Genomic DNA, 538,249 nt, shown 5'->3' on the forward strand with positions numbered 1-538,249 from the left:
TACATCCTATTTTCTTTTTCTATATGAAAATAAAACGTTAATAAAGATTTTTTATGTCCTTTTTTATTGGTTTTATTTTTTTCATAGACCCTTTAAGATCTGAGCACTAACACTGTGACGAACACAGATTAAATTTGCGACAACCACAGGCGACAACATTCATTATATATGTTAGACTCATATGCCGAATTCGCCCATTGAGCGAAATAAATACTCATTTCGCGATATGATTAAATGATGCAATCAAAACTCTATTATTTATGATGAAATCAAAACTCTTTCGTGCAACTATATATTAGTGGTTATAAATAGTCTTTATATAACTTCTTTGCGGATGGGATTAATTTTCTTTTGATATAATATAACAACAGAAGATTAGCCCCCTCCGCATAGAAGTTGAAACCAATGCAATCAAAACTCTTTCGTGCAACTTTGTGGATGTATATTTATTTCGCTCAATGGGCGAATTCGGCATATGAGTCTAGCATATACATATAAACAAAAAATAATTAGAATTTAAATATAAGCAACGAAAATATGTCGATAATTGCCATATTTTCGTCACACAGTTAAAAACACTAAAAAATTCAAAATATTAAAAAATCGTGAGTTTTATCGAAAATAAAGTTTTCCATTGTATCTTAAAAGCATAAAATAATAAATGCATGGTGTTTCAAAAAAATGTGCCATCTCTCAGCAGTGGAGATTCCTTACGTAAAAATAAGATATGAAAAATATTTCTTCCAAGTGCTGTTTGCCATTCGAATGATTGGACTTGAACTACAGAAGAGAAGGGTAAAAGTTTCTATGAGTGCTACATATTTTATGCTAAAATAGTGCCGAGAGATTCACCAGGGACGTGCATATTGGATATTACTGGAATATTTTTCTAAAAACGTGCGCCACTGACTTTTTTCTCTTATTATCAAAATGTGTGGGCCATTTAATGCCGTTTAAAAGTTGTTTCTTGTTTCTTGATATTTTGTCCATTTCGATCTCCTCGATGAGATAAAAGCAATTTTATTAATTACTATTGATAAAATTAAAATAAATATAAAATTGATAAATTATTTATTTAATGTAATTTATTATTAAATTTTGAGATAATTACCCAAAGGCCGTTTTTTTTAAAGTTTTAACATCCTGTAACTTTAAAACTATGCATTTCCGCACAACTAGTTCATAGGAACTTTTTTTCATATATTTTGATAAGGAATCAATGAGTCTCATATTAACATTTTGGCAAGTTAATGACATTAAAATTTTTGAAGGGTTATTGCACAAAATAATTTAGGTTAGTCTGTGGTTATTACTATAATTGGTAAACAAAGTTGGTAAAGGGGGCAAATTAACTAAAGCCGGAGTCTCATGCATCCGAAATCCGATGACACGACGATCCGACGGTGCTCCTATTGGTCGAAATATTTTGACACCAATTTTTATCCGATATTTTTAACTAATTGTCCGACGTCGTATGAAGTTAAATTTTGTTTAACTTTTGTACGATATCGTGTGTTTTTTAACCTCACTTTTTTTGAAAACATTGGTTTTTAAAATCAAGTTTAGTGGGAAGTGGGCAATTTCGGGATATTTGGCGAGGAAGTTATTTTTATAAGTGTTTCTCCAATAATACATGGAATAATACATAATAATAATAATAATACATAGGAATGACAGGTCTAAATGTCACAACTGTCAAATTTCGGAACGAACTTTCGGATATATGTGACAGGCTTTTTTTATTTCACACGATACCTTCAAATTTCGGATGTCGTACCATCGGATTTCGGATGCATGAGACTCCGGCTTAAATTGCGTTCATTCTCATCTGTCATTTAATCTCATTGCTTAATCTCATCAAGGAGACCGAAATCGCTAAAATATCAAGAGACAACTTTTAATCAGCATTTAACGGTCTACACAATTTTGCTAACAATAAGAGAAAAAAGTCAGTGGCTTTCTTTAGGAACATTTTCCAATGATAACCTATTTGCATGTCCCCGATATATCGATACTTTTTTAGCATAAAAATATGTCACAGAGTAATCGTTATCCTCAAAATTTTATTCGAATCGCTAAAAGCACTTGGAAGAAAATTATAATAAAACGAAAAAAGATAACAACATTAACCCCCTGTATAAGCTATGAAACAAAGTTGAATCGGACCCATGTTGATACGAAAAATAAATTATATTTTTACATAAAGAATCTCCCCATGTATAAGCTGCAAAGTAGAGGTGGGTAAAGGTTGAACGAGTATTAAAAATGAATCGTGATATTCGATTCACTGCTTAGAATACGGTTCATTCAATCGAATCGTGGCCAGTACGGACCCGTAAAATATGAACGATGAGCTGTAAAAAAGAGTTAGAATCGAATCAGATCACAATGCGATCGTTCGTTTCTACGGCTCGTTCGTTCAAAGTCATGAGAATTGATTACAATATGGTCCGTCCAACTGAATCGTGGCCAGCACGAGCTCGGGTCCATACAATTTGAACAATGAGCCGTAAAAAAGAATCGTAAGAATTGAATGGGATCACAATGCGACTTTACGTTTGTTTCTACGGCGGTGATATAGGCATAGAGAGAGTCGGGCAATATTTAGACTTGAACGAAAGCCCTATACAAACATCATGGGTATAAAATGCAAAATATAAGAAAGCTATTTACAGGAAAAAAAATTATACTGTGCTTAGTACGGGAGTATCTGTATAATGCATTTAATTTTAACGTTAATATTTTTGTTAAAATATTATTTACGGACTATAAACCATTAAATGTGGGACCCTATATAAAAAAAGAAACCGTCATCTTTTTATGCAATTTTATATAAATATGGCCTCTGCTCAATATGATAAAAAAACGGCGTTGGCGATGGTTATGAAATGAAGATCGCTGTCATTTTATATGTAAAATTTTATGGGGAATGTAATCGATGTTCATTTCCATCTGAACGCCATTTTTTTCGATCATGCGGTATTGTATACTATTTATTACATTGTTATTAATCGGAATTAAAATATGCTATAAAATTATTAAATTAGTATATTAAGAAGTCTAATAAATAATAGTATATACTAAGGGTCGGCATTTCTGGTCTTGGGTGCCGGTTTTCATGTAAAATAAGATGTACTGAATAAAGACAGAAGGCGAGTATTTTCCCAAGCGCATGGAATCTAGCGTCAGATTAAGTAGTTATGTAATAAATACTTACTATACTTACATACTTATAAATACTTACGTGTTTTTGCTTACTCCGACTTACTAGATTGCCATAACGACTCACTCCTATACATGTAAACGCCGGCCTAAAGGTTCGCTTGCCAGCCGGGGTATGAATTGGATTGATAATTTAATATTATTGGTAAAAAAATCAAATCCAATTACGCCAGTGCCTGTTTATTTCTTTTTCTGGTCCATTAATTAATTGTACGACCAAATTATCGCCCGTAGTGGCCAGCCAGTTACGATTCTTGTTTTTATGAAACGTAAATTGTGTATGTGGTCCGTTCAAATGAACGAATCGTTAGAGTTGATTCAATATGAGAAATTGAATCGTGTGTTTCGTTTCACTAAAAAGAATCGTAATGCCCATCACTACTGCAAAGTCGTTGGTTAGTAGTTGTCCAAAGATTCAGGACAGATCTCGACAGACGACACCAGAATATGAGAGGTGATATTATTAAATGTCAAATTCGAATCCGTGCCCAAGAAATTTATTATGAAAATTTACATAAGAGAGATGGGTAAAGGATCGCTATAGGATGATGCGTGTGTACAAAATAAGAATATTTTTCGTACAGTAAGGGTATAGAGTTCATACCTGTACCTATTTCTGAAAACTTTAATTTTTGTAACCAATTTGGGGCTCGATACGTGTTCGTGTCTTCACCGTCTTCGGCCCGGCCAGCGGCAGGCCTAAACAATCCTCTTATAGTCTGCCCCCCCGCAGCGGCGAAGAATACATCGCCGTCGCGCGGGGGCGCCCAACAAGTCACTCGCCGGCGCCGCCGTCCGCCTCCCCCGCTCGCCTCACCCGGGCCTCTTCGGCGATGCCGCTCTTGGATTAGGCCGCTCCGGCTCCACTCACTGCAACGCGAACCTCCAACTCCACCGGTTCTGTCGTTAACCGGGTCTTCCCTGCCACCCCCACGTGTTCGCGATATCTCCGACGAAATAACATAGCGAAAATGACCGCGATCGGCTGCTACTGGCTGCCGTGCTTCCTGCTGCTTGTGCTCCAGGGCTCCACCGGTGTGCTCGGGGGTAGCTGCAGGGAGGCGAAGCTGTGCTGCACCGGCAGGGACTCTTCCTGCGTGGTGCAGAAGGCCCCCGTCAATGCTATCATCGAGGACTTGAGTGACAAGCCGTGTTATTGCGATCACGCCTGTTTGAAGCTGGGCGATTGCTGTTCGGACTTTAAGGATGCCTGCGGAGGTAAGTCTAATAGTTTGGACTTTTGAGACGTTTCCTTTTAAAGAAGTCTAGCTGAAAACGAAAAATATATTAAAACAATATTCTCCAAAATACTTGTGTACTTCAATGTTTTAATATAGATTGAGGGCCACATCACTCTTTTATATCGTCTTCCGATTTTGGCAAAACTTTTTCCGGTGTAGTCTGGAATATTACTCTGAATATTATACAGGGTGAGTCTTAAATAAGTGTAAATATTTTTAGGGATAATATATTCCGACCCTAGGAACACGTTATGAGGTATTTTACGCGAAAAAAATATTTTGATTTTTTTTTAATTTTTAATTAAAAAACATAATATCTTCATAATATGGCAACATAGAGGTGGGTAAAGATTGAACGAGTCGTTCATTTTAACGAGTATTAAAAATGAATCGTGAGATTCGATTCATTGCTTGCAATCCAGTTCGTTCAATTGAATCGTGGCCAGCACGAATCCATAAGATTTGAACGATGAGTCGTAAAAAAGAATCGTGAGAATTGAATCTGATCACAATGCGATCGTTCGTTTATATGGCGCGGCGCCGGCGGTGATATGATCATAAATGCAGGCACCAATATATTTAGACCTGAACAAAGGCGTTTTTATGCAACTCGAAATAAATATTGTTTGTCTCTGATCAATGTGATAAAAAAACGGAGTCAGCGATGGTTATAAAATAAAGATTGCTGTCATTTTATAGGTAAAATTATATGGGGAATATCATCGATGTTCATTTCAAAGCTAACTGGACGCCATTTTTTTTCGATCATGTGTTATTATATACCGTATGATCGAATAACAACGGCGTCAGCGATGGCTATGAAATGACGATCGACGACATTTTCCATATAATGCGTCGTTTTTATTCGATCGTACGGTACTATATATTATGATTATTAAATCGGAATTAAAATATGGCTCTAAAAATATTAAATTGGTATTAAGAAGTCTTTAATAAATAGTATACAGGGTCCGCGGCAATAGTTCGTCGGGCATCTGTAGCTCCTAGAATAAAAAACTTGAGAATTTTGTTCCTAAAGTATGTACCAGGATGTATTTCCGGAAAATATTTTAATTTCTATAGAGTGGCTCAAAAAAGTGTAAGTGGATCTGGATAACTTTTTTTAAATGGAACACCCTGTATATTATTGCATTTTTGGCTTCCTTTCAGATCACTTTAGATAACCTAAGATATAAGTAAATCTATTTCAATAGTTTCAGAGATATTAAAAAATAAATCAAAAATATATATTTTTCAACCCTTCTTAAAAAAAAATATTAAAAATACAAGAACTGTTCTGAAATCCAAACTATATTATATATTTACTTTAGATGGTCTGTTCTTACTTTGCTATAAATATGGTAATCGTAAATCATACAGGATGTTCAATATTTTACGCTAAAATTTCAAAAATATAAAATAATTTTACTTGGTTTCTTTAAAACGAACACCCTGTATATTATTTTTTTATTTGATGGAGAATTAAAAAATGAACATTTTTTGTATTTAAAGTATTTCAAAATTTTAAATAGTTTTCCGGATACACGCAGTATTATTTCATATGGCGCTTTCAATGGTAAAATACGGGAGAAAAATCATTGGGTGGCTTTGACAAAAATTTATTATGGAAAATGCCATATGAAATACAAAACCGGGAATATCTGCGAAACCGTTAAAAATGTTGAAATACTCTAAATGCAAAAAATGTTCATTTTTTAAGTCTCCATCTATTGAAGAAATAATATACAGGGTGTCCCATTTAAAAAATCAAAGAAAAACTATTTTATATTTCAGAAAGTTTGGCGTAGAATTTTGAACATCCTATATGATTAACGATGTTCATATTTATAGCAAAGTAAGTGCAGACCATATAAAGTAAATATCTAATACAGTTTTGATTTCAGGACAGTTTTGTATTACTAATATTTTTTTTAAGAAGGGTTAAAAAATATACAATTTTTATTTATTTATTAATATCTCTGAAATTATCGAAATATATTTACTCATGTCTTAGGTTTATGTAAAGTGATCTAAAAGGAAGCCAAAAATGCAATAATATACAGGGTGTTCCATTTAAAAAAAAATCATCCCAATCCACTCACAGTTTTTTGAGCCACCCTATAGAAGTTAAAATATTTTCCTGAAATACATCCTAGTACATACTTTAGGAACAAAATTCTCAAGTTTTTTATTCTAGGAGCTACAGATGCCCGACGCACTATTGCCGGACCCTGTATTATTTTATATTATTTGGATATTATATTGGATTGATAATTTAATATTATTGGTAAAATAATCAATTCACTTACGCTAGTGTCATAAAGTGTTGAAGAAGAAATGAAAGAACTGTATATTTCTTTTTCTGGTCCCTTAAGTAATTGTCCTGCCAAATTATCGCCGGTAGTGCCAGTTATGATCTTGTTTTTATGAAATGTAAATTGTGCATGTGTTTCCTTCAAATGAACGAATCGTAGGAGTCGATTCAATATGAGAAATTGAATCGTGTGATTCGATTCACTAAAAAGAATCGTAATGCCCATCATTACCACATAGATAGTAGATTAAATTTGCAAGAAAGATAACCCAGAAAAGAACCAGCATTTCTCAAAATTTAAGCGAAAAATATTTTTTCTGGAAAAACAATAAAGAAAAACCATACAATTATTTGCACTTATTTAAGACTCGCCATGTAGAGGTAGAAACAAAAGTTTATTCAAAAACACGAAGAAATGTGTAGTAAAATGACTTGATCACAGCCAATTCATTTTCATTATACAGCCAGTCGACTTACGATCATTTACATGGAACTCAGCGTACTACCTAGAAATTCGTTTATCTTATGTAAGAATTTAAATTCTGAGCTCTTTTGAAAGTCCGTTCATAAAAACTATCGAGATTGGTGCTCTGATTTAGGCCTATTCCAAAAGCCGGTATATCGATTTAAAAACCGGTGTTGGGCTATGTGACACCGGTTGCCAAATATGTATGGGCTACCTGGTGAATCGGTATTTCGCTGAAATTTCAATACACTACAAATATAACATTAGTAACGTAGATGAGCAATGTTAATAACGATAGCTTGCCTATTTGATCTATTTAAACCGTTCGGTTTATTTTTAAACAGATCTGTGGAATTTCGACGTGGAATTTAATGCGGCCGGCGTCTGGCTTTTTGTTTTATGTCGGAAGTGAAGCTGGCGTTTCGCGAGTGACGTGCCCGTCATTATTGGCTGGTCAGTGATCCCGGACGAGGGCCAGCGCCCGCCATTGTTTGTTTATGTGCGGCCACGCGCCCGAAATAATACGCGCCTGGACTATTTTTGGGACAGCGAGACATCTTCGACCAACTTCAAGCACCGATGCGTTCGTGCTCTTAAGACGCACTCTGACGACTCGTGTACTTGTACAAACATTGGTTATTGGCATATATTTGCGATATCGTGTGAGCGGTTTGCTTGTGCAATTATTTGTCACAAGTCGCGCCGCGTGAGCGCGCCAAGCTTGTTGTAAAAAAATGTTGTTTACACAGATAGCATTCTGGCACTGGCTAAACATGCAAATATTGTACTTGCCAAGTACACGAGTCGTGAGAATCCGCCTTTAAGGTGGATGGGCACTAATACGACACCGGCCGGGCGCATTTTTCCATTTCCTATACGAGTAGCGCTACGCGGAGCGCTACTGGTGTAGGAGACGTAGAGTATTAATACTTTACAATGCCTATGCGAGTGACGCACATCTCCTGAAAATGCACTATGGAGCGTAGTATTCATACTTTTGTAAGTCATTTTACAACACTATAGAAAACAAAAGTATTTTTTCTATTAAGTGTACACAGAATGTGCGTCACTCGCATAGGCATTGTAAACATTGTATTAACATTCTACGTTTCCTACACCAGTAGCGCTCTGCGTAGCGCTACTCGTATAGGAAACGAAAAAGTGCCGTCCGGTCCACACAGAAAAGAGCTATCGGCAGTTTTCACGTTACATGGATAGAACAAAATGTAACCCAGGCACGCACTGAATCGGTACAAACCGGCCAGCAACGACGACTGCGACCAATCATAGATATACCGTATGATCGAAAAAAAAACCGGCGTCAACGATGGCTATGAAACGCATTTCGCTGTCATTTTATATTTAAATTTATATGGGAAATGACATCGATCGTCATTTCCCAGCCAACTAGGCGCCGTTTATTTCGATCATACGGTAGATGGAGTCCGTTAAAAAAAATCGGCCCGTAGACGCCGGACTCTTATCTATACAGGGTGTTCTAAATAAGTGCAAATATTTTTAGGGGTAATATATTTTGACAAAAGAAAATACGATTATGTGGTTATTTTTGCGAAAAAAATTGAAAATTTGGAAATTTTTTTAGTTTTTAGATGTACAAATAATTTGTTGATAATATGGCAAGGTACATAGGTAGTAGATTAAATTTACAAATTTTGAAAGTAAAATAATTCGGTTAGGTTAGGTTTTGTACTTATTTGAAATACGGTAAAGAGAAAATATGTCTCTTTATCGAGATTTACCAGCCCTGAAAATATTTGCTCTTATTTAAGACTCACTCTGTATATCTATCCACTATCAGTGCACTTCATTCAGAATTTTGAAATCGACGTTTCGTGTTTGAGTTGCCCTCATCAAATTTCTTTTTTAACTACAGCTCTGGTTTTTTTTTAGTATCTAGGGATTTTAGGGGCTTCTAAGGTTCCAAAATCAGTGATGCCAGCAACTTAGGAGGTCGCAGTATCCGGAATAAAAAATCTAGAGTCGCATTTGAAAAAAATAAAGCTGATTATGGCAGCTCAAACACTATAGAACAAAAAAGTAGCAATAGGAATGTGACATTTATTTTGCTATATCTATTTAAATTAAGTCATAAAAAATAAAAATGAAATCGCGACATTCGTTTTTTTTTTCTAAAAATCTTGGAAAGTATTCGAAATTTTCAAATTTTTAAGCTGTCATCTTGATCAGTATGCAATCACGCAACTTTGCCACCGTTTAACCTACCTCGTTTCCGTGATCCCAAATTATCGAATTTGAGACACCCTGTACAGGGTGGGTCAAATTCGACGCTTTTAAATGGAAACACTCTTTTCTATAGGGGATAGACGAAAACTAATATCGGTATCTGGAGCTCAATTTTCATCAAAAACATGATGGTGAAAACCGCACATCAATATCTGTTACCGTTTCGGAGTTACGGGGTGTTTTTCAAAAATGTGCATTTTTAACAAATCGCTGTAACTTTTTTGCTATGGAAAATATTGTATTTCTATGAAAACATTTCCAAAGCACCTTTTTACGTAGAATTTAATGGTTTAAGTATAATTTTTTTAAAATTAATAATTTAAGAGTTATCAACAGAAAAATTGATTTATTATTTGGGACACCCTCTATATTTTTAATTAACTGTAAAGAATTTAAAATTACCTTTCCAAAAATATAGCACACCTGATATTTTGTTATAATCCCCTTCGAAATACAGAATTTTTAAAAGTTCGCCACTTTTAACTAGTAGGCTTTGGATCCCTTATTGCTGTTATGCCCTTAATGGAACTTGAAAACATATTTTTCCAGCATGACGACGCATCGCCTCTGAATGCTGAAGTTATCAGCAAATTTTTGCAGCCAATTTCAAGAATAATTGAATAGCTAATCAAGATCCCAGCCGTTGGCCGTCGAGGCCGCCTGACTTAGTGCCCATGGATCTAATCCTATGGATATATTTGCTGAAGAATAAAGGTTCCTCCATCTGGATGTTGTTCATATACAGCGCATTCAGAGGGAGCGGAGCGTCTGCGCGGACCGTCCATCGTTTTTTTTTTCAAGATAGCCGTCGGACGAAATCATCCGGATGGAGCATACGCATACGCGACCCATGTGAAATTGTTCATATAAAGTCATGGTACTTGCTGGAAGTCGCGGACGGTACGCTCCATCTGATAGCGCTGTAACAACAACAACCAATAACTTTTTTATACAATAATATAATATTTAAACGATTCAAAATTAATTTTGAACTTTTTGTAAACAATATGAGATTTGTTGGATTTCTATTGTAAAATTAGTGCATGTTTAAGCAAAACGCCGTGAATTCTTAAATTTGGAACAAGATAAAAAATATCCGGAATATTTTTCAATGCCCCGAATTTCTTTTACCTTTTTCCGGGATTTCCTCGGAAATGGACACCTTTAAAATCCGACCGAACAAAAAAAGAGCAAAACAATTTATAACGATTTAAATCGTCCGGGATAGTAAATGTTTTTACGTAAATCAGCGGAATGTTAGACCGGAAATAAAAAGGGGGTTCTATCTCTTGGAGAGACAGAAGGCATTTCTATTCATTAGTGAAAAGGGACAAAGGTAGTGAAAAAAAGGACAAAATACAGTGTCCCAGTATACTGGATACATATGGAAAAAGTATATTAAGCTTCTCAGAAATTTAGAATAACAATATCTCCAGGCGTAGTTTTGAAAAACACTTACATAGGCTAGGAAACGAATACAAAAAAATACCGCAATTCGGAACAAAATAGTGTCAAAGAAATTATTGTTTTAAGTGGTAGGGTTGACCCTTAGAAGTAACATACCAAAAGTCCCCAGCCATAGACATTGTGCGTTAGCCGTTGGGAGAGGGGTGACAAGGGCCGGTTTATATATTTTTAGTTATTATCTCGAAAACTCAGCATCCTAGCGAAAAAAATGTTCTATGCAAAATGAAAGTAAATTCAATTGTTTACAAAAAATGTCCTATTCATTCTTTCGCTAGGAGCAGTAGTGAAGAGTGTATGATACGTTCAAGCTCAAGGACTAATAGCAGTAGTAGCCACAGGAGACGCTGATACCAAAATCGAAAGCTGTAGTTTGCAGGCAGCTAACCAGCATCAAACTGTGACAGTAATAGGGGGGACATAGACCGGTTGGTGTTGCTTATTGCATTAACCCCCCCTGAGAAAGAGATGACTACTAGAGATATGAACTAGAGATGGCTTTTCTTTAAGCCAAGCAGGGGAAGGGTGGAGTCACGTTGGTATAATGTCGCCAACCTCCAAAAGCTGCCATATGCGAAGACCATTCTGTTACTTCATTCGTTCAGCGGTTGTGATACTACCTCCGCTATTTATAACAAGAGCAAGGGAGGGGTGGTTAAAGTATTTTTAAAGGCTGAAGAGGAGGTCACAGACATTTACAAAGTCTTCTCTGATCCCTTAGTAACACAGGACATGGTAGCTGATGCAGGACAGCTGTTTTTTTAGCATTGTACCAGGCCCCAAAAGGAGCAGACCTGAGCCGGGTACGCCTTTGTTAAAGCGTCAACCAAGCCAAGGCCCGATTTTGCGGCACTTCCACGTGGAAGTGCCGCAAAATCTGCTACCATGTCCTGTGTTGCTAAGGAATCAGAGAAGACTTTGTAAATGTCTGTGACCTCCTCTTCAGCCTTTAAAAATACTTTAACCACCCCTTCCTTGCTCTAGTACGTACTAGAGGCGCTGCTCGCCAGCACTTCCTCAGAGTTTATTTGCAGGTTTGTGTCAATACATGCTTTGTTTACCTTAACATTTATTTTGTATTACTGTAATGAGCAACAACGAATTAATTATCATTTGCAGCTTCGGCACTGGCTGCATGGAAATCAGCAGCAGGATCCAACTGCTTGGGGATGGTTGAATGGGTTGGACGGCTTCCTCACCCCTGTCACAAGCACGGATCCAGTTGCGCCAGAATCTGTCCTAAGTAATATATTTTGTGGGTGCAAGAGTGGTTGCGGAAGCCGTTGCGGGTGCCGTAAAGCAGGCATACTCTGTTCGCTTGTGTGCAGCACTTGCCGCGCTTCGTGTATCAAACGGTCCTCCAATCATCGGCATTAACGGCGACGACGATGATGATAACTTTGACGATGAACTCGAACAATAAAGTACTTGATATTGCCATATATAAATTTAAATACTTATATACTTATAAAAAATAAATAATATAGATCATAATTCTGGTTTGTGTTAATCTTCCACAATACACAGTTTTTTCTACCTATTCGTATTTTCAAAGTATTATACACCCTCAACTACTGTACAGTGAAAAAATGAATAGGACCTTTTTTGTGAACAATTAAATTTACGTTCATTTTGTATTGAACTTTTTTTTTCGCTAGGATGCTTAGTTTTCGAGATAATAACAAAAAACCTATAAACCGGTCTTTTTCACCCCTTCCCCCTCCCCCCACGGCTAACGCACAAGATCAATGGCTGGGGTCTTTTGGTATGTTACTTCTCTGGGTGAACCCAACCACTTAAAACAATGATCTCTTTGACACTATTTTTTTCCGAATTCATGTTTTCGTTTCCTGGCCTATACATATACAGAGCCAAATATAATTTAACTATAATATTCTTTGACACAGCGAACAACAATGATTGAAATAGTTTATTCTGATTCGCTCGTTTCATCATCATTTTCGGTTTGGTTTGGCTCTTAATTAAATCTATTACCTTTTTCAAAAGATACAAATTTTTAAAATAGAACTTTCGTAATAACATACGGAACGGAAGCTTACGTATAGCGTCAATACAATAAAAAATACGGAACGGATATGGAATGGAAACGTAAGGTATAGTGAGAATCAACCTTTATTCAACCATTTCCAATTATGGTGTAGCTTGCATCACATATTTAGATAATATCTTTGTAATTGGGCCCATTGTTGTCTATTGTTGATTATCCGGGTCCAAGTTATCTCTGTTACTTTCCTAATATCGTGGTCCCATGCATTTTAGGTTTGGTCTTCTTCTAGGTCTCTTAATTCCTCGTGGGTACCGTGGAGTAATTTTCGTGGTCCATCTGTTGTCAGTCCTTCTTGCCAGGTTTCCTGCCCATTGCCACTTTAGGGATCTGATTCTGTGGATGACATCTATTAGCTGGGTCTTTTTTGGATCCACTCTATTATTTTACGGTTTTTCTTAGTTATTCCCAGCATATTTCGTTCCATCGAGCGTTGTACGACCTGCAGTTTCCTTATAAATGTAGGTTCGCTCGTTTAAAGATCGCGCACACTATACCTACACGGACCAGCACGGACCAGACCAGTAAAATCTACCGGTGAAGGTGACCGTGTTATTTAATAGAGTAGAACACACTAGACCAGTACCAGCACGTACCGCCACAAGCAACGACCGTCAAAACAGGTCATGTCGGTCAGGGACAAATATGACCGGCAATATTTATGCCTGGTCGTGCTGGTCCGACCTAATGTGCGCACCGGCGAACCAGCACACCTCCACAAACATGCAAATATTGAAGGGTTCGTCAGTATTTTGAGTACGCTAGCTGGCTCAAGTCGCATGATGTAGGTTAGATTTCGTTTATTTTAGTTCGAACATTTAAATCGTTTTAAATATGAATGAAGAAAAGCTTATTTTACTGGTACAAAAGTATCCAGAGCTGTGCGATACGAGCCAAGCATTTTATATATAGAGACCAAGAAAGAAAAGATGCAATATGGGAGTCGATAGCAAAAAAAAATAATCAAATTTGATTTGTGACATTCGAAAATATTGGAAAAACTTTTCTTCGAATCTTTTTAATTCAGGAAACAAATGATGAAATTCGCCATATTGCTTTCTCTTTTGATTTATAGGGTGAACCCAAAATCTTCTTTTTTCTTAGCTTCCTTCTCTTCCTCCTCTTCTTCACACAACATGGCTAAAATAATAATTTCTTCGTCTGAACTACTCATTTTCAATACTTCTATGTTGCACGCTCTAGTAGTTGAGCCTTGACAACTGTACTTTTTTCGAAACTCTCGCTTATGTTGCTGGTCTGTGGCGGTAAAGTGTGCGACGTCATGCAGGATGCAGGTTTGTGCTGTGCTGGTCCGTACTGGTCCGTGTAGGTATAGTGTGCGCGATCTTTTAGTTGGCAATGAATTTAAGAAATTCTGATATTTATCGTGTTTACTAGCGTCAAAACAAATTATTGAAAAATTGAATAATAATATGATTAATTTTTTAACGATTCGTTATCTATAGTATAGTTAGTTGTATGTTGTATTGAAAATTAGTAATTTTTTACATTGAAAAAGAAGTTACAAAGTCAAAGTTTTATAGGTATTGCGAAAGGAAAAAAAAACAAAGATTATTCATTATCTATTCCCTGGTTATATGATCATTTGCCCGCTCTCAAATAATTGCTATAAAAAAATCCGCTGGATAAAACAGAGAATTCCGTTTTATATGACCGGATTTAAGAAAGAAAAAAAAACACAAAGCTTAGTAAAAACACAAAGAATCGTATCGCGTCATTATTAGAGAGATATAGAATGCGATCCTCGTAATTGAGGAAAAGCCTATGTTTGCCTCGTTTCTAACAAAACACAGCAAACAACGTCATTCAATCTCCTTCTCGAATTCTCTTAAGCCCATTGTTTATACTATAGTATGTCCTACGCTTTTGTGTCTCTCTAAATTTGTATTTCTTTTTATAGTACTGTTTCGCTTCTTTTCAAATTCCAGTTTTGTTCTATTTGACCAATGAAATCAATTTTTTTAGTAAATTAATACGGTAGTCTAATTGTTAATTTTTTAAGCTGTTAATAAAATTTCTAAATAAAAATCAAAAAATTCCTGCTGAATAACTACAGCTTTTCCTACTGCCTGCAGCGCACATACGCAGTTTTATAGCACATTTTTTCCACTACTGATAGTTTCAACACATTTTTTACATTGAATAGCTTACCAAGATATAGTTCTCTCATGCATTCTGCTTGCTTTGAGAAAAAAGCCCTAAACTATTGAACTAAAAATGCAAATATCAATTAAAACATAATATAATAAATATTATAGGAACTTGAAAAGAGAGAACAATAAGAAATAGGTTTAATATGTTAATTCAAGAACAATAAGAAATAGGTTCATTACTTACTTAGATGAGTCTGATTTCGACCGCTCAAAGGACTTTCTCACGTAACAAAAAAATATTTTTTAATTATTGTTACCGAGGCCCGGTTCTGTGATGGCCAAAAAGAACTGAACCCTAATTGGTAGTATTAATTGGAGTTTCCAGAACCGTACAAAAATATTGTCGGTCAACGGTTGTGGATTTCGTCAATTAGCAAGCAAGAGATAGTTCTCAAAAGTAAAACCGATAAAAAGTTGAGTTTCAAATGAAAATAATATAAAATTATAAAGTTATGAGAAAGTAAACATAAACACAAATCATAAACACAAGCGAAAAAAAAATATTGGTAGCTTAAATTCTCAGTTGGACGAATCAAAGTCTGCGATTTCATCATTACAGATGAAAGAAAAAAAGCAAACCGTTTTCCAAAAATTTCTTAGAGGAAACAAGTGATCATTAACCAAACCAACACATAAAGTTACAAAAGTATTTCAGTATTTTCCTTCTTATATATTTCTTTTCGATAGGTTCGCCCTTAAGCCTATTAAGTAAAAACCTAAGTTTCTATTACAGCCCTAAATTTGTTTTCCTTTTTTATATCTTCTGTTGAATTACAACCTCCTACCCCGAAAAATTACGTGAACAATAGCCTTTTATCTTGGCGGTCATAACACTCTAATCGGTTATTTTCTTTATGTACCTTTTCTTTTTTTTATTTCATCTCATCGATGTAAGGATATCGTCTGGAGAATTATGAAGCTCGATTTTATTTCGGTAGTAAAAGGATGTTGAAGACGCCCATAAAAATATAACGTTTACATTAATCTTGAATTATTAGCGGTGAGAGGGAGTCTTACAAAAAAAATATAAGTTTCATTATAAGTTTGAGATTATTGGATAATGTATAAAAAAAGGGTAATAAAAATTTCAAGGATTGCTGAGTTTTTTGGAAAAAACTGATTTTTTTGAAAATCAATTTTATTTTTTCCTGTGGCGTCGTTACTTTTTACAAAATCAAAAAACTAATTGCACATTCTCATAGCCACTTTATTAGGGCTATCTGACAGTATTTTCAGATTTTGAAATTAGCTGATAATTTGTAAGATACAGAGGCCAACTTAATTTGTTTAAATACGGACCTGTATTTTTTATTTCCGGTTTTGAAAGAACTCGGCCTCCTGATATGCCACACTTTATACTTTTTTTGTTTTGGGTACCTTAACAGCCAACAAAACTATTTAATTATTATTTAAAATAATTTCAAGTCTGACTCTGGTTTCTTAAATTATTTAATCTGATTATATTCATCGCAGCAATATTGATCAGCGCTAGTTAGCATTGAATAAGGAAAATCGAGCCAATTAGAAGATTCAAATAAATAATATCCACGTCAGAAATTTAAAGATATTATTTTTAACTTCTTTTATTGTGAATTTGAAATCTCACTGTGAGATCTAATAATATGCATAATATTAATCGTAGTTATTATAAATAAATAAACTTTTACAAACTAGTTTCTAATGTTCTACATGTTCGAAAGGGTTACCGCCCTCCCTATTACACAAATCTAGTTTTCGTTCAATTTTATTTATAGCTCTTTGAACTTTCTTCTTATACTTCCGAATGCATTTTGTACTCTTTATTGCAAATGTTGGGATGAATTGATTTGACACTTTTACAAGTGACGTTACGTAATAGCGATAGGTTCAGGAACCTGTTTTTGTATATTATTTTTTCAATAGATGGAGAATTAAAAAATTAAACATTTTTTGTATTTAGAACATTTAAAAATTTTTAATGGTCTCGCAGATGTTCGCGATTTTATATTTCATACGGCATTCTCTACAGTAAATGTTTATCAAAGCCACCCAGTGATTTTTCTCTCGTATTTTACCGTTGAAGGAAGGACTCATATGAAATAATACTGTGTGTATCTGGCGAAACTACAAGCTACTAATAATTTTGAAATATTTTAAATACTAAAAATGCTCATTTTTTAATTCTCCGTTTAATAAAAGATAATATACAGGGTGTTGCATTAAAGAAAAAAAAAAATTATATATTTTAGAAAGTTTGGCGTAGAATTTTTAACACCCTGTATGATTTAAGATTACGGTATTTAAAGCAAAGTAGGTATAGACCATCTAAAGTAAATACCTAATATAGTTTTAATTTCAGGACAGTTCGTGTATTTGTAATAATTTTTTTTATGAAGCAGTTGTAAAATATATATTTTTTATTTATTTATTAATATCTCTGAAATTATCATATATAATATATTTACTCATATCTTAAGATTATGTAAAGTGATTTGAAAGGAAGCCAAAAATGCAATAATATAAAGGGTGTTCCATTTAAAAAAAAATCATCCCGATCAACTCACACTTTTTTGCGCCACCCTATAGAAGGTAAAATATTTTCCTGAAATACATCCTCGTATATACTTTAGGTTTGTACTTAAACAAAATTCCCTAATGTTTTATTCTAGGAGCTACAGATGCCCGACGCACTTTTGCCGACCCCTGTATAAAAGGTAGAGGGAATTATGGCATCTTAATTCTCGTTAATATTGTCATATATTGTACCAAGGGATTTATGTCTCTATTTATGGTTAGCGTAAACCCAGGATGGCATCAGCTTATACTAATTTAGTAAGAAATAAATAAAATAACATCTTTTTTTTTTAATTTGCACCCATATAGATTGATGACTTTATAGCCGAAAACGATTCATTTTTTGAGCGTGACTATTTTCTTCCAAGGTTGTGTACCCCAGCAATAATATCCACCTGACTAATAAACACATTTCTGTTTGTTTTGCGGTTGAATTAAAACAAAAAAACCACTCAGACGCTTATTAAAAACTGACGCGGAATAACAATGGGCAAAACGCGATAAATAATTCAATCTGTCAAACCGAGACCGAGATACGATGAAGAACAACGCGCTTCATATTAAATGGTATTTCGAGAAAAAGTAATCGCGAAAACCACAAATCAATGCGGTCGACGTTTTTGATTTGCAGAAGCGTCGACTTTTATCTTAGACTATCTAAATAGAAAGATACGTCTTTTATAATCTTGACTTCAAAAAAAACGTCTTATTAACGTAAAATTATATTTTCGAAAAAAGGCAATATTTTAAAGACAGTTTCTTCTTCTTCTCCCTACTCTCTATTAGACAAATTGCCTGTTTATTCTTCACAGCACGCCTACAGTTTTAATCGATGGTAAGGTTATCGCTCCATCTTTTTTTTGACCTTCCCGTGCTTCTTCTTCCCAGTGGTGATTTGTCTCGAGCTGTCTTTACTATTCTTCTTTCGTCCATTCGGTATAAAGACAGTTTCTAGTAGTGATGAGCATTACGATTCTTTTTAGTGAATCGAATCACAGGATTTAATTTCTCATATTGAATCGACTCCTACGATTCGTTCATTCGAACGAACCACATGCACAATTTACGTTTCATAAAAACAAGAATCGTAACTGGCACTACTGGCGATAATTTGGTATGACAATTATTTAAGGGACCAGAAAAAGAAATATACAGTTCTTTCATTTGTTTTTCAACGCTTTATGACACTGGCGTAATTAGATTGATTATTATAATTAATTATATTACAAATGATATTAAATTATCAATCCAATTTATATATACTATTTATTAAAGACTTCTTAATACCAATTTAGAGCCATATTTTAATTCCGATTTAATAATCATAATAAATAGTATATAATACCGCATGATTGAAAAAAATGGCGCCCAGTTGGCTTGGAAATGAATATCGATGACGTTCCCCATGTAATTTATATATAAAATGACAGCGATCTTCATTTTATAATCATCGCTGACGCCGTCAAACAACGAACGCCGCCACGTTAACAAAAATATTAACGTGAAAATTAAATACCTTACAGATACTCCCGTACTAAGCACAGTATTAATAAGTTATTTCTTGTAAATAACTTTCTTATCATTTGCATTTTATGCCCCTGATGTTTGTTTAGGGTTTTTGTTCATGCCTATATTACCGCCGCGGCCGGTCGGCGCGATACTACTTTGAACGCACGATCGCGTTGTGATTCGATTCAATTCTCACGATTCTTTTTTACGGCTCATAGTTCAAATCTTATGGATCCGTGCTGGCCACGATTCAATTGAACGAACCGTATTGTAAGCAATGAATCAATTCTCACGACTCTTTGAACGCACGATCGCATTGTGATCCGATTCAATTCTCACGATTCTTTTTTACGGGTCATCGTTCAAATCTTATGGATCCGCGCTGGCCACGATTCGATTGAACGACCGTATGTTAAGCAATGAGTCAATTCTCACGACTCTTTGAACGCACGATCGCATTGTGATTCGATTCAATTCTCACGATTCTTTTTTACGGCTCATTGTTCAAATCTTATGGATCCGCGCTGGCCACGATTCAATTGAACGAACCGTATTGTAAGCAATGAATCAATTTTCATGACTCTTTGAACGCACGATCGCATTGTGATCCGATTCAATTCTCACGATTCTTTTTTACGGCTCATCGTTCAAATCTTATGGATCCGCGCTGGCCACGATTGAATTAAACGACCGTATGTTAAGCAATGCAAGCAACCGGATTGCAAGCAATGAATCGAATCTCACGATTCATTTTTAATACTCGTTCAAATGTACGACTCGTTCAAATGTACGACTCGTTCAATCTTTGCCCACCTCTAGTTTCTAGATAGAAAAAGTATTCGCAAAAATCACAAATTAATGCTTTTGTTAATTTAATGCTCCTAGCAACTAGACACGTCTTAATATTTAAATAAAAATGGAAGGGTGAACATCTGAAAAACTCCTTCGTGGTGTCAAAGATTACGTTGTGTTATTCCAAAGCAAGATAGTAAAATCTGTTGAGACGTACTGTTCATTCTTTAAACGAACAAGACACCAAAAAACAAATTCAGGCAACGATGTCTAGAGATTGACATCGCCAAAATTATCATCGAGTGTCATTCCTCACCTGTCTTTGACGCCGTTTTTTTTCGATCATACGGTACTTCTTATATGGATATAACAAGAATAATATTTTGTCATAAAATCATATATGATAATATTTATATAATAAAATTATATAAGAGTTTCTTGCCTTGAACTGCTAATATTTATTCCACGCTTTTTAATTTTATTATATACCTAAAAACTCCAAGAAATGTATTTTCCATTAGATAATATTTATATTGGCTACATGGTACCAGCAAAAAGATATATATCTAGAGGTATATCTAGATGTTATATTTCGGTCTAGAGTTAATTTCAGCATTAGCCTGTTTGACCCTCAGTCACCCTCAGTGCCCAGTGTTGCTCCCCCACACGTCGATTACCACTAATGTGGATTAAAAATCCGTCTGTTCCAGAACCCGGGCCAGACCAATTATCGTTGTGCCGAATCCAGATGTTGCCGCTCGATTGCCTCGAAAAACGCGTGTAATGGATCATTTTCAGCTTTTTTTGTTTATAGTTAGTCAACTCGTAACATCAAAAGTACAAAAAAGTTTGTATTTTTAACTATTTTTTAATGCCAACAATTTTTTAAAAGTTACCTAATAGTTTATATACAGGGTGAGTCTTAAATAAGTACAAATATTTTTAGGAGTAGTATATTTCGACCCCAAAAAACACGATTATGGTTTTTTTCCGCGAAAAAATATTTCAAAATATGGAATTTTTTGAAAGTTAAAAAACATAATTTCTTGATAATATGGCAACATAGGCGTCGTAAATTAAATTTACAAGAAAGGAAACCCAGAAAAAATCCATTGGTCTTGAACAATTAAGCAAAAAATATTTGTTTTTGAAGTTTTCGAAGTAAAATAACTCGGTTATTTTGGACTTAATTGAAAAAAGGTAAAGGGAAAATATATTTATATATTATATATATTTGCACTTATTTAAGACTCACCCTGAATATTAGAAATATTTTAGAATATGTAAACTTTTCGGTCTGAAATGTATAACATCATTGTTGACATTGACGGTGACAGATATTGTCTGTCATTTTAATTCAAAAGTAAATTGTCCCTTCTGTCAGTTTTTGGATGTCGTCTGTCGAAACCATCTGTTCTCTAGATGGACAGACTCTAGATATATCTTTCACTCTATACAGGGTGTTTCAAAAAACATGTGCCATCTCTCGTGGGGAGATTCCTCACGTAAAAATAAGATTTATTTTTCATATCAACATAGGTTCGATTCTGCTTTGTTTCGTAGCTACAGGGTGTTAAAGTCTTAATATATTTTCGATTTATTATAATTTTCTTCCAAGTACTTTTAGTGATTTGAATGAAATTTTGAGGGTAAAAGTTACTATAAGTGCTATATATTCTAATGCTAAAATAGTGTCGATTAATTCATCGGGGACGTGCATATGGGTTATCACTGGAATATTTTTCAAAAAATATTCCATGCCACTGACTTTTTTTCTTTTGATATCAGAATTGTGTAGTCTGTTTAATGCCAATTAAATGTTATCTCTTGATATTTTCTCGAATTGGGCCTCCTTGATGAGATAAACGCAATTTTATTAATTACAATTAATAAAAATAAAATTAATAAATTATATACACACACCGGAAAAGTCTAGGGATATTACAATTTTATCCAGCCATCGTCAGTAATTTTATTATTTGCATTTCTGATATAATAAAATTAAAATAAACAAATAGTTTACAGGACGTATTGGAAATAAAAATGCGAAATTTACCGAATTTTTCAAATTTACCTTGATTTTTATTGAACTTTTATTCTAAACTGTGAATTAAAAAAAAAGACAAAACCATTTTTACTTAATAAAGGGTATGGCCTCCTCTACTGTTCATTACAGCCCTATATCGTCTCTCCATGCTCCTGATCAGGTTGTCGATCTCTTCTTGAGGTACAGCCTGCCACGCTGCATTCACGGCCCGAACCAGATCTCTACGACTTTCACGAGGCATACCCATTCTCAAAATCCTTCTTTGGACCGCGTCCCATACGTGCTCGATGGGGTTGAGGTCAGGAGATTGTGCCGGCCAGGGTAAGATGTTTAATTGATGAGCATTGATAAACTCACTTACCACTCTGGCTGTATGAGGCCGTGCATTGTCATGCATGGGAATGAAGTTTCTCCCAAAATCATTGGCATATGGTAACACGACAGGCTCAAGAATTAAATCACGATATGTGATTCCTGTTAGAAACCTTTCAAGAAAAACGAGATCGGTTTTTCGGCCTAACTGGACTCCTCCCCAGACCATAACTGTTCCACCTTGATAAGGGTGCACTTCCTGAACATGATCCAACCGGTTGGATCAGTGCTTTATTGTGCCCAAGTGTTTCAATACTGTAGAATTTGTAACGCTGACGTTCCGTCTAATACATAACAAGTTTACTATTCTGTTTGTTGGTGTTTTGTCTGTCAATATTGATCGAGTGATTTGTTAAATTAATAACCTGAAAGGTTTACTTTGTAATATAATTGATTAGAAATAAGGTACTATGGCTGCTAACGGATTTATCTTAATATGATTTAATAACGAAAAGATGTTTACTATCTTGTACAACGTCTATAGAAAATAGAGATTAATGCAATTTATTATACCGTATGATCGAAAAAAAAACGGCGTCAAAGACGGCTTGGGAATGACAATTGATGATCATTTTGCGGAGGTCAATCTCTAAACGTCATTTACTAAAAATTTACTTAAACCTTGTCAAAAATTAACACTGATTAATTATAGAAAGATTAAAAAAGGATAAAACGTTTTCAGATACACAAATCTTTTCCCATTTTTTTAAAATAATTATTATATTTATACATTTTAAAATAATGTTTTTTTTTCAAACGTCACAGAAGAATTAATTTTTGCGACGTGATTGACAATATAAAAAAGTCATTTTATCGCCTAGGCATAAAAGTAAATCACTTTTACGCCTAAACACAAAAGTACTAAAATATATTATTAAACTGACATAAGTGTCAAATTCAACGAGCGTAACCATAGTTTTTCGATATATAAAATTACATACAAGGTATTACTTTTAAATATTTTTTTTATTACTCATGCGGGGAAAGTAGTATCTTTTCGCTTTCTTTTGGAGTCGAAAAGACCACACGAGTTTTGAGCAAATTTAATGCCGATTTGAGTGCGACAAGTAAACTTCTCGCACCCAAATTGTCATTGGTACACGCAAATTGACAAGCAAAAAAGACAGTCTCGAAGTGTCAATATTAAAGAAGTGAGGTTGATATTTAAATAAATTATTTTGTACTCGCGTTTTAATAAGCTAAAATTAAAATTAAAAGAAAGAAAACAATGAGTAATAATCCCGACTGGATTCCGGAAACTGATGAAAGTGATAATGATGAATCTATATCGCCAGAAATTCTTGAAACACCAAATGATAAGTCTATACCACCTGAAATTCTTAAAAGAGTAAATGAGGTGATTAATAATCTGACTCCTGCAACATCACGGATTAAATATGAATCAGCATACAAACATTTTATGCACTGACAAGCAACACAACGAATTACAAGTCTCCTGAAGAGGTGTGTTTGACATATTTTAGTGAGCTTTCCGAAACTCGTTTGCCGTCAACTTTATGGGCGAAATATTCAATGTTGAGAAGCATGGTTGATATAAAGCACAACTTCAATATTCATAACTATTCAAGATTTTATTATTTAATCTTTTAACTTTTTCATTATTTTTTTTTTTATTAAAATGACTACCCTAATTACCCCCGCATACGTAATAAAAAATAGTATGTGCAACTTATGCGAAGTTGTCCATTGCCCATTCGAGAGAATAACTAATTTCGCTCTCGTAGACAATCGACAGCTTTTCGCACTAGTTGCACAATATACTATATATTATTTGGAACGTTTCAGTTGTTTAAAAAATTATTTGTGGCGTTTGTAAAAAAAAGTTGTAGTAATGTTCTATTCGGAGTAAAAATGACTTTTTGTGTCTCGCCTGTATGTTGGACTCGCTGACGCTTGTCTGTCAAACGTACAGCCTCTCCACAAACAGTGTCATTTTTTCTCCTAATGAAACAATATCCCTTAATATAAAAATAAATTACAAGCTTCTTAAAGTCAACTGACAGTAAGCGCCATTATAAAATAAAGAATAGTACAGGCCAAGTACATGACGTCTAAGACTTGACATCGCCAAAATTATCATCATCATCAATTGTCATTCTCTAGCCGTATTGGGCAACGGCCCAGCTACGTCGAATCACCGGTTCCCATTAGAACACCGAAGTTAAGCGACGTAAGGCGATACTAGTGGATGGACGGGTGACTGGTTCGAAACTCTGTATCGTGCTGTTGACACACACTGCTCATTCACGCCGGTTCAAGGCCGGATGAAATCGGATATCTTGTGAATAACAGTTCATTTAGACACTTGGCAAGTCGGTAGGCCATTGACCATGATATGGCCGAGGACCGCGGTTCGGATTCCGCGTAAACAAAGTAGGCCCCGTCCAGATTAGCCCTGGCAGCAAAAACTTTAAGAGACTTTAACTGAAATCTTTAGTTTACTTTACTTTCTAGCCGTACTGACGCCTTTTTTTAGTGATGGGAAAAACCGATTAATTTTAATAATCGAGTACTCGAGTATTAAGCGATTGCAATAACCGAGTGATCACTCCAGCGATATATCACTCGTATTTAAAATACGGTTTTCACCCGTCGCATGTTGTAAGTACTCGTTAACGTCAAGCGCCAAGCAGTAAGTTGCGTGCGCAGGGCACATATTCTTTCGGTAATGAACGGCAAGTAGTAAGAAGCGAGCGATTCGGATAAATATACCGGGTGCGTCTCAAAAGTGGCTCACCCCTATAACTTTTTTATTTTTTTCAGATGAAACAACGAGATTTGGTATGTTAGTATATGACATAAATTAGGATTGATTGACATATTCAATTGTTTTCGGTCACTTCCGGTTTCACCGGAAATGACTACAACTTATGATTTTTAAATGGCACCCTCGGTATTTTTTTTACTTTATTCGGTAGAAAATGACACTCTGAATAGAATGACATATCACATGTCAACTTTTGACACTTTCGCATATGGTTGATTTGAAATTGTAACATGCGGTTTATAACGCCAATTTGACTCAAAGTACCAAGTGTGTGGTATCAAATTATTCGTAAAAAAATTATTTTTCGAAATATGCTAATGAGCCATCCTCGTTCCATTTGAAAAAATTGAGATATGATCAAAAATACGATTTGGGCATCTTTTAACCGGTCAGGACAAGACACTAAAAACATTAGACGATCAAATCTATTTTTCCAAGGCTCCTTGATTAAAAGTTAGTGTTTTTAACACAGACATGGCACTCTAGATTGAGATTTAAAATACAATTTGTTTTTGAGCGAATATGTCAAAATTTGACATATGTAACGTCATTCTATTTAGAATTTCATTTTCTGTAGAATAAAGTAAAAAAATACCGAGGGTGCCATTTAAAATTCAAAAATTGTACTCATTTCCGGTGAAACAGGAAGTGACAGAAAACAATTGAATACGTCAATTAATCCTAATTTGTGTCATATACTAACATACCACATCTCATTTTTTTATCTAAAAAAATAAAAAAGTAATAGGGGTGAGCCACTTTTGAGACGCACCCGGTATATACGGCGTCGTATAAATTTGCTACCTGCAATGTATGTAGAAAATTCGCTCGGCTTTTTATCGAGTAGGTCACATTAAAATCGGATTTCAATTTATTTCATTCTAAGATCGCTTGCGTTCGTCGCTTGGTACTCGTCACTTGCATCGCTCGTTCATAATCGAGCAATGTCGGTTATTTCAATAATCGAGTACTCGAGCGAATTTTCGCTCGAGTTATCCCATCTTTTTTTTCGATCGTATGGCATTTTAGCACTATCTGAATATTTTTGACTTTAGACATTATTATTTTATCTTTTCACGGCAAATTTATAGGCATATCTGTCTATACCTGTCCATATCATTCTTCCCAAATTTATGTACTTAAAATAATAAATTCATACATAAAAACAGATAAGTATAAATACAATATTTGAAAACCTTCTTTTGACTAAAAAACATTCAAATCTTGCTTAAGGAAAGAGGCTTTCCTTCCGCTTTTTCTTAGGTCGTAGCTACGTGATCTGCTGAAAAATTGCCTCACGATTTACACGATCGTTTTCCGATACACAATCGGGAAACGTGTTAATTTTAGGTGAAAGAACCGAAAAAAAAACGTAGTAAATATAGAAAACGACGGTGGTGAAGTAAAAAATGGGACGGAAAAAAGATTATGTTCTTTTTCTGTAGAGCTCATCGAATGAGAGTGGAAAATATTAGGAACTCGTATTGTCCTGATGAGTTTTTTTCTTAAAGATATATAGGTAGACTGTAGAATGTTTAGGAGGGGAGTTAATCACCGCGACCTTACAAATCTCTTGTGTGTTCCCCTCTCTTGAGTTATAACGTGTTATAATTCATCATACAGTTTCAAGGCTTTAACAAAAGTCATTCTCTGAGACGGCTCCACAGAGGTCAGCTCTACATCCTTGACCTCAGCCGTACCAAACTTGATGGCACGAACGGTCGTCGTCACGGCGCACTCAGTTATAAGGTGTTCTGGTGTTTCAACATTTTCCCCACATTCGCCGTTGTTTTTCAGCTTCAGCCTACTAAGATGTTCGTTGAGGAGACAGTGTCCTGTTAGAAACCCCTGTTGTTTTTACTTAAATCAAGGAAAATCTTTGATATTTCTCGGTCGTAAGTTCTGAGGAACTTTTTCGGGTGTCTTAGACCGTTGGAGGACTCCCATTCCAGGTTACGAATGTAGTCTACCAGGTTCCTCAGTTCCGCTTTTAGTTGGTTTTCGCTTGGAAAACAGAACGGTTCTGGTTCTATCCAGTTAGTGCTGGAGTGTTCGCTTCTTTCCTAGATAGATAATTTGATTTTTTTGATTTTTTATTGCCTTTGGTGAGCGGGCACTCAGAGTAGGAGGACTTTATTTTCTTCGCCTAATTTTTTTAGCTTCTCTAGGCATTCTTTGATCAACTTCCAATTGATGTTTACTGAGATGATCGTATTTAATGCTGCTTGACTATCGCATAAGATGGTGAGGTGAGTTAACGGTTATAATAAATATACGCAAAGAGATGAAACAATAAAGTCGGATATTGAAGACCATGTGTGGTCCAAGCACCACAACATAAAACGTTGGGAAATCCGGGTTGCCACTAGCCACCTCATTAGAAAAAGAGCCGTTTAAGATATAAAGTAGCCGTTTTAATGTCAAGCAATAGTAACATCTTTAACAATCGAAGTATGTCCATTTATTTAACAATTCAAGTATGGTTATCTTAAATAAATATCAAGGAGTTGGAGTGGGAAAATTATCCATAAGATCTTTTTTCTATTATTTTAATCAAAAGTACCTATCTGGATTCAATGCAAGGACATCAAGTTGGCGAGTCATCAACAGGAGGGTCTTGGTCTTGGTTAGGTCCTCACAATAGGAATTGACCTCAAATTCTAGGAGGCAATAGAGAAAGAGGGATATATCTTCTATTATAGATTGGGGACGACACCGGTATCAGGTCTATGGAGAGACCAAGTTAAAGAGGAGGAGAAAATGGAGACAGATCCTCCAGCCTCCACCTCACGGGTACCTCAGAGAGAGTCAAGCTGCTCCTGTGAAGGGCACGGAGGGTCAAACCCCAACCATGGATGGGTGTATACCCTCAGAGGAGGAACATTTCTTGTCATAGGAGGATGGAAAATACCCTGTTCCCCTACAACATGTATGATGGGTTATAGACTGTATGATGAGTTATAATTCAAGAAAGGGAGTTGGGTTTAAGGAACCACTGGCTTTCATAGGAACACTACCGATATTATAACTGAAATCAAAGTTAAATTATTAGTTTTTTCTTTAGTACCATAACAAATACTTATATGACAATATACAGTAAACAAATAAGATAATAATAGGTTATTTACATAATACGTGTCCTTGAGTTTAATGGAGCTTAGTATGAGAGTAAGGATTTTGTTATCACATGACAATAACTATGACTTTTTCATAGTTGGCCTTTAATGGAGCATGCCCTTCTTCCATGGTCCACCCACCTTACCTGTTCTTGCTGAAAAGTATTTATGTGTGGTCCTTCTGACCGTTCAACGTTTCTAACTGACTATATTTATGGTTATTAACTCAGAAGGAAGTCGAGTTATCCGATGCGCGAAAAACATTAATCATTTAACTTTGCTTCGTCGTCCGTCAGAGGGAGCCAGCAACGACAAAACATGCCAGTTTCGTCTCTCTAGACTGGTCCAAACGGTTGAGTGTGGCGCAACGCCGAACTGTGAATAGGGCTTTAGATCGTTATATGTCACTTGCCAAGTTGATGACGCGCGTGTTTCGAAACCCTCCCACGACGGAGCTGCGATTTTCTCCCTCGGCGTATTGTTGGGTTTCTGATTTATGTTGGCGCGAAATATGCCTCTCGAAGTGGAAGGCATTCGTCATTTTTTGAATGTGGACGCGTATTAACAATACTTTCTGTCGTATAAAGCTAAATTACTGTTTTATATATGCCATAAAGTATAAAGTAAAAGAAGGTAACAAGAAGGTAGTATGTTGAAAGCAAAAATGATGTTCAACAATATTATATTTAGCCGATTTAGCGCATCTCTTTTTATTTCTGTCTATTGTGTTTTAAATCTATATCGAGTGCGTCTCAAAAGTGGCTCACCTCTATAACTTTTATTTTTTCAGATAAAAAAATGGGATTTGGTATGTTAGTATATGACATAAAATAGGATTGATTAACGTATTTAATTGTTTTTGGTCACTTTCTGTTTCACCGGAAATTACTACAACTTTTGATTTTTAAATAGCACCATCGGTATATTTCTACTTTAGTCGATAGAAAATGACACTCTAAATAGAAAAACTGAAAGAAATTGATGATTAAAGAATACAAGGACTAATAACACCCGAGACCAAATTGTTACCATATCACCAAACAGTGCCGTGGCACATATTTTTCTTAACTTAGCTGCTTGAAGAGATATTTATATTTTTGATAAATGTTTTGACTACGCTTATGGTGTATGTTGTGGTATCATACTAATTAATTACAAAAAATATATAGCACATATCAAGTACATATAATACCAGAAAAATAATTATCGAATTCAATAAGAAAACGCTAAAAAGGTGGAGTGTATTTTTTATTTACCTATGAAACGTAACTCCTGGCTCTTTCTTTTCGCTGCAGCTTTTACACTTGAAAGCTGAAGAAAACTAATCACCATTGTTATAAAGTTTATACAGAATTCACTACACACAAATTATTAAAAATCGCTGATAACCAGCTTCGTTACAACCAAAAAAATGGCGTCTAACATCACAAATTCTGCTGCAGCCCGTATATGGGTGTTACATGTTCTTGTATTATTTAGTCATTGATCAATTGATGGATTCCATGTTCGTCCATTTCATGAGTCATATTCATAATACATATAATAAAAATAAAAATATCACCCTTTGTGTCACCATTAATATTAGAGGTTTAAAAAGGCTTGAAGATTTTTTTTTATTTTGGCTACAACGCACACCCGTTTAAAACAACTCTCACTTGTCGTTCTTCGTAGACTCACTATATTATAACGTATACCACCAAACATATATAATTTTAAATACAAAACCTTAAGATATTAATTAATCACTACACCAAACAGTCCTTCCAGTGCAGCCAACTAACGAGATTAATTAACTAGACCAAAACTACTTTGTCGGTTATCCGTGCGCTGCCCACTAAAACTCTAATTTCCACTAATTACTTACTCTTCTACGCCTTTTTGTCTTGTAAAATACATGTACTCCGCAAGACATTTTTCTTGAGACAACTGCCTTTGAAAATTATAAAAAATTATTGCGCAAAAATTTTATCGTTTTAATTTAATTTTTCTACATTTTCTGACAGTTTAGTTACCAGTTATTAGTAATGGGAACACCGGTTCCCTTAACCACATGAGTCGCGTTACAATAACGACCGTTCCAGAAAAATACCGCGACAAAATATCGCGATTTTGTAACCGAGATTTCGACTTCCAAAGTGTTACGCTTATGCAGTATTTCTGGCATTAGTACCTACCTACTCCCAACCAGTGTTGTCAGGTTCTTACAATTCTACTAGTTGTTACAACCATTTGTGCCATAAACTTATATACAATTGATATTGGAGATGGAGAATTACCCTCTATAAAACCGTCCCAGATACTGGCTTTTGTCAATAAAAACTTATATAAATGTATTAAAGCAAATAAAATATTTTTATTTTATTTGTTTTTGCGTTTCATCTTTCAAACAACGCTATTTTATACAATGCCTAGTATATACCAAAAGTTGCTATTTCGAAAGTAACGTAGCGACGGGGGCACCAACGCCAGTAGTAACCGATCAAATCGCGACAGGCAAAACCGGAACCCTAGAAGCGCTCCAGCGACGGCTGGAACGAAGTACGTCGCCGCCGAGGTCGGGCGTCGATAAGTTACAGCAGAGACCAGTTACTTATGTTTGCGACAGACGGAACTACAATTCTAGGAGCGCGACGGCTGGAGCGAAGTACGTCGCCGCCGAGGTCGAGCGTCGATAATCAGTTACCAGTTGTTACTTCTGTTCGCGACAGGCGGAACTACGGCTCTAGGAGCGCGACGGCTGGAGCTAAACACGTCGCTATGCGGTTACTACGGTTCGAGCCTTTGAATAAGAAGACTAAGGAAGGAGCATAATGCTATCCATGTATTCATGCATGGTGGGCGGAAAAGCCACCATAAAAGCTCTCTAGGGTGGGGATCCTTGACAGTTCTGTTTGACGATTCATTTGACACATTTGAATTTGATTTGAAATTTTGTGGATTTGTCAGTCTTTACGGAGCTTATTTTATGTTATTTATTATTTATTCTACTACTGATAGTTGTATAAAGGTAGTAAATCTAGTTGGAAATTGTTAACTTAAATTAAAGTGACTATCGCGTTAAACCTAAACGGACACTGCTTGTAGAAGTTATGTTTACAGTTATACAAATTGCCTTAACAAAGTGAAATAATGGAACAACGTTTCGCTAGTAAGTCTATCGTCGGAAGCAAAAAATTCAAACCGAATAAAGAAAAAAATTCACTTAAATTAACTAAATTTAAATTATTATGAGAACACGCTTTTTTTATTACTTGTCAAAGATTAGTCTACAAAGAAACCGTTGACGTACGTTAAAATAGAACGTCAATGGTTTCTTGCGTATCGGATATCTGCTTTAATAAATACTTATTATAACTTCTTTCTGCTTTACCAGAATATATATTGTAATAACATTTGCTAATTGTAAACAAACATTTATTCACGAACACCTGGTAAAACAATTATTGTTTTAACCATTTTCACGTCTGCCCTACATCACCACGTTAAAATGTTTGGACCAACTGAGAACTGAATGTAGCAAAACATGAAACGTGTGAATACAATCGTTGATTTTTATTTTTCATTGATAATGAATCAGTCAGACTGCGTCAGCGAAACTGACAAGTGAGAACCCGCCTTTATGTGCGACAGACGGAACTACAATTCTAGGGAGCGACGCGACGGCTGGAGCGAAGTACGTGCCGCCGAGGTCGAGCGTAGGAGCGCGACGGCTGAAGCTAAACACGTCGCTATGCGGTTACTACGGTTCGAGCTAACTTCAAGAGCGATTATAAATAATTTATTTGCAAATTATAAATAATTTATAATTTTATCGTCGTTCTTCAGTAACAGGTTCCTGATTTGTTGTGGAGCGCGACACGACGTTACAAAAAAATACCGCTCCAAAATCGCGTTACTCAAATACCGACACAACACTACAAGTTATAAACGAAGCGGTCTCAAACTTTGGCGTTAAGTTAACTAAACGTTAAAAGATGCTTGATAGCTGTTAAAATAACAGTTAATTTTGACATTTGATATATGTTGACAGGCGTCTATTATATTTTAATGTGTGAAATAAAAAAGATACTCCCTGTATTAGGTCATACAGCATACAGATGCTGGACGCACTGTTACAGGTCCCTGTATATTTGTTCTAAAGCATTAACTATTATTTTATAATGCATTTAACATTGTCATCTGATTTTAGCATTAAATAATCTAGGCTTTCTATTCATCCTATGCCTCAAACTAAATTTAATTTCCTTTCATCTAGTAGACTGTTCCAAGAAAATGATGGGATCTTTTGACGCCAGGCGTCGTTGTTGTGGCGTGACGCCATTAGCAAAGTGCCACGCAAACGATATTTCTAAACCAATTTAACGCTGCCATATTTAATATTTAAGATGTCGACAATCGGGTAGAAGCGCACTTAAGCTGGATTGCGACAATGACATTAGTTGTTCAATTCAAAGGAAAATTAATGTCATTTTTTACAAGTTTTGTGTCCTAAAAAGTGACATTTATTTTTTTACGTAGTGTATTCTGGAAACATGAGCAGCATATTCTGCAGATAAAAATAAGTAAAATAGTTCGTATAAATGTATGTCCTAAATTGCTGAGTTTCGGAGATGCTGTATAGAAGTTTTATGTTTTATTTCAATTTTTTCCAAATAATTTCTAAAGTAACGTCAATATTTGGATCTTTGAATAAGAAGACTAAGGAAGGAGCATATCAAAAATCTTAGGTACACCGCGATGGGCCTCAAATATGGCCGACTTAAATTCTGGTTTATCAGTGACGTTCTAATTTTATTTAAAAAATGTAAAACTATGATGTAAGGTAGACGTGGGGTAGACTCAATAATTTGTTGTTTTATTTTACGTTGTGAATAAATGTTGGTAGTTATTAAAATTGTTATAAAAATATATAATTCTAATAAAAATAGATAAGTTATAATAATTATTTATTAACACAAACATCCGATACGCTACTGAAGCAGATAAGTCAAATTAACGTATCTAAATTCTTTGACATCTAATCTTTGACAAGTAATAAATAAAAGCTAAAATGCAAGAAAAATGTATAATTTAGTTAATTTAAGTGAATTTCATAAATGATCGGTTTACTACACGTATGTATATTATATAGTCACTTACTAGCGAAAAGTTGTTCAATTATTTCACTCAATTTTTGCCGAGATCTACCGCACGCTACACAACCAACTATTTTAGAATCTTTTTCGATAAATCGTGATAGTGTCACTGTTAATTTAAGTTCTGCCACAATTTCCATCTAGATTTACTACTTTTATACAACTATCAGTAGCAAAATAAATAATAAATAACATAAAATACGCTCAGTAAAGACTGACAAATCCACAAAATTTCAAATCAAATTCAAATGTGTCAAATGAAAAGTCAAACAGAACCGTCAAGGATCCCCACCCTAGAGAGCTTTTATGGCGCTTTTTCCGCCCACCATGCATGAATACATGTATAGCATTATGCTTCTTCCTTAGTCTTCTTATTCAAAGATTTGGATGAAAATTGATGTCTGGGAGTTTTTTTGACATGAGAAATTTGATTTTCTGATGTCAATATTACTCATATTTGTAATTGGCGCTACCTACATGTGTTTTAACTGTTTTGAAGAGTAATAACATTTTGTGCGTACCTGTATAAAAATACTGAGTGAAAAAATATTAATTTTCGTGATTTTGTAGGTAAAAAATCTCTTGGCGAAAATCGGTACGAGCAACTGTTCTCAAGATATTTAGAATGGAAGTGGTCAATACATATCATTATTCAAAAAAATGACGATAAAGCAGTTGTTAAACTTTTGGCACAAAATCATTTCAAATTTAGGATTTTAGGTTAATAACTATTTAGTCAACATATGTTTAATGTATATTTTTTTACCCAGTGGTTTTATACAGATACGGACGACAATTATTCTTCAAACCAGTTAAAAATACGTAGGTGGCGTCCTCTATAAGTTGGAGTCATATTGTCATCAAAATCAAATTTCTCATGTCAAAAAACTCCAAAACACAAATTTTCTTCAAAATATTGATATTCCCTCGGAAATTATTTGGAAAAAATCGACATAAAAATGAAACTTCTACACCCTGTATCTCCGAAACTAAGCATTTTAGGACAAGATTTTACAGTAATAAGTCTTGTATTTTCTTATCGGACTAGGCAAGTATTTTTTTGTTTTTCATACTCGCCTGATCATGCATCTGCATGACATGAGCCAGGAAAGATCCAATGGATGTCATTCTAGACCTAACACTACTGCACATTGTCATCGGCAGATATGTTTATTGATATCATCAATCATATGCAATAATTAGAATGGTCATATTGGTCCTTGACGGAACCAGTACTGGAAGAATTGTCAGATCAGGAGCTTGGAACAAACACTACAAAAAAAACCACTCCTCGAGCTCCCAGTGGATGACATGCCAAGAATGTACAACTTTGAGAAACACCTCTCCGAAAGAAAGAAACGTTAGCTCAGCAGTTAAAAGACCATACCATAACGTGGTATACTGATTTTTTCAAAAACAAAAGCAGAAACAGGTATTTGGGCCGAAAACTAAGTACTACGGATTAATCGGTACCTACTCCAGCATCCTTCTAGCAGAAATTTACGCTATCGATAAATGCGTACAACTTAGTTAGGAACACAAAATAGCCACCCTATTTGATTGATACTCAAGCGGCATTAAAAGCGATCAATTCAGAAGCATCAATTCGAAGTTGGTTAAAGAATGTCTAGAGATGAACAAATTAGACAAAGAAAATAAAGATCTCCTATCCTGGGTGCCAGCTCACCAGGGGATAGAAGATTATGAAAAAGCAAATGATCTAGCTAGGAAAGAAGCGAACATTCCATTAACTGGACCAAAAATTTAAAATTTGGGTATTTGAACCGAATCTTAATCTTTCAAGTTTATAATAAGAAATCTTTGTAATTTTTTTAGATTATTTTGTTGACAACGAAAATTTATTATTAGACTTCAAAGCATTAAAACCTATAAATAAAATACTGTGTAGGAACATAATAATTTATTTAACTTAGTTTGGTTTTCAGTTTTTGCAGAATTCATTTACCAGGTCTTTGGTGGGTTGTGGATTGTCATGCCTTTTCTTGAACTAAAAATAAATAAGTTCAATTTTTCATTAAGGTTTAATTTTACGTGCTTACCAGTTTAGGTAATCCGTTTTTGTACATGTTGTCAGGGGCGGATACAGGAATTTATTTTAGGGGGGGGGGGCCCAAATAAAAAGTAATTTTTGACCCAATAGCCAAATATTTAACCTACTTTATAGATTTTAAGGGGGATGCCTTGGCCCCATGGGCCCCCCCTCTGTATTCGCCACTGCATGTCGTAGTGGAGCCCATACTCTTTGCCATACTACAACTCAAGGCTGCAATCTTCAATATCTTTTTTATCTAACTTGGTTGGGGGTGAACAGGGAAGCACGGGCACAGGCTCGCACAGAGTATCAGTAGGTATCCCGTAGGTATTTACAATGGTCGAATTGTATAATTACCAGGTTTTATACCATATCTAATAGACAAAAAGTATCTGGGCGATTAGTAACCAATTGGCACAGTCCGAAAATTATCGATTTTTATTTTCTCTGTTTTTATTGGTCGCTTCAAAATTCAGAGTGACAAAAAATGTTTTTCTGTAGTAAAAGACCGTGAAATACGCCCCGCCATCTGGTGCTTTACATCCATAAACGTCTTAGGTTGAGCTACTTTAAAAATTCATATACAAGGCTATTAGGTATGTTAAAATAATTACCGAGATAAAACTTACCTTTAAAGGAAACGTTTTGTTTGGATCTATCCCAATAATCGTGGAATCTGAAATAATCAATAATGACAATAATCTTCTATTCTCACAAGCTAAAAGAACAGGCACATTCAGTCAAAAACAATTTATTACTCCGATTATCAACATATTTTAGTTATCTCCTTCTAGAGCTAAGAAATAGAAAAAAGCTACTGACAATCTAATTAATCCAGTCAAATGTTTAACTTGCAAAGTTGAAAACTTCCTTTTTTGACCGCCTAAACGCTATGCGCGTCTGGGAAGCGCGGTGACAAAATAAACTTGTCTACGAAATGCCCTATTCCACAAGCCCTCTCACTTTAGTTATTAGTTTCTCTCTGCAAGTGAGTTAACAGCATCATTAAGATACGCGTGTGAAAGATGCACGAGTCGTAGCACGAGTTGTGTAACCACACAAGTATCTTAATGGAGTTAACTCGCGTGTATTGTACAATATTTTATCTAACTATAAAAGCACACAATGAATTTTAAAAATTATTGTACTTAACTATATACCTATCCTATAAATCAATTACCTTAATACCTTTTTTCAAATAACACCATGCATGGCAATGTCAATATGACATTAAATAATATTGATGTCACTAGTTTAAAAAATGAGCGATTCGGAAAGTATTCCTTCTGACATTGAAGAAGAGGCATTCAGAGCCATTACTGGATTGCTTCCAGCAAGATCGAATCAGAAGTATGAATATACATACTCTAAGTATGAAAAATGTTGCACCGAAAAAAAAAACTATGGAAATGAAAAGGTAGGTACTCATAACATATTTTTCCAATTTATCCGCTTATAAGCCTTCGTCTCATTGGGCTTTCTATTCAATGATACGTACTGTTAAGAGCGTAACCTTAAAAACTATAGGCCCATCAGCCTACTTAGCCACGTATACAAATTATTTACTAAAATACTCACCAAGCGTTTGACAAATAAAGTGAGAGTCGCATCGATCATCGATACTCCTCAATCATAAGACATATATATGATAATGCCACGGCAAACGTCAGAATATCGACAAATCAATGCACAGATAAATTCAATATCGATCGAGGGGTAAGACAAGACGACACACTGTCCCCTAAACTATTCGTTGCTGTGCTAGAAAGTATGTTAAAAATGATAAACTGGGATTCAACAGGAATTAACATCGATGGCAAATTGATAAATCATCTCTGTTTTGCAGATGACATTATTTTAATAACAGACAACATACAGGAGGCACAGAATATGCTGGATATGCTGAATGATGCTTCGGAAAAAGTCGGTTTGAAAATTAACTTGTCAAAGACACAATACATGACAAACCTAGTACTAAGTGGAAATTTAAACATTAATAACATACCTTTGGAACAAGTGCATATATATATAAATACTTAGGGCATGAGATCGGTATTAGAAGGGATAATCAGACCCACGAAATTCTACGAAGAATAGGTTTGTCGTGGGCGGCATTTGGCAAACTAAGGCATATACTGAGATCTGATATTCCCATATGTTTAAGAAGAAAGATCTTTAACCAGTGTGTCTTGCCTGTCCTCACGTATGGAGCTGAAACGCTTACTTTGACAAAAAAGAACATACATAGAATACAGGTCATGCAACGGAAAATGGAAAGGTCTATGTTGGGAGTTACACTCAGAGATAAAATACCCAATCATACAATACGAAATCGAACAGGAGTAAGAGATGCGGTGATATCTGTCTTACATCTTAAATGGAATTTGGCAGGACATGTGGCTAGGATGAGAGATGGACGGTGGACAAAGAGACTTGTGGAATGGAGACCGAGACACGAGGCCTATAGAAGCAGAGGACGACCTCCTAGTCGATGGACAGATGACATTAAGAGGGTGGCTGGAAACTGGATTCAAGTGCACAAAATAGAAGGAAATGGCTAGAGTTAAGGGAGGCTTTTGTTCAGCAGTGGACGGTATAAGCTAAATGATGATGACTGTTAAGAGCTTCTTAACTCACTGACGTAGATAAAAATATTTATTTGAGTGTTATTATTTGGGTCTCTATGTTTTTATATTTTCAGCTATCTTTGATTCTTTTTGCAAATTTATCCTTCGCGATCAACAGTTTTAATGACGTTTCGATTACAGCAAAAAGTAATACCAAAAGGCAACAGGCTGCCCTACATACATTCAGTCGTTTTATCGCTTTGTCTCATCTTTTAAACATTCTCGCAGCGATTAAAACAACGTTTCCGTCGTATGTCCGACCTTTGAATAGAGATCGAACCGACCAGGCTTCAGAAAAATAAGTAAACTTAGCTAGAGGACTATATCTATATAGTCTACACAACGACGTCCAATTTCATCAAACCTCTTTTGACAAATTAAACCGCTGCAACCAAGTAAAATGATCTATTTTATCGCAAACTTACTGCAATGGCTTTGTGCAAGTGTTGCTATATTAATTTCTGTCGAGCAAAGATAAAACTTTACTACCTCTGGCCGGAATAAGTGCTGACTCAGTGCTAAACGTTTTAAGGGACGATAAACCCGTGCGAAGACAGTCTGCTTGGAAGATAAATTGTCGGTGTAGGAATGACAATAAATAAGGATGTCAGCGAGCATCAACAGCTGCACTAAAGTTGGTGCAATCGCGTTGCCTTGTCCCGTTTAGTGTCGTTTCGGTAATTCTCCCCAGTGCATGGAATTTCTTCATTTAATTCTTTGCTTAAGCCATTTAGTCGAATTCCAGATTAGTAACAATTTTATCACAAATAACATGCAGTAAAATGGGATACAAAGGAATTTCTGTAGGGTATTTGTATCTTCCTGATGTAAATCATTAATAATCTATTATAATCTACTTTAGACAAAAAGCTTTCAGATAAAAGTTGTAGATAATCACATCCTTAACGAGATTGTGTCCTCCGTTTTTTCTAAAGCCTGTCGTTTTTGACATATGACACAAATATATTATAAGCGCTATATATATAAGCGCCATTTTTTGAGCTTTTCAGTGATATAAGCTATAATATGTTTCTTTCCAAAAATTACTGAGTTATAACCAATTCTTATCATTTTTAAACAATTTCACTTAGTTAGTTATGGGAACAAGTTCAATCGTCGTTGGTCTCAGTAATGTGATACTGTCACATCCAAACTTTGTAAATTAAAATAAACAAAAATTGTAAATATGAATTTTTCAAATGAAGAAAAGCGTGTAGGATTATTGGTTCAAATTTTCTTGGCCACACATTTTCGAGGATAGGTTGACCGATGAACGTTACTTACGTTTTTTAGGAAAGTTCAATTTAGATACTCGCGCATCAATAGAGTGGTTCTAATATGACTTTCATTATGACACTCGCCCTCATAATGAAAGAAATGTTAAAAATTATTTATATCATAATTATGCAAAAAAGGGATAGGAAGAGGTGGACCAATTGCATGGGCCTCCTCACCTGACTATCCATTTTAGATTTTTTTATGCGGTATGGTTAACAACAAGGTCTACAAAAGAACTTATGAATTAAAAGAGGCAGTCGATGAGGCGGTACGGGAGAAGTTTATTAGGTTTATAAGTCGAGCGGCCGTTCTGTGGGAAAAGCTTGTAATTCAGTTTTAAAAAGATGCATTTCATGTACTCAAAACAATGTCGGTCTTTGAACATTTGCTAAAATAGCTTGAAGTGTATGTAGTGATATTATTTTTTTTAAGTTTTAGTTTGTGTAATGTAAATTGTAAAGGACCGTTTAATAAAATATTCTGTCTTTTTATAAGTTATAAATCATAACAGAATAAGAATACCATACCAAGTGAAATTGGTTAAGAAAGAAAAGAATTGGTTATATCACAGTAATTTTTCGAAAAAAACATATTATCGCTTATATCGCTGAAAAGCTTAAAAAATGGCGCTTTTTATGAAGTTATGGCCAACTATGGTTTCCATTTAAAAAAACATATGTTTGTGTCATATGTCAAAAATGACAGGCTTTAGAAAAAATCGGAGAACACAAACTCATTAGGGATGTGATGATCTACAACTTTTATCTGAAAACTTTTTGTCTAAAATAGGTTATAATGGAATTAGGGACAATTTTTAAAATAGTCGAAATTTGTTCTTTTTGTGATGACAAAATTTATGACCCCACAAAACTACAATTCTTTCCCCATTTAACGGACTCTCTATCTCCGGTAGTTTCCGAGATACCCATAGAGAACATCGTAGGAAACTCACCCTGTATACTCGCTCAGTTGCTTCTGAGTGGGCGTGACAGAAACTAGCAAAGCAAGTCAAAACCAACCGAGCGTAAAAATTAGTTACCGAAACTAGAGCAGTAGGATAGTATGAATAGAGTACTTGCAGGAATTGGGCCATTGTCTCTGTTCATACTATCTTTACATTTATTACGCTCTCATGCATCTAATTGCCTATAATTTGAGACCTGTTTAACTAATTCTAAATTATTAATATCTATACAACGTTCTTTATCAACTATATGTTCAGTAACGCAAGATTTATCCGGTCTATCATATCTTATCTGAGCTATATGTTCTTTAAATCTTCTAGTTTTAGAATATATGTTATATAAATATATAGTTTTAGAATATATATATATATATATATATATATATATATATATATATATATATATATATATATATATATATATATATATATATATATATATATATATATATATATATATATATATAAATTCGGGTCAGAACGTCCTACGACGTTGTCCGATGCCTAACTTCCACCCTGTGCGATTTTCCCATTGATCTTCGGTCAGATTCTTCTCGCTCATCGACCTTCTTATTCCTTCCATCCATTTTTTCTTGGGACGTCCTCTCTTTCGTTTACCAGGTGGTATCCAATGAATGACTTTTTTTTGGAATTCTTTCATTGTGCATTCTCTGAACGTGGCCGTACCATATTAATTGTTTTTGTTCTATATCATTTACTATTGTTTCCTCTATTCCCATCTGTTGTCTAATGTCTTCATTTCTGATTTTATCCCTCCATGAAATCCTCATTGTTCTTCTAATCGCGTCCATTTCTGTTGTCTCTCATTTCCTTTTATTCCTTTCAGTGAGTCGCCATGTTTCACATCCGTAGAGTAATATGCTTTTAACTAGTGTCTCGTATATATTATATTTCCTGTTTTTTGTAATTTCAGTGCTCCATAGAATGCCATTTATGCATCTGATAACTCTTCGTGCCTGTATTACTCTGTTGTTTATTTCTCTATCGTCCGTTCCATCTCCTGTAAATATCGATCCCAGGTACCTGTAATCTTCACATGCCCTAATTTCCATATTATTGTCTAAAATAAGATTTTCTGTATTAGCTCCAATTGGAAGGTATTTTGTTTTTTCTGTATTTACTGTGAGACCCCCATTTAGCATATTCTTCAATTATTTTCCGCACCATATATTCCATGTCATCTTTGTCGTTTGCAATTATGGCCTGGTCGTCTGCAAATTGCAAGGTGTATAGGCATATGTTACTTAGTTCTATACCCATTCCGTTACATTTTCTTTTCCATAGATGTAAGGAATAAATTTTAAATAGTGTTGGGGATATACAGCAACCCTGTCGGAGCACTTTAGTGATAGGAATTTCCTCTGAGAGACCGTTGACCGTTTTTATTTGTGATTTTCCTCCATTGTAAAGATTTTGTACAGCTTTTATCAGAGCTGCGTTAATTCTTGATTCGTGCAATACTTCCCATAATTTTATTATTGGCACTGTATCATATGCTTTTTGTAGATCGATGAATGTTATAACTTCCTGGTTCATTGCAGATTTCTTCTCGATGATCTGTTTCAATGCAAAGATATTATCTGTACATGATCTTCCGCTTCTGATAGTTATAAGCAACAGTGACAGTTTTCTGACAGTTTTAAGCAACCCAACATATTTCTGATTACAATCTTTAAATGAAATTTCATAAATGCAAGATACCAAGAACTACTTCTTTAGAATAATTTTGAAAATATTGCAAATTGATATTTTCGTATTAGTCAAATAACGCTATAGGTCATATCAAATAAACTTTTTGTCACGTGATTAAGCTTGACTGGTACAGCTTGCCCACTCTTACATATTTTCATTTAATTAAAATATTTTAGGAATCAAAAATAAATTAATTATAAATATGTATATAAACAGTTATTATTTACCATCAACAAAACTCACCTCCTTAACAGCCCTTAGGGACATAAAGGACCGCATTCCCGTTCAAAATATTCTAAGAAAGTTGCGATGAGTTTTTTACGGCTATTAAGCTATCTTGTACACTTTGCTACACATTAAAAGAGGTTCTAAAAAGAACAATGTTCGACTGCAAGGTTTGCTGGTAATTTTTAAGCTTAAACTATCACTAGACAATTCATTTAAACCAAAAACTTGTAATACAAAACTAAAGTGTCAAAACGAATGACAATGTCAGGAAATAAATAAATAAATGTGGCAATTTGCCATTTTATACACCTGAATCACCAGCGAGAAATTTAAATTCCAGTTAGTCAACCCGGAGCCGAATATGTCCATGATTGGCAACAGTGAATTTAAAAATCGCGCCCTCGATTACGTAACCAAAAGTTTAATTGGTATCGAATATATTTCTTCTACTTGATCATAAACTAGTCATGATGATATGATTTTTAACAGAGTATCTACTACTGAATTTTAAGCGTTTCTTCATAAATATATTTCATTTTCAAAATTACAACCAACAAAGTACTCTCAAGTCGCAAGGCAAAGTCAATACTGGTTTATCTCCAACGTTAAAATTTAATTTTCTAAAAATCCTCAAGTTTTATTTTTAAGCTTTAATTTTATCTAAAAAGTTCGTTATTATTGTGGCTTTGTTTGAATTCCATCTATATTATTGCCTCTTTTATTCTTCTCTTTACTCTTCCCTGTTCTTTACGTCAAAGCCCAGATTAACAGTCGCAATACTTGTTAAAATAAGCTTTTTGAACGTGCCGAAAAAAGGTTAAGAGAATATTCTCTTTGATATATGTATAGGGTAGGCCGAATTGTATTCGGGGAACTTCGGCAGTATTTTGTGCAGATAAAAAAGTTCGTATAAATTTATGTCCTAAAATGCTTCGTTTCGGAGATACAGGGTTTACAGATATTTAAAATAGAAATAGTCAATACATGTCATTGTCAAAAAATAAACATGTTGAGTAGACAGTTATTTGTCTGAAATGATAAATTTGGAAACTTTTTATCATAAATTTTTACTTCGGAAAAATCACGATAAAATAATTTCAGTTGAACGTTCAGCACAAAAAAAAATATTGTTTCAGTCTAATAACTCTCTAGTCAACATGTTTGATTTATGTCAATGATGATGTATTGATTATTTTGATTCCAAATATCTCGAGAACCATTACTCGTAACGTTTTTTACCAAGAGACCTTTTTTCATAAAAAACGGCGGAAATGTATATATTTTACTCAGTAGTTAGTACTATTGTACTCAGACAGCTACGGACGAAAACTTATTACTCTTCAAGCCAGTTAAAAATATGTAGGTGGTGACCTCTGCAAGTAGGAGTCCTATTGACATCAAAATCGAATTTGCCATGACAAAAACCTCCCAGACACCAAATTTTATCAAAATATCGACAGACATACTTTGGAAGAAATCGAAATAAAAATGAAACTTGCACACCCTGTATCTCCAAAATAAAGCATTTTAGGAAACAAGTTTATACAAACTTATTTTTCTCGAATAATTAATTCGAAGTTTCACCAATACAATTTGGACCATCATATTTAATTTCATGTTTGTTCGGACTACCCTGTATGTTGATTTGTTTTGATCAGACACAATACCGGGTGCGTCTCAAAAGTGGCTCACCCCTATAACATTTTTATTTTTTCAGATAAAAAAAACGAGATTTGGTATGTTAGTATAATATGACATAAATTAGGATTGATTGACGTATTCAATTGTTTTCGGTCAATTCCTGTTTCAACGGAAAAATAACTTTTTCAAATAACTTTTTGATTTTTAAATGGCACCCTCAGTATTTTGTGAGTTTATTCGATAAAAAATGACACTCTGAATAGAATGACATATCACATGTCAACTTTTGACATTTTCGAATATGGTTTATTTGAAATTACAACATGTGGTTAAAGACAATTTAACTCGAAATACCAAGTATGTGGTACTGTAACGTTTTTAGTTCGTTACATGTCTTTTTTAAATATAATATATGATGTCTGGCCTATCATCACCCGATTCCCTCTCGTTCAGGCCGGATAGTTTATTTGACGCGTAATTTTTACGTTCCCTAGTCGCCAACTCTGTTATCGTTCGACACAACCCTGTTATTGCTCTGAGGAGGCGCTGTCAACATCGCTTCTGTCAACTGTCTCCGTGCTTAACCTCACTTTGTTTTGACGCTCTGTTGTATCCCAGCTTTTGGAAATGGTGATTATTTAAGTCTTGCTGTATAATTTGAATCAGCTGCTATTTCGAGGCTACAGGTAAAGATGAGTTATTACCTTTTATAGATTCGATATTGTTATTGAATATTTTTAGGGTAGAGTTACGGATGTCCCAACTTGTATTTGTGTTTTGCTGGCACGTTGGCGTCAGGGGGGTGACAGTGAAATGGGAAAATTGGAAACAGTCATTAGTGTCATTCCTGTCATTCTCCTCACGACAAGTATGGCCGCCTAGACAAGGACAGCATTGTTTTTGTCTAACTATTGTCTTGTTTGGTTTAAAATTGACAGATTTCAGTTTCAGAGACAACTTCAGATTTGGACTAGAACAAATTCGACGCCATTTCCAAGGTACATTCCGTTTAGTGTACGGACTGTGTCCAAGGTAGTGTCTTGTGTACGGTTCGTTTTGGAAGTTCAGTTTAATATTTCGGCTGAAATTTATAAATATAAAGGTAATAAAGTATTATGGAGTCTAAATATAAAGTATATAAAATATGTATTACATGAAGAATCCTGGAGAAAATGACGTTTATGCAGTATGTATGTCCCATGTATATGAAAAATAGGTAGTAAATAAACACTGTTTTTACATTTTTTAGATGCAAGAAAATGGTGTTATAATCTCTTTGATCGGCGATTTTTTGAAAAATGGAAACAATTTACAGCAAGGTAAGATCATTTTTAACTATAGCCAACATTAGTTATCTCCAGTATGTGCGATTTATTGTCAATAATGCAATAAATCGGACTGATAATCTGATTATGTTATCCGACTAAAGTCTCTTTTGCATCTTTTGATTTATAAGCCAGGTTCTTTGGGAATAATGGACGCTTTTTTAAACAGTATATTTATATTTTATACCTATTGATATTTTTACATTGTTAATTTTAGTATAAAAAATTGTTTTCTGTTTTCAGGTTTTTTGTATAAGGCTCCCGTTTTCATATTCCTGTGTCCGTTTTCTGTCCTTGAAGTTTGCGAATGCGTGTGTTTATTTACAAATTACTGTAAGTCATCATCAACTTAACTAATTTACGTTAAAAGTGCATATAATTAACTAATTGGTATTGAAACAATACAATCGTCTATATTTTATATTTATTTAGTCACGTTGTTCCATATTTCAAATAAATATATGTAAATAAATTATTTTTTTGGTTTTATTTATGAAAAGAAAAAATACAAAATACATTGAACTGAAAGAGGCCCGCCATTGAATAACCGGAAACGGAAATGAAAATTAAGCCATCATGTCCTTATCATGTCAACCTGTCAATTGGAAAGTTAGTTCTCCAGACGACAACGAAGGCTTTCGGTGGCGTATCGTGTTTCCACGATTTAACACAGAGTTGACACTTCTTTCTAGTTAATTATTTTATGGTTGGCGTCCCTTTTCTTTTGTCCTCCAGAATGTCACATGGAAGAAAGGACATGTTGTTTATTATTTATTGAGCCCTCGGAAGTATTTCGAGGTAGGTTTATTTTGTTTATTAGACCTTGTTTGGTTTTAAACAAGAGTTTCATTTTTTTAGGGTCCAAGGTACGGAGTACGGACTATTTCCAAGGTACGGACTATTTCCAAGGTACGGACTGTGTCCAAGGTAGTGTCTTGTGTACGGACATTATCTTATGTACGGATGTCCTGTGGACGAGTGTCCCCAGTAAGAACGATTTTTTCTTACATATAAGTGCCACAGCGTGGATGTAGCTTGAGTCCCATGCTGCTTCGTTCCCAGCTGTAAGCTAGTTAGTTACTGCTGTACCAATTTATGGTGTCTCATGCTGGCCCCTTTGGTTGTGTTGGATGGCTGAGTACAGAGATGCGAGACCACCTCACGCTGCTACTGTTTGAAGCAAGATTACATAAAGAACAGCTAAGTGTAGATTTACGTTCTAGTTTTTATGTTTTAGATTTTCTATATTTTCAGTCTTTAACAGTAACGTACATTTTAAATAATATCGTACAGACTATATTTAGTGGTTACATTATTAAGAACATTTATGTCGATTCAGTAGTTACAATGTGATTTAGATTTTAGGTTTCATTATATTACGCCTTGTAATAGTATTACTTTCTATAGATATTATTATTGCGCTATATTAACAGATGAATAACGAGACATAGATTCTAGAATCTACAGGTTGCAACATATCAGATTTAACACCGCATAAAATTTAACCATTTAAATAAAGTAATGCTACTTTTCTTATATTTTCTATAACGTTACACGCATTGTATTTTTTCATAGTCTTTTCATAGAACATATTTAATATTATTTACATACATAGTTTTACTCAACAAATAACCACTATAATAATTATTAAAATTGTACAATGCTATTTACCATCAGAATTCATCATGAATAAATATAGTCATTAGTTTTAAGTATTATACAACTATGTTTTCTTTCTCTGTACATGCCTGGCGCCCAATATCTATTTTTTTGTTTATTGTTCTTAATTAGTTTTCTTTCCAGTGAAATACCTTATCCACGACTGCTCTCCGATGAAAAGCTGCCGTTCGCAGTGGTAGTTGTTTAAAAAACGCTACAGTACCAAATTATTCGTAAAAAATGTTTTTTCAAATATGCTAATAAGCCACCTTCGTTCCATTTGAAAAAATTGAGATATCATTAAACATACGATTTGGGCATTTTTTAACCGACCAGGACAAGACATTAAAATCATTAGACGATGAAATCTATTTTTCCAGGGCCTGTTGATTAAAAATTAGTGTTTTTAACACAACCATGGCACTCTAGATTGAAGTTTAAAATACAATTTTGTTTTAAGCGGAAATGTCAAAAGTTGACGTATGACATATCATTCTCAGAGGCATTTTCTATCGAAGTAAAAACGTAATGAGAGTGCCATTTAAAAATCAAAACTTGTAGTTATTTCCGGTGAAACAGAAAGTGACCGAAAAGAATTGCATACTAATTTATGTCATATACTAACATACCAAATCCCGTTTTTTTGATCTGAGAAAATAAAAAAGTTATAGGGGTGAGCTACTTTTGAGACAATATTAAGACTGTTCAATCAATTTGTAAATAAACAAACAATTGATTTACATCAATTGTTTGTTTATTTACAAATTGATTGAACAGTCTTAATATTCTGAAACGTTCGGAAGCAAAAACATTTAAAATGGTTAAATAAAAGTTATTGTAATTAAATCCAACTAAGTACTGTGCGGAGAGAATTACTTGAATCGGTATTAAAAAATCTTCCTTTCGAAATTCAAACCTAACACAACTCTTTTCTCCCCTAATTCAAACGCAAAAGCTAGATTTTTGTTAACTTAGCTCATCTCGTAAATATTTAGTTTATTCACAATGGCGAGTGCTTATTGTAAAAACGGGAATAAATTGACTCTCGCGCAGCATTTTGTAAATCCCTGGGTAGTAGGAAATTAAGTCAACCTCGACCCAACAAACAATGAAAACAGATTAAGTCCACGTAAACAATGAGACTGAAAGGGCCTACGATGTCCCTCTTTCTTCTCTACCTTCGATTCCAGACGTAGGATGGCTGGTTTGCCGATAAAAGGGTCTAAACTTTTCAGAAAGTGAAATGGGGAAATACGGAGGATTTTTTCAGTTTAGGGTTTAACGAGCCTCAATTGGAGACATTAAGGAATAGGAGGTAAAAGCTTTATTTTTTTTCCATTTTAGGTTATAAAATTCAAGAAAAATTCTATAGCCGAAAGCCTATTTGATGGTCTAATGGTGTGAGGCTTCCTGGTATTAAGATGTATCAATTTATCAAAACTCAGGCTCTAAAACTCATACTCAAAAAATTGGCGCCGGGAGACACGTATAGTCGCCCATACTAAAATATGTTAATAAAAAGTTGGTAGGCAGTTCTTTTAGTTTCAAAGTAAAGGAATCTTTCCAATTTTGGTCCACGGTTATTATCCCTATCCGCCACCTGGGGTCGCGTCCGATGGGAGTTTGGAGTTCTCCACACGGATTTTTTCAAAAACGGACTACGGAAACACGGAATATCTCAAAAACTACGACTTTGACTGATTTTGATGTTATTACAAATTTTGTTGCAAATATTATTCCTGATCTTAAATTGAAAACCGCGTTTCGTTAGCTATTGTAATTTGGAAGTTACGACTTTTTTTAATTTTTAACCCCCTCCCATACCCCTTTCCAACCCCCCACCCCCACCAAAAACTAATGGCCAGATTCTTGGGTGCCACAGTATTTTTGTGCCAAATTTGGTTAAAATCGGTTTAGCGGTTTTTGAGTTATCGTGTTACAGACGGACAGACAAACAGATACCATGAAAATATTTTGTCTTTAGGTCATTTATGACCCAAATAACTCCGTTTGACTGAAATTAAAAAAACTTTTTTTTTGCCGATCTTAATAGCCTACCATACCTGTTGGTATGGTCGGTCGGCTAAAAATAGTCAAAACAAAAATAAAACTATGAATACATTTTAAACACCAACATTAGAGCACATAGCGCCTATTTTTTTGATTTAACAAATACTACTAATTAACTGTTTGTAAAAATACTATATATTACCAAATCTGTAGTTACTTATTTATTTATGGTTAAATTATTTTTTTATCTCGTTGTTCATAAATGTATTATTTCTAAAATGTAGCGATGGAAACTATCGAATGAATTAGACTATCGAATGGTTACTGAATGAATGATTTCAACTATCGAATGGTTTTATTCGAATAAAATCATTCATTCATTTGTATACTAAAGCATATTATGTGACAATCTCGCCGTGCAACTAAATGGTTATCGTTGAGCCACGACTATCGAATGCTTTTGATAAATGAAATTTAGTATTCGTTTGATTTTTGTGTGCGTCAGTGCATTATTAGTTCTTCCAAATTTTTATAACTTCACCTTATAAATACTGTGCTATTTTTGCGTTTATTAAAATATTTAAAATACTAAAATAGTAGTTTTTTTTAATTGACGATTGTGTGCGTGTGCAGGTGTCATAATTTTTCCGAAAATTTGTGTGATTTTCCGTACCCCGATCTTTCAATTATTTTATTTTATATGGTATATATGGTCTATTTTTTAATGGGAAATTTTGAGAAGTAGCAATTTTTAAGAGACATGAGATGAACTTAGAATTAATTTTAAAAATACATATTTGTATTTTAGATGTTATAATAATATGAATTAGTTGAACTTAATAATCATATTTAATTTATTAAGGTTAAGTAAATGGTCATCGAACTCATACTATGGGGTGAGAAAGTTAAATTGAAAGTTTTACAGGTGCCAATTAAAAAAAAAGTTAACGTTGCTTGTATTTTGTTTATGCTAATTCTCTTACATGTAGTTTTTTACGAAGAAATATTTCATTTATTTTTTAAAATAAATGCCAGTAAAAGTAAATATTATTTTTAAATAGTAATATAAAGTACCTAATATAAATAATTTTGCTTTCTAATTTTTTATTTATATTTTCCTTCCATTACACTGCATGCTTAGAAAATTAATAAATGTTTATATTTCATGATTTTAAATTTTGTTGTTAATATAACAAATTAGTTCTGTAATTATTATTATTTAATAAACCAACGTTGCTAAAAAATTTAAAGACTATATGATTTTTAAATGGGATCTAATATAAATAATTTTGATATCTAATTTGTTGTTTATATTTTGCTACTACGTAAAAAAAATGTTTATATTAAATTATTTTAAATTTTGTTGTTAATAGGTATAACAAATTATTACTGTTATTATTTGTATTAAACCAGTCTTTGCTTAAAAACATTAAAAATCATTTTCCTACATCCAAAAATAACAAGTATTATTGCAATATTTTATTATAATCGATCCTGACGAATAAATGAATTTCATAAATGAATTAATTTTATAAATGAATGGTTTTTACTGCCGAATTAATAGAATACAATATTTCAAGGCCGATGACGCATCTATTCGATAATTTTTATTCGAGTAGTCTTCAACGAATGTTTTTTTACTAACTATCGAATTATTCGAATGAATTGCAACTATCCAATGTTTCGATAGTATTCATTCGATAGTTCCCACTACTACTAACATGTCTTTAATAAAAAAGTTTAGTATCAAACACGAAAATGATGATCGAACAAAATGCACAAAGATACTAAGAAGAATTCTGAAGGAAGTGTGAATCAGATATTGACAAATTATAACTAGGTTATCTCTTATCTCGATCTATTATTGTATTTCTTCTGCATACGTACTTTATTAAAAATGAACTCGATTCATTGCTGTTTGTGGAAAAAAATTGGTATATGTCCTGAAAGTAATTTTATTTGCTCAAGGATGCTTTACATATCACGAAATAAAATAATTTTTGACATTTATATCAAAATTGATAGGCTTTAAATGGAAACTCTCGCCAATATATACAAAGAAGTCAAAGCTTAATGATATATAATAAATATTATAAAGAGTAATATTTATAAAACAACCCCAGAGTTTCCAACTGCCAAAAGAGTACGAGAGGGTGAAGCCCAAAGCTGTTATAGCAATATTAGAAGAAATCTTCCGGCAAAGGATTAAAAATAGATGGAGAATATCTTAACCATAGTCTTAATCCTAATTGCCAATAATCACTGAAAAAAATATTGTTCATAATATTAATGAACATTGTTCGATTATTTCCACTTTTTCTACAAGTGAGTACACCATAATTGTTAAAAAGTTTAACGATATTGAGAAGAACTTCAACGCACAAGTCACAGAACAGCTATCTAGATCTACAACTACCGCACCTGATCTTCAACCTTATGACAAGTGAAAAAATGCGTAAACATCTAGAAATAATAAGAAAAAACAGCAAATTGGTCGAAGGAATTTATCCTTATCATTTACTCTGCTAAATGTTTAAATAAACTTTTCAAATTTCAATCCTTCATATTTTCTCAATGACTCCACCGATTTTCAAAAACGAAGCGGGAAAGTATAGAGAATAGAAAGCCCTTTTTATTGTGGTACCATTTGACCCCCCTTCCCATTTAAAAAAAATTGGGGGATGACACCCCCGCTTAGAGGGTTGAAGATTTTGCAATCATTTTTGGGGCAAAAGTTGTCCCCCTCACAAACAAAATTGTCGTGTTTTTGAATTTTCTGAAAAAAAAATTACCCTGGCCGTTATGCCTTGCGGAACGTTTTCGATGGGCCACCCTGTATGCTGGGAATAACTAAGAGAGAAAAATTCACATATTGCAGCAACATTGTAACGCTGAAAATATTTTAGATAGATCTGTTTTTATGCACAAATCTACCGGTTTTTTACAAACGTCTAATCTCCCATGGCCATGAATCCCTGTATAATTATTAAGAATACTGTTTATCAGGCAAAACTTCATCAAAAGATGTATACGTTTTTATTTTCTTTGCGTGTTCAATATCTACTCCACTTAATCACATTTCGCAACCCTTGCATTTCCCATCTCTCTCAGACCCTGACGAAACACGAAACGAACAAAAGCAACAAAACTCGTGGACGTCGGAAGTTCCAATCTATCCTTTAGTTTTCGTATCGGGGCGCCAAGTCACGTTTTGTTTTATTTTCGAGCCGTTCTGTTTATATTCCTTAAACTGCTTGGGGTTAAGTCTATGTTTTCTTTTGTCCGTCGCTGGCGTATGTCTCGCCTTCCTGTCATGTACGTCGTATATTCTTGATCGTTTCCTTTTTATTTTATTTCGAGTAGTTTAACAGAAATAGTGCGAAATTGAAATGAAATTTTATGATAATAGAAATGTTTGAGCAGAATTTAAAATTTCTGTTTGTCAAAGACTGCTGCGGAATGGCCAGTTACTTAAAATTGACATAAAATTTGTCAAACATTAACAGTAATTATAGAAAAATTAAAAAACTAGAGAACGTTTGCAAACTCAATATTGCTTTACTCAATAAAAGGAAAACCCTGTTATTATTTCTTTGTTAGACGGACAATTATAAAATTAACATTTTTTGTATTTAAATCATTTTAGAATTTGAAGCGATTCCATTAAAAAAAAACGAAGGAGAGCTATTTTAGATTTTAAGAAGTTTGGCATAAAACTTTCAACACCCTCTATGGTTTAAGATTACGATATTTATAGCAAAGTAAGTACAAACCAACTATAGTAAATATCTAGTACAGTTTTGATTTCAGGGCCTTTCTGGTATTTTTAATATTTTTTTTTAAAGACTGAAAAAAAATATTTTTTTGAAGTGAAACTTCTTGACGTGCGTTGGAAGTAAAAACTCAAGGCCGTGACACACGGCCTTGAATGACGGCGGCGAGATGCATGCGAAACTCTACCGCTTAAAACAATTTAACCCTGTTATCTCGTGATAATCTACCCTGATGAAAAATAAGCTTGTGGCAACACTGGGTAACGATCTGTGCCATACGCGGCTAAGAAAACCACTATAATAAAATTGAAACTGTACCAACCTTGATTTCATAAGCTTACTTCGGGTTTCTAATTCACTTCCTCCGTACATTAAAAGCTGTCCGTCCATTGCAGGTTTCAGGAAATCTCTTGTTGATTTCAATTTAACTTTATAAAAGTATTATTGAATTGTACCTTAAGCTCATGTATGGGTGTTTTATATGTCTTTTTTTTGTTCGTTTATATAATTTAGATTTATATTATATTAAAATTGTTATATTGTTGTATTAGTATTGTATGTGTATTTTGTATTTTTTTTAAAGGTGGTTATATTGAGTAGCGTATGCTAGACCTCGCCACCTACGTAAATAAAGTCAAATTATTATTATTATTATTATTATTATTATTATAATCAGGGAGAATATTCGTATAATTTAGTAAAATTTCTGTAAATCACTATAAATAATGCATTGTTAGTAATTGAGCTGTAATTTCTGTATTATTAATCCGGTATGTGATGGAGATAAACAATTGTGATTGATTAAAATTTTATTTTAAGATGAAACTTTTGTTAGCAACATTCTGAGAATTCGAATAATGAATTGAATAATGGCAAAACAAGTGACATCTGTCTAAAAAAGACAGCGATTTAGAGAGACAATTTGGTTATGTAAAATCTAGAAATACTGGTTTGCCTAACCATTAACATTAATTTAAAAATAAATTACCAACATGAATAATGAACAAAACATTCAAACAAAAATAGACCACAGACTACACAAAACAAATTGTTGGTTAGTAGCAGTTAGTAGTAGTCAGAGATATAGATGTAGTAGTATTTTGGTTTAATGGCCACAGCTGTCAGGCTATCCGGCCGGCTAATAGAATTATCGTTTTTAAATAGAAATTAAAAAAAACATAAAGTTATAAAGCTAGAATAGTATACGGTTTGGTTTGGTTTCAAAAGACATTCATAAAAAATTATATCCTTCAAATTAATAGCTGTTAGTAAGAAGTTTTACTTCAAATATGCGCACATAGTGTAGATACAATTTTTTTAATTATTTATTAATATTTCTTAAACTATCAAGACATATTTAATCATATCTTAGAACTATGTAAAGTGATTAGAAAGTAAGCCAAAAATACAATAATATACAGGGTGTTCCATTCCAAATTAAAAAAGAAATCATCCCGATCCATTCACACTTTTTGGAGCCACCCTGTAGAAGTTAAAATATTTTTCTGATGTACATCCTAATACATACTTTAAATTTGAATTTGTCTAAAATTTCTAAGTTTTTTATTATAGCCCGACGCATTGTTGCCGGACACGTATAAAGTAGTAGAAATAACTTTGAACAGCGGCAACTCCTATTTCCCGCAACTTTTTAATTGGCACTCTATTAAAAGTGTCAAAAATATGATGGGCGTAATAATCCAGCAGCCCGATCCTGTACTATAATAAAGGTTCATGAATAACAATAGGTATTATTCATAGAGGTTAAAATAAATGTAGGTATTATTCATATTAAAACTATTTATTAAAATATACTCGTTTCTTTTTGATACTTCCATTTTTTACAAAGAAATCTGATCATTTTAAACTGTTATTTATAAGTAATAGTTTCAACTTTCCAACTGGTGTATGTCTTGCCTTCGTATTCTTGACATCGTATATTTTTATTCACTTAAAATATGTGAGCTGATTATAAAATGTTCCTATATAGTTTAAACAGAGCTGCAACAAGTCAGTTTTAAAAAGACTTATTTAAGTAATTTCTAAAATCAAAATGATTTAAGTCTTAAGTAAAATTTAACATAAAGTTCAAATGATTTAAGTCTGAAGTCTTTGACAAAAGTCATTTTATTTCAAGTGAAGTCATTTTTGTGAAGACTTAAATCAATATAACGTTATTTAAGTCGTTTTTATGACTAAAGTTTATATTTTTGACTTAAATCATGATGCTCTGCAAAAAGTCTTAAAGTCTTAAGTCAGTAAAATGACTTAAATCAATATAATTACCCTCAAGTCAAGACAACCAAAATTCAATTTAAGTACTTTTCTTTACTTGTATTACTAATTAGCGATTTTCTTGCTAAGTATCATATTATTAATTTATTGTAGATACAGGTGAGACTAAAACCACATAAAATAAAACGGTTGAATTCAGAACAACTACAAAACTACAAACACAAAATATATTTTTTTTATAAAATTTAACCGATTTTGTAGTACTTCATATGTATCCATTACAGATAGATGTCATAGAATACGTGTTTGTCAAAAAGTGGTGATGTATTTTGATCACCATGTATTATATCGATGGTATAAGATAAGTGCTGAATGATTTTAAGACACTCTTCAATATATTCGAGATATATTTCTTTCGTCTTTCGTTCGTCCCCCTTTAGAACTTTTTCTTTAATGGCCATAAGCGGGAGTAAAAGACCAACCGCTCGAACAAACACTAGAGGCGCCACCGGTCATCAAATGGTGTAAAAATTGCGAAAATTTAATCATCTAATTTTGACACAAGGGGTCGCGCTTAACTTTTTCAATTTTAATTCAATATTCATTGTTTTCAAACTATATTATTAGACTGGGTTGTATTTTGTGAATGTATAAATGTTTTCTTAGTATAAAGTTGCATTATAGCAATTTAAATTATATTACATACATATTTAATATTCAAATATTATGACATATATGTCAGTTGCCGTCTAAAATCATGTTAAAATATTAAAATTTACAAGTTATAATTAGATATTTTATATTATTTCAACAACAAACACATAATAGTACAGCGTAATGTTGATATGCAGGTCCAAAATAAAAAGTGCCGTTATATCTTTCAGTTTTCGTTGTCAGCCGCGGAAGTTTCAGTGATTTTAGTGTTGTCGGATATTTTATTTGTGAAATAGAAATATTGCGTTTGGATTGCAAAACTAAAAGTGGAAGTTTTATTGCAATGTAAGTAAGCGTTTGTCCATTTTATATTTTACTTTTTTCATACCTACGACAAATATACATATATATTGAAATTTTATAATTCGTTTTATTTCAAAAATATTAGAAAACAAGCTTTTAATCCTGTAACTGACATAATTGTTATGTAATATATTCCATTTAAATGTAATATATTATATATAACTTTACAATTAAAATAATGTACATTTAAAAAATATATTAAAAATATATACAGGCATTAATTGAAATTTTTTGAGTGCGAACAAACACGAGAGGCGCTTTATTATTTACTTTCATTTCTTAACATGACAGACGAAGTTCTAAAAGGGGATGTTTTGTGTTCCGTATCAAACCGATGTTTTTCAGGAACCGCTCTTTACCGTAGTTTACAGGTTTGGTTTTGCAACAGAATACAGCCTAAATAAAAAAAGTCTTAACTTTTCAGTGAGCTTGCAGCTCTGATCGTTAAAAATACATGTATCCTACGATTGAATATATTGGATATAAAAGTTAAAATACTCTCTGAAGCATACTATAAGAAATGAAACTTCGTTTTGAACTGGCTCACTCCCTCTTTTGTAAAGAACCTTACTTCTATATCCTCGTCGCACGAAAATACAAAATTGCCAATTCTATTCTGGCAAATTTGAAAAAACTCGACTTCAACTTTTCTCTGTTAGATAGAGAAAGGTTTATACCGTATATAAGCTAGAAAGAGAGAGGTATCTTCTGTTCCAATGCCTTTTACACCATGAGAGGATTTTTAAATTGATATAAATTGACACACGAGATAGTAAGTTTTCGAATTCCTTTCCTCTCTTCCTGCTTTGGTATTTATTATTATGTTTTCGCGATACACTTTTCGAGATTTTTTATTTAATCTTTGAAGATTTACAAACGGAGTATTGATTTGTGCATAGCTCAGGTTTGATATATTTTTATTGATTTTTTAAGCAAAAAAATGAAGATTGTTTTTTATGGTTATACGTAAATAAAAAGATATAATCGTTTCTTGTACTTAAATTTTTTTTCAGCGATCTAGATATTGTAGTTCTGTAGAAACTTCTAATCCACGCTCAGTCTGGGACACCCTGTATACTGTTTGAGATATTTATATTGACTTGAATTAGATTTGTCATATTTGTATTACTGTACTGTGTATTTCGTAGAAAATTATATTTTTTAGCTGTTTAAAATAAATTTACTAAACGCATTATCGTTGATTGAAGAAATAAGAAGATGCGCAACCTTATGGACGATTTCGTGGCACAAAACCTGTCCGAGATGTAGCTGGCCATACCGTCGCACATTGGTCTAAATGGAAACATTACGGGGACACTCAATTTTGTTTTTGAAATAAAGGAAATAATTGTTCTCTATAATGTTTTTATGTAAAATTATACTCAGCAAAAATATTTTTTACATTTTTACCTTCCTATTTTATATACAGGGTGTTCAATTAGTGCGATAAAGTCCAATATCTCGTTTGCTATTAAGAATTTTAAAATAATGTTATAAGGAATAATGAATGGCTTCTTGTTAAAACATTTTTAATTATACGGGGTGTATAAGAAAAGTGCTACAAACCAAACTTCAGTTTTTTAAATAAAACACCCTATATATTTTTTAAGATTTCAATTCCTGGTACTTTTTCCAGCATTTTGATATAGGGGTGAATGGTTTATACCATGTGTATCAAAAGTTACAGCCATTTTTATTTTTGACGCTCTATACCATTAACAGTACCTAATATTATTTTGTTTTATCGCATCAGGATATTAACAAGATGGTATTTTGTCATTTTATTTGTTGATTTACAAGTGAATATTACAACTTAAAACAATGTTGACAATGATATTGTGTTACTTGGGTATTTTAACTGAATGTATTTACTGGTCTACAAAATGTTATCTTTATCATGCCAATTGAACGCCTTATTCCAATCAAAAATATGTACATACTTAAATAAATAAATAATAAATAAATTCCTTTTTTTGTTACATGTCGCATCTCGTTGTTTAACTTTCTAAATTTTTTATTTTTGCCAACTCTTCTGGACTAGAAATCGTAGCTTTTTTGATGGCGAAAGCAACATTTCTCTTTCCTTTTTTTGTATATCCAGTCTGAGTGGCAAATGCAAGTTCAGCAGGACTATATTGGGAAACCAATTCTTGTGTACGTCTTCTCTTAGTTTTAGTACTAACCGCACTAAATTCTCTTGAGTTCTTTCGCGAAGGCGTTTTTGCATGTTGGTGAAAGGTGCTTTGGCACTTAGATTTATAAACATATTCGTTAAGCCAAATTACATGTTTCTTTAAAAAGTCTTTTTTATTTCGGTAGCACCTTTTCCAACGTAAAGCAATTTGAGTTGAAAACCATGATATTTTGTTGGTTAGGTCATCATCGTCAGCAGTAGGCATGCGTTGTTTGACAAAGTCGGCCATCTTTTTCCTCACAACTAAAGAAGTGGCACTTCCCATCCAGCCATTTTCATTCAAAAGCTCAAATAAGTGTTTTCGACTCACGCCCGAAACTGTACCTACAGAGGAAAAAAATAAAAATTTCACAAGACTGCACCTATCAGCATCTCAGTATATTATTACACGATAGGCAGAAATACTAGCTTTAAAATAAATTGAGTTTGGCGGTGAAGAAAAGTGTCGTTTTTTTTCTGAGCCTTCCATTCTTTCAACTTTAATAGAATTGTAAATACTTCTTTGACAACTAATTATATCAAAATTCGTGTTTCGAAATAAGTAACTAAACTTACCTAACAAATGAGCAGACATGTCTGAATTAAAAAACAAACCACGATATTCTAATCTCAACACAACTACCAAAACGAACTTCAAGATACTTGAGAACAAATTCTATATAAATGAACATTTATATTTTTGTTTACTTTGTCCTCAATTTTATCGCGATCTTTTTTATTCCGATCTACCAAATACAAAACTCTGTTACGCAAGTAAGATGGGACTTTATTCTGTTTATAAAATTATACATACTATCAATCTTCAGTGAAGACAAACTTGTCACCTAATGTCCCCGTAATTTTTACATTTAGACCACTGTGCGTCGCCGCTAGTCAACCTGTCCGAGATCTGGTTTTAGCTCTATGCCGCTGTGCGCTGATTATCGTTTACAGCGCAGCGAATAAATAATATTGTACCGTAGGCATTTATACATTCCGTACATGTATACGGCACCTAGTACAATCCCATTAGTCAGATTTGAATTTTAAACTAATTAAACTCCGAGTGCCATACGCGAGTATGGAATGTAAGAAAACAGTGCCATATGTACTTACGGAATGTACCTAGTAGCACAGAATATCTAGCTACGCAACAGAAAAATACTCGAAATGAAAGAGCTAAAATTGCACAAATAGAATACTAGATGGCGCGACAATATCATAATCAGAATATAATTAGAAATTTTGAACTTTTGGTTTTGGATCGACGGCTCGTCGACGGCCTTATAGATCGGCTAAATACGCACAGTTGCCAGATTCAAAAGACTTGAATTGGCATCCCATTCTTTATTGTGTATAATGCAGTATGCGTTTCTTTCTATTCTTCTTTTCTTGTCAGATACACTTATATTAATTATTCCTTTGGCTATTAAAAAGTTTTAAGTATATTATTACAAAACATATACATTTTTAATATACACTAACTTATAACGTTAACTAAGAAAATACCTTTAATTACCTTTAAAATTAATAATATACAGGGCGATTGATAGTGATATTTATTAATGCTGGAACGTTAGTAATGAAATATAAGTTTAATAATAATGGAAATAATTTATTAAAATGCAGTACAAAAAATGTTAACTGACTAAAAAATACTATAACAAATTACTTCCGTTTGCCACGTTATTTATATAGACCTAGGTAGATTTTAAAAAGTGACACAGATACAATTAATAATATATTAGTTCGGCATAAAAGTTGCTGTCACGACATCGAACAATAAATTAAAATTCGTAAAATAAATTAAAATTATAAAGATTTGTTTCTTTATAAAGAAACGCAAGTATACCAAATTTGGGCCCAATCGAACTCCAGGAAATGATATCATAATAGTGTACTATATTATGGTACCACTCGATATGCTTTAAGGTACCATAATATTGCAATGTCACCGAAGATCCGTAGTATACCAAATTTAAGAACAATCGAACGCCATGAAATGGTATCGTAATATGGTACTATATTAAGGTACCACTTTATATACATCATAGTTCAATCATATTACAATGTAACCGAAGATAAGTAGTATACCAAGTTTGAGCCCAATCGAACGCCAGGAAATGGTATCGTAATATGGTACTATATTAAGGTACCACTTTATATGAATCATATTACAATGTCACCGAAAATACGTAATATCCCAAGTTTAAGCCCAATCGAACGCCATGTACGTAATATAGTACTATATTATGGTACCAGTTGATATGCTTCATGGTACCATAATAATGCAATGTCATCAAAATACGCAAGTATATATCAAATATGAGCTCAATCGAACGCCGGGAAATGGTATTGAAATATGGTACTATATTAAGGTACCACTTTATATGCATCATAGTACCATCATATTACAATGTAACCGAAGATACGTAGTATAACAAGTAACCCAATCGAACGCCAGGAAATGGTATCGTAATATGGTACTATATTATGGTACCTCTTATTATGCTCCATGGTACCATAATATTACAATATCACCGAAGATACATAGTATCCCAAATTTAAGCCCAATCAAACGCCATGTACATAATATGGTACTATAGTATGGTACCAGATGATATGCATCATAGTACCATCATATTACAATGTCACCGAAAATACGTAGTATACCAAGTTTAAGCCCTATTGCCGCCATGTACCTAATATTGCTATGTCATCAAATTGGTATGAACTCAAACGAACTTGGTATGAACTCAATCGAACGTCAGGAAGTGGTATCATAATAGTAGAACAATACTTATTATATTGTCGCCGAATTACAATGAAAATTCAGGATTCAATTATACAATCAAACGTCAGGAAGTGATTGTAATTTAGCTCATAAGATTTAATTCCAACTAACATGGCAAAGTGAAAAAAACAGCTCTGATGTATTTTAATATGTTTAAATGATGTAGCAAATTTGAAGGTAGGCTTTATCAGGAAGTATAACGATATGAATTACACAATGGCAACACTGCACAAAATTCTTTTAAATTTTGTTTGTAGAAAACTGTTTTCTTTTAAATTTATTGCCCTCTATTATGTAGTAGCGAAACTACCACATCAAAATATCTGATTTGGAGACGGGCTTTTAAAGCCTGTCTCCTTTTGCTACCTACAATTTTATACGTGTAACGAGGCTTCTGTTGCGTAGCTAGATATTCTGTGCTAGTAGCCTTCTAGTAGTTATGCTGCAGCAGAAAAGGTGTATTTTAGACATTACTCTTGACGCTTTGTTATAGAGCATTCCAACCAAAACCAAACCAACCCGACCAAGTAGCTCTCGTTCACGAAGCGACGGCTTCAGTCATGGGCCACAGCTACTCTTGGAAGCTTAGCTATAGCCAGGCGTTACTTTCTGCTGTAAGCATATATAATTTGTATAGCATAAGTAACCAGGTACATTCCGTAAGTGCGCATGGCACTGTCTTAAGGTGGGTATTCACTTGCAACAAAACACTCCGAACGAAGCAAACGCGCCGCGCGCGCTGTAACAAGTTTGTGTAGTCGCCAAACATTTTCCGAAGCTTGTCGGTAAACTGGATTTGCTCAAAAAAATTATTTTTTGGCCGGTGTTGTTGGATACGGCCGTTTTGAACGTTCGTTGTGTTTGTGGGGTTTTTAGTTAAACTGTGCCTAGCTATGGAGTGGAACAGAGAAAAGTTTTTAATTTAATTGATGAGTTTGAAAGGCAACCTATTTTATGGGATCCGACAAATGGGACATATTATAACAAAGTAAAGAAGCATGATGCTTGGGTGGCAATTGCTAATAATATAGGTGCCCACATTGTTCGTTCTTTCCTTTTTTTCTCCTTTTTGTTACCCGCTAATGCCTCTATAATTAAAAAAAGCACCAGCGGCTATGGTAATATCAGATGCATGCTTCCATGTCGACAAACACACTAATACTGATTACTGGTGGGAACGCAGAGAACACCGCAAACTAGTGGAACGCTCGGCGCAAAATGTTTTGTTGCAGGTCGTTCAGAGCGCGCCCGAAAAATGTTTTGTAGATTGTTTGGAATGCGCGGCGCGTTTGGGTGGTTTGGGTGTTTTGTTGCAAGTGAATACGCATCTTTACATTCCATACTCGCGTATGGCACTCGGAGAGTTTAATTGGTTTAAAACTCAAATTTGACCAATGGGATTGTGCTAGGTGACGTATACATGTACGGAATGTATAAATGCGTACCGTAGTTCTGCTTTTAGTCGACAGAGTGGGTGGCTGCCCGAGACAGTGTTACCAGGACTACGGATTAATTCCAGATTTACGGATTTTGGGTACAGTACATTAATAATAAGGATTTTCTATCATTAAACGATTTAATATAATATTATATGATTAAACAAAGAACGGCGTCAGAGTTAGCTTGGAAATAAAGATCGCTGTTATTTTAAAGTTTTAAGTAAAATATTATGGTAAATGTCAATAGTAGTCATTTACAAGCCAGCTAAACGACTTTTTTCGATCATACGAAATATTTCGTACCTATAAAAGAATGTTTATATTTGTTGTTTATTCTAACACGAATAAATTTTCAATACGTAAACGCAGATTTTTCATCCAAAGATATTTTTGTCAATATGTATTACAAATATTACACATGTTAATACGGCAACACTGTCGTTTTCAGTTTCACACCGTCTTCGATATGTTTTCGCGAGCCGAACTAGATAAAATGAGTGTTTTATGCACTGGTCGCAGAAAGAGTAGTGGCTCCACCATACAGCACTTGAGACGTGAGGGGAAATCAAATCAGCCTTTTCACGAATTTGCCCATTGGGTTGCGTATCTTTCTAATTCTTTCAATCAACGGTGTTATCGAGTTTTTGATTAAAATAATCTACGCAATGCGTTACATTGCAAATAGCAGCTCTAATAAACCGGAAAACAGACAGGAAAAAAATCCAAATCCGCTAAAAAATGTTCGTTATGTTCGCGTGTGAACAGGCATTAGCCGACAGCTACAACAAGCTGGTCGAAATGTATTTCTACATATATTTTTGTCAGTAAATATAAAAAATTCACGACATAGGTTCGCATTTAATCCTACTACATGCAGGAAAAAGAGAAAAAAAAATAAAATAAAAAAGGGCACATGAGGGTAAAAACTTTTTTTGTTCCGATATTTCCCACAGTGAAAATTGTGCTGCGATATGTAGTATAATAGGTAGCGAGTTCCATGAATTTTACCGTAATTTTGTGTTATCATAATGGAACTGCCTTGTAGTGATTTAAAAAAATAAATTTAGCCAGCAAAGTTTACTGAGTAGTCTAGAGGGAACTTGGTTAGTAGATACAGTTAAGAGTCTGTAACGCTGTACTTTCGGGTCGCTCTCAGTGGTCGGCTAAAGCGGGTGTGTGGGCGAAGGATATATATATTATATTTCAGAAATCTGCCTGAGGCCCGATTTTAATAGTCCGATTCTGTAGTGTTAAGTTACACCCAAAATTCCAAACACACGTGATTAAGGTTTGCAGAGCTTCAGCATTTGCCATAAAATAGTGAGCAGTTTGTGACAAAATCATATACATTATATATCAATGTAATCACAAAACTTCAATCTATTTCCGTATTGTAACGGAATTTTAAATTGTGTTCTTATTTTCTAGAAAATTTAGTCCAAACGTAAGGAATATTTTGTTGGCGTTTGACCCTCAAAATCTTAAAAATAAAGAAGTTGTCTAAAAATGTGCTACAATACGGATATAGTATAATCCTTTATCTTTAATTTCCTTCTTCATTTTTATAAAAAAAATACCTAGTTAGTTTTACATCAAACGGTAAAAGCCGACTAGTGAAATGGACTCTTTAAGACACCTTATAATTTTGATGTTTGTTAAAGTTTAATATATTTTGATCTAGTGGGCCGATTTTGATGATTCTTTAAAACAATGTGTAGCTAAATTATTTGACTTTTGGTATTTCTTTCTAAATTAAAAATGAAAGTTTCCATTGGTCAATTATACAAGGGAAAAGAAAATGTTGATTTTTAGCTTAAAGTTTCAAACACCCTGTAGAATACGCCAAGACAGTAAGGAATTTAATAATCATTTTATCATCTAAGTCCATCCTGTCTCGATAGTTTCTTTTTTGGTTGTGTTTTTTGGTTCACTTCAATAGCTTTATTAGCCGACCATACCAATAGGTATGGTAGGCTATTATAGGATCGGCAAAAAAAAAGTTTTTTTAATTTCACTCAAAATGAGTTATTTGGGTCATAAATGACCTAAATACAAAATATTCTCGTGGTGTCTGCCTGCCCGTCTGTAACACGATAACTCAAAAACCGCTGAACCGATTTTAACCAAATTTGGCACAAAAATACTGTGGCACCCGAGAATCTGGCCATTAGTTTTTGGTGGGGGTGGGGGATTGGTAAGGGGGTATAGGAGGGGGTTAAAAATTAAAAAAAATCGTAACTCCAAAATTACAGTACTCCAAAATTACAGTTCCTCGACGAAATTATGAACTTGCGACTGCACTATATTTTTTGTGGCACACCTAAATCTGTTAGCGACTTAATTTTGATCTTTATCATCTTCACTTAAAGAACCTATAGCGGTACAACTTCTAGACTATCTCTGCTAGAGTAACTCCCGAACAGCCAACAGGCAATAATAATATGATTTTCAATAACAGTGATATTACATAGATCATAAACACTATTTCATAGGTCTGTTGACTGAGACCAAAAGCAAAGGCATGATTTTAATGTAAAAATTACGAATAAATATTAGTGCTTTCTTGAAAAGCGACGCTCCAAAAATAATAAATTAAGATGATCCAATTAATAAACTATGGAGAAAAGATACCTAGATGCATAAAATGATTTTCAAATTCCTTGCTTTTTTAACATATTCCACAGGTTGTTCCAAACTTTCAACAAAATACCAAGACGTTTGTTCCCTTTTGTGTTCCCATGATTAACATCTGGGAACTTCATTTTTAGCTTCAATTTAGAAAGAGGTACTAACAAGTCAAATAATTTAGCTACACATGTTTAAAAAATAATCAAAATCGCTCCACTAGAACATAATACATAGTACATATTATTATTGACAAGTGACAACTTTAAGATACATTACACAGATATAACATTGTATAGTATTGAAAAAAGTAACATTGATAAGTATTAAAAATAGGAAATTTGAAAAAGAATTCACTAAAATAATATACTGCAGCACTATGGGTTCAGGGGAACATCTCTCGAATGGTTTAAGTCGTATCTGAGCATTAGAAGTCAACTTGTGAGGGTGGATACCACGTTGTCTTCTAGCAAGTCAATAGAAAGTGGAGTACCACAAGACTCAGTATTAGGCCATATTTTGTTTCTTCTTTTTATTAACGACATTGCTAACATAAACATCAGTGGTAAATGTCATATGTCTTTTTGCGGGCGACACTAGCTTCACTTGGAGTAACAAGGACGTCACAGCACTTCATAGGATTATATCAAATGACTTAATCACCATTAAATCTTGGTGCGATTCGAACCTCCTGAGTCTCAACATTTCTAAAACTAAAGCTTTGTCGTATAAAAACTCGCTGCAGCCTTTTGTACTTAACAACACCACCATTAACGACGTAAAATCTGTAAAATTCTTATGGCTTGTTGTAGACAATTTTCTGAAATGGAACGTGCATATCGACGCTTTGTCGAAAAAAATAAGCTCTGCTTGTTTTGCATTAAGATCTGTTTCTAAGGAGCTTAACTTGTCAGTGGCTAGAACTGTTTATTATGTACTTTTTGAGTCGCACCTCAGATATGCCCTTCCATTCTGGGGTACGTGTTGTGCGACTCAATTTGACCGCATTTTCAAGCTCCAGAAGAGAGCTGTTTGATATTCACTGCCACAACTCATTGCCAGGACTTTTTTAAAAAATTAAAAATATTAACTCTTCCTTCCTTATTTATATTTGAATTCGTTTGCCTGATACGTAAGCATGTATCAGCTTCTCAAGAAAGGCCATCTCACACTTATCCACTCAGGAACGCGGAGCAAGATCTTTATCTACCTACCCACGCTCAGAGTTAGTTAAAAGTTCAATATTATACAACTGGAAAAGAATGCACAATCACCTGCCATTTGAAATCATCCATAACATAATTTTCTTCATTTCGCAAAGCATTGAAATTTTATTTACTAGACAAGGCTTTCTACGCCGTAAATGACTTTAAGGTACATTCAGGCTGAGAGCGTCGAGCGTCGCGTCGCGTTTGCGTTGCGTCCGCGTGTCGAAATGGAATCAATTCACTTAACTTAAATTAGACCGTCCAGGCAGACAGCGTCGCGTTTGGCGTTGCGCTAGCGTCCGCTGAGCGTCGGGGTTCGAGTTCAATGGAGAGTTCAATTCAAACGCGACGCGACGCTCGACGCTCTCAGTCTGAATGTACCTTTATATTTTGATAATCGAATTTGATCTTGTAAACACTGGTCTAATGTTTGCTATTACTTATATTTACCAATGACATCGAGGTAAATTTATCTAGAGGTCATTCATATTTAGTTAAGTAATAATGTTTTATATTCTCTTTTGTTTGTTTGTTTGTTTACAAATTGTAAAATTTTTTTCACAATAAAGGCATTTATTTATTTTTAAAGACTAAAACCAAGACATCAAATACATTATAAACATTATAATTCGTGAAAAAAAGGAAGTCTATGTCTATGTAAACAGTTATTTCTAACGTCAATTGTATTCTGTGGATAGGGACAATGTCTGACTGTGTCTTTTGTTTAGGGCGAAAACTTTTCAAATCGTTCCCCAACTTCAACGTGTATCACAAAATCGTTTCCGTCGTACTAGTTGAAACTGCACCGAAAATGGTTTTGCAATTATTAAAGTTCCCGGATTATAATCGAAAATTAATGGACCGTCCATTAACCGGTTAAAATACAGTCTCCATTCTCCATAGCTATTAAATTACAACGGATTTTTACATAAAGTTGAGAACAAGAAGTTTGACTCTGTGGGAAAGAGGCAAAACTAAAACTATAGCGTCACGTAGTCGTTCAGTTCCAAGTTGTAACTTTTCAAACCGTATAAAATACATGGAGGAAAAAGTTCTACGAAGTTCTAGAAAGTAAAATATTTAGTTTAACGTCATTGTTCCAATCAAAATAAGGTCTCTGTATCTTTAATAACTGGTTCATTCTACTTTATATTTATAGAGTTTATTATTTTTTTTTGTAGAGAAAAAAAAATGTATTTTACTTTTTACTGTAAGATAAATATAGTTCATATCAAATAAACTTTTAGTCACGTGATTAAGCTTGACCGGCATAGCGTTGCCCACTTTTATATATTTTCTTTAAATCAAAATATTTTAGGGAACAAATTCCTTCGTATATTTCCTTCAGCCAACCCGCCAAACCAAACCCGCTTTACCCGAATCCTGAGGGCGACTCGAATAGTAAACACCGAACCCGAACAGTCCTGATTTCAAAAAACGCAAAACACACAACTAATAACACGAACCAAAATATAAAAGTAATTCACAATTAGGTATTTGACATAATTTGACACAAATTATAACCTATAATTTGGCAAGAGTTTGACAGGCCTCAAAAATCTTAATTTGAATTCATACGCATCTGCGTCTGTGTATCGTTCATCGTTCCGTCACTCCAATAATATTGAAATATGATCTATCATTTTTTAAATACACCAATAAAATCGGTCAAAAACAACAAGAGGGACGCATGACGGAATAATATATAAACCAGGGGCGGCTTGTCCTATGAGGCAGATGAGGCAGCGCCTCACCAATACATTTGAAGAATTACACGTATTAATCGATACATCTTTAATCACAATTTTATTTTTTTTCCCTATTTGCATCAATAATAATTGTATTTTTTATCCGTCATTCTACAATAAATTACGTCGATGGTATTCCTTTAAACGCGCTTCCTTTCCCATATGCGACAAACTCGACGATATATATATCCATCTCATTTGTTCTTTAAGAAGTATATGTGCAGAGGTTTGCCTCTCGCCTTTCCTTGTCTAACGTATTGTGGTATATCGCATTGACGGAGCGACAGCGTTCACTAGAATCTTAAATCTATAGAATGAAAAGAAAAAGCATAAGGCAAAACCTTTAGTTGAAGAGATAAAATGTATGGAGTAGTAGCGCGTAAAAAAGACCGTATTGAGGCGAGCCTCAAATGTAAATTTAAACCTTAAAAGCCGTTCGTTAAAAATATGTATCACTTCCCGATCAGCCCGAGAGATTTTAGGCGACAGGCTGAAAATGCAGAATTGCATTATTTGGGAATTTGTATTAGTTTGAATCACAGTTTGAATTAACTGTGCCGGTTATTGCACTGTTTTGTCTCTAATTGATTAATATATACTTTTTTTTAATGTGAATTGCATATTTAATTACTCGTCTTACTGATTACAACGTATTAAGTAAATACCTAAAAAGTGGGCAGTGACTTGTTGATTGATATGATGATTTAGAGGGACCATGCATCATCAGAGGACTTCCCCAGGTAAAGTTTTTCGAATTCGAATCAATTCTAGATAAATTGTGTACTTGTATAGTCAAAAAGTAAAGCAACCTGTTACAGAGATTTCATTTTGTTTTATTTTTATAGGATGTGAAGAAAAACAAAATTTTACCATACAGAGTAAAATATGAGACAAAATATCCTGTGGTCGCTTTGATAAAAATTTACTGTTGCAATAGCCCTATGTAATAGGTACCGTATGATCGAAAAAAAAACGGCGTCCAGTTGGCTTGAAAATGACGATCGATGACATTTCCCATATAATTTTACATATAAAATGACAGCGATCTTCATTTCATAGCCATCGCTGACGCCGTTTTTATTCGATCATACGGTATAATACTGCGAATTATATTACATAAGGCAACTGCTAAAAATTTAGAAATATTTTAAATATAAAAATGTGCGCTTTTTAAGTCTGTAGTTATCTAAAATACTAAAAATAATATACAGTGTGTATTGCATTTAAAAAAATTGAGATATAGCATTATAATATTGCAATGTTGGCAGTGCCATAAAAAAATCCCTGTATAAAATAATGTAAATTTTTCTCGGATTTCTTCTTTTGTTCTACATACCTCGCTATATACATACTTAAGCAATAATATATCAATAAGTTAAATTCACTCCAGGTTTTTACCACTTTTTAAAAAATGAAAATTTTCAAATATGAATTATCATAGAAATCCCGCATATATAGTGCTTCAAATAAATCAATAGTGTGATGTATGCTGAATTTTATGCTGAACCCAATTCTGTACAGAAAAATGGTAATGCGATTGCAATTTTAAAGAAAATATTTCTTTAGGATATGCACTTTTTTATATAGAACTTTTTTTCATATATTTGTCAACTACGAAGATATTGGACTTCCTCGTACTAATGGTCACCCTATATACATACTAATAAAAATTCTCTTCTAATGCGCCTCACCATCTTCCAGTGCTACGAGCCGCCCCTGATATAAACCCATCCATAGTTAACTTTTTTTGAGTAATAAAGAAACAGAGTATAGCGTTGAATATATTGGAATTAGAGAACCTGGCTTCGACAATTGACATATACTTTACACGAACAACCTAATACTAAAACGACAAATGACGTTAGTCGGCCATATTTACTCTCGCGTTCGGTTTAATGACGATCTGATATCGACAACGGACAAACATTTTGATCTATGGCCGGGACTATGTTGATGCATTATCATAGATTACTGCCGTCACTGTGCGCCGCTAGCGACAGATGGATGGCTTCTGGATCGGTGATCCAGCTATTTTTTATAATCGACATTGATATAGAAAGGTAACTGGAGAATTAGGCCGCGAGAGTAAATATATTATTATGACGCTACGTTTCAGCTAGGGTTGTTGACAAGTAGTTGATGTTCTTTTTCATGATGATAAAATACTTTTTGGCACAAAAACATTTCAAATTTATGATTTCAGTCATTAGATTAGACTATTTAGTTAACATGTTTAATTTATGTCAATAATGTCAATAAATGGCAGGTATTGATAATTTCGATTTCAAATATCTCGAGAACCATTACTCGTAGCGATTTTTACCAATAGACCTTTTTTACGTAAAAAACTCGTAAATGTATATTTTTTTACTCAGTAGTTTTATACAGGTACGGACGAAAAGTTATTACTTTTCAAACCGGTTAAAAAATATGTAGGTGGCGCCCTCTACAAGTAAGAGGCATGTTGACATCAAAATTAAATTTCTCATGTCAAAAAATTCCCAGAAACCAATTTTCATCCAAATATTGACGTTACTTCAGAAATTATTTGGTATAGTAAACGCCAATGTTCGGGAGTGATTCATCGCTTGATGAAGTTAGAATCGACACGCGCGCTATCATTTTTTACATTAAAAACGTAAATTTTTACCGCAGACGTAGGTTTTTAAAGGTCCGGTCTAATCATCTGCCTGCGCTCCTCCTATTTATTCTAAAATGTTAGCGTGATTGACAAAGACGATACTATATCGCGTTTCTTCACAACCAAACCAAACCAAACCAAACCAAATATGAAACACCACGGCACTGGAATTAAGTTTTATATGACCTTGAACAGATTAGTTCACATGGTAGCGACCGATGAATCACTCTCAAATATTCGTGGCGTTTACTATATCATGGATCCCTGTATCTCCGAAACTAAGCAATTTAGGACATACATTTATACGAACTTTTTTACTTATAATCTGCAGAATATGCTGCCAAAGTTTCCGGAATACAGTTCGGACCACCCTGTATACCGCGCTGATATGGCAGGTATAGTGAGAATCAATCTTTATACTACAAGTATAGGGAAAAATCTGAAAACTATACATTTGTAATTAAATCTTAAAAAATACGTTCTTTATTTTATATAGTACGTAATCAATAATCGAGGTTAAGCAACGGTATGCGCGGTCATAATTGTATGGGTGATCAAACCTTTTTGAAGATATTTTGATTTATTCGTGAACTAGCTTATACATAAGAGAAAAATCTAAAAATCGTTAATCGAATTAAATCACAAAACAGGGTCTTTTTGGACAAGGAACGGTCCAAATTGTGAATTGATTTAACAGTGTCATGTGGGGTATCGTATGAAAGGACTTTATTGGCACAAGCTTAAACAGATTTTTAATTATTGAAGTGAATCTTTTTTACGCGCGCTGGCAAAAATTCAAGGCCATGACACGTCACGCGATACGATACGCGAGAGGAAAAGTAAAAAAGGACAGCCTACTGCTTAGAAAAAATCGTCCGATTTAAACAAAATTTGGTATGTCGATAGATTGGAGTAAGGCCAACTTGACCGTGTACGACACGTGTCACTGTCGTACTGTGACAGTTAGTTTTGACGTAAGAAACGTCAGAAGTTGATGTCGTCCGATTGTGACCAAATTTGGTGGGTAGGCTATGTGAGCGACAGTGCACACGGTTCCACCTTCAAAAGTTGGATACGACGTTTCGTTTACATCTTCATCAGGGTGGGAGTAAGGATTTAATATATTGAAGAAAACTGTGGGTCGATTTCGGCATAATTGGGTACAGGCTATAGGATAACGCCCTTGACGTTTTGAACGGATACCTCTAAATGAACGAAATCATGAAGATTTTTCTTAATTATGGATCGACTTGAACCAAACTTGGCTAAAGGTACCCGAATGAAGTCCTCAGACGGTAAGACGGACAGACGGTGATTTTAATACAAATTTCGTGAATGTTGTATGAGTCAAATTATTTATTAATTTTTATTACTTTTTTAACATTTCAAACTACACTTTTTCAAACATGTAATTCAAATCCATCAATTTAAAAGCTGTTAGTAAGAAGTGTAACTCTAAATATGCGCAACTACGTAATAATACATACGTGAATATTTTAAATAAGAAAAAAGCGGATTAAGCACTGAATTTCAAACTCTCATAGTACCAAATTGTAAATTTGGTACTATGAGACAGAGACAGAAGCAAAGGCAATGTTGCCATTTTTAATAAAATTTCTGTAAAATTTTTATTCACAGAAAAAATAAAAAAAGGAGTGAAACCAAAGTAATCAAAAAATGCTATAAGTATCACAGTTGAGGGTTGGAACCTTTGGTGTTACACAGCAAAATAAAAACACTAAATCACCACAATACACCAAAACACTTTTACTTTCACACTGGACGCGCGTTTCGCTAACCATGTTAGCATCATCAGCAGATGATTATAAACTCTTATAAATGATGATTATAAACTTTAATTTGGTACTCTTATAAACGATGATTATAAACTTTAGTTTATAATCATCTGCTGATGATGCTAACATGGTTAGCGAAACGCGCGTCCAGTGTAAAAGTAAAAGTGTTTTGGTGTATTGTGGTGATTTAGTGTTTTTATTTTGCTATAAGTATCATTTTGTCGGTGGACCTTAAAATGAGATTAAAGTCTTTTTTGCTCTATAGAGAGCTACAGCTAGACATTAATATACAAATCCTTTTTAAAAATTATCCCTGGTTTTTGATAATTTTGATAATATTCATAAGCTCGAAAAGATTTCCCTGAAATATATAATTTAAATTCTTTATCTTATTACTCGTGAAAATATATTTTCGAACATAATTTTATACACACAATGAATATTAAAATGGAATAAAATAAAATTAAGTAAAACTTTTTTCACATCTGCATTATTTCAGCTTTTTCCACTCTATTTATTTTTTTATCAGAACATGTACCTACATTTCACTGTGTTTCTATTCAAGTTAACCCTCTCAAATAATAATGTTTATCTGGTGATTAATCAGAGTGTCCGACTTGACGTGGTTATTATTCATACAGTAATCCGTTTTTGCTTTCACCCGTTATATCCCTTTTTTCCATTTTCTATGTAACTCTTAACGTTCAAGTTTTTAACATTGAAAATGTTTCTGTTATCCTATATAAGGGAGCCCAAATCGAATTAAAATGCTACATTTGCCACACCATGACGTCATCACGCGTATACGTATAGGAAATCTCGGCGCGGCGGCGGCAGTCGGACATCGCTAATTGTTTATTGATATATCTTTATTAGTTTAAAAGCAAAAAAAAATATGGGGTTTGCTTTGTTACCTTGTCAAGACATAAGCGAAACTTATAAATTGTTTCTTTTTTTCATTTAGGCCTTCGTTTTTCGTTAAATGAAAGTTATATTTAAAAAGTCCATTTTTAAACCAAATTTTCGCATGATTGAAATGAGTTATTCATGTTTTAAGTTTTTTTTCGGTCATAAGCGCTAATGGAAATGTTTTTTGTAAATAATTATAAAAATTACTCCGTACGAAGACTTTATTTTGTACTGGATCAAAAAATAAGTATTTGTTTTTCTATATGGTGGTATTAATATATCGATTTTGATGATAGTGCCCTTTTTCCCGGTCTAATTTTGTACTACTTTTTGGAATAAGGGTCCCCATATCACGTACTTTTCACACGAAAAATTCAGCTTGTGACACCGAAGAGGGATACATATATAAAAGCTCAAAGGGTTTTTTTTTACATCCATCCCGCCGTAACCGCCTCACCAATCTTGATGATTCTTTTTTTAAATGAAAGGTATATATGTCTAGATTTGTTATGAAGTATTATTATATCGTTTAATCGGTATTTATGTATGTAAAACGAATAAATATTAAAACATACCTGAAAAACACCTACACAAAATACCTCCAGAAATCAATTATTTGTCATTGTCAATGGTGTGTCAGTTAAATTATAGAGATTATATATCAAGTTTTTAGATATTTTAGGGGTCAGTTCATACCACTAGCTTTAGATACATCAATATTAGCACAAAGGTTCGTTTACAGGACATTAGTGATTAGTGAATTAATTATGCAAAGCGATTTAGAAAATTCATCCTCTTAGAGTGTAAAATTATGTCGAACAATTTGTTGTATGAAAATCATTTACTAGAAGAATGAAATTCTACAGAAAGAAGAATAAGAAGAGATTTTTGAAATTCATCAACCAAATGGGTAAAGTTAGTAAAAAATTATATAAACCTTCGTGACCTCTGGATTATACATATAAAAATTTGCACAAAGGATCATTTAAAAAACATGAGTTAATTATTTGGACATAGGAATTTATGAAATTCGTACCCTTAGGGAGTAGAATAGGGAATGAAAGTTTGCTGTACGAAAATGCATTACTATAACATCTAGAAGTATAACATATTATACAAGGGTTTATTTAGTGACATCAATAATATGAACGAAATATTTTTTCTTCAAATCATCCTTCTAGGAATAAAAAATAACATAAAGAGAGTATTAGTGCTCTGGAAAAATAAAATAAAATCAGGGGAGTATATCAAGAAAAACGACAATTATATGTCAAAGCTATTTATTTTAGTATACAGTTTATATGGGGCCATAGGTAGGGTTCTATCCATAGAGGGTAAATGTCATTTTACTATTTATTATTTTCGAGAGATTTTCTTTTTTGATATTTTGCAAAATTTCGACTTTGGTTCGAGTTCTAAAACACCCTATATATAATTATTAAGACATAAAAAGCCGTCACAGAAGAGCGCCATAAACTTCGTTATTTAACATTCATCCATAATATTCGTTATTTAAACATATGTATGTAACACACTCATATTAACGCTAATCATATTTTTACGTTTTTATTCATCATTTTCAATGCCCCCCCGGTTGCATCTTTGTAAAGGACTGTGAATTTTTTTTGTTTTAAAATATAATCGAGTTAAACATAGGAGAGATAAATTTGATGGTTTCTAACGTCTACCATGATGAGTTGTGTGCAAAAAAAAACATATTTTTTGTTTAGATTAGGTTAGGTTAGGTTGCTGGGGTTTGGGATCATGTTTGATCTCTCACTCGGAGGCCTTGGGCCCATTGCGATACCCCTGTTATTGTTGTACCAAACCTTCCTCTCATTCTTTCTTTGCGTTAAAGCACTTCCAGCTCTTTGCAAAGTTCCCGATGGCTTCTGCTGCTTCCTCTAGTCCCTCCAAAAAACCTTGCCCTAAAGTTTTAAAGCGTCGGTATTCCAGTGCCGGACAGTGGCACAGCAGGTGCTCTATGGTTTCTTCTTCCTCTCTGCATTCTCAGCAGTAGTCGTCGTTGGAAACTTCCCATCTCACGAGGTTTACCCCTGTGGGACAGTTTCCAGTGACGACACCTACAATTATGCGTACTAGGTCCTTTTTGTGCTCTAGTAGGTGTTTTGTCTTTTTGCTATCTACCACTGGCTATAGTCTTCGAGCTGTAGCGCAGTCCTCACGGTGTTGCCACGTCTCTTGCTGCTTGGCCTTGATGGAAGTTCCTATAGCTTCCTTTTGTGTGATGATCGTCACAAGTGGTGAGTCATCTGCCACGGCCTCTCCCCTGGCCCCGTCTTTGGCTAGTCTGTCTGCTTCCTGATTGCCCACCACATTGCTGTGGCCTGACACCCACCACAGAGCACAGAGTAGCCCCGCCCCGACGCAGCCAGGACAGTGCTTCTTGGAATTCCATCACAGTTTTCGATCTCACTGATTGCATGGCGATGCTTCTTAAAGCGGCCAAGCTGTCAGAGTATATCACTATATCCCCTATTGGTCTATCAGCAATTTTCTCTCGTATACAAGTAGCCGCTTCCTTAATATATATTTTTTGTTTAAAAATTCAAGAATCATATTTTGTAAACATTCATTTTCAAAGATCATTATGACACGGTTTTTTATCATACAGTACGATCATGATGAGATTTACGAAAAAACACATTTATCGTCTAAAAATGCACGACTCACATTTTGTAAACGTTCAATGTAAATAGTCAATTTCAAAGGTCACTATGACGCCGTTTTTTTATCGTACACTACGATTCTAAGACAATTTATTTTTACAAAGAAACTATTTGGCAAAAGCATCTTGTCTCAGATTGAATTTGAATTTTAGAGCAAATGAGTTAACCGAAAGTGATAAAAAAAGACCTTCCATAACTCAAGGTCTCATGTGACGTCACCTGCCCCGCCCCCTTATCTCGACACTAACTTGATTTACAACTCGCACTAAACGAGTTAAATTAACTTTCATTAACTTAAAACGAAACAGCGGTGCTAATTAGTTTTGCAACGTTGCACGAGAGGGAGTTCGGGATTATATTTTAGACCCTTTTCGTTAGGGAGGTGTAAATGGTATCGATATATAAACTATCGATTATGTTTTAAATAGTATCTTAACCTGCGGTTCACTTCCAAATATATTGATATGATATTATTCAAACACTAATAATTCTGATCCCTAATTAAATTCTGTGAGTGAAATTCGAATTATACAGGGTAAGTCTTAAATAAGTGTAAAAAAGGATAAAGGAAACATTTTCTCTTTACCGTTATTCAAATAAATTTAAAAAAAAAGCGAAAAAACTGATTTTTCACTTAAATTTTGAGAATCACTGGATCTTTTTTGCAAATTTTCATATTTTTTGTGCACAAAAAACTTTATAGGCGTGTTATTATTTGCACTTATTTAAGGCTCATCCTGTATAATTATTTCCAGTTTTCATTTTAGTGTGAGCTTAAAATTTTCTGTCTAAAAATTGTCTTGTTTTAAAAATGACTCAGTATATATTATGACTATGATATTAAAAATCTACTATATATAAAAAATATACAGAATTCCATATAAAGAAATAGAATTTTAGTGTAAAAATATATTTAAATAATAATAACTCAGAACTCATAAATATAATAATATAATATAATGGAACTCAGAACTCGAATGGCCAGATGCTACGTCTTCTCTATGTTACTCTATAAAATTACTTAAAAACCAGCGCTAGAATTGTTCGTATATATTAAAAATATTGTAGTGAAAATGTCAAAAAAATGTTATTAATACATTACCTTTTTTAAAGACATTCAGGCTATCGATATTTTTGTACCCATTCTTACCTCAGTAATTCAGTTTAAGCTGATCTTTTTTGCTAGGAAGATAATGTGATACTTGCATAAAGAACCTCACCAAAGAACCTCAATTATACGAGAATACATTTTTGTTTCTTTTGTAATTTTCATAATTAAAAAAAGCAGCAAAATTATCGAGTTATTCGTATCTTTCCTACACCACCTAGATTATACTTTAGAGTAATATAACTTGAGAGTTAGGAAAGAATTAGTTCACTATAGTTATCTTATAACTATAGTTAAGTCGGCAAAATTATTACCGTCAGCAAATCAAAATAATTACCGTTTTCCAAGTCAAGATATCCCTGCAACCTACGTGTCAAGAGACAAACAATCGAACAAGTGACCCCAATAAAGTATTTAGGATAGGAATAGTCAGTGAGACCCGAAAAGAGAAATATTTTCAAGAACTAAGCAAGCGAGAACTAAGAAGAAACGGCGAATGCAGATTCTGTGGGGAAGATGGTGAAACACCAGTACACCTCATCACTGAGTGCGCCGAGACGACAACCATTCGTGCCATGAATTTTGGTACGACTGATATTGGAGATGGAGAACTACCCTCTATAAAACCGTCTCAGATACTGGCTTTTATCAAAGCCCTGGGACTGTATGATGAGTTATGATTCAAGAAAGGGGGACACAATGGATCTGTAAGGTCGAAGTGATTAACCCCCCTCCCACTCATTCTAAATTCTAAAAATTCTAAAAAGCAAGCGAGAAAAATCTTCGTGAGTATGATGAAATCATTTTTTACAAGACGAGACCTCAGTGCGGAACTCAGAACTCGAATGGCCAGATGCTACGTCTTCTCTGTGTTACTCTATGGATGTGAGAGCTGGACACTGGATTCACAGACCGAAATGAGAATAGAAGCTTTCGAAATGTATGTGTACAGACGGATGCTGCGAATCTCATGGGTACAAAGGATCACCAAAGATGAAGTACTCCAGCGCATGCAGAAACAGAAGAAAGAAAAATGCAATACCTGTGTCATGTGATGAGAGGTGATAGATACGAAATACTGCGCCTCATAATAGAGGGAAAAGTGCAAGGGAAAAGATCAGTAGGAACAGGGCCGGTGGAAGGGCCGGGCGACCCGGGCGGCCGCCCGGGGCGCCGGAAATGAGGGGCGCCATGACAGCAACTAAAATACTTAAAAACACTAATCTAAACAAATAGTAACGAATATCCAGTTCAATAATTAATCGGTACTGTCAATTTCCACATTAAAACATTAGCTATTACCACACCACATAGGGAAGAATATCTGACAAAACATTATAAACACTCTACTATATCCTAGATGTATCCTATTATAGTTTACTGAAATTATGCTCAAAAAAATCCTTAGCACGAAAGCTTTGGGATAGTTTTGATTTCTTCTATTCTAAAAGTTTTTTGAGTGCTGAATTCTACTCGAACTGGGATTTGCGAATTCATTTTCGTGGAAGAATATTAAACAAAATTAAATAAAAAAACATAAATCGGATTTGTTCGTGGCATTTTTATAACTCAAAAGCTAACAACTTTTTGTAAATAATTCTTCTTTCTATAATTCTCGTTTTTATAAATTTCTAAACAAACTGTTTTGGGTCAAGAGTCAGCAAAATTAACAGTTTTAGACTGACCTCTCAAAATTGCACTTTTTCTACTATCCACACCCTTTATTTGTTATCAATGGCTGATATGCCCTAAAGTTATATGCGGCAAATATTCATTCGCAAGAAGGTGAAGAGGATCCTGATAGCTTTATTATAAAAAAAAAAAACTTCTGTTGTGGTTGCTAAAAATGTTTGCCTCATTAATTAAATTAATTTATTAATAGTAGTGGGAAAGATATCAATCTCTTGGTGGTTTTGATTGTTGCGGATTGAATATGTAGTAATACACTGAAAATGGTAGCAAAATCGTAGAATTTTCTCATTAGAGCCATCACACAAAAAACAATTTCTCACAAAGAAATGCATCTCAAACATTGACTGAACCTCATTTTGCGGCTGACAAAACTGTCTGATCATAATACTGATTCTACACTAAATATGTAATTGTTTGTGGAAAAGAAAGGAAAATTTTCTTAAATTCTTAATAATAAAATATAATAAAAAAATAATGCAACTGCTTGCAATTAAATACTGTTTTCAAAGATCACTTATACAAGAACGAGATTGCCGAAGTTGGAATTCCATTTCTTATGCTCTATATACCGAGTGCGTCTCAGAAGTTTCTCCCCCTATAATTTGTTTATTTTTAACACAGCCCTGGCACTATAGATTAAAATTTAAAATACGATTTTTTTAAGCGAAAATGTCAAAAGTTGACATATGATATGCTATTCTACTCAGAATGGTTTGGTTTGGTTGAAGAATGTCAATTTTCTTTTGGAATAAAGTAGAAATATACCCAGGGTGCATTTAAAAATCAAAAGTTTTAGTCATTTTCGGTCAAACAGGAAGTGACTAAAAACCATTGAATACGTCAATCAAACCTAATATATGTCATATACTAACATACAAAACTCGTTTTTTTTTATCTACAAAAATATAATTATAGGAGTGAGTCACTTTCGAGACAGGTGTAGAAGAAACAACAATCGCAGACTAAGATTGAACGAAGAATTTTGAAGTTTCTTTAAGTGAAAATTTATTGTTAAAGTAGCATAAATATGCTTAGTTTGTAGTTAAAGTATAGGACTGAAGGAAAAAGAGAGTATAATAACTGTTAAGGAGGGGGGGGCGCCAGATAGGGTACTCACCCGGTCTCAATATTTTCTTTCCGCCGTCCCTGAGTAGGAATACGCCAGAACTCACGACTAAAATATTTAAAGAGATGGTTCGACTGCTCGTCCGCGGAAATCTTCGGGGTTGCAGTTTCCAGAGCCACAATTGCCATTCGGATGGCCAACCTTCGGCAGGAGAGGGCGTGATAAGAAGAAGAAGAAAGAAGTGAAAACAGCCAAAATTCAATTTAAGTACCTATTTTTTAATGTTAATATAATTTTTTTTGTATTACCGATTGTCAATTTCTTAAGTTAATTAATTATTACCTATATTATTAATTTATTGTAGATACTAATGAGACTAAAACCACATAAATAAAACACGTATGTGTTTATATAAAAAATTTAACCGATTTTGTAGTACTTTATATGTATCCATTATAGATGTCATCGAATACATGCTCATTACAAAGTGGTAATATATTTTGATCACTATGTAATATGTGGATGGCATAAGCATTAGCGTAACTAGCAATTTTTGTTTGCCTGGGGGGCTGGGGTTGGCCTGGGGGGGCCTGGGGTTGACCCAGGGGGGGACTGGGACTTTTGTTTTTTTTAAATGAAAAATAATTTACATTTTTTGAATAAAACTTTTATATGAATATCTCTATCATTTTTTGAATAAAACTTTTATATGAATTTCTCTATCAATAAATATCATAGACTTGGTTATCAAACCGTGTTCCCGTAGATTACTTAAATACCTACAAATTTTCTAAAAAAAAATAACACATTTTTTGAACACAACAAAATAATATTAACTAAACAAAACTAGAAAACGTCATTTTTACTGCATCACAAGCAAATAAAAATTAATACGTACCCAAGAGTCATAATTCAGGATTTCTCCGGGGGGTGCCCAGCAGTAACTGGTGGGGGGGGGCCGGCACCCCCGGGCCCCTCTGTAGTTACGCCAATGGGCATAAGCTGAAGGATTTTAAGGCACTCTTCACTATATCCGAGATCAATTTATTTAGTTCCTCTGAGGGCTATACCGGGTGCCTCTCACCCCTATACCTTTATTGTTTATTCAAATAAAAAATTTGGTATATTAGTATTTGACACAAATTAGGATTGATTGGCATGTTCAATTGTTTTTGGTCAGTTCCTGTTTCACCGGAAATGACTATAACTTTAAATTTGTAAATTCCATCCTCGTTATTTTTTTACTTTGTTCGATAGATAATGATACTCTGAATAGAACGACATATTGTATGTCAACTTTTGACATTTTCAGTAGTGTGTGTGTCAGTAGTTTGTGTTCAGTAGTAAAATCACGATTGTCCGGTAATTTTCATTCGATTCAAAAAAATAAAAAAATGCCTTATGTTGGATTAACAGATGTATAGAGGGGAAGAATTATTGCTCTCGCCGAACAAGGAATGCTCCAAAGAGGCGTAGCAGAGATAGTAGGCGTTACCCAGGGTGTTGTATCGAAAACATATGCAAGGTACTTGGAATTAGGAACACACAAGGATAGGCCCAGACAAAGTGGTCAAAGAGTCACTGACTGAACAACAAGACCGCCGTGTGGACCAAATTGCTAGAATAAATCCCAATGTTTCTCATCCAGAGCTACAAAGACAACTTCTAGCAGCTACAAGTGTGAACGTTTTAATTGAAACCATAACAAAAAAGCTTCGTGCTCGAGGATTTTATAGTAGGAGAGAGTTACGGATCCCACAGTTACCTCGGCAAAATAAAATTGACTGGCTAAATTGATACCTTCAACATCAAAACTGGACAACTGAGAATTGGCAAAATGTTCTTTTTTCGGATGAGACCAGAATTGGCCTAAGATCAGATAACCATCGAATTCGGGTTCTCAGAGCTGCAGAAAGACGAGCGGGATTTCAGGCTGCCAAATCTGTACCAAGATATAAAGGAGGAAATATAATGTTCTGGGGAGGTATTATACTGGAAGCACAAACTCCATTGTTACCACTTCAATAAACTTTAACGGGTCGGAGATATGTTGACTTGGTGCTAGACCCAATCGTTAATCTTCGGAGAGCAGCAATTGGTTATAATTTTAACTTCTTGTACGATTGTGCACCTCTCCATACCAGCAGAGTGACTAGAGAATGTCTTGAAACGGAAGGTGTCATAGTTTTGGTCTGGCCTGCAGGTTCACCAGATCTAAGCCCTATCGAACACTTGTGTGACTAGCTCAAAAGAAGGGTTAGAGCTCGTCGAAACAATCCAGGAAATCTAGCACAGCTTATTGATGTATCATTAGCAGAATGGGAAAACATACCCGAAGACAACGTTGATAATTTAATAAGAAGCATGCTAGCGCAAATAGAAACTTGCATAAGGGCAAGTTTCAACAAGGTGGCAACAAGGAATATTAAAATTATCAATTTTCTTTTTGATTTTGCTTTTGAGCCATTAAAAATTTAAATTTTAATTTCGTTTCAGAACCCCAAAAATACCATTTTGTTTATTTTGGATTTTTTTTTATTGATTTATGGATTATTTTTCATTAAAAGTCATTGGTAAGGACTGAGTTTTATTCATAAACACAAAATTGTCATACGACTCAAAAATTATGAAAAATAATAGATGGCTCCATATAAGTTTGGTTGTGTGTACTTTTACTTATTTTAGTTGTTTCGAAAAAAAGTGTTCAAAAATAGAACTATAACAAATATAATTACTTGTCCACATGCAATTAAACTATAATTACTGTTCGTGATTTTATACTGTCACGTACGTCCCTAGTTAAATTTTATTTTTAAAATTCTATAAAAATGTATGACCCAAATAAAAAGTTCAATCCCTTTCGTGCACTACAGCTCCGGCCATATTTTATATCGACCACTCCAGAAGTGGAATAGTCAGCTTCATTTGTTTGAACAGCAGATTCTCTCCGAACGTAAACAAATGCAGTCGGTGCCGATACATCATTGTTATTCCTGAGTGACGTTGACCGATACCCGATACGTCTGGATAGACAGAGGGATAAAATGAAGGGCTCAGAATAGACAAAGCGGAAATTAATAGGTATATAGTCTAAGATCCGGCTGCAGGATTATTACGCTCAGCACGTAGTTCTAATCTAATGTTCTAATCTAATTTAGCAAAATCTAATTTTTATGTATATTTATTAATAAACAGGGTGTTCTTGCCGAAGTTTACCATTTTCATTTATTGATAAAAAGTACTCGGCAATTGATTAGAATTGCGTTTTAGCCTTAGAAGCGTTTTAGCTTACAGCGTGTTTTGATTGCTTTGGTTAGATTTGGTTTGGTTTGTTGCTTTATTTTTGATTATTTTCGTTTTTTTCTCTGTACGGTATTAGTCTCTATATTACAGTATCTACTAGGTTAAGTTCATACCTGCCACAAGAAACGTGTTTAGAATGTAAAGTAGGAACACGTTCGTGTAACTGATTCCAGTTATTCTAAAGTCGGAAAAAAGATAATGATGCATTTCCGCAGAGAAATATTTATGATTTTGTGTTTGGGAGGCTTCTAGCACAGAATATCTAGCTATGCAAGCTAGATATTCTGTGCTTCTAGTTTCTACAGGGTTGTTCACCACATACGACGCAGAGTATTGTAGCTAAACGATTAGATTTTTGCAAATTGAAAGTTTTGGGTTCGTTGAAGGACTATTAGAGCTACAATTTAAAAATATTTTTACAAGATACAGAGTGTCCCAAATAAATAAAAAATATCAGTTGTTTTTTTTAATTGGAACACCCTATATATTATTACATTTTTAGTTTCTACGATTAAAGTAAAAGTAAATTTGATTAAGGTTTATCACACCTAAACCTTACCGTTTTTTAAATATTTTCAATTTTGTGGAATTGTAGTAAAAATTTTAAGGTTTGAGATAAATAAGACACTGTCTTATTTATCTCAAACCAATAATCAACGAGAATATTGGTATAATTTAATAAAATTACTGTAAAATACTATAAATAATAAATTGTTTATAATTGAGCTGTAATGTATGTATTATTAATCCGATAAATGATGGAGATTTATAAACACTTGTGATTGATTAAAATTTTATTTTAAAATGAAACTTTTGTTATAGTTTATAAAATGAATAACTTTGAATTTTGACCGTTATTTTTTACCAACATGGTAAATATAAAATCCCTCTGTCAAAAAAGTTACTGATATTCTTTAAATTGAGTGCCTGAACGAATCAGATAGGTAAATCTTTTTACTTTCGTGAAATAGAAAAGGAAAATAATAAAACAAGTGACAGTTCTTCCTCTTCTTGCAAAAATCAACACAAAATGTCATAATTCTCAAAAGTAAAATGTCATCAGCTTTTGACATTTCTAAATATCAGACCAATGCCGTCTCTAATAGAACAGCCCCGGAGCGAGATTTATGACATCACGCTAGTTAGATACTACGGATTAATAAATATGTTGTAGAATACATGGAAAGCATAATTATTCCTCGTATTTTTGGTTTGTATTTTAAAAATTATATAGTTTACATGAAATATACGTAATATACAGTTAATAAATACAATATATATACTTTGGCAAATAAACTATGAACCATACAAATGCAGCAAATGTTTTACAATATATAAATAATGAATAGGGACATAAGATAATGGGTAAAATGTAAAATATATTTTAAATTTTGGGGTTGTCGATCTAATCTAACAAAGAACATTCAATATCTACTAATAGTGATGTATTATTATTTGCATTCACAAAATTTATATGTATATTTTGCAAGTATCAATGTTCGAAAAATTATATTTGCAAATAATACACTATCATAGAAAAAAAGGCGTCAGTGATGGCCACGAAATAAAGATCGCTGTCATTTTATATGTAAAATTATTCTAAAATCTTTTATTTTTTTAGGATAAATTTTGTGAATGCAAATAATAATACATCACTATTAGTAGATACTGAATGTTTTTTGTTAAATTAGATTGATTTTCAAACCCCAAAATTTAAAATATATTTTACATTTTACCCATTATCTTATGTACCTATTCATTATTTGTAGGCATACCTATTCATTATTATAAATATGTATATATATAGTATTTATTAACTGTATGTTATGTATATTTCATGTAAACTATATCATTTTTAAAATACAAACCAAAAATACGAGGAATAATTATGTTTTCCATGTATTCTAAAACATATTTATTAATCCGTAGTATCTAACTAGTGTGACGTCAAAAATCTCTCTCCGAGGCTATTCTACTAGAGACGGCATTGCGTTAGCATGGCCGCAAGTTGCTAACCTAATAAAATTAACACTAGAAAAGCCCGCGGGAACTGTCAAATTCAAAGTTATTTGTTTCACAGACTATAACAACATTCTGAGAATTCGAATAGTGAATTGAATAATGACAAGTAAAAAAGACAGCGATTTATAGTGACAATTTGATTATGTAAAATGTAGAGTGACACTTTTGATTATACAAAGAAATACATATTCTGAGTTTGCCTAACGATTAACATTACTTTAAAACTAAATCTCCAACATGAATTATGAACAAAACATTTAAACAAAAACAGACCACAGACCACACAAAACAAATTGTTGGTTAGTAGCAGTTAGTAGTAGTCAGAGATATAGATATAGTAGTATTTTGGTTTAATGGCCACAACTATCCGGCCGGGTAATAGAATTATCGTTTTTTAATAAAAATTAAAAAACATTATAAAATTTTAAAGCTAGAATAGTATATTTTTTATATTAACTCTGAATTTTTTGAGGTTTATAAAAAGCATTCATAAAAAAATATATATCCTTCAAATCTTTAATAGCTGTTAGTAAGAAGTTTCATTTCAAATATGCGCATATAGTGCACACACAATTTTTTTTTGATTTTTGATATTTCCACTGAAGCACACCAACGATAACGAACGTAAATAAAAACGGTTAAACAATAAAACGAACAGGCAAACAATAGAAATATAATACTTAATTCTTCTTTATTTTCATCATGTCAACTGAGACGGTAAAGTTTCCGTTTCTAGCTGAATAATAAACTGGAAGCTTCCTCCCGAAGATACGCCGACATTGTTGAAAATTCCGGGGTTTTCATCAACGGGAAACAGCTTCATTTTCCTTTCAATCCCTGCTTTTCGCTGTGCTATTTACCGCAATATTTCCCAATGTAATTTAATAGAACCCTTTAATAATGGTTTCGCAAGTCAAATATTGTTCTGCTAACATAGCAGAACAATACTTGTCGAAGCTATGATTAGAAAATCAACAAATTCAAAATAAAAAAAGTTTCCAGTTAAAGAATATCCTGTAAGCTCTATAATCGAAAAACTTACCATTGCGATAAAAAAAGTAGTACAAGAATTAGTAGTCCCAGATAGAACTCCTGGTCTATAAGGATATCGAAAAGTGGATATCGTCATCACTATGAAAACAATATCCTAATAGTTTTTATCCCTAATACATCTGCAATGTCCCTTATGGGAACCCCATCCCTTAATCGCGTAAATATAATCGATTTTTGCTCTGAAGTTAAAGGCATTTTTTAAAAATTACGTGACACTGACCCAAGAATTCTGATGACACTGAGTTATCAGTTTGAAAGAAAATTTTAATAAAATTTTATTATAGACCAGCAGATTATAGTTATTAATGATACAAGTTCGATACGAACATAATAATGAAACGCGTGTAACGTTAAGCCACGAGGCGTTAGCCGAGTGGCTTAGTTACACAAGTTCCATTAAAAAGTTCGTATCAAACGCGTATCATTCAAAATTTAATCTACGACACGACACGAGGGACGATCCAAAGAGATTTGATTTAATTTAAAATATCAGAGATATTCTCATAAAAATTAAAATTCAAAATTATCAGGTGCCCATATCAGTCGACGCCGTGGTAACCGTGCTTGTTGATTGTTTCCATTTTGACTTTGACAACTCAATTATTGATGTTCAATTTTGTGTTATACGTTCAGTTTTAGCAAAATGCAAAAAATAATATTAATATGGGTGATTCTGATTCTGAAAGTGTCCCTTCGGATATTGAAGGCATTGCGCACAACGTTGTCGATTCCCTACTTACCGAAAAATCAAGACAAACGTACGAGCAAGCCTATGTAAAACTTGAAGATTGGTGTAAAGGGAAAGGAATCAAGAATAGTAGTAACGAAAAGGTTCTCCTGGCATATTTTGAACATCTTTCAAAACATTCATAACAGGCTTCATCGCTTTGAAAACATAGGAAGGCTACATCACTATTTCCTGACAAAAGTTTCACTGATAGCCCTATAACTTGCGGAAGCCTACCGGCGTATCGAGTTGACAAATCTGCAGCTGCAAAATGTTAAAGATAAAGGACATGCATTCATGTCATTATTCCATTTACGAAAACAAAGGTATCACGAGATTTTGTTATAACGAAAGGGAATGTTGAAGGAATAAATATGGTGAAAATGGTTCGAAGATAGCTATGCGGCCAAGCAACACAGAGCATACTCGATTTTTTGTGGGGTACAGAAATGAAAAATGTATTAAGCAACCCGGGAAAATGCCGTATAAAATAGCATTGTTCCTAAGTCTTCCAAATCCACAACAATACACTGGACATTGTTTCCGTAGATCGTCTGCGTCGTGCAGATTCAGGAGCGGATTTATTAACTGTTAAAAGACATGGTGGTTAGCGCTCTAACAGAGTCGCAGAGGGCTATATAGAAAATTCCAAAGAAAATAAGAAAAAAGTGTCATGTAATATTTTGGGTAACATTTCTGGCAATGATGGGTCTTCAACAAGTCCAAGCACTCAGGAAATAAATTCACTTTCTAAAAATTCAACTCACCTGTCATTGTCTGGAATTAATTTAATCAATTGTACTAGGATTGTAACAATTGCAACGAATTGTAACAGGATTTAGTTTTTGTGCGCGTGCGGGATTCATATATTGGGCCTTTCGTTGGATAGTTTGGGATCTCTGTTTAAAAAAGATTTATACCACGTAAAATCTGCTAATTCTTTATCGATTTTAAATTTGTATTGGATATTGTTATCTTCACAATATCTAAAAACACACCTCCTTACACTCTTCGGAGTTAAAGATAAACCTACTGTTGATAATTTTAAAATTCTCTCTTCTAACTGTCGCTCCTGTTCCTTTGTTAACAGACTAGCTCTACCCAAACGCCTTACAAAATTGCCACTCTTTATATGATTACGTGGAGTTGTTCTCGGAATTCCACAAGCTTACTCCACATATCTCTGAGATTTTCCTTTCCTTATCAACCTCAATGCCTCCTCCATCATATCTTGAGTCCAATTAGCACGTATGCCCTTGCAAATCATGCCCATGCCTTAAAAAAGTAAAAGAAAAGATGTCAGAAATTTGGCCCACCGTAGTCAGAAATATGGCCCACAACCTTGTTTTACTGGGCCATACTTCTGACATACGCTTTAATATGAATTTGAGGTTATGGTCTTGGGAATAAGTGAGCAAAATATGTTTGATAGAGTGCATTTTATTTATAGGCAACATAATACTTTATTTATAGCGTTTTTTTACTTACTTGATTTCACATACCCAAGTAGCATTTGGACGTTATCTAACGTCGGGTATACGTCGCGTTCAATAAACCCGACGTCGGGTACCAACGTGGGTTCGACCGCCTGACGACCCTTATTTGCACCTAAATGGGGAATACAGATTTGGGTCGCCTCGACGTCGGTATCTGACCTAATAGGGAATGTAATTCTACCAATTACCAACGTCATATTACGTTGGACTTCAGTCACTTAAAATTCGTCGCTAAGCACTTACGTTACGTTTGGTTTACCAAGAATACATAAAAAATTTCCCAAAGAAACTTGTATCTAAAAAAATGGATTACCTAATTTCTTATTATAATAATTCTGAATCATTAATCCAGACATCAGTTTTGTCAACGGAAGTCACTTTTTTGATATATCTGATTAAAATACTCCGGAAAACAACGAGCACCTTGAAATAAAAATATCTATAAAAAAGTAACTCGCAAAATATTTTTTTTATTTTCTAGCTGGTTTAATCATAAAACTGTACTGTGATTCCCCCCAATATTATTCCACTAGAAATCGGAATGTGAATGTAAATTTTAAAAACAAATAACGATTTTAAAATGGCTGACAATCAGGTACTTGTTAAGAATGGCGGATTTCTGTGTCCGACTTAATATGAACTATCAATATACCAATTCCGACCGGGTCTCCAACATTAGTCGTTTCACACAACCGAAGTCATCAAACCGGACGACCGGCAATCGTATTATGACGTATATAATTCCAACGTACGCCACGTAAAATTTGTGATCGGCCGGCATACGTTGGAGCATCCGTCGTCGGCCACAGAGCATAGAATTTTTCATATTCCTGGTAAACGATTCCCGACGTTGTCTGTTATTGGTCTATAATAGGTCAATTGTTTGTTGTCAAAAAAATGTTTGACGGTTGACGGTTCAACGGTTTCGTAGGCGTAACCTCACTTTGCGTATCAGTGATTTGTGGATTTGTGCAGTTATATTTTAGTTTTTGTTAATTTCTCCTTAAAAAAATGGGCAGCCAGTTTTGAACATAAAATACAACAAAATATAATTGGACGTTACTTAAGGGATTATCAGTGAGACGTATCCTATTCGGACAACGGGTAGACGTCGGGCTAGTTCAAGTATATGTACGTCGTGCAAGCCAACGTGGGAACGACGCGCGACGTTGGGAAATTAATAAAAATGGTACGTTGTTATTTTGTACGTCGACAGATCGTTGGATTTACCGACACGGATCCAACGACGTTGCTTTTAATAGGAAAGCGACGTCACCGGTCGTATCACCAGCACCCGATTTGCACAAAGTCTGACGTCGTTTCAGGTCAGATTTAGTTCAAAGTCAGATAGATGCTACTTGGGTAAATACTTCGAAATATTAACAATTAAAATCTCTTAATTTTTATAGGACGATATACCGAAATCACATTTCTGGTGGCGTTGCTGCCAAAACTGAAGCGTATTATAGAAATCTGTTTACAGTCTCTGGCGGACAGTTCGGCTAACTTTGGAAATGTATGGTCAAACGAAACAGATGTCGCTACATGTAAAAACAAGTTGACATGGGCCATATTTTTGACCGGGCCGTATTACCTGAACTTACCTTAAATAAAGTATTTTTTTCCAAATTTCTAAAATAAGGACTTTAAGAAAAAAATTTCAATAAAAGCTGACCTCTAGCTTCTAGCCACCCTATCTCGGTTAATTTTGATTTGAAAAGAGACAATTTTTACGTAAAATTGGACGCTCTACAACTTTTATTTGAACTTTTTTTTAGTCCTTGTCGTTTCTCCTAAATTTTGAAAGAATAATTTTATTTATTTAATTTACTAGGGAATTAATTTTTTGGATCTCTCAAAGTAAACGTCCATATGAAAAAGTCAAGTTTTTACCAAAACTTCGTTTTTAAAGGCCTATTTTCTTGGACTATTAATTTACATGTTTTTTCTTTTTTTAGGTGAGTGTTCATGTCCCCAACTTTATTTGCATAGAGAGTGACATTTCTTCATAGTATAACAGTGCGGATACCAAAATACGGTATATAAAGACAAGTAGGTAGGTAATAACCTTGTATATGAATTTAATAACTTTGTTTCAAAAACAAATCCGATTTTTGAACAACAAAAAATAAATAAAATCGGCTTTATGCCATAATAAAACCGATTGAAGTGTTTTTTAAATTCCCGGGCTTTGCTCTCTCGATTTATTGACGCAAAAAATTGACGCTTGTAATGGTTGTAATATTTAAATTCCTTCGCCGAGTGCCATAAAAGGTTTTCATAATTTCAAAGGATCTGTGATTTTTCATTAAAATATTTTTTAATGTGATTTTAGAAAATTCTTGGTATTTATACAATTTATGAAATTAATCTGAAAAAACCTTTGACTAAAAAGATTAATTTCGGAACGTGATAGGGGACGATAGCTGACTTAAGCTCCGGTTTATCAGAGCCATTCTAATTTTATTTAAAAAGGGTAAATATACAGGGTGAGTCTTAAATAAGTGCAAACATTTTTAGGGTTAGTATATTTCGACCCCAGAAACACGATTATGAGTTTTAGTTGCGAAAAAAAAATCAAACTTTCAATCAAGATTTTTTTTTGTTTTTAGATTAAAGTAGATTAAAGTTACAGGAAAGAAAACCCAGAAAAGATCTAGTAGTTTTTTTAATCAAAAAATATATTTTTTTAAATTTTTAAAGTAAAATAATTCGGTTACTTTGCACTTATTTGAAAAACGGTAAGGGGAAAATATGTTTCTTTTATCGAGATTTACAGTGACGTGTTATCAAAGTAGACATTAAGCCTCTTCTCGGTCATATTGTTGTTTAATTTAAAACATGATATTTCAGTTTTCGAAGCGTTAGGTTGGAGTTTCCATTTTCGGAAAAAAGCTTTCCATAATTTCTCTCTATAACTTCCTCTGCCTCAGTTAGAATTTCTGGGGCATCTTTATGTTTTTAAGTTTGAATGGTTAGTGCCCAGTAGCCAAACTTTATTGATGTCGTTTTCCTGGAGGAACATAAAAATCCCATGTAAATTTTGAAAGGGTCAGATATTATCTCCCCGGATGATTTTATGCAAAAGTTGTATTATACTTTTTTGAAGAGGCATTAATGTTGTTATTTGCAAAATACTAAAAATTTATAATACAGCCCAGAGAAAGCTACAATTGAAATACCAGCAAAAATGGTGCAGTGGTTTGAAAAAGGTGGTTAATTTTTTTCCGAATTGGAATTCGCGATGTATGACTTCCAACAGATATCCAGAATACTAATTAGAGATAATCGAAATATTAGTAATACAAGGAACTTTATTAAACTATACTAATTAATAAATTGTTTACATCATTCCCCATTCACAGCCAAACAATATCCCAAATGATTGTGAAATTCACGCCTCACAATAAAAAACTGTTAAAGAGAGAATCTTTAGCAATCCACAAAGGTGTCGTTTTCAGATAGAAACGGTTTTAGAGTGTGCTCCACCGGAAGAAGTCGTTCGGCGAAAGATCCTGTGGTCTTTTCCTACTGTATCCCCAATAAACGGGAGGCAATGTTTTTCTTTTCTTCATCATGCAGAATATTCAAGTCATTGTTATTTTCTTCCTGTTCAATTATTTTTGTCTTCACACTTCCATGTGCTTTATACTGTTCAATTTGCGAGGTTTCAAACTTTCGTCATCATTTTCGGCGCCATATTGGTTTTCACGTATTTCCTGACTTGCTCCATGAGTTGTTTATATCTCTGGTTGTAAACTAACAATAACACATTTAATAACAAAATATTAAACAATGACAAATTTATTTTAGCCTACCCGCAGTATATGATACGTCCTCTAATAATATGTTCATGAATCTTATAAGCAGGAATTCCACGGGACAAACGAATGTTGTGACTTGTTTTGCTTCTTTTTGTTGTTTATCTTTTACGATTCCTCTGGAACTTATTCTTTGCACAGTGGCGCATGAAATTCCTAAAGTCTCCGATGCTCTCTATAAAACACGTGAATATTTTCGATTTAGTTACAAAATATTAACTCGGTAGTTATCCAATTACATCGTAAACAGCCGACACAGGTAAAAGGGGGTTTCCAGCATCTTTTTCGAGTTTCAAATACTCGATAACTTTTAATAGGAGCCGTTGTTCTTTTTCACTAAAACGGGGCGGCAGCAACCAAACACAAATTAAATCATAAATAACTAAATAAACATAGAAAATCCCACAAAAATTTACGGGAAACTATCGGAGTCGTTAAAATTTAACGACAACTTTGACAGTCGGCGATTCGTTTTGTTCGATTTCGGCGGGTAATACAAATATGTTTGACTTTTTCTATTCGTGCACATTAGACAAGGAAGTACGATCCTTTATATGTAATAAATGTGATCCCTATGTAAAAAGAAAAAAATAATCGTACTATGTAAGAAATATGATGGACTTACGTTTTTGACACATTTCCATTTCATGTGATAAACATGGATAAGAGAGAGAATGACAATCTGTGACGAAAGACTCAAACTTCGCCAATTGAACAGTACGTTAGTGCCTTTAGTTTTAAAGCTCCAGATTATTTTTTAAACTGTTGACTTAGACGGTGGGTACATTGGATGCGTGTCCGTGCGTTTTTTTGGTCGTACGTACACGGACGTGCACGCAGCAAAAAACAAACAAATGCTATCTACGCAGGCGGTTACATTGCATCGGAGTTTGCGCGTCCGTGCACGTACGTCAATTCCCATTGGTCGGATGAAAACGAACTGGTTTGTTTTTTTAATATGTGCACGTCCGAGCGTTCGAATTTTTCTTCTCTGATCCCAATACATTCTAGAAAAATTTGAATATTTTTGAATACCAGTTTTAATTTTATTTGGGATATATTAATGTTGATGGAGACATCCTAAAATATTCAAAAAAATAAACCGGTTGCTGTCTTAATTCACGAAATGTTTTACATATTCATTTTCTTCACCTCTTCTTGCATATAAATATTTCACCCAACATTTTCTTCTTTTCAAGAGTAGTTATTTTAACATTATATCCTCACACAGCATCAAAGTTGTGGCGTTTGTTTTGACAAACTCAACACACAGGACACCATGAACGCGCATCTAATGTAACCACTATAACAAAATAGTCGTGCGAGTAAATTTCGTCAGAGCACGCACGTATAAAAAAACGCACGGACCCGCGTCCAATGTAACCGCGGGCTTATTCGATATTTCCGGAGACTGAGCTGCGAACATATCTACAACACAGCGGGAATACTATTTCCAGCAAAATGCCGTTTAACCATCGGAACTTTTTCAGAAGTTGCGAAATTCATAAATATTTTATACTCTGTAAACTAAATTCTTACTTACTAAACAAAATGTTACAATGATGTGACATCGAATTTGATAATGACACACATTTTTGCTAACTGCCCTCAAACTATAGAGGCATAAATCTTCTAAGCACCACACTAAAACTTACGACAACAGTGATAACAACCAAAATAAACGACTTGACATGCCTAGCAGATGAACAGCAAGGTTTCAGATCGGGCAGATCATGCACAGACGCGGATTTTGTCATAAGACAGATAACAGAAAAATCAATCGAATATAACAAACCAGCGTATATGTGTTTTATTGATTTAGAAAAAGCGTTCGACCGTGTGCAGCTAAGAGACGTTGTACACCTTCTTTACAATAGGCAAATCCCACACAACCTCGTTAAAACCATACAAAACATATATGAAGCGAACCAAATTCAAGCTAAAATTAACGGGGTCCTGACCGAACCAATAAATGTAGGCTGTGGTATCCGACAAGGTGACTCCCTGAGCCCTCTTCTTTTCAACATCATTATGGACGAAATAATAGGAAATGTACGTTTACTGAAGGGATACAGTATGGGCGACCAGGGAATTACTATTCTAATTAATGACGCCGTATTGGTAGCTGAAAATGAGAACGATCTACAGCGCTTATTACATCGATTTAATTGCACTGCCAAATCACTTCATATGATAATATCGACCCAGAAAACTAAATGCATGACGACATCAAAAGTACCACTAAGAAGCAAACTGGAAGTCGAGGACAATGTTATTCAGCAAGAGATGAAGTTTAAGTATCTAGGCATAGAAATCTCAGGATATGGTGATATAGAAGCGGAGGTGCGAGAACGGACAACGAAGGCAACCAGAATAGCAGGATGCCTGAATGATACAATATGGCGAAATAAAAACATTGAGGTGGAGACTAAAGCGAGAATTTACAAGGCAACGGTACGACCAATAATGACATACACTGCAGAAACTCGACCTGATACAGCGAAAACTAAACAACTACTAGAAACAACCGAAATGAGAGTACTACGCAGAATAGCTGGAAAGACGCTTCTGGACAGGGAGAGAAATGAAAGCATAAGAAGAGCGTGCAAGGTGGAAAATGTAAATGAGTGGGTACTCAGCAGAAAGGAAGAATGGAACGAGCATATCAGCAGAATGGACAACAGAAGGAAGAAGGATAGTGAGAATTGCACGCGACAAATCGCAGAAGCTTAGGACGTCCACGAAAATGATGGAGCGACAACTTGTCAGTCTGACCGGTAGAGACGACGAAACCAAACAGGCGATTCGCCTAGTATGAAGAAGGAAGAAGAACATTTTTGCTAGTATTTTAATTGTAGCTTTCTCTGGGCCGGATTACAAATTTTACTAATTTGAAGGTACATTTTTGCAAATAACTTTTAAATTGCTATTCCAAATGAAACGAAATTCTACACAAAAGTACAACTTTAACGCCTCTTCAAAAAAGTCTAATACAACTTTTGCATACAATCATCTGGGGATATGTCCCGTGACCCGTGTTCCTATGCATCACACGGTATAGGCTATCCTTGTGGCCAACTATTCTTAAGTCTAAGCATCAAAAAAACTATCACAACCTACCTCGCCTTTATTAATGTAAATTTATAGTCGATTGCACGTGATGTGTTTTCGCCTGATTTATTTATAAATTGCCAAGCGACGGTCCATCGCCTTCGACTGGCCCGCCCGTCTGCGGTTTATTGGAGCAGAATACGAGCAAAAGCGAGCCCGATTAAGCCCTTTGGCACTCGGGAGAGACGTCGGCGATTTCAATTAAAAAGCCCTAGACGTCGATTGGAAGAGAAATAAAAAAGTAAACAGCATTCCACTTTTATGGACAGATCCATATTGCCCATATGCAGCCGCGTTTAACCCTTAACTACTGAGCAGAGCTCGCTACAAGTCAGTTTTAAAAAGCCTTAAGTAATTTCTAAAATCAAAATGATTTAATTCTTAAGTCAAATTCAACTTAAACTTCAAATGATTTAAGTCTTAAGTCTTTGACTTAAGTCATTTTATTTTAAGTCAAGTCATTTTTGTAAAGACTTAAATAAACATAACGCTATTTAAGTCATTTTTATAATTTAAGTCTATATTATTGACTTAAATCATTAAGAAGTCAGTAAAATGACTTAAATAAATCAATATAATTACCCGCAAGTCAAGACAACCAGAATTCAATTTAAGTATCTTCTTTTAAATGTTAATATCAATTTTATTGTATTAACAATTAGGCGATTTTCTTACTAAGGATCATATTATATTATTATTAATTTACTGTAGATACAAATGAGACTAAAACCACATAAAATAAAACGGTTAATTTTAAGAACAACTACAAACACGAAAATATATTTTTTTATGATTACAATTACAGATAGAAGTGTGAAGATCGGATACATGTCTATTAAAAAGTGATGATGTGTTTTGATCACTATGTAATATATCGGTGGCATAAGCTAAGGGGCTGGAGGATTTTAAGGTACCTACTCTTCAATATATTCGAGATAAATTTATTTCGTTCGTATTTCGGGCTACAAAGCGAAGTCGGGGATTCACTTGAAAGACAATAGACTCACTACGCACGCGTAACACGACAAATAATCAAAACTGGTTCTGAAAAACTAAAGTTTTATTTGCTAGTGGTATTGAGCATTGTTTTTTTATTCTGCTGCTTGGCTGCCGCCTCACAGTTTAAAAAGGGATGCTGCTGTTAAAAATGTACCATAAAAATATATAACAATCTGAGATAAGCCTTTCATAAAAAGACTTAAATCTTTTTCTATTTCGGAATAAAGATTTAAATCACAAATCGTTTTCAAAAAGACTTAAATTTTAAGTCTTAAGTCAGCTTTCGAAAAATGATTTAAAATCAAATGACTTAAGTCATTAAAATGATTTAAATAAAAAAAAGACTTGGAAATTGACCCATGAAAAAGTGGTAGCATCTTTCTTATGACGTCGCCGGCGTGACGTCGTTTTTTTCGATCGTATGATATTAGATTTCATTAAAAAAGACTCAATTTATTTTTTTAGTCTAGGGTATTGGTTCTTTCACAATAATTTTTGCATTGATAAAATCTACTTTGTGCTCTGTGTCTCATGAACTCACCACAAAGGTATAGATTTTTAAGGCTCACAAAGGTATCCTCCATAATTGCGTACATTATAATATGCGATGCAAGAAGACGAAGAACGAAGATGGCTGGTAGGTAATATCGACACCAATCTCCATGAAAGGGAGCCTGTGTATAATATTCATGCGTTAAAATATATGCATATTCAGATACTTATACGTACATAGAACAGTAGAATAAGAATAATTACAGATTTTAATAAGGGCAAACTTACTAAAATAGGTTTCGACATTCAGCTCACACAAACACTAAAGGCACTACACACAAGGCGTCACCCTTTCAAACCAACAAGTATTATGTCATTAAACTGTATATAAATATTTGCCTACAGGCCAAATTCGACAATTTTATTAAAATCTGTTTAGTTTTTTGTATAACAATTGTTAAATATTTGTCCATCAATATATAAAAAATCCATCAATATATTGAAACTCCATCAATGTGTACGCTCAAACGCGCAATAATATTGTCAATAATCCAAATATTGACAATATTATTGATCGTGTGGGGGCAGCTCATCACACAAACCTCATACCTGAGTGTTTTATAGTTTCAATAACTGCACTAGCAAAAAACTAAAATACTTAAATATTATGACAAAGCCACGATTTCAATATCATTTTGCAATCATCATCAACTGTCTGTAACCGGGACGGCCGCGGCGCGGCGTTATATATATAGCGAAAATTTCTGATTTTTACCGTATACAGCGCTGCGGTCGGAATTTGTTGAAATCAACTGAAATGCACCAAGCATATAGCTACTACCTACTTGACCTAGAGAACATCAAATTCACATAGTTACGAAGTAAAAGTAGTAATAAAATTATATCATTAGAATATTAATAACTGCTAAGTACATAATAATTATTGTAATGCGGCGCTAACAAATGAAAGAAACAAAAATAAAGTAAACAAATTTATGATGTTATCGTAGGGTAATTTCTTTAATGTATATGCACTAATCCACACTCACACATTTGTAAGGACATTACCACAACCTATTGGCTTTCATATCAAGTTTGTCAATACCTATAGAACACACAAAATAATGTTTTCAACTCTTTATACATACTCCTTATATTATTTAGTTTTTTGGGGCATCTTACCTGATCGAAATTATAATTCAAATCCGAGAACTTCAAAACCTTATTTTTTTAGAACGATGTCTTTGGGTACTATTCTTGTGAGTTTATATATAAGTGCTCTTATCTACATTTTCAATTATATACATCCAAAGATGAATATAGGAGTTTATCACTACGTCTACGACTTGAAAAATATCAGCACTTTTTTACTGACTGTATGTTTTTTTCCAAAAATTTTGATCAGGAACGAATATTCTACTGGTGTACTGGACGACATAGACGGTTTAAAGAAAGAAAACAATTTCAGAAAACGACAGAAGATGTTTTCTATTCTTGTATTAGGTTTTTCGATGTTATATTTCTTAGGTTTTGCATCATTCTTCATGAAAGAGTGTGATAGAAACCCAACCATCCACGCCTTCACAATAACAGTGTTATCTTTATTTTCGTTACACTATGAGTTCTTGAACTCTCTAGCAATGTGCCTTGTGATACTGAAAACAAAGGACAAATTAAATGATATGCAGTGTAACCTTCGTGAACTGCACAAGCTTAGTTGTCCTCCAGTTAGCAAGATCAAACAGTGCAAAAGGATTTATCTGGATGTAATGAGAAGCGTTGAAAATATTAACGATTTCTTCGGAGTGAAAATATTTTTTCATTTCTTCAATACAACATCGGTTTTGCTGTTTATTTTCGGATTTATTCTGGGCAATTCTAATTTTAGAAGGTTAGATACCAATTGGAATGATATTATTTTTAACTGGTTTTTTGGAATGGCAGTAATGGTAAGTTTAAACTGTTATAAATAAGATAATAGTTGTGAACTGTGAATACTTACTGCAAAAAAATATAAAAATATGACAAAAAAGTCGGTGAGTGTGTCACTCTTGACTGTTGCAATAACTATAATATTCTTTGACTGTTGAAATTAAAGAAGACTTAAGAGACATTATTTAAGACTCACCCTGTATAATTCTGTAAATATTTTAGTGTGCTCCATGTACAATCACTGCGGCATGCTCAACTGTACTGAATATATGGCATGATTTACTCGAATCCTGTTACCTTTTGCAAAGCAAATACCAGGTGAAATCGTACGAATATCGAGAAGTGCAAGTCCTGTGTTGCTACATGATCAACAACAGGATTAGATTTACTGCTTTGGAGTTTTTTGATATTAGACCATCGGTATTGCTGAGTTTTATTGGAGCATCTGCAACATATTTCATAGCACTGCTACAATTTCATTAATATTAATAACATACGATCGAAAAAAAATGTGTCAAAGACGGCTGTGGAATGACAATCGATAATAATTTTGGCGAGGTCAAGTTCTAGACGTTATTTACTTGGCCCGTACTCTTCTTTATTCTTTAATGGTGCTTACTGCCAGTTGGCCTTAAGAAAGTTATAATTTATTTTTATACTGAGTAAAAATGATTTTTAAATAGTGGTGTTTAAAAATTATATTTTGGTAATAGATTTGGAAGGCAAGTGTGGACTGACTACATTAACAAACTATTTGCAGACGACTTTCGGGAGGATCTAAAAGAATATCCAACAGATTCGATACCATCAGGTCCATCCATAACTAACGAAGAAATAAAGAGAGCAATTAAATTAGCTAAGAACAACAAGGCGCCAGGCATACCAACGAAAATACTGAAATTATTGGACGATGAAAGCATTTCCCTCCTACAAAGAGTATTCAATCATATCTATGACACGGGGCAAATTCTTGAAGTTCCTGAGTTCGACCTTTATCCCACTTCCTAAGAAAATCAATGCACGCCACTGCAATGACCACAGACTGATAAGTCTAATGAATCACACGCTCAAGATATTCTTGAAAATATTACACAATAGAATATACAAAAAATGCGAGCGTAATGTGAGCGAAAATCAGTTTGGGTTTAGAGCTGGAATGGGCACCAGAGAAGCGCTGCTGTTCAGCATACAAGTGCTGGTACAAAAATACCTAGACATTAAGAAAGATGTGTTCATGTGTTTCATTGATTATTATGAAAAAGCGTTTGATCGCGAGTGCGCCACGGTAAACTCATTGAGATATTACGGAAAACAGACGTGGATGAGAAGGACATCAGATGCATCGAAAATTTATATTGGTATCAAAGAGCACATGTAAAGACAAAGTTTCAGAACTGAGGATATCCGTATACGTAGGGGAGTAAGACAAGGTTGTGTATTCTCTCCACTTTTATTCAATATGTACTCGAAGGAGATCTTCAGTGAGGCTTTTGAGGACTCGGAGCAGGGAATAAAGGTTAATGGAATCCCAATATCAAACCTAAGATACGCAGATGACTCCGTGTTGCTAGCAAATAATATGAATGAGTTACAAGACATGTGTACCCGCCTAAATATAGCTAGCAACAGATATGGATTAAACATCAACGTTAATAAAACCAAATTCATGATCATTAGCCGTGACAAACTAAGGTATGCGAACTCAACCCTCAGCATAGGAAATCAACTTATAGAACGGGTGGAAAAATATCAGTATCTTGGCTTTTGGCTGCATGCGGACTGCAACCCTGAGCGAGAAATTAGAACAAGAATAGAAAAATCGCGTGTAGCATTTCTTAAGTTCAAAAACGTACTGATCGGCAGAGACATCCAACTGCAGCTGCGTCTACGATATGCAAAGTGCTACGTATGGTCCGTCCTGCTCTATGGGGTGGAAGCGTGGACCATGAAAACTAATACTATAAATAAATTAGAAGCCTTTGAGATGTGGACATACAGGCGTCTCTTGAAAATATCGTGGACCGATAGGATAACTAATGAAGAAGTACTAACTACTATAATTACTACTAGTAAATATGATCCAGAAGGAGAGAGAACTATTAAATATAATTAAAAAACGGAAGACCTCCTACTTAGGACACATAGTTCGAAATGAAAAATACAACATTCTGCAGCTCATACTTGAAGGAAAAATAGAAGGCATGAGGGGAATAGGTAGAAAACAGCTGTCATGGGCGAGAAACATCAGACAGTGGACCGGTCTGAAGACTATTATAGGAGAGCTCATAAACACCGCAAGAGATAGAGACAGGTTTCAACATGTGGTCGCTAACATCTAGTGAATGGATAGGCATCTGAAGAAGAAGAAATAGATTTGGGCGTTTGGAAATGGTTATACCCTTTTTCAATATGTCTATCATTAGTGTTTTGACAAGTTTTATGTCAATTTTTAATAAATGATGTCTGGAGATTGACCTTCCGGTTGTCATTCCCAAGACGTTTTTGACACCATTTTTTTTTCGATCATACGGTACATCTTTAACTGTTAAAATACATGGTAACCTAATTAAACATTATAAACTCAGAGGAAATTTCAAAATTTATTATTATTTATATGTATATCCAATTTTTGTGATATTTTTGATGTGTAGAAAAATACAAATAAACAAAACGAATGTTTCCGTTTTGAAATAGTTGAGTTTTTGTAGTTTGTTTGAATGTTAGCACCCTGTATACGTAATATTTAGTCAACTATCATCCACAGAGTCAAATCCCTCAAATGTCAATGGGCAGAACACCCGACAAGAAGAATGGACAACAGATGGACCACAAAAATTAGGTGGATGGTACCTACCAAGGAATTAGGAGACAAGGAGATGTGCAATGTGCAATGTGCCCAATGTGCAACAACAATGTGCCCAACTACAAAGAGAGTATGTAAGGGAGGCTACATATACACCATAATTGGAAATGAATTGAATAAGCTGAAAATGATGATGATGATTATATTAACAATTATTAGTCAACTATAGAGGTTTCCACATGTTGGTTCTCCATCTCCGATATCAGTCGTACCAAAGTTCATGGCACGAACGGTTATCATCTCAGCGCACTCAGTGATGAGGTGGTTTGGTGCTTAACCTTTTTCCCCACAGAATCTGTATTCTATACGCAAATATACAGGGTGAGTCTGAAATGAGTGCAAATAGTTTTACCAGGGCTAGTAGATCAAGATAAAAGAAACATAGCTTGTCTTTATCGTTTTTAAAATAGGTCCAAAATAATCGAGTTATTTTACTATGAAAATTAAAAAAAATGCTTAAATCTTGTGAATCGCTGTTTTTTCTTGGTTTTTGTTGTTCTAGATTTAATCTACAACCAATGTTGTCATATTCTTAGAATAGTATGTTTAACTAAATATGTAAAGGAATAATTTTTTTTTCGAAAAATTGAAAATTAAAAAAAAATCGTGAAAATAAATCTCATAGACGTATTTCTGGTGTCAAAATAACCTACCCATAAAGATATTTGCACTTACTTAAGACCCACTGAATATCTAAATTTTCATGCATCTACTATATCCAAAAAGCATAAAATAAAGCTGTATTCACACAGCGAATACCTTTGAATGTAAATATGTTTTTAGTGTGTTTTGTTATATTTAACAAAAAAATGTTATTTGTAGTTTCTGAAAGAAGTTTTCTTTTATAGGAAATATCGAGTTTTTACTATAAAAACTATCTATCAAATGTAAGCTTAACCATTTTTATATGGAAAACGCTTTTATCAGTATTTTGTGAGCGTTTTGGCTGAAACGATTCCATAAATGATTCATTAGTTTGAGCGGCCCTAAAAATGTTGATTTTTTCGTAGTTTTCGATGGTAGTTCGAGTGATTTATGTGAAGGTTTTTCCTATTTTTGCCCGAAAATATCGCTGTAAAAATATGTGGGAATGTGTTAGATGGGAATTACAGTTTAAATCATAAATAACATGAACTATGCTATAAATATTTTATCTTTCATTCTTTTCTATGTCAACGACTATTTATCTTTATATTTATAATAAGCATAATCTGTGACTATAACCCGCTATAACCCATCTCTAATTTAGTTATAAAAAAAAACTATTATCTGGTATAAAAAAAATTAACTTCAAAATCGAATATACAGGGTGCTACAAATTCGAGGTACGAGCATTGGTATCTTGGTAACCGTAATAGATACGAAGATGGTTAAATTGGGGCAAAGTTGCCCGCCTTGGGATGTTCACCAAAATGCCATCAAAATAGTTTTAAAAATTTCAAGGATTGCTGAGTTTTTTGGAAAAAACGGATATTTTTGAAAATAAATTTTATTTTTTCCTGTCGTTAGTTTTTAGAAAATCAAAAAAACTAATTGCACATTCTCATAGCCACTTTATTAGGGCTACCTGATAGTATTTTTAGATTTTCAAATTAGCTGATAATTTGTGAGATACAGAGGCTGACTTAATTTTTTTAAATACGGACCTGCATTTTTTATTTCAGATTTTGAAAGAACTCGGCCTCCTGAGTACAATGATATGCCACATTTTATACTTTTTTTTTGTTTCGGACATTTAAACACAAAATTTATTTAAACTAATTTCAAGTCCGGCTCTGTTTTTTAAATATTTAAATTATTCATCCTTACAATATTGATAAGTCTTCAAATTTAACTATGATGTGGGGTAAAACATTGAATACGAAAAATCAAATTCAATAAAAAAAATAATCGCATTTCTTGACGTCATTTGTAAAAGTGAAATCAATATTTTTCAACATTTACAATAAAGAGTATAAAATGCATTCGGAAGTATAAGAAGAAGATATGTTCAAAGAGCTATAAATAAAATTGAAAGAATAATAAACTTGTGCAATAGGCAAGATGGTAACCCTTTCGAACATGTAGATCATTAGAAACTAGTTTGTAGAAGGTGATTTATTTATAATAACTACGATTAATATTATGTATATTGTTAGATCGTACACTGAGAATTTCAAGTTCACAATAAAAAAAGTTAAAAATGATATCTTTATATTGCTGAGCTGGATATTATTTATTTGAATCTTTCAATTGGCTCGATTTTCCTAATTCAATGTTAATTAGCGCTGATCAATATTGCTGCAATGAATATAATCAGATTAAATATTTTAAGAAACCAGGGTCAAACTTGAAAATATTTTAAATAATAATTAAATAGTTTTGTTGTTGTTAAGGTACCCAAAACAAAAAAAAAAGTATAAAGTGTGGCATATCATTGTACTCAGGAGACCGAGTTCTTTCAAAAACTGAAATAAAAAATACAGGTCCGTGTTTAAAAAAATGAAATCGGCCTCTGTATCTCACAAATAATCATTGATTTTCAAAAAAATTCGTTTTTTCCAAAAAGCTCAGCAATCCTTGAAATTTTTAAAACTTTTTTTGATAACATCTTGGTGAACATGCCAAGGCGTAACTTTGCCCCAATTTAACCATCTTCGTATCTATTACGGTTTCCGAGATACCAATACTCGTACCTCGAATTTGTAGCACCCTGTATAAGTAGCCTAAAAATATTTTTGTGAAACTTCCTTACGCGCGTTGTTAGTAAATATTCAAGGCCGTGACACTCGGCCCTGATTGACGCCCGTGTGACGGCCGCGAGACGATCGTGACGCGCGAACCATGCGCCAGTTATCTACAGAAAATTAAACTTGTTTTAAATAAAAAAAAATTGTAGAAAATCTCTGAAATAGATAATAATATAAAAATATGTCATTATATATATTTTCCGCATTTCTTCCCATCAGAAGATTTTCAGATACAGAAGAATTATTGTTACCTACACGAAATGTGAAAACACCTTAGTGATAGTGGTCACGGGAGGCGAGACCAAGGTCATATAAAGTGGCAGAAAAAGAACAAAGGATTTTACAAGGAGTAAATCTACTAGTCTCCTTATACTATGCTTATATTAACTCTAATATTTTTGAAGTTTATAAAAAGAATTCATAAAAAAAATATACTTCAAATCCTTCACTTTAATAGCAATTAGTAAGAAGTTTCACTTCAAATATGCGCATATAGTGCATTTTTTAATGTATTTTTTTTTATTTTATCAAAAATTTCTACTCCCTTTTTCTCTTTACCTTTTGATCTTCATTTCGAAGCAGAACAAACTATTTCCTTACTTCGGAATAAACTCTGCAAAATCTCGCAAAAGTCTACATATCAATACATAATCTAATCAGAGCCAGTTTCCTGAAAGTTTCCCAACAAATCCGACCTTGTCGGCATTTTGCCGAAACGATTTGCTCCCGAAGTTTTGGCATTCATAATTTTTAGCAGGGTAGGGGAGGGTTTTCAACGCCGACGCCGGCAGGTAAAGCAGTCGATAGGGGAAACGTCAGAGAAATAAGTAAAGCTAGAGAAGTTTTTAAATATTCCCAAGCAGCATTTGGACGTCGGGACAACGTTGTGTCACGCGACCAAACGTCGGGACGCAACGTCGGCACGACCTCGTGCCAACTCTAGTCTGTACTAGTTTGGAGAATAATTTTTGGGTCGAAACGACGTTGGATACCTACGTTGGCTAGCAGCCTAATTTAGTACAAACTGCAACGTTGTTTAAAATCCTAATTCACAGAAATACGAAACTATAAAAATATGGCGTCTAAGTCGCGTTTTATCTTAAATTGGGATAATTATAGTAAAAATATTATTTTTTTGATTTAGAGAGACATATGCCAGATGGCAGTAAAGGAAAACTAAACAAAAGTATTTAAGTGTGGAGGATGTTTGAAGATCATAATTATTGAAACACTTTAACCAACTCTGTAACTCGTTACCCAAGACAAAAAAGTTAAACGCAAACAACTTTATTCATAAATGTATTGTTTCTACTTTGAAAAATACTAATGGGCCTTAAAATTAAAGAAGCTTTAAAAAATTTCTTGAATTTTTAGTAAGTAGTTTTAGTTTTTTTAGTAAAATGAGAATAATTTAATTCGCAGTCGAAAAAAATAGTTTCCGCGTGTTGTTTAGGGTCAAATATTTCAAGTTAATGTAGTCAAAAAGCAGGAATTGCTATTTCAGGAACGAAACATTTTCTTATTCAAGAACATGGCGGCTTTCACTTTGTTGTTTTGGAGATTAAGATGGAGTAGTTCGAGTAGTCGCATACTGGTCTAATAAAGTCGCAGTTCAGCCTTAACAGGTAGTATACTAGTCGCAAGATTGCCTAATTTAGTCATCCTAGAGTCTAGCTTGTGCCGCCCTCTATATTCTAAATAAACGAGGGAGTGGATAAAGTATCGGTAATATGTTGATGTATAATTTAAATTTAGTTTTATATGTGCCTTTCTTACGACCCATTTTAATTAAGTTTTTTTATAAAACAAAAACAGCACTGAAAATTTTATATACAGAACAAGTGAAAATTTAGGATTTAATGTTATGGTTCAATACAGTTGAAAAAAGGTAGTGGCTCGACGTTCTACCAACGTTAAGGAATCTAAACAACGTTGGAATTAGTACAACAACAGACGACGTTTGCATAACGTTGGAATAGGTCCTGAAAGTGACGTCGGAAAACTCTTTATTGCCCAACATTGTAACTACGTTGTCCGAATCACCTAAAGATCACTTAAGCAAAAAAGGTTACAAGACAACGTTTATTCGACGTCGCAGAAGCTTTTACTTTGTTGTAGTACTAGTGCAACGTCGGCACAACGTTACAACAACGTTTACATTTATTTAAAACCCAAGGTACGGAGCTAACTATTTTTTGTAACTAATCCAACGTTGTGTTTAGTAAACATGTGGTCGCAAGTCGTGAAAATGCTACTTGGATTTGTTGACATGCTCAAGAAGATATCTAACAATGAAGATCTCCAATTGTAGATTGCAAATTGTATTGGAGAGGAAAAGTTAATTGTGTTCTCTCTTGAGTTATAGCTCATAACACAGTCTCAGGGCTTTGATAAAAGCCAGTATCTGAGACGGTTTTACAGAGTTTTCCATGTCCGATATCAGTCGTATGAATTGAATTGAATCACATATATTGCTGAACTTACTGAAGAAGAACTCAAAGAATTTGAACATATGAAAGAAAACCGATGAAAGAAATAAAGATGCAATCCTGACACCACACAAAAAATTAAACAAAAAAAATTTCCAAGTTAAACACATCAAGATAATTTGTATGTCAAGATGCCTCTATATTTACCTATTTCTCTGAAAGTGAAACGACTGAAAATGTAATTTTCTTTATTGGCAGCTTATTAAGGGAAATAGATTTGTAAAGTTTGAATTTTCCAATTAATTCACACTACGGGAAATAATTTCCAAAAGGAAACTTCATTAAAGAAAGTTACACAGGGTGGTCCGAATTCTATTCGGGAAACTTCGGCAACATATTCTGCAGATAAAAATAAGTAAAAAAGTTTGTATAAATTTATGTCCAAAATGCTTCGTTTCGGAGATACAGAGTGTAGTAGTTTCATTTCTATTTAGATTTTTTCTAAATAATTTCTGAACTAATATCGATATTTGGATGAAAATTGGTGTCTGAGTGTTTTTTGACGATGAGAAATTTGATTTAGATGTCAATATAACTCCTCCTTGTAGGGGGCGCTACTTAGTTTTTAACTGTTTTCGTTCATACTTGTATAAAACTACTGAATGAAAAAATATACATTTCTGGTATTTTCTACGTAAAAAAGAACTTTTGGTTGTAAAAATCGTTGAAAGCAACCGTGTTCTAGATATTTAAAATGGAAATAAATCAATACATGCCATTATTAACAAAAAATAAACATATTGAGTAGAAAAGTAAAGTAAAGATTTCAGTTAACGTCTCCTTTTTGCTGCCAGGGCTAATCTGGATGGGGCGTATTTTATTTACGCGGAATCCGAACCGCGGTCCCCGGCCATATCATGGTCAATGGCCTACCGACTTGGCAAATGTCTAAATACTCACGAGATATCCGATCTCATCCGGCCTCGAACCGGCGTGAATGAGCAGTGTGTCAATAGATTTTACACTTTTGCCTATTTTTGAACAGCACGATACAGAGTTTCGAACCGGTCACCCCTCCATCCACTAGTATCGCCTTACGTCGCTTAACTTCGGTGTTCTAATGGGAACCGGTGTTTCGACGTAGCTGGGCCGTTTAAAAAGATGTGTGTCGATAAAAGAAACATATTTTCTCTTTATACCGTTTTTCAAATAAAACCAAAATAACCCAAATATTTTAAATATTGATTTTTCATTTAAATCTTGAGAGCTACTGGATCTTTTCTGGCTTTTCTTTCTTGTTTAAATTTAATCTACTATCTATGCTGCCGTATTATGAAGATACTATGTTTTTTGACTGAAAATTTAAAAAAATCAAAGAATTCAAATTTTTCAAAATTTGTTAAACGTTATTTGACTGAAACGATAAAAAGGAACTTTATATTTATTTAAATTAATTATAAATTTTTCTTCGAAAAAATCATAACAAACAACAGGTCTGTTGAACCTGTTTCTGTTGAGTCTGTGAACAAAAAAATTCAAATTTATTATTTCAGTCTAATAACTATCTAGGCAATATGTTTAATTTATGTCAATAATGACATGTATTGATATTGATTATTTCGATTCCAAATACCTCGACCTTTTATATGCCAAAAACGGCGGGAATGTAAATTTTTAACTCAGTAGGGTTTTTATACAGGTACGGACGAAAAGTTATTACTATTCAAACCAGTTAAAAAATATGGAGGTGGCGCCCTCTGCAAGTAGGAGTCATATTGACATCAAAATCAAATTTGCCATTTCAAAAAACTCGTAAATACCAAATTTCATCCAAACATCGACGTTTGTTCAGACATTATTTGGAAAAATTCGACACAAAAATTAAACTTCTACACCCTGTATCTCCGAAACTAAGCATTTTAGCACATGCATTTATACGAACTTTTTTACTTATTTTTATCGATAGAATATGGCTGCCAGAGCTTCCCGAATATAATTCGGACCAACCCGTATATTACACAAATTATCTACTCACCAAAACATTTTGGATGGATCAGTCATTTTTATCTATCAATCTTCTTCCAGCGACATAAATCATAAAACTACGTTGGAGTTTATCTTATATTTAATTGTTATTTATACAGGGTGCGTCTCAAAATTGGCTCACCTCTATAACTTTTTTTATTTTTCGATCGGAGATTCGATATGTTAGTATATGACATAAATTAGGATTAATTGACGTATTCAAATTGTTTTTGGTCACTTCCTGTTTAACCGGAAATGACTACAACTTTTGATTTTTAAATAGCACCCTCGGTATTTTTTTACTTTATTCGATAGAAAATAAGACTCTGATATCATATGTCAACTTTTGACAATTTTGAATATGGTTTATTTGGAATTATAACTTGCGATTCGTAACGAAAATTTGACTCGAAATAACAAGTGTGTGGTATAAAATTAATCGTAAAAACATCTTTTTACAAATATGCTAATGAGCCACACTCGTTCCGTTTTTTGAAAAAAATGAGATATGATTAAAAATACGATTTAAGCATTTTCTAACTGGCCAGGACAAGACACTAAAAACATTAGACGATCAAATCTATTTTTCCAAGGCTCCTTGATTAAGAATTAGTGTTTTTAACATAGCCATGGCACTCTAAAGTTGACATATGTTGTCATTCTATTCAGAATGTCATTTTCTATAGAATAAATTAAAAAAATACTGAGGGTATGATTTAAAAATCAAAAGGTGTAGTCATTTCCGGTAAAACAGGAAGTGACCAAAAACAATTGAATATGTCAATCAATCTTAATTTGTGTCATATATTAACATACCAAATCTCGTTTTTCTTTATCTGAAGATATAAAAAGTTATAGGGGTAAGCCACTTTTGAGACGCACCCGGTATATAGGGTTTCCATACGTCCGGATTTACCTGAACATGTCCGGATTCTTAAGGTGTCCGGGGCGGTTCGGCGTGGATTTGGAAAAGCGTCCAGGAAACTAAAATACCTAGTAAACAAAACAATTTCAAAGTTCTAAATTCAAAGTTAGGTTAAGTTTAAATAGCGGACGCGACGCGAACAGAATTCTTTCCGATCCAATAACTATAAATGAAGAGAGTTAATACCACCTCACGTAAAGGAAATAACACCTGGCCAATAAGGCCAGCACGCTATTCCAACGTCCATGCACGCTATTTAGTTTAGCGATATCTCTCTATTACGATGTTTATTGTTATTTTACGCGAGTTTATTTTTGGGCACAGGAAATTTTACTCGTTTGCAGATCGTCATAAAAAACAATTTTCGTACCACGAATTAGGGACAAGATTTTTATCTGTATACTTATAGGATACCTACTCTGTGGTGTTACTTTCAATGAAGGTGCGCACACTAGCCAGAGCCGCACCGAGAATCTCATCGACGAAAATGCGGCCAGCATTGTTGGGCCAGAATGATTTTCGGTAAATGCGGCTAGTGCTGCTGATGTCACACGCAATTCCTTCCACTCTACGTAGCGTAGGTAGCCGAAGAGGAGATTAGAAATTCAATATGCTAAGAAAGTTCGCAAATGTTTCATAGCTCATATTGAAATATTGAAAAATTTTTAGTTCGTCCTCAATTAAATATGGAAATAATGTGGATTTTTGCCAGTATTGTGAACCTATAACTTTCGATTCTTTCTCGTGATTTCTTCTTCTATTAGCAAGGAGCTCATAATTATTTCTTGTTCGTTGTCATTTATTGTCGAGAAATATTAAAAAACACGCTTATCACCGCAGACAGGACTCTGGAAGCGACTGATGAGAAATTCGATTGGCAAATACGGGTGTAGTCAGGGCCGTTCCTGGTGAGCGTGCAGTGCGTGCACGCACGTAGGCGCAATATTTTGGAGGCGCAAAACCAAAGAGTCAATCAGTACTTTGTAACAAAAAACCGATACGCTTTCTTGCCAATAAACAAATACTTAAACCATCATAGGATAAAGTTTGCTTAGCGTCTTTTTTGCGTTGGCCGCACCAAAGAAACAAGTCTAGGGCAATCTGTCGGCAACACATTGATTTCATCTATTTATTTTTCATTTTATTCATTTTATGGAAAGCACTGTTCATTAAAATGTTGTATCCTATGTTATAGGGCTTGTTTCTCTCTACACTTTCCTGTCTCACAATGCACCGTTTGTGTCGGGGAAGGGATCATAGTTTCATAGTTGTCGATTTTCGAAAGAAATCAGTACATTTATATTATTTCAAATATCTTTCATTTTATTGATTTTATGGAAAGCACTGTTCATGAAAATGTTGATCCTATGTTATAGGGCTTGTTTCTCTCTACAATTTCCGGTCTCACAATGTACTGTTTGTGTCGGGGAAGGGATCATAGTTTCATAGTTGTCGATTTTCGAAAGAAATCAGTACATGTATATTATTTCGTACATTTTTCATTTTATTCATTTTATGGAAAGCACTGTTCACTAAATTTTGTATTCTATGTTATAGGGCTTGTTTCTCTCTACAATTTCCAGTCTCACAATGTACCGTTTGTGCCGGGGAAGGGATCATAGTTTCATAGTTGTCAATTTTCGAAAGAAATGAGTACATTTATATTATTTCGAATATTTTTCATTTTATTGATTTTATGGAAAGCACTGTTCATGAAAATGTTGATCCTATGTTATAGGGCTTGTTTCTCTCTACAATTTCCTGTCTCACAATGTACCGTTTGTGTCCGGGAAGGGTTCATAGTTTCATAGTTGTCGATTTTCAAAAGAAATCAGTACATTTATATTATTTCGAATATTTTTAATTTTATTGATTTTATTGAAAGCACTGTTCATGAAAATGTTGTATCCTATGTTATAGAGCTTGTTTCTCTCTACAATTTCCTGTCTCAGAATGTACCGTTTGTGTCCGAGAAGGGTTCATAGTTTCATAGTTGTCGATTTTCGAAAGAAATCAGTACATGCGTATTATTTCCGAATTTTAGTTTATTGTTTGACCGTATTTCATATAAAATGGGTTAGTTTTTTTCTTTAGGGTACTATTTTTGTTACTAAATGTTTGTGGTTTTTCATTTTATTGATTTTATGGAAAGCACTGTTCATGAAAATGTTGATCCTATGTTATAGGGCTTGTTTCTCTCTACAATTTCCTGTCTCACAATGTACCGTTTGTGTCCGGGAAGGGTTCATCGTTTTATAGTTGTCGATTTTCGAAAGAAATCAGTACATGTATATTATTTCGTATATTTTTCATTTTATTGATACTATGGAAAGCACTGTTCATTAAAATGTTGTATCCTATGTTATAGGGCTTGTTTCTCTCTACAATTTCCTGTCTCACAATGTACTGTTTGTGTCGGAGAAGGGATCATAGTTTCATAGTTGTCGATTTTCGAAAGAAATCAGTACATGTATATTAATTTCGTATTTTTTTCATTTTATTGATTTTATGGAAAGCACTGTTCATGAAAATGTTGTATTCTATGTTATAGAGCTTGTTTCTCTCTACAATTTCCTGTCTCACAATGTACTGTCTGTGTCAGGGAAGGGATCATAGTTTCATAGTTGTCGATTTTCGAAAGAAATCAGTACATGTGTATTAATTTCGTATTTTTTTCATTTTATTGATTTTATGGAAAGCACTGTTCATTAAAATGTTGTATTCTATGTTATAGAGCTTGTTTCTCTCTACAATTTCCTGTCTCAGAATGTACCGTTTGTGTCCGGGAAGGGTTCATAGTTTCATAGTTGTCCATTTTCGAAAGAAATCAGTACATGTGTATTATGTCCGAATTTTAGTTTATTGTTTTTATGTATTTCATATAAAATGGGTTAGTTTTTTTCTTTAGGGTACTATTTTTGTTACTAAATGTTTGTTGTTTTGTTTGTTTTATTTATTTAATAAATGTTTTTATACTTTAATTAGAATAGTTTTTTTTACATTTCCAAATACATATTGCTCGTTAGTCGCAGAATATAAATTCTTTAAATTTTTGAGATTAAGATTAAAATATATAATTGATTTAAATATAAAAAGGGCGCACCAAAAGCTGCATGTAAGCGCCAGATACCCCAGGAACTGGCCTGGGTGTAGTAGGGGCAAAAAGAAACAAAATAGCGAATAACGCGGCGCGTTAGGTACGGCTCAGTGTGCGCGACAAGAAAAAAAAGTGCGATTGGTGCGGTGAGTGCAGCGAATGCGGCTCTGTTCAATGTGCGCGTACCTTTAATGTCTCAGTTACTTTGTTCAATCTTTTAGTCTTTACGAGGCTACAGCTCGATTTAACCGACGCATGTTCAAAAGTACCTATTATTTTTGGTGCACTCCTGGAAAGTGAATGTTTTTTTGGTTTATTATTTGATGATTTCCGGGCTAATTATTTGCGTCCTATAAAAGTTCATAAATAATTTTAGTTTCTTTTTTGCGACGTCCGGATTTTATCCAGATTTCAGAATTCACTTGTCCGGAATATCCAAAAGCTTTTATGGAAATCCTAAATAAATTATTAAAACCCTATTAAATATTAAAAGAAAATTTATTTATATAAATAAATATTCTTTTAATATCACAAGCCCATTTACAAAAGTTAAATATGGAATACTAAATCCAGATATTCCGAATATGGTAATTCATTGAAAACAATAAATATAGAAATCATTTGAAGTAAAATACATTGTAATAAATGTCGTAATAGATATATAACATTTATTTTTGTTATTTTGCCATTTTTATCCCTCGCATATTTATATATTATTTAGCTAGACATTGAATAATGTCATAATTACCATATTTCATATATAATATTTATTATTTTAATTTATAATTACGTTCGTATAACGTATTAGTGTCATTATTGTGCGTATTTTAAACTGTTTAATTTCATTCCAAGCGTGTTTTATTTTATTACATGGGAATTAAATATATTAAATATTATTCACATCAACGGAAATATTACGAAAAATAAAAGCTTTGTGACATAAAAATGGTATTTAAAATTTATTATTAGACAGGAATATATATAGGTATATAATACCAACTATATTTGTACACCTTTATTCAGAACCTCGAAATTAGTAGAATAAATTAGTGGTTTCAATTACACTTTATACTTTTTAGTTTACGATCATTCACAACTAAAAAACACAATTAAAATTAATAAAATATCCTAGCAACAGCTTGCGGTAGTCTGTTGTATCCATAGAGAAATCTTAATATTTAGCTTATAAAACAATAAACTTTTGATTTCTAACCAAAATTTTTCTTGACGGGTGATAATCAAAGGCCAAAATGACATTCCTCGCAAATTTTGAAGTATAATTAGTGGAAAAGTCAAAAGTTTGTTAAGGCTCTCCTTCTCACTGGCGCTAGCCTAGCATTTGTAAGGGTTTGGCTGTCACAAAACGCTGCAAAAACCATGTGACCTTTCTTCACGAATCTTTTTTTATTTGTTTGTATACATCTTAAGACGTGCTTATAATTAAATTTCCTTCCCCAAACTCAACTCAAACTGTTTCAAATTTACCCCTAAAACACCCTAAAAAAAGATGATTTTATAAGTAATTTTTTTAGCATTAAATGGATTCATATCGATTTTAAAACTAATTACGAGCATGTCCGGAAGCTTCCTTAATAAAGTGAAACAAAAATTATTTCGAAATATTAAAAAACATGGTCGCAATTTTGTGACGCCCGACCCTGTGCAAACCCAATTTTGATCATTTTTGTTGCCCGTAATGTGGCGCCCTCAGGTGAATTTTGTTGCTGACGCTTTTGAAGGCGGGCAAGGCAAAGGTTTGCAGAAGTGTTTACAAAAAATAACTATTTTATTTTGTAGATTTTCTTGCAGTGCAGTGGCGAAATACCCATATAGGATTCTTTGGAGAGATGAATCCGCCCCATAGGTATAGACATTTTTTAAATATTTTGTTATTCATTGCAAACGACTAAAACTTTTAAACTAATAAGCTAAAGCTAAGCTTATTCAATAATGTTTTTACAAAACAGCCCATCCACGTGTATTACCCTAATCATTTTTTATTCTTTAACATTTCCTTTATTTTTTTCTTTCACCTTCTCCATCCCCAAAGTAAACCGATTAATAAGGAATTCCCCATTGACAGAGGGGAGAAAAATATATATCCGGGTCGCTTTCATTCATCTTATGTTTTCTTTAGCCATGGAAAGAAGGAAAATAAAAAGGAAAAACGGCTTAAAAAGGAACAAAAGTCACGCCGCGCCGTGTCGTTTTCGCATATAAAGGACGCATATTTTGACGCAGGGCCGTAAGAGTTTTAAATTTTAAATTGTTCGACATGGAACGGTCCTTTCCATTAATGGAAAATGGAAACGACGCAGTCGCAGGCGGCGCTTCCAGACTTCGCCAGATATTCAAATCAAAACGGGAATAAGTTATAAGACGAAATAAATTGGTTTTGTTGTTTTCCATTTTTGTCTTGATATTTTTCTGAATAAACAAAGATCCTGGAATAGCGAATGTTGATTGAAGTTATTGGTTGTTTTATTATAATCTTACAATTTATAACACGCATTTATATTTATTAATAGAAGGGCTGGATTCATTCTGGCTTACTAAATACAAGATGGCGGATGTCTTAAAGGGGCTGTTTCAAACAAGTTTCAAACCGAGTCTGTTTCAAAGAGGGTTTGTTCTAAAGCTCTTCGATATAATTGAACATTTTCTTCATCATTCAACATTGCTTATTGCTTCTGATAACGATAACATAATATAAAAATTTTTCAAATAAAAAAACGAGATTTGGTATATGACATAAATTAGAATTGATTGACATATTCAATTGTTTTCGGTCACTTCTTGTTTCACCGGAAATGACTACCACTTTTGATTTTTAAATGGTACTCTCGGTATTTTTCTACTTTATTCGATAGAAAATGACACTATGAATGGAATGACATAATATCATATGTCAACTTTTGACATTTTCACATATGGTTTATTTGAAATTGTAACATGCGGTTCATAACGACAATTTGACTCGAAATACCAAGTGTGTGGTATCAAATTATTCGTAAAAAAATGCTTTTCCCAAATGCTAACTTGAGCATCTCAAAAATTAACAAATGATATGTCATTCTATTCAGAGTCTCATTTTCTTTTTATTTCTATTCTTTCTATTTCGAATAAAGTAAAAAAATACCGAGGATGCCATTTGAAAATCAAATGTTGTAGTAATTTCCGATGAAACAGGAAATGACCGAAAACAATTGAATACATCAATCAATCCTAATTTATGTCATATACTAACATACCAAATCTCGTTTTTTTATCTGAAAAAAAAATATAGGGGTGGGCCAATGTTAAGGCCGCACCCGGTATCTACAAATTATAGATATAAAATACATTACAATAATTGTATGTAATAAAATCAGTTAAATAATAATATACAGGTTGTTTCAAAACAAATGCGAAAAACTTCAGGGGGTGATTCCTTGTTCAAAATAAAGGGTAGTTTGCTTCATAAACGTTGGGTCAAAAGTCAACCATTAGGGAGATATCGCGGTACAAAGATGGCGGAAAAATAATGTTTTTATTTTTTATCTTGAAAACGAAAAGAGATAGACTAATAAAATTTTATGGAAGCATTACTGTTATGAAAACACACTTTCTGGTAATTTTTTCACTTTTTTAAAATGACTGGAAGGGGTTGAAATGAACTACCCCTATCATTCTTGATAACGAAATTTAAAGAAAAATCTTATCAAATACATGCAAAAAAAACTAATTTGGATAGCTTAGTTTGTTTAGAAACTTTTTGATCTCTTGTATTTTTTTGATAAAACTCACCGATTTGAAATTAAAAAATAAAATGTAAAGCATTACATGTCAGGACAAAAACATTTTCTGATAAAGAATCTAGTGGGCTGCTGTAATTTTTTTAGGAAAAAATCTAGTCGGCCGCTGTTACTTTTTAGGATGTTCCTAATATTATTTTATTTGACATTACTCTACTGCAATACGTTATTATCTAGATGATTATTATTATCGTTATTATCACTAGATTCTTAATCTAAAAATGTTTTTTGTCCTGACATGTAATGCTTTACATTTTATTTTTTAATTTCCAATCGGTGAGTTTTATCAAAAAAACACAAGAGGTAAAAAAGTTTCGAAATAAACTAAACTATCCAAATTAAAGCATTTGCATGTGTTTGATAAGATTTTTCTTTAAATTTCGTTAACAAGAATGATAGGGGTAGTTTATTTCAACCCCTTCCACTTATTTTAAAAAGTAAAAAATTACCTGAAAGTGTGTTTCATAACAGTAATGCTTCCATAAAATTTCATTAGTCTATCTCTTTTCGTTTTCAAGATAAAAAATAAAAACATTATTTTTCCGCCATCTTTGTACCGCGATATCTCCCTAATGGTTGACTTTTGACCCAACGTTTATAAAGCAAACTACCCTTTATTTTGAACAAGGAATCACCCCCTAAAGTTTTTCGCATTTGTTTTGAAACACCCTATATAATTATAATAATATAAATTAAAAGATATAATAAGTTTATTTAACATAAAAATCGTTTTTATTTATTTACCACTAATGAAAGTGCAGTGTTTTAAGTCAGTGCCTCCTTAAAGAAAAGGATCAAAAAAGTTTTTTATTTATCTTTTATGGTATATAATAACTACTTCATTGTGAGTTTGGTGGTCTTTTACCACCCGCCGTCGTTTTCAAATAGAACACAAAAAGCTGCCTTAGCGTGGTACTACGTATCAATTTCTTTTTTACTATATTATTTATTATTTTATTCCAAAAATGAAACCAATTAAATCAGGTGCTTTTTTTAATAAATTGTTAATTATTTAATATTTTCCCATAATATATTATTTTTGCAGAACTAATAATTCGTTTAATTTTCCAGTCTGTTAATGAAATTAAAATGGGAGAACCATATTATAATTAAACTAAATTAATTAAATTAAAAAAAAACAAAGCATTTTAAAAATAATTGTTTTAAATCAATATGATATTGTTTTTATGTTTGTTAAATCAATAATTATTTGTCGGTGTTCTGAGTAACAGTCCAATTAACAATATATTCAAAAAGTTGTATAATCAAACGTGCTTTGAATTTTGACACATAAACAATCAATACAAGGTAAATATTGTATTCTTGTTTATCTATACCTGTGAATCTCAAAAAACCACCAAAAAAATAAACTATAATTCTTTTACACAGGGTGGTCCGAACTGTATTCCGGAAACTTGGGCAGCATATTCTGCAGATAAAAATAAGTAAAAAAGTTTATATAAATATATGTCCTAAAATGCTTAGTTTCGGAAATACATGGTGTAAAAGTTTCATTTTTATTTCGATTTTTTCCAAATAACTTCTGAAGTAATGTCAATATTTGGATGAAAATTGATGTCTGGGAGTTTTTTGGCAGGAGAAATTTGATTTTGATGTCAATATGGCTCCTATTTGTAGGAGGCGCTACCTACATGTGTTTTAACTGTTTTGAATAGTAATAACTTTCGTCTGTAGCTGTATAAAACTACTGAGTGAGAAAATATATATTTCAGTGATTTTTACTTAAAAAATGTCTCTTGATAAAAATCGCTACGAGCAACCGATCTCAAGATATTTAGAATAAAAATAGTCAATACATGTCATTATTGACAAAAAATAATCATGTTGAGTAGATAGTTATTTGACTGAAATGATAAATTTGGAAACTTTTAATTTTTTTAAATTCAAAAATTTTTCTTTCAAAAAATGACGATAAAACAGTTTCGGTTGAATTTTTGCCACAAAAACATTTCAAATTTATGATATCAGTCTAATAACTATTTAGTGTAGTAAGATGTCAATGATGATTATTAATAATTTCGATTCCAAATATGTCGAAAACCATTTCTCGTAGCCATTTTTAACAAAAGACCTTTTTTACGTAAAAAACGTCGTAAATGTATATTTTTTACTCATTAGTTTTATACAGGTATGAACGAAAAGTTATTACTCTTCAAAACAGTTAAAACGTATGTATAGGTTTTTTTTTATAGATTTAAGAGGTGAAGGGGGAAACCTGCAACAGGTACTCGCCTGGGAAAACCTACTATATACCAGACGAGTTATGCGGGATTTTTACCTCACTAAAACCTAACCTACACCTCTGTCCTCTCTCCAGGAACGTTCTTTCCCTGGCGGCACTCTTTGTAAATACCGTATGATCGAATAAAAACGGCGTCAGCGATGGCTATGAAATGAAGATCGCTGTCATTTTATATGTAAATTTATATGGGAAATGTCATCAATCGTCATTTCCAAGCCAACTGGACGCCATTTTTATTCGATCATACGGTACTACTTCGCAGGGGCGTTCTTATTTAGTGTTACTGCTGTCTATTCTTCGTAGGTGGTGCGAAGATCCTTGAGTATGGTCTCAGCATACTCCGCTACCTTTTTCCATGCCGATTGACTCTTCAGCATGCAGTCCACTATATTTTCTGGGCTGATGGACAAGCCTAGATTTCTCTCAAATTCCATCCGTATCTCCTCGTATAGAGGGCATCGGAAGAACCCATGCTCCGCATCTTCGGTCACCACGCGGCAATGGTGACAGTTCGGGGAGTCACTTCTCTTGAATCTGTGCAAGTATGCTCGAAAGCATCCATGCCCAGTCAACAGTTGGGTAATGTAGAATCCAACCTCCCCGTGCACACGGGTGATTCATTTGGTGGCATCCGGGATTAGTCGATGTGTCCACCGACCTTTCGTCGAGCTGTCCTATCTCACTTGCCAGAGACGATGACTTTCAGGCCTCTCTTCTTCACAGAAGACCTGTCGCTGCTCGGCTTTCTTCTTACGGTGTTGTCGCTGGCGTTCTCCCGCCAAGATGTCGATAGACAGGCATGAGGCCACTACACTCACTGCATCCTGTGATACCGTCCGGTATGCTGACGCCACTCTGATCGCTGAGAGTCGGTGGACTGATGTCATTGTCCTGCAATATGTTTTTAGTTCCAGCGATTCTGACCACATCGGTGCTCCGTATAGCAGGACGGAGGTAATTACTGTTGCAAGCAATCGTCTCTGGGTTTGCCTGGGTCCTGAACTGCTCCCGCCGTCTTGGTGACGCTGGAGATATGCTCCTTGTAGTTGAGCCTCTCATGCCAGGTACTCATGCCTCTCACTCCAAGGTACCGGATATGGGGTTTCGACTGGATATCATGGTCGCCTACTCTGATGGTGATGGTCTCCATTTTCTTCCGGCTACTCACTAGGAGTGCTTCGGTCTTATGCTCCGCCAGCGACAGGTCTGCCGATTGCATCCACTGTCTTATCCTCCTGATGGTGATGGAGAATGCAGCTTCCAGTTCCTCCAAGTATTTCGCCACAAGTACAACCGCCACGTCGTCCGCGAAAGCCACGAGTTTTGTGTTGGCCGGTAATTCAAGGTGGAGCAGACCGTCGTACATAACATTCCACAAGAGTGGCCCCAGAACAGAGCCCTGAGGTACCCCTCCCGTGACCCCATGCACCGCTGCTCCCTGCTCCGTCTCGTAAAGCAGAGGTCGATCGCTAAAATATGATCTGACCATCCTTCGTAGGTAGTAGGGTAAACCCATGTGCTCGAGAGCCTCCATAACGCGATCCCAGCGGGCTGAATTGAACGCGTTCTTGATGTCCAAGGTGATGATGAGGCAATACATTTTGGAACCGCCTTTCCATCTCTTTCCTGAGATGGCTTCCTTTGCGATGTCCGTGACGAGTTCCAGTGCGTCGATGGTCGATCTCCCCTTCCTGAATCCGAATTGGAATTCAGAAAGTTGAGGATCGATTGCTCCAATCTGTCGGCCACTATCCGCTCCAAGTTTTTCCCCTCCGAATCCAGCATGCAAAGTGGACGAAAAGATGCTGGGTCGTCCGGTGGCTTCTTCCCTTTTGGGAGAAGAACCAGTCGTTGCTGCTTCCATCGGGTCGGAAATATGCCTCGCTGCAGGCAGGCGTCGTACATGCTTATAAACATGTCCGGTCTCGCGGCAATTGCACTTTTGAGTGCGATGTTGGGTATGCCGCTTGGTCCTGGTACCCTTGCCATTCTGCAACCTAGTACAGGCCTTCGTGAGCTCTTCTATGGTTACCCCGGGGATATCCATTTCTCCATTCTGGGTGGAATTCGGGGAGTTCTGGTTTTTCCGGGAATAGGTGTACCACTATTCTGTGCAGCATGTCGGGACAAGTTGGTGTTGTTGAGGGTAGGCTTTTAATCCTATGCATGACCGTTTTATAAGGTCTGCCCCACGGCTGCAGGTCCACTTCCGCACAGAGTTCCTTCCAGCATTCTCGCTTACTCGAGCTGATGGTGTTTCGCAGGAGACGCCTTTTCTCTTCATAAATCTGTCTGAGCTCCTCTGTTGTGGCCCTGTCGCGCTTTCAACGTATGTATAGGTGGCGCCCCCTACAAGTAGTATTGACATCAAAATCAAATTTCTGATGCCAAATAACTCCCAAACATCAATTTTTATCTAAATAATGACGTTACTTTAGAAACTATTTGGAAAAAATCGAAATAAAAATGAAATTTCTACACCCTTCTTCGAAACTAAGCATTTTAGGACATATATTTATGAACTTTTCTACTTATTTTTATTTCCAGAATACGCTGCCGAAGTTTCCGGAGTACAGTTCGGACCACCCTATATATTTTTATATTTAATCTATTGCCCGTTAAAATGTCTGAGGTTTTAGATCCAAAGAGTGGAAGAAAAATCTTCAGTGAAACGTTAGACAGGTGTATTTACATATACAAATATCTTGTTTTGTCGAAGGAAATAGCATGTAGCGGCACGCCATCTATATGCAAAAGAGTTTGCTCGAATTATTTTCGGTGGAAATGACGATCCAGCCGGGGAAATTCTGGTGGAAATTGGAAGGAAATTTGAACTGAAACCGGTTCGAATGCCACGTGCGACAGACCTAAAATTTCTAGGTCTCGTGGTGTTATTTTTATTTCAGTTTTCTATAACAAAGTAGAATTTATCTATTATTTATTTTCTATGAATGATTTCACATCAGTAATTTTTAACCAATCAATATGGTTTATTTTGATAGGTCACCATGACAACCCCTGTATTTAATCGGTAGTCTTTCTCTATACGGTGGATAACCAACAGCGAGCTTATTCTGCAAATAAAAATAAGTAAAAAAGTTCGTATAAATTTATGTCGTAAAATGCATGGCTCAAGTTTCGTTTACTTGAAATCATGATGCCAGCATCTTCGGCTGCCACGGAACGCAGTTTTAGCGTTTATAGGCATATTCATTCAAAAAAGAGAAACAGGCTTACTAATGATAGAGCCGCTAAGCTACTCTATGTATCCCACAATGAAAACTTGCTAAAGAAAATAGGAAACGGCAATAGATCAATTTTTATTTCAGATACTATTGAAGATTTTGAGGAAGTAGACTGGCAAGAAGATGTTATTGAGTGTGATGCTGATGACAGCGATGAAGATATGCCTCTTGCTCGACTAGTGTGTCAAAAATAATTTTTTTTATACAAATTTAATCTTAATTTATTTTTTACTTTGAAGAATAACTCTTTATTTGTGTTTATGTATAAGCATTTTGTGTTTTGCGATGTTTTGTTATGATTTTTATAAATAAATATTTCAGTTTTTCTTATTTTTTTAAATATTTCATATATTTCCAATATTTCCATATATTTCCAAATAAATTTAAAAAGAAATATTTCCGAAAATGTATTTCTGGAAATTTTACATCACTAATTAATGAGGTATAAAACAGGGGACACAATAGATCTATAATGTCGCGGTGATTAACTGTGCATCAGAATATAGAACCATCTGGTAATAATAAAAACTAAAAATGTATTAGCAAATTCCTAAAAATTTTCACACAGTGGTAAGTCGTCCTATTTATCTCACGACTCAAATAGATTGTCGAAATAATATAAAATCAAGTCCCTAGATAGGACGTGTGATATTTATAGATCATTTACTTTTGTCTAAGACCAGTAGTATGTTTATTATACTGTTCCGCCATTTGAAATGGCGTTTGTGTTTCGGCCAAAAGGAAAAACGCGAAACATACATTAATTTTCGTTTTCATTTTATGGGTTTGTTGACCGAATCCATTTGTAAATTTGCGACGAGACTTATTTATACGACACACCAGACCATTTCAAAGATACGAAAACAAACACCGAATAATTTACAAAAGCAACTTCATCATAAAAACCAGATATTTGTTTATTTATGTCAAAATTCACGACGATTTTTCCATATGCTCGATTACGCGGTTTAATTATAATAAATTTTATACATTAACAGGATTCCAAAACAAACTACTTCTACCGTATGGTAAAAAAAAACGGCGTCCAGTTTTAATTCTGTCATAATTAAAATATGTCTCAAAGGAGCCTTTTTTATTGCCGTTGAATGTTTTACTCGGCATCCTTAAATTTTTGTTAAATTAACAAAAGCTATATCACAGCCACCTAGATTCTAAAATCATAAAAATGAAAATATCTAGGGAAATCTTTGTCAAAGGGGTAGGTAATCTTAATAATATTTTGAAGATATATTAATTCTCCATTAAACTAAAACTAACTCTCCATTAAAATAAAAAAAAATTGGCATTATATACTGGGTGTATCATTTAAAATAAAGCAGTAACTTGCTTTTAAAAGTGAACAATGTTCAATATTAATTTTGTCTCACCCTGTATAACGTTTTGGGTCAAGTTGTAATTTGATTTAAAATACGGTGGTTATTATAATATATAGGACAAAATACAATTATGATAGCTGATGAATTTAAAATTTATTTTTCATTTTCACAAAATGCGAAATATATCAGAATCTTTATACATATTTTAGGCATATGCTTCTTTAATGAAACTCAGTTTTATTTTTTTCCTAGAGTCCGAAAATCTATTAATATAGGGTGTCCATTACAAAAAAAACAGCTTTGATGGGTAACTTTTTTTGGAAACACCCTGTAGAACTTTATATATTTTTATCTACGTCAGTGAGTTAAGAAGCTCTTAACTCATGCATTTTCATTACCGCACTCCTTTTTTAGATGATTACCAAAGAGAAAAAAATATTTTGTAAAACATTTACTTTGCACTAAATACAAATAAAATGTTCTATTGATAATTATAAAATCATGAAAACTTATTTATTATAAATGTTAATGATATAGTTTGAACAATCTTTGAAGTAAATGCCTGGTGAAGTACATATATTCATTTTAATAGATATCATAGTACGTATCATTATTGAATAGAAAGCCCAGAGAGACGAAGGCTTATAAGTAGCGGATAAATTGGAAAAATATGTTATGAATATTTTTTCATTTCCATAGTTGTGTACTTTTTTTTCGGCGCACCATTTTTCATACTTAGAGTATGTATATTCATACTTCTGTTTCGATCTTGCTGGAAGCAATCCAGAAATGGCTCTGAATGCCTCTTCAATGTCAGAGGGAATACCTTCCGAATCGCTCATTTTTTAGACTAGTGACATCAATATTGTTACGGATTCCGTGGGTCCACTAATTTAAACTCACGATAAAATACTTAACTTTGAATTTATTTTCTCACTTTATACACAATTACTAACTTATAACACACAACAAACTAACTATTTATAAGATTCCTTCACCAAATTGTCCGATTTTCAATTTCCACGAGGTATATTCAAATTTCAAAAACTGTCTCAGTTGTCGATGGCTCCGGCTTATATACTCTATTGACTGCTTCTCGAAATTTCCCCAATTCTCGGAAAGCGTACTTCTTCATACCAGACAATTCTATTGTCTGATTCCATTACTTCTCGACTTGACTAAAAGATGGCGCCTGAAAAAGTCTTTTAATTTCTGGCGGATACGTTGCGGTTGTGCAGGCAACCAGTAATACATTTTTAATTTCTGGCGGATGCGCCATTTTTCTTGACAATATTAGCCCCTTCTCAAATTTGATCGTCCCGATCAAGGTTTCCTGTCTGGTATCTCTTCAATCGATCCAGATGAACTACTTTCATCTTACTTCTAGGGCTGCGTTGAATCCGGTACACAACATCATTTATCCTCTTGATGACTGTATAAGGACCTTCCCATGCTGGAGTTAACTTTGGGGACCTCCCTTTCTTGCGCTGTGGGTTATATAACCATACCATATCGTCCTGTTGAAATCCCGTAGAATTGGCTCTGAGGTCGTAACGAGCTTTCATCCGGTCACTGGCTAGCGTAATCTTACTTCTTACGGCCTTATGAATTTCCATTAACCTTTCCTTCAGTTCATCCGCGTAGTCCTCTACATTTGTGGTGCCGTCGTCTGGTGATCCGAACACCAAGTCACAAGGCAACCGTAATTCTCGACCAAATAAAATCTTCGATGGTGAAAGTCCGGTGGTGTTGTGAACTGCACTTCTATACGCCATTAGGAACAGCGGTATGTGTTGATCCCAATCTCTTTGATGTTCGGCCACCATTTTCGAGAGGTGTTCTTCAATGGTCTTATTGAATCTTTCGACCATCCCATCAGACTGCGGATGTAAAGCTGTTGTCCTAGTCTTGTGAATACCAAGCAGATCACACATCTTCTGGAACAGTCTTGACTCGAAGTTCCTTCCTTGGTCAGTGTGAAGCTCTAAGGGAATTCCAAATCTACTGAAGACATTATTGACTAATACTTCAGCTACAGTCGATGCTTCTTGGTTTGGAATGGCAAAAACTTCTGGCCATTTACTGAAATAATCCATCGCCACTAAAACGTACTTGTTGCCCTTGTGCGTTTCAGGGAATGGGCCTGCAATGTCAACAGCGATTCTTTCGAATGGCAGTCCAACGTTATATTGTTTCATTTTTCCCCTAGATCGAGTGCTTGGTCCTTGGCTGGCTGCACAAATTTTACATTGTCGACACCATTTCTTGACATCTTCGCAATAATCCACCCAGTAAAAGCGATCTCTCAGCTTGCTCAAGGTCTTGTTTACCCCAAGATGGGCTCCAGTTTTACCACCGTGAATTTCTTCCAATACCTGGGTAACTTTCTTCCTTGGTACCAGTAACTGAGTTGTTACTGTGCTGCCATCCGCACTTTCCCATGTGCGCTTTAACAATCCATTCTCAATAACCAGTGAATTCCACTGAGCCCAGAGAGCTTTGAAAACGAGCCCTCTGTCCGCAATATCCTGCCACGGTGGTCTCTCGCCGTTACCTTCCTTGAGCCGTAGTATTGCTCCGATGTCTGGATCTTCCATTTGATCTTTCCTCAATTGTGTGTCGTCCACTGTTCATCGGTTCCAAGTTTAAAACTCCTTATCATGACAGTGCCTTCACGTTGTTCCGTTTTACAGCAGTGCTTACAATCGGTTTGACAGGGTCTTCTGGATAAACCGTCTGCGTTACCATGCATTTTTCCAGCACGATGTTGGATGGTAAAGTGATACTGTTGGAGCTTCTCGAGCCATCGTGCTATTTGACCTTCAGGTTGTTTCATCTCCATAAGCCACTTGAGAGCCGCATGATCTGTCCTAATTAAAAATTCTTGGCCGTACAGATATTTATGAAAATGATCAACTGCCTTCACAATTGCTAGCAGCTCCTTCCGGGTAACGCAGTAATTCCTTTCTGGTTTGGATAGAACTCGACTGTAATATTCTATCACTCGTTCTTCGCCATCTTGCACTTGTGATAGCACTGCACCTATGCCGATATTGCTGGCGTCGGTATCCAGGATATACCTCCCTTGTTGTTGCGGGTAGGCTAGAATAGGACTTGAACATAAAGCCGCCTTAAGTCTTCCAAAGGCTACATCACAATCGGTGTTCCATTCGTAGCCGACTTCATCACCTGTAAGTCTATGTAAGGGTGCAGCTATATTGGCAAATCCCTTGACAAATCTTCTGTAATAGGTGCATAAACCCAGAAAACTTCTAAGTTCATGTTTGTCGCGAGGTTTAGGCCAATCCTTGATTGCAGCGATTTTCTTCTGGTCAGTGTAAATTCCGTCTGCTGAGACTACATGGCCCAAAAATTCCACTTGTCGCTGGAATAAGCTACACTTCTTCGGGTTCAAGTACAGGTGAGCATTCCGTATGCGGCCGAAGACTTCTTCTAGATTTCGCAAATGCTCCTCAAAAGTTCTTCCCATAACCAATACATCGTCGAGGTAAACCAAGCACGTTTTCCAAGTTAATCCTCTTAACACCACCTCCATGAGACGTTCGAAAGTGGCTGGAGCATTGCATAATCCAAACGGCATGACCTTGAATTGGTATAGTCCGTTTCCTGTAGAAAAAGCCGTCTTTTCTTTGTCTTCCTCGTCCAGACCAACTTGCCAGTATCCACTCTTTAAGTCGAGAGTGGAGAACCAGCACGAACCTGCCAGTGTGGTTAACGTGTCGTCTATACGTGGCAGTGGGTAGCTGTCCTTCTTAGTGACGTCATTGAGCTTCCGATAGTCCACGCAGAATCGTGTACTACCATCTTTCTTCGTCACCAAAACAACAGGAGATGACCATGGACTCGATGATTCTTCGATAACTCCATCTTCTAGCATCTTATCTACCATTGTCTCCATTTCTTGTTGTTTGGAAAGGGGCACCCTTCTAGGACGTTGTCGAATCGGCTGAGCATGACCAGTATTAATCCGGTGCTTCACAAAATCCGTTTTCCACTGTTATTTTTCTCAAAAATACCGCCATGCTTTCGCAGGAACTGCTTAGCCTTCTGTTTCTCCTCATATGTTAGGTGATCCCATGGCTGTTCTAGATGTTTTAGTGTTTCTTTGGATGCCATTTGTGTAACAGCTGACGACACTTCATCACATCGGGTGACACTTCTTACAGGTTCGCAGATGGCTATCTTGTCACCTTTTTGAATCTTGACACAATTCGGGAAAACATTCGCAATTCTGATCGGTATATTCTTGTCGGTGTTCACCAATGACTTTCCTACTAAGTACCTATCTTGTTTCTTGTCGCCACTTTGTACCAGTCCAACACAGCACCCAGCGATTTTCTCCACTTTACCGAATACGATCTTCTCGGTATTACCAGGTATCACCACAGTTTCCGCTGATCTTACATCCATTCTGCCTGGTCCCTCGTCTGGAGATAACATGAACTCTTCATTTCCAATATTTAAGATATTTCTCTGGTGATCGAACGAAAATCCATGTTGACGAATCACATCCATGCCCAAGATGAAGTCATCTTCAATATCTGCCACTAAAACGCTATGCTGGAACTTCAAATTTCCTAACTTCAGTTCGACGATAGCCTCTCCGTACAACGGCCATTTCCCCCGTAACTGTACGTAAACACACTCTTCTTCTCAGAGGCACCAGCTTCAATCCTTGCACTGAGTTAGCCCGCACCAACGAAACCATAGCGCCAGTGTCCACTGTCATTCGGATTCCCTTTCCATTGACTTTCCCGTCGATCACCAAACTGTCAGCGGTTCTTCCTAGATTTCTAATGGAAAAAATCCTTGGGGCTCTGTTCTCCCCAGTCAATACTCGCCCCTTAGTATTGACTGATTTTAGTTTTCCTGGTGCCTACGTTCTCTGGATGGTGAACGGGATCGCATTTGAACGCGGCAATACCGTTTAATGTGGCCATTCCTGCCACCTCTAAAGCACCTTATGTCCTGGAATCTTCTCTGGTTTTCTGTCTGGGTGTTGCTGACTCCCTTGTTTATTAGTAGCTCACATAGTTTGTCGACTTTCTTACACATCTCCTCCAAACCTCTGTGAGTGTTTTCGGGCTGTTCCTCGACCGCTACCGATCTTATCTTCGGTCTAGGGATGGCGCTAAAAGCAGCTTCGATTTCCAGCGCCCTGACCAGTGCTTCGCTGCTGGTAGAAAATCGGGATATTTGCAGCGCCCTCTCTAATTCGTTGTCCCTCAGTCCGCTGATAAAGCACTGAGCAGCGAGTTCCTCCCTAAATCCTTCCGGTGCTTCTGGATATGCCAGGTGTACCAGCCGACGTAAGTCTGCTTCAAATTCCTGCAGATCTCTCCGGACCTCTGCAGGCGTGTCTTGATCTGGGCCTGGTAAAGTTGACGTCGATGTTGGTCGCCATATCTTCTGTCCAGTGCAGCGACCAAGGTTTTCGTATTCCTGCTGTTGGGCTGCAGGAATAGTTTGCAGCAGTTCAGGGCAGGCCGCGCAGCGCGATGACAAGTGCCGCTGCTTTCTCCTGGTCAGTCCATCCATTGGCAGCAGCCGCTGCTTCAAACTGGCGGTGGTACATCGTCCAGGTGGTTTGTCCATCGTAGGTCGGGGCCTTGAGGTTCAAAGTTCCATGAACGCCAGGTGTTCTTACTTGTGCCTTGGTCTTCTGTAGGTCCATCTCTAATTTGTCCATTTTCTGCTGAAGGCGTTCCTCAAGATCCTCTACGGCTTCTTGAAGTTGATTTTCCTGCCGTTTTTCCAGGTCTTCAAAATTCTTCTGTAGTCGAAATTCCTGATTTTCCAAAGTTTTCTTAAGACGGTCCTGATCTTCAAATTTTTCTTTCTGGCGACGCACTTCTAAATCTTCAACAATTTTCTCCAACCGTTCTTGTCTAATTTCTTGATTTTCAAGAATTTTCTGAAGCCGGTCCTGTTCTTCTTGTTTGTCGTGCTCTCGTTGAACTTTGAAATCTTCGAGAATTTTCTCAAAGCCGGTCCTGTTCTTCTTGTTTGTCTTGTTGTCGTTGAATTTTCAAATCTTCGAAAATTTTGTCTTGCTGGTCCTGTTCTTCTTGTTTTTCTTTCTTTTGACGCGCTTCTAAACTTTCTAACATTTTTCTTGATTTTCCATAAGCCATTTCTGTAGACGGTCTTGTTCCTCTCTTCTTTCTCTCTTCGCAACCTCTCTCTTGTTCTTCTGCCTTTCTCTCTCTCATATTCTCCATAAATCGCCCAATAATTTGCTTACTTCCTCCATTTTCTGCCTGCTCCCTTGTACCAACCATAAAAAATACTCTAATTCGGTCTAAAAATCTTCTAATCCACTTTAATTTTTCTTAAAATCCTCTTGAATCCCACTTCTGACACCAATTGTTACGGATTCCGTGGGTCCACTAATTTAAACTCACGATAAAATACTTAACGAATTTATTTTTCTTACTTTATACACAATTACTAACTTATAACACACAACAACTAACTATTTATAAGATTCCTTCACCAAATTGTCCGATTTTCAATTTCCACGCGGTATATTCAAATTTCAAAAAACTGTCTCAGTGGTCGATGGCTCCGGCTTATATACTCTATTGACTGCTTCTCGAAATTTCCCCAATTCTCGGAAAGCGTACTTCTTCATACCAGACAATTCTATTGTCTGATTCCATTACTTCTCGACTTGACTAAAAGATGGCGCCTGAAAAAGTCTTTTAATTTCTGGCGGATACGTTGCGGTTGTGCAGGCAACCAGTAATACATTTTTAATTTCTGGCGGATGCGCCATTTTTCTTGACAATATTATTTCCTCTCATATTCACATTGCCATGCATGGTGTTATTTGAACAAAGGTATTAAGGTAATTGATTTTTAGGACAGGTATACCGATCGGGACAGGTCAACTCTGCGGGTTGGATTTTAACGTGTAAGACAGTGATGTAGACAGCTTAATGGCAAATCAAATGTATTAAAAAGAGAAAAAAGTTGGGTGGGTACATTTCTTCTGAGCGGTATTGCCGGATTTTGCATCAAAATTTCAAACCGCAAAGTAGACGTTTCAAAAAAATGTTGCATCAGGGTTGGATCTGGATTTTCGACAATTAGTTACTCATTTTACTACAACTGTAATAGATTACATTTAGCTTAGATATATTATCTTCATTTCAGTAGTATACATGAAAGTTTTTAACATAGTTTATTTTATTCTAATTTATTTAAGGCTAAGATAATAGATTTATACCGGATCGAGAAGAGGAAGGCTTGGGCAGGGCCGCGTTAAGGTGATTTGGTACTCTAGGCACCATTTATTTTGCCGCCCCCTTCAACTAATAAAATTCAAGTAAATTTTGTTATTCAGCCTGCCGCCCTAGGCAGCTGCCTATCTTGCCTAATGGATAAAGCGGCACTGCTCTTGGGTCAGCATTTACGGAGGGAGGGGTAAACCGCTGGTGTATTTTGGTGTACAAGATGTTGACATAACTTGGTATTAGTAGTATTAATCGTGGTATTAGTTGGCATTTTTTCCATTATACGTGGTATTAGTGTACAGAAATTTGTCAGCGGCTTACCCCTCGGCATTTACCTACATGTGTAGAAGTGAATCGCTATGGCGATGTTGTAAATCGGAGAGAAAAAAATCCAAAGTTTATTATATCTACTTAATGCGACGTTTTACTTCATGCGCTTGGGAAAATTCTTACTCTTCTCTCTTATATCGTTGACACATCGTAAACACATTGACTGTACTCTTCGTACACACGACAATTACTGTCCTCCATTCACGCAGTTGTGCAGCTCTGAACTGTTCAAGAACGCGATAATCTCACTCCATCCAATTGAGTCATAAAGTTCAGGGCCCGAATTCTGTAACTTTGACATAAAAACGTTACGCTTTCAAAGCGGTGTGCGAAAGTATGCGATTAGTGAAACGCCAAGCAGTCGATTTTGGTATTCTCGTTGCCGTGCGAATCTTTTTCTGGATACGCGTTAAGCACATATTGACACCATCGCAATTTCGCAGGTATCAAATAGTCAAATGTGAATAAAACAATGAAAAATGTCAATGTTACGTGAATTTCATAACCTATTGTTGAGTTATGTCAACCTATTTTTCTATGGATATTATTTCTTAGGTATAGTCAAGTACAATAATTTTTAAAATTGATTGTGTGTTTTTATAGTTAGACGTAGATAAAATATTGTACAATACACGCGAGTTACGCCATTAAGATACTTGTGTGGTTACACAACTCGTGCTACGCACTCGTTTTGCAATTTTCGCACGCGTATCTTAATGATGCTGTTAACTCACTTGTATCGTAAAATTTAATTTCTTGCTCCCAAAATTTAATTTCGATATAAACTGCCGTTCTCCTTGGAGCCTCCGCGTCGTATGAGAGGCGCCACCCTTGTGCAACAAAAACTATTACCCCTTTATCACTACACTTTAAAAAGCACACGTTACTCCAAATTATCTTTTTTCTAGAGACCTACCAAACGAAGAACGGTAAACGATAAGAAGGTTTTTTAAAGTCGTGTCAGGTCAACCTGTAAACAATCCTGAAAACTTTAAGACTGTAAACCGTATAAATCGTAGCTTTATCTTGACCAATGGACCAACCCATGGTTTAACTTCCTCCCAAAAACGGAGGCGTGCTTCTCCCAAAGGATTACGCAGATTCGGACGTAGAGATTGTTTAGTGGGATAAGAGAGAAACTCCATAGGCAATTGGGAGCGATAAGAAGCAACGTAATTGTCCAGCCGGCAGGCATGTTATCCAGGTTCTTGTTCTAAAATTGCCGTTAAATGCATTAGGTTTTCTAATAAGTAATATACGTCTTCATTAGAAAATAGTAATAATTAAATACTTATCGTTTTGTATTGTGTAAAATTAGAAAAACAGTGAATATAATCTACCGCCTCTACATGTTCCGCCTCTAATCTCCCAATATACGGGGTGTTCCAAAACACATGGGCCATGTCCTGTGTGGAGATTCCTCACGTGAAAATAAGATTTATTTATTTATATGAACATAGCTCCGATTCTGCTTTGTTTCGTAACTACAGGGGATTATATTGAGTGTAAGAGTTACTATAACTGCTACATATTTTAGTGCTAAAAATATGTCGACAGATTTGTCAGGTATGGGAAATTGGAATAACTTTCGTTGCACGTCATCAATGACACCATACGTCGTCTTATGGAGTTTACTGGTGGTCGTATTATGATGTGCAACGGAAGACGGAAGATATTTTAATTTCCCTTTACGTGCAGCTAGGCTTTCACTGGAAGATGTTCTAAAAAAACATGTGCGCCATTGACTTTGTTATCTCTTGATAGAAAAAAAAATCATATTTTTTGATGAGGAATCAATGAGTTTTTATTTAACACTTTAGATAGTTAATGACATAATTTTTTTTTAAAGGTTGCTATTAGACTTGGATTAAGGTAAATTAATAAATTTGCGTTTGTCTCATCAAGGAGACCGAAATCGACAAAATATCAAGAGACAACTATTAGTTGCCAGTAAAGAGTCTACACGATTTTACTAACAAGAAAGCAGAAAGTCGGTGGTGTACATGTTTTCTTTTAAAAAAATATTCCAGTGATAACCCATATGCCTGTCCCTGACGAATCTTAACCATAGTTTTGGACTTGTTAATAAATATACTAATTATATAATATATAATTAAAATGACAAAATACATGTATCGGTCTTTAGTAGGAAGGTGATGTTTAATCATATGGAATGCGAGGAAAAATATTCTCTAGTTTGAGAAAAACTGTTACCGTAAGTCATCGAATTTTTTTGGAGCAGATACGTTATAGGCGACGTTTTCTTATTCCTTAAAGCTATTTTTCAAATTGTCACCCTGTACAGGGTGGCGTCTCTCATAAGTCGCGGAGGCTCCATGGAGAACGACAGTTTGTATTTAAATGAAATTTTGTGAGCATATGTAGGTTAATTCAGAGCACTTTTTAAAAATATAGAGTTCTACAGGGTGTCCTCAAAAAAAGTTACATATCAAAGTTGCGTTTTTTGTAATGGAACACCCTATACATTAATTGATTTTCGGATTCTGGGAGAAAAATAAAAGTAAGTTTTATCAGAGAAGTATATGACTAAAATGTAAGGTTTTTGACATATTTAACATTTTCTAGAAACAAAGAACAATTTTTAAATTACAATAAAAGCTACCTAAATTGGAATTTACCCGATATAGCCTAATATGTAGTTAAATTAACTATTGTACTTTAAATCAAATTAAAACTTGATCCAAAAAGTTATACAGGGTGAGACAAAATTAATATTGAACATTGGTCATCTTTAAAAGTATGTTATTCTTTTATTTTAAATGGAACATCCAGTATATTATTCCGATATTCAGTCAGTGGAGAATTCATGTCTCTTCAAAATACTATTAAGGTTGCCTATCCCTCAAACAAAGATTTTCCTAGATATTTTCATTTACGTGATTTGATCTGAGTAGATCTTTATTATTTGATAAAATCTCGGTGGCTGTGATATGTCTGACGTTACTTCAACATAGCTGTCTAATTAGTCCAACTTTAACAACTAGTTATCATTTTGTGACAGTTAAAACAAAAAAAAATTCTCAGAAATTTGCCGAAAATGCAAACTTATCCTGCAGAGAGAATTCATATGATTCTATTAGTTGGTGAATGCAGTGTGCAAAAGATCTACTGACGCAAAATCATAAAAATTGAAATATGCAGGAAAATCTTTGTCTGAGGGGTAGGCAACCCTAATAATATTTTGAAGATATATAAATTCCCCATTGAATATCGGAAAAATATACTGGGTGTTCCATTCAAAATAAAGGAGTAACTCGCTTTTAAAAGTGACTATATTAATTTTGTCTCACCCTGTATAACTTTTCGGGTCAAATTTCAATTTGGCTTAACATACAATGGGTACTGTAATTAAATATCAGGCTATACAAGGTCAACTAAAATTTAGGTAGCTGATATCGAAATTTAAAATTTACTCTTCATTTTCACAAAATGTGAAATATGTTAAAATCCTTAGATTTTAGGTATATGCTTCTTTAATAAAACACACCTTTATTTTTTCCGCATAATCTCAAAATCAATTAATATATAGGTTGTTCCATTAGAAAAAACACAACTTTGATGTGTAACTTTTTTGGAGACACCCTGTATAATTATATATATTTTTATAAAGTGCTTTCAGTTAACCTACATATGCTGCTAAAATTTTATTTCATATAAACTACTGTTCTCCTTGGAGCTTCCGCGGAGTATGAAAGGCGCCACCCTGTATACCGCCCCTAAATAATAATGCATTATAGCCCCCAAAACACCTTTTACAAAATATATTCCGAGTATATTAAATGGCCGAGCTATAATCCCGACAAGAAAAATATCCTCGAACACGAAAATTATACCACCTCTACCTACAGCCAGTGGCGTGCATTTGATAATACTTTACATTATAATTCATTAGAGATTACCCAAGGATATTAATGAAAAATTTAATAATGAATAATATTAATTTTGAAGTTACAATTTTCAACATTACATTTTCTTCAAATGAGGGAGAAGAATGCATATTCTCTAGTAATGAACTTTCAATGTTCATCCTAAATCATCGTAGCAGGTAGTATTCCATAAATTTTTCTCCTTGGAAAATAGTAGACAAGGCCAACAAAAAAGAGTCCCTTACAACCACATAACCAGTGTTCACGTTTGTAAACATTTTCACTAAAATGGCGAATACACGATTTTAATTTAGTATTAATATTCAAAATATGCTTTGGAGGTCCTTCTTCACTAGTTTTTAATTTTCTGAATACACCATAGATCTGAAGGATGCCTGCAAAATTATTTCTAATTTACAGCCGCACCCAGAATTGGTTCTATTTTTTATATTACACCGCGATGTGTTTCGTAAACCGCATCACCCGCCAACTAAAACAGCGAACGGGAAACGTAAACGCGGCCGGAAAGTTCGCTGATCACAGAGATATTTTTATTTTTAGCGTTTAGCGAAGGTTTTAGCGTTATCTATAAAGCTCGATCAATACATACATTAAATCATTGAAATATTGAATTTTTATTAAATTGAATTAAAAAAATTTCAATAAATTTACTGATAATTTTAATTTATTATTGGAGATCTCAGTGACTTTTTTAAATACAAACGTAATACAAAATTTTGAAGGGATGCCACTGCCTACTACAGCGATCAGCGCTTTGCTGCATCCAGACTAAAGCGTAGCTCTAAAGATCTCCCCCACGTAAATATAATATGGTCGTCGTCCGTGTGGAACACGGTGACATAGAAGAGGAGAGTTATCCTATTTGTCAGGCAAATCCGTCCTGGCGGAAATAAAGGAGTCCGCGCGGAAACAATGCCGCCAGGCAGCGCAGGCTTTAAAACAAACTGGATACAAACGATCGGGGATGCCCGCTTTGCGTATGTGGAGAAAATGTATGGAAATTGCCAGCGGTCGCAGGTCTGGATAGAGGCAGAAGGACATTACGTGGAATTTGGATCAAAAACAGGAAAGCTTGAAGTTATTAATTTACTGAGCACAGTAAATATTTTAGATACAGGCGAAGCTTCCATTGATGCGGGTAATGCGTCGCATCCCTTCAAAATATTGTAATACGTTTTTATTTAAAAAAGTCACGGAGATCTCCTACAATAAATTAAAATTTTCAGTAAATTTATTCAAATAATTAAATTTAATTTCATTTATTTAATGTGTTTATTTGTTGACCGCGCTATGATGCGACTGTCCTCGTTACATCTTGAACGTCGCTGAACGCTGACAGTTTTTCGTTACGAGTACCAAATTAAAAATTGTGTTCTGAAAAGAGTTGAACAGTTGAAGGATTTAGGTCTAGTGATGGATTCTAAAATTAAACATTTCTCTCATTAATATAATAATGTTTGTCACATTTTCTGAATGAACTAACAGAGGACATGCGCTCTGCACTGATGACAAACCATGCATTAAATATTTTCACAGCAGAATTACTAAACGAGCCTCGAAACTTGGAAGTTCTATGTTTAGGAACAACAAAACTTCGGGAGTTACGTGTTGCCCGACCGTTGACGCTGTTATTAGAAATGAATTTATCATATAAGTATTTAGGGAGTTGGCTATGACACACTATGTAAACAAGAGTAGCTAAGTGAATATTGAACTGTATGCAGTAATACCACTTAATATTCAATGATAATAATCAAGGTAATCACGTAAAAATAAGATTTATTGTTTATTGTGCAAAATAAATAATAATTTGTTAATTTTATTTCTATTTTATTGTCATTAATAAAATTGCGTTTATCTCGTCAGGGAGATCGAAATAGACAAAATATCAAGATATAACTTTGAATCGGCATTAAACAGCCTATTGGCCTAATCTCTCTCTTCAGTCCTGAGCCCCATTAGGGAGTGTAGTGGTCAGCGTAACATCATGGATAATTTTTCTCCATGTGCCTCTGTCTTTTGTCATCTCGATGACATCGTGCATTGGCTTGCTACAGCTAGTCGTGATCTGGTTTATCCATCGAGTTGGAGAGCGGCCACGTGGTCTACGTCCCTCCACCTTGCCTTGAATTATGAGGCTTTCCATATTATCCGGACTTTTCCTCATTATATGTCCAAAATATTTTAGTTGTTTTAGTCGGATTTTACAGGAAAGCCTGTTAGTAATATTAAGTTCATTTATAATGGAAACGTTAGTACGGCGTTCAGTCCGTGGGATACGGAGCATACGTCTATAACAATACATCTCGGTAGCATCGATCTTCTTACGTTCCGCCTGCCTGAGAGTCCACGATTCGCAGCCATACGTCAATATTGGGAGTACCAAACAGTTGACTAGCCGGTTTTTGGTAGCTTTTGAAATCTGGCGGTCTTTCCAGATCTTGGTCAGTCTCCCAACAGCTACCTTTGCCATGTTGCACCTACGCTTCACCTCTTCTTCCGATGTGCCTGTATTTGTCAATACTGATCCCAGGTATACGTATGACTTAACGACTTCAAAGCGGTCGATATGACTTATATTTGGATGGTTGTTATGTTGCCTATCAACTATCATAATTTTTTTTGGCCTAATAGTACGTTGATATTAGCGTATTGAGAAAAAAAAATTATAAAGTTTTGATATGTTGAGGTTATACGTACTAAAAGGAGTTTTTTTAAAATCAAAAGAGTTCCTAACTGTAAAGTGTGAGCTTCACCCCCAATACGCACTGCGGTGGTTTTTCTCGTTTTTCTTGAAAACCATTAGTCGCACAGAAAATTTCTTCTTGTCAAAAATATTCCTTATAAAATTTGCTACAAAAAAAGTTCTATTCATTATTTATATTTATCCAATGTATTTCGAGCAATAATCGTTTGAAAAATGGAGTACAAAAAAATACAGGTCGCCTTTCAAATTATAGTCTCCCAAGGTATTTTAACGTGTTAAATATACACGCAACAGATATAATACTGTATAATATAAACAAAAACATTGCCTATTCCACTAAACTAACTTTCATACTTTCATCTACATATATGGTCATCGTCTATAGTTTCTAGAATGTGCTCAGTATTCGAACTACCTTGCCCACGACAGGTTCCGCACATAGTTGTACCTTTCATGCCGGCTTTAATGCAACTGCATCGTTTTACACAGTCTTGTTTGGTGATGTTCAAATTATTCGTACTGCCATCCAAATATCTGAGAAAAATGAACAAGTTCTAGTCGTTGGAGATGTGGATCTTGTTGTTTTATTAGCAGCACTTTCCCCCGATGAAAAAGACATTCTTTTTCTGAAAGAAGCCATAGGTAATGTGAAACAACGAATGTATAGTTCGAGAGACTTGCAGTCATCCAGTATTTTATGTAATTTAAAAAAATCAATTTTATTTATTCACGCTATTAGTGGGTGTGACACAATATCACGATTTTTTGGAAAAGGAAAACAACAACACGTACAAATATTTAATAAAGAAAAAGACCTTGATAGTATCGTTGATATTTTTAACAACGCTAAGTCAACACCTGAAGAAATTGAAAAAGCTGGAGAGACATTTATACTGAAACTATACAAACTTCAATCATCTGAAGGGAGCCTTAGTGAGCAAAGATACGTTTGTTGAAACTAAGATACGCTTGTTAACTAACTTATTGAAAGTTAGTTGGTCAAGCAAAAAGCACGGTACTTTTATCAAAATTGCCTCCCACATCTACTGCAGCTAGGCAACATTCCCGGAGAACATATCTTCAAGTACAAATATGGCAAGAACAACCTATAAAACCCGACCAGTGGGGCTGGAAGAAAATCAACAACACCCTGTCACCTTTATATACAACAGAATCGCCCGCCCGTGCTTCAATTATGTCATTAACAACGTGCAACTGTAAACAAGATTGCAGCCGGCATGAAATGTACAACTATGTGCGGAACCTGTCGTGGGCAAAGTTTTTCGAATATTGAGCACATTCTAGAAACTATTATAGACGATGACAATATGTAGATGAAAGTATGAATGTTAGTTTAGTGGAATAGGTAATGTTTTTGTTTATATTATACAGTATTATATCTGTTGCGTGTATATTTAGCACGTTAAAATACCTTAGGAGACTATAATTTGAAAGGCGACCTGTACTTTTTTTTGTACTCGAATGAATAGAACCTTTTTTATAGCAAATTTTATAAGGAATATTTTTGGTACCTAAGTATAAAATTTTTTGTGGGACCAACGTGTTCTGAGAAAAAAACGAAAAACTATCGAAGGGCGCATTGGGGATGGTTTTTTGGGGCGAAGCTCACACTTTAGAGTTAAGAACTCTTTTGATTTTGAAAAGTCTCCTTTTGGTGCGTCTAATCTCAACATATCCAAACTTTATACATTTTTTCTTCTATTCGGCTATATTTTAGGTCTAATATAAATATACTATAAACAATTATGCTAACAAGAGAAATAAAAGTCAGTGGCGCACATGTTTTTTTATAAAAATATTCCGGTGATAATCCATATCCTTGTGTCTGGTGAATATGTAGTTTTACCATTAAAATATGTTGCACTTATAATAACTTTCACCCTCAAAATCATATTCATATCATATTGTACTAAAATCAACTAAACTTGAAACATTTACTAACCAATGGTAAAATATTAGAGTTTTTAAATATATTTTTTTGAAACGTCACAAAATAATTAATTTTTGCGACGTGATTGTAAAATTAAAAAGTTGTTTTGCTACGATCGTGCAAAAGTAGCTATTTTTATACTATTTATTGTATTATATGGCAATTTTTTTACACTAGTGCAAAAAACACCTTGCCATTATGAATGACAATGGAAATTAAGTTCATTCATCAAGAAAAAAAAAACTTAAAATATCTTTCACCGAACAGATATTTGTGTTATATATTTATTGTCTCAATGAGAAACGATTTTAAAACATCTCTATTCTTTGTTTAGTCTGATTTGATATTAGTACACGTTTCCTTAACACAAACTTCAACGAAAAGAGTTTATTTATAGAGTCGTTCCACCACACAACTGGCTCACTGGTTCAATAGTCGCATTATTTTACATTCTCGTGTGTTGTTAACAACTGCATACACTGATCGATAAAGATCTCGTTATGAGCTGTTCGGTTGTTAGGAAAGGAAATTGAAGTTTCTGAATAAACTAATTCTATAAATAGGCCCTGTTAAACAGGGTATTATTGGATCGAACCACCGCACTGTAAATTTATTTGTTTTATACAATTTGCTACAAAGAGGGTGGTTAGTTTATTTGTGTGGCCGAAAGGCATTCATTTGTTAACAATTAAGTTCGAAACAACAATGCTATTTGTGGCGTATCCTGTGTACTATACATCAGACCGTAAAACGGCTGTTTATATAAACTAGTAGAATCGCTGAATGAAAGAATTGGGAAGATACGCAACCTAATGGGCGAATTCGTGACAAGGCTGATTTGATTCCCCCTTACGTCTCAAGTGCTGTACGGTGGTGACACCAATCGTTCTGTGGTCAACGTATAAAACACTTATTTTCTCTAATTCGTCCAGCGAAGGCATATCGAAGACGGTGTCGATCTGAAAGCGACAGTGTTGCCATATTAAAATGTGTAATATCTGTAATACCTTTGACGAAAATATCTTTGGATGAAAAATTCGCGTTTATGTATTGAAAATTTATTCGTGTGAACATAGAAAAAAATAAAAATTCTTTTATATGTAGGTACTGAATATGTCGTATGATCGCAAAAAGTCGTTTAGTTGACTGGGAAAAGACGATTATTTATATTTACCATAATATTTTACATATGAAATAATGATTTTTAATAATAATTTTTACATACGAAATCCGTATTATTAACGTACTGTACTCAAAATCCGTAAATCTACGGATTAATCAGTAGTTTTGGCAAACTTTCTCAAGCAACAACTCACTCGGTCGACTGACAGCAGAGCTACGGTACAGTATTCTTTAAATACTGCGTAAACGACTATCACCGTGCAGCGGCGCAGATCTAAACTAAATCTCGGAATTCTCGGACAGGCTGACGGTCACGCCAGCTACATCTCGGATAGGTTTTGTGCGACGAAGTCGCTCATAGGCAATAACAATCGATGATAAGTTTGTACAGTTCTTTATTTTTTAATGGTGCTTACTGCCAATTGGCTTTAAGAAGGTTGTAATTATTTTTACATCGAGTAAAATGATTTCAAAATGGTGTAGTTAAAATTCGAGAAAAAAATATTTTTTTGGAAATAGATTTGTGTGTCTGGAAATCCTTTTTCAATCTTTTTGTAATTAGAGTTAAATTTTGGCAAGTTTTTGGTCAATTTTTAATAAATGAAGTCTAGAAATTGACATCACCAAAATGATCATCGATTGTCCGTCCCCAGCCGTCCTTGACAAAGTTTTTTTTCGATCACGGTATTTATAAAATCCTCACCCTAGAATAAGATTGTTCTATAGACCATTTCGATGAAACTGAGAAAACAAGGTTTAAAGTTTAAACTGGATATCCGTGAACACTATATACCAAAATGGTTCTATTAAACATATAAATTAAAGGTAATATAAAAACCTATTAAATATATGTATTTATTTTGCTTTTAGAAGCTTTATTTAAAAGATATTAGTGATTTTAGATTTGGATATAGAACAAATGTGTCTATTATAGCCGATTTTAGGGATATACAACAAAATAAGGGGATATAGAATAATATAATACTCATTTTAAGCTGATTTATTTGTATTTCAAAATATTATTTCAACACAAAATAACTGTGGTGGAGACATAAGACATTAACTAAAAACAACATGAAAAAATAAAAACTTAAAATACAATGGTAGTAATTATTCACCTGCATTGTTTATTAAAAACTATCATTTTTTCCACCTATTTGTTTGGTATGTATAGTGTTAGAATAAAACTTAATCAGATTTTAAATCTGATTTTTAACTTTCATTGGATTATTTAAATGTTTTTAGCTATCTCTAGTATTGATAGTATTAGAGAACGATTGAGCAGTCAATTGAGTTGAAGCAGCTGGTTTTACAAAATTCCAAAGTGTGAAACATTCGAATTTGCTAACAAATCAGGCAATCAGTGCTTTTCAAACGAACGATTGAGCAGTCAATTGAGTTGAAGCAGCTGGTTTCACGAAATTCTAAAGTGTGAAACATTCGAATTTGCTAACAAATCAGGCAATCAGTGCTTTTCAAACGAACGATTGAGCAGTCAATTGAGTTAGGCCCAGCTGGTTTCACAATTCCCTAAGTGTGAAACATTCGAATTTGCTAACAAATCAGGCAATCAGTGCTTTTCAAACGAACGAGTTGAGCAGTCAATTGAGTTGAAGCAGCTGGTTTCACGAAATTCCAAGTGTGAAACATTCAATTTGCCCCAACAAATCAGGCAATCAGTGTTTTGAAACGAACGATTGAGCAGTCAATTGAGTTGAAGCAGCTGGTTTCACGAAATTCCAAAGAACATTCGAATTTGCTAATAGTGGGCAATCAGTGCTTTTCTAACGAACGCGATTGACCAGTCAATTGAGTTGAAGCAGCTGGTTTACGAAATTCCAAGATTATTGAAACATTCAGATTTGCTAACACAAAATCAGGCAATCAGTGCTTTTTGAAACGAACTTGGAGCAGTCAATTGAGTTGAAGCAGCTGGTTTCACGAATTCTAAAGTGTGAAACATTCGAATTTGCTAATAACAAATCAGGCAATCAGTGCTTTTCAAACGAACGATTGAGCAGTCAATTGAGTTGAAGCAGCTGGTTTCACGAAATTCCAAAGTGTGAAACATTCGAATTTGCTATCAAATCAGGCAATCAGTGCTTTTCAAACGAACGATTGAGCAGTCAATTGAGTTGAAGCAGCTGGTTTCACGAAATTCTAAAGTGTGAAACATTCGCATTTGCTAACAAATCAGGCAATCAGTGCTTTTCAAACGAACGATTGAGCAGTCAATTGAGTTGAAGCAGCTAGTTTCACGAAATTCCAAAGTGTGAAACATTCGAATTTGCTAACAAATCCGGCAATCAGTGCTTTTCAAACGAACGATTGAGCAGTCAATTGAGTTGAAGCAGCTAGTTTCACGAAATTCTAAAGTGTGAAACATTCGAATTTGCTAACAAATCAGGCAATCAGTGCTTTTCAAACGAACGATTGAGCAGTCAATTGAGTTGAAGCAGCTAGTTTCACGAAATTCCAAGGTGTGAAACATTCGAATTTGCTAACAAATCAGGCAATCAGTGCTTTTCAAACGAACGATTGAGCAGTCAATTGAGTTGAAGCAGCTAGTTTCACGAAATTCCAAAGTGTGAAACATTCGAATTTGCTAACAAATCCGGCAATCAGTGCTTTTCAAACGAACGATTGAGCAGTCAATTGAGTTGAAGCAGCTAGTTCACGAGAATTCACAAAGTGTGAAACATTTGAATTTGCTTGCCTGATCAGGCAATCAGTGCTTTTCAAACGAACGATTGGGCAGTCAATTGAGTTGAAGCAGCTAGTTTCTGAAATTCAAGGTGTGAAACATTCAGATTTGCTAACAAATCAGGCAATCAGTGCTTTTCAAACGAACGATTGAGCAGTCAATTGATTTGGAAACGGCTAATTTCACGAAATTCCAAGGTGTGAAACATTCCAGATTTGCTAACACAAATCAGGCAATCAGTGCTTTTGAAACGAACGACTGAGCAGTCAATTGAGTTGAAGCAGTAGTTTCACGAAATTCTAAAGTGTGAAACATTCGAATTTGCCCCAACAAATCAGGCAATCAGTGCTTTTCAAACGAACGATTGAGCAGTCAATTGAGTTGAAGCAGCTAGTTTCACGAGAATTCAGTGTGAAACATTCGAATTTGCTAACAAATCAGGCAATCCAGTGCTTTTCAAACGAACGATTGAGCAGTCAATTAAGTTGAAGCAGCTGGTCTCACGAAATTCGAAGTGTGAAACATTCGAATTTAAGAAATCAGGCAATCGGTGCTTTCTAACGAACGATTGACCAGTCAATTGAGTTAAGAAGCAGCTGGTTTCACGAAATTCCAAGGTGTGAAGCATTCCGAGATTTAGCACAAATCAGGCAATCAGTGCTTTTGGAAACGAACGACTGAGCAGTCAATTGAGTTAGGCTTAGCTGGTTTCACGAGGAGAATTACAAAGTGTGAAACATTCGAATTTGCTAACAAATCAGGCGATCAGTGCTTTCAAACGAACGATTGAGCATTCAATTGAGGTTGAGAAGCAGCTGGTTTCACGAGAATTCCAAGGTGTAGAAACGTGAATTTGCTAACAAATCCGGCAATCAGTGCTTTTCAAACGAACGATTGAAGCAGTCAATTGAGTTGGCTTAGCGGATTTCACGAAATTCCAAGGTGTGAAACATTCGAATTTGCTAACAAATCAGGCAATCAGTGCTTTTCAAACGAACGATTGAGCAGTCAATTGAGTTGAAGCAGCTAGTTTCACGAAATTCTAAAGTGTGAAACATTCGAATTTGCTAACAAATCAGGCAATCAGTGCTTTTCAAACGAACGATTGAGCAGTCAATTGAGTTGAAGCAGCTAGTTTCACGAAATTCCAAGGTGTGAAACATTCGAATTTGCTAACAAATCAGGCAATCAGTGCTTTTCAAACGAACGATTGGAGGCAGTCAATGAGGTGAGTTAGGCAGCTGGTTTCACGAAATTCCGAAGTGTGAAACATTCGAATTTGCTAACAAATCAGGCAATCAGTGCTTTTCTAACGAACGATTGACCAGTCAATTGAGTTGAAGCAGCTGGTTTCACGAAATTCCAAGGTGTGAAACATTCGAATTTGCTAACACAAATCAGGCAATCAGTGCTTTTGAAACGAACGACTGAGCAGTCAATTGAGTTGAAGCAGCTGGTTTCACGAAATTCTAAAGTGTGAAACATTCGAATTTGCTAATAAATCCGGCAATCAGTGCTTTTCAAACGAACGATTGAGCAGTCAATTGAGTTGAAGCAGCTGGTTTCACGAAATTCTAAAGTGTGAAACATTCGAATTTGCTAACAAATCAGGCAATCAGTGCTTTTCAAACGAAAGATTGAGCAGTCAATTGAGTTGAAGCAGCTGGTTTCACGAAATTCCAAAGTGTGAAACATTCGAATTTGCTAACAAATCAGGCAATCATTGCTTTTCAAACGAACGATTGAGCAGTCAATTGAGTTGAAGCAGCTGGTTTCACGAAATTCCAAAGTGTGAAACATTCGAATTTGCTAACAAATCAGGCAATCAATGCTTTTCAAACGAACGATTGAGCAGTCAATTGAGTTGAAGCAGCTGGTTTCACGAAATTCCAAAGTGTGAAACATTCGAATTTGCTAACAAATGAGGCAATCAGTGCTTTTCTAACGAACGATTGACCAGTCAATTGAGTTGAAGCAGCTGTTTTCACGAAATTCCAAGGTGTGAAACATTCGAATTTGCTAACAAATCAGGCAATCAGTGCTTTTGAAACGAACGACTGAGCAGTCAATTGAGTTGAAGCAGCTGGTTTCACGAAATTCCAAAGTGTGAAACATTCAAATTTGCTAACAAATCAGGCAATCAGTGCTTTTCAAACGAACCGATTTGCCGCCTATTTGACAAACGAACGTTTAGTGGTGCAATTTCACCCGCTTAAAGCAAAAGCCTTAAATTTAAATAAAAACAGATACATACATTGTATGTTAGAGAGAAAGAGGTAGAGAATAAATGGATATAGAACAATCTAATTTTTATGCATAGTAACATATTTTTTGATCTGGTATTTTCGTTCCATATCCACTTCTTATGATAAAGAACACAATAATTCTATTTTTTTACTACAAACTGTAGGATGTAGCCTTAAATAGTGATTTTTGGATGTAGGCCATTATATGGTTTCGCGACTTTCAAATTAGTATGGATATAGTACAAAATATTAGATTTTTTTTCTTTATTTGTAAATTTGGCTATATTGTTTTTGTGGATATAGAACAAGCTAATTCTGCATAAAAAAAATGGTGTGTGTAACTTATTTTACCCCAAAAGTGGATATAGAACAACCTAATTCTATGGTGACGAAATGTAAATCATAGATTTCATCTACATCCAAAATTAATCGAATGAATTAGTGGTTTTAATTAGCGTAGTAAGTTTGTTCCTCTAATCTCATTGTAACCATTCAAAACGTCAAAATTAGGTAATAGTCTTAGTTTTCAATTAGTAGAAAAAGTTAAGAATATTTTAACTTTTTCCAGAAAAGCCTTCCTGTTGTCACTATATTCTATTAATTTTAATTATATTTTTTGGACACATTGTGAATAATCGTAAACTCGCATAATAAGTATAAAGTATAATTGAAACCACTGATTTATTCCCCTAATTTTGACATTCTGAATGAAGCTTAACATCGTACTAAAATAATTTTGAAAAGCTATAGCTGCGTTACCTACTGTTCTGTGAGAATGAAGTTGTATTAGTATCAAATAAATTAGCGTACCAATTAATGCAGAAATTCATTAATCCAATTCCGTATTTTATTCACCGCAAAACTGGCTGTAGTTCACTTCAGTTTTGCTATAGATAATTAAAATCACAAAATAGAGAGTAACCTGCCATATCGGGACATCGACCGATAAAAAAACAGGAATATAAATTGAGTAACGGCCAAACAACCAAACGGATCATTTTTCAATTGCGTATATATACGTCCGATCGAAATTGAAAAATTAATTTTTCCTGTGTGTGCCAGTGAAAGTGTAGTCGATTTTTCACAATTTCTGTTGCTTGTATCGTTTTTTTTTGTTATAAATACATGTATCGGAGACAATAATTTGGCGTTATTGATGGGAATATACGAACCGGATTCGATAGAGTGGAATATTAATATCGGGATATATTGGATTTGATACTGATCTGGATGAGCAAAATTAATACAACATTATTAGTCATCTAATGGTGCTGTTAGTTATTTGCACCACCAACAGCCATATATTATATGAATTATATCATGAGAAAAATGATATGTCTATAAATTTATAGTAAATGGATACGATGAATAAAATATTACATTGGAAAAAGATAACAAAGGTAATAAACATATATTACATATCAATTAAACGTTCAGTTACGTCATCGAGGGCGTGATTTTTAAATTGATTGTTGCCAACCAGAGACATATCCGGCACCGTGCTGACAGACTGGAATTTAAATTTCGCGCTGGGAATCCAGGTGGTAGCTCTGCTGTAAAAAATGTCAAGTTGCCACATTTATTTATTTTACTCCCGACATTGTCATTCGTTTTGACACTTTATCACTTGTTTTGTATTACGAGTTTTTGGTTTAAATAAATGGTGTTGTAATATTTTAAGCTTAAAAATGATTACTAGCAGACCCTGCAGTCAAACATTGTTCTTTTTAGAACCTCTTTTAGTGCGAAGTGTACAAGCCGTAAAAAACTGATCGCAACTTTATTAGAATATGTTGAACGGGAAAGCGGTAGTAATGGCCCTTTATGTCCCTTAAGTGCTATTAAGAAGGTGTTTTTTTTTATGTAAATAATAACTGTTTATATATTTATAATTAATTTATGTTTGTTTCCTAAAATATTTTGATTAAAAGAAAATATATAAAAGTGGACAACGCTGTGCCGGTCAAGTTTAACCGCATGATTAAAAGTTTATTTGCTATGAACTGCAGATATATCTTATTTTTTGTTTCATAAAATATTTGATTAGAAGAAAATATGTAAAAGTCTACAACGCTGTGCCGGTCAGCATTTTTCCATTTCCTATACGAGTAGCGATACGCGGAGCGCTCCTGGTGTAGGAAACGTAGAATATTAATACTTTACAATGCCTATGCGAGTGACGCACATCTCCAGAAAATGCACTATGGAGCATTGGTAATATATGAATTGGAGCAATAAACTGAGTCCCATTCCCTACGCGACCCACGCACACGTGTACAGGGTGGGTCAAATTCGACGCTTTTAAATGGAAACACCCTTTTCTATAAGAGATAGGCAAAAACTAATATCGGTATCTGGAGCTCAATTTTCATCAAAAACATGATGGTGAAAACCGTACATCAATATCAGTTACCGTTTCGGAGTTACAGGGTGTTTTTCAAAAATGTGCATTTTTAACTAATCGCTGTAACTTTTTTAATATGGAAAATTTTGTATTTCTATGAAAACATTTCGAAAGCACCTTTTTACGTAGAATTTAATGGTTTAAGTATAATTTTTTTAAAATTAATAATTTAAGAGTTATCAACAGAAAAATTGATTTTTTATTTGGGACACCCCCTATATTTTTAATTAGCTGAAAAGAATTTAAAATTACCTTTCCAAAAATATAGCACACTTGATATTTTATTATAATCCCCTTCAAAATACAGAATTTTTAAAAGTTCGCCACTTTTAACTAGTAGGCTTTGGACCCCTTATTGATGATATGCCCTTAATGGAACTCGAAAACATTATATTTCCAGCAAGACGACGCACCGCCTCTAAACGCTGAAGTTATCAGCAAATTCTTGCAGCCAATTTCAAGAATAATTGAATAGCTAACCAAGATCCCAGCCATTGGCCGTCGAGGCCGCCTAACTTAGTGCCTATGGATATATTTGCGGAAGAATGAAGGTTCCTTATTCTTCCATATAATCTAGACAATTTCGCGAGAAATGTTCAAAAACTGACCCGTCTGTCCATAACAGAAGACGGTCGATATGTCGAACACCTGTATCGCAAAATCTCATGTCTTGGTTTGCTATCTATTTTTATTGTTATTAGATATAGTTTAAATGTGTTGATGTTGGTTAAATATATTTTAAATTGTTATAAAATTCTGCATCTCTCATAGCAAATATTATTTTCGTTTTAATTGATGTTCACAGCTCGAATTTTTTTGCATTACAGCCGGTGCCGTTCAAAGCCTACTTATTTAAAGAGGGCGAATTTTTATATACTTTATATCTCGAAGAGGAATTGAGCAAAATATCAAGTGTGTTATATTTTTGGAAAGGCAATTTTAAATTCTTCTCAATAAATTAAAAATATACAGGGTGTCCCATATAAAAAATCAAATTTTCTGTTGATAATACTTAAATTATTAATTTTAAAAAAATTATACTTAAACCATTAAATTCTACGTAAAAAGGTGCTTTGGAAATGTTTTCATAAAAAAACAAAATTTTCCATAGCAAAAAAGTTACAACGATTTGTTAATAAGGCACATTTTTGAAAAACACCCCGTAACTCCGAAACGGTAACAGATATCGATATGCGGTTTTCACCATCATGTTTTTGACAAAAATTAAGCTCCAAACACCGATATTAGTTTTTGTCTATCTCCTATAGAAAAGGATGTTTCCATTTAAAAGCGTCGAATTTGATCCACCCTGTACTTCCTGTCGGATGACTAGAATTATTAATGCATTATTGTTTTAGTGTTCTTCTTCATTTCAAATTGAATGTTTACATGTTGCATCATCATTTTAATACTCATTTTAAATTCAAGGTGATGTGCAACTTGAAGCAAGTATGGGGGGAAACAATAGTAGCAAAAATCCCTGGAGAATATAAAATTATTCATAGTTCTGAAGGCATAGACAAGAAGCTTACCCTACGAGGAAAATTTCAACTGGACAGGTAGGTACAGCAGTCAATGCGATGCATTTTTAAAACATTTTTCCTTGGAAACGTGTACCCAATGGTTTTTAAAACATATTCCAATCTCCAAAAGTTGGATTATCGGAAAGATTTTGCGTGTCAACATAACAAAAAAAAACAAAAAAAGGAAGAATGATAGCATCAGAAAACGAAACTTGGATTGTCAAGCTAAAATATTTACTAGAGTAAAGAAAATAAATCGGATTTCCAAATATAGGGATCCATTGTTAAAGGAGGGCTGGAATTGCAGTTATTGAGGTAAGTGAATAATTATTTAATTATTGTAATAAAGTAAAGAACAATAATTATTTTGTCAGCTTATTTTGTTCGTTAATTCCGTGCCCATCCCATAACCTTTAAAAATACATTTTTCTCTGTGCAGTTGTAAAAAAGTCACATTTTATGCACGTTGTTATGGGTGCACAAAATAGATCTTTTTTTCACACGTGAAAAAATTGTTTCTTGTAAACAATTAAAAGCAAATTGAGTTCTTATAGAAAGTGTCTGAAATAACAATTTTAGGAGCAAGTGCGATACATCGTTATATTTGGAAGAGTGAAAGAGTTTTTAGCTTATTTTACCTCTTATACTTTTATTGTATTCAGAAATAATTTTATTTTAGGTTTTTGTAAACTTAACTTGTTCTACTTATAATAAATAAAATAATTTAGTATTCATACCTTTGTAAGTCATTTTACAACACTATAGAAAACAAAAGTATTTTTCCTATTAAGAGTACACAGAATGTGCGTCACTCGCATAGGCAGGGCCTATTTTTCATCTGGTCGGGCCCTAAGGCCTAAGCAAACATTCGGGCCCTCTTTTCCAATAAAATTCAAAAATTCTCTTGTTAGTATGGGTTAAAAAAATAAAAAAATAAAAATAATTGTTTTAATAAAAAAATAAAAATTTTAATAAAAAAATAAAACTAAAAATAATTAATTTTACAAAATGCATTAATTATATCAATCTAAAGCTTATTTTATTTAATTCTATTTTCCTTATCAGAGGTAACTGTTTTTTTTCTCTGTTATCTAAATTTACATTTGAAATTATGAATATTTTACAATCTTTAACGGGCCCCCCAGACCACCGGGCCCAAGGCCTGGGCCTAATGGGCCTTATGGTAAAATAGGCCCTGCGCATAGGCATTGTAAAGTAAAGTAGTCGTAAAGTAAGTAAGTAATTGTAAAGTAAAGTAGTAAATATTATACGTTTCCTACACCAGTAGCGCTCCGCGTAGCGCTACTAGTATAGGAAACGGAAAAATGCTGCCAGTCAAGCTTAATTATGGGACTAAAAGCTTATTTGATCTATAGGTATGCATGTACATCAAAGATATTTAAACACAAGAGTTTCAATATCTTTGAGGTACATACAATATGAAAAAAACGGCGTCAGCGATTGCTATGAAATGAAGATGGCCGTCATTTTATATGTAAAATTATTTGAGGAATGTCATTGATCGTTATTTCCAAGCCAACTGGATGCCATTTTTTTCAATCATACGGTAGCTTTGACAATTTGTAATTCATAAAGAAATATTTTACTGTAAATTACTACCGCATAATGTTGAAATATTCCTGATTGTACTGGCGATAGACTTTATCCCCGAACGCAATAGTGCATCAACTGCAAAAACAAAACCGTATACATTAATCTTTGTTAAATGAATTAAACTGGCCGCACTGTCAGGTTTTCCAAATTGTTTTTTTTCCGACGCAGTTTTGTTGCTGGCATCCGAAAAACTTGATTTTGTTTCGGATTGGATATGGGAATGGATTTAGCCACGACGACCAGTGAAATAAAAACAAACTCTATATAGTTTGGAGTGCGTTCATGAAATTCAGTTTTTGTTTCATTCGCATTTGAGAAAAAAAACGTAATTCTAAAGTGAGTAGTAGTTTCGATTGCTAACAACTTTTGAATAAAAAGGCTAAGAAAGGGGTTTAATATTATTTATACCGGGTGAATTTTTACTAAATTTTGAACTGTCCAAATATTGGCTTCCTTGTTGATTTTACAGCGAAGCTGTAAATAAGTTTATTAAAGGTTGCGTATGCTGAATACACATCTAACCTTTGAACAATTTTGGACCATAGATAAATGAAACAAGTTTAGATTGGAAAGTGCCCATAAGGATAACGTCAATGACTAAAGAATACAAGGACAAAAAACATCCGCGACCAAACTGTAACCATTCTTCCAAACAGTGCCGTGGTACATATTTTTCTTAACATATCCGCTTGAAGCGATATTTATATTTTTGATAAATATTTTCACTACTCCTATGGTTATCCGGTGATATCATACTAATTAATTACGATAATTAAAACCGTATTAAAATGTTAACAAAAGGTACAAAACTAGTATCGACGTATAGCACATATCAAGTACATTGTTTATTTCCCTATAAAAACTCCTGGCTCTTTCTTATCATTGCTCCTTTTACACTTGAAAGCTGAAAGCTGAACAAATTACCATTGTAATAAAGTTTATACAAAGTTCACTACACACAACCAACTAGTAAAAATCGCTAAAATTGTCGCTGATGACCAGCTGATGACTCATTTGTTACGTCTATAAAAATGGCGTCTAACGTCACAAATTCTGCTGCACCCGTATATGGGGGTACATGTTCTTGTATTCTTTAGTCATTGGATAATGTAAATACTATTTGGCGCTATTCTTACAACGGTCGCTCTCCAAAGCTTTTGATAATTTCGGAGCGGTTCTGCTTTTTCCGGAATTATGTCCCTAAATATTATTTATTCAAATTTATTATTATTTTCTTTTAATTTTATAAATAAAATATGCGTGCCTTGCATATAAGAAACTTTATTTTATATAAAGACATGTATGAAATACCTGTGAAACATTGGAAACCGATGTTATGGGACGATGATTTTTGCAGTCCACAGTTCATACAGCTTTTTAAGATTTTTTAAGACCACTTTTTCACAATTATCACAGGTTTGCGTAAATAAAATTTAAATTAAACCTACAGGATAGCAATAATTAGATTGAAAATGGACGCTTTAAACACTTTTCGGTGTTTTTTTCAACGAGGGCGGTTTAAATTTTAAAAGATTTTATAATTTTTGAAGATTCTGACTTTGTAAACAGAAAATTCTTTCTGTTCTTGTTTGCGGTTGTTCCTAGCTACCGGCTATACAGGGTGCTACAAATTCGAGGTACGAGCATTGGTATCTCGGTAACCGTAATAGATACGAACATGGTTAAATTGGGGCAAAGTTGCGCTTTAGGATGTTCACCAAGATGCCATCAAAAAAGTTTTAGAAATTTCAAAGGTTGCTGAGTTTTTTGGAAAAAACGGATTTTATTGAAAATAAATTTTATTTTTTCCTGTCGTTATTTTTTAGAAAATCAAAAAACTATTTGCCCATTCTCATAGCCAATTTATTGGAGCTATCTGATGGTATTTTTAGATTTTCAAATTAGCTTATAATTTGTGAGATACAGAGGCCAACTTAATTTTTTTTGTTTCATTGCATTTTTTATTTCAGATTTTGAAAGAACTCGGTCTCCTGAGTACAATGGTATGCCACACTTGATACTTTTTTTTGTTTTGGGTAAACCAATAAAAAAACATTTTAATTGCTATTTAAAATAATTTCAAATCCGACTCTGGTTTTTTAATTTATTTAATCTGATTATATTCAGCACAACAAACAAGAATATTGATTAGCGCTAATTAATATTGAATAAAGAAAATCAATAAAAATTGTTTTGGACATTTGAAATCAATACATTTCAACATTAAGAGTACAAAAACAATTAACGAGTAATAAAAAAACAATTAAAGAGTACAAAATGCATTCGGAACTATAAGAAGATCTATTCAAAGAGCTATAAATAACATTGAACGAAAAATAAATTTGTGCATTATGGAGGGTGGTAACCCTTTCGAATATGCAGAGCATCAGAAACTAGTTTGTAGAAGTTGATTTATTTATAATAACTACGATTAATATTATGCATATTATTAGATCGTACACTGGAATTTCAAATTCACAATAAAAAAAGTTAAAAATATTAGATATCTTTAAATTGCTGACCTGGATATTAATTATTTGAATCTTTCAATTGATCAAATTAATCAGATTAAATAAATTAAAAAACCAGAGTCGGACTTGAAATTATTTTAAATAACAATTAAATAGTTTTTTTATTGTTAAGGTATCCAAAACAAAAAAAAGTATCAAGTGTGCCATATCGTTGTACTCAGGAGACTGAAATCTTTCAAAACTTCAAATAAAAAATGCAGGTCCATATTTAATAAAATTAAGCTGGCCTCTGTCTCTCACAAATTATAAGCTAATTTGAAAATTTAAAAATACCATCAGATAGCTCTAATAAAGTGGCTATGAGAATGTGTAATTAGTTTTTTCATTTTCTAAAAAGTAACGACAGGAAAAAATAAAATTGATTTTCAAAAAAATCCGTTTTTTCCAAAAAACTCAGCAATTCTTGAAATTTTTAAAACTTTTTTGATGGCTTCTTGGTGAACATGCCAAGGAGCAACTTTGCCCCAATTTAACCAACTTCGTATCTATTACGGTTTCCGAGATACCAATGCTCGTACCTCGAATTTGTAGCACCCTGTATAGCAGCGCCATCCAAAACAATTATTATTATATGTTTTAGCTGGAAGCCTAGCATTCCAATCCAAATTTATTTCCTTTATGTATGATTTTGGACAAGCCGTTTTCAACTAATTTAAGAAAAACTGCGCATTTATTTTCAAAGTGGACACTATACCGGCAACAATACAAAACCAGGCAAATATCAACATACCTTAAGTTTCCCTTTAGTTTTTTGCTGGGAGCTATCATTTTCAAAATATGACTTAAACTTTATGTTTCTTTAAATGTTTTTTTTTTCTATTTCCCTCGTTACGAGCTTTCTAAAGATGTAGGTAATATACCTACTTCATACTTATTTTCATTAACTAGGTAATTAAAATGGAATGGAATAATTTATTCAATGTCAAATTTTGGCTATTGGCTATTGGTGTGTGAAATTATTGCACAATAACTCTGATTAACATAGCCTTATCTAAAAGCTGCACGATTTCATCTTCAGTGCGGTTTATTAAGATAACACGATGGAAAGCAAAATTTATCTGGTTATCAAGTAAAATAAAATAATAATAACATTTTATACTTGGTTGATTTATATCGCAAAGTTAAATAATGCATTATTCTACCTTATTTATGAGTATTAGTATATTATATTTTTAGAAAACTTATAACAAGGCAAATAAAAAAAAATATACAAGGTGTCCCGTTTAAAAAAAAAACATAAGATTGAGACACTTCGAAAATGACAGTTCCCCGCAAAAAACTAACGAAGACATACACCAATAGATTCTATGCGAAAAACCCTACCCAGTTTTCATGTTTTTGATAAGTTAGAAATAATCGAGATACGAGGGGAGTTGGAAAAATGCCACTATATCAAATACGCCCTGTATTACAGGAACTACGAGGGCTAGAACAAATCTGTGGGCGGCATTTTTAGTTTCATAAAAAAGCAGCAAAGTAATGTGAAAACCGCATCTGTGTAGCTCTACTCATAAACGAGAAATCCCATAAAACACACGAAAATGGGACACACTGTACAAACATCCCTCCTGTTTTCTGCGTCTCGCCGTCCCTATTAAAACTACTGTAACGTGCTGTTCCGTCTCCGGAAAGCTTTCATCCAATCAAGCCACACACGGTGCCCGCAAACTTCTCCATTAAGAGGCACAAAAGTAACGAAAATACCGGTGATTCCAGGAAATTAGATTGTGAATTGCGTCCCGTCATGTTTCCGGAGCTAAACTCAATTTTGTCAATATTTAGGAATTTTAGAGTTTAACAGGGATGGCCATTTCAAAAAAAGCTCAGTATTAAGTATTCTGTTTGAGAGGTTTTTTACATTTTTTATGACATTCTTAAGTCCCCTCTACACTTAACGTTTTACATGTCAGACTTACCTGTTTAATCAAAACCTATCAAGTAAAACTTCACTGACGGGATCATCAGTTTTGCCTACACTAAAAAAATCTATGCAAATTTACAAAACATACGCTCATGGACATTTACAAAACATACGCTCATGGACAAAATTATCGAATATTTTAAATTTTCAAAATTTTTTTCATGTATATACATTTTAATGAATAATATATGCAACAAACAAGAAAGAACAATGTATTTTACACATTTTAAATAAGGAATATTAAATTATTATTGACAGTAAATCGTCAAAAAAATAATGCTAAATTTATGAAAATAAAGGATACTTAGTTTCAACTTAAGTGCTTCAGAAGTAAGTAAGTAAAACCTTTTGAATGGAAAATTAGGGAATAGTTATAATAACGAGTATTCCCACCTCGAGCTCTAATTACTGCTTACATCCTTCTCGGCATGCTACTAATTAAAGTTTGAATATATTCTTGAGGAATTGCATTATTATATATATATCATATATTATACATATCGAAGCTCTTCTAGTGTATTTGGAACAGGATTTCTTCGTTGCTCAATGGGATTTAAGTCTGGGCCAATCTAATCTTTGAATCTGGACCACATCAAGATAATTAATCACTATGCCAGCTGCATGTGGTCGAGCATTATCGTACATAAATAGGAATCTGTCGTATCCAAAGAGGCCTACATATGGCAAAGCATGATCTTAGAGGATATTTTCAATATTCACCAATCACTGGTCATTCTTTCAATAATCAAATAATCTATGAGTTCGGTGCGCCCCTCTCAATGAATGCCTCCCCAAACTATTATACCGCCACCTCCAAAACTAACAGTCTATATAAGGTTGCAGCTTCTGTATCGTTCCTCGACTCTTTTATAGACATGATTTCGCCCATCTGGCATTCATAATTGTATTCTACTCTCATCAGTAAATAGAACTGTTTTCCAGTCCTCGATATTCCATTGAATATGTGTTCTGGCAAATTGCAATTGACGAGTTTTGTGATTTTGTAGAAGACGTGGAACTTTGGCGGGTCGTCTTGGCTTTAAACCCACTTCCTTTAATCTTATTCTAACCGTTCTCGAACTAACATTATGTTCAACATTTTTATGATCAAGATTCACAATAATTTTCACTGTAATTCAAGTCCTATACAAAACCAATTATAAAATAAGCATGAAATAAAATAAAATAAGCTCAGACAGCACAATAAATCCGCAAAAATTCAAATCACTTATAATAAAATGAAAACGTTAATAGGAACTGTCACAAATGGAGTGTATATAGGTTGTCGTTCGTTTTTATATTGAGTAAAAGCATAGATAAAAGAAAATAATCTACTATTAAGATAGATATAAAACTTAATAGTAAAATTTTGGGCCAAAGCGCCCCTCCGTGTTTTTAGTGGAGACTACGTTTTACCCAGCCCCTTCGCCTTTTCTGCTGTATATGTTTTTTATGTTTATATTTGAATTCAAAGGATTTATTTTTAAAGTTACACTGATATATTAGTATATCAAGGTAACTTTACAGTTTATTTTTTTATTTATTTTACAGAGTTTCATGTAAATGATAGTAAGTCGAGTGGCTGTCTAACGAATAGACCGAGATTTATAGATTTTAAAGCGAACGAAAAAAAAAAATCAAACAACGAATACATACCATATATTTTTCTTTTATCTAAGATACATACCTTATCGTCTTTTTGAAACACGTGCATTTTTGCAATTTTGTTAGTTTCTTTGCAAGATGCAACACAACAAGAAAACACCATTTTTACAGTTAATAAATAATAAAACTATTTCTGACTATGATATTTAAAATTTAGATAGATAGAAAATTAAAAAACAAACGAGTATTTGCAAACGCAGGCCCAAATTCAATAAAAATCAAAATTTTTCCTGCGAAAATCGGGCTTTTTTCACTGAAAAGGTATTTTTTGATTTATCAGCAGTCATTGTTAAGTTGACAATATACAGGGTATTTTCTAATTAGTCTAAAAAATTGTGGTGTGATTCCTCATGTGTTCTTAAAACAATGTTTATATAACCATTAGGTCTAAAGTACTTCCTTTCTGATCTACAGGGTGTTAAAAATTAAAAAACCGATTTTTTTGCTTAACATAAATGGTACACCACTGCTTTTTTAAAGAAAATATATTTTTTACTTGACTAGCCATCCTTTTTCAACAAGATTGATCTTTTGAGTTTTTCTTGTTCATCAAACGGTTGTCGAGAAAAAAATAAGGTAAACCTGCTGTTTAGGCCGACGAAAATAAAGCGAGCCGTCAGGCAATCGTTAACGATCATATGCGGCGTTGCCATTTAACACATTAACTTTTTAACGGAATTTAGTGATTGCTTGTTTTAAATTGTTAGAAATTTAATTTATTATTAGACATTTAATTTATATAACAAACGACTACCCATTCGCGAGGCTGGTAAGATTTATAGGGAATAATACAGCATATAATTATAATTAAGCTGAAACAACTATTATAACTTTTAGTTTCATAAGAATTATGGCTTCTACGATTATTGGTAAACCCCGATGAAATTATTGCTGCTGATAAATACATAGCTAACATTTTGTTTGTTCTTAAAAATAGGTATTAACAATTTTAGATATATACTTCCTGGTACTACTATAGTTTCTGATAGGTGGAGAGCCTATCGAAACACAAATGTCCTCGGTGGAGGTGTTTATGAACATCTTGTCGTTATTCACCAAGAAAATTTTGTTGATCCCAATGATCCTCGAATTCACACACAAAATGTTGAAAATTTATGGATGAGAGCTAAAAGAAAATTAAAAAGGCAATTTGGCACCTCTCCCAATCTGTTTGGCTCTTATTTACATGAATTTATGTAGAGGAACAAAATCTCAGGAGAGCCAGAATTTCCAAACTTTTTAAAGTGCATTGTTGAACAATATCCTATGCAATAAAATATTTTCAGAGCAAATCTTGATACAATCTTTATCAACATCAGAGTGAATATTTTTCAGATTTCCCTATTTCCAAACCTATATTCTTAAGTTTGGCAACACAGCGGTCAATATCTGGATCGCAATTTTTTGTCGGCTTAAACTGCAGGATTACCAAAAATAAATATACTTATTAAGAGCCCGCCTTAATCCGTTTTCTAATGATTTTTTATTTTTTAGATTAATTAGGAAACACCCTGTATATGCATATCACAGGCAACCAAATAAACTAGTAACCTCTAAAAATTATTTTTCCTACCACTAGCGACATACCGTGTTTTTAGTGTGTACTAAATTATTTTATCAAAATTTCACCATATAAGTTTCCAGGCAATGAGTAAAAGTTATCTTTTTTTAGAAATGGATTTGTGTGTCTCTCCTTTTACGGTCTGTCCTTTTTTAACCTTTCTATTATCATCATAATTTTTTCAGCTTATTCAACCATTTTCAATTATAGTGTAGCCTTCCTTACATACTCTCTTTGTAGTTGAGTCCAATGTTGTCTATTGTTGGCTATGCGAGCCCAAGTTATCACTGTTAATTTCCTAATTTCATGGTCCCATCTCAGGTTTGGTCTTCTTCTGGGTCTCTTAATTCCTCGTCGGTACCATGCACTAATTTTTGTTGTCCATCTGTTATCCGTTCTTCTTGCCAGGTGCCCTGCCCATTGCCATTTGAGGGATTTTACTCTGTGGATGACATCAAGTATTTGGATCTTTTGTCGTATCCACTCTATTCTTTTACTGGTTATTCTCTCCTGGTTATTCCCAGCATATTTCGTTCCATTAAACGTTGTGCGACCTGCATTTTCCTTATGATGTCCGTTTTAAGTGTCCAGGTTTCGCATGCGTAGGTCATGACTGGTAGTACACATTGGTCGAATGTTTCCTTCTTTAGATAGAGTGGCATTCTAGATTTAAATATGATTGAGTTTCTTACATAAGTACTCCATGCAAACTTAATTCTTCTGTTGATTTCTGGTAGTAGAGATTCCGAGCTGTGTATTAGTTTTCCCAAATATATATATATTCTTCTGCTATTTCCAGTGTTGTGTATTTATTAGAATGGCTTTTCTTTCCGCTAGTTTGTTGTACATTACTTTAATTTTTGCTAAATTCATTTTAAGACCCACTTAATTTGTGCTTGTATAGTTCTTCAGGACGATTGGCAATCAGGACTATGTCATCAGCGAATCTTAGATGGTTAAGATATTCTCCATCTATTTTTAATCTTTTTTTTTTTGGTCCAGTAAAGATGACGGAAGATTTCTTCTAATGTTGCTGTAAACAGTTTTGTGGATATCGCGTCCCCTTGTCGAACTCCTTTGCCATTTGGGAACTTTGGTGTTGTTTTATATTTTAATCTTTCTATATTTAGTGTTAATTCTCGATAAGTTTTATGTCAAATTAGCAAATAACGCATAGAAATTAAGCAAACCAAAACTATCATCGATTGTCATTCTCCAGCAGTCTTTAACGCGTTTTTTTTTCGATAATATTGGTTTATTCTGGTGTGAGGGTTTTATTCGATCACATACGTTGTATGACTTCTTTAGAAAATCAAATATAAAAGTTAATTATCTTATATACTACTTACTGAGTCAATAAGGAATATTTTAACGATTGATTAATTCGTTATTCCAAGTAAAGAAACTTTTTGGACCAATCGAATAAACTAATATTATTTTACAATTACGAGCTTAATCCGAACGTTTGCCAAAGGCCCAACAAACTTTTTCCTTTTAATTGAATCCGATGGAAAACTAACATAGGGAGAGAGAAAATAAAACAAACCTGAATTATTTAAACTTGCACAGATGTACAATGAGAATTAATTTCAATTAAAAAATAGAACAAGAATAATTGCAGCTACTACAAAGTTAATATTTAATCCAAACGCTTGAAGCCAGCAATGCATTATTGAAAGATAATTATAATTTATCTATCCTAGGATTATTGTTATAGCAAATATAATTTTCTTAGCATACTGCAGAATAGAAGTTAAGATAAATTGTATTGAACACGTGATTAAGCTTGTCTGGCAGCGTTGCCCACTTTTACATATTTTCATTTAATCGAAATATTTTAGTTATAAATATATAAACAGTTATTTACATCAACAAAAAACTCATCTACTTAACAGCACTTAAGGGACATAAAGAGTCATTACTACGGCTTTCCAGTTTAAAATATTCTAATAAAGTTGCGATGAGTTTTTTACGGTTATTAAGCTATGTTGTACAGATCGCATTAAAAGAGGTTCTAAAAAGAACAATGTTGGACTGCAAGGTCTGCTAGTAAACATTTTTAAGCTTAAAGTATCACACAACATAATTCATTTAAATCAAAAACTCGTAATAAAAAAATTAAAGTGTTAAATCGAATAACAATGTCGAGAGTAAAGTAAATAAATGTGGCAACTTGACAGCAGACCTACCACCTGAATCCCCAGGGGGAAATTTAAATTCTAGTTATTCAGCCCGGCGCCGAATATTTCCATGGTTGGCAATAATGAATTTAAAAATCGTGCCCTCGATTACGTAACTAAAAGTTTAATTGGTATTCGAATATACATAAAAATTGCTGAGAATATAAAAATAGAAGCCCCCACCTGAGAAACAAAATGCACATCTCAGATGTAATAATTTTCTACATCTGAATACATCTAAGGAATCAGAACAAGTTATTTTTGGAATGAGTAGGGAAAAAACGAATGTGGTAGTTACCCAAGAACGGTAAACTAATAGGATTGCTCATCCTCATAAGACGTACGTTCGCCACTTTCCGCGCTTCAGCTGACAGTTTTGACGTCATTGTAGTCCTTGTCATGATAGTGTGTATTATTAGTTGCCTATGGTAAACTTATAAAAATAACAGCTAAGAAATTTTTAGTTAATTTTGTCAATTTTAAAAGTGAAAGAGGTATCTTGAAAGTTTTTAGAGCTATATAGTGTATAAATACGTTCATTTTGTGTTGTGGATTGTGACAAAGTGCTTACTAAGTGCCTACGATATTGTTTATTAATTATTTTAAAGCAAAACATGGAAGTACTCTAAAAAGAATGCTTGCAAAAGGTGATGCTGGGAACTGCTGTTCTTAAAAATCAAAATGCATTATCCGAGTATTTAATACGATTTATACAGTTAATTTTCTATATTGCACATATAAGGTGTTTAAATAAACTAAATAATGAACGTTTTGCATCCGGCAACCAATAATGCACGTGTGTGTATTATTGGTTGCCGGATAAGAACTAATAACCATGACAAGGACTACAATGAGGTCATAAAGCGAGTAGTTTTTGCATGCACCTGGCGGACACTTTTGGCTGAATGAGCAGTCCTATTAGGTTAACTGTTTTTGGTAGTTACCTAGCAAAAATCTTTGTAGGAATGTGATTTGTGGACCAGAAATGAGATTTAGTCCACAAAATACTAGAAACAGACTCATATTTTTCTTCAATATCAAACCCTTAGTCTCACCCTGATGAAGATGTAAACGAAACGTCGTATCCAACTTTGCAAGGTGGGATCATGTGCACCGTCGCCCACAAGCCTACCCACCAAATTTGGTCGCAATCTGACATAGATAAATGAAACAAGTTTAGATTTGAAGGACAATGTAAACACTATTTGCCGCTATTCTTGCAACGGTCGCGACCCAAAGCTTTCGATAATTTCGGATCGGTTCGGCTTTTTCCGGAATTATGTCGCCAAGTATTATTCAAATTTATTATTATTTTCTTTTAATTTTATAAATAAAATACAGTGTGTTGCATACAAGAAGCTTTACTTTATATAAGGACATGTACGTGCAATACCTATGAAACATTGGAAACCGACGACGTTATGCCACGATCCACGATGGTTTTTGCAGTTCACAGTTCACAACACAGTTTTTTAGTTTTTAATGCCACTTTTTTACAATTATCACGGGTTTGAGTAAGGAAAATTTAAATTAAACTCACAAGATAGCAATAATTACTTTGAGAATGGACGCTTTAAACACTTTTCGGTATTTTTTCAATGAGAGCGGTTTAAATTTTGAAAGATTTTATAATTTTTAAAGATTCTGACTTTGACAAGAGAAAATTAATTCTGTTACTGTTTTCGGTTGTTCTTAACAATCGCTATAGTAGCGCCAGATCGCGTACAACGGTCGCGACCCAAAACAATTATATATTTTGAAGGGCTTTCCAATCTAAATTTATTTCCTTTATCTATGCAATCTGACGACAGCAACTTTTGACGTTTCTTACGTCAAAACTAATTGTAAATACACGTTGTGTCGTACACGCCGGTTAAGTTGGTCTTGGGACAATCTATCGACATGCCAAATCCTTGTGTAAGTATCACCTTCAATTATTACTCCCAGCACGCGTTTCTCCCAGCAGTTTTACTTCAACTTCAAAAAGTCGTGGAATACTGGAATCATTGGATTTCTGGACACTAAATTTCAGAATATACCTCGTACAAATTCATTTTTTTTTCTCTACTCTCAAAAAAAAAACGACAGCCGGTAAGTAAGCGATAGCTAGATCGATAGCCTGACCATAACAAACTCATAAATAATATCGGGAGCAATAACAGTTTGGCTCGGAGTGAAACAGGGAGCTCTAAAAGTTTAATTAATATGGAGGTAGCGAGCGCCATTCTGGACTACCGCGTTCGCCTCTATCGGCTGGCTGGAGATTTACTTGGAGGGGGGCTTAATAGTTAATGGAACGGTAACTTTTTAAGCTCGGCTCTTTCGATTTGACACTTATAAATATTTAACGAACAGACGGAATATGTGACGCTAATCTTTGATAAATGAAGTATATCATTTTTGTCACGACAGTCCAGTGGAATTGAAAAAAATCATTTTTAATAATTACAACGCCATCAAAAAGCGCGTGTAACTTATCTTAGGGTACGAGCATAGTGGAGGCAGGTTTCTGCTTACCGGCAACCAGCGCTGTCTCAGGGTACCTATTCTTGACCACTCGCATCTTCAAATATCGCTCGCATCCAGGGTTTGGGAAACTACATGTTACCCTTAAAAACTACATAAACTACATTACATGTAGTTAATTTAGTTTATGTAACCTATGTATGTAATTTTTGTTATCCATTATATTCTGTTTTTTATGAATTTATAATTCTTTTTAATTAAATTAATTTTTATTTATAGGATGTTTTCTTTATCATAATACCAATACGTTGTTCATTAACGTAGTTTTCAGGTAGTTAATAAACGGGAAAAGACGTAATTTTGAAGAAAAACTACACGTAGTTAACCCGGTAGCAATCAAATCTATTTTTCCAAGGCGCCTTGATTAAAAATTAGTGTTTTTAACACAGCCATGGCACTCTAGATAGAAATTTAAAATACAGTTTGTTTTTGAGCGAATATGTTAAAAGTTGACATATGATACGTCATTCTATTTAGAATGTCATTTTCTATCGAATAAAGTAAAAAAAAATACCGAGGGTGCCATTTAAAAATCAAAAATTGTAGTGACAGAAAACGATTGAATACGTCAGTCAATCCTAATTTATGTCATATACTAACATACCAAATCTCATTTTTTTATCTAAAAAAATAAAAAAGTCATAGGGGTGAGCCACTTTTGAGACGCACTCGGTATATACGGCGTCGTATAAATTTGCTACCTGCAATGCATGTAGAAAATTCGCTCGGCTTTTTGTCGAGTATGTCACATTAAAATCGGATTTCAATTTATTTCATTCTATAGGATCGCTTGCGTTCGTCCCTTGGTACTCGTCACTTGCATTGCTCGTTCATAATCGAGCGATGTCGGTTATTTCAATAATCGAGTACTCGAGCGAATTTTCACTCGAGTTATCCCATCACTACTAACTAGTGATGCTAGTGAAAAGGAGCAAACACTCCATTAACTGGACCAGAACCAACTTAAAGCGGAACTCAAGAACTTGGAAGATTCCATCTGTAACCTGGAATAGGAACCCTCTAACGGTCTAAGACACTCGAAAAAATTTCTCGGGACTTAAGCTTTCAGAATCCCGCAATTAATGGAATAAATTAGTGGTTCAAATTACATTTTATACTTTTTAGCTTACGATCATTCACAATATCTAGAAACACAATTAAAATTAATAGAATATCCTAGGAACAGCTTGCGTTAGTCAGTTGTAGCCATAGAGAAAGTCCTTTAGCTTATAGAACAATCATCTTTTGATTTCTAACCACATTTACTCTTGACGGAAGATAATCACAGATCAAAATCATATTTCTCGCAAATTTTGAAGTATAGTTAGTGGAAAAGTTAAAAGTTTGATAACTTTTTCTACTAACTGAAAATGTCTACCACTAATTTTGTCGTTCTAAATGCTTACATTGAAGTCAAAGTAACAAACTTCTACGCTAATAGAAACCACTAATTGCGAGGTTCTGAATGAAGCTTAACCCATAGATAAATAAAACAAGTTTAGATTGGAAAGTGCCCATAAGGACAATGTAAACACTATTTGGCGGTAATCTTGCAACGGTCGCGACCCAAAGCTTTTGAAAATTTCGGAGCGATTCAGCTTTTTCGGGAATTATATCGCCAAATATTCTTTATTCAAATTTATTATTATTTTCTTTTCATTTGATAAATAAAATACAGTGTGTTGCATGTAGAATGTAGAATGAGTAAGAGGGGGGGGGGTTAATCACTGCGACCTTAAAGAACTATTGTGCCCCCCTTCCTTGAGTCATCGCACAATCTATAACCCATCATACCCTTGTTGTAGAGGGGACAGGGTATTTCCCATCCTCCTCTGACAACAGTTCTTCCTCCGAGGATACACACCCTTTCACGGTTGGAGTTTGGCCCTCCGTGCCGCTCTTCACAGTCGAGGAGCTTGCCTCCGGCTGAGGAACCCGTGAGGTGGAGGCTGGAGGATCTGTCTCCATTTTCTCCACCTCTTTAACTTGGTTTCTCCTTCAACCTGATACCGGTGCTGTTCCGTATCTATAAGAAAAGGATTTGTTCCTCTTTCTCTATTGCCTCCTTGGATTTGAGGTCAATTCCTGTTGTGAAGACCTGACCATGACCCTCCTCCCTCGAGTTGATGACTCGCCAACTCGATGTCCTTACATTGAAGTTCTGATCTTGGATAAAGCTCAGCAGGTAGGTGGTGTCTCTCCCCTTGCTCCCCGGCAGAAAGACCGTTATGGCCGCCTCTTTAGGGATGTTTTCTCCCTTCACTGCAACCAGTTCCGGCCCCTGCCAGTTTTTAAGCTTAGGTGCGATTTCCACCAACCAATTCGCCGATTTTTGAGATACACAATCTATTAAGATCATGCCCACCCGAAAGTGTATCCCCGCAAAACGCAGCTGACCCACATTTTGTAGATCGTTGTGTTGCGATCCCATCGCCACTACTTCGTCCAGTATACCATCTTTCAGAGACGTTTGCTGGTCGGTGGTCAGAGCAACCTCTGGGAAATCCTTGGGGGGCAAAAATGGGCACCGCCATTTTCACTTGTCCAGCAATAGCGGCAAAGCTGGTGATACGTCCCTGCTTGCCTCCCCTTGTTGGACGGCTTTCCATTCTGGCTTTTTTCTCTCCATGCCGGAAAAGAGGTGAGAGGTTGCAGGTGGTGTTGGATACAAGAAACTTTATTTTATATAAGGACATGTATGAAACATTGGAAACCGACGTTGTGCCACGATACACGATGGTTTTTGCAGTTCACAGCACAGCTTTTTAAGTTTTTAATGTCACTTTTTTACAATTATCACGGGTTTGAGTAAATAAAACTAAAATTAAACTCACAAGATAGCAATAATTACTTTGAAAATGGACGCTTTAAACACTTTTCGGAATTTTTTCTATGAGAGCGGTTTAGATTTTGAAAGATTTTATAATTTTTGAAGATTCTGACTTTGACAAGAGGTATGGAGAAGAGAAAATTATTTCTGTTTTTATTTGCGGTTGTTCTTAGCAACCCCTATAGCAGCGCCAGATCGCGTACAACAGTGGCGAACCAAAACAATGTTAATGAAACTCTTTTTTGGTCTTTTTGTTGAATGATTTTAACCAATAACGTTAATAAAGTTAAAAAAAAGTCTTCAAACGCATAGAACTTTTTGCAAAGTCGACATCCTTGATTTACTTGGCTAGAATATATATACAAAAGGAAGTAAAATTATTTCCCTTTATGAAGTCGTGCACGTCTTTACCTTAAGTAAAAGCGAATACCCATTTAAGGGATATAAAAGCCGCAAGACAACGACGGCTTTTTACGACGTTGGCCGCAATTTCGTCGGAAAATTCAATTTTTAGCGACGCCCTACGAGGAATGCATCCAATTTTCCTTTTAGAATCACTTAAAGGGCGAAGATAGAAATTTTTGACGTTTTGAAATTACGGCTCTAAGTTTCGCTTTGATGTTTTCAGCAACAGCACCATCTTCATTTCGTTTTAGTATTGAAAATACTTCTGGCCGCGTTTATATGGGACCCATCTTCGAAAAAACGACATGCTCGAGCCAACATGGGTTCGATAACCTGCCTGTCAACACGTCGATAGTTTAGCCGGCGTTAGGAAAATGTAATAGGGCAAGGACATTCGAAGGCCGAAATGAGGTAGAGGTCGTAAATAAAATGATCCATAATGTTAAAATACGATTCGAAGTTTTAAAAGTGTTGAAAATTAATTAAAATCTGTTAGGTTTAAGATATTGGTGGGTACTTTTTGAGTTTTAAGTCAAGTGTGTAGGTGAGAGAAATATTATGTGATTTATTCGATTGTATAAGCCGTGAAGCTAATAGGGTGTGTGTTATATTTCATGAATATTTCATTTTATTTTGTTCGTTTCCGACGATAGGTACGTGTTAAATAAAACAACCAAAAATAAAAGTAAGAAGTGTTGCGTATGTTAAAATAAACCGAAAAACCTGTGTATTGAAAAAATGAAAGTGTGTTTCAATTAGTGATACAAGAATTACAAACAAGAGTTATCTTTTAATAAAACAAGTGAAATAAAAGGTAAGTACCTACTTAGTGAAGTAATATTGGAGCTTTTTTCCTACTCGTATATGTATAATAATAGAGTATAGGTGCAGTGCAATTTTTTTATCGCGGGTCATAAGATTTTACGTGCCAAATTTTCAGTCCCATCTTAAAGCTTCTTATTGCAGTGATAGGGCTGAAATTTATAACAGGTTTAGGAAAACTACTCATCTCAGCAAAAATTTTTTTGAAATTTTTAAAAATCTTCTTTTTGATAGAAAATTTATATTTTTCTTTACCCTGTAATCGTTGTCTATTTACTTTAAAACATTTAGAGGCAACGTAATGTCTTAGTCTATATCAAAAAATAATAATTTTGATTTGTCTATGGGACCTAATGTTATTGCTCTTCTGTGACGAAAACTGATGGCAATTTCTATATATTTCTGGAACAACAATTAATTAATTATTATTATTTTGTTTCAGTTAGTGATAAATTAGTATGACATTAAGTTCTCTGTACATGTTCTAAAAAACATTACAGGGTGTAAAAATGTATATACTTTCTATCATAAAGTTGAAGTAGGAATATATCGGCTTCCATAAAAACACATAAATTCGCTAGTCAAACTTATTAAATTTACCTGTACATTATTTATTTCTGTTAAAGATGAAAATGTGAATGAGCAACAAATCCAAACACAAACTAACCAATTATACAGAGTATAACAAAAGTCTGGAACGCATTGAATATCTGACGAATTACCCATCCAATTTTTAAAAAAATTGATTCAAGTTCGAAATGACGACGGATTGTGTGAGTAATATCCGCGACAGCGACGCCGACGTTACCAAGTCTACAATTTTTCAGCGGCGCACAGAGGGCCAGCGGACCCTATTTTATGGAAAAATTATTTTGCTCATAGATATTATTTAGTATTATTTATTATGAATTAGTGTTAAAATCACAAAATCAATTAAAAATATGAAAAAATTAACAATTATTAAGCCCATAGGAAATGGTTTATACAGGGGTGTTACAATATTAACGCACTTATGTAAAAAACATATTTTCGCAGATTCAGGTTAAAGGCACACCTTAACTAGTGTCCAAAACGTATGAGCCTAGAAGCATCAAAAATGAGAAAATTTTTATTATACAGGGTGTCCCAAAAGTAAGAAAGTAATCAACTTTTATAAAACTAGTTTTTTTCTTAAAAATCGTTTTTAAGACTTTTGAGGCAATTGCTTAAAAATATGATAACAGCTGTACCTTAATTTTATTTGTAATTATTTTGGAAATACAATATTTTATCAACTTACGTTGTAACTTATTGAAAAATATATTTTTTTATTTATTTATTAATATCTCTAAAACTATCCAAATATATTTACATCTTATCTTAGGATTATGTAAAGTAATCAGAAAGGAAGCCAAAAATGCAATAATACAGAGCGTTCCTTTAAAAAAATCATCCCGGTCCACTCACACTTTTTTGAGCCACCCTATAGAAGTTAAAATATTTTCTTGAAATACATCCTCGTACATACTTTAGGTATGCATTTAAACTATTGCCGGACTGTGGGACTGTGTATCCACCAGAACAATACCACACAGGGTGATGGCAGTTTGGGACATATTTTTTTTTGCGCGACATAAAAGTATAAAGACCACCTAAGCTAATGACATGTATAAAAAAATAAGATATTACTACATTTCTTTTAAAATCGTTCATAAATTTAAAGTTTTTTTTTGAAAAATATATTTTAACAAAAACAACCCCTAATACAACGTTTTTTGCAAGGTTTTGCAACGTTTTGCAATTTGCAATTGAAACTTTGCAACGTTTTGTTTTTGTTTTGTGATGCTCCAAAGCCTACTTGTTGTAAATTGATAATAAGATTTATAAAATAATAATATATTTTTTCGGATATATTTAATGTTTTCAGTGACACAGTGGCTCTCACTTATAGACGAATGGTGTCAGATTTTGGGACACGATTATAGGCATGCAGGCCGGATATGCCTTTTTAGAGGATAGTATTATACGTATCAGTGGCGGATACAGAGTAGGGGCCCATGGCGCCAAGGCCCCTTCTAAAAATAAAACTATCTAAAAAATAAAACTAACCTTCTAAACTATAAATTGGGTTAAATATTAGGCTTTTGCCGTGTATTAATTTTTATTTGGGACCCCCCTAAAATAAATTCCTGTATCCGCCCCTGATACGTACAGCCTTGTTAGTAATGTATGAATCAAAGTTATCATGATTGTGTTCTTCATATTAAAACTGATTCGTCATTGTTGTTCGAAAAATATGTCTTTGATAGACTTTATCTGGCTATCCTGTGTTTTGTAATGAAATTCAAACTAAAAAATCCTGACAAACCATAGGCATACCATTTATGTGAACTTGTGTTTGAATAAGGGAATGTTGTTTCCAGGAATTTTGATTTTGAATTTCATTAAAAATCAAAATTCCTTGTCGGATTATAATCGTATTAAATACATAATTTTCGAAAAAATGAAGGATCGTTTGTTAATATGAAGAACAAATGATAACTCTTTGATTCATGCATTATTAACACAAGAATGTATGTATGTATAATATTATCCCCTAAAAAGCATACTGCCTCAAATTGTGGCCCAAAATCTGTCACTATCCGTCGGTCGGTCTGAAAAAAACACCATTTATTGTTTAAATGTTAATGTTTGCGAATACTTCAAAAATTATGAAGTTTAAATTAAAGTATGTTTAATAAAAAGTAGAGTTTTTCTCAGAATCCAAATATCGAATAAAACCCAGAGCGTTTCATAACAAAAACAAAAGTTGCTATCAGATTCTCAAAAACTGTAGACCTGGCAACGTCAATATCTCTAATGGATCCGCCGTAATTTCGATCTTAATCTAACCAATTTTTTAAAAAATTATATGAGCAATTCGTCAGATATTCGATGAGTTCCAGACTTTGATATAAACAGTATATTATCACATATTACATAGAAAAAATTAATTGTTTATAATAAAATTCGCAAACTCAATACACACCGAGTCCGTTTCTTGTTGAGATTATGATAAACAAAAAATGCAAAGGAAAAGATTTGTGATAAGAAACAATTTAGCTATATACCGAATTGTGCATAGTTGCATAGTACGGGCGTATTGCTATGTAGGCACCTACTTATTTTACCTACTACAAGCAGGAATATAATTAAATTTTGATTACTAAAAAATTAAAAAAGTAATGTTATCGGAGATGTTATGTTAAAACTCAATGCATCAAATTAGAAAAACATCATTGTTTTAATTGAACAATAAAGGTCGCTGCTTATATTAATTTCAACAATTTTAGCTGATTTAACCCATTTGCCCAAACTATAAGCTGTAAACTTTGCTATAAGGTGATATTTAACCCAAATAAACTGTGGTGTTATGCAAGTCCGTATTTCGGTGGTGTTTACTATAATAAACTGATTTATTATTAAGTATACAGGCTGATTCACGGTCGGTGCTAGGTTAGACGTTTATGGAAAACGGGATGCAGGATTTTTCTGAAATTTTGTCGTCATAGATTTTCCTACGTGTTCTATCGATCTAAAATACTTTCAGCATTGCGACGTTGCCGCTTATATCAAAAAGTCCTAGCTAAAACTATATGTAAAAAACTCAAAATTTTAGTGAGGATGCAGTCAATAATCACCACACAGGCTAATAAAATTATATTTTTCAAATTTGTAAGTTTGACTAAGTCAATTGCTAAAACAACATCCTCTGCACAGCGCCTTAAAACTAGCATCATATGACATTGGAATACAAAGAAATTTCCTTTATATAATATTAAAATACATATCCAACGACATTACTTTTTTTTAAAACAAAAAAAAATAAAATTTACTAGAGTAAAAAAGTAATGTCGTTGGATATGTATATTAATATTTTATAAAGGAAATTTCTTTGTATTCCAATGTCATATGATGCTAGTTTTAAGGCCTTTTTGTGCAGAGGATGTTGTTTTTGCTAATTGACTCAGTCAAACTTACAAATTTGAAAAAGTAGTTTTATTAGCCTGTGTGGTGATTATTGACTTTAGTTTTTCTTAACTTCGTCAGTCACGACTAAACCTGCTATTTTTTAGTATTGAAAATACTTCTGGCCGCGTTTATATGGGACCCATCTTTGAAAAACGACATGCTAGAGGCGACATGGAGTTCAATAACCTGCCTAATCAACTTGTCAACACGTAAGTCGATAGCTGAATAGACCAAAGGTCGTCCTAGGGCCGAAATGAGGTCTTATTAGTGTGAGCCAACTATTTTATGGATATGGATGATTAGTCTGGGAAAGCCGATATTATTATAAAAAAGAATATGCGTCAAGGCATGCATGGGTTGTTAGGTACAGTGGGACTATTTTAATCTAACTCTTTCCGTATGAAAAGCAGAGGGCACATTATACGTGAAAGAGCGGAATAACATAAATAATAAATTTAGACTAATGCAATATTTTTTCTTGGCGCGTAGGATAATGCGCACAATGGATGCATTAAAGGGAATGATTAATTAAATCATTAAGTTCCAAAACATATAATAATTCGGGTCTCATCGGATCTGCTGATATATTTTGATAAAATTTAGGCTATTAGGACCTATATTTTTTATATGATACTAATTTTTTTAATTAACAACTTAGGACAAAGAAAAAGCTTGCATGGTTTCCACCGTCAACAGTAAAAACAAATGAATTCAAGGCGGTGCCAAATATTTATTGGGATAAGTTTTTATCGTTTAAATATTGTTGTAAATAATAATTATCATTTAATTAGTGCTAACTTATTAAATTTTACAACATGGCGAAATTTCAACAAAATCAGCCAACAACAAAATCTTTGAGATATTAATAGGTCTATTAGAAAACACCTTGACACCCCTGTATCTTTAAAATTATACATTTCCGGGCACATGTTTATATGAACTTTTTACCTTAAAAACATTCAAAGGATCACCTCCTGAAGTTTGGCCAGATACTTAATTAACATCCTGTATTTAAAAATGGCTATCTAGTGATTTAGTAAGCTTTGTTTATTTTAATAGGCAAAAAATTCATTTCATAAAAAATAAACAAACCCATAATACAAATACTATACACCAATTAATTAATTTTAATTGTATCTAAAGGCACTTTAATAATTGAAAAATGGACAGGAGCACTTAAAAATAACTTCATAGAGTATATCAAATATGCTAAAAATAATAATTCCAATAAAAAAACACAAATGGCACATTAAAATCTGCATTATCTGAAATCAAACTATAGCTAAACGGCTAATAAAATAATAGAGACAAGACGCCGACATCTATAACAAGATGAGCAGTTTTTAATAATTATTCCGAGTTATTATTACATACTTGTTTTACAATTATTGTAATACAATAGCATTCCTTCAAATAAATTTTGATTTAAGTATTGTTAATATAGTCATATTAATGATTATAGCCCGTACGATTTCTAAAATAAATAATCAAGAGTGTTTTTATCAGAATTATTGTATGATTAAGTAGAAATAGTTAATATTTAGTAACTTCGTAAGTGTTATATTTTAATATAATTATGAATTTAATAATTAAATAATTATCTTAAGTTTAAATTGTGGTAAACTTGTATGAGTTTCAATCATTTATATTTAAAATCTTAGGGAAGGCAATATAGATTTTAGGCAGGAGAACTCAAGAGAACGACTGTGCAATTAGTAATTAAGACTACAATTTTTTTTTACTTGCCATTTTCTTCTCGTTCACGTTGCACGTTGACTCTTCGTTGTGTCACACACAATCTGAATTTCGGATATGATGCAGAACTGATAAATTGGACCAAATATATTAATTGCAGGTAATCAAAGACATGTTTTTGTTAACTTTGCAAACATTTAAGGCATGCAATAATTTTAAAAAATTTTGACATGAGATTACTTTATAATTCTTGGAAGTCTTGGATGATAAAGATTTGAATTATTATGGGTCTGTTTTGTTTAAGAAGCTAACAAATAATTTCAAAAACTCAACTATCAAAATATAATGGTAGCAAATTTTTAAAATCATGCATAGGTATAATGTTCTATATTAATTGGGCATACTGAATGTAAACTAGGTATAGTTGCTGTAATCGATAATATATTTTGTTGCTTTTTCATATCACACAACATTTTCATCATAACAAAAAACCGTCAATACCGCTACTCATATTATGGGCACCTATGACTTAAATATCATAATGATGTTTAAAAATACATAGGTATACTTACTATGAGTAGTGGTTGTGACGGGATTTTACTAGGTATGATGAAAAGAAGCTGCAAACTAAATTATCGTCGAACTATATTTTAATTTGCCGCCGAAGTTTCCGGAATACAGTTATTATAGGACCACCCTATATATATATATGTATACACACATACCTCACATTTCTATAGTGTCGTGACCGTGATCGTGACCATTCATGAATCCGTACACGTTCATCTCCATCATTAATATTTTTCTTACTAAATTCTTCACTTTTATAAAAAGCCATCACGATAAAAGTCAAATATCAAAATTATTTAACGTTGCGAACGGTTCATTTGTTCACTATACCTATCTGGAATATATTTGCGAATGGCAATTAGCGATACGTTAGACTGCCGGAGTGCTGACGTCACGAATGTCAAATTGCTTTCCAAACAAGCTTTAGTTCTTTTATATTTCTATTGAGCTCTTCCAAATGACGTCATAAGTTAATATAAAATGTAAAAAACAGGTGATTGCTGACCACCGCCGACTTTTGTGTCTGGTATTTTCAATACGCCTATGATGGTTGCGCATGTTGCAAAATCTGTGAATTTTTCTTTCTTTTTCTTTTTTTTTTATTATTGTACAGGTTATGCTGGAATGCAGAAGAAAAACCGTATATTTACAGGGTGTTTATGTTATTAAAACTAAGCATTTTAAGACATACATTTATACGAACTTTTGTAAAATCGCTATTTTTGTGGCTTACTCAACCGGGTCTCACAAATTCACCTCAAATATCCATTTAGTTGGTTGAGCAAGCACTCTCTCAGTGTACATGAAAATAACAAAACATTTACTGATCTGGATAAAATTGATAGTTAAATAGTAAGACTCACCCGGGGGTACTCCGCCCCCTAGCCACTGACATCACTGATATTCTTTTCAATATAACCCATTCCATATCTTCCATCTAATTCAAATATTATTCGGTTCTATTGGTTAATAATCTTCAACAACTAGCTAGTGTCACCTGAAATAGTATAGGGGCTTCCCCCGGACGCAATTCTGCCGCTAAATAGATTCGCATCCCAATCGAATAAGCTAATTGGGTAGCTCACTATCCCAACGCCGCATCGTCAATCGGGAAGACATTATGGAGACCTCAAACTCTCAAGACCAACTCGAAGGCAGGACGTCACAAGAGGTTTTCTTCCTGTGGTCAAACGACCCCGTTGGCTTACAGTCAAACGACTTCCAACTATATTAGTCAAAAGACTCGCAACCCCCAAACATTTTAGGACATACATTTACAGGAACTTTTTTACTTATTTTTATCTGCAGAATATGCTGCCGAATTTTCCGGAATACGCAGTTCGGACCACCCTGTATATTAAAAAAATAAAAACTTTGTTATTATTTTCTAATTTGAATACTATATTATATCGATCAGAATCCTCTTGCTTAGAACAAAAAAAAAGCAGACACCAAACTAGCGCCGGATGCAAAGATTTTTTAGGTGGCACTTCTCATTTAACCATTTTTGTTATACATGTACCTCTAAGTAAAACAACAAAAAAAAACTCTCTAGTTCATAAAATGACCGCAGGCAAACAAAAAATGTATGAGAATATATACAGAACAATCCATTATGGACTACCCTGTTAAACCTATAACTATTTCTTGTACTATATAACTGTTATCATAAAAATACTTAAAATTTGCAAGATGACTTAATTTAAAAAATAAACTGTGTTTTTAATAATAAGATGTTACTTGAAACTTATCTTTTTTATCTTAAAACCTTTACATATTTTACTTGATTCTAAATAGCGGCACGTCAAAGGTTTTGTAGTTAAAAGGCGGCATTTGAACAGTTTTTGTCGCTTACCGCCTTTTAACTTCAACTTCTTACTGTATTCAGTACAGAAAACGAAGCAAGAAAGAATAACCAATATTTTTTAAACAAAACCTGCTCTATTATCTAAAAATTCCTACAAATAACTAAATACAGTATTTCCAATTAGTGTTGAACAATAAAATCGAATATATATATTTTTATTAGTGAAGAACAACATCGCAAAGTTTTTGCCATTTTTCTAAAACTAGAGTTTTGCCGCTTTTTAACTGCCGACGGCACACCACATGTTGATCATTTTTATCTTGGACATAATGTATACTGTGTATAATTTCCAACATTATTTGATTTCGTAAATTAGCAATATGACTGTCCAATAAAATTTCATATTTATAACCTTACAATATACAACATTAAAATTCAACAAAGGCTCTCGGGTAAATCCTTATACACGATAGCTTTATCCGCCCCAAAGCCTAAAGACGGTCACGAACATCTCTCCAAATCCGACAGGAAAACATCCCCCGTCCTCTTTTGCCCGTTCCTCCCCCAGTAGCCAGAATTCAGTCGATTACCCACTCAAAATCGCATTTAGGTGCCACCGCAGTCGGTACACAACTCAATATCTTTCTCTTTTCATGACGATCCTTCTACTTTTGACAGAACTAGGGGAAGATGAACGTGTCTCTCCTCTAACGTAACCACAGATAGATTTTAGAATCCCTATGCGTTGACAGTTGAATTGATTGTCGCAGTGACAAATGAATCTCGACTGCGGAGGCATTATCGATTTGTAAAGTAAAGGTTAAAAAGATTGAAATAAAATAAATCTTAGTTTTGTGTATAAAATAAAATCTCTAAAGCTTAAAAGCAAAGAGAAAAATGGCTAAATCTAATCCAAGGACACTAATCTATTATAACCATAGATTTAGTAAGAACAGATATCACATTAGACATTTTAACCCGATCAAACAATCGGAGGTTGACTACGTACTGTAAAAACCAACTGAAATAGAGAAGGCGACATTGCCGCATCTCAAATTTGCGCCTATCTACTCAGTTTGATTTGCAGAAAAGGTGACTTTAAAACCTTTACCGGATATCAATAAATCTCAATTTCTTAATTAAATTAATAGTTTATTTTTAAAGAAGCATGCGTAATAATATGTTATTAACCAGAGGATATATGCGTTACTATTAAAGGACATGTTTACTGTTTAATGTGCTGAAACGTCTAGAACTATTGGCAACGTCGCTGCTAGTCTTCCAGAATGAAATAAGCCGTCCGTCCCACCACCCCTCGCGACGGCCCTTGGTCCGTTATAGCGTACTACGTTTAGCTTGCGGTGTGTTTGAAGTCGGAATCAAGACGAAAGTGAACTTTCAGTGTTTTTCGGTGGTTTTTGTTTTTGTTTGACGTACTTTTGAATCTGCGAATTCAGTATGGTACGACAGTGTCAAGTGTGTGGAAAAATAAGCTCAAATTACCCGAATTTGTCTTTTCACAGGTGAATGTATTGTTTTCGTCATTGTACATAGGCGTCCCACAAAGGAGCCTCTCCCAATCAAAATAATTTTTAATTATATTTGTAATTAATCTATTAAAACAAGAACGTAGTAGCCAGTAATTGAATTATAATTCGTCTCAATGACTACCTAACTGTTGTAGATCATAACAAATTTGAATATAAACGTTGCATTTGAAATTTTATTATCAGCCAGAAAGTGACATTTTTTTCTTAAAATTGCGTCATTTCTTGTCATTATATATGATATTCTAAAGGAATTTTGCTCAACAAATAAACAAAGGTGTTACCCGACCTTTTTTACATTTTATTGCTTTATTATATCTGCCACTTCGGCCTTATTTAGACAATTTTTTACCACTGTACAAATACCTCTTCCTAGAGTTATTTGTACGGTGTGTTTACCTTTTTTTTAGAATGGGACGAACTGTAAATAATTCTTAGGCTACTAGTTTTATACATACCTATATATAGAGTGACCCAGGCCTCCAAAAAAGCTTTTTACCTATTACTACTAGCTGCTCTCGCCATAGTAGTACGTTTTGTACTCAAATGCTATTTTCTGCTTTTATGCTTTTCGTTTGTTGGATTGAGGGTTACAGCAAAGTCGACCTGACGATGGAGATAAATCTCCGAAACCGGTCGTCGAATGGCTGTTCCCTTCAGTCTGATGAACTTAATGCAGAGAATAAGCATATATGTAGGGGTTAGGCCTTAATAATTTTTTGCTTCTTGTATTTTGTTTATTTATACGTACCCTACCAAGCCTTGAGCTCCATCTACGGTAACGTAGATGAAGCAAACGTAATTCATTATTATGCGACAGAAATCCCATACTGTAGCACACAGGTTTGATACTTTTAATGAATCAATTTTCAATTTTCTCATTAAATATTTATTTTAGGTATAGGAAGTTATTAATAATACAAGATTAAACAACTATTACACAGCACTTCACAGGAAGCTATCGATTGCGAACTAACTAAATCGTTACTAACTACTAAGTTTGAAGTTCTTTTTAAGATCAAAAATGGTAAAACTAAAACCTAAACTATCATTTCAGATTAAACGGGAAGTTCTAAATAATGTTGCCTATTCTAAACAAGAAAATTTTATTTATAAGTTTTATAACATCTCTAATTAAATTTGGACGAAAAGAATATTTCTGTTTGCTGTAGGTAATTTTTTCAGGGAAAATACGAAAATAAAAATGACTTTTTAAGTCAAAAAAAGTCAAAAGGACAAGTTATTCCAAAAAAGGACTGTCCTTTTCAAAAAAGGACAGGTGGCAACCCTAGGTATTTCTGGAGTGGAAATTTAATGGCAAATCTACAACTTTAGTTTGAAAATATGTTCCGGCCACCTATGTTTACAAAAATGTCTAAAATGTGCTTTACCATTGCCTCCATATTCTGAAAAAAATTTGAAAGAAATGTCACCAACCACAAACCTAATATAGAACTGTTTCGGAAGCCTGAGTCACCCTGTGAATATTCAAAAGTAACTGAAAGTTTATATAGAAGTAACTGAAAGTTTAAATTGAAAATAGACGTTGGAGCCATTTTCGAAAACCACCTACTAACGTTTCAACATAGGTATATGTGGGATATTAATTATATTATATTAGACCTTATAACAAAACTCATCTGACGAAAAAGTGTTAATGTAGTATATTAAGTAATATGAAGTATAAATTTTACTAATTAATTTACTTTTACTTTACTAATTAAATGCTTTCCAAAAAACGATACGCCACTGGCCATTAGAACAATCGAAATGCTGCTAGTTGCCGGGGTCGGAAATTTTAGACTTCTCTGTCTCTTCTGTCCTTGTTTGACACATTGGAATGTTTGATACACTACCAACGAGTATTTATGAATGAGATGTTCGGTCTATCTTTATAATGTCTTTGATTATAACGATATTTATTATTATTTTTATATTTAGAAATATCAAAAGCTGATGACATTTTACTTTTGACAATTATGACATTTCGTGTTGATTTTTGCACGAAGAGGAAGAACTGTCACTTGTTTTATTATTTTTCTTTTCTATTTCACGAAAGTAAAAAGAGTTACCTATCTGATTAGTTCAATTTAAAGAATATCAGTAATTTTTTTTTGCCATGTTGGTAAAAAATAACGGTCAAAGTTCGTTAAAAAAAAGTTATTCATTTTATAGACTATACCGTTTGTTAATATAACAAAAATTAAAGATTGCAGAGTAAAATACTTAACGGCAAAAAAAAGATACACGTTTAAAACATATTTTAATTATTACAGAATTAAAACTAGACATAAACCTATAATTGTGTGACAAAAATTAGCTAGATGAAATCAAATGCTCAAAATGCTCCCTTTCCTGTTAACTGCATAAAATGATTTTCTTTTAAAAAGGATCTTTTCGTTTTAAAAAGCATTATGTGGAGTTCTACCTCGAAAAGCAGCTACAATAATTTCTCTCATGTTGCCGACAAGAGTTAGTCGAGATTTGTAAACACTGTCTTTAACATATCCCAAAAAAAACCAGACTAGATAAAATCATGGGCATTTAAGTATTCTATTAATTGTTGGTGTATTGTGACGATTTAATGTTTTATTTTGCTGTGTTAACACCAAAGGTTCCAACCTACAACTGTAAGGAAATGACATTATTTAGATTTCTTGTTAACACAAGCAATACGATAACAGATGATCGTCCAGCCACTGTTATGGCATGTTTATTGAAACTAAATAGGGACTTCTTGGCCAGTTAACTAAATTGGTAATTGTACGAAACAATGCGCCACAATTACGTAGCCCGAATGTGACCGTGGCTGCACTGGCTGCAGGAAAGGTGGTTTTCCGGCTCGGGATTGTCGGCTAATTAGGCAACTGCAATTCGGAACGGCAGGGCCTGCTAGATTGTCTGGGCGAACTGGAGTAATTTCTCGGAAAAGGGATAGAATGGAGGGGTGGGGACAAGGGCTAAAGTTACCTTAGAATTTTCGTTGTAAGCGACTGTTAGGGACAGACTGTTAGTTCCAAAGTTTATACGAATTAAAGGATAATAGATTGCAAGGATAACTTTATCAATTCTACGCAAAACCCAGTATTCTGTGTACTAAAAAATTGAAAAAAAATGTTCGTGGGTAGAAAAGATGTAAAGATATAAAACTAGTAGATTGATAATGTACAAGTAATAGAGTACCTTATACAGGATGTAAAAAATAGTGTACCAAACTTTCCTAGATAATAATCAATTTTTAATATATGTTCATGGAAATATTTTCAATTTTATGAAATTGCAGTAAACATTTTGAGGCTTCATTTCTCCAAGGGTATCAAAGTTTTTATTACTAAATATTTACTGAAATTTATTTATTGATCAGATATCGTGTTGCAATAATAAACAAAATACTATCTTATACAGAGTGTTTAAAAGTTTATATTAAATAATTACTAGCTTTAAACGGCAATAACTTGTTTAATTTAACTAGAACACCCTGTATATTTACGAGAATCAGACGACAATGTAATTATCTATCAAATTGTATTCTACGACTTTTTACCTATCTCTTCAAGTTTTCGTAGAAAATGCATTTTCTTATAATTTAGACCTCATTTATCACTATACCTGGTAAAAAATGGTATAACACAATTTCATAGACAATTAAATTGTGCATCTGATTCTCGTAAAATATACAGGGTGTTATTATTTAAATTAAACAAGTTATTGTCGTTTAAAGCTATTAATTATTTAATATAAATTTTTGGACACTCTGTATAAGTTAGTATAATTTTTATTAATGCAATACGATATCTGATCAATAAATAATCTTCACTAAATATTTAGCATTAAAAACTTTGATACCCTTGGAGAAATGAAACCTTATATTTTTTACTGCAATTTCACAAAGTGGAAAATATTTGAAAAACGGTAAGGTTTAAGTGTGATAAACCTTAATCAAATTTACTTTTATTTCAATCGTAGAATCTAAAAATATAATAATATACAAGGTGTTCCATTAAAAAAACAACTATAATATTTACTTAACTATACTTATTTGCGACACTCTGTATCTTGTAAAATTATTTTTAAATTGTTACTATAATAGTCCTTCAACGAACCCAAAACTTAAATTTGTAAAAGTCTAATCGTTTAGCTATAATACTCCGTGTCGTATGTGCTGAACAACCCTGTATTTATTGTTATAACAATCCACATCGTAATTTAAAATACAATTATTTAACAGAACATACTATTCAAGGTACATTTAAAAATCAAAAGTTGTAGTCATTTCCGGTAAAATAGGAAGTAACCGAAAGTATATTGAAAACGTCAATCAATCCTGATTTGTGTCTTATACTAACAAAACAAATCTCTTTTTTTATCTGAAAAAATAAAAAAGCTTTAAAGGTGAGCAACTTTTCAAAAACATGCGGTAGTCATGGGGACCTTTACTAAACATGAACTCTATATTTAGCTTTAATTTAATAATAGCCCTTATTATAGAATTGTCCGTTGTTCGCCATTATTAAAAAAAACTCTTTTACAAACCCTGTCGTCCGCAGAACATTTTTTTTATTTCTCTACGACAAATTTAACAAACAAAATAATATGACGGTGGAAAAAAAAAGAGGCACGGTCTTATTCTTCGTCAAAAAGGCAGCTACTACTGGCATCTGTCATTCTTATTTGCCTGCGCTGTTATAATACGTATATTTTATGTTTTATATTTGATATGATTTATTTCCCTGTCGAGGGAAAAGGCACAGAACATCAAGCGTTCGATAAAATTTCGCGCGGCTTGATGACGGTTGTAGAATTGATATACCGTCAACATTAGCTGGAATTTACCCGGCCTAATTCATAATTTCGAGTATGCATTGCCGATGTTTACTTTGTATTATACTGGGTTCTGATGCTGAGTTTTATTTATTCATGAAATGCATTTTTCGAACATTTCGATAGTAAAATAGACCTGCGTCGCGTCGGTAAAGTATGAACTGTTACATATAAAATATATGTGCTATTATTGAGAATATAGTATATTTGAATGCTGCACTTAAAGTATATTCTATACAGTGAAAGAATTGTATGACATTGATGAAAATCGATACTTTGCATATCGAACCAATGCGCACCCAGAGCCCAGCATTCTTCAGGCTCAAATCTACCTATCGAAAGATGGGTAAAACTTACCTCAGACAGAAACTGTCGAAAACAAGATATAGCCATTTTATTCGATAGTCAAGAAGCTTTGAAAGCAATCAACTCACTAACCATCAGTATCAGTTTGAAGTTCGTCAAAGAATGTCTAGAGAAGCTATACAAATTAGGCAAAGATCCTTAAGAGAAGTCCTCCTACTCTGGTTGCCAGTTCACCAAGGGATATGAGACAATGAAAAAGTAAACGATCTGGCTAGAAAAGGAGCGGATATTCCATTTACTGGATCAGAACCGTTTTCTGCTTCCCAAGTGAAAACCAGTTTAAAGTACATCTCAAGAACCTGGAAGACTGCATCCGTAACCTAGAATGGGAATCATCCCAAGGTAAAAGACACTCGAAGAAATTTCTCAGAACTTCAGAATCTAAGATTTTCCTCGATTTAAGTAAGAACAATCTTCGGTTTGTCACGGGGTTTTTAAACGGACACTGTCTCCTCAACGAACACTTCAGTAGATTGAAGCAAAGAAACTGGTTTTGCCCAGGCGTTTATTAGAGCAACAGCAACAAGTTTAGAAAAAATGTTCCATCGTGAAGTGAATATCTTTCAGGAACACTAATATTTTTTATAAGGCTGTGGTAAGTCCTACGACTAATGAGCATATCAACCGTATACTAAAAGGTGAAACAATGAAGTTAGGTATTGCACACAATGTGTGGTCCAAGCAACACAACATAAAGTTGTTGAAATAACGGATTGTTCAGGAGAAACCCTAATTACGTACATATAAAAAATATATTTTTAATTTTCAGTATCACGCAATAATAATATCTTTAGTAATCCAAAAATGGATATTTGCAAACACTTATACAGGGTGATCCGTACTGTATTCCGGAAACTTCGGCAGCGTATTCTGCAGATCAAAATAAGTAAAAAAGCTTGTATAAATGTATGTCTTAAAATGCTTAGTTTCGGAGATGCAGGGTGTAGAAGTTTTATTTTTATATCGATTTTTTCCAAATAATTTCTGAAGTAACGTCAACGTAACGAATCAGATAGGTAACTCTTTTTACTTTCGTGATATACAAAAGGAAAATAATAAAACAAGTGAGAGTTCTTCCTCTTCTTGCAAAAATCGACGCGAAATGTCATAATTGACAAAAGTAAAATGTCATCAGCTTTTGACATTTCTAAATATTAGACCAATGCCGTCTCTAATAGAACAGCGAGCGAGATTTCGGAGCGAGATTTATGACGTCTCGCTAGTTAGATACCACGGATTAGTAAATATGTTGTAGAATACATGGAAAACATAATTATTCCTCGTATTTTTGGTTTGTATTTTAAAAATGATATAGTTTACATGAAATATACATAATATACAGTTAATAAATACAATATATATATATATATATATATATATATATATATATATATATATATATATATATATATATATATATATATATATATATATATTAATTATATACCTATTTATAGTAATAAATACTTTGGCAAATAAACTATGAACCATACAAATGCAGCAAATGTTTCATAATATACAAATAATGAATAGGTACATAAGATAATGAGTAAAATGTAAAATATATTTTAAATTTTGGGGTTTGAAAATCGATCTAATTTAACAAAAAACATTCAATATCTACTAATAGTGATGTATTATTATTTGCATTCACAAAATTTATATGTATATTTTGAAAGCATCAATGTTCGAAAAATTATATTTGCAAATAATACAATATCATAGAAAAAATGGCGTCAGCGATAGCTGTGAAATAAAGATCCCTGTCATTTTATATGTAAAATTATTCTAAAATTTTTTAAAAAACTTTGATTTTCTTGGGATTTAGGTTCGGAAAAAACGCTGATTAAGTTTTCATTATTTTTTTTTTGTTTAAAATAACGTTATAGCTAACGTTTATAGCCTTCATCAGTGTTGTGTCATATGAAAAAAATAGTGTCAAATATAATCCAAAAAATTACATATACGAGGAATAATTATGTTTCCATGTATTCTACAACATATTTATTAATCCGTAGTATCTAACTAGCGTGACGTCATAAATCTCACTCCGTTGCTGTTCTATTAGAGACGACATTGCATCAACATAGCCGCAAGTTGCTAACTTAATAAAATTAACACTAGGAAAGCCCGCGGGAACTGCCAAATTCAAAGTTATTCGTTTCACAGACTATACCAACGATTTGACGACTGCATGCTGCAAACCATCCAATTTCCCTTTTTATTCTTAAACGGCCTACACACGTAACGATTTATCGTACTGCATGTAGTACGATATCCATCGAAACTGCCGCATTAACGATAAATCGTAGCGTGTGTAGGGAAATTGGATGGTTTGCAGTATGCAGTCGTCAAATCGTTTGCAGTACGAAGCTTCCGTAAAATATCGTATCAACGGGTCGTGTCTGGGGTGGGGTTTGAACGCTAGTCAAACCAAAAGCAAGTGTGGAGTGCTGTGGTTCCCTGCCGTAGCGCGTAGTTACTATATAATTTTTATTTATTTTTGGTTTAATCAATATTATGGATTTAAAAAATAAGACGTTCTGGAAAGACTTTATTGATTTATATAGAGAAAATAGATGCTAAATATATAATAGCAACTACTTTTTACACCATTTTCGCTTTTTGATTTCTTTTTGTTCATAATCTTCATCTATCAGCAATACCGCAGCTACAAGCACGGCAGCTTTCTTCTTTGAAATTCTTGACATAACGGTAGCCCTTCTCCATGAAAAGTGAATAATCTGAACTGCGGCAGTACAATGTGTTGCATCGTGTGTACTAAAAATGGCTGTACTGCAAGCCGTACGATTTTCCTTACGATCTGCAGTTCAACACGCAGTACGATAAATCGTTACGTGTGTAGGCCGTTTTAATCTAAGAATATCCCTACACACGCTACGATTTATCGTTAATGCGGCAGTTTCGATGGATATCGTACTGCATGCAGTGCGATAAATCGTTACGTGTGTAGGCCGTTTTACTTTTACTAGGTATATTCCTTTTTCAGACTTCCAAACATAACGAAATATTCATATCATAAACTTTAATAACAAGAAAAATTATGATATTAAGACTAAATACTCTTAAAGAACATCTTGTAAACGGGAATATGTTTTATTTCAATTAAATGAAAGGAAATTTCAAAGGCCAACCGTCGCTGCTTGAAGAAACCCAGCCGAATCCAGGTTTTGCCAACGATCAAAGGTTGAAGGGCGTTTCGTTAAGACAACTTCATTAGATCCCGAAAGCATTTCTCGTATTTATAGTTCGACATTAAAAGCCCCGATTTCTCAGGCTTCGCTAAATGCCCTTTCGAATGAATAACTCTCGTTAAGTCCTCTCGCCCGGATTTCTTTCAAGTTCCTATTTTCTAATTTCAAAGGAACAAGCTACAGTAAGAATCGGCCACATTACTTAGTTTAAGGAAATGTCTGAAGTGCTTTTTCGAGTAGTTTTCTTATTAGAGCTAACAGAAAAAATGTTCCATTGTGAACTGAATATTTTTTCAAGATTCGTGGGGAGATTCTTCATGTAAAAATCAGATTTAATCAATAATTTAATCAATGGACGCTTTATTCGAATCGTGGGGTACCTACTAGAGATACTATATGAGAAAATAGAAAAAGGTAAACAAATTTAAATATACATAGGAATACCTACATTTATAGCACAAATTTTTAGAATGTTCAGCCATCGTTCACCGTCACGTCATATATTGTTGAGTTCTCTCAATCCTAGATCATACCGTGCTGGCAACTGTTACTTTTGGGTCGGCATTTACATGTGTCGAAATAAATCGCATAGGGATCTTTTTAAGTCGGAGTGAGAGAAATGCGACCGACCGACGCAACGCTCGACGGTGTGCTGTTGCGGCGTTGCCGATACGCCTTTCCCTATCAAGTAAAGTAAAGTCACGATCGCAAACCGCTTATTTTTAAAAGAATTTTTTTTTCAAGAGATAACTAGATAAAATCATTAGACATGTTTCTGAGCATCTGAAATGGAATTATAAGGATATCGTTAAGGTGTCATTTTTTTATAACGAGAAAACGTCAGTAATCGTGATAATTTAAAAACTCAACTTTTTAACATATAACAGGCCATAACTCAAGAACCAGTTTAGATATTAAAACTTTTTTTATTTTTAAGATCGGATATTTTACAATATGTTTACATAAGAAAAATTCGATAAGGTTGTTTTTTCTATTCAAAAATTGTAAATAATCCATCCATTTACTTTTAAAGCATAGCAATATTCAGCAATCGTGTATTTTTTTTTATTGATAAAGATTTTCACATACTGTCTACAAAGAAAATACAGGAGAAATATTAACAAAGTTCTTGAAAAAACTACAATCTATTATTTCTAATAGATTTGGAGATATCGATTTTTGAATTCAGAGTTCTAATAGCGCGACCGCTATCGAACACCCACTTATTTTTACCAATGCAAGTGTTTCTAGCTTGCACTTAAAGAAATTCAAGCTATAGGGAAAATTACAACGACTCGTTAATAAATAAACAAATCAAGTATCACGAGAAGTAATTAAATCGTGAAGCTGAACGCATGACGTACACCTTTCCCTAGAACTTTAAGTACTGACAGAGGTATTGATTGGGTCGACCGGTCAACTGCGACAAATCTGCTATATCCCCTTCTACGTCTCTTAGCGATGTGCACAGTTTCTCGGTTTATTTCATACATTTGGCAACGTGTTTACTGTCCTCTCTTTGTTCAGTACTTTATAAACGCACTGTACTCTTCTTACATACGGAAATCTCGACCCAAGACTAACCTTTGCCAACCCTTAGTATTATACTACGTGGATAAATCAACGCCATAAGTTTAGCATTAAAAATATGTCTCCAACATCACGACATGCCCTTTTCAAACCTTCTTTATTGCACTTATGAAACGTTCAATAGGTTTGTCTTTCTCGAAGACCTTTCTTTTGCGCATTAAAAGTTGCACGTATTTCCAAAAGAAGCACAATTTTATACGGTTTAGAAAGTACAAATTATACATTGTTATGGAAACCAACTATTCATTGTCATCATATTGTCATAATCTTATTTCCATTGTGTAACGACGCTTGTTTTTTGCGTTTTTTAATTTAAAAATTGTATTAATTACTCTTTTATCGACCGCTTTTATATAGCCAAGGATGCAAGTGTGTTCAGTGAGAAGTTAATTTTAAGTCTGTGCAATTATATTTCTATTTTTTTCGTTGTACTTTCTAAATGTGTGAAAGTTCTAATATAAGGACCCCGAATTATCTATATGAATTATCTTTTCATGCAAGTAAAGTATTCAGTTGTTCTTTTATTTATATATTAAGCCTTACTGGTACTTTCTGGTCAGATTTCCTAAGAATATTGATATTCGTACGGAGTGGCTAATTTAATTTTTGTGAGAGTAAACATTCAATTTATTGTTCAAATATAAGCATTTTACAAATTAAATTTGTATTTTTAAAAAATGTTAAAATTTGGCGCGCGGACGCTAGGTCCTCGACAAGGATAAATAGAGTATAGAAGAACCGCGTGTGCAACAAAAAAAGAAGATAAATGGAAGTCGTTGATATGTTTGCGACAGTTTCCATACTGATTTACTTATCCACGTAAGTATATATATGATCTAGGCCTAGGCTCTCAATCACTTGCCAACCAGATGATGGAGATTAGTGACGCCATTAACGGCATTTCGTATTACTGTATATTCTTTTTAGTAATTGTCATTGTCATTTGATTTGGGGTTATAATAATATGCGTCAATAAAATTATTTTATTATTTTATTGACGCACATCGATCAATGTCAACATTAAAATATGATTGTTGATGTAAAACAAAATTCAATTTTTTAGAAAGTGATCCTATAATTCCGTTTTTTTTCCTTTTGAGGAACCGAACCCTAAAAATCAGGTTAATAATCTACAACAAAGCATTTTGTATCCATCAACCCTAACAAAAACCAATAAATCTTTGCCTATCAATATTCTCTACTATAATCCCCGACGCGTCAATTATTCCGACGCATTAGCTCAATATGCCACAACAACCTGTCTACGAAGCCCAGTAATATGAAATCCAGGCCGGAATACGTCGGCATCTCTTCCCGTTGCCGCCCAATTAAGTTGCCGATCAGAAACAATCTCCTCGTTGGGTCTTGTGCGATCGATAAGCGGATTGTCCGTCTCCTTAGTGGGTCCTTGTTAGCCTAATGGCTTTCGTGTCGAAGTCTATATCGGCAGATAGCGCGACCAATCGCCTATCGGATTTGCTAAGGAGATTTGCCTTTTTGTTTGGTCGTTTTCTTTCCTATTTCGAGTTGAGATATTGGCATTGTTCGGGATAAGAGATATTGGAACCTACAGACTTTTGATCGCTTGACAGCAGATTTAAGGACGAAAAATGTGCTGTGGCCGTGTTTAAAGTTCATGTTGTTCTTCTGGCGTGACATTTCTTTCGATCAGCCGAGCCGTCAATGGGTTTATAGAGTTACACTATTGTAACGTATGCTCAGCAGGTAAAAAACCATACCATGCCACGCCCTTTCTAATTCGAAGTTCCATAAAACACAAGTTTACTTAATCGGTAATGAGTTGCATAGAGGCCACTAGCTTTTAATTTTAACAGCCGGGTGGTCGGGGTTCAAAGATATTATTAAAAGGGCGCCACGAGATTATACTCTATGAACTCGGCATAAAAGGTGTTACTATTAAGTAGACTTCAACACTAACCTCGAACTGTTGAGTGTAACTACCATGAACTTCAAATGTTACTATAATTATTTAAACTTAAGTGACTCTAACTTAACTATGAGACTAGACTGTAAATAATACTACTAAAAATATTTAAGCAATTTATTAAAATATTAAAAAGTTATAAAGAAAAGAAATGAAATGAAATGTAAATGATTGAAATATATTAAGTCAGAATTTAAATCAATAAAAACTAAATCTATGACGTCATCCCCCTTAACTTAAACTAAGTATGCTCTAAGGGCGGAATACAAATATCAAACTAAATCTAACTAATATCTAAACGATCTTACTCTACAGTGTAATGTCTTGACAAGAACTTGAAAACTACTCGGAAGTTCCTCCGGTTGAGCTTCGGTGTATAGCAATGGGGTAGCTACAGCAGGCTACAGCAGCTCGATGTACTGTTACTGGAGCCCGTCAGCAAAAGTACAGATACCAGGCAGGTGTAGGACTTCAACAGGTGACATAAAAACCCTAAATAATATTGGTTGTCTTAGAAAAGAGCCTCAATTATAGAACAAAGACTAGCACAACATGTATGAGTTAATAAAGGTAATAAAGAAGGACTAATCAAATCTGAACTTTACCTCAACGAGGGTTTATGATGTCCAACGGGTAACTCTACACACGGGCAACAGGAACGGATGAATTTCTGGACTGTTCTGTGCTATACGGTCTGGATCGGTCTTCTTGCTCTACAATTACGAACAACCAAATAAGACTTAAGAAAGATAACACTCAACTAATCTTTCTACACCACATGGGCGTGGAAAAGTCGAAAACCAGACAACAATATGAACAAAAATCAGTTGAGCATTGACTTAGAATAGGCAGAAGAATTATAGCATACCTTGGAACTGTTCGGGGACTTCTTGGACACGTGGAATCGGGATATCGATCGGTCGGAAAAATTTGGCTATTTAATCCCATACGGAAATTGGTCGGTGGTCCATGTAAACTCAACAAAATCCAACCACGTCTCTGACCAAATGTGTTTCAGAAGCCTTAATCCTTCTTTACGAAGACCTGCTATTCACCAACAGGGAATGTTTCACGAAACGGCAGCCAGTTCTTCACGACGATATTCTGACGGTGGATACACAAGAAGTGATGCAAGGATTCGATTTCCTTCACAAAATCAGATTTCAACCGGAAATCTCTCTCCAGGATATAGATAGAGAACTATATATCTTGACTAGTCCAACTCACAAAAAGGCATAAATAAAAAATGATGTTTTCTCCTCAGTCATATTCCATATCCGGTCAATGAACGAACTAAACTCAGAATTAAAAGAACGAATTGCACACTGCGATCCACATCAAAAATAACCAATTTAACTACGAAATTTTATCTGATAATTATAAAATTTCAATAACCAAAACAAAGGATAAATAAATCCAAAAACATCTGATGTGATCTGACAGTGACAAGTGACGGAGGTGATGATCAAAGATATAGAGAGATGGACAAAAAGCCTACTACTGCTGGTGTGCCTGGTCCAGTGACAATATTGTGTATCTATAGCTGTATATCGCGGTGTATATCGGGTTGCATAATTGTAAAATTTAAATAAAATAATATTTAACAATAAAATTATAGTAGGGGAGAGCGGGTACAGTTGTAACAGTTTTTAGAAATTTATTTTTCAAAAATAGAATGAGAAATTTCGCGAAGTGTACTTATTATCTTTAGATAGCCTAGACATTTATCATCAAAATGCACATAAGAAATCGAAGGTATATTCACCTATGTAGTCTTAAAAAAGGCAACAGTGGTGTGATGACATGTGTTTCAATTGTACCCCGCGGTGGTACAGTTGTAACATAGAGGAGGGACAAATGTAACGTGTTGTATATTGATTTTTCATCTGAAGCAAATAAAATTTTAGCTCCTAGAATCTGACAAAAGGTTAAGATATGATTTGGATGCATTCAAACAATAATAATTGCTAAAAAATGAATGCCAACTTTTATTTACAATATGTGAAAAAACTGGTTCAGACAACAATCTTCAAAAGTTATACCTATTCTATAGAATTTTTTCTAAGAATAATTCTAACCTAGTCACAATTGTAGATTTTTCCAAACAGCGGCAGCGGTCTAAAAAAACTAATGCGCCTATAAAAAAATACAATATTAAAAACAAGATAATTAAAAACTTTAAAAAAATATCAACTTGCGAATTTCCCTTTTTTCCAAAAATGCTTTTTCTTGTTCGGGGGATAAAATTCGAGTATGTGGATTGTAATCACTTTAGGAGTTTCACCAGCTTGTATTTTTTTTAAATAACGGAAAAGTGTTACATGACAGAGATCCAAACTTCTAGCAACTTGTCGAAATCCAAGAATTTCGTTCATAACCAAACCCGCAGCTCTTTTTATAAGTTGTTTTGTAGTCCCTTATCACTATTAATTATTTTTACTTAGGCATGTTAATTAAAAAAAATGAGTACATCTAATGAAACAATGGGTAGGTATCATTGTAACATGTTACAAAAGTACCCTTTGCAATTGTTACAATTGTACCGAACTGACAACCCTGCACTTTTATTGAAATTAAAAAACTAGAGCAAAATTTACCTTAAACTGAACATATCATGTTAAATATACATACATAGGCTACAAAAGTATATACCTACATTGACTGTAAACTATCAGATATGATAGTTATTTAAGAACTGATAAAATGGCTTAAGTTTTGCTTTTGTGTCGATAAATAGATATAGCTCTATTGTTATGTCACTGCACCATTGCAAAAGTCTCAACTGTCGTCAGATTGTACTGAGTCTTGAATTTGAATAACTGACCAGGTGCCATAATAATGTATTTGAATTTAAAAAAGTTATGGTACCTGTTACATTTGTACCGCGTTACAATTGTACCCGCTCTCCCCTAAACATGATGCAAAAATAATAGCTATTTGCGATATTTTATGAGCTAGCACACAGAGGTCGTTGCGAGGAAATTTGACTGTTACAACCATAACATCATATACTGATGCGTCCATAACCAAAGCAAGTATAGAAATAGGAATATTTGGGCCGAAATCTAAATACTCAGAACCAATGGGCACCCTACCCAGCATTCTTCGGGCAGAAATCTACACTATCGAAAGATGCATACAACTTATCTTAAGGCTGGTTCTCATTAGTCGATTTTATTGATCAACATCATTGCATTTATGTCATTGAAATAAAACAGATTAATGTGAACATTATTTCAACCCTATTGTTCAATGTTTTGGCATTTCTAGAAAACTGGAAGCCATTTCTACTTTTGGTGGATCAATCGTATTGACTCAATGAAATTGAATAGTGCTTGCCCGTGACACCCGTGAGACAAGCTGGAACAAGCGTTCAATCGCATCGAAGTGTTTATCGGTGTGTGTTTCTGTTGAAATAAGAAATCAAAATGTCGTTTAAGTGGAGTGATTTCCATGTTGCAAAATTTAAGGAGTCAAAACGCTCTTCACACATTCTTAAATGGTTCTTATAGGCATCTAAGTCACCTGTTGCCAATTCTACTAACATTTTTACTGAAGCGCCTTCATTTTTCCGTTTTAAAATCCATGGCTTGACCCACCAACGACGGTTTTCTTTGTATCCTGTTTTTGATTGTGTTTATTAAATGTTCACACATCATACGAACGCCAGCACGCACAATTTTCTTCTTGGCAACCATTTTTTAGAACTAGATTGAATGTTCAAAATTCTTGAATCATGTGAACGAATTTTCCATTTGTTTCTATGTTCAATGGTATAGATTCAATGATATTGATCAATAAAATCGACTAATGAGAACCCGCCTTCATCTTATCCTATAGTCAAGCAGCATTAAGCGATCAACTTACTAACCCTCTATTCGAAGTTGAAAAGAATGCTTAGAGAAGCTGAACAAATTAAGCAAAGAAAATAGTCTTCCTACTTTATATACAGGGTGGTCCGAACTGTATTCCGGAAACTTCGGCAACACATTCCGCAGATAAAAATAAGTAAAAAAGTTTGTATGTCCTAAAATGCTTAGTTTCGGAAATACAGGGTGTAGAAGTTTCACGTTTATTTCGATTTATTCCAAATAATTTCTGAAGTCTGCGAGTTTTTTGACATGAGAAATTTGATTTTGATGTCGATATGACTCCTATTCGTAGAGGGCGCCACCTACATATGTTTAAACTGTCTTGAAGAGTAATAAATTTTTGTCCGTACCTGTATAAAACTATGAAAGTGAAAAATGTACATTTCCGTGATTTTTTACGTAAAAAATGTCTGTTTGTAAAAATCACTACGAGCAACCGTTTTTAAGATATTATTGAGAAAAATAAACATGTTGAGTAGATATATAAATTTGTGAACTGTCAATTTTTTCAAATTAATCGTGACGCCCTCTACAAGTAGGAGTCATATTGACATCAAAATCAAATTTCTCTTGTCAAAAAACACCCAGACACCAATTATCAACCGAATATCGATGTTAGTTCAGAAATTATTTGGAAAAAATCGAAATGAAAATGAAACTTCTACACCCTGTATCTCCGAAACTAAGCATTTTATAACATACATTTATACGAACTTTTTTACTTATTTTTATCAGCAGGAGCATTTTTATCGGCAGAATATGCTGCCGAAGTGTTCGGAATACAGTTCGGACCACCCTGTATATATAAACAAATTCTTATATGAATATGACATTATTTCTAAAAATTAATTCGAGTTTCAACAGGGTAAATCTACTGAAGATGCCATACTACTACTAACATCGTATTTGTATAATGCTATGGACAAAAGTCTTCCAGCCTTAGGTATTTCCAACTAGTGATGGGATCATTTGAGCGAAATTTCGCTCGAGTACTCGATTATTGAAATAACCGACATCACTCGATTATGTACGAGCGATGCAAGTGACGAGTACCAAGCGACGAAAGCAAGCGATCCTAGAATGAAATAAATTGCAATCCGATTTTAATGTGACATACTCGATAAAAAGCCGAGCGAATTTTCCACATACATTGCAGGTAGCAAATTTATGCGACGCCGCGCCGTATATATATTTATCCGTTGCGTATCTGAGTGACAAAATTTTACGACCTACATCGACAATGCTTTGAAATAAACTAAATCCAGCGATCAAGCGAATCGCTCGCCGCTTGCTACTTGCCATTCATCACCGAAAGAATGTGCCCTGCGCACGCAACTTACTGCTTGGTGCTTGGCGTTAACGTGTACTTACAACAAGCGACGGGTGAAAGACCGTATTTTTAAATACGAGTGATATTTCGCTCGAGCGATCACTCGGTTATTGCAATCGCTTGAAACACGAGTACTCGATTATTGAAATTAATCGGTTTTTCCCATCACTATTTCCAACGGTCTAAGACACTCGAGGAAATTTTTTAGAACTTACGACCGAAAAAAATCAATGATTTTCCTTGATTTAAGTAAGAGCAATCTTCGGATGATCGGGGTGTTTAACATGACACTGTTTCCTCAATGAACACCTCAGTAGATTGAAGCTAAGAATGCATATTCTGGGGGGAAAACCGGGAAACACCAGAACACCTCATCACTGTGTGAGAACTAACTTCTCTAAAACCGTCTCAGATGCTGGCTTTTGTCAAGACCCTGAAACCGTATGATGAATTATAACTGTTATGAGTATTTATTATAATATGTATATTATTTATGTAACAAATGGTTACTTTTTAATAAAGGCGACTCCTCTCTCTCTCTCTCAAAAGCTTAGTTCGCTACAAAGCCTGTGATATTCAAATTCAAAATATTTATGTACTGTTATTGAATTGGGTTTCAATACCTTCATTCAATATTATATCCAGAAATTTAATAGTACAAACATATATTTATTGGCAAAAAACACTAGAATTTTAAAAACAAATTGTTTTAAAAAAAATATATTCGAAATAAAATACCTGTGTAGTTTTATTAAATTTTTGGTAAAGGGGTAATGTATTGAAATTTTCTGTTAAATTGTTTCAATATTTCATAAAAATGGCTCAAAGCTGACTAGGTCAAAGAAATATAAACAAGCTATTTTTTTAACTTTTTTACTCAAATAGATAACAAATTTATCTGTGGAAATATATGTTTTTATATTTAGTCCCCAATTAGAAATTCCTATTTAAAAAGTAAATATTATTCCATTCCATTTTGTATTAAATGTTACCAATAAAATGAGAAAAAATAGGAAAATGGTAATCGTATACTATTCAGTTATGAATAGATATACTCTAGATACTTCTTAAGGGTCCATTTCACTAGTCCAAAAAAGTAGCAAAATAAACGTTCGACATTTAACATTTTATGTAAACCTGACTAGGTATTTTTACACAAATGAAGAAGGAAATTATAGATTAAGGATTATAGTATATCCGTATTGTGGCACATTTTTAGACAACTTCTTTATTTTTAAGATTTTGATGGTCAACCATTAACAAAATATTCCTTATGTTTGGACTAAATTTTCTCTAAAATAAAGATATAATTTAAAATTCCGTTACAATACGGAAATAGATTGAAGTTTTGTGATTACAGTGATATACAAGGTGTCATTGAAATGGTGTAAAAAAATCGGGGGGTGATAGTACTCCTAAATATGGTAAAAAAGTTCTTATATAAGTATAGGGCAGAAAATGCATATTAAGGGAGTTAGGCTTAAAAAATGAGATAAAACTTCGAAAAAAAATCCTCTGCCATAAATTTTCACCCTAAATCAAATGGTGATACTGAAAAATTATTTGGAAAAGCGGAAAGGGTAGTTTTTGCAAGGGTAGGGGGTTATTTCGTGAATAACTTTTCTGAGGTTTTTTTTTGTAACGTGGGTTCATTTTTTGAAATATATATATAATAATAATAAAAAAAAAAACTACATACTTTTTCCTACAAAAAAGATACTCTTGTTGCACATCGCCCAGAGCGATGGTTTTCGAGAAAATTGAATGCAAAAATATTGCTCTGATGGGTTGCTAACTGGTTAATCAACATAAACTTATGAAAGTTATGGCGGTACAAAAGTAACCAAGTAGTTATTAAATAATTAATTGGATAATCAAAATTTCATGATTTTTAAAACATCTTATTGCTTTAAAAACGAAATAAACTTTTTTGGTTTAAATGAAAATTGGTTTACTCAGTGCCGATTAATACTGAAGAACAACTACAGCAACGCATTATTGACTGTTCCAATCAAATTCAAGGATATTCCACAAGACCAAGGATATTCCACAACATTTACTATGAATGAATTAAGGAATGCATTATTTTAATAAGGAATTTTGGTAATTGGATTATTTCGTTTTTTAAAGCAATAAGATGTCTTAAAAATCATGAAATTTTGATTTTTCAATTAATTATTTGATAACTACTTGGCTACTTTTGAACCGCCATAACTTTCATAAGTTTATGTTGATTAACCAGTTAGCAACCCATCAGAGCAAACTCTTTGTCTTCAATTTTCTCGAAAACCATCGTTCTGGGCGATGTGCAACAAGAGTACCTATTTTGTAGGAAAAAGTATGTCAAAAAATGAACCCACGTTACAAAAAAAAATAACCTCAAAAAAGTTATTCACGAAACAACCACCTAGCCTTGTAAAAACTACCCTTTCCGCTTCTCCAAATAATTTTTCAGTATCACCCTTTGATTTAGGGTCAAAATTTATGGCAGGGGATTTTTTTTCGAAGTTCTATCTCGTTTTTAAAGCCTACAATTTTAAAACAACCGTTTTTTAAATTCACCGTTTCAGTGCCCCTAACTCACTTAATATGCATTTTCTGCCCTATACTTATAGAAACTTTTTTTTACTATTTTTAGAAGTACTATCACCCCCAGATTTTTTTTACACCATTTCAATGACACCCTGTATAATTTATATGGTTTTGTAACAAATTGCTCGCTGTTTTATGGCAAATACTGAAGCTCTGCAAACCTTAATCAAGCCTTAATCAAAGTACGTGTTTATCACAGATAACTTATCTCGAATTCTAAGGGGATGAAAGCACCCCTCAAATATTAGAATATTTTTTATTTAAAAACCGGTGAGTTTTTCGGAAAAACTCTTAAACACGTATATTTTATGTTGTTGTTTTACATATTTTAAGATTTTTTAAAAATTTATACAGGGTGTTTCATAAAATATGACCATTGAGTAATCAGGATTCTACTTAAACTGCTTGACGTTTAAAGCTGATTTTTGGCAAACGGATTGACTGTGGGGTGTAGAGGTTCGATATGGAGGGGTTTCTCGAATCCCAAATTCCAAGAGGGTGAAAACGCCCCTCAAATATTACAATATTTGTTATTTAAAAAACGGTGAGTCTTTCGGGAAAACGCTTGGGCACGCATAATTTATTTTGTTTTTTACATATTTTGAAATTTTTAAAAAAATCATACAGGGTGTTCCAAAAAGTTGGGTAATTGATTAATTACGATTCTGGTTAAACTGGTTGACGTAAAAGCTTATTTTTGGCAAACGGATTTTTCGAAAGTCAAAATATTACCGAGTTGTATAATAATATTGCCATATTGTTTTTTCTCATGCTCACATAAATGTGAGAAAATTTTATCCAGTTTCTATGTTAATGGAAATTCGTGCTTTGCTTTATCATCACCATTACAAATGATTAATTCGACGCGAACGAAGTCGCGGGTACACGCTAGTATAATATATATTTCCTTCGGCCACACACTCAATTTACCCGACCACTTAGAGACCCAAACAGTACAACGTAATAGACCCTTAAGGTAATTTTAAATACCTTAAAGGAATTTCTAATATTGAAAGTGACTAATTTTGGCTATTTATTTCACTATATTTACCTGTTCTCTCAATATCTCAATATGTTTAGAACAGTCATTAACAGTTTCTTTAGTCTGGGCTCACCCTCGTCAGATGGTCAACGTTTCGTTGGATAGACTGGTCGGTTTTTCCTTCCTATTCGCTCCTAAATTAACTGAGGGATGCTGTCAGCGCCATTTTCCAGATTAAAACTAATTAATTCGTCCACAAATGATTGATATGTTCCTACTGCCAACGCGGAAGAAAAGAAATTGCCAAAGAACGAATTTGATTGAGTAGCGTTTAGCGTAGTTTGGATATACAGGGTGGGTATTAAATAAGTACAAATATTTTCAGGATCTCGATAAAAGCAACATGTTTTTTCTTTACCGTTTTTGAAATAAGTCCAAAATAACCGAGATATTTTACTTCCAAAAAATTTCCAAAAAAAAAATTTGCTTAAATTTTGAGAACCAACCTTTTTTGTGTTTTCTTTCTTGTAAATATAATCTACTACCTATGTTGCCATATTACTAAGAAATTATGTTTTTAACTAAAACTAAAAAAAAATCCAAACAAATTTAAAAAAAAAAATTTCGCGAAAAAAAAATCATAATCGTGTTTCTGGGGTCGAAATATAACATTCCTAAAAATATTTGCACTTATTCAAGACTCACCCTGTATAGCCCTTAGATTTATGATATCACTTTTTAGCAATATGGTTAAATAATTAATCATTTTTGAGAAAAATGATTGACTCTACCCTATACATTATATTTTTAAATGTTTTAAATAAATATACATCCAAGTGCGTTGATATAGTCAAAGTATACTTTGGACTGGAAGTCAACCATTATCTATACTAATATCAAAGATATTCTTTGCTAATATATAAAATCCTTAAGTGACTGACATACTGATTAATCACGATCCTGCTCAAACCACTCAACGTGAGAAGCTCAATTTTGGCATACAGGTTGATTCTAGGGTGTAGAGGTTCGATAAGAAGGGATTTTTCGAAATTCCAGTTCCAAGAGGGTGAAACCACCCCTCAAATATTACAATAATTTTTATTTAAAAAACGGTCAAGTTTCCGAAAAAACGCTTAAACATGTATATTTTATATTGTTTTTTTTACATATTTTAAGATTTTCTAAAAATGTATACAGAGTGTTTCGAAAAATCTGGTCGTTGATTAATCACGATCCTGCTTAAAGCGCTTGACGTAAAAAGCTGATATTTGGAAAACAGATTGACTTTAGGGTGTAGAGGTTCGATAAGAAGGGATTTTTCGAAATTCGAATTCTAAGGGGGTGAAACCATCCCTCAAATATTAAAATATTTTTTATTTAAAAACCGGTGAGTTTTTCAGAAAAACTCTTAAACACGTATATTTTATTTTGTTGTTTTACATATTTTAAGATTTTACATAAATTTATACAGGGTGTTTCATAAAATATGACCATTGAGTAATCAGGATTCTGCTTAAACTGCTTGACGTTTAAAGCTGATTTTTGGCAAACGGATTGGCTGTGGGGTGTAGAGGTTCGATAAGGAGGGGTATTCTCGAATCTCAAATCCCAAGAGGGTGAAAACGCCCCTCACGTATTACAATATTTGTTATTTAAAAAACGGTTAGTCTTTCGGGAAAACGTTTGGACAAGCATAATTTATTTGTTTTTTTTATATATTTTGAAATTTTTTAAAAAATCATACAGGGTGTTCCAAAAAGTAGGGCAATTTCTTAACAACGATTCTGCTTAAACTGCTTGACGTAAAAAGCTAATTTTTGGCAAACGGATTTTTCGAAAGTCAAATTCCAACGAGATGAAACTACCCCTCAAATAAAAGATATATAATAATATCGCCATATTTTTTTTTCTCATGCTGACATAAATGTCAGAAAATTTTATCCAGTTTGTATGTTAATGGAAATTCTTGCTTTGCTTTATCATCACCATTACAAATGATTAATTCGACGCGAACGAAGTCGCGGGTACACGCCAGTAAATATATATGTACCTATAAGCAATACCAAATAAACTTTTAGTTACGTCATCGAGCGCGCGATTATTAAATTCATTGTTGCCAACCATGAATATATTCGGCGGCGGACTGACTAATTGAAATTTTTCAGGCGATTCAGGTGGTAGCTCTGCTGTAAAAAATGGCAAATTGCCACATCTATTTATTTATTTCCTGACACTTTGATTCCTTTGACACTTTAGTTTTGTATTACGAGTTTTTGGTTTAAATGAATTGTGTTGTCATACTTTAACGTGCGAAGTGTAGAAGATGTCGAAACAGCTTAACAGCCATTGCAAAAAACTAATCGCAACCTTAGTAGAATATTTTGAACGGAAAAGCGGTAATTATGGCCCTTTATGTCCCTTAAGTGCTGTTAAAAAGGTGAGTTTTGTTGATGTAAATAATAACTGTTTATATATTTATAATTAATTTATTTTTGTTTTCTAAAATATTTTGATTAAAACAAAATAATATGTAAAAATAGGTAACGCTGTACTAGTCAAGATAATCACGTTACTGAAATTTATTTGGTATGATCTATCCAGTCATCAAAACCAACCTCCAAAATTATTTACAGGTTGTTTCTTAATGACATGCTAATATTTAAACATGTGATTCTCGGACCTATTCTAAAAAAATGCATATGAATGTAATAGTATGTCCTAAACATCATAACTCTTTAGTAACTTTTGGGTGGTAAACTTTTCTAAAATAATTTTTTTTTAATAATAACTCAGATATTATTATGGATATCTTTATGACTTTTTTTATGCATCAAAATGTCGTTTTTGATGCAAATACAATTTTATTTAAAAAATGTCTATACCTATGTGGCGGCTACAAAGGATAAAGAAAAAAACTATTTAAAATATTTAAATTCAATTATTCGAGAACACTTTAGTTTTTTAAAACAGATACGTCTACAAAAACCGTTGACGTTCTGTTAAAATGACATTATATCAAGTTAAACTTCAAAATTAAAAATTACTACCTGATAACAATAATTACTTAATAAGGTAAAACCAAAAAGCCCCAAACCTTCTGTATGATTATTTTTAATTTTTACGTATGTTATGTTTATTTATGTTATGTTCTTTAAAATCAAAGAAGCGATTGCCATACATTACTAACATCTACATATGCTTGAGCAATACATTTATTTTTATTAGATTGTATTAAAAAAGCCTCTTTTATTTTTCTTTTAGAGGCTATCTTTTCTTTCATTATAATATTGGCGTTATTAAAATTTATTCTGTGCCCTGTGTTCCATGAATGCTGACAAATCTTAGATTTGTGAAAAAAAATGTAATTTACAAAATTACATTTTTTTTGTTTATTGTTCTGTATTCATTGGTTTATTTTTATTTTTTCTGAAACGCCTCGTATGTATGGAATTGTAAGTTGTATATATATTGTGTATTGTTATCATTGTGTCTATGATTTGGGATTTGTATTTCGTTTAATGTTTTGTCAATAAAATATGATGGATAGTCGTTTTTTATTAATGCATTTTTTATGTGTTTATGTTTAATATCTCTGTTTAGTGAAATGTCGCCTGAACATATTATTTTTGCCCTATCATATAAACTTTTTATAACACGTTTTTTAAAACGGCAGCAATGGCAAAGAACAGTGGCAGCTGCGAAATACCCATATGGGTATTACAAATAAACAAGTAAACAATGGCAGCTGCGAAATACCCATATGGGATTTTTTGGAGGGAATTTTATTTATTTCAACCAGTGGCGTCCATACGGGTTTTATATTGAATATATATTTGAAAAAAAAGGTCCGCCAATGATTTCTGTTAAAATAAAAACATTATTGTTAAAATATTATTATGATTATGTTATCTGTGAAATAATATTTTTTTGTATAATGTCTGCTATGCATCAAGGAATGTATTTTGATACATAGAAGATGCACTGAAAAAAGGATCTCTCAGTGAAAATGAATATGACTTTGAGCCAAAAGATTGGCGCTTTTCAATAGGGAACGACGTTTGTTTACCCAAAGCATTAACTATCTTTTCATAAGCTTTAAAAAATTACTTTAGAGAATAGAATAATCTATCTGTCCAAAGTATTTCACTCTTGACCTAAAATGAATATGCAAAGAAGTTCTTGCTACAAAAACAATAGTCTCTTTGATTCATGCAAAAATTCTTGATTGAAAAGGGACATTTCTTGATTAAAGAGACACTTTTCTTAAACCAATAGCGAATACTATTGACTCAACTAAAATTTATTTTGATCTAAGAGAAGTCTATACATCATATACAGGCATATTACGAGGTATATTATTTTCTGATAAATTTAGGTTTTCCTGCTGGTCTGTAGTAAGTAAAGTGATATTATTTTCCTCGATGGTAATTACTTCTGCTTCTTCATTCCTTGGTATTTTTTCGAGTGGTTCATCACTCTACAAATTACAAAAAAAATTTACATCATGATTAATGAAAGTAAAGCAAATAAATTATCAAAATTATAAGGTTTGGTCACATTTTGAATTTTTTAATACGACGACTTGAAATTCTAAAATTTTTGTAATTATTTGCATAAAAAAATCGATACCTATATTCTTATTATATCTATAGTCACGCATGCATTATCTAAACAGGTGCATTAGGTAAATGTCTCTTACCTTCAAATATAGCAAATAAATGCTCTAATTTCCATTTTTTCAGAAACTCCTTTAAATAATCCATATATCCTAAAATTTGTCCATAAAAAATGACAAATGCATGTTAATAACGATCACTAATTTGTTATACGATATGCGTTTAAAAAAGCAAATTATGCAAAATTCCAAGTGGAAAATTCCAAGCAACAAAACTCGTCTGTACTATGATGTGCGATCTATGAAATGCGACGTACGACTGATCGGACTGCCGACTGATTGTATATACCGTCCTTCGTCATCGTCTTTGCGTGTCGTTATTATTTTTCATCAAAAGAGTATTTAGCTATTGGAAAAATGGCCATGTTTCTTGAATCAAGTACTTCCTAGCGTATTATGCACTTGGTTGAATGAAAATAGATTCACGAGAAATTTTCGAATTTTTCAAGAGAACCAGTTTTCTTGAGTTAAGAGAGTTTTTCTTCAGGCAAAATATTTTCTTTTACGCTAAAATAAATTCTCTTGCCACTATTTTTTTTTCAAGAACGAGACGACTTTAGTTCAAGTCTATCTTCTTTATCTGTGTGTGGATCAAATTTCATACCGATATTTATAAAGGTACGCGCACACTGACCAGAGCCGCACTTTTTTTTTCTTGTCGCGCACACTAACCCGTACGGAACGCGCCGCATCATTCGCTGTTTTGTTTCTTTTTACCCCTACTACACCCGTATTTGCCATCGAATTTCTCATCAGTCGCTTCCGGAGTCCTGTCTGCGGTGATAAGCATTTTTTTAATATTTCTCGACATTAAATAACAACGAACAAGAAATAATTATGAGCTCCTTGCTAATAGAAGAAGAAGAAATCATGAGAAAGAATCGAAAGTTATATGTCCACAATATTTGCAAAAAGCCGTATTATTTCCATATTTAATTGAGGATGAACTAAACATTTTTCAATATTTCAATATGAGCCATGAAAAATTTGCGAACTTTCTTAGCATATTGAATTTCTAATCTCCTCTTCGGCTACCTATACGCTACGTATAGTGGAAGGAATTGCCTGTGACGTTAGCAGCACTAGCCGCATTTACCGCAAAATCATTCAATCAAATATAATTTTAAAAAAATGCACTATACACTTATCTACCAACATAATACTCAATAACCCTCATTACACCTTTTGCTCTATAAACCCAGAAAGAGCAGATATTAGAGCGACGTGACGTGACTGTACCGCATACTTCTCTCTTCCAATATTCCACTCTCATTCAAACCGCAGCGGTAAACAATTTAAAACGGATACATAACAAGATTAGATCGTTTTTACGGCTTGATACGGTTCGACGGTTTAATTTGCGATTAGCCACCCGGCACGATACTCTAATCGACTATGCGGGTAGTTGTGGAGGGGACAGAGGCAATGATTGGTGTTTGGTAATAATGAGTTTTTAGGGTAATGAGTCGGGTTAAGCCCACGACCACACAGAAAGCGATTCTTGCGTGTGAAGCGCTTTTTCGATATTACGGTTTGAAGTTTTTATTTCGATTTGTGTCCATTGAAAACACGCAAAAGAAGTGGCAGATTTGCAGTTTCTATCAATAAGATGTCAATTAGTAACGTCGCAAGCTCGTGGATTCCCGGTCCGTTCAACAGTCAATCCTGTGAGAAAGAGATAGGCGAGATCGGCGCGGTTAGGGCTGAAGAGACGAAGACAAAAGATATGCTCGGATCGATCGCTGAACGGGCCGCATATTCGACACCAACGCAATCTACTGCTAGTGCCAGTGGTGTGTGTAAATATAATAATTATTATTTGCCATTTATTTTACGAATTTTAGTTTATTTGTGTATAGATTTTTTATGTTGTAGTTTTGTGGTTACTTGGTGTAATAATATTATAATAAGATTATATAATAAAAATGTATAATTATATAATAGACTAGTAAATATTACTAGTTGCTAACGCAATGTTAGGACATGGTTCATCAAACTTTTTGAAGTGAAACTTCTTTACGCGCGCTGGGAGTAAATAATATTCAAGGCCGTGACATACGAGCTAGCGAGACGGCCACATTTTTGGAAGTCAGCTTTGAAAAATAATTTTTTCCTCAAAAAGTATGCACGGTGACGTTTTTTTTACAAGAAACAAAAAATATAGTAAATACTAGAGGGAGCTTTTTACGAAAAGAAAATCGGCCGTTGGTGGAGGTAAATATTTATACAAAAATTAATGTAGGGGTGGGAGTAGTTTCCACTCTTACTCTTCCCGTACTTTTTCTTGATTTTTGTGAAAGTCAAATGTTGAAACGCTTACCAAAGCATAGGCACCCAAAATCAAATTCAAATGGGAATAAAGGTTCATAAAATATCTAAAAAAAGTGTTTATTTGCCCTCTAGCGGACAAACAAAGCACTTTTGTATAGAGGTAAATTCGAGAAATACCAATTCCAAAAATACATATCAGTTCTATGTCTACTTTTTCTTGTTCTGTTCTATGGAATATTGGGATACCCTCTATATTATGATGTATACCATATGTATACACTTTTTTAGCACTAACATATGGGAGCAATTATAGTAACTGTTACCCTCAAAATTTAATTTTAATTGCTAAAAATACTTAAAAGAAAATCATAATAAGTCGAAAAATCTCTCCACGAGAGATGGCACAGTTTGACGTTGATGACGTTTTTCTAGCACGATTACGTTTTTTGAAACACCCCGTATAAGAATTAGTCTCACTAGCTTAGTAAAAAGACACCTGTGAGCAAGAAAAACTTCTCTGTGTATAGGTTTTTTCAGGCCGAGAAAAAACCATCATTAAAAAGGGAAAGGGCCTAATGAAACTTTAATGCTTTTCGGCGTTCGGTTGATGTGGCTGCGGGGCTTCCCAGACCCCACTCTAGCCATAAACCATCCCGTCGGCAACAACCTCCTTCCATGGCCTGCTCGTAAATCAGACCGGCCATACTCCTGCTGGTCTCGAAATTTAATAAAACGGTCGCCAGGCAGACCACCACACCACGTCTCGGCTTATTAAAATTTGTTTTTTCTGTTGGGCAGGAAAAACAGCAAATTCGTAGAAATCATTTTGTTTTTCTGCGGTGGCAAAATGGCAGTATTCCAAATTAGAAATGGAAAATGTTCTCTGTAATGTAAATTTGGTATTTTGTATACACGGTGTGATATATGAATGCACACTATGCTTGGTGCATTCTCCGCCGGTGCTGCTAAAAATAAAAATGTAAATATTTTGATATCTTCAGAAGCTCTAATAATAATAATAATAATATAATAGCTTCCGTATACAGACCGGACCACCGTAGTAGTAACATAGGCAGAACCGGACGAATTAGCGTATACCCGTCCGCCGGATAAAAAGCCAAAACCAAACCAAACCAAACCAATTTATCTCTTTTTGTTTCCTATCCTACTACTATAATTTTTAGACCAAATAATCCTAAGCGGCAGCCTAACATAATTTGCTATCTTAAAGCTCCGGTTAGAGAGCAGATAGAAAGTTGCGGTTTGCGTTGATATTTTGGAAATTTTGTGCTCTATTTAACTGTGCAACGAGAAATATAGCATCATATTTAATTTTTTTATGCAAAAGCGCAATATCTGTTATGATGTCAAAGAGCGCCCTCTAGCTACCACGAAAAAAATTGCGAAAACAAAATTTATACTGGAGATCATTAAGGAATAAAAGCTCTTTTAAACGAGCCCTAGTTTGTTTAAATAGCGTAACCCAAACCAGAGTTATGCTTATTTTAATAAAAGCAAGTTTAACCTTCCCCCACCACTTTACTTTATGAGATAGAGCAAATTACTTTATATCAAAAAAATTACAAATTTCTCGATGATTACAACAGTAATATTTAAAATACCTGTTCAGCTGCATATTTTTGAGAAAAACCCTGTTTTCTGATTGGCTATTAGAGAAACGTCCCCTAGCGGGCATTTTTCGAACTTGAAAATAATTTCCAGCGATTTCTCTTGGTCGATTTACTGTTAGAATTTTTTTTCCCAAAGTTATATGATAAGTAGTTTCTGAGATACAGCCGGCGTCCATTCTTAGTTGGCCACCCGGTACATACTTTAGATTTGCACTTACCTAAAATTACTAAGTTTTTTATTCTAGGAGCTACAGAAGCCCGACTACTACCGCACCCTATATACATAAACGAGAAACCCCATAAAACACACTAAAATGGGACAGTCGGTACAGCTTAATATCTTAAATATTGTAACAGAATCCGAATGTAAAGAGGATGTAATTAGTTTACTTATTCAATGCAACCTGCTAATGAAAGGGTGTAATGAGAAATGTAGAACATTATTGCCGTGAAAAGTGTTTAAAACGGGTTGTTTCTCGAGCAGAAATTGCTCCTGTTTGTTAATTTTGCGACAACCCGACAAGTTTCCGTATTCGCTGAATGCCGTCTAATAAATGATATTTCTACATTAAATTTAATACTGCTCTGGAATTCATTATGTTGACGGGAGAATAAAATTAATCGTCATGAAAATTCGTTAAACATTCACAACAGCAGTTTTATTTTCATATTATTTATTTTTTAGCTAAATATATTAATAATTTTGCAAGTACATTTATCATCTTTTTTCTTATAGGGGACAGGGAACAGCAAAAAGCTCAAATATAAAGAATTTGAGTGACATGTCTTGATAAGTTACTTTTTTAGTTTTTGTTGTTTATTTTTTCGATATCACAATAATATTTTTTACTCATTTGTTGCAAATTATTTGCCTAGTTGTTATACGTTATACTTAATATAAAAATAAATTACACTTATTTCTTAAGTAAGTAAATATAGAAGTACAGGGTCTAGTAATGACCTTGCCAAAATTATCATGGATTTTCATTCCTCAGCAATCTTTGACACCCTTTTTATTTCCGATTTTGTACCGTATGTCCCCGGATTGTCTTTACAAGAAGAGAAACTTTTTTTATTATTGACATTTTCATAAAAATGCATTCTTCATAAAAAATTTCCTTGTTCTAAAATGGTTAATTCTGTTTATACTTTCCATACCGTTTTAGAGAAAATTAAAAAAATATATAATATATAGTTGCATTAATATATAGTCGGTTTAGTACGTTTTTTTACGTGTTCCGATACCCAATTTCCAGCCTGTTCTATTCGTACAATCCTCTGTTGACAGGTTTCTTTCACTCATCGCTTTGTGAACGCTTTTTTGCCATTCCAGTTTCGGTCTTCCCTGTTTTCTTCTGCCCTTTGGTTGCCAATTGATTATTTTCTTGGGCCATCTAGTACCCTTCATTCGCTCTACATGTCCGTACCAGATCAGCTGCTTTTTCTCTATATCCTGTGTTATGGTACCTTTGTTGTTTTATGGTATTATTTCTTATTCGTTGTTGTCTTGAAATTCCCATTGATCTTCGAATGGCATCCATTTCTACGGTCTCTATCCTCTTCTTGTATCTCTCAGTTATTCTCCATGTTTCTGCTCCATACAGGAGGTTGCTCTTTATTTTTTTAATTTAAAGTTCTAAAAATCAAAACGCGTTTCTATGGTAACAGCGCTTTCAAATGGAGCGGAACGTTTTCATAATTAATTCTTATGCTGACTTTCAAGCCAGAGAAATATACTTTATTAAAATATTTGATTGCTTCCTTAAATGTATACAGGGGTATCAAATATTGCTGATCTATTTGAAATATTTATTTTACATAAAAACTTCGTTATTTCAAATGCAACACTATGTATTCTTTTAAATAAGTGTAATCAAGGTAGCTGGCAATTTTCTAGTGACAGTTAGTAGCTAGTTTCAAAATTGACATTAGTTTATGGTTTATATTTGTATCTGCTGGCGGAAGGGATGGATATGCTACTAGTGATTTTATTTTGTGAGAACAATTGCTTGCTGGTCTTAAGGGTTTATGCTCAAAGATATCCAAATAGGAATTTTCTTCTGAAACGTTCCTTTGAAAAACTACTTTTCCTATTTCGCAGAGCTGATAAGGTATATGAAAAACCCATAGGCGCAACCTGTCGTTGGCTAGGTTAGTGAAGAAAATGAATTTGCCTTAATTGGCTCTTTTATAGAACATCCAATATATCTACAAATCATCGTAATATAAATCAAAGAACTACTTCTTTATTTTTCTTGATAAAATAATAAATACTTACTTATTAAACTATTGTAGGTAAATTAAATAAAAGTAAACTGTTATAAATTTAAATAAAGTCCATAAACTAATGTCGATTTTGAAAATAGCTACTAAGTGTCACTAGCAAATTGCCATGGCGATAGGGTGTAGACAATTTTTTTTTATTATAGCATGCATATATTTAAATATCTTTAAATATCTCAAAAACTTTTAATCATATTAAACCCTTATAATAAATGCCTTATTTTATGCCCAAGAATCCAAAAATGAAATAAAATACCGGGTGTTCCATAAGAAAAAATATAACTTTGGTATGGATCTTAGTTCTGATACACCCTGTACATTTGAAAATAATTTTAAATTATGCACATTGCCTCTCTCATTTTGTTTCTACATCTTTCCGTTTTCGTATAATCAACCGAGGCGAATGAGGTGCGCCACCCTGTATAATTACCTATTTCTATGTACTGCTAAAATAATTATCGTAATAATTATTTATAACACGTATATCACAGGCTTGCTCATTATAATATACATATCAAAAATTATCAATAAATCTGAGGCATTAATATTCGCCTGAAAATTTGAGTGCAATATTAAATTAGAGTAATTCTGAAACGCCATGATGCCATGATCAATCTGGTTTATTTTATCAAACTTTTATTAAATATTACTGAACGAAAAACTTCTCTTTACAAGTTTTCCGTAACTAAAGTTCTTTAATGAATAAGCAAGTTGTAATTTTTATTGTTTTTTTTAAAAAATGTAAAACTATGATGTGGGGTAGACGTGAGGTAGACTCAATAATTTTTATTTTATTTTACGTTGTGAATAAATGTTGGTAGTTATTAAAATTGTTATAAAAACATGTTATTATAATAAAAATAGATAAGTTTTAATAATTATTTATTAACACAAACATCCGATACGCTACTGAAGCAGGTAAGTCAAATTGACGTATCTAAGTTCTTTGACATCTAATCTTTGACAAGTAGTAAATAAAAACAAAAATGCAAGAAAAAATATATAATTAGTTAATTTAACTGAATTTCATAAATGATCGGTTTACTACACGTATGTATATTATATAGTCACTTACTAGCGAAAAGTTGTTCCATTATTTCACTCAATTTTTGCCGAGATCTACCGCACGCTACACAACCAACTATTTTAGAGTCTTTTTCGATAAATCGCGATAGTGTCACTGTTAATTTAAGTTCGGCTACAATTTCCATCTAGATTTACTACCTTTATACAACTATCAGTAGTAGAATAAATAATAAATAACATAAAATAAGCTCCGTAAAGACTGACAAATTCATAAAATTTCAAATCAAATTCAAATGTGTCAAATGAATCGTCAAACAGAACTGTCAAGGATCCCCACCCTAGAGTCCTTTTTCCGCCCACCATGCATGAATACATGGATAGCATTATGCTCCTTCCTTAGTCTTCTTATTCAAAGAACTCATAAAATAGTTGAGATTTTATTTCAAAAATAAAAACAAAATTAGGAAAGTAATACCGTTATACGTACTTACTTGTTGAAATTACTCGCTGACGAGTATTTGACACGCATCAGAAGATGGTTACGCAAGGCATTTTCTTTCATGAGCTTTTCTGTCACTGAAATGCCCGATACGTGATGTTATCTCCCTTTCGCACTCCGGACATTCAAAAATCTCATTACTTTGTTGCCTCTTTACTTTTTGGTTGTCGTTAACTGAGTTTACAATAATTTTTCTCCATATCGTTTTATTGTGTGTTGCTTCCTGCTTATCCCCTTTAAGTACATGCTTATCCCCTTTAAGTTTTCGTGGAAAATCTCCTTGTACCTTTTGAGTTGTCCACCCGGTTTCCTCTTACCATCTACAAGCTCACCGTAAAGAAGAAATTTCGGTAGGCGGTTTTCTTGCATCCTGCATACGTGACCAGCCCATCTTAAAAGGGGGATTCATGATTTCAGCGCTCTCGTAGTTGGGTGTCGTTGTTAACTGTGTTTACAATTCTACCCCATTGCGTTCTATTGTGCGTTGCTTCCTCCCACTGATTTTTCATGCGTATCCTCTTTAAGTTTTTGTGGAAAATATCCTTGTACCTTTTGAGTTGTCCATCCGGTTTCCTCTTACCGTCAACAGGCTCATCGTAAAGAAGAGATTTCGATAGGCGGTTTTCTTGCATTCTGCATACGTGACCAGCCCATCTTAAGGGGGATTCATGACTTCTCCCAGTTAGCTTTTTCAAGGACTAATACGTTTGAGACATGGTACCATTTGATCCTTAACAGTTCTCTGAAGTGTCTCTGTGGTAACTTCTTTAATGCGTTCATGTGCTGGCGATACGGCACCCAGGTTTGCTTCCGTATATCATAGCGGGGATTATTATTGCTCGGTATACTGCAAGTTTCGTTTTTGTGCTCAAGTTATGATTATGTAGAAAACCCTGTCTTTTAATTTCCAGAATGCTCTTGAAGCGCTGCTAATTCTGTTCTGAATTTCAGAGTCGATATTGGCCTGTTCCCAAACCAAACTGCCGAGGTAATTGAATTCTTATGAGTTTCTTGTGATTCAATCTATTTAGCACTATTTATGTTTGTGTTATTGCACGGAGTTTTTTTAATTACCCTTTATAGGGCAGTACTAGTTATTTTCTAGTTTGATCAAATTGACTTTAAAAATATATAAACAACCACAAAGGGAGCATATCTTCTTAATAACATTTTTCAAAAAGTTAACAAATAAGGGAGTGAGGGGTGATGGTGGTCGATTTTTTAACCAGAGACTATTAAAGATAATAGATAATGTGTAATGATCTAATGTATATGTTACGATTAAAGTCCGATGTCCGGTTAATGTCGACATTAACATGTTAATGTTTGGGTTAGGTTATGTTTTTGGTTGTTTTGTTGTGTGTTATTCTCGAGATTAACCGGGTAATGTCGACATTAACCGGACATCGGACCTTAACCGCAACATATAAACTATATGTATCATCCAATGTAAGAAAAAGAGTAAGTTCTTTTTGATTATTTCTGATAGTTCTGTACTCAAAAATATGCCCATATCAAGTAAATCAAATTTTGTTTTTCGTGAAACTCGCATCCTACGAGAAATTATCGAAAATATACAGGATATGTTAACGATTTTTGAAAATATCATCTGAGCCTTAAATTCGGTGCACTAAATAAAAACAAATAAACGTCACAGATGCATTTGTTTCTATATTGTTAAATTTTTATCACACGAAATTTGCATAGAAAATGCTTAGATGACAATTATTATCTATATATGATACACAGCAAACTCTGTGTCACCAATTATCATGGTGGAATATTCAACCGCTTACTTTAACTTCGCACACACCAATTCGGCCAACGTATAGGCTTGGTGCATTCCCCGGCGGTGCTGCCACCGCCGGAGAATATCGTAAATAACGAATACATACAAATACACGGATTTAAATGGCGAGTAAACGAAAAATTAGTATATAATTATTCTAAAAGTGTTAGAAAGTATAATTTGTGGAAATTCTAAATAAAAAAAAATAAAAAGGTAAATATTTTAATATCTTTAGAAGGTCTAACTTGCATTATAATTTATTATTCCAGTTAAAAAAAAATAGATGAGTTCAACTACGGTAGCGAGCATAGTTTTATCACCGGTTTTACTAGGGGGGCATAATTGGAGCTATTTCGGCTATAACGAAATTTTTTAAAGGTACATAATTATAATTTTAGACGTTCATAAAACATTTAATCACTAGTTGATTAAAAAAGTATACCGTTAATATTGCACACACACAAAAATTATATTTCATCCTCTCATAGTATATGTCTATTTAATTTTTTGATTATGTAACGAGCACTTTGTTTATTTACTCACTTGTTTCGTCGAACTGCTTGAATCCATTTTTGCTATTGATCAAATCGGTGTAAGAAATTATGAAGCTATAAAATGTTGTTTCGGGAGAGTTGAATATCCGGGAAAGTTGAGTTATTGAATGTTATTGCACCCAACAACGCCTCAATTACGCTCTCCTTTACGCGTTGATATTTTTTTAGGCAATTTTATTAACATTTGAAATTGTTACAACACAATAAGACACCTAGTTCGAATTCATTTTCACTTATTTTTTACTACCCGAAACAGTGTTACATCACCTCTCGTACCTGAATGTTATATAGTCTAAATAACTACATTAGCAAAAAACTAAAATACTTAAATATTATGACAAAACCCAATATTATTTTAATGCGATCGAAATGACGGCGGCGTGAAGTATATATTGATAATTTCTGATTTCTGTCGTAGAGTGCGCTGCGGTCGGAACTTGTTGAAAACAACTGAAATGCACCAAGCCTAAAGATATGGTTGATCAAACAAACTGGGCGATAATACACTTCCACGCGACTGATAAGTTGGTTAAATTGAAGTGACCATCAACCTATAAAGGGTTCAGATCTTAGCCAAAAACTTTTTTAATGTGAAATCGATTTATTGCCAAAACTTTCAATTACAAATAAAAAATCCATAAAAAACACGGCGCAATAATTTACGCGACTGATAAATTTTGATTTTATCTCGCGACTGAATTTACTTTCCCTTTCCGGGGCGGCCTATTTTAGGGTCCCGGAGGTGAAATTAACAAAGCCCAGAGGGCGAAAAGCAGGATTTTCTTCAACCTTTCCCCCTTTGGAAGAATAGTTGTTAATTGGAGTGGATGTAGAAGTGATGAAGAGGCCACGTAAATAACTTTATTCTAATGGAGGCCTTTTGTGCCCGACGGGTCGAAGAGTAAGCAGTTAATTTTTGGCGAAATGGGGTGCTGATGCATCTCCCCGGTGCTTTTATCTAGATTAAAAAAGGACTTTTATTTATTTATCCGTATTTATTATTGTTTCTGTTAGATAACGCTGTCGCTGTGTAAATTAAATTATCGGCTTGGTGTATTTCAATTGATTTTCCGACCGCAGCGCTCGATATGGCAGAAATTAAAACTCATGAAGCAATGAGAAACAACCCGAAACATGTCACGGTCGCATTTCGTCGACCAACTTTGTACGCATTTCGATTTATTTCCAGTTGTCTTGACCCACTCCGCTTTGCCCCGACCTACTTTCGATTCTTAAAATTGCCTGAAAACTACTTGTGAGGAGAGCGAGGGGGGATTTTTTGGCGTCTTTTGTCGCCTCGTTCAATTTTGTTTTGTTTTGAGCAATTTCCAAAACGTGGCGCTATCTGTATCGGAGGCAAAGGATTTTTTTTTTCATTGATCTCAGTGAAATAAGTAAACCTAGACGTTTCTAAAATAGCTATTGTTTTTTTCCATAACAAGGGGCCGTCCTCTGCCGGAAACACTGCGACCTGTGAGGCCTATATCTGCACCCATTCTCCTATCCCTGTGCCCTGCACTAGCTTATGCAGGTCCTTGATAGGATGGGAGCATAGTTCCTCCGGTTCTAGCCTAGCTTTCCCAAATAAAAAGTGTCGCTTGCGATCCAGAGCCTCGCAATGTATCCGTATTATGTGCTCCGCTGTTTCAGGATCTTTATCGCAGAGTCTTCAGCAAAGACTTCCTTGATACAGGTTGAGCTTGTTCAGGTAACACTTGACAGCCATGTGTCCTGTCAAGAGGCCTGTTGTAATCCGCACTTTATTCCTGCTAAGCATTAGCAGTTCTTTTGCGGTTTTAGAGCTAGGTCCTTGGATAAAAGCCTTGCTGTGCCTGTGCCCCTGTCTGTTTCTCCAATGGACATTGTGCTTTTCCCTGATCCAGAGTTTTAGTGCACTACGGGCCATTCCACATTCCACAGAATTAATATTTCAACAGGCGTTTATAATATGTATATTTAGGAACAAAACTTTTACTTAAACCGCAGAAATAGAATTACAATATTTTTATGATTTAATTTTATTATAATGAATTAGTATATAAAACTGTATATGATATGTTTGTTTACAGCCTTAATTGATTAATATAATCGTATTGCTTGATGAGTAATACTGGTAACTTTATTAATATATCCGCTTGGGAAAATTATTATTTGACCCGATGTCAACAAAAGTATGGTCCACGAACATTATTTAGAAGCAATGTTCTTTTATTTTCTTAAGAGAAATCTGTAAACGATCCTTTTATTACCACCCAGCATGGTTTGATATACATCCATTCTAGTATTGATTATGCAGGGATTTAGACAATTAAAACTAGAAAAACAAAATCAAATTAGTAAAATGATAACTGTTACTAGAAATAATAAATAACTAGACGATTTTTTAAATAATTTTGTGTATATTTTGTTAATGAGTAATACCGTGGATAATAAGCCGATAAATGGTAGACCGCTAGTTAGTCACTGTTTTATTTTTTTACTATATTGTAATTAATAATATTAGACAATGATTAAAACTAAATATTCTTGTGTAAACTTCGAGGATTAGCCAATTTAATTTACCATCGGTAACTGTTTTCATAGCAGTTTTTCCATGTTTACTTATTTTTCTGAAGCCAAAACAAGGTTTGACCTTGATTGCCTCGTGCTATTTCACAAAATATTTCACAAAATATTTCACAAAATAGCACGATAAATATAAGCCCATGTTATAATAGTTCCCACATTTTCTGAAATTGATCGAGACCCGCCGTACTATTTCCAGAAATGTTTTGCGAAATGTTTCACGAAATATTTTTTTCAAAACAAACTATTTCGGGGATAGTGTAGTTTTAAAATGCCTTTATTATTTGAAATAGTTGAAGTTGTTGGCATATTGAAAAAGCAATTAAAAGATAAAAAACGCTGATAAGATTATCAAAATGTTGATCTAATAACAATTTGACGTTTATACTATTACGTCAAAAGCAACTTTTTTCCAAAGCCTACCTTGACTTCACTGAATCATCGTTTCTTGTTCACTGTTATTAATATCTTAATTATTAGATATTAATACCTCTGGCATTATGGTATTCTGGTATATCGTCGATTTTAAAATAAACTAACTATTTCTATCTTATTTTTCTGTTAGAATGGGCATTATTAAGAGGTATACTGATACCGTGTTGTAAAAATAAGGTAATTAAGGGCTTATTTTTTGGTATTTATTATAATTTTGCTAATATCTCCGGTTTGAAAGAAGATATCAAGATGCGGTTTTCGCTGACTTTTTAAGCTTTTACTACTCTTTATTATCAGCTAAAATTACATATACTATTGCATTTAATTTTTTTGAAAAAACGCGCAATGTTTGTTAAATTGTATGGCAACGCCCCCTACTGTCTACGTTCAAAAGCTTATTATTATTGTTCATATGGTACAATATAAAGTAAGAAACGCTCTTTTAAAAGAGCCCTCGCTTGTTAGATTCCAATCATCCAGTCCAGAGTTATTAATATTTAAATAAAAACAGATCTAACCTTCCCCCACCACTTTATTTTGGTAGATAGGGAAAATGGCTCTACAAAAAATATTCAAAATTTACTGAAGATTATGAAACTATTACTTATAGTATACCTTATCTAGGCAAAATTGTGTAAAAACTCCATTTTCATAGTTTTTGTTGCAGTTGCGCCCCCTAGCGGTCGTTCTACAAACTTGAAAATAATTTCCAGCAATTTCTCATAGCCCCTTTAGTTATAATTATTTTTTTCCGTAAACCCTACTGCTAATACTTTCTGAGATACAGCCGAGAGCTATTCTTAGTGGGACACCCGGTACATGCGAGAGGTAGCCGACGCTCTATATAGAGTATGGCACTGTAAGAAGAACCTCCTCGGGAAGCATTTTAGGGCATATGTTCATAAGAACTTTTTGCCTTCCATAGAGTCACCCACCGAAGTACACTATTTTTTGACACCCTGTATATAAACCCATCCATAGTTAACTTAAAAATATTAGAAGCTTTTTTGATTAGTGAAATAAAAGGATTAGTATAGATGTCAATTGTTTTTTTTTCTGTCATCGTCTGTCGAAATCCTTCCTGAGTCGTAGATGATTCTAATATACAAGTTAGATCACTTTGTTTTCCCTTTTTTTGTCATCTCTAAGAATGTTTATCTAAAATAAAACACTAAACTACAAATTCTAATAATTTTATCCACTTACAAACTACAAATAACTTTAATACACACCAGAATTAAGAGCTAAAAAAACGCAAAAAAAAGAAAATAAACAAACAAAAAAACATCGTTCTGGTTGCACCGACGACAAATTATCGAAACGCTGTGCAACGTCGTCGTCTGCGAAAAAGCTCCGATTAATTACGAGAGGGTTGCAAAGGAGGGTTTTGGGGGTTGAAAATGCGACATTACTTGCAACGACTCAGACGAACCGAGAACAAGCCCTTGTAGGGGACAATGGAAACATAGCCGAATACTTTCTAGCTCGGGTTGAGGTTTTCCAGGTCGTGGAAGACATAAAACCGAGCCGTAGTTTGTAGAAAGTATAAGAGTTAATTTTCATTTGTGATAGAGAAACTAGAATTTTTCTTTGAAATTATATTTATTTTTACTGGAGAGAGAGAGAGAATTATGAACATCTTTTGTTTCTTTTACCGCTGCTGTTTCTTCTTTAAAACGCCGAACAAGGTTTTGTGGAAAATATCTTTATTGTAATCAGGTACCTTGAGGAGAACCGCCTATTTAAAAAAAATATATTTATTTTTATTCAAGGCATTTATTTTTCCAACACCCTTCAGGAAGAAATCTGCGGTCATCAAAAGATGAGTACAACGTATCTTAGATAGGAACTAATGAGCGATAAGAACTTATGACCGAGAAAAATAATTTCCTTTGATTTAAGTAGAGAGTAGAATGTTTAGGAGGGGAGTTAATCACCGCGACCTTACACATCTATTGTGTGTTCTCATTTGTTGAGTTATAACGAGTTAACAGTCTCAGGGCTTTATCAAAAGCCAGTATCTGAGACGGCTCCACAGAGGCCAGCTCTCCATTCTCGACATCAGCCGTACCAAAGTTCATGGCACGAACGGTCGTCGTCTCGGCTCACTCAGTAATAAGATGTTCTGGTGTTTCCCCATTTTCTTCACAGAATCTGCATTCACCGTTGTTTCTCAGCTTCAGTCTACTGAGGTGTTCGTTGAGGAGACAGTGTCCTGTTAGAAACCCCGTGACAATCCGAAGATTGTTTTTACTTAAATCAAAGAAAACCTTTGATTTTTCCCGGTCGTAAGTTCTGAGGAACTTTTTCGAGTGACTTAGACCGTTGGAGGACACACATTCACCCAGGTTACGGATGAAGTCTTCCAGATTCTTCAGATGAGTTATAACCGAGGTTATAACTGAAGAAAGGGGGACACAATAGATCTGTAAGGTCGCGGTGATTAATCCCCTTTCATAATATCACAGATTATACAGATTATAAACTTTGTTTTTTTGTTTATTGTTTTTCGTGGTTACAATTTTCGGAATCGGGCACTAGTTAGGTTACTAGTTTGCGCACATAGCACGCCCACTTATGGCCTATAAAATTGTGCACAGCGCCTGACCGGCACAGTTATTAGAGAGATATCGGAAAATCGAATAGCGTCATGCAGTATTTACGCGTACTTTATCATGGTTACGATATGCGCGAGTCAACTTTTAACGCAACACCCGCTAATAACGTTACCGCCTAACGTAATTTGCGGATCAATTACACCAAGCGCTATTTCTAAATAACGTTTAAAAATTGCTTAAATGGGCAAGTGCGGGTATTTGACAACCGGGGCCGGCCGGCGAGATCTTTTATTTTAGATTATGTTTGAATTGTTCTGAATTATTACTTTAGTTTTATTAGGTAATTTGATATTTAAGTAGCTGGGATTAGTTTTAATTAAATAAATATGGTCCAAAATATGGATTTTACCTCTTCCAATATTAAAGAACCTATAAAGAGGCTTAGGTTTACAGCAGATGACGACTTAGCCCTTATAAGAGAATTTGTTGCTTCTTGCCCTAAACCCACTGGCGGACGTTGAACAATAAAGCACTGGAAATGAGCACTTTAGCCGGGCTAAATTAGCCCTTTAGTTTTCAAAATACCTATTAACAAAACAATTTCAAAGTTTTAAATTCCAAGTTAGGTTAAGTTCAAATAGCGTACGCGACGCGAACAGAATTCTTTCCGATCCGATAACTATAAATGAAGAGAGTTAATACCACATCACGTAAAGGAAATACCACCTGGCCTTATTAACGTCCATGTACTATGTACTATTCGGTTTAGCGATATCTCTCTATTACGCTGTTTATTGTTATTTTACGCGAGTTTATTTTTGCGCACAGGAAATTTTACTCGTTTGCACATCGTCACAAAAAACAATTTTCGTACCACGAATTAGGGACAAGATTTTTATCTGTATACTTATAGGATACCTAATCTGTGATAATATATTCTATATTTTTTACAATCTACATTCAAGGCAAGATAAGGCAGCCAGCAAGAAATTATCGAGTTTTGATAAACATATGTAGGTGTCTTTTTTTGTTACTCAATGTATCTTCAAGATGTGTGAAGAAATTTGGAAAGTTTACTAGGAAGCATGAATCCTCTCTGTCTCAACTCCGTTTCAAGGAAAACCCCACTGAAACGTGCCAAGCGTCAATTTCTCTTAATTTGCGTTAAGTTAAACGGTTTCCTGTTTCTCAGTCACGTACTTTGCATGTTCGTCTCCACTCTGTTTGGAGTTTTCCTCGTAAAACCTCCTCCTCCCATGCAGGCTAAGTCTCTAAGATAAACTCTAAACTCCGCATTTAACTGATACTCCCTAAAAGTGTGGGCTGTTAGGAACGTGCATAGAACGAGTTGCATCTTGAAAATAGTTTAGCGTGCGCGATTTTCGGGGCAAAATTAAGTTTATGTCTGTGTGTTTATTTTCAGAAAGTTTTCGTATATTTTACATCTATATATTTACGTTATAAGTCTGGTAAATCAACTTTTATGCGACATTAGAGTCGACGCGAGAATCTTGAAACAAATTCTATAAAAACTATCAAGCAGTAAAAGTTTCATAGTAAATTTTGGAAAAAAAAAGGTTAGGTTAGTTAAGGTTAAATTTAGTAAAAAAAATTCGCGAAAAATACTTCATATCCGGGTTGTTCACCACATACGACAAGGAGTATTGTAGCTAAACGATTAGATTTTTACAAATTGTAAGTTTTGGCTACAATTTAAAAATATTTTTACAAGATACAGGGTGTAATTAAAAATAAATAAAAAAAATCAAAGTTGTATTTTTTTAAACGGAACACCCAGTATATTATTACATTTTTAGTTTCTACGATTAAAATAAAGGTAAATTTGATTAAGGTTTATCATACTTGAACCTTTTGAAATATTTTCAATTTTGTGAAATTACAGTCAAAATTTTAAGACTTCATTTCTCCAAGGGATTCTTAGTTTTTAACACTAAATATTTACTGAAGTTTATTTATTGATCAGTTATTGTGTTGCAATAATGAAAATAATACTAGCTCATACAAAATGTCTAAAAAAATATTTTAAATAATTTCTAGTTTTAAACGGCAATAACTTGTTTAATTTAAATGGAACATCCTGTATATTTTAGGAGACTCAGATGCACAATTTAATTGTTTATCAAATTGTATTATACCATTTTTTACATATCCCTCCAAGTTTTCGTAGAAAATACATTTTCTTATAATTTAAACCTCATTTATCAATATACCTATGGAATATTGACATTTTAGATTGTTTTTAAAGCAACAAATGTACAAAATGTACAGGTGCTAAAAACTATAATTACTAGCCCATATGCATACAAAAAGAAAACTATTCAAATCTTTATGGATATCTTTTAAAAGAGTATACCGTTAATTAAATATACCACCATTATTTCCGCCCACATATTAATTAATTACATACTTAATTGTGTTAGTCAATAAATTATTTTAAATAAATGTGGATTTGAATCAGAAATCATATAGGTATCATATAATAATAAGTTATGAAAATGAACGTCTCTGAAAAAAGTCTCTAAATATTAGTATTTGTACTCTTTAAAAATTTATTACATATTTAAAAATAATCTAAAATGTCAATATTCCATGGGTATATTATACAATAAATGAGGTCTAAATTATAAGAAAATGCATTTTCTACGAAAACTTGAAGAGATGGGTAAGAAATGGTATATACAATTTGATAGACAATTAAATTGTGCATCTGACTCTCATAAAATATACAGGGTGTTCCATTTAAATTAAACAAGTTATTGCCGTTTAAAGTTAGTAATTATTTAAAATAAATTTTTAGACACTATAAGGTAGTATTATTATTATTATGGCAACACAAAATTTAGTAAATAGAAATACTTCAGTACAATATTTGGTTTTAAAAACTTAAATCCGCCTAGAGAAATGAAGCATTAAAATTAATACTGTATTTTGACAAAAACTTAAATATTTCAAAAACGGTAAGATTAAAATGTAAACCTTAATCAAATTTACCTTTATTTTAATCGTAGAAACTAAAAATATAAAAATATACAGAGTGTTCCATTTAAAAAAATACAACTTTGATATTTTTTAATTATTTGGGACACTCTGTATCTTGTAAAAATATTTTTAAATTGTAGCTCTAATAATCCTTCAACGAACCCAAAACTTGAAATTTGCAAAAATCTAATCGTTTAGCTACAATACTCCGTGTCGTATGTGGTGAACAACCCTGTATGTTCCTTATGTTAAAATATACTACCCCTAAAAATATTTGCATTTATTTAAGATTCATTCTGTCATCATCATTTTCATTTTCATCACACATCATCATCATTTTCAGCTTATTAACCATTTCCAGTTATGCTGTAGGTCCGAACCTCACGTATTTAGATAATTCTTCTTTGTAGTTGGGCCCATTGTTGTCTATTGTTGACTATGCGGGTTCAAGCAGTGATCCGTGCTAATTTCCTAATATCATGGTCCCATCTCAAATTTGGTCTTTCTCTCTCAGGAAGAACTGACAAGGCTGGAAGGAAGAACTGACACGGCTCTCTCTCAGGAAGAACTGACGGAAGCTGAACAAGGCTGGACACAATTAAGGGATGCGATTCATAAACCAGCAAAGAAACAACCAGACTGGTTTAACGAAAATCAACCACATATACAGGCTTTGTTGGAACAAAAACATAGAGCACATTAAGCAGTCACTGCAAATCTGCATAATCCAAGACTGGTAGACAATTTTAAAGCAGCCAACAACACGCTTCGAAGAGAACTGCGCCAAGTAAAGGATAACTGGTAGTCACAAAAAGCGAATCAGATTCAAGAGTACGCCACGCATCACGATTATCGTAAATTCTTCGAGGCTGTAAAAGAAGTATACGGTTCAACTAAGAAGGTAAGCTGCCCAATCATGGCACAAAATGGCGAACTTCTAAAAGAGGAAGAACAAATCAGAAATCGCTGGAAAGAACATTACAGCCATATCCTTAACCAAGAAAACAACCCCAATATATATAGCACTAAACACAATACCTCAGTATAACAGCCTCGATATATTAGACATCCCAATAACAGAACAGGAAATAGAGACCTCCATAAGACAGGTTAAGAACAACAAATCGGCTGGCTGTGACGCGATTCCGGCGGAAATCTATAAGTGTGCAAGTAAAGAACTTATTGGTCATCTTAAGGCTCTCTTCGATGTCGTATGGGAGAGCGGAGAGGTACCTCAGGACTTTCGCAACGCGAATATAGTGAATATATTTAAGAACAAAGGAAGTGCACCAGACTGCGGAAATTACCGGGGAATTTCACTATTGGCTATTGGCGTCAAAATTCTTGCAAAAATAATGTCAAATCGCCTGCACCCATATATAGAAAAAATCCTTCCAGAATCGCAAACCGCTTTTCGTACCAACCGCGGCACCGTCGATTCCATATTTTCCATCCGTCAACTACAGGAAAAAGTAAGAGAGCAGCAGTCTAAACTTTACGTTGCATTCATCGATATAACAAAAGCCTTCGACTCTGTGAACAGAGATGCACTTTGGGTAATTATGAAAAAGTTCGGAGTACCCAACAAATTTCTTACAGTGTGTAAAAGCCTCCATAACAACAACAAGTCAAGACTGTCACATTATGGATCACTGAGCGATCCATTCCTAACAAATACAGGAGCTAGGCAGGGATGTGTCTTAGCGCCTCTCCTATTCAACGTATTCATGGCAGCGCTCTCCATTATAGTGTACAGCAAACTGCAGGAGAGAGGATTGGGCATTAGATACAGATACGACGGCGGTCTGTTCAACATAAAAAGACTCAGGGCAAAAACACGTACAAAATTCATCACAGAACTTCAATACGCTGACGACTGCGCTCTAGTTGCAAACACGGTACAACAATTACAAGAAATGTTGAACACATATACCTGGGCATACGAGGCTTTGGGCCTTAAGCTAAACATCGACAAAACCAAAATCATGTGCACTCTCCCGGAAGATCATAACAATGCCGTAAAAATCGGAGAGAAACTATTGGAATATGTAGCGGAATTTAATTACCTCGGCAGTTTGATTTCGGAAAAGGCCAATATCGACTCTGAAATTCAGGACAGCGCCTCAAGAGCATTCTGGAAATTAAAAGACAGGGTTTTCTACAATCATGACTTGAGTACAAAAACGAAACTGGCAGTGTACCGAGCAATTATAATCCCCACCATGTTATATGGGAGCGAAACCTGGGTGCCGCGCCGTACCGCCGACACATGAAGGCATTAAACAAGTTGCAACAGAGACACCTTAGACAACTCTTAAGAATCCGGTGGTTCCATCATGTCTCAAACGTATCGGTCCTTGAAAAAGCTAACTGCGAGAGTATTGAAGTCTTGGTTACAAAATCCCGCTTAAGATGGGCTGGTCACGTATGCAGAATGCAAGAAAACCGCATACCAAAATCTCTGCTTTACGGTGAGCTTGTCGACGGTAAGAGGAGGCCGGGTGGACAATTCAAAAGGTACAACGACATTTTCCACGAAAACTTAAAGGGGATTAACATGCAGAATCATTGGGAAGAAGCAGTTCACAATAGAACTCAATGGAGAAGAGTTGTAAGCTCAGTTAACAGCGACAACCAAAAAGTAAAGAGGCAACAGAGGCATGAGATTTTTGAATGTCCGGAGTGCGGTAGGAAAATAACATCACGTATCGGGCTTTTCAGTCACAGAAAAGATCATGAAAGAAAACGCCTTGCGTGACCATCTTTTGATGCGTGTCGAATACTCGTCAGCGAGTAATGGCAGTAGTAGTAGCTAAATTTATTTTGATACCTAATTTATTGCTGGCTGTATTTAGTTCGTTAATTTGTACTTGTACTATTGGCTCCTCTATGTCATGAGCGAATCTTAGATGGTTAAGATATTCTCCGTCTATACTTAATTCTTTGTTGGTTCAGTCGAGTTGAAGGAAGATTTCTTCTAGTGTTACGGTAAACAGCTTTGGGGATATTGCGTCTACCTCGTACTTCTTTATTTGCCAGTTTGGAACTCTGGGTTTGTTTCATATATCATTACTTTTGCTTTGCCTTCCTTGTACATCTGTCCTCACCCTGTATATACTTATTATTTATATTTTATGTACACACTGTATATATTTATATGGAAATAGCAGTGATACATTCAATAAAACGACATTATAATTATTATTACAATAATTAAATAAATTAACAGAATCAATTGAACAATATTTTCGGTATATTAAAGTGCACCAATTATGAATAATACCTAAAATATATATGGTTGAATAAAAGGTTACATTATTGGCTAAATTTATGTTATATTCGAAAGGATTTAGATTTAATTAAAATAAATACATCGAATTATTTAACCCTGCTTTAAAACCATTGGAACTAATTTATAATATTATTTATTATTATTATTATATACCATATATGTATGTATGTACCACTCCAATATATTTGATTTATAATCCTGAATATATAGAGGGATTCTAAAAAATTTAAACACAATCCTTACATTACAAATTTTGGTTTATAATAAGAATATAGTCTAAGTAAGTAAGTAACTTAAGTAAGTACTGTAAGGTACTGTAAGGTACTGTAAGTCTAAGTAGGTACTTACTACGAAATCTTCAAAATAAAATAATATTTTTTTTGTGAACACTGCTGCGTTAATACAACGGAGACTAATTTTTTTCAGCAGTGGTTTTTTTTTTCAAACAAACAACGCTTTATTGTACAAAAAGCCAAAACAGCTTTATCGATAAAGCACTCACAAACAACAAAATCACAAAAAAATACAAACAACAAAAAATACACAATACAAATAATACAATTAAAAAAAATAAGTCTTTAAAATTACAAAAAGAATATATACATGGACAATTTTAGAACAGTACGCAGTAAATAGATATAATTTTAGAGTTACAAAATACACACACCGGAAAAGTCTAGGGATATTACAATTTTATCCAGCCATCGTCAGTAATTTTATTATTTACATTTCTGATATAATAAAATTAAAATAAACAAATAGTTTACAGGACGTATTGGAAATAAAAATGCGAAATTTACCGAATTTTTCAAATTTATCTTGATTTTTATTGGACTCAAAAAAATACACACATCTTTTTTATTCTAAACTGTGAATTAAAAAAAATATAAAACCATTTTTACTTAATAAAGGGTATGGCCTCCTCTACTGTTCATTACAGCCCTACATCGTCTCTCCATGCTCCTGATCAGGTTGTCGATCTCTTCTTGAGGTACAGCCTGCCACGCTGCATTCACGGCCCGAACCAGATCCCTACGAGTTTCACGAGGCATACCCATTCTCAAAATTCTTCTTTGGACCGCGTCCCATACGTGCTCGATGGGGTTGAGGTCAGGAGATTGTGCCGGCCAGGGTAAGATGTTTAATTGATGAGCATTGATAAACTCACCATTCTGGCTGTATGAGGCCGTGCATTGTCATGCATGAGAATGAAGTTTCTTCCAAAGTTATTGGCATATGGTAACACGACAGGCTCAAGAATTAAATCACGATATGTGCAGTGCTGTTAGAAACCTTTCAAGAAAAACGAGATCGGTTTTTCGGCCTAAGAGACTCCTCCCCAGACCATAACTGTTCCACCTTGATAAGGGTGCACTTCCTGAACATGATCCAACCGAATAAGATTTCCCGGTTCTCTCCATACTCTAAGTCTTCTCAAATCCGGATGAATTCCAAAGCGTGACTCATCCGTGAAGAGAACATTGGCCCATTGTTCAGTCGACCACTGAACATAATCTTGAGCCCACAAATATCGTACCTCTTGATTTCTTCTCGTTAAGGGTTGAGCTCTCCAGGGCGTCTGCTTCTTAAGTTGACCTCTCTTAACCTATTGCGAACAGTGTCAGGACTAACGGTTACATTATGTGTTTCCTGGAGAATTAAACTAAGCTCTGGTGCTGTAAGAGTCGGTCGGCGTCGAGCATTTAATTGTAAAAAATGATCTTGCTGAGGGGTAGTAATGCGATGTCGCCCTGTGTGCCTTTCAGCAACATCACCATTTTCACGGTAGCGTGCACTTAATCGCGATATTACACTTTGCGTTGTATTTAATGCTCTAGTTACGTCGATTTGGCGCATTCCATGCAGCTTCGAGCATACCCATGGCCCTTAGCATTTCGTCTCTGTTAAGATGTCTACGCTCCATAATGTCGTTTAATACTAAACAGAGTTATTTGAATGAATTCTGGCCAGTTATCATAAAAACATAGCCAGTACAGGTTAAATTCGAACAATTGATGCTAGGTGCTTTTTATACATTTGACAAAAAATGCACAAACACTTCTGCAAATATCCCAAATTTAGAAATAACTAGTGTGACTACTTCGTTTCAATCGAAGTAGAAAAAATCGGCCTACAAATATGTGGTTGTTTATTCAAAACATTTATTTTTAACTTTAATAAAATGATATCCCTGGATTTTTCCGGTGTGTGTATTAAATACTTGACCTTTGACCAGTGTCTGAGATGATCAAAATTTTAAAATTCAAAATTGTTCATAATTAAACATCAACAAAAAAGTCGTTTACCGCCGTTGTTTGTTTGGTTTACTGATAACAAATTTGCTTAACGGACAAAAAAATGCTTAACATTTCGGGAAGTATATCTCTTCCCGTCGTCTGAAGAAAAAATAAACACAAAGAACAAAGAAAAAAACTATTTAAAATATCTAAATGCAACTATTCGAGAATACTTTAGTTTTTTTTCAAACAGATATACATCAGGGGCGGGAAAGTGAAATAGCAAAAGCGGTTCCACCGTTTCCACGGAAATATCAAATAAAATAGTTCCAGCCCTAGTCACTAGGTGGTAGTGCAATTAATTTTTAGGTTAAGAAGTTGCTACTAGTTATTGCCAGATGGCGTTAAATCAGAATTTTTTTGTAGTTTCCATAGTTTCCAACGCCATTGTCATATTATTGTCAAATTCTCAAAAAATATTGTCGTTGTCATAGCGCCAATCATAATATTATCAAATAAATAATTATCAAAACGTTTTTCAAACTATAATTTGTTATATGTGTTTTAATTAGACAATTCCTTTTGTTTGTGGCCCTAAAAATATAATGTAAGTCTTTTATTTTTGCCATCATTTAAGTACCTATTTATATTTACACCATTTACAAAACTTTGGGCGTATTACGTTGATCTTGTTTTATTATAATAAACGATATTTAAATATTTCACTTATAAATAAAAACTTCAAATAATAAATAGTATTTCACGTGTTTGGCCTTAATTTTATTTAATAATTGTATAAATTATACTTTTAAATCTTATTTTTTACACATCACAACGATACTTGTTATTGTATTGTTGAATTTGTGTAACAAATAAGATTTAATAATCAAATTTAATTATTTTAGAGTAAAATTCAATAAATACGCTCATTTAAAAAGCCCACGCTTCGATCCATTTAAAACAAGCCCTACTCAATAGATGGCGCCACTTCTGTAGGACCATTTTTCAGTATGGCAGAGTCCATTCTTTTTCTAGCTAGGTATATTCTTTGATATACACGTCTACAAAAACCGTTGACGTTCTGTCAAACAATGACGCAAACAATGGCAAAATACCCATAAGACTTTTTTGGAGAAATAAGGATATACATAGTTTCAATCAAAAACATTTATGAATAAAAAAAATACTTCGATTTGAAACTTGTTCTCTTTTAAACATTACTAATATAATTTTTTCTTTTATTGTAGTGGTGGATTGTCAAGTGACTTCTTGGGGTCCATGGTCTTCATGCGATGCCGACTGTGGTCCGGGAACCATGTCCAGATCAAGATCTATAAAGATCCAACCTGAGAATGGCGGTAGACATTGTCCAAGTCTCGAGCAGAGACGAGGTTGCCAGGTGTCTACTTGTTATCATCATCCCGATCCTGCAATCAAAGGTAAGATATTCTTTTATAGTAAAATTGGATATTTTGTTATACCGAGTTGGCATTTCTGGCCTTGGGTGCCGATTTTCGTGTGCACGACCAGTACGGTCAATACAAGATGTACTAACTAAAGAAAGAAGAGCAAGGATTTTCACAAGGATTAAGACAGATGTCGTTAGATAATAAATACGTACTTGGCATTTTTCTCTCTCCAACTTACAAAATCGCCATATCGATTTACTCCTAGACATGTAAACACCTGGTAGTACCTTAAGGATATTTTGAAGATATATGAATTCTCCATTGAATATCGAAAAATATACTGGGTGTTCCATTTAATATAATAGAGTAACTTCCTTTTAAATGTGATCAATGTTCAATATTAATTTTGTCTCACCCTGTGTAATTTTTGGGTCAAGTTTTAATTTTGTTTAAAGTACAGTAGTAATTACAAACACACTACGTATTAGGCTATACCGGGTAAATTCCAATTTAGGTAGCTTCTTTTGAAATTTAAAAATGGTTTTTCATTTTTAGAAAAGGTTATATTTAACTCGGCGCGGCCTACTACTAACTGGATATTTTCAGAAAAATTTGCAATGTTGAGGTTAATATTGAAAATAAATATAGAGTGCTATATATTTTTGAGAAGCCCATGGCAAGCTGAATCAGAAAATTTCAAAATATACACGGGCTTCTATTTAAAAAAAAACATAAGTAGAGTTAATATCTAAAAAAATATATTTTTTGAAAAAAATCTGACTAACGCCACTGCATTCTACAGAGAAAAGTGCCTTTAGAATCTATAATTTATTTTTCCGTTGTTGCTGAAATAAACAAACTATCGAACATCTTCAAAAAGTACAAAATTTGAGAATCCCCCTGTAGCTTCGAAGCCGATCAAGATAGCCACGATCCGTTTTGCGCCATTGTGATTTTTTTCAAAAAAGAACCCGAGACTGCAGTATCAAAATTTGAATATTTCTCACCGTTTCCTAGCTACCCTATAGAAACAACCAAAATGGTCCACCCTGTACAGTTCAGTAGTTTTAAGATATAGATTAGTTCCATCCTAATCACGGTCAGTCAATCAAATCCAAAAAAATCTAAATTAATCGAGGAACGCAACTGCTAAAATAATCGTGAGTTTTGTATGTTTCTAGAAGTATCTACATCATTACTAAGTCTTTATCAAACCCTTTCGGATTTTTATAAAATTACACGATTTTAGAAACTAAATAAAATAAAGTGATGAACAGAATTTTATTTGTATTTATTTAGATAACCGCTAACAGATTTTTTTGAATATTTCTTTTTAGTTCAAATCGAAGTTATAGAAACTCGGAAAATTTATCGATGCAAATCGTAAGCAAGAAGTAATTAGAAAAAACGAAGAAAAAGCAAAAAAAGCCCGACACCAATCGAACAGCCTTTAACTTAATCAAACTGAAAATTAAATCCCGATCGCTAAAGTTTCCAAACGGCGCGGCGCCGCGCCAACATTAAACTGCTCCAGAAAAAGACGAGAGCAACTTTCTCTCTAAAATTCCAGAACTGATTTCCTTCGAGCCGTAAACTTTTTTCCCGTTGGAAAGTTTCCAGCGGCAGCTTCCTCGAACCTGCCTTATTTATGTACCTCGAATTTATCGGCGCAATTAGGATTTGTTCTAAATTTTATGGACAACGTCGACAAGTAGTTAACACCGAGTTAAACACAAATAAAAATGTAAGGCTTAAGAAAAAAGTCTTCTAAATATACAGGATGGTCCGAACTGTACCCCGGAAACTTCGGCAGTATATTCTGCAGATAAAAATAAGTAAAAAAGTTCGAATAAATGTATGTCATAAAATGCTTAGTTTTGGAGATAAAGGGTGTAGAAGTTTCATTTTTATTGAGAAATTTGATTTTCAGGTCAATATAACTCCTATTTGTAGGAGGCGCCACCTACATGTGTTTTAACTGTTTTGAGAACCAACTTTTTGTCCGTACCCATATAAAACCCACTGATTTAAAGAATATAAAGAATATACATTTCCGTAATTTTTTACGTTGAAAATGTCTCTCGGTAAAAATCGCTACGCGCAACTGTTCTCAAGATATTTAGAATGAAAACAGTCAATACGTGTCTTTAGACATGACAAAAAATAAATATATGTACCGGGTGTCCCACTAAGAATAGCTCTCGGCTGTATCTCGGAAAGTAAGCCGTAGGGCTTACGGAAAAAATATTTATAATTAAAGGGGCTATGAGAAATTGCTGGAATTGTTAAAACGGCCGCTAGGTGGCGCAACTGCTATAGAAAATAAGAATTTTTTACAGAATTTTTAAACAGATTTTTTACAGAATTTTGCCTAGATAATGGGTACTATAAATAATAGCTTCACAATCTTCAGTAAATTTTGGATTTTTTTTGTTCAAACCATTTCCCCTATCTGCTAAAATAAAGTGGTGGGGGAAAGTTAGATCTATCTTTATTTAAATGTTAATAACTCCGGACTGGATGATCAGAATCCAACAAGGGCTCGTTTAAAAGAGCGTTTCTTACTCTATAGTATACCATAAAAATAATAATAATAAGGTTTTGAATGTAGATGCTTGGGGGCCCTTTCTACAATTTAACAAACATAGCGCGTTTTTTCAAAAAAATTAAATACGATAGTATGTGTTATTTTAGCTGATAGTAAAGAGTAGTAAAAACTTAAACGGTCAGCGAAAACCGCATCTTGATATCTTCTTTCAAACCGAAGATATTAGCAAAATTATAACAAATACCAAAAAATAAGCCCTTATAATTACCTTATTTTTACAATACAGTATCAGTATTGATTAGGCCCATTCTAACAAAAAAATAATATAGAAACAGTTAGTTTATTTTAAAATCGACGAAATACCAGAATACCATAATACCAGATATATTAATATCTAATAATTAAGATATTAATAATAGTGAACAAGAAACGAGATGAACGATGAAGTCATGGTAGGCTTTGGAAAAAGTTGCTTTTGACGTAATAGTATAAACGTCAAATTGTTATTCAACAGATCAACATTTTGATAGTCTGAGCAGCGTTTTTTTTTATCTTTTAAATGCTTTTTCAAAATGCCTTTATTATTTGAAGTAGTTGAAGTTGTTGGCATTTAAAAAAAGCAATCAAAAGATAAAAAACGACTATCAAAATCTAATAACAATTTGACGTTTATACTATTACGTCAAAAGCAACTTTTTTCCGAAGCCTACCATGACTTCACTGAATCATCGTTTGTTGTTCACTATTATTAATATCTTAATTATTAATAAATAATATTTTCTTGCCTTTAGCTGTGTATTTTTTCTAATTTCGAAAAATCGAAAGTAGAGAAAAAATAAAAAAATAAAAAGTAAAAGAAAATTGTTTTGCTTGTCGTAAAGGGGGGAACCAATTACAGGCACGGAGGAAAAGATATTACTCGTCTAACCAGTAAAAAAATGTAGGTGGGGCCCTCCACAAGTAGGAATCATGTTGATATCAAAATCAAATTTCTCTTGTCAAAAAACTCCCTCTAAATCGTCTCAGATACTGGCTTTTTTCAAAGGCCTGAGACTGTATGATAAGTGATAACTCAAGAAAGGGGGACACAATAGATCTATAAAGTCGCGGTGATCTCCCCTCCCATATAATCTACAATTTACCCCGTCAATATGTAATTAATTATTTATGAAACTTCTAAAAAATTCTCAATTTCCAAACCTTCAATGAGAAATAAATGAAACCTTATTCAAAATACCCACCAATATCGATAGGTTTTTCTGTGTAGCCAAGCAGGAAATAACAAAGTTATTTTTCTGGCTTCGACTGAACCGTTGTCGAATAAAATTTTTCATAACTGCGAATTGGGGCACATCAAAAGGCTATCGAAAACCAAACGAAACAATAAAGTAGGAATGAAAACGGGCTGTCACGTAAACAAATTAATGAAAAAAGGGGGGATTTTCCGCTTGATGCAAGGATAAAGTACCAATAGAGATTGGAGAGGAAAGCCTAATAAAATAAATGAAAATTAAATGAGTTATAAAGTCGGCAATTAAATGGACGTATTGATTAAAAGGGCTTAAATTGTTCTCAAAGAATCAGTCGATTATTAGGAACATTTTAATTTCTTATACCTATAATTAATTCTTTATTAGTTTCGTCGTTCTGTTCTTTTCTAATTTTTTTTGTATTGCAGCGTATTTTTTGTAGCTATTTGACTTCTTTACATTCTTACAAAATTTCAGTGATAGCAATTTCGAGAGTTTGTATTTTTGTTAAGTAAAGTGAAGTATTTTATTTACAACCACATAATGTAATACTGACATTATTGACTCTTAAAAAATTTGAGAGTGTCAAATTATCTACATTTCTTCCTTCTTCCATTTCCCTGACCCATTTCACTCATCCATTTTCCTCACCCATTTACCTCACTCATTTCCCTCACCCATTTGCCTCACTCGGTTTTTCTTATTTCTCGCCTCATTTAATTAAGCAAAATATTCTTGTAATATCTTTATTAAATACTTATCTAACATCAACAAAAATAAACAAGAAGATTAACAGTAAAATTGAAATTAATAGTAAAATTTAACTTATTGTACGCGTTAATCGATATATTTCTATGCAAATTTTGTTTTCTAAAATATCAATATGCGTATTTTTCATCTTCACTCATCACTTCGACATGCCCCAGACACACCTACTATAAGCGCAACCTAAACAATAAAAAGGAGGGTCGGAAATTAATATGTAGAAGCAGGATATAAACAATTAAGAAACGAAGTAAATAATCTAAGAAAACATTTGCAGAAAACATATGCAGAAAGAAAGTTTGCGGAAGTAAAGGGGAACAGTAGGAAAACGTGGTGCCTAATGAATGACATGTATGGAAAAAAACCTAAAAACAAACAAGTAATAAATAACATAAACAGCAAGAAGGGACAAACTCTAACAAATGATAAACATAAAGCAAATGAATTTAACAACCATTTTGCAAATGTCGGAAAAGACCTAGCAGCTTTGATAGATGTAAGCCAGAGAAAACATTTTGTGGAAGAAGAGGTAAATGAAACAATCTTTCTTAATCCAACAGATAAATCAGAACTTAAAGAAATACTATTTAACCTAAAGAATAATAGTGCCCCAGGTTATGATAACATCACCAAAAAGGACTTAACAAGTAGTTACAACATCATTGGAGACATTTTATTACAACTGGTAAATGAAGTACTGGTAAGTGGAAACTACACAACTGAACTAAAAATAGGAAAAATGGTACCCATACACAAAAGTGGAAAGCAAACAGAAGTAGGAAATTATAGACTTATTACGCTACTTAGTACATTCTCAAAAATTGTAGAGAAAGTAATAAAGAAACGGCTAATAAAATTTATCGAAGATACTTTTGGAATTGACATGAGTCAATATGGCTTTCAAAAAAAAAGTAATACTCTTGGCACAGTAGTTGACCTTCTGGAACACATCACTGAAGAGCAAAATCAAAACAAATATGTGGCTACAATATTTATTGATCTCAGAAAAGCATTTGATACAGTGGACATCGATCTAATGTTAAATAAGTTGTACAAGATGGGTTTCCGAGGTGTATGTCATGACCTGCTCAAATCATACTCAGAAAACAGAATAAATTTTACAGCAGTTAACAATCAATATAGTGAAAAACAATATGCAAAGATTGGGGTTGCTCAAGGATCTGTCCTGGGTCCCCTACAATATTTATTGTATGCACATAGTTTAAAATATGCTGGACTTGAATCAGAATATTACATGTTTGCACATGATACAGTGATAGTTAGAGCTGAAAAAAGTAAAGAAACTTTAGAAAAACAAATAAACTGTGATCTAAATAAATATTATGAATGGCTGTGCTACAATAAACTAAGTGTAAATACCGAAAAAACTGTATATATAGTAATTAAACAAAACGGTAAGCCTCCATGTCAAATGACTATTAAACTAAACAAAGCAGTGCTTAAGGAAGTTGTGCAATATAAATACTTAGGACTTACAATCTCAAATAAATTAACGTGGAACGAGCATGTAGAGCATGTTATTAAAAAAATTGCTCCTTTTGTTGGCGCAACTAAAAGATAGTATGATTGAGCCTCATATTAGATACTTAATACCGTGCTGGAGAAATACCACTGAACATCTAAAAACCAAATTACAGAGGGCACAAAACAAAGCCATTAAATCGCTTTTTTTACTGGACTATCTCACACCTACAGAAACATTATATAAAAATTTTCCCTACCTAAAAGTAAATCAAATCCGACAATGTGAACAATCCAAATTAATGTATTGCGTAACAAATAAGCTCTTAAAAACTAAAACAAAATTAAACAAAAACAAGGACATACACAAGTATGACACCCGTACCAAGGAAGCATTTAGAAACAAGTATGGAGCAACGAAGAAATGTCAAGATTCCCCACTGTATAGAAGCATCCAAACCTACAACAAATTGCCAAAGACTATTGTAAGTGAGAGGCTGCCAAAGTTTTGTCGTGTCTTGGAAATGTTTTTCAGAGACAAAAATTAGTTTTAGTGTTGGTATGGTGTGCTAAATGCTGTGTGTATATACATAATGTGTAGAACTCTCGATATTATTGTCAAATTGTTATATTTATTAGGCCTCGGTGCCAGTATTGTTACTGTTTTGAGGTCAGTTATAAATAAATAAAAAAAATAAAAAAAAGAAATATTTAAAAACAGAAAAAGAAAACATTTAAAAACAAGCTTTATTTTAATAGGAAGGAATTCTTGAGGTGCTTTCGTGAGAAAATCCTCCAAGTTTTGCCTGGTTAAAATGGTTCTTTGGCTTAAAACCTACATTCTGGCGTTATAAAAAAGCGACGAGTTTGTGATATTTTGTGATATTGTGATATTTTGATATGTCAGTCTTTTCCCTTAATTCTAGCATTGTCCGTATCATGTTTTACGTAGCCCAAAGAGTAGATGGCTTTTTCTGCCTTGCCATGTCGCGAAAATATGCCATCAAGACTGTCTCCGAAGCAATATTCTTAGCATTTCTTTCGGCACACCATTTTTCGTATACTTTCAATCTATTTCATATCGCCCCCTACTTTTAAGTAAACTGGCTTCTGCTCTTTTTGTAGCTTCTGTAAGTTCTGGTGGAGTACCAATATTAAAGTAGTCTTCATTATCAGAACTTTCCGACAACATTCTGGCTTTCTATGTTATATTATATAAATTCGAAAAAGCGAACGAGAAATTCAAAACTGTCACTTAGTTGTTTGTTTTGTTGTTCAAGGTTTGCGCCATAACAACCACTGGTACCGGTAACTATAGATATGGAAATGTCAAATCAGAAAACGACAAATTTTCGCAATTTTTGTTTCAAAATAAAATACTGTCCCTATTTTTTAATTAATGATGTGGCTGTAAATAAAATAGTATACAAACCTCGGAGGAAAGTTTTCATTATTGTCTCGAGATTTAGTTAATAGGTATCAATCTCTCGACAGTAATGAAACACTACCCTCCTCGGTATGTAATATACTATTCAGTTTCAACGTAAGGCCAAAGAATATTATATACCTATTATTGGTATTAAGATATTCTTTGGTAAGGCTAATCCAGGCGGGACCTACTTCGATTACGCAGACTCCGAATCTACCGGTAACCAGTATTTTGTCGTAGCTGGACTGTTGACCACTCTTTGTAATGATTTTTGGTGTTCTCTTTATTTTTAGACTTACATTATGTATTTTTTTGTGTTTTAATGCATGACTAAGTATATAGGGTAATTCACGGCAAATTATTGCCGTGAATTACCGAACGATTTTTATAACAAACGGAAATAATTATTTTTTCTGACCTCCCTGTTTGATATCCAGTCAGTTGATTTAGACAGATCGAATATGTCGACTTTTCTTAATCTCTAAGTTTTAGCTTTCAATATGCCAAATTTATGATTTAACCAATCCTTATTCAAGATAATGTTTTGTCAATTTTACACATATTTTATTTTTTATCTCGAAAACTATCAAAGATTGGTATAGGTTAGTATAATAGAAAAAATTTGAGATATGGAAGTAGTTTCGAAAAATATATTAATATACCGGGTGTTCCATTTAAAATAATAACAATAATGCTCCCACTTTTAGTATGAAGCGGCAACACTGTAACGCTGAAAATAATTTAGACAGAAGGAGCAGGTCCAAATTTTCAAAAAACTCTCTCTGTCACCGCTTCTCAATAAACTTCTAACGTGCCATGGCCGTGAATCACTCTGCATTGATATACCAAAAATTGATTAGAAAAGCAACGAACAAGCCAAATAAAGCAAATAAAGAAATATAAACAAGAAACAAGTGAATAGCGAGACCGCTTGCGCTTGGAAAAAGAACCATCAAGGAAGACGCGATTCTCCGTGCCGTGTCGCCATAAATCCAATTTATTGCTTTGCCTGTTTTCCTGGATGAAATAAAAGCGACCATCGGAAATAGCTCTGGATCACCACCAGCTCCGTTCATCCAAATATAACTTTTACAGGACATTTAACCCGATCTTAGACCATATAGAAATCGTGTAGACACACGTTTGCTTTCAAACGACTTGTAGCTCATATCGCTCCAATAGTCGATCTCATGGCTACAGTTTTCACTGCTACAGCTTTCGATTATTTAAGATGAGTCTTTAATCAGTGGCGGCTCGTGGGTAAAAAATTGAAGAAGAATTGTGAAGAGTTAATTTTTTTTTAATTCCCATTCACCATTTTGTCAACATTTTTTAAAATATTATTTGAAATTTTTTTGCTGCATTCACCATTTTGTCAGCATTTTTTTTGTTATTATACACTAATACCTATAATATTTTCGTTTTAGTTTGGGCTAAAACGCATTAAGTAAAAAGAAATACAACCAGTTTTCGATAAACACATTATTTTGCATTCGAGTGAAAATATAATTAAATTTAAATTAAATATAATAAACATTATATACAGTGTCCACCATAAAGTTGGATTCATATGGACGTTTTTTTTTATATTACAGTTTTAAAAAATCTATTTGTGGCAATCACTTCTGCTGTGAAAACAACTTAAAATGCACCAAGCGAAAGTTAACAGCTAACATCTGGGAGCTGTCAAATACAAACTATTTAAAAGAAATTTTTAAAAATTGGTTAAATTATTATTATTTTAAAAAAAGTGACTAAAAATTATGTTTCAACTTTGACTTGGTGCATTTTAAGTTGTTTTTAAAGCAGAATTGATAGCCACAATTTTTTTTTAAACTCTAATGCCAAAAAAAAACGTCCATATGGATCCAACTTTATGGCGAACACTGTAATTATTGAATGGCTTCCCGGAAAAACGTTGTAACCGACATTTTTTTCAAAATAGATATTTCAGTGAAATAAGATTGTAATTTTCATAGGTATAGCGTTTTTTCCACGGTTTTTTCACTGAAATTTAGATATTGAAAACATTGTTGGTTACAACCGAGGAGCCCATTTAATTATTATTCAATTATTACATTAATTATTAGTACATTAATGTTTACTAAGCAATATTAACCAAAATAAATTTGACTTATTTATATTACTAACCTTACTATTTTTTGTAAATCAGCTCAATTTTTCTGTTCTTTATTGATGCAAACTTATCAGTAATATCGTCATTTAATTAATTAATTATATTCACACACATTAAAGCCTATTTAAACGAACATTTTCATTAAAATTAAACTTATAGAGTCTAACGTTTTTTTTTCTAAAGCATCGACTATTGTATTTTGATTTTTTTTTAATTTCTTAGCATTAACTGACATTTTAAATGTTCTGCAGAATCCCCGTGTTTATGCAAAGATCTTGTTATATTTACGAAATCAGTTAACCCTTCTTTATTCCAAATGCCATGTTTATTAGAAAATAAACATGACCAACAAAATAATTTTTGTAATACAATACTACTACATAGCCAAATAAAATCAGAAAACCAGGAAGACTTAAATTTAATATTTTAAGATTTACCACTTTTTCTTATTTCTTTTTTGCAATTCATGGTTAAATTTTCAGTTGGTCGCCCTTGAGATAAACATCCCTCTTATCTTCATCTGTCCACCGTCTGAAGGGAGTTTCCAATAAATTGCACACCAAGTCATTAGTTCGGTTCATTTTTTAACACATACACACACAAAACAGTTTTAAAACACAACAACAAAACAAACAGCAAAAATCGGCAAAAATTAACGTTAAATCATTTAAGTTAAATCAACAAAAGCCAACAAACAACAATAAATAACAACAACAACTTAACAGTCTTTACACGGTTAATTACTCGCCAAAGTAGCCGAATATTAGCATAAACGCATAAATTATGCGCCGCCGTCACGCATTTCCTGAACAAAAAGAATACGAAGAGAACTGCCCAAAACCAAAAACTCATTCACATCGGTCACCGATAATAAACTTCGGGGCGGGGGATTTACATCTGCCGCTAGGCTGACGTCACGTTACCATGGAAACCGTGCAGCCGCTTGGCTCAGAAATAGAAACATTTTCACTTGCACTTCTGGCTTATAGGCGCGTGCGGGCCTATATAATGCTACTTTTTCGACCGGAATTAACGATGGTGGACCTATTATGCAGAGGTTCGCCCGGAAAAAAATAAATAACTTATAAAAAATTACCATTTTATTATTTAGATGCATGTAAATATATTAAACTAAATTAATATTTTAAGCAGTAAAGTGTTTTCTTTAATTTGAGGATATTTTCGTTGAAGTGCCCCTTTACTTACTGCACCTGACGAGCCGCCACTGTCTTTAATAAGTGCCCCAAATATGTTTGGAAACAAACCTATGAGGTTTTTTTTCGTAAAAAAATTTTGAAATTTTTTTATTTTTTAGATTTTCTACTTCATTTCATTGTGAAAATAATATCGTTTAGTAATAATCATTTAATATTATTAAATTGTTTTAGATGCATATGAAAGCATCAGAATTAATAAATGTAAAGATAGTATGAACAGAGTCAACGGTCCAATTCCTTCAAGTTCTTTGTTCCTACTACTCTAGTGGCGGAAATCTAACTGTTACGCTCAGTTGGCTCTGACTCGGTTGGCTAGATTTTGCCACGCCCACTCGTTGCCCACTGAGTGTGTATATAAACGCTCAACTTATAGATTGTACTTTAGTTTATAATCATCTGCTGATGATGCTAACATGGTTAGCGAAACGCGCGTCCAGTGTAAAAGTAAAAGTGTTTTGGTGTATTGTGGTGATTTAGTGTTTTTATTTTGCTATGTATTAATGTTGACTATAAAACACCGACCTAATAACTCTATCTAGATGATTTATAGTCTAAGATTTCCGATTGAGAGAGAAATAAAACGTCGTCGCTTCTAATAAAACCGTTTGTCACTAATTTTATAGCGACCGTTCGAGAGTTTTCGCCATTTAGGTATAGCGATATTGCCAATCTAATTTTTGATTAAAAAATTGTCTCGTCTCGCTGTGGCTTTTTTTTCATTTTGGATTTTAAAATACGAAACATTTTTTTAATAAACGATATCAATAATGAATAATTCGATTTTCATCAAACTCAAAGAATTTTATGTTATAAAAAGTTTGCTAAAACGAGTTTTAAAAACAAAGGTGTGTTTGAAATTATTTTGTTTGTTCTAAAATTGTTACATTTTATTTATACAGTGTTACAGAATAAGTCTGCTAGTATATGGGATTTTTTTTACTAATTGATTTAGGTTAAATTTATATAGCTTTGACATTTATTTTTGCTTTGAATCTTTTAATATAAATATTAAGGAAGGAATATAATACTATCCAAGTATTCATACATTAGTGACGGAATTGACAACATAAGACCCCAGTTTTGACAGTACTGTTTGACGTTTCAATTGACGCCTTTTTATTTGAATTGAAATTTTGCAGATTTAAGGTTGAATCTCAATATATCTTCCATTTCAGCTACCTCCCGTTTCCTTTCCGTTTACATAAAATTTCATCATTGTAAATAAATAGGACAATGTACAGGGTGATCGAAATTGGTCTGTTTTAACAGAGAAAACCGATTTCCTGACTAGATAGAGCAAAACCGACATAGATGTCATGGGCTCGATTTATGAGACACATTTAATGGCGTAAACCGCCTGTTGATATTTTCACTGCCAACTGAGATACGGGGTCGTTTTGAATTTTTTACCTTTATTGTGCTTTTCTGAGCTTATTTGAAGAATAAGAGACATAACACATATAGAAGATAAATAACAGAAAACTGGAAATAGTAGAAGACTATATTTATATATTTGGGACCACTAATATACAGCTCGGCATCTCTATACTACCAGAAATCAACCGAAGAACTAAGTTAACATGGAGTACTTATGGAAGAAACTCAATCATATTCAAATTCCACTTTATCTAAAGAAAAAAACAGTCGACTAATGTGTATTACCAGTCATGTACATTTACATGCGAAACCTGGAACTCTTAAAACATTTAAAACAGAGACATTATACCTTATAAGGAAACTGCAGGTCGCATAACTCAATGGAACGAAATATGCTGGGAATAACTGAGAAAGACCGTAAAAGAACAGAGTGGATACGACAAAAGATCTAGATAATAGATGCCATCCACAGAATTAAATCCCTCAAGCTGCAATGGGCAGGACACCTGACAAGAAGGACGGATAACAGATGGACTACAAAAATTACAACATGTTACCCAAGAGGAATTAACTTAGAAGAAGACCAAGCCTCAGATGGGACCGTGATATTAGGAAATTAGCAGGGATAACTTCCCATACAGCACATCAAATAACATTTACGATGTGTTTACATTATTAGACGTAGACACAGGGTGACACAATTCCCCCGATGTAAATATGCTACGTTTACACATTGTAGTTCAACACGTATGCACAAAGGTTAAACGTTCGCCTCACAATGTAGTCACAGTATAGCATTTACGTATACACAAAGTAAGGGATACACAGTGTGCCGTAGGGTACACAGTGCTTGTCTATTACGTTTAAACTCTGTTTACACATTGCAGTTGTGACTACCGCGTGTATTCGTATGTATTTTGCTTCGTATATACATCTTGTGGTAGATAAAATTACTTCTTATGAACGAATTTAGAAATAATACAAAGTTTTGATGCCTAACTTTTCGTTCTTTTAAGAATTATATCTTTTTAGAACGAAAATTAGGAAGGCAAAACTTTGTATTTTCCAAAAGATTCTCGATCGTAAGTTCAAGAGAAGTAGCCTTAAAATTGTTCCAATTTTTGTTTTGTATTAAATGTACCATTTTATGGAAGTAGTATCATCATTCTTATATTTCATGCTAGAATGGAGACACAATAGCGCTAATAACACACTATTACAAAGTGTCTACACTGCAGATATTTATAGTATGTGTATATGTCACAAAGAACAAAATGTGTACTATATGTATTACAACTATGATACCTAGTATCACACATACATACTGAATTATACACTGTATATCGCCACGAATATACCGACATCAGATTTCATCATTTTAATAATTATTTGTTACGTTAGCATAAAATTCATTTAGAATCTTGTTGCATTTGTATGTATTTAGTAAACACAGTATCAACAATTCTATCCCTATAAACTTGCGTGTATCTGAAATTTATGTACATATATATTAAACTATCTGAACACTTAGGTTCATCTTTAACATCTGTTGTTTATCATGTGTAAGAAGTTCTTAGAGGTGTTTAAATCTTTCTTTCTCTGGTCCATTTAGATTTTTATTATTTCCAAATTAAAAAAATATATTGCAGAGCTAACTCAGCTAACCTCTTTATCATTATACGAGAATATTTGGAGTTTTCATTCATTGGAGTCAAAATTTGGTAAATTGGGTATCGAGTAAGGGAAGAGTCGCTGCTATAATATTAATAATACTTTTAGGAAGGCGTAACAAAGTAATTAAAAACGTGTACTTACCTTAAAATCTCTGTTAAACTACACACAAACAGAATATTTATATAGAGCTTCCGAATGAGAGAGGACACATAAGATACACTTGCTCGGTTTGTCTACGCTGAGGCTATCCGCGCATGCGGACACCTTCATTTAATGCTAGAATGTAGACACAACACTACACTATTACAAAGTGTCTATATAGATATTTATATTATGTGTATACAAATAGAATATCTAAATATGTGATACATATTGATCACAACATGATACTAGGGTCGGCATTACTGGTCTTGGGTGCCGATTTTCGTGTGTACCAAGAGTACGATCAACACGCTTAGTAAAATAAGATGTACTGAATAAAGACAGAAGGCAAGCATTTTTCCAAGCGCATGGAATCTAGCGGCAGATTAAGTGATTATATAATAAATACTTCGTATTTTGACTCTCTCCGACTTAGTAGATTGCCATAGCGATTCACTCCTATACATGTAAACGCCGACCCAAGGTTTTGCTTGCCAGCAGAGTATGTGACACATATAAATACACCGTAACTGCGGAAATGGTTAAATAAGCTGAGATTGATGATTAATGTCCATGGACATAAATCCACTGTAAATACTTCCATTTAATAAAAAAAGTTCAAAACTGTAAATTTCTATATAAAAACATTATTCGAACTTTCATTCGTATTTCGTTGTTTTAAAACCCGCCCGTAAAAAAAACAGTCAAAAAAAACCAGATTAAAATTGTAGGAAAATCGCAACGTATGATAAAATCTAATTTTTACGGGTAGGTTTCAGCAACGGTAACGATAACGGTCACGTTTTAATGGAGATTTAAAAAAGTTTCCGCCGCGGCTTTGTTCATTTTCCCGGGAAATGCGGAAAATGTCCCCGCTGAACGTTATATATCGCGGATTAGCATCGGAACTGAATAGAGAAGCTTTTATACGACTTATTTTTTTTTAATACTCGCATTTATTGTATCAACATGGCGGACATTTAAGCCCTAATATTTTATTCATGATATTAATAACCGCGTACATTAATATAATGTAGTGTGTTCGTTGTATTAATAACATTGTTCATTGTCACAATGTACAACTCATTAATCAATGATTTAGTACATTAATATAATGAATATGTGTTTATTAAAGTTTCAGCACTAAAATAAAGAACGAGTTCATTGGGACAATGAACGCGTTCATTATATTAATGATTAATGTAATTTATTGTTTGTAATTTATTATTGTAATTAAGGGTTAATGTAATCTTACATTAATTTAATAACCAGGTTTTCATTATATTGATGAAATTAGATTCATAGTATTAATAAATCGGACATCGATCTATGATTAACAAATCATTATATTAATGAAAAAAATCATTGTCCCAATGAAACAACAGTTAATAATCAACGTTCATTAATATTATGAACAATATTTTTTTCAGTGTATATAACTTTTTTATTTTTTCAGATAAACAACGAGATTTGGTATGGTAGAATATGACATAAATTAGGATTGATTGACGGTATTCAATTGTTTTTGGTCACTTCCTGTTTCACCCGATATGATTACAATTTTTGATTTTTAAATGTCATCTTCTGTATTTTTTACTTTATTTGATAGAAAATGACACTGTGAATATAATGACATCGTATGTCAACTTTTAACATTCTCGCTTAAAAAAATATTGTTTTAAATTTCAATCTAGAGTGTCATGTGTGTTAAAAACAGTATTTTTTTTATCAAGGACCTTTGGAAAAATATATTTGATAGTCTAATGTTTTTAGTGTCTTATCTTGGCCGGTTAAAAGATGCCCAAATCGTATTTTTAATCATATCTCAATTTTTTCAAATGGAACGAGACTGAAAGATATTTCAAGTGGCTCATTAGCATATTTGGTAAAAGCATTTTTTACGAATAATTTGGTACCACACACTTATCATTTTGAGTTAAAATGTTACAATTTCAAATACACCATATGCGAAAAGTTCAAAAGTTGACATGTCATACGTCATTCTATTTAAAGTGTCTGTGTATAAAGTAAAAAAAATACCGAGGGTGCTAATTAAAAAACAAAAGTTGTAGTAATTTCCGGTGGAACAGGGAGTGACCGAAAACAATTGAATACGTCAAATAAAAAATAAAAAAGTTATAGTGGTGTGCCACTTTTGAGACGCACCCGGTAGATCTATTGTGTCCCCCTTTCTTGAGTCATAACTCACCATAGAGTCTCACGGCTTCGACAAAAGCCAGTATCTGAGACGGTTTTACAGAGGTTAGTTCTTCTGGTTCTTCATCTCCGGTATTAGGCGTACCAAAGCTTACAGCAGGAATGGTTGTCGTCTTGGCGCATTCAGTGATCAGGTGTTCTAGTGTTTCCCCATTTTACCTGCAAAATCTGCATTCGCTGTTGTTTCTTAACTTAAATGGTGTGGTGTGGATTGACTGATTCTGATTAAATGAGGTGTTCTTGAGGAGACAGTGTCCTGTTAAAAACCGTGACAATCCTGAGATTGTTCTTACATAAATCAAGGAAATTCTGCTCTATTTTTCTCGGTCGTAAATTCTGAGAAATTTCTTTGAATGTGTTAGACCGTTGAAAGAGGTTATGTTTCATATTAGCACTGATAACAGATAACAACAGAACATATTATGTTATCTGTGAATTAGGTTAATTTCAGGTTATGGATAGAGTCGAATGATTTAAATCATGATTTAAATCGTGATTTAAATCAAGTGATTTTTATAATTTTAATCATATGATTTAAATAAAAAAAATAATTTTATTGAAACTTTAAAATAAATCAAAAAATAACTGTAAAAGTTATAAAAATGTGTCCTAGAAAACTATAAAAAATATTTCTATAACAGATATAACAAATAATAAATCGAAAAATAATTATAAATGTTATAAAACTATATGAAAATATCTATTCATCAATTTAAATGTTTGACCTATTTTTGAAGTAATTTCGTGTGAATTCATGACCGTTAAACAAAGGGATTTATTTTAAAATTTATGTACAAGTGACAAAAATTCGCTGTTCGAAGTCGAATACACTAAAGTCGCAAAGTCTAGTGCCAGAACTAGGTTCTTCTGATATAGAGACAATATATTCCCGAGAATCTATAATCGTTGTCAGAAAATATGTTATACTATATATATATATATATATATGTTTATATATTTTTTTTTGACACGGTTGTATATGTCCAAATTCCTACCGACATTTTGATCTGCAGTAAGTACTCTACACTTTGACATATTGACATTAGATAATACATACTAATTTCATCTCGACTTAAGACTATTTTCGAACCATAGTCTATTGTTTTATTAGGAGTAAAAATTATAATTTTTATTGACGAAGCTGTGCCTTTGAAGGACCATCGTAAAGCTATTTAATTATAAGTAAAAGTACATTTTTACTCCGAATAGAACATACTATTTTTTTTAAAACATTACAAATAATTTTTTAATCAATTTCAAACATTGCAAATAATATAAACAGTAATCGAGCAACAACTTATACACGTTGAATTTGACACTTAATATCAGTTAAATAATATATTTTGTACTTTTGTGCTTAAGCGTAACAGTGCTTTACTTTTAGCCTTAGGCGTTAAAATGACAAAAATTATTACCTTTGAGACATTTGAAAAAAAATCCTTTTGATCTGAAGCGAGCCACTTTTTTTGCGGAATATATTGGTGTCGATGTGAAAAAATGACACGAGCCGTAGAATTTTTAATGTTATCGGTATCGGGCAGAGTTATAAAGATTTAGTCATTTAGGATAGGATTTTAATTGGAAAGTGTCCTAGGTCATTTGGAAATACGATTTAAATATGGTTTTGAATTAAAATAAAAAAAATCTGATTTAAATCAAAAAAATCTGATTTTTACCAACCCTGATTTAAAATAACTTAATGCAACTATTCGAAAACACTTTAGTTTTTTAAACAGATACGCGTATAAAAACCGTTGACGTTCTGTTAAAATGACATATAAAGTGACAACTTCAAAATTAACAATTACTACCTGATAACAATAACGTGTTAAGGTAAAACCATCAAGCCCCAAACTTCCTGTATGGTTATTTTTTAATTTGTTTTTAATTTTTACTATTATTTTTTTTTATTTATGTTATGTTCATTAAAAACAAAGAACCGATATGACCAATACATTTATTTTTATTAGACTGCATTAAAAAAGCCTCTATTATTTTTGTTTATGTTTATTATTGAGATGCAATAAATGATTTTAAATTATCTATGGGGTGGGTTAGGTAGATGACCGCACACGCTTACTTTCACCCCTAACAATTACAGTTCTAATTAATTTTATATGAGACAACGGCTGGCGGCTGGTTGCAAAAGTTTTACAACAACGCGCGTTCAAATTAACTGGAGAGGGACGAAGACAATTTAGCGAATGGAGTTTGTTGAAGCAGGAGAGACAAAGAGGGGTATTGCAGGTTCCGCCGTTTTTAAGGGTTGTTTGTTCGTAAACAACCGGCCGACAAGAAGAACTTGATTTGATTTATTTATCCTTCGTTTAGGCAGAAGTTACTTCTTGTTCTTTATCTTACGTTGATTTTACAAGATGAACATTTTAAAATACACAGTTATACCGGGTGCATCTCAAAAGTGGCTCACCCCTATAACTTTTTTATTTTTTTAGATAAAAAAACGATATTTCGTATGTTAGTATAATATGGCATAAATTAGGATTGCTTGACGTATTTAATTGTTTTTAGTCACTTCCTGTTTCACCGGAAATGACTACACATTTTGATTTTTAAACACCCTGGGTATTTTTTTTATTTTATTTGATAGAAAATGAGACTCTGAATAGAGTGACATACATATGTCATCTTTTGATATTTCCACATATGGCTTATTTGAAATTGTAACATGCGGTTCATAACGAAAATTTGACTCGAAATACCAAGTGTATGGTACCAAATTATTCGTAAAAAAAAACTTTATCCGAATGTTAACGTAAGCCACCCTTGTTTCATTTGAAAAAAAAATGATATATGACTAAAATACGATTTGGGCATCTTCTAACGTGCCAGGACAAGACACGAAAAACACTAGGCGTCGTTTTTCGTCTTCTTTTTCGATCAACAACACGAGAGAAATAATTGTGGCTGCTTTTCAAAACTCTTTTGAACAGCGAATAATTTTATGCAGTGAACAGGAAAGGAAACATTTTGAGCATTTTTCATGTAACTAATTTTTGTCACATAATTATACGTGTATATTTAGTTTTTATTCTGGAAAAATTAAAATATGTTTTAAACATGTATTTTCTTATTATCGTCTACATTCTAGAATTTTTGTTAAATTAACGATAACGGTGTATCATAGCCATCTAGATTTTATCAAATAATAAAGATCTACACAAAATCATAAAAATGAAAATGTCTAGGAAAATTTTTGTCTATAGGGTAGGTAGCTTTATTAGTATTTTGAAGATATATGAATTCTTCATTGAATATCGCAATAATATACTGGGTGTTCTATTTAAAATAAAGGTGTAAGTTGCTTTTGTAAGTGACTACTGTTCAATAATAGTTTTGTATCGCCCTATACAAAGTATGCAAGAGTCTTAAATAAGTGCAAACATTTTCAGGGCTGGTAGATCTCGATAAAAAAAAACATATTTTCTCTTTACCGTTTTTCAAATAAATCTAAAATAATAGAGATATTTTACCTTGAAATGTCAAAAAAAGAATGTTTGCTAAAATTTTGAGAACCACTGGATCTTTTCTGGATTTTCTTTCTTGTAAATTTAATCTATTTCTCATGTTGCCATAACAACAAATTATTTTTTTAACTAAAAACAAATCCCAAAATACACTACCTGTAAAAAAAATTGCACTTATTTAAGACTCACCCTGTATAATTTTTTGGGTCATTGGTTAACATACAGTGGATATTATAACTAAATATTAGTCTATACAATGTAAATTACAATTTAGGAAACTGTTATTGAAATTTAGAAGTTATTCTTCATTTTCACAAAATGTGAAATATGTTCAAGGGGGTGAAACCACCCCTCAAATATTACTATATTTTTTATTTGAAAAACGGTCAAGTTTCCGAAAAAACGCTTAAACACGTATATTTTATTTTGTTTTTTTCCATATTTTAAGATTTTTTAAAAATGTATACAGGGTGTTTCGAAAAATCTGGTCATTGATTAATCACGATCCTGCTTAAAGCGCTTGACGTAAAAAACTGATTTTTGGAAAACAGATTGACTTTAGGGTGTAGAGGTTCGATAAGAAGGGATTTTTCGAAACTCGAATTCTAAGGGGGTGAAACTAACCCTCAAATATTAAAATATTTTTTATTTAAAAACCGGTGAGTTTTTCGGAAAAACTCTTAAACACGTATATTTTATTTTGTTGTTTTACATATTTTTAAATTTTTTATAAATTTATACAGGGTGTTTAATAAAATATGACCATTGAGTAATCACGATTCTGCTTAAACTGCTTGACGTTTCAAGCTGATTTTTGGCAAACAGATTGACTGTAGGGTGTAGAGGTTCGATAGGGAGGGGTTTCTCGAATCTCAAATACCAAGAGGGTGAAAACGCCCCGCAGATATTACAATATTTGTTATTTAAAAAACGGTTAGTCTTTTGGGAAAACGCTTGGACAAGCATAATTTATTTGGTTTTTTTACATATTTTGAAATTTTTTAAAAAATCAAACAGGGTGTTCCAAAAAGTTGGGTAATTTCTTAACCACGATTCTTCTTAAACTGCTTGACGTAAAAAGCTTATTTTTGGCAAACGGATTTTTCGAAAGCCAAATTCCAACGAGATGAAACTACCCCTTAAATATTACCAAGTTATATAATAATATCGCAATATTGTTTTTTCTCATGCTGACATAAATGTGAGAAAATTTTATCCAGTTTGTATGTTAATGGAAATTATTGCTTTGCTTTATCATCACCATTACAAATGATTAATTCGACGCGAACGAAGTCGCTGGTACACGCTAGTAATTATATAAAATGCTTTCAATTAAGCTACATAATATGTTCCTAAAATTTAATTTCTAGATATATTACGACATTTCTTGGAACTTTAGTTTCTTAGATATTAATTTAATCGGACCTTTTTAAAAAAATTAATTTTATTTTTCAGAAACTATTAGAGACAGAGTTTACCAAGTTGGCCAAGACCAAATCTTGGTCTTGGCCATCCTGTACAATGGTTATTTTATTTTTTAAGGTTCTATTTCAAAGGCGAAATTTCCAAAATATTACACTAATTTGTCATTCTTTTCTAAAACTAAATTACTGCGGAACTCTTTTAAAAAATACAGCCGCCAAAAGCCATAGAAAGACAACAGAAAGAAAAAATCACCCTCAATAGAGAACGCTTTGTCTATTCAGACACAAACCTCCCCCGGACTGGATTCAGGCAGAAAAAGCCCATTTGTAAACAATACGTCACCGTGCCCGTCATTTATCAAAATGGAATCGCGGAAAAAAATGGCAAAAATAGCGATTGACGCGCGACGACGAGAGGACTTTTTACGCTTCACAATGGCGCAAGTTAATTTCGACAAGGTGGAGTAAATTCGGTGAAAAATTGCACGTCAGCAGGAGCCAACGGGTGGCTTGTGGAGGCAGTGGCGCTCCGTGATTCAATATTTTTAAGGTGCGCACACAAAAACATTCTTTTTGGGCTATCAAGTCGTCAATCTTCTTCGTAGAAACGTTCTTCGTCAAACGTTCTTCGTAAGTCGCCATCTCTCTGGAGCTCTAAAGATGTCTATTTATCAGCAGTTTTAAAGACGAACTCAATAATCATCAATTTAGTAAAGTAGCGAACAATTTACTAACTGGACCAGAATCGTTCAGCTTTCCAAGTAGGAAGCAGAACCTGAAAGACACCATCTGTAACCTGGAATGGTCTAAGACACTCGAAGAAATTTCTCAGGACATCTGACCGAGAAAATTCAAGGGTCTTTCTTGCCTTAAATAAGAACAATCTTCGTATTGTCACGGGGTTTTTAACAGTATACTGACTCCTCAATGAATTCCTCAGTAGATTGAAGCTAAGAAACAACGGCGAATGCTGATTCTGTAAGAAAAATGGGGAAACACCTCATCACTGACTGTGCCGAGACGACAACCATTCGTACCATAAGCTCTGGTACGACTGATATCGGAGAGCTAACCTTTGTAAAACCATTTCAGATATTGTCAAAGTCTTCATACTGTATGATGAGTTATAAGTCATACAATTGTATGCTCTCATACAATCTGGAAATCTACAATCACCCTTTTTGAGGCGAAGGCGCTCAAAAATGACTTTTTTTGGGTTATCAAGTCGTCACCTTCTTCTTAAGTCTCTATTTCCTCAAGAAGCTCGAAAAAAAATATTTTTTTAAATCACTCTTGGGCAATTTAGTATAGCAATCTAGTAAAATTACACTAATAAGCTATTTGTTTTTGACTTAATTTCCTATGGTTAAAATACCAAAGACTCATCCTATGATAGTAATTTTGATTCTGTCAGTTCTGTTTAGCACTAGATATGTTAGAATGCACTGGGTTGTGGTAACAGTTTTCACTACACTAGTTCAAAGGTTTTTGTTCTTTTCAGTCTTCTAACTAAGCCATCACTATCCAGGAGCTGGTGGGTCTCGATGTTGATGTGCTGTTGGAGTCTCCCTTCATGTTTTAAGGCATATTTCCTGATGACGTTGTCGACATCGTTCGCTTCTAAGTCTTTATTGAATGTACCAAGGTGCGTCAATAATAATACTTCCCCGTAGTAACCTTGTTTTGGATCTTTGGATAATATTACGGTTGCTTTGTTTGGTACAACCCTAGTGTTGAATATCATAAGTCCATATTGGTTTCAAGACTTATTGTTGATCAAGGAAAAGCTTATTATACCGGGTGCGTGTCAAAAGTGGCTCACCCCCTATAACTTTTTTAATTTTTCAGTTAAAAAACGAGATTTGCTATGTTAGTATATGACAAAAATTAGGATTGATTCAAGTATTCAATTATTGTTTTTGGTCCAGACTACAACTTTTCATTTTTAAATGGCACCCTCGACACTTTTTTACTTTATTCGATAGAAAATAAAACTCTGAATACAATGACATATCATATGTCAACTTTTGACATTTTCGCATATGATTTATTTCAAATTATAACTTGCGGTTCGTAACGAAAATTTGACTCGAAATACCAAGTGTGTGGTATCAAATTATTCGTAAAAAAATGCTTTTTCCAAATATGCTAATGCTAATGAGCCACCCTCGTTCCATTTGAAAAAAAATGAGATATGATTAAAAATACGATTTAAGCGTTTTCTAACTGGCCAGGACAATACACTAAAAACATTAAACGATCAAATCTATTTTTCCAAGGCTCCTTGATTAAGAATTAGTATTTTTTACATAGCCATGGCACTCTAGATTGAATTTTAAAATACAATTTTTTATTAAGCGAGAATGTCATAAGTTGACAAATGATATGTCATTATATTCAGAATGTCATTTTCTATCGAATAAAGTAAAAAAATACCGAGAGTGCCGTTTAAAAATCAAAAGTTGTAGTAATTTCCGGTGAAACAGGAAGTGACCAAAAACAATTGAATAAGTCAATCAATCCTAAAAATTGTCATATACTAACACACCAAATCTTCTTGTTTTATCTGAAAAAATAAAAAAGTTATAGGGGGTGAGCCACTTTTAAGACGCACCCGGTATAGTGATGGGAAAAACCGATTAATTTCAATAATCGAGTACTCGAGTTTCAAGCGATTGCAATAATCGAGCGAAATATCGCTCGTATTTAAAAATACGGTTTTTCGACCATCGGTTGTTGTAAGTACTCGTTAACGCCAAGCGCCAAGCAGTAAGTTGCGTGCGTAGGGGACATATTCTTTCGGTGATGAATGGCAAGTAGCAAGCAATTCGCTTGATAGCTTGATTTAGTTTATTTAAAGCATTGTCGATGTAGGTCGTAAAATTTTGTCCCTCAGATACGCAGCGGATAACGTCGTATAAATGTGCTACCTGCAATGTATGTAGAAAATTCGATCGGCTTTTTATCGAGTATGTCACATTAAAATCGGATTTCAATTTATTTCTTTCTAGGATCGCTTGCGTTCGTCGCTCGTAACTCGTCACTTGCATCGCTCGTTCATAATCGAGTGATGTCGGTTATTTCAATAATCGAGTACTCGAGCGAATTTTCGCTTGAGTTATCCCATCACTATTATTATATACTGACAGGGTTGAATGTCGCCTTAGTAACCGCAGTACACTTTTCTGTACTTTGATTTCAGTTCTTCACATTTTAGTGGGTTTAGCATCAAGTGAAATGCATATATATTTAGCTGTATTTTCGTAAGGACTTGTTGATTTATATATCTGGCTAGTACTCGATTCGTTTATTAGTGAAATCCATATGGACTGATTTTTTTCACCCAATTTAAGGCGCCATTTTGCTGCTCAGCGTTGTATTTCGATGACGGCAGTTTGTAACTTTTCGGTTGACTTGGAATTGTTGTCTGCGGTGGCTAGAATGTAGCAGTAACAGCATTTTCATTGAATGTAGGCAGATCGCTGGTATATAAGAGAAAAAGGACCGGTTCCAATACACTTCCTTGCAGTACGCCTGCGCCTGCTTGAATTTTTCTTAGGTTAGAGTAGACATCATCTTGCTTAATCCTGAAGTAGCGTTCGAATATGTATGATTTTAAAATTTCTGAATACTGGGTGGGAAGTGGGATACTGGGTGAACGTTTGTGCGACATCTAGAAATATTGCCGATCATACCTTCTTCTCTTCTAAATATTTCTCAGTCACACCTGTGAACCTTGTCAATCGTGGATTGTTGATTTCTACAGCCAAATTGATGATTGGGAATGAACTTTTTTTCCTCAATGATGAAAAAAAAGCAAATGATAAAATTTATATTTACTCTTTTAGTCTTAAATATCTTTTATGTCTTAAATTTGGGGCTTCATGTGCACTTACTGTGGCACCGCCACTGAGTGGAGGTGAGAGGAATGCTTTAAAAAAGAAGAGGGAGTTAAGCGATCCGAAAAAGTTGCCGAGAGATAATTTTTTAACGCTCCTAATTTTAAACTGGATTACGTCGAAGTGTCGCGCATATTGGGTTTCAGGAACGTCTTTTCTTACAAGAAACTTCTCCTTGTTTTGTCGTTGCCCTCGTCGTTTTACATCTATTTTTATTTATCTAGATACCGTTTGCCTGACGAGATGAATCCTTTTGTTGTCGATTCGAGTTTCTTTCTTTTTTATTTCTAGTTTATATTCTTAGATCTTATATAAGTTTATATTCTACCTAATATTTTAAGTTTGAATCATTGAAAATACTTTATGTAGATTGCCATTGCGGATGTGGTATATTCGCAATTCAACACTAGGTGCGTCAACCCGTAGTACCTTGTTTTGGAATCCTTGCTTTGTTTGGTACTACTACAAATTGGTTTCAAGACTTGTTGATAAAGTAAAAGCTCATTATACAGGGTGGTCCGAACTGTATTCCGGAAACTTCGGCCGCATATCTGCAGATAAAAATAAGTAAAATTGTATAAATGTATGTCTTAAAATGCTTAGTTTTGAGAGAGGAGCTCGGTTTTTTTCGATTTTTTCAAATACTTCTGAAGTAACGTCAATATTTAGATGAAAATTGGTAGATGAGTGTTTTTTGACATGAGAAATTTGATTTTGATGTCAATATGACTCCCATTTGTAGCTGGCGCCACCTACCTGTGTTTTAACTGATTTGAAGAGTAATAACTTTTCGTCGGTACCTGTATAAAACTACTGAGTAAAAAAATATACATTTACGAGTTTTTTACAACATAAAACAGTTCTCTTGGTAAAAATCGCTACGATTAATGGTTTTCGAGATATTTGAAATCGAAATTATCAATACCTGTCATCATTGACATAAATTAAACATGTTTACTAAATAGTTATTAGACTGAAATCATAAATTTGAAATCCGTTTGTGTCAAAAGTTTAAAAGAAACTGTTTAATCACTATTTTTTTCGCAGAAAAACTTATGATTAATTTAAAAAATTAAAATTTTATTATTTCAGTCGAATAACTATGCTCAACGTTGTGCTTATTTTTTGTCAATAATGACATGTATTGACTATTTCCATTCTAAATATCTTGAGAACGGTTGCTCGTAGCGATTTTTACCAAGAGACATTTTTTACATAAAAAGTCATGGAAATGTATATTTTTTTAGTCAGTGGTTTTATGCAGGTACGGTCGAAAAGTTATTACTCATCAAAACAGTTAAAACACATGTAGGTGGCGCCCCCTACAAATAGGAGTAATTTTGACATCAAAATCAAATTTCTCATGTCACAAAACTCCCAGATACCAATTTTCATCTACATACTGACATTACTTCAGAAATTATTTGGAAAAAATCGAAATAAAAATGAAACTTCTACACCCTGTACCTCCGAAACTAAGCATTTTAGAACATACATTTATACGAACTTTTTTACTTATTTTGATCTGTAGAATATGCTGCCGAAGTTTCCGGAATACAGTTCGGACTACCCTGTATATTGACAGGGTTGAATGTCGCCCTAGTAACCGCAGTAAATTTTCCTGTACTTTAATTTGAGTTCTTCACATGCAATTTCCACTTGAGGTTAGCATCAAATGTCATGCCAAAATGTTTAGTTGTATTTTCGTAAGGAACTACTTGTTTTTTATATATACTGGCTTGTACCCGATTTGTTTAGTAGTGAAATCGATATGGACTGATTTTTTTTATTCAATTATTCAATCAAAAAGGGCGCCTTACCTTTTGGTGTCCAGCGTTGTATTTCGGCGACAGCAGTTTGTAACTTTTTGGTTGACTTGGTATTGTTGTCTGCGGTGGCTAGAATTGCAATATCATCTGCAAATGTAACAGTAGCAGCATTTTCATTGAATGCAGGCAGATCGCTGGTGTATAATAGGTAAAGGATCGGTCCCAATACACTTTTCCTTGCGGTACGCCTGCTTGAATTTTTTAGGTTAGAGTAGACATCATCTTGCTTGATCCTGAATTAGAAGCGTAGCAGAAGTAGCGTTCGGATATGTATGATTTTAAAATTTCTGAAGTAGTACTTTGAGTTTATGGTTCAAGCCAAATTTAATCGAACGCTTGTGCGACATCTAGAAATATTGCCGATCATACCTTCTTTTCTTCTAAATATTTCTCAGTCACACCTGTGAACCTGGTCAATCGTGGAGTGTTGATTTCTAAAGCCAAATTGATGATTGGGAATGAACTTTTTTTTCTCAATGATGAAAAAAAAGCAAATGATAAAATTTATATTTGCTCTTTTAGATTTAAATGTTTTTTCTGTCTTAAATTTGGGGCTTCATGTGCACTTACTGTGGCACCGCCACTGAGTGGAGGTGAGAGGAATGCTTTAAAAAAGAAGAGGGAGTTAAGCGATCCGAAAAAGTTGCCGAGAGATAATTTTTTAACGCTCCTAATTTTAAACTGGATTACGTCGAAGTGTCGCGCATATTGGGTTTCAACAACGTCTTTTCTTACAAGAAACTTCTCCTTGTTTTGTCGTTGCCCTCGTCGTTTTACATCTATTTTTATTTGTCTAGATACCATTTGCCTGACGAGATGGATCCTTTTTGTTGTCGATTCGAGTTTCTTTCTTTTTTATTTCTAGTTTATATTCTTAGATCTTATATAAGTTTATATTCTACCTAATATTTTAAGTTTGAATCATTGAAAATACGTTATGTAGATTGCCATTGCAGATGTGGTATATTCGCAATTCAACACTAGGTGCGTCAACCCGTAGTACCTTGTTTTGGAATCGTTGCTTTGTTTGGTACTACTACAAATTGGTTTCAAGACTTGTTGATAAAGCAAAGAGTCATTAGATAGGGTGGCCGAACTGTAATTGACGGCGGCCGCATATTTGCGCAGATAAAAGTAAAGTACTCTTACCTGGGCAGGCTCGCCGGCGTCACGCCGACACCTGCGCGGCACCTTATATACGTATTTTAAAGGTGGCCCATACCAAATATGAATCAATTGTCGCGCTCTGAACAGCGGAATTAGATTTGGACCGCTGTAATCTTTTTTATCCGTGTCGCCTGAACAGGCGATTTGTGGATTTTTGTTTTGTTTATTATTATGTGTTATCTTTTCGGTACCGATGGTTTTGAAAGTGCATAGTTGTTTAGAATAAAGTTAACAGTTCGGCTGCTTGCAAATACGTTTAAAAATGGCAATTAAATATTCCGTGTGCAGACAAAGAACTTTTTTATTCAAATTATAGGGAATTACCCCCATACTGGAAAATAAGAGGACAGACGCTAATCATATCGAAAAAAGAAATGCTTGGGAGAAAATTACTGTGGATTTCAATGCTGCAACATCTGGAGAAGGTATGTATGTATGTAATGAGTAATCCATTAATAAAGGGTACCGGGTATATTTCACGAAGTAGTAATCAGAGGTTTGGCGTAAATTTTTCCTCTAATTAAATTGTTCGAAAAAAAAAAAATGCTGGAAATCATTTTCAAGTTTGTAAACGTCCGCTAACAGGCAAAGCAACAGTGATCAACTATAAGCATTTCAGTGTTATTACTTATTTATATTTACAGAGAACAATGACCCAATTAAAAAAGGCTATGGGACAAAATGAAGAGAGCGAGAAAGGCTGAGCTAGCCCAGGAGAGAGACGGGATCTGTTGGCAACAGGTGGTGGACCGCCCCCTGTTCCACCACCACCTCAACCAGTTATTGATGATTTGGTTCCGCATATTGCATTTGAAGTAGACGTTAGATGATTCCGATGGAGTTAACTTAAATAAAATAGAAGGTATGACATAAAGTTCTAGTAAATTAATTAGTTGCATGTTGGCTTTCTTTTCTTTATTTAAACGGTAACACTTTCACTAAAATGAGATAGGTATCTAATGATTTAAGTACTGACGACAGTCAATATTGGATGTTTTAAAAAATTATAAACTAAAATTCTTTCAGATATGCACCCACCTGGAACTGCAGTTGACTCATCCTCGGGTCAAAATACACGCTACTTCCACCAGTGATTGTTATGGAGCAAGGTAGTTATCCAATGATTTAAGTATTGAAAATCAAATTGATCTTTTAAAATTTCAAAACTAAAATTAAATTAAAATTCTTTCAGGTATGCAACCATCTGGAACAGCATTTGCCTCATCCTCGAGTCAAACTACACCGCGGCTCCCACCAGTGATTGTTCTTGAGCAAGACAAACCTTGTGTATCTACTTCTATGAGGAAAGTATCCCCAGTTTCTTCACAAGGAATTAAAAGATTAGGTAAGTACTTAATAACTCTTAGTGTAAAATATTTAGTGAAATCTGAGTTATAAGCACGCCTTTGGCTCGTACATATTTTTTAATAGTGGCCAATGTTTTCAGGAAAAACAATTCCAAGAGAAGAAATTAAAAATAAACAGATTACAGAACTTACTGAAGCGAGGCTGGCATTAATAAAAAAAGAAGAACAACAGATGGACGAACTGCATAAAATCCGGCTAGAAGAAGCTATTTATAGAAAAGAAGCGGCCAGATTGCAGATGCTTCAGGAAGAATTGAAGTTAAAACAGTTGCAAAATGAGAATTAGACAAATTATTATGTGTTAATCGCGAAGTGTATACGTGAAAAACTTGACTGTGTTTACGCAAAATAAATCCCTTTAGCAATTGCTTATGTATATGTTTTATTCCTCAAAAATTTTTAAAATACATCTTATATTTATTATCCCTGTAGGTGGGTGTTTAAATCTAAAAATAAATTATTTACTACTGGAAATGGTTCCGCACTATGGTTGCCCTCATTAATTGGCCTAAACGATTATAGTTTCCAGCATGGAATGGAATTGCTGGTATATCATCATCAATTTCTTCTGCTGGTTCATTATTTCACGATGTGTAACTGCTATGTTGTAAAGTACAAAGCAACAGCAACTATAATATAACAACTCAAAAGAAGTTTTATTTGCAAGCCCCTTTCGCAAACAAGAAAACATTCGCTTTAAAAAACCCCGGAACAAGCTGCCCTACTACATTCCTTTTTGTTCTTATTTGAGCTTCTGCTTGTACCTTCTTCTCCTTCAGTTTGTGGGTTTCTGAAAGGAGTTAAAAGATACGGCAGACATGGATATCCGGCATCGCCAAGCAAATATCCTGGTAGCTGCCTTCTTTTCAAATCTGGTTTTAACAGAGCTTCTGTTAAAATATAGCTGTCGTGGTAGCTTCCGGATATCTAGCAACAATATCGTAAATCTTTAAATCAGGCCCAGCAACTGCCTGTACATTAATTGAAAATATTCTTTTTCTATTTCTAAAGAGTTCCGCATTCGGTCCCTCCTGGATTAATGATATGGGGACATGTACAGTCAATACAACCAGTCACGTTTGGGAAGTTTCCAATTCTCTGGAAATGTCTTTGAACCTTGTTGCAAATTATTTGGAAATCTTATATGTTGTCGACTGTTGGCTGAAATTCTTCTTAGTAACTTTCTTTTATTACACGGCTTATAGTGGCTTGGTGGCATCCTCTCTTAAATCTCCACACACACTATCTGGAAAACAATTAATTTATATCCTATGTATTTTGTTTATTTTTATAAACAGCAATACATTTTTGCTCCCGCTTGCAAATGCTTAAATATTCTCGCCGTTCTTAAAATATTAGGAACTATGCCCCTTTTGTCTAACCTGATAACTATAAATTGTGTTTTAAACATTGCAAAGCGGCGATATCTAGTTGATAATTAATAATGTAAATACCTACTTACCTGGAAACTTCCGGTCGCGTAAAAACGCAGAGTCACTAGTAAACCTATTATTGGTGGAACAGGCAGCCCTCGATTGGTCATGTTTGTTCCTGATCTTCAACTATAGGTAACAAAATATAAAGTTGAACGATAGGTTTCTCGAGAAGCGAAATCGTTTTCTCTAAACTCCACATCATTATATTTTTTCTATGGGATTTTCCATGTCCCTAATATATATAAAAAATACGTACATACATGTTTAGTTTTTTACTTAATATATTACTACATACCATACTTAATAGCACACATGTGAATTTTTTATCACTTACCTACGTGGTATGTTTATTATCAATTCCAAATCCAATATCTCTATTTACATTATAAATCATGTCAAAATCGCGATCCATTTTTACCTTCACCTCTAAACCGTACACACACACAATCTTAAACTCGATCAAAACTACCGCAATCCGGCTTTCCGGCGAAACGACGGAGATGGTCTTTTCCACATCCAACAAATCTCCAGCGCGGCGCCGAGGAATATCAAAATGCGCATGCGTCAAGTCGGCGAACGAAGAACTATGCATTACAAATTTCACCCAGCGTACGGCGTTTCTTTGGCGACTCGCTGGCGATTGACTATGCATACCGGTGTAAGTGTCCCATATATGGGATACTGTCATCACTCGGAAACGAATACGCCTAATCGGAAACGACAGTGACTTTTAATTTTTTTCTATCATCATAATACTCGCGTGCAGGTTTCGCCTTGTCATTCAAACGGGCTTTGTGGCCACGGTGAGAGTCAGCGATATGAGAGTTAGGCAGACATAAGTTTTTAAAGTGCTTATATGATGCGATATAAGTTTTTAAAGTGCTCAAAAAATAAGCTTTTCTCATTGTATATTATGACAATGCATTATTTACATGTTTGATTGTTTTAAGGGTATTTTCTTGTCTGAATGTGTTTAAAAAAAATCTGATATACGTTTTGATTAGTTTACAGTGTCTCTTTTATAGTGGTTTATATTTGGGTATCTATTCTATATTTAAGTGCCTTTATGTTCATCTTATTTTTGAGAAAAGTTTATAGTTTAAATTAATATATGTAACAGAAAATAACTATTAAGATCTGCAACTGTATGACTGAGAATAACTAAGAATAAACATTTTTGATTTTAATATAACACAAAGACTAAATAATATTTTATATTCGGTTAAATTCCTCCAATTATTTGTTTTAGCATTGGTATTGGTACCAATCACTAATCTTGAAATCGTAAGCCCTATTGCAAACTATTTGCACTATGGTATAGTTGTATAGGAAAAAAGTTTTAGGATAAAAAATAAATTAATTATAAATATATAAACAGTTATTGGTAACAGTTGCATATACGGTTTTCGGCTATTTTTGGACTATATAAGAAAATTTTTATATACTCACATTCTATTGACCTTAGAGATTGTAAATATGCTGGGGAGAAGAGAAATTGTGTTTCTTTAAGTATTTTTTCAACCAAACGAACTTACGGGACTTGGGGTACGAATAGGGGTGCTGGGCGGAGTAAAAGCGTACAAATTGGTAAAACATGACATACAAATATAGAAAAATCTCATTTTCCATTTATAAAAATTGAGAAAATATAGATTATGCACGGAATTTCAAAACATTTTAATTTAATATTTGACATATTTGACGTTATGAGAATTTTAACACTTGATTTGACATGACACCGACAGAAGGGAAAGCAATGTTGCCAGTCCCACTGAATTTTCTTTAAAATTTTTATATCTATAGCAAAAATCAAATTAACCCAAATAAAGCAAATTTAATTTAAATAAAACAAACATTGAACAATGAAAATAATATATTTTGTTTTGATGAAATATATAAAAATAAAACTTTAAACTAACAAAATATAAAAAACAAAACCAAAATAACGATTCATTCTTGTGTTTTGTTTTGTTTTGTGTTTTCTTCTTTTTCACTAGATTAAAAAATAGTTTATTATATTTTTAATGCTATTTGGGATCCGTTTCACTTTATGGCCCTCAAAATTAAGAAATTTTCTATAAACTAAAGTGTCTATTTTAATGCTGTTAAGACAAACATAAAGAGCTTGAGTTGAGAAAAAATGCAATTTTGGTAAAATAAGAGAAAAAATTTTCTAACATACAAAAAAAACAAAGAATCAAACCAAACAAGACCAACCAAATCTAAACCAAACCAACCAAAATCAACCAAAACAAAACCAACCAAACCGCTCAGTGTGTTTTCATTGCTAGAGTTATAACTGAGCAATTCTCTATACCGGTGGTGGCGATTTAAAAAATAAATAAAAACATTTTAAAACCTATGACGTCATTTTCCCTTTGAAAAAAAAAGGATGCATGAAATTCCGGACAATTTACTAGCTGATTTGGCAACTATGCATCAATTCACAATGTTTGTCAAAATTCAACCTTCACAACTGTCAGCATATCTTTCAATGTAACCTGCCAATGATTTCTGAATAAAACAGTTCTTCATAGTTTTTTGAAGAAATTTTACATTAAAAACTTAATTTAAGGATTGTAAAATGGCTGTGTTATGAGTATCTTTAATCAGAATATTGTTTTTATCCCGCCCAGCACCCCTATTCTCTCCCCGGTCCCGTAAGTTTGTTTGGTTGAAAAGAAACCCAATTTCTCTTCTCCCCCAGCATATTTACAATCTCTAAGGACAATAAAATGTGAGTATATAAAAATTTTCTTATATAGTCGAAAAATAGCCGAAAACCGTATATGCAACAATTATCCAGTTATTATTTACATCAATACAACTCACCTTCTTAACAGCACTTAAGGGACATAAAGAGCTATTTCCCGTTCAAAATATTTTAATAAGGTTGCGATGAGTTTTTTGCAGCGCCTATTAAGCTATCTTCTAATCTTCTAAAATCAACAGTGTTCGACTGCAAGGTCTACTAGTAAAATTTGTTAAGCTTAAAGTATCACAACACACACATTTGAAGCAAAAACTCGTAATACAAAACTAAAGTGTCAAAATGAATGACAATGTCAGGAAATAAATAAATAAATGTATCAACTTCACATTTTGTACAGCAGAGCTACCACCTGAATCCCCAGCGAGAAATTTAAATTCCAGTTAGTCAGTCCGGCGCCGAATATGTCCATGATTGGTAGCAAAGCATTTAAAAATCGCGCCCTCGATTACGTAACTAAAAGTTAATTGGTATCGCTTGTAGATGGCTCTCAAGTCACATTCGCGCTCAAGTCTGTGCGCGGCTTAATGTTAATCATTTTATGTAATATGAAGCATCATGCTCTACCGGGTGCGTCTCAAAAGTGGCTCACCCCTATAACTTTCTTATTTTTTCAGTTAAAAAACGAGATTTGGTATAATAACATTAGTATATGACATAAATTAGGATTGATTGACGTATTCAATTATTTTAGAATAGAATGACATATCATATGTCAACTTTTGACATTTTTACATATAGTTCTGTATGGTTAAAATTATAATTTGTGGTTCGTAAAGAAAATTTGACTCGAAATACCAAGTGTGTGGTCGAAACCACTCTTGCAACTCCCAGTGGACGATATGCCAAGAACGTACAACTGTGAGAAACATCTCAATGTAGTATTGAGCAATAAAAAGAATTGGAAGAGAGAAACGTCGGCCCAGCAGTTAAAAGACCATAACATAACTTGGTATACTGATGCTTCCAAAACCAATACGGGAACAGGGATGGGAGTATTTGGGTCGAGAACTAAATACTCCGAACCAATGGGCACTTACTCTTGCATCCTACAGGCAGAAATCTACGCTATCGAAAGATGCGTACAACTTATCTTAGATAGGAACTATCGGAAACAAGAAATAGCCATCTTATCTGATAGTCAAGCAGCGTTAAAAGCGATCAACTCAGTATCAATTAATTCGAAATTGGTCAAAGAATGCATAGAGAAGCTGAATAAACTAGGCATAGCAAACAAAGTCCTCCTACTCTGGGTGCCTGCTCACCAAGGGATAGAAGGCAATGAAAAAGCAAATGATCTAGCTAGGAAAGGAGTGAGGACTCCACTAACTGGACCAGAACCGTTCTGCTTTCCAAGTGGTAACCAACTCAAGGCGGAACTCAAGAACTTGGAAGATTCCATCGGCAACCTGGAATGGGAATCTTGCAACGGTCTAAGACACTCGAAGAAGTTTCTGAGGGCTTATAATCAAGAAAAATCACAAATCTTCCTAGGTTTAAGTAAGAACAATCTTCGGATTGTCACGGGGTTTTTAACAGGACACTGTCTCCTCAATGAACACCTCAGTAGGCTGAAGCTGAGAAACAACGGCGAATGCAGATTCTGTGGGGAAAATGGGGAAACACCAGTACACCTCATCACTGAGTGCGCCGAGACGACAACCATTCGTGCCATGAACTTTGGTACGACTGATATTGGAGATGGAGAACTACCCTCTATAAAACCGTTCCAGATACTGGCTTTTGTCAAAGCCCTGGGTCTGTATGATGAGTTATAACTCAAGAAAAGGGGACACAATAGATCTGTAAGGTCGCAGTGATTAACCCCTCTCCCACTCATTCTAAATTCTAAAATTCTTAGTGTGTGGTATCAAATTATTCGTAAAAAAATGATCTTTCCAAAGATGCTAATGAGCCACCCTTGTTCCATTTGAAAAATTTGAGATATGATTAAAAATACGATTTGGGCATTTTCTAACTGGCCAGGACAATACACTAAAACATTAGACAATCAATAAATCTATTTTTCCAAGGCTCCTTGATTTAGAATTAGTGTTTTTAACATAGCCATGGCACTCTAGATTGAAATTTAAAATACAATTTTTTATTAAGCGAGAATGTCAAAAGTTGACATATGAAATGTCATTCTATTCAGAATGTGATTTTCTACTGAGTAAAGTAAAAAAATATCGAGGGTGCCCTTTAAAAATCAAAAGTTGTAGTAATTTCCGGTAAAACAGGAAGTGACCAAAAACAATTGAATACGTCAATCGATCCTAATTTATGTCATATACTAACATACCAAATCTTGATTTTTTATCTGAAAAAATAAAAAAATATAGGGGGTGGGCGGCTTTTGAGACGCACCCGGTATATTGGAAGTTTTACGTTCATAACTATAATTAAATTTATAAGTCACAGCCTTTAATTAGGAGCTCCTTACGAAATAATTTAAAATTCATTAGATTTTTTGACAGGTTTAATTTGAATTAAAATTTTAATGAATATTTCGTAATGAACTTCTTGTTTTACTTGAAGGTTTATGGACATCATTAAAATGATATTAAAAAGAAGTTATTAATAAGTTTATAAAGGTATTAACTTTTAAATTTAGCAAGTTATGATAAGACTATCGCATTTTATTTCAAGACTCTGTATTTGTGAATATATGATAGCATTATATTCATTATCATCAAAAGTAGCTTTATTTATATTAAACCATATCATAGAGACTTAAGTGGTTATATCAACGCATACCTTCTCTATTGCACTTATAGTACGAGAGCTAGCAACGTCGGGAAAACAAGTATTTTAAGAACGTTGGCTCGCAAATAAACGTTGGTAAACGTTGCGTTCCCTACTGCGCATTGAAAGAAGATCCTATATTTTTATTATAGTCCTTTAAACTCTAGTATTGAATATAAATCGAACAAGTCTCCATTGCGCAGCGCGTAGAGTTTCCGACTACGAGTTCGAGACCGGGTCAGGGCAAAAACTTTTTTTATTTCATTTTCGTTTATATTCTGATAGTAAAGTACTAAATAATTCTGGTGATTCCAAAAAAAAAAACAAATATTTAATACTTTACTATCAGAATAGATTAGCTTAGGTCCGTAAGTGGTCCACTCGAAAAGCTTAAATTCGAAAATTCGTATCCCTCCACCCCACCGTTTTTGAGAAACTGAAAAAAAAATTGGACAGAAAATTTTATGGAACAAATAGTAAAAAAAAATGGTTTCACCCGGAAAATGCATAAAACTACCTTTGACTGACTTTGGCGCCCTCTAACTTTGTCCCCGTAGGCTTTAGAGGTTTGTTACTAGAGATAATGTGTACAGAATTAGTAGAACATTTTAGTATTGAAAATACTTCTGGCCGCCTTTATATGGGACCCATCTTCGAAAAAACGACATGCTCGAGCCAACATGGGTTCGATAACCTGCCTGTCAACACGTCGATAGTTTAGCCGGCGTTAGGAAAATGTAATAGGGCAAGGACATTCGAAGGCCGAAATGAGGTAGAGGTCGTAAATAAAATGATCCATAATGTTAAAATACGATTCGAAGTTTTAAAAGTGTTGAAAATTAATTAAAATCTGTTAGGTTTAAGATATTGGTGGGTACTTTTTGAGTTTTAAAGTCAAGTGTGTATGTGAGAGAAATATTATGTGATATTCGATTGTATAAGCCGTGAAGCTAATAGGGTGTGTGTTATATTTCATGAATATTTCATTTTATTTTGTTCGTTTCCGACGATAGGTACGTGTTAAATAAAACAACCAAAAATAAAAAGTAAGAAGTGTTGCGTATGTTAAAATAACCCGAAAAAAACCTGTGTATTGGAAAATGAAAGTGTGTTTCAATTAGTGATACAAGAATTACAAACAAGGGTTATCTTTAATAAAACAAGTGAAAAAAAAAGGTAAGTACCTACTTAGTGAAGTAATGGAGCTTTTTTCCTACTCGTATATGTATAATAATAGAGTATAGGTGCAGTGCGTTTTTTTTTATCGCGGGTCATAAGATTTTACGTGCCAAAGTTTCAGTCCCATCTTAAAGCTTCTTCTGTTGCAGTGATAGGGCTGAAATTTATAACAGGTTTAGGAAAACTACCATCTCAGCAAAAAAGATTTTTTTGAAATTTTTAAAAATCTTTTTTTTGATAGAAAATTTATATTTTTCTTTTCCCTGTAATCGTTGTCTATTTACTTTAAAAACATTTAGAGGCAACGTAATGTCTTAGTCTATGTCAAAAATAATAATTTTGATTTGTCTATGGGACCTAATGTTATTGCTCTTCTGTGACGAAAACTGATGGCAATTTCTATATATTTCTGGAACAACAATTAATTAATTATTATTATTTTGTTTGAGTTAGTGATACATTAGTATGACATTAAGTTCTCTGTACGTGTTCTAAAAAACATTACAGGGTGTAAAAATGTATATACTTTCTATCATAAAGTTGAAGTAGGAATATATCGGCTTCCATAGAAACACATAAATTCGCTAGTCAAACTTATTAAATTTACCTGTACATTATTTATTTCTGTTAAAGATGAAAAATGTGAATGAGCAACAAAATCCAAACACAAACTAACCAATTATACAGAGTATAACAAAAGTCTGGAACGCATTGAATATCTGACGAATTACCCATCCAATTTTTAAAAAAAATTGATTCAAGTTCGAAATGACGACGGATTGTGTGAGTAATATCCGCGACAGCGACGCCGACGTTACCAAGTCTACAGTTTTTCAGCGGCGCACAGAGGGCCAGCGGACCCTATTTTATGGAAAAATTATTTTGCTCATAGATATTATTTAGTATTATTTACTATGAATTAGTATTAAAATCACAAAATCAATTCAAAATATGAAAAAATTAACAATTATTAGCCCATAGGAAATGGTTTATACAGGGTGTTACAATATTAACGCACTTATGTAAAAACATATTTTCGCAGATTCAGGTTAAAGGCACACCTTAATTAGTGTCCAAAAACGTATGAGCCTAGAAGCATCAAAAATGAGAACATTTTTATTATACAGGGTGTCCCAAAAGTAAGAAAGTAATCAACTTTTTATAAAACTAGTTTTTTCTTAAAAATCGTTTTTAAGACTTTGAGGCAATTGCTTAAAAATATGATAACAGCTGTACCTTAATTTTATTTGTAATTATTTTGGAAATACAATATTTTATCAACTTACGTTGTAACTTATTGAAAAAATATATATTTTTTTATTTATTTATTAATATCTCTAAAACTATCCAAATATATTTACATCTTATCTTAGGATTATGTAAAGTAATCAGAAAGGAAGCCAAAATGCAATAATACAAAGTGTTCCTTTAAAAAAAATCATCCCGGTCCACTCACACACTTTTTTGAGCCACCCTATAGAAGTTAAAATATTTTCTTGAAATACATCCTCGTACATACTTTAGGTATGCATTTAAACAAATTTCCCAAGTTTTTATATTCTAGGAGCTATAGATTCCTGACGCACTATTGCCGGACTGTGGGACTGTGTATCCACCAGAACAATACTACACAGGGTGATGGCAGTTTGGGACATATTTTTTTTTGCGCGACATAAAAGTATAAAGACCACCTAAGCTAATGACATGTATAAAAAAAATAAGATATTACTACATTTCTTTTAAAATCGTTCATAAATTTAAAAGTTTTTTTTTTGAAAAATATATTTTAACAAAAACAACCCTAATACAACGTTTTGCAACGTTTTGCAATTTGCAATTGAAACTTTGCAACGTTTTGTTTTGTGATGCTCCAAAGCCTACTTGTTGTAAATTGATAATAAGATTTATAAAATAGTAATATATTTTTTTCGGATATATTTAATGTTTTCAGTGACACAGTGGCTCTCACTTATAGACCGAGGAATGGTGTCAGATTTTGGGACACGATTATAGGCATGCAGGCCGGATATGCCTTTTAGAGGATAGTATTATACGTATCAGTGGCGGATACAGAGTGGGGGCCCATGGCGCCAAGGCCCCTTCTAAAAAATAAAACTATCTAAAAAATAAAAACTAACCTTCTGAACTATAAATTGGGTTAAATATTAGGCTTTTGCCGTGTATTCATTTTTATATGGGACCCCTAAAAAATAAATTCCTGTATCCGCCCCCTGATACGTACAGCCTTTGTTAGTAATGTATGAATCAAAGTGTTATCATGATTGTGTTCTTCATATTAAAACCTGATTCGTCATTGTTGTTCGAAAAATATGTCTTTGATAGACTTTATCTGGCTATCCTGTGTTTTGTAATGAAATTCAAACTAAAAATCCTGACAAACCATAGGCATACCATTTATGTGAACTTATGTTTGAATAAGGGAATATTTCGCGTTTTTTAAACAGGTTGCCAATAAAGAAGTTTCCTCGGAATTTTGATTTTGAATTTCATTAAAAATCAAAATTCCTGGTCGGATTATAATCGTATTAAATACATAATTTTCGAAAAAATGAAGGATCGTTTGTTAATATGAAGAACAAATGATAACTCTTTGATTCATGCATTATTAACACAAGAATGTATGTATGTATAATATTATCCCCTAAAAGCATACTGCCTCAAATCGTGGCCCAAAATCTGTCACTATCCGTCGGTCGGTCTGTTAGATAAAAAAAAACACCATTTATTGTTTAAATGTTAATGTTTGCGAATACTTCGAAAATTATGAAGTTTAAATTAAAGTATGTTTAATAAAAAGTAGAGTTTTTCTCAGAATCCAAATATCGAATAAAACCCAGAGCGTTTCATAACAAAAAAACAAAAGTTGCTATCAGATTCTCAAAAACTGTAGACCTGGCAACGTCAATATATCTAATGGATCCGCCGTAATTTCGAACTTAATCTAACCAATTTTTTAAAAAAAATTATATGAGCAATTCGTCAGATATTCGATGAGTTCCAGACTTTTGATATAAACAGTATATTATCACACATTAGATAAAAATTAATTGTTTATAATAAAATTCGCAAACTCAATACACACCGAGTCCGTTTCTTGTTGAGATTATGATAAACAAAAAAATGCAAGGAAAAGATTTGTGATAAGAAACAATTTAGCTATATACCGAATTGTGCATAGTTGCATAGTACGGGCGTATTGCTATGTAGGCACCTACTTATTTTACCTACTACAAGCAGGAATATAATTAAATTTTGATTACTAAAAATTAAAAAAGTAATGTTATCGGAGATGTTATGTTAAAACTCAATGCATCAAATTAGAAAACATCATTGTTTTAATTGAACAATAAAGGTCGCTGCTTATATTAATTTCAACAATTTTAGCTGATTTAACCCATTTGCCCAAACTATAAGCTGTAAACTTTGCTATAAGGTGATATTTAACCCAAATAAACTGTGGTGTTATGCAAGTCCATATTTCGGTGGTGTTTACTATAATAAACTGATTTATTTATTATTAAGTATACAGGCTGATTCACGGTCGGTGCCAGGTTAGACGTTTATGGAAAACGGATGCAGGATTTTTCTGAAATTTTGTCGTCATAGATTTTCCTTACGTGTTCTATCGATCTAAAATACTTTCAGCATTGCGACGTTGCCGCTTATATCAAAAAAAGTCCTAGCGAAAACTATATGTAAAAAAAAACTCAAAATTTTAGTGATGCAGTCAATAATCACCACACAGGCTAATAAAACTACTTTTTCAAATTTGTAAGTTTGACTAAGTCAATTGCTTAAAAACAACATCCTCTGCACAAAAAGGCCTTTAAACTAGCGTCATATGACATTGGAATACAAAAGAAATTTCCTTTATATAATATTAAAATACATATCCAACGACATTACTTTTTTTAAAACAAAAAAATAAAATTTACTAAGACAATTTCTACATTGTTGTTTTGACTGAGTCACTGTTTGATTAAATAGTGACTGAGTAAAAAAGTAATGTCGTTGGATATGTATATTAATATTTTTATAAAGGAAATTTCTTTGTATTCCAATGTCATATGATGCTAGTTTTAAGGCCTTTTGTGCAGAGGATCGTTCTTTTTGCTAATTGACTCAGTCAAACTTACAAATTTGAAAAAGTAGTTTTATTAGCCTGTATGGTGATTATTGACTTTAGTTTTTTCTTAACTTCGTCAGTCATGACTAAACCTGCTATTTTTTAGTATTGAAAATACTTCTGGCCGCGTTTATATGGGACCCATCTTTGAAAAAACGACATGCTAGAGGCGACATGGAGTTCAATAACCTGCCTAATCAACTTGTCAACACGTAAGTCGATAGCTGAATAGACCAAAGGTCGTCCTAGGGCCAGAAATGAGGTCTTATTAGTGTGAGCCAACTATTTTATGGATATGGATGATTAGTCTGGGAAAGCCGATATTATTATAAAAAAGAATATGCGTCAAGGCATGCATGGGTTGTTAGGTAAGTGGGACTATTTTAATCTAACTCTTTCCGTATGAAAAGCAGAGGGCACATTATACGTGAAAGAGCGGAATAACATAAATAATAAATTTAGACTAATGCAATATTTTTTCTTGGCGCGTAGGATAATGCGCACAATGGATGCATTAAAGGGAATGATTAATTAAATCATTAAGTTCCAAAACATATAATAATTCGGGTCTCATCGGATCTGCTGATATATTTTGATAAAATTTAGGCTATTAGGACCTATATTTTTTATATGATACTAATTTTTTTAATTAACAACTTAGGACAAAGAAAAAGCTTGCATGGTTTCCACCGTCAACAGTAAAAACAAATGAATTCAAGGCGGTGCCAAATATTTATTGGGATAAGTTTTTATCGTTTAAATATTGTTGTAAATAATAATTATCATTTAATTAGTGCTAACTTATTAAATTTTACAACATGGCGAAATTTCAACAAAATCAGCCAACAACAAAATCTTTGAGATATTAATAGGTCTATTAGAAAACACCTTGACACCCCTGTATCTTTAAAATTATACATTTCCGGGCACATGTTTATATGAACTTTTTACCTTAAAAACATTCAAAGGATCACCTCCTGAAGTTTGGCCAGATACTTAATTAACATCCTGTATTTAAAAATGGCTATCTAGTGATTTAGTAAGCTTTGTTTATTTTAATAGGCAAAAAATTCATTTCATAAAAAATAAACAAACCCATAATACAAATACTATACACCAATTAATTAATTTTAATTGTATCTAAAGGCACTTTAATAATTGAAAAATGGACAGGAGCACTTAAAAATAACTTCATAGAGTATATCAAATATGCTAAAAATAATAATTCCAATAAAAAAACACAAATGGCACATTAAAATCTGCATTATCTGAAATCAAACTATAGCTAAACGGCTAATAAAATAATAGAGACAAGACGCCGACATCTATAACAAGATGAGCAGTTTTTAATAATTATTCCGAGTTATTATTACATACTTGTTTTACAATTATTGTAATACAATAGCATTCCTTCAAATAAATTTTGATTTAAGTATTGTTAATATAGTCATATTAATGATTATAGCCCGTACGATTTCTAAAATAAATAATCAAGAGTGTTTTTATCAGAATTATTGTATGATTAAGTAGAAATAGTTAATATTTAGTAACTTCGTAAGTGTTATATTTTAATATAATTATGAATTTAATAATTAAATAATTATCTTAAGTTTAAATTGTGGTAAACTTGTATGAGTTTCAATCATTTATATTTAAAATCTTAGGGAAGGCAATATAGATTTTAGGCAGGAGAACTCAAGAGAACGACTGTGCAATTAGTAATTAAGACTACAATTTTTTTTTACTTGCCATTTTCTTCTCGTTCACGTTGCACGTTGACTCTTCGTTGTGTCACACACAATCTGAATTTCGGATATGATGCAGAACTGATAAATTGGACCAAATATATTAATTGCAGGTAATCAAAGACATGTTTTTGTTAACTTTGCAAACATTTAAGGCATGCAATAATTTTAAAAAATTTTGACATGAGATTACTTTATAATTCTTGGAAGTCTTGGATGATAAAGATTTGAATTATTATGGGTCTGTTTTGTTTAAGAAGCTAACAAATAATTTCAAAAACTCAACTATCAAAATATAATGGTAGCAAATTTTTAAAATCATGCATAGGTATAATGTTCTATATTAATTGGGCATACTGAATGTAAACTAGGTATAGTTGCTGTAATCGATAATATATTTTGTTGCTTTTTCATATCACACAACATTTTCATCATAACAAAAAACCGTCAATACCGCTACTCATATTATGGGCACCTATGACTTAAATATCATAATGATGTTTAAAAATACATAGGTATACTTACTATGAGTAGTGGTTGTGACGGGATTTTACTAGGTATGATGAAAAGAAGCTGCAAACTAAATTATCGTCGAACTATATTTTAATTTGCCGCCGAAGTTTCCGGAATACAATATATATATATATATATATATATATATATATATATATATATATATATATATATATATATATATATATATATATATATATATATATATATATATATATATATATATATATGTATATATATATGTAATACACACATACCTCACATTTCTATAGTGTCGTGACCGTGATCGTGACCATTCATGAATCCGTACACGTTCATTTCCATCATTAATATTTTTCTCACTAAATTCTTCACTTTTATAAAAAGCCATCACGATAAAAGTCAAATATCAAAATTATTTAACGTTGCGAACGGTTCATTTGTTCACTATACCTATCTGGAATATATTTGCGAATGGCAATTAGCGATACGTTAGACTGCCGGAGTGCTGACGTCACGAATGTCAAATTGCTTTCCAAACAAGCTTTAGTTCTTTTATATTTCTATTGAGCTCTTCCAAATGACGTCATAAGTTAATATAAAATGTAAAAAACAGGTGATTGCTGACCACCGCCGACTTTTGTGTCTGGTATTTTCAATACGCCTATGATGGTTGCGCATGTTGCAAAATCTGTGAATTTTATAGAACAAAAAATTCTCTGCAGTAGAAAATTTCATAGAATTAAATTCTCTGTATTGAAAATGTAGATACTCATATCTTAGGATTATGTAAAGTGATCTGAAAGGAAGCCAAAAATGCAATAATATACAGGGTGTTCCAGTTAAAAAAAACCATCCACTCACACTTTTTTGACCCACCCTATAGAAGTTAAAATATTTTCCGGAAATACATCTACATACATCTACACACTACATACATCTACATAAGTACATACTTTAGGTTTGCACTTAAAAAAAATTCTCAATTTGTTTATTCTAGGAGCTACAGATGCCCGACGCACTATTGCCGGACCCTGTATATTGTAGCACAGTAGATATGATCTAGTTTATTAATTGATATGCTGGTCTCTGTTGCTCAAAGTGAATATTATTTGTACATTTCTGACACTATGTACCAAACTAAGAAACTGCTATACTATACGCGTCCAAACGCTAGATTGATCTATTAGATCCCCCCTCGAGATTTATTCACGCTTAGGAGCCAAGATAAATGCCCTTTATGAATTATTACACCTCCCTTCGCCCCTTTTGCCCTCTCACTGTGTTTGCTCGTCGAGCTGACGAGGCTTTGCTTAAGCAATAGTTTAACCCGGTGCAGCTCGCGCTTAATTAGATAGTCAAATGAGGTTCTAAAATGAACAGAGTTCGGTTTAAGTGCTTGGGAAACGATAGTTTTCCGTCTCGTATTTCCAGCCGTAATGGATTCTTATCCGTTTTTCATAGATCGCTTAAATTTGGTTTAATTATGATAATATATCGCCGAAGTAAGGAATTCAATATTACAATCAATTTAATTGGTACTTAAAATGGAAATTCTACATTTTCTATAGATCATTTTAGCAGTTTGATGAACAGGGATTTATCGTACTTTGGTTAATTAAACTTTTATGTTTTTTTTATGGTGCCCGGTGGCGTAGGTAATTACAGGCTCCCGTCTACCAATCTCAAGGTAGTGGGTTCGAATCCTACACCTGGCATTTCATCAGCCGACTATTTTTATTAAAATAAAAATAGTTTGGGTACCTAGGTCGACTCAGCCTTAAATGATGGAATTCACAGTTCTTGGGATTGAAACTCGAGTACTCGATTATTGAAATTAATCGGTTTTTCCCATCACTAGTACTATTATTAAAAATTTGTAAAAAATAGATTATCTATATTTTTACATTAATTTAATGATAATGGTTTAGTAATTAATACTATCGTGGATATTTCAGATCACTCAGTATTCGCCGAGCACATAACTAAATAAGTAGCATTACGTTGAATAACGCTTCGTACTTATTCGTCGTTATTCGGAAAATCTGCCGATCCACTCTATGTTCCCGGGCGAATTATAATACCACATTATATTTATCCGATTTCGGCGCAGCCCTAATGGGCCCCAACACGTACTTCCACGAACAAAAGACCACTAAAATCTAGTTTAAACCAGACACGCCAACATTACGAAGTAAATCCGATAAATTTGCCGAATACGAGGAAAACCTACATGCAAAGTTGGATTAAAATGTAACTAGAAGTTGAAATTTTACTTTTGACTGACTGAAACAAAATCTTTAATTATTTAAAGCATGAATAAATACTGTAGGTATATATGGTAGATTGTATGGGAGGTGGGAAGTAAGTCACCGCGACCTTATAGATCTATTGTGTCCCTCGTTCTTGATTTGTAACTCATCATACAGTATCAGGGCCTTGACAAAAGCCAGTATCTGAGACGGTTTTATAGAAGTTAGTTCCCCATCTCCAATATCAGTCATACAAAAGTTTAGGGCACGAATGGTTGTCGTTTCGGAGCACTCATTGATGAGGTGTTCTACGGTGCGATTCGGTAAGCTATCCAAAGAAATTTCTTGCTTGTAACTGACACTTACTCGACTTTCTTCGTCAACGCTTCGTCGTATAGCGTTCAACGCCTTGGGAGTAGCAAGGTACAGCTTGCCATACTAGAGCCGTTCGGTATACAAGTAAGGTAATGTGGCTAGCACTACGCTTCAACCGCCTATTATTACCTCAGGATTGTGAATCCCATGTCAATTATTATATTCCTGTAAAAATTAATTATGTGGGTGGTCATGTAGAAAAGTGGAGTGATCAAGGCACGTACACTTATAAAAACATTTAAGAAACACTCTTACTCGTACAACGAGAAAAAATAGGTGGTCATATACAGTTACATTTACAGTCCAAAATATGTCACTAAATGTCTGCAACCAGAAAAACGTTGAGCACAATTCAAAAATTCCCTATGCAATTATATAAACATTAAGATGTACTGAAATTTAAATAAGAGAAAGAGGTACATTGCAAATAGTTAAAAAGGGGTTACATGTAAAAAAGTTAATGACAACAACAATCTGTCGAAAATGATTACAGTGAAGCAAAAGTTCGAAAAGTCAATTTACAAAAACTTCAAAAGTCTTTTACGTAAACATTAGTAACATTTATAAATTATATGGGGAAAAGACTTACAAAATCACTCCGTAGAGGGGGGAACAAACAACATCAATAATTGAGACTCAATTGAATAACAAAAGCAAAAAACAATATGCGGCTTGGACAATCCAAGAAAAGGCAATGCACCAAACTAGCAGTGCAATCCACGCAAATTATTTATTATTAAAATAAAAAAATAATTAAAGGTAAAACCACTGTTGGTTCTGAAGGGACCAAAGGTGGGTGAAGCGAAAGAACAAGTGCACACGGGCACCTGTTATGGTGATATGCACTGGAAAATGTTAGTGCATACACCTTGAAACAGTCCGAGAGGGACTTGGGAAGGGGCAATTAACAAAATTCATAGCATCTATAAAAGATATGGTCAACATTCCGTTGCATACATCATCAACGAAATGAGACAAAGATCTCCAGGTGAAACAACTGTTCCACCAATCACCACCTACACAACAACTCACCAGCACCACGCGATGGGTGCGAATTGTGTGAGTGCTCGAGAGTCGACGCACCGTTGGTATGAAAATTCTTAAAATCCGAATTTTCTTTGACTTAAAGGCTTTTAGTGGTTAACCAAAAGTCTTTACGACAATTGGTAAGGCAAGAACTGATAATGTGAGGGGAACAGCGAACAACCAAGAGACCGGGCTAGCTTTGTAATGCCAACTGTGGGTACACGCAGCAGTACCTCAAAAACCTGCGATAGGCTGAGAGTTTTTTTAAAATAAACAATTGAAGAGGAGACGATGCACTGAAGGTGCAAAGCTCCCAAATAAAATAAGAGGGAAAGGTTCCCCACATTCATGACTAGGACCACAGACGCAGCAGTCAGACCTCCCATGTGGAAAATCATAAGAAAATAAAAACAGAAAACCGCGAAAGCAGACAATTATATCAACAAAGCAGTCAATAGCATTAAGAACACATTAGAATTTGTAGGGATTAAAAATGATATATCATGTAATGATATTTAAATTAAAAAATATTGTAGAAGAACTATTGAAGAAAAAGCATAGTTTGTACTACCAAAGAATATCTTAATACCCTAGAAGTCTCGTCTGGCATCAAAATCTGACCTGTCGATGGGGCCTCGCTTTGGCGAGCGAGGCCCCAACTTCGTGGAGCTTCGCTATTTTGCTCGGAATTGAACGAATAGACGCGCGGCGTTGCCTTGTTTTGTGTGTACTTTCTTGAATAGTTTTAAATTATAGTTTTAAATTTTATCTATTGCTATAATCAGTCTTTCCGTTCTCCGCACTCCGCAGTTTATATATAATATTATCTTATATAATTCCCGTGTTACAGTTTTGGTTACCGTACTCCTCCGAAACGGCTTAACCGATTTTGATGAAATTTTATATGTATATTCAGTAGGTCTGAGAATAGGTAGTTATATATTTTTTATACCCTTAAATGATAAGGGTAGTCCACCCCCATTTTTTTATTTTGTGAAAAAACAATATTTTAATTTTTTTTTTATTTGGCATTAAAAATACAAACAACACTAAATTTTCACCGTTCTACTTTCATCCCCTATTTTTTAATAGGGGTTGCTTTTTAATTTTTTTTGTTACCATCTCCGAAACGGCTTAACTGATTTTGATAAAATTTTATATGTATATTCAGTACGTCTAAGAATAAGTTGTTATCTATTTTTTATACCCTTAACTGATAAGGGTAGCCGAGAGGGTAACCCACCCCTCATTTTTTTTTTAGTTTTTGAAAAGAAAAAAATGTTTTATTTTTTTATTTGGCATTAAGAAATACAAACAACCCTAAATTTTCACCGTTCTGCTATCATCTCCCTATTTTTAATAGGGGTTGTTTTTTATTTTTTTTTGTTGCCATCTCCGAAACGGCTTAGCCGATTTTGATGAAATTTTATAAGTATATTGAGTAGGTCTGAAAACAGGTTGTTATATATTTTTATACCCTTAAGTGATATGGGGTAGCCCACCCCCATTTTTTTTATTTAAAAAAATATATTTTAATTTTTTATTTGGCATTAAAAAAATACAAACAACCCTAAGTTTTCACTGTTTTACCATCATCCCTATTTTTTTTAATAGGGATGCTTTTTTTTTAATTTTTTGTTACCATCTCCGAAACGGCTTGATCGATTTTGATGAAATTTTATATGTATATTCAGTAGGTCTGAGAATACGTTGTTATCTGTTTTTATACCCTTCTTAAGTGATAAGGGTAGCCCACCCCCTTTTTTTTTATTTTTTGAAAAAAAATATTTTTATTTTTTTTTTTATTTGTCATTAAAAAATACAAACAACCCTAAATTTTCACTGTTCTACCATCATCCCCTATTTTTTAACAGGGGTTGTTTTTTAAGATTTTTTGTTACCATCTCCGAAACGGCTTAACTGATTTTGATAAAATTTTCTATGTATATTCAGTAATGTCTAAGAATAGGTTGTTATCTATTCTTATACCCTTAAGTGATAGTGGGTAGCCGAGAGGGTAGCCCCACCCTCATTTTTTTATTTTGGAAAAAAAAATATTTTTTTTATTTGGCCTTAAAAATACAAACAACTCTAAATTTTCACAGTTTTACCATCATCCCTATTTTCTAATAGGGGTTGTTTGATACCATCTCCGAAACGGCTTGGCTGATTTTGATGAAATTTTATAAGTATATTGAGTAGGTCTGAAAATAGGTTGTTATATAATTTTTATACCCTTAAGTGATAAGGGTAGCCCACCCTCATTTTTTTATTTTTGAAAAAAAAATATTTTTTTTATTTGGCCTTAAAAAATACAAACAACTCTAAATTTTCACCGTTCTACCATTGTTGTTTTTTTTTAAGTTTCTTGTTACCATTTCCGAAACGGTTTTGCCGATTTTGATGAAATTTTATTATGTATATTGAGTAGGTCTGAAAATAGTTTGTTATCTATTTTTTATACCCTTAAGTGATAAGGGTAGCCCATTCCCATTTTTTTATATTTTTATATATATTTATATTTTTATTTTTTTATTTTGCATTAAAAAATACAAAGAACCCAAAATTTTCACCGTTCTACCATCATCCACCTATTTTTTAATAGGGGTTGTTTTTTTAATTTTTTGTTACCATCCGTGAAACGGCTTTGACCGATTTTGATAAAATTTTATATGTATATTCAGTACGTCTAAGAATAGGTTGTTATCTATTTTTATACCCTTATGTGGTAAGTGGGTAGCCCACCCTCATTTTTTTATTTTTTGAAAAGAAAAAATGTTTTTTATTTTTTAGTTGGCATTAATAAATACAAATAACCCTAAATTTTCACTGTTCCACCATCATCCCTATAGTTTAATAGGGTTGTTTTTTTTTAATTTTTGTTACCATCTCCGAAACGGCTAGACCGATTTTGATAAAATTTTATATGTATATTCAGTAGGTCTGGTTTGGTTTGGTTTGGTCACAACCTATTCCTAGGTTGTTATCTATTTTTTATACCCCTAAGTAATAAGAGTGGCCCACCCCAACTTTTTTTTTATTTTTTAGGCAAATTTTTTATTTTAATTGTTTTATAGGGAGTGCTTATTTTTTAGGGGGTGCATGTCCAAAATTTTCTTCTGGGTACACACTTTCATCACTTAAGGGACCTCTGTACAAAATTGCATACTCCTAGTCTTAGAACGGATTTTACATAAAAATTATACAAATTTTTACCCTTAGTTTTACCCCCTTAAGGAATGAATTCCAAAAATCGCTCTAATTATTCAATTACGCTACATAATAAACCTCTGTGCAAATCATTATATATAATCATCATCATATTCCTTGAACAGAATTTATTGTTCCAGAACGTTCAACCCTTCATTTCACACCCTTAGAGGGCGAATTTCCAAAAATTGCTTCTTAGTGCTAAATTACGTTACATAAGGAACGTCTGCAAAATTCATACTTCTACAACCGATTTTAACAAATTTTTGTACAAATTTTCATCCCTTATTTTTCAGGGATGCATGCCTAAAAATTCGCTTCTAGGTACTCACTTTTATCATTTAAGGGACCTCTGAACAGAATTTCATACTCCTAGTCCTAGAACGGATTTTACATAAAAAAATTATACAAATTTTCACCCCCTAGTTTTACCCCTTAAGGAATGAATTCCAAAAAATCACTCTAATTATTCAATTACGCTACATAAGGAACCTCTGTGCAAATTCTCATATTCCTTGAACAGAATTTATTGTTCCAGAACGTTCAACCCTCATTTCACACCCTTAGAGTGGCGAATTTCCAAAAATTGCTTCTTAGTGCTAAATTACGTTACATAAGGAACGTCTGCAAAATTCATACTTCTAAAGCCGATTTTAACAAATTTTTGTACAAATTTTCATCCCTTATTTTTAGGGGGATGCATGCCTAAAATTCGCTTCTAGGTACTCACTTTCATCATTTAAGGGACCTCTGAACAGAATTTCATACTCCTAGTCCTAGAACGGATTTTACATAAAAAAATTATACAAATTTTCACCCCTAGTTTTACCCCTTAAGGAATGAATTTCCAAAATCACTCTAATTATTCAATTACGCTACATAAGGAACCTCTGTGCAAATTCTCATATTCCTTGAACAGAATTCTATTGTTCCAGAACGTTCAACCCTCATTTCACACCCCTTAGAGGGCGAATTTCCAAAAATTGCTTCTTAGTGCTAAATTACGTTACATAAGGAACGTCTGCAAAATTCATACTTCTAAAAACCGATTTTAACAAATTTTTGTACAAATTTTCATCCCTTTATTTTTTAGGGGGATGCATGCCTTAAAATTCGCTTCTAGGTACTCTCACTTTCATCATTTAAGGGACCTCTGAACAGAATTTCATACTCCTACTCCTAGAACGGATTTTACATAAAAAAAATTATACAAATTTTCACCCCTAGTTTTACCCCCTTAAGGAATGAATTCCAAAATCACTCTAATTATTCAATTACGCTACATAAGGAACCTCTGTGCAAATTCTCATATTCTTTTGAACAGAATTTATTGTTCCAGAACGTTCAACCCTCATTTCACACCCTTAGAGGGCGAATTTCCAAAAATTGCTTCTTAATGCTAAATTACGTTACATAAGGAACGTCTGCAAAATTCATACTTCTAAAACCGATTTTAACCTTTTTGTATTAAATTTTCATCCCTTATTTCTAAGGGATGAATGTCAAAAAATTAGCTTCTAGGGTACTCACTTTCGTCACTTAAGGAAACTCTGTGGCCAAAATTTCATACTCCTAGAACTAACACTTTTTGTACAAAAAATTTCACCCCCAGTTTCACTACCCTTAGGCTATACATTTCCCCAAAAAATCGCTTATCAATGTTCAAATGCGCCACATCTGTGCAAAAGTTCATACTCCTAGTAGGTACTAGTGATTTTTTTTGTATAATTACATACCTTTATCTAATTACACCCACTTATGGGTCGAATTTAAAAAATTACTTAGTAGTGCTCATCTTAGAGAACGAATTAATATTCTCCGTATTTACTCCAGTTTCCTAATACTAGCACAGATAACACATAATCATACTAGTTAATTTTTTATTGAATAGAAGTAATTTTTATTAGAAGGTACAAAAAAATTAAAATCTAAAATTTTATTTTCATAGCTACGTTTTTTTTCATAGCCTTAGGATGCCACATGTACTATCGAATATACGAAATATATAATCAATACATATTTCTTTAAATATCGAGAAATAAAATATGTTTGGCAACACCGTACGAAATATCGCCGCGCGTAGTCCTCAAAATTTAAAATATTAGCATTTTCAGGCTTCGATTATGTTCAAAAGCGCCACCGTATGACAAATCACTAAAGCTTCCACACGAGAGTTCTTAAAACTATAATATTCTTTGGTACTACTAGAGAATCAATTAGTTTAATTTTAATATTTATTGTTAAATAATTAAGAAAAAATAAGAAAATTAATGAAGACAGGGTTGAATTTGAGCTTGTTATGTTATTGTTGTTGTGTAATTTTAATATGTAAGAATAAATTGAACTCGGATCATCTATGTCAGTCATCCTATTCGAGGTACGCGGACATTCATTTATATCCACAATCTCCAAAAACTTCCTTTAAATGTATCGATATATTAAAATGATTACCTATATCTTTCAATTTCAGACTTTTCAGACAATCTTTCTTTCTTTAGGTTGTAATTGAGATCAATCAAAAATTATTAATTGTTCTTACAAATTATTACCTTCTCTCTTAGAAAAACAGAATTGCTATCTATGAGTCCCTAGAATAGATGGTGCGGTAATAAAACAATCTAGCCGACCGGAAGCGCCCCGGGCATTTCCGGAAGATACCCGACCGGAATCCGCACCGGAGTCACGTCTTATGTCTCTATATTAAGTCTAGTCGGCCGACAAGTGTAAAGAAAGAGCCTCCGGGGAAGTCGCTCTAATATTTTTTCTTTTTTTTTATTTTCAGACAGAGTTGTAATCAGATTTAGGTAGAGCAAAGTGCAATGTTTTATTCTTCTTTAAAGTAAAAAAAAAACATTTTTTTATACCGGATTTTTTCAAAAGTTGCTCACCTCTATACCTTTTCTGTTTTTTTCATTTTCTATCTCAGGGTTTTGACAAAAGTCAGTATCTGAGACGGCACCAACTTTATGGCACGAATGATTGTCGTCTCGGCGCACTCAGTGATGAAATGTTCTGGTGTTTCCACATTGTCTCCACAAAATCTGCATTCGCCGTTGTTTTTTACCTTCAATCTTCTGAGGTGCTCATCGAGGAGACAGTGTTCTGTTAAAAACAGACAATCCGCAGATTGTTCTTACTTTAATCAATGATAACATTTGATGTTTCTCTTAACTACTACTACTGCCATTACTCGCTGACGAGTATTTGACACGCATCAGAAGATGGACACGCAAGGCGTTTTTTTTTTCATGAGCTTTTCTGTGACTGAAAAACCCGATACGTGATGTTACCTGTCTACCGCACTCCGGACAATCAAACATCTCATTGCTTCGTTGCCTCTTTGCTTTTTGGTTGTCACTGTTAACTGAGATTACAATTCTTTTTCATTGAGTTCTATTGTGAGCTGCTTCTTCCCACTCATTCTGCATATTAATTCCCTTTAAGTTTTCGTGGAAAATGTCCTTGTACATTTTACAGTACGTCTGTCCGTTCTGTAGCTACGGGGTATCCGTGAGAGGGGAAACGATATACTCTCAATGTTTTTCGTAAAAAATTAGACGACGCGTCCCATCAATAAAAATTCGACAAATTAGCAAGTGGCCAATAAAATGAGTGGGCGGAGCGATTTGCGGTGACGTACTCGTCAAGTCGACGTATAAAATATATTGCTGTTTATTTAAATGTTTTTTGTCCCCATTCCTTTCATAGACACAGATCCAGCAGACGTACTGTAAGTTGTGCACCTGGCCTTCTCTTGCCGTCTACAAGCTCACCGTAAAGCAGATATTTTGGTATGCGGTTTTCTTGCATTCTGCATACGTGACTAGTCCATCTTAAGCGGATTTTTCTAACCATGACGTCAATACTCTCACATTTAGCTTTTTCAAGGACTGATACTTTTGAGATATGATGGAACCATCGGATCGGAAATTAAGAGTTGTCTAAGGTGTCTGTTGCAACTTGTTTAATGCGTTCATGTGTCAGCGGTACGGCACCCAGGTTTCGCTCCCATATAACATGGTGGGGATTATAATTGCTCGGTACACTGCAAGTTTCGTTTTTGTACTCAAGTTATGATTATAGAAAACCCTGTCTTTTAATTTCCAGAATGCTCTTGAGGCGCTTCTAATCATGTGCTGAATTTCAGAGTCGATATTGGCCTTTTCTGAAATCAAACTGCCGAGGTAATTGAATTCCGCTACATATTCCAATAGTTCTCCGATTTTTATAGCATTGGTCGCATTTATCAGGACAAGTTGATCAGTGAGCGATGTCCCATCGATTGATTGTCCTGCTGAACGCGCTTTTTAGCATCCCTTAGACAAATCATAAGTAATGCATATTAAATTGTTTTCACCTATTTTTGGCACAAATCGAGGGGATTAACCGAGAACAATAAACAAAATGGTTTGTTTTCGTTTTCCAAAACATTTTGTGACATTTGGCGAGTGTGACGTTTAATCCATCATGCATCGGTAGCGTAGCGTATTTTAAATCTGATGGAAAAAAGGCGACTGATTCCAGAGCGCTCACAACTAATCGGCGCGTTCAGCAGAAAATTAGTGATCGCTGCAGTAACGCTACGTCCTGATGAACGCGACCATTGTATCTTAAACAAGTTGCAACAGAGACTCCTTAGACAACTGTCAAGAATCAAATGGTACCATCATATCCCAAATGTATCGGTCCTTGAAAAAGCTAGTTGCGAGAGCGCTGAAGTCATGATTACTAAATCCAGCTTAACATGGGCTGGTCACATATGCAGAAGGCAAGAAAACCGCCTACCGAAATCTATTCTTTACTGTGAGCTTATAGGCGGTAAGAGGAAACCGGGTGGACAACTCAAAAGGTACAAGGATATTTCTTATGAAAACTTAAAGGGGATAAGCATTCAGCCCACAATAGAACGCAATGGAGAAGAATTGTAAACTCAGTTAAGAATGACAACCAAAAAGTAAAGGGCAACAAAGTAATGAGATTTTTTAATGTCCGGAGTGCGGAAGAGAAATAACATTACGTAACGAGCTTTTCATCAGTCACAGAAAAAGTCGGTAGGCCATTGACCATAGTGTGACCAGGGACCGCGATTCGGATTCCGCGTAAACAAAATAGGTCCCGTCTAGATTAGCCTTTAGACAATAAAAAGGTAACTCAACATTTAAGGTTAACTCAACATTTACTCACTTTTTATCTACTTTTCTAAATTTGTGATATAATCCTTATATAGGATTGCCCTCCGAAGTCTAAATCACCCAGTAACATGCAGGGTATTTTTAGTTACTTTAGTGACAGAAATCGATGGTTTTAAAAAGAAAATCCTTACGTTGACAAATTAACGATAATTAAAAATAAATACGGACTAGCATCAGCAGCGCAAATCGGATTTCGGTCGTTCTATAATTTTTCACCAAGTGACGCAGTCGGTCGTCTCGTTTTCCCTGCGGCATTTTCCTGGAAAATCGGCGAGTTTTTTTCCTTGAGATTTCACGGTCCAGCGACAGCATAGCTCTATACATTATTGTTCCTTCGTCGGCGATTGCAAGTCCGTTCACACACGACTTGCTTTCGTCGGTTCCTTTCCAGATTTTCGTCTTTTTTTGTTTCGATGATATTTTCGACATATTTTCCTGGAAATTTTCAAGAAAAAACGCCGACTTTTTTGTTGATTTTTGTAATTTATGACGAGAGAATATTAGTTGAAAATATAATGAAATGAAATATATTCTTATCATCATTTTCATCGTTTTCAGCTTATTCAACCATTCCCAATTATGGTGTAGCCTCCTTCACATATTTCGATACTCTCTTTGTACTTGGACCTGCCAATTTCATAATATCATGGTCCCATCTCAGGTACTTACGGTCTTTTTCTAGGTCTCTTAATTCCTCGTGGGTACCATGCTGTAAATTTTATGGTCCATCCATGTTGTCCGTTCTTCTTGTCAGAGGTGTCCTGCTCATTGCTATTTGAGGGATTTGACTCTGTGGATGACATCTATTATACCTGGCTCTTTTGTCGTATCCACTCTATTCCTTTTACGGTTTCTCTTGGTTATTCCCAGCTTATTTCGTTCCATTGAGCGTTGTCCGTATTACACCTGAAATGCTGAAGATGGGCGGAAAACCATTAGTGGATGCCGTTGAAGTATTGTTAAATAAATGTCTGATGGAGGGTAGAATCCCGGATGCATGGAAAAACGCAGAAGTTGTGCTATTATACAAAAAAGGAGATTTTACAAATATAGAGAATTATAGACCAATAAGCCTTCTCTCGCATCTATACAAGCTCTCAACAACCGACTGTCTACGAAACTAGATTCCTATCAGCCCATAGAACAGGCAGGCTTTCGAAAAGGTTTTAGTACCATCGATCATCTACAAACAATTAAAACAGTCATTGAAAAAACAACAGAATACAATATACCTCTACATTTTGCCTTTGTAGACTACCAAAAAGCCTTTGACAGCATCGAAACCTGGTCATTTCTAGCTGCAATGGAGGACACGAGAATTGATTCCAGATGTTATTCCATTATTAAAAATATCTATGATAGTGCAACCTTCCAAGTTAAATTAGATGATGACCTCAAAACAGAAAAAATACTACTCGGCAAGGGCGTGAGATAAGGAGATACCATCTCTCCCAAGTTATTTACACTGGCACTGGAAAATGTCTTCAAGAAATTAGAATGGGAAAATAGAGGTCTAAACATCGATGGGGTACACCTTAGCCATCTGAGGTTCGCAGACGATATTGTCTTGCTGAGCACCGACATTCAAGAACTAAACACCATGCTAAATGAGCTAAATGACCAATCCCAGAAAATTGGCCTTAAAATGAACTTGAAGAAGACCAAGATAATGAGCAACAATATCCATAACATTACCGTTGACAACGTTATTATTGAAAACGTACACCATTATATATATTTAGGTCATAAAATCAAGCTGGGCAAGGAAAACCAAAATACGGAGATCAAACGCAAGATCCATTTGGCATGGGTAGCATATGGAAATATGAGCGATATTTTCAAGGATAAAAAGGTGCCCATGAACCTAAAGAAGAAGGCTTACGACAGCTGCATTCTACCTGTGCTTACGTATGGCTTAGAGACTATGGCAATTACCCGAAAAACAGCAGAACAACTACGAGTAGCACAAAAAGCCATGAAAAGAATCATGTTGGGAGTCACCATTATGGAAAAAATACGGAATACTCACATACGTCAAAAAACAAAATTAATAGATGTCGTTAAAAGAGTGGCAAATCTGAAGTGGCAATGGGTAGGACATGTGGCAAGACAGGATCCAGACCGATGGCCCCAAAAAGCAATCCTATGGAGACCTAGGGGAACAACAAGAAGTGTGGGCCGACCAAAAAAGAGATGGGTCGATGACGTCAGGGCAGTGGCGGGAAGACAATGGATAAGATTGGCTAGAGATCGCGAAGCATGGAAAAACCTAGAAGAGGCCTATATCCAACACTGGATGGAACCAGGCTGAGAAAGAAGATAAAGGAGAGCGTTGTGCGACCTGCAGTTTCCTTATAATGTCCGTTTTAAGTGTCCAAGTTTCGCATGCCTAGGTCATGACCATTAGTACTAGTGATGGGAAAAAACGATTAATTTCAATAATCGATTACTCGAGTATCAAGCGATTGCAGTAACCGAGTGATCACTCGAGCGAAATATCACTCGTATTTAATGCTGGAAGTACACACTCGCAGAGGCGACCCGAGAGGTGACAAAAAGGACGGTCCGAACCAATAACAATGTACCAATCGTTAATTTTTTGTGGCGCCTCGGGTCGCCTCGCCGAGTGTGTACTTGCACCATAAAAATACGGTTCTCACCCGTCGCTTGTTGTAAGTACTCGTTAACTCCAAGCGCCAAGCAGTAAGTTGCGTGCGCAGGGCACATATTCTTTCGGTAATGAACGGCAAGTAGTAAGCGGCGAGCGATTCGCTTGATCGCTTGATTTAGTTTATTTCGAAGCATTGTCTATTTAGGTCGTTAAATTTTGTCTCTCAGATACGCAACGGATATATATACCGGGTGCGTCTCAAAAGTGGCTCACCCTTATAACTTTTTTATTTTTTTCAGATAAAACAATGAGATTTGGTATGTTAGTATATGACATAAATTAGGATTGATTGACATATTCAATTTTTTTCGGTCACTTCCGGTTTCACCGGAAATTACTACAACTTTTGATGTTTAAATGGCACTCTCGGTATTTTTTTCCTTTATTGGGTAGAAAATGGCACTATGAATAGAATGAAATATCACATGTTAACTTTTGACATTTTCGCATATGGTTTATTTGAAATTGTAACATGCGGTTCATAACGACAATTTGACTCGAAGTACCAAGTGTATGGTATCAAATTATTCGTAAAAAAATTGTTTTTCGAAATGTGCTAATGAGCCACCCTCGTTCCATTTGAAAAAAATTGAGATATGATCAAAAATACGATTTGGGCATCTTAACCGCCAGGGCAAGACACTAAAAACATTACTCGATCAAACCTATTTTTCCAAGGCTCCTTGATTAAAAATTAGTGTTTTTAACACAGCCATGGCATTCTAGATTGAAATTTAAAATACAATTTGTTTTTGAGCGAATATGTCAAAAGTTGACATATGATACGTCATTCATTTTCTATTGAATAAAGTAAAAAAATACCGAGGGTGCCTTTTAAAAATCAAAAGTTGTAGTCATTTCCGGTGAAAAAGGAAGTGATAGAAAACAATTGAATACGCCAATCAATCCTAATTTATGTCATATACTAGCCAAATCTTATTTTTTTTTATCTAAAAAAATAAAAAAGTTATAGGGGTGAGCCACTTTTGAGACGCACCTGGTATATACGGCCTCGTATAAATTTACTACCTGCAATGTATGTAGAAAATTCGCTCGGCTTTTTATCGAGTATGTTACATTAAAATCGGATTTCAATTTATTTCATTCTATAGGATCGCTTGCGTTCGTCGCTTGGTACTCGTCACTTGCATCGCTCGTTCATAATCGAGCGATGTCGGTTATTTCAATAATCGAGTACTCGAGCGAATTTTCGCTCGAGTTATCCCATCACTAATTAGTACACATTGGTCGCAAGTTTTGTTATTTAGATAGAGTGGAATTTTAGATTTAAATATGATTGAGTTTCTTCCATCAGTACTCCATGCCTAATTCTTCTGTTGATTTCTGGTAGTAGAGATCCCGAGCTGTGTATTAGTTGTCCCAAATATATATATTCTTCTACTATTTTCAGTGTTGTGTGATTTATTAGAATGCCTTTCCTTTTTAGTTTTTGCTAAATTAATTTTTATTCAATATTCTTGTACTGGCAATGATTTTGTACTGACATAATTAAGACTCTTTCTTTTCTGTACTTAAAGAGAGATGAAATACCATCATTTACTTTTCTGAAAATATTCCACTAATGCTAACCAGAAAAGGTGTTTTAATTTAAATACCAAAACCAGTCCGAACAAAATTTAATTATCATCGCTTTTAAATTTTCGAGGGTTACAAGTAATAAATTAAAAAATGATTTGTAACTTTTCCAGACAGCGAAAGAAAAAAAAGCGATACGATTCTTTGAGGAGTTCGTTAAAAACCTTTCCAAGTTATCGGCAAAGTTAATTTGTCAACGGGCGAGGAACTTTACTAATTAATTAGGTTTCCTTGTCCGGAAAGTGCGGAATTAATGTTGGAAAAGCCGAGGATGAGGGTAGGCGAGGCCGAAGAAAATAGATTTGAATATTTTTTAAGCGGATACGTTTTTTTGTTCTTTGACACTTAATTTAAAAAAGAAAGTTTGAGAATTAGTGGTTTTTCTCGGTGATAATTTCGCGGTAAGGATTTATTTGGATTTTTTATATCGAATTTATTTTCAATTCTTAATTTTATAGCTTCATTTTCTTATTTGGGATTCAACTTAGTTTGATTAAAATACTAGGTTGTAAAAGTAGGAGAAACTCATGCTATACGAGGGTGGTCTGAAAAGTTTCCGACCTAACAAAGATACAAGACATTTTTTCTGAATATTTTATTTTATTTTTCAACATAGTCCCCTTGTAACTCTACACACTTTTCCCAGCGATGCTCCCATCTCTGTAACCCGTCCAAATAGTACTCGGCGTTTTTCTCTGCAAAATAGTGGTTCACGAAGGTGATTGCCTCTTCATTTGACGAAAATCTCTGTCCTCCGAGCGCAATTTTTAAATGAGGGAACAAAAAGAAGTCGCTAGGGGCTAGATCTGGTGAGTAAGGCGGATGGTCAAGCAGTTCAAACCGTAATTCGTGGATTTTCGCCATGGCAACCGCTGAGGTGTGAGACGGTGCGTTATGTTGGTGAAACAGGATTTTCTTTTTCTGTAAATGAGGCCGTTTTTCCGTAAGTTCTGCTTGTCAAGTAATGATGCGTAGTATGCTCCTGTGATGGTTTTTCCTTTTTGAAGATAATCAATTGAAATAACTCCATGACTATCCCAAAAAACAGTCGCCATCACTTTCTCAGCCGAAATAACAGTTTTTGCTTTTTTTGGAGCCGGTTCTCCCTTTGCCCTCCACTGTTTGGACTGTATTTTTGTTTCTGGTGTATAGTGGTGTATCCAAGTTTCATCTACAGTAATTAATCGGCGCCAAAACTCGGATTATTGCGCCTAAACTGCGCTAACATAGCGTTGGAAATGTTCATACGAACATGCTTTTGGTCTAAAATGAGCAAACGCGGCACCCAACGCGCGGACAGCTTTCTCATGCCTAATTCTTGATTTGATATGTGACAAACACGTTCTTTTGATATGTTCATAACCTCTGTTATCTCTCTCACTTTAATTCGGCGGTTGTCCAGCACCACTTGGTGAACTTTGGCGATGTTATTGTCGGTAGTTGCAGTTTTTGACGTCCTGAACGTTCATCGTCTCCCAAGCTCTTACGGCCACGTTTAAATTCAGCTGCTCTAAATTTCACTGTGGTAAATGATGGTGCAGAGTCCCCATACACAGAATCCAACTCATGTCTAATTTGTGTAGGCGTATTGCCTTTCAAAACTAGATATTTAATGACAGCTCGATGCTCGATTTTGTCCATTTTCACAAAAACACTGATATCAACTCACTCAAACGACTGTTACATAACAACTGCGCATCCAAAATGGCTGAAACTTTGGTGAATAACTGTCAACAGATGAACAATGAAAATTCACTAGCTTTTATCTACGAGTGCTGCCATCTTCACGTTGAGGTCGGAAACTTTTCAGATCATCCTCGTACGTACCTATTTAGTAAAGCTACGAACTAATTTAGTTGTAGTAAGTTGTGTTGCATCATTTTATAAATAAGACCATGTTGATGATTCAAAAGTTACATAAAAAGTCAGAAAAAGGATTATTAGTAGCAGTTTGTCAGTGGTAAAGCCTAGTTCACACGGTCAAAGTATACTGACTAACTGGAATTTAAATTTCCCGCTGGGAATTCAGGTGGTAGCTCTGCTGTAAAAAATGTTAAGTTGCCACATTTATTTATTTACTTCAATGACTAAAGAATATAAGGACACAGAAGGACATGTAACGCCTATATACGGGCTGCAGCAGAATTTGTGACCTTAGACGCCATTCGTTTGATGGCAAACAATGAGTCATCATCTGGTCACCAGCGACAATTTTAGCGATTTTTAATAGTTTGTGTGTAGTGAACTTTGTATAAACTTTATTACAATGGTGATTAGTTGTTCAGCTTTCAAGTGTAAAAGCAGCAGCGATAAGAAAGAGCCAAGAGTTACGTTTCATAGGTTAACAGTCCGCTCCAGCTTTTTAGCGTTTTCTTACTTTTCTTATTGAATTCGATAATTATTTTTCTGATATTATATGTACTTGATGTGTGCTATTCGTCGATTCTAGTTTTGTACCTTTTGTTAACATTTTAATACTTTTTTTTTTGGTAATTAATTAGTATGATACACCACAGGCGCTTAACAAACAACTGGGTTAAGAAAAAGGCTGTACTTAATCTGCCGTTAAACGGTAACTTACTAAAATGCCGTTAATAGGTATGACGTCGTTGATGTGACGCACTTGACGGCTTTATGAAATATAGGAATTTTATAAGGACTCAAAGGGACTAACCAACGCTATCCACCCCTCCAAATAACCAACTTAACCAACGCAACTAATCTCGATACTGATAAAAAAATATAAAAACAAATATAAATTAGTAAAAATCAACCAACCCCACCAAATAACCAACTAACCAATGAATTAACACCCTCCAAATAACCACGCTAACCAACCCGCCAAATAACTAAACCAATCCAACCAAAAAGAGTGAAACCAATGCAATAAGATCACGCTATAAGCAAAAAAAAATATAAAAAAGTCTTGGTCGGTGTGAGATTTGAACCACGGACCATTCGTTTACGAAGCGATAGCCTCAGCCACTGACCCACAGGTGCTCTTGCAAAAAATGCTTAAGGTTAGGCATTACTTTCCGCCGACATGAACAACGTCACAATATCTATTAACGGCATTTTAGTAGGCTACCGTTTAACGGTTGTATAAGTACATCGTAAGAAAAATATGTGCCACGGCACTGTTTGGTGACATCGGCACAATTTGCTCTCGGATGTTATTTGTCCTTGGATTCTTTAGTCATTGATTTACTTCCTGATATTGTCATTCGTTTTGACACTTTAGTCTTGTATTAGGAGTTATTGGTTTAATTAAATAGTGTTGTGATACTTTAAGCTTAAAAATGTTTACTAGCAGACCTTGCAGGCGAACATTGTTCTTTTTAGAACCTCTTTTAGTGCAAAGTGTACAAGATAGCTTAATAGCCGCAAGAAACTCATCGCAACATCGCATTTATTAGAATATTTTGAACGGAAAAGCGGTGATAATAGTCCTTTATGTCCCCTAAATGCTGTTATGCTGTTAAAAAGGTGAGTTTTGTTGATGTAATAACTGGTTATACATTTATAATTAATTTATTTTTGTTTCCTAAAATATTTTTACATAAAAGTAAGCAACGCTGTGCCGGTTAAGCTTAATCACGTGACTGAAAATAAATTTGATACGAACTATATGTAATCCCAAGTAGCAAAAAGAAATTCTAAAAGGAAAAGGAAAATTATTTTATAACAGTCGAATAGCGTTGTCTTAAGGACTGCTTGATTTTATTAAGCGTTTGGTTTCGACCATTCTGTTTTTTAATTCAAGTTGTCATATTAAACTATTTTCTAGTGGTTTTTACAACGTATCCTATAACGCATTAAACGATAATTTCTTTTAGTATGATATAACACTTAATAAGACAATGCTATATGATAACAAACATATTATTTTATTAGGCTCTTATACCCACCATGTAAGGGTTCTATAATATTCATATAACTAGTAGTCACAAGATCATATAATAGTTACTTAAACTTGTCTTATTAAAGTTGTATTACGTTGTATGATAGAATGTTTTATTACGTTAAACTACGGTGCTGTATACAACACCAGTTATATAGCCTTATATGATAAAATTGTGATTAACAAAATAAATTCGCTGTAATATCTGCATTATAAAACTGGTAATGTATAATATAACCTCATTTTAAATTAAATGGTATACCTAGTTATTTATTTTGTTATTGTTGTTGTTGCAAAAGTAATATCTACGTACGAGTATAATCAATCACAGCTATTATGAATTCTGGACAAAGTTGGAAAAAAGTTAACAAACACAGTGGTAGTTATAAAGGGCATGTCACAAAAACTCCTCGAAATTACGGTAAATAATCCCGAGAATTCCCTGGGTTCCCAAAAGCCAAAATCTCTCGGATTGTCTGGTTTCTTCAAAGCATTGTTGCCACGTTGATGTAAAAGTTTTACTGTAGTAATGTTTGTATTGTTTTATTGTTGTTTTTCCAAGCCTTTAGGTTGCCGGTCACTCGTCGGGCACGCATGAAATGCATTGCGTGCATGAATCCATGAAAATCTGATCAAGTTTGTTAGTTTAAATACTAATCAAGTGAGATTTGGCAACATCTATTTGTCACAAATCTCAATATGTCCAAAATAGTTCTATAGTGCCTGGAAATTCTGTGTAATGATAGATATTTATCCTATACCGTTTTATTTTACAACAAAGACTTATTTAAGGGATTCATTTATAATAAAATGGTTGCATTATAATTCGCCATGTTTAAGGCAGAATTTTTGTATGGCCTACGGCCGCCATTATATGAGCAAAATTAAAAACATCAGAATAAATTGTAAAATGTTATTTTTTGAGAACTATTTTGTGATAAGATTCCCCACAGACAGTAATAAAGTGTTTAATTAAATTAAAAACAAAAATTTTTGAAAATTTTATTTTATTTTATTGTTTAAATTTATACGTAAACCTTAATCGAAATTAAAGCGCTTTAATTTTTTGCCAAATACATACCTATAATCTACCAGTAAAATTTTCGGCCCAACAAAAATTGTCCCTACTTTTCAAACCCTATTAATGATGTTTTATATTAAATATTTGTTGTACCTTCTGGCTCTACCCGCCATTTTCATTGTCGAGTAAAGTCTCCTTTTTAACAATCCACATCCTCTAGATTCATTTTACGACAGGCTTAAAATATAATTTGCTCCTAATATTCTTCGGTAAAAAATAAAATACTCTTTTACCTCGCTAAATGATCAAATGTTTTTATTGTTCTGTTTCTTAGATGTGACCACGTAATACACAATAAAACAAGTTTTATAATAGTTATATAACGCTGTGTAAAATAGTTGCATAAGAATTTTTTATTATATTATTATTTATTTTTGTATAAAAATGGGCCTTTTTTGGTTGTAAAGCTATCATATTACGGTCTTATAGCACGTTATATGAATTGAGGTATCCTATAAAAATTATCACATAGCTGTTTATACAGCCTTTATAAAATAAAATTTGCTACTTGGGATGTAATATAGCAAATATTTGCAAAACGGCTAAAATTTAGAAACACTTAAAATAGAAAAAATGTTCATTATTTAAGCCTGCATCTAAACGGAAAATAATATACAGGGTGTTGCAATTATAAAAATAGAGATATAGCATTTTTTAAATATTCCTATTTTGGTGACGCCATAAAAATTACCCTGTAGAGAACATGTAAATTTTTCTTCGCGGATTTATTCTGTTATCATTGGTATTTAGGAAAATATAGCAAGTTTTAATAAAGCTATATTCACTCCACATTTTTTAACCACTTTTTGGATATAAGGTTTTTAGCCAACATTTTAGTAAATAAGAAAGAGAATGCCGAATCCAATTTTCTACAGAAAAATGGAGGGGCAATTTAAAGAAACTTAAAATGTTATTATAATTTTCTTTGTGACACGCTGTATACATCAAACTATTTTTAGTATATGTATTATGCTCAATAGTTGAATTCGGGCAATGCTCGAGAAAAATACGCATATATAGTTTTGAGCAAGGAATATTTCCCAAAGACGAAAAATTAATTTTATTCGATTATTTTTTTTTGCTTATAGTGTGATTTAATTGCATTGGTTTCACTCTTTTTGGTTGGATTGGTTTAGTTATTTGGCGAGTTGGTTAGCGTGGTTATTTGGAGGGTGTTAATTCATTGGTTAGTTGGTTTTTCGGGTTTGGGAAATATTACTTGCTCAAAACTAGATTTGCGTATTTTTTCGGGCATTGCCCGAATTCGACTACTGAGCGTAACAAATGCACCATTACAAACGATGCAACATCTGAATAAAAATGTTTTCATATTTTCGACAACAACGACGATATTGGATTTCCTCGCACTAATGGGCCACCCTGTATGATAACGCAAGTCTATAGAAATAATAAATTGCCCACAAGAAATTTCTTCAGAATGCTATATTGTAATTTATTTACTTAAAAAGTTTAATGAGGCTTGCGTCTGAAAACAGGTGTGAAGAAGATTTTCATATCGTGTCAATCTTTCCCCCGGAGCAGTCCCACCAGAATCATTTTAATTAAAGTTACCCGGAAGTTTGCCATCTAACTTCGCAAAAAAGTTGGAAGGGGCTGAAGTTATAACTGAATTATCGAATTCCCGTTTTTGAGGAGTTTTGGAGGGTATACGGCAGAGCGCCATACAATTGGGGAACTTTGAGCTGTGATTGATGTGAGATGGAGTGCCAATTCCAGAGGAAAAAATGAGTTTGTTATGGCACTCAATATACATAGAAATTGGGAAATTAATTTTAAATGATATACGTATAGAAATATTTTGATATATTAGATATACATAGTACGAGCGAATAAAAATATTGTCATACGGTCGAAAAAATGCGGCGTCAAAGACGACTGGGGAATGACAATCGATGGTTATTTTGGCGAGGTCAAGCGCTAGACTCATTTACATGTTTTTAGAAATATATTTGTGTGTCTCGAAACTGTTGTATCCCTTAATTTTCCTATAATTAGTGCTAATTTTAACAAGTTTTATGTGAATTTGTAGTAAATGACATCTAGACCTCGCCAAAACTATCATCGAGCCTTCTTTGGCCGTTTTTTTCGATCATGCGGTATTTCTTGATAATGATTTTATCGTAAATTATTTTATGAGCATATTAAAAGTCACTATTCAAATATAAAACTGTTAATAGTTTCTAAGTAAAAAGAAGTTTTATTATTTATCTGGCCGGCCGGACAGTAGCTCCAGCGTTAGTGTGTCGATCTGCGGAGCGGAAGGTAATGGGTTCGATCCCCAGCCACGGTCGCTTTATTTATTTAAATAAAAATATTTATTTATCCAAATAGAGCTACCAACGAGCTGCCACCTCAAGGAAGGCAATGGCAAACCACCTTGAGTATATTTGCCTTGTACAGGGTGGGTCAAATTCGACGCTTTTAAATGGAAACAACCTTTTCTATAGGAGATAGAGGAAAATTAATATGTATCGGTGTCTGAAGCTCAATTTTCATCAAAAACATGATGGTGAAAACCGCACATCAATATCTGTTACCGTTTCGGAAATACGGGGTGTTTTTCAAAAATGTACATTTTAACAAATCGCTGTAACTTTTTTGCTATGGAAAATTTTGTATTTCTATGAAAACATTTCCGAAACACCTTTTTACGTAGAATTTAATGGTTTAAGTATAATTTTCTTAAAATTAATAATTTAAGAGTTATCAACAGAAAAATTGATTTTTTATTTGGGACACCCTCTATATTTTTAATTAACTGAAAATAATTTAAAATTACCTTTTCAAAAATATCGCACACTTGATGTTTTGTTATAATCCCCTTCGAAATACAGAATTTTTAAAAGTTCGCCACTTTTAATTAGTAGGCTGTGGACCCCTTATTGATGATATGCCCTTAATGGAACTCGAAAACATATTTTTCCAGCAAGACGACGCACCGCCTCTGAACGCTGAAGTTATCAGCAAATTTTTGCAGCCAATTTCAAGAATAATTGAATAACTAACCAAGATTCCAGCCGTTGGCCGTCGAGGCCGCCTGACTTAGTGCTCCATTGATCTAATCCTATGGATATATTTGCGGAAGAATAAAGGTTCTTCCGTATAATCTAGACAAGAATTAGAAATACTTAGCAGTTATGAGAGGGTATCTTTCACCCCCACTGAGTTAATGAATTCCGCGAGAAATATTCAAAATTGCCCGGTCTGTGTCTGTCCATAACAGAAGACGGTCGATATGTCAAACACCTGTAGCAAAATCTCATGTCTTGGTTTGCTATTTATTTTTATTGTTATTAGATATAGTTTAAATGTGTTTATGTTGGTTAAATATATTTTAAATTGTTATAAAATTCTGCATCTCTCATAGCAAATATTATTTTCGCTTTAAGTGATGCTCACAGCTAGAATTTTTTTGCATTAGAGCCGAGCCTGTGCCGTTCAAAGCCTACTTATTTAAAGCGGGCGAATTTTTATCCTACTCTACATCTCGAAGAGGAATCGAGCAAAATACCAAGTGTGTAATATTTTTGGAAACGTAATTTTAAATTATTTTCAATAAACTAAAAATATACAGGGTGTCCCATATAAAAAATCAAATTTTCTGTTGATAATTCTTAAATTATTAATTTTAAAAAAATTATACTTAAACCATTAAATTCTACGTAAAAAAGTGCGTTGGAAATGTTTTCATAAAAATATAAAATTTTCCATAGCAAAAAAGTTAAGCGATTTGTTAAAAATGCATATTTTTGAAAAACACCCCGTAACTCCGAAACGGTAACAGATATCGATATGCGGTTTTCACCATAAGGACGTTCCCATTTAAAAGCGTCGAATTTGACCCACACTGTACAGCCTCTCAAATAGTGCCGTTCGGATTCGGCAATAAACTGTAGGTCCCGTGTACTTGTGAAACATTGATGACACACATCACAAGTACATGCGAGAGATAGCCGACGCTCTATATAGAGTATGGCACTAAGAAGATCAATTAAATTTTTATTTACGTAATCGAGGGCGCCATTTTTAAATTCATTGTTGCCAACCATGGATATATTCGTCGCCGGGCTGACTAGAATATAATTTCTCACTAGGGATTCAGGTGGTAGCTCTGATGTAAAAAATGTCAAGTTGCCATATTTATTTATTTATTCGCTGACATTGTCATTCGTTTTGACACTTTAGTTTTGCATTACGAGTTTTTGGTTTAAATTAAAATAGTGTTGTGATACTTTAAGCTTAACAATGTTTACTAGCAGACCTTGCAGTCGAACATTGTTCTTTTAGAACCTCTTTTAGTGCGAAGTGTACAAGATAGCTTAATAGCCGTAAAAAACTCATCGCAACTTTATTAGAATATTTTGAACGGGAAAGCGGTTAAATGCTGTTAAGAAGGTGAGTTTTGTTGATGTAAATAAAACTGTTGATATATTTATAATTAATCTATTTTTGTTTCCTAAAATATTTTTATTAAAAGAAAATATGTAAAAGATGGCAACGCTGTGCCGGTCAAGCTTAATCATGTAACTAAAAGTTTATTTGGTATGAACTGTATGTAATATCGGTATGTAAGTTCCGAGTGTTGGCAACCCTGGTTTGATTTTGCTCAGATAAGGACAACAGTTTGCCTGCAAAATTCAGTTTTACACACAGCCTGTGCGAAAAAATTGAGCTTTTGAATGGGCCTTGAGAAAAGTTAATTTATATTCAATTTTACTTCAACCAAACGACGTATTAACTATTACCTCATGGGATAATCTACAGGGAACGTTACGAGTTCGATAGTTTAGCTGCTTCAGACTGGCTAAATTTTACATAACATTATGCTCGTATATCTCTGTCGAATAAAGGTAGCTTTTCGCTGACTGTCCGACTCGTTTGAAACAGCAACTGTAGCAAACTATCGATCGTTATAAATTCCGTGAGCTTGTAAAATACTCGGCCCTTCCTTTCTTGTCATAAAAGTCGAAAACTAACTTTACTGGCCATTAGCGAGAAACTTTACAACCTCTCTAATAAATTACCTAAGTACGTGTGCCAGTAGCTGAAAATGGAGAGAACGGGAAAGAAAAAAAAAATCTTTCTGGGTCTTTTGAAAATAAGCGGCTAATTACAACGAAAATGATTATTGTTTGACCCGAAAAGAAGATGATTTTATATAAAAATAGCGTGTACCCGCGACTTCGTTCGCGTCGAATTAATCATTTGTAATGGTTATGATAAAGTAAAGCAAAAGAATTTCCATTAACATACAAACTGGATAAAATTTTCTCACATTTATGTCAGCATGAGAAAAAACGATATGGCGATATTATTGTACTTATAACTTGGTAATATTTGAGGGCTAGTTTCATCTCGTTGGAATTTGACTTTCGAAAAATCCGTTTGCCAAAAATAAGCTTTTTACGTCAAGCAGTTTAAGCAGAATCGTGGTTAATCAATTACCCAACATTTTGGAACACCCTGTATGATTTTTTAAAAAATTCAAAATATGTGAAAAGACAAAATAAATTATGCTTGTCTAAGCGTTTTCCCGAAAGACTAACCGTTTTTTAAATAACAAATATTATAATATTTGAGGGGTGGTTTCACCCCCTTAGAATTCGAGTTTCGAAAAATCTCTTCTTATCGGACCCCTACACCCTAAAGTCAATCCGTTTACCAAAAATCAGCTTTTTACGTCGAGCACTTTAAGCAGGATCGTGATTAGTCAATGACCAGATTTTTCGAGACACCCTGTATACATTTTTAAAAAATCTTAAAATATGTAAAAAAAACAAAATAAAATATATACGTGTTTAAGCGTTTTTTTTTTCGGAAACTTGCCCGTTTTTTAAATAAAAAATATTGTAATATTTGAGGGGTGGTTTCACCCCCTTGGAACTGAAATTTCGAAAAATCCCTTCTTATCGAACCTCTACACCCTAGAATCAACCTGTATGCCAAAATTGAGCTTCTTACGTTGAGTGGTTTGGTTTGGTTGAGTCATTTAAGGATTTTATATATTAGTATAGATATAGTGACAGTCAAACATTTTAAATTACCTACATAAATCTAACTAAAATACTCGTACACCAAAACACTATATTTTTAACATGGCGAAGAAAATAAAGTCCTCGTACTCTGGGTATCAGCTCAACAATGGATAGAAGATAATGAAAAAGCAAACGATTTAGCTAGAAAAGGACCGAACACTACTGGACCAAACCGTTCTGCTTCCCAACTGGAAACCAGCTTAAATCAGAACTGAAAAACATGGAAGACTCAATCCGTAACCTGGAATGGGAATCCCCCAACTAAAACACCCAAAGAAATTTCTCAGGACTTACCCGACCGTGTCAGCGGTACGGCTTTCGTTTTTGCGCTCAAGTCGTGATTGTGGAAAACTGTCTTTCAATTTCCAAAATGCTCTTGAGCTGCTGTTAATTCTGTGCTGAATTTCAGAGTCGACATTGGCGTATTCCGAAATCAAACTGCGGAGATAATTGAATTCTGCTACATATTCCAATAGTTCTCGTCCGATCTTTACAGCATCGTTATGATTTTCTGGACGAGTGCACACGATTTTAGTTTTTTTAATGTCTGGTATGACCAGTTATATATGTTCAGCATTTCTTGTAATTGCTGTAACGTTTTTGCAACTACAGCGCGGTCATCAGCGTCTTGAAGTTTTGTGATGAATTTTATACGTGTTTTTGTTCTGAATCTTTTTATGTTGAACAGACTAATGCCGATTCCTCTTTTCTGTAGTTTGCTTTTATTAGTTACACAAAGCAGCATTTTTATAGAGTTAAATCCTTAAGAAAATTAAAAAATAATTCAATTAGTCCATTCCATTCTATTCTCTTTCCTGTATTTGGCTTGTTTGCCGACAAAGACAAAAGGGACCAGCATTCTCGGCGTTGTGGGTGTTTTCCAATTCAGCCAGAACTAACAGAAAATCAGAGTACTGGCGGTATTTTCTCCGGGATTTCCCTTTACGATCTGTCCCCAACTACAACGTAAACAAGTTCTAAATTAATTTAAGTTTTCAGAAAGTCGCAGACAGTTGTTGATTACTGATGCTATAACGAGCTTTTAATTAGAGAAAATGGAAATGCGTTAAAAAAAGAATGGTTTAAATAACACAAGAAAGTATAGCAACTCTAAATAAACAAGTACCTATTGATTTTTGTACCTATTGAAAACTTGTCATAACAGTGTACTATGGCTTATAACAAAAATAAATGTTATGAATACGGAAAATGTTTTGATGAGTTGTAGATTGTATAGGAGGGAAAAACTTAATCACTATGCAACCTTATACCTTATAGGTCTATTGCGTCCCCCTTTCTTGAGTTATAACTCATCATATAGTCTTAGGGCTTTGACACAAGCCAGTATCTGAGACGGTTCTACAAAGGTTCATTCCCCATCTTCGATATCAGTCATACTAACGTTTATGACACGAATGGTTGTCGTCTCAGCGCACTCAGTGATGAGATGTTCTGGTATTTCCCCATTTTTCCCACAAAATCTGTACCGTTGTATCTGTTTACCGTTGTTTCTTAGCTTCAATCTACTGAAGTTTTCTTAAGAAGATTGGATGTTCAATCCGAAGATTGTTCTTACTTAATTCAAGGAGGATTTTTGTTTTTTATCGGTCGTAAATTCTGTGAAATTTCTTCCAGTGTCTTAGACTTGATATCCAACCCATTCCAGGTTACGGATGGAGTCTTCCAGGTTCTTGAGTTCTGCTTTAAGTTGGTTTCCAGGTATTGACAGGACTTATAGAGAAACTCTCGCCAATATATACAAAGAAGCCAAAGCAAGAGTAATGACATTGTTACGTCTTTCGTCGGTTCCGTGTGGATAGAAAGTCACAATTTATTTAAACACAATTTATTTAACAATAATTAACAAAAACAATAACCATAAAAGACTTAAAGAACTATTTACAAACGATTTATAACTATTTATCTAGAAAGAATTTATTTTAAATTTAGCGCGTCAACTGTACTCGTCTATTTGTTTCTATCCACCGCAGGCCCCAGCCGTCGGATTTTATACCCACAGCTAAAGAGTTTCTTGAATAATCCATAGATCATTAGGTGCATAGAGAAGGTTTCGAATGTTCTCATATGTACTACTCCATTCCAGTGGAACTCGATTTTTCTAGAACGTTCGAACAAATCATTACGGTGTCTATTCTTTAATGCGATGTTAAGGTCATCTGAGGGCGGGACATATAGTTAGGTTAGGTCGAGTCCACACGGGTCCGCAACAATATATAAAACAACCACAGAGATCCCAACTGGCAAAGGAGCACGACAGGGAGACGCGATATCCCCAAAGCAACATGTAACGTTTTTAGTTCGTTACATGTCTTTTCTATATATAATATATGATGTCTGGGCCTATCATCACCGGATTCCCTCTCGTTCAGGCCGGATAGTTTATTTGACTCTTCGATGAAAAGCTGCCGTTCGCAGTGGTAGTTGTTTAAAAAACGCTACAAACATGATTGTATATATTTACAGCAACATTAGAAGAAATCTTTCGTCAACTGGACTAGACAACAAAGGATTAAAAATAGATGGAGAATATTTTAAGCATCTAATATTCCCTGATGACATAGTCCTAGTTGCCAATAGTCCTGAAGAACTACAAGCACAAATTAATGAACTGAATACAACACTCTTCAATAAGGTGGGTCTCAAAATGAATTTAGCAAAAACTAAAGTAATGTACAACGAACTAGTGAAAAAACGACATTCTAATAAATAACACAGCACTCGAAATAGAAGAATTAAATATTGGGGATAACTAATTTACAGCTCGGGATCTGTACAACCAGAAATCAACAGAAGAATTAAGTAAGCGTTGAGTACTTATGGAAGAAACTCAATCATATTCAGATCTAAAATGCCACTCTATCTAAATAAGAAAACATTTGACCAATATGTACTACTATACATGCGAAACCTGGACACTTAAAACGGACATCATAAGGAAACTGCAGGTCGCACAATGCTCAGTGTAATACATAGCTCAATGGGACGAAATATGCTAGGAATAACCAAGAGAGACCTAAAAGAATAGAGTGGATACGACAAAAGACCCATGTAATAGATGTCATCCACAGAGTCAAATCCATCAAGTGGCAATGGGCAGGACACCTGGCAAGAAGAACGGACCACAAAAATTACAGCAAGGAACAGAAGAACAGCAAAGGAATAGATGGACCACAAAAATTACAGCATGGTACCCACGAGGAATTCAGAGACCTAGAGGAAGACCGAACATGAGATGGGACCATGTTGTTAGGAAATTAGTCAACAATAGACAACAAGGGTTGGCTGGCCCAACTCCAAAGAGAGTATGTGAGGGAGGCTACACCATAATTGGAAATGGTTGAATAAGCTGAAAATGTCGATGATGATAATGATTATCGTGATGTAAAATTATGTAAATAAGACGCAGCTTTTTCAAAAATCAGCCAATAAAATCGTTTTTAACCATTTATTTTTTTTAAGTAAAGGTACCCGATAGCAACAGCGTAAATTTTATTAAGTCACTTTTAATCTATTTTAAACCAAAAACTAACGCCCAAGTCAAATTTGACTTAATATAATTAACAAATAAAATACGATCCTACACTGAACCAAAAGTCGACATAAATATAATGAAAAAGTTCATTAATATAATGAATTAAATCATTAATTTTGAGCCGATGAACGATTTCATTAGCACAATGAAAAGTAATTCATTAACTCTATGAACTTTAAGTTCATTAAATCAATGAACAGTGTTCATTAATTTGAAGAACACATTCATTGGTACAATGAAGTAATTTCATAATTTTAAATACAATGAAATAATTTCATAACCTATTTAGTTATACATTTAAAAGTCGACACTATTAGTAACTCTTGTTACACCGTATAATCGATGATGAAGATGGCTGTCATTGATATGAAATGTCATTGATAGTCATTTCCCAGCCAACTCTGCTGATGATGCTAACATGGTTAGCGAAACGCGCGTCCAGTGTAAAAGTAAAAGTGTTTTGGTGTATTGTGGTGATTTAGTGTTTTTATTTTGCAGCCAACTACCTGAAATAATTCTACTATAAATAGATTTCCATTTGAACAAGCCCTTAGCTACAAAGGTAACAAAATTACTAATAGTGCCAACTTACTTACTAATAAGAATTTATTAAACTCGATATAGAATATATAAATTAAAAATTAAAAAAATCGAATCAACGAAGAGAATAGTAATGTTATTATTAATTTTAGGGTAAATTATAATAAGAAAATTAATTTACCGGTCGATATCCTGAGGGATTTCTATAAAAAGACCATTCTCTTCATTATATTAGCTGTATCCTTAGACTTGATAACGTCTAGACGAATTTGCAACAGGCTTTCCAAGTTGCATCAAGTGGGTCCGATGTTAAATTGTCGAATTTGAGGGCTTGAAGGCAGGTCTCAACATCTTCTTCCGGTTCTAAAAGACGAATATCAAAATAATTAAAATGCCAAATATTAAAAGAACATTCGAATTTACCATAATCAGTTCCATGCCTCGACTTGTTACTATGTTTTTCTTCTTTTTGTTTTTTATCTTCTGAAACATATTTGGAAACCGCTGTTTTAATGAATACCCACACCAGAGATCTCACACAGCGGAATTTGATTTGACAACACAACAAATTAACTACAATACGATAGGACTTTTATTTAAAATATTTAAAATATTGAAGAGAACACTTACCGCTCTAATGAAACTAAAGCCTCACTGAATAACTCAACCATACAGACGTTATTAAAGTGCCAAAGTAACCGCTCAACATGGCGGACATTTAAGCCCTAATATTTTATTCATGATATTAATAACCGCGTACATTAATATAATGTAGTGTGTTCGTTGTATTAATAACATTGTTCATTGTCACAATGTACAACTCATTAATCAATGATTTAGTATATTAATATAATGAATATGTGTTTATTAAAGTTTCAGCACTAAAATAAAGAACGCGTTCATTGGGACAATGAATGCGTTCATTATATTAATGAAAATCTTACATTAATTTAATAACCAGATTTTTATTATATTGATGAAATTAGATTCATAGTATTAATAAATCGGACATCGATCTATGATTAACAAATCATTATATTAATGAAAAAAATCATTGTCCCAATGAAACAAGAGTTAATAATCAATGTTCATTAATATTATGAACAATATTTTTTTCAATGTATGTGATGCAGATCTGTGGCATTGTATATTAACTTGGTTTTACCACTAAATACAGCCTTAATAAAAATGACAGAGAACACCTGTTATTGTCAGGTATTTTCTTGTTGGACAGATTATTTGTAAATTTGAATAAACTAGTATATTTTACTATAATATTTCTTTTAGACTACAAACTTATAAAACAAACAGTTAATTTTGACAGTGTCATAAACAAATAATCTCCCGAATTTTGACGATTCTATCAACATTTTTCCGACTAGAAATTATACCGACCCAGTTTATTTCACAGGTCCAAATCGAATTTCTTGAGCTTTTCGTATTTATAGTGAGGGGGTACGTTCACCACCGACCGTAATCGTTTTGCAATTCCGCCCGCCCTTTCTATTCAAACCACCCCGAAATCATCGCTCTTTATCACGCAAATTAAACGCAACGGCAACTATACGAAGGGGGTTGAAGGAGATCAACCCCCCGCCGATCCCTACGATATCAGTCAGGGATGGGTAAATATAGCACATTTTTTATTTTACTACTTTTGAATAAAAATATTAAGGGACGAGTATGTGGTGTGGATGACATCTATTACCTGGGTCTTTTATTGTATCCACTCTATTCTTTTACGGTCTCATCAGAATATTTCGATCAGTTGAGCGTTGTGCTACCTACAGATTCCTTATAATGTCCTTTTAAAGGTTGTGATATATCAGCTCCCTTCCGTTTACATAAAATATTATATCATGTAAATGAATAGGACAATGCACACTATCCGTTCCGTTTCCCTTCCGTTCCATATCCTTTCTTTCCATACAATTTTTGACGGACGGACTGAAGCGTATCGGAAACAGCCGATACGCTTTGTTAAGTTGATAAATAAGTTAATATAAAATTGACGAAAAATAAATGTGTGAAATAGGGAGGGTGGTAACCATTTCGAACATGTAACTATAATTGAAGAGTGGAAATACGAAAGGGCGTGCCAAAAAAATTTTTTTTTTCAGATAAATGAGAAAAACACAGTAGAACTGAAAATATTTAATTTTTAAAATATTTTTTAAAATACATATTTATAATATACATAAAAATAGACGCTTTCACTTGACACTTGTAACTTTGTTAGGACATGCAGCATGGTATTTATTACGTTTCTAATGCAATAACTTAATTTTGAAAAATTTGGCTCTTATCCCCTTTCGAAGAATCTGAGCGTATTAAGTACAAGCTTCATTTACTACACGATGCCAGTATTAAATGGTTGTACCAGAGAAGATTAGATGTAGCCCTAGAGGAAGTGAAAGCGTGTAACGATGTACAACTAGAGTATACCAACCTAAAAACCCTAATTAAAAAAGTAGCTTTCGAAGTTTTAGGTGAACAGAACATGCAGAAAAAAAAAAGATGAACCAGCTTGGATAACTGACAGCTTAATCAATGACAAACAAAAATTCTATCAAAGATGGCTCTCAGACCGAACAGATACTAACTGGAGCATTACAAGCAAAAAAATAGAGAGGTACGAGCCGCCATTAAGGTAGGAAAAACAGATATTTGGGAAAGAAGGTGTCAGCAAGTGGAAAGCCTAATAGGGGGCGCACGGAGTACTGAGGTATGGAGAACAATCCGACAAATGAAAACCAATCAAACGGACAAGCTCTTGAATAGAATGGATATAGAAAAATGGCGCAACTACTATGCAGAATTACTGACAGAAAACCGACCAGAATTCCAAGCAGTAGAAGATGAGAACAACCTTGCAGGCACTTTAATGATAAGCGAAAGAGAAGTACATCAAAGTCTCAAAAGAATGAAAAATGGGCGGTCACCAGGTCCTGGTAATATTGTAGCGGAATTGTTAAAGTGTGGAACCCAAAGACTGCGCTGGCGTCTGGCAGAGCTATTTAATCAGTGATGCCTACCCCGTAAACTACCCCGAGAATGGCGAGTGGCTCACATAGTGTCCATCTTTAAAAGGGAAATCGTAACGACCCCGCTTGTTATAGAGGCCTAAGCATTAACAGTTCGGTCAGCGACTTTTTGGAAAGGTGCTACAGGGTAGGCTCAGGGACAGTATTGGTGACAAAATCTCGGAAGACCAAAGCGGATTCACACCGGGGAAATCTTGCACAGATAACCTTTTTGTCCTGCAGCACGTGATGGAAAAAAAGATAGCAGTAGATCAAGAAGTCCATCTAGCATTTATTGATTTGGAGAAAGCGTACGACTCTATTCCCCGCAGCAAGATATGGGAAGTCTTGAATATCTTAGAAGTAGATGGACCTTTGCTTAAGATAATAAAAGAGCTATATAAAGTAAATGAATCGTACGTTAAGATAGGACACAGGCTATCTAATCCAATTAACACCACAAAAGGGTTGCGACAAGGATGCAGCTTATCTCCTCTGATCTTCAACGCTTACGTCGAAGTAGCCCTTAGGGAATGGAAGACGAAATGTCAAGGTATGGAAATACCCATTGAGGACAACACACTATTTACCCTGAGCTTTGCAGACGATCAGGTCGTGATTGCGCAGGACTCATGCGATCTAGAGTTCATGACTAAGAGGCTTTATCAAGAAGACAACAAATGGGGACTTCAGGTTAGTCTAAAGAAGACCGAATACTTAGCTGTCAACTCCAACGCTTATTTTGAAGTCTTCATTTATGATAACGTCCAGATTCAACAAGTAGACAAATTTAAATACCTGGGTGCTACTATCAACAACGAGGGTTTGGGCAAAGTAGAAATACAAACCCGAATTCAGAAGAGCAAACAAGTTATTGGATGTCTTAACAGCCTCTGGTGGGACCGAAACTTGTCTGCAACAACTAAAAAGAGACTTGGTAGAACATTGGTGGAGTCAGTTCTTTGCTATGGTTCAGAGCTATGGACTCTGAGTGCAGACGCGAAGCGCAAAATCCAAGTTGTTGAAATTGACTACCTTAGAAGAAGTGCATCTAGTATATCTAGGATGGAAAAAAAGACAAACATCGAGGTCAGGCGTATCATGAATGCATCGGAGGAAACAGTACTAGATCGAATCGGAAAATCTAGCTTAAAATGGTTTGGACATGCCTATGCCGGAGAACAGGTGGCCAAAAAGAGTTTTTCAATGGGCTCCCCAGGGCAGAAGAAAGAGAGGTAGACCTAGAAAATCCTGGAACGGAACGGTTACGGAAGCAATGGAAGCTCGTAACCTAGAAGCTGATGACGCTCTAAATCGAGATGTGTGGCGTAGGGTAACGGGAAGGCAGCAATAGGCTGTAGTTGGAAATTAGTATTAAATACTTAAACCAAATCCCGTTTATATATATTCCCTTTCGTATTTCCACTCTTCAATTAATATTATACATATTATTAGATCGTACATTGAGATCTCAAATTCACAAAAAAAGTTAAAAATAATATATTTTAAACTGCTGACCTGGATATTATTTATATGAATCCTTCAATTGGCTCGATTTCCTTTATTCAATGTTAATTAACACTCATCCATATTGTTGCGATGAATATAATCAGGGTAAATAATTTGAAAATCCAGAGTCAGACTTGTTGAAGTTAAAAGATTTGTTAAGTTAAAGTATCCAAAAAATATAAAGTGTGGCATATCGTACTCATGAGACTGAATACTTTCAAAACCTCAAATAAAAAATGCAGGTTCGTATTTAAAAAAAATAATTTGGTTATGTATCTCATAAATTATCAGCTAATTTGAAAATCTAAAAATAGCGGATATAGATAGCCTTGATAAAGTGGCTATGAGAATACGCAATTAGTTTTATGATTTTCTAAAAAGTAACGACAGGAAAAAAATGAAATTTATTTTGAAAAAATCAGTTTTTCTCAAAAAAACTCAGCATCCTTGAAAAAAATTCGATAGCATGTTGGCGAACATCCCAAGGCCCAACTTTGCCCCAATTTAACCATCTTCGTATCTATTACGGTTTCCGAGATACCAATGCTCGTACCTCGAATTTGTAGCACCCTGTACATATTCTTCTACTATTTCCAGTCATTCATATATAAATTTATTATACAATAAATTTAGATTTTAAATATTACCGAATTTGCTACAGAGCCAACCCTCTCTGCAGCCTATAAACCGACAAAAAAACGAGGTTTGTAAGTTATCCCTAGGGTTGGGGGGTGGGGTGGAAAGGAGGGTAGGGGATGAGAGGTAATCGGGTCGGGTAAACGCGGATTTAATTCGCTTATCGGTTTCGTGTCATCTCGCAATTTGGCGCCCCCTTTGTTTGGCGGGGCGCAGTTAAGGAAAAAAGTAAAAGGCGAAGACTAGCAGATCGATACAGGAAATGTTTGATATGTAAATTGGATAAAAATTGGCCCATATCGAAATTTAGTGTTCGTTTAGGTATTTATTTCTTGTTAAAAATAAATATCTCTTATAAAGGGTTGGTTGGCCATTCGGTTCGGCCATGGTACGTTAGGCATTTATGGAGAACCTGTAATGGTTGCCGCTTTATACTAATCTCTCTTTGTTATTTTTAATTGATTAATACTAATTATCTTTGTTATTTTAAGTGAAACACCTGGTATATTATTACTTTCATATCTCCACAATCTACATTCAATAATTCTTTCTCTTGGATAGACTTTATACAGGGTGTCCCAGAAATAAATGCAAGTATTTTAACTGGTAGTATAGTTCAACCCCAGAAACATGCCTATGAGGTTTTTTTCGCAAAAAGAAAATTTTGAAAATTCTTTTGACTTTTTTTTTAGTTTTTAATTAAAAAAACGTAATTACGTTTAAACGATAATATGGCAACATAGGTATTAGATTAAATTAACAAGAAACAAAATCCAGAAAAGATCCAGTGGTTCTCAAAATTTTAGAAAAACAATCATTTTTTTTGAAAATTTTCAAAGTAAAATAACTCCGTTATTTTGGACTTATTTGAAAAACGACAAAGAGAAAATATGTGTCTTTTATCGAGTTCTACCACCCCTTAAAATACTTGCACTTATTTCTGGGACACCCTGTATAAGTAATAAAAATTAAATAATAATCTATTTATGACACAAATAAATTAAAATGCTTTAATTCTATGCTTTACATTTTATGACTTTTTTATTTAATTTTATTTGAATATGTTTACAGTTATACAGGGTGTAAAAAATAGTGTATCTAACTTTGGGCGAAGTTTTGCGTACTTACGAAATACATGTAAGAAATTGATACCATCTATTGGTCCCTCGGTAATCATAAACACTCTTGGAAAATGAGTTTTTGTATTTGGAATCTTCACACTAATAAATGACTGACAATCTTTAATGGCATCTACGGTCAAAAATGTGATTTCTTCCCTCATACATGCTCCAAATACTCCAACGATTAACACAAATTTCGCTAACAGGAATTCTTTGTCATCGGCTTCTTTCATAAAGCGTTCTATTTCCAGTTTTGTAAATACTTTTGATTTATTTGCCTGATATCCGGAAGCTTTTCTTTTTAAAAATGCAATAAGATTTGTGAATTTGCTAATATCTACGTTTCTGTTCAGGTAAACTGACTCACTCAGGTAAACTGATTATCACTCATTTTGTCACAAAACTTTGTAGGAAATACGGCCACGTTTGAACCTGACAGAACTTTGTAATTAAACAATGCATAAACAATGCCTTAGAAATCGATTACCAGAACATTTTAAAACACTTTTAAAACATGTTAAAATCTATACTAGTATCACAGATAACACATTGTTATCTGTGCTAATATTATAAAATCCTTAAGTGACTGACATACTGATTAATCACGATCCTGCTCAAACCACTCAACGTAAGAAGCTCAATTTTGGCATACAGGTTGATTCTAGGGTGTAGAGGTTCGATAAGAAGGGATTTTTTGAAATTCCAGTTCCAAGGGGGTGAAACCACCCCTCAAATATTACAATATTTTTTATTTAAAAAACGGTCAAGTTTCCGAAAAAACGCTTAAACACGTATATTTCATTTTGTTTTTTACATATTTTAAGATTTTTTAAAAATGTATACAGGGTGTTTCAAAAAATCTGGTCATTGATTAATCACGATCCTGCTTAAAGCGCTTGACGTAAATAGCTTATTTTTGGAAAACGGTTTGACTTTAGGGCGCAAGAGAGCTTTAGGGGCTCGATAAAAAGGGATTTTTCGAAACTCGAATTCTAAGGGGGTGAAACCACCCCTCAAATATTAGAATATTTTTTATTTAAAAACCGGTGAGTTTTTCGGAAAAAAACTCTTAAACCCGTATATTTTATTTTGTTGTTTTACATATTTTTAGATTTTTTAAAAAATTATACACTATGTTTCATAAAATATGAGTAATCACGGTTCTGCTTAAACTGCTTGACGTTTAAAGCTGATTTTTGGCAAACGGATTGACTGTCGGCTGTAGAGGTTCGATAAGGAGGGGTTTCTCGAATTTCAAATTTCAAGAGGGTGAAAACGCCCCTCAAATATTACAATATTTGTTATTTAAAAAACGGTTAGTCTTTCTTTCGGGAAACAGTCGGTTAGTCTTTCGCTTGGACACGCATAATTTATTTTGTTTTTTACATATTTTGAAATTTTTAAAAAATTATACAAGGTGTTCCAAAAAGTTGGGTAATTTATTAACCACGATTCTGCTCAAACTGTTTGACGTAAAAAGCTTATTTTTTGCAAACGGATTTTTCAGTTCAAGTCAAATTCCAACGAGATAAAACTACCCTTCAAATATTACCAAGTTATATAATAATATCGCCATATTGTTTTTTCTCATGCTGACATAAATGTGAGAAAATTTTATCTAGTTTGTATGTTAATAGAAATTCTTGCTTTGCTTTATCAGCACCATTACAAATGATTAATTCGAGGCGAACGAAGTCGCGGGTATACACGCTAGTAAATAATAATAATAGCATGAAAATCTCAAATTCTCCGCTTTCACAAAAAATTTTGTATGAAATTCGTTGCGAAAAGAGTGTTTTAAGCACTCGACGCATTGTTAAATTTTGCATCCCGTGCTTAAAACACATTCATTTTGCAACTTGTTACATAAATAGCTATTGTTTAATTTTAAAAACATTGTTTAATTTTAAAAACGTTTTCCCTGAAAATTGGTACTCTTTCACACATTTTAATGCCAAAGCGAATGGCGATTGCGGAAAATTCCTGTATTCATGTAACAGTCCTGAAAGGGTACTTTCCATTAGAGTAGAGTGATGCTACTTCTTTTATTCTTATCGTCGTCTAAGTCCGTACGTCGCGTACGACGTATAGTGGCTCTGGTTCTGGCTCTAAGGACCTGACGGCCGCACGCACCGCCCGTCTCCAATTTTATCTGTTTTCAGTTCTTCGAACGGCACCCTCCAGGTTGGTATTCATAAGTTTCTCAACCATGTCCACCCACCTGGTTGGCGATCTTCCTCGGCGACGGGATCCTGCAGGTCTTCCCTGCACTACAAGTCTCTCCATATGCCCGCTCCTGTTGACGTGACCGAAGAAGGAAAGGATGCGTTTATAAACAGTGCTGGAAAGTCTTTGTGGTAATTGGATTGCATTAAGGACCGACACATTGGTGCGATGTGCTGTGCATGGTATTCGCAACATCCTCCTCCAGCACCGCATCTCGAAAGCGTCAATGCGTCGTCTGTCGGCTGCCAACAATGTCCATGTCTCAGAAGCATAAAGCATAACCGGAAAGACAAGACTATTTACAAGATTGATTTTTGTCGATTGTGTTATGTGACTATTCGACCACACTTTCGTGAGCTGCGTCATAGCGTTACTGCCCAATTGAATTCTGCGGCGTATTTTTCCATTTCGCAACTACCGGCATTAGATATAAGTGCACCTAAATAAATAAATTGTTGCACAACTTCGCAGCGATCTATGTTTGTGATGTCTGGGCAGTTGTTGTTTTCGTGATCTACGATCATCACCTTAGTCTTTCTGTAATTGATGCGAAGGCCGAACTCTCTACTGGTAGTTTCCAATCTTGTTAGAATTGTCCTCAGTTCCAGCTGGTTGGCGGTTACCGTGTAATCAGCTTTATTCTTATACATACAGTAATTTCAGTAAAACGAAAATTAAAGCTAGGACTTTTTAATGTAAAAAAGGTGCACTTCGTTTGGAAAATATCTTGAAAGCCATTTACCTTTTCGAACTAAACGAAGACCACCTTTTTTACGTAAAAAAGTTATAGTTTTTTATATCATTAATTTGTTGAACTGATTGTATCTATAAGGATAAAAGAAGACGCACCCGGTATACAGGGTGAGTCTTAAATAAGTGCAAATATTTTCAGGGTTGGTAGATCTCGATAAAAGAAACATATTTCCTCTTTGCATTTTTTTAAATACGAGGATGGTCTGAAAAGTTTCCGACCTCAACGTGAAGATGGCAACACTCGTAGATAAAAGCTAGTGAATTTTCATTGTTCATCTGTTGACAGTTATTCACCAAAGTTTCAGCCATTTTGGTTGCGCAGTTGTTATGTAAAAATCGTTTGAGTGAGTCATTAAATATCTGGTTTTGAAAGGCAATACGCCTACACAAAATGAGTTGGATTCTGTGTATGGGGACTCTGCACCATCATTTACCACAGTGAAATTTTGGCCAGCTGAATTTAAACGTGGCCGTAAGAGCTTGGGAGACGATGAACGTTCGGGACGTCCAAAAACTGCAACTACCGACGATAACATCGTCAAAGTTCACCAAATAGTGCTAGACGACCGTCAAATTAAAGTGAGAGAGATAGCAGAGGTTATGAACATATCAAAAAAACGTGTTTGTCCCATATTAAATCAAGATTTAGGCATGAGAAAGCTGTCCGCGCTTTGGGTGCCGCGTATGCTCACGTTAGACCAAAGGCGTGTTCCTATGAACATTTCCAACGCTATGTTAGCGCAGTTTAGGCGCAATAAATCGAGTTTTGGCATCGATTAATTACTGTAGATAAAACTTGGATACACCACTATACACCAGAAACAAAAATACAGTCCAAACAGTGGACGGCAAAGGGAGAACAGGCTCCAAAAAAAGCAAAAACTGTTATTTCGGCTGGGAAAGTGATGGCGACTCTTTTTTGGGATAGTCATGGAGTTATTTTAATTGATTATCTTCAAAAAGGAATAACCAACACAGGAGCATAGTACGCATCATTACTTGACAAGCTAAAAGCAGAACTTACGGAAAAACGGCCACATTTACAGAAAAATAAAATCCTGTTTCAACAAGATAACGCACCGTCTCACACCTCAGCGGTTGCCATGGCGAAAATCCACGAATTTCGGTTTGAACTGCTTGACCATCCGCCTTACTCACCAGATCTAGCCCCTAGCGACTTCTTTTTGTTCCCTTATTTAAAAATTGCGCTCGGAGGACAGAGATTTTCGTCAAATGAAGAGGCAATCACCTTCGTGAACCACTATTTTGCAGAGAAAAACGCCGAGTACTATTTGGACGGGTTACAGAGATGGGAGCATCGCTGGGAAAAGTGTGTAAAGTTACAAGGGGACTATGTTGAATAATAAACTAAAATATTCAGAAAAAATGTCTTGTATCTTTGTTAGGTCGGAAACGTTTCAGACCACCCTCGTAAATCCAAAATAAATGAGTTATTTTACTTGGAAAATTCCCGAATTTTTTTTTTGCTTAATTTTAGGAACCACTGGATCTTTTCTGGGTTTTCTTTCTTGTAAATTTAATCTACTACCTATATTGTCGTATTATCAAGAAATTATGTTTTTTTAACCAAAAACTAAAAAAAATTCCAAAAATTTTTTCAAAAAATTCGGAATTTAGAAAAAAATAATTTTCACGGCAAAAACCTCAAAATCATGTTTCTAGTGTCGAAATACACTACCCCTAAAAATATTTGCACTATTTAAGTGTATAAGTAAAAAATACTCCATTATTCCTTTTTAATTTCAATTTAACTTTTCTCTTAAGTTATAATTAATTAGCTCTTGTTTAACATTTTAGGAGTGTTTTATTTTACCTAAAAGTTCAGCCCTACACATCATTCTCACACTTCAAATACATTCAGGGTCTATATATCGCAAACAAGGCGTCAAAAATTATTTGAGTAGGATCGGTTGCCGTTCTATCTCCCTCGGTTGTTTGCGTGAAAATTTAATTATTGCTTTAGGTGGAAGGAACAGACCCGTGATGTTATTAATGGCGACTTTCCCTGCGTTAGGTAAATTTGGGGTCCTCTGAATGTGTTCAACGTGTGTTCCGCTTGATGTAATGTAATCCGAAGTGATATACCGAGGAAGATGCTGATAGAACGTTTAATAATAATCAATTTACTTCTTCATATAAGATAAATATACAAAAATTCACAGATTTTGCAATATTCGCAACCATTATAGGCATATTGAAAATACCAGACACAAGTCGGTGGTTGTCGGCAATCACCTGTTTTTTACATTTTATATTAACTTGTGACGACATTTGGAAGAACTCAATAGAAATATAAAAGAACTAAACCCTGTTTGGAAAGCAATTTGACATTCGTGATGTCAGCACTCCGGCTGTCTAACGTATACTTAATCTACTTTGCTAATCTCCATTCGCAAATATATTCCAGATACGTATAGTGAACAAGTGAACCATTCGCAACGTTAAATATTTTGATATTTGATTTTTATCGTGATGGCTTTTTATAAAAATAAAGAATTTAGTGAGGAAAATATTAATGATGGAGATGAACGTATGCGAATTCATGAATGGTCACTATCACGGTCACGACACTATAGAAATGTGAGGTATGTATATGCATAGAATTAATAGGCATTAATTTGCAATAGCACCTCGAACTCATAGTTTCGTTATGGAACCAGATTAAATTAATCAGAATGACTATTATATATTAGTATCGTAAAAGCCCGAATATTGGTTAAACGTAGGGTTATCCACGTATTTCCCACGTCACCCCTGATTTTGTTGAAATTTCGCCGTATTGTGAACTTTGATAAGTTAACACTAATTAAATGATAATTATTATTTACAACAATATTCAAACAATAAAAACTTATCCCAATAAATATTTAGCAACGCCTTAGATTCATTTGTTTTTACGCCTGTTGGCGGTGGAAACCATGCAAGCTTTTTCTTTGTCCTAAGTTGTTAATTAAAAAAAATAATCATATAAAAAAACATAGGTCCTAGCAGATCCGATGAGACCCGAGTTATTATATGTTTTGGAACTTAGTGATTTAATTAATTATTTCCTTTACTGCATCGACTGTGCGCATTATTCTACGCGCCAAGAAAATATACATATTGCATTAGCCTAAACTTATTTTTATGTTATTCCGCTCTTTCACGTATAATTTGCCCCTTGTTTCTCATACGGAAAGAGTTAGATTAAAATAGCCCAACTCTACCTAACAACCCATACCTTGACGCATATTTTTTTTTATATTAATATTGGCTTTTTTATCCGCCGGCCCAGACTAAACATCCATATCCATAAAATAGTTGGCCCACACACTGATAAAACCTCATTTCGGCAAACTTTGTTTCAGCCTTGGAACGTACTTGCTCTATTCGATGATCAACGCCGGCTAAACTATCGACTTACGTGTTGACAAGTTGATTAGGCAGGTTATTGAACTCGAAGTTCGAACCGTACCATGTCGCATCTAGCATTGCGTTTTTTCAAAGACGGGTCCCATGTACATGCGGCTAGAAGTATTTTCAATACTAAAAGAGTTTGTATACCATAAATATGCTCTGTTTTATGATTCAGTAAAGATTTCGGCAGACGATGACAGAATAAAGGCAGATGACGTCCATACCAATGCATTTATTTCGCTAGAAAGGGTTTCTAATATTTTTAATATAAAAAGTTAATAATAATATAAATATACATCATATATAAAGTTAATTATTGTGGATGGGTTTATACAGGATGTCCCAATATTTCGTGGACATAGAACAACTGCGTATTTTTGGAATTAAAATAAGCACATTGGACACAATACTCTACCTCTATACAAAAGTGCTTCGTTTGTCCACTAGAGGGTATCAAACTTTAAATAAACACATTTTTTCAGATTTTTTTAAGAATCGTTATTCCAATTCGAATGAAATTTTGGGTGTCTATGTTTTGCTAAGTGCTCAACATTTGACTTTCACAAAAATCAAGAAAAAGTACAGGAAGGGTCAAGACTACCCCCACCCCTACATAAATTTTAGTATAAATATTTTTCGACTCCACCGAAGGCCAAATTTCTTTTCGTAAAATAGTCCCTCTAGTATTTACTACATTTTTGTCACTTGTAAAAAAACGCCCCTAATAGCTAGTTAAAAGTTCGATTTGTGCAAATGAAAACTACGTATTTATAAAATAAAGCAGAGAATTTTTAATATACGTATAGACTATGGTTAATACATATAAACAAAGAGCTAAATCTAAAATTCAAGGCACAATTGTTGGATGGAACTTGTTTTATGAATATATTCATCGTACTTTCGACTGGTTTAAGATTTCTCTGGAGAATAAAAGAAACTAGTTAGATAAAACAAAGTTTTAAGGAAAGTTTTACGGTGTTGACACTATACACCTGCAAAGACATTTCGAACGGCTGTTTCAAGTTTTTATTACAAAAAGTCTTATAGAGCAAAGTTTGATAAAAGTTGGTTCTATACTTTAGTATACAATTACAATACATTTTTATTGGTTATTTTTTTATACATATTAATAAATAATACATTGTTAATATTTTTATTGAATGTTCCATTCCAAAATTGGGAATATTTTCATAAAATTTCGGTTATAAACTTGGTGCATTTCAGTTGATTTAAACATTCCGTCCGCAGCGCTCGATCGTCAAAAATCAAAAGTTTTGACTGTGTATTTCATGCAGTTCCGATTTTGATAGCATTGAAATAATATTAAAATCGTGGCTTTGTCATATTATTTAAATATTTTAGTTTTTAATAGTGCATTTATTGAAACTATAAGTACGAGGTTTGTGTGATATAACGCTGTTTCGGGTAGTAAAAATTATGTGTAAAAGAATCTGAACTGGGTGTCGCTTTGTGTTGTGACAATTTCAAATGTTAATAAAATTGTCGAAAAAATGTTAGTATGTAAAGGAGGACATAATTACGTGATTTTTGGGTGCAATAACATTCAATTACTCAACTCTCCCGGGTATTCAACCACCACCACCTCCACACAAGGCCATTCAACCTTTTCCAATATGGCGGAGATAGAAGTGCTTTATTTGGCGCGTATTTTAAACTAATAGACATTTTTTACACAAATGTCGTGTTAGATTACGTAATATTTTACTAATTTTTTAATATACAGGGACTCTAAAGTTCTCCACATAAGTATGGAATTTTTTGAATTATTACTTTTATGAAAACATCAGTTAGTTACTTATAAAAAGGTCTGCTTTCTCAGAAAATAGGTAGTGTTAAAATATTCAAACTTGAGGTAGCATATAAGGTGTTCAAAATTATCGGAAAAAGAAATAACCAGAAATATATGACAGATATAGAACTGAACATATGAAAATAGCAATATAAACTAAATATTCAATTGCAAACACTTACCTACCATAGTTTAAAATTTACTGAACGTTTGATAAAAATATACTATTATAGACAGTATAGGAAGTTACTTGTCTTAGTAAAAGCTTTGGTAAATGCTCTTGGAATTTACACTGGCTCTTGGAGCTTACACTGGCTATACTGGCTTGGATAAAAAAATATGGAATATTTTTTTCTATGTTTTGCAGCATTACACAAATGGGAGTAAAATTAGACTATAATAGGTGAGGATAACTAACAAATATAATATGTGTTTCAAGATTTTATATAGAAAAAAAAACTAAATACCTTTTTAGGGGTTTGTAAGTAGAACTTACGCTTAGCTTAGTTTTCTTTACTCTTTCTCTTTACATAGGGCATTGTCTTTGTGGTAAAAACGTCATTCTTTTTTTTGCATAGTTCTTCAATAAAACATTAGATATTCTGAACAAGATGGATTTAATAGTTTGATGTTTGATGGCCTTATTGAGGCATATTTAATGCACTTGAGTGAAATTATTTCTTTTAATAGCTGTCAACCATTTTTTATGAAGCTCGTCATTTTTGTAATGATTCAACTCTCCCAATATTTTATCTACGTCAGTGAGTTAAGAGTTTCTTAACTCACGCATTTTCATTACTGCACTTCTTGATTAGATGACTACAAAAGAGAAAAATATATTTTGTAAAACAAAATAAATGTTTTACAAAATATATTTTTCTAAATAAATAAGTACCTACTAAATACAAATAAACTGTTCTATTGATAATAATTATAAAAACATGAAAACATATTTATTATATTATTAAACTGACATAAAGTGTCAAATTCAACGAGCCCCCGTAACCATAGTTTCTCGCTATATCATTACCTACAATGTATTTTTATTTTTTTATTTTAGTTAAAAATATTTTTAAAATTCCTTGTGTGTTTTTATAGTTAGACGTAGATAAAATAAAATATTGTACAATACACGCAAGTTAACTCCATTAAGATACTTGTGTGCAACTTTCACACGCATCTTAATGATGCTGTTAACTCACTTGTATCGTAAATATCTATTGTGCTTCACAACTTCTAACACCGATTTGATCAAAAGCAAAAATGGATTCAAGCAGCTCGTCGAAACAAGTGAGTAAACAAAGTGCTCATTACATTATCAAAAAATTAATTAGGCATATACTATGATAGGATACAAAAAACATAATTTGCAATATTAATGGTATACTTGTTTTAATCAACTAGTGCTTAATTTTTTATGAACATCTTCTTAAAGTATAATTATGTACCTTTAAAAACATTCATTATTACCCAAAATGGCACCAGTTATGTCTTCGCTAGCAAAATCGGTGCGTAAAACTATGCTGCTACCGTAATTGAACTCATTTCTATTGCCTTCAATAACAAATTATAATACAAGTTAGACCTTCTGAAGATATCAAAATATTTACTTTTTTATTTTTGTTTTTAGAATTTTTACAAATTATACTTCAGAATGTTGGAATAATTATATACCTAATAATTATATACCTAATAATTATATACCTCGCTAGTTAAACCCTTGTTATACCCGTGTATTTGTATACTAAGGGCTGGCAAAGGTTAGTCTTGGGTCGAGATTTCCGTATGTAAGAAGAATACAATACGTTTATAATGTACTGAACAAAGAGAGGACAGTAAACACACGTTGCCAAACGTATAAAATAAACCGAGAAACTGTGCACATCGCTAAGAGACGTGGAAGAGGATATAGCAGATTTGTCGCAGTTGACCGGTCGACCCAGTCAATACCGCTGTCAGTACTTAAAGTTCTAGGGAAAGGTGTACGTCATGCGTTCAGCTTCACGATTTAATTACGTCTCGTGATACTTGATTTGTTTATTTATTAACGAGTCGTTGTAGTTTTCCCTATAGCTTGAATTTTTTTAAGTGCAAGCTAGAAACACTTGCATTTTTGGTAAAAATAAGTGGAATTGAGTGGGTGTTCGATAGTGGTCGCGCTATTAGAACTCTGAATTCAAAAATCGATATCTCGAAATCTATTAGAAATAATAGATTGTGGTTTTTGTTTGTTAATATTTCTGCTGTATTTTCTTTGTAGACAGTATGTGAAAATCTTTATCAATAAAAAAATTACACGATTGCTGAAAATTGCTATGCTCTAAAAGTAAATGGATGGATTGTTTACAATTTTTGAATGGAAAAAACAACCTTATCGAATTTTTCTTATGTAAACATATTGTAAAATATCCGATCCTGAAAATAAAAAAAAGTTTCAATATCTAAAGTGGTTCTTGAGTTATGGCCTGTAGGCCTGTTATGTTTTAAAAAGTTGAGTTTTTAAATTATCGCGATTACTGACGTTTTCCCGTTATAAGAAAATGACACCCTAACGATATCCTTATAATTCCATTTCAGATGCTTAGAAACATGTCTAATGACTTTATCTAGTTATCTCTTGAAAAAAAATTCTTTTAAAAATAAGCGGTTTGCGATCGTGATTTTACTTTACTTGATAGGGAAAGGCGTATCGGCAACGCCGCAACAGCACACCGTCGCGCGTCGCATTTCTCTCACTCCGACTTAATAAGATCCCTAAGCGATTTACTTCCACACATATAAATGCCGACCCAAAAGTAACAGTTGCCAGCACGGTATACCGGTTGTTTACGATTTTCTCCTATGTTGGCAGCACCGGCGGAGAATGCACCAACCTATAGGCTGTGTATGTAAGATTTAACATAATAGAAAATCATCAAAAAAACTCAAATCTTACTAAGAGTTCTTCGTTGTTAAGATTGTGCAAATTTAAAATCAGTTTCAATGGATTAATTAAATAATTACACACTGTTTTTTTAATTATTGATAATTCGATTAGCTTAAGACTAAGTTTCATCTTTATAATCATAATAATATTCTTTTTTTCAGAAATTGCCATGCTACTTCCAGGATCCTTGTCACAGAGCCGAATTGCTAACACCACAAGTGACATTAGGAAAAACTTAAGAGTCAGAGATCCGTCTGAAAATCCACAATATGATCCAAAGAAAACGTAAGTTCTTTTAATTGCATTATTTTATAATTTCTCAGATTGATATTGTTTTTAAAACTTATGCAACTGCTTATATTAAAAACACTACTTGTTATACAGACATCGTTTTTAAAAAGTATTACAACGTAGAATTAAGGAGTTATATCAAAATAAAAAAAAATAGTAATATATTATAATAATATGTTTAACCATATATTGAATACAATTACATCCATTTTTAGGGATGTGTAATGTGATTTTATTTCTAAATTCGAAATGAACTGGAAAAAAGGATGTACTTATGCAAAAAATCAGTTTGCGCTACACTATCCTGTGATATAAAAATTAATAACTGATAACCACTGTTTATTTAATACTAGCTGACCCTTTCTGTCTATTTTTGAGTGTCTGCATGATATGTACTGCGCCTATTCTCGTATACATGACAGTATTTATAACCAGCCCATCAACTGACAATCATTTGCATGGAAATTTTACCTAAATACTCGCTTATCTTATAAAGGGTGAGTCTTAAATAAGTGCAAATATTTTTAGGAGTATTTCGACTCCAGAAACACGATTGTGAGGTTTTTTGGCGATAAAAAAATGGGAAAATTTGGAATCATTTTAAAAAATTGTAAATTTTTTAGTTTTTAATTAAAAATCATAATTTCTTGATAATATGGCAACATAGGTAGTAGATTAAATTTATAAGAAAGAAAACCATTTCCAGTGATTCTCACACAGATTCAGTGGCTCTCAAAATTTAAGCAAAAGATATTTTTTTAATTTCCTAAGTAAAATAATTCGGTTATTTTGGACTTATTTATTTGGAAATGGGTAAAGAAAAAATATGTTTCTTTTATCGATATTTTCCAGACCTGAAAATATTTGCATTTATTTAAGATGCATCCTGTATAATCAGTCGGGTTCTGAGCTCCATTGAAAAAGGGTTTAAAAGAAACGATCGAAAGTGGCTCTCGATCTGACTGCTGGCAGGTATATGAGTATACCTGCAGCAGATGAAAGGCCAGATATTAAAAAATATACAATACGGTGACAAGCTGGTACCAAATAAGCTGTGCTTATTATATATACCAGTTTTTTATATTTAATTTTTTTAATGTTTGACAAAAAATGGAAATATTTATTTTATATCTCCAAGAAATAAACCAATACCGCCCTCGTTTTAAAAGCCTGTTGTAAATTAAGTTAGCAAACAAAGCCTCGCGAAAAAAAAAACGAAGAGGAAATGGGAAATTTAAAGCCAATAGCCGGAGCTTCTCTGTTGCTGCCCGGACTTTTTTACGAACGAATTTTCATCGCTCGATTAACTTTGCCTACCTATAAAAGAAAATTAATTACCGTTACTTGTAAATAAAGAAAAACAAAAGTTTCCAAGTATAATCCTTTGAAAGTTCGTTCTCGCTTTAATTGTTTTTTGTACTATGAACATTTTTCCGAAGAGTTTATTAAGGGCTTATGAAAAGAATACTTTTATTTTTAAATAATGGAGCTTTTTGTAAAACTACTCTTTTTGAACTGCTATTAAGCTTATTAATAAAAAAATAGTTAGTTACTAGAAAACATACACAGGGAGATGCAAAATCGGCGATAATACCATTAAAATTATTAATTGAAATTCAGCAATGAGAAAATATAAAAGTGAAGACAATTGAAGACTTGAAGTAAATAATGTCCTAAGTGCCAAAAAATCGTTTGTCATGTTTTATTTGTAAAATATAAAAAAATCCATAATCAACAACATATACAGGGTGAGTCTTAAATACTTGCAAATACACACAGCTCCAGCCGTCGCGATTGCGTCGGTCGCCTACAATAGTTACTGAAACTGTACGTAGCGTCGGGCGACGCACAGTGCTTCGAACATATGGCTCTAGAGGACAAAAATCCAAAACTTCTCTTTTATTGTAGGCAATTTATTCAAACTAGGTTTATTTGACACAAATGATGAGTACCTTCATTGTACTAAATGACGATGTTCTTAGTCCCACGTTTATGAAAAAAAAAATCTTATAAATAATAAAAATGTTGGAGCTGTGTTCCATCTAAGCAAATAATAATTTATAGTATGAAAACGGTGTAAGTATTAAATAAATCCCTGTGATAAAAAAGAATTGAAATAACATTAGAACATGATTCCTACAATATAAGCCTAATATAAGATAAAAATGTTTTTCTTTAATGAAAAAGAAACATTAATGTTATATTTAATTAAAAACAAACTTAAAATACTATTATAAATTTACTTTAGGACAACAAAATGCATAGATCGTAACTTCTCTGATTCAGAAGAATCACTGCTGACAGAATCTTCCAAATTTATAGTATCCAAATCACAGGTAGATGAAGTATCCTCACATATAAGATATTTCTGTACATAATTTTCTAATATGTTACTTTTTCGCGTTGTTACTGTTCTTTTTGTTGGTATGAGGGGTTCGGATGTTAGTAGTTACCTCTTTAATAGACCATATCCATATATTATTTTTTCCTTTTCGTGGGTATGAGGTTTTATAATAAATTGAAAGATGGAAACTTTTATTATGCGACGTTTCGCACCAACATAGTGGACTTTTTCAGGCACAAGTGGTGCTAATTTGACTGGAAGGTTCATCAATATTTAATAAAGAACACATTTTTTGAAATACAAATAATTTTGAGTTCTTGTCCTTATGATCAAGCCAAGTATTAACCAGATCGGCATTGCTTATCAATTTTACTCCATCTGAAAAGTATTATAAAATAAAGTTTGTCGCAAGCAGACGCAGGTGAACTATACAAAAATTAAAAGTGTATGGATATGACAACAAAAATATTCAATAAATACGATATGTTTTGATATGTTTTTTTTAAATGCCTTTTTGAAGTTTGAAAACGTAAAATTTTTATACCCATTTAAGAATCATCTTAAAAAAAATAAAAAACTAAACAATCACAAGCGAGTATATAAACGCTCAACTTGTAGATTGTACTTTAGTTTATAATCATCTGCTGATGATGCTAACATGGTTAGCGAAACGCGCGTCCAGTGTAAAAGTAAAATTGTTTTGGTGTATTGTGGTGATTTAGTGTTTTTATTTTGCTGTTTAACACCAAAGGTTCCAACCCTCAACTGTAAAATATTTGCTAACAAAAAACGCTGTTTATGAAAAATAATATACAGGATGGTTGAACATTGCTATAAGTATAAAATTACATATTCAGATATTAGTAAATTTTAACTATTTTTTTCGATTTTTGTCCATGGGACGAAGCACTGTGCGACGGCGCCGGCGACGTGTTCGCTCCAGCCGTCGCGCTCCTAGAGTTTTAGTTCCCTGTCGCGGACAGAAGTAACTGCTGTAACTGGCTATCGACGCTCGACCTCGGAGGCGACTTACTTCGTTCCAGCAGTCGCTGCAGCGCTTTTAAGGTATGATTCCGAAGACGGCAATAGCGACAAGCGACCGCGACAGACGACAGCGGCACCTGTCGTTACTGAGTTGCGCCTCCACCGATCTTTTAGAATCAAATGGAGTAACGTCGGAATCCGACGACAGGTGTCGCGCGACAGTTTTTATTCAACGTGTCGTCTAAGCGACCGACGACGCTACCGGTATTTGTCCAGTACTGTCGTGTCGTCATTCATATGCAAACGCAGATTTTTGACAAAAAATGGATTTTACCGCTGAATAAATGTTTTTTTATGAGTAAGGAATAACTTCCTTCCCTAGGTCTGTTTTTAAACAGAGGTAAAATGGGGTTTCTTCTTTTCTTTGCAACAAGTAACAATAATATTTCGTCCTCTTCATCATCTTCCATCAGTAATTCAAGTAACACATTTTTTTCAATCACGTAATTAGACCTATTTATTAATTATTATAACTATTTCGCGAACACTGACAACTACATCGTAGATCTCGCTCATATTGTCGCCGACATCGACAATGATATGACGACAGCGATAAGCGACACTGTCGCCTGTCGTCTGTCACGGTCGCTTGTCGCTGTCGCCGTCTTCGGAATCATACCTTTAGGGTTTCGTTTTCGCCTGTAGTGATTGGGTCGGTTAATATTAGCGTTGGTACTCCCGTCGCTACGTTACTTTTGAAATAGCGATTTTTGGTATGTACTAAGCATGGTATAAAATAGCGTTGTTTGAAAGATGAAGCGTAAAAGCAAATAAAATAAAATGAAAATTTTATTTGCTTATACATTTATATAAGTTTTATTGTTTATATCTATTTTTAAAGTCTAATTATGGCTGGAAATGCCGAAACCGGTCACCAATAAAGGTTTTTTTTGACAGTGGTTTGTGAGACTAGGTAGGTAGTATAAAATAAAAGTATAGGTACCAATGCTCGAAGTACTACATCAGCGAGGACCGCGACACTTAGGAAGTTGGAACCTCGATTACAAAATCGCGGTATTTTGTCGCGGTATTTTTCTGCAACGGTCGCTATTATAATGCGACTCATGTGAACCGGTATTCCAATCACTACCACTGATGAAAATTTTAAGGTACCCGTTTTTGATGCCTTTGATGTTTTTGATAATAGAAAATACTTGTATCGAAATAACGAAATATAAATATAATATAATGAACAAATGACAACTATAAAATCTTTTGGCTTCAATTATTCCAGATCAATCTGTCACCCCCATTACAAGATTGACAAAAAAACTCTGAGCCGGCTCAGCTAGATTATGATATAAAATATAAGAAATAGAGTGGTCCATTTGATATAATAGAAAAAAATAGATAAAAAATTAAGGTCCCAAACTGGTTCTCCCAAATCAATATAAAGTTAGAGCTGACCTGCCCGTATAAAATAGCTTTCGACAGTTTGCGAAAAAAAAACTCTGCTACAAAACGAGAAAAAAAAACGAACGTAAACTTTGTTAGAAGAACAGGGAGACTATAAAAAATTATGATGCCGGAGAGAGAATCCAAGTTCTTCGGAGTCCAGCAACGTTGCCAAATATAAATTCTCCAATAGAAAGGTGTAAAAGCCAGAACCTATTTTATAATAGATTGACTCCTGAACAAAGATGGTAAATTGAAATATTAAAATAATAAATACTTTTGTAGTTGATTTAATATTGATATAATTTAAATTTTTAAGATATATGAGCCGTTATATAGAGTGAGTCTTAAGTAAGTGCAAATATTTTCTGGACTAGACTGGTAGATCTCGATAAAGGAAACATATTTCCTTTTTCCGTTTTTCAAATAAATCCAAAATAACCGAGAAAAAATAACACTTTAAAAATTTCCAAACAAATAATTTTTTGCTAGAATCTTGAGAACCTCTGGATCTTTTCTGGATTTACTTTCTTCTAAATTTAATCTGAACGTGAATGTTCCGAATTAGAACAGGTACAAAACCAACATGACAATTTTAATCTGCATAAAAAGCTGAAGGAGACTGCTGGCATATATGTATAAGAAAATGAGATCAACCGTGACAGTCAATAATAACAACCAGATAGTCCTCGAAAGCACAGAGAAGAGCAATGTTTGGGAAAAGTATGTAGAAGAACTTTTTGACGATGACAGACCCCCAACTGATATCAATAACTCGCGGCCCATCGATCACTAAAGACGAGATTGAAAAAGCCATACTTAATTCTAAAAATAACAAAGCGGCTGGCCCAGATAAAATTCCTGCAGAAATCCTTAAACTCCTAAATGAAAGAGGCATAACAGCACTACATAAAGTATTTAACACTATATATGAGACAGGTTGCGTTCTACTTTTATCCCCCTACCTAAGAAGACCAATACCAGAAAATGTGTAGATCATAGACTTATCAGCCTGATGAGCCATACCCTAAAAATATTTCTGAAAATCATACACCAGAGAATTTACAAAAAATGTGAAAGGGACATAAGCGATTCACAAAAAATGGGGTTCAGGCAGGGGTTAGGTACAAGGGAAGCGATAGTTGCAATACAGGTGCTTGTCCAGAACTGCTACGATCAGAGAAAGGATGTGTGCCTGTGTTTCATAGACTATGAAAAGGCATTCGATCGCGTGCAACACCACAAATTAATGCAACTGCTCATACCATGTCCTATCCCATACAAGTTAGAAGGGGGGTGCGACAGGGTTGCGTGCTGTCTCCACTTCTATTCAATTTGTACTCAGAGGCTATTTTCCAAGAGGCTCTAGAGGACGTGGAAATGGGAGTCAAAGTTAACGGAGTGTGGATTAATAACATCCGCTACGCCGACGATACGGTCTTGATTGCAGATAATATACACGATCTACAACAACTGGTCAACAAGGTAGGAGAACAGAGTAAAGCAATGGGTTTAAACATAAACATCAAGAAAACTAAATTTATGATGTTTAAAAACTCCATTATAACATTTAATACAAGGTCCATAGAGAGGGTAGATAAATTTAAGTACTTGGGCATCTGGCTCTCCGAAGATTGGACATCAGACAAGGAAATTAAATGTCGCATCGAACAAGCTCGGCATGCATTCTTGAGGTTCCGAAAAGTACTTGTCTGTTCTGATTTTGATCTTAACCTCAGATTAAGATTCGTAAGGTGTGACGTGTGGTCGGTGCTCCTCTATGGTATGGAAGGTTGGACAATGAAAGCAGCTGTCATTAATAAACTAGAGGCTTCCGAGATGTAGCTATATCGCAGAATTCTGAAGATACCTTGGACGGCTAGGTTAACAGATGAGGAAGTTCTGAGACTTGTCAACAAACAGCTCGAATTGTTTGAATTGATTAAGAAGAAAAAAACCGCATACCTGGGGCACATAATGCGAAACCCCAAATATCAATTCTTGTTTATCGACTTCTGTTAATCGAAGGCAAGATCGAAGGCCGGAGGGGTATCCGAAGGAAGAAAATGTCTTGGCTGAGGAATGTTAGACAGTAGACAGGTCTACACGATGTACACACTGAAAAAAAAGGATCACTCAGTCGAAATGAATATGACTTTGACCCAAAAGATTGGCGCTTTTCAATAGGGCCAAGAACGACGTTTCTTTGCCCAAAGCATTAACTATCTTTTCATAAGTTTTAAAAAATTACTTTAGAGAATAGAAGAATCTATCTGTCCAATGTATTTCACTCTTGACCAAAAATGAATATGCAAAGAAGTTCTTAATACAAGAACAATAGTCTCTTTGATTCATGCAAAAATCCTTGATTGAAAAGGGACATTTCTTGATTAAAGAGACACTTTTCTTAGACCAATAGCGAATAATATTGCCTCAACTAAAATTTATTTTGATCTAAGAGAAGTCTATACATCATATACAGGCATATTACGAGGTATATTATTTTCTGATAAATTTAGGTTTTCCTGGTCTGTAGTAAGTAAAGTGATATTATTTTCCTCGATAGTAGTTATTTCTGCTTCTTCACTCCTTTGTATTTTTTGGGGTGGTTCATCACTCTACAAATTACAAAAAAATGTTACATCACGATTAATCAAAGTCAAGCAAACAAATTATTAAAATTATAAGCTTTGGTCACATTTTGTTTTTTTTTAATACGACGACTTGAAATTCTAAAATTTTTGTAATTATTATTATTATATTAATATCTATTATTTTTGTAAAAAAATCGATACCTATATTCTTATTCTATCTATAGTCACGCATGCATTATCTATACAGGTGCATTAGGTAAATGTCTCTTACCTTCAGATATAGCAAATAAATGCTCTAATTTCAATTCCTAAATTTTGTTATAAATATATCCTAAAATTTGTCCATAAAAAATGACAAATGCATGTTAATAACGATCACGAATTTGTTATACGATATGCGTTTAAAAAGCAAATTATGCAAAATTCCAAGTTGAAAATTCAAAGCAACAAAACCCGTGCATACTATGATGTGCGACCTATGAAATTCGACGTGAGACTGATCGGACTGCCGACTGATTGTATATACCGTCCATCGTCATCGTCTTTGCGTGTCGTTATTATTTTTCATCAAAACAGTATTTAGCTATTGGAAAAATGGCCATGTTTCTTGAATGAAGTACTTTGTACATTTTGTCAAAAAATATTTTGCTTCCCTTTTTCGTCTTTCATTAACATAATGAAATATATGCCGACGCGCCATTCGACAAGGCGCGCAGATATTAAACGACATAATAACAAATCTCCCAATTTAACGATGGCGCGAATAAATTAAATGGCGCCCTTCCCCAGACCGGAAGCTTCGATAAATGACGAGCCTGGAAAGGAGCCGTAAGTAATAGGGGTGTTACACAAAGATGGGGGGCGGGGGAGACGTATATACGGCTTTACACTGCGGAGGCAGAATATGGCTTGTAGGCATTACTCAAGTTGTCGCAGCCTATTGGAATTCCAGGCCTGCTATTTTCCATATTTGTGAAAGTAAATGTCTCGTTTAGATGATTATACAATTTTTCTTATTGCGGACTTACAATTCTTTAGAAAAATCATTTGATATTTATAAAACAAAATACAGTTTTATTTCCTTTCTTTAATGTTATACAATAGGTATAACAAAAAACTGCATCAGCTATGGCTATGTGACATGAAGATCCCTGATATTTTATATGTAAAATTACGTGGGGAATGTCGATTCCATTTTATCATTTTCAAGCCATCTGGACGCCGTTTTTTTTTCGATCATACGGTATATGTGTGAAAACTGGATATCCAGTTTGCTAGTGAGGTTACCCAAGAACGGTAAACTAATAGAATTGCTCATCTTCATAAGACGTACGTTCGCCTCTTCCCGCGCTTCAGCTGACAGTTGTGACGTCATTGTAGTCCTTGTCATGATAGTGTGTATTATTAGTTGCCTATGGTAAACTTGTAAAAATAACAGCTGAGAAATTTTGAGTTAATTATTTTGTCAATTTTACATGTGAAAAAGGTGTCTTTAAAGTTTTTAGAGCTATAGAGTGTATAAATACGTTCATTTTGTGTTGTGGAAAGTGCTTACTAAGTGCCTACGATATTGTTTATTAATTATTTTAAACAAAATACGGAAGTACTCTAAAAAGAATGCCTGCAAAAGGTGATGCTGGGAACTGCTGTTCTTAAAAATGCATTATCCGCGTATTTAATACGATTTATACAGTTAATTTTCTATACTGCATACATATAAGGTGTTTAAATAAATAAACTAAATAATGAACGTTTTGCATTCGGCAACCAATAATGCACGTGTGTGTATTATTGGTTGTCGGATAAGGACTAATAACCATGACAAGGACTACAATGACGTCACAAAGCGAGTAGTTTTCGCATGCACCTGGCGGACATTTTTGGCTGAATGAGTAGTTCTATTAGGTTAACTGTTCTTGAGGTTACCATCTAGTTAACCTAGTTAGACTATTCAGCTAACCTAGTGAGAAAAATGGGGAAACACCAGAATATCTAACTAATGAATTTTGATATGACTGATATTGGAGATGGAGAGCTAACCTCTGTCAAACTAGCTAGCTAACAGTCAACCTAACCTAGCCTTGAGACTGCGTGATGAATTATAACTCAAGAAAGGGAGACGCACTAAATATTAAATAGAATGGCAACACTGTATAGTGCTTCAAATAAAATATGCAGCTGGGGGTACAATTTAAAAAAAAACTTAAAATTTTATCATAACTTTTTTGTCACTATTATAAACCATGCAACATCTTTATAAAACTCTTTTTCAATCTTCAACGACAACGACGTTATTGGACTTCCTCGCACTAATGGGCCACCCTCTACACAAAATCCGCATGGACTTGACAAGTAGGTATGTCACTCATTACCGTTCATTGCATTGGCCACTTGCAAACTTGTCGAATTTTTATTGACGGGATGCATCGCCTCATTTTCTAAGAAAACGGTAGTAGACCGAGCTCGGAGAACAATGCAGTCGTTATCGGTAAAATAGTTGCGTGATTTCATTGGTTTTCTTGTTAATTTTATTAAATTCTTAATTATATTATCTAGAATACCACTCTATCTAAATAAGAAAACATTCGACGAATGTGTACTACTAGTCATGACTTGTAATTTGCCGTCAGAATTTATATAGATAATTATGTCGTTAACTTATTCAAAATATGCAGGGATACGAATCCTGGACACTTCAAACGGACAACATAAGGAAACTGCCGGTCGCACAACGCTCAATGGAACGAAATATGCTGAGAATGACCAACAGAGACCGTAAAACAATAGAGTGGATATGAAAAAAGACCCAGGTAATAGATGTCATCCACAGAGTCAAATCCCTCAAATGGCAGTGGGCAGGACACCTGGCAAGAAGAACGGACAACAGATGGACCACAAAAATTACAGCATGGTACCCACGAAGAATTAAGGGACCTAGAAGAAGACCAAACCTGAGATGGGACCATGATATTAAGAAATTAGCAGGGATAACTTGGACCCACATAGCCAACAATTGACAAGAATGGGCCCAACTACGAAAAGAGTATGTGAGGGAAGCTACTGTTTGACCAGCGGATCTGAAGCTACGGAAGGAATGCGAGAAAAAAAAATCGACATTGCCACATTTATCTATAAAATTGCAAAATTGCCAGACATGAACTATAAATTAATATATTTTTATTATATATAATGTGTTTAGCATATATTCTGACGTATATTACTAAGGAATTTTAACGTAGTTCATATTGTTCGATATGTTTTATTTAATAACTTATTTCTTTCATTCTGTATAATCTGCTTATTATGAAAGTTGAAGATTTTTCAACGATATCATTGGCAAACCGGCATCGCCGCCTATTCATCGAACATGATTGGCGAGAGTACGTCACAGGATTTGTTACCACGCGGTTGCCATGGCTTTTACGCCTTTCCTATTCGCTTGCTTTATCCCCAACTTCACGGTCTCTTCTGAAAAGAGTAGGAATATTGAATACTATTGAAATATCCAGTGGCGGTGTCATTCTTTTGATCATTATTACTTTATTTCATTATTTTATACCGGTTATCCTAAACTTTATTCCTATATTTTTCGTATATTTGGTAGTTAAGTTGTGTTTTATTGTTTTGTTATCTTGTTATAATGTTTTTCGTTCGTAGTTTTTAATTATTAATATCAAGTTTGATCGTATATTTGTGTTTTAAAATGAATAAATTTGTTAAAGGTAAGACGCTACATAGTCAGACAAGAGATATAATAGCTAATTTATATAGGTAAGTAGAATAATAATAATATAATTAGAATATTAAAATTAAATATTGGCTAAAATGAAAAGCACCCACATTTTACCTAAATATTTTAGCTAAACTAAAATAAATATAAATAAACATGGATGAAATCTTATTTGGTTTATTTCCTTGTGTTCATAATAGGGTTTGCGAGCTTAAACAAAAAGTTGCCGCTTAAACGTAAACTTGAGCGGATATTTCTTTATACCGGAGTTAGCGTATCGGCTATAAAAAATTCACACAGAAGATAAAAAAAGGCTGGAAACTAACCCCGATAAAATAATATCCAGCCCTGGAAAGAAACGACCACGTGAGACTGCTGTTGAAATGCTCGACGACTTTTTCCAAGTGGCCAGGAATTTGATAAATAGATTTTATCTCGAATTCAAACTCGTCCCCACAATTAGAAAGCTTTTGCAAAAATTGCAGGAAGAATCGAATTTTCCTATGGCAGGGAAACGCTAAGGGGGTTATTAAAATCAAATGAATTTTTTTGGCGTAAATGTCAAAATAACAGATACATATTAATGGAGCGGCCCCTTAAATTGCAGAGAGAGATATAAATATATACGCGAAATTCGAAAATATAGCCAAGTATTATCTATTTGGATAAAACATATGGGTAGACAATGACCTAACCTTTAAAAAGTGCTGGCGGAGCGATACCATATCTGGTGTAATAGGCAATATTGGATCTACTGCGTAAAATTATGTTTTGTTTGCGCTTCCAAAGTTAACTATTTTCAAGATTTTTTTTTGCTGGAAATAGTTATATCTAAAATTATGTATTATAGAAAAAAATATAGTTAGTACAGATATATAAATAAATACACCTCAAGACTCAGTCTTGATCATCTGCTGATGGCAGACATGGTTAGCGAAACGTGCGTCCAGTGTAAAATTAAAAGTGTTTTGTACTGCTTTAGTGTTTTATTTTGCTGTTTAAGACCAAAGGTTCCAACCCCCAGCTGTAATTATTTCTTCTATTATATTAACAACACATAATAATAAAATGATTCAAAATATTTAAGGGAGCTTTAATAAAAGCTTTTAGTGTGTATCTGCTAACTCAACAGTAACGATTCAAACAGCATAAAGTTTTTTGAAAAAACTATTAATCTGAATATTATATTTATGATACACATTATTTTCATAAAACACCGTACGCCCATGCCTATTTTATGAATGAAATTGGGCGTGTTTTGTTTACAACTGCGTTCCCCTGCCGATACCCCGTAGTTACAGATCCGTTGGTCACACTATAAACCATAATTGAAAATGGTTGAATAAGCAAAAAATGATGATAATGATAAATATTATGTCTCATTTACGTGGAAAACGTTGAAAAAAAACTGATTAGGTAGGTAATTTTTAAATTTATGTATAAGCAATGTTATTTAAATATTTATAGCACGCCCACGAATTGCTCGCTAACAAAGAATTTCTTTTCACCCCTTACGAATCCCTACATAGCTACAGAACAGGTCGATGTACTGTACAATTTTTCACAGATTGTCATAAACGCAAGTCGGTCCAAATTTAGTCTTGACAATATGTATGACATAGGATGGATATTTAACTAAATTAAGCCGGATAGACATACATATACGGATTTTATTTTAAATTAAATCGCATTTGAATAGCGAGAAGTCAGGACGTTATAGGATGGTTTTAAGGGTTGGGGGATGTTCTAAACAAGCGACAGAGGGTTTTCCGGGAGAGAAAAGACAGACCGGCGGCGGGCGTGAAATGAGGTTGCCACGATGAAATTTTAATCACGTAAACGGACAGAGAGAGTTCGCGAAATAATTTCGCACGCGTTCCGAATAAAATTATACTTGTTTTCCCGGCGAGATTTTGCCCGTTTTTTTTCTCGTAGTCCTTTCATTATTTCTATTATTAAAAAGGGCCGAAAAGAAGTCGGCGAACGTGAAGAATAAATATGAAGTAATTACGCGAACATTATTTTCCTTTATATGACTTAATTTGGAATAAATAAATATATAGAGAATGTTGAAAGAAAATGATTATGAAAGTTGCTAAGGTCGTGGTATTTTTAGACGTAGCATTTTTAGACACAAAATCGAAACATCTTTGCTGAGAAACATTGCGAAACAGTTTCGTCACATTTTTGATACATATGTTTCGTATCATAAATTGCTTTTTGTTTCGAAACATTTTACCAAGATATGGTTTCACTACATAAGCTATAACAATAAAGATCTTAGTGTCACAAATTTTTCGAAACTTTAAGAAACAGAGAATATCGTTTTGGAAGGACTTGTTTTATTTATACAGGGTGGTCCGAACTGTAAAAAATTTCGTATAAATGTATGTTCTAAATAAAATGCTTAGTTTCGGAGATACAGGGTGTAGAAGTATCTTTTTTATTTCGATTTTTTCCAAATAATTTCTGAAGTACCGTCGACATTCGGATAAAAATTGGTGTCTAAGAGTCTAAGAGTTTTTTGACATGAGAAATTTGATTTCTACTTGATTGAAATATGATTCTTACTTGTAGAGGGCGCCACCTACATTTTTTTAACTAGTTTGAAGAGTAATAAGTTTTTGTCCGTATCTGTATAAAACCACTAAGTAAAAAAATATATATTTACGAGGTTTTTACGTAATAAAGGTCTCTTGGTAAAAATCGTTACGAGTAATATTCTCGAGATATTTGGAATCAAAATTATCAATACCTGTCATCATTGACATAAATTAAACATGTTGACTAAATAGTTATTACAGTGAAATCATAAATTTGAAATATTTTTGGGCTAATAGTAACCTGGAATGCTATAAAAATCGGAGAAGAACTATTGGAATATGTAGCGGAATTTAATTACCTCGGCAGTTTGATTTCGGAAAAGGCCAATATCGACTCTGAAATTCAGCATAGGATTAGCGCCTCAAGAGCATTCTGGAAATTAAAAGACAAGGTTTTCTACAATCATGACTTGAGTACAAAAACGAAACTTGCAGTGTACCGATCAATTATAATCCCCACCATGTTATATGGGAGGGAAACCTGGGTGCCGTACCGCCGACACATGAACGCATTAAACAAGTTGCAACAGAGACACCTTAGACAACTCTTACGAATCCGGTGGTTCCATCATGTCTCAAACGCATCGGTCCTTGAAAAAGTTAACTTCGACAGTATTGAAGTCATGGTTACAAAAAAATCCCGCTTAAGATGGGCTGGTCACGTTTGAGGAGGCCGGGTGGACAACTCAAAAGGTATAAGGATATTTTCCACGAAAATTTAAAGGGGATAACATGCAGAATCATTGGGAAGAAGCAGCTCACAATAGAACTCAATGGAGAACAATTGTAAACTCAGTTAACAGCGACAATCAAAAAGATAAGAGGCAACAAAGCAATGAGATTTTTGAATGTCCGGAGTGCGGTAGGCAAATAACATCACGTATCGGGCTTTTCAGTCACAGAAAAGCTCATGAAAGAAAACGCCTTGCGTGACCATCTTTTGATGCGTGTCGAATACTCGTCAGCGAGTAATGGCAGTATGTATGTATGCAGATATCTGCAAAAAAATTCAGTGGTAATAGTTTAAAAGTGAAATATTTCAGTCCCAAAATTTTTTATTATGTGTATGACTATTTTAGTAAATACCATTTTGATTTTTTTTGTTATCTATCACGGCCTGCTAATGGTATCTTTTAAATTGTATGGATTTAAAAAATAATTTAATAATTAATAATTAATTTTAAATGGTATCTTTTAAATATTGCAGTAAATAGTAAAAATAAATATGGAGTGTTACATATTTTTGAGAAGCTCATCTTCTTATAGTACCATCCTAATGAAGGTTCGCAGCAATCGCGGCGAAACACTGTCTGTCCTGCGCAGCTCGAAACAGTTCGGGTGAGTTCAATCCAGTCCAGTCTCGTAAGTTTTTCAACCAAGAGTGCTTGCGTCTCCCAAGTCCTCTTCTGCCTTCTACTTTTCCTTCTATAATCAACTTCAGAAGCTTTGCTGTGCTACTGCGCATGACATGGCCCCTGTTAAGCCTCCCAAGAACCTCTTCATTGCGTACATGGTCTGTCCAGGGTATTTTCAAGAGTCTTCTGTAGATCCACATTTCAAAAGCTTCCAACCGTCTCATGGTGTTCATTTTAATAGTCCATGTCTCACAGCCGTATAAGAGGATTGAGTATACATAACAATGGACAATGAGGGGGAGAATCTCATAACAAGACGGATCATATGATTTATAAATATACAGGATGTTCCATTTGAAAAAAAGACATAACTTTAGTTTATATTTTCAAAAACATTCGTAGAAAAACAGACTACGCCACTGTATTCTACGTAAAAAGCTTTACAAGAATCAGTTTTCACCTTCTTAATATTATCCATAATAACCCCCATAGGGGGCTGTCCCAAATTGCAAAATTTACGAAAATACCCTGTAGCTCACAACGAAGAAAGCTATGAAAATTTTGTTTACAGCAACTTCCGTTTCACTCTTGCGAAAGATTTGTGCAAACCGCATCCTCCCTATCTTTACTAATAGCGGAGATACCGTATGATTTCAACTCAACTGGGACACCCTGTACACAAAATGAACGTCTCCTTTTTGCTGTCAGGAATAATCAATCTAATACCTTGTTACGCGGTATATTTGAATTATAGAACTAATAATTTTAACAGAAATATAGACGTAAGTGCACTTGTATCGAGTATTATACTTAACGAGAATATACATTCATATAACAAGTCACACTTATGCTATTAACTATTGGTGTGAGGCGTGTCTGCGGATTAGAATAGCTCGGCTTTAGAGCAAGAAACTCTAAATCCAGAGCAATTAAGCCCTTTCATAATTAACATCCGATAAATGCAAAGCGATATTCAAGCCGTGGCGCCTTGCGATTAGTAATTCTAATGTTGGCTAAAGATTATTCCCCAGCTTCAGCTTCTTTCTCGATTGTGAGCTTTAGTGTTTAAAACTGTATGACGTTTAAATTAGGAAAAACTATGAATATTTGGTATTTAGTGAAATAAATACAGGGTGCACTGAAAAAATTAATTTGTCAATTTAATAACAATATTAAGGATTATTTCTTGCCATGAAACAACATATATACACATATTTGAAACAAAATGCTTACAAAAGATGAGGCTACAAAGTGATTTGATTTAGCAATAGCTACTACAGCTGCTGCATCCTACAGGGTGTTACAAAATTTGGGCAAAAAACTTCGTCTTATTGTTGTGCCTTGTATATGCTCAAAATAAATTCGGAATAAAAATTGCTGACGTAGCATCCGTTAAGAAGGAATTAATTTATAATTAAAAAAAAATCCTCAAAATCTAATGAGTAGTTCGCGAGAAATCCAACTTTGAAATTGGGACTAGTTTATAGTGGCCGGTTTTTTTTGCCGGTGAGATATTCACCAATATTCTTGTATATAAATTTATTTAAAAAATGCATATCTCATAGTACTTTTACTTATTCATCTTTTAAAATCGCCAATTTCTTGTAATATTACTATAGAGTAACAACAAATTAAAATATTTTATTATAGTGAATTTACAATAATTACTTTTCTAAATTCACAAAGCGTTAGTAAATATTATTAAATTTAATAAAATACGTCTGCATAATTATAATATTTAATATAAAGGTTAATAAAAAGTCACAAAACAGAACCAGTGGCAATTTCGTTCCTATTTTGGTTAGGCGCAGACACAGAACACACTAAAGAAAGAACACACTACAGAAGAACGCTAACTCCCATGCATTTTTTAGTTTCAAAACGGTTTCAAATTTGTAAAGAAATCTGTAATCTGTATATTGAAGTGGCGCCATCTAGCCACCCAGGAAAGTAACAAAGGTGGCGGCAAATTTAAATAGATGCAATTTATTTTTAAGCAAGACGTATTGACTTGTTCGCCAGTTAGAGCCAATCAGATTTCTACAAAATAATGTGTAGTCATCTGATAGGTCCCAAGTTTACAAACAAGTCAAATGCAAAAACAAGGATTTATATAGAAAGGTATAAACTATTGTAAAAAGTGTTAAATGGTTTGCTTATATCAGATTTATGTGCATAACAAATACGTTACAATAAATAGTTTATTTTAATTTACAGAAAATTATACCACGAAACATTTTACAAACAAATAAAACAACAGATTAAAAAGTATAATATTTACTATAATACCAGATTTAAGAACACATAACAAATATCGTTGGAATACAAGAGAGCACAAAGAGAACACAAAACAAAATTCAAAAAAAATCAAAAATACAAAATCACGATTGTAAAATGAAGATTGCAAAAAAACACAGCCAAACAACCAGAAAACACCGAAAAGCACATCTCCGTTCAATGGCAAAATACAACTGAAGAGGAAGGAGGAAGCCGGAAACGGAAAACTAATTTGACATACAGAACAATGACAGAACATAATTAATAGGCCTATTTAGGCAACTACAAAAACAATTTTGTACGCAATTCTTAGGCAACTATAAAAACTAAAATAAAAATACGCCATCTAGCGCCCCAGAAAATTACTACCCCAAAAACAGATCGTTCAAGGTCGTATATCTCAGTTGACTCATATACGTATTATTTACAAATATACTCAGCCTAATCTCCAAAAAGTGAAGCCCAAACAGTGAAAGAACAATATGGAATTCTGCATAAGTCTATTTCACCCGGATATTCATTTAACTGCGCATGCCTCACCTGAAAAAGTTTTCATTGGTCGATGTTTTTAAAGGGAAGTGGTTGACTGACATTTCACCTAACCTTCAATTTTATTTATATTATTTATAACACATTATCATGGAGTTGGAAAAATATCAAAAAATAGTTGGAAACAATAAACTAAACAAAATCACTCTTTTACGCGCACAAATAAAAAGTAATCCAAACAGAACTAAAACAACAATCAATCGGAGTTTGGCGCAATCGCAGTTCAATCCATATCCGGGTGAAATAGACTTATGCAGTTTTAATATGGAGCTGGGTTATGTTGTCTTTTTCTTACGGCACAGAAACTGCACACGGGGTTAAATAGGGAACCCTGAGTATATTTGTAAATAATACGTATCTGAGTTGACTGGCCCTGGGCGCAGAGTTCCAGTAAGGTTAGGTTAGGTTTTTCATACATCATACATGAGATGTATGAAAAACCTAACCTAACCTTACTAGAACTCTACTAGATACAAAATAAAAAAAAAACATGCACGAAAAAGTTATCTAACCAAAACAGTCAACTTACCAACTTAGAGATTGTCACAGACTGTCTTTCAGACTGTGAAACACAGTCTGAAAGATATATTGATATATAGAGATCATGGAACAATTTTGTTTACATAAAAATATAGCTAAAATTAAAATGCAAATAATTATCATAAATGGAGATTGTGTTTTCTAAGACAGCTGGCTTTATATTTACAGAAACTACATATAAAGATAATTAATATAATATACTTACCCTTAAATTATAAAAAACACTAATCACCCATGCAGTGCACTGCCACCATTTAAGGCTAGTTATAGTCCATTATAATTTATTACATGTTTTATTAATTTAATATAATTACTTTATTCGGTCTAACTTCTCTGCACTGGCATATACAGTTACATCAAAGACAAATCCGCTATCGAGTTAAACTGTTATTAATCTTGGTCAAATCCGAACCAGATCCAGAAAACCTCAAACGCCATTTGAAGCCTTCACTCAAACGATCTGCGAACAAAGCGCAAGAGAGACCGACCAAATAAAAGCCGCAGAGGGTGTTTGTGTGCGATAAAGACATATAGATCGAGTGCACGTTAAAAGACAACCCCCTTTGTGTAGACCAGGCTTTATTAGAGCGAGCTCATAATCCTTAAGAGGGAGAGAGGTCTCGTGGGCGTATGGCATGGCGACAGCATCATCTTTGTTAGCGATATGTCGGGCCAAGTGGTTCGGCTGAAAGGGCGATTTAGTCATTTCTAAAGGGGATAATGGGTTTCTTACATTATACGTGTCATTATGGGATGTTATCGTGGCTTACGTAACCTAAAAACAGATGTTTGCTGTGGAGTATGGTTTAGTTACTTGTTGATATTTCACCGGAAAATGTTAATGGAAGTAGGTACACCAAAATGCGTGGGTTGGAACAACTTATTTATTTAAAAGTTCTGTATATTTTTTATAATTTTAAAAGTAAAATGTACCTGTTTATATAAAAAGAAATAGATATACTGACCAGCGGATCTGAAGCCAGCGGATCTGATGACCAGCGGATCTGAAGCTACGGAAGGAATGGGAGAAAAAAAATCGATATTGCCACGTTTATCTATAAAATTGCAAAATTGCCAGACATAAACATAAATTTAATATATTTTTATTATATATAATGTGTTTAGCATATATTCTGAATATATTACTAAGGAATTTTAACGTAGTTCATATTGTTCGATATGTTTTATTTAATAACTTATTTCTTTCATTCTGTTTAATCTGCTTATTATGAAAGTTGAAGATTTTTCAACGATATCATTGGCAAACCGGCACCGCCGCGCATGGCCGCCTATTCATCGAACATGATTGGCGAGAGTACGTCACAGGATTTGTTACCACGCGGTTGCCATGGCTTTTACGCCTTTCCTATTTGCTTGCTTTATCCCCAACTTCACGGTCTCTTCTGAAAAGAGTAGGAATATTGAATACTATTGAAATATCCAGTGGCGGTGTCATTTTTTTGATCATTATTACTTTATTTCATTATTTTATACCGGTTATCCTAAACTTTATTCCTATATTTTTCGTATATTTGATAGTTAAGTTGTGTATTGTTTTGTTTTCTTGTTATAATGTTTTTCGTTCGTGTTTTAATTAATAATATCAAGTTTGATCGTATATTTGTTTTTAAAATGAATAAATTTGTTAAGGGTAAGTAAGACGCTACATAGTCAGACAAGAGAAATAATAGCTAATTTATATAGGTGTTAATAACGTGATGAAATCTCATTTGGTTTATTTCCCTTGTGTTCATAATAGGGTTTATGATGAAGAAGCTACAGAGAGTTCGCTTAAGTTGCCGCTTAAACGTAAACTTGAGCGGATATTTCTTTATACCCAGAGTTAACGTATCGGCTATAAAAAATCACACAGAAGATAAAAAGGCTGAAAACTAACCCCGATAAAATGATATCCAGTTTGAAAGAAACGACCACGTGAGACTGTTGTCGAAAAGCTCGACGACTTTTTTTAAAGTGGTCAGAATTTGATAAATAGATTTTATCTCGAATTCAAAACTCGTCCCCACACAATTAGAAAGCTTTTTGCAAAATTGTAGGAAGAATCGAATTTTTCCTTTTGTGGAAACGCTAGGGTTATTAAAATCAAATGAATTTTTTTGGCGTAAATGTCAAAATAACAGATAAATATTAATGGAGGGCCCATTATATTGCAGTGAGAGAGATATAAATATATACACGAAATTCGAAAATATAGCCAAGTATTATCTATTTATGAAACATATTGGTAGACAATGACCTAACCTTTAAAACTGCTGGCGGAGCGATACCATATCTGGTGTAATAGGCAATATTGGATCTACTGGTGAGTAAAATTATGTTTGTTTGCGCTTCCAGTTAACTATTTTCAAAGATTTTTTTTGCTGGAAATAGTTATATCTAAAATCATGTATTAGAAAAAAATATATAGTTAGTACAGATATATAACTAATATACCTCAAGACTCAGTGTCTTGATCATCTGCACTGATGGCAGACGGTTAGCGAAACGTGCGTCCAGTGTAAAATTAAAAGTGTTTTGGTGTATTGTACTGATTTAGTATTTTATTTTTGCAGTGTAACACACCAAAGGTTCCAACCCCAGCTGTAGTTATTTCTTCTATTATAATTAACAACACAATAATAAAATGATTCAAAATATTTAAAGGGGCTTTTAATACAAAGCTTTTTAGTGTTTATCTGCTAACTCAAACAGTAACGATTCAAACAGCATAAAGTTTTTTGAAAAAAATTATTAATCCGGGTATTATATTTATGATACACATTATTTTTATATAACACCGTACGCCCATGCCTATTTTATGAATGAAATTGGGCGTGTTTTGTTTACAACTGCGTTCCCCTGCCGATACCCCGTAGCTACAGATCCGTTGGTCACACTATAGAAAGAAAACTTATGACAGTATACCTTTAGGGAGACTTTGGGAGACGCTAATCCTTATACCGTGACTCAAAATATAGAATTAAAACAAACCATGGCTTAACACCGGAATTTACAGTTACAAAGGCCTTAGACAAGGATGTTGCTTATCGTCCACGTTATTTAAGATTGACTTGGAAAATACACTGAAAACATGGAAGCGAAAATGTAGTTATATGGGATTACCAGTAGATGATGATACTACAATGTACACCTTGTCATTCGCAGATGATCAGGCTGTTGTAGCATAAGATATAGACGACTTGGAATACATGACCCGAAAACTTATCGAGGAATATGAGATATGGGGATTGGAACTGAATATTAAGCTGAATACATGTGCATTGGTGGACAACAACAAGACCTACGACAAGCAACAGGACAAGTCATCAGACACTGCAACAGCAACAAATATCTCGGAATGAAAATATCCAAAGACGAAACACTGGATGAATCAATATTGTAACGTTTTAATAAAACGATACTATTGCCAACCCAATATACACCCTACCGAATTAGTTCTGACTTTGGTTCTGATTAATTTCGGACACTCTGTTGATCGTACTTGTCCTTGTCGGCGCAGAACTAGAGCATCTTTTTGACTATCTGAAGTCACCATTCTTGATTCAGATTTCGTGGCTTAAACATCGACATACTTATCTGAAGTCATCCGGAAAAGTTTAAACTTTTTAATTCTATTAACCTTTGGAATGTAGTCCTAATGGTTCCTAGCATTTGGGGAAGGAATCAATTTTAAGTTTTCATGGGTATTTTGGTGGTAAATTTGATCTTCATCATATTTTTACTCTTTTGGTTCAACCTTATCTCTTTACAGATTTTCTAAACGTGGTTTTGGTTATCCTATCATGATTTTAATTTTTGAGTAAACCCTCAGCATCGTGAGGGGTTTTACAAATCCAGTTACATGGCGAGTTATATGTTGTGATTGGTGGTTTGAGGTACGAGAGCCTGTATCTATGATCCATGTTTGATTTCTACATGGCTAGTGGTATTGTAAGGGGGCTGTTCGAGGCTGTGGTAGATTGGGGATGAGCTCCCACACCTAGCGTCCACACACAGATTTCATATTTTTTATTAACTCATTTCAAATCTATTTACTTACTGTTGACAGTTACGTAATTAATTATGTAATTATTAGATATCATTTTTGAATTTCATTATTAAAATATAATTTTTTAATTTTAAATATACAAATTTTTATATATTTTAATATCTTCTCAAGTATTTTGTGATGGTGTCACTTGTGACATATTTATTTAATTAACTTTTGATTTACGGAATTATGTGCGCATACAACAAGGTTCATGAACTGCGTTAGTTTGAGGTACTTATTTAACTTTATTTTGCGTAATTTAATATTAATATGTCAATGATTTTTAATCAACAGAACAAGTGATACTATTTTTTGTTTATGTCATACATTTAAATTTTGATTACTGATTATTCTTAAGTATTAATTCATTTTAAAAACCTAACTTTATCCATCAATTACTGTCCTTGTCTGATATTTTTTTAATTATAAATAAATTTAAGTTGAGGTAAAGAGATCTAAAATTTCTGAGTGAATGAATACTGGCGCCCAATAATTATTGTTTTATTGATTAATTATAACACCTAATAAAAAAAATAGACAAAAAAACAGTCCTACGACTGCTCGCAAAGACGAAAAGCTGCCGATTGCATTGTGTCAAAGAAAACGTTACAATATTGGAAAGAAATATGCAAGGCAGAAAAGCAGTTTCGATGCTAAATGGAATACTATGGGATAAGAATATAACTATAAAAAAACAAAAAAAGAATTTACAATTCTTTCGTAAAAAAGTATAATTACCTACAGCTCTGAAGTATGGCCCTTAAAGAGAAAGCTGAAAGAACGCTAAATGCCACGGAGGTGGACTTTTTGGAGAAGATCGGCTGGAAAATTCAGAAAAGATAAAATACCAAATGAAACCATCAGACGCCAAATGAAACTAAAAAGACGATATCGTAGATGACATTAGAACTCAACAATTAATATGGTATGGACATGTGCAAAGAATGGAAAAACATCGAATCCCAAAGAAAATATTAAATTGGAACCCTCAAGGTAGAAGAAAAAAGAGGAAGACCACGCAAGAGCTGGAGAGATGGTATCGATAGAGAAGTTTTGTACAGATATTTGAAGTAGATGGATGGGGAGATAGAGAGAAGTGGAGATTAGGAATCGGAAGACGGGGGAAAACGTTGTAACCCGATTATATAAATACCTATATATTTATATACAGGGTGTTTCAAAACAAATGCGAAAAACTTCAGGGGGTGATTCCTTGTTCAAAATAAAGGGTAGTTTGCTTCATAAACGTTGGGTCAAAAGTCAACCATTAGGGATATATCGCGGTACCAAGATGGCGGAAAAATAATGTTTAATTTTTATCTTGAAAACGAAAAGAGATAGACTAATGAAATTTGATGGAAGCATTACTGTTATGAAAACACACTTTCTGGTAATTTTCTCACTTTTTTAAAATGAGTGGAAGGGGTTGAAATAAACTACCCTATTATACTTGTTAACGAAATTTAAAGAAAAATCTTATCAAACACATGCAAAATTAATTTGGATAGTTTAGTTTGTTTAGAAACTTTTTATCTCTTTGTGTTTTTTGATAAAACTCACCGATTTGAAATTAAAAATAAAATGTAAAAGCATTACCCCATGTCAGGACAAAAAACATTTTTATTTTTTAATATGTACTTTTTTTTATTATTTTGTACTTTCATGAATTAAAAAACAGAATTAAAAATTGTTTGGTAAATAATTTTTAAGAGGTTATCGTTCAGAAGTGTAACGATATTATTACGAAATAAAACTGTTTTACAGCAGCCTACTAGATTCTTTATCCAAAAATGTTTTTTGTCCTGACATGATTGTAATGCTTTACATTTTATTTTTTAATTTCAAATCGGTGAGTTTTACCAAAAAACACAAGAGATAAAAAAGTGTCTAAACAAACTAAACTATCCAATTTTTTTTTGCATGTATTTGATAAGATTTTTCTTTAAATTTCGTTAACAAGAATGATAAGAGGGTAGTATATTTCAAGCCCCTTCCACTCATTTTAAAAAGTGAAAAAATTACCAGAAAGTGTGTTTTCATAACAGTAATGCCTCAAAAAAATTTCATTAGTCTATCTCTTTTCGTTTTCAAGATAAAAAATAAAAACATTATTTTTCCGCCATCTTTGTACCGCGATATCTCCCTAATGGTTGACTTTTGACCCAACGTTTATGAAGCAAACTACCCTTTATTTTGAACAAAGAATCAGCCCCTGAAGTTTTTCGCATTTGTTTTGAAACACCCTGTATATATACACCTGTTTATAGACTTCTTATCATATTGTTCCATCTTTGTTTATTACTTTCTGGTTAACACTAGGATGAATATGTCAGTAGTCGGACATACACCAGTCGTCGGACAAGACGTATTTATTGGGAAATAAGTTAAAAATATGGCTTCTTAGTATTGCTTCAAATAATTAAAAACCCAATTCTGCCAATTCTTCCGCTTTGTTCTATAACATTTTCTTTGCCTAAATTGTCACCTTGAAACCGTTAAAAATTCGGGAAAGCGACCACATGTTTGTGCTTTCCAATTTTTGCCGATGGAGTAGTTTGTAAGGTAAGTTAAAAATTTTGTATCTAATTTATGAAGTACTTATGTAACTTTACGTATAGTCTAAACTTTTATTTCAAATAACAAAAAAGAATACTTTTTAATATTTTGATGTTAAATTTTGGTGTCCGATAAACTCGTATATAATTTTGCTTTAAGTCCAGTAGTTGGACGAGTATCCGACTAGTATAACTCTTTTGTTTTAGTCTTTTTCTTGACTTCTTGATAATTGATATGTAATATCTACTGTCTTTATCGCTTGAAATATAATGAAACATGAGTTTTTGGTAATTTTTAGTGATCGGACAGCAAAAACTCAACACAAACGCGGATCAAAGGAAATAAAAGTTGTCAAACCACTGGTAAACACTAAATTTAATATATTTGAGAAGTCGGACAATAACCCCTTTTCGACGTCATATTTCAGAGTTCAGACTGATTTTTTTATGAGATTTTGGTTATTTTCAAGCATCAAACCTAAAGTAAAACGGAGTTTTCATCAATATAATAAAGATGCATTAGAAAAAACAGTCCAAACTGTCCGAGAAGAAGGAAAATCGCGTAAAACATGCAGTCAGTACAGGATTCGAAATCAACAGTACAGGACCGTATTAAAGACAAATAAGCGACGTTTGCAAACGAGTTGAACCAGAACTTGTTTGTGTGAAAACTTAGCCGTTTGCGGATTTCCAAAAAAAAACAGGTGTTATTTAATACAGTTGAAAAAATTGTTTCTAGAAAAAGAAAAAATGACAACGCTGTTTACTAATGAAAGCATGGGTTTATGAACCGCGTTGGTATCGTTTAAAGATAAATTTTCACGATAATTCATACAACAAACAACATCGAAAGAATGTCGATATCACAAATAACAAAGTCGAAACTTGTAACTTTTTAAAAGGATAAAGAATAGTAAAAAATCTGTGAATGAATTTTCATTCAAAAAATATCTTCACAAATCATAAATTTTAGTAAAAATAAAAATATTTTGTATATAGACTTTAGAGTGGTTTTATTTTATCATTATAATTTTATTGCAAAAGTTTTGGATCTTATGATATATGGAATAAAGAGTATTATATATTCTTCATAATAAATTTTATTTCAATTAACTCAGCTGTATTAACACCGTAAACAGCATTAAATTAAAAGCCGGTATTTATATAACGAAATAAAAACATTTTCTGGAGTGTTTTCTTTTTTTTGATAATAAACGAAAACGGAGCACTGGGGAGTCGTTTTTCTCCTATATCCTGGCGCTAAATTAAGGCTAAAAAATATGGAATTAATGAGAACTGAACTTGGAGGAAAAAGAAAACACAAACACAAATATAATCCACGCTTGCGGCGAAACAAAGGAGTATGGTTGCGCGCTCTAGTTATTTTATTAAAAATTAAATTACACCTTGCGTTTTTATTTTTGCCTAGCCAACTAGTTTCTGAGCAAGTCTCCAATGAATATGTATGTGTTTTTTTTACCATGAGCCATATAACTTTGTCTCTGTACAGGGTGTCCTAAACGTCAATTTATTGGACATACCATTTCGTGAAGATTTCCTGTAATTTTTTACTTTCGGATCTCGTATAGTTTCAGAAACACCAATGGTCATTGTCGGAACACCCTGTACAACACTTATTTAAACGTGTGGTGGTGTTAAAGTCTTCGATAGATCAAAATCTTTCAAACCATACTAATTTTATACACACTGAGATGCTAAAAAAACGCAACAGAAATTTTTCTCCAGTATAACGTGTAATTTTTTTACTCTTAGCCCTATTTCATTCATGTAGCCTTATTTCATTAATCCAGTTTCTTATAAACTTTAGTATTTGGCTTATTACAGGGTTAATTGAAGAGTTGTTTTTTACCTTAACTTTAAAGCACCCTGTGCAATAATTTCGTGAGTAACTTTTTCTAAAACATTATTTTTCGGCCAGAACCATGGCTTCTGAGCATTTTCTTTTTTGACTCATGTCAACACATGCCTTGGTTAATTTTTAAGAGCGGAATGAACTTGCCACCAACAATTTGCAATTTTTTCAACTATCATTACTTTATGATATTATTTTTCAATATTACGAAGTGACTTTGGTGACGTAATGTCATATCGACACTGACTAGAACTCTATATTAAAATTTAAAAAACGTAAAAATTAGCTATACAGCCTTGGTTTTAATAAATATTAGTAACACTAACAGAAGTAAGGATATTACAAAAAAATAACTAGACTAAACGCCACGAATGTTTGGGAGCGATTCATCGCTTGATGAAGTTAGAATCGACACGCGCGCTATCATTTTTACATTAAAAATGTAAATTTTTACCGCAGACGTAGGTTTTTAAAGGCCCGGTCTAATCATCTGCCTGCGCTCCTCCTACTTATTCTAAAATGTTAGCGTGATTGACAAAGACGATACTATATCGCGTTTCTTTGATTGATTCGTTTTTGTGCGTCAGTCCATTGGTGTGCTTGCAAGCGACCAATGGGATATTCATGATTTCGGTATTTTCAACAAAATATATGTTTTGCACAATCTTTGACACTTAAAACAACAAATTACAAACATATGAATAAGAACACTAAGGAATCGAGCATATCAAAATCTTAGGTACACCGCGATGGGCCTCAAATATGGCCATCAAAAATTCAACGATTTATCAGTTTCGTTCTAATGTTTGTTTAAAAAATGTAAAACTATAATGTAGGGTAGACGTGGGGTAGACTCAATAATTTGTTGTTTTATTTTACGTTGTGAATAAATGTTGGTAGTTATATATATAATTCTAATAAAAATAGATAAGTTATAATAGAGTATTTATTACCACAAACATCCGATACGCTACTGGAAGCAGGTAAGTCAAGTTAACGTATCTAAATTCTTTGACATCTAATCTTTGACAAGTAATAAATAAAAGCTAAAATGCAAGAAAAATATATAATTTAAATTTAGGTGAATTTCATAAATGATCGGTTTACTACACGTATGTAAATTATAGTCACTTACTAGCGAAAATTGTTCCATTATTTAAAGAACAATTTTTGCCGAGATCTACCGCACGCTACACAACCAACTATTTTAGAGTCTTTTTCGATAAATCGCGATAGTGTCACTGTTAATTTAAGTGCTGCCACAATTTCCATCTAGATTTACTACCTTTATACAACTATCAATAGTAGAATAAATAATAAATAACATAAAATAAGCTCCGTAAAGACTGACAAATCCACAAAATTTCAAATCAAATTCAAATGTGTCAAATGAATCGTCAACTCAAGGATCCCCACCCTAGAGTGCTTTTATGGTGCTTTTGCCGCCCACCATGCATGAATACATGGATAGCATTATGCTCCTTCCTTAGTCTTCTTATTCAAAGATTACAACAGATTATATATTGATTATTATATATGACTTGAAAGACCACGGCACTTGAATTAAGTTTTATGTGACCTTGAACAGATTAGTTCACATAGTAGCGACCGGTGAATCACTCCCAAACATTCGTGGCGTTTACTATAATAACTAAGTGTACAAACAAAAAACTTGTAAAAAATACTCCAATACTTTGTATTGCCTCCCCTGCTTGCTGCTATAACTGTCTGTAAACTTTGGTTCATACTGTTAATGAGACTGCAAATTCTTTGTGTTATGTTTTTCCATTCTTCTTTAATAATTGTGTTATTATTTTTAATGTATTGCAAAGATATTTTTGATAAAAATATTTTTTTATTGTGAATTTTGAGAAACTCATGGCTTTGCAAAACTTTGTTAAAAATATTATACAGGGTGGCGCCTTTCATACGCCACGGAGGCTCCAAGGAGAACGACAGATTGTATTGAAATTAAATTTTGTGAGCATATGTAGGTTAATTCAGAGCACTTTTTAAAAATATAGAGAGTTCTACAGGGTGTCCCTAAAAAAAGTTACATATCAAAGTTGTGTTTTTTGTAATGGAACACCCTATATATTAATTGATTTTCGGATTCTGAGAGAAAAATAAAGGTGAGTTTTATAAGAGAAGTATATGACTAAAATGTAAGGTTTTTGACATATTTAACATTTTCTAGAAATAAAGAACAATTTTTAAATTACAGTAAAAACTACCTAAACTGGAATTTACCCGGTATAGCCTAATATATAGTTAAATTAACTATTGTACTTCAAATCGAATTAAAACTTGATCCAAAAAGTTATACAGGGTGAAACAAAATTAATATTGAACATTGGTCACCTTTAAAAGCATGTTACTCTTTTATTTTAAATGGAACACCCAGTATATTATTCCGATATTCAATAGAGAATTCATGTCTCTTCAAAATACTATTAGGGTTGCCTACCCCTCAAACAAAGATTTTCCTAGATATTTTCATTTACATGATTTGATCAGAGCAGATCTTCATTATTTGATAACATCTAGGGTGGCTGTGATATGTCTGACATTACTTCATAGTTGTCTAATCAGTCCAACTTTGCCAACTAGTTATCATTTTGTGTCAGTTAAAACAAAAACATTTCTCAGAAATTTGCCGAAAATGCAAACTTATCCTACATCAGAGAGAATTGACATGATCCTATTAGTTGGTGAGTGCAGTATGCATTCACCAATTAATAGAATACTTAAATACTCCTGATTTTACCTAGTCTGGGTTTTTTTATGGGGATATGTTAAAGACAGTGTTTACAAAACTCGACCAACTATTGTCGACAACATGAGAGAAATCATTGTAGCTGCTTTTAGAGGTAGACTTCCACATATACCTTTTAAAATGAAAAGATCCTTTTGAAAAGACAATCATTTTATGCAGTTAACTGGAAAAGCAGCATTTTGAGCGTCACATAATTATAGGTTTATGTCTAGTTTTAATTCTGTAATAATTAAAATATGTTTTAAATGTGTATCTTTTTATTTATGTTGAGTATTTTACTCTACAATCTTTAATTTTTGTTAAATTAACAAAAGGTATACCACTCAGCCACCTAGATTTTTTCAAATAATAAAGATCTAATGACGCAAAATCATAAAAATTTAAATATCTAGGAAAATCTTTGTCTGAGGGGTAGGTAACCTTAATAATATTTTGAAGATATACAAATTCCCCATTGAACACCCGAAAAATATACTGGGTGTTTCATTTAAAATAAAGGAGTAACTTGCTTTTAAAAGTGACTAATGTTCCATATTAATTTTGTCTCACCCTGTATAACTTTTTGGCTCAAATTTCAATTTGGTTGAACATACAATGGTTACTGTAATTAAATATCAGGCTATACAGGGTCAACTAAAATTTAGATAGCTGTTATTGAATTTTAAAATTTACTCATCATTTTCACAAAATGTGAAATATGTCAAAATCTTTAGATTTTAGGTATATGCTTCTTTAATAAAACTTACCTTTATTTTTTTCCTAGAATCCGAAAATCAATTAATAAATAGGGTGTTCCATTTGAAAAAACACAACTTTGATGTGCAACTTTTTTTGGGGATACCCTGTATAATTCTGTATATTTTTATAAAATTCAGTAAACCTACATAATATGCTGCCAAAATTTAATTTCGATATAAACTACCGTCCTCCTTGGAGCTTCCGCGGCGCATGAGAGGCGCCACCCTGTACAGTTTTCTAAAAAAACCATAAAAATATAAAACTAAATTTGATGAACAATTTTCTGAGTGTATAAGAATTAAAAAAATATTAAAAAATAACAAAAGCGAATAATGTATATAACATGTTCTCGATATAAATTAAAACCAATCAAAGATTGCCTAGAATTTTTTTTATTTTTTCCTAAAATTAAACATTGGTTTAGCAGTAACTGATTTCGATTTAGGTTTGCACTTAATCAAAGATTTGGTTTTCAACATGGTCTGCTCCAATTTAAATATTTTAAGTAAATTTGCACATACAAATTGGACTGGATTTATTTCCAATCGGAATAACTGGCATATCGATTCGATTTTATTTCGGTAAACAGAAAAATAGGTGGGTAATAACGTTTTTGCAATATGACGGTTATTTTTTAACAGAGTACTACAAAAAGCATATTTAAACAATATTTTTCTTTGACAGTATAAACACATAAATGGAATTGTTTATGAAAATGTTTGAAAAATTGATAGGGTTTATTATCTTTTAAATGACTTTACTGGAGAAACCAGAAGGTTTAGGTATACTAATAGGAACATGATATATCGTTGAAAATCAATTTTATCCAACAGCCACTACTTATACAAACATTACTCACATGTATACATGCATATAATAGTTATTAATGATACAAGTTCGATACGAACATCATAATGAAACGCGTGTAACGTTACACAAGTTTCATTAAAAAGTTCTTATCGAACGTGTATCATTCAAAATTAAATCTACGACGCGACACGAGGAACGATCCAAAGAGATTTGATTTAATTTAAAATATCAGATATATCCTCATAAAAATTAAAATTGAAAATTATCGGGTGCCCATATTAGTCGACGCCGTGGTAACCGTGCTTGTTGATTGTTTCCATTTTGACTTTGACAACTCAATTATTGATGTTCAATTTTGTGTTAAACGTTCAGTTTTAGCACAAAGCAAAAAATAATATTGATATGGGTGATTCTGATTCTGAAAGTGACCCTTCGGATATTGAAGACATTGCGCAAAACGTTGTCGATTCTCTACTTCCCGAAAAATCAAGACAAACGTACGAGCAAGCCTATGTAAAACTTGAAGATTGGTGTAAAGGGAAAGGAATCAAAAATAGTGGTAACGAAAAGGTTCTCCTGGCATATTTTGAACATCTTTTAAAACATAGGAGGGCTTCATTCATCACTTTGGGTATATTATTCCATGCTACGTTCAGTTAAATCAGTGAAGAAAAATACAGATATATATTAGTAAGTACGTCCATTTAATTGCATTTCTAAAAAGAAAATGGGAAGGATTTCGGTCAAAAAAATCGAGAATTTTAAGAAAAGAAGACATAACTAGTTTTTTGTTGGAAGCCGTTACAATAAATAAACGTATTTATTACCTTTTATTGCTTGTTTGTTATTTTAAAATTTGCGTGTTATTATGAATTCATAATAGCACTAGTGCTATTCATTTATTGAATGTGCTTCACTATTTATTTACAAAAAAAAAACGCACATCTATATTGCATAATAACATAAACGAATCCTGATAATTTATTAATTCGCAACAATGAAAGTAGAACTGGTAGATCCTTTTCAATCAATAATTATTCTTTAGAGAATGGACATGAAACAGTTCTGCTGTTGGATAAAACTTTGTATGTCACTTGAGAAAATTAGCCCTCTCGTCCTACGGCCTCGAGGACAGTGGCGTGTCGTATAGGGGGCCAGGGGGGGGGCGAACGCCCCCTCCGCCCCTATGCGCTTAGCGCCTCTGGCGCCCTTTGAAAAAAAATAGAAAAACTAAATTTAACGCAAAAACAAACGGTGCCCTACCGTGCCCTTAGCTCTTCAAGATAAAAAAATTACGTATATGTTTCTCACATTTTGTTTTTGTTTTTTAATGTTTATCTATATTTAATAATTTAAATCTCTAACGAAGTAGGCGTACGAAAGTTTTCATATGGGTTTGAAACTACGCTATCGCTAGACCATTGTCTATAAATAAAAACACAAAGGCTAGACATAACGTTGCGCCGCGCCGGCGCCACCAAAGAAGAAGACGAAAGCAGTCACGATGGAAATAAATTCGGTTAATCACCGACCGAAATATAATCGATTATAATGAAGTGCTGAATAAAATTAATATATTCAATCCAATCACTTGCAAAAGGTTAATATCAACTTACACTCGCTCTGCTAACTAATAAAGATCTCAAATCATTAAGAAGTGAAAAATATTTTGAAAATTTTAAAAAACAGGCTACTATTTTGGCAAATAAATGCTATACGTCAACATCATTTTCCACAAAAAGACAAAGAAGTATAAAAAAAATCATGATGAAATCCAGAATGATTGCCATTTCAAGATATCAGTGTTTTATGGTACTTTAGACATTTTAACTGGTACTCTAGAGAAGTTAAGTACTCGGTTTGAAGACTTCCTTAATATATGCAAAAAATTTAATTGTTTATTGAATATGGACGTCAATGATAACAATTTGAAATGGCTTATAGATCTACAGATATTTTACCAAGCGGATGTTAAACCTTCTTTAGTTGAGGAATATAAATATTTTTGCAGTTTATTAGAAGAAATTAATGCTGATCACAAACTTGCACCTGACGAATATTTATCATTTTTAATTTCCAATAATCTAGAGTCTTCATATCCAAACCAAACCAAACCAACAGTGCTGGTGCAGAACGATCTTTCAGTAGATTAGGAAGAATTAATAATTACCAGAGGTGTACCAGCACACAAGATAGAACCAATTATTTATCACTTCTCAGTATTGAAGCAGACACAGCCCAGGATCTAAATATAGACGAAATTTAATTGATTCTTGGAATATCTTTGAAATAACTGTTTTCTATACTAACTTTTTAATAAACAAATTTATAGTTAAAAAAATAAAAGTTTTCATGTAGTCTTATTATTTAAAAAAAAAGTTTCTAATCATTGCACCCCTTAAGGTGTTCGCCCCCTCCGCCCTTTTATCCACGACACGCTACTGCTCGAGGGCTAACATTTCCCAGCGTGACTTATATGTAAGATAACATAGTAGTGCCATAAATAACTATTATTTTAGTTTCGATTTTTTATATAGTATATATAGGCTTGAATTTAAAATAACAATGATTTAAGGTATTTTGTAACAAACGGAAATAGAATTTTTTTGCTCTCCCTGTTTGATATTCAATCAGTTGATTTACAGCGTTTTCAGATGGAGCGGAGCGTCCGCGACGGACCGTCCTCGACTTCGAGCAAGTACCATGAGTTTATATGAACGATTTCACATGGGTCGCGTATGCTCTGTCCGGATGAGCTATATTGAAAAAACATCCGCGCGGACGCTCCGCGCGTATGGTCCACTCCATCTGAAAACGCTGTTAGACAGATCGAACATGTCGACTTTCCTTAACCTATAAACCAAAGTAAAGTTTAGTTTTCAATATGCCGAATATTATGATTTAACCTATGCTTATTCAAGATCATGTTTTTGTCAATTTTACACATGTTTTATTTTTTATCTCATAATATGCCGGATTTTCCATTTAAAATAAGAAAGTTGCTACTACTTTTAGTATAAAGCGGCAACACTAAATTGCTAAAAATAATTTAGACAGATGGAGCAGGTGTCTTTATGCAAAAATTCAAATTTTCAAAAAAATCCTGTCACTGGTTCTCCATAAGCGTATATCGTGCCATGGCTGTGAATCACCCTGTATACCAAATTGCCTCAGATTGAATGGGAATACTGATTCAATCTTTTCTACTCTTAGTACCTTAAAATATCACTCTTTCATCACATGACAAGAGAACTGGGAAACTATATACAGGGTGCCACAAATTCGAGATACGAGCATTGGTATCTCGGAAACCGTAATAGATCCGAAGATAGTTAAATTGGGTCAAAGTTGCGCCTTGAGATGTTCACCATCAAAAAAGTTTCAACAATTTCAAGGATTGCTGAGTTTTTTGAAAATAAATTTTATTTTTTCTTGTCGTTACTTTTTGGAAAATCAAAAAACTAATTGCACATTCTCATGGCCACTTTATCAGTGCTATCTGACAGTATTTTTAGATTTTAATCTGATAATTTGTGAGATACATACACCATACATACATTTGTGAGATACATACATGCTAACTTAATTTTTATAAATACGGACCTGCATTTTTTATTTCAGGTTTTAAAAGAATTCAGTCTTCTGAGTACAACGATGTGCCACACTTTATGTTTAACCTGATTATATTCATCGCAACAATATTGATGAGCGCTAATTAACATTGAATAAGAAAAATCGAGCCAATTGAAAGTTTCAAATAAATAATATCCAGGTCGGCAATTTTAATTATATTATTTTTAACTTTTTTTTATTGTAAATTTAAAATCTCAGTGTACGATCTAATAAAATGCATAATATTAATCACTCTCCCTATTGCACACATTTATTTTTTGTTCAATTGCACTGTATACTCAGGAGACCGAATTCTTTTAAAACCTGAAATAAAAAATGCAGGTCCGTATTTAAAAGATTTAAGTTGGTCTATGTCCTATGTATCTCACAATTTATCAACTAATTTGGATATCTAAAAATATAAGATAGCCCTGATAAAGTGGCTATGAGATTGTGTAATTAGTTGTTTGATTTCCTAAAAATAAACTACAGGAAAAATAAAATTGATTTAAAATATGTAAAATCGCTTATTTCTGGGGCTTACTCAACCGGATCTCACAATGCAAATTCACCTCAAATATCCATTTAGTTGGTCATTGACAAGCAGACTCTCATTGTACATGAAAATAACAAAACAAACATTTACTGATCTGGATAAAATTGATAGTTAAATAGTAAAACTCACCCGGGGCTACTCCGCCCCCTAGCCTGATATTCTATTCAATATATCCCATTCCATATCTTCCATCTAATTCAAATATTATTTGAATCTATTGGTTAATCTTCAACAACTAGCTGATGTCACCTGAAATAAGTATAGGCGCTTCCCCCGGACGCAAATCTGCCGCTAAACAGATTCGCATCCTTAATAGTCAAAAAGACTCGCAACCTTAATAGTCAAAAAGACTCGCAACCTTAATAGTCAAATGACACGCAACCTTAGTCAAAAGACTCGCATCCCTAATAGTCAAAGAGACTCGCAACCTTAATAGTCAAAAAGACTCGCATCCTTAATAGTCAAAAAGACTCGCATCCTTAATAGTCAAAAAGACTCGCAACCTTAATAGTCAAAAAGACTCGCAACCTTAGTCAAAAGACTGGCAACCTCCAAATGTCAGCTCTGTGACAAAACACAACACTACTTTACAGCCGGCCGGCCCGTCTACTACTGTCTAAATATTTACATCGCTTGCCAATGAATCATACTATTTTCTCTAATCGACTTTCAAATAGAGTGTTTTAGCATTACTGGATAATAAATAGAGAGTTTCCGAAGGAATGAATGCATATTCTTGATTAGAATAGTGAATAAATAAAAGCATTATTATAACGAACTTGTTTTTCAAGTTTTACAAAAAAATCCGTTTTTTCCAAATAACTCAATAATCCTTCAAATTTTTTGAACTTTTATGATGGCATCTTTGTGAATATCCAAAGGCACAACTTTGCCCCAATTTAACCATGTTCGTATCTATTACGGTTACCGAGATATTCTCGTACCCCGAATTTGTAACACCCTGTATAGGACATAGAGACAGTATTTATTAAATATGATTGTCACATCCCGGTATTTCAGCAAAATAACATCGTATTTATGTCACGAACCACTCTAATTGGCAACAAATCCTAATCGGCATTATAAATTGGATATAGAATCGCAGTTTCTTTTATACCAATCCTCTGAATCGAACTTAATCCATTGGACAGGCTAAAACAAACGATCTTAAAATAAAAGCTCTAAGCTTTGTTCTTTCTCTGCATTTTCTTTTTTAGTTTGTTAGTCTGGACACGTAATAATCTAGACTTTCTGTACGAGTGTTTTTATTGTTGTATAGGTAGAGCGTAGAACCACAATTCTATTTAGTTAGCTGTAGTTTTTCTTTAATGGTTTTAAGGAAAACAAAACTTTTTAATTTTCGTTTCGATTTCTGTGCACGATTTTATACGTTGTACGTTTGAAGCATTGAATAGAAAGACATAGAAAGACTACGAAAAAGCTTACTTCTCTCCTTGCCTTCCTTGTTCAGTCAAAAATAGCCGAGATATTTTACTTTGAAAATTTCACACCTCTACTTTTCAACCAATAACATGCTCTAATGTTGACTAGTTACCATGGCAACTGAAAAAATTTCCGGAAATTTTTTCGAGGCGCCACGAAACTTTAGTGGAAATTTTTTGACAGTTGAAAAGGTAAACATAAGATCTACAATCATAATGTGAATGAACTACAATGTCTATATATTGAAATATTACCCATTTGAGTTTTAGCATTTGATGTAACTAAGGTTAGTAATATTTTTTATTTAAGAAATATGTTAGATATACCTACATATGAATTTCTTCGAAATTGCCATGTTCTAAAAAATATAGTTCTGCCGCCTTTATTTAACTAAAGCTGGTATTTTTCTATTTAACGAAATATGATGGATATATCTATATGATTTTTTTAGAATTTATTTCATGTTGAATTATCTTCAATGCCAAATCTTTAATGATATCGACTAATATAGCAAAATAATAACGAAACACATTTAGTAATTATAGGTTTTATTAATATTAAAAACACAATTATTGTAAATGTTTGTAGGCTGGCTTGAATTGGTGGTTTGAATCTGGGTATTTTCTGTTTTATTTTGCATTGTGCTCTGATCATGATTGAACTGGCTAGTACTTGATGAAATGCTCCTCATGGATTCAATCATCTGTTGATGATGTTCAGCGTCCAACTGTAAGTAAGGTTTGATCGACTGACTATTACTATGTCCAGTAATTTTAATGAGCTGTTGTTCACCAACTCCTTTCTTGGCCAAATTCGAAACAGCTGTTGCTCTTGCAGAATGATTGGTTATTTTAACTTTTTTAGTGTCAATTCCTATATCTGAAGCTGCTGATTTAAACCATGAAGATACAATGTTCTTACCAACTGGGCTATTCTTGTACCATCCTTTCGAATTGGGTTGATTCCAGTATGGGTTTGGTGTTAAGAATAGTCTGTCGGTTTGAATAAGATTTCCCCTTTTTTCCATCAACTTTCTAAACAAGCGAACCGGACACATTTGTGGATTTTCGAAATTTCTAATCAACCATTTACTATCCGACAGTTTTTTAGAACCACCTTGTGTGGTTTTAGAGAAAATTGGATTATATTCTATCCGACCTTTTGGGTTTCCGAAATTATCAGTTTCTTCTTTGAAGTATTGGATACAAGCAGAATGTCCTTCCCCTCCTCTCCATGCCAGCTCATGTGAAACTATGTGAAAAAATTTACGCTGCAACCCATCTGGAGTATTTTCATCCCACATTTCAATAATTTTTTTGTATTCGTCACTGGTTAAGGCTGAAGCACTCACTTTTCTTTTTGCTGAATCTCTCTGTAGTATTTTGCGCTTAGCATCGCGTGCAGCTCTGGCGGTCACAAATTCCACATCAGAAAACGGATTAAATTTTATTTTATATTTTTCGTAATAAATTTCTTGCAACTGCTTAGCAGTAGAGTTCCACATCACTTTGACCACACTTTCCTTATAATCTTCAAAATTTTTCTTTTTCATATTAAATGCGTAGTCCTCCAGTATAGTAGCCAGCTGTACTACACTCATACACTCATGAATATTATACGACTTTTCATCACAAAATTCAACAAACTGTTTCCATACACTTGATTTTGATTTTCGGGTGTTATCTGGTTTTATATTTTCAATTTCTTCTTTAATGACTTGTTGGTTTACTTTTCCAAATCGCGACATTTCGCTATACACTTCTTACTCTACGTACAGACGTTTTAAAACTAGTAATAGCTTAATGACAGAATCGCAACAAAAATGACAAAAACACATAATATGTCCAAAACATCAATACCTTGGCCAACAACAAATTGAAATTATTTTAAAATGTCATGTTGGACATGAATAAATAAAACAAGTTTAGATTGAAGAGATGCCCATAAGGACAAAATGTAAACATATTTGGCACTATTCTTGCAACGACCCAAAACTTTGAAAATTTCCGGGCAGTTCGGCTTTTCCGGAATTATATCGCCAAATATTGTTTAATCAAATTTATTATTATTTTCGTTTAATTTTATAAATAAAATACAGTGTGTTGCATACAAGAAACTTTATTTTATATAAGGACGCATGTATGAAATACCTATGAAACATTGGAAACCGACGTTATGCCACGATCCACGATGGTTTTTGCAGTTTACAGTTCTCAGCACAGCTTTTTAAGTTTTTAATGCCACTTTTTCACAATTATTACCGGTTGGAGTAAATAAAACTTGAATTAAACTCACAAGATAGCAATAATTACTTTGAAAATGGACGCTATAAACACTTTTCGGAATTTCTTTAGTGAGAGCGGTTTAGATTTTGAAAGATTATTATGATTTTTGAAGATTCTGACTTTGACAAGAGAAAATTATTTCTGTTTTTGTTTGCCGTTGTTCTTAGCGACCGCTATAGCAGCGCCAGATCGCGTATAACGGTCGCGACCCAAAATAATTTCGCGACCTAAAATTTTTACGTGCTTTCCAATCTAAACTTGTTGCATTTATCTATGATGTTGGATTAATATTTTTTTTTTCAAATTTAGGTGTGAAATTTTCTTACCGAATACCACGCAAGCTTAAATTATTCCTGGAAATTTTCTTTCGGGCACGAATATTTTAGGAAAATTATCCCTCGTCTTCGACTCGGGATAATTTTCAAAATATTCGTGCCCTCAAAAAAATTTCCGAAAATAATTTAAGCTCTTGTGATATTATAAGTGAAAATTTAAGTTTTATTTCTTGCTAAATTTTGAAAACCACTGTTTTTTTCTTCCTCTAAATTTAATCTACTACTTATGTTGTTATATTATCAAAGATATCAAGAGTCCATTCGGCATTTAACGTTTTGTGTAAAACTGGCTAGGTATTTTTACACAAATCAAGAAGGAAATTAAAGATAAAGGATTATACTATATCCGTATTGTAGCACATTTTTAGACAACTTCTTTATTTTTAAGATTTTGACGCTCAAACATCAACAAAATATTCCTTATGTTTGGACCAAATTTTCTCGAAAATAAAGATATAATTTAAAATTCCGTTACAATACGAATATAGATTGAAGTTTTGTGATTACAATGATATATAATTTATATAGTTTTGTAACAAATTGCTCGCTATTTTATGGTAAATGCTGAAGCTCTGCAAACCATAATCAAGCCTTAATCAAAGCATATGTGTTTGGAATTTTGGGTATGGCTAAACACGACAGGATCGGGCTAAGCCTTAAGGGCGGGCTACACGTACAAGCTTTACCTCGAGCTTACCTGCGCAAACTTGTTTGTATCGGGAACTCGCTGTGTGTAGACGGTAAAACTGTAGCACGCACAAATCAACAAGCGCGGCCTGCGTAAACGTCGCACTGCTAAAGATTTTAGTTTGCGCAAACCAGTTTGTGCGGTGATATCATACGTGTAGACGGTATCAGCGAGTTCAAGGTACAGTTTTGTGACTTATGTGGGTTTTGTGTTATTAGTTATCAACTCTTAGAAAATGTCTGATATTCGTACTTATTCTAATAAGGAGTTTATGACGAGTTTTATTGAAATATATTGATCGTTGCCATGTCTATGGAAGATAAAATTTAAAGATTATTCCGATAGAAACAGAAAAAATGATGCGTACAAGAAAATTGTTTTCTATTTAAGTCAGTTTTTACTCCACTTCGATCCATACCGTTTATTTTGCTGTTTTTTCTTTAACAATAAGCAATAAAAAAACAATAATTCGTCACTTGACATTTCCACGAACGGAACCACAAATTCAGAATAAAAATAATGATGAATGTACGCTCTTACTTGCATCGTGTGGACACCGCACAGTGTTCCTTCTAGTTTGCGCAAACTATACCGTGCAGGCAAGTCGCTGTCGTGTAGCCGCCGCTTTAGGCAGATTTCTCAAAAATATAATATATATTTCCTTCGGCAACACAACCGCATTACCCGACCCGTGAGAGCGACCCGAACAGTACAGCGTAATAGACTCTTAATCTGATTATTTAACTAAAAATTTTAAAAAATATATTTTTTTTTGAAAAATTCAAAATCTTTGTTTTTTTTTAGCGAAAAAATTCATAGACGTGATTATAGGGTCGAAATATACCACCCCTGAAAATATTTGTACTTATTTAAGACTTACCCTGTACAATTATGTAATACGCGGTCTCTACATTCAGATATAAAAAAATGCAACGGATTTTTTTTCTTAAAATTTACAGTGTTTTTTTTAATTATTAGCTTTATTTTCATAAATTGTGCAAATTGTATATAAATATATCAACTTTAACAGTGCTTTCAGATAGAGCGGAGCGTCCGCTTCGTTCGCGTTTTTTTTTTCAAGATAGCCGACGGACGAAATCATCCGGACGGAACATACGCGACCCATGTGAAATTGTTCATATAAACTTATGGTACTTGCTCGAAGTCGCGGACGCTCCGCTCCATCTGAAAGCGCTGTAATTCGTAAAAATTATTTAATCTGATTATATTCATCGCAATAATATTGATCAGCGCTAATTAACATTGAATAAGAAAAATCGAGCCAACTCAAAGATTTAAATAAATAATATCCAGGTCAGCAATTTAAAGATATTATTTTCAACTTTTTTTTATTATGAATTTGAAATATCATTGTACGATATAATAATATGCATAATATTAATCGTTGTTATTATAAATAAATCAACTTCTACGAACTAGTTTGTAATGCTCTACATGTTCGAAAGGGTTACCACTTTGCCTATTGCACAAATTTATTGTAAATGTTGAAAAATAATGATTTCACTACAAATGACGTCAATGTCACCCCCATCTCACAAATTATCAGCTGATTTGAAAATCTAAAAATACTGTTAGATAGCCCTAATAATGTGGCTATAAGGATGTGTAATTAGTTTTTTGATTTTCTAAAAAGTAACGACAGGAAAAAATAAAATTGATTTTCAAAAATATCCGTTTTTCCCAAAAAACTCAGCAATCTTTGAAATTTTTAAAATTTAACCATCTTCGTATCTATTACGGTTACCGAGATTACCAACACTCGTACCTCCAATTTGTAGCACCCTGTATATATATTTTATATATTTTTTTATATACAGCTTGTTAAAAATTCATGAAAATATGACCGCGTAAAATGAGGACGTCCTGTAATTCTAAAAATTTCCAACTCTAGCAAAATAGAAGTTTCAGAGCATACTTTCAGAAGATTCAGGGCATATTTTCAGTAATACCATATTCAAGGGTAATACTATTATACTTCTTAAACATGACAAACACGTTTGTCCTACATGTCCGCGCTATTCTCTAATATAATTTTCTAATTGCATGGTTCTCTTTTTGCCTGGTTTGCAGTCCCTTGAGATGAAAGAGAAAAATTGACTCCAACTAGATAATTCCGGAGCTAACATAGCTGAATTGTGAAAAATAAGGAAGGGACAGGAAATGATACAAAAAGAACAGGATTTAACAGAAAATAAATATTTTATATTACGGTATCAGTATTTCGTCGTAAGGAACCACCCTAAGGAAAGCATTGAATACTTGATTCACAATGACTTGGACCAATTCAGCTACGACTGGATAGCCTAATTCTTTCACTACGTCTTGAGAGTTCTCGTTCAAAAATTTGTTCATATTTTCACCTGTAAAAAAATTGTCTAGTAGTTAGTAGGTAGTGTTAACACTATATATTATATCTTTAAATTTTAAGCTTATCAATTTATCTTATTACACATATATATTCGATTAAACTTTTAGTTACGTAATCGAGGGCGCGATTTTTAAATTTATTGTTTTCAACCATAAATATATTCGGCGCAGGGCTGACTAACTGGAATTTAAATTTCCCGTTGGGGATTCAGGTAGTAGCTCTGCTATAGAAAATGGTAAGTTGCCATATTTATTTATTAATTTATTTATTTTCTGACATTGTCATTCGTTTTGACACTTTAGTTTGGTATTACGAGTTTTTGGTTTAAATGAATTAATTGTGTTGTGAACCACCAATTATACAAATTATAATTAATTTATTTTTATTTCCTAAAATATTTTGATTAAAAGAAAATATTTAAAAGTGGGCAACGCTGTGCCGGTCAAGCTTAATCGCGTGATTTGATATGTGAACTATATACATCTAAATTATTGTATATAACAATATACAAGGTGGCCAACTACCTTGTATATACACTATATACAAGGTGGCCAACTAAGAATGGACGCCGGCTGTATCTTAGAAACTAGTTATCGTATAACTTTCGGAAAAAAAATCTAATAAGTAAATCGACCAAGAGAAATCGCTGGAAATTATTTTCAAGTTCGAAAAATGTCCGCTAGGGGGCGTTTCTCTGATAGCCAATCAGAAAACAGGGTTTTTCTCAAAAATAGGCAGGTGAACAGGTATTTTAAATATTACTATTATAATCATCGAGAAATTTGTATTTTTTTATATAGAGCATTCTGCTCTATCTCATAAATTGAAGTGGTGGCGGAAGGTTAAACTTGCTTTTATTAAAATAAGGATAACTCTGGTTTAGGTTAGCCGATTTAAACAAGCTAGGGCTCGTTTAAAAGAGCTTTTCTCCCTTAATAATTTACGGTATAAATTTTGATTCCATAATTTTGCTTTTATTAAAATAAGGATAACTCTGGTTTAGGTTAGCCGATTTAAACAAGCTAGGGCTCGTTTAAAAGAGCTTCTCTCCCTTAATAATTTACAGTATAAATTTTGATTCCATAATTTTTTTCGTGGCAGCTAGAGGGCGCTGTTTGACATCATAACAGATATTGCGCTTTTGCATAAAAACTTTAAATAGGAGGCTATATTTCTCTTTGCACAGTTAAATAGAGCACAAAATTTCCAAAATATTAGCGCAAACCGCAACTTTCTATCTTCCCTCTAAAGGGGGGAGATATTAAGAAAATAAATCGTATTAGGCTGTCGCCTAGGATTCTAAGGTCTAAGAATAATAGTAGTAGGCTAGGGAACAAAAAGAGGTAAATTGGTTACGTCAAAATAACAAAACATATATTTTAATTTAATTTTAATACCATTTAATTGATATTTATCCATGTTCGTTCTTGATTCGACCCCATAAATTAAAACCCAGGCATATTGAATCTGATGACCTGGCTGGCCATGGAAATATACCGCTCCAGCATCTCTATGTACTCAAGTAAGTAAGTGGTATCCAAGAAGACACATTCATTGCAAAATAAGTGGCATAACTGCACCATCATGCTGATGAAAGTGCAACAAATGTAATTTCATCATGATGAATCCCCTAACAAAATTGGCTATTCATCTCTTAGAAATTATGGATATTATTTCATAATTTCTAATGATTCATTTCATTCAAATAATTAAAAAAGCCCAATCATTCGCTATCCTCTACTGCCTAAACATTAACCAATCAACTTGGTGCTGAACTACTTGCATCAAGGGTAGATTTGAACCAGTAATGTTAGTTAATGAATAATATTGTTAAGATTCGCACCTTCAATGCTATATGAAAAGTGACCCAAATGATATAAACTTCATAATATAATAATAAATAACACAAACAACAGGTAAAACACAAAAACAAGTGAAATCAAGAACGGATTTGGATTAATAACTAAATAACGTTACATGAAATAAACCCCTAGTTTTCAGCCATTCCTAGAAATTTTAGTATAATTATTGATTGTCCGATTTTCGGACATTTAATCTAATCTGAATCTTATTTAATCTGAAAACTACCTACGTTTAATTAACCAAGAAATTCGTAAAAATTATATGGATGGACGATAATGTTACATAAACACGTTTAAAAATTTATGACGTCATTTTTTTTAAGAAAACGCCCGAAATTCGGATGCATGAAAACTGAACTTAAACGTTTTGATATTTTGACGTAACCAATTTACCTCTTTTGGTTTCCTAGCCTACTACTATAATTTTTAGACCATAATATAATCCTAAGCGGCAGCCTAACATGACTTGTTCTGTTAATATCTCCGGTTAGAGAGAAGATAGAAAGTTGCGGTTTGCGCTGATATTTTGGAAATGTTGTGCTCTATTTAACTGTGCAAAGAGAAATTTAGCCTCCTATTTAATTGTTTATGCAAAAGCGCAATATCTGTTATGATGTCAAACAGCACCCTCTAGCTGCCACGAAAAAAATTATGGAATCAAAATTTATACCGCAGATTATTAAGGGAGAAAAGCTCTTTTAAACGAGCCCTAGCTTGTTTAAATGGGCTAACCTAAACCAGAGTTATCCTTATTTTAATAAAAGCAAGTTTAACCTTCCCCCACCACTTTATTTTATGAGATAGAGCAAAATACTCTATATCAAAAAAATTACAAATTTCTCGATGTTTACAATAGTAATATTTAAAATACCTGTTCCCCTGAATATTTTTGAGAAAACCCCTGTTTTCTGATTGGCTATCAGAGAAACGCCCTCTAGCGGACATTTTTCGAACTAGAAAATAATTTTCAGCGATTTCTCTTGGTCGATTTACTTATTAGAATTTTTTTCCCAAAGTTATACGATAAGTAGTTTCCGAGATGCAGCCGGCGTCTATTCTTAGTTGGCCACCCGGTACATAGTTTCCAACTAATACGTATTTTTGTTGAAATTGTTGAATTGAACACAATTTACTTCTATACAAAAGTGCTTCGGTTGTCCGCTAGAGGGCATTAAACTTTAAAAAAATAAACACATTTTTTCAGATTTTTTAAAAACCGGTACTCCGATTTGAATGAGATTTTGGGTGTCTGTTTAACTAACCAGAAAATATTTGCTCGTTTTTAAGACTCATCCTGTATATGAAAATTTTAATTACATATTTGATACTTTTATTTCGAAGTGTTTGTTTTATGGCTGTCATTCCTAGAAGATTTCTGAAATATCGGTAAATTTTATTTTTAATCTCACCTAATTCCTTGTTTCCATTAAACAAATTGTCCAGATTAAAGTACGACCTTTTGATATCGATGTCCGTGGAACTCTTAGCGATTTTTATGTACTCTTTACCATCTTTCTTCTTGTACGTCTCGTAATCAAAATTATATACAAACGTGTTGTCATCTGAAATAAATTAAAAAAGTACGACTATTAAAAATAGCATGTCGAATTGGTATAATTAATGTTCATTTTTAATTTTCGTTATTATCCTTAATTTTTTCCATTGAAACAAATTATTCAATTACTTTTCTTAATAACTGATAATTATTATAATAATACGTATTTAAATTATTTAAACATAATACATAGGTCTGCGCACATCGCATAATTAAAAATACCTATAAAAAATGAATAAAATATATTTACAGTATTTTTATGGCACTTTATCTATTATAATTAATATATTGTTAATAATTATATACTATTTACTATAAATATTAGAATAAAATGTACTAAGTTATTTAAAATTTTGACGTTTTAAATCACTGTTTGGTCATAAAATTTGCAATAGTTCATTAAAAATAAAATAAAATATTTTCAACTAAATAAGATGTTGTCAACACAATATTATTTGCAAATAAGTAATGTCACTTTTAATAATAAAAGCCTATGAATAATAAAGTGAGATATAAACCTTGAGTTTTATTTGAAAAAATGCTGCTATTTGAAAAAATAATGCACAAATACTTAGAGTTTCCAAACCGGGACCCGGTGTATGCATATCCCCGAAATCCCGATATTAAATACCAGGATCCCGAAAATCTCGAAAAATTTAAATACCCAATCTAAAATGATTCGATTTTATTAGCTTTAGTACCTATTTCAAAGATCATATTTTATTTATACTAAGCACAACGTGAATATCTAGAAGTTATATTTCCGTGTTTGCTATTTTTTATTCTTTTTGCAACACAAGAATTGCATTTTTTACTTACTAAATGTGAATGCCAACGATGTTACTTTGTTTTGTCTATTTTAATAAAGATAGTTTCTCATTTTCTTTTTGATGTATGTAGCTGCATTTTTATTAAGTATCTTTTTAGATTAAATTTCTCATTCTGATAGTCAATTCCGGGATCAAAACGGGATCCCGATCCTAAAAATTGGAAACCTATACCGGGTGCGTCTCAAAAGTGGCTCACCCCTATAACATTTTTATTTTTTATATAAAAAAACGAGATCTGTGTGTTAGTATGTGACATAAATAATTAGAATTGATTACTGTATTTCATTGTTTCCGGTCATTTCCTGTTTCACCGGAAATTACTACAACTTTTCATTTTTAAATGACACCCTCGGTAATTTTTTTACTTTATTCGATAGAAATGATATTATGAATAGAATGACATATCATATGTCAACTTTTGACATTTTCGCATATCGTTTATTTGAAATTGTAACATGCGGTTGATAACAACAATTTGACTGGAAATACCAAGTGTGTACCAAATTATTCGTAAAAAATGTTTTTTTCCAAATATGCTAATGAGTCACTTACTCTTCTTTTAACCATCTTTTAACAACAACACACTAAAGACAGACGACAAGACACTAAAAACAGACGATCAAATCTATTTTTCGAAGACTCCTTGATTAAAAATTAGTATTTTAATAAAACACGCTTTTAGATGTATCAAAATTTTTTTTTAATAAGAGTAATTTTAACTCTACATATATGTATCGGCTTGTAGGCCTTTTTCAAGAGTTTTTAAAAAACAAAGAAGAACTTGTATTTTGAAAAACTCTTGAAAAAGGCCTAACAAGCCGAAACATATATGTAGAGTTAAAGTTACTCTTATTAAAAAAATTTTGATACATCTAAAAGCGTGTTTTATTAAAATACTAATATTTCAACGATGTTTCACAAGGAACCAACCACAGCCTCAGTACTATTTATTAAAAATTAGTGTTTTTAACACAGCTATGGCACTCTAGATTGAAATTTAAAATACGATTTTTTTAGCGAAAATGTCAGCATTTGACATATGATATGTCATTCTATTCGGTGTGTTTACTTCTTTGTTTATTCGATTTTCTATCGAATAAAGAAAAAATAAACCGAGGGTGCTATTTAAAAATTAAAAGTTGTAGTCATTTCCGGTGAAACAGGAGCAACTTGCAAACTTTGCAAAGTGGCCAAAAACCACTGAACACGCCAATCAATCCTAATTTTAAGTCAAACTAAATATACCAAATCTCGTTTTGTTATCTGAAAAAATGAAAAAGTTATAGGGTTGGGCCACTTTTCAGTGGCTCACCCCTATAACTGGGGTCAGAAATTTTTTATCCCAGAAAATGTCAAAAGTCTGTCAAAAATGTATAACCATATTTTTTACCTTTCCCACGCGATAACTCCTAAACTAATCAACTTATTCACACACTCTTTTTTTTAACCGATTGAGGACAAATAGGCGGTGATAGTTGAAGTAATTAAAGTTCCACACTGAGTGTATTTTTTTTTGAAAAATGGATTAAACTTCAAACATTAACTTTATTGTATCATGATTTTCGGTAAGCGAGAAACTTATTTATTTGAAGAAATTTTTACATAGTATCTGCGTATGAAACAAAGTAAGAATATTGAAAAAGTTTTTAATATTTGATACAATCTTCTATTGCTAATATTTTTCTAGTTATCCCAAATTAGATTTACAAATAGGTCGCGCGCGAGATCGCTCGGGCCTCGCCGCGCCGCACAGAGGGGATTTTTTCCAAATTCGTGGCCAAAATGATTTTTGTAGCATAAACTGACTATTTTTTTTCGAAGCTAGTATTTACATTAAAAGTGAGTCATATTTACTAAGAAAATGTTTATTATACACTTTGATGCTATACAGGGTGGTAAAAAATTGCAAAGTTCGAAACAGAGGTAATATTAATTATTAGAAGAAAATATTTAGTAGTTTTCATCTTTAAACATGTATTTCTTGCAAATTGTTCTTATGTTTTTCATTTTCATTACATATAAATTTTAAAGGAGTGATATAACCCTAAAATATGTTTTATTAAAAAATGGTTAATTTTGCAGAAAAATGGTTGAACGCGTATTTTCTATCGCTTTTCACCAAAATCAATAGTTTTTTTAAATAAAAAATATATAAGGGGTTGTTCATCCCTTAAAATTTGGGTTTCGAAAAATTCCTACTTATTGAACCTCTGCACCTAACAATCTATACGTAAGTCAAAATTCAGCTTTTTACTCCCATTGGTTTCAGCTTGATGAAAAGGGGGTTGTATTCACCCCCTATGGGACTATCGTTGTGGAAAAAAATATCTTCGAATGTCAAAAACAACAATAAAAAATACGTGTTCAAGCATTTTGTCGCGAAACCAGTGGTTTATTAAATAAAAAATATTTCAATATTGAAAGGGTGGTTACAACCCCTTTAAATTCAAGTTTTATAAAATTCTTTCTTATTGCTCGCCTACTTTGTATAAGAAACCTTTGTGCAAAATTTCGAGTCTCTAGACCCAGAGGTTTAAGCTGTGCATTGATATGTACCTATATCCGTCACTTACAGTCACTTTCACAGACTTTTTTTAAGTGTCCATTAACTAAAGGACAATTAAATTTAAAGGTGCCATTTATTTTACGTGACGTACAGGTCATCAATCAGTATTAAAATGGTACTTAAAACACCCTTAACCTAACGGTCCCTTAAAAAAATGTTGATGCAAGTGGCTGTCAGTGAGACAGTTTATTCTATTATATAAGTAGATTTCACATTACGTTTAGAGCCAAAAATCTGTTATTTTGAACAGATTAGCAAAAACTAGCAGTCAGTTTTAACGTAGTTAATAAGATTAAGCATTGATAAATAAGACAATTAAAAGCATTGAGCTTAATACGCATTAATAGGGTACCAAATGCTTAACCGAATGAACGCTTAATTTTTTCTTTTTTCATTTTGAACAATAGAAAACAAAACCAATAAAAGTTTATATATGCATTTTTAAAATACTACTAAGTAAAATATTATATTATTCTACATACATGAAGGTACACAATCCATGTTTCACTTTTCGCAAAAAATTATTGGAAACACAATAAAACCAAACGTCATTAGTAACGAAAATTTAAGTAATGACAGCCAGCATAACATTTTGTCTTGCCAAGGCTAACTTTGGATCAACGTAACTAGAGAATACGGTGAAAATTTATAATAATTTTTTTTAGCTTATAGATAGATATGTTGCCTTTCATTTCAAATATTAATTATGAGAATATTGCTCATTTCAGAATTTTAAATTTTGGCCACGAATTTGGAAAAAATCCCCTCTGTGCGCCGCCCCGAGACTCTTAGATTTTATTTGGCAGCACCTCCAAACAGGTCGTAATTAGTCATTTCATATGCACAAAGCCCTAACAGATCATTTGATAAAGATTTTATGTGGTTATACCTTCAAAAATTTTTTTTCAAGAAGGAAGCAACTTTTTTCAGTGATTTTACTCCACTAGGACTAAAATGGACGACCGTCTTTAAAACTGCCCTCATCTTTCTAGAGGGTCTCCCGTTTCACCTGACCAGCAAAACTGACAGATAAAAACGTTATATATGTAGACAGGACTTTACACTGCATTGGTTATAATTCTCTTTTCAACTGGACTAATGTTTATTTACATTCTCAAAAAGAAAGTGCCGAATATTAATCGGATTATAACAATATTACCACATAATACGCGTACCAATATGTGCATATATCTTTAGACCGTCGACGCGACGTAACGTATATGTTTGTTAATAAAAGAAGTAAAGTCACTTTCTCCAAAATACTTACAGAACGTCATATTAGCTGGACCACTTCCGCTTATGGGCAAGATCAGAATTTGTCCGGAAATGGTATAGTCACTGCCGATACTCAACCAAGGAACATAAACGGTTATTATGACGTTTTGCTTCTTTGGATCTATTCTATAAAAATAAAAAAAAATATATAGAAAAATTAAAAAAGTTTGCGCAGGTCATCAAAGATGTCGAAACTATTATCAAATTAAATTTTTCATAAATAAAAATACGTTTAAAACTCAGAGCGGACATCCCATTTTTTTTAAAAAAATAGCCCTAAAAGTGAATCCTGAAATCTACATAAACATAGTCCCAAACTGAAACAAAAGTCACCTATTCCTATATAAAATTTACTACCAAATTACGTTACTGCAGCAAAATCCATCTTATCCCCTTATATTTATTGTCTGGCAAAAGACCCAGGTAATAAATGTCATCCTCCGAGTCAAATCCCTCAAGGGGCAATGGGCAGGACACCTGGCAAGAAGGATGGACAACAGATGGACCATAAAAATTACAGCATGGTGCCCGCGTGGAATTAAGAGACCTAGAAGAAGACCGAACCTGAGATGCGACCATGATATTAGAAAATTAGCAGGGATAACTTGGGCCCGCATAGCCAACAATAGAGGGAACAATATATGAGTCCAACTACAAAGAGAGTATCTAAATATGTGAGGGAGGCTACACCATATTTGCAAATGGTTGAAAAAGCTGAAAATGATGATGATTTATTGTTATTATTGTTGCAAATCTCGCATTTTTTCATAGGCTTTTTACACAAGTATAATATTACTACTGACGTCTTATCCATTTCAAATCCTTACATAATTTTAATAAAATAGCATATCTAATATACCCCGCTGGCAAGCGAACTTTTAGGTCGGCGTTTACATCTATAGGAGTGAGTCGTTATGGCAATCTAGTAAGTCGGAGTGGACAAAAATACGAAGTACTTATTACATAACTACTTAATCTGATGCTATATTCCATGCGCATGGGAAAATACTCGCATTCTGTCTTTATTCAGTACATCTTATTTTACTAAGAGTGTTGACCGTACTCTTCGTACACATGAAAACCGGCACCCAAGACCAAAAATGCCGACCCTTAGTATCCCAAGTCAGGATGCAAATATCTTGCTGTAGCAAAACCCAGAATCTGCACCATGCTACAGAAACGCCTGCCTTATCCGAATTAATTTTGTGTTTTTTTTAAATTAAATATTTTTTTTCTAGAAAAACGCGATACTAAACAATTATTCCACTTTATTCCACTCAATGAACACTTTTTTTGTAAAATACAGCTTCAAACCTTTGCTAAAACAGTTTTTGCATATCTATTATCACGAAACAACATTTTTGGGATAATAACTATCGAAGATAAAGTAATAACGTGGATATAACAAAATATATTTTTATATGGTATTGTGTCTAAAATTCGATGAAGTCAAAAATCGATGACAAATTTACTCATTTTATTTGATACTTCCCAAATTTCAAAGTACATTTTTGTCAAATATTTTCCTATATCATCCTGCACACTCCATCTGCGGTGTCTGTATTTTATTGCATGCGACAAAGATAAACATAAATGACCGGTTGACAGAGAGAGCGACAAAGTAAAAAGCGGTGTACAGTGTTGCCGGTTTTTACGTCTGTAGGAAAATGTGTTTAGAAAAAAATTTAAAAACTTTCATGTATACTACTGAAATGAACATAATATATAATATATATAATATATCTAAGTTAAATATAAACTATTACAACTACACGAAAATGAGTAACTAATTGTAAAAAATAAAGTTCCAACCATAGATGCAAAATTTTTCGTAAACGCCTACTTGTGCGGTTTGAAATTTTGAGGCAAAAATACCGTATAGAAGATGTGTATCAACCCAACTTTTGTCTCTTTTTGATACATTTGATTTTCCATTAAGCTGTTTACATCACTGTCATACATGTTAAATTGACTACGCTTTTGCGATGACTAGAATGTCATATTCCTTCCTATCATATACCTACCCTACAATGTGTCTCAATACAGGGTGCGTCTCAAAAGTGGCTCACCCCCTATAACTTTTTTATTTTTTCAGATAAAAACTAACTAACTAGATTTGGTATATTAATATATGACATAAATTAGGATTGACTGACGTATTCAATTGTTTTTGGTCACTTCCTGTTTCACCGGAAATGGCTATAACTTTTGATTCTTAAATGGCACCCTCGGTATTCTTTTACTTTATTCGATAGAAAATAACATTCTGAATAGAATGACATGAATGAATAGAATGATCATATGTCAACTTTTGACATTAGCTCTTAATAAAAAATCGTATTTTAAAATTCAATCTAGAGTGCCATGGCTATGTTAAAAACACTAATTCTTAATCAAGGAGCCTTGGAAAATAGATTTGATCGTCTAATGTTTTTAGTGTTTTGTCCTGGCCAGTCAGAAAATGCTCAAATCGTATTTTTAATCATATCTTTTTTCAAATGGAACGAGGGTGGCTCATTAGCACATTTGGAAAAACCATTTTTTTACGAATAATTTGATACCACACACTTGGTATTTCGAGTCAAATTTTCGTTACGAACAGCAAATTATAATTTCAAATAAACCATATGCGAAAATGTCAAAAGTTGATATATGTATGATATGTCATTCTATTCATGGTGTTATTTTCTATCGAATAAAGTAAAAAAAATACCGAGGGTACCATTTAAAAATCATTTGACATTTTCACTTCAAAAAAAAATCGGTTTTAAATTTCAATCTAGAGTGCCATGGGTGTGATAAACACACTAACTTTTAATCAAGGAGCCTTGGAAAATAGATTTGATCGTGTAATGTTTTTCGTATCTTGTCCTGGCTGGTTAAAAGATGCCCAAATCGTATTTTTAATCATATCTCAATTTTTTCAAATGGAACGAGGGTGGCTCATGAGCATATTTGGAAAAAGCATTTTTTACGAATAATTTTTTTTAATATGAACCGCATGCTTTTTTGCGGAATTTTTTGAAGAATTTCAAATAAACCCTATACGAAAATGTCAAAGTATGTCATTCTCTCCAGAGTGTCATTTTTTATCGAATAAAGTAAAAAAATACTGATGGTGTCATTTAAAAATCAAAAGTTGTAGCCATTTCCGGTTAAACAGGAAGTAACCGAAAACAATTAAATACATCAATCAATCCTAATTTATGTCATATACTAACATACCAAGTCTCGTTTTTTTAACTGAAAAAAGTAAAAATGTTATAGGGGTGAGCCACTTTTGAAACGCACCCGGTATACCTACCGTTGATATAGAAGTACAAAAAAAAATAGAATCAAATTAATTTAATTGTAGCATCCGGTAACAACATCCTTTTTTATATTCTTTTTTATTTTACCTAATTTACTTTTTATTTGCTTAATTGTTTATTAAGTTTATAATTAGTTTATTAAATTTTATTTTAATATTCTTCTGATAAAAAATCTATATATAAATTTAAATTATTCATTTAACAGCTCTTTTAAGTATATTTTTTGTCTTTGGAAAACATTAATTAATTTATGAAATACCTGTTTATCAAACTGGTACACAGTACCACAGTACTGTGTCCTTTTTATAACTTTCATTGATAATATAATTCTTTATAATTATGATAAATTATATTTTTATCGAATGAATAGCTTTTAAAAGGTTAAAGTTTTTTAATTACGTCGTTTTCCAATATGCATTACCTTATATAGAAAAATAAGAAAAATAATATTAACCTTTACCTACTTTTAGTTTTAACACGATACGAAATGAAACAAAACAAAATAAAAATGACGTTTTATTAAGATCATTAAGTAAAACCGGTAGGGTCCTAGATCCTTACATTTACAACGTGAAATAATATGTTTGTTCCAACATAGCAGAGAACCGTTCTTGGCACGGTTACGCTTATGCTCAGTAGAGAAAATGCGTTCCATCAACGAAAGAATCATTTAGCGAACGATAACTTTCGCATTCCCCAGCCAAAATTTGTAATCGTACGATATACATTTTTTTTGATAATATTTTGAAGTAATAATTTGTCACAAATTTTATATATTAATTTCCTGCTTTGCATTGCAATAGTACCAACTAGGGTTTCCGCAACCGGAGCTGTTTTTCGGAATCGTGAATTTCGGTAACGCGTCTCTTAGAAACCGGGATTTCCTGTTTTTTTCGGTACTTTCGGTACTGACTAATTTTGGTTCAATGGTGGTGCTCAGAAAACAAGGGATGGGTTTTCAAAGTAAAATCGATAAAAAAATATGATTTTTAATGAAAATAATATCAAATTGTCTAATCAGTCATGAAAAAATTAACATGAACGCAAGTAAAGAAAAAAGTATAGGCAACTTAAATTTCACATCAAACAACATAAACCAACTTAACTGAATTTGAGACAGAAGCCCTAAAATATTGAATTGAAAATGCATATATTTATTAAAACAACATAATAAATATATAGGAACTTCAAAAGAGAAAAGGAGCAAGAACTATAAGAAATAGTATCATTGCTTATTTAGAAGAGTTTGATTTCGACCGCTAGAAAGTATCAAAGGACTTTCTCACGTAAGAAAAAAATATTTTTTAATTATTGTTACCCAGGCCCGGTTCTGTGGTGGCCAAAAAGATCTGAACCCTAATTGGTAGTATTAATTAGAGTTTCCAAAACCATACTAAAATATTTTCGTTCAATGATTGTGGAGTTCGTCAATTAGCAAGTAAGGGATGGTTCTCAAAAGTAAAACCGATAAAGAATTCAGTTTAAAATGAAAATAATATCAAATTATTAAGTCATGAGAAAGTAAACATGAACATAAATAATGAACACAAGCGAAAAAAATCATAGGTAGCTTAAAAATTACATCAAACAACATTAATCATTTAGCGAACGATAACTTTCGCGTTCCCCAGCCAAAATTTGTAATCGTACGATATACATTTTTGTTGATAATATTTTGAAGTAATTTAAAAAAAAACTTTTTCAATTAAAAATGCAAATGCCTATAAAAACATAACACAAAAAAATATAACTAATACACAGGGCCGTTCCTGGCGAGCGTGCAGTGCGTGCACGCACGTAGGCGCAACATTTTGGGGGCGCAAAATCGAAGTGTCAATCAGTGCTTTGTAACAAAAAAAACCGATACGCTTTCTTGTTAATAAACAAATACTTAAACATACATCATAGGATAAAGTTTGCTTAGCGTCTTTTTTGCGTTGACCGCACCGAATAAACAAGTCTAGGGCAATCTGTCGACAACACATTGATCTCATCTATTTATTTTTCATTTTATTCATTTTATGGAAAGCACTGTTCGTTGAAATGTATCCTATGTTATAGAGCTTGTTTCTCTCTACAATTTTCTGTCTCACAATGTACCGTTTGTGTCGGGGACGGGATCATAGTTTCATAGTTGTCGATTTTCGAAAGAAATCAGTACATGTATATTATTTCGTATATTTTTCACTTTATTGATTTTATGGAAAGCACTGTTCATTAAAATGTTGTATCCTATGTTATAGGGCTTGTTTCTCTCTACAATTTCCTGTCTCACAATGTACCGTTTGTGTCCGGGAAGGGTTCATAGTTTCATAATTGTCGATTTTCGAAAGAAATCAGTACATGCATATTATTTCCGATTTTTAGTTTATTATTTTTATGTATTTCATATAAAATGGGTCAGTTTTTTTCTTTAGGATACTATTTTTGTTACTAAATATTTTTGTCATTTTGTTTATTTTCTTTATTTAATAAATGTTTTTATACTTTAATTAGAATAGTTTTTTTACATTTCCAATTACATATTGCTCGTTTGTCGCAGAACATAAATTCTTTAAATTTTTGAGATTATGATTAAAATATATAATTGATTTAAATATAAAAAGGGCGCACCAAAGAATGCTGCACGTAGCCGCCAGATACCCCAGGAACAGGTCTGCTAATACATCTAGCAATATTATACTAAATAATAAAATAACATATTTAAACTTCAATAATTGCTAATAAACATAATAGAAACTTCAAAATACCCTCAGAAATAAGCACAGTAAGAGATAGCATCATTACTTATTTAGAAGAGTTTCATTTCGACCGCTAGAAAATATCATAAGTCTTTCGCACGTAACAAAAAATATATTTTTAATTATTATTACCGAGTCCCGAAAGTACCGAAAGAACCGCGAATTAATAATTTCGAGTCCCAGTTCTTTAATGTCTCAAAGGAATCGGGAATTACTGGGATTCCCCGGTTCTGAACCCTAGTACCAACTTATTTGTTTGTAAAATAAAATAAACTACTTTAAAATTAAAATGATAGACACATCTATCACCTATCACTGTCAAGGATTTTGTCGTTGGACAGGCTATACGTTTAGAAGTAAAGTAATTCACAAATAAATTATATTTCCTCTCATTGTTGGGATGTAGTCTGTTGAAATATAGTTGGACGAATTGTAAAAACGTTTTGAGAACTCAAATCTTCATGAAGAACACGAAAAAATCAGTTTTATTTTAATTCTAAACCACCCAAACAATACAGTAAGTATACTTACTCAATTGTATTTATCTTAGCTGCCTCTAGGCCATCTATCACCAAATCCTTCATGATGATCTTAAGGTTATTTCCGCTTTTCATTTCCAATTCGGGCACCTTCAAGGGAATCAGATTCGGCGTTTTGAATTCTTTATCACCTATAAAATAAGGGTCAACGTCGGCCTTTAAATCAAGAGCTGAAATTTCTTTCTATTTTATCGAGGAGTTTTTCGACCTTTCTTTTTTTTACGTCGAATAAATTTATTTTTCCTCGTAAAATAGGATTTTCGTACTTTATTTGAGGTTTTTATGGAATAATAAGGAAATTAATGTGGAATTTTAGATACACAGAGTGCTCCGAAATTGTATTTGAGATACTTCGGGAGCATATTCTTCAGATACAAATAAGTAAAAAAATTCATATAAATATTTGTCCTAAAATGATTCGTTCTGGAGACACAGGGTGTAGAAGTTATAGTTGTTATATTTTTATCTTTTCTAAATAATTTCTGAACTAACATAATTCAGTCCTTTTTTATACAGGGTATTCCAGAAATATGTAAGTGCAAGTATTTTGTGGTAATAGTATAGTTCGACCACAGGTTTTTTGCGAAAAAAATATTAATTTTTTTTTGTTGACATTTTCCGGAAAATATTGAAAAGCTTTTGAGTGCCACTTGTTCAGTGTTTAATTTCCATTCAATTTCCGGAAATTGGTTTATAGTGCTTTGAGAGAGTGCAATGTTGCCATCTCCTACGTCATCCACATTCTATCACATTTTTAAATTTCTACAAAAAGAAATACTTAAATTAATTTTATTTACAGTCGATTTTAATTATTGTAAATTAGTATTAAGTATAGTACAACGGCTACTATTTTAAATACCTTTTTTACAATTTGATAAATTGAAATAATGAAACTCTAAATTTTTTGAATAAGCGCCCTCCCTTAGATATGTAAATATAGTCAACGTTTGGCCTATATTTGAACAGACCAGCTGATGTAAATCAGCTGATCTGTTTAGCTGATGAATTTTAGGCTGTCCAATTCATTTGAGATTTTTACCAAAATAGTATTTTTACAAACATTATTTTTTAAAACTGTCAATAAAAAAATTAACTCGGTTATTTTAAATTAATAAAATATTTTAAAAATAGCAAAGGGAAGATATGTTTCTTTTGGGCAGATCAGACACTAAAATACTTGCTCTTATTTCTGGTACACCCTGTATATTTATTCTGGAAAATAAAATTAATGCCGAATTTCTGGAGTACACAGAAAGGAAAATGTGCTTGAGCATATTTTAAAATATGCTTCGGCTTCAGTATAAAATATATTCTGATATTTTTTTAACAAAATAAATTAGATATATAGACTCCTTCTTTATACCCCTCTTTTTATTTTTTTTTTCGAATAAGGTGAATATGGTATGTAAGCAGCCCTATATTTTATATCAAATATAATATACTAGCACAAACTGTGAACCCTTCCTGGACACAAACGGTACATTGTGAGACAGGAAATTGTAGAGAGAAACAAGCCCTATAACATAAGATACAACATTTTAATGAACAGTGATTTCCATATAATCAATAAGATGAAAAATATAGTAGATAATATACATGTACTGATTTCTTTCGAAAATCGACATCTATGAAACTGTGAACCCTTCCTGGACACAAACGGTACATTGTGAGACAGGAAATTGTACAGAGTACCCGCGACTTTGTTCGCGTCGAATTAATCATTTGTAATGGTGATGATAAAGCAAAGCAAGAATTTCCATTAACATACAAACTAGATTTGCGAAAAATATTTGAGTAGTTTCGTCTCGTTGGAATTTGACTTTCGAAAAATCCGTTTGTCAAAAATAAGCTTTTTAGGTCAAGGAATTTAAGCAGAATCGTGGTTAATCATTTACCCCACTTTTTGGAACACCCTGCATGATTTTTTAAAAAAATTCAAAATATGTAAAAAAACAAAATAAATTATGCGTGTTCAAGCATTTTCCCGAATGACTAACCGTTTTTTAAATAACAAATATTGTAATATTTGAGGGGCGTTTTCACCCTCTTGGAATTTGAGATTCGAGAAACCCCTCCTTATCCCCACCTCTACACCCCACAGTCAATCCGTCTGCCAAAAATCAGCTTTAAACGTCAAGCAGTTTAACCAAAATTGTGATTACTTAATGGTCATATTTTATGAAACACCCTGTATAATTTTTTTAAAAATCTTAAAATATTTAAAACAACAATATAAAATATAAGTGTTTAAGAGTTTTTCCGAAAAACTTACCGGTTTTTAAATAAAAAAATATTCTAATATTTGAGGGGAGGTTTCACCCCCTTAGAATTCGGGTTTCGAAAAATCCCTTCTTAACGAACCTCTACACCCTAAAATCAATCCGTTTTCCAAAAATAAGCTTTTTACGTCAAGCGCTTTAAGCAGGATCGTGATTAATCAATGACCAGATTTTCCGAAACACTCTGTATACATTTTTAAAAAATCTTAAAATATGTAAAAAACAAAAATAAAATATACGTGTTTAAGCCTTTTTTCGGAAACTTGGACCGTTTTTTAAATAAAAAATATTTTAATATTTGAGGGGTGCTTTCACCCCCTTGGAACTGGAATTTCGAAAAATCCCTTCTTATCGAACCTCTACACCAGTATGTCCCCGGATTTTCTTAACAAGAGGAAAAACTTTTTTATTATTTGACATTTTGAGTAAAATGCATTTTTAGAGAAATATTTGCTTGTTCTAAAATGGTTAATGCCGTTTATAAATAATGCCGCTTTTCAAAATTTCAATACTGTTTTGGAGAAAATGAAAAAAATCATGAAAATGTAGTTGAATTTGTTCATAAATAACTCCTATAAATCAAAAGGCGTTTCTATGGTAATATCATTTCGATTTCATTCTTTGAAAAATGGTTATTATTAATTTTCAATAACGTGATATTTTTGCTGTTATTAAAGTTTCACATATTCCGATAACTACTATGACCTTTCTCGTAACATTGAATTGAACAAAATGTGTGTGTGAATTTTGTGCCTTCTTTATCATTTTAAAACAGCAGAAAATATGACGTTAATTAAAACTTTATAAATAAAAATCTATCAAAGAATGAACACGAAAATTACCATAGAAACGTTTTGATTTTTGGGACTTTTTTTCTCAGCTATGTTTGTTTTAAATTTTCACTAGTAATACCACTAGAGCTCAAATTATTTCCGGAAATTTTTTCGAGCTCATGAATATTTTGAAAATTATCCCGAGTCGAAGACGAGGGATAATTTTCTAAAAACATTCATGAGCGAGAAAAAATGTCCGGATTTAATTTAACCTCGTGTGGTATTCGGTAAGAAAATTCCACACCAAATTGTGTTTGAAAATCAAATAATTTAAATGTATTTTTCGATTTTTGGTCAAATTGATTATTTAGTTACTATGACTACTAAGTGACACCCAAACCTAAAAACTATTTCAGTTTTGAAGCTGTCAAGCGGCACGGTTTAAAAAAAATGTTTCGCTTCGGTCATGAAAGCAAAGAAAATCGCCAGGAGATTAAGCAATTGACACCCGCGAATACTGTAGGAAATCGAAGTCAAGCGTATGGAAGCAGTTTACAAACTTGCATCTAAGCTTTGTAATTGAAATGTATTAAAATTATCATGTAAACAAATAAAAACCAGACTCTCAAAAAGATATTCTGTCATTATAAACGTCAAAAAATTTCCAGTATAATTCGCTGTTGGGTGCCCACAAGGAAAAAAATTTTCACTAAAATTTATCCGTTGTCATGGTGATTTGTCAAAAAACACGTTCATCGGTTAAAAATTACAGGTGTGGAATTTTCTCTAAAACGGTTTTAATAAATAAATAATATAATGATAATAAAATTTGAAATGATATGAAGTGGATTAACCATTCGAGAACAAGCAAACATTTTTATGATGAATGCATTTTTCTCAAAATGTCAATATTAAAAACGTTTTTCCTCTTGTAAAGGCAAACCGGGGACATGCTGTATACTAAATCAAAACAGACATAAAAAGACGGACATGAATATATGAAACTTACCTTTAAGCAAACGAGGCAACCCATTATTTGCATTTTTTGCTGCACAGTTATTTAAATTGGGATCATATCTCTTGCAAGCTACGATGTAGTCAGCTGAAAATAAAAATAACATAATAAACTAGTAATTTTTGGAAACGAACTAAAAGAACAATGCAAAATGCATTCGTTATGATAAAAAAACAATATTTAAAACAAATTACGAAGAGGATTTTATAAACAATTAAAACAATTAGTTAAAACCTAGACTAAACTTTTTTCCCCTCTTTCTCAGAGCTTACCAATATTATTATTAATCAAACACTCCAATTTTCAAACAAAATTATAAATATTGTTAATATAGATTAATACCCACGAACTGTATACTATAGATAAGTAGTCAAATATTTTGAATTGTGTAAATAGCGGAAGTCGACAGCAACTATCTTATTTTAAATGGGTACACCTATTTTTATTACAAACTTAAACTATCTGTAAAATTTTATGGAGTTTGATGTCAAATTCTCTACAGGGTTATTCACCACATACGACACGGAGTATTGTAGCTAAACGATTAGATTTTTATAAATTTTAACTTTTGGGTTCGTTGAAGGACTATTAGAGCTACAATTTAGAAATAATTTTAGAAGATACAGAATGTCCCAAATAAGTAAAAAATGCTATAGTTGTAATTTTTTAAATGGAACACCCTGTATATTATTCTATTTTTAGATTCTACGATTGAAATAAAGGTAAATTTTATTAAGGTTTATCACACTTAAACCTTACCGTTTTTGAAATATTTTCAATTTTGTGAAATTGCAGTAAAAATTTTAAGGCTTCATTTCTCCAAGGGTATCAAAGTTTTTAATACTAAATATTTACTGAAGTTTATTTATTGATCAGTTATTGTGTTGCAATAATAAAAATGATACTACCTTATACAGAGTGTCTAAAATTTTATTTTAAATAATTACTAGTTCTAAACGGCAATAACTTGTTTAATTTAAATAGAACGCCCTGTATATTTTGGGAAAATCAGATGCATAATTTAATTGTCTATCAAACTGTATTATACTACTTTTTACCTATCCCTTCAAGTTTTCGTAGAAAATGCATTTTCTTATAATTTAGACCTCATTTATCAATATACCCATGGAATATTGACATTTTAGATTCTTTTTAAAGCAACAAATGTACAAAATATACAGGCTAGTAATATTATCGTTTTTAACAAAATGATAATATTACTAGCCCATTTGTATGCAAAAAGAAAACTATTTAAATCTTCATAAAAGAGTATACCATTAATTAAATATACCACCATTATTTCCGCCCAAATACTAATTAATTACATACTTAATTATGTTCGTGAATAAATTATTCTAAATAAATGTGGATTTAAATCAGAAATCAATATAATAATAAGTTATAAAAATGAATGTCTCTGTTGTTACAACTAAGCATTTGTCAAAAAATGAAATATCATTTTTAAGGTGTTACTTTTTACCACACTGTCTAATACACATAAAATATTCAGTTTTTTAGTTTTTGGAACAATTATTATTAATCAACGCAAATAGTCAATTCATGTAGTTTGAATACTGGAATCATATTAATTGGTCCTTTTTAACAAATATTTAAACAGTTTTTTTTTATTTTTTAATGAAATAAACAAACTATATCAGTATATACACACACACAGACAATATTAGTATCTGTACTCTTTAAAAATTTGGTACATCTTTGAAAATAATCTAAAATGTCAGTATTCCATGGGTATATTGATAAATGAATTTAAAATTACAAGAAAATGCATTTTCTACGGAAACTTGAAGCTATAGGTAAAAAATGGTATAATACAATTTGAAAGACAATTAAATTGTGCATCTGATTCTCATGAAATATACAGGGTGTACCATTTAAATTAAACAAGTTATTGCCGTTTAAAGCTAGTAATTATTTAAAATAAAATTTTAGACACTCTGTATAAGGTAGTATAATTTTTATTATTGCAACACAATAACTGATCAATAAATAAACTTCAGTAAATATTTAGTATTAAAAACTTTGATACCCTTGGAGAAATAAAGCCTTAAAATTTTGTCTGCAATTTCACAAAATTGAAAATATTTCAAGAACGGTAAGGTTTAAGTGTAATAAACCTTTATCAAATTTACCTTTATTTTAGTCGTAGAAACTAAAAATGTAATAATATACAGGGTGTTCCATTTAAAAAAATACAACTTTGATATTTTTTATTTATTTGGGATACTCTATATCATGTAAAAATATTTTTAAATTCTAGCTCTAACACTCCTTCGACGAACCCAAAACTTACTATTTGCAAAAATCTAATATAATAACATCAAAATCAGTCAAAGTCGCAGTTTTTGAGATATAAAAAATATGAAATATTGTTTAAAAAATTATAACTCAGAAACAAAACAGCTATCGTGCCTCCCGACGCCAATTTTTTTTTATTATTTTTATGTTATCACTACTAGGTGTAAAAAATAGGGATATCTTACTGGCCCTCTACACTAAAAAAATTGAAAAAATAAATCTTTGGTTAATTCTTATTCTTTGAATTTTCTCCTTTTAGATAAAGATAATATGATTATTTAAACAATATTATTTGTGGTTTAGCACATTTGTGTTTCGGATTTTATAGTTAAATATCAATCTTTAGACAAATTTCTAACGCTAGTAGATTTTATCTAAAATATCTATTTGCAAAGCAGTACATAATTTTATACACATTATATTAAGTAATATAGTAATCCAATGAACGATTACACTTTATTGCCTTTAACAGCTACCAGATTTCATTTTGTTCGTTTAGCTACAATACTCCGTGTCGTATGTGGTGAACAACCCTGTGTAATGTAATTCCCTTATATGTTTTTTTCTAAAAATTCCATGAATAACAAAATTTATTTAAGACAAATCAATACTTAATTCAAAACATAAATCAAGATACCTGTTTTATATATTATAAAGTATAATAGCAAAGGTTTCTACCTAAAAATTTATTTTTTTAACGAATACATACTTCTTTTTGATTACCGCGATGAAAGTAATCTCTGGAGATTGATAATTATTATATTTCTTCTTCTTTTTGATATTTATCTCAGAAGATATATTTTTAAGAAAATTGAATAAATATCTTTTTAAGAAGAGGAGTTTTCTCTCAAAAATACCTTAATATCCAAATCTTTAATTAAGAAAATTTAATTAATAACCGTGATATTTTTATATATTTTTTGTAACACTTACGAAGATTTTTCGCTCCGTATACTACACTTAAACACAAGACCACAATAATACTGAAGTACAACATTTTTGCGTTGACTTTAAGCTACTGACGATGTCTACGATATTTATATAGTAGCAAGCCGGTCCATTAAGTTGGGAACTACAATAAAGAAAAAGAGATATTTTTTATAGTCCGTGGGCAAACGAAACTTTAATATAGTAATATCAGTAATAACAGCGTTGTAAATAATAATATTACTTGTTAATAATCTTGTCTATGTTGTGAGGTACCTGGTGGCAAAATAAGTAATATTAATTTTTTATTTAAGAAAGCAGCAAGAATACAACACCCTGTATTTTTTAAAATAAATCGAAGCAGATTCAAATGCTCTTTCAAACTATATTAGGGTTTCCTATATCTATCTAGCTCAGATTTTGAATAAAAAGCGATTTTTCAATAAAATGGCAATCAAGAGGGCTGGTGTCGCCATGGCAATTTTCTAATTAAAGTTCTCTTTTCAAAATCGACACTAGTTTATGGACATTATTATTTAGATTTATAACAGTTTACTTAAATTTAGCTACAATAGTGTAATAAGTTAGTATTCGTTATTTTATAAAGAAAAATAAAGCAGTATCTGCTGGCGGAACGAATGGATATGTTACTAGTTTTATTTTGTGAGGAAAATTGCTTCTTGGCCTCAAGGGCTTATGCTCAAACATATCCAAACAGGAATCTCCCTGATAAGCCTTCCTTAAAAAATACATTTCTATTTCGCAGAGCTATGGTAGTGTGGTTTATAAAAAACCTATTAGGCAGAAACCTGTCGTTGGAAGTAAAGAAAATAAATTTGCCGTAATTGGCTGTTTTATAGAAAATCCATATATCTATTGCGTCTTGTCTCCGCTCCTGTTTAACCTGTACTCGGAGACTATATTTAGAGAAGCACTGGATCGAATCCAGGGCGGAATCAAGTTCAATGGAATCCCAATAAACAATATCAAATATGCCGATGATTCGGTTATAATAGCCAACGATATACAAGAACTGCAAAGCATTATAGATTCCGTAGTCCACTATAGTAAGATGTTTGGACTGCATCTCAATGTCTCCAAGACCAAACTATTAGTCTTTTCTAAGACTCCAATAAATGCACACCTGCGTGTCAAGGGACAAACAATCGAACAAGTGGCCTCAATAAAGTATTTAGGAACTAACATCAATAGTCAGTGCGACCCGAAAACAGAAATATTTTCAAGAATTGAGCAAGCGAGAAAAATCTTTGTGAGAATGAAATCATTTTTTACAAGAAGAGACCTCAGTGCGGATCTCAGAACTCGAATGGCCTGATGCTACGTCTTCTCTGTGTTACTCTATGGATGTGAGAGCTGGACACAGGATTCACAGACCGAGAAGAGAATAGAAGCCTTCGAAATGTATATATACAGACGGATGCTGCGAATCTCATGGGTACAAAAGATCACTAACAATGAAGTACTCCAGCGCATGCAGAAACAAAAAGAGATACTGAACACCATCAAGGAAAGAAAAATGCAATACCTGGGTTATGTGATGAGAGGTGGTAGATACGAAATACTGCGCCTCATAATAGAGGAGCAAAGTGCAAGGGAAAGATTAGTAGGAAGACGCCAGAACTCATGGCTAAAAGATTTGAGGAGATGGTTTGAACGCTCGTCTGCGGAAATTTCCGGGCTGCAGTTTCCAGAGCCACAATTGCCATTTGGATGGCCAACCTTCGGCAGGAGAGAGTGTGATAAGAAGAAGAAGAATATATCTACAAGTGATCGTAAAATAAATGAAAGAACTACTTCTTCATTTTTCTTGGTAGAATAATAAATACATATTTAATAAATATTATTTATTAAACTACTGTAGGCAAATTAATTAAAAGTAAACTGGCTAAACCAGTGGCTCTCCAAATTTTAGCAAAACATTTTTTTTTGAAATTTTCAAAGTAAAATAACTCGGTTATTTTGGATTTATTTGAAAAACGATAAAGAGAAAATATTATGTTTCTTTTATCGAAATCTACCAGCCCTAAAATTATTTGCACTTATTTAAGGCTCACCTTTTATATACAAGGTGTCCCATTTTTGTGTGTTTTAAAAACGAGAGCGTGAGTGTGATAAAGCTGCGGTTTTATTCACATCGCTCTTCTACTTTTTTATGAAACTAAAGATGCTCGACGCAGATTTGTCATAGCCTTCTTGTTTTCTGAAATACAGGGCGAAGTCATTTTCAAAATGAGTCATATGTTTTTTTAAGGGAATTCCCAGGTATATATTTTTTTTATTATTGATATCTTTATTAATTCTACTAAACAAAACACTAATAAAATTCTTTACTTACTGTTAAAACTCATTATAATATTTAACTTGACTTATATGACTTAACAATCAAAAATAAATTATACAACAGTTTCTTTCATGGTAATACCAAAGAAAGTGACAAATCATCCAATTAATTTTCGAAAATAGAATTGAAATATTGAATTAGGAGGATCATTAACAAAATTTTATACAATTAGAAATTAACTATCCAGTTTGTGGCCTAGGTGATTTAATCGTGTTTGATTTAATGACGCTATTTAATAAATAAATTGACAGATAAATAAGATCAACATGATTTTTTATCATTTTATGATTTTTAGTCAACTTTTTTTAACTTTTCGTTTCATTTCGTTTTTACCTGTTATTTTATTGTTTTATTATTGCTCTGGTTCATAAAGCTGTCAAATAAATACCATACGATAAAAAAACGGCGTCAGAGACGGCTGGAGAATGACAATCAATGATAATTTTGACGAGGTCACGCCCTCGACTTCATTTACTTGGCCGGTATTATACTCTTCTTTATATTTAATGGCGCTTACTGCCAGGACTTAAGAAGGTTGTAATTTATTTTTATATTGAGTAAAACATTATTTTTAAATGGTATAGTTTAAATTCGGAGAAAATAGATTTTTATTGAAATGGAATTCGTGTGTCTGGGAACATTTTATCCTTTTTAACCTTTATATTAATTACTATTCATTTTTAACAATTTTTAGTAAATTACTTCTAGAGATTGACTTCTACAAAAATATCATCGATTGTCATTCCCCAGCCGTCTTTGACGCGGTTTTTTTCAATCATACAGTATATGGTTTAACGAAGAATATTTTTTTAGAGACAAATTTATGGGAAAAAGTAGGCTCATACAGTCAACTAGAGACATACTCATCACTATCAAAGGAAATAGAACAGCAGCATAAAGAAACGATACGATATAACTTCCTGATTCATTGAAGTTAATCATTCCAATATAACTCTTCTTTCCAAATTTATTTTAGATCAGAATTAGATTAGATTATTTTTAAAAATAAACCGCCGTATACCGGGTGCGTTTCGAAAGTGGCTCACCCCTATAATTTTTTAATTTTTTCAAATAAAAATACGAAATTTGGTATGTTAGTATATGACATAAATTAGGTCTGATTGACATACCTATTCAATTGTTTTCGGTCACTTGCTGTTTCACCAGATATAACTACAACTTTTGATTATTATTAAATGGCACCCTCGATATTTTGTTACTTTATTCGACAAAAAAATGACACTCTGAATAGAATGACATAGCATATGTTAAATTTTGACATTTTCGAATATGGTTTATTTGAAATTGCAACATATGTGTTTCATAACGACAATTTGACTCGAAATACCAAGTGTGTGGTACCAAATTATTCGTAAAAAATGCTTTTTCCAAATATATCTACTAATGAGCCACCGTCGTTCCATTTAAAAAATTGAGATATGATTAAAATACGATTTGGGCACTTTTTTACCGGCCAAGAAAAAACACTAAAAACATTAGAAGATTAAAAAATTTTCTTTTCTAAGGGTCCCCGATTAAAAAATTGTGTTTTTAACACAGCCATGGCACTCTAGATTGAAATTAAAAATATAATTTTGTTTTAAGCGAAAATGTCAAAAGTTGACATGTGATATATCATTCTATTCAGAGTGTCTAGTATTTTCTATCGAATAAAGTAAGAAAATACAGAGTGTGCCATTTAAAAATCAAAAGTTGTAGTCATTTCCGGTGAAACAGTAAGTGGCCGAAAAGAATTGAATACGTCAATCAATCCTCATTTTTGTCATATACATACTAACACAACCATAGACTTAAAATAAAATATAGACTGAGCATCTCATTCATAAATAGCTGGAGCATGCGGTCAGACAATGTCTTGTTATTGTTGTGTTATTGTTTTAGGTTATAACGAGTGCGACACGAGCGATAGATAGGTTGTCTCTGTCGTAACGGTCGTTCCCTGACGACTCTGCCGAGAAAAACAACACTGTCTTTCGTTTCTCAAGTACACCTGAACTCTCCGTATCATAGCCGGGTTATTTTTTTATTTTAATGAAGCTATAATTAAATTAAAAATATATCATATTTAAACTTTTTTATATTTTATTAAGATTTAGGACAGGCTTTTTAAATAAACGTTTAGAAAAAACGTCTTAGAGTCCAAAAAGGATAAAAATAATAAAATACACGTTATAGAAGAAATTTTGTAATCGAAATTACGTAATTTTTGAAATTAATAATAAATTATTAATTTTAGTCAAACATTTACAACCCCTAATATTAATCAAAACAGGATCTATTCCACAGATATAATAGAATCGGCGACAGGGAGAGAAAAAAAATATGATTGTTGTAATTTTTTTTCTGGTTAAGTGATGTCTTATTATGTAAATTAGAGAAAACATAAATCTGTTCCATTAAAGCAAGGAAGGTGATAGGAAGTGGATAAAATGAAAACTACATTTATTTAACTCGGTACTGTCTTTATTATACCGGGTGAGTCCCAAAAGTGACTCATCCCCATAATTTTTTTATATTTTCAAATAAAAAAACAAGATTTAGTATGTTAGTATATGACATAAATTAGGATTGATTGACGCATTCAATTGTTTTTGGTCACTTCCTGTTTCACCGGAAATGACTATAACTTTTAATTTTTAAATGGCACCCTCGGTATATTTCTACTTTATTCGATAGAAAATGACACTCTGAATAGAATGACATATCATATGTCAACTTTTGACATTTTCGCATATGGTTTCATTGTAATTGTAACACGCGGTTCATAACGACAATTTGACTCGAAATACCAAGTGTGTGGTATTAATATATTCATAAAAAAATGCTTTTTCCAAATATGCCAATGAGACACCCTTGTTCCATTTGAAAAAATTGACATATGTATGATTAAAAATACGATTTGTACATCTTTTAACCGGCCTAGACAAGACACGAAACCTATTAGACGATAAAAACTATTTTTCCAAGGCTCCTCCATTAAAACTTAGTGTTTTTAACAACACCATGACACCCTGGATTGAAATTTAAAATACAATTTGTTTTTAAGCGACGATGTCAAAAGTTGACATATGATATATCATTCTATTCAGAGTGTCATTTTTTATCGAATAAAGTAGCAATATACCGAGGGTGCCTTTAAAAATCAAAAGATGTAATCATATCGGTGAAACAGGAAGAGACCAAAAACAATTGAATACGTCAATAAATCCTAATTTATGTCATATACCTACTAACATACAAATCTGTTTTTTTTATCTGAAAAAATAAAAAAAGTTATAGGGGTGAGCCACTTTTGAGACGACCCGGTATATTAAAAAATATTGTTTCATAATGTAATATCATTTTAAAATTCTTGTATGTTATTTTAGATTCTAAAGATAATTTTAGAATAAACCGGAATATATTTTTAATAAAAACAATATTAATTATTAACAGGGGTATAATTATGATTTTGTTACAATGTAAGTAAGTAAATAACGTAATGTAAGAGAAAAAATTCAGATTTTACATTTTACTAAAATATTATCTGAATAACCGCTTTTCTACAACAACGCCACTGACTCCCAATGGGTAAATTGAGAGTTGCCTACCGGTCAAAAGTCGTTTCAAGACTTAAATGAATTATTTAAGTCAAATTTCTTGCAAATTTGGCACTGGCGAACCATATTTTATAGTTCTTGAACAGAAAAAGTCAATAAAATAAACACTTAAGGACTACAAGCTAAGAAAATGCGTTAATACAGCCGGGGACATAGCGGCAACAAAGCTTTACCGCACACGTGCGACGCGTACTACAAGGTAATAAATGAATGAATAGGCTCCCTCTCCTCTAATCGGTGTTGTCATATTGTAAAGAACTTATCCTTGTTAAACAGTATCCGACTTATAATTTAGTAGTATAAGGACTATTTAATACATCTATGGAATATTAAAACCTACTTTATTAAACTGTAGTATTAATATCTCAATATATGTGTATAACAAGAAAAAAAATATTGATAATATTAAAGACGTGACAACATAGGCTGGATGAGGAAGGCTCGGTCGACTGTACCCAGAAGTAAACATGTGTACAAAAAAGATTGTTTGACCGCGTTGAGATGTAAATAGTGTAGTCTATATTTTATTTTAAGTCTATGAACACAACAGATTTCGTTTTTTTCTCTGAAAAAATAAAAAAGTTATAGGGGTGAGCCAATTTTGAGACCCACCCTGTATACTTAATTATTGTTGTAGAAAAACCTAAAATAACGTCTAACGTCTAACATAAACATTCCGTTGCATAGCTTACTGTTATGGCTTTTGAAGTTTTGCGATATCACTGGGTCGCAATAATTGGGGCATTCCGCATGCAAATATCTGGAAATTTCCATATGCACTGCGCCGACACATATTCCTGGCTATATTACGCTCTTGAGTGCGTCACAGTGAAGCCCACCAAGCAGTCTTAAATGCCAACTAAATGCCTATATAATTCTTAACCTAAATGAGCAAGAATATTCAGTTATTCCGGTAAAAGAGCTAGGATTTTTATTTTTTTATTTTTTTTTCATAAGGTTTTGTATTTTTTTTTTGTTGCACTAGTAAATAATAATTCCCATTAAACTCAAAGACGGCCGGGGAATATGACAATCGATGGTGTTTTTCGCAAGTTTAAACCCTAAACGTCATTTACTAGCCCTGGGCTCTTCTTTATTTTTTAATGGTTTGAGCAAAACTATTTTTTTGAAATGAATTTTTTATCTGGAAACGTTCTATCCTTGTTTAATCATTCTATAATTACTGTTAATTTTTGACATGTCAATTTTTAGTAAATGACATCTAGAGATTGATCTTGCTGAAATTATTATCGATTGTCATTCCCCAGTCGTCTTTGACACCGTTTTTTTTTCGGTCATACAGTATAAAATATTGAATTAAATAGAAAGGACTTAATAATCAATCGATGATGATAATTTTAAACCACTAGATAGTTTTCTTAAGCATACTTATCTAATTTGTTAAATAAAATAAACTATGATCGAAAAAAAACGGCGTCAGCGATGGCTTTGAAATATGGGGAATGTCGTCGATCGTCATTTCCAATTCAACGGGACGCCTTTTTCGATCATACGGTATATCCTTAGCACAGTCGTTAGATTGAATTGTATATGTTTTTTTTTATGTTCGTTAAGTCGTACAGCTGGTTCCAAAACAAATGAATACGACTCTTTACACATTTTTTCGAATATTTGAGCAGTGTATATTTACGTGTCAAGTATTTTGACATGTTAAGGTTATTGTGAATTTGAATAAAACAACTTTGCTTTTGACAAAGTGACAAATAAATTTTTCAGAACGTCATGTCAGCATGACATGAGTAGCGAAATGGGGGACTGGTATCACAGAATATACTGCCCAAAATAATAAAAATTTGTTTTAAATCGTACTCAATTTTATTGGAACCAGCTGTACATTTAGAGGGCGAATTGCGTGTCTAGTATAGGACTCACCGTATTTACAGCTTACCTAGTGATACACTCTGAACTCTTGTTTTGATGTTTATGGTCTTATTATGTTCAGAAGGTTTGGTTTGGTTTGTCCATTTTACAATTCGATATATTATGGTCGAAAAACTTCGCAGAGAAGCAAGTCCATTTTACTATTGTTATGTTTATGGACATGGAGCTTATGGATTTTTTCCAGAACACTTGGTCACCTTGTATATTTACTACTTGGTCACCCTGTATTTATCTTAATACTAAATTTCAGAGTAAGATTTGCTTCTTTTAAATGCGATATATTTTTTAATATCAAAATCACATTAAAAAATAATTTTTCTCATACCAAATAAACTTTTAGTCACGTGATTGAGCTTGACCGGCACAGCCAGCGGTGACTTTTACATATTTTCTTTTAGTCAAAGTATTTTAGAAAACAAAAATAAATTAATTATAAATATATAAACAGTTTTTATTTACATCAACAAAACTCACCTCCTTCATCAACAAAACTCACAGTACTTAAGTTTAAGTACATAAAGAGATACATAAATGGCCATTAGTATCGTTTTCCCGTTCAAAATATTCTGATAACGGCCATTAAACTATCTTGTACACTTCGCACTAAAACAGGTTCTAAAAAGAACAATGTTCGACTGCAAGGTCTGCTAGTAAACATTTTTAAGCTTAAAGTATCATAACACAATTAATTTAAACCAAAAACTTGTAATATAAAACAAAAGTGTCAAAACGAATGACAATGTCAGGAAATAAATAAATATGGCAACTTGACATTTTTTACAGAGCTACCACCTGAACCCTAAGCGGGAAATTTAAATTCCAGTTAGTTCAGCCGGTTTTAACGACATGCTAATATTTTAGGAAGTGATTATTGGACCAATCCTAAGAAAAAAACTTCATATGAATATTATACTTTATCCTAATTTTTTTCATAGTATCTTTGATGGTGTATTTGATGCACGTCTTCCATGCATCAAAATTGTTTATTTTGATATACAAAAAAAAATATTGTATTTCTTAATTTCCTTCCAGCCGATGCAGAAATGATTTCCACACAACAGTCCCCGCATCATATTTTCAGGGATTTTACCCTGAAATAAACTGATTTGAATGTTTTTAAGCAAATAGAAATGAACGGAGATTTTTAAAATAATTTTTATTTTAATAGGTCAGTGGTGTACCATTTTTTTCTCCAAAAATACTCAATATAAACCCGTATGGACGGCAGTGGTTAAAATAAATAAAATTGTTTGTGCGCCAAAAAAGGTATTGTAATGCATAGAAAAGTACACGTCAAGTTTCATAAAGACATCTGTAATAAAATCAGAGTCATTATAAAAAATTGGCGCCGGGAGGCACGTATAGCTGCACCAAGCAACACACAATGGTATATTATACGTTTAAACTGATCTAATACCGTCCGTCTTATCTAGGTATACGACAAAGAATGTGAAACGTATAATAAACTGCAAAATGTCCGCTACTTCAACGTATATATTGTTACGGATTCCGTGGGTCCACTAATTAAACTCACGATAAAATACTTAACGAATTTATTTTCTCACTTTATACACAATTACTAACTTATAACACACAACAAACTAACTATTTATAAGATTCCTTCACCAAATTGTCCGATTTTCAATTTCCACGCGGTATATTCAAATTTCAAAAACTTTAAACTTCTACAACTGTCGTAAGCGCTCCTTTTATATAGCTGTGGTGAGTGTTTCGCGAACAATCTAAAATTATCGGGACGGGTCCGCCATCTACTAGTACATTCTATTGTCTGCTTCGCTTACTTGTCGACTTGATTAAGAGATGGCGCTACAACAAAATATTGTCTTCAGGTTTCTGGACACGTTGCGGTTTTAGTTGCTCGCTTCTCCGACAGATGGCGCCACATACACCTTGACATTGCCCCCTTCTCAAATTTGATCGTCCCGATCAAGGTTTCCTGTCTGGTATCTCTTCAATCGATCCAGATGAACTACTTTCATCTTACTTCTAGGGCTGCGTTGAATCCGGTACACTACATCATTTATCCTCTTGATGACTGTATAAGGACCTTCCCATGCTGGAGTTAACTTTGGGGACCTTCCTTTCTTGCGCTGTGGATTATACAACCATACTCTATCGTCCTGTTGAAATCCCGTAGAATTAGCTCTGAGGTCGTAACGAGCTTTCATCCGGTCACTGGCTAGCGTAATCTTACTTCTCACGGCCTTATGAATTCCCAATAATCTTTCCTTCCTAACGACTCTTTCGAACGACCGTCCAACGTTATCTTGTTCCATTTTTCCTCCAGATCGAGTACTTGGTCCTTGTCTAGCTGCGCAAATCTTACAACGTTGACACCATTTCTTAACATCTTCACAATAATCCACCCAGTAAAAACGGTCTCTCAGCTTGCTCAGGGTCTTGTTTACCCCAAGATGGGCTCCAGTTTTACACCATGAATTTCTTCCAATACCTGGGTGACTTTCTTCCTTGGTACCAGTAACTGAGTTGTTACGGTCCTGCCATCCGCACTTCCCACGTGCGCTTTAACAATCCATTCTCAATCACCAGTGAATTCCACTGAGCCCAGAGAGCTTTGAAAACCAGCCCTCTGTCCGCAATATCCTGCGACGGTGGTCTCTCGCCGTTACCTTCCTTGAGCCGTAGTATTGCTCCGATGTCTGGATCTTTCATTTGATCTTTCCTCAATTGTATCGTCGTCCATTGTTTGTCAGTTCTCAATTTAAAATTCCTTACTCTGATAGTGCTTTCACGATGTTTCATTTTCTTGCCCAAGGTAGCTCGTCGTCGATCTGGTTCGTTGTCGATAATTTGTACCCGTCCTACACGGCACCCAGCGGTTTTCTCTAGCTTCCCGAACACAGTCTTCTTGGTATCACCAGGTATCATCACAATTTTCGATGATCTTTCTTCCATATTTCCTGGTCTCTTCTCTTTAGATACAGAAAATTCCTCATTTCCGATTTTCAGGATGTTTCTATGGTGATCAAACGAAAAACCATGTTGACTGATCACATCCATACCCATGATAAAATCATCTTCAATGTCTGCCACTAAAACGCTATGCCGAAACTTCAAATTCCCCTAACTCCAATTCGAAAGCCTCTCCCCGTACAACGGCCATTTCCCCCCGTAACTGTACGTAAATACACTCTTCTTCTAAGAGGCATCATCTTCAATCCTTGCACCGAGTTAGCCCGCACCAACGATACCATAGCGCCTGTGTCCACAGTCATTCGAATTCTTCTACCATTGACCTTCCTGTTGATCACCAAACTGTCAGCGGTTTTTCCTAGACTCTAACGGAAAACATCCTAGGGGCTCTGTTTTCTTCAGCCAATACTCGCTCATTATTGTTGATTTCCTGGTGCCTATGTTCTCTCGATGGTAAACGGAATCGCATTTGGACGCGGCAATCCCGTTTGATGTGGCCATTCCTGCCACATCTATAGCAACTTATGTCCTGGGATCTTCCGATGTGCCGATGTTCTCTGGATGGTGAATGGAATCGCATTTGGATGCGACAATCCCGTTTGATGTGGCCATTCCTGCCACATCTATAGCAACTTATGTCCTGGGATCTTCCGATGTGCCGTTGTTCTCTGGATGGTGAACGGGATCGCATTTGAACGCGGCAATCCCGTTTAATGTGGCCATTCCTGCCACATCTAAAGCACCTTATGTCCTGGGATCTTCTCTGGCTCTCTGTCTGGTTATTGTTGACTCCCTTGTTTATTAGTAGCTCACATAGTTTGTCGAATTTTCTACACATCTCCTCCAAACTTCTGTGGGTACTCTCGGGCTGTTCCTCTACCGTTACCGATCTTATTTTCGGTCTAGGGATGGCGCTAAAAGCAGCTTCTATTTCCAGCGCCCTGACCAGTGCTTCGCTGCTGGTAGAAAATCGTGATATTTGTAGCGCCCTCTGTAATTCGTTGTCCCTCAATCCGCTGATAAAACACTGGGCGGCGAGTTCCTCCCTAAACCCTTCCGGTGCTTCTGGATATGCCAGGTGTACCAACCGACGTAAGCCTGCTTCAAATTCTTGCAGACTCTCTCCGGACCTCTGCATGCGTGTCTTGATCTGGGCCTGGTAAAGTTGGCGTCGATGTTGGTCGCCATATCTTCTGTCCAGTGCAGCGACCAAAGTTTGATATTCCTGCTGTTGGGCTGCAGGAATAGTTTGCAGGAGTTCCAGGGCAGGGCCACGCAGCGCGATGACAAGTGCCGCTGCTTTCTCCTGGTCAGTCCATCCGTTGGCAGCGGCGGCTGCTTCAAACTGACGGTGGTACATTGTCCATGTCGTTTGTCCATCGTAGGTCGGGGCCTTAAGGTTCGCTGTTCCTTGAACGCCAGGTGTCTTTACTTGTACCTTGGTCTTCTGTAGGTCCATCTCCAATCTTTCTATCTTCTGCTGAAGGCGCTCCTCCAGATCTTCTACAGCTTCTTGGAAGTGGTTCTGTTGTTCCTGGCAACGTACTTCCAACATTGATTGTTGCTTTTTTTCCATTTTTTCGAAACTTTTCTTGATACGGTCCTGCTCTTCAAGTTTTTCTTCTTGTCGACGCACTTCAAAACCTTGTAAAATTTTCTCGATCCGGTCCTGTTCCTCTTGTCTTTCTTTTTGATGACGCGCCTCTAAGCCTTCCAGAATTTTCTCAAGCCGGTCCTGTTCTTCTTGTTTATCTTTCTGGCGACGCACTTCTAGATTTTCTACAATTTTCTCCAACCGTTCTTGTCTAATTTCTTGATTCTCCATAAGCATTTTCTGTAGTTGGTCTTGTTCTTCTTGACGTCGTAGTTTTTCCTCTTCTTTTTCTCTACGGAGTCTTTCTTGTTCTTCTGCCTTCTCTCTTCTCATATTCTCCATAAAATCGCCCAATAACTTGCTTACTTCCTCCATTTTCTTCGCTTGTTCTCTTGTACCAACCATAAAAATACTCTAATTGGGTCTAAAAATCTTCCAATCCACTTAATTTCTTCTTAAAATCCTCTTGAATCGCACTTCCGACACCAATTGTTACGGATTCCGTGGGTCCACTAATTAAACTCACGATAAAATACTTAACGAATTTATTTTCTCACTTTATACACAATTACTAACTTATAACACACAACAAACTAACTATTTATAAGATTCCTTCACCAAATTGTCCGATTTTCAATTTCCACGCGGTATATTCACATTTCAAAAACTTTAAACTTCTACAACTGTCGTAAGCGCTCCTTTTATATAGCTGTGGTGAGTGTTTCGCGAACAATCTAAAATTATCGGGACGGGTCCGCCATCTACTAGTACATTCTATTGTCTGCTTCGCTTACTTGTCGACTTGATTAAGAGATGGCGCTACAACAAAATATTGTCTTCAGGTTTCTGGACACGTTGCGGTTTTAGTTGCTCGCTTCTCCGACAGATGGCGCCACATACACCTTGACAATATTTAAGGTTTCTATATTCGTTTTATAATCGTATATACATATACCAATATTATACAAGATGGTAAACGTATATTAGCAATTTATGATATACTAGGAATACACGTTGACCAAATACGTGTATTAAATGTTATTTTTCTTTATAAATTTATACGTGAAACAGAACCGTTTATTAAATGTTATTTTTACATACAAATTTATACGTATTCAGGAAATGAAATTTAGTAATACGAGTATAACCACCTGATTTTTGAACCAGTATAAACAAACCTTAGGTTACTTAAGAAATGCTACCCCCATAATGGTGACATAAATTATACCCTATAACCCCTTTATATAACATAATATTGCAATCTTTAAGTAACCTAAAATTAAAAAGTTTGTTTTTACTGCTTCAAAAATTCTTCCTATTAATAAAAACAATAATGCTAGGTGGTTAAATTACTAAATTTAATTACCTAATATATTTTTTATGGTTAATGGTAGGATTTTTAATAAATAAATATAAAAAACTTAATTGGAAATCACTAATAACATCTTAAAAATTGGAGACATATACCGTACATTACTGAAATAAAAATAAACAAAACATATCATAATTCTTAAAATAAGAAAACTGACAATGCATAAATATAACTAAACATAAAATATAAAGAATAATATATACATACGTTCACAATTTTTCTCTGTTATACGAGTAGTATATTATTTTACAAAATCGTTTAAATCAATCCAGTTGTCTACCAGAATAAGAAAGTTTGACAGCTTCTAAAAAATGGAGAAAGGGCAAACAATATATTATTATACAATTACTGATAGGGTGTAATAAATAACTTTCTAACAACAAGTTTTTATTTAATCCATGTACTAAAAGTAATAAAAAAGTCTGTTTTTTAAAAAAGTGTTTGCGCGTTTTTGTTTTTTTATTTGCAACAGGGGTATGTAAACGGTATACAGTATACCTTTACAAAACCTATGCTCAGCACTGCAAAAACCTGTCATTGGACATGAACATATTGAAAAGCTTATAATTGATAAATTTAAAACTTGACGAAAAAAAATCCTCAAAACTACAACGCGTAATACGTAAGTAACAGAGCCTAAGTGTACTTTCTCTTTCTTCTGCAATTGAACTATAAATTGTGTAAAAGGATTAGCTGGATATACCATATTTATGTCTTTAGGAAAAGTATTATATTAAATAACGCACCTTATATTGATATCAAACAAACAATGTGTGGACACAATAGCGTCTCTACCCTTGATCACGCTTATGAATACCCTGAGCCTAGATGTTTCATAGAAGACGCAACGTGATTGGGTAGATTTGATCATGTGGCAAGATTTTGTAGTGTCGAGTATAAGTTTCATATACGTATACCATATTCCATTTAGATTCCATCTGTTGTAAAAAGTCTAACTATATGATTGGTAGATCTAATCGCGTGACTAGATTTTATAGTGTCGAATAAACGTTTCGTATATGTAGTCTATATACCATTTCTATACAATTTATTGATACTGGTTATATACGTTTTTGAAATTCAGTTCGTTTCAAAATATTGAAATTTTTATATTGGTGTTCAAATTTATGAAAAAATCACAAAAAAAACAGTTTGATAATGACTTACTATGCCCTTTGTGTCTGTACTTTTCAAAAATTATGAATATAACTGATTTGGTGCCAAAATCGAAATATTATATACTTAAAATATATGTTTCAAATATACGTTAAAAAGCAGTATAATAATGTTCAGTATAATAAACGTATATACTAAGATTAACGGAAAATAAAGCCCTTTTGATATGCGTATATTATACGTTGCATATAAAAAAGTAATATGAAATACGTATATTATTTATACCTTTAAAAAAATATACGATATTTATACGGATAGTACGTTTATTAAACGTATATACTCTTGAACGGTGTTGCTTGGGTAATAATAAATTAGTCGAGATCGCCAAAGTAGTTCGCACACGAGTTGCAAATAACTTTCTACAAACATGAAAATCGGAATATTCCTAAAAATGAATGTTATCTATCAACAATAAAATTCAAATATCAAATAAAATTTTAGAGTGTTAAATACCGGGATCAAGTACCTCTACATCAAAATTGGATAGTGTCTCAAGTCCCAAAACCCCCATATCTCAAGCAAAATCAGAACTATGTAGTTTGGGATTAAATATTGGTTCGTGTACTGGTTGAATGTTAATATTGTAAATAATAACTAGAATATGCATTAGTGTTATTGTGATTATAGTTAATTTCGAAATAAGTAATTAGTTATGATTCTGGTGTAAATAATTAGTTCTTTATTTTCCAAAAATCAAAATTTCAAAATCCCATATAATTTACATGCAGTATGCGAAATAGGCATTTCGCGCATTACTTGAAAAACTAAAAAAAAAGTATCACTACGCACATTGCTGTCAATTCGCGAACCTTGTCATTTTATGACGTTTGTAGAAAAAAGTTTTTTTTTAGAAAAAATTACCGCCCTGTATCTCAGAAATTAAGATGTTTAGGACATACATTCACACGAAGTTTTTTTCTCAGAATAAGTCTAAGAATCATCTCAAATATTAGCAAGTCATTAAGAAACATCCTGTATATTGCTGTTCCTAGATATCGATAACCGGTATAAGAAGTAATGCGATGCGACAAAATCGACTCAGATTACCGTATACATTACGATATCATCGACATCATCAATCTAATCCCTCCACATATTCCCTCTCCACCTTCTTCCACTTTCTCCATTTACCGGTAGGTTTGCATAGAAGGGCACTCACCCCCCACCCCCAGCCAACGAAATCAACCCCCGTGACTGCGTAAAAAGAGAGAAAGGGCGATATGCTGAAGATGACGCCCTTAGGGACCGAGACGGTGCCCGGATTTGGGCCGATAAATTCCACCTGTGTCAAGGCCCGGAGCCTGGACCCGGAGAGAGGATTTTTCTTATCGAACCACCCGGAATCTCAGAATATGTAGGTTTCCGGGACTGAGCCGGTTTAGAGGTGTGTTCGTACGGTCTTGCATGTAACGATGTAAGATTGTGTCTCTGGCTGAAATTAATTGGTCTGGGAATCGTGTAGATCTTGTAAAATAATATATTCCTTGTATTTTAACTTATAGTGTGACTTGAACATATTGTTACGTTAATGATAGAATTTGTTTTGTGAAATAGAATGTTACTTATTTTTAGGGATGGTGCGGCGACTTTTTAAAAGGTTAGAAAAAATTATATAAAAAGATGGTAAAGATTAAAAATAAAACAGCATCTAACTGTTTTTGCCTCGGTTTTTGCATTTTGTTGGGCACCACTTAATTTATGTCAAGTTAATGTGATATTTAAAAAATTAAAACAATTACAACAGGTTAAAGATGTTCCGTAATGATATACCGGGTGCGTCTCAAAAGTGGCTCATCCCTATAACTTTTTTATTTCTCCAGATAAGAAAACCAGATTTGGTCTGTTAGTATATGACATAAATTAGGATTGATTGACGAATTCAATTGTTTTTGGTCACTTCCTGTTTCACCGGAAATGACTACAACTTTTGATTTTTAAATGACACCGTCGATATTTTTTTACTTTATTCCGTAGAAAATGACATTCTGAATAGAATGACATATCATATGTCAATTTTTGACATTTTCGCTTAATCGAAAATTGTATTTTAAAATTCAATCTAGAGTGCCATGGCTATGTTAAAAACAACGATTCTTAATCAAGGAGCCTTGGAGAAATAGATTTGATCGTCTAATGTTTTTAGTGTCTTTTCCTGGCCAGTTAGAAAATGCTCAAATCGTATTTTTAATCATACTTCAATTTTTTCAAATGAAACAAGGGTGGCTCATTAGCATATTTGGAAAAAGCATTTTTTTTACGAATAATTTGACACCACACACTTGGTATTTCGAGTCAAATTTTCCTTACGATCCGCAAGTTATAATTTCAAATAAACCATATGCGAAAATGTCAAAAGTTGACATATGATATGCCATTCTTTTTAGAATGTTATTTTCTATCGAATAAAGTAAAAAAATACCGAGGGTACTATTTAAAAATCAAAAGTTGTAGTCATTTCCGGTGAAACAGGAAGTGACGGAAAACAATTGAATACGTCAATCAATCCTAATTTATGTCATATACTAACATACCAAATTTCGTTTTTTTAACTGAAAAAGTAAAAAAATTATAGGGGTGAGCCACTTTTGAGACGCGCACCCGGTATATATCTCAAATTAAAACACTAAAATTTAATAAAAAAAACTATGTACATTTATTAGTAGATAATTTAATAGGTTGAATCTCCAGTTTGAAAATGAATAAGAAAATGGTATTATTAAGAAAAAATACAATAAATTAATGTTATTTTAATATTTAAACTTAAATTAAATATTATCAACTATAAATTACAAAACGTAATCGTTGTGTTTAAGGTTCATTAAAAGGTTTCAATAGAAAGGTAGAAAGTTAAGGAAATAGAGCAAAACAGATTCTAAAACAATACATAAATGAGTACTTAGCTTTTGCTCTGAAGCTGTAGTCATTTAGGGTTGATTTTCTATCGTACTTGGGTCCATATCCATTACGTAACTGCTTCAAACCATCAGAAAACTTCAAAAATTATTTGAGGACAGGGGGAAACTCCTGTTCACACCACCCTTCAACAGGGAACCTTCACGGAACCATTCAAAAAAATCCAAAAAACTGCTCAAAAAACTTCTGCTTCTGTTCTTCAAAAAATTACTCAAAAAACTTCTCTCCAAAATACTGCTGCTTGCAAAAAAACTACTGTTGTCCTCAAAATTAACTGAAAAAAAGCTCTTAACTGAAAGAAAAAAATTTAACTGAAAGAAAGAACTCCTTCTAAAATGTTTGGTTTGGTAAAGAAGATTTTGGTACTGACTTATGACTTTTTTTACCCATCCTATCAAAACCTAGCTATGCCAATGATATTGCTCGTTTTCGAGATACTAAAGCATTTTGGTGTGAAATTATCTAAAAATTATAAACTGAAATAATTAAAAAAATATACAGTACGATTAGATTTGGACCGTGGATTAAATTTAATTAAAATCAAACAAAGAAACCATAATGTATGCTCTGAATGTTTCTAATAATAACGACATGTTTTCAGAGTTACTAAATTATTAAAATATTATAATGGAATGCTGGGTGTATTCAGAGATATTTGTGGTGAAAAGTGTTTGACAAAATTACGAGAAGGGTACAAAAGAAAACCGCACTTTGAGGTGGTCATTTAATTAAAACCACAAAAGGTTCAGGTTATACTTTAAAGACCTTTACGAATTTTGTGGTAAATATTTTGTCATGTAGAGATTTAATTTAATACATTAATCTTGTATACAAATTTTCACAACGAATTTTAAAGTACAAGAAAGTTTTTTTCTGAGTTCTTTGGCTTGTTTTGTTGTCTGGTTTTCTTTTAGTTTCATAAATGTTTAATTGTTTATTAGTTTTCGAAGTAATAGTTGTTTTCAGTAACATATTTTTTAATTTGTCTGGAAGTAATATACTATGATGTTTTATTGATTTATGTTCAGTTGTTTTGTCTTTGACATGCTTCTTCTGTTGGTATTAGTTTATCTAGATTAAATAGGTATTATTCTTAGTAATTCGTTTTGTTGTCTTAGTAGCATGATTAAATGTGATCATCGTCATCATTATCAACTTAGTCAACCATTTCTAATTGCGGTGTAGCATCCCTCACATATTTAGATGATCTCTTTGTAGTTGGGCCTATTGTAGTCTATTGTTGGCTATGCGGGTTCAAGTTATCTATAATAGTATCCCTGCTAATTTCCTAATATCATGGTCCTAGCTCAGGTTTGGTCTTCTATTTTATTTTCCTTCTATTCTATTACTTGTTCATATCTTCTAGGTCCTCTCGTGGGTACCATACTGTAATTTTTGTAGACTATTCGTTGTCCGTCCTTCTTACCAGGTGTGCTGCCCATTGTCCCTTGAGGGGACTGATTCTATGGATAATATTTTTTAACTGGATCTTTTGTCTTATCCACTCTATTCTTTTACCATCTCTCTTGGTTATTCCCAGTATATTGCATCCTATTGGGCGTTGTACGACCTATCGGTTTTTCGCAGCAACCGCGATACCGTCGATTCTATATTCTCCATCCGCCAACTACAGGAAAAAGTAAAAGAGCAGCAGTCTAAACATTATGTTGCATTCATCGATCTAACAAAAGCCTTCGTCTCTGTGAACAGAGATGCACTTTGGGCGATTATGAAAAAGTTCGGAGTACCCAACAAATTACTTATAGTGTGTAAAAGCCTCCATAACAACAAGTCAAGAGTGTCATATCATGGATCACTGAGCGATCCCTTCCTAACAAACACAGGCGTTGGGCAGGGATGTGTCTTAGCGCCTCTCCTATTCAATATATTCATGGCAGCGCTCTCCATTATAGTGGACAGCAAACTGCAGGAGAGAGATTTGGACATTAGATACAGATACGATGGCGCGGCGCCGGCGGTCTGTTCGACATAAAAAGACTCAGGGCAAAAACAAAAAAAATCAAAATTAATCACAGAACTTCAATACGCTGATGACTGTGCTCTAGTTGCAAATACGTTACAGCAATTGTAAGAAATGTTGAACACATATACCTACATGGGCATGTGAGGCTTTGGGACTTAAACTGAACATCAATAAAACTAAAATCATGTGCACTCCCCCGGAGGATCACAACAATGCTATAAAGATCGGAGAAGAACTATTGGAATATGTAGCGGAATTCAATTACCAGTTTGATTTCGGAAAGGGCCAATATCGACTCTGAAATTCAACACAGGATTAGCAGCGCCTCAAGAGCTTTCTGGAAATTAAAAGGCAGGGTTTTCTACAATCATGACTTGAGCACATAAACTAAACTTGCAGTGTACCGAGCAATAACAATTCCCAACATGTTATATGGAAGCGAAACCTGGGTGCCGTACCGCCGACACATGAACGCATTAAACAAGTTGCAACAGAGACATCTTAAACAACTCTTAAGAATCAAATGGTTCCATCATGTCTCAAACGTATCGGTCCTTGAAAAAGCTAACTGCGAAAGTATTGAAGTCATGATTACAAAGTCCCGCTTAAAATGGGCTGGTCACGTATGCAGAATGCAAGAAAACCGCATACCAAAAGCTCTGCTTTACGGTGAGCTTGTAGACGGTAAGAGGAGGCCGGGTGGACAACTCAAAAGGTACAAGGATATTTTCCACAAAAACTTAAAGAGGATTAACAAGCAGAATGAGGGGGAAGAAGCAACTCACAATAGAACGGAATGGAGAAGAGTTGTAAACTCAGTTAACAGCGACAACCAAAAAGTGAGGAGGCAACAGAGTAATGAGATTTTTGAATGTCCTGAGTGCTGTAGACAGATAACACATATCGGGCTTTTCAGTCATAGAAAAGCTCATGAAAGAAAACAACTTGCGTGACCATCTTCTGATGCGTGTGAAATACTCGTCAACGAGTAATGGCAGTATGTATGTACGACCTATCGACCTGCAACCTAAATTGATAAATATTGGAAGTATGCGATCTTTCAGTATTACATTTTTTGATTGAGTATTGACCTGAAAGCTCATGAAAGAAAACGACTTGCGTGACCATCTTCTGATGCGTGTCAAATACTCGTCAACGAGTAATGGCAGTGTGTATGTACGACCTATCGACCTGCGACCTAAAGTGATAAATATTAAAAGTATGCTATGTTTTAGTATTAAATTTTTTGATTGAGTATTGACCTGAACTACAAGAAATTATGAATGAACTAGTCAGCTAGGGTGGGGGATCAGCACCACACTGCCACACCGTTGTTTAAACCATGTACCACCAATTTTAATATTTGCTCACAAGGACTAGACAAAAAGTGGAGAGATCTTAAAAGCAAAATTTAGGATTCTATCAATAACCGTCTATCACGTACACACGTAGCCAATCTGTAAGACGTTTCCAAAATAATTCCTGAGCTTGCGTTTCGGTTTAATAAATATCGCCCTCGCCACTCCACTCGTCTGGCGGCTGATTTACGAGAGCGTTTTGTTCGTGCTGCAGCTCGGACCCGCAAAATGTCGCCTCAAAATCCCGCAGCACTCGATTTCAGTGGCGTACTACATACAATATGTTAATCGAGGCGTTAGTCATTTAGAAAAATAGCGGCAAAGCCGGTTTAAAAGGACGCCAGCTTTCCGTTTCTTTATGTTCGTTTTAATTAAGTTTCAAGAACAAAAAGCTTGTTTCTCTTTTGAAAGTATACATATAATGAGTTACAGTTAAAAACATTAATCCTTAAAAGAATGATAAAAAAACACATTTTTACATAATATAAACAAGATTTAATATTAGTTTTATGGTTATAGATTAGAAGAAATCTTCCGTCAACTAGACTTTTTTTTAAGATTTTTTTTCAGTAACAAGGGGCCGTCCTCTGCCGGAAACACTGCGACCTGTGAGGCCTATTGTGTTTGTCCCCTTTCTGTATCTGCACCCATTCTCCTATCCCTGTCCATGCACTAACTTATACAGGTTCTTGATAGGATGGGAGCATGTTCCTCCGGTTCTAGCCTAGCTTTCCCAAATAAAAAGTGTCGCTTGCGATCCAAAGCCTCGCAGTGACACATCATGTGCTCCGCTGTTTCAGAATCTTTATTGCAGAGTCTCCAGCAAAGACTTCCTTGATACAGGTTGTGCTGGTTCAGGTAACACTTGACAGCCATGTGTCCTGTCAAGAGGCCTGTTGTAATCCGCATTTTATTCCTGCTAAGCATTAGCAGTTCTTTTGCGGTTTTAGAGCTAAGTTCTTGGATAAATGCCTTGCTATGCCTGTGCCCCTGTCTGTTTCTCCAGTGGATGTTCTGCTTTCCCCTGATCCAGAGTTTTAGTGCACTACGGGCCATATATTTGGGTATTCCCAGTACTGGCTCTAGACCAAGATAGGATGCCGATGATCCTTGCCTAGCTAGCTCATCGGCTTTTTCACATATAGGGTTTACATAGGTATGTGTTATAATATCTGAAATCTATCCTATGATATGTGAAAGATAGCATAGGGTTTAAAACAGACGGAGACTATTTCAACCATCTAAGATTCTCTGATGACATAGTCCTAATCGCCAATAGTCTTGAAGAACTATAAGCACAAATCAACGACCTAAATACTAAATACAATCTTACTTACTTACTGCCATTACTCGCTGACGAGTAGATATTTGACACGCATCAGAAGATGGTTACGCAAAGCATTTTCTCTCACGAGCTTTTATGTGCCTGATAAGCCCGATACGTGATGTTATCTCTCTTCCGCACTCCGTACATTCAAAAATCTCATTACTTTGTTGCCTCTTTACTTTTTGGTTGTCGTTGTTAACTGAATTTACAATTCTTCTCCATTGCGTTCTATTGTGCGCTGCTTCCCCCCACTGATTCTACATGCTTATCCCCTTTAAGTTTTCGTGGAAAATATCCTTATACCTTTTAATTTGTCCACCCGGTTTCCTCTTACCGTTTATGCGCTTACCGTGAAGAAGAAATTTCGGTAGGCGGTTTTCTTTCATCCTGCATGCGGATACGTGACCAACATCTTAAGGAGGATTTAGTAATCATGACTTCACCGCTCTCGCAGCTAGCTTTTTCATTTTTTTTTCTTTTACTTTTCCAAAGCGAGACGTTTGAAACATGATGGTACCATTTGATTCTTAACAACCTGTTCTAAATACTTGTTCTAAAAAGCTTGTCTAAATACAACCAGCAATAAACTAGGTCTCAAAATGAATATAGCAAAAACTAAAGTAATGTACAACGAACTGGTTCAAAATTAACAACCTACATAATTGCAGAAAAGTAAATATTAACTTGTAAAAAAATATCTTCTTCTTCTTCTTCTTCTTCTTTTAGAATGCGTATCGCCTGTTTAGTTCCGGTTTCCTCCTCGTCTAAGCAACACTTGCGAGGTTGACTGCCAACTGTCTTGCCAACGTTTAGGTGGTCGTCCAGTAGGTCTTCTGCCATGGGGTACGTTGTTGCGAATTATTATGGCCATTCTGTCGGGGCCCATTCTATTGACATGCTGGTTCCATTCTCTTCTTCTCTGCCTTATCCATCTGACAACGTCGTTTGTTTGGCACTTTTCTCTTATGTCTACATTTCTCTGTCTGTCCCTCAATATGTATCCAGTTATCATTCTTAAGGTCTTCATTTCAGTAGTTCGTAGGACTCTCTTTGTTACTGATGTTTCAGCTCTGGTTTCCGCGCCATATGTCATCACTGGTCGTATGCAGGTTTTGTATATTCTTGACTTACATTCTGTACTCAAATGTTTGTTTTTCCATATGGGATATTTAAGATGTCCTGATATTGCGGCAGCTTTATTGGCTTGTTTCCTTGCTTCTCCTTCCAGGAATCCTGAGCTTGTAATTTTTCATCCGAGGTATTCGAATGACATTATCTGATCAATAGTTTTGTTTTTTATTACGAATTTGCACCGCAGAGGCTCCTTTGTAATGGTCATGCATTTGGTCTTATTTGTGGAAATTTGCATGTTAAGTTTTTCTGCCTGTCTGTTAAAAGCTTGTAGCATTCTTTGGAGGTCATCCTCTGACTCTGCAATAAGTACTGCGTCATCGGCATAGCATAATATGTTTACTTCATGCATTCTCATTCGATATCCTAATCCAGTATTCTTGACGGTTTTTATTATTTGATCCATGATTGTGTTGACTAACAGAGAGCTGAGACTGTCTCCTTGGCGAATACCAGTTGTAATTCGAAGATGCTGCGTTCAGGTAAAGTTTGTTCTTATTTGGGTTGTTGTGTTTGTGTTTAAGTCCTTGATAAGTACTGTGAGTTCTTTCGAGATATTACTGCTTTCCAAGATGGTGATGATGTCTTTTAGTTGGACTCTATCAAAGGCCTTTGTTAAATCTATAAAACATAGATAGGCTGGAGAGTTATATTCGAAGGATTTTTCAACTAGTTGCCTGAGTATGAATAGTGCATCGGTAGTTGATCGGTTTCTTCGGAATCCTTGTTGTTCCTCGCTTATTGGCACTATTGAGGAGATTTTGTCCGCAATGATCTTAATCAGAAGTTTTAGCGAGGTGCTCAGTAATGTTATTCCTCTATAGTTTGCTGGGTCTGTTTTATCTCCCTTCTAAAAAATGGGTATTGTTATACATTGTTTCCATTCTTCTGGTATTTTCTTATGTTGTAATATAATGTTAAACAGTTTTGTGTATTCCTCTATGATAGCCGTGCCTGCGTTTTTTATTAGCTCGTTTGGTATTTTATCTAGATTAGGAGATTTTCTATTTTTAAGTTTCCTTATTGTCTCTTCTACTTGCTTGTAAGTGATTTGCGCATGATCTTCTATATTATCTCTTTGGCTTGTCTCTTGTGCTTCCATTGGTTCATCTGTTTCTGCGTATAAGTCTCTGAAATATTTTTCCCACGTATCTTCTGCAATTGTTCTAAGTTGTATTGTTTCATTTGTTTCTCGTTTCAAACCCCTCAACATCTTCCAAATACGTTTTTGTGCTCCGTACATATCCGCCTCCATTTCGCTACTAAATCGCTGCAAATATTCTTCTTTAATTTCTCGTACTCTATTATTAGTCCTGTTCCTTATTTCGGTATAGATATTTCGGTTCTCCGGTGTTGGAGATTTCTTGTAAGTATTTTTCCTTCTTTTCCCTTGTAATGTTCTTGACTTCTAATGTAAACCAAGGTTTAATGTTCGGTCTTCTATTGTGTGATACAGTACGTATTCCTAAAGCTTCTTTAGCACCTTTGCAGATGTTTTCTTTCAGTTTGTTCCAAGCTGTATTAGGAGTATCAAACTGTGCTATGGGATTAAGAGTGACATGTGTTTGGCATCTGTTTGAATAAACTTGTTTAGTGCTTTCGTGGTTGAGGGATTCTATATTGAATTTTTTCAAAAAATATCAAAAATATTAATTAATATCTCAAAATTTGATAATAAAAACGTACGATACACACAAAATACGAGATGCCCTATAAAAATTATAGTAAACAATATTTTATCAAATAAAAATCCTAACTTTGTTTGAAACGAAATAAAACAATGCGTGTTTCTCTTATTTTCTTAAAAGTTAGCTCAGTTTGTTTTACAGCTGAAATGGAAAAGTCTTCTAAAGAAAAAGTTGAAGAGACGATTTTCTTTCTTGGCGTCATTTTGCAATGGAAACGCTTTTAGGGGAATGCTGATAGCGACAAGCAAGTAAAAAATAGGAGAGTACTTTATTTGTGACACTTGCAGACGCTCGGCTTTATAATATGTCAATTTTTTTGGTTAATATATAGGGTGAGTCTTAAAGAAGTGCAAATATTTTAGGGGTAGTATATTTCGACCCCAGAAAAACGATTATGAGTTTTTTTCGCAAAAAAATGAAAATTTGGAATTGTTTGAAATTTTTAGTTAAAAAAACATAATTTCTTCATAATATGGCAACATAGGGAGTAGATTAAATTTACAAGAAATAAAACCCAGAAAAAATCCAGTGGTTCTCAAAATTGAAGCAAAAAAATCAGTTTTTTAAATTTTTAAAGTAAAATAACTCGGTTATTTTAGACGTATTTGAAAAACGATAAAGAGAAAATTATGTTTCTTTCATCGAGATCTACCAGCTCTGAAAATGTTTGCACTTAATGTGAAGCTAACATATTAATGACATAATATTTTAAAAATATGTTATACTAGCAGACCCGGCCACGCGTTGCTGTGGCTAAGATCAGTGATGGGCAAGTACCCGGTATACTGAAATTTAGGTAAATAACCTAGGTAAGTTATAGTTAGGATCAAGTTAGGTCAGGGATTCAAGTTAGGTAAGTTTTTGCATACAGTATATACCCAAAGAGTCAATAAATGGTCTATTAATACCATTATATCCGGTATATAACCACTAAAATTTTAATGTAAAGTTATAAAATTTTAATGTAAAGTTATAAAATTTTACTGTAAAGTTATTCTAACAAGTTTTAACAACAATTTGTAGTTAAATTATGGCATTTTTATATTTTAATTAAAATACTCAAATTTATAAAGGGACTTCCCGTGACGACTGAAATACTAGACAGTTAAAGCAACGCGCAATACGTATACGTATCTCTCGACACGTAACGCAGAAACCTACCTTACGTCTGCCGTTGCGTTATCGTGTAAACAAGAGTTAAAGCAAGTATTTTGACGTACATAACGCAAATGGTACATTTGTAATTCTAAATTATTTTGTGAAATAATTTATTTAATTTTAAAACTGAAAATGGATATCTATTATTCCATTGATTCCACATTAAATTTATAAAAGTAATATCGAAAAATAAAGAAAATTATAATGGAAATTATTTTATTACAGAAAGTAGTTCTTACAACTTAAAATGCTCTTAATAATAAAAATAAATATTGGAAAACAGACACAGTTTTATGATTATTTATTAGATTCCATCTTTTAGAATCTTCATATGGATTTTCGCTAAGAACTAGAGCATTTAATGAAATAGATTCCAAAATGAGTTTATTATGGTGCTTAATATTTTCATACTAATGTATTGTAATAAAATAGACCCAGTTCTGTTACACAAGCCCCAAAATTTATGAAATAACTTAATTACTAGCCAGTTGTGGAAACGAAATGTGGGAAAATTATTGTGAATTTATACGTTCGGCATCATTCGGGTGAAATCGAAACTCGTTCGGCTCGATACGTTTGCGTTTTGTACGCACGTAAAGGCACGTAAAGATACGTATCACGTATTCGTAAACGCAAGTGAATTTCTCACTGCGCAAGCGTACATGTCAAACGATACGTTTACGTCTACGTCTTTGGCCGTGCTTTAACTGTCTACTGAAATGCTGAAAACGGTAAATACTGAAATACGGTTTATATCAAATAAATTTCTAGTTACGTCATCGAGGGCGCCATTGTTAAATTCATTGTTGCCAACCATGGACATATTCGACGCCGTGCTGACTAAGTGGAATTTAAATTTCCTGTTTTGGATTCAGGTGACAGCTCTGCTGTAAAAAATATCAACTTGCTGCATTTATTTAGGGGAAAGTCGGGCAAGAAGAATATACTGGGCAAAAGGAATCCATAATGTACCGATCTTTTGATTTATAAGTTTGCGGTCCTGTGTTTTAGGTTAATTGCAAGTATTTTATACCTTGTTTATTCTGTTTATGATATTAAACTTAGTAATGGACTTCATTAAAAGGGTTGGTATGCTCTTAAATCGATCTAATAATAAACTATTTTACATTATTAGAAAATAGGTTCTTTAAGCAAGAACCTAATCTACAAATTTTTCGTTTGACGATGCTTGAAATCCACTGTCAATATTTTATATTAAATTTTCTCACTACATTTCGGGCAACCAAGATCGGGCAAGATGAATCATGATTCCCTTTGCCCGATTGTATATTCTTATTTGTAGTTTTTCGTATTTTTGACTGTTCAATTTAGTTAATTATTTGTACTACTAAATTTAGTTAAAATTGCACAACATCGGCTTTTAATTTACTTATATAATAAATATACATAAATATACTAATATAAAAGAAGAGCGGATCGGGGAAACATGACCGTCTTCCTTGATTCACTTAATGGCTTCAAACGACAACAATATCAAAATTGGCGAAGAGAAGAAGATAATAGATAATAAAAAGATAAAAATACTAGATATTCATATTATTCCAAAATGTGAAAAACAAAAACAACAAAAAATAAAAGAGAGACAGACGAAAAATCGGAAATTTCGTTAAAAGAATTGAAATTCATGCTAAAAGTAACAACAAAAGAGTCCAATTCCCAGTGGATGACATACCAAGAATTTACAACTTTGAGAAACACCTCACTGTAGTATTGAGTAATAAAAAGGATTGGGGAAGAAAGAAACGCTTACTCAGCATATAAAAGACCATACCAACACGTGGTATACTGATGCTTCCAAAACCAAAGCAGGGACAGGGATAGGAGTATTTGGGCCGAAAACTAAATACTCCGAACCAATGGGCACCTACCCCAGTATCCTTCAAGCAGAAATTTGCGCTATCGAAAGATGCGTACAATTTATCTTAGATAGGAACTATCGAAAACAGGAAATTGCCATCCTATCCGATAGTCAAGCAGCACTTAACGCGATCAACTCAGTAACCATCAATTCGAAGTTGGTCAAAGAATGCCTTGAGAAGCTCAACAAATTAGGCAAAGAAAATAAAGTCCTCCTATTCTGGGTGCCTGCTCACCAAGGGATAGAAGGCAATGAAAAAGCAAATGATCTAGCTAGAAAAGGAGCGCTCCACTAACTGGACCAGAACCGTCCTGTTTTCTAAACGGGAACCAACTGGAAGCAGAACTGAAGAATCTGGAAGACTTCATTCGTAACTTGGAATGGGTGTCCTCCAACGATCTAAGACACTCGAAAAAGTTCCTCAGAACTTATGACCGAGAAAAATCAAAGGTTTTCCTTGATTTAAGTAATGTGACAATCTTCGGATTGCCACGGGGTTTCTAACAGGACACTGTCTCCTCAACGAACACCTCAGTGGGCTGAAACTGAGAAACAACGGCAAATGCAGATTTTGTGGGGAAAATGGGGAAACACCAGAACACCTTATCACTGAGAGCGCCAAGACGACGACCATTCGTGCCATGAACCTTGGTACGTCTGATGTCGAGGATGGAGAGCTGGCCTCTGTGAAGCCGTCTCATATACTGGCTTTTTTGTTAAAGCCCTGAGACTGTATGATGAGGTATAATTCATTATAACTCAAGAAAGGGGAGCACACAATAGATCTATAAGGTCGCGGTGATTAACTCCCCTCCTAAACATTCTACATTCTACAACAACAAAAGAGAGAGCTAAGAGACAACTTGTAAACCAACTTTTTTATAAAATGGAAATATACATTAGTTGATTCCGGCTGCCCGAGTCTCCCCTACATATTTCCTGACATGGTCACTAGTTTCGACACTTTAGTTTTTTGTTATAAGTTTTAACTCTTAAATCTAACTCTCTAACTGTTAATAAGTTTATTAAGAGTTTTTGGTTTAAATAAATAGTGTTGTGTTACTTCCAGCTTAAAAATTTTTACTAGCAGACCTTGCAGTCTAACATTGTTCTTTTTAGAATCTCTTTTAGTGCGAAGTGTAAAGATTTCTAAATAGCCATAAAAATCATCATAAAAATCTCAATCTCAAATTCATCGCAATTTTATTAGAATATTTTGGACGGGAAAGCGGTAGTAATGGCTCTTGATGTCCTTTAAGTGCTGTTAAAAAGGTGAGTTTTGATTTGGAATGAACTATAGATTTAGTTTTATATAAACTTAAAAACAACTGTTTTCATATCGTTGCATATTATATTTTCTTGTAAACTTTACGATAAAGACATCAACTTTATTTCGCCCTTCTAAAAACTTTCTAAACTCACTCTTAAATAATATGTTTATCTTTGAAAATATGGCCAACAAAAGTTTCTAAACAGCCGCGATAACAATAAAATGGGGTTCATATCTTGTGAAATTATGACGTTTAAACGTATTAAGGAAGCCGAGATGCTGCAGCAAAAACAAGGAGGCGGTTCTTTTGTGTTGGAGGTTGGCAAGCGTGTCGAGACGACGTAGTTAAAATTCATGAAGCGATTTAGGCAGCTGCTGTCCAGCCTGGAATAACCTCAAAGTTTATATTGTCGACCGATATCTAGAGCTTTATTATAGTAGAATCTTTAGCCGGTTTTAGAGAAAGGGCAATTTTCCAAATGTTCAATAAAATTTTATACCGATTCTTCATAAACGACTAACCTACTACTACTATCCACCATGAATCACCCTGTATAGTAAAAGAAATTATGACAAAAAAGTATAATTTTAAGTATTTATTATTAAGTATTTTTTTTAAGTATTTACTGGGCTTGTCAACAATTTTATAGTCATACGACATATTGAAAAAGAATCTGTGTAATTTTAATCTCTTTTTTTTTTCGTGTAAAAAAGAACACCAAATAATTAATTTTATGCCTAGAGTCCTAGCTAGAGTCATTTTAATTAAATATGTATTGTTAGAGAAATTAATTATCTAAATGTGTTTAAATTAAAACACGCTAAAAACCGCCTGACAATATTTGACCGAAATGATTTTATTTAAAAAATAACAGGCAATTACGTTAATTAAAATAAACTGCAAAACATTTGCTTTATATAATATAAACATGGAAAAACGCAATTATGAAGTAACTAATTAATTATAATAATACAAGTATGCTCAAAATCAATTTAAATTATCTGGTTTTCGGATTGTTTAAATATACAGACGCTTAAAAATAAAATTGCATAAAGTAAAATTAAAAAAAAAATGGATTAAAGAATAATTTTATAAATTTTGAGAGAAAAATAATAAAAAATGTCTGTACCTCTATTATTATCTCTTCAAAAAAGTTCCATGGGTATTTCACCACTGTAAAAAAATCTACGAAATAAAATAGTTATTTATTGTAAACACTGCTGCGTTAATCTAAAGCGGCCCATACATTATCAAACAAATTGCGCAACACAGGCTATTGCGCAATGAGTTGCCAATGTATGGAAACGTTTGATGCGTTGCACAATTGATTGATTAGTTTCAAGAATGTTTGAATTCTTTTGAGCAACAGGCGTTTGCGCAGCGCGTTGTGTAGTGTATGTGTGTCTTGCGCTTCGTTGTGCAATATTTTAATTCTTTTAGTTCTTTCATCCAAATTCTTTGTTTTCTTTTTCGTTTTTTGGTATCATTGATATCATCTAGAGTGTATACGATAATAATTGACGCAATGGTAGTTGAAGACATGATTGTTTCTCAATCAATGCACAACTTTTAATGAAAAGTTTGATCAAAATTTTACTAAGTGCATGGGTGATGCAGTTGTGCAACGGAACGTGGCGCATCGCTTTGTTGCGCAATTTGTTTGATAATGTATGGGCCGCTTAAGTGCATGGGTGATAAAGTTGTGCAACGGAACGTTGCGCATCGCTTTGTTGCGCAACTTGTTTGATAATGTATGGACCACTGAATCAGTTGTGCAACGCAACGTTGCGCATCGCTTTGCTGTGCAATTTGTTTGATAATGTATGGCCGCTTAACGGAGAGTAATTTTATTGTCAGCAGTGTTTACTAACAAACAAATTTGCCTGACGGACAATAAAATGCTTAGCATTTTTTTATAGTGTCTTTAGTGAATATGATCCTATTGATCGAAATATTTCAAATGACTTGAGTGCAGTTTTAATTAAACGTGTTCCACTGGAACCCAATTTATCGCCATTGGCTTTGGTATTAAAATATGTGTAAGAGTACTAAATTTGAAGGAAAACGGTTTACCAATGTTCTTAAAAATAAACAAAATTATTATTTTTATTTAACCTTTCGAGGGCTGAACTTTTTGTTTTTTTTTTATCTGTAGAATCACCCACCGAAGTTAGATACACTATTTTTTGACACTCTGTATAATAGGTTTATTAGGAATCTCTATTGATACTAAAATCAGATTTAGAATGTTAATTTTGCCTGGATGTTTATAGGGCTATCAGATTCATTAGTACTTATTTAAATTTCAGGATTGCACAAATAGTGCAAACAATGATAATATTTGAATATGGATGCGTTCAATAGTTTCACGCTATGATTGATTTTAATACTGAATATTTTATTCTGAAAGGTAAATTTTACTTAATCTTTTTTTGTAACATTTGTAATAATGATGTAGATAAGTATTCTTCTAAAAAGTTCAGTTCAAAAATTATTTTATAGAAACATCACTGTCTCTTATCCTTTGGTGATAAACAGCCACTACACTATCCCCGAAATGTTTTACAAAATATGTCTGAAAATATTTCGTGAAACATTTCGCTAAACAGTTGTGAAAATCAGGGCCGTATCGGGGGGTGTTTGGGGGTTCAAACCCCCCCGAAATTATGGCCGAAAATTTTTAAAAAGTTATGATCATTAAGTAAGTAAGAACGAAACAAAAAAGAAGAAGAAGAAGATGGATGAATATCAATGACTAAAGAATACAAGGACATGTAACGCCCATATACGGGCTGCAGCAGAATTTGTGACCTTAGACGCCAACTTTTTAGACATAACGAATGAATCATCAGCTGGTCATCAGCGACAATTTTAGCTATTTTTAATAGTTAGTTGTGTGTAGTGAACTTTGTATAAACTTTATTACAATGGTAATTTGTTCAGCTTTCAAGTGTAAAAGGCGCAATGACAAGAAAGAGCCAGAAGTTACGTTTTATAGGGAAATAAACAGCCCCCTACACCTTTTTAGCGTTTTTTTTATTGAATTCGATAATTATTTTTCTGATATTATATGTACTTGATATGTACTATACGTCGATACTAAGTATGTACCTTTTGTTAACATTTTAATACGTTTTTTTCGTAATTAATTAGTATGATACCACCCGATACACCAGTTGACGCTGGTAGAGTGATACACATACAGTGAAAACATATAATATGAAAAATATAAATATCCCTTCAAGCGGCAATGTTAAGTAAAATATGTGCCACGGCACTGTTTGGAAGAATGGTCACAGTTTGGTCTCGAGTGCTATTTGTCCTTGTATTTTTTAGTCATTGATGAATATACATTATACACCCTAACCTCACTTTTCCACTTTGAAAGCAAATGTTATTTTCGATTTTCGACTTTCAACATTCAAGTGTTTAAAACAGCAAAAGTTTGACAAGGACAAGATTTTGAATGTTGTGTGTTTTGCTGGTCATTAACGTGATTAACGTTTGTTATTGTTCTGCTATTAGACAAAGAATTCTTGGACTATGACACTTTAGCGGCAGAACTAGACTTGCGGCGGCAAAAATGGAAGCAGCTAACTGCAGTCGACCGACCTAAAAACGCCATCGAAACGATAATCGGAGTGTAACCAGTGTATGTTTCCAAATATATACATTTTATTAATGATCCTAGCAACTCTACCAGCGTCAACAGCTACACCAGAAAGGTCTGCGCAACCGCGCATACGGTATTCGGCGATCTCCGATCGGGGCTTCGCCGATTTCCTATGTGTGTGGATGAGGAAGTCGGAGTTCGGCGACTCGATCGGCTACGAGAACGAGCGCTCATCTCTATGTTGTTGCTATCAGAGCCCGCATGTGTGGATGGAAAGGCGAAGTCCGATCACGAGCGTTCGGTAGTTGACGAGTGCTCGGAGTTCACTAAATGCCGCATGTGCGGTTGCGGCATAAGACGATTGAAGGACTTCCTACGTAACTCTACAGGTCAGGAGCAATTGACAGGACTTGCTCTATTAAGCGTACATAGAGAAATAAATATCGATATCGAAGAGGTAGTCAATCGTTTTTCCAGGGAAAAGACCAGTTTATCCTTTAAGATTAATAATTTTTACCTGTTACTTTTTTAAAATTTTATTTTCAATTAAGATTTGAGTGTAGCCCAAAGCGATTTTTTTATTATGCTCTTTTGAACACAAAATACACAGCTTTTGTAGGTTGAGACAAACCGAAGTGGGTCAAGGCAACCGGAAATAAATCGAAATGCGTTCAAAGTTGGGCGACGAAATGCGACCTTGACACGTTTCGAATTGTTTCTGGAATAGTGTGTACGCTGTTATTGAAATATAACAACGTTTTGTGTGTGTGTGTGTTGTAAAACTTGTTCCAGGGGAGTTTTTAAGTGTTTTGTTACACTATTAAAAATATACTTTTTTTCTCTCATAATGTCATTAATGGATATGACCGCTACTGATCGAAATATTCCAAACTACTAGAGTGCAGTTTTATTTATAGGTATTCCACTCGAACCCGGTTCGAGGCTAATTGCTAGCTGGGGAACAAATTACCAGATATCTCTTTAAAACAGATTGCCAGCGGAGTAAGACCTCGCCAAGAACACTTGCAATAATTTTATTCGCAAAATTCGCCATTTAAGGGGGTCTCTTTGCCCTGCACCCGCTAGAATTCATTCTAAAGTAATTAGATTGGGGCGCTAATTAATTACCGGTGAGCTAAGCTGCATTTGCACCGCCATTTCGACGGCGAAAAATGAGAGAAATTAAACGTTTCGCTGCTAGAAAATGTCCCTTAGGGAAAATGGAATAGAAAGATAGTTTGTATTTCGTAGATTTCTTTATGGAAATTGCATGGGAAGAGAGTAAACATAAAAGGGGCTGGAATTTGCAGTAATTAATTGGCTGATTTTAAATATTTAGATACTTAAATTAACAGTTATTTCTGTTTTCTTTTTGTCAAAATAAATCTCTTGTAACTTTGTTGGTATGAAATTAAGAATGCTTGGAACCCAAACTCAAGAAGGTTGCTATTTGTTTATTATTTCAAAATATAAATTACAGAATTATTCATGAATTAATTATTATAGCTCATTCATCATTAGATAAACTGAAATTTAAAAAATATCTATACCTCTGTGGCGGATGCATCTCTTCAAAAAAGTCCTATGGGTTGTAACGCAACGTAATAATAAAATATTATTTTATTAATACATTACGGCGGCGACGGTGCTGTTAGCCTGGAGAGCATTATAGGGTGAATAAGGTTTGTGCTCAAATGAGCGCCACTACCTAATAGTTAAATAACATTAAAGATTCAGAAAACTGTTATTAGGAAAGGATATTTGCCAAGATGGAACCTCATTCATGCAATAAAACAAATAAGTTTCTACTCTACCAAATGTAAATATATTAATTATTAAAATTAATGTTTGGTTATAAAATATGTTTGTTTTATAACAACCAAAAAAATAATCAAATAGGTTTAAATTTTGAAAATGAGGTTAAAATGTTATTTAAATTTGTAATTAAAGTATATAATTAAGTGAAATATTACAGATATTCAAAACTACTTATAAAAAAATTAATAAAATTAAATCAGACTTTACTATCTATACCTTTTTATAGTGTATCCCAAAATAAAAGTATACAAGCCTGGGTAACTTATCCAACAGCAGCAGCTGAGCACGGCAATATTGAACAGGGTGAACTCCAGGAACTACAGCTGCATCATATCAAGGCTACAAATCTTTGTTGAGTTGAAAAACAGGGTGGATATCTCGACACAATGTAATCACGTGCAAGTGAATGTAAAAAATAAAACCATCAAAACAAGAAAGGAAGACCAGGAAAAGTAAAAACCGGAAAGAAATAACCAAAACCCTGTGGACAATACTTAATATTAATATGTATGGCTTTTACCCCAAAGCGTAACTAATAACTTATGCAGCTACCATTAACAATTGACAAAAATTAGTGGATCCATTCAAAATTGTTTGGTTTGGTTTGGTTTGGTTTGTTGTTGAAAAACAGGGTGGATATCTCGACACAATGTAATCACGTGCAAGTGAATGTAAAAAATAAAACCATCAAAACAAGAAAGGAAGACCAGGAAAAGTAAAAACCGGAAAGAAATAACCAAAACCCTGTGGACAATATTTAATATTAATATTTATGGCTTTTACCCCAAAGCGTAACTAATAACTTATGCAGCTACCATTAACAATTGACAAAAATTAGTGGATCCATTCAAAATTGTTGTCCAAATCTAATGAAAATTATTAAGAATCAGAATTGAAAAAGGCAAAAAAACGCGAATAAGTTAACTTACCCAATAGCTGGCCACATGGCACACCAAAAAACAAATCTGTACTATTTTGGTTCAGGCAAATCTTTGTAAAAATTTATAAAATTATTCAACAGCATTCAAAAATTACTCTGGTAATCTCCAAAGGAACCAACAGGGACAACAGGCAAGGATTCCACCAAAAATAACGATCTCCTCCCGATCGCCACGCCAATATGGCGATCGGAGGGAAAAGAACAATCATCAACCCAAAAATGAACCTCCAAAAATTTTGACAATCCAGAAATGACATCAGAAAACGGAAGTTAGCGGCGTTGCCGTACTGACCAAATAAAGAGGTAGTTTGGGAAAAATATTAGAAAGATAAATTGAAAAGAAACTGTCAACACTGCGTAGCTCACCCGCTGCTGTTAAATATATATAAAATAATTATAAAGACATGTTTAAATATTATAATTAATTAATCAAGAGAAATTTATAAACAACTAATAAAAATAGAAAAGGCTATTATCAAAAAAGGTAGCAAGTTTAAAAAACATGCTACAGGGTATTTCGCCGGTTTAAGAGAACCTACAAAATAAAATAGTTATTTTTTGTAAACACTCTGCTGCGTTAATCCAAGGGAGACCAGCTTCTCAGCAGGCATTTACCTATTAATAAATAAATTTGCCTAACGGACAAAAAAATGCTTAACGTTTCTTGAAGTATATCTCTTCCCGTCGTCGGAAGCAAAAAATAAGAATAAAACTATTTAAAATATTAATTAATACTAATTTTATTATCGCTGAAACATCTAGACCCTTAAATGTTCGAATTAAAGAATGTAAAGTTCATTTATGAAAGGCGATTTTTACAAATCTAAGATTTGACAGCATTCATGGGACACAGGGCACAGAATAGATTTTAACAATGAAACAATTATTATGAAAGAAGTGATAGCCTCTAAGCGAAAAATAAAAGAGGCTTTTTTAATACAGTCTAATAAAAATAAATGTATTGCTCCTGTAGAGGTTAGTAATGTATGGCAATCACTTCTTTGATTTTAACGAACATAATATAAATAAACAACCAAGGGTATCATTTAAATTCAAAAGTTGTAGTCATTTCCGGTGAAACAAGAAATGAGCGAAACTAATTGAATATGATTATATATAATATAATATATAACTCATTTTTTAACTGAAAAACACCCGGTATACCTACATAAAAATGTAAAATTACGTTTTAACATAGAATGAGTGATCACATTATTACACTCAGCTAGATATACTCATTAACATTATAGCTATAGTTTAGACACAAATGAAGGCTCTGTAGTGCCTAATTTGCCGTACACAGTTAGGTTAGGTTAGAGAGATTAGTTCAGTACTTTGGTGATTTCAGTTTTATTACTTATAAATGTTAGAACCTACATTAGAGATAATAGAGAACAAGAGAAATCTTGGTTTAGTCACATTTTGAAACTAAGTATTACATATTTTAGTTACGTTCATAGATTTATGAAGTTAATTCTTATATACCGGGTGCGTCTCAAAAGTGGCTCACTCCTCTAACTTTTTTATTTTTTCAGGTAGAAAAACGAGATTTGGTATGTTATAACATGAAAAATGGTCTTCCTGTTCACCGGAAATGACTACAACTTATGATTTTTAAATGGCACCTTCAGCATTTTTCTACTTTATTCGATAGAAAGTGACGCTCTGAATAGAATGACATATCATATGTCATCTTTTGACATTTTCACATATGGTTTATTTGAAATTATAACATGCGGTTCATAACGAAAATTTGACTCGAAATACCGAAAGTGTGTGGTATCAAATTATTTGTTAAAAAATGCTACAACCCTCGTTCCATTTGAAAATTGAGATATGATTAAAAATCTGCCAGAGCTAATCTGGACGGGGCCTGCTTTGTTTACGCGGAATCCGAACCCCGGTCCTCGGCCATATCATTATCAATGGCCTACCGACTTGGCAAGTGTCTAAATCGACTCTTACTCACGAGATATCCGATCTCATCCGGCCTCGAACCGGCGTGAATGAGCAGTGTGTGTCAATAGATTTTACACTTTTGCCTTTGGACAACAGCACGATACGGAGTTTTGAACCGGTTACCCGTCCATCCACTAGTATCGCCTTACGTCGCTTAACTTCGGTGTTCTAATGGGAACCGGTGTTTCGGCGTAGCTGGGCCGTTGCCAGGGGAGATAATATTTGACATTTTCAAAATTTACAAGGGATTTCCTATGTCCCGTGTTCCGATACACCACACGGTATATGATAACCAAAATCCATAAATCTACCGATTAATCCGTAGTTCTGGCAACATGGTTTCCAGCAACCACCCACTCTGTCGACTGAAAACTGAAAGCAGAACAACGGTACAGTATATCCGCCACACTTTAGAAGCACCCTGTATATTCTATAGTAAGTTTAAAATGTGTATCTTAACCTTCCCTATAACTTTCATATTTAATATTTTTTGTAATCCTCGAAACAAATGAGATAATGGACAACGATAGATCGTTGACTCACCATGTACATATTTAATGCTACATGTTAAACCAGATCACGCACCCACATATACATATTAGTTCCTGACTACTACATATACATACTGCCATTACTCGCTGACGAGTATTTGACACGCATCAGAAGATGGTCACGCAAGGCGTTTTTCTTTCATGAGCCTTTCTGTGACTGAAAAAGCCCAATACGTGATGTTATTTGTCTACCGCACTCCGACATTCAAAAATCTCATTGTTTTGTTGCCTCTAACTTTTGGTTCTCGCTGTTAACTGAGTTTACAATTCTTCTCCATTGAGTTCTATTGTGAGCTGCTACTTCCCACTCATTCTGCACATTAATCCCCTTTAAGTTTTCGTGGAAAATGTCCTTGTACCTTTTGAGTTGTCCACCTGGCCTCCTCTTACCGTCTACAAGCTCACCGTAAAGCAGTGATTTTGGTATGCGGTTTTCTTGCATTCTGCATACGTGACCAGCCCATCTTAGTCGGGATTTTGTAACCATGACTTCAATACTCTCGCAGTTAGCTTTTTCAAGAACCGATACGTTTGAGACGTGATGGAACCATTTGATTCTTAAGAGTTGTCTAAGGTGTCTCTGTTGCAGCTTTTTTAATGCGTTCATGTGTCGGCGGTACGGCACCCAGGTTTCGCTCCCATATAACATAGTGGGGATTATTATTGCTCGGTACACTGCAAGTTTCGTTTTTGTGCTCAGGTCATGGTTGTAAAAAACCCTGTCTTTTAATTTCCAGAATGCTCTTGAAGCGCTGCTAATCCTGTGCTGAATTTCAGAGTCGATATTGGCCTTTTCCGAAATCAAACTGCCGAGATAATTGAATTCCGCTACATATTCCAGTAGTTCTTCTCCGATTTTTATAGCATTGTTGTGATCTTCCGGGGGAGTGCACATGATTTTAGTTTTGTCGATGTTTAGCTTAAGGCCCAAAGCCTCGTATGCCCAGGTATATGTGTTCAACATTTCTTGTAATTGCTGTACAGTTTTTGCAACTAGAGCGCAATCGTCAGCGTATTGAAGTTCTGTGATGAATTTTGTACGTGTTTTTGCCCTGAGTCTTTTTATGTTGAACAGACCGCCATCATATCTGTTCTAATGCCCAATCCTCTCTCCTGCAGTTTGCTGTCCACTATAATGGAGAGCGCTGCCATGAATATGTTGAATAGGAGAGGCGCTAAGACACATCCCCTGCCTAACTCCTGTATTTGTCAGAAGGGATCGCTCAGTGATCCATGATGTGACACTCTTGACTGGTTGTTGTTATGGAGGCTTTTACACACTGTAAGAAATTTGTTGGGTACTCCGAACTTTTTCATAATTGCCCAAAGTGCATCTCTGTTCACAGAGTCGAAGGCTTTTGTTAGGTCGATGAAGGCAACATAAAGTTTAGACTGCTGTTCTTTTACTTTTTCCTGTAGTTGGCGGATGGAAAATATGGAATCGACGGTGTATTTCCTGACTAGATAAAGCAAAACCGACATCGATGTCATGGGCTCGATTTCTGAGAAACGTTTATAAGTAATGGCCTAAACCGCCTGTTCATATTTTCACTGCCAACCGAGATACGGAGTCTTTTTGAATTTTTTACCATTTGGAAAATTGCCCATAACTTTTGTATTTCCCGGAATAATAAAATTCTGTAAAAACATTCTTAAGGCACTTTTTTAAGCACAATCCAGTGGCGTAGTCAGTTTTTTTCTATACTTGCTGTCAGAAATAATAAAAAATATAATTTTTTAAATGGAAATCATAGTTGGCTATGAACTTATAAAAATGCTGGCGTTTAACCCTTTCCAACGATATAAAGTTAACTGTATTTATTTCTAAAAATGAGAGAAATATTACGTTTATTATCTTTTTATCGAAGCGGGCCTTGATTTTGTATTGACCTATAGTTGCCTAATTATTTTTTATCACAATTTAATATTCTATATCATTATTTATCTGCATAATTAAAGACTTTTGGAAAGGTAAATCAACATTCTATATTAGTATTACCATTTACAATTAAAAAGCCAGGGTTACAACTGCACTATTAAATGGAGAATTTAGAGAGAATTGGATTGGAACAAGGGATCCCATATCTTGGCCTGCTAGGTCCTGTGATGTAACTCCTTTCGAGTTTTTTCATGGGGGAAATTAAAAGGCCTTATATTATAAGGAAAGAACCATTGGGACGAGAGAAGAATAATTAGAGAAGGCTACTAGGCAAGCTTTTGGTCTTATTACACCAGTTCGCCTAATAAATAAAACAAGGGGGTGCTCAGTTTGAACACCTTCGATGATTTTTTTAGAGAACTATATTCGTCACTCAAAAAATACTTTTTTTTAGTTTTATTCTTTGTTTATTGTATCGATTTGAATTGTAATTACTAATACTAATATAGAATGTTAATTTACCTTTTCAAAAGTCTTTAAATTATGCAGATAAATAATAATATAGAATATTAAATTGTGATAAAAAAAAATTAGGCAAATAGGTCAACACAAAATCGAAGCCCGCTTCGATATAAAGATCAAAAACCTAATATTTCTCTCACTCTTAGAAATAGATGTTTATTATTTATTTATATTTAGATATGGTTAACTTTATATCGTTGGAAAGGGTTAAACGCCAGCATTTTTTTAAGTTCATAGCCAACTATGATTTCCATTTAAAAAATTATATTTTTTATTATTTCTGACAAAAAGAGCAAGCATAGAAAAAACTGGCTACGCCACTGGATTGTGCCTAAAAAAGTGCCTTAATAACGTTTTTACAGAATTTTATTATTCCGCAAAATAAAAAAGTTATGAGCAATTTTCAAAATGGTAAAAAATTCAAAAAGACCCCGTATCTCAGTTGGCAGCAAAAATATCAACAGGCGGTTTACGCCATTAAACGTTTCTCAGAAATCGAGCCCATGACATCTATGTCGGTTTTGCTCTATCTAGTCAGGAAATAGGTTTTCTCTGTTAAAACAGACCAATTTCGACCACCCTGTACATATTTAATGCTATATGTAAACCAGATCACGCACCCACATATACATATTAGTTCGTCAATGAAATTTTCCGGAAACGACAAACATATCGAGATCGGAAATGGAAAGCAAGGAGAAAAAATCGCTTCTATTAAACAGGCCATCGGTCATTCCCTAGCAATAACCCGACCTGTCAATAATAATAGATTGATTTAGGACCTTGGAGGGATGGAAGAAAAACACATCTGTTCGGCCGGCTACAATATTCAGGGCCGACCTGGGACAGTCTGTTGTTGTCCGGGACACGATCCCACTTGTCCTAACGAGCGGGCACTCGATAATGTCGGAAACGCTATTACCGGCATCCGTTCGTGGGACCGTGAAAATGCTAATTCCTTCCAATAACGATGAAATGGCGTTCTGGAATTGATTATCAACAAAAATATTTATACCGTGTGTTGCATCGTCGACCTCACCTCAATTTTAAAAGTAATGAATAAGTTTTCGCCATTTTATTTTACAGAAAAATGTATTTGAAACTTTTTAAAGAATTCCTTAAAATGAAGCAAATTGTTCATTTTGAATAATTTATACGAATTCGTTTTTCAGTTACGAGAGATAAAAAAGCAATAAAGTAGGTCTTAAAATGAATTTAGCAAAAACTTAAGTAAGATACGAACTTAAGTAAGTAAGTAACTTAAGTAAGTAATGAACTAGTAGACAAAAAAGACATTCTAATAAATAAAACAACACTGGAAATAGTAGAAGAATACAGGTGAAAGATGTAGAAACAAATTACTTTACGGGTATATGTGGGAAGACAATGTGCATAATTTAAAAATATTTTGAAGTGTTATAATATTATATTATTAAAAACATTTTGAAGTGTATATCGTTATTAATGTTTTTTTTTTTAAATTTAGTACAAAGTATCTAATGCAGCGTAATATAACATAACGACAATAGTCACCAAAACCATCTCGTCACATTAAAAAATTACATCAAAAGATAACGATGATTGAAAAAATTGCAAATTGTTTGTATCAAGTTCATTTTGCTCTTAAAAATTAACCAAGGCATACTAAGGTCTGGCAAAGGTTAGTCTTGGGTCGAGATTTCCGTATGTAAGAAGAGTACAATGCGTTTATAATGTACTGAATGAACAAAGAGAGAACACGTTGTCAAACGTATGAAATAAACCGAGAAACTGTGCACATCGCGAGACGTGGAAGGGGATATAGCAGATTTGTCGCAGTTGACCGGTCGACCCAATCAATAGCTTTGTTCGGGTTCTTGTTATTACCGATTCTGAACCGTCCTAGAACTGTGATGCGTATGCGCAGAAGGAAATATGAAGACATTATTTCATTTGCGCATGCGCTGCAGAGTTCTAGGACGGTTCAGAATCGGTAATAACAAGAACCCGAAAAAAGCTAATACCTCTGTCAGTACTTAAAGTTCTAGGGAAAGGTGTACGTCATGCGTTCAGCTTCACGATTTAATTACGTCTCGTGATACTTAATTTGTTTATTTATTAACGAGTCGTTGTAATTTGCCGTATAGCTTGAATTTTTTTAAGTGCAAGCTAGAAACACTTGCATTTTTGGTAAAAATAAGTGGAATTGAGTGGGTGTTCGATAGTGGTCGCGCTATTAGAACTCTGAATTCAAAAATCGATATCTCGAAATCTATTAGAAATAATACATTGTAGTTTTTTCAAGAACTTTGTTAATATTTCTCCTGTATTTTCTTTGTAGACAGTATGTGAAAATCTTTATCAATGAAAAAATTACACAATTGCTGAAAATTGCTATGCTTTAAAATTAATGGATGGATTGTTTACAATTTTTGAATAGAAAAAACAACCTTATCGAATTTTTCTTATGTAAACATATTGTAAAATATCCGATCTTGAAAATAAAAAAGTTTCAATATCTAAAGTGGTTCTTGAGTTATGGCCTGTTATGTGTTAAAAAGTTGAGTTTTTAAATTATCGCGATTACTGACATTTTCTCGTTATAAAAAAAATGACACCTTAACGATATATTTATAATTCCATTTCAGATGCTCAGAAACATGTCTAATGATTTTATCTAGTTATCTCTTGAAAAAAAAAAGTCTTTTAAAAATAAGCGGTTTGCGATCGTGATTTTACTTTACTTGATAGGGAAAGGCGTATCGGCAACGCCGCAACAGCACACCGTCGCGCGTCGCGTCGGTCTGTCGCATTTCTCTCACTCCGACTTAATAAGATCCCTATGCGATTTACTTCCACACATGTAAACGCCGACCCAAAAGTAACAGTTGCCAGCACGGTATATTGACATGATCCGAAAAACAAAATGCTCAGGAGACATGGTTCTGACCTTAAAATTATATTTTTTAAATTTGTATTTTATAAAAAACTTAGTTTACGAATTATAGTTGATATAATTATACACAGTTTGCTAAAAAATCATGAAAATAGGGCTAAAAATAACAAAAATATAACACTTTAAATTTGACGAAAAAAATTTCCGTTGCGTTTTTTTTGCATCTGAGTGTAGTTAAACATATTTAACGCTTCCATAAATATTTCTTGTACATAAAAAAAATAAAATAAAAATAAAAAAATATAAAAAAAAATATTAAATAAAAAATATGTATATTAATATTTTATTATATATTATTATATATAATAAAATATTAATATTAAATATTTCTCCATTTTCTTTTCTGTACAACTAGGTGGACGTAGCAGAAGATATAGATTAACAAGTTTTTAAAACATTGTAGCGTTTTTTAAACAACTACTACTGCGAACGGCAGCTTTTCATCGGAGAGCAGTCGTGGATAAGGTATTTCACAAGAGAGAAAATTAATCAGTAATAATTAACAAAAGATATATAGATATTGGGCGCCAGGCATGTACAGAGAAAGAAAACACAGTTGTATAATACTTAAAACTAATGACTATATTTATTCATGATGAATTCTGATGGTAAATAGCATTGTACAATTTTAATAATTATTATAGTGGTTATTTGTTGAGTAAAACTATGTATGTAAATAATATTAAATATGTTCTATGAAAAGACTATGAAAAAAATACAATGCGTGTAACGTTATAGAAAATATAAGAAAAGTAGCATTACTATTTAAATTGTTAAATTTTATGCGGTGTTAAATCTGATGTGTTGCAACCTGTAGATTCTAGAATCTATGTCTCTGTTAATATAGCGCAATAATAATATCTCTAGAAAGTAATACTATTAAAAGGCGTAATATAATGAAACCTAAAATCTAAATCACATTGTAACTACTGCATCGACATAAATGTTCTTAATAATCTAACCACTAAATATAGTCTGTACGATATTATTTAAAATGTACCTTACTGTTTAAGACTGAAAATATAGAAAATCTAAAACATAAAAACTAGAACGTAAATCTACACTTAGCTGTTCTTTATGTAATCTTGCTTCAAACAGTAGCAGCGTGAGGTGGTCTCGCATCTCTGTACTCAGCCATGCAACACAACCAAAGGGGCCAGCATGAGACACCATAAATTGGTACAGCCGTAACTAACTAGCTTACAGCTGGGAACGAAGCAGCATGGGACTCTGCTACATCCACGCTGTGGCACTTGAAATAGTCCGTACCTTGGACACAGTCCGTACTTGGACACAGTCCGTACCTTGAAATAGTCCATACCTTGGACACAGTCCGTACCTTGAAATAGTCCAAAATTCTTGGACACAGTCCGTACCTTGGACCCTAAAAATATGAAACTCTTGTTTAAAACCAAACAAGGTCTAATAAACAAAATAAAACCTACCTCGAAATACTTCCGAGGGCTCAATAAATAATAAACAACATGTCCTTTCTTCCATGTGACATTCTGGAGGACAAAAGAAAAGGGACGCCAACGTGCCAGCAAAATACAAATACAAGTTGGGACATCCGTAACTCTACCCTAAAAATATTCAATAATAATATCGAATCTAAAAGGATAATATTTCATCTTTATGGTGGGTTCATACAGCCAAATAAAATAAAATAAGAATAAAATAAAATAAGAAATAAGGAATTCTTATTTGTGTGCGTTCATACAGTCAAATAAAATAAAATAAGAAATATATATTTGCTCATGCGCAGTACGATGAGGCTGGATAAAAGTTAACTTTTACGATTGTTTATAGTAATTTTACTATTTATAGTATATTTATTTATTCGTTGCCTACTATATTATACATTTTACTTATGTGAAATTATAAAATAAATTAAATCCAAACTGAAAATATTTGTAGGTTAGAATTAAGCGTGCGCAAAGCTGTTTTCACATAAAATAAAACAAGAAGTTAAAAGATAAAGACTTCTTATTTTATTTGTTATTTTATTTGGCTGTATGAACGCATGTACGGTATCCCATATAACCAACTTTCTTATTTTATTTTATTCTTATTTTATTTTATTTGGCTGTATGAACCCACCATTACCTGTTGCTTCGAAATAGCAGCTGATTCAAATTATACAGCAAGAATTAAATAATCACCATTTCTAAAAGCTGGGATACAACAGAGCGTCAAAACAAAGTGAGGTTAAGCACGGAGAGAGTTGACAGAAGCGACGTTGACAGCGCGCACCTCCGTAACGTAAAAATTGCGCGTCAAATAAACTATCCGGCCTGAACGAGAGGGAATCCGGTGATGATAGGCCAGACATCATATATCATATGTAAAAAAGCCATGTAACGAACTAAAAACGTTACAACATTATGGCGATAGACGAATATTTTTTAGATTTTGAGTTTGGTATGTAAAAAAGAGGACTTTTTCAATACGTGGGGGAAAAGAGGACAGTGATAGCAGAAAGAGGACTGTCCTCTGGAATAGAGGACGGTTGGAAACCCTAAAATACAGCTGCAGGATGCTGTACACGGTACACCAAAACCAGCATCGGAGTGAGCATTTAATGTAGTATTATAATAATATTTTAATACTTGTCCGGCTGCAAATTAATTATTTCGAATGTGGAATTAATGAGTTGCAGCTGTGTTAATTTCAATTTAATGTAGCAGAACAGTTTTGGAGGCCAGTGCAGCCTCGTTTAGAAAACATTCGCGCTAAATATTATCGAAAATCCCGTTATATCCGATTAATATTTCGGCATTTGCATTAATAACGTATCTCGTAATTTATTATTCGAACAATTATTCTTTCACGTACAATTCAATTCGTTATTCGTTGGTAGGTTGTTCGATCAGTTCAGATAAATTCGCAAATATTAATGAGAATAGAAATAATGTATACTAGTTTTACCCGTCCGCATAAAATTCGAATTTTATTAATATAAAGTACAATATTTATTATAGCACCGAATGGCAATATTTGAAAGTACCTATTACGTGTGTCTAGTTGTAATTGATAGTCTATGAATAAAGATAGTCATTTGACAGACTTTAATCGAAACGTGTGTTATTTTATTGCTCTCCAGGTATTTATCTTTTTATTGTTTTATAATATCTTTATAAATTATAGCCTATATGTAATTCTGATCTAAAAGCTATATTATAGTCATAAAAATTTGATCAAAATACATTCAGCAGCTTCTGTATTGAAGAATAACAAACATCCATACATACAAACTTTCACATTTATAATACATGTATATCAGATTGTAACAATTTTTTTAATAAAGGATATATTATAAAAAATAACAGACCATGCAACGCGTTGCTGTGGTTAAGGTCAGCGATGGGCAAGTACCCGGTATATTAAATCTGGTTTTTGCACCCCAAAGGTTTTTTGATAAATGGTATATTGAATTTTGGTAAATAACATTATATAGATACAGGGTGAGTTTTCTACGATGTTTTCTATGGGTATCTCGGAAACTACGGGAGATAGAGAGTCGCTTAAATGGGGAAAGAATTGCAGTTTTGTGGGGTCATAAATATGCGCCTTTCAGATTTTTGAAAAAGTTCATGGCTTACTAGATATTTCGAAAAAAACAAATTTCGGCTATTTTAAAAATTGTTCCTAATTCCATTATAAGCTATTTTAGACAAAAAGTTTTCAGATAAAAGTTGTAGATAATCATATCCTTTATGAGAATGTGCCCTCCGTTTTCTTCTAAAGCCTGTCATTTTTGACATATAACACAAACATGTGTTTTTTTAAATGGAAACCATAGTTGGCCATGACTTCATAAAAAGCGCCATTTTTTAAGCTTTTCAGCGATATAAGCTATAATATGTTTTCTTCGAAAAATTACTGAATTATATCCAATTCTTATCATTTTTAAAGAATTTCACTTAGTTAGCCATGGAAACAAATTTAATCACCTTTGCTGTCAGAAATGTGAAGCTGTCACATCCAAACTTCGTAAATTAAAATAAGCAAAAATTGTAAATATGAATTTTTCAAATGAAGAAAAGCGTGTAGGATTATTGGTTCAACTTTTCTTGACCATACATTTTCGAGGATACGTTGACCGGTAAATGTTACGTTTATTAGAGAACGGTTTTCAAGACATGTTAGAAAAGTTAAATTTAGTTATAGCCAATTCTTATCATTTTTAAACAATTTCACTTAGTTAGCCATGGAAACAAGTTCAATCGTCGTTGCTCTCGAGTGGCGGTACTAGAGAAGTTTAATTAAGTCGACCGGTCCTTTTATGAGAATAGGTAGTAATTCAGTTTTAAAAAGATAATCTGAACTTGTTTCCATGGCTAACTAAGTGAAATTGTTTAAAAATGATAAGAATTGGCTATAACTCAGTAATTTTTCGAAGGAAACATATTATAGCTTATATCGCTGAAAAGCTTAAAAAATGGCGCTTTTTATGAAGTCATGGCCAACTATGGTTTCCATTTAAAAAAACATATTTTAGTCTCATATGTCAAAAATGACAGGCTATAGAAGAAAACGGAGGACACAGTCTCATAAAGAATGTGATTATCTACAACTTTTATCTGAAAACTTTTTGTCTAAAATAGCTTATAATGGAATTAGGGACAATTTTTAAAATAGCCGAAATTTGTTTTTTTTTCGAAATATCTAGTAAGCCATGAACTTTTTCAATAATTTTCGCAAAAAGTCGCATATTTATGAGTCCACAAAACTGCAATTCTTTCCCCATTTAACCGACTCTCTATCTCCAGTAGTTTCCGAGATACCCATAGAGAACATCGTAGGAAACTCACACTGTATAGATATAGATACCCAATCATATTCACGTTTTTAATTTAAGGTATTCTACTAGTTTTTAGAAAGAATTTGTTGTTAAATTAAAATTATTGAATTACTAATATCGCTATTAAAAAATAGAGTTTGATGGTAGAAGGGTGAAAATTTAGAGTTGTATGTATGTTTTAATGCCACGTAAAAAATAAAAGATTAATTGTCTAAAAATTAAAAAAATGGGGTGGACCACCCTTATCACTTAGGGGTATAAAAAATAGAAAACAACCTATTCTAAGACCTAGTAAATATATGTACATATAAAAATTCATAAAATTCGGTCAAGCCGTTTGGAAGGAGTATGGTAACAACAACTATTAAAGAATAGAGGTTGAGGGTAGAAGGGTGAAAATTTAGGGTTGTATGTATTTTTTAATGATACATCATAAAAAATAAAAATAAAAAATTTGGGATGGGCCACCCTTATTACGTAGGAGTATGAAAAATATTATCTCAAACCCTTGCGTAACTTGTATTTTTCGTGAAGCTGGGAAATAGGTTGAGAACATCGTAGAAAACTCACTCTGTATATTACCCTATAAATACAGAAATTCTTTACGATATACAACATCCGGATAAAAATACAAAACATGATGCTGATCGTATTTTACGAATCGGAGTGGATCCCTTATTCTCTGAGGCAATTTCCAGTGAAACTTCCCTACAAATTTCCCAAGGCTGTTTGTCAGAGTTCAGTGAACAGGTTTATTTTTGTCAAAAAAATGTTTCCCTTCAACGGAATGTACTTTAAATAACGTTTTAGAAAAAACTTTTTCATTTTAAAATTTTAATACTGGATTTTACAACAGAAATTCTCCAAATTCATTTTTTGGTAGCGCTTTTCAATACGGAATTTCAAACATGATCTACTGCCATCTACTGCTATATGAGTTCTACCTACATTACGACGTCCCAATTTAAAGTTATAAAATGGGGGAAAAGTTTTTAATTGGTTCAGATATGCTAGGAAAGAATATTTCTATTGAAATTTACATATAGATAAAATTTTTACAAATTTAGTTTCTCAGTAGTATGTAGAAATTTAGTTTCTCTACACTGTATGTAGAAATAAATTATAAAGAGTAAGATTGTCATCATATACAGCAATATTATGTTTAGCATATTAATTATTAAATACTTATTATTATGTTTAGCTTTTAAGTGGCTATAATTTCTTTTATTTTTGAAGATATAACATTTATTAAAGAACAATTTTTGTAGAGTTCTTAGTTATGTTTTTATGTGTATCGCCAAAAATATAATACGCTGTTATATGTCAAATTTACTAAAACGCGGTTTTTACACTACTGTCCTTTATGTGAAAGTAAAAATGTTGGCACAGATTTGTCCTATCCTCTTTGTTCCTCAAAGACAGAGGACGAATTTGAAATTGTTGCATTTTTTTACTTCTCTTGAATCTCGGTTTTCTTATAACTTATCAAAAATAATAATTTATTAAAATAGATATACAGGTATTATATTTTTAGAAAGTTCACAACGGTAAAAAAATAAATATACAGGGTGTCCCATTTTAAAAAATATAAATTTAAATTGTATTTTGAGAATGACAGCACTTAGCGAAAAACTGGTTGCGCCACTGGGTTCTACGTAAAAAAATCTACGGGACCCAGTTTTCACTTTTGATAAAGTTAGGAACCAAGTGGGCTAGGACAAAAAAATCATAAAACAGTAACACATGATGTGAAGACTGCTTGTGAGAAAAGGCAATCCTCATAATCGAGAAACTCCCTAAAACACACAAAAACTGAACACCCTGTACTTTTACTCTGTACTTAGACTCTAAGTTACAACATTTAGGAGAACTAAATACTCCGAGCCAATGGGCACCTGCCCTAGCATCCTACATCTACGCTATCGAAAGATGCGTACAACTTATTTTAGATAGAAACTATCGGAAACAAGAAATAGCCAAATAATGTGATAATCAAGCAGCATTAACAGCGATCAACTGAATCAATCATTTTGAATTTGGTCAAAGAATGCCTAGAAAAGCTGAACAAATTAGGCAAAGAAGACAAAGTCCTCCTACTCTGGGTGCAAGCACAACAAGGAAGAGAAGGTAATGAAAAAACAAATGATCTAGCTAGGACGAGCGAACACTCCACTAACTGGGTCAGAACCCTTCTGCTTCCCAAGTGAAAAACAACTAAAAGCGGAACTCAAGGGCTTGGAAGACTCCATCCGTACCGTAGTGTTGGTCGGCTAGGTAAGCTAGGTAAAACATGTAAACACCAAGCAGAAGTTTATTTATTTTATTATGACCTGGAAGCAAATAATTCTGAGATCCGTTATAAAATTGCATGTTTGGCATTGGGTGAAAAGTCTAAAGGTCGAAAATTTTACAGACCTCATGTTAGTTCACAAGAAGAAACATATGCGTCTAATTTGGTATCAACAACTGATTTATGTGAACAACATTCTTATGCAGAACTAAATAATGAAAGTAATCAAAATGAAAATTACCCAGTATCTGAAAATCGAACGCCATAAAATAACACTGAGTCATCTTCACTTGAAGCATTGTTAAAACTCATGCAAAATTGCCAGACAAGATTTAACACCAGTGAAGCTTCTATCCAAAAATGTTTAGCTCAACTTAAAAAAGTCAGCGCAGAAATGCATGGAAGAGTTTTTTATGCACGGAAGGATCCAGTATCCCTTTAAGACGTTGTCGTATGGCAATTCGTGTACAACCAACAACCATTGCCAGAAGAAGACCTGGTATTATAAAAGGTAGTAAGAGGATGCCCAGTGGAAGGAATTGGATTTATTAAAAAGTATTAAAAAGAAAACGAAATTGTTTAATTTCAGTTAATAAATGTGCTTAGTTTTTGTAGTTTTTCTATTGCATTATACTCTTAAATATTTAAAAAAAAACATTCTCATGCAGTTTTACTTTTATGCCATAATGTACACGGATATGATGCGAGTCTGACAATAAGTACTGTTATCTGACAAACACATGCATTTTTAATTCACTAGCAAAACGTACATGACTATGACCTCCTGCAATGGCAGAACGTACTGTTAACTGTCAGCAACCAATCAGAAAGCGTAGATACGGACCGTTTGCCATAATCATGTACGTTGTGCTTATATGCATCCTGGAATGGGAATCCTCCAACGGGCTAAGACACTCGAAGACGTTTTTCAGGACTTACGACCTACAAATATCAAGGATTTTTCTTAATCTAAGTCTTTTTTTCCTAAACAATCTTCGGATTGACACGGATTTTTTAACAGGAGAGTGTCTCTTCAATAAACACCTCAGTAGATTGAAGCTAAGAAAAAACGGCAAATGCAGATTCTGTGGGAAAAATAGGGAAACACCAGAACAATCCATCAGTGAGGGCACCGAGACGACAATCATTCCTGCCATAAACTTTGGTACGAGTGATATCGGACATCTATACTAATATATAAAATCCTTAAGTGACTGACTCACTGATTAATCACGATCCTGCTCGAACCACTTAACGTAAGAACCTCAATTTTGGCATACAGGTTGATTCTAGGGTGTAGACATACATACATACTGCCATTACTCGCTGACGAGTATTTGACACGCATCAGAAGATGGTTATAACCCAAGGCGTTTTCTTTCATGAGCTTTTCTGTGACTGAAAAGCCCGATACGTGACGTTATCTATCTACCGCACTCCAGACATTCAAAAATCTCATTGCTTTGTTGCCTCTTTACTCTTTGGTTGTCGCTGTTAACTAACTTTACTTTTTTTAATTCTTCTCCATTCCGTTCTATTGTGAGCTGCTTTTTCCCACTCATTCTGCTTGTTAATTCCCTTTAAGTTCTCGTGGAAAATATCCTTGTACCTTTTGAGTTGTCCACCCGGCCTCCTCTTGCCGTCTACAAGCTCATCGTAAAGCAGAGATTTTGGTATGCGGTTTTCTTGCATTCTGTATACGTGACCAGCCCATCTCAAGCGGGACCCTGTAATCATAACTTCAATACTCTCGCAGCTCGCAGTTAGCTTTTTCAAGGACCGATACGTTTGAGACATGATGAAGAGGTGTAGAGGTGTAGAGGGTAGTAGGATGTAGAGGGTAGTAGGGTGTAGGGTGTAGAGATTCGATAAGAAGGGATTTTGCGAAATTCCAGTTCCAAGGGGGTGAAATCACCCCTCAAATATTACAATATTTTTTTATTTAAAAAACGGTCAAGTTTCCGAAAAAACGCTTAAACACGTATATTTTATTTTGTTTTTTTACATATTTTAAGATTTTTTAAAAATGTATACAGGGTGTTTCGAAAAATTTGGTCATTGATTAGTCACGATCCTGGTTAAAGCGCTAGACGTAAAAATCTGATTTCTGGAAAACGGATTGACTTTAGGGTGTAGAGTTTCGATAAGAAGGGATTTTTCGAAACTCGAATTCTAAGGGGGTGAAACCGCCCCTCAAATATTAGAATATTTTTTATTTACAAATCGGTGAGTTTTTCGGAAAAAGTCTTAAACACGTATATTTTATTTTGTTGTTTTACATATTTTAAGATTTTTAAAAAATTATACAGGGTGTTTCATAAAATGTGACCATTGAGTAATTACGATTCTGCTTAAACTGCTTGACGTTTAAAGCTGATTTTTGGCAAACGGATTGACTGTGGTGTGTGGGGTGTAGATGTTCGATGAGGAGGGGTTTCTCGAATCTCAAATTCCAAGAGGGTGGAAACTACCCCTCAAATATTACCAAGTTATATAGTAATATCGCCATATTGTTTTTTCTCATGCTGACATAAATGTGAGAGAATTTTATCCAGTTTGTATGTTAATGGAAATTCTTGCTTTGCTTTATCATCACCATTACAAATGATTAATTCGACGCCAACGAAGTCGCGGGTACACGCTAGTTTAATTATAATCGTGTTAAATTTGGTTGAAATGTTCCTCTAATAAACCTGTAAAATATTAATGTAAATTTATATTTTTAACGATTTTTATGCAAAAATTGAACAAATACATAGTTTATTATCATATATTCGTCTTTTCTTTAACAAATTTACAAAATGAAAAAACTTTTATTCGTATAAAAAACGCTGTCTAAAACTCAAAGACGAAAATACCTTATAGACGACATACAATATCCGAATAAATAAAACAAAAAGAAGAAAAGTTATAGATCGCATTTTCTAGATCGGGTCGATGCTTCGGGTCTCTTATTCTCTGAGGTAGTTTTCAAAGACATTTTCTACCTACTTTCCGAAAGTAGTTCGTCAAAGTTCAGTAATCCGCAGTCCATTTTTTTGTCAAGAAATTCCTCTTTGACAGAATTTATTTGAGATTTTCTAAAACGTGCATTTTTAAAATGTAAAATATTAACATTAAAAGTCTTATTTTTGTGTTATTGATATACAAGGTGTCCCAGCTGAATTCCCATTAAAAGTTAACTACAATAAACCATTAAAAGAAAACCACAATACCTAGATCAGAGATTTTTCAAAGACACCGATCAGACACCGAAAATACCTGAAGTTTGCAGCAACTTTCTTATTTTAAATGTATATCCCTGAAAAAAAATCACTTAAGGTTGATTCTCCCTATACCTTTCGTTTCCATTCCATATCCGTTCCGTATTTTTTATTGTATTCCCGCTATACGTATGCTTCTGTTCGGTATCAGTTCCATCATTTTTTATTCTAAAATTTATATCATTACGAAAGTTTTATTTTAAAAATGAATGGTAATAGATTTAATTAAAAGGTTAAAGGGGGTAAATAAATATATCAGCAAAATGTTAACAGAGCGGGTACAAATATAAGGTACAAATATATAACTTGATGACGCCTGTTTCCGATATACTTCAGTCCATCCGCCAAAGAAATGTATGGAAGGAAAGGATATGGAATGGAAGGGAAACGGAACGGATAGTGTGCATTGTCCTATTCATTTACATGATATAATATTTTATGTAAACGGAAGGTAGCTGATACGGAAGGTATAGTGAGAATCAACCTTCAAAGGAATGGCACTGAGACTTTAAGAAAAGTGAGTTCCGTTTAATCTACCTTGAGCGTCTGTGAATTGATCCCAGCTAGCAGATATTCATACACTCTCAGTGCACATATTAATAAATATGTAAGCTTCATTCAGAACCTCCCAATTAGTCGAATGTGGAATAAATTAGTTGTTTAAATTACACTTTATACTTTTTAGTTTACGATCATTCACAATGTCTAAAAAACACAATTAAAATTAATAAAATATCCTATAAAACAATAAACTTTTGATCTCTAACCAAAATTTTTCTTGACGGGTGATAATCAAAGTCCATAATTACATTCCTCGCAAATTTTGAAGTATAATTAGTGGAAAAGTCAAAAGTTTGTTAACTTTTTCCAATAATTGAAAATTACTACCATTAATTATGACGTTCTGAATGCTTACATTAAAATTAAGTGAACAAACTTCTACGCTAATTGAAACTACTAATTTATTCCACTGATTTCGAGGTTCTGAATGAAGCTGTACTTACAAATTTTATTTGTGAGAAAATAAGTAAGGTCTGACAAATAATTGCAAATATTTTTAGAAGTGGTATATTTCGACCCCAGAAACACACCTATGAGTTTTTTTTGCAAAAAAAGGTGTTGAAAATGGTGCATTTTCTTTTACATTTTCCTATATATTTTAGAAAACTTTTTAGAACTGCCTGTTCACTGCAAATTTTCCCACGGTACATTTTCTTAATCTCTGATATTACCATGGTTACTTTATATACTCTATGGTTACGGCACGAAAAGAGATGCAGATACAGAAAAAATCCGGTGGCTCTCAATTTTTTCCCAAAAAAAAATGTTTAGGCTTTTAACTTTTTAAAATACGTTAAAGAGAATATATGTTTCTTTTAGCAAGATCTACCAGCCCTGAAAATATTTGCTCTTATTTACGACTCACCGTGTATATTATTCAAACCATCAAATACTTTTATATTCTCTTATTCCTAATATTTTGATTTCATTAATGGTTTGAAATGTATCGAGAGTAAACAGAGGGGAATTTATTTACCTATTAAGTAAATTAATTGCCAGAATTTCGGTATATTGTAAACTTGAATTGATTTTGGCAAATTCAGTAATTTAGTTATTAAGCTGTTCAACGTTCGAACTGAAACTTCAAACAAAATAACTCCCGTTATTATTTAACCTATAAATAGGATAAAATGTTTAAAACTAGAGACATTTTAACATCATATTGAAGCTAAATATATTTTATTAGTTATTGAAGTCCCTTTGTTTATTTATAGTCTGAGTTGACCATAGATTTAACTTTTTGTTCACGATATTTTGATGGCGATGATGAAAGTAATTTCATACGGCTTGAAAGATTGTAATTGAAAATGTGTATTTTCTTCTTAAACCAGAGAATATTTACTATAATAATTAACTATCAGAAAAAGGAAATAGCCATCTCATCCGATGGCAGCAGTAATAGTTATCAACTCAGTAACCATCAATTCGAAGTTGGTTAAAGAATGCCTAGAGAAGCTGGTCATGTTGTTTTGCTTTTTACAGTGTGGATGTTTGAGTTTTAACTAGATTTTTATTTTTGAAATTAAAAGTCGGTGGTCAGTGCCGCATTCGGCATCTATTCTGGCTTTTGTGAGCCTTACATCTTTTAGATGCGTCCTTCGAACGATTATGTGGTACAATTGATGGCAGTGGCCTGATCTAGGATGTTTCCAGGTACCTTTAAACCTGTCCTTCAACATGAACCACGTATTGGTGATGCAAAGATTATACTCTGCGCATGTTGTTAATAAGCGTTCACCATTGCTATTTACGTTTCCTATTCCATGTTTTCCCAATACGTCAGGCCATATTCCCTGTTGTTTGCCAACACGGGCATTAAAGTTACCTAGCAAGATGATTCGTTCGTGCTTTGGAATGCGTTGGAGGGCATTTTGTAAAGCTTGGTAAAATCTATCCTTATCCTCAATTTTCGCGTCAAGGGTGAGAGCGTAGGCACTAATGATGTTGACGTAAGTTTTGTTTGATATCGGGTACCTTAGGGTCATAAGACGTTCGGAGACACCAATAGGTACTTCTGTTAACTTGGTGGCGATATTTTGTTTTTGATAGCAATGCCTACGCCATGAATTCTCCTGTGTGTTGCGGGGTGACCTTTCCAAAAGAAGGTGTAATGCTCCTCAGTGAGACTACCTTCATCCGCAAAGCATGTTTCGCTTAGAGCGGCAACATCTATATTTAATCGGTGGAGTTCCTATGAGACCAGCGCTGTTCTTCTCTCTGGTCGATTTGAATTTATCTTGTCCAGTAGAGTGCGAACGTTCCACGCCGCAAACGTGAAACATTGATGTTTTTTGTTTCTCCGATGATACGCTCGAGTAAGCACCCCCTCCCGGAGATCCGATTGAGGGGGTATTTTACCTCCGGACGATAATGTTGTCCCACTCGAATGTTCCATCATTGCTGTGTGTAAGCCGCGTGAAAAGGTTTAACTGTGGCGGTTACGCTGCCGCACAGTTTTAGCTGCAACTGTAGCACGGGATGGCTATGGCACAGTGAGGACCGCGACGATAGTTCCCTTGTGCAACGTTCTCGGCCGGCTAGGTGTATTTTACTACTCCTTTTCCCCAGAAGATGGTAGGTCTGGGGGTTGTATAAGGTTATACCGCCTATACTCGGACGTCAGAGCCTTGTTTGTGTAAACAGGGTGCACCACGTGAAGGTGAGGTTGACTTTTGGGTAAGCTAGGCTATATATATCGCTTCAATACCCCTTGCACCCCTAGAGAAGCTGGAAAAATTAGGTAAAGAAAATAAAGTCCTCCTACGGTTGTTCCTCCTATGAAAAAGCAAACGATATAACTAGAAAAGGGACGAACACTCCACTAACTGGACCTGAACCGTTCTGTTTTCAAAGTGGAAATCAAGTTAAAGCGGAACTCAAGACTCCATCCGTAACCTAGAATGGGAATCCGGTCTAAGACAGTCAAAGAAATTTCTCAGAACTTATATACGATCGAGAAAAAACAAGATTTTCCTTGATTTAAATAAGAACAATCTTCCGATTGTCACGGGGTCAATCAAATGAACACTAGATTGTAGATAAGAAACAACGGCAAATGTAGATTCTGTGGGGAAAATGGGGAAACACCAGAACAGCTCATCACTATGTCGACTGATATTCAGAGTTGGAGAACTAGTTTCTGTGAAGCCGTCTCAGATACTGGCTTTTGCCAAAGCCCTGAGACCGTATCATGGGTTATAACTCATTATAATTCAAGAAAGGGGAACACAGAATAGATCTGTAAGGTCATAGTGTTTGGCCACCTCCCAAATACGCTACATTCCAGTATCAATATTAGACATGTTTAATTCTGTAATAACTATAATGACTTGGTAATTGGACGGCACTATAATTATAAAAGAATATTCTTCCACTTCGATTACTGAGTAAATCTAAACAGTGCACTTAAGCATAAAGGACTTTAATTAGTAGAATATCACATAGTGCAATTGCCAAGTCTTTATAATTATTACTGAAGTAAAGATCTTTTATACGGATGCGTCTCAAAAGTGGCTCACTTTTTTTCATATGTTAGTATATGACATAAATTAGGATTGATTGACGTATTCAATTGTTTTCGGCCACTTCCTGTTTCACCGGAAATGACTACAACTTTTGATTTATAAATTGCACTATCGGTATATTTTACTTTATTCACTAGAAAATGACACTTTGAATAGATTGACATATCATATGTCAACTTTTGACATTTTCTCTTAAAATAAAATTGTATTTTAAATGTCAATCTAGAGTGTCACGGCTGTGTTAGAAATACTAATTTTTTTAATCAATGAGCCTTGGAAAAATAGATTTGATCTTCTAATGTTTTTAATGTCTTGTCCTGGTTCGTTAAAAGATGTCCAAATCCTATTTTTTAATCATACATAAAATGGAACAAGGGTGGTTCATTAGAATATTTGGAAAAAGCATTTTTTTACGAATAATTTGATACCACACACTTGGTATTTCGTGTCAAATTGTCGTTATGACCCGTATGCTACAATTTCAAATAATCCATATGCGAAATTGGCATATGATATGTCATTATATTCACAGTGTCATTTTCTATCGAATAAAGTAAGAAAATTTCGAAAGTGCAATTTAAAAATCAAAAGTTGTAGTAATTTCCGGTAAAACAGGAAGTGGCCGAAAACAATTGAATACATCAATAAATCCTAATTTATGTCATATACTAATATACCAAATCTCGTTCTGTAATCTAAAAACATAAAAAAGTTATAGGGGTGATCCACTTTTGAGACGCACCCGGTATTGATACTAACAATTTATAACAAAATTGTTGAATAGGTCATAGGTGCTCCAATAAAAACTAAATAAAATAAACTGAGTTTGTTTTGCATTAATTTTCACAACTTTTTGTAATAGAAGAATAATTTTGTTGCGAAACTTGGCGTTTTTTACATTCTATATTTTTTATTGTATTGTTGCGGACCCGTGCCGTGTGAACTCGGCCTTAGGCCTGGCCACTCGCCTATGACTCATGCGCCCAGCGACGCCGACGTTCTAGAACGAATAAGAATTGTCGAGACAAATCTGGATTGTCTGTTGCTCTCATATATAAGCAGACGCCTGAGGCCTGAGGAAGACAGAGTAAAACAACCGGTCGACGCGTACAGCTACAATCGCCGCGCTAATTCAAAATAAATTCCTGTTAGATAAATAGTTAGATAAATTGTAAATAAGTTATAAATAGTTCTTTAAGTTTTTTTTTAATAGTTATTGTTTGTTAATTAGTGTTAAATAAATTGTGACTTTCTATCCACACGGAACCGACGAAAAACGTAACAGTATGATATTTACAGTTTTAATAATATAAATATTATTATATTGGTTATTCTGTCAGTATATCCATTGAATAGCGCATTTTTCTTTTAAATGCTCTTATCCCACGGAGCCGGGCTGGCTTTTGCCAACTGGGCACTTTTCAAAAGAAATCTTCTCGTAAATTTCCAGTTATCAATAACCGCAGAGGTTTTGAACGCTTCAGCGTGGGACTAAATTCAGTTGTCCAAACTTTTCCAATTCCGAATAGCCCTGACTCGGCTTGTTTTCTGAAGCGAGAAATAGGATGAGAGTAATAATACTTAGAGTTGTTGATACTATTATGTGAATTAATCTTTTATTATACTAAGTTTTAGTTTATAATTACTATACTATTTAATTTCAATTATTTTTCTCTGTGATTATCTTTCTCTATGATTCCGAGGGATCAAATTTGCGGGATTTACCGTGCGGGATCTGCGGGATTGGCCATTAAAAATAAGTGAAATAAACAGGTTAGTTATTAGATTTCTTTCTGGCGTGCGTAAGTGAAGAAAAGCGTTTAACTAGTACTTGTGGACAATTTCGTCAAATAAACTGCCGGACATAATTATCTATAATAAGCAAAATTTTAGGGTAAATTTAAAGTTGAATATCTCTTGAACTAAAAAAGATTTTGGGATGCGGTTTGGACCAGATTTGAGATGCATCTATTGTGATTAAGATACTATGTGATTTTCGAAAAAAGATTTAGCGAATTCTCGTATACAGTGTGTTTTATAAGAGTGTGAAAATTTGTGAAGTATCTTTTTTACCCGCAAATTTACAGTTTTTAAAAAATCGTAGTAGTACGACTAATCTGTATTGAAATTAGAAAAAACAATTTGGTATTTTTTTTTTAAATTTTTTGTTTTAAGGAAAATACGAGTTTTTTCGAAAAATATGCATTTATAGTCATACATTTGGTCCTAAATGGTACAAAAGGCATTGTACATTTTGCATAGGCCCACAATATACTGATATAGCGTGTATCTTAAACTAGCTGAATAGAAATTTGGACCGCTGTATACAGGGTGTTCATCCAATCCGCGGGATTGATTGCTTTAATCCCGCGGATTTGCGGGATTGAAATTTTGGTGCGGAATTGCATTCCCTAGTCCCGATGCTTCAATTTTAGCATTAGCGAAATCAGGAGATTAATTTATTTATTTTTTTTTACATTTGATCCTTTCACTAATACTAAAATCGATGCATCGCAATCTTTAAACGCAGATATCTTGAAAACCGTTCACCTTTTCGAACTAAACGAAGAGCAACTCTTTTATCTAAAAAAGTCCTAGCTTTTTATATAGTTTGTTGAAATTACTGTATCTATATGGATAAAATAAGTACCACCCCCTACTCTCTACCCTAATGGAAACTACCCTTTCATGGGCAGTTACGGAATTTTTTACAATTACTATTCGTTTTGGCATTAAAATGTGTGAAAGAGTACCAATTTTCAGGAAAAACGGTTTACCAGTGTTCTTAAAAATAAACAAAATATATTATTTTTATTTAACCTTTCGACGGCTGTACCTTCTTCGGGAAGCATCTTAGGGCATATGTTGTAAACTATGGTTTTATTTTTATCTGTAGAATCACCCACCGAAGTTGGATAAACTATTTTTTTGGCACCCTGTATACAGAGTGGTCCGAACTGTACTCCGGAAACTTCGGCAGCATATTCTGCAGATAATAAAAAAAGTTCGTATGTATGTCCTAAAATACTTAGTTTCGGAGATACAGGGTGTAGAAATTTCATTTTTATTTCAATTTTTTCCAAATAATTTATAAAGTAACGTCAATATTTGGATGAAAATTCGTGTCTGGGATTTTTTTGATATGAGAAATTTTATTTTGATGTGTGTCAATGAGACTCCTACTTGTAGAGGGCGCCACCTATAGTTTTTTAACTGGTTTGAAGAGTAACAACTATTCGTCCGTACCTGTATAAAACTTCTGAGTATATAAAAAGATGTATATCGTGTTTATTTTTTGTCAATAATGACATGTATTGACTATTTCCATTCTAAATATCTTGACAACGATTGCTCGTAGCGATTTTTACCAAAAGATATTTTTTACATAAAAAATCACGGAAATGTATATTTTTCACTCAGTAGTTTTATATAGGTACGACCAAAAAGTTATTAGTCTTCAAAACAGTTAAAACACATGTAGGTGGCGCCCCCTATAAATAGGAGTTATATTGACATCAAAATCAAATATCTCATGTTAAAAACTGCCAGACAGCAATTTTCATACAAATATTCACCTTACTTTAGAAATTATTTGGAAAAAATCGAAATAAAAATGAAACTTCTACACCCTGTATATCCTAAACTAAGCATTTTAGGACATACATTTATACCAAGAACGGTAAACTAATAGGATTGCTCATCCTCATAAGACGTACGTTCGTCTCTTCCCGCGCTTCAGCTAACAGTTGTGACGTCATTGTAGTCCTTGTCATGATAGTGTGTATTATTAGTTGCCTATGGTAAACTTATAAAAATGACAGCTGAGTAAATTATTATTATTGTCAATTTTAAATGTGAAAAAGGTGTTTTTAAAGTTTTTAGAGGTATAGAGTGTATAAATACGTTCATTTTGTGTTGTGGATTGTGACAAAGTGCTTACTGAGTGCCTACGATATTGTTTATTAATTATTTTAAAGCAAAATATGGAAGTACTCTAAAATGAATTCCTCAAAAGGTGATGCTGGAAACTGCTGTTCTTAAAAATGCATTATCGGAGTATTTAATACGATTTATAAGTTAATTTTCTATACTGCATACGTATAAGGTGTTTAAATAAATAAACTAAATAATGAACGTTTTGCATCCGGCAACCAATAATGCACGTGTGTGTATTATTGGTTGCCGGATAAGGGCTCGAACTCACTGACGACCAGGTCGCAATGACCTGGCCGTCGGCTGGCCGGATGTATTGCGTTTTTAGCTGCGGCCAGATGAACGACCACCCAAGTAGCATTTTCACGACTTGCGACCACATGTTTACTAAACACAACGTTGGATAGTTACAAAAAATAGTTAGCTCCCTACCTTAGGTATTAAAATAAATTTAAACGTTTTTATAATGTTGTGCCGACATTGGACTAGTACTACAGCAAAGTAGAAGCTTCTGCGACGTCGAATAAACGTTGTCTTGTAACATTTTTTGCTTAAGTGACCTTTAGGTGATTCGGACAACGTAGTTACAACGTTGGACAATATAGGGTTTTCCGACGTCAGTTTCAGGACCTATTCCAACGTTATGCAAACGTCGTCTGTTTTACTAATTCCAACGTTGTTTAGATTTCCTTATTCTTACGTTGGTAGGACGTCGAGTCACTACCTTTTTGCAACTGTATTGATCCATAACCTTAAATCTTAAATTTTCACTTCATTGTTCTGTTCAGTCAGACAGTTCAGTGCTGTTTTTGTTTTTATAAAAAAAACTTAATTAAAATGGGACATAAGAAAGGTATATATAAAACTAAATTTAAATATACATCGACATATATTACCGATAGTTTACCCACTCCCTCGTTTATTTAGATTATAGAGGGCGGCACAAGCTAGACTCTAGGATGACTAAATTAGGCAATCTTGCGACTAGTATACTACCTGTTAAGGCCGAACTGCGACTTTATTAGTCCAGTATGCGACTACTCGAACTACTCCATCTTAATCTCCAAAACAACAAAGTGAAAGCCGCCATGTTGTTAAATAAGAAAATGTTTCGTTCCTAAAACAGCAATTTCTGCTTTTTGAATACATTAACTTGAAATATTTGACCCTAAACAACACGCGGAAACAATTTTTTCGACTGCGAATAAATTATTCTCATTTTACTAAAAAAAAATCAAGAAAATTTTTAAAACTTCTTTAATTTTAAGGCCCATTAGTATTTTTCAAAGTAGAAACAATACATTTATCAATAAAGTTGTTTGCCTTGGGTAACGAGTTACAAAGTAGGTTAAAGTGTTTCAATAATTATGACCTTCAAACATCCCCCACACTTAAATACTTTTGTTTTGTTTTCCTTCATTGCCATCTGACATACGTCTCTAACTAAATCATAAAAATAATATTTTTACTATAATTATCCCAATTTAGGATAAAACGCGACTTAGACGCCATATTAGTTTTGTATTTCTGTGAATTAGGATTTTAAACAACGTTGCAGTTTGTACTAAATTAGGCTTCTAGCCAACGTCGCGCGTCGGTATCCAACGTCGTTTCGACCCAAAAATTATTCTCCAAACTAGTGCAGACTAGGGTTGGCACGAGGTTGTGCCGACGTTGCGCCCCGACATTTGGTCGCGTGACACAACGTTGTCCCGACGTCCAAATGCTGCTTGGGCAGTTTCAACAGAGTTGTCAAATCTAACGATTTTTTACGTTTTACCAATTAGAAAATATTGTTTCAGAAACGTTAAAATATCCGAGTTAACTAAAAAGCGAAGTTGCTATTCACAACAAACAAAAAGCATTGTGTACGCGCGACCGACAAAAAGGGAGATATTCTGTTTCTTTTTTCTACTGATATGGCGCCCTTATCGACTTCAGAAGTAAACATGTTAGGGCCATCGTAAAAAAAGATCGTCAGACACTGGCTCTAAATATAAGCAGGTAGAAAGTTTAGCTTTCAGTTATTTCAATGTTTACAATAGTTTTACTTCTATTTTTATGAATGTTTAACTTACTTTCTTAATTTTTTTTTCAAAATAATGTACCTAGTAGAAATATAGTATAAACGAATAAGTTCGAAAAATGTTAAATTAAATTTAATATTTAAAATACAGTTGTTCTCCTTGTACATGACTACAATACAACTAAAAAAACTAATTTATTAAAAAAACAAGTGGTTGTAGAAAAACTTATTATTATTTTAATTAAAACCAATTAAATTTAACTTAAACTAAATATTATTTTTTTTATTTTTTAACATCGAAACTCAAAGGTATAATAACAGGTATCATACCAACTATAAATAGAATAGGTATGTCATATAAAAATGTTTTGAGTTTTTACTAGAATCGACCCTTGTTAAAAAAAAGGGATTAGATTTAAGTTTACCTTTGATCCGGTCTGTATACTATTTCTTTGGATTTTCTGCACGTGTGCAAAAACTACACTAAAACTATATCTTATAGAAAATAAAATATTGTGCCTTGAATTTAAGGGATTTCATCTGAAACATTATTAATTTGGAAGAAAACCGGCAACAAGCGGCAGAAAATAATAATATTTCCGTCCAGTCTTCTGGTCGCAACGACCGACGGACGGCCAGGACGTTAGTGTGCGCTATATCATTTGATTTAATGGTTTTAGAGGTAGCTGCGGCCTGGCCGGTGCGACCTGGTCGTCAGTGTGTTCGAGCCCTAAGGACTAATAAAATAACCATGACAAGGACTACAATGACGTCAAAAAGCGAGGAGTTTTCGCATGCACCTGACAGACACTTTTGGCTGAATGAGCAGTCCTATTAGGTTAACTGTTCTTGCATTTATACGAACTTTTTTACTTATTTTTATATGCAGAATATGTTGCCGAAGCTTCCGGAATACAGTGCGGACCACCCTGTATACTATCTACATATTACAGCACTAAATATTTTACACCGTACATTTGCATCAATACGAATAATACTCTTTTTATTTAAATTTTGGTTTTTAATAACGGTATTTATACTATAAAATATGTTCTCGCCTTATCCAGTCTGTTATTTGATTATGTTTCCGCCATAAATAATATCGAAGGCTCAAAAACGCCGTCATGAATTATACACTTTTCGCCAAGCGATTTGCGTATGAAACGGGGTCGAAATAATAATTCTCCCATCCTAATTTTATTATTTACGATATGCATTTCGTTCGGGGCGATGTTTTCCGAATTCCGCCGAGCATAAATCGTAACAAAAACACGACGACTTCATTATTTTCGCTAACGGCGCGGATCAGTTTGCTTTTCCGCTGTTCCGCCTCCCGCTCTATTTATTTGTGTTTTTCTTTTTCTTTTCAGGTACTGCGTGGAATTCGAAATACTGAAAGCGTCGAAGGCGTGCAGGAAAGAGGAGAGCTACGATGCACTTAAAGAAGGTAAAAAATTAATGATAAAATTTTAGTATTTTTTTAATAATACAGGGTTGTTCACCACATACGACAGTATGACATATTGTAGCTAAACGATTAGATTTTTGCAAATTGTAAGTTTTGGATTCGTTGAAGGACTATTAGAGCTACAATTTAAAAATATTTTGACAATATACAGAGTGTCCCAAATAAGTAAATAATATCAAAGTTGTATTTTTTTAAATGAAACACCCTGTATATTATTACAATTTTAGTTTCTACGATTAAAATAAAGGTAAATTTGATTAGGGTTTATCACACTTAAACCTTACCGTTTTTGAAATATTCCCAATTTTGTGAAATTGCAGTAAAAATGCGTTAAGGCTTCATTTCTCCGAGGGTATCAAAGTTTTTATACTAAATATTTACTGAAGTTGAAAAATCTATTGATCAGTTATTATGTTGCAATAATAAAAAATAATAATACGTCATAGTATCTAAAAATTTATTTTAAATCATTTCTAGCTTTAAATGGCAATAACTTGTTTAATTTAAATGGAACACCCTATATATTTTAGGAGAATCAGATGCGCAATTTAATTGTCTATTAAAATGTATTATGCCATTTTTACGCATCTCTTCAACTTTTCGTAAAAAATGAATTTTCTTATAATTTAGACCTCATTTATCAATACCCATGGAATATTGACATTTTAGATTATTTTTAAAGATGTAACGAATTTTTAAAGAGTACAGATACTAATATTGTCGATATAGTTCGTTTATTTCATTAAAAAAATTAAAAACAAACTGTTTAAATATTTGTTGAAGAGGACCAATTAGTATGATTTTAGTATTCAAAGTACATTAATTGACAGTTTGCGTTGATTAATTTGCTCCAAATACTAAAAAACTGAATTTCTGAATTGGTATAAATGAGGTCTAAATTATGCGAAAATACATTTTCTACGAAAACTTGAAGGGATAGGTAAAAAATGGTATAACACAATTTGATAGACAATTAAATTGTGCATCTGACTATCCTAAAATATACAAGGTGTTCTATTTAAATTAAACAAGTTATTGCCTTTTAAAGCTAGAAATTATTAAAAATAAAATTTTAGACACTCTGTATGAGGTAGTATTATTTTTACTATTGCAACACAACAACTGATTAACAAATAAACTTCGGTAAATATTTAGTATTAAAAACTTTGATACTCTTGGAGAAATGAAAAGCCTTAAAATTTTTACTGCCATTTCACAAAATTGAAAATATTTCAAAAACAGTAAGGTTTATTTTTGTGTGATAAACCTTAATCAAATTTACCTCTATTTTGTGTTTCCGTAGATTACTTAAATACCTACAAATTTTCTAAAAAAAATAAAAATTAACACTTTTTTGAGCACAACAAAATAATATTAACTAATCAAAACTAGAAAACGTCATTTTTACTGCATCACAAGCAAATAAAAATTAATAGGAAGCCAAGAGTCATAATTAAGGATTTCTCAGCAGTACCTGGGAGGGGCCCGGCACCCCCCCATATCATATGTCAACTTTTGACATTTTCAGTTGAAACAATAGCATTTTAAATTTTAATCTAGAGTGCCATGGTCATGATAAAACCTTTAAATCAAGGAGCTTTGGGAAAATATATTTGATCGTCTAATGTTTATGGCCATTTAAAAATATGCCTAAATCGTCTTTTTCATTATATATCTCATTTTTTTTTCAAGTGGCAGGAGTGTGGCTCATTATCATATTTGGAAAAATATTTTTTTTCCGATTAATTTGGTATTTTCAGTCAAATTGTCGTTACATTTATGGTCGTGGTACTCTAGATTGAAATTTAAATTACTATTTTTTAAACAAAAATGTCTAAAGTTGACATTATGATATGTCATTTTATTCAGAATTCTATTTTCCAGCAAATAAAGTAAAAAAATCCATTTAACTGATCTGATATCTGTTCTAGTCTCCGAAATCTCCCATCTCTTTTCTATGCTCAAATTATAGATATCTTGTACATGGTATATAAGAAAGAAAATCGAAAATAAGAAAGTCGATATGGGCACTACTAATAAAATAATAATAGTACTAATATTGACTACTAAAACTTGATGAAAAAATTACCTATCAACGTGTCTGAATGTTTTTCCGAGCACTCCTCCATTCCTCTGTTTATTTAATATAACTAATACACCCTGTATATGAAAATAGTATTGTCAATCTAATCAAATAGCATGTCTCAAACATATTTTTCCTTTGCTACACACATAAAACTAAAAGAAACTTTTCCAATCCGAAAGCATCCTAACATTTAACCTCTACATAACAAACCCATATTGTGCCGGTCCAATTCCTCGCGAAAGTATTTTTGGAAAAGTGCCTGGAAAGGCCACTTCTATTTTCCTATTACTTTTCGCAAACTTGTGGAATTCGCTTCTCGCTCTCTTTCGTTCGAATACACGTCGTTTTATAAAGTGCGGTCGTTCTGCCGAAACTTTAATTCGGTATTATGGCGCTCGGGACGGTTTCAAAGACGTTTCGCTTATTGTGCGAGCGACGGCGATGTCAAAAACGTCACAATCGAACGAAATCTTATTTTACGTTGTTGTAGCGAAACGGCGCGTTACGTTCGAAACTCGATTTATTCCATATGAAAACTGGTTTTCTAGCCCAGTCAAATTAGAGAAATCGGTGGAAAAAAATCCCGCAGTTTTGAAAATTGTTTTTAAATGATTTCTCTAGACCTGGGCTGATATATGTATGGCTGATATGTATCAAAAATCCCCTAAGATAGACGATGAGCTCGAGGAGAGGGGAGGGGTGAAATGTCACTTTTATGACTTTTTAGCTTATATCTCAGAAAATATGACACCTACGAAGAAATACCTATATAGAAAATTAAAGTTCAGAAAATTCTCTACAAAACTGGTTGAGTGCATTTTTAACCCAAGGTCTAACCTTTTAAAACTTACAGGGTTGACAAAATTAACACTATTCCTTATATTGTATTTTCGTATTTAAAAACCAGTTAAAGTCTAAATTTAACCTTTCATATTAATAATGGTAATATTAAGCATAAAATAATTAACTAGAAAGAAGTGTCAACTCTGTGTTAAATCGTGGAAACACGATACGCCACCGAAAGCCTTCGTTGTCGTCTGGAGAACTAATTTTCCAATTGACAGGTTGACATGATAAGGACACGATGGCTTAATTTTCATTTCCGTTTCCGGTTATTCAATGGTGGGCCCTCTTTCAGTTCAAATGTATTTTGTTTTTTTTTCTTTTCATAAATAAAACCAAAAAATAATTTATTCACATATATTTATTTCAAATATGGAACAACGTGACTAAATAAATATAAAAATATAGAGGATTGTATTGTTTCAATACCAATTAGTTAATTATATGCACTTTTAACGTAAATTAGTTAAGGTATACAGCCCCGGATCTAAGGGGAGGCAAACCGGGGCACCTGCCCCGGGCGCCAGTGTCAAGGGGCGCCAAAATCATAATATAAAACGGTTGAAAATCAAAAAAATTGCTACACAAAGCGCCTAGTATGCACCTTACGTTCTTCTATCAAGTATTCATTTAATTTTAAAACGCCCAGTTAGTTTTTGAACACATTTTAAAGTTTCATTCAGAACCTCGCAATTAGTGGAATAAATTAGCGGTTTCAATTATTACACTTTATACTTTTTAATTTACGATCATTCACAATGTTTAAAAAACACAATTAAAATTAATAGAATATCCTAGCAACAGCTTGCGTTAGTCAGTTGTATCCATAAAGAAAGCCAAATATTTAGCTTATAAAACAATAAACTTTTGATTTCTAATCACGATTTCTCTTGACGGATGCTAATCAATGGCCAAAATGACATTTCCCGCAAAATTTGAAGTATAATTAGTGGAAAAGTCAAAAGTTTGTTTACTTTTTCTACTAATTGAAAATGACTACCACTAATTTAGAGGTTCTGAATGCTTACATTGAAATTACAGGAACAAACTTCTACGCTAATTGAAACCACTAATTTATTCCACTAATTCGGAGGTTCTGAATGAAGCTTAAGGGCTCATTCTGTCCCGTTTACGAAAAATGCCTACCTATATCTAGATATTTGTAAGTTTTTTAAATTAATTTATTGCAAACGCTGGAGAGAGGGGGCGCTACTATCAATTTTTTGTCCCGGTTCAAAAAAATTGTAGATCCGGGGCTGAAGGTATAAGCATGACTTACAGTAATTTGTAAATAAACACACGTATTCGCAGACTTCAAGGACAGAAAACGGACACGGGAACATGAAAACGGGAGCCTTATACAAAAACCTGAAAACAGAAAAACATTTTTTTTATACTAAAATTAACAATATAAAAATATCAATAGGTTTAAAATATAAATATACTGTTTAAAAGCGTCCATTATTCCCTGAGAGACCTGGCTTATAAATCAAAAAGAAGCAAAAAGAGACTTTTAGTGAAATAACTATTATTGGCTATAGTTAAAAATGATCTTACCTTGCTGTAAATTGTTTCCATTTTCGAAAAAATCGCCGATCCAAGAGATTATAACACCATTTTCTTGCATCTAAAAAATGTAAAAACGGTGTTTATTTACTACCTATTTTTCATATACATGGAGCATACCTACTACTGCAGAAACGTCATTTTCTCCAAGATTCTTCATGTAATATATATTTTATATACTTTATTACCTTTATATTTATAAATTTCAGCCGAAATATTAAATTGAACTTCCAAAACGAAACTAAACGGAATGAATTAAAATGGCGTCGAATATTTTCTAATTCGTTCTAGAACAAATCTGAAGTTGTCTCTGAAAATGAAAGCTGTCAATTCTAAACTGTGAAGTTAGATAATAGTTAGACAAAAACAATGCTGTCCTTGTCTAGGCGGCCATACTTGTCGTGAGGAGAATGACAGGAATGACACTAATGACTGTTTCCAATTTTCCTATTTCACTGTCACCCCCCTGATATTAGGGGTCCTTATGTTATCTATCAAGTCTTCATCGCTTCGTGACTTGTTCTCTTCCGGTAGAGAGCACTAGTGCACACAGAACATAACAATAACGACAAGTTAAAGGTTAATGCATGCCTGCTTTATGGTAAAAAAGGTATACCACAGCATGTAGCGCAGCTGCAAATATTGCAGAAAGTATACGAAAACCAATAATCATGGTTTATGGTCGATGATTGCTCAGAGTTAAATATTTCTATCCCCGCCTGCGTGAAGAATTTTTCTAATGTTAAAGTATCACAAAGCATTGGAGGCATTAGCATTTGAGGTCTCGTTCCCTGATGTTATATATTGCGTTGCTCTTATACATCATTTCTTCCTGTAGATACAGTTAACGTAAATGTAATATTTACGTATCTGTACTACCCAATCCATTTCGCTAATAGAGATCAGTCTTCCCTCGCAGAATTTCAAAGAGTCTTAAAAGCGCATATGAAAGAGCGATTTCTGAATCTTCTCAACCTACAATAATTGAATACAATAATGATATCCACATACATAACATGACTCCCCATACTTTAAAATTACCTATATTTTTTTAGATTATTTGTTTTAGACAATAAGTAATTTATATTCAATAAAAAAAAGTTTTTTTATTGATTTTAATTTATTATTTATAATAATACATGTATCGCTTACTTTTTTAATTTAGTAGATCTTTCAAATTCTTTTTTAATTTTGTACAATATCGTATAATATATTATGAAATTTAAATTACAAAAAAATTACGTTATGAAAGATAAAGTTCATCATAAGACTTTTGAATTGAAGAATTTTATGAAGGTATTTCTTATTTCCGATACAAAAATTAATTCAGAAACATAATAATTCACTATTATTTTATAAATGTATTATTATTTATTGCGTTTCTTTAATATATTAATATATAATAATGTCGGTTTTGGTTTTTTTAATTAGACAAAAATATAAAGCAAAATAAATGAACAGAAAACATTATTATCACTGTTAACAAATAACTTGCGCACTCAAGGAGTGATTTATGTGAACGGATGACGTCTAAAATTTATAAAATCACAGTATATACTAAAAGTTATACTTAATACTTAAAAAATCATGGTATCGTACTTCTTCAACGCTATTTGTTGAAAAGAAATATGTTTGTACGGATTTGGAATATATTTTCCAAAACAAAACCATTTGATTTAGTATCCAAATTTATGAAGGGCATAGTCTGGGAATAAAAATGTATAGAATAATTTTTATAGAGAATTTTGTCAGATTTATTTTTATATATAAAGCGTTTTTCGGTAGATGTCATGGTTTCCGAGATATAAGCAAAAAAGTGAAAAAAAACATTTAACGCCTCCCCACTCCTCGAGCTCATCGTCTATCTTCGGGGACATTTGACACATATCAGCCTAAGTCTAGAGGAATCGTTTAAAACAATTTTCAAAACTGTGGGACCTTTTTCCACCGATGGGCCTTTTTTAAAACTAATTTTACTGAGGTATTCCAGTTTTGTAACAGCATCTACAAAGAGATTATATAATTTTAGTCACACCTTATAAATAATCTATATATAGAGGGTGAGTCTTAAATAAGTGCAAATATTTCAGGGTTTTTAACTAACAACTAAAAAAAAATCCAAAAAAAATTAATTCACAAAATAACAATTTTTATTTAATAACTCTTAAATATTGTATTCTGATTTTGTACAACCAGTAAAAGCAAACAAAACGGGAAATTAAAATATATACAATATACAGGATGTTTCAAAAAACATTTGCCATCTCTCGTGGATGTAGAAATTATAGTAACTTTTACCCTCAAAATTGCATTCGAATCATTAAAAGTACTTCGAAGAAAATTATAGTAAATATTAAAAAAAAAGATTACTAAGACTTTAACACCCTGTAGCTGCGAAACAAAGCCGAATCGGACCTATGTTGATATGAAAAATAAATCTTAATTTTACGCGTAATCTTATTTTAAGGAATCTCTCCACGAGAGATGGCACATGTTTTTTGAAACACCCTGTATAGTCACTCGTACAGCTATATTTATTAATATCGCTATATAGGTAGAAAAAGTGCCAGTTTTGTTCATTTATCTCCCTGCCAACGGATAATCTAACCATCCGATAAAAAGAGTCTTCCACTTTATCACAACCTTCTTCTGGGCGTTTTTACCCACGTCATTGTAGCTGAAAATTCAATAAGGCTGTCTCCTACGCTGATTTTTTACTTTTTTACCTGCCTTGCGACAAGAGGGATGCTCCTTAATATCGCGCCAATATCGAACGATAAAATATTATTAGGAAAATGTGTCTCAGAACATAATAAATTATGAAAAAAATATTTTTACAAAAACAGTTACATTTATCTAAATCCTGCATTTTAAATTACAATACAGTGACTACAGTTCTGTTGTATTGCTGTTCAGAAGCGTTTTTACTATGCAAATCTATTTATGCCATCTAAAAATTTTACATACTGCACTCAAAACTAAAAAAAATATTTACTTTTTAATGTTTAAATATTAAATTTAATAGGCTCAGTTTGTTCCCAACGAGATCAAGTGAATTTACGAGCTCCATTTTGAGATACAAGGGTCTAGACGTTTTAATGCTCCATAAACTGATTTATCACTTAAACGATACCACGACAAAGAGCAGGGAGACAATACGAGGTGACAGTGTGACACGGCGTATAAAATTAGAGATAGCACCCGACCACTGCCACGCTTACAACGCCAGTATTACAAGGAAAATACCGTATTTTGTGGTATTATAAAGAGAAATATAAAAGAAAAATTAAGATAAGTGTCGTATATCGTAAGATACATTGCTGCTTCCATGTTAAACGTTCTAGAGGCACGGAACTTGGGCGTTTCTAAAATAACGGGTATAACATAAATATTATGTCGTTTATAATGTTGCAAAAGTTTGAAAAATCTCAAAGAAAGTTTATTTTAATTCTATACTGCGACCCAGTATTCTGAAAAAGCTGTACAGTATTCCTGCATTGTCTTTACTAAAGGAAGAACTTTTTATTATAATAGGAAAACAAATCTACCAAAAGACAGAGAACATAAACGACATATTATTAAGAACATGCATATCATAATAAACTAAATTATGAAAAAAAAACTTTTTTACAAAAAAAGTTACATTTATTTAAATCTTGTATTATAAATCATAATGCAGCGACTACAGTTCTATTGTACTGCTGTTTTTAAGCATCTTTACTATGCAAATCCCTTTAGGACATCCAAAAACTTTTACATACTAAACCAAAAACTAAAAAATAATTTACTTTTTAATGTACGAATATTAAATTTAATAGGATCAGTTTGTTCCATACGAATGGTTTTACCACCCCAGCGAGATCAAGTGGATTTACGAGCCCCGTTTTGAGATACAAGGTTCTAGGCGTTTTAATGCTCTATAAACTGATTTATCACTTAAACGATAGCGCGACAAAGAGCAGGGAGACAATACGAGGTGACAGTGTGACACGGCGTATAAAATTAGAGATCGCACCCGATCACTGTCACGCTTACAATGCCAGTGTTACAAGGAAAATACCGTATTTTGTGGTATTATAAAGAGAAATATAAAAGAAAAATTAAGATAAGTGTCTTATATCGTAAGATACATTGATGCTTCTATGTTTAACGTTTTAGAGGCACGAAACTTGTGCGTTTCTAAAACAATTGGTATAAAATAAATATCGTGTCGTTTATAATGTTGCAAAAGATCTCATAGAAAGTTTATTTGAATTCTATACTGCGACTCAGTATTCTGAAAAAGCTGTACAGTATCCCTGCATTGTCTTTACTAAAGGAAGAACTTTTTATTATAATAGGAAAACAAATCTACCAAAAGACAGAGAACATAAACGACATATTATTAAGAACATGCATATCATAATAAACTAAATTATGAAAAAAAATTACAAAAAAGTTACATTTATCTAAATCTTGTATTATAAATCATAATGCGGCGACTACAGCTCTATTGTACTGCTGTTCAGAAGCGTCTTTACTACGCAAATCCCTTTAGGATATCTAAAAATTTTATATACTAAACCAAAAACTAAAAAATAATTTACTTTTTAATGTACGAATATTAAATTTAATAGGATCAGTTCGTTCCATATGAATTGTTGTACCACCCCAGCAAGATCAAGTGGATTTACGACACACGTTTTGAGATACAAGGGTCTAGACGTTTTAATGCTCCATAAACTGATTTATCACTTAAACGATACCGCGAAAAAGGGCAGGGAGACAATACGAGGTGACAGTGTGACACGGGGTATAAAATTAGAGATAGCACCCGACCACTGTCACGCTTACAACGCGAGTATTACAAGGAAAATACCGTATTCTCTGGTAATATAAAGAGAAATATAAAAGAAAAATTAAGATAAGTGTAGTATATCGTGAGATACATTGCTGCTTCAATGTTAAACGTTCTAGAGGCACGGAACTTGGACGTTTCTTAAACAATGGGTATAACATAAATATTATGTCGTTTATAGTGTTGCAAAAGTATAAAAAATCTCATAGAAAGTGTATTCAAAGTCTATACTTCGACTCAGTCAGTGTTTTGAAAAAGCTCTACAATATCCCTATATCTTCACAAAAGAACTTGTCATAATGACAACTCAAATCAACCAAAAAAAGAGAACCTAAACGACATATTATTAAGAAGATGCATATCATAATAATCTAAATTATGAAAAAAAAAACTTTTTTTAAGATTCAGTTTTAAAGCGTGTATTTTTTTATTTTGTCCAGTAGCCTATGACTTTAAACGTCAAGCGACGTAAAACAATGTATCTGACCATATCATATTGTGACACTTTGTTAAAAAAATCAGTATGTCATCGATCGTCATTTCCAAGCGAACGTTGCGCCGTTTTTTTCGGTTATACGGTATATTATTAATAATATCAACATTAGGTATCACTAAAGAGCAACAATACGAAATATTTTATTATAAATAAACTTTATAAAGTTTTAAGCAGCAGTATTTATAAGATACGATATTCAAGTAATTAGTATTCTGACAGAAGGAAATAAATTGTCTGATTGTTTGACATTTAATGTTAAAGGAAGCTAGATAAAATAAAATATAGGTTTTAAAACTAAATCTTAAATAACTTAAAAACGATCTACTTTAGGTATAGGAACATGTATAATCAAAAAGTAACAAATTGAGATACATTTTCACTAGTGAAACAAAAAAGTGGGTGTTCATTTGAAAAAAATGATTGATGATAATTTTTTAATCGGTCAATTCCATGACAGCTTTGACCAATATTAAATGACATTCGAACAATTTAATTTTTGAAATAAATAGCCACATGTTTTCTCTTTATGCCCCAGTGACTGTGGCAATCACTAATTTTGACGTTTAGGCTTTACAAATTTTTTCGACAGGCAATTTTTTCCTCCAAACATTTTAAATATTTTTTTTTCTCAAAAACGGTTAATGTTAGACATCAGATGTGCTTGACATCAAAATTCATAATATTTTACAGAGAATTTAGGTATGTAATAAAAAGCGGGGGTACCCATTTAAAATAAGAAATTTGGTGTCAACTTCCGGTATTTCAGGAAGTGCCACCATATTGAAAATGTTTTTAATCGATAGATCTCGTTGTGAAACACTAATGTGCAAAAAATCTCCGATCTAGATATTGTAGTTCTCTAGAAACTTCTAAAGAACGCTTAGCCTGGGACACCCTGTAAAAATATAGAATACCCGGAAAGAACCTGATAACCACCAGCCGTCCAGTGCTTTCCTATAAAATCACTAAAAAATGGCACCTTAATCTTAACCTTTCCTATAACTTTTCTATTTAACATTTTAAATAGTAGTGGGAACTATCGAATGAATACTATCGAAACATTCGATAGTTGCAATTCATTCGAATAATTCGATAGTTAGTAAGAAAACATTCGTTGAAAACTATTCGAATAAAAATTATCGAATAGATCCGTCATCTGCCTTGAAATATTGTATTCTAGTAATTCGGCACAAAAACCTTTCATTTATAAAATTCATTCATTTATAAAATTCATTTATTCGTCAGGATCGATTATAATAAAATATTAACTGAATTTTAGTTGTCGCCCGACGACGTAGGTTTCTTTCCGAGAAAACCGACAGCGGTCGGTGGCAATGCATGAAAGAAGCCGGCATCTTTGATTTTTTGCGGAGTCAGATATAGATAAGGACACATTATTTTTTTTATTAAGGTGCTAGTATTTACACAGAAAATACATTATGAAGGGCGCTGTTGCCATATTTTGGTATTAGTTGATATTAGCAAAGAATGGGCTTTAGTTAGTTAGGGATAGTATGTCTATATATTCTGCATTTTTTTTTATTAATATTCTGTCGTTACACTGCAATAATATTTGTTATTTTGGATGTAGGAAAATGATGTTTAATGTTTTTAAGCAAAGACTGGTTTAATAAATAATAATAACAGTAATAATTTGTTATACCTATTAACAATAAAATTTAAAATCATTCAATATAAATATTTTTTTTAAGTAGTAGCAAAATATAAACAACTAATTAGATGTCAAAATTATTTATATTAGATCCTATTTAAAAATAATATAGTCTCTAAATTTTTTGTGTGTGCAACGTTGGTTTATTAAATAATAATAATTACAGAACTAATTTGTTATATTAACAACAAATTTTAAAATCATGAAATATAAGTATCTATTAATTTTCTAAGCGTGCAGTGTAATGGAAGGAAAATATAAATAAAAAATTAGAAATCAAAATTATTTATATTAGGTGCTTTATATTACTATTTAAAAATTATATTTACTTTTACTGGCATTTACTTTAAAAAATAAATGAAATATTTCTGCAAACAACAAAAACAAACATGCAAAAAACTACATGTAAGAGAATTAGCATAAACAAAATACAAACATCGTTAACTTTTTTTTTAAAATTGGCACGTGTAAAACTTTTATTTTAACTTTCTCACCCCATAGTTTGAGTTCGATAACCCCCCCCCCCCATTTACTTAACCACATTACTTAAATATGATTATTAAGTTCAACTAATTCATATTATTAAAACATCTAAAATACAAATATGTATTTTTAAAATTAATTGTAAGTTCATCTCATCTCTCTTAAAAATAGCTACTTCTCAAAATTTCCCATTAAAAAATAGACCATATACCATATAAAATTAATTAATTGAAAGATCGGACTACGGAAAACCACACAAATTTTCGGAAACATTTTAACCACCTGCACATGACACAATCGTCAATATATAAAATTAAAAAATAACTACTATTTTAGTATTTTAACTATTTTAATAAACGCAAAAATAGCACAGTATTTATACGGCGAAGTTATAAAAATTTGGAAGAACTAATAATGCACTGACGCATACAAAAATCAAACGAATACTAAATTTCATTTATCAAAAGCATTCGATATTCGTGGCTCAACGATAACCATTTAGTCGCACGGCGAGGTTGTCACATATGATTTAGTATACAAATGAATGAATGATTTTATTCGAATAAAACCATTCGATAGTTGAAATCATTCATTCATTAACCATTCGATAGTCTAATTCATTTGATAGTTTCCATCGCTAATTTTAAAGTTCTCAAAACAAATGAAATAATGAACTTTGCTCTATCGTTTTCTCACAATATACAAAATTAGAATAACTGAATATTTTTTCATAATTAAGTATATCATGACACACACATTCCTAATAAAATATTATTTTCTTCCATATTATTTTCAGGTGAACGGATTTGCGTACGTTGCGAATCGGAAGCCCTGCACGAAGACCTCGGATGGAGGTGTCAAGGTCACGGCGTCGAAGGCAGAGTGACCCGATGGTCAGCCCTATCGGCACCCCACTGTCACGGTAAATGGTTGAGAGCGCAGCCGCAACAGGACGCAACCTGCGAAGCCCGGACCTGCAAGGCCCAGACGACGGCTTTCATCTTTGTCTAGATAAAATGCTGAAGATATAAGAAATGTGTTGAGGATTGATCAAGAAGATTTTGTACTAAATTAATAAATAACTTTTCATGCAAGCATGTCACAATAAATCAAAAATGTCAAAACAACTGACGTCCACAATTTTTATAAATAAATATTTTATGGGCGTTATTGAAATGTGTAGGTGGTAATAGGGAGATTTGGAACATATTAACGATTCTGTATACCTTATTTTATTTATCTTTTTTGTAGATAAAAATTCTTTAATCGTAATATTATTTTTCTTACAAAAAATACAGTAACAAAATTAATGTTCACTCATTTAATTCATTTAAATAAATAAAATTATTTATATACAGGATGTCCCAGAAATAAGTGCCAGTATTTTAACTGGTAGTATAGTTCAACCCCAGAAACACCCCTATGAGGTTTTTCTCGCGAAAAAAAATTGAAAGTTCAAAATTTTTTAAAAAAAAATTTGGATTTTTTTTTTAGTTTTTAGTTAAAAAACATAATTTCTTGATAATATGGCAACATAGGTATTAAATTAAATTTACAAAAAAGAAAATCCAGAAAATCTCCAGTGGTTCTCAAAATTTTAGCAAAAAATCATTTTTTTGGAAAATTTTCAAAGTAAAATAACTTCGTTATTTTGGAATTATTTGAAAAAGAAAATATGTATCTTTTATTGAAATCTACCACCCCTTATAATACTTGCACTTATTTCTGGGATACCCTGTATAGAGCAACCATGGAGCCACCCTCTTGTAGAATATTTTAAACAGAATAAAGAATACAAAAATCACTTTTTAATCAAGTTGTATCTTTTTTCGATGGTTTGTTTTTTGATGCATCTTCCTAACTTTATTTTTATTGGAGATATTCACTTTTAAAGAAGACATTAAAACCATGCATTTGCTTTTTTTATTAACACACCAATGAAATAGTGGGTATTGCTTTTTCAAAAGTTCAAAAGTTGATATCTACATGTTCAAAATTAACACAACTAAAGCCGATACATTTTTACATTTATGGACCTAAAACTATCTCTGCTTGAGTAATTGCCAACAAACAATAATAATATGTTGTTTCAATAACTACTCTAAAAGTGTGTTTATGAGGTCCAAAAGCAAAATGCTTTAAATGCTTATTTTTGCTTTAAATTGATACTGTCTTATTTAAATACGAATATTTGTCACAAAAATAAAGCTATTCAGACGAATCAAAGAAAAAACTATCACAAAATAACAACATTTTATTTCTCTTTGTATAATTGACAAGTGAGAACTTATTTTTCAATTTAAAAATAAGGCAAATTCAAATAATTTAGCTACACGTTGCTTAAAAAAGTATTAAAATCTGCCCACTGAAACAAAATATTATTGAACTTATGTTTAACATGTTTCAAAACTCCACTTTTTGATTTTTAAAATCTTTTCATTAATTAAAGATACTTAAACCTATTTTTAAAAAACTCTTAAGTAAAATCTATTAAAACCAACAACGTTATTTAATACAAACTCCATAACTATATATTTTAAGAGCTTAATAACTTAAACTTTGTTATTAGGATATTCGTTGGTTTAAAACAGTTAATCATGTTTGAACTCTGTTCTCATTATATTTTAATTTTTGAACTTTTGAGTATGGGTATTAGCAAAGTTTTAAATTTTCTCTACTGACAGGGCATTGAAATATGAATTAAACTTATAATTAATTTTAACAAAATTCTAAATATTTGTAAATCTCTAGAAAACAGTTGATTTAAAATTTACAAATATTGAACTTCATAAATTGATAAATGGTTTTGCACTAAAAATGTTAAAGATCGTAGAAAATTACATTCTGGAAAGAATATTATTTTCTATGAAACAAGAAGTGTCCGGATTTATGTCATATACTAACTACATATAGCACATATACCAATTTTGAAAAAAAAAACGATATATAACAAAATAGAAAATATAAGATAATACTTATAGCAAAATACAATTCCATCGAGAAAAAAAAACGGCGTCAGAGTTGGCTTCGAAACGGCGATCGCTGTCATTTTTTATGTCAAATTTGCTTTGTTCGAGTTTTTGTTATTACCTATTCTGATCCGTCCTAGAACTCTACAACGCTTGAGCAACACCGGCGCATATGAGCATGCGTATTACTGTTCTAGAACGGTTTACAATCGGAAATAAGAAAAACCCGAAGTAAGCTAATATAATATGTTGAGTAAAAGTCATCGATTGTTATTACCAACCATAGACTAATGTCATGTACTAGAGATAGATTGGACACTGATATAAAACAAATGGGTCCGTCATTTAGAGCCACCTGGTGAGCCGGAAGAAACTAATGGAGAATTTTGGCATAACATAATTTTAGCGTTCCGTTACTTATTAACGCTAACTAAAACGATAACGTTATTCAAGCGCAAAAGTATTCCTTGTAAAATATAACAAGAAAATGATGATCGACTGTAAATATCAAAATGTACAAACTAATAAAAACACAAATCACCGAACTTTCCGACAAATCAGGAATATCTAAATTAATAATTATTTAAATAATGATTTAAAAATAACTTGACGGATCATCAACATTTTCTGAACTAGACTAAAACTAAACCATCGACGGTAGTCAACATAGAGACTGTTATATTATCTTCATATATAAATTAGAAACCTGTACTTTATGTCTTTTGCGCCGTCTGGCGATGCGGAACAAACTAACTTTGTAGTTCTATAAAATGACCATTGAGTGTCTAGGCCCTGTTACCAACTCAATTTAACCCCCTTTTTTAGATCACACGGTACTTTTGATACAAAAAGAGTTACTACTTTTAGGGTTAAGTTAGGAAGCTAAGCTTCAACTTCGCCTTTTGTGATTTTTTTAAATTTCGCAATAAAGTCTTTATTATTATTATTATTATTATTATTAAAAACTTGAAAATAAACCTAAATATTATGACGAAATAGATATTTATTTTGATCTACTATGCGATAAACTACTAGATAACTATAATATCGAAAATAATAGGTTATAGGGTAAAGACTGATATCAGGTTAAAGCGATTATATTGAATAACATAAAACCAGCGCAACGTACATGATATTTCAGAATTAATACCAGCCTCGTCGTGTCTAAAATATACTTGCTAAACTATCTCCGTGGAGTTATTAGAGGAAGGGAACATATTTAGGTGAAATTTGAGGAAATCTCGTAACGATTAAAGTATACAAGTTGCTTGTTACACAGATGGGGGTTTAGTGTTATCACGTTAATTTTCTAACCAAAACTATATTGTTTTAGATAGTTTTAGTAGGATTTTGACTAGTTAATTTGACAAACTTATTGAGAATTCATATTACATGTCTTCTATACGTCAGTAAAGAGTTCATTCTTTAGCCCACGGCCACACAGATAGCGTTTTTAGCGTTGTCACAACCGTTTTAAGCGTTTTTTTTTTCTATTTAGTTTCTATCAAGATGTCAATTAGTAACGTCGCAAGCTCGTGGATTCCTGGCCCGTTCAACAATCAATCCTGTGAGAAAGAGATAGGCGAGATCGGCGCAATTAGCGTTGAAGAGACGAAGATATAAGATGTTGGGATTGAATTGTGGACGGGCCGGGGCATATATTCAGTGACAAACACAATCTACTGCTAGTGCCAGTGGTGTGTGTAAAAATAATAATTATTATTTGCCATTTACTTTACGAATTTTAGTTTATATGTGTATAGTTTTTTTATGTTGTAGTGTTGTGGTTACTTGTTATAATTATAATATAATATAATAAATAATTATAATTATATAATAAAATAGCAAATATTACTAGTTGCGAACGCAATTTTAGGACATGATTTATGAAACTTTTTCAAGTGAAACTTCTTTACGCATGCTGGGAGTAAAAATTCAAGGCCGTGACATACGAGCTAGCGAGACGGCCCTGACACACGAGCTACTTGTAACGAAACGTGTTAACGGTTTAGAAATACGTAGTGACGCGACGTGTATTTGTGAGCAGTCCACGTGATTATAAAAAATATTGATATTTTAATACAAATTTTGTAAAAGTAAATCCAATTACTATGTGTAAAAAACCATGTGTTACACGTAAAAAACTACTTTTATTTTTTTACGCGAATAAAACTGTTACACGTAAAAAACTATTTTTTACGCGTATAAAACTATTTGTTACTGGTAGAAAACTACTTTTACGCGTATAAAACTATTTGTTACAGGTAGAAAACTATTTCTTACGCGTATAAAACTATATGTTACCTGAAAAAATCTATTTGTTAGACGTAAAAAACTATTCTTTTACGCGTCAAAAAATTATTGTTTCTAAAAAAACTTTTTTACTCCAAAAAAAAATTTTTTTACGTGTAAAAAACTATTTGTTACACGTTAAAAACTATTTTTTACGCGTCAAAAACTTATTGTTTCTGGTAAAATACCTTTCTTACGCAAAAAAATATATTTTTTACGTGTAAAAAACTATTTGTTACACGTAAAAAAACTATTTTTTACGCGTCAAAAACTATTTGTTTCTGTTAAAAAAAAACCTTTTTTACGCAGAAAAAAACACTTTTTACTCATAAAAAACTATTTTTTACGCGTAAGAAAATATTCCTTTAATTTATTACTTTTTCAACATTTCAAACTACACTTTTTCAAACATTTCCTTCAAATTTTTGAATTTAATAGAATCTTCCTGATCAGTAGATGTTCTCTATAAAAATATGTTTAGATAATACTCTAAAATGAAAAAAATGCATACTATTTAATTTATTTTTATTGTATTAAATATAACGTCCGCTTATGACGGGGTATCATCTTAGAAATCGCTAAAGACGCTACAGAAAACAAACTGATTTGTTTTCATTTGTGTTTTTTGCGAGACACGCCGAACGCTACAGGCTTTTGGTGGGGCCACTCCTATATATAATCCTGTTATTTCGTTTTAGTCGCTAAAGACGCCTCACGCTAAAAACGCAAAAAAACGCTTTCTGTGTGGCCGTGGGCTTTTACTCATGCTTTCAGTGTCCACTCTTTCTCTTCAGTGTCTATTTTTTTATTGCAAAAACCTAAAAATAGCACTCGTAATGATCATCGTCTGTTATAATTTTTTGCTTTTTCATTTTTATTTTTTCAGATATGAAACGAGATGTTATGTTAGTATATGACCTAATTGAGGATTATATTCAATTATTTTCGGTAACTTCCTGTTTCAACTGAAAATATTACAACTTTTGATTTTTAAATGGTACCCACGGTATTTTTTACTTTATTCGATAGAAAATTAGAAAATATGATTTTCTGAATTGAATGACATCTCACATTATGTCAATTTTGGACACTTTCGCTTAAAAAATAGAATTTAAATTTCAATCTAGAGTGTTATGGCTGTGTTCATAAAGATAATTTGACTTGACGAATTGATGTGGTAGCAAACTATTCGCAAAAAAAGTTTTTTCCAATATGTTAATAAACTATCCTCCTTAATTAAAAATTAGTAGACTTAACACAACTCAGTACACTCTATTCAGAATGCTATTTTTTTCAAATAAAATAAAAAATATCAAGGGTTAGGTTACGTTAAAAATCAAAAGTTTCCGGTAAAACAGGAGGTGACCGAAACTAATTGAATACGTCAATCAATCCTATATTTATGTATAATCAATCCAATATAAAAAATAGAACAAACATCATTAAATGTATCATTCTTTACTCGTGCTTCAAATATTTTTAGTGCGAAAACACACCAATTTAAAAGAAGGATAGATCTCACATATTAAAATACTAAAATTTTATTATTTTCAAATTCCCACGCATGTTTAAATTGATATAACCCCGGTTTAAACGTAAATTTTCTATTCTTAAAGAAATAGTGAAGCTGACAGCCATATTTTTTTCTCCAGTGATCACCTCAGCGAATGTTGAATTTCGATGAAAATCATCAAACATTATCCATGTAGCGTTGTATTTTATTGTTTTAGTTAGATTTAGAGACAAAAAAAATTGTCAAAGTTTGGTGTTCTTCCAAAAAATGACTGACTATAAGTTATTAATTTTGCATTTAACCGTTAAATTTTTAAACTGTTTACCCAAATAAAATTGACTTTATATTTAAACGTTAATAAATTCTTGTTTAATGTTTAAAATTAATTCATGGCAATATTGCAGTAACAACACATATTTTTTTCTGTTCTAATGAGTTAATCAAAACTAGTTTTTATAATATTAACCATAAAAAGAAAATAACAAAAAATACCATGTGTACCATTAATATTAAGAAATATTAACGTAATAATTGTAGACTGTAGGTTTCCTCGGGTTCGTATTTTAAAATCATTCGTAAATTCGTGATTTTGTCTGAATAATCTAAATTTGGCCCAAAGATTAAGTTGTAACAGTCAGACAATTTAAGAAGGATAAAATGAGCCCTATGAAACCTTGTATGTGTTAGAGAAAAGATCTGTTCTGAACCTGCAATTGAACAACTTTCCTATTTTAGATAGGTGTGAACTAGGGATCGGTTTTTTCCAACATATCGATAACTGTCAGTGGATATCGATATATATTGTGATATATTATATCAATAATTGTCGATATATCGATAATTATAGACATATTGATAACAAAGATATATCGATAGGTAAAATCCAATACTGCCCATCCCTAGTATGAACTTTGCCGATTAGAACTGATCTTGTAAAAATATCCAGTGTGGCGACTTGAAAATTAGTAATTGAGAATAATATCTTAGACAAAATATATTATATATATTTCGTATGAGAAGCACAAATACAGTATATGTGAATACATTCTATAAACATACACAGAGATAAGCATATATAAACAAACAAATAGTTGTAAAAGAAAAAAGAAAACATGCATGAGAAATATAAGGACTTAAAAATATTACAAGTATATATAAAACATATATGTAGTCAGGGACAAAATTTACATTAAACATTTATATTAAGGTCATTTATCCAGTCAATTGCCGAAGAAGTAGCGCAAAATAAGTTCTGGATGCCCCCAGGAAAGGCTCTGGGTGGGCATTCGGTCAAAATGTGTTCCATCGTTTGTCGTGGAGCGCCACAGTCGCACGCTGGTGAGTCTTCAATTCCCCATTTATGAAGCATATCACGGCATCTACCATAACCCACCCTAAAACGATTTAGACGACTCCAGGTATGACGAGGAAGGTTCATGCCCGGGAGGGCACCCGATACATCGGCAACTAAGTTCAAGTTGCGTGTTCCAAGACTGCTAGCCACAAGCTCGTTCCATTTGGAGTGCATATTGTACTCGCTCTTAAGTTCGTCGTCCATCCAGATTGGGTTGCGAGATTTGAGGCGCTTAGAAGGAGGAGGATTGATAGACAGTTGGATAGGTAAGCCGTCTTGGGTGGAAGCCTTCATCCACTCCTTTTGTGCCATAGCTGTTCTGCGAATTTGAGGGGGGCAATATTCGCCAGGATCGGGAGCCATACTGTTGGGGTTGATCTTAATGTCCCAGTTACAACTCTGTCCCAGTTACAACTCTCATAGCTTCATTGAGCTGCACGTCGATTTTATAGGTGTGGTGACTTTTGTACCATACCGGTGGCACAGTACTCTGCCGCCGAGTAAGTTCGAGCCAGCGCGGCAGTTCTGAGTGTGTTTCCATCCGCATCCCACGAAGTTCCTGCGAGTTTACTCAAGATATTATTTCTGGATTTAATTTTCTGTGCGGTTTTTGTAATGTGCTGATTATAGGATAAAGTCCTGTCCAACACCCCAAATATGTTGGGCATTGGTTGTGTCTAATTCTTTCTCCCCCAAAATATACATTCAGTTCCTCTTTAGCTAACCTATTCGACAAGTGAAATGCCCCAGTTTCCGATTTTAGCGGGTTGGGCTTAAGGCACCATTTCTTGTAATATGCATGCAATATTTTAAGATCTCGCGTAAGCTGGTTGCCGCCTGTTTGCAAGGACTGATGTTGTGTAGCCAGTGCCATGCCATCTGCGTATATAAATTTATGAGCCGTAGTTGGCGGGACGTCATTTGTATATACGTTGAAAAGAAGTGGAGCGAGTACTGACCCCTGTAGGAGACCATTATTAAATATGCGAGGGGAGCTAGTTTTATCGTTCAAATGTACTGTTATTCTTCTGTTGCTCAGCATGTTCTGTATGAGGTTTGTGATCTTTCTGCAGGGAATTATTTGTTGGAGCTTGTACATCATACCCTTTTTCCACACTGTGTCGTAGGCTGATGATAAATCAACTAATGCGCAAGCAGTTTTCATCAAACCTGCTTTGATGAAAGTGGAAAGAGCAAGAACTTGATCAGTGCATTTGCGCTTGGCTCTGAAACCTGCCTGTTGTTGGATAAGAACGTCTTCGACTAATGGCGAGATTCTGTTATAAAGTAGTCTCTCCAGCAGTTTATAGGTCATGCTAAGTAATGCAATGGGTCTATAGCTTGAAGAGACGTCAGCCGGTTTTCCTGGTTTAAGTATGGCAAGGATCTTCGAATGTCTGAAAACATTGGGGATCTCGCCGGTCCGAAGGAGGTCATTAAAGAAGTCCAAGAGCCATTGTTTAGCTAAATTTCCGAGATTTTTTAGGAACTCCGGAAACACGCCATCCGGGCCAGGAGCCTTCCCCTGTTTCATTTTCTTTAAGGCGCTATTTAGGTCATCCATGGAGAAATCATGCCACCACTGACGGAAGGCATTGAGCGAGATGTTGTTACAGCTTTTTTTATTTCTCTGGAAAATTCCTTATCTTCTTGCTTGATCTTGGATACTTTCTCCAGCCGGTCTGCAATTGTGTTTGGATGAATGCTTAGTGTTTTTAAGGGTGGAGGAGCAGCAGCTCCAAGGAGGTTCCAACCCTTCCTGTCTAAGGAGGTTCCAACCCTTCCTGCTTGAGGAATAGACTTCATCCAGTCTATTCCTTCGGAAGTCTCTCTCCATCTCTTCGTTCTAGCAGAATCTAAGGAATTTATCATTTGTTGTGCAATTTGGGGATCGCCAGTGTCCTCGAATGCTCTCTTAAGGTTCTCCGTGTCATTCGACCAGCATGGGATATACTCTTTACGGAAGCCTCGTGGAATGCTCTCCTTAGCTGATGACAAAATATATTGAAATATACAATAAGATATATTGAAATATATATATATATATATATATATATATAAGACAAAATATATTGAAATATATATAAAAAATAAGACAAAATTGCGGATTTTCAAAAATATTGCTTACTTTTAAACACAGATATTTCAAAAATCAATCGTAAAATTTAAGATTTTGCTGTAAGATTGTAAAATATTTGATATTTTCCTGATAATATATTTTCCTACCATGTTTCTTGTCTAAGAGATATTCCCGATTGTTAGTCCTCAAACTGTTACCCTGTATATTATTTAACGTTATTAATAAGTAATATTTTTACTAAACTAACGATAAGTGTAAATATCCAAAAATATTTTTTTCGTAGTTCGATAACCTATATTTTGTCAACACATATCAAAAAAATTGATGAAAATTATGTATTTGTTAAATAATAAATTTTCCTTACGAGTACAATTTGTCTTTTAATGCATTCCTTTCCATTCCAAATAATATAAAACATTTCCATAGTCCAAATTTTATATTAGTTTATGTTGCTCTGGTAACTTTTGCGAAGATGCGAATCTTATCAATAAGCACTACTGATCCAAAACAAATCTACTCTTGATGCAAGTAGTTCAGCACCAAAACGGTTGGTCGGTAAATGTTTGGCAGGAATTCTAGGAGGGCGAATGATTGGACTTTTTTAATCATCCGAATGGAATAACTATCCGCAATTTCTAAGAGAGGAATTATTGCCAATTTTGTTTCACGATCCATCATGATACAATTACATTTGTTGCCACTTCAGCATGATGGTTCAATTGGTGCAATTGTTTTGCTATGAATGTGTGGGGCTTATTGGATACCACTTACTTTAGTAGATAGAGACACTGGAGCTGTAGCGGCATATTTCTGGGGCCAGCTAGGTCACCGGATCTAATGCCTGGGTTTTTATTTATTTCGAATCAAGAACGAACATGGATAAATAACAATTAAATGGCATTAAAATAAAACTAAAATATATGTTTTGATTTTTTGACGTATTCAATTTACCTCTTGTTTTCCTAGCCTACTACTATATAATTTATTAATTTTAAACTTAATTGTTCTCTTAACGTCTCACATTAAAGAGAAGATAGAAAGTTCCGGTTTGCGCTGATATTTTGAAAATGTTGTGCTCTATTTAACTATCCAAAAATAAACATAACTTGCTATTTATTTTTTTGCAAAAGGGCAATATCTGTTATGATGTCAAACAACGCCCCCTAGCTACCACAAAAAAATATATGGAAACAAAATTTATACTGCAGATCATTACGAAAGAAAAGCAAATTTAACAAGCCTTAGTTTGTTTAAATCGGCTTACCAAAACCAGAGTTATCCTTATTTTAATACAAGCAAGTTTAATAACCTTCTACTTTAAGGCCTGTGTGAAGACAAAACTAATTGGACAGGAAGAAACTGACTTGAATATTCTTCATGTTGAAGAAAAGAAAAGTTGTTAGGCGTGAATTTCACAATCATTTGGGGTATTGTTTGGCTGTGAATGGGGAATTATGTAAACATTTTATTAATTAGTATAGCTTAATAAAGTTCCTTGTGTTACAAATATTTCTATTATCCCTTGAACGATTGTGGATATGTATGTGTGGTATGGGCGAGGTCTGCGAGTGATCGAGTCAGGAACAGCAAACAAGTCATACATCGCGAATACTATTCTCAGTTCAACTAATTCTTTTGTAGATGATGATTCCAGTTCAGAAAAAAATTAAGAACCTTTTTCACGGGGCAACGGCCCAGCTACGTCGAAACACCGGTTCCCATTAGAACACCGAAGTTAAGCGACGTAAGGCGATGCTAGTTGATGGACGGGTGACCGGTTCGAAACTTTGCATCGTGCTGTTGTTCAAGGGAAAAGTGTAAAATCTATTGATACACACTGCTCATTCACGCCGGTTCGAGGCCGGATGAGATCGGATATCTCGTGAGTAAGAGTTAATTTAGACACTTCCTAAGTCGGTAGGCCATTGACCATGATATGGCGGAGGACCGCGGTTCGGATTCCGCGTAAACAAAGTAGGTCCCGTCCAGTTTAGCCATTGCAGCAGAAAGGAGACGTTAACTTGAACCTCACACAACCTTTTTCAAACCACAGGAATTCTTGTAAACAAAAACAAATAATGTGACATGCCTAGAATTCCACAATGACAAAACAATATTTTTGCTGGTATTTTAATTGTAGCTTTCTCTGGGCCGAATTATAAATTTTTAGTAATTTGAAGGTAGATTTTTGCAAATAACTTTTAGATGCCTATTCCAAATAAAACGAAATTCTAGACGACAGTACAACTTTAACGCCTCTTCAAATAAGTCTAATACAATTTTGCATCAAATCATCTGGGGAGATAATATTGACCTTTTCAAAATTTACATGGGATTTCCTATGTCCCGCGTTCCGATGCACCACACGGTATACAGATTCTGGCAATAACCTGTAATGGTCTAAATCCAAAATTGTAATTAAACGGAATATTCAATGACAAACGAATGAACACTAATTGTAACACAGAATATATAATTCGATGGTACTGTACACACATCATGAGATTTATATTTTCAGTCCTTTGATGATTTCGAAAGCCTACAGGATAATAATACGCAAGCACTGAATCGAAATCTTTTTTATATTAAAAGTTAATATTTAGGTTAAAAATATAAATCTAACTACTACTATAGTTAAATAATTAAGTAGGCATTTATAGTATGTGAGCACCGATATAATTGTATTTATATACCTCTAAGTTGACTGGTTTTAAGAGTGTCTAATAGAAAGATCATTAGAGTATCTAAAATATGTAAAACGTATTACTCTTAATTGTAAGTAAATAATCTAAGTAGTACTAACTCAGTCTATACAGGGTAACCTAAAGATATACGAGATCAGTTATATGGAGGCAAAATGTCTACTTTAAAATCTTTAAAATATTCTCTAAATTAATTTTGTTATTCATATACAGGGTGTCCCAATATTCCGTGGACGTATTTTTGAAATAAAGATAAGTTCATTCAACACAATTTACCTCTATACAAAACTTGCTTCGTTTTTATTTTCCGCTAGAGGGCGTCAAACTTCAAAAAAAAACTTTGAAAATAAACACATTTTTTAAGATATTTTAATATCCGTTATTCCCATTTGAATGAGATTTTGGGTGACTGTTAATCTAAGGGTGATGTTTTGCTAAGTGCTTTAACATTTGACTGTTACAAAAATCAAGAAAAATTACGGGAAGGGTGAAAACTACCCCCACCCCTACATAAATTTTAGTGTTTATACAGGGTGAGTTTCCTACGCTGTTCTTTATGGGTATCTCGGAAACTACTGGAGATAGAGAGTCGGTTAAATGGGGAAAGAATAGCAGTTTTGTGGGGTCATAAATATGCGCCTTTCAGATTTTTGAAAAAGTTCATGGCTTACTAGATATTTCGAAAACAACAAATTTCGGCTATTTTAAAAATTGTCCCTGATTCCATTATAAGCTATTTTAGACAAAAAGTTTTCAGATAAAAGTTGTAGATAATCATATCCTTAATGAGATCGTGTCCTCCGTTTTTTTTAAAGCCTGTCATTATTGACATATGACACAAACATATGTTTTTTTAAATGGAAACGATAGTTGGCCATAACTTCATAAAAAGCGCCATTTTTTAAGCTTTTCAGCGATATAAGCTATAATAAGTTTTCTTCGAAAAATTACTGAGTTATAGCCTTGTTTATATATTCTTAAAGTTGCCCAACCGACTAGACAAAATGTGCTGCCAACTGGAGGACAAATCGTGAACCTTTCGGGGCGGAGTCAAAAATATCGATTATTTTCGTTATTTTCCTCAGAGTAATGTAATAATATAGCCTCGGGCTTCTGCGAACTTTAATAGTGATCAGCTGATTAAGAAATTTAAACGAAACTTTTTTTTGTAATTTTATTGTAAATTGTGGATTATTTTTGCCTGTTATTTTAAGAATTCTAAACCGTATTAACAAAGAAATTATTATTTCGATATGTTGTTACATTATTTATAATAATTTATGATAATGCTAATGCTGTTAATTAATATTAAAAAAAAATTACAAACCTATTTTAATTTGATTTAATGCAGGTTTATAAAAGAATCATTTCGTTCTTAGATTATTTTATTCCAAATTGAGTGCTTTATGAATTTTACGATATTTTTTTTGAAAACATAAAACTTTTTACATTTTTCATGCCAACTAATTGGAATGGTATTATTGGTATGAAAATTTGCCAAGGAAGAAAATAATTGGCTATAACTTGTAATTTTTCGAAAAAAACATATTATACCTATATCGCTAACAGGCTTAAAAAATGGCGCTTTTTATGAAGTCATGGCCAACTATGGTTTCCATTTAAAAAAACATAATGTTTGTGTCATATGTCCAAAATGGCAGGCTTTAGAAAAAAAAACAGAAAACTCAAACTCATTAGGTATGTGATTATCTACAACTTTTATCTGAAAACTTTTTGTCTAAAATACCGTATGATCGAATAAAAACGGCGTCAGCGATAGCTATGAAATGACGATCGATGATATTTCCCATATAATTTTACATATAAAATGACAGCGATCTTCATTTCATAGCCATCGTGGACGCAGTTTTTATTCGATCATACGGTAGATTATAATGGAATTAGAGACAAGTTTTAAAATAGGCAAAATTTGTTTTTTTTTAAACATCTAGTAAGCCTTGAACTTCTCCGAAAAATCCGAAAGGCCCATATTTATGACCCCACAAAACTGCAATTCTTTCCCCATTTAACCGACTCTCTATCTTCAGTAGTTTCCGAGATACCCATAGAAAACATCGTAGGAAACTCACCCTGTATAGTATTTAGAAACTAACTATTATTATTATTTGACTAGATTAATTTGATTAATAAGACTCGATTAATTTAATTTAAAATAAATTTGATCAGATTTTTTTTCGTATATTCTACTACCAGAAAACCAAAATTATATGATAACGCACTTTTCAACGAAGTTGATGGAAAATATAGTGTATCTATCACAATACATAATATACTTACTACAATTAGAAGAAAAAGAAAAAGAAAAAATACCCGAATACCTTCACCTACTACTCATCTACAAAATAAACGAATATAATCTCTTATAAAAACACTACACAACTACTTCTTGTATTCTACACTGAAAAAATTATCAAACTTACTAATTAATCAAACAAAAAGAAAAAATAATCAAAGTATCCCTTCACCTACTACTTAACTACAAAATAATAAACTATAAAAACACTACTAAACTATTTCTGGTATTCTAAACTAAACATTATAATTAAACTTAATAAAATTAATCTAATTTTACATTACAACCACTACAACTACAAAGTAGTAAGAACATTTTTTAAAACTAGAAGAAACAGAACTTAGATACGTGCGACCAGTATAGTAGATCAAGCGGACAAAGAATATAAAATACTTTAAAAATGTGCATTCAGAAAGAAAAAATATCTCGAAAATTATCTAAAGAAACATTTTTTTTTCTTATCAGTGAAAAGCATCGGCCTCGTCGGCCTTGACGAATTTGTCGGGTATTTACAATGGTCGAATTGTATAATTGCCAGCTTTTATAGCATATCTAATAGATAAAAAGTATCTGGTCGATTAGTAACCAATTGGCACAGTCCGAAAATTATCTAGCTAACTAATCTAGCTAGTAGATGGACTGGTGACTGGTTCGAAACTTTGCATCGTGCTGTTGTCCAAAAGGGAAAAGTGTAAAATCTATTGATACACACTGCTCATTCACGCCGGTTCAAGGCCGGATGAGATCGGATATCTCGTGAGTAAGAGTTAATTTAGACACTTCCTAAGTCGGTAGGCCATTGACCATGATATGGCCGAGGACCGCGGTTCGGATTCCGCGTAAACAAGTAGGTCCCGTCCAGTTTAGCCATTGCAGCAGAAAGGAGACGTTAACTTGAACCTCACACCTCACACAATAAGCTTCATAAAAATTTAAAAAAGTTACAGAGGTGAGCCACTTTCGAAAAACACCCGGTATGATAAAAATGGTCTAAGTTAATGAGGAATTAAAATACAAATACCTTCAATATTTCAGTTTTCAGGATTATAATACCCATTGCAGATGTTATAATCCCTATAGATTATAACAAAACCCTTTTAAACTGTATATGCTTAATAAATGTTTCCTCTTAGAGAATATGGTAATATAGTTTCAAAAACATTCCACAGGTTCGATACATTTTACAGATTTTGTATTTTGTATCTCCAAGACTCGAGATATTATAGGATGGTATTATTGTACAACTGAAATAAAATAGTAACATAAAAATTCAGAGTGCAAAAAAATCCAGGAAGTTTTAAATATAACATACTTTATGCAAAGAAGAATAAATAATTGAATTAAAAAAATATGAAAGCCGAATAGAGATGTACTTTAAAATTTAAATTTAACATTAATGTAAATTAATGTTATTAGCATTGCCGAAAGCACTCGTTTTTAAAAGATATTTTTTTATTCTCTTTTGGGCTTTATTAGGCTAAATGCAAAAGTGGTTAAATAATGTATGATATTTTTCATACTATTTTCTTCCTATGGTCGTAAAGACTTTGTTTCATAGACATACATTTTTAGATATAGACTAAAGTTAGTCTACAGTATGTCCCCGGATTATAATGGCAATCTGGAAAAGGAAAAGCTTCTTTATTATTGCCATTTTGAGAAAAATGCATTCCTCATAAAAAAATTTGCTTGTTCTGTAATGGTTAATTCCGCTTATACTTTTCCAAATTTCCATACCGTTTTAGAGAAAATTAAAAAAAAACATTATTTATAATTTTTTTTTTCCTAGACCTAAAAACGTGTTTCTATGATAATGTAACTTCGTATTCATTCTTTGATAGATTGTTATTGGTAGAATTTTAATTAACGTCATATTTTTGCTGTTATAAATATTAAAGAAGCACAAAATTTTTCAATAAATTAATAAAAATTTAGTTCAATGCTAGAGAAAGGCCGGTAATAGTTATCGAAAAATGTGATACTTTAACAACGGGAAAGAATATGACGTTAACCAAAATTATAATTAATTGACGTTAATTAAAAGACGTGCTGGTCACGTATGCAGGATACCAGAAAACCGCCTACCAAAATCTCTTCTTTACGGTGAGCTTGTAGATGGTAAGGGGAAACCGGGTCGACAAATCAAAAGGTGCAAGTAGGAGGTACAAGTAGGTACAGTAGGGGGAAGCAGCGCACAATAGAACGCAATAGAAAAGAATTGTAAACTCAGTTAACAACGACAACCAATGAGTAAAGAGCAATGACTTAAGAATCCAAGGACTAATAACACCGGAGAACAAATTGTTACTATATCACCAAACAGTGCCGTGGCACATATTTTTCTTAACTTAGCTGTTTAAAGAGATATTTATATTTTTTGATAAATGTTTAGACTACGCCTATGGTGTATACGAAGGTATCATACTAATTAATTATGAAAAAACCGTATTAAAATGTTAACAAAAGGTACAAAACTAGTATCGACGTATAGCACACATCAAGTACATATAATATCAGAAAAATAATTCGAATTCAATTGATTCAATATGAAAACTAAGAAAACGCTAAAAAGGTGGAGCGAACTGTTAATTTACCTATGAAACCTAACTCCTGGCTCTTTCTTATCGCTGTTGCTTTTACACTTGAAAGCTGAACAACTAATCACCATTGTAATAAAGTTTATACAAAGTTCACTACACACAAACTATTAAAAATCGCTAAAATTGTCGCTGGTAACCAGCTGATGACTCATTCGTTGCCATCAAAAGAATGGCGTCTAATGTCACAAATTCTGCTGCAGTCCGTATATGGGCGTTACATGTTCTTTTATTCTTTAGTCATTATTAAAGAGGCAACAAAGTAACGAGATTTTTGAATGTCCGGATTACGGAAGAGAGATAACATCGCGTATCGATCTTTTCAGTCACAGAAAAGCACATGTGATGCGTGTCAAATACTCGTTTAGCGAGTAATGGCAGTAACTATATTGTAACTTATTATTGTGGCAAGTTTATTTCTTACAAAAATTTGAAATTGATTTTTAAAGGCACTGACAAACTGGTTTCCGTTTGAATTTAACTAGTATAATTCAGTGGCATTAATACACAAAATATACAATTTATTTTTAGAATTCTTTTTCAATTGTTTTTTCCAAGTAATGAAGAATGAACCCGCTACCAACGTATAGATACTATACTCATCGGCAAAAGTCTTGCGCCTCCCAGATAAATTTATTTCTTAGCATATCATATTGTTGTGGCTATATGTACAAATACCTTAATACGTGTGTACAAAAAATAGGTCATAAAAGCAATGAAAGAAAACCTTATCGATGAAATGTGTATGGTTTTGCTATTTGCGGTCAAATTTTGTTTCTCAGTTCGAGTTCAATCCTGTAGTAAGTGTTGTGAAAGGTGACAAAAATGGCAGGGCACGAAATTTCTGCCTTCGATAGTGCCCGAATTATCGCTTTGCATGAAGAAGGTCTCAGCAGGCATCAAATCGCTGATCGTTTAAATTTAGTGCGAAGTACTGTAAGCCAAATTATACAACGGGATATGGACACCGGAAATGTAAGATCTCCTCCTAGGTTGGACCGTACAAGGGTAACGACTGAACGACAGGATCGCTACTTGGCTCAATTTGGCAGAAAAAATCGGTCAGTTCCAATTCGAGAGCTACGATCTCAGTTTCAACGAACCGAGTGATATCAAGCCGAACCATTTCCAGGCGACTTTCTAATGCTGGATTGCGGCGTAGATGTCCACTGCGAGTCCCTCTATTAACTTTACACCATAGGCAACGGAGGCTACAGTGCGCTAGAGAACACGAAAGCTGGTTATTACCTCAGTGGAGAAACGTAATTTTCACTGACGAAACCAGGATAGGTTTGATCAGTGATGACTACCATCAGCGAGTGTAGGGGGAGGCAGGGGGGCAGCATCACTTGAATACAGCCCTTGCTGTTGCTCCAGCATGAGATGCTCTGGGGTGGCATCATGTACAATAGGCGAACAGAGCTCATTCATATTCCTGAGGTAATGAACGCCCATTTGAAAACTGTAATCAGACCAATAATTTATCCACTGCGAGAAGAAATCGGCAATAATTTTATTCTCATGGATGATAACGCTCGTCCTCACAGAGCTAGGATGGTCCAGGAAGCATTAAATGAAGGGGAATTTTTTTTACTCGTCTGGACTGGCTTTCACTCTCCCCCGACATGAATCCTATTGAACATGTCTGGGACTACATCAGCAGAGCTGTATTTCGCAGAAATAACCCACCAAGAAATCACCAGGAGTTGATCATTGCCGCTCAAGAGGAATGGCAGAACTTACCTCAAGAAACCATAAACAACCTTATAGTGGGGATGCCCCGACGACTTGATGCACTCATAACAAATCGAGGAGGCAGTACTTTATTTTAGTAACTTTAATTTTGTCAGAATTTATTATTTATATATTTATTTTCTCTTTTTTGTCAAACATTTTTCTTTATGGAATTTGCATTTTTTGTATTTTGGCAAAATATATTATTAAACTTTGGTGAAAGTTTCCCTTTTTGTGTTATTTTTTAACATAACTTTATCATCTATTGATTTCCACGAAAAATTAGTTTAAAACGTATTTTTTCATTAAAATAGTAAGGACATGCTAGTGTCAATTCTAGATTGATTGTGTACGTACTCGGTAAGCATAACAAATGTTACATAAGTTTGAGTACCGAGGCATGAGAGTTAGAAAGGCAAATAAAATGGAAAAAACTGGACTGTGTGCGACTGGATTCTCCGCATTGCATTGTACAAAAAAAATATATTTTTTGGATTTCTACATTTAACACAGTATTCTACAGTCTAAAAGCAGAAGATATATTTATTAATACGTTTTTCAATCAGTATTGATGTCCCGCCACGTTAGCATGGCCAGCTAGATTATTAATACCCTGATATTTTAAATTTTCAAAGGTCAGTAATCGTCCATCATATAAAAGTTTTATTTTAAAAATTGTGAATTACAATAAGTGTATTACTAGATGTTCAAACATGAAATTGATTAATATTAAAATTTATTTTATGGTGATAAGTTAAATAATATTATAGTGCATAGCAAAAAGTAACATTGAAAAAGATCTTTTATACATAGACATTTTTGTCTCATTTTCTAGTTATTATAAGTTTGGAAACTTAATAATTAAGACTGAAAAAAAAGAAAAATTGTAAAGGTAAACATTATTCCATTAATCAGAGTATTAGTATCATTATCATATTGAAACGATAAATAATGTTGAAGAAAATAGCTTTAGGACGCCACTGATTGCAAATATAAAGATACCAAGAAAAAAGGTAATAACAGACTAGAAGTTAAAGCTTAATCAGAAATTTTCATAATTTTAAAGGACGAAGAACAGCATTTTGTTTAATGAATGATTCCGCCATCTATTCCTTTCAACCTCTTTCTCGTAAGAGCCAATTACTACCTGGTGGTTTCTTTATTTATTTATAACCTAAAAGTATATATAAGTCCACCAAGATCCTTGTAATCGCCCAATACAGTCCAGAGAAGGTCAGCAAAATGTCGGAAAATCCTAGCGACTTTTTCGCGGTCCACGAGAAAATTTGCAAGTTCTTCTTGTTGATTCCACCGAAAAATCCGGCCCTGAGAAGAGTTTTCTGGACCATGGTTTCACCTCATCTGTTTCTGATTATGTGCCCTCCAATAATGGAGTTCCTCCAGATTGTGGTGGGAGGTACAGGAAATTTCAGTTCGGATATGCTGATCTTCGCTGTTTTGATGATGCACGGTATGGCTGTTGGAAGGTAAAATTTCATCGCATTTAAATAACTTTTTTTCAATTAAGTGTTCAAAGATATATTTGATATAGAAAACGGTGGCTTGTTTGTGATTTGACAATTCAGTCGTTTAATATACAGTACGTCCCCGTAATTACAAGAGGATAAACTTTTTTATTATTGACTTTTTGAGAAAAATCCATTCTTCATAAAAATTTTTGCTTGTTCCAAAATAGTGAATCCTGTTTATACTTTTCCAAATTTTCATACCGTTTTAAAGAAAATAAAAAAAACTGGAAAATATGGATGAATTTGTTGAACACTAATTGTGTTGAGACAAACTCTCTGATTGACTGTTATTGATAGAATTTTAATTAACGTCATATTTTTTGCTATTTTAAAACATTAAAGGAGCACAAAATTTATTTAGTTTAATGCTACGGAAATGGTGATAATAGTTATAAGAAAACGTGATGCTTTAACAACAGCAAAAAATATGACGTTATAATCAAAATTAATAATATCCTATCCATATATCTATCCAAGAATGATATTTAAATTAAATTACCATAGAAACGCCTTTTCATTTTTAAAAGGGTACCGAAAGTACCGGAAATTCCCGGTTCTTTTGAGATATCAAAGAACCGGGACTGGGAATTATTAATTCCCAGTTCTTTCGGTACTTTCGGGACTCGGTAATAATAATTAAAAACGTATTTTTTGTTACGTGCGAAAGACTTTACTTTTTCTATTTCTTCTAATTTAGTTAAGTTGGTTTCGAGGTTGGTTGATGTTGTTTGATGCAGTAGCGGATGCAGAGAGGGGGCCATGGGGTCCGCCCCCCCCCCTAAAATCTCTAAATTGGGTTAAATATGAGCCTTTTGGGTTAAAAATGATGCCCTAAAAAGCATATTCTACATAATTTCTTTATTTGGGCCCCCCTAAAATAAATTCCTGTATCCGCCACTGGTTTGATGTAATTTTAACCTACCTATGTGTTTTCTTTTTTTAGCTTATGTTCATTATTTGTGTTCATGTTTACTTTCTCATGACTTAATAATTGATATTATTTTCATTTGAAACTCAATTTTTTATCGGTATTACTTTTGAAAACCATCCTTTGCTTGCAAATTGACGAACTCCAAAATCGTTGAACGAAAATATTTTAGTTCTGGAAACTCTAATTTATACCAATTCGGGTTCAGATTTTTTTGGCCATCACAGAACCGGGCCTCAGTAACAATGATAATAATAATAAAATAATATTTTTTTTTATGTGAAAAAGACCTTTGAAGTCCTAGCGGTCGAAATCAAACTCTTCTAAATAAGCAATGATGTTATTTCTTTTTGTTCTTGCTTCTTTTCTCTTTTGAAGTTCCTATAATATTTATTATGTTATGTTTAAAAGATATTTGCATTTTTAATTCAATATTTTAGGGCTTTTGTCTCACATTCAGTTAAGTTGGTTTATGTTGTTTGATGTGAAATCTAAGTTAACTATACTTTTTTCTTTACTTGGTTTCATGTTAATTTTTTCATGACTGATTACTTAATAATTTGATATTATTTTCATTAAAAGTCTCAATTTTTTATCCATTTTACTTTGAAAACCCATCCCTTGCTTTCTGATTGATGAACTACACTACTATTGAACAAAAATTATTAGTCAGTACCGAAAGTACCGAAAAAACCAGGAAATCCCGATTCCTAAGAGGCGCGGTACCGAAATTCCCGGTTCCGAAAACCCTAATTTTTAGGACACAGGATTAGGGAAAGATTTATCAATATTTTCTTGTTTTTTTTTAATTTCTTTAATACGGTATGGAAATTTGGAAGTGTGAACAGGATAAGTATTTTTGAAGAAGCAAAAATTTTTATGAAGAATGCATTTTTCTCAAAATATTATTAATAGAAACGTTTTTCCTCTTGGAAAGACAATCCGGGGACATATTTTATAGAAAAAGATACTGGAATAGATTAAACAAAATAAAAAGTTTGTGTTAAAGGTTTGTTTGAATGTGATTCAAAAAGAAATGCACACTTCTCTTATCTTGATATAATTTAACTTAGTAGAAAACAAATGTCAACAAATCTTAAATCTTAATAACTACTTAGCTTATACCGTGTGGTTATTGCCAGAATCTGTATACCGTGTGTTGTGCATCGGAACACGGGTCATAGGAAATCTCATCTAAATTTTGAAAAGGCAAATATCAAAAGTTGTATTAGACTTTTTTGAAGAGGCGTTAAATATTTAATTAAATAATAATTAAATTTAATTTTAATAATAAAATGTCCAATCAGAAACCAGGTAGACCAATTAATGGTAGCATTGAACGCATCCTGCAAATATTCAATCGAAGAGAGAGAAATTCTATCTTCACTATCTTCTTTCAAATTCTATCTCTCATAAAAATATATTCTAGGTTAATTGGATACTTAATGAACAGGCGGCATCATGGCTACATCTTGAGATCATTTCGAAGAAGCACTTTTCATTTTGAGTTGTTCAAGTATTCCAATTTGATGTTTTTGAGACAAAAGAACAAAGAACTACCCAACAAAAGACCGTAAGAATATTTATATTATCACATAAAAGTAATGAATTAAATGAAAAATAAATCTTAAATTTTACTCAATAAAAGAATAGTATTAAGAATAAATAAGAAATAATAAAAAACAAACAGAAAATCACAGTGAACTAAGAAAAATTTATATTTGTCTAAAGAAGTTAATAAAAAAACACAGTATTTCGAAATAACTACCATAGCATTCATTTCATTTTCAATAAATAAATATAAAAATGGTATTTGACTCATTTCTTTTTCTTTTGAGTTTATTTTGACTTCATTGGCTAAGGTACTTGTCTTTTTATTTAATGGTAAAGTACCTAAGTATCGTTTATGCAGTGGCAAGAATCCTTATATAATTTTATTATATACCTATACCTACTGCAAGAAATTTGTTTTCTATTTTATAATTTGGCTTGCCTGAAAAAAAGCCTTTTACCATCCTGGTACTATCGATAGTTGCGCCTCGGTGGTACGAAAGTACTACCATTGCACGCAGGCCGCTATCTCCCGTTCGGGACTTAATATCTACCGGCACTTTCCGACAAGTCGGAATTAACTATCTCTGCGCTGTGGTTGTCATTTTGTGGATCTGCCCAAGCTCACCTGATGATGGAGTAGGGGTCCGAAACCGGTAGTGAGTGCAGGTTGATCCACATTATGACAAACACAGCGTAGAATTAAATTTCTATGTCAGCAGTTAAGTGGCAAGAATCCTTATAATTTTATTATATACCTATACTGCTTGTTTTCTATTTTAGTATTGTTTATTTGTCATACATACAAAGTACCTAGTGTAATTAATTAGAAATCCACAATTTTTTTTAGAAAGTAGTGATTGATATGTCCACTATCTCATTCAAAAACTCTCATTTCTTTATACAGGTGCCCCAATATTCCGTGGACATAGAACTACTACGTATTTTTGAAATCAAAATAAGTTTATTAGACACAATTTACCTTTATACAGAAGTGCATCGTTTATCCTCTAGAGGGCATTAAACTTTAAAAAAATAAACACATTTTTTCCGATATTTTAAGAACCGTTATTCCGATTAGAATGTGATTTTGGGTGTCTATATTTTTTTAAGTTTTTTTAACTTTAATATTTCGCTTTCACAAAAATCAAGAAAAAGTACGTTCACCACTGCACAAATTTTAGTATAAATATTAAATTATTTTTTAAATCAAAATAAGTCAATTGCACATAATTTACCTTTATACAAAAGTGCTTCGTTTGTCCGTGAGAGGGCGATAAATCCAAACCTTAATTAATTTATAATTTATTAATTTTTTTAAGCTTTTTATGAAGCTAATTGTCGAATATAATCTGTGATACTAACATAAAATTCCATATTTTCGCCAACTAGATTATTAGAACATACCTAATAGATTGTATGCGCCTCCATAGCATATTTTCATTTTCATTATAAGTCAGCTTCTTTGGAAATTTTTTTTTCTCAAAAAGTAAGGTGGTTTTTTTACAATAATAGACAGAAAATGTAGTAAATACTAGAGGGACCTTTTTACGAAAAGAAAATCGGCCGTCGGTAGAGTTGAGAAATATTTATATTATTTATACTAAAAGTTATATAGGGGTGGGGGTAGATAATACCCTTCCCGTACTTTTTCTTGATTTTTTTTGAAAGTCAAATGTTAGAGCACTTAGCAAAACGTAGGCACCCAAAATATCATTCAAATCGGAATAACGGTTCTTAAAATATCTGAAAAAATGTGTTTATTTTTTTAAAGTTTCATGCCCTCTAGCGGACAAACGAAGCACTTTTGTATAGAGGTAAATTGTGTCCAATGAACTTATTTTGAGTTTTATGTCCACGGAATATGGGAACATCCTGTATATACGTAAATTTAACTAACCATTTTTAATATTTTCTTTTAGACACATCATAGATACCTACAAAACAAATGTGATGCGGTTGGCTGATGCGTTTTGCTTCAGATGGTTGTGTATCTTAATTATATCGGTCTTTTCCTGCCTATTTGTGACGTATGTGGTAAACTCCCAAACTGCGACCTACGAAAAATTCAACCCTAAACTGAACAGGACTTCTGTGTACAGAGATTACGCATATGCCCTTTGGTATCCCTTTGACACTTCTGTATCTGACGGGTTCTATTATATTGGATTCTTCTATCAACCTTATGCGTTCTTCATGCTAATGTCTAGTTATATGTGTAAGTTTTAGTAGAATTAAAAATCTGACAGACAATAATAATTGCCACTATATATAGTTACGTATATGAATAACTAAAATGCTATATTTAGAATGTTTTACAAAATAAAAAATCGGGAAAATTGCAACTTACGTAAATTTTTGATTGATACAAATTGTTGATACAAATACAATATTTGAAATACCATGGTAACATTGTCTGACAAAATTAATTATGCATTATCCCAATCTTTATCCCAGATCCCAGTGGAACAAAATTCCCCATTTTATGAATACTTAAATATGAAAATATTTAGGTACCATTTATAACATTATCATATTATAAAAGAAAGAGACCAAACCGTTTTTAAAAAATTTCGCAAGGAAGTCGTAACTTAAACCAGGGGCCGGAAAGTGAAACAGCAAAAGCGGTTCCACCGTTTCCATGGAAATTTCAAATAAAATAGTTCCAGCCTCGGGCGCTAGGTGGTAGTGCAATTATTTTTTAGGTTAAGAAGTTGCTACTAGTTATTGCCAGATGGCGTTCAATCATATTTTTTTTGTAGTTTCCATAGTTTCCAACGGCCATTGTCATACTATTGTCAAATTCTCAAAAAATATTGTCGTTGTCATAGCGCCAATCATAATATTATCAAAAATGATTATCAAAACGTTTTTCAAACTATAATTTGTTATATGTGTTTTTATTAAACAATTCCGTTTGTTTGTGGCCCTAAAAATATAATTTAAGTCTTTTATTTTTGCCATCATTTAAGTACCTATTTATATTTACTCAATTTACAAAACTTTGGGCGTATTACGTTGGTCTTGTTTTATTATAATAAACGATGTTTAAATATTTGACTTATAAATAAAAACTTTAAATAATAAATAATATTTACACATGTTTGGCTTTAATTTTATTTAATAATTGTATAAATTATACTGTTAAATCTTATTTTTTACACATCATAACGATACTTGTTATTAGTATTCTTGAATTTGTGTAAAAAATAAGATTTAATAATCAAATTTAATTATTTTAGAATAAAATTCATTCAGCGCGGGCTCATTTAAAAAGCCCGCGCTTCGATCCATTTAAAACAAGCCCTACTCAATAGATGGCGCCACTTCTGTAGGACCATTTTTCAGTATGGCAGAGTCCATTCTTTTTCTAGCTAGGTATATTCTTTAACTTAAACTTATAAAAGTATTCCATACAGGGTGAGTCTTAAATAAGTGCAAGTATTTTTAGAGATAGTACATTTCGAATTTAAAAAAAAATGTTTAGTATTTAGTTAAAAAAACATAATTTGTTGATAATATGGCAACATAGGTAGTAGATTAAATTTACAATGAAGAAAATCCAAAAAAGATCCAGTGGTTCTCAAAATTTTAGCAAAAAATCATTTTATTTTAATTTTCAAAGTAAAATAACTTGGTTATTTTGGATTTATTTGAAAAACGGTAAAGAGAAAATATGTTTCTGTTATCGAGATCTACAAGCCCTGAAAATATTTTCACTTATTTAATACTCATCCTGTATAATAAAATGCCACTCATGTGTAGGTTATCTTTTATTGAGTTATAATCTTTGAATAAGAAGACTAAGGAAGGAGCATATCAAAAATATTAGGTACACCGCGATGGGCCTCAAATATGGCCGACTTAAATTCCGGTTTATCAGTGTCGTTCTAATTTTATTTAAAAAATGTAAAACTATGATGTAGGGTAGACGTGGGGTAGACTCAATAATTTGTTGTTTTATTTTCGTTGTGAATAAATGTTGGTAGTTATTAAAATTGTTATAAAATATATAATTCTAATAAAAATAGATAAGCATTATAATAAGTATTTATTAACACAAACATCCGATACGCTACTGAAGCAGGTAAGTCAAATTAACATTATCTAAATTCTTTGACATCTAATCTTTGACAAGTAATAAATAAAAGCTAAAATGCAAAAGAAAAATATATAATTTAGTTAATTTAAGTGAATTTCATAAATGATCGGTTTACTACACGTATATGTATATTATATAGTCACTTACTAGCGAAAAGTTGTTCCATTATTTCACTCCAAATTTTGCCGAGATCTACCGCACGCTACACAACCAACTATTTTAGAGTCTTTTTTCGATAAATCGCGATAGTGTCACTGTTAATTTAAGTTCTGCCACAATTTCCATCTAGATTTACTACCTTTATACAACTATCAGTAGTAGAATAAATAATAAATAACATAAAATCAGCTCCGTAAAGACTGATAAATCCACAAAATTTCAAATCCAATTAAAATGTGTCAAATGAATCGTCAAACAGAACTGTCAAGGATCCCCACCCTAAAGAGCTTTTATGGTGCCTTTTCCGCCCACCATGCATGAATACATGGATAGCATTATGCTCCTTCCTTAGTCTTCTTATTCAAAGGTTATAATAAATTATAACTCAATGCTCTAGTCTATTATAATTATTTCTGTTCATAGTATCCTTTGAATAAGAAGACTAAGGAAGGAGCATAATACTATCCATGTATTCAAGCATGGTGGGCGGAAAAGCCACCATAAAAGCTCTCTAGGGTGGGGATCCTTGACAGTTCTGTTTGACGATTCATTTGACACATTTGAATTTGATTTGAAATTTTGTGGATTTGTCAGCCTTTACGGAGCTTATTTTATGTTATTTATTATTTATTCTACTACTGATAGTTGTAAGGTAGTAAAATCTAGATGAAGAACTATTGGCAGAAACTTAAATTAACGGTATTTATCATGTTATTGAAAAAAGACTCTAAAATAGTTGGTTTGTGGCGTGCGGTAGATCTCGGCAAGAATTTGAGGTGAAATAATGGAACAACTTTCGCTGGTGTGACTATATAATATACATACGTGTAGTAAACCGATCATTTATGAAAATTCACTTAAATTAATTAAATTATATATTTTCTTGCATTTTAGCTTTTATTTATTACTTGTCAAAAGATTAGATGTCAAAAGAATTTAGATACGTTAATTTTGACTTACCTAAGCTTCAATATAGCGTATCGGATGTTTGTGTTAATAAATACTTATTATAACTTATCTATTTTTATTAGAATTATATATTTTTATAACAATTTTAATAACTACCAACATTTATTCACAACGTAAAATAAAACAACAAATTTTTGAGTCTACCCCACGTCTACCCTACATCATAGTTTTACATTTTTTAAATAAAATTAGAACGACACTGATAAACCGGAATTTAAGTCGGCCATATTTGAGGCCCATCGCGGTGTACCTAAGATTTTTGATATGCTCCTTCCTTAGTCTTCTTATTCAAAGATAGTATCACAGAATTTACAGGGTGATTGATATTTTACTTTATTTTAGGTATTTTTATGTTTAACCTGGGCTGCGTAATTTATTTAAAATCACATGCCAACGTTGTTGGATACTCTTTCAAATTTATTGACCAAAATATCGATGAGATGATGAGCTATAACGAAGTAATGTCTCTTAAAGAAATTCGAATTGTTAAATGCATCAATGAGCTTCAGGAAATTTATAAGTGAGTAAAGATTTTAGGATTTATTATTGATAGATAAATAGTTTTATTCTATAACATCAAGTATTCGCCAAAAAAATAATATGGTATATGTCTTAATTCCAAAAATCAAATCAGAATTATAATTAAAGAGAAACATGATAAATAAAATATTAGAAATAAAAATAAGAAAAAAAAAATTACAGTAATTCTTGGATAATATTTAAAAAATTTCTAAATAACAATTTTGTTTTTAAATAATACTTTTTTAGGTGTGCTTCTTTAATCAACAACATCTTGGCTAATCAGATGTTACTGCAAATATTTTTTGTTGGCTTGATAACTTGTATTGTTATATATAGGGTGGAGTCAGTAAGTATATGAGTTCCCAAAAAAAATCAAATTGAATTTTTGGGCTTTTTCTTTATTTTTTGCATTTTTAACATGTACATTAATTTCAATTTCATATTATTTTTACATATAGTATGTCCCGTTATAGAGTGTTTTAATTTTACTATGACTTTTATAATATATTACTGTTTGGTGTAATTAAGTGACAAAGTAATTAATATTTTAGGTGAAAACCATAGGTGAAATTGTCTATCTCACAATTATGACAGTTGTTTTTATACTATTGGGTTTCTTTATGTGCTGGTACAACCAAGAGTTTACTTTAGAGGTAGGATTATTCATTAAAACATCAATTCATAATATTTTATTAACAATATATGGTTTTATTATTTATTAATATTATTATATTGCAATCATAACACCTACTCATGACTGTACAGGGTGGTCGAAATTAGTCTGTTTTAACAGAGAAAACCTATTTCCTGATGTTTACAGTGGCGGACTAAGGGGGGGGGGCGGAAGGGGCGGTCCGCCCCGGGCCCCGTCTTTTAGGGGGCCTCCGAATCATAATAAGTAATTTTTTATTCAACTGGCAAACAAGGCCAATATGTGTGATAAAGTAGTTATAAAGCAGTAGTTATAAAGCAGTTTGTAGGTGGAGTATGCAAACCATACGTATACGCCAACAGTATAAATGGAAGCAGATATTTACTTAATTATCAATTATGAGGCCCCAGTAATTGTCAATGGCATTTTCTATTTAGGAAATTAAATCAAGGGGTAATTTTCTTTGTTTAAAATATCGAATAACTATTATTTTTTATATATTTTGAGACTGAATTTATTTATTTTAGCTTTTAAGTTATTTTTCAATGGTTTCATAATTTATTTTTACTGATTAAACATTTTAAATTACAACCAATGCACAGCATAACTTATATTCTAGCTACATTACTGATGATGAGCAGTGAAGGGTATAGTATAACGGGAGCCACGGGCCTGAGACAGCGAAGGGGCCCCTCGGATCTTGGAGGACTTAAAAATTTGCTATATTGTGTAGCGGTATTTCCCTGGAAGCATTTTTAAGAAAAAAAATTAAAATTTTTGGACGAAAAAAACTACCTGTCAAGAAAATTTGTACGGCCTAAAAGTCAAATTTAGTGATTATCACAGCCCCTGTGACATAAAGAAAAGACATGTGGCTATCTATTTCAAAAATTATATTGTTCAAATGTCATATAATAATGGCGGTAGCTGTCATGGAATTGAGCGGTTAAAAAATCCATAAATATTTTTTTTTTCAAATGGAAACCCACTTTTTTTATTTCACTAGTGAAAAGGTTTTCCAATTCGTTACGTTTTAACTAGACATATTCCTATACCTAAAATAAATCGTTTTTAAGTTATTTAAGATTTAGTTTGAAAACGTATAGTATATTTCTTGATTTTATTTTTTATTTATAGGGTTCTTGGCTTTTGGTCAATATTAAACTTTTTCTGGGTTTAGGAAGTGTTTATTATATAACTAACGTTTCGGTCCAGTTTTAACCTTTTTCAAAGCCTACAATACGATATTATCAAACCACAACTGTGTAAAAAAAATATAAATAAAACTTACCACAAAACGTACATTTCCTTCGTCGAACTTGTATTAAAACATGGGTGCATAAAATAACAGGTGATAACACATAACATTTAACTTAAAATTATACTCATACAATATCACCCACATGACACAATAATTAACATATACAGTTTAAAATTTTAATAAATTGTGATGGCCGGCTCAATGTATTTTCTTGATTTTATATAGCTTCTAGCTTCCTTTTAGTGTCAAACAGTCAGAAAATGTATTTCCATCTGTCAGAAAATGAATTATTTGAATTTCCTATATTATAACTACTGCTGCTTAAAAGTTTAAAAAGTGTATTTATATAAATATATCTCGTATTTTTGTTCTTTAGTGATATCTAATAGTTGATATTTTAAGAATATACCGTACGATAAAAAAAACAGCGCAAAGTTAGCTTGGAAATGATGATCGATAATATACTGTCATAGCTGTGGTCATAGGCTACTGGTTAAAATCAAGAAAAATATGCGCTTTAAAGCTAAATCTTAAATAACTTAAAAACGATTTATTTTAGGTACAGGAACATGTATAGTCAAAAAATAACAAATTTTAAAAACGAGAGTAACGAAAGCCTTTTCACGAGTGAAATAAAAAAACTGGATTTCCATTTGAAAAAAAAAAGATTTATGATAATTTTTTAATCGCTTATTTCCATGACAGCTGCGGCCATTATTATATGACATTCGGACAATTTAATTTTTGACATAGATAGCCACATGTTTTCTCTTTATGGTACAGTGGCTGTAGCAATCATTAAACTTGACGTTTAGGCTATATACATATTTTTGACAGGCAGTTTTTTCCTCTAAAAATTATAAATATTTTTTTTTCTCAAAAATGGTTAACGTTAGGTATAGAGTTAATATCAAAATTCATAAAATTTTACAGAGAATTTAAGTATGCAATAAAAAATGGGGTAACCCATTTAAAATAAGAAAGTTGCTGTCAATTTTCGGTACTTCCGAAAGTGCCGTCATATTGAAAATATTTTTAATCGATAGATCTCATTGTGAAACAATGATATGCACAAAATCTCGTATCTAGATATTGTAGTTCCCTAGAAACTTCTAACGCAGGCTCAGCCTGGGACACCCTGTATAAATACTTGAATTTTGTCAACCATTATACATACGTCATTCAATTTCTACAAAATGTGCATTAGAAGTATATCATTATCTAAACAGACCGGGGGCCACATTTAGCTTCGCCGCCCCGGGCCCCCGACAGGCTTAGTCCGCCACTGCATGTTTAATGGCGTAAACCACCTGTTGATATTTTCACTGCCAACTGAGATACAGGGACTTTTTGAATTTTTTACCATTTGAAAAATTGCCCATAACTTTTGTATTTCGCGGAATAATAAAGTTCTGTAAGAACGTTCTTAAGACACTTTTTTAAGCACAATTCAGTGGCGTAGTCAGTTTATTTATACTTGCTCATTTTTTCAGAAGTGATAAAAAATATAATTTTTTAAATGGAAATTATAGTTGGCTATGGACTTAAAAAAATGCTGGCGTTTAACCCTTTCCAACGATATAAAGTTATCTGTATTGATTTATAAGAATGAGAGAAATATTAGATTTTTTATCTTTGTATCGAAGCGAGCCTTGATTTTGTGTTGAGCTAGTTGCCTAATTATTTTTTGTCACAATTTAATATTCTATATTTTTATTTTTCTGCATAATTAAAGACTTTTGAAAAGGTAAATCAACATTCTATATTAGTATAACCAATTGTGATTAAAACGCCAGGGTTATAACTGAACTATTAAATGGAGAATTTAGAGAGAGTTGGATTGGCAAAAGGACCTCATATCCTGCTAAGTCCTGTGATTTAATAATAATAATTTTTTATGGGGGAAATTAAAAGATATTATATATAAGGGAAGAACCATTGGGACGAGAGAAGAATAATTGCAGAAGGCTACTAGGTAAGCTTTTTGACTTATTACTCCAGTTCGCCTAATAAATCGCTGTAACTCTGTGCGCAAAAGATGTTTATAGTGTATTCAACAAAGATGTGCTGTTTGAACATCTTTGATGTTTTTTCAGAAAACTGTAAAAGAAGCCACTCAGAAAAAAGTCACTCAAAACATACGTTTTTTAGTTTTGTTCATTGTTTATTGTATCGATTTCAGTTGTAATTACTAATGCTAATATAGAATGTTAATTTACCTTTTCAAAAGTTTTTAATTATGCAGATAAATAATAAGATAGAATATAAATTGTGATAAAAATAACTAGGCAAATCGATATAAAGATAAAAAATCTAATATTTCTCTCATTCTTAGAAATAGATACTCATAACTTTATGTCGTTGGAAAGGGTTACACGTCACCATTTTTTTAAGTTCATAGCCAACTATGATTTCCATTTAAAAAATTATATTTTTTATTCTTTCTGACAAAAAGAGCAAACATAGAAAAAAACTAACTACGCCACTGGATTGTGCTTAAAAAGTGCCTTTTTTAAAGAACATTTTTACAGAATTTTATTATTCCACGAAGTAAAAAAGTTATGGACAATTTTCAAAATGGTAAAAAATTCAAAAAGACCCCGTATCTCAGTTGACAGTGAAAATATCAACAGGCGGTTTACGCCATTAAACATGTCTCAGAAATCGAGCCCATGACATCTATGTCGGTTTTGCTCTATCTAGTCAGGAAATAGGGTTTCTCTTTATATTACTTACTATTTTTAATTAACTGAAAAGAACTTAAAATTACCTTTCCAAAAATATAGCACACTTGATATTTTGTTATAATCCCCTTCGAAATAGAGAATTTTTAAAAGTTCGCCACTTTTAACTAGTAGGCTTTGTACCCCTTATTGATGATATGCGCCTAATGGAACATATTTTTCCATTCATTGTTCATTCGGCACCTCCTAAGAACGCTGAAGTTATCAGCAAATTTTTGTAGCCAGTTTCAAGAATAATTGATTAGCTAACCAAGATCCCAGCCCTTGGCCGTCGAGGCCACCAGACTTAGTGCCTATGGATTTAATCCTGTGGATATCTTTGCGGAAGAATAAAGGTTCTTATTTTTAAATGGCCCGTATAATCTAGACAAGAATTAGAAATACCTAGAAGTTATGAGAGGGTATCTTTCATCCCCACTGAGTTAATGAATTCTGCAAAAATGTTCAAAAACGGCCCCATCTGTCCATAACAGAAGACGGTCGATATGTCGAATACCTGTAGCAAAATCTCATGTTTCGCTTTGCGTAGCTAGATATTCTGTGGTATTAGATATAGTTTAAATGTGTTGGTGTTGGTTAAATATAGTTTAAATTGTTATAAAATTCTGCACCTCTCATTGCAAATATTATTTTCGTTTTAATTGATGCTCATGCTCACAGCTAGATTTTTTTTGGCATTTCCGCCGTTCAAAGCCTACTTATTTAAAATGGGCGAATTTTTATAAACTCTATATCTCGAATAGAAATCGAGCAAAATATCAAGTGTGCTATATTTTTAGAAAGGTTATTTTAAATTATTTTCAATGAATCAATAGTAATAATATACAAGGTGTCCCATATAAAAAATCAAATTTTCTGTTGATAATTCTTAAATTATTAATTTTAAAAAAATTATACTTAAACCATTAAAGTCTACGTAAAAAGGTAAAGTGGGTTTTCGTAAAAATACAAAATTTTCCATAGCAAAAAAATTACAGCGATTTGTTAAAAATACACATTTTAGAAAAACACCCCGTAACTCTGAAACGGTAACAGATATCGATATACGGTTTTCACCATCAAGTTTTTGACAAAAATTGAGCTTCAGACACCGATATTAGTTTTCGTCTATCTCCTATAGAAAAGGGTGTTTCCCTTTAAAAGCGTCCAATTTGGCCCACCCTGTACAGTAGATAGATTTTTTTTGTTAACTCACGGTAACTCATTTTCTGCATTTGCAGATAATGAATATTTCCAAAAGCGTTCATGAACTGGAATGGAATACTTATTCGGCCAGACTGCTTAAAACATTAATATTTTTAATGGCCCGTCTACAAAAACCATTTTATTTCACATTGGGGCAATGGACACCTATCGATATAGGAGCTTTTTTGGTGGTATGTTTTTGAATAGTCATTAATACATACATAGAATTATTTTTTAACAAATTTTTATTTTTAGACTATCAAAATGTCATACTCTTTCTACACCTTGATCAGGACAAGAGGCTATAAAAGGCAAAATATTAATTGAAATCTAAAAAGTAAAAACATTTAGTTCCTAGAGATCTAATGCACTTTAAATAATATACGTAGGAATACTCAACTATTTTATATTCAACTACCGATGTTATTTTATTTTCACATATAAATAAAATCAAGCATTATCTTGTTTCATTTTTAGAACCTTTTGGAGGGACCCTGTAAATAACTACCTTTATATTAAATGATTAATCATTAAAACCATGAGATTAAACTTATCTTGACATTATGCAACTTCAAATACAGTAAGAGAGATGTAACTTGTTAGGCAACCAAATATGCCTTCTATTATCAATAAGACCAAAAATAAGACATGACAAGTGAAAAGACAAAAACTTTCTAAAAACAGAAACATTAAACATTTTAAAACAACAGTTTTTAGGTATAAGCAGAAAGTTTTTCTATTTCCTTATTTTCTCCGTCAATAGAGTTAAAAACATACACTTCCAAAAATTGATAAGAAGAAAATTAAAAGTTGAAGGTTAACTATGAATAATTAAATATGTTTATCTCCAGTCAAAATACCAAATTGATCATAATAACAGTAAATTGGCATGAAACCTAAGTGGAAAATTAGGTAAAGACCGAATATACTGTAAATTTATAAAGCATTTATGAGAACAAAATGAAGATATCCATAGATGACTATGACAAGACTTATGAACCACCAAAGACCAAGTCCACTAAAATTTGTCCATTGTATTTTCTTTCCGTTGGACGAATATTAGCTATTCTAGCCACCTTAGTTGTAATAGGCTGTATACTATTACTTTGTAAAGCCTATATTAAATTTGTTTTATTGTGGCTAGAAAAACAAGATGAATTAGTAATAGCTGGAACCGTTTGCATTTTATTTATTATAGTTTCACTTCCAATTAGCGTGGGATATATTGTTTTGGTTCTAGCTTCAGGTTATTTATTTGGAATAGGCAAAGGTTTACTTTTAGGTAAGTGTTTTTGATTATTTACTGCAGTTAATGTAATTAAAACTATATTTTAGTGGTTTTTGGTGCCAATATAGGTCTCCTTATTGCTCACAATCTTCTCAAAGTAGTGGGATACCATCCCAGTATATACAGGTTTACTCAGAATGAAATGGCTGTGGCAATAATGCAGGTGATATCGGGTCCATTGTGCTTCAAGATTGTTTTCTGTTCGAGACTGACACCCATTCCTTTTGGATTACAAAATACAATATTTGCAGTAAAGCTCTTTCTTTTTTTTAAATGTAGTAGGTATAGTTAATGTGTGTTTTTTTTAGTTAAGCAATGTCAGTTCAAGAATCTACCATGTAGCTTCTTTATTTGGTCTGTTTCCTGCTCAACTTGTGACGGTGTATGTTGGATCTACGCTAAGATCCATGCAAGACGTTATAGAAAATAATCACATTTCTTCTACGACATATTTTATAGTGGTTGTACAGGTATACATAATTGATATATTTTTAGTTAAGTAGATATTAAATAATTAAAAATTTGTTTTCAGTTGATTTGTGGCATTTCTTTGATTATATGGATAGGAAGTAAAGCAAGAAATGAACTGATGAAAGTCTTGTCTGATGCAGATAATGCTTCCATTAAAACTTCCTACTCTCTTGTGTGATATTATTTAAATAATCTTATTATTTATGACTCATAATTTTTTCATCAGAAATTTTAATTTATTATTCTCATTTTCATTGATAACATAACTAAACTGGCATTTATTGTAGTAATATTGAATAATACATCACAATTTAATTGAATTAAGTTCATGAAGTTTGTGATATGAAGTGCATTTTTAATGTGTGATTATTTGAATTTTTAAATCATGTGACAAATCAATATGTATTGTAACCACACAAAAGAAAAAAAAATCTATATATAGTAGGTTTGTGGTGTAATTATATTTTTTTATAAACTGAGCAAAATTTAATCTATGTTTATTGTTTGTTTGACTAAAAACGAATTTATCTGAGTATAAAACATTTTAAAAATTAGAAATTTATAAATTAGTAATGAATACATCTATATTTATAGAAATCTTCCATGACCCTATTGTTTTTTATGAAGTTTTTTCATTAAGTTGTTAATGTATAATCACAGATACTTTTAACATATTCTCTGTGGTATAATTCTTTGAGAAGAATCGTAGTTGTATAATTAATCTGTGGTGAGTATACAGGGTGTCCCAATATTCTGTGAACATGGAGCTACTAAAGTTCATTGGACACAATTTACCTCTATACAAAAGTGCTTCGTTTGTCCACTAGAGAGCGTCAAACTTTAAAAAAATATAAACACATTTTTTCAGATATTTTAAGAACCGTTCTTCCTATTTGAATGATATTTTGGGTGTCCATGTTTCGGTAAGTGCTTTAATATTTGACTTTCACAAAAATGAAGAAAAAACACGGGAAGGGTAAAAACTACCCTCACCCCTGCATAAATTATAGTATAAATATTTTCCAACTCTACCGACGACGGATTTTCTTTTCGTAAAATGGTCTCTAGTATTTACTACATTTTTTGTCTCTTGTAAAAAAATGGCATAGTTCCTGAGGAAAAATAATTTGGAGAAAGTATTTTTCCAAAGCAGGTCTACAAAATATACAGGGAGTTCCAATATTCCGTGGACATAAAACAACTACGTATTTTTTGAATCAAAATAAGTTAATTGCACATAATTTACCTTTATATAAAAGTGCTTCGTTTGTCCCTTAGAGGGCATCAATCAAAAATAAACCCAAACGTTAATTAATTTATAAATTTTATGCTTTTTATGAAGCTTACTATCAAATATAATATTAGATTATTAGAGCATAATAAATGTTATGCGCTTCCATATCTTGATGTAACATAAAACATTTTTTGGAAGTCAGCTTCGGAAACACTTTTTTTTCTAACTTCTTTACGAAAGACAAAAAACGCAATAAACACTAGAAGAGCCATTTTACAAAAAAAAAATCGGTCGTCTGTTGAGTTGGAAAATATTTACAATAAAATTTATGTAAGGGGGGGGGGGTAGTTTTTACCCTTCCCGTACTTTTTCTTGATGTTTTTGAAAGTCATTTGTTAAAGCACTTTGCAAATCATATATACTTAAAATCTCATTCAAACAGAATAACGGTTTTTAAAATATCTGAAAAAAATGTGTTCATTTTTTTAAAATTTGATGCCCTTTAAAATAAAAAAAAAGTAAATTGTGTTCAATGAACTTATTTTGATTCCAAGTATACCCCAAGACACCCTGTATATTATTTACATGCCATAAAATCGAAAAGAAGGCCTCATAGATGCTTTGGAAATGAATGTCGCTGCCATTTTTCTGGAAAATGTCATCAATAATTGTCATTTCCAAGCCAGCTGGACACCTTTTTTTCGATCATATGTTATACATAATATCCTTTAAATAAAAATGCTGAATGTAGTTCATACATTTTATTGATGTACAAAAGTTATTTTATTTATATTCAAGTTATAGTCAACTTTAATTTATTTCTGTAATTCTTAGTTCTCTCGGATATGTACATTTCTGGGATATTTTGATGTGACAAAATATAAAATATAATATTACTCTAAATAGACATATTACATGAGTATAAACATGTAGAAAATCAAATTATGTCAAAAATTAAAAGAGACTATTTATTTTTCGGACAATGCATGACATAAAAATAAAATTTATATTTTTCACATGGAAAGAAATAAATAATATTGTAAGACTGTCTACAGGCGTGTAGTATCAGACAAATAATGAAGATATTTATTTAGATTTTAGTTGTGAATAATTGAATTTATGAGTGTAAACCAAAGATCTGTCAATAAAGTAACTCCAAAAATAACTGTAATATATCTTTCTTTGACCTATTCTGTTTGATTTTAATCTAATTTAAGTATTAATGCAAATGGTATTTATTTATAATAAAAAAATAATCCCATGTAAAATAACATAAATTTGAGTTATATTTCAAATATGACAGTTTTCAACAAAAAAATACTTACGCCACTGGATTCCACGTGAAGAACTGTAATGGACACCGTTTTCATATTTTCGAATGACTAAAGAATACAAGGACACCGTAGTGGCACATATTTTTCATAACTTTTTGAGAAGCTGCTTGAACAGATACTATAAAAAATATATTTTTGATAAATGTTTTGACTAATTCTGTATGCGGTGGTATTATACTAATTAATTACGAAAAAAACATATTAAAATGTTAACAAAAGGTATAAAACTAGTATCGACGTATAGCACTTATCAAATGCGTATAATATCAGAAAAATAATTATCAAATTCATGAAAAAAACGCTGAAAAGATGGAGTGGACTGTTTATTTACCTACGAAACGTAACTCCTGGCTCTTATTCTTATCGCTGCGGCTTTTACACTACTTGGAAGCTGAACAACTAATCACCATATTGTATTAAAGTTTATACAAAGTTTGCTAAACACTGCTAATACACAAAATCTGTGTATAGCATCTTTAGTTTCATAAAAATGGTACAGTGATCTGAGCTTCTGACAACCGCATCTTTGTTTTTCTACTCATAAACGAGGAACCCTGTCAAACACACGAAATAAATGGGACACCCTGTACATGCGTACAATAGATAATAGTTTTTTATATTAAATAAATAATTTGATCTTCGTTGTTTTATAGCTGAAATAATCGTCGTTCTACTAATAAATATTATTTCGCAAAAAAGAATAGAACTAGATTCTGAAAAATTACTGTTATTACAATACTTTTTCCAAAAATTGTATCTAAATTTTTAATAGTTTTTTGTTAGGGTAAGTGTGACAGAAAAAACAAAGTTAATCAATTGGTCTTTCGAAAATTGGACCAATTATTTTAATCGAAAATCATTGCGCTAGGAATTTAATATAAGGGCAGTGGCGGCTTATATTAATATATCAATAGCCCCCATAAAAAATGGAAAAAGCTATACATCAACAAAATAAAAACACTAAATCACCACAATACACCAAAACACTTTTACTTTTACACTGGACGCGTGTTTCGCTAACCATGTTAGCATCATCAGCAGATGATTATAAACTAAAATACAATCTACAAGCTGAGCGTTTATATACTCGCTCAGTGGGCACCGAGGGGGCGTGGCAAAATCTAGCCAACCGAGTCACAGCCCACCGAGCGTAACAGTTAAATTTCCGCCACTAGAGTAGTAGGAACAAAGAACTTGAAGGAATTGGACCGTTGTCTCTGTTACTATCTTTATATTTATTAATTCTGATGCTTTCATATGCATCTAATTGCCTGTAATTTGAGACTTGTTTAATTAATTTTAAATTATTCAGATCTATACAATGTTCTTTATCAACAATATGTTCGGCAACTCAAGATTTATCCGGTCTACCATATATTATCTGAGCTAAATGTTCTTTAAATCTAGTTGCCCAACATATTTCTGACTACAATTTTTCAAAGAAATTTCATAAATACCCGACCTTTCCAGTGGAGGTGTTTTATCCTTTGGATTACCTAATAATTGTTTTAATTTATTATTAGCACTATACAAGTTTATAATAGACATTCTTAAAAATTCCTTTTAGACCACGGGATAACTCTCTATCAAACGGTATTGAAAAATATGTTGACGTATCTTTCTCCACTTGAAAAGTCGAATTTTCAGAAATCATTAACCTAAACCTACGTTTTCTAATTATTTCATCAACTAGTGAAGGAGAATATCCATTACACTCAGCTACACTCCTAATGTAATCTCTTTCTATTTCATATCTTTCGCTGGAAAGTGGAAAACTAAGTAATCTATGAACTTAGAAATTTAAACTAGCCATTTTATGTTCAACATTATGATATGATTCATTAGGAATATATCTGCGTGTAGTGGTATTTTTTCTATAGATATCAAATTCCAGGCAATTATTATTATTTCTAATAACTAATACATCTAGAAATGGTAATCTGTCGTTGTTCTCAATTTCATGCGTAAATTTAATGGAAGGAAAATGATTATTTAACTTAGAAATAAAATTATCTATGGTGTCTGAATGTGTGTCAAAAACAGCAAAAATATCATCCACATACCTAAACCATACTCTTGGAAAATACTCAAACTGATTCCTAGCCTCCACTTCAAACCTGCTCGTGAATAAATTAGCCAAAAATGGAGGCAATGGATTACCCATTGCTGTACCTTCCCGCTGTTCAAAAAAGTTATTATTAAATTGAAAACAATTTTGTTTCATACATAACGATGTAAGCTCAATATATTCAATCACAGTTTTGTTGTCGAGACCATTTGCGTTCAGTAATTCCTTCAAGTAGCCTAAAGTATATGTGGAATTGGAACACTTGGGAACAACGAAGATACATCAAAGGAGACCAAAATTTCACCTTCATGCAATGTTATATCTTTAATTTTGTTAATGAATTCAATATTATTTTTAACTGAGAAAGAGGATTTTGCCAAATTATAAGTCGGAGAACCTACAGCCGAAACAATTGGGCGCATAGACTTATCCGGCTTATGCATTTTTGGTAATGCATACAATTTTGGTAATGATTGGATTGGCCAAAATCAATAAAGCAAGTGGACCAGATCAAATATATAGTGAATTGCTAAAATTGTTAAACAATGAAAACATAAATGAACTTACTGTATTGTTTAATCAGGTATACGAAACCGGTCATATTCCAGCAGTCTGGCTAAAATCAGGGGTTCAAATTAAATAGTTCACTAAACATCAAAATACGGGAGAAGTTTACAAAGTGTTATGTGTGGTCGATTCTTTTGTATGGATGTGAGACGTGGACACTTGACACTTAATAAACGATAAATAAAATCGAAGCATTTGAAATGGGGACATACAGAAGAATGCTTAAAATATCTTGGACCACCAGAAGCAGAAATGAAGAAGTTTTTCGAAGAATGGAGCACCAGACTATACTTCTAAATATTATAAAGAGACGAAAACTTGAATACCTTGGTCATATAACCAGAGGACCTCGCTGTATGAGTGTCTCCGACTAATCGTTAACGGAAAAATCGAAGGAAAGAATAAGTGGATTGCGCGCAAGAGGCTTTTGTGGTTGAGGAACTTGCTGCAATGGACAGGCTTGAGCGCGGATGAATTACTCCATGTAGCGCAAGATCGAGAGCGATACAGAGATATTGTTAACATGGCAGTCATCAACTAGGAACATGGCACTTGAAGAAGAAGAGCCCCCATACAGCAGAAGAAAGAAAACTAAATCTGCGGATTTGGCTTGTCACGTACTGAAACTCTCGTATTTTGGTCTGCGGATTTGACTTGCCGATTAGATCTTTGCCCGATAAATGTTATCGTTTAGGACAAAATTCGACGTTTTATACCAGTTTTTATACAGAGCGTCCCAATTTTTTTTTAAACATAGAACTGCTACGTATTTTTGGAATTTTTCGGTTCTTAAAATAATATTTGAAAAAATGTGTTTATTTATTTTAAGATTCCGAAAACACGTAGTAGTAGATCTATGTCCACGGAACATTGCGACACCCTGTATAGATAAATGTTTATCAGAATAAATCCTACCGCTTATAGGCAAAGAAAGAGCATTACAATTCAGCCGACTTTACACTTCGTTTTGTTAGACCAATCTAATCTGACAGAGCAAGTTTGTGGATTTGGCCTGTGACATGCTTGGTCCGCTACAGGTTTGGTCTGCTACAGGCTTGGATCGCCACAAAAACACAATGTTTTTATCCGCCAAGGCCAAATCCACATGCCAAATCCTCTGGTGTGTGGGGGCTATATTATTGAGTACAATATATATATATATATAGTGTTTTTGTTACTAAAAATTGCTAAAATAGCTAATTGTGTTTCTTGTGCTGTGTGTTATAAGAATTCACGAGCCGCCACTGTATAGCAGTAGACGCAAAAATCAGTATCATTAAAATCTACATTCATATTTCCGAAAAATATCAAAGAACGATGACGGAATATTCAGATTTTTTCGAAACTCATAGGAAAATTTCACGTGTGTTTTTGCTGATAGTGCCCGAATCATTTTTTTGGAAAACTATATACTGGATATTAATTATACCCCATTCAGTAATAATATGCAGCCCACCCGTTTTAGAGATAATTGATATAATTAGAAGTGATACAGATAATTACAATTCTAATATCATGACGGTTGGAATACTAATGATGCACGGTTTAGCAACAATAAGGTAATGAAATTATAAAAAAAGGAAAAAACGCATTTTTTTCATTTGAATTTACAAGAGAAAAAACTTTTTTATTACTGACATTTTGAGAAAAACGCAGTTTTCATAAGACATTTTGCTTGTTCTAAAATGGTTAATCCCGTTTATAGAGGGTGGTCTAAACTGTTATCCGGAAACTTCGGCAGCATATTCTGCAGATAAAAATAAGTAAAAAAGTTCGTATAAATGTATGTCCTAAAATACTTACTTTCGGAGATGCGGGGTGTAGAAATTTCATTGTATGTCCTAAAATACTTAGTTTCGGAGATACGGGGTGTAGAAATTTCATTTTTATTTCGATGTTTTCCAAATAATTTCTGAAAAGACATTTTGGGATTTTGGGCGCTAAAACGCGCTCTATAATCCCCTCGCTGTTGACGCGCTCTATAATCTCTCTATTTGATGTCACGATTTTGATGTCAATATGACTCCTACTAGTAGAGGGCGCCATAAAATAATTAACTAGAAAGAAGAGTCAACTCTGTGTTAAATCGTGGAAATACGATACACCACCGAAACCCTTCGTTGTCGTCTGGAGAACTAATTTTCCAATTGACAGGTTGACATGATGGCTTCATTTTTATTTCTGTTTCCGGTTATTAATGGCGGGCTCTCTTTTAGTTTAAATGTATTTTGTACTCTTTTTTTATCATAAATAAAACAAAACAACATTTTATTCAAACATATTTATTTGAAATATGAGACAACGTGACTAAATAAATATACAAAATAAAGAATTGAATGATTTCTACAGCAATTACTTAATTATATGCAATTTTAACCTAAATTAGTAAGGTATAAGCATGACTTACAGTAATTTGTAAATAAATACACGTATTCACAGCAATCAGGGACAGAAAACGGGGACAGGAACATGAAAACGGAAGCCTTATACAAAAACCTGAAAACAGAAAAACTATTTTTTTATACTAAAATTAACAATGTAAAAATATGAGTAGGTATAAAATATAAATATACTGTTTAAAAAAAGCGTCCATTATTCCCAAAGAGACCTGGCTTATAAATCAAAAAGAAGCAAAAAGAGACTTTTAGTGAGATAACTAATGTTGGCTATAGTTAAAAATGATCTTACCTTGCTGTAAATTGTTTCCATTTTCAAAAAAATCGCCGATCCAAGAGATTATAACACCATTTTCTTGCATCTAAAAAATGTAAAAACAGTGTTTGTTTACTACCTTTTTTTCATATACATGGGGCATACCTACTACTGCACAAACGTCATTTTCTCCAAGATTCTTCATGTAATATACATATATTTTATATACTTTATTACCTTTATATTTATAAATTTCAGCCGAAATATTAAATTGAACTTCCAAAACGAAACTAAACGGAATGAATTAAAATGGCGTCGAATATTTTCTAATTTGTTCTAGAACAAATCTGAAGTTGTCTCTGAAACTGAAATCTGTCAATTCTAAACTGTGAAGTTGACAATAGTTACAAAAACAATGCTGTCCTTGTCTAGGCGGCCATACTTGTGAGGAGAATGACAGGAATGACACTAATGACTGTTTCCAATTTTCCTATTTTACTGTCACCCCCCTGGAGGGCGCCACCTACATATTTTTCAACTGGTTTGAAGACTAATAACTTTTCGTCCATATCTGTATAAAATTCCTGAGTAAAAAAAATATACATTTACGACGTTTTCTACGTAAAAAAAGTCTCGTGATAAAAATGTGTAAAATATTAAAGAAGCATAAAGTTTTTTTTAGTTCAATGCTATGAAAAGCATGATAATAGAAACCATCTATATCAAAGAATGAAATCGAAATTATATTCCCATAGAAATATCTTTTGATTAGGACTCGAATCTGAACTCGCCAAACTATATTTTTATGTTTTTTTTTTAATTTTCTCAAAACGGTATGAAAATTTGGAAAAGTTATAAAGGGATTAACCATGTTAGATCAAGCAAAAAATTGGCAGCCAATTAATACACAAATTATTTTTAGATATATCAGATGGTTTATTAAGAATTCGCAACAAAATATAGTTCGATTTTTTAGAAGGCCTTCTTTTACTTTTGAATTATTCAAATACCAAAAAATAGACATAATATATGAATTTGACGTATCGTATCAACATCCTATCGACGTTTATCGATCAAAGATAATGCTAAAAGCCAAAGAAAAATGTTCAAAAATGCTTTTCGGCTATTTGATTTACGTGTTCGTCAATATTTTCACAACCTTTGCTTCAAATCTTCAAAATCCTACATATGAACAATTTAATACTAATTTAAATAAAACCTCGGTATATAGAGATTATGCTTATGCCATCTGGTATCCGTTTGATACGTCTTTATCCGATGGATTCTATTGGCTCGGGTTCTTCTACCAGCCCTACACCTTCTATATTTTAATGTCCAGCTACGTATGTAAGTAATTATTAATTAATATATTATACAAAGTAATAAGTTAGCATCAAAACTGCTCAAGACTGCTTCGTTTTATTTTAATTTTTAGGTATCTATATTTTTAGTCTAAGTACAGTAATATACTTAAAATCACAAGCAAGGGTGGTTGGTTATGCTTTCAAATTTATCGACAACAATATCGATAAATCATTGAATAATAAGGCAGTAGAAAAACTGAAGAAAATACGTATAGTAAAATGTATCAATGAGTTGCAAGAGATTTATAAGTTATATATGTTTCTACGTGACTAATTTCTATAAGTTAAAACAACATGCTTTTAGGTGTGCTCGAGAGATAAACGATATATTTCATAATGATATGTTAATACAGTTCTTGACTATTGGTATCATTGTCTGTAATGTTACTTACACAATACCGTCAGTAAGTATAAAACCAACAATATATAATGTTTAAAAATGAAAATATAATATTTCAATATCACTAAGGTAGATGTAAAAATACACTGGCCTGCAACTACTGGTGTATTCTAAGTTTGATTTATTTTAATTATTGTTAGGTTAAAACAGCAGGAGAGCTATTTTATATACCATCGATGACTGGTGTGTGGTTAATGGTTGGATTTCTGATGTGTTGGCATTGTCAAGAGTTTACTCTAGAGGTGACGAAATAATAATATATAATATATATGTCGGCTTCATTTTATGAAATCCGTCATTCTATGAAATGCCTAGTCGTTTCACGTATTGCTGGTAACACTGTAATTAATTGAATCATTTTAGTTACCGTGTTTCAGTCAATGAATGTATTTGTTGTTCTACATGCAGTGCCAGTGGCGGATACATGAATTTATTTTAGGGGGGGGGGATAAAAAATATTGTAGAGTATGCTTTTTAGAGCGCCTTTTTTTATTTTCGTGCATGTTAGGTTATACGTCACGTAGAAACCGTTATAGTAATAATAAATATAATATATAAAAATAAAGCACTTTTACGCATAAGCACAAAAGTAAAAAAATATGCTATTAAACTGACATTAAGTGCCAAATTCATCGAGTCTCAGTAATTATACCGGGTGCGTCTCAAAAGTAGCTCACCGCCTATAACTTTTTTATTTTTTCAGATAAAAAAAACAGATTTGGTATGTTAGTACATATATGACATAAACTGGGATTGATTGACGTATTCAGTTGGTTTTGGTCATTTCCTGTTTTACCGGAACTTTTGATTTTTAAATGGAACTCTCTCTCTCTCTCTCTCTCTCTCTCTCTCTCTCTCTCTCGGTATATGTTCACTTTATTCGATAGAAAATAACACTCTGAATATAATGACATAACAACACTAACTTTTAATCAAGAAGCCTTGGAAAATAAATTTGATGATCTAATGCTTTTTGTGTCTTGTCCTGGCCGGTTAAAAGATGCCCAAATTGCATTTTTAATCATATCTTAATTTTTTTCAAATGAAACAAGGGTGGAAATTGTACATAGTTACATTTTTTTACGATGTTTTTACGAATAATTTGGTATAGTATTCACGAAGTTAATGGAAAGTACTTCACAAAGTCATGAAAAGTTACTTTTAAGTCCTTTGTCCAGCCGACGCTGACAAAGGCACCGTCAGAAACAAGGCCTAAATTAAGAGTCCCAATCTATTCCAACTGACTTCAGAAAAACTATACCCCTCCCTTGGTACTTCGGGTCAAATTGTCGTTATGAACCGCATGTTACAATTTCAAATAAACCATATGAGAAAATGTCAAAAGTTGACATATCATGTGTCATTCTATTCGAGTTATTATATTGAGTGTCATTCTCTATCCAATAAAGGAAAAAAATACCGAGGGTGTCATTTAAAAATCAAAAGTTGTAGTCATTTCTGGTGAAACAGAAAATGAACAAAAACAACTGAATACATCAATCAATCCTAATTTATGTCATATAATAGCATACCAAATCTCGTAATTTTATCTGAAAAAATAAAAAAGTTATTGGGGGGATGAGCCACTTTTGAGACACACATGGTTGATTTGTGTGCCTGGAAACGCTATATAGTGTAGTGATGTGATAAATCGAGCGAAAATTCGCTCGAGTACTCGATTATTGGAATAACCGACATCGCTCGATTATGAACGAGCGACCAACGCAAGCGATCCTAGAATGAAATAAATTGAAATTCAATTTTAATGTGACATACTCGATAAAAAGCCGAGCGAATTTTCTACATACATTGCAGATAGCAAATTTATACGACGTTAACCGTTGCGTATTTGAGTAACAAAAATTTACGACCTAGATCGACAATGCTTTGAAATAAACTAAATCAAGCGATCAAGCGAATTACTTGCCATTCATCACCGAAAGAATATATGCTCTGCGCACGTAACTTACTGTTTGGCGTTAAGAGTACAAGCGATCGCTCGATTATTGAAATATCGCTTGAAACTCCAGTACTCGATTATTGAAATTAATCGGTTTTTCCCATCACTAATATCGAGCCATTGTTTCTCGATATACCAGGGTGAGTCTTAAATAAGTGCAAATATTTTTAGGGCTCGTACTCGATAAAAGAAACATATATCTTCTCTTTACCGTTTTTCAGATAAGTTCAAATTAACCGAGTTATTCAAGTTTGAAAATTGAGTTATTTATAAAAAAAATTAAGATCCATCGAAATTTTTTCTATATTTGCATCAATTTTATAACCTATACGGTAATATCAGAGATCAAGAAATCATACCGTGGGAAAATTTGCGGTGAACAGGCAGTTCTAGTTTTCTAAAATCTACAGGAAAATTTAAAAAAATGCAAGATTTTCAACATCATTTTTTTGTGAAAATATCTCATATACGTGTTTCTGGCTTCCTGAGGTCGAAATACTCGTATACCAAAACTAAAAATATTTGAACTTATTTAAGACTCACACTGTATAATTACTTTCAAGGTATTACTTTTTATATTATTTGTGACGATTAAAATTGCTTAAAAACTTATTTGTGCCATTTTTTTCCATTCGGGGTAAAACAAATTTTGTGTTACGCTGTATGTCAAATCACGCCACTAAAGGTCTGTTCTCAGAAGAATCCCTGACTAGTCAGTGCGTTTCTTATTGGTTGAAATGTGTAGAAACCAGACTAACAATCAGGTTTCTACGCATTTTAACCAATAAAAAATGTGCTGACTAGTCAGGGATTCTTCTGAGAACAGACCTTAAAACTATTATTTTTACTCCTAACAAAACAATATACTATTGTCAGTTTTGAATTTTTCGTTTGTTCCTTCGAATTTATGTAACAAAGACACTAAAGACAGTCAAAATGTTTTTTTTTAAATCTGTAGCTGATAATAAATATATTCTAGGTAGCAGAAATAACAAAAAACATCCAAGAGTTAGATTGGACCAACTACTCTCCAGAACTACGGAAAATATTAGTGTTTTTACTGGCTCGTCTTCAAACTCCATTTTATTTTACACTAGGATCTTGGACACCAATAAATACAAGAGCATTTTTATCTGTATGTAAATTTGATATTATTGTTAATAAAATAATAATTATAATTGATAACTTAAAGTTAGAACAGGATAGATATAAGGAATTTTAATTTTTAAAGTAATTTAAAATGCCAAATTACAAAAAATTCGATTAAAAATATCTTTTAAATAATTTTGCATCTATGCAGAGAAGATGTAAATAAAAATGTGTATCAGATACCAATATATTATGAAAAATGTAATAACTAAACCTAAAAATCTTCTAACTAAATATCACAAATACGAATCCAAAGCGAGGATTCCTTCAAATCTAAAATTTGTCAGCACTCATGAAATACAGAACACAAAATAGCATAAAAAATGATAATATAAAGACCAACCAATGTGTTCTTTTTTAGATGATCAAAATGTCTTATTCATTCTACACATTGATCCGCACTAGAGGAGTGAAACATCAACAAGTTTAACTAAGAAAAACTGGAATTGTTGTTTATTATATTTGTAGAACTAAATGATACTCTTGAAAATTGAGAAAAAAAATTTAGATGATAATTATTATAGTATTTGCATATTTTATTTTCATAAATGTAAAAATTTCTGCATATTAATGCATGCATTTTAATCCCTGTCGGCAATAGAGAATCTTGGGTAGATATTTATACCGGGTGCGTCTCAAAAGTGGCTCACCCCTACAACTTGTTTATTTTTTCAGATAAAGAAACGAGATTTCGTATGTTCGTATATGACATAAATTAGGATTGATTGATGTATTTAATTGTTTTTGGTCACTTCCTGTTTCACCGGAAATTACTACAATTTTTGATTTTTAAATGATACCCTCGGTATATTTCTACTTTATTCGATAAAAAATGACACTGTGAATAGAATGACATATCATATGTCAACTTTTGACATTTTCACTTACAAAAAAATCGTATTTTAAAATTCAATCTAGAGTGCTATGGCTGTGTTAAAAACACTAATTTTTAATCAAGGAACTTTGGAAAAATATATTTGATCATCTAATGTTTTTCGTGTCTTGTCCTGGCCGGTTAAATGATGGACAAATTGTTTTTCAATCATATGTCAATTTTTTCAAATAGAACAAGTGTGGCTCGTTAGTATATTTGGAAAAAGCATTTTATTACGAATAATTTGGTACCACACACTTATTATTTCGAGTCAAATTGTTGTTATGAACCACAGGGTACAATTTCAAATAAACCATGTTTTGACCAAAGTTGACAAATAATATCATATCATTCTACTCAGAGTGTCATTTTCTGCCGAATAAAGTAAAAATATACCGAGGGTGTCATTTAAAAATAAAAAATTGTATTCATTTCCGGTGAAACAGGAAGTGACCAAAAATAGTTGAATATTCAATCCTAATTTATGTCATGTACTAACGTACCAAATATCGTTTATTTATATGAAGGGGTTAGCTACTTTTGAGACGCACCCGGTATATCTGGGATTGAATCGCTATAGCGATTTTGTAAGTCGGAGAGAAAAATACTAAGTGTTTATTACATAACCACTTTAAGCTTGATTTTCATGCATCCGTTGTCCGACGATACGTTGATACGATATTAATTTTATTGGTAGAATTTAAAGACTTTGATTGGTTAGAAAATAACGCAGTTTTTAAATTTATTGCATTTTCATGACTCCGTTTATCGGATATACGTTGGTATCATTTTATATTATTGTTTCCATAACGATTTTGCTATTTTACTTATATTTTTATTAAGGTTAGATTAAATTTGTCAAAAAAGTGTCAAAACGTCCGTTACCGTATGAACGTGTCCGTTGACGGGCTGAAGTAAAATATTTACGGATGAAAAGTGGCGCGAAAACACTATGACCGATTAGAGCACTGTCGGACCATCGCATCGTACCAACGTATAACGCATGCATGAAAATCAAGCTTAATTTAAGTTAGAAATGGTTAACCAATCGAAGCCTTTAAATTCAGCCAATAAAATTAATATCGTATCATCGTATCGTCGGACAACGGATGCATGAAAATCAAACTACTCAGCGATCTTTTTCAAGCGCTTGGAAAATACTTGCTCTTCTCTCTTTGTTTAATACATTATATTGTACTGAAGCCATTGACTGTACTCTCCGTACACACGAAAATTGGCACCCAAAGCCAGGAGTTGCCGACAGTGTATGCTATTTTTTGGATTAGGTTTAAAGAACAAAAAAAAAATAATGTATAATTTTTATTTTACATTTTGGCTTTAAAGACATTAGATAATCAAAAAATTGGAAACATTGTAGATTTCTCATCTGACTTTATACTATCGTTAACTGGAAGCCAAACGTCAAAATTAAAAAATAATAAGTAATATTACTTTACTACCATGTATAACTAGTCAATTCAATAAAGCATGTAAAATGTGCATATTTAATTTCTATGTGCATATTTAATTTCTTTATTAGCATTTCTTTCTATATACCCTTTAATTACGAAAAAATAAAATTAATTTTTTGACATAAAAAGAAAGATAATGAAAAACAAGTATAAGTTAAAAAACTGCTTAGATTATTATTAAAAAATCGAATTGACACTTTCATATGTATTAAAAATATGCCAATTCATTTCTTTCTTTGTGTTAACTTGGAAACAAAGGAAACACAATGGCTCCTATAAAAAATAAAAATGATAAAAAGCCAAAAGTATTCGATTCTGATCATAAAGACTTTTTTTCCGAACGTAAAAAAATTTCAAAGTTTTTCTTTTTTGTTCCTCCCAAAAATCCGGGTTTGTTGCGAAAGATATACTGGACTGTGGTTGGTCCATATTTTGCTATAGTACTAAGTCCCCCCATTTTTGAAGCCGTCAAGCTGATCCAAGGTGGCAGTGGTAATTTCAGTTCAGACATGTTAACATTTGCCGCGTTAATGATGCATGGCATGGATTTTACAAGGTAAAAAGAAAAATTAGTACCTAATACCGGGTGTGTCTCAAAAGTGGCTCACCCCTATAACTTTTTTATTTTTTCAGATAAAAAAAGATATTTGGTATGTTAGTATATGACATAAATTGGGATTGATTGACGTATTCAATTGTTTTCACGGGGTTGAGCTGCATTCAAGCATGCTCGTCTTCCAGATGCTCTCCAGACCAAAGTTCGTCGCGAGTCTGACACTAGGCCTATTCTTGTTTCATCACTAAACACGAAATTCCAATTAGGTCCATTTGCTCTCATCTCCTCAGCCCATTGTAGTCGCGTAATTTTGTACTGTAAATTAAGCTTCGGAACAGGTAGAGGCCTCCTTAAATGTAATATGTAATCCTCTGTCATGGAGTATTCTTGCTATGGTCTTTCTTGAAACATTTACTCTTTCAAAGCGAGCTAACTCATTTTTAATAACAGTACTAGAAAGCAGGGGTTTCGTCATGCAATTAAGGATATTTGGCGGTCTTGCACAGCAGTAGTAACTCTCTTTCTACCTCTTCCAGGCCGGTTTGTAACCTCGCTTGTCTCCCTGAATTTTTTTAATAGTCGCGAAACATCGCTTTGGTTAACCCCTACAATTTCAGATTCTGACTTTATTAAGCTGTGAAATAATGTTTCTAGGTATTTTAAGGCCAAAACAATGGTCAAATTTCTTCTGAAACCCAAGAGATCACAAATCGAAATGTGCAAGAATTTGTAATAATATTGGGTCTGAACAATAAACATTGTTTACCATATCCATTTTAACAAAAAAAAAAAGTTTATTACAGATTATCAAAGCTATGTATAAAAAAAGATTCTTTAAATTCCTTTCCGTATATTTTTAAACGATATATGCAATAATTTTAGCCATGTGTGTAGTAAAAAAAGAAGACTAGATTACTAGACCACAAACTAGACTAGCATTGCTTTAAACATACGTCAAAATAAATTACATTGCATGTTCCTGATCGTATTATACCAAATGATAAAAAAAAACAACGCCCAGTTGGCTTGGAAATGACCATTGATTACATTCCCCATATAATTTTACATATAAAATGACAGCGATCTTAGGAGAACACAATCAGGCTTTGCACAAAAACCAGTACCGAAATCGTTTTATACAGATTTTTTGATTTTCATATTATCATGAATTACCGATACTGAAACCTGTATACCGATCTTGTAAGAGACGATACCGATACCAGAATATTTCAAAAGTACCGGTCCTGGTACCGATATACCGGAAGACCGAAACCGAATATGCCTACCTTCTCCGTCTGTCTAAATTATTTTCAGTCTTACAGTGTTGCCGCTTCATACTAAAAGTTGTAGCATCTTTGTTATTTTAAATGAATCACGGTAAAACACCCGATATATGATTATATATCGGGTGTTTCATTTATATAACATATATTTTGAAACTACTTCCATATCCCAAAATTGTTCTATTATACTAACCTATACCAATCTTTAATAATTAGTAAAAATCCTCTACTGCGGGGCAGGAGACACAAACTCATAGTCTTGTATAAAAAAAATATTTAAAATTTCTACTTTTTAAAAAAAATCTAGGCTTTAAAAAGTAGAAATTTTAAATATTTTTTTATACGTCAGTGAGTATGTCTCCTGTCCCTCAGTAGAGGATTTTTACTAATTATTATGTACTCACATTGGGTCGCTGAATGGTTACCAATATCTAATAGTTTTCGAGATAAACAATAAAACATGCGTAAAATTTATAAAAAAAACTCGATCTAGAATGGGCATTGGTTAAATAAAAAAAACTAGGTATATTGAAATTTGGGTTATAAGTTAACGAAAGTCGATCTATCTAACTCAACCAATTGGATATTCCACAAGGAGCGCAAAATTCATATTTATTTCCTTTTTTTATAAAATTGCTCAAGTCTTTGTTATTTTAAATTCAAATCTATGTACCTATATTATTTAAAAAATCAAAACACAAATAAAATTTTCAGAAATACCGGGCGCGTTTTATTTTTTCAGTTAAAAAAACGAGATTTGATATGTTAGTATATGACATAAATTATATAGGATTGATTGATGTATTCAATTGTTTTCGGTCACTTCCGGTTTCACCGGAAATACCTACAACTTTTGATTTTTAAATTGCACTTTCAGAATTTTCTTACTTTATTCGATAGAAAATGACACTGTGAATAGAATGGCAGTCATATGTTAACTTTTGACATTGTCGCATATGGTTTATTTGAAATTATAATATTCGGTTCATAACGAAAATTTGACTCAAATATCGCGTGTGTGGTATCAAATTATTCGTAAAAAATGCTTTTTCCTAATATGCTAATGAGCCACCCTCCTTCCATTTGAAAAAATTGAGATATGATTAAAAATACGATTTGGGCATCTTTTAACCGACCAGGACGACTCACGAAAAACATTAGACGATCCAATCTATATTTCCAAGGCTCCTTGATTAAAAATTGGGTTAAATAAAATAGCCATGGTACTCTAGATTGAAATTTAAAATACGATTTTTTATTAAGCGAAAATGTCAAAAGTTGAAATATGATATGTCATTCTATTCAGAATGTCACTTTTTATCGAATAAAGTAAAAAAATATTGTGTGCCATTTAAAAATGGAAAGTTGTAGTCATTTCCGGTGAAACAGGAAGTGACCAAAAACAATTGAATACGTCAATCAATCCCATTTTATGTCATATACTAACATACCAAATCTCGTTTTTTTATCTGATAAAATAAAGCGGGTGAGCCAATTTTGAGACGCACCCGGTATATCATGTTCCTATACCTAAACATTCTGGTTTCTTTAGTAAAGCCATTTAAAGGTTAATATTTATATTTTATTTAAAACTCATCCTGTCTTGGTTTATCAAATATAAAGTTTCTTTCAATATACGCGTTTTTATATTAGCGGTGTATCTAAGGAACCTAACCCCGTGTAAATTGAATGACTCCTGTATCGCATTTCATAATATATTTATATTTGTTTTAGATTGATAGGTTTCTTCTTTACTAGACGCCATCACAACGAAATTATTCGCTTAATCAGAAGACCAACTTTTAATTTTGATATATTCAGCGTTTCAAACTTCAAAGAATTTAATCGTCCTAAAATACAGGATATAAAAAGGTAATATTACTTTCTAGAAGAAAGACTTGTATCAATATTTCTTACATTTTTAATATTTCAATTTTATAATCCTATATTATTTAGAAGAAGATCATGTTGTATCTAAAAAACACAACATTATAATAGTTATTTACAGTGCAAGTGTGTTTATGAACATGATTACAACAACGAGTGTGAACGATTAGAACGACGAACGACGAGGTCGTAGACCGAGTCGTTCTAATCACACGAGTGTGGTAATCATGTTTAAACGCACGTGTCATGTACAACATTTTATCTACAACCGAAAAATAAGAAAATGCTGTTTTAATTTTCGTTTATTAGTCGCCCACCTTTAACACCTTTAACTATGATTTTTGTCACATTTTTTTCTGAAAAGTCAGTTTGCCCTGTCAAGTAAACGCGAGCACTTTTTACCCAGAAAAATCATTTTAAAAATTACGATGAGCGATTCCGAAAGTCTTCCTTCAGATGTAGAAGTTGCCGCAGTACGTGACAAGGAATCATTATTGCCGGAAAAGTTAATATACACATCTAGTGGTGTTATGAATCTATAAAACAACTAGTGTTTATAATAATGAAAAACAACTACGAACATCTACATATACAGGGTGTTTCAAAACAAATGCTAAAAACTTCAGGAGGTGATTCCTTATTCAAAATAAAGGGTAGTTTGCTTAATAAACGTTGGGTCAAAAGTCAACCATTAGGGAGATATCGCGGTACAAAGATGGCGGAAAAATAATGTTTTTATTTTTTATCTTGAAAACGAAAAGCGATAGACTAATGAAATTTTATGGAAGCATTACTATTATGAAAACACACTTTTTGGTAATTTTTTCACTTTTTTAAAATGAGTGGAAGGGGTTGAAATAAACTACCCCTATCATTCTTGTTAACGAAATTTAAAGAAAAATCTTATCAAACACATGCAAAAAAATTAATTTGGATAACTTAGTTTGTTTAAAAACTTTTTTATCTCTTGTGTTTTTTTGATAAAACTCGCCGATTTGCAATTAAAAAATAAAATGTAAAGCATTACATGTCAGGAAAAAAAACTTTTTAGATGAAGAACCTAGGGGGCTGCTGTAATTTTTTTAGGAAAAAATCTAGTCGGGCGCTGTCACTTTTTAGGAGGTTTCTAATATTATTTTATTTGACATTACTCTACTGCAATACGTTATTATCTTACGATCAGTTAATTATTCCGAAGCCTTTTTATGATCTATTTAATTGCGTAAAAAAGGAGTTTTTATTACGTATTACATAATCAGTAAAACAATAATGGTTAATTTCACTAATGCTGAAATGGCAGATTTGCATTTTATGTATGGGCGTGCAAATGGAAATTTCTTGGAAGCTTGTCGTTTTTATACAGAAATGTATCCGAATCGTAGACCTCCCCACCACAGCACGTTCACTAGGCTTCATCAAAGGCTGCATGAATCTGGAACTTTCGAAAAAAGAAGTTTGGATACCGGCCGACACCGCCATATTCGAACACCGGAATTAGAAGTTGCTGTCTTAAATATTATTGAAGCGCAACCTGAGACAAGTACCAGGAAAATTGCAGCGGAATTAAATACTTGTGCATCAACTGTATGGAGGATATTAAAAGAACAGCAGTTATATCCTTACCATATACAGAGAGTTCAAGCTCTTTTACCAAGAGATTTCGAGCCGAGAATGACATTTTCCCAATGGTTTCATCAAATGAATATGGAAAACCCTTTTTTTTGTTCAAAAATTCTTTTTTCGGACGAAGCTAGTTTCTCAAGAGATGCAATTCAAAACTTCCATAATAGGCATGTATGGGCTGAAGAAAATCCGCATTCATTTATAGAATCTAGACATCAATATCAGTTTTCCGTTAACGTTTGGATAGGAATTGTCGATGAACATTTAATTGGGCCCCATTTTCTACCTTTAAGATTAACTGGTGAGTCGTATTTTTATTTCCTACAAGAAGAATTGCCTCCTCTACTAGAACATTTACCCCTGCAGATTAGACGAGAGATGTATTACATGCATGATGGTGCTCCAGCACATTTCAGCATAGATGTACGAAGGTATTTAAATCTTATGAAAACCGCTGGATAGGAAGAGGTGGGCCTCATTTCTAGCCGCCTCGATCCCCAGATTTGAATCCTTTGGCTTTTTGTATTTGGGGATATTTAAAAGAATTAGTTTACGCTACACCAGTACAGGATATCGAAGACCTACGAAATCGCATAATTGCATTATGTGATATAATAAGAAATAATCCTGGTATATTTCAGCGTATTAGGGGCTCAATGTTGAGTAGGATAAATGCATGTATTACATCACAAGGTGGACATTTTCAACACTTGTAAAAAATTTAATTGCTCCTGCAAAAGACGTTGTGTTTTTATTTGAGTTGCAATGTTTAAACACTATTTTTTTAACGATATTATTTTGTACTTTCATGAATTAAAATACAGAATTAAAAATTGTCTTGGTAAATAATTTTTAAGAGGTTATCGTTCAGAAGAAAATGTAACGATATTATTACGAAATGAAACTGTTTGACAGCAGCCCACTAGATTCTTTATCTAAAAATGTTTTTTGTCCTGACATGTAATGCTTTACATTTTATTTTTTAATTTCAAATCGGTAAGTTTAATCAAAAAAACACAAGAGATAAAAAAGTTTCTAAACAAACGAAACTATTCAAATTAATTTTTTGCATGTGTTTGATAAGATTTTTCTTTAAATTTCGTTAACAAGAATGATAGGGGTAGTTTATTTCAACCCCTTCCACTCATTTTAAAAAAGTAAAAAAATTACCAAAAAGTGTGTTTTCATAATAGTAAAGCTTCCATAAAATTTCATTAGTCTATCGCTTTTCGTTTTCAAGATAAAAAATAAAAACATTATTTTTCCGCCATCTTTGTACCGCGATATCTCCCTAATGGTTGACTTTTGACCCAACGTTTATGAAGCAAAGTACCCTTTATTTTGAACAAGAAATCACCCCCTAAAGTTTTTCGCATTTGTTTTGAAACACCCTGTATATGTAGATGTTCGTAGTTGTTTTTCATTATTATAAACACTAGTTGTTTTATAGATTCATAACACCACTAGATGTGTTATGAATCTCATAACGTAACTGAAATACTAATAAAATAGTGATGTAAGAACGTTATAACTAAACGGTTGTAGATAAAAATATTTTATCCAACAGCCCCTACTTATATAGTCTGTGAAACGAATAACTTTGAATTTGACAGTTCCCGCGAGCTTTTCTAGTGTTAATTTTATTAGGTTAGCAACTTGCGGCCATGCTGATGCAATGCCGTCTCTAATAGAACAGCCTTGGAGCGAGATTTATGACGTCACGCCAGTTAGATACTACGGATTAATTATGTTGTAGAATACATGGAAAACATAATTATTCCTCGTATATGTAATTTTTTTGGATTATATTCGACACTATTTTTTTCATATGACACAACACTGATGAAGGCTATAAACATTAGCTATGACCTTTTTTTTAAACCCAAAAAAATAATGAAAAACTAAATGAAAACTTAATCAGCGTTTTTCCCGAACCTAAATCCGAAGAAAATCAAAAATTTTAGAATCATTTTACTGACGCCTTTTTTTCTATGATATTATATTATTTGCAAATATAATTTTTCGAACATTGATGCTTGCAAAATATACATATAAATTTTGTGAATGCAAATAATAATACATCACTATTAGTAGATATTGAATGTTTTTTGTTGAATTAGATCGATTTTCAAACCCCATAATTTAAAATATATTTTACATTTTACCCATTATCTTATGTACCTATTCATTATTTGTATATTGTAAAACATTTGATGCATTTGTATGGTTCATAGTTTATTTGCCAAAGTATTTATTACTATAAATAGGTATATATATATATTGTATTTATTAACTGTATATTATGTATATTTCATGTAAACTATATCATTTTTAAAATACAAACCAAAAATACGAGGAAGAATTATGTTTTCCGTGTATTCTACAACATATTTATTAATCCGTGGTATCTAACTAGCGTGACGTCATAAATCTCGCTCCGAGGCTGTTCTATTAGAGACAGCATTCGTCTGATATTTAGAAATTTCAAACGCTGATGACATTTTACTTTTGTCAATTATGACATTTTGCGTTGATTTTTGCAAGAAGAGGAAGAACTGTCACCTGTTTTATTATTTTCCTTTTCTATTTCACGAAAGTAAAAAGAGTTAACTATCTGATTCGTTCAGACACTCATTTTAAAGAATATATGTAACTTTTTGGACAGAGGGCTTTTATATTTGCCATGTTGGTAAAAAATAACGGTCAAAATTCAAAGTTATTCATTTTATAGACTATACAGACATTACTCACATGATATATACACGCATATAAAATAAATAATAAAACACGCGTGAGTTTTTGAATTTATAACACACTAGTGTGTTATAACTTCAAAACCACACCATTTTATAGAAATTATTAAGCTTTATTCATAAATTACTTATTCAATTTTTATTTAAATTAACATTAACATTAAATGATGGAACTGTATTTCAAAGAAGTAAGCAAGCGAGATAGTTTCGTTTATACCTTTGACATATTTTACTTTCATCCGCTCTTCAAACACCTTCTTCCCTATCATACAAGCCACGAGACTTTTCTGGCAGTATTTGTGCTGTAGCAGCCTCTCCCTGGTTAATAATTTCTTGCGGAAGATCTTCCTGAATCATTTTTCTTTAAAATCTGACTTGCTGGTTGATAATTCACTATTTTATCGTTAAAAAATCGCGATTTATCTAAATGACGTGTTAATGTCAGTGTTATTTATTATTTACAAAGAAAAACGCACATCTACAGGGTGGTCCGAACTGTATTCCGGAAACTTCGGCAGCATATTCTGCAGATAAAAATAAGTAAAAATGTTCGTATAAATATGTCCCAAAATGCTTAGTTTCGGAGATACTGGGTGTTAAAGTTTGTTTTTTATTTTGATTTTTTCCAAATAATTTCAGATGTAATATCAATATTTGGATGAAAATAGGTGTCTCGGAGTTTTTTGACATGAGAAATTTGATTTTGATGTCAATATGACTCCTACTTGTAGAGGGCGCCACCTACATATTTTTTAACTTGTTTGAAGTGAGTAATAACTTTTCGTCTGTCCCTGTATAAAACTACCGAGTAAAAAAAATATACATTTACGACGTTTTTTACGTAAAAAAGTCTCTTTGTAAAAATCGCTACCAAGGACTATAGACATTTCCCAGCGTGACTTATATGTAAGATACTAGTACCACTAGTACCATAAATAACTATTTTTTTATATTATCAGTATTTTATTTTCCAGAAATCCTATTGAAAAATTTAAAGAGAATGCTTTGAAGAAGACCAACGATTTCTGCATAAGATGCTACTACATAACGCTTTGCTCTATAATGTTCAATTTATCTTTGTCCAGTCTGCTGAATTACCTAAACCCGGTCTACGAGAAATTCAATCCTAGAATTAACGGAACCTCTTTATATAAAGATTATGTTTATCTGATCTGGTATCCATTTGATATATCCCTATCCCATGGATATTATTGGCTAGGATTCTTCTACCAGCATATTGTGTTCTTTATGCTAGTTGGCAGTTATATATGTAAGTGATAAAGAAATAAAACCAGTGGCGTAGCGTGGCGTCAATACAATGGAATGTAATAAGTGACTACAATTAACATTTTACCAACACAATACAGTTTTTTTTATTAAAGGCTTTAATTTTGAAGTTACAGGTTAACAAAAATATCAGGGTAATAGTTATTTTTTATACAAGACGATAAAATTGTATTTCATCGTCGACCGAAAAGATTAATTCACGAGTGATGAAATCGCGAGTGAATTAATTTCGGGAGACGATAATGCAATTTTATCGTCGTGTATAAAACCATATTTTTTTCCATAGCGAGTTACGTTTTAAAAAATATTCAGAAATTATTATTTGAAGGAATTTATTACGAGTAGAAAAAATATTGTGCTGGGTTGGCGTTGGTTTCTATGTAATTTCACAAATAAAGAAAGCTGTCTCTTTAGTTGTCAGTTTTGAGTCAATATTTTTTAATTCTTTTTCGTGTCGATTGCTGATTGAATCGGAGCCAGAAATGGCTCAAAACGAAATAAGTAAATTACCAACAGATATTCAGGCGGAGGCGACAAACACCATATCCAAACTACTTCCATTTAAACCCCGAATAACTTGAAAATGAATAAAATGAAAAGGAATATAAAAATGTTCAAAAATGGAAGCAATTAAAAAACGTGCGAGAGGAAATAAAGTTTTTGACCTATCCTCGCTGTTAAAGTATCATTTAATCTACCATTGTGGTTAAAGTACTATTTTATCTACTTTTTTAAATAGATATAAAGCAATTTTAACAGTTGCTATGGAAAAAAACAATCAAACTAATTTTATAAAAGAACTGAATTTAAGTCGAAAAAATCAAAGCTGTGAACATATGTTTTAGATAAAATAGTAGACAAAACCAGCAAAAAAGTTTGTCGAGTGCCCTACAACTTACAACCACATAACCAGTGTTCTCTTTTATAAACATTTTCATTAAACTGACGAATACACGATTTTAATTTAGTATTAATATTCAAAATATGCTTTGGAGTGTAAAATCGTTATTTTTCGGGCTTACTCAACCGGGTCTCACAATGCAAATTCACCTCAAATATCCATTTAGTTGGTCATTGGCAAGCACTCTCTCATTGTACATGAAAATAACAAAACAAACATTTACTGATCTGGATAAAATTGATAGTTAAATAGTAAGACTCACCCGGGGGTACTCCGCCCCCTAGCCACTGACATCACTGACATTCTATTCAATATATCCCATTCCATATCTTCCATCTAATTCAAATATTATTCGGATCTATTGGTTAATAATCTTCAACAACTAGCTAGTGTCACCTGAAATAGTATAAGGGCTTCCCCCGGAAGCAAATCTGCCGCTAAACAGATTCGCATCCCAATCGATGGGGCTAATTGGGGTCCCCACACAACACTCCAGCGGTATCAATCGAGAAGCAAGAGAGACCTCAAACTCTCAAGACCATCCTCGAAGGAACGACGTCACTAGAGGTTTTCTACTTCCATAGTCAAAAGACTCGCTACTTCCAAATGTCAGCTCTGTGACAAAACACAACACTACACAGCCGGCCTATCAACAACTGACTGACCTGCCGCCTGCCGAGCTAATCCTCCTCTTACATCACAATTTTACCTGATCACAAATATTTACATCGCTTGCCAATGAATCATACTGTTTCCTCTAATCGACTTTCAAATAGAGTGTTTTAGCATTACTAAATAAATAAATAGAGAGTTTCCGAAGGAATGCATATTGTTTATTAGAATAGTGAATAAATAAAAGCATTATTATGATCAACTTATTTTCCAAGTTTTACAGGAGGTCTTTTTTCAATATTTTTTAATTTTTCTGAATACACAATAGTATACTGAAGGATGATTGCAAAGTTATTTCTATTTTACAGCCGCTCTCAGAATCGGTTATCGCGACGCGCGACGGTATTTTTTATTTTATACAGCGAACAAAATGCGTTTAAAAAATTACATCACCCACCGACTAAAACAGGGAACGGGAGACGTAATCGCGGCCGGAAAGTTCGCTGACCCCGGCTTGCGTTCGGTGGCGTTCAAGATGTAACGACAGTCGCATAATTGCGCTGTCGATATATTTTTATTTTTAGCGTTTAGCGTAGGTCTTAGTGGGTTGTCTATAAAGCTCGACCAATACACACATTAAGTAATTGAAATTGAATTTAATTATTTGAATTAATTTGTGATAATATATTGAAGGGATGCGACGCATCACCCGTATCAATGGAAGCTTAGCCACTGGAGGTTACTCGTACTCATCTCAACATATATATTGTAATCCATAAAATTATTTACCAGTGAAAAGTTTTTCGAATGCTTGTCTAGGGGTCTAATAAGTTAAATGTTTCTATATTGTCGTAGGTATCCTTGGATTCTCCTTAGCCTCCTTGATCCTTTTAACCACACAGGCATCTATAGTAGGATATGCCTTCACGTTTGTAGACAAGAATATTGACCAGGAGATGACCTATGAAGAAATCATCAAGCTTAAAGAAATCCGTATAGTAAAGTGTATTAACGAATTGCAAGAAATATATAAGTTCGTATATACTCTCTTAATATTTTTTTTTATATTCTTAATACAAACATTGTTTTAGTTGTGCTTATCTGCTAAATAAGATATCAGCAAATGCAATGTTGCTGCAGATTTCGTTTCTTTGTATGACAATATGTAACGTAGCTTACTGCGCTGCAACTGTAAGTTATTTACAAGGTGTCTACTTTTTGTAATACCAAATTAAAGATGATACAAAACTTTATTTATTTTTGGTTATACTCTACATAAAATTCTTTGAATAAGAAGACTAAGGAAGGAGCATAATGCTATCCATGTATTCATGCATGGTGGGCGGAAAAGCCACCATAAAAGCTCTCTAGGGTGGGGATCCTTGCCAGTTCTGTTTGACGATTCATTTGACACATTTGAATTTGATTTGTAATTTTGTGGATTTGTTAGTCTTTACGGAGCTTATTTTATGTTATTTATTATTTATTCTACTACTGATAGTTGTATAAAGGTAGTAAATCTAGATGGAAATTGTGGCAGAACTTAAATTAACAGTGACACTATCGCGATTTATCGAAAAAGACTCTAAAATAGTTGGTTGTGTAGCGTGCGGTAGATCTCGGCAAAAATTGAGTGAAATAATGGAACAACTTTTCGCTAGTAAGTGACTATACAATAATATACATACGTGTTGTAAACCGATCATTTATGAAATTCACTTAAATTAACTAAATTATATATTTTTCTTGCATTTTAGCTTTTATTTATTACTTGTCAAAGATTAGATGTCAAAGAATTTAGATACGTTAATTTGACTTACCTGCTTCAGTAGCGTATCGGATGTTTGTGTTAATAAATACTTATTATAACTCATCTATTTTTATTAGAATTATATATTTTTATAACAATTTTAATAACTACCAACATTTATTCACAACGTAAAATAAAACAACAAATTATTGAGTCTACCCCACGTCTACCCTACATCATAGTTTTACATTTTTTAAATAAAATTAGAACGACACTGATAAACCGGAATTTAAGTCGGCCATATTTGAGGCCCATCGCGGTGTACCTAAGATTTTTGATATGCTCCTTCCTTAGTCTTCTTATTCAAAGATAAAATTGCTACAAAAAATGCCATATTTATAATATATTTGAAGGGTAAAGGAAAAAACCGCCATTGTCAATTTTATAGTAATTTTTAAGTAGGTAATCAACATTAACTCTGAAACACATGCTAAATTGTAATTGAATATAACAAACAATATCCAAATAATAACGCATACAGTAATCCTTAACCTGGTAGGTATTTGGCAACATTTAATCAGTTTATTCCCCTTATCCTTCATTTATTATCGCTAAAGGGGTGCAAGGGGTATTGAAGCGATACATATAGCCTAGCTTACCCAAAAGTCAACCTCACCTTCACGTGGTGCACCCTGTTTACACAAACGAGGCTCTGACGTCCGAGTATAGGCGGTATAACCTTATACAACCCTCAGACCTACCATCTTCTGGGGAAATGGAGTAATAAAATACACCTAGCCGGCCGAGAACGTAGCACAAGGGAACTATCGTCGCAGTCCTCACTGTGCCATAGCCATCCCGTGCTACAGTTGCAGCCAAAACTGTGCGGCAGCGTAACCGCCACAGTTAAACCTTTTCACGCAGCTTACACACAGCAATGATGGAACATTCGAGTGGGACAAAATTATCGTCCGGAGGTAAAATACCCCTCAATCGGATCTCCGGGAGGGTGCCTACTCGAGCGTATCATCGGAGAAACAAAAACATCAATGTTTCACGTTCGCGGCGTGGAACGTCCGCACTCTACTGGACAAGATAAATTCAAATCGACCAGAGAGAAGAACAGCACTGGTCTCACAGGAACTCCACCGATTAAATATAGATGTTGCCGCTCTAAGCGAAACACGCTTTGCAGATGAAGGTAGTCTCACTGAGGAGCATTACACCTTCTTTTGGAAAGGTCATCCCGCAACACACAGGAGAATTCATGGTGTAGGCATTGCGATCAAAAACGAAATCGCCACCAAGTTAACAGAAGTACCTATTGGTGTCTCCGAACGTCTTATGACCCTAAGGTACCCCATATCAGACAAAACTTACGTCAACATCATTAGTGCCTACGCTCCCACCCTTGAGCAATTATAATCCCCACCATGATATATGGGAGCGAAACCTGGGCGCCTTACCGCCGACACATGAACGCATTGAACAAGTTGCAACAGAGACACCTTAGACAACTCTTAAGAGTCCGGTGGTTCCATCATGTCTCAAACGTATCGGTCCTTGAAAAATCTAACTGCGAGAGTATTGAAGTCATGGTCACAAAATCCCGCTTAAGATGGGCTGGTCACGTATGCAGAATGCAAGAAAACCGCATACCAAAATCTCTGCTTTACGGTGAGCTTGTGGACGGTAAGAGGAGGCCGGGTGGACAACTGAAAAGATACAAGGACATTTTCCACGAAAATTTAAAGGGAATTAACATGCAGAATGAGTGGGAAAAAGCAGCTCACAATAGAACTCAATGGAGAAGGGTTGTAAACTCAGTTAACAGCGGCAACCAAAAAGTAGAGAGGCAACAAAGCAATGAGATTTTTGAATGTCCGGAGTGCGGTAGGCAGATAACATCACGTATCGGGCTTTTCAGTCACAGAAAAGCTCATGAAAGAAAACGCCTTGCGTGACCATTTTCTTTATGTGTGTCGAATACTCGTCAGCGAGTAACGGCTGTATGTATGTATGTATGTATTATCGCTAAAAGCCTCCATAGAAGCTCAGTTTTTACGCAGAGATCGCCTGTGCAAACCTGATTTGTGCAGGCCTTTGGTCAGATCTGAACGAAATCAGACCCTGCTTGAATTTGGCCTGCGCAAACTTCGAAGCCTGAACATGTATTGTTCAGTTTATATTTGTTCAGTGCATCGACAAAATTCAGTCTGTTATGAACTTGAAACAAAATATCGAACTTAAATAAACAGTTTTTATGTCAATTTATTAAATCGAAATGGAAAAGGTTGCCTTGTTTATGGAATGTAAAAATAAAGATAACATCAGTGACCGGAATATTTTTTATTGCACAAGCGAGACAGAATTGTATCTCTGGAAGCCATTTATAGTGTAGAAAAAATGTTCGTATAAAACTACACATGTATAACAGGCAGTAATACAAGTTAAACACAAATTGTGATGAACTGCCGAGAAACACTGTCCTGGCTGCGTCAAGGCGGGGCCACTCTGTGGCAACCAGGAAGCGGACAGACTCGCCAAAGAGGGGACCAGGGCAGAGGCCGTGGCAGATGACCCACCTCTTGTGACGATCAACACACTGAAGAGAAAGCTATAGGAACTACCATCAAAATCAAGCAGCCACAGACGTGGCAACACGGTGAGGACTGCGCTACAGCTCGAAGACTGTGGCCAGTGGTCGATAACAAAAAGGCAAAACAACTACTAAAGCACAAAAAGAACATAGTACGCATAATTGTAGGTGTCGTCACTGAAAAATCTTGTGAGATGGAAAATTTCCAATGACGACTACTACAGGAATGCGGAGAAAAAGAAGAAACCATAGAGAACCTCCTGCACCACTGCCCGGCACTGGAATACCGACGCTTTAAAACTTTTGGGCATGGTTCTTTGGAGGGACTAGAGGAAGCAGCAGAATGTGCAACAGAAGCCACCATCAACGAAATCGAGTTTATAAAGAGTTGGAAGTACTTTAACGCAAAGAAAGAATGAGAGGAAGGGTTGGTACAATAATAGAGGGATATCGAAATGTGCATAACCTAACCTAACAGGTTAAACTGCGCAAGATGGCCTGCACAGTCAGCCTGTACTAAAGAACAGAGCATCTATGGCGGCTACAAATTAACCAACCATTCATTTTTATTTTGTAACCATATTTTCAGGTGACATCAGGCAGGGATCTATTTAATTTATCCTGTGTATCGAGCGTAGTCTTAACGCTAAGTTTCTTCATGTGTTGGTTTCACCAAGAATTTACCATAAAGGTATAAGTAGAACATATTATATCAATTTTCATTTAGTTTTTTCATCAAAACAATCTGAAGAATTCTAATTTATAATTCTATATTTTTGAAATCGGTTTGTAAAGGTTTTAAACAAATTCTTTAATTTTTTCATCAAATTTCGTCAATAATTCTAATTTAATTTTTATTTATGGTTAAATGAGTTCATCATAAACTATTTCAGAACAAAAAGTATTAAATGCTTCAATTTCATATTAGAAAAACTTATTGAATATAATATAAATATACAGGGTGTTTCAAAAAACATGTGCGAACTCTCGTGGGGAGATTATTCACGTAAAAATAAGACGTATTTTTCATATCAACATATATATAGGTCTGATTCTGCTTTGTTTCGTAGCTACAGGGTGTTAAAGTATTAATATTTTATTGATTTATTATAATTTTCTTCCAAGTACTTGTTAGTTACTATAAATGCGACATAGTTTAAAGCTAAAAAAGTGTTGCAATATTCATCAGGGACGTACATATGGGTTACCGATGGAATATATTTCTAAAAAAAGCATGTACGCCACTGGCTTTTTTTTCTCTTGTTAGCGAAATAGTGTTAGCAGTTTAATGCCGATTAAAAGTTGTTTCTTGATATTTTGTCGATTTCGGTCTCCTTGATGAGATAAACGCAATTTTATTAATTTCCTTTGATCCAAGTCTAATAGCAACCTGTAAAAAAATAATATCATTAACTTGCGAAAGTTTTAAATAAGTACTCATTAATTCCTCATCAAAAAATATGGAAAAAAGTTCCAATAAATATGGGTATGGAAATGCATAGTTTTAGAGTTATAAGACGTTAAAACTTTTTAAAATTAGATTTTTTGTAATTATCTCAAATACCATTTTTTATTTGAAATTGCTGTATATTGGACTAATAGTAATAATAACTAATAGTAATAATATTTAATAATAAATTAGGTAAAATATATAATTTATTAATTTTATTTTTATTTTAATTTTATTAATTGTGATTAATAACATTGCGTTTATCTCATCAAGGAGACCGAATTCGACAAAATATCAAGAGAAAACTTTTATGTTGATATCAAAAGAAAAAAGTCAGTGGCGCACATGTTTTTTTTTAAATATTCCAGTGATAACTAGTCATGGGAAAAACCGATTAATTTCAATAATCGAGTATAGTCTATAAAATGAATAACTTTGAATTTTGACCGTTATTTTTTACCAACATGGTAAATATAAAATCCCTCTGTCAAAAAAGTTACTGATATTCTTTAAATTGAGTGCCTGAACGAATCAGATAGGTAACTCTTTTTACTTTCGTGAAATAGAAAAGGAAAATAATAAAACAAGTGACAGTTCTTCCTCTTCTTGCAAAAATCAACACAAAATGTCATGATTCTCAAAAGTAAAATGTCATCAGCTTTTGACATTTCTAAATATCAGACCAATGCCGTATCTAATAGAACAGCCTCGGAGCGAGATTTATGACGTCACGCTAGTTAGATACTACGGATTAATAAATATGTTGTAGAATACATGGAAAACATAATTATTCCTCGTATTTTTGGTTTGTATTTTTAAAATGATATAGTTTACATGAAATATACGTAATATACAGTTAATAAATACAATATATATATATACCTATTTATAGTAATAAATACTTTGGCAAATAAACTATGAACCACACAAATGCAGCAAATGTTTTACAATATACAAATAATGAATAAGTACATAAGATAATGGGTAAAATGTAAAATATATTTTAAATTTTGGGGTTGTCGATCTAATCTAACAAAAAACATTCAATATCTACTAATAATGATGTATTATTATTTGCATTCACAAAATTTATATGTATATTTTGCAAGTCTCTATAATGTTCGAAAAATTATATTTGCAAATAATACAATATCATAGAAAAAATGGCGTCAGTGATGGCCATGAAATAAAGATCGCTGTTATTTTATATGTAAAATTATTCTAAAATTTTTGATTTTCTTAGGATAAATTTTGTGAATGCAAATAATAATACATCACTATTAGTAGATATTGAATGTTTTTTGTTAAATTAGATCGATTTTCAAACCCTAAAATTTAAAATATATTTTACATTTTACCTATTATCTTATGTACCTATTCATTATTTGTAGGCATACCTATTCATTATTATAAATATGTATATATATTGTATTTATTAACTGTATGTTATGTATATTTCATGTAAACTATATCATTTTTAAAATACAAACCAAAAATACGAGGAATAATTATGTTTTCCATGTATTCTAAAACATATTTATTAATCGGTAGTATCTAACTAGTGTGACGTCAAAAATCTCACTCCGAGGCTATTCTACTAGAGACGGCATTGCGTCAGCATGGCCGCAAGTTGCTAACCTAATAAAATTAACACTAGAAAAGCCCGCGGGAACTGTCAAATTCAAAGTTATTCGTTTCACAGACTATACTCGAGTTTCAAGCGATTTCAATAATTGATACTCGATTATTGAATCGAGCGAAATATCGCTCGTATTTAAAAATACGGTTTTTCGGCCGTCGCTTGTTGCTTGTACTCCAAGCAGTAAGTTGCGTGCGCAGAGCACATATTCTTTCGGTGCTGAATGGCAAGTCGCAAGTGACGAGCGATTCGCTTGATCGCTTGATTTAGGTCGTAAAATTTTGTCACTCAGATACGCAACGGATAACGTAAGTATAAATTTGCTACCTGCAATGTAGGTAAAAAATTCCCTCGGTTTTTTATCGAGTATGTCACATTAAAATCGGATTTCAATCTATTTCATTCATAATCGAGCGATGTCGATTATTTCAATAATCGAGTACTCGAGCGAATTTTCGCTCGAGTTATCTCATCACTAGTGATAACCCATATGCACGTCCCTGATGAATTTATTGACACTTTTTTAGCATTAAAATATGTAGCACTTATAGTAACTTTTACCCTCAAAATTTCATTCAAATCAATAAAAGGACTTGAAAGAGAATTAAAATAAATCGAAAGATTATTAAGACTTTAACACCCTGTAGCTACAAAACAAAGCAGAATCGGACCTATATTATATGAAAAATAAGTCTGATTTTTACGTGAGGAATCTCCCCACCAGAGATGGCACATGTTTTTTGGAACACCTTGTATAATATTGTCAGCCATATTAGACTAACTTAAATTATAAAAAAATAAAATGGCTTAGAATTTATAAAAAAGAAAATCTATATTTTCAGGTTATGGAAGTATCCAAATCGGTACAAACCCTGAATTGGATAAGTTATCCAGCGAGATTACGGATGACACTGAAATTTTTAATAGCGCGTCTGGATAAACCGTTTTATTTTACTTTGGGACCATGGCAACCAATTACCACAAACACATTTATAGCAGTACGTAACATTAACGTAATTTTGTTAATGTATTTTTATTCGCGTATTATAAAAAAAATATTAAAATTGTGTGTTAAAAATTATTAAAAGCATCTTATATTTTTTTCTCTTTTTTGTATATTTTGAACATAAAATTTTAGAGAATCATTATATATTTTTTTTAGATGATCAAAATGTCATATTCAATCTATGCACTAATCACTACGAGGGCTGACAAAATTCAATGAGCGAAAAAAAATCGTAATTGCACGTGTCACACATCACAAAAGTAAAGTCTACAAAAACGAAAATTACGAATCTAATGAATTATATTTAGGGACGTATTGTACTTGTACATGCACGTCAGAATTGAATTATTAGTTATTATTACATTAATATAATATTACTATTAATAACCAACTCTGGTCATGAGGGGCAAATATTTGAATTAGCAATAAACACTTATGAAACAGCACATAGTTTATAATTTGTTTAATACTTTAATAATAATTTAAGTTATTAAAACATATTTATTAAATATTAATGTAGAGTAATAAACATATTCTAGAATAAAGCATTTTAAAGATTTAAAAGCTCGATCATTTAATAAAGCCACAGCTTACTCACTCGACAGCTAGGCAACTCACGACGATTTACCATGGAACACTTCGTACCTATACTTCGATACGCATCGCTTATTAGCCGGAGAGCTGGCGACATATTTAGAGAACATATTTTAGGCAAGTTAGAATAACAAAAAAAAAAATAAAGTTTAATAACTTGTGAACCCAGAATCCTAAGTCTGGCTGGGGGGTTGGGGATATTTCGCTACTGCGCAACCCATAACATTTGCAAAAAAATAAATCCAAAAAACATTCTTTAGGCAACTTGAAATTTGTTTATTCTTAAATTTTAGCATCTATTTAACCTAGAAATAAGTATGCCAGACCCTTTTTTCGGGTTTAGAGTGTAATAATTAAACATATTTGGAATGGTCGGGGTCCATTTTGGGTTGCGCAGTAGCGAAATACCCCCAACACAGTTCACCAGTTAATAAACTATAGGTACATTTTTAGTTATTCTAGCTTGCCTAAAATATGTTCTCTAAATATGTCGTCAGCTCTTAGGATATTAGTGTTACTACATTTAACGGTGGAGACCATGAACGATCTCCCGCCCGCGGACCTGAATTAATGTACCTACTTGACATTTTTTCACGATATTTCGCATTATACAATGAGCTGTACCCGAAATCTATAGATTTGACACGATTTATTGACTTAACGAACATCAAAATGAGTGGTAAAATCAAATAAAATAGAACCACTAGGTATATTGACCAGTACAAAAAAGTTTATTGACATTAGCTTACTTACTTCTGATACAGCATTAATTTTTTAACCGTTCTCGAAAAAAAAATCTTAACTCGAATTCACAATAAAACGCACATCCATGAATAATAAAACGCACATATCACTATCCGTCAAATTGAGAACACTGCCAACCTACAGAAAGAATTTAGGGGAATTCCCTAGGCATAACTTTTGAATTTCCCTCAACTGAGTTGTCATGTTTAAAGTGGGGTTGCAACCTGTCATATTTATTCTGAAAATGGGAGGAATTTCCAAAAGTTCAGTTCGATCGAGATTTCTGGTGAGGATTCGAGGGCCCCCTGAGCTTGAGACCCCCCGGGGCACTGCCACGCCTAGCCTCTAGGTAGCTGCGCCACTGCCTGTATACGGTTAGTCTGTTATACATGTTTAAAGGCCGGGACACACCTATCATGCACGTTTTCGATCCGACTATGAGAGGGAAATCGTACGTTATTTTAACCAGCGTAGTTTACACCTTTCCGATACGTGATTCATCCCTGCTCCTACTCGACTCCGTTCCTGCATCCGTTCGTGTTCCGATTGTCAGTCTATTCGTCGATGCCGGCTGTGGGACGAGTGTCGTTTTGCACTATTTTGTTTATTCTTGTTTTTGCTATGTTATTTTAATTTTTTTACTAAAATAATAAAAAATGTCAACAATAAAACCGCAGGAACTAATTGAAGAAGTAACCAGACCAAAGAGCAGTACCGAAACTCCGACTACAAAGACATGAAATCTGCGTTTTTGGCTGTTCTCTATAAAACCTTTCTCATTTTTCTCACCTTCTTCTCCCAAACAAAGTGCCACCATGGCCAAATCACTGTTGCTAAAATTATTAAACATTTTGCGCACACGACTTCATGCGATGATTGTTGAATCAAGACGATTGTATCCAGCCGAAGCCCGAAATCGTGAAGGAGTCGGAAGCATATATGACATGTGTGTACTCACCATTTCCGATCCCACAGCGATCCGCTTCTGGGGCAAAATCGGACTGGAGCCGGATCGGAAACGTGCATGATAGGTGTGTCCCGGCCTTAAGGGTGGCTGCAACGACACGCGACGTCCCGTAATCCTGCTGTTGAAACAAAACTTATATATTTTGCAGATTTATTACAGATTTTTATATATAAAAACCGTTTGTCTTGTCTTAATAGCAGGATTACGGGACGTCGTTGCAGCCACCCTAAGCAGTGTATTTATACAGGGTGAGTCTTAAATAAGTGCAAATATTTTCAGGTGTGGTATATTTCGACCACACGTCTATGAGGTTTTTTTCGCAAGAAAAGATGTTGAAAATCGTACATTTTCTTTTAAATTTCCTTGTATATTTTTCGAAAACTTTTTAGAACTGTCACGGTATAATTTCTTAATCTCTGATATTACCAAGGGATGGAAATACAGAAAAAAGCCGGTGGCTTTCAAAACTTTTCCAAAAGAATTATTTTTTTTTAATTTTCAAACTTAAATAACTCGCTTATTTTCAACTTATTTGAAAAATGGTAAAGAGAAAATATGTTTCTTTTATCGAGATATACCAGCCCTGAAAATATTTGCACTTATTTAAGACTCACCCTGTATAATGCATAAATGTAAGTAATATTGTATAATTGTAGTAACACCACATCTACGTCACAGCATGGGTTCCTTAGCCATGGCCGAAGTTAAGCGCCGATATACCATGTAGGAAATTGGACGGGTGAATGTCTGAGAAACTCCGTCATGGCTGTTGTTCCGAGGCAAGAATTTAAAACCTATTTACAGTACATCTGCTGGATCTGTGTCTATGAAAGGAATGCGGACAAAAAACATTTAAATAAACAGCAATATATTTTATA

The 538,249-nt window shown here is 33.3% G+C and overlaps 5 protein-coding genes and 1 long non-coding RNA gene across 6 annotated transcripts; 4 read left to right on the forward strand and 2 right to left on the reverse strand.

Moving 5' to 3' along the window:
* Positions 1-4,008: 4,008 nt before the first annotated feature.
* On the forward strand, positions 4,009-465,063 carry LOC115881462 (somatomedin-B and thrombospondin type-1 domain-containing protein). Its single transcript, XM_030898943.1, has 5 exons — positions 4,009-4,440; positions 228,192-228,383; positions 321,311-321,434; positions 451,650-451,726; positions 464,527-465,063. Exons 1-5 carry the CDS (start codon positions 4,194-4,196, stop codon positions 464,739-464,741), a joined length of 855 nt encoding a protein of 284 aa, XP_030754803.1. The 5' UTR covers positions 4,009-4,193; the 3' UTR covers positions 464,742-465,063.
* Positions 58,477-58,862, reverse strand: LOC115881465. Its single transcript, XR_004050051.1, has 2 exons — positions 58,796-58,862; positions 58,477-58,558 (listed from the first exon to the last, which is right to left on the reverse strand). It is a non-coding gene; the product is annotated as an uncharacterized LOC115881465 (long non-coding RNA).
* LOC115881464 lies at positions 257,491-258,303 on the forward strand. The gene is made up of 2 exons (XM_030898945.1): positions 257,491-257,739; positions 257,842-258,303. Exons 1-2 carry the CDS (start codon positions 257,589-257,591, stop codon positions 258,045-258,047), a joined length of 357 nt encoding a protein of 118 aa, XP_030754805.1. The 5' UTR covers positions 257,491-257,588; the 3' UTR covers positions 258,048-258,303.
* Positions 363,795-386,119, reverse strand: LOC115881463 (protein takeout-like). Its single transcript, XM_030898944.1, has 6 exons — positions 385,978-386,119; positions 382,723-382,815; positions 378,654-378,792; positions 372,063-372,196; positions 367,254-367,406; positions 363,795-363,974 (listed from the first exon to the last, which is right to left on the reverse strand). The coding sequence occupies exons 1-6, from the start codon at positions 386,039-386,041 to the stop codon at positions 363,820-363,822; spliced, it is 738 nt and encodes a 245-aa protein (XP_030754804.1). The 5' UTR covers positions 386,042-386,119; the 3' UTR covers positions 363,795-363,819.
* A 19,377-nt stretch (positions 465,064-484,440) lies between the features above and the next one.
* LOC115881635 (putative odorant receptor 92a) lies at positions 484,441-499,320 on the forward strand. Its single transcript, XM_030899195.1, has 8 exons — positions 484,441-484,772; positions 487,172-487,315; positions 489,216-489,511; positions 492,866-493,043; positions 493,292-493,391; positions 493,597-493,698; positions 498,923-499,078; positions 499,143-499,320. Exons 1-8 carry the CDS (start codon positions 484,528-484,530, stop codon positions 499,212-499,214), a joined length of 1,293 nt encoding a protein of 430 aa, XP_030755055.1. The 5' UTR covers positions 484,441-484,527; the 3' UTR covers positions 499,215-499,320.
* Positions 499,321-499,522: 202 nt separating this feature from the next.
* LOC115881617 (transmembrane protein 64) lies at positions 499,523-501,746 on the forward strand. The gene is made up of 4 exons (XM_030899170.1): positions 499,523-500,169; positions 500,223-500,425; positions 500,484-500,645; positions 500,708-501,746. The coding sequence occupies exons 1-4, from the start codon at positions 499,848-499,850 to the stop codon at positions 500,822-500,824; spliced, it is 804 nt and encodes a 267-aa protein (XP_030755030.1). The 5' UTR covers positions 499,523-499,847; the 3' UTR covers positions 500,825-501,746.
* Positions 501,747-538,249: the final 36,503 nt, after the last annotated feature.

The sequence above is a fragment of the Sitophilus oryzae genome, unplaced genomic scaffold (assembly GCF_002938485.1).
Source record: "Sitophilus oryzae breed Bouriz unplaced genomic scaffold, Soryzae_2.0 scaffold_172_pilon_pilon, whole genome shotgun sequence".
Taxonomy (NCBI): domain Eukaryota; kingdom Metazoa; phylum Arthropoda; class Insecta; order Coleoptera; family Curculionidae; genus Sitophilus; species Sitophilus oryzae.

Bases quoted from the DNA above. Each gene is read 5' to 3' on its own strand.
- LOC115881462 (XM_030898943.1), top strand. From the start codon at position 4,194: ATGACCGCGATCGGCTGCTACTGGCTGCCGTGCTTCCTGCTGCTTGTG. The intron at 4,441-228,191 runs GTAAGTCTAATA...CTTTTATTGTAG, and splicing joins CTTTAAGGATGCCTGCGGAG to TGGTGGATTGTCAAGTGACT. The intron at 451,727-464,526 runs GTAAAAAATTAA...TATTATTTTCAG, and splicing joins CTACGATGCACTTAAAGAAG to GTGAACGGATTTGCGTACGT.
- LOC115881463 (XM_030898944.1), bottom strand. From the start codon at position 386,041: ATGTTGTACTTCAGTATTATTGTGGTCTTGTGTTTAAGTGTAGTATAC. The intron at 372,197-378,653 runs GTAAGTATACTT...TTATTTTTATAG, and splicing joins GCTAAGATAAATACAATTGA to AATAGATCCAAAGAAGCAAA. The intron at 367,407-372,062 runs GTAAGTATTTTG...AATTTATTTCAG, and splicing joins TCCAGCTAATATGACGTTCT to ATGACAACACGTTTGTATAT.
- LOC115881464 (XM_030898945.1), top strand. From the start codon at position 257,589: ATGCAACCATCTGGAACAGCATTTGCCTCATCCTCGAGTCAAACTACA. The intron at 257,740-257,841 runs GTAAGTACTTAA...CAATGTTTTCAG, and splicing joins ACAAGGAATTAAAAGATTAG to GAAAAACAATTCCAAGAGAA.
- LOC115881635 (XM_030899195.1), top strand. From the start codon at position 484,528: ATGTCGGAAAATCCTAGCGACTTTTTCGCGGTCCACGAGAAAATTTGC. The intron at 487,316-489,215 runs GTAAGAATATTT...ATTTTCTTTTAG, and splicing joins GAACTACCCAACAAAAGACC to ACACATCATAGATACCTACA. The intron at 493,044-493,291 runs GTGAGTAAAGAT...ATACTTTTTTAG, and splicing joins GAGCTTCAGGAAATTTATAA to GTGTGCTTCTTTAATCAACA.
- LOC115881617 (XM_030899170.1), top strand. From the start codon at position 499,848: ATGAAGATATCCATAGATGACTATGACAAGACTTATGAACCACCAAAG. The intron at 500,170-500,222 runs GTAAGTGTTTTT...ACTATATTTTAG, and splicing joins AGGCAAAGGTTTACTTTTAG to TGGTTTTTGGTGCCAATATA. The intron at 500,646-500,707 runs GTATACATAATT...ATTTGTTTTCAG, and splicing joins ATTTTATAGTGGTTGTACAG to TTGATTTGTGGCATTTCTTT.